This window comes from Pongo pygmaeus, chromosome 10 (genome assembly GCF_028885625.2).
Source record: "Pongo pygmaeus isolate AG05252 chromosome 10, NHGRI_mPonPyg2-v2.0_pri, whole genome shotgun sequence".
NCBI lineage: Eukaryota > Metazoa > Chordata > Mammalia > Primates > Hominidae > Pongo > Pongo pygmaeus.
Window position 1 is genome coordinate 114,549,370 of NC_072383.2, and position 576,716 is coordinate 115,126,085.

The window sequence follows — 576,716 nt, forward strand, 5'->3', positions numbered from 1 at the left end:
GAGCAATCAAAACTACTCTTGCTCAATGGTACGCACACAACCTGATTCAAAGGCAGTGTGTTAGATAAGTGGGCATTTCTACACTTTTTATTGTGGAAATGTCTAATATATATAAAATTAGGACAAATAGTGTCATAAACCTCTTCTACTCATCTCCTAATTTCAAAAATTATCAGCTCATGGCTATTCTTTCATCTACACTCTCTCTTCCTTTAACTCTTGCATTATTTTGAAGCAAATCTTAAACCTTGTATCAATTATCAATGTATTTATGAATATTTCAGAATGTATCTCTGAAAGATGAAGACTATTTGTTTTAACATAACCACAATAGCATTATCCCATTTCAAAATTTGGCAATCACCTCTTTTATTGGTGGCAGCAGTGGGATACAATCACCTTTTTTTTTGAGACACAGTCTTGCCCAGGCTGGAGTGCAATGGTGTGATCTCAGCTCACTGCAACTTCCACCTCCCAGAGTCAAGTAATCCTCCTGCCCCAGCCTCCCAATTAGCAGGGATTATAGGTGCCCACCACCATTTCCAGCTAATTTTTGTATTTTTAGTAGAGACGGGGTTTCACCACATTGGCCAGGCTGGTCTTGAACTCCTGACCTCAAGTGATCCACCCGCCTCGGCATCCCAAAGTGTTAGGATTATGAGTATGAGCCACCATGCCTGGCCTACAATCATCTCTTAATATCATCAAATGTCTGGTCCAGTGTTCAGATTTCTAGTTATCTTATCAATGTCATTAACGATTTTCAGGTATTTTGTCTGCTTGTTTGTTTGTTTAAATCAGTATCCAAATAAGGCCCAAAGATTGTGACAGACTGTTGTGTCTCTTAAGTCTCTATAAAACCATAGGTTCCCCTCTGTCTTAGTTTGGGCTCCACCAAAAGCATATCTGCAGACAAGAATTTGGGTGCAAACGGTTGATTTTGGAAGCAGTCCCAGGAAACATGGTAAGGAAGTAGAGAAATGACCCAGAGAGAAGGAATATGAGCAAATAAAGTGCACCTTCAGAAACAGTAGCCACTTGGGACAGATGGTATGAAATCCTCGGAGACTTAGGACCTTGCAGACAATGTCCAGCATGGGAATCGGAGCCTCTATTTACCAACTCCCATCTCGCCTTGGCAGAAGGTTGCTCCTGGGGCATGAACTCTCAGCACTTCCCACCTGCCCTGTGGACAGAGCCAGCACAGTTCAGCAGCCAGAGTGACCTTCAGGTAGAGACACAGGAAGCCGTAGTGTGTCCAAAAGCAGTGTGCAGCTGACCTCCAGTGCCGACTATGGGGAGGCACCAACAGCATCAACTACAATCTCCATTTTAGATATGCGTTTTCTTTGTTGAAATAAACAGGTCATATTTTAGTTTCCTATTTCTGCTGCAACAAGTGACCACAAGTTTAACGGCTTAAGCAACGCAAATGTATTATCTTACAGCTCTGGAGAGCAGAAATTTGACACAGATGTCAAGGGACTAAAATCAAGATGTTAGCAGAGCTGTGTTCTTTTCTGGAGGCTACAGAGGAGGATCCATTTTCTTGCTTTTCCAACTTCTAGAAGCCACTTAATTCACGGCCCCCTTCCTCCACCTTCAAAGCCAGCAATGCAGTTGAGTCTTTCTCACATGACGTCACTCTGATATTGACTCTACTACCTCCCTCTTTCATCTATAAGCATCCTTGTGACTATGCTGAACTCATCCAGATAATCCAAGAGAAATCTCACCCTTCTCAGGGTCAGCGGATTAGCAGTCTTAATTGCACCTACAACCTTAATTCTCCCTTGCCACATAACCTAAGATAGTCACAGATTACAGGGATTAGGGTGTGGACATCTTTGAGGAATCATCATTCTAATCACCAAAGACAGACTGGAATTTGCTAATGCATCCTCTTGGTGCTATTGTTACATGTTCCTCTGTCCTCTGTAGTTTCTGTACGTTGCAGTTGGAATTAGAGACTTAATTGATTCAGGGTCAATTTATTTTTGGCAAGACTATGTCATAGGTGGTATTGTGAGTGTCCACATTTTAAAAATTACTTTGCAGGATAAGGCACACTTATGCACACTAAGTAGACTGAGAATTTACAGCTGCTTATAATCAATCCTCCTGTTACAATTCACAAGGTGTCAAAAAAAATTGGACTAGGAGAAATTTTCAAAGAAAGATATATATTCCTTTTATTCTTTATGCAGAAAAAATAAAATCATTTTTGTTCCCATTTGTAGGAAAAAAAAAAATCATCATCATCAAGAAAAAACATTTGCGTGGTTTAGAGGAAAAAGAACTTTCAAAACAAAGCAAGAAACTTGTATTCCCAGCATTCTCTAATCAGGAGTTCTAAAAGCACATTCTATCTGAAACTCAATTTTTTTCAGCACCAAGGGCTCCCAGGTTTTCTATAAGATGCCCGAAACTCATGACCCACTGCAAGAAAGGTACCCAAGTACATACAAAACTGAAACAAAATACAGTTGCATCTCATTTCCTCACCATTTCAGCCACTGGAGAAGACCTAGTCTCCAAATTAGGTCAGAAGGATAACAGTTTGCCAAGGGACATGTGAAGAAGAAATCTTTCCGGCCCAGACATAGTGAGGAAGAATAACCACTCGACCCAAGGAATGAACTTAGTTTTGTTTTCTTTTGTTCTTGTCATTCATGTTTTCAATTTTCTAAAATTGCTTACTTCTCTGGGTTTTCAAATGTCAGAGGCAGAAAGTTTCTCACCTTACAGAATCTCCCAGAACTCTGTCATCAAATTACAGAGTGGCCAACAATGACGTTAACATTTATCTATGTCACACATGAACATCATATTTCATAGTAACTGGTCTTAACAAAAAACAGCCTGCGCAACTCTAGACCACAGGACGTACACTTGGCCAGGAGAGTGGAAAAAGTAGCAAGCAGGAAGGGAAAAAAATGATTTTCAAAGAGCTTTTAAAATGGGGAGGAAAAGTCATTGGTGATAAAATATGGCTCTGTGAAATGAAAGCAACATAATTTAAAAGACAGTGTGGATTTACCCATACTCATGGATGGAGGAGAAATTAGTTGAAGATGTACTTTGCAAACTCTAACAGAGTAGCTATACAAAGTAACAATAACAACACAATAACTATATAAGAACTTATAGAACTACATCTACTGAATACATAATTTTTTATTATTCATTTTTATTGGATTTTCTGACTAAAAATATTTAACCCATATAGATATGCATAACTTAGAAAATAGAAACTTTTCAGCCAGGTGTAGTGGCTCACACCTATAATCCCAACACTTTGGGAGGCTGAGGTGGGTGGATCACCTGAGGTCAGGAGTTCAAGACCAGCCTGGTCAACATGGCAAAATCCTGTCTCTACTAAAAATAGAAAAAAATTAGCTGGGTGTGGTGGCATGCAGCCTGTAGTCCCAGCTACTTGGGAGGCTGAGGCAGGAGAATCACTTGAACCCGGGAGGCAGTTTGCAATGAGCCAAGATCCCACCACTGTACTCTAGCCTGGGTGACAGAGCAAGACTCCATCTCAAAAAAAAAAAAAAAAAGAGAGAAAAGAAGCTTTTCATAATTCTATCACATAGAAAAACATTGTTAACAATACTGGGTAAGTTATTTCCAATATATAATTATATATGCTCATATACATATATAAATGGTTACATATACATACAACATATATAATAAATTACTTATCACATTTTATATGACAAAAAATTGTCTTCAAAGATAGGATCATATAAAACATATCTTCAACTTCTTTATCTTATCAATGAAGCATGGCTATCTCTGTATATTGACACATCTATCTAATCTGATCTTTTGAATGACTGCATCACAGGCCATAAAGAACAGTGCTCATTAACATAACTTCTCCCTATTAATGGGCTTTTAGGTTATGACCTTTTGGATGATCTTCTAGGGAAGAAAAAGGAAGAGTGTATTAAATCCCTTCTCAAGTAAAAGCAACACAAAATACACTTTTTAAAACTCTTCAGCCTACCACATGGAACTTGGAAAATTTAAATACTGTCCTCTTTTTATTTGAATTCCATTGATGTCGGTTTTGCTTATTTGCACAGATTGGGCTCGTTATAATATTTGGTATGACACATTCTTATCTCTGATCTATGCTTTTAGTAATTTTGTTAGTCATTTTTTAAGTATCATTAGCTTATAGAAACTCATCATCAACAACAAAACCTAGGACCCTGTCAACAACTCACATCCAACCCTGTGGTCTCCCAAGCCCATCTTCCTACCCCTCTTACCTCATGTTGCCACCTTCCTGAGTCTCAGTCATCAATGCCTTGCTTGCATTTTTATTTTCACTCATACCCTAAATATTGAAACTCACTAGGTTAATTTCTGTTGATGAAAAATATTGTCATCATTGTAGTTGCTTGCATTTTTACACTCTTTTTACATCTGATATGTATACCTAAAAGTATTTTTTATTTTAGTTTTTAACTTAAAAAATAAGTATCAACTTGCATGTAACTTCTTGGAATTTTTTTTTCCTCTTACCTAATATGACATTCCCAAGTGCCTTCATTTGGGTTCTCCCAAAAGCTGACTTAGGACAAGGATTCAAGTGCAAATTGTTTGGGATAGAGGTAGAGAAATGAGACAGGGAAGGAAAGACAGTCAACAAAAGCACAGCATATGAGAAGCAACAGCTTCATGAATATGGGTTTCCTTTTAGGATAATGAAAATGTTTTGGAACTAGAAAGAAGTGGTGGTTGCACAACATTGCCACTGAATTGTTCCTTTTTAAATGATTAATTTGTGTTATGTGTGTTTCATCTCTTTTTTTAATAAAAGTTCAAAGGCATAAGAATTATATAATGGACTTTGGGGACTCGTGGTGGGGAGGTTGGGAGGGGGTGGTACACTGCTCAGGTGACAGGTACACTAAAATCTCAGAAATTACCACTAAAGAACTTATCCACGTAACCAAAAAACCACCTTACCCCAAAAACTATTGAAATGAATTTTTTTAAGTGCGTTATCAAACCAACCACCACTGAGGGCAACTGGAGCTTAACCTCTCTGGGGAAGCTCAGGGTGTACATATACATACTTCAGAGTTATCTCACCCAGGGCAGTGAGGCAGCTGGGGTTTACCAACTCCTGTCATTCAAAGATTGAGAACTCTTCCCAAGGAATGTCAATTCCCTGGGGCTTCCAGCCTGCAGTGGAGATGGCAAAGTGCACTCCAGCTGGTGGACACTGAAGATGTGAGCATGAGGGCTAGAGGCAGGACAGGTGCAAGCACTGCCAGCTGTATCGAAGTTCGCCATATTGTTGCCTTTTCCACCCTTTGTTTGTGTTTTAATTTTTGTTGTTTTTTGTTTTTTGTTTTTCTGATTTACTTTTTTTTTCTTAACTTTCATTTTAGGTTCAGAGGTACATGTGCAGGTTTGTCATATAGGTAAATTGGGGGTTTTGTGTACAGATTATTTTGTCACCCAGGTAATAAGCATAATACCCGATAGCTAGTTTTTTGGTCCTCTCCCTCCACCCTCAAGTAGGCCTCAGGGTCTATTGTTTCCTTCTTTGTGTGCCTATATACTCAAAGGTTAGCTCCCAACTTATAAGTGAGAGCATACAGTGTTTGGTTTTCTGTTCCTGTATTAGTTTGCTTACGATAATGGTTTCCAGCTCCATCCATGTTGCTGCAAAGGACATGATCTCATTCTGTTCTATGGCTGCATAGTATTCCATAGTGTATATGCACAGTTTTTAAATCCAGTCTACCGCTGATGGGCATTTAGGTTGATCCTGTGTCTTTGCCATTGTGAATAGTGCTGCGATGAACATACATGTGCAGGTCTTTACGGTAGAAAGATTTACATTCCTTTGGGTATATACCCAATAGTGGGATTGCTGAGAAATACAAATCAAAACCACAGTAAGATACCATCTCACATCAGTCAGAATGGCCATTATTAAAATGTCAAAAAAAAAAAAAAAAAAAAACAGATACTGGCAAGGTTGTGGAGGAAAGGGAATACTTATACACTGCTGATGGGAATGTAAATTAGTTCCGCCACTGTGGAAAGCAGTTTGGTGACGTCTCAAGGAATTTAAAACACCCTCTGTGTTTTTTTGCTGCTGTGTTACATTCCATTATTGGAAAATACCACACTTTTTCATCCACAGTCTGTTATTTGTTTCCAATTGATATTAGAAAACGTGGCATTAGGGGGAAAATTGTATAAATTCAAGGGGTACAAGTGCAATTTTGTTACATGGATATATTGCCTAGGGTGAAGTCTGAGCTTTTAGTGTAACCATCACCAGAATAATGCACATTGTACCCATTAAGTAATTTCTCATCCCCCATCCCCTCCCGCCGCCCACCTTCCAAATCTCCAGTGTCTGTTATTCCATGCTCTATGTCCACACATATACACTATTCAGCTTCCATTTATAGTTGAGAACATACAGTATTTAACTTTCTGTTTCTGAGTTATTTCACTTAATGGCCTACAGCTCCATCCATGTTGCTGCACAAAACATAATTTCATCCTTTTTATGGCTGAATAGTATTCCATAGTGTGTATATATGTATATACCACATTTTCTTTATCCAATCATTCACTGATGGACACTTTGTTTGATTCCATATCTGTACTATTTTGAACAGTGCTGGATTAAACCTCACAGTGCATATGTCTTTTATATAATGATTTCATTTCCTTTGGGTAGATACCCAGTAGCGGGATTGCCAATCAAATGATCGTTTGATTTTCAGTGCTTTAAGAAATCTCCATACTATCCTCCGTAGAATTTGTACAAATTTACATTCCCCTGGTTGGATGTATAAAGCATCCCCTTTTCTATGCATCCTCCCCAGCATCTGTTATTTGGTGACTTTTTGTTAATAGACATTCGGGGCCAAGTGCAGTGGCTCAAGCCTGTAATCACAGCACTTTGGGAGGCCGAGGTGGGAGGATCACTTGAGCCCAGAAGTTTGAGACAAGCCTAGGCAACATAGCAAGACCTCATCCCTACTAAAAATCAAAAAAATTAGCAGGGTGTGGTGGCTCACACCTGTATTCCTAGCTACTCAGGAGGCTGAAGTGAGAGAATCGCTTGAGCCCAAGATATCAAGGCTGCAGTGAGCTATGATCACACCACTGCACTCCAGCCTGGGTGACAGAGGGAGACCCTGTCTCAACAATAATAATTAATAATAGCAATTTGGACTGCTGTACGATGATATCTCATTGTGACTTTAATTTGCTTTCTCTGATGATCAGTAATGTTGAGCATTTTTTCATATGCTTCTTGGCCTTTTAGGTTATATCCAGAAGAAAAATTACTAGGTCTTGGATTATAATTTTTCCAGTTGAGTTTATAAGACTAAACTGTTTTTCCAAAATGGATGCACCAATTTGCATTCCCTCTGCAACTCCACATCCCTTGTAACCCTTAGTTTGTCAGATTTTTTTTATTTTATTTATTTTTTTTATTTTTTTGAGACAGAGTCTCACTCTGTCACCCAGGCTAGAGTGCAGTGGTGCAGTGGTGCAATCTCAGCTCACTGCAACCTCCGCCTCCCAGGCTCAAGCCATTCCCCTGCCTCAGCCTCCTGAGTAGCTGGGATTACAGGTGCCTGCCACCACGCCTGGCTAATTTGTATTTTTAGTAGAGACGGGATTTCACCATATTAGCCAGGATGGTCTCGATCTCCTGACCTCGTGATCCGCCCACCTCGGCCTCCCAAAGTGCTGGGATTACAAGCATGAGCCACCGCGCCCGGCCTTTTTAAAATTTTTACCAAAAAAATTAGTGCAAAATAATATCTCATTCTGGTCTTGCTTTGCCTCATTATTAACGATGTTCCACATCTCCTTATACATTTAATAGTAGTCATATATGTTTCTACATTTGAAATGTCTGTTCTTGTCATTTGCCCACGTTTCTATTAGGTTGTTGAGCTTTGCTTATTTATTTCTAGAAATTCTTTACATATGGCTCATTAATACTCTCCCTTCTTTAATCCATCTTGAATTAATTTTTGTATAAGGTGTAAGGAAGGGATCCAGTTTCAGCTTTCTACATATGGCCAGCCAGTTTTCCCAGCACCATTTATTAAATAGGGAATCCTTTCCCCATTGCTTGTTTTTGTCAGGTTTGTCAAAGATCAGATGGTTGTAGATATGCGGCATTATTTCTGAGGGCTCTGTTCTGATCCATTCATCTATATCTCTGTTTTGGAACCAGTACCATGCTGTTTTGGTTACTGTAGCCTTGTAGTATAGTTTGAAGTCAGGTAGCGTGATGCCTCCGGCTTTGTTCTTTTGGCTTAGGATTGACTTGGCGATGCGGGCTCTTTTTGGGTTCCATATGAACTTTAAAGTAGTTTTTTCCAATTCTGTGAAGAAAGTCATTGGTAGCTTGATGGGGATGGCACTGAATCTATAAATTACCTTGGGCAGTATGGCCATTTTCACAATATTGATTCTTCCTACCCATGAGCATGGAATGTTCTTCCATTTGTTTGTATCCTCTTTTATTTCATTGAGCAGGGGTTTGTAGTTCTCCTTGAAGAGGTCCTTCACATTCCTTGTAAGTTGGATTCCTAGGTATTTTATTCTCTTTGAAGCAATTGTGAATGGGAGTTCACTCATGATTTGGCTCTCTGTTTGTCTGTTATTGGTGTATAAGAATGCTTGTGATTTTTGTACTTTGATTTTGTATCCTGAGACTTTGCTGAAGTTGCTTATCAGCTTAAGGAGATTTTGGGCTGAGACAATGGGGTTTTCTAGATATATAATCATGTCATCTGCAAACAGGGACAATTTGACTTCCTCTTTTCCTAATTGAGTACTCTTTATTTCTTTCTCCTGCCTAATTGCCCTGGCCAGAACTTCCAACACCTAAAACCATAAAAACCCTAGAAGAAAACCTAGGCAATACCATTCAGGACATAGGCATGGGCAAGGACTTCATGTCTCAAACACCAAAAGCAATGGCAACAAAAGCCAAAATTGACAAATGGGATCTAATTAAACTAAAGAGCTTCTGCACAGCAAAAGAAACTACCATCAGAGTGAACAGGCAACCTACAAAATGGGAGAAAATTTTCACAACCTACTCATCTGACAAAGGGCTAATATCCAGAATCTACAATGAACTCAAACAAATTTACAAGAAAAAAACAAACAACCCCATCAAAAAGTGGGCGAAGGACATGAACAGACACTTCTCAAAAGAAGACATTTATGCAGCCAAAAAACACATGAAAAAATGCTCATCATCACTGGCCATCAGAGAAATGCAAATCAAAACCACAATGAGATACCATCTCACACCAGTTAGAATGGCGATCATTAAAAAGTCAGGAAACAACAGGTGCTGGAGGGGATGTGGAGAAATAGGAACACTTTTACCCTGTTGGTGGGACTGTAAACTAGTTCAACCACTGTGGAAGTCAGTGTGGCGATTACTCAGGGATCTAGAACTAGAAATACCATTTGACCCAGCCAACCCATTACTGGGTATATACCCAAAGGACTATAAATCATGCTGCTATAAAGACACAGGCACACGTATGTTTATTGCAGCACTATTCACAATAGCAAAGACTTGGAACCAACCCAAATGTCCAACAACGATAGACTGGATTAAGAAAATGTGGCACATATACACCATGGAATACTATGCAGCCATAAAAAATGGAAGAGTTCATGTCCTTTGTAGGGACATGGATGAAACTGGAAACCATCATTCTCAGCAAACTGTCTCAAGGACAAAAAACCAAACACCGCGTGTTCTCACTCATAGGTGGGAATTGAACAATGAGAACACATGGACACAGGAAGGGGAACATCACACTCCGGGGACTGTTGTGGGGTGGGGGGAGGTGGGAGGGATAGCATTAGGAGATATACCTAATGCTAAATGACGAGTTCACGGGTGCAGCACACCAACATGGCACATGTATACATATGTAACAAACCTGCACATTGTGCACATGTACCCTAAAACTTAAAGTATAATAATAATAATAATAATAAAGATGAAAAAAAGAAAAAAAAATACTCTCCCTTGTTAGCTGCATGTGTTTTGAATATTTTCTTCTAGTTTGGAATGTCTTCCACCTTTTCACAAGTCTGTTGATAAGCAATATTCTTCGTTTTAACAGTCAAATTTATCAAACATATTAGTTTTAAAAATACTGTCTGACCACAGAAAGCTAATCAAATAAACTATGGAACATGTATACAACAAAATAGTTAATAACTATTAAAAATTTTGTTGAAAAATATTTATTGAAACTGAACTTTTTTTGCAACTTAATGTTAAGCTAAAAAAAGCATACCAAAAAACAGTATGTATATCAAGATCCCACAGCATGAATTTTTTTAAGTTTAATAATACACTATGTTAGCAAGTTTCTGGACAAATAAGCACTCTTATTCACTCCTGGTGAAGGGTGTAAATTTCTACAGTCTCTGTAACTTGCAATTTGGCAATGTCTATCAAAAATTTAAATTTATGTATAACTTGACCCAGCAATTCTCCTTTAGGATATTTACTCAACCAATATCCTGGTATGTGTGCCAGGAGGCATACATACAATTATATTCATTGCAGCACTGGTTAATAGCAAAAGACAAAATTATAAAACAGCCATACAATGGAATACTATGTAGCTGTTAAAAAAAGAACAATGTTGTCTATATGTATTATAATGCAATTATCTCCAAGGTACATTGTTAAGTGAAAAGAACAAGATAGTATTGCATATCATTTGCATTAAAAATATTTAATGCTATGTAAATAAATCCTTTGCATGTATTATTTGCATAGAATGTTTCTGAAAGCAAAAAAAGAAAAAAAAGCTAATTGATTAATTGCTTCCTAGGAAGGGACTTGGTCTACAGGATATCCTCACAACCTCTTTAGGAAGTAGATATTATTATTCTATTCATTAGACATGAGGAACCTAGAACAAGGGAACTCCAGAAGTCTCAGTGGAACAAAAAGAAAAGAATCCAGTGAGATCATCGCTATTAATTCACTCCAAGTTTCTTGACTGCTGTCTCTGTGCCAGGCTCTCTGGAATCGCAATAGCACCTACAGCACAGAGTGGTTTGGTGATTAAATGAGACCCAATAAGCAGGAATTTGCTCCCCACAGATGCTTGATAAATAGGAGCTGGGTTTTATGACAATTTAATTAATAATATATAGTCATTTATTTTGCAGCTTATCTCATTTGGTTTTGCCAACAGCACTGTGTATTAAGTAAGGCAAGAGTGGTTGCTATCATATCCATTTTACAGAAAACTGAGGCTCAGGAAGGTGAAGTTCATAGGGGCTCCTCATGCAATCAATTCTGGAGCACATAGAAGAGGCTTCCTGGAGCTGATGGTGCCCAACCACTAGAGGGCTCAGACAGAATCCTGGCTCTGCCCCTCACTCGCTGTATGGCATCCTGAGCAAGTTACTTAGGCTTTCTGTGCCTTGGGTTTGGCATCTATAAAATGGAAACAAACAAAAGCACTGCATCTTAAAATACTGAAGATGAGATGAATGAATATGTATCGATGACTACAACTAGTGATTCCTTTAAAACGTAAGTCAGATCCTGTCACTCTTCAGTTCAGACCTTTCCATTGGCTCCCATCTGCTTTGCAATAAAATCCAAAATCCTCACTGTGAATGACCCATGGAACTTCACATGGCCTGGCTGTCCAGCAACTTTCTCCCTGTTCTCAGCCTTTGGCTCACTCCTCCTCCACCAGCTGGCTTCCTAGCTGCCTGGGGACACACAGAGCTCAGCCCTGCCTCCAGGCCTTAGGACATTTTGTTCCCTCTCTTAGGAACACACTTCCTCGCTCCTCTGTCACCTCTTAAGCCACCCTTCCCTGACCACTTTCCCCATCACCCTTCCTTGTCCTGCTGGATTTCTATCTCATCAGCACTTATGGCTGCCCAACAGACCACATAGAGTGTTTGTCTGTGTATTCATTTCTTGTCCATCGGCCCTGCTCTGAAATGCAAGCTTGATGAGGGCAGGAATAGGCTGTTTTGTGCATCACTGCATCCCCAAGACTTGGAACAGTGCCCGGCACCTTGCTGGCCCTCTATAAATGTTAGGTCTCCCAAAAGGCAGGAGACAGGGCCACTACAGGCAATGAGCACAGCATAAGCAAAGTCCTGGTGGTGGGAACAGAGCATAATCCAAGCAGGGACCCACACGGACTTCCTTTGACCTGGTGCCACCACCCCGGTTAGGGGAAATGGGCTCTGCTTACCACCAAGACACCTTGGACACATGGATTTCTTAGAAGCCCAGTGAAAATGCTTTGGGCTGACTCCTTCTCCGATACTTCCTCATCCCCTGTTCTGTTTGATCCCTCATCCTTTCCCGGGGTCATTGCTGCCTTCATCTGCAGCCCAAGGATAGGGGTACAGGCAGCCAGGGCTGGGGGCCCCTCAGTCCCAACTAGCAGCTTTGGGGGTCTTTGGAAGGCTGCTATCTAACAGAATGAGGGGAAGACTTTGGGAGGGCAGAAACCTCCCCAGGGAAAAGCTACCTTGTACAGAACTCACAGCTCACAGCCATAAAAAGAATAAAAACTAGAAAAGGCTGCATCTCCTTGGCCCCTTTAAGAAAGACACCTTGGGATTCTGGCTGGAGGTCACAGTAGGAAACCGGACATGTACGGAAGGGGCTGCCCAATAAAATAAATAATCATTTATTAAGGTACTTGTCTGCACAGCAGGAAATCAGCACAGGGAGTGTGGGTAGGGGAACAGAGCCTCCCTGAAGAAGGCAGCCATCTTTAAAAGGGGGGAGCTTGATTTGAAACACTTGTCTCCAGATGGGACCAGTAATCCTCAGCCCTTAGCCTCATTCCAAACCTCCCAGGAAAAGGAATAGCAGTGCCCAGCTTTCTAGAACCTTCCAGGGCAGGAAGAAAAACGAAGAATGAAGAGAACTTCTTCAGGCCACCACACTGGCTTCCCCCCAACTTGTGCCCACGAGTTTTGGGCTAGAGCTGAGATGATAGCCTAGCAACATGTTTTATTTCTGCAAAAGGAAGTGATCTTTGAAATGGAGCCACAAGAAGATCTGAAAAGGGATTTCCTGATCACAGCCCTGGGTGCAGCATCTAGGATGGAGCTTCCTCCAAAGCCAGACTGGCTAGGGCACTGCTGCTCCCCTTTCTTGAAAGCTTCATACTTTCTCCTTCCACAGAGGCTGTGCAGAATTTTCTCTCTTTGCCTGGAATGTTCTCTGCCTACCACACGCTCCACCACCTCCACCATGCCTTGCAACCCTTGGCCTGGGCAACTTCTTCTCCATCTTTCAGATTTCAGCTCAACCAGGGAAGCCTTCTCTGATCACTTTTTTTTTTTTTTTTTTCCTGAGACAGAGTCTCACTCTGTCACCCAGGCTGGAGTGCAGTGGTGCAATCTCGGCTCACTGCAAGCTCCGCCTCCCGGGTTCACGCCATTCTCCTGCCTCAGCCTCCTGAGTAGCTGGGAATACAGGTGCCCACCACCACGCCCAGCTAATTTTTTTGTATTTTTTTAGGAGAGACAGGGTTTCACCGTGTTAGCCAGGATGGTCTCGATCTCCTGACCTCGTGATCCGCCCACCTTGGCCTCCCAAAGTGCTGGGATTACAGGCGTGAGCCACCCTGCCCGGCCTCTGATCACTCTTAAGCAACCAGCTGAGCTGCTACATATGGCCTCTCGCATACCAACCACCCCCCCACCGCCAAATTGTGTATTGCTCAGTGCTTATCATGGCTGGCACTGCACACTTTATATGGATTCAATGGTTTATTGCATCTCTTCTCCACTGCTTCAGTTGTACCTAACACTATAGCCACAATGCATGACACATGGTAGTCCCTCAATGAAGATGTGTTGAATTAATGAACAAATTGATCTTTGGGAAAAATATATCAGTATTCTTCAGTCTCCTAGTTAAGTGTCTAAACACTTGAATGTATGCATGAATGAGGGATGAATAAAGGAGCAAGTGAATGAATGAGCAAATAAATAAATGAGCGGGTGAGTGAATGAGTGAGTTATTGAATGAATGAGTGAATGAGTAACATAGTGACTGCATGAGTGAAGGGGGAAGTAAAAGAGCGAATGAATGATTGAATGACAATGGCTTCCTTGAGGGTGGTCCTATTAGTTAATGCCTTTTTTCTGTCTCTCCTTTTCTCTGTATGCAGAGAAACAGGTAGAAGAGGCTGGCATGAATGTGACTCTAACAAAAACACGTGGCAAAGGAAGGAGGGCATTTCCCAAAGGGGCACCTGGTGGTGGGGGGCAGGGGGATGCTTCCAGGCAGAAGCTGACCCCCAAGGGGCAGCTCTGTCCCTGACCCCTTTCACCTTCCCTTGTTCTGATCTTTATGGGGCCGTCTGCCTTTTAGCATCAAAGGAGACAGCAGGTCCGTGACTTGTCCCACAGCAGCTCTATAAAAATGTAATTACCCAATAACCTGCTGTCTGCAAAACAAACCATCTTCCTGTTTCTTCTCCCATAAAAAACATTTGACAGCCCTGTTCTATCAGCTTATAAAACCTGGAGAGAATTGGCTTAGCCCCCTCTGAAATGAAAACCCTTAGCGGGGAAGAGTCCCAAGTTGGGAGAAACACACCTCTGACCCTCCAGGCAGTTGCTTCAAAGTCACTGGAGGTTTTCAGAGAAGGCAAAGACAGCAACCTATCTTGGAAAAATGGAGGACTGGATAATGCAAATCACACCTAAAAAGGGCAAAAACCTTGGAAACTCTAAGAGCCCAGGCCTTCTGTGGGCACAGGCAGCATCATTGTATCTCACCAGAAAGTCATTCCTTTATTTATTCACTCAATAAACATTTATCAGGCACCTGCGACATGCTAGGCATTAGGCTAGGCCCTGAGGGTAAGACTCTAGTGTAATAAGTGCTGGTCCTTTAAGAAACTCACATCTAAAATATACATTTATTTTAAATAACGGAGCACTTTGATCTGAACTTATTGACATGTAAAAAGTGCATATAATCCATGATTACATGGGTGAGGCAGGTTATAAAACAGTAAGTGGTGATGGATACATAACATCTAAAATGTACTTAATGCCACTGAATTGTACACTTAAAATGGTAAGTTTTATGTTACATATATTTTACCAATATCTACATTGGTAGATTTTGATTGATATGGCTACATTGATAGATATGGCTTCATTTTGACTTTTTTTCATTGAAAGAGAAACAGAATGGAACTGGGAGGTGGTGATAAAATTATTCTGTATCTTGACTGTGAAGCTATCTAGTGGGTTCATGTGTCCCCCACAAAGATATGTCCAAGTCCTACCCTCTAGTGTCTGTGAATATGACCTGATTGGGAAATAGGGTCTTTGCAAGTGTAACTAAGGCAAGGATCAAGATGAGATTATACTGGATTGAGGATGGTCCCAAACCCAATGAGACTGTCCTTGCAGAGAAAGCAGAGGGGGATTCGACACACATAGGAAAAGAGGTCCCGTGAACACGAAGGTGGAGATTGGCCTGATGTGGCCACAAACCGGGGAACGCCTGAAGCCATCAGGAGCTGGAAGACACAAGGAACAGCAACGGCAGGAAACTAACCCAGACTGTCTACCAGACAGCATGCTTTCATCACAGAACTGTTCACTAACAAGGGTAGCTTTCCTGTATTCAAATTATACTTTGATATTTAAAATATCTTTTAAATAGAAACAGAGGGATTGAATAGACATTTCTGGTGTTTCTAATACTTGTTTTACTGTGAATATACATTGTATGAGGAGCTCATGGTCTGACAAGTGAGACAGGTAAGAAAATTGACAATTGTAGGATATGAGAGCTGGGGCGTCTAAATCAGACTGGGGAGGGGGTTCCATGAAAGCGTTCCCAGAGAGAGGACAATGATCAGAAGGAAGCCAAGCAAAGAAGTGAGGGTGGAGGAGACAGGGCATTCCCGGTACAATGGGCATTGAAAGTGCCTGCATCTTACTAACCAAGCGACCAGGTCAGCAAAGTCACACAGCTTCAAGTTCCTCAGCCCTAAAAATGGTGACCATAATCCTTAATATCTCAGAAGGTTATGGGATGATTAAGGGAGGCAATGTGTATATAAGAAGACTCCACAGAGTCTGACATGGATTAAGTACTGGAAAATGCCAGTTATTGTTACTATCAGTATTAGCATAATCAGCTGCAGCCAGATTGGTGGGTTAGAATCTTGGCCTGGCCACTTGCTGTGTGTCCTTGGATCAGCTAGTTAACCTTTCTGTGCCTCAGTTTCCTATTCTGTAAAATAAGGATAAGTAATAGTATTTGTGCCTTAGGGTATTGTGAGGATTATACGAGTTAATACCTATAAATCAATTACAACAGCGCCTGGCGTATGGCAAAGACTATATAAGAATCAGCTATTATATTTTGTCATGACTATAAAGGAAACGAAACGTCTGGAAACAGCACAAAAGAGAAGTGGAATGGCCAAACGTGCTTGGGGAAAGAGTAGTGTAAGAATCATCTTCATGGAAAAAAAAAAAAAAGCAAATAAAGCCTTTGAAAAAAAAACAAAGGGAAATCACAAATCTGAAAATAAAGTGTCTTATGGTGATGGGGTTACATTTTGGACCAAGATATTTTTAGCTAACAAAACGGAGTTAAAATGGGTTTTGACAGAGTGAAAAGATGTGGGAAATGCATAAAGGAGTCACGCTTGAAAGGCTGAAGGTAAATCAGCCTCTTTGTTAGAGAAAGTTTCACTGTGTTCAACATTTGGAATAGGTGACTTTGGTGGTTTCCTTTGGGGAAGAAAATATCCTGACATTTCCTGGGAAGTCTTCCTTCCTACCTTCTCGCCCTTAATGATATTCTCTATCAGCCTAATGTCCCTGCTTGAGCATTGATGGCTGTGTGGACACAGATAATATCCAGAATATCAGCAGTTTGGAAGGCTCAGAGCAGCATCCGCCACCTTCATAAAGACGCAGGCAGCATTACCGCATAAGCACCTCTTAACGTGCCGTCACAAATCACTGCTCAACAAATTCCAGAATTTCAAAGCTGTGGCATAAATTTCCAAGCCAGAAGAACAGCATGCGAGCCTTAAGTGCTGAGTTTCAACCCTCTAGACTCCCTGGAACCACTGTCTGAGGTTCTGGCAGCATCAATATGGCCCTGTGAGCCTTCTAAGGAATATGAATGGCGTGTTAAGCCAATGAGAGGCAGCATGTAGTCTTTGAACGGAAGCCACAGCGTGTACACCGAGGCTCTTGGCTCTGCTTTGAAATTTTGAATAACAAATCCCTGCTCCTCAATCCTCTGCATTATCGTCTTTTAAATGGGTGTAGCAATTTTTATCCTGGCACAGAACAGAAGGTCTTAAAGTCTTTGGGGTCAAAGGGGATGGGGTGAGTAAGAAAAAAAAAACAAAAAAACAAAAAAAAACCTATGAATATTGGGATTTTATTTTGCCTTTGAGGGAAATCTTTAGAAACATCATTTTACCCATTAGTAATACATTCAGCTCCAAGTAATAAGAATGCCTCACTATATGCCTTAATTTAATAGTCCTTTTTTACATAATAAGAATTCCAGAAGTGGTCAGCTTCATGTTCTGGTTCGGCAGCTCAGCCACATCTTGACCGATATTTTGACAAAACAGCTGCTGCAGTTCCAGCCATCACATCCAAATTCAAGACAGGAAAAAAATGGAAGGGGAAAGTGCTGCATCTGTCCCTTTTCCCAGGACAATAAATTTTTTTTTCCTAGAACATTTTGCAACAGACCTTTTGGACAGAGCTGGGTCATATACCATCTCAGATGCAAGGAAAGCTTGGAAATTAGAGAACAGAACTTTGACCAATTATAATCCATAGCCTGGGTCTGGGCTCAGCGCTGCTCTGAACAAAACCTGGATCCTCTTACAAAGGGGAAAGGGCAATGGATATAAGGCAGGCAATGAACAGTCTGCCCAACTCTTCAATCCCAACATGCGCACAACTTCAGTGATCAAAAAAGGTAATCAAAAAAAAAAAAAAAAAAGAAGAAAAGAACCTGAGGCAAAAATAATAACAACACGACACTATTCATTTCTTGAAGGGAAACTGATAAATCTTATATGTGTTGGCCTGATACCGGGATACATTTTTAAAACTTGTGAAAGTGAAAGCAGTATCTGTAGAGATGTTCTGAAATAATTCCAACGGGTGAACAGTCAGATTCCAAGCTTCTCGTCTAATTGGCATGAATAAGTCTCACTGAATTACTCTGATGGCAAAGGATATTTTTCCCAATTCATAGCACCCACAGTGAGACAGGAGAGAAACTTGGCATAATCTTTCCAGTCAGTGGATATGTATTGAGCAAAGCAGACATGGTTCCTACCCTCATAGAGCAAACAGTCTAGCAAGGCAGATGAAGAATCAAGTAGACAAACACAATGCTATAAACTAGCACTCTACTAAGTGCTATGAAACTTAACAGGGTGCTCGGAGGCAGAAGAGCCTAACTGAAGCTGGATAGGATCAGGACAATGATTAAAAGCACAAGCTTCGGAACCAGGTCTGTGTCAACTTCCCAATATGCCACCACGCCCAAGACCAGTGAACTTGGACCGTAATAAAAATAAGAATTGACTAAGCACGGATCATGTATTAAACACCATGCTCAGCTGTTTAATCACCATGACAAAAGTTTGAGGTTACCTAGTCCCATTTTAACGAGAGGATGATCGGGGATAGAAATTTACCTACCTGAGGTCACAGAACTGGTTAACTGGAGGAAGTTGGTATGACCCTGTGTTACTCCTTCTGCGAAAGCCAGAGCCATGCAAACTCCCATGTGCAGATATCAGGCTGGTAGATGAAATTAGGTGAAATGATCCATGGGCAGCAGTGAGCACCATGCCTGGCACACAGCAAGTGTGCAATAACTGATAACTATTGTTCAAACTCTGAGTTTCGAGATTCATTTGATCATTTCTTCAAGTCGTCTTGGCCTGGGAAGTCTGAATCCAGCCATGCCAACTGATCAATCTACATAGGGGCTTTGAGATCTCAGGGGTCAAAGAGACTGGAAAAGCCATTTTTTTTCTTTCTATGCAAATCAGGAAACACCTAGGTTAACAGCTAACAAAAATAAATCAGAATAATGAGAGCTTTAGTTCAAAATTTTTAAAAACACAAAACAATTACCAGATCTCTTAAAACGAATAGTAGTCAGGTAAGTTCTCAAAATTAGACCCAAAGACTTTAGCTTGTTTTGAACCATGAAGAAATTTTTCAAGAGATGAGATTAAGGACATATATCTTGAATCATTTGGGGATCGAGGGACTCATTAAGCCATGTCAATAAGAGGAGTTATTTAAGCAAATGGATAAAAGCCATTTATTATTTAGCACTTCATATTTGTAAAGTGCTGATCCATTTTCTCTAGCCCTACCTGCTCCTGACCCCACATTACTTATGAATTTTTTCAGAGCTTCTCACTGATGAACAGGCATCCTTCAGTGCCTGAAATGAACAAGTATTACCATTTTACAGATAAAAAGGGTGAGGCAAAGAACAAAGCCCTCAAATGAGAAGACTGGAACAAAGCATGGTTTACCCCTGTTTATCAGCTAAGGAAATGAAAGCAGAGACAGACTGGGAGATTGAGCTGAACCCAGGTAAACTTGCCCAAGATCAGCCAAGATGGCAACCCACACATTCTGCTCTCGGGGTCCACAGACTCAGATAGCCCTGCTCAGGAAATCAGAGTTTCATCAAGTTCAGAGGATAATGAATACCAACGACAATACCAGAAATAAGAATTTCTTTTATTATACTTTAAGTTTTAGAGTACATGTGCACAAAGTGCAGGTTTGTTACATATGTATACATGTGCCATGTTGGTGTGCCGCACCCATTAACTCATCATTTAACATTAGGTATATCTCCTAATGCTATCCCTCCCACCTCCCCCAACCCCACAACACGCCCCGGTGTGTGATGTTCCCCTTTCTGTGTCCATGTGTTCTCATTTTTCAATTCCCACCTATGACTGAGAATATGCGGTGTTTGGTTTTTTGTCCCTTCAATAGTTTGCTGAGGATGATGGTTTCCAGCTTCATCCATGTTCCTACAAAGGACATGAACTCATCATTTTTTATGGCTTCATAGTATTCCATGGTGTATATGTGCCACATTTTCTTAATCCAGTCTATCATTGTTGGACCAGCAATAAGAATTCTAAAAGCTACTGTTCCTTACTGAGCCCTTACTATGCCAGGCACTGGGCTAAGCCCTTTGTATTCACTGCCTCTTGGATACTCCAACAACCTTATGAGTTAAATACTACATATTATCATAAACCCCAACTTTACAGATGAATAAGCTGAGGCACGAGATAATATGTAACTTGCTCAGCATTCCTCGAAGAAGCAGCTGCAGAATGAGCATTTGAACCCAAGCTCTCTCAAACCTGTGACTACATTTCAGGGGGGTTGAAAGGGTTGCAGGAATTCCAGAAGCTTTTGCCATCCAGCCAAGCCCTTATTAACTTCAGGAAAAAAAAATAACTGTGAAATCTACAGATGTTTTAGGAAGGTGAGCAAAGGAGTCAGGGCTCCAAGTTGTCACTGTGTGTTGGGAGCTTCCTATTTACCACCAATACGCACAGCACACCAAACACTTGCTCTTATTCAATGCTCCTGGCAGCCCTACGAGGAGGGAGGAGGGATCCCCATTCCACTTGACAGATGAGGAATTTGAATGTCAGAGAGGTAGCCTTAACCAGCAGATGGCAGCGCCACATTCAACATCATGCCATCTCGCTTCTGCAAAGAAAACTTGGGTAGCTTTGCAATACCCTTTCGAACCACTCCTGCCATGCAGAGAAATCAGGAGAGAACTCATATCTCTATAAAAATAATGAGTAGGAACTTGGAAAGACCCAAATTTCCCATCAGAGTCCCAAGCCTGTTCCTCTGGCTCCCAGCCTAGCTGCTGCCAGTCTCCCAGGAGTCCTGAAAGCCCTGGTGGTTCTGGGATACTGTGTTAGTGTGTGTGTTAGTTCAGGTCCTCTGAGAAACAGATGCCAGGCAGGATCACACATACAAGGATTGTACAGAGGGAAATGCTTGTGTGAGAGAAAATGAAAAGGGAGCTGGAAGAAGCTGGCAGAGCCGTCAGACTGAGATAGATGCATGTCCAACCTTGAGTGAAGGGGAGGTTGGACAGAGGCCTCCAAGACTGATGTACAGTCCGAAGATAGATCTGCAAGGCCCTTGGGGAGTCCCAGAGCAAACTCACTGCTGGAGGAGTCCCGTGTCTCCCAGAAACAGGCCTGCCTTCACATCCCTCCTCACTCAGTCACTGGCTTGGAGCAAACAGTGGGAGGCCAGGCCTGGCAACAAAAAGCCATGGGTGTCAGAGTAGCAGCTGGTGCCCTTGCAAAATCACACTCCCTGTAGTAGGAGGTTGGCGAGGCACAAACATTTTCAAGGCTCACAGGAACTCAAGGCAGGTGAGTGTCCCCAGGGCTGCTCTAACCCAACCTCCATGCTGGAGTGACACTGTCATCCAGCCGCCTTGGGAACTGGCAAAGTCCCAGTGAGGTAGAAGGCAAGACTCAACTCCAGAGGCAGGGCTCAGACACGGAACCAAATTGAGAACTAGCTAAAACAGAGACAGGGTGGAAGCCCTTTTCCATAAGACACACCCACTAGTGTGCCATGTCAGTTTACCATTGCCATAGCAACATTCAGAAGTTACCACCCCTTTCCGTGAGGTAACTGTCCTGACAATCCAGAAGTTACCACTCTTTCTAGAAATTTCTACATAATCTGTCCCTTAATTTGCACATAATTAATATAATTGCATATAATTAAAAATGGGCATAAACATGACTGCAGAACTGCCCCTGAGCTGCTACTCTGGGCACACTGCCTGTGAAGTAGCCCTCTTCTGCAAGGAGCAGGACCTCTGCTGCTGCTGTACACTGCTGCTTCAATAAAAGTTGCTAACACCACCAGCTCATCCTTGAATTCTTTCCTGGGTGAAGCCAATAACTCTCCTGAGCTAAGCCCCAGTTTTGGGGCTTGCCTGCCCTGCATCACCACCTGTGACCTCCCAGCTGCCAGTGGAGGAGGATGAGTGCCTGCATCTGGAAGATGACGTGTAGACCACCCCTACAATAGGCAGTTCATGCTGGAAGCAACTGGACCCAGTCCCTGGTTCTGGAGGTGGGAGGAGGAAAGGGAAGTGAAAGAATAGAGAAAGTCTTGCAGGGTCCTATGTCCAAGGCAACCTGGATACATGAGTCTCCCTGTCAACAGGTTGCTTCTCTCATGCCGAGCATGTTGATGCACATGGTAGAGAGCCAGCCTGCATCTCCGTGGAGTTCATCCTGAAGTGAGGTCTGATACTCTAGTGGTTAAGAACTTAGGCACTGAGTCAGACCAACACGGATTTGAATTCCCACCTCCACTACTTACTCCATGGGTGGCCTTGGGGAAGATAAAGTCACCTTGCTGGGCCTTAGTTTATTCATCTGTAAAATGGGTTCAATACCACCTCCCACGGTTGTTGTGGAAAATAAGAGAAAGTTTGTAAAGTGGTTAGCCCTTTCCCTGCCCCACTGTCCTCATCCAATAAATGCTAGTCTAAGTCCCATTCTCACATTAAGAAATGAAAAAATAACCACCTTACAGAATTGTAAAAATGGAGGGAGATAATGTATATTAAACAATTAGCATAGAAACTGGCAGATGGATGCTACTATAATCATTTTGGTATCATAAATAATAACCAAGATAATTATCTCCTGACAGAGCTATCGGCTGGGGCCAAATGGACCCTCTAAGTGTGTCAAAGTTCGATCAGGTCAGCATCCCAACTGGAAGCAGATAACAGACTCAAACTGGATAATGTCAAGGAGGCACTGTTTACAAAGCTGTGGGTGGAGTGTGGGGAAAACACAGAGGATAGTGAAGCACCACAGAGCTGCTGCCAGTGTGAACTGTTACCATCCCAAAGGCCTGAGGGGCAAGGGCAGGGAGCAGGTCCCTCCGGAGGAGGCTGTCTGCAGAGAGGCTGCTTACCAGGGACTGTGACCTTAAGCTGAGGGACATAGCAACCCCCACACCAAGGGAGTTAGGGGGTACATGCCTAACCCTACTCTCCCACCAAGGCTCCCATTGGCCAAGGCCACCAGAAAGCCAGGGGCTCAGGGACTGGTCTGTGAAGTGACAGAGGTCAGCACCCCACGGCAGGGAGCTGGATGGAGAAGGGTGGACAGTGAATCTGGAGGGGAAAATGGGAGACACTCAGCTCATTATCGGAATCAGCTGGGTAATGCTGGCTGCTTGGGGACCCCAAAACCTGAAACTCCCATGCCCCCTCCCCATTCTCAACTTTGTGACCAATAGTAGTAATCTAGTGATAGTTTTGGCAATGGCAAATGCTCAGCATGTAAAAGTACAAGGGCTTGCGCAAGAACATACAAGCAACATGCACTGAGCACCTACAACATACCAGTCCCAGTGAACAAGCCACACAAAGTTCCTGCCCTTCCAGATCACAGAGTGGTGTGGAGCACACAGACAAGTAGACAGGCAATGGCAGAGTCATGGGACAGACAAAGCCCGGAGACAGCTGTGGGGACTCACAGCAAAGGGGACTAGGAACACCTCCTGGAGAAAGGGGAGCCTACACAGGATGGGAAGGAAGAGAGGAGAAGAGGTCAAATGAAGAGGGTCAAGGTCCTGGGGGCAAGAGGGAGTGGGGCTTAAAGTAGCCTCAAATAGCTCATCTGGCTGGAGTGCAGCATTTGAGGCAAAAGTGGTGAGAGATGAGCCTGGACAGGAAGGCTGGGGCCAGGTCACATAGGGCCTCGGAGACAGAGAGAGAGAGAGGGAAGGGACGCACATGTGTTGGAAGGGATCAAGTGAACAGGAATGGAGCTCTGCTTGGAACCCAGAGATGGGGTGGGAGTGTGTCTAGTATCTAATTTCTGCTGGCATGAGCAGCCAGGAGAAGCACATGTATGACCTGACCTGGGAGGTCAAAGTGACCCACAAACAGCTGAACACCCCGATCCTTCTATTTCCAATCAGGAGGTTGTTTTCAGAGCTCAGCAGCTTCCTCCCCTCTACCAAATCCACCCACAGTCATAATCTCCCAAGTATCTTCCCCCCTTACCTCCCCTTGCAGAACTGAGAGCTCACCCAGCTGCCAAAAGGCAGCAGATGGAGACAAGTTGGAGGCGGTGTTGTGGGGAGAGGGGGGCGGGAAGAACACTTCAGGACTCTGAAGATGACAAAACACAGTTTACTCAGGAGACAGAAATGTGATCTGTCCTCCCGGGGGCTGGCACTACTAGGGGGGGCAATGAGCTGCCAGGTATAATTAGACTAAGCCCCAGCAACAGGCTCTCTGCCCCATTCATGTCAGCACTCTCTTTCTGGCGTCTGCTTCTGGTCCCTATGCAGCACAGCTTTATCCAGTGACTGACCTGGAAGAGCCTCACAGCAGAGAAGCGTCCTGTGGTTTGTTCCCCTTACTGTCATTACACTAGAAAAATTAATAATTATTAATAATGATTAATGACAACAGAAATAATAATAATGCAATCATAGCAACTGCTTTTTGAGTATATACTTTGTGGCAGATACTTGGCTAGGTATTTAACATACATAACCTCATCTAATCCATCCAACAAGCCTAGGGGGAAGGTAATATATCCTCATTTTCCAGATGATGATAATGAGATTCAGAGAACATTAAGTGATAAAAGCAGAAATTAGGCCAGATACAGTGGCTCACACTCATAATCCCAGCACTTTGGGAGGCCAAAGTGGGCAGATCACCTGAGGTTGGGAGTTCAAGACCAGCGTGGCCAACATGGTGAAACCCCGTCTCTACTAAAAACACAAAAATTAGCCTGGCGTGGTGGCAAGTGCTGGTAATCCAAGCTACGTGGGAGGCTGACGCATGAGAATCGCTTGAATCTGGGAGGCAGAGATTGCAGCGAGTCAAGATTGTAACACTGCACTCCAGCCTGGGTGACAGAGCAAGACTGTATAAAAGAAAAAATAAAAACAGAAATGGAACTTAGGTTATCTGGACTTCCAAGCACAGGTTCTTAACTGCTCTGTCCTATGGATCTCCTCTCCCACCAGACACCAGCAACTTGATCTGCTTCTGAAATGTGTTGTCATTGTTCCAGGTTGGGAGTCAGTTCCAAGCTCTAGTCTAGGATTCTGAGAGCTGGATTCTTAGGATTCTAACCCATAACTAACGAGTCTTTATCATCCAGGTTGATGCAGCCTTGCATAAATGGTGGATATAGTAGGAGAAAGGTGAAAAGGAAAATTGGCCCCTGACCTTGGAAGGCATTAAAGGTGTTTGATGGAGACAGTGAAACAAACTGAGCTGGCCTCTGTTTTGATGTCTGTACGTCTGAACACCCTTCTCCAAGCCTAACATTTGTAACAGGCTCCACGCATATGTACTCAGATCCAGCAAGCATTTATTGGGCCCCTGCTGGACAAAGTAGGCTACTATAGACACTATGCAAAATGAGGAAGAGTCCAAGTGATCACTTTCCAGGAGGGTCTAATCCCTGAGGCAGGAAGCAGTTTCCCCAAGTAATGCAAAAATGCTAGTCACTGCCTGCACTTCTAATGGCTGCAAACTGCTGCTTTGTGGCTTCTAAAGCAGGCAGGTGAGTTCGAAAGAGCAGGTGTCCTGATATCCCAACATTCAGCATCCACTATTTTCCCACATCTTCACATACAAAAAAAAATAATAATCTCTGCATCTTTCTCCAGCTCTATCCTTGAGGTAGGAACTAATTACCCCCTGTAACTTCAGGATGATCAGCATGATTTGGGGCAGACACGCACACAGAGGCTGATAAAGTCTTTTCTGATGTAAATCAGACAATTCCTTCCTAGATCAGAATGCCTTGTTTACTCATTAGTGGAGCTTTGGACACTAGCAGCAGACTGGCTGGCTCCAGGGCATTTAAAAGGTCAAGAATCAGGAGCCCAGGAAGTCAGATCAACTGGGATTCAGACCAACAGAGCATCCAGGGGTAAGGGTGGTTTTCTAAATGCACCAACAATGCACTTTGTCCTGGAAAAGAATGTGACCCAGCAGTTAGAGACAAGCCTCTAGGAAATGGCCTTTCTCTCCAGCCCAAGGTGGCTAATAACCCTTGGGTTCCTGTCTTCAACTGGAAGCCTTGCCTGAAATCACTTTGACCTTGAGGAAACCAAGACTGCCTTGGGGAAACTGAGCCAATAAAAAAAGGAATCCTGTATAGTTTGGAACCCACTACAATCCACAAGAATGATCTCTTATTCCAACCAGATAGGATAGTAATGACTTAAACTAACAAGCAGAGACAATTTAGCTCACTTTCGTGCACCAGACATTCCTACTAAACACTCAACATGCATCCTTATTTAACACAACAGTCCTAAGAGGTACCTATGTTTGTCCTCATGTAATGGATGAGGCTCAGAGAGGTTAAATCATTCACTCAAAATTATCCAGCTAGTTCAATGGTGAAGCTGAATTTGAACCCAGGTCTTTCCAAATCCAGATTGGCCTAATCCACTTTGGTGGGAAGAAATAGTTGTTACCCAGCATTGGGGAGTTATAAAGGTGTTGGAGCAGTGAGCTTGGTGAAGCCCAGATTTGAGGGAAAGGATATATTTGTTTGTTGTTTGTTTTTCCCAGCACCATTCAGAAGAAAGAGTGCCCCGACAGGCTGAACCGGTTATATTGTGGTGGACTTAGAGGACTAAGAGGACTTAGATGGATGGATGATGACTCACCACCTGAAGGTTTTAAAGCTGGTAGAAAACACAAAGAGAAACTTGTTGGCTAGCATCTTAGAAAAAAAGATCTCCCTGTTCTATAGACATAGAAACCACGCCACAGATGGAAAGTGTCCTGCCCGAATATGGACTTAGATTGCTGGGGGTTTTCCTGGTTTCCAGAACAATGCTTTTTCAAATAACAACAACAGTAATAGTAGTAGTCCACATTTTACTCAGTGCTATGTGTCAGGCTCTGTCCTAGGTATTTTATGTATATTACATTGCTCAATTTTCACAAAAGCCTCATGGGTAAGTTCCAAAGCTCCAAGAAGTTGAGTCAATTGCCTAAATCACACAATTAGAAAAAGGCAGGGATAAGATTTTAAAACAGAGACAGCCTGACTCCAAAATCTGAACTTGTAACTTCTAACCTGTACTTCCTCTTTAGAGTAACATTCACTCAAGTGTTCAACCAGAACACTAAGCAGAATGTTCCAGGTGAATGAGAGACTGCCTTCCTTTCATGAGCTAAACAGCTCATCAAAGAGACAGACACATACATAGGTAATTTAATACAATGTAAACATTCGGTGAGTTGGACGAAGACCACCAAGAGATGTTCTATGAGCTGAGTTTCAAGGGATAAGTAGGTGGTGTTTGCTTAATGAAGAAGGGAAAAGCATTCCAACAGAGGGAACAGCAATGCGTGAGGAGAGAGCTAGGAAGCAAGATGTGTCTCTAGAGAAAAAGAAATTCTAATTGGCTAGGGTATTAAGTAGGAAACGGAAACAGATGAGGCTATGGAAAAAACCCAAATGTTTATCAATAAGTAAATGGATTTTTTAAAGTTTTGTGATATAACTATACAATCGAAGACTGCCCTACAGAAAAAATAATACAAGCCACAATACTGATGAAACTCAAAAACATTATATTGTGTCAAAGAAACCAGACACAAAATAATATATACTGTATGATTCCATTTAAACGAAATTCTAGACAAAACACAACTACGTGATGGAAAGATGGGCGTGGTGGCTCACACCTGTAATCCCAGCACCTTGGGAGGCTGAGGCAGGCAGATCACCTGAGGTCAGGAGTTCGAGACCAGCCTGGCCAACATGGTGAAACATCTCTACTGAAAATACAAAAATTAGCTGGGCATGGTGGTACACACCTGTAATCCCAGCTACTCAGGAGACTGAGGCAGGAGAATTGCTTGAACCTGAGAGGCGGAGGTTGCAGTGAGCCGACATCATGCCACTGCACTCTAGCATGGGCAACAGAGCGAGACTCCACCAGAAAGAAAGAGAGAAAGACAGAGAGAGAGAGAAAGAAAAGAAAGAGAGAGAGAGAGAGGAGTGATGGTGATAGTAATCAAAAACAGTGGTTTCCTCTGTGGGACAGTGGTTGACCAGAAGGGACAAGAAGGTAATGATACTTCGGGGTCATGGAAATCTTCCATATCTTGATTACAGTCATGGTTACATGGGGGTGTAAATTTGTCGAAACTCATAAAGTCAAACTTCTAGAATCTGTGCATTTTATTAAGTGTTAAATTATGCCACAATTTCAAAAGAGAGAGAAGGAGAGAGAAGAGGAGACAGAGAAAAGAGAGGATAAAAAGTCTGATTTGGATCTAAGTCTGAAGGACTATGTAGCCTGGCTAAGGAAATCAGACTCTAGCGGGCAGGAGAGAAGCTGTTGAGATGTTTAAGCAGAGGGGTGATCTGACACAGCTTGATCTGAGGAAGATCACTCTGGACTCTAAAGGAAGATGGAGAACTAGGTAAAGACAGGGAGGACAATTAGAAGCATAGTACCCAGGAGGTGGGTACCATTCCATTAGGGCAGTTGCCACAGCAAAATTTAAAAAAAAAAAAAGGGGTAGGAACTTTTCAGCTTGTAGAATTTGGAATGTCTGGATGTCAACTGTGATGTGGAAGGTAGGGGCAAGGGAAGGGTGTGGACAACTCTGAGGTTTCTGGCTGACCATATAAATGCCAGCATCCTTAATAAAGATGGTAACTTTTATTTTAAGGGGGGCATGTTTAGGGACACAGGAGGCAGTTAGAGCAATTAGTTTAAGTTTATACATGGTGAGCTTGAAGGACTTTTGAGACATCCAGGAGTGAGGGGCAGATGAATAAGGACAGAAAAGAAATTGGGGACAGAGAGAAATGCAAGAAACAAGAGTAGTTATACAAGTTATAATTTGTATACAATGACCAATTACACAAGTTGCCGTTGATAATGTGCTTCCTATCTACTTCCTATCTCTTGATCCTCACAATGCCCCCTGAGGGAGATGTCCTTATAGAGGGCCACATGAGTTGCTCAAATCATCCAACTGGTAAGGGAGGAACCAAGATTCAAACTCAGGCCACCTCACCACAATGCTGAGAAAAAGATTCCTGAGCACCATCCCACAAAGTGGATAGGAGCCCTCCAGGTGAGAGTGTGCATTGAGCCTAGCCAAAGCTTCCATTGGCCCATAGCCCCAGAGTCAGGGTCTCCTGCCTCCTAGTGCAATTTGAATTAATAAAACCTGATTGAGAACCATAGACTTCAGGAAGCATCCAGTTTTAAAGAACAGGGTCTACCCCTCCAGAGCTCACACACAAATTCCAGGCCATCTTTGGACTCACTGATTTGAAGAATCCTACATGCCATGAAGGGATTCCTCAAGGCTAAGCTTGGACTTGGTACCAAAATAGACTCACCTCTCACTATAAACCAATTCTGGGCCTATTGTGTATAACATAGTCTTGTATAGGTAGCAGCAACCTGAATCTGTCCTGAAGACACAATTCCTCAACAACTCACTCAACAAGCATGTGTTAATTGCTAGCTATGTGCTAGGCATTGTAATAGGCACTGGCAAATACAAATGTTTAAAAACATAGTGCTTAAAGTATCAACAAAGCAAGGGCACCATAAAACTGAGGGAAAAAAATCTCTTTTAAGAATTTCATATTTTATGGCTGCATAGTATTCCATGGTGTTGAAGCTGGAAACCATCATTCTCAGCAAACTAACACAGGAACAGAAAACCAAACATTGCATGTTCTCACTCATAAGTGGGAGGTGAACAATGGGAACACATGGACACAGGGAGAGGAACATCACACATCAGGGCCTGTTGCGGGGATGGGGGCAAGGGGAGGGATAGCATTAGGAGAAATACCTAATGTAGATGACAGGTTGATGGGTGCAGCAAACCACCATGGCACACGTATACCTATGTAACACACCTGCACGTTCTGCACATGTATCCAAGAATTTAAAGTATAATTTAAAAAGAATTTTATATTTTATATCTACTGTAGTTATTAACAATGTACTGTATACTTAAAAATTGGTAAAAGTAGATTTTAAGATTTTAAGCATTCTCAGCACAAAAAAATGGTAAGTATGTGAGGTAATGCATACATTAATTAGCCTGACTTAGCCATTTCACAATGTACACATATTTCAAAGCATATTATATACCATATTTTTTGTCAATTAAAAAATAGAATATATTTATAAATGAGTTGTAATAGCAAAAAAAGAAGAAAGAAACCTAAAAAACAAGTAATTATCATAGTAAAAATCAGAATTTAAATGGCATCATACTATTCTCAGTAATATGAGTCGCTGAGGAAAGACATTGGTCTCTGCCTTTCTGGAACTGGGTGAAACATATGTTAGGGGAGATTTGAATATGGTAGAATTTTTGAGTTATACGTGTCTTGGTTCAAATCCCAGTTCTGCCACCTTCCGACTATGTGATCCTTAAATTATGAGCCTTGGTTTATTCATTTGTAAAATGTAGATAGAATCAACTTAGAGTTGTTATAGGGACTTCATAAAGTAGTGTCAGGAAAGTGTATGGTGTAAGTCAATATAAATCAAATCTTACTATGAGACTTTCCTTCTCCTAGGCTGTATTAGTTATCTATCACTACATTAAAAAATCACCATGAACTTAGAACCTTAAAACAACACACATGTATTATCTCACAGTTTCAGCATTAGGAATCAGGCATCATTTGCCTGGGTTCCCTTTCTTAGATCTCTCATAAACCTGAAATCAAGACACGGGCCAGGGTTAAGGTCTCATCTGAAAGCTCAGTGGAGAAGATTGTACTTCCAAGCTCACTTATGTTGTTGGCAGGATTAATTTCCTTTGGGATATTAGACTGTGAGACTCAGTTCAAGCTGGCTGGTAGCCAGAAGCCACCCTCAGTTTCTTGTCACATGGGCACCCCCAACATGGCAACTAGCTTTATTAAAGCCAGCAAAGGAGAGAGTTTGCTAGCAAGACAGCAGTTCCAAGCTTATATGATGTAATCATGGAGGTAACATTCCATCTCCTTTTCCAGATTCCACTGGCTAGAAGCAAGTCCCAGGTCCTGCCTACACTCAAGAGCAGAGGATTTCACAAAAGTGTGAAGAGTGGGGTTGGGGGCCAATGGGGCCATCTTATATAGCCTGTCTACCACACTGGCTGACATTTCTCACTCCTTCAGCACAGTCCTCTACTATTTGCACATCAAAAAGGATGCACCTGCTTTCCAGCCCAAAAGATCTGTGGCATTAAGGCCCCCACCAACATGGCAGTATAGGTTGGCCACCTGCTGAAAGGCATCTGCAAATCCAATGTCCTTGTCTTTGAACAAGACTGAATATAGGCGTACATCTGCCTTCTGAGATACACATAAGCTTCATGATCTAACTTGATGTGTGTCATCTCATCTAAAGACAGATTAAACTTTGCTTACAGATACTTTCATAAAATGAAAGTGTCCTATTTGAGATTAGGCAGAATCACATAAAACTTAACATTTTTGAGACCAAGTTACATTTATTCATTCAGCAAATATTTAATGAATATTTACTTAGTGCCAGCACCATTCTGGAGATTGAGCATACTGTTGTAAACACAACAGAGAAAGCCTTCATCCTGGAGCTCACATTCTATTGGAGGAGGGGTTAGGGAAAGACAGTAAAATAAATACACAACATGTTTGGCAATGTTAATAATGTATCAAATGTGACTCCATTATAAAGTTTAAACATAAAATTTTAAATTCATGGTTTATTACCAAATATGAGAATTACTTTTAAAAGTTCATTGACAATCCCAGTAACTACTGCCTCAACAGAACGAAGTTTCTCCAAATTGAAATTGTTTTAAACTACGAATATCTTAGTTGAGGTAGCAAGTACATGAGTATACACATTTGTCACAACACACTAAAACGTTACATTTAGAATGTGTGCTTCTTATGGAATATATAATTTATACATCTAATAAGTTTATGAATTATACATCTAATAAAGCAAATAAAAATGGAAAAACAAATAAAAATTAATTTCAGAAAGAAACTGCCTAAGAAGTACCATCCCTGAAGACAGATTTTCCCAATTTGGCATCATCATTGATAGATCACAAATTATCTGAAAATACTGATTATAACCACATAGTTAGCCATTGTGCTGTCATGAGAACAAGAAAATAGGTATTGCATTATGAATATACAGCAGTTTGTGAAATACATATGCCTTAAGTTTACTGCTTATGCAAACATCATTGGCCTGTTAACTGAACACCAAGTCTTGTACAATAATTAAATTCAGCCATCTTTGATATTTTGCTAAACTTCAGTTATATAGAAACCATATTCTTACACAGAAGAATTGTATTTTGTTGTTTTCAGATGTTTATGTACACATTGGAGCTCAGGACATATTTTATTCAACAGTTTGTTAGTTTGCATTATAACATTTAAATTTTAGACATTTAGTGTGTAGACTGCCCTGTATTCTCTTGCCTGGAGTCTCACCAATGTCAAAGATGGACCTGCTCAGTAGCTCTTCTTTCACCTTGAAGGTAACACAGGGCACTGCTTGAAAGCAAAGCCACAAGAATCACTAAGTTAAGTCCAGTTCTGTCTTGCACAGCTGTGTGTCCTGGGGCAAGGCACTCTCTGCTCAGAGCCTCAGTTTCCCCACCTGTAAAATGGAGCTGATAGAAGATACTTTGTCAGGATACAGGGACATTGGTGGACAGTAAGTGAGAAAACGGCTTGTAACTAAGTTAGCCCTGATCCTGACAGACAATAAATCCTAAAAATAAATTATCTATCACTAGTGTTACGGTGGAAACAAAAAAACCTCTGGCCCTTCTTTGTGCAGAATTCCTTCTGGGTGTTTATGGGAGGGCACGTCTGGGAGGCAAGGAATTTAGAGAGCTGGGAATGGCTATGGAATAAAAGGTGAGGCTGGAATACAAGGCAGAAGCAGCAGAGAGATCAGAGCTGAGGCTCTGGGAACTGGAGAGATGACCGTTAGTGGGTTAACCAGGGCTCAGCCCCACCATCCGTCAGAACAGGCTGACTCCATTTGTGATTCATGGGGCCTGGGCCTGCCTGGGGGCTGAAGACAGCTGCATCACAGATGCTAGGGGCCACCAGTACTGCCCAGGGAGCTTGTCAAAATGCAGGTTCCCAGGACCTACCTCCAGAAATTCTGATTCAGCAGATCCCAGGATGGGACCTAGGACCCTGATATTTTACAAGCATCTGTTTTCAGGGCAATTCCAAGGGTTCCTGCTCTTCTAGTATTATAAGTAAGCCCTACTTATCTCACACTTTCTTTTTTTCTTTTTTCTTTCCTAAGAGATAGGATCTTCCTCTGTCACCTGGGCTGGCATGCAGTGACGTGATCATAGCTCACCGTAACCTCAAACTTCTGGGCTCAAGCAATCCTCTGGCCTCAGCCTCCTGAGTAGCTGGGACTACAGGTGTGCACCACCATGTTGGCTAATTTTTATGTATTCATTTTTTTATGGATGGGGTCTCGCTATGTTGTCCAGGCTGGTCTCAAATTCCTGATTTCAAGGGATCCTCCTGCTTCAGCCTCTTGAGTAGCTGTGACTACAAGCATGAGCCACCACATGAGGCTCATCTCACACTTTCAAATATGTACACCCTGTGATCAGTTAGAGCCCTCGGAATCGCTGCATCCACCCGGAAGGGGCAGGGATTCGTAGGAGAGCCCCTTTTCACTGCTGGGTAGGATAAGGCTGTGCCCCAATATTGGAGGAGCACATTGAAACCCATCAGACCTAGAAGTCAAGGTGCATCAGACAGCAGGAGATGGAAGTAGCTGAAACCACTAGGTCTGGGGCAGGGGTTGGCAATCTTTTCTGTAAAGAAGCAAATAGTAAATATCTTAGTCACTTCAGGCCGGCAATCTCTGTGGCAACCGTTCAACTGTGTCACTGTGGCAAAAAGCAGTCATGGGCATGGTTGCGTTCCAAAAAAACTTTATTTACAAAAAACAGACAATAGGCCAGGTTTGGCCCCTGGGCCATAGGTTTGCCAATCCCTGATCTGGATTCAGATGGAAGGGTGGTGAAATCCCAGCTGTGTGTCCTTTCATAAGTCACCTCACTTCTCTGAGCCTCAGTCTCCTTACATGCAAATTCAGAAAAATAATGGCACCAGCTTCACAGTGCTGCTGTAAGGACTGTTAAAGAGCTCACCACCATTTCTGGAACTCAGCAAACCATGATAATAGTTAGCAATTACCCATGTCTGATCCAGACCGCGGAGATTTCAACCATGATGCCATGGTCTGAATGTTTTTATCCCCCCAAAATTCATGTGTTGAAATCTTAACCCCCAAAGTGATGGTATTAGGAGGTGAGGCCTTTGGAAGGTGATTAGGTATGAAGGTGTAACTCTCACAAATGAGATTAGTGCCTTTGTAAAAGAGGCCCCAGAGAGCTGCCTTGGCCCTTCTACCATGAGAAGACAACAAGAGGTGGCAGCCATGAACAAGGGAGCAGGCACCAAATCTGTTCGTGCCTTGATCTTGGACTTCCCAGCCTCTAGAACTGTGAGAAATAAATGTCTGCTGTTTATAAGTCACTCAGTTTATAGTATTTTGTTATAACAGCCTTAATAGGATAAGACAAATGGCTCCACCCCTTGCAAGCTGGGTGACCTTGAGCATATGATGTAACCTTCCTGTCCCTCAATTTCTTTCTCATATCTAATGTAGGGATAATAATATTTGTGAGAACTAAATGAGACGAGAAATGCAAAGTACTTCGAAAAATGCATGTAAATTGCTGAAAAGTTAGCTTGAATTATGTTTGCTATACTGTGATTATACATTGTTATTTTATTATTATATTATACAATTTATCATAGGGAAGGGATTGAACCAACAGAGTAAAGGAGAGAATCCCTTCTTCACCAGCAAAAATAAAAAATAAAAATAAAAATAACAACAAAACACAGTACCATAAGGCCAGCCTTTCCCAAAGCCTCTTAAGACTTGAGCCTTTCGTCCAAGACATTAGCTGTAGAAATGTTTTTCCCTGCACCCACAAGGCAGCCCAGAGACATCAAACACAGAAACAAACTGAGCCAAAGCTGAATTGTGTTCATCTTCGTAGTGTAGTTTTGCCTCTAAATTCTTACTAAAGGTGAAATACTACGTCTAGAACCTCCTTGGGAACTTTGAGACAAAGCCCTGTGACGGGGGATAAAAAACCGTCCTACTTTAACAAGCAGATGCTTTTTAGATGGTTTTAATCTTAGTTCTGCATTGGTTCCATCCTTCATTTAGTCTCCAAAATTTGCATCAGGCTGCCAAACACCAGTGATGCCTCCACAAATACATTATCTTCTTTGACTAATATCTATACTAGGTCTACTCAGATGGGTGTTCTCCCAACACGCACAGAAGCCAACACAATTAACTTTCCTTAAAGGAAATTCAATCACCTTTGCAGAAAACAGTTCTTGAGCTCCTTCTCTGGGTTGATACAGCAACACACACACAAAAGTCCAAACAGCACTAAAGTAATTAAAGCAGCTGGGATTGATCGGGGTTCTGAATGACCTTTTGGTAACTTACCTACGCCTGCCATTTAGAGAAAGAATAATTTATGATGCAAGTCAAAGTGCAGAAAACCAAAGCAGACAGAGAGAATTCTGATTAGCCTTGGAAGGGTGAACTGTCAGGAAGCACCCCCCGGAGCCCCTCATGAAAACAGGGAACAAAAGCAGTAAACGTCCAGGTTCGCCCAGACACAGGCGCCTGCGGTTCCTAGTGTGTGTCTGCTCCTCTGGTTCATAGAATCCAAGAATTTCAGGTTGGGAAGGCCTTAAAGGTCTAAGTGAGCCCACTCCTTTGACAAGTGAGGAAACTAAGGCTTAGAGCAGGGATTTATTCTAGGTCTCCTGCGTGGCAAGTGGGAAGATTTTACCACTTCATCTGGACAACTGTACTCAAACCAAAGGCAACTTCAACCCCTAAAATGCCCTTTATGTGTAAATTCCAAATAAATTTGCAGTTAAAATTACAAATTAAATTTGTAGAATACAAGCCCCATGAGAGCATGAATTTTTTTTTCTGTTTTGTTTACTACTGTAACCTGAGCAGCTAGAATAATTGCTGGCACCTAGGAGACACTCAATATATTTTTGTGCAATAAGATTTTAGAATTAATTATCCCTGAACTCAAGAGGTGCATGGGTCAATACAGAGCTGAATAGGTTCTGTACCCAAAATGGTACCCATTTAAGAGGCCAACTCATGAAAACAAAAGATTTAGATGCTCAATGTACTTTACTGGCACTAAAGATTAGTCCACCACAGCCTCTCAGTGAAAAGTCCCTGAGACATGGGTGACTACTAGTAAAGTCTATGCACCTGGGAGAAATGACTGTATGGTTGGGACTTCCTATAATGCATTCCTACAAGTTCTCTACCTTTTCTTATGCTGTTACTTCCACCTTGGAAACCCTTCACTCATCTCTGAATCTTAACACTTCATCCACACTTTAAACCTCAGCTCCTCTGCAGCCGCCTCCAGGAAGCTCTTCGCTTTCTCCTAGACAGAAGCAATCCCTCCCCGCTCCTTAATCTAACTCCCACACAGCCTTTAAATGGCACTCTGTCAAGGGGGCCTTGCCTGACCCTCTGGATGAGGTTAGATTTTCCTACTCCCTATACTGTTACTTGCATAACACTAATTATACTTTATTTGTTGCCTGTCTTCCCCCATGGAACAGTAAGCTTCATGAAGTCAGAGACTACATCTGTTGTATTTTGCCATCGTATCCCAGCACCCAAGACAGTGTCTTGTCCACAAGAGACATGATTAAATGAATGGATGGACAAAATGGATATATGGATGGATAGATGGATCAGTTAATACATAATTGAATGAATTAATCAGTCAATCAGTTAATGAAACAAATAAATGAATAAATCCATTAATTAATCAACAAATCAGTGAATCAATGAACGAATCATGTATATGCTATTTACCCAATCTCTAATATGCTGTTGAATTTATTAATATTTCTTCAAGATAGAATAATACAGTGGTTGAAAGTGTGGTTTCTAGAGCCTGGCTGCCTGAGACCAAATCTGGTCTCTCTGTACAGCCTGTGTGACCTTAGGCAAGCTACTTAACATCTCTGAACCTCAGTGAGAATGATCATACTGCCCATACTTTGTAAGACCATAGGATTAAATGAGATAATATGTGTAAAGTGCTTTCTACAGTGGTTGGCACATAACAATTACTCAATGAATGTTAGCTTTCATCGCTCTGATGTTATCTTAGGGCAACAATTGCCAAATTTATCTTGGTAAGGCCCAGGATCTAGCACAGTACATGTATTGGGCTCCCCAAAAAATATCAAATAAATAAATGGATATTTTAAGCCTGTCTGCCAGGACACTTCAAAATTGTGGGAATGTCAAATTTGCTCATGTCATAAAGGAATCTAAAAAGACATGACAGCTAAATGCAATATCTGATGCCGGACTGGATCCTAGAGGAATGCTGAGAACAGTGTTGGGTCCATTCGCAAAGCTGGACTACAGATGGTAGATGAAAATATTGCATCAATGTTAAGTTATCTGAAGTAGATAACCATGATGTGCTTACATTAGAGGCTATCTGTGTTATTAGGAAATACATGGAAAAACATAGATATAAAAAGCCATATCGTATACAACAAAATTATATATAAAAAGACTTGCAAATTGTGACATGAATGTGAGAGCCACCTTGTATTATAGTTCTGGGTTTTCAAATACTAGTTGAAAATCAAAAATAATAGCTAAAGATAATAACAGAAAAGCAATCTTGGGAACTAAAGTAGGGAATTGGCTGATAAGCCTGCAGAGGAGACCAACACATGACTTCCATTTCTCCATAGTGGGAAACGTTACTAACAAACATGGCACATCCTTTCTCAGTAAATCCAAACACAGCCTCAGAACCCTTCTCAACGCAGCTACTACCTACTAAAGTTGTTCTTCTGGATGAAATAGCCATGGATGTGACCCCTACCAGAGATTTTTCTGTTCCAGTTGGAGACACATTAAGATTCAAAGCCTTTCTAATGAAGGCATTTCAGCTCTTGGAACAACTAAGTAGACAGTCTTCAAACTACAGCTCAAAGATCTCTTTGATACTTTATCCCTACCAAAACTTAACATTGATTTTATTTGAGAGAAAGAAGGTGCTGTGAGGTAGGAAGAGTGTGTGTGTGTGTGTGTGTGTGTGTGTGTGTGTGTGTGTGTTTGAATACCAGCTCTGCCACCTTCCAACCTGAACACATTGTCCTACATTCCTGTGCCTCAATTTCCTCATCTGTAAAAAAGGGCTAACAACCCCCAGGCTTTTGTGAGAACCAGCAAAGTTCATGAATGTGAGCATCTTGTACCCTTTACAGATAAATTCTATGATTATTGTGATAATGATTATCAACATCATCATAATCATCATCCTTCCCTTTTTTCTTCTTTGCAATTACCCGCAGCTAATGGAGCCCTATTTCTCTTTAGAGGGTGAAGAGCCATCTCTGCCCAGAACATTTCCAGCTTGGGTTTTTCAACAACCCACGGAGCTCTCCTGCCTTGAACTTGAATCATGCTGGAGTTTCGAGAGAGCAGTTACATGTCCATTTCCTTCAATTATCAGTGAAAGATAAAGTGCCCTGGCTCTCGGCCCCAGATGCCACCTGGCCTGGCCCATCTAGGGTTTCCATTATGAGCCAAGGTAGAGAAACTGGGCCTGCAGGTTTATTCTCTGTCCCTGGCCCTCTAACTAATAGGACTTCAGCCACTCTCTTGAGCATAAAGCTTTCTCTCCGGGCAAAGCCAACCAATTTAAATGGCACTCACGGCTCATGTCTGTATGTCATGAGCTCCTGAGTACTCCAAGGGGCCAGAGCAATAAATCTATTAGGTCTCCTTTGTCCCATCTTGTCGTGAACTTCTAAGAAAAAGGCACTAAGAGGATCAGTACCCAGAAAACCTTCATAATTGTGGCTTCTACACAGCGAATGAGGACAATTACCAAGGCAACCGGCCAATCATTCTGGTTAAGGGCAGAGAGAGTTTAGTCAAGAAGAGGCTCTTGCAAACTGTATTGCGCTGTAATCAGAGTAACCAACATTTTAAAAGGCCCTTGTGCAAAAACAGGAGGGATGGCAGGGAAGGGAAAAAGAAGAGGGGGGGAAATTAATTTCCTCTCATTTCCTGCCTGGTCCATTGATTGCGGTCCAAAGGCAAGATGATGTGCTGTACCCTTGCACCTGGGGCCACGGGAGCTGGCAGAGGAGCCGGCAATGTTGTCTATCTTATGCCTACATCTATTTATTTATCTTCCCCTCTAGGCTCAGCATCTGTAGCAGAGATCTCATGAAAAGAGTGAAAAAGTTTTCAGTAAACATCTTTAAGGACAGTATAGAACCTCTTAAATTATCTTACCGTCCCTTGAGAAATAACAACACATCTGTCTTTATCCAGTCTTCCTTACCTTAGTTGCTGGTTTTGCCAGATCATTTTGTTACCCAAGTCATTTTGCTCATCAGAATGTCTCCTATGAAGTTATGTTGTAAATCAGGGTAATAAAAGGATAATTGGGGCATTGGGAGTACCCAGAACTCCAGATGCTTTTCCATTTTCAGGACTGTCAGGATTCTGGTTGCAGACTGAGTTAAGGATCCGCATCTTCCTCCTGGGCTGTACAAGCCTCCTGGGAGTGTTGATTATTTTGGTGAGCATTTGTCTTTGATTCACAGGTCATAATCCTGTGTCTCTTGCCTTGGGTGCCAAGGACAGCAAAGCACTCAATAACATGCCCTATGTTTGCTGAGCTTCCTGGTAGAATTAACAAAGCCATCCCGTAACACAGGAAGCTACCTTGTCCGTTAAGGAGTGCCACGTAACAGGAGGCACGAAAGGAGAGACATCCCCAACTGAAGAAATTCATTTATTCACTCAACAAACACAGGCCAGGCGCTATTCTTCTAACATCAGACAGGTAATGATTTCCTTGGTTCTTTCCAACTACAAGAGCCTATAATTCTAGTTATGTTGGGATAACAGTAATAACAGGAATATTAGTAGTAATAATGAGGGCAATAGCTACAAGTGTATCGAACATTCACTAAGTGCCAGGCCATGTATATGACCTCTCTGAAGCCTCTAGGATATTGTTGTATAATTCGGGGTCCCAGCAGGAGACAGCTGGCACACTCACAGCGTTTAACAGAGGAGAGTTTAATAAACACAGGTGTGGACAGGGCTAAAGGAACCACCAAGAGATGTTGAAATTCCTGAGGGCCAGCAAAAGTGGGGAGCTGTTACCACTCTTGGCCAAAGAAAATATTGTTCTTGGACCATGGGAGGGGAACCACTCCAACAGGAGCTGAGGTCAGGGAGGAAGAGAGCATGACCTAAAACCACATCCAGCAGGAAGGAGCTATGGAAACAGGCTATTCCAGGCTTCTCTTCTGCCCTCTAATCTCACCAGTGAGTCCATCGGCCAATCCCAAAAGCAAGCCAGAGGCTGAGGGAACCTGGTGATCAGCTGTGCAGGTCAGCTCCCCAAAGCACAGAGTTAGGTGAGAAGGGTGGAGAGTTGTTATGGGGGGCGAGGAGGGGCACAGAGAGAACAGCCGGCACATCCATGTCCCCATTTCAAAGAGACAGTGAGTCCCGAGGCAGGAAAAACTAACCAAGGTCACCCCACTAGCAAGAGACGGCGTGAGAATTTCAGCATGTATCTGCTAGACACTGAAGCTGTATCTAGGATGGGACCCAAGGCTTATAGCCGGATGACACTGAGGAAACTAACAAGCATGTGGGGGTGGGACAGTGGTTCTCAACTGCAGAGAGGGCTGGGGTCATGAGGGAGCTTTTTTGTAAATTTTATTTTAGGTTCTGGGGTACATGTGCAGGATGTGCAGGTTTTTTACATAGGTAAACGTGTGCCGTAGTGGTTTGCTGCACCTATGAACATCAAGGGGAGCTTATTAAATGCAGACTCCCCAGGCCCTGTATGCAAAGATTCTGAGAGAAAGGGCTGGGTGTCCCCGTGGCTACTGAAAAGCTCAGGTCCCATCTAAAGGGGACTAGGTTCTGGCCGGGTATGGTGGCTCACGCCTGTAATCCCAGCATTTTTGGAGGCTGAGGTGGGTGGATCACCTGATGTCAGGAGTTTGAGACTAGCCTGGCCAACACGACAAAACCCTGTCTCTACTAAAAATCCAAAAGAATTAGCTGGGCATGGTGGTGTGTGCCTCTAATCCCAGCTACTCGGGAGGCTGAGGCAGGAGAAGTGCTTGGACCCAGGAGGCAGAGTTGCAGTGAGCCGAGATTGCCCCATTGCACTCCAGCCTGGGTGACACAGTGAGACTCAAAAAAAAAAAAAGAATAAAGGGGACTAGGTTCCATCTAAAGCCACTGCTCAGCAGCCAGGTGCAGTGGCTCACACCTGTAATCCCAGCACTTTGGGAGACCAAGGCAGGCAGATCACAAGGTCAGGAAATCAAGACCATCCTGGCTAACACGGGGAAACCCCGTCTCTACTAAAAATACAAAAAAATTAGCGGGGCTTGGTGGCGGGCACCTGTAGTCCCAGCTACTCGGGAGGCTGAGGCAGGAGGATGGTGTGAACCCGGGAGGTGGAGCTAGAAGTGAGCGGAGATCATGCCACTGCACTCCAGCCTGGGCGACAGAGCAAGACTCCATCTCAAAAAAGAAAAAAAAAAAAAAAGCCACTGCTCAGCTCCACCCACTTGTAACCCTGCAGGTTTGAGAACCTAGTTTGTTAGCTCCTCCAATTTTCCAAGAGAACCCCCCAAAAAAATCCAGATTCTTAGGTAGAATATTCCCCTTTTTAAATGAAGGCAACTAATTCAATGAGCAGCACCAAAATAAAACAAAGCAAAATCACTATGATGGGGGCCACACAAAGCATATCTGAAGGGCACCAGTGTGTGCAGCCTTCCTTGTGGCTGCACAAAGCATATCTGAAGGGCACTAGTGGGCAAGTGTGCAGCCTTCCTTGCGGAGAAAGCCATTCGGCATTGTCAGGGCCTGGGACAATGACCTGGCAAAGAAGTCGGAAGAAACCTAAGCTCCTGTCCTGGCTCTGCAGCTGGCTCCCTGTATGTCCTTGGGTAACTCCTGTCCCCTCTTGAGACCGTAGTCTCCTCAGCTGTCTACCTGAGGGAATGGGAAGCTGACAATCTCAAAGACCCTTTTCCAGAACTTTCATGATTTGACATGCTTTTTCCTTCAGAAGGAAAGCCATTCAGTTGTATAGTCATTTCTGAGAAATTTTCATCATGCCCTTCAAAAGCTGCTTGTCTCATTCCCTCCTACTGCAAATGCATGCATCTCCTTTCTTAAAGGAGGAAAGAAGGTTAACCAAAGCGTGTGGAATAGCTATTTCTATTTCTAAAATCCTCTAAGAACAATATAGTCTCTTAAAGAATCTTCTAGGGTTGGCCGGGCACGGTAGCTTATGCCTGTAATCCCAGCACTTTAGGAGGCCAAGGCAGGTGGATAACCTGAGGTCAGGAGTTAGAGACCAGCCTAGCCAACATGGTGAAACCCTGTCTCTACTAAAAATACAAAAATTAGCCAGGCATGGTGGCAGGCACCTATAATCCCAGCTACTCAGGAGGCTGAGGCAGGAGAATCACTTGGACCTGAGAGGCGGAGGTTGCAGTGAGCTGAGATCGCGCCATTGCACTTCAGCCTGGATGACAAGAGCGAGACTTCATCTCAAAAAAAAAAAAAAAATCTTCTAGGGTCAGTCACGATGGCTCACACCTGTAATCCCAGCACTTTGGAAGGCCAAGGTGGGAAGATCACTTGAGCCCAAGAGTTCGAGACCAGCTCTGGCAACATGGTGAAATCCCATCTCTACAAAAATATTTAAAATTAGCTGGGCATGGTGGGGCACACACTTGTGGTCCCAGCTACTCAGGAGGCCAAGTGGAAAGATCACTTGAGGCCAGGAGCCTGAGGCTGCAGGGAGCCGTGATCAAAAAAAAAAAAAAAAAGAACCTTCTAGCCCCAGGAGAATAGAAATAATGGTGCCACCTTCTGAATCCAGCTGACATCACCTTATTTGCTGGTTGAGCCAGAACATTTCATTATCTAAGTCATTGTACTCATCAGAATGTGTCCCAAAAATTTATAGGAAGCATGTTGAAAATAAGGGTTATGTATGTAATTACTAATGCAACACTAACAATTTAATAATGTGGTTATTAAGATATAATACTAGTAATAACACAATAACTAATAACATCTCTCAGTGTTGTTCAAAGTGTATAAAATTTCATTTGAGAGGAGTAAGTTCAAGATATCTGTTATTACACAACATGATGACTGTAATTAACAACGTATTGTATTACTGAAAATCACTAAGAGAGCAGATTAAGTGTTTGCAGCACAAAATGATATGTGAGATAGTACATTAATTTGCTCAAGTTAGCCATTCTACACTGTATACACATTTCAAAACATCGTGTTGTAAACCATAAATATATACAATTTTTGTCAATTAAAAAATAAATAATTTTTAAAATAAGACTAACAATGTAATATGACCAGATGATATTATGGCCAGAGGATTCAGGAATATTGGAATCCTGTCTGAGACCACATGAGGTCCCTGAGGGAATGATATGCATGGATGGACATGTGGAAGGTGGTCATAGACTCCTCTTATGCTCAACTTAAATTAACAGGGCTGGGCCACCTAGAAAGAACCTTTGGTTACAATAGCCTTAAGTCTATTGCAGACTTAAAGCCTTTTCTACTTGTTTCACTCCTTATACCCAAGTTTCAGAATCAAGGCCACTAAGGCAAGGATTCATACGCCCCTCCCCTCCAGGGCTGCCACCCTGGGCCAACCCCACATCATTTCCCTCCTTTCCCATCTGGATCATCCCAACAGCCTTCTAACTGGGCCCCTGGTTCTTTTTCCTGAACTTTCTCTAAGGTTGTTAACTAATGCTTTACTTTCTGTTTTTAGATTTAACAAGTATATCATCCTTGAAACAAAAATAAAAGGCCAGGTATGGTGGCTCACACTCGTAATCTCAGCACTTTGGGAGACTGAGGCAGGAGGACTGCTTGAGGCCATGAGTTTGAAACCAGCCTGGGCAACATGGGGAGATGGTGTCTCTAAAAACAAAAATAAAAATAAAAATAATCCAGGCATGGTGGTGCACATATGTGGTTCCAGCTACTTGGGAGGCTGAGGTGAGAGGTTCACTTGAGCCCAGGAGGTTGAGGCTGCAGTGAGCCAAGACTGAGCCACTGGACTCCAGCCTGAGTAACAGAGACTCTATCAAAAATAAGAAGAAGAAGATCGCATACAAGCCGTGGAAATTATAATATATATGCCAAGAATGATCTAATTATTCAAGTTTCCATAGTTTAAAAGGTAGAATGTTCTAGAGAAGAAGGGAGGTAGACATAAAACAGATGAGATTTGAGTGGAATTCACTATAAAGGGACTGTAGCTGGGCTACATTTCCTGGAGAATCTCTGCTTCTAAATGGCCTCCTTCTTTTAACGTTGGTCCCCTGCATTCATTTTCTACAAAGCTGCCAGGGAGGTCATCTTAAAACCTAACTTAGACCACGTCATCCCCTGCTTCAAGCCTTCCGTTGACTTCCCATTTAGAAAAAAAATTCAAACTCTTTCAAGACCCTAGTAATCTAGACCAGGGATTGGTAAACTGTTTTCTGTGAAGGGCCAGATAGTACCTGTCTTCAGATCTGTGGGTCATGCAGTGTCAATGGCAGCTACTCAACTCTGCTGTTGCATCACAAAAACAGCCAAATACAATTCATAAATGAATGAACAGAGTGTTGTTCCAATAAAACTTTATTTTCAAAAACAGGTGGCAGGCTGGATTGACCCCCAGGAGCACTGGTTTGCTGATCCTAATCTAGATTCTTGCTACTGAAAATGAGGTCCAGGGACCAGCTGCATCAATATCACCTGGATTTGTTGGAAATGCAGAGTCCCAGGCCTCCCCGTAGACCCTCTGAATTAGTCTGCATTTTAGCCAATCCTAGGCAGCTTATAGGCCCAGATCCAAACTTTTGCTCTGACACCTAATCTAACCCCCTTCACTCTCTCCCCCTCACTTTGTTCTTCTATCCAGGGCCACTTGCCTCAAGCTTCCCCCGTGGCTGGTTCCATTTCCAGCAGAGCTTTTATCACTAATTATCTTGCTAAATCTTTTGCTTACTTGTCAATGGTTTGACTCTCCCTGCTAAAAAACAGAAGCTCTGAAGCCAGGGACCCTAACCCACCTGCTCACTGTCGCATTCTCAGCATCTTAGAACAGTGACTGATGTAAGCTGGTTCTCAAGAAGTATTTGTTGAGCCAAAGATAAACAAAAGCAGAAAGCAGAGAATTCTTTCCCCCCGCCCCACCCCCCCGAGGAAAGGAGTGTAGGGCTGTGTAAAGAGGAAGGAAAAGAAAGAATTCTAAGAGCCAAGTCTAAGCACCACCCCTGGTCACAGGGTCTGGGTTCTTCTAAAAACACCATAGCCACTGATATCCTAATCCCTGTGGAAGACTCTGGAAATCACAGCTGCAGTCATTTGTAAGCTCCTTCTATCAAGACAGAGTATATAACCCCACTGCTTGAATCTGGGCTTGCCTTGTGACTTGCTTTGACTAACAGAAAATGGTGGAAATGGCATTGAGTAAATTCCAGAATCTGGGTATTAAGAAATTTTCAGCTCCCACTTCTATTGAAACCCAGGCACCATGCTGTCAGGAAGCTGGTCTAGACCATTGGAGGAAGTGGGGCCACATGAAGAACTGAGGCCCCAGCCAAGAGCCAGAACCAACTATTAGATGTGTGAGGAAAGCTGCCTTGGACATCCCAGCCTCAGTCACACCTCCAGCTGAATGCAGCCACAAGAGTGGCCCCAGCCAACACCACACAGAACAGAAACGAACGTTCTCTGCTGAGCCCTGTGCAAATCACAAAATTGTGGGAAAATAAACCGTTGTTGTTAAAGACGTAATCCTGTTATAATAAAAGATGATTGAAATAATTCCCTTTAAATATCCAATGTCCAAGAAATATTTCTCCCATCAATATACTGGAATCTGATTCATGCAAATTGGTGATTCTTATCCCTGGGGTGGGGGAAAGGAAAATGTGGGGGATGGAAGGAGACATCTTCCCCTAGAAGGGGAAAGGACCAAATCTTTTTTACCTTTGAGAGTCCTGATATGTGAGGATGACTGTTGTACATACAGCAAAAGCAGCTCACATGAATTGTGGGGGTTTTTAATTGTAAAATACATATAAAAACTAGCATTTTAACTATTTTAAAGTGCGCATTTCAGTGGCATTAAATGCATTCACAATGTTGTGCAATCATCACTACTGTCTAGTTCCAGAACTTTTCACCCCTCCACCCCCACTCCCCCAGCCCCTGGCAACCACCAATCTGCTTTCTGTCTCTATAGATTTACCTGTTCTGGACATTTCATATAAATAGAATCCTATGATATATAGCCTGCCTCATCTGGCTTCTTGCATTTAGCATAATATTTTCAAGGTTGATCCATGTTGTACCATGGGTCAGGACTTCATTTATTTTTATGGCTGAATAATATCACTGTATGGATACACAATGCTTTGTTGACCCAACCATCAGTTGACAGGTATTTGGGTGACGTCCACCTTTTAGCTATGATGAATAATGCTGCTATGAAGACTCTCACACAAGTTTTTATCTAATCCACTGGCTCTCAACCGGGGGTGATTGTACCCCTAAGGGACATTCTTGATTGTTCCAAATGAGGGCAGGTGCTATTAGCACCTAGCAAATGGAGGCCAGAGATGCTGCTAAACATCCTAGAATGTACAAGACAGCTCCCACGACAAGGATCATTCAGCCCCACCTGGCGCAGTGGCTCATTCCTGTGATGCCAGCTATTTGGGAGGCTGAGGCAGGAGAATTGCTTGAGCCCAGGACTTGGAGGCTGCAGTGTGTCATGATCACACTGCTGCTGCACTCCAGCCTGGGTAACAAAGTGAGAGCTTGTCTCCCCCCAATTTTTTTTTTTTAAAGGAAGTCTTCAGCCCAATGTCAGTAGAGCCCAGTTTGAGAGGCCCTAGTCTAATTCAACCTTCCCCAGCCTCAATGGCAGCTCAGGGGATTACACCAAACTTACCCTTTAACGTGAATTCTTTCAGGACCCAATAAATAGAAACTTTATCTCCTTCTCATCTCAGAATCTACAACCTGGTGGCCAGTTTAGCAACATGTGATTCTTTTTTAACACCCCCCCGTTTCTAAGAGGAAAATCAAAACAAAACCCTCCAAATAAATTGCGGGAAAAATAAAAGGATATTTCTGATGTTTTTCTAGGCTTTTCATCCTTTTTAAAACGGGGGCGGGGGGGAGGTCAAGTGGCGACTGAGGAATAAAAACAAGTGTTCAAAAGCATCAGCGACCCAAAGTCCGCAGAAAATCAAAACAAACCCAGCTCTCAGTGTGCGTAATTACGGGTACAATCAAGTAATGAAAGGTTTATTAGTTTAATGTGATTCCATCAAGTACCAAAAAGCGGGAAGGAGTGGGAGAAAGAAAGAAAATAGATATGAAAGAGGGGAGGGAGAGACATGAAAGAGGAATATGAGTGGGCAGAGATGGCGAAATTAAAATGCATCTTTATTTAAACTGCACGTCCTGGGTGTTGAACCAAAGTTGGTCAAGGCAGCTGCAGAGGAGCCAACCTGAGCGCCTTCTGCAAAACATATGCCTTTGCAGTCATCCAGTGGATGATTTTTTAAGACTATGCACTTGACCCTGTTTTGGGCTATGGGGACCCAGCAATGAATGAAACAGACAAAAATCCTCCTCTTCCCCACTCTACCCCTTGGAACTTACATTCAAGTGGGGAGAATAGACATTCAATGAAATAATAAGTCAAATGCACTGTATTATTACACGGAGAAATATAAAGCAGGCAAGCGGGATAGGAAGTGCCAGGGATGGGAGAAGCACTGGAATTTTAGAGCAGGTGGCCAAGCAAAGACTGGAATGGAAGGACATAAAGGAATGAGCCAAGGGCAGACCTGGGGGAAGAGCATTGCCAGTAGAGGGCAAAGGAAGTGAACGTGTCCTGGGGTAGGACATGCCTGTGGAGAAATAGTGAGAAGGCCAGTATGGTTGGACCAGAGCAAGGGGGAGGCAGCAGGAGATAAGGACAGACAGGTCATGGAAGCCAGATCCTGTAGAACCTTAGAGGGCACAGGAAGGTCTCTGGCTTTTATGTTGAGTGAGAAGGGAGCAAGGGGAGGGTTTTGAACAGAGGAGAGACACAGGATCACCCTAGCTGCTGAGCAAAGAGAGGGAAGCAGGGCTGAGACTAGGACAAGGCAAGTTAAGCATGTAAGGAGCAAAATTTTAGAAGGCACCCACTCTCAGGGCATGCAGTGACTCACTTGTCTCTCCCTATCCCAGCCCTGCAATGAAGGGTTATTTAGACCTTACGGTAAAGACTCTGTGATGGACACAGACCATCCTCGTCAAGTAACGCCCTGTCAGCAGACAGCCTACAGCTATCAGCCTCTCCAGGAATGGCTCAAGGTGCAGAAAGCCATACCCTTTCTCAGGGTGTGTTTTTATCTTTTATCTTTTTAAAATTTTAAGTTCTGGGATACATATACAGAACATGCAGGTTTGTTACATAGGTAAATGTGTGCCGTGGTGGTTTGCTGCACCCATCAACCCATCACCTAGGTATTAAGCCCTGCATGCATTAACTATCCTGATGCTCTCCATTAGGGTGTGTTTTTAAACGTAGGCTTTATAATTCTCATTATTATTATTCAGGAATGGCAAAGTCAACAGATAGGAGGCCATTGAGTATTAAAAAGATAGTTTGTTACTCACAGATCCCAAGTGTGGGAGCTTGTCATGCCATGCAGTGGCCACAGGGGAGCAGCACCAGGGATGTTCAGGAGGCAGAGGGAATGGTTGAAAAAGTAGGCAAGATACTTGATTGCAGTTTCTGAAGGAAGAAACAGGTGAGGCAGGGTAAGCAGGCTTGGGATTGGCTCGTTAGAATAACTTCAGTAGGTTCTGGGGCCTAGCACTGTCCCTAGTTGTCTGGTAGCTGGCCCTACAGTGATTAGGGTAGGTGGATAGTGGCCCATAGTGTGAGAGCCAATAAAGGAGGTGGTGGGGCCTGTGGGCTTTGGGCTGGTTGGTTTGCATATGAAAGCTGCACTTGAAGTCCACTCATTTACTCTATCAAGGAATTGGCTGGCTTTAGGAGAGGCAGTCTCTCCAGAGTCAGCAAGGGTCCCAGGTGTGAAAACATGAGAATGAAAAGGCATGCTTAATACACGGTGGCCCACATCCAATGACCAATGTATGTAGGAGTATAAAGGCCTGGCCCTCCCAGCCCACATGGGACAAACCCAAAGGAGCCACTTCGGCTCCAGAGCTCCCCATGGGGTCATTGGGCTGAGGCTGTCATTGAACCCTCATCACAACTCGACTTCCCCATCTGCCTATTCCTGCTTCTTCTTTCCCTGACCTTCCACAGGCATAGATCCCCATGACACTCCACAATAAATACCCTACAACCTAAACTCTGTCCCAGAGTCTGTCTGCTTCCTGGAGAACCCAGCCTAGGACAACATGAGAGAAAAAAATGTGAAATATGTCCCCAAAACATCAGTGGGCAAATGGTGAGATGGCCAGAGAAGACAGTCATGGGGTGAATTCCCAGCCCCATCCAGCCTGGCCCACTCCCTGGGGTCTCTCTCCTTGGCGACAATTCTGGGTCTTTCTCTCTCGCTCTCTCCTGCCATCTCTCTCTCCCTTTTTAAATTGTAAAGTATAACACATATACAGAAAAAATGTACAAGTCACACAGATATAGATCAGTACATTATTACAAAGCAAACACCCAGGTCAAGAAAGAGAACATCAACTGCAACCCCCAGACACTCCACCATTCCACCTCCAACCAAAGGTAAACTTTTGTCTCTCCTGAGTTTTAACACCCTTATTTAGTTTGGCTTCTTTTGGAATTTTATACATTTGACCATAATGTCTATAGAGCACATATTTTTTAGCTTGCTTCTCTCCCTCAAAATATATACAAAATGTGTATATGTGTGTTGTGTGTGTGAAATGTATCCATGTCACTGCAAGTAATTGTATTTGATTCATTTTTCATTGCTGTATAATATTCTATGATGGAACCATGGTATCCCATTTTTCATTCTACTTTAATGGACATTGGGGTCAACAGGCATGTGGCAAAAGGGTTTCTCTAAACAGCCCGTAAACACTGGACAAGAATGCTCAACATCATTGGTTACCAGGAAAATATCGCTTCAAACCAAATTCCTACCCACCAGAATGGCTAAAATTAAAAAGTCAGATAATACCAAATGTTAGTAAGGATGTAGTGCATTTGTGTTCATCTTTCACCAAGCCAAGCTGTGTGGTAACCAGGTTGCTAGGTGTGAAGTCAACCGTGTTCATTACAACCAAAGGAAGCCAAGAGCAGCAGCAATTGCTTAGAGACTTCAAATCATCAAATTGTATTTTCATATAAACAAAGACACCAGGCAAATCCACCAGCCCTTCATTCTACCTCCTCAGCATCTCACCCAGCTTTGTTTTCCCAGTTAAAACAATAAATTCAAGCACAGTTGAATAAAGACATACACTTTGGCCTGAGCACCAAATCAAAGGGGTATGGGATGAATGTGCTGTCTTGGCCCCAGATGCACACCTGAACCCTGAGTCTGGAGGCCAGGTGGGTGCACACCTGAACCCTGAGTCTGGAGGCCAGGTGGGTGCACACCTGAACCCTGAGTCTGGAGGCCAGGTGGGTGCACACCTGAACCCTGAGTCTGGAGGCCAGGTGGGTGCACACCTGAACCCTGAGTCTGGAGGCCAGGTGGGTGCACACCTGAACCCTGAGTCTGGAGGCCAGGTGGGTGCACACCTGAGCCCTGAGTCTGGAGGCCAGGTGGGTGCATGCCTGAACCCTGAGTCGGGAAACCAAGTGGGTGCATGCCTGAACCCTGAGTCTGGAGACCAGGTGGGTGCACGCCTGAACCGAGTCTACCAGGTGGGTGCACGCCTGAACCCTGAGTCTGGAGATCAGGTGGGTGCACGCCTGAACCCTGAGTCTACCAGGTGGGTGCACGCCTGAACCCTGAGTCTGGAGGCCAGGTGGGTATATGAATCGTCACATCTTGACATATCACCTGAATCAGAACCACATAAAGTCTTGTCCAGGTCTAATTGTTCTATTAGACATCCAAGTGGCTTTCCAAAAATAAAAATAGCCTAAGAATTTACAGTGACACATACTGAAATCCAAAAACCTAAAAGCCTACTGATGATGGCACTCCAGGTGGCTTGGAAATGGGTTTTTTTTTTTTTCCTTCTTTTAATCTAAATCATGTTCCCAGACAGTGCTGAGACTGGTATAAATTCTCTTCTGTACTAATCTTTTATATACTTTTATGCTTGTCTGAGATGATTAAACATGACTCATTCATAGTTCTGTTTTCAACCACTGCTGGTCTCTTCCAGTCAGCCACATCTGTTTTTTTGCAGTTAAAGTCTCCCTTTGTCTATCACTTAATTCCGCAGTGTTCTTAGGAGAAAGGGAGTCCACAGCAAGGGCTGGTCACATGCCAGCAACTGCCACACACGATAGTGGATCCCAGACCATCTGCTCTATTTATTGATGGTGATATGAAATGGGATGTCAGCTGAATGAGAACTGCCAGCTCCGTGGTGTAGACTGGTGGTTTTCAAATGTTTGTTTTTGTTGAAAACTCTTTCTTTCAAACAAAATTTGAATAAAACTTGTAAAAGGATTCCTGTTATGGAGTGGGGGAGGGATACACTCTCCCCTTTACTCTCCAGAGAACTCCCAGAGTATCTTCTCTGAAACTGCAGTGCTCCAGGAACATGCTTGACACCACCAGTGTAGACTAAGTTCATGGTATAGTAGCAGTTAACACAGGTTATCTCTAGGTGATTTTTATTTTCTTCTGCTTTTTCTGTATTTTAACTTATTTATGACGAACATGTATAACTCTGTAATCATAAAATAAATGGAATGTCTTACAGAATACTTGTATGATATTCTTTAAACACATTCTACAAAGCATCAAGCTAGTTTCTGGATATTCGCTGATAATCATTTGTGCTAATGTGTTCTGGGCACCAATCTCGGCATTGAAGATATAGTAGTGAGCAAGACAGATAGCAGCTGGCCTCAATGACCTGACATTTTAATGGTGAGAAGACAGGCATAGGAGTGTCCTGACCACATGGCTCTGCAGGGACTCGCTTGGGGATTTGTGCTTTCCATCCCTGCAATCTGGAGTTCTGTAGGTCTAGCAGCCCTAGTACTCAGAGGGAAGAGCCTTCTCCAGAGGACAAAGTAATAATCCCACTATACTCAAATGGTAGCTGGCCCCCCGTGTCAGTTGGCCAGAAGGCGCAAAAAAAAAAAAAAAAAGTAATCACTATGCTGGTGAAGGCAATTGATCCTAATCATCATGAAGAAGCCAGCCTGCAGCCACATGGTGGAGCCAGGGAGGTCCATGTATGGTGCTCAGCTGGTTCACTGGGCATCTCTTGATACTCTCATGCCTAGAAGTAACTGTAAATGTACAATGCAGCCTGATCAGGACATGCAACTATGGCTCAGACCCCTCTCAGATGAGGGTCTGGGCCACTAGGTCAGCCACTTAGACCAGCAAAAGGAGAGGGGAGTCTAGAATGTCTGCTGGAGAAAGGAGATGATGAGTACAAGTGATGACCCTGGGCTAACTGCAGCAGTAGGGCCTCTAGTTCACGCCTTTCTCATGTAAGCTTCTTCTACAATTGTGGCCAACCAGAATCCTGGAGAAACCATGCCTGGATAAAGTGAACTTAAGTGAGAAGCAAATGGGTGAACTGCAGCAGATGCAGGTGGTGCCCCACACAGACCCTCCTTACTGGAAGGTGCCCTTGTCCCCCATCTGCACTGTTGTTGGCTGATAACTCATAGCTGTCATGCTCAGGCAAATCAGAGACACCTCTCCTAGAAGGCTAACCTACCCTCCCCTTCTGCGAGACTAAATAAATGGCATGGAGTACAAAAGCCCAGACCCCACGCCTCAAAGGAGAACCAGCTCCTTTATGCAATTTATGTTTTGGAGCTCCCCGTGTGATCAGACTGAAGTTGTCTCCTGCTATTACATTTTTTTTGGATACTTTGTATTACTTAAATTGACAAAATTTGCATATAAAATACAGATACGAAATATGAAATTCCATGAGTTTTGACAAATATCTTCCAACACCATCCCCATCAAAAATATTTCTATCACCATCTCCTGCCCGCTTCCAGTTCATCCCAACCTTTTTCATAGCCATTTTTTTCTGATTTTAATCAACATAGATTTACTTTGTCTATTCTTGAACTTCATATATATGGAATCATGCAATATGAACACTCTGGCATGTATCTTCTTTTCTCCAATGTAATATCTTTGAGATTAAGATATGCTATGTGTATCAGTAATTCATCTTTTATCATACATATTTTACCGCCAGAAGCAAGTCATCTGCTATTGCTAAGTAGTATTCAATGGTATAGATACGCAACAATTTATTTTTCTGAGACAGGGTCCCACTCTGTCACCCAGGCTGGAGTGCAGTGGTATGATCATGGCTCACTACAGCCTTGATGTCCAGTGCTCAAGCAGTCCTCCTGCCTCAGCCTTCCAAGTAGCTGGAACCACAGGCACACACCACCACACCTGGCTACTTTTTTGTGTGTGTATAGAGACAGGGATTTCACCATGTTGCCCAGGCTGGTCTTGAACTTCTGTGCTCAAGCAATCTTCCTGCCTCAGCCTTCCAAACTGCTGGGATTACAGGCATGAGCTATTGTGCCCAGCTGTCCTATCTTCCATTGATGAAAATTCAGGTTTATTCCAATTTATAGCCATTATGCTATCAAAATTCTTGCACATGATTTTTGTGAATATATGCTTTTATTTCTCCTTGGTAGGTAAGTAGGAATGGAATGACTAGGTCATAAGGTAGATGTATAACTTATAAGAAACGTTCAGTTTTCCAAAGTGGATGTACCATTTTACACCAACAATGTGAGAGTTAGAGTTATTCGACATCCTCGTCAACACTTGGTATTATCAGATTTTGAATTTTACCCATTCTAGTGAATGTGAAATGATATCACTGTGGTTTCAACTTGCATTTCCCTAATGGTTAATAATGTCGAGTGCTTTTCCACGTGCTTACAGACCATTCATGTATCTTTTCTTCTAAATTCTCCAAGTCTTTTGCCCATTTCTTTATCTTTTTATTATCAATTTGTGTGGGTTTTTAAATATATTTTAGACACAATTCCATGACAGATACATGTGTTAAGAGTAACTTCTCCTAGACTGTGCCTCATCTTTTCATTTTCTTATTGGGGTCCTTTAATGAAAAAGAGTTTTTAATTTTGACGAAGGGCAATTCATCTATTCTTTCTCTTTTTTGATCACGAATTTTGCGTCTTTCCTAAGAAATCTTTTGCCTATCTCTAGGGTGGCTTAGATAGTCTCCAATGTTTTCTTCTAGAATTTTTGTAATTTAGCTTTCATATTTAGGCATACAGCCCTTCTTAAATTAGTTTTTGTGTGTAACGCAAGGTAGGTGTGGAGAATTATTTTCAAATATTTATTGAGTCATTCCAGTGCCACTGGTGGAAAAGGCTTTCCTTTTCCAATGGCGTTGGGGCATTTGTTGAAAGTTATGTGTGTATGAATCTATTTCTGGATTCTGGATTCTGTTCCATTGGTCTATTTGCTTATCCTTGAGATTGTATTCTTGTTCTTGTTTGGCTTTTTTCCCTGTCTTATCCTGTCTCCCTCACTGTTCCCCTGACCCCGAAAGAACCACCTTAATAAATCACTTGAATTACATTCCCATTTCAGGCTGTTTTCAGGGAACTGGATCTAAGACAACAGACAACAGACATGCCAGTTAATAGTTAAATGAGATACTTTTGGGTGCTAATTAGTGTTAGGAATAAGATGAAACATGGTGATACGGTGAAAAGTAACTAGCTTGCAGGGAGTAGAGTTCAAAAAAAGCTTCTCTGAGAAGGTGGCATTGAAGTCAAGTTCTGAGTTTTGGCAATATATTTGGGCCGTTAAGTTGCAGCAATACAGCCATCATTAGAGCCAAGAAGTTCTAGGAACTGAGACATTAGGGTGTTGGGTGGTTCGTCAATGTCATTGCTGAACCCACTGAGCATGATAGTAAAAGTGATGGTGGAAAGGGAGCCAGAGAACTAGATGCTAACCCAGGCAGGAGTCTATTCAAAAGCTCTTTAAATTAGCTAGGATTTTTTTTTTCTTTTAGAGATAGGGTCTCGCTCTGTCACCCAGTCTGGAGTGCAGTGGTACAAACATAGTTCACTGCAGGCTCAAACTCCCACACTCAAGCCATCCCCTTAGCTGGGTATTTTGGAAGAGGACAGAGTAAAGAGGATTTCCAAGTATCCATGGGAAACATGAAGGACACCCACCTTATCTCCAGGTGCTGAGTCCTGGGGAGTTGGGAAGAAACCACAGCCTTGATACAGAGGCTATAGGGGAAAGGTATCCTCAGGGAGCAGCCAGTTTTCATTTGGAGCAAGAATTTGAGGGGATGTTCCAGGGAAGATATTTAGGATGTAGAGAAGTGTGCAGATCATGGGTCATATGCTCCAAAGGGCACAGTAGAGGGGCCCATGTGCAGAAAGATGTAGGAGAAGGAGTCATATTTGGGATGTGGGGAGGTGGGTGGGAAGGAGAATCCTGTGATGGAAGCATTGGGGTCTTGGACTTCTAGGTGTGTCAGTAATGAATAGGATTGGTCCTGAAAATAAAGCATGCAGTATTTGAAGATTTCATGGGCATCTACTGAAGACATAATGGCAGCCAGCAGTGTCCAGTCATTAAAGACATCAGGAAGGCTGGACAGGACCAATATCCTTCATAGCAATGTTTCTTAAACATCAGTAGACCACATACAACCATCAGGATTTTTGACATACTTGCAAATCACTGTATATTTACATAGTAATTTACTTTCATTTAAAACTTAAAAATTACTAAGAAAAAAATAATATCCTTAAAATCTTAATTAGATGTGCTGACTATATTTTTGAATACTCATTATAATAATTTGATTGAAATAAAAATTAGATATGCTAATATGATCCTGAGTATCTGACCACATTTGGTGAAATATTATTACACTATTTCAGAGTCACAGTCTTATTCTATAGGTCACTCCTGCTAGATACTAAAGTCATTGATTAGACTGCAGATGCCATAGTGAGTCAACAAGGAACCTAAAGTTGAGTGAGGGGTAGAGGGAAGAAAACCATCATCATACATTGTGATAAGTGTTACGAGGGTGGTGGAGGGCATGAAAGGAACCCAAAATGGAAAGAGAAAGCCCTCGAGTTTAGAAAAGTGCAGGTGAAAAGTGTATCTATTAAGGTTGCTTTCTGGCAGGTCCGACTTGGCTTTGACCAATGGTTCTCAAGCTGAAGCATGTGGCAGAATCACCTGGAAGACCTGTTAGAACAGATTGCTGGGAGAACTTGTTAAAACACAGATTTCTAAAATTTCTTGATGACATGCCTAGATGTGGGTCTTTTGTCATTCATCATGCTAGGTACTAGATAGATCCTTTAAAGTCAACATTAATGTTTTTATTTTTTTATTTTCTTGTATTATTTCTTTATAACTTCCAACTCTTTTTCCTTTTTCTTGCTGGATTTTTTTTACTTTCCATAGGTTTTTGGGGAACAGGTGGTATTTCATTACATAAGTTCTTTAGTGATTCGTGTGATTTGGGTGATTCTGTACCCCCACTATACACTGAACACTATTTGTAGTGTCTTTTATCCCTCACCCCCTCCCACCCTTTCCCCCAAGTCCCCAAAGTTCATTGTGCTATTCTTATGCCTTTGCATCCTCATAGCTTAGCACCCACTTATGAAAACATATGTTTGGTTTTCTATTCCTGAGTTACTTCACTTAGAATAATAGTCTCCAATTCCATCCAAGTTGCTGCAAATGCCATTAATTCGTTCTGTTTTTACAGCTGAGTAGTATTCCATTTATATATATGCCAGTTTCTTTATCCATATGTTGATTGATGGGCGTTTGGGTTGACGCCACATTTTTGCAATTGCAAATTGTGGTGCTATAAACATGCATGTCAAGTATCTTTTTCATATGACTTCTTCTGAACTTAATCAGATGTTGAACTGCCTGGATTAATTAATATTGTTTCACTTTTACTTTTTATCCCCTCATATTTAACGTCTACTTCTAGGACTTTTTCTCAACTTTCTCTTCCAATTCCTCTATTGTGTCTTTTTCTTGATGTATTGATACATGTATGTATTTTTTAGAGCGCTTAGTTATTCTGAGTGCTCTTTTTATGGCATCCAGTTCTTGTTTCATGATTTTAAAGACATTAATTCTGATGTTTATAGAAACATTTTTCTACCTTCTGAATTGTCTATGTATCCTCTGAGTTCCACTTTTCTTCTGATTTGTTAGATTTGACCTCTGCATGTCATTTGTTATATGAAGCACTAAAAACTGATTGAAGGTTCAGTCTGTTTAGGTGGAGCTTTCAACTTGTGGGCTTTGTGGGAGGGCAATAAGGTGACAAGCTAGCTCTTTCCTCGAGGGACACCCAAAAAGCATTTTCTGTGGGTGTTTTAGCAGGGATGCTCAGTCTTCCCAGAGAGGACCTCTGGCTACTGGTTGAAGGCCAAGTGAGGGAAGTGAACAGGGGCCTTTCTGTTCACCATGCAGATTTTCACTGGATCTTCCTGTTATCAGTTCCATGTCTCTCTCCACCCTCAAGGTACAAACCTCCACATTTTAGCTAAAGTGAAGGGAAAGCAGTCCCCTGCATTTGCAGGGTTGGAGAGGGGATCCAAGAGCCCAGCTCCCCTCATGTATCTTTTCATCTATTTTCAGCCCATCTCTCATTCCCAAACTCAGCAGTACCTGGTGTCTCCAAATTTTGAGCTTCTCTGAAAAGCTAAGAGTACAAATCTGTTTGCTCATGGTTGGCTTTTTTACCCATCCCTCCTGCTTCAGTTATCTGCTGATACACAATAAATTTCCCCAAAACCTGATGGCTTGAACACCTTCTATTTCACAGTTGCTTGACTCTGGCTCATGGTTTCTATAGGTCAGGAGATTGGACACAGCTTATCCAAGTCCTCTGACTCCTGGTCTCTCACAGGCTGTAATCTAACACATCCCCTGGGATGCAGTCTCATTTCAAAGATCAACGGGGGAAGAAACCACTTCCAACCTCGCACACATGGCTGTTGGCAGGATTCAGTTCCTCATGAGCTACCTGATTCAGAACCTCAGTTGCTCAGTAGCTAGAGGCCACCCTCAGTTTCTCCCAACCAGGGTTTCTCTTTAGGGCATCTCACAACATTGCAGCAAGGAAATAGGAGAGCTAGAGAGTACAGCACTGCAGGATGACTATAGTTAGCAAAGCATCTGAAATCATTTCAAATAGCTAGAAGGAATATATTGAATGTTCCCAACACAAAGAAATAATACATGTTTGAGATGGATATGCTAATTACCTGATCTGTTCACTATATATTGTATGTATTGAAACATCACTATGTACCCCATGAATATAAACAGTTATTATATGTCACTTAAAAATAACTATAAACCAAAAGACAAAGACAGGGATACAGAAAGGCCACCCAAGATGAGAGTCACAGTCTGTGAAATCTAATGTCTTCTATTTTCTTTGAACTTATAGGTTTGTGCTATTGAAGATTTATTTACTGTAATTTTTAGTGAGCTTCCAGTAGGATCTGAGATATGTAAGTTTTCAATTCACCAAAGTAATGATGTTGACTTTTCATAGAATTACTTATGAAGCCATACAAACAAGTCTTTACAAACCTCTAAGATGGAAAGTGATTTGTAGAGAGAGGAAGATGGACACACTACATATCACCATCTATCACTGCTTTGGCCACTGTGGTCCACCAGCTGTTGTCATTTCACAATGAAGATTTTTGTGTGTCCAAAGCAAAATGGGAACAATGAGGGGAAGAAATTTGATTTTTGTTTTTTTGTTTTGAAACAGGGTCTTGATCTGCGGCCCAGGCTGGGGTGCACTGGGTAAAATGCAACATTCACTGCAGCCTCCACCTCCTGGGCTCAAGCGATCCTCCCACCTCAGCCTCCTGAATAGCTGGATTACAGGTACGTGCCACCACGCCCAGCTAATTTTTGTATTTTTTGTAGAGAAGTGGTTTCACCATGTTGCCTAGGCTGGTCTCGAACTCCTGGGCTCAAGCAATCCACCCACCTTGGCATCCCAAGGTGCTGGGATTACAGACGTGAACCACCATACCCAGCCAAAAAAAAAGTTTGTTTTTAAGTAAAGCTAAACATGTTCATGACCCCATATTCTGAAAATGTCTTTCCAAGTCTTCTGGTGTTCACAAATGTGTTTTTAAAAAAATGAACAGATGATTTTACATGGCAAGGATTTTTTATTTTTTAGTTTCTGTCAAAACAAAGTTGACAACCTTATGTTACACCCTCTAATTTTTTAAAAATTACTCTGGTGTATAGGATACCAAAGTCTGGAAACTATTGTACTAAAGTATTATAGCAGTGCTGTCAAACGGGTTTCACCTCCCTTGCCCACATCCCGGACCACTATGTCGAGTGGGATTCTGAGGCCCTGTGTGATCTTACAGAGAAGCCTGCTCACAAAAAAATGCCCTAAGGATACCAGAGACAGAATGTGGTGGCTGGGACAAACACCCACTCACTGCAGAAAACAACTCATTGTAAGGACCACAGAGATGGCATCCAAGACAGAAGCAATCATCTTATTATAAAGTAGATGCTGCTTATTGCAAAAATGTGGAACCAGCCCAAATGCCCAATCCACAAGTGGATAAAGAAACTGTGGTGTGTGTGTGTATATATATGTGTGTGTGTGTGTGTGTGTGTGTGTGTGTATATTTTAGTTTCTGTCAAAACAAAGTTGACAACCTTCTGTTAAACCCTCTAATTTTTAAAAAATTACTCTTGTGTATAGGATACCAAAGTCTGGAAACTATTGTACTAAAGTATTGGAGCAGTGCTGTCAAATGGGTTTCACCTCCCTTGCCCACATCCCGGACCACTGTGCCAAGTGGCATATATATATGATGGAATACTACTTAGCCATAAAAAGAAATGAATTAATGGCATTCACAGCAACCTGGATGGAATTGGAGACTTATTCTAAGTGAAGTAACTCAGGAATGAAAAACTAAACATTGTATGTTCTCACTTATAAGTGGAAGCTAAGCTATGAGGATGCAAAGGCATAACAATGATACAATGGGCCGAGCACAGTGGCTCACACCTGTAATCCCAGCACTTTGGGAGGCTGCGGCAGGTGGATCATCTGAAGTCAGGAGTTCGAGACTAGCCTGGCCAACATGGTGAAACCCTGTCTCTACTAAAAATACAAAAATTCACTGGGTGTGGTGGTGGGCGCCTGTAATCCCAGCTACTTTGGGAGGCTGAAGAAGGAGGCTTGCTTGAACCCAGGAGGCGGAGGTTGCAGTGAGCCGAGATGGCAGCCTGGGTGACAGTGCGAGATTCCATCTCAAAAAAAAAAAAAAAAAAAAAAAAAAAAAAAAAAGGATACAATGGGGCCAGGCGCAGTGGCTCACACCTGTAATCCCAGCACTTTGGGAGGTGGGAGCAGGTGGATCACTTGCGGTCAGGAGTTCGAGACCAGCCTGGCTAATATGGTGAAACCCCATCTCTACTAAAATTACAAAAATTAGCTGGGCATGGTGGCATGCACCTGTAATCCCAGATACTCGGCAGGCTGAGACACAAGAACCACTTGAACCCAGGAGACAGAGGTTGCATTGAGCAGAGATGGCACCACTGCACTCCAGCCTGGGTGACAGAGTGAGACTCCATCACAAAAAAAAAGAATGATACAATGGACTCTGGGGACTCAGGAGGAAAGTGTGGGAAGGGGGTGAGGGATAAAAGACTACAAATTGGGTTCAGTGTATACTGCTTTGGTGATGGGTGCACGAAAATCTCACAAATCACCACAAAGAACCTACTCATATAACCAAATACCACCTGTTCCCCAAAAACCTATGGAAACAAACAAAAAAAAAAACACCCAAGTTCTCCTAAAAAGTGACAGCATCCATCAAAAAATAAAAATAAAGGAGATCCTGCTTGTCCATAGGAACAATGGTATAACTGGTGGACCTGGCCAACGACGAGGTGAGACTGAAGCAAAGCCAAAACATAACAGGCAGCAGCACTATGCATATAACAATTATAAAATGTGAATAGCGGCCAGGCACAGTGGCTCACACCTGTATTTTCAGCACTTTGGGAAGCAAAGGCGGGTGGATCACCTGAGGTCAGGAGATCGAGACCAACATGGTGAAACCCCCATCTCTACTAAAATTACAAAAATTATCCAGGCATAGTGGCGGGTGCCTGTAACCCTAGCTACTCAGGAGGCTGAACAGGAGAATCACTTGAACCCAGGAAGTGGAGGCTGCAGTGAGCAGAGATCATGCCACTGCACTCAAGCCTGGACAACAGAACTAGACTCCATCTCAAAATAAATAAATAGGCCAGGCGTGGTGGCTCATGCCTGTAATCCCAGCACTTTGGGAGGCTAAGGCGGGCGGATCACCTGAGGTCAGGAGTTTGAGACCAGCCTGACCAACATGGAGAAACCCCATCTCTACCAAAAAATACAAAAATTAGCCAGGCATGGTGGTGCATGCCTGTAATCCCAGTTACTTGGAGGCTGAGGCAGGAGAATCACTTGAACCAGGGAGGCGGAGGTTGCAGTGAGCCGAGATCGTGCCATTGCACTCCAGCCTGGGCAACAAGAGCGAAACTCTGTCTCAAAATAAATAAATAAATAAAAATAAAAATAAATAAATAAATAAAAGTAAAATAAAATGTAAATAGCATCTAAGATATCCCCCTTGCACCAAGAACCAAGTTCTGCCCCGTTGGGGTGATACAGCCAGCCAGCCCCCTTCTCATGAGAGTGTACATGCTTGGGCTAGACAAGGTCAGGAATGATTTGCAAGGAAATGGCAACAGCGATTCTCCTCCTTCAGGGGGTGCTACTGATGACTGGGGAGCCAGAGAGGGAGGGAAACTCACTTTTAACTGTTACCCTCTTTGAATCCTTTAAGCCATCTGTGTGTCTTGCCTATTCAAAAATACATTTCAAAAACATAAAACCACCATTCACTATCATTTCATAAGAAAGAGAAGGTACTGGCCAATCCCCAGAGGGAAAGAAAGAAGGACACCACATCAGAATAAAAGATATTCTTCCCCATAGAGGAGAGGTGGCAGCTTTACACTGGATCAGAAAGAAAGTGTACAGTTAGTTTCCTTTTTTTCCCAAATGCAAGAAAAGTGACTTTTATTTTGCTGTATTACATCGCATGTAACTGTCAAGAGAGAAGTGTTGTTTGTGGAGGACTCTAAGGCAGTATAGCTTGAAGGAAATCCCATCCAATTTATTCTGGCCAAAGATTTTCATCATATTGTTGTCTGAAAATCCACTTTCCCTGACAAATGTGGGAACCACTGGAATTAACACTCTCATTGATCTTTCACTGAGTCTTAACTATTCTGGGAAAAGCTGTAAGAATTCAGGAATCAAGCTGGTAAATCTGTGGTTACCTCCCCTGCCCTCTCCCTGCGGGGCCAGGACAGAACAGTGGCTACAGGTTCCAGCCAGCAAGTGTTACAATGAAGACATATTTCTTGGATTAATCTATTGAAAACAAAACAAAGCCAGACCAGTCTCTAACCTACCACCTGCCACTTTAAAGGTCTATTACGGTCCCAAAACAGCCATGTGAAGTAGCTACCGCATCATCCACTTGACAAAGGAGAAAACGGAAGCTCAGAGTAGTTAAATGACTTAGCCAGGAACACACAGCACTTAAGGAGCAAAGACAAGGGTCAAGCCCAGTTCAGCTGGACGACCAGCCTTCCTCACTTGGAACCTGACATACACTTGGTGGGTGCTCATTTAGTCTTGGTTCTTGTCTCCCATGTTTACTCCCACTGGGTCCTGCCAGGAGTATGGCAGCCGACAGAAGGGGAGACAGCCAAGACTCAGGCCTAAAACTGTCCTTGTGTTTGGGGTTGGGAGGGGGATGTGCACTAGCCAGTCTTTGTACTTGGTGCTGCAGACAGCCTCACGCCTAGCTGGGTTTCTCCAGAAACACAGACCCTTTGTCAGGGCACCCTGGTCCAAGCACAAGTGAAACTCACCCTAAAGAAATGACTGAGGGATATCAGGCCCCACGGCTTCAGTGAGCAGGAACGGTGTTTTGTTATGTTTTGTTTGAGACAGTCTCGCTCAGTCACCCAAGCAGGAGTACAGTGGCACCATCTCCGCTCACTACAACCTCCATGTCTCAGGCTCAAGCAATTCTCCTGCCTCAGCTTCCCGAGTAGCTGGGATTACTGGGATTATGGACGTGGGCCACATCTAGTGCCTTTTTTTTTTTTTTTTTTTTTTTTAATATATTTTTAGTGGAGACAGGGTCTTGCCGTGTTGGCCAGGCTGGTCTTAAACTTCTGGCCTCAAGTGATCTGCCCACCTCGACCTCCCAAAGTGCTGGGATTACAGGTGTGAGCCACCATGCACAGCTGGAAAGGGTCTTTTAATAAATGTACGCATTCAAAATCCAATTCAGCCAGGCTCTGACAACCTCTCCTCCCATCCCACCCCAAGCCTGGAAACCCTTTCTTACATATTAACATGTAGCCTTTAAGCTGGGAGACTAAAGAAGAGGCAGCCTTCTTATCTCAGGTTGGAGATTTAGAGCGGCCTTCCTGGTAGAACTGTAACAAGATCCCTTCATGGGAAGAACTAATCACTGTGAAAGCTTTTGACAGTAGAGGGGATGTGAAGAGCAGAGAGACAGCTCCAACCAGCCAGCCTCTTTTTCCACAGTGTCCCACACAAGGGAACATCTTAACCTGCTGGATCCTGTGGCGCTCAGCCTGACCTTAGCTGCAAAGCAAGGGGCTACAGGCGAGGAAGGGCAAAGGATGGCCAGATCCATCTCACAGATAAGGTCCATCAAGTCTCAGAGGGGCAACATATGAGATGGCACTCCTAAAAGAAATGCCTAGGGCCAGGCACGGTGGCTCATGCCTGTAATCCCAGCACTTTGGGAGGCCAAGCTGGGCAGATCATCTCAGGTCAGGAGTTCGAGACCAGCCTGGTCAAGATGGAGAAACCCCATCTCTACTAAAAACACAAAAAAATTAGTCAGGCGTGGTGGTGTGTGCCTGTAGTCCCAGCTACTCTAGAGGCTGAAGCAGGAGAATCACTTAGACCCAGTAGACAAAAGTTGCAGTGAGCCAAGATTGCACCACTGTACTCTAGCCTGGGTGACAGCAAGACTCTGTCTCACAAAAGAAAAAAGAAATGCCCAGGCCAGGCGCGGTGGCTCACACCTGTAATCCCAGTACTTTGGGAGGCCAAGGTGGGCGGATCATGAGCTCAGGAGATTGAGACCATCCTGGCTAACATGATGAAACCCCATCTCTACTAAAAATACAAAAAATTAGCCGGGCGTGATGGCAGGCGCCTGTAGTCCCAGCTACTCGGGAGGCTGAGGCAGGAGAATGGCGTGAACCTGGAAGGCGGAGCTTGCAGTGAGCAGAGATCGTGCCACTGCACTCCAGCCTGAGTGACAGAGCAAGACTCCGTCTCAAAAATAATAATAATAATAATAAATAAATAGAAATGCCCAGATACCCCATAAGCCACCAGGGCTATAGACATCTTGCAGATGAGTAGGGTCCTCTTGCAATTGTAATAACCAGCTTGGCTGGACTGAAAGGTGATCTTGGAGTGTGCTGGGACTGATGGTTAAATAGGAGTTTTGGGAATTGGTTATTGAACTGTTGGTACCCTGAAGTCAGTCATGGTGAGGGTATTACAGCATGGAAATCAGCACACAGAGTTGTTTGTTTTGGGTTTGTCTCCCCAGACAACTAGTTTACCAACATACTACTACATGAGAAGGTAAAAGTACTTCAGACTGAAGCCAGAAGACTTGGGTTCATATCCTGGTTCTTCCACAGTAAGCCTGTGACCTTGGCAAGATATTTAACCCTGTGGGCCTCAGTTTCTTTATTTGTAAACGGGCTGATACTAGTGACTGTGTCAAAGGGCATGTGAGGACTAAATAGGATGTGCGACATGGTTAGCTTGGGCCTCGCTGGCACTGAATCCATGTTAGCTATCACTGCAATTAAAGTAATAATCATCTATTCATCAATTTCCTTCTCACAGACATTTCTTTTTACTGCCCAGAATGTAGGCAAATTTTCTCTTTGGAATCCCACTTCCCTGCCTATATGATATTAAGACAGAACAAGAGAACCTAAAAAAATGTGAACATTAGAGCCCAAAAGTCCCAGAATGAGGTCCCAGCATCTCTGTCACTTACTAGTGGCAGAATCTTGAGCAAGTCACATGAGTCCTCTGAACCATCTACCTGTTAAGGCTGCCAGAAGGATTCAATGAGATAGAGGTTTGTAAAGCACACAGCACCATTGCCCAGAGCAGGTGCTTGCTAAGTGGCATCACATATGATGATACTGACATGAGGAATCATTTTCATGGCCCCCCTGCTACCAGATTATGAGTTCTGCAAAGGCAAGCTCTGTGCCTAACACATAGTAAGTGCTCAATAAATTCTCATTGAGGGAAATCAGTACCCCAGAATTAACAGCTGTCCTGCCCACCTCCACTCTCCAAAGAGGCCATCAGCTTCATCTAAGCAGTTGTGCTGCTGTGGGATGGGTTTTGCCTTTAAAAGGAGCCAGAAGAATTGGCATCCATCTAGGCAGTGCCTTTAGAAGCCTATGACATCACAAGACAGAAGTCACCTAAGTCTACTCAGGCAGCCATTAACAAAGTACCATACACCAAGTGGCTTAAACTACAGACATTTATTTTCTCACAGTTCTGGAGGCTGGAAGTCCAAGATCAAGGTGTCTGCAGGGTCAGTCTCTGGTGAGGGCTCTCTTCCTGGCTTGCAGACAGCCGTCTTCTTGTGGCCTATTTTCAGTGCATATGCAGAGAGAGATCTCTTCCTGTTCTTAAAATCCCCTACTCTCATGAGTTCATCTAACCCTAATCACCTCCCAAAAGCTCCATCTCTAAAGCCAGCCACATTAAGGGTAAGGTCCAACATACTCAACCTATGAACTAGGGGTGGGCACAATTCAGTCTATGGTGCCAACTTTCTAACCAGTAACTCTTATAAGTAGGCAGTACATTGGGACCAGCTGTTCTGGTTTCTAGTTATAATCTCCAGTCCCCAAAAAGCTACACACTATCTCACCTCCATGCATTTGCCCAAGCCCTTCCTTCCTTCTTTTCTCTTGTGAAAACTTCTCTTCCCTTCCCCACGTATGGGAGTCCTGCTCACCCTTCAAGACTCAACTCAGGTATCTCCACCCCAGGGAAGTCTCCCTTAAAGAAGAAGGAGCTTCCCTTCTGGTTAGGGACATGCTGACTGCGTGCATGGCTACATCCTCTGCTCCAGGTTAAGACACAGGCTCCAGCTGCATATGCCTCAGTCCAAATCCACTCTGGGTAACTCTGAACAAATCATATGTCCTCACAGAGCCTTGATTTCTTGAAAGACTTCCCAGAGCTATTGCAGGCATTAAACAACAGCAAACAAAAGGATGTAAAGCCCAGTGCCTGGCTTCAGCAAGCCCTTGACAAACAGTAGCTGGTATTTTTACTAAGGATAAGGCCCATTTTCTCCACCTCCACCCCACCACACACACACACAGAACATTTAAAAGAGACCTTTGAGTTCAGCATATACTTATTGGTGAATGGCTGGTGACAGAAGACAGCAGAGGGTGAATCACCAGGGGTGACCTGTCAGTAGGTGTGACAGTTCTCAAAGACACCTATGGAGCACCTACCACATGCAAGAAAAGCACACCAGGGGATGAGGGTGATGAAGAGATGAGCCAGGGTGTTTGAGACGTGAGGGAGACCAATTCATAATGGAAATGAGGTTCTGTCTGCTGCAGGAAACAAAAAACAATCTCTCAACCACCAAATTACAAACATTCCCTGAGTATCAGCTTCCTCATCTGTAAAAATGAGGATACAAACAGCTTCCATGGGATGGTTATGGGAAGGAGTGAGCATCAAATAAAATAATCCACATAAAGTGCTGGCACAGAGGAAGTTTTGAAGATGTTAACCTTTATCAGTATCATTATTACTTGTGGACATAAGCCCCAGAGGGTGGCCAGGTGAGGTGGTGCACACCTGTAATCTCAGCACTTTGGGAGGCCAAGGTTGGAGGATCACTTGAGGTCAGGAGTTCGAGACTAGCCTGGCCAACATGGTGAAACACCATCTCTACTAAAAATACAAAAATTAGCTGGGCATGGCAGCAGGCACCTGTAATCCCAGCTACTTGGGAGGCTGAAGCAGGAGAATCGCTTGAACCCGGGAGGTGGAGGTTGCAGTGAGCGGAGATCGTGCCACTGCATTCCATGCAGCCTGGGTGACAGAGCGAGACTCCATCTCAAAAGAAAAAAAAAAAGAAAAAGAAACCCTAGAGGGTAACATCACTAGGTACCTCCAGTTCCTTGGAGTTTTTACTCCAAGATCAATGAGAAGAACATTAGGAAATTCACCCTAAGCGTCTGACCTTCCTTCTGTCTTTAAATAGGGAAAGAGCAGGTTGGGAATGGTCATAATGGTTAGGAAGTGTTCAGCTGCAAACAGACACCTCACCATGAGTGCCTTCAGCCATGGGGTTGGATTTTCCTGAATAATAAGTCTGAAGTGGGCCATCCAAGGCTTTCTGCACCTCAAGAATGACAGAGCTCGGGACTGATGTTACTGCCATTCTGGTAGCTTCAACTCAGACTCAGCTCCAGCCACAACTGTCAGCCTCTTAAATGCAGTGGGGACAGGAGAGAAAGGACATTTCCCAGAATTTCCCAGAGCAGCTGACATTGACTCCCATTGGCCAGAACTGGGTCATATGGGTTCCCACAGCCAATGAATGGGTAAAAATTCTTTGCCAAGGCCAATGTCAAAAAGGGTGTTTCCGAGGTTTTCTTCCAGGATTTTTATGGTTTGAGGTCCTACATTTAAATATCTCATCCACCTTGCGTTGGTTTATATGGTGAAATGTAGAGGTCCAGTTTTGTTCTTCTGCACATGGCAGCCAGCAATCCCAGTGCCATTTGTTGAATAGAGACTCCTTTCTCCAACAATGGGATTTTACAAGCAAGCAGAGTGGGGTGGCCGGGGGTGCCCACAACAATCTTCTTCCGTGGAATGCACTTATGAGGAAGGGAGAATATCAAAGACACCGAGGATCCCCATCCTCAACTTCCCCAGGAGCTGAAGGTCATCGAGGCCTCCGGGGGTACCTAGCAGATGCCGACTGTGTGCCTAGCCTCATGCCTGACACAGAAACGTATAGGAGACATGGGCTGGTTCCTAAAACAATGGAGTCAGGTGATAGAAACAGGACACACACGTGCACACACACACACACAACTGTATAAAGAGTGGGATCCTCAGTCGCTGCAGTCTGGCCTGATATAATAGGTCCCAATGCCCTGGGCCTTGAAGAGTGGGACGGTAGGGGGAGGAAGAAGAGGCAAGGGCATTCCAGGCAAGGGGCCCACCTGAGCAAAGGCAGACAGGAGCGTGTGATCTCAACCAAGAGCCTCTTTCCATATTGAAAAAACTTCTGTTAAATGGCAAGGTCTACACTGAATGCCAAGTATGCAGAGAGAAGAATCCCAGTCCTTGTCCTCAATGAGCTCACGGTCTTTCAGGCATCCATTCACTTCTACCCCCTGGCCACCCCATGCAAAACAATCAATGAATATCATTTGCTGTAACCCAAGCACGGTGCTAAGCACTTCACAGACATAATCTCAGTTGATTAGCAAAATAAACCTACCAGTAGGAACCATTAAGACCCTCAGTTTACAGAGGAGGAAACAAATGGGCACAAAGAGGTTAAATATCTAGAGAGGCAGGAAGAGGGTAAGAGGGCATCAGTGGGGTACAAGTATACTGTGTTTCCTGTAAATGTATATAATTATGATTTGTCCATCAAAAATAATATTAATACAAAGCAAACAAAAATACTATGTGCCAATCTTAGTTCAGCCACAAACATTCTGTGTGAACCCGGGCAAGTCCTCTCCCCACCCTGGGCCTCAGCTTACCCACCTGTAAAAGGGATGCATAGTCTCGGAGCTGCAAGGCTCTGAGGTGTGAGGGTCTCCAGATGCTGCCGTGCATTAGAAATACCTGGGGACCTGCTAAAAGTCTTGATGTCCTGGCCCAATCACAGGCCAATTAAATCAGAATGTCGATGGGTGGAAGCCAAGCACAGCTTTGCTTTGTTTTGTTTGAGACAATGTCTCACTCTGTGGCCCGGGCTGGAGTGCAGCAGCGTGATCACGGTTCACTGCAGCCTCGACCTCCTGGATTCAAGTGATCCTCCTACCTCAGAGTAGCTGGGACTAGAGGTGCTGCCACCACGCCCAGCCATTTTTTTTTAATGGTCTCCAGGTGATTCCAAAAGTGAAACAAAGTTTGGGAACCACTGGTCTGAGGATTCCAACTTCCTGGCCTCTTGTGATACCACGGGGATAGCTTGAGACAGGATGAGGGTATTGAGCCAAAAAATAAATTAAATTAAATATCCAGAATAGGCAAATCCATGGAGACAGGAAGCAGATGAGCAGTTGCCAGGGACTGGGAGGACAGGAGAATGGGGTACAGGGTTTCCTTTTGGGGGAAATGAAAATGTTGGGAAACTGGATAGTGGTGATGGTTGCACAACGCTGAATGTGCTGAACTGTGTGCTTTAAGAAGGTGAAAATGGGGCCAGGCACGGTGGCTCACACCTGTAATCCCAGCACTTTGGGAGGCCGAGGCAGGCGGATCACTTGAGGTCAGGAGTTCGAGACCAACCTGGCCAACATGGCAAAACCTCATCTCTACCAAAAAATACAAAAATTAGCCAGGCATGGTAGTGGGCACCTGTAGTCTCAGCTACTCTGGAAGCTGAGGCAGGAGAATCGGTTGAACCCGGGAGGCAGAGGCTGCAGTGAGCTGAGATCCACCACTGCTGTCCAGCCTGGGCAACAGAGCAAGACCCTGCCTCAAACAAACGAGATGGTGAAAATCGGAATCTCTATGCTATGTGTCTTTTACCACAACATTTTAAAAAACAAAGCAAGCAGGGAGGGAGGGAGGGATGGAAAAGAAAAATAGAAATTACAGTAAAAATAGGGCATGACTTACAGGAGGACAGAACTTTAAGGTCAAACAGGGTGACACCCAGGATAAGAGCTAAGCCTCTGGAGGCCGACCCGGGTTCAAATCCCCACTCTACAACTTGCTAACTGGGTGCTGTGTGATCCTGAGCAAGTGACCTCCCCTCTCTGATCCTCTATTGGTGCGTCTGTAAAACGGAGGTAAGCAAAGCACCGACTTCGGCAAGTGGCCGCGAGGCTGGAATAGCAAACGCCGGGCATACACGGCTTGATGAGTGAAGGCCGCTGTGACTCTGGGCCCGCGGGAAATCATCTCGGGAGTTTTGTGGGGACCAAGCGCAAGGGAGGAGAGGCGCCCCAGCGCGAGGCCGTCCCCACCCCAACCCCGCGGCCCTGGGGCCCTGACTCAGTGCGGTCCTGGCCTCACCTGGTGCTGCTGACCGTCCACGCCCGCTGCCCGCCTTTCATCTCCCCTGCCCGTGGCTCCGGGCACTTTCCCAATTGCCCGGACCACGCCAGCGCCGGGGCTCTCGGCTTCGCGCGGGGCTGGGCGGGCGGAGCGCGGCAGCCTCCAGGTAGGGCCGCCGCCAGGTAAAGCCGCGCCGCCGCCAGGTGAAGCCGCGCCGCGTCGCGTCGCCTCTTCCCGGTCTGTGGCGACACCTGCTGGCCGTCCTTGGAAGGACACACCCTCCGCTCCCACCACCTGCTTCCATTCAGCCCATTCATTACTCAGCCCCTCACTATGCGCCCTGCAGGTATAGCGCCAGGTGTCCGGGACTTTCAGGCAGAGAAATTAAGCAAAGAAAAAAAATGCAAGTTGCATCATTTCTTTTTCAGACACAGAATAATTTCAGTTGGGGAGATCCCAGCCAACTTAAGAGAAGCTAAGAAACTTTCCATGGCAACAGAATAATTTCAGTTGGGGAGATCCCAGCCAACTTAAGAGAAGCTAAGAAACTTTCCATGGGATGGGAGTGGAACTAATCCAAGCATCAGAAACAGCTTGTGCAAAGGCCTGGAGATAGGAAGGATCCCCGCTATTTGGAGGAAGTGAAATTGACCAGGAAACTTGAGCAGAGTGGGATATGGTATGAAGTTTGCGGAGACTAGGTGAGACCTTCCTTCCTTGCTGTCACCGTTACGTTGGAACAGGCCTGGAAGGAAAGGGATCTGCCCTGTTTTATAGACTGTGGTGGTGATCTAGAGGGATTCTCTCCAGACACATCTGCTGTGGGTTTCTGAGAATCATTTATTCATTCAACAAACTTTTCTTGAGCAGCTTTTATGTGCCAAGGGCTGTGCTAAGTATAAAATGCACAATGGCAATGAGACATATTCCTTGAGGTGCTCCTAATCTTGTGAGAATATCTAACCAGACCAGGAAGACTGGAGAGGTCTTCCTTTCTCGGGAGCTCTTACAATCCTCCACATCCCAGCGCCCCAAGACAAACACAAAGAAATGAATCCATAATGGTGGAAATTTTAGATAAGTGGAGGGCAGTAGACGAGATATTTGAGCTTTTGAAAGCATGCTAGAGGAATGAATCCCTATCCGCACTGAGCTCCAGTTTTGTACAGGGAAAAAATTAAGTCACAGAGGGATTGAGTCAGGAAACCAAGCTAGACTGCTACAGAGATGTCAAGATCTTCATGGCAAGTTAAGCTCAGAGGACTTGTCTTGGTAATAGGGGTTCACCCCAGTTCTAGGACAGAACTTTTGCAAGAGGATTCTCAAAACACACCCACCCAAGGCAGGCTGATGGAGCTCACATGACCCACCACCATCCTCTACGTCATCTTCGTCAGCTGGAACTTGCCCGGAACCAGCTCCCAAGTCACTGACTGATGAAACCAAAGAAGCTTTACTAAGCACAGACCCTGTTCCAGTATTGCAGTCTGAGGCTGGAATACGCTTACAAAGATAAAGGCCACCCATGAACAGCAAGGGGCAGGTTGATGTTTAAACACATTATTTCAACCTGCTGTGATAAAATGAGGAAATGGAGGTGATTTGCAATTTTTAGGAGGCACAGTAAGCTGTAGGATTCATCCTGAGCAGCCTTATGTATTAATCTGTTTTCGCACTGCTATAAAGAAATACCCAAGACTGGGTAATTTATAAAGGAAAGAGGTTTAATAGACTCACAGTTCCACCTGGCTGGGGAGGCCTCAGGAAACTTACAATCATGGTGGAAGGCGAAGGGGAAGCAGGCACCTTCTTCACAGTGCAGCAGGTGAAAGTGAGTGCGAGAAGGAGGAAGTGCCAGACTTTAAAACCATCAGCTCTGGTGAGAACTCACTCACTATCACGAGAACACCATGGGGGAACCACCCCCATGATCCAATCACTTCCCTCCCTCAACACGTGGGAATTACAGGTCCCTTCCTGCGTTTTAACTTCCCTCCAGGTGATTCTGATGCCCTCTGAAGATTGAGAACCTCTGATCAAGGAGGAAAAGTCCAGAGGAGCCTATAAATGTGTTTTTAACAAGCTACCCAGGCGATTTTGTGTGACCCATGTGTCTGGAAACAGTACTTTAGTTGAAGCCACCGATTTTTCTTTTCACCTTTTACATTGCCTATTTCTTCTTTATCTCAGAATGAATGTCTCATCTTCATTCTATAAGAATGTGTTTCTTCTCATGAACAGTCATGTTCCACACCAAAAAGCCAAGAGAACAGATGGTATCAACTAGAGAAATAGCAACCTGGGGCTCTCCTGATTTTAGCACTGAACGTCCCATGTCCCAGGAGATCCTTAAGTTCTGAGCAAACTGGGACAGCTGGTCACCCTACATAGATATTTATACATGGGCATTTACTATGACCCAAAGAACAATCAACATAAAATGCTGAGAGTCTTGGATTATACATTCCACAACATTTTCATGCCAGTCGTAATCCTAATCCACATCTTGAAATCTTCATCATCATTATCTTTATGACTTACTATTTCTGATCCACTTTAATTAACAAAGCTTATAGACGAAATGCTACACATTTCATTCTTCTGGCCATTTGACTTATGAATATCATTAAAACTTGACTGTGTAAATTGAAAATGAGCATTCTGTGATTTAGCAATTCCACTCTTAAGTTTCCAGGAGAAACTTGTAGAGAAGTTAGGTAGAAGAGACTTCTACCTTGCTACATTGATTGCAGTCCTCTTGGAATATAGAAGCAACATAAATGATCAACAGGAGAATGGATGACTATATTGTGTTGTTTTGAAACAGGAGAATGCTACATGGAACTGTAAAGTAAATGAACCGAAGCCACACATATCCACATGGATACCTCAGAAACATAGTCTTGTGTGCAGAAATCAAGTTGCAGGAAGCTATATCTACCTTATTCACATGAAGTATAAATGACTGCAACTGGTGTATAAATCTTACAGATGCAGAATATGTAATGAAAATACAAAAATAGGGCCAGGCGCGGTGGCTAATGCCTGTAATACCAGCACTTTGGGAGGCCGAGGCGGGCGGATCACGAGGTCAGGAGATTGAGACCATCCTGGCTAACACGGTGAAACCCAATCTCTACTAAAAATACAAAAAATTAGCTGGGCGTGGTGGCGGGCACCTGTAGTCCCAGCTACTCAGAAGGCTGAGGCAGGAGAACGGCGTGAACCCGGGAGGCGGGGCTTGCAGTGAGCCGAGATTGCACCACTGCACTCCAGCCTGGGCGATAGAGCGAGACCCCATCTCAAAAAATATATGTATAAAAATAGATATGAAAATGATACACACAGTACAATGGCTACCTCCAGAGACAGGGAGGAATGGATGAAGAGAATAAGACCAGAAAGTGAATTTTAAGTGGATCTTTTTAACTTATCTCTTAAGCTGAGACACATGAATAATCATTGTGTTATTCTCCGAACTTTTGGTATGTCTCAACTATTTCTTCGTAAGTATTTTGCATATTTGTTCTTTGTGCAGGGATCCATGCTGTTTTTAACATACAAAGGCCCCAAGACTTGCTAATATTTTAAAACTCCTAGTCTATCTAAGCTAAAATTGAGTTTCTTCTGCTACACTAAGTTTGTATGTTAAGGAAACAGTCTGTATGTTTCTTGTTCATCACTGAATTCCCCATGCCTAGCAAAGACGTATTTGCAAATGAATAAAATATTGACTAAAACATCTTCATTTTATAGATGAAGAAACTGAGACTCAGAAGTGATATGGTTTGCCCCAAAGCAGATACTGACATAGAGGGAGAGGCAGGGACTAGAACCCAAATATCCTGAATCTTCCAGGCCACTGCTTATTCCAATGTACCAGTGGTTCTTGAAGGTTCGTCCCCCAATCTGCTTGTTTCTGGCAAGCCCAACAGTATACCTTCACAGTTTTGCCTCAGGGCAATGCCAGTTCTCCGATTTTCTGCCAGAATATAGTTTACAGAGGTATTGAACTCTTGGCTCGCTGCACTGAAAATATTACACTGATTGGCTCTGCTGAGCACCAGCAGAGTAGCCAGGTACTTAGATGCCCTGGTAATATATGCAGATGAGAGGGTGGAAAATAAATCCTACAGAAATTCAGGAGCACACCTCCTCAGTGAAGTGCTGAGGGCTCAATGCTACGAAGAATGTCAAAATTTCTCCTCCAAGGTGAAAGACAAGTTGCTGCATTTCACACCACCAAAAACCAAAAAAGAGACATGATGATTGGTAAGCCTTTCTAGATCCTAGAGGCAACATGTAATGCATCTGAGTGTGCAGTTTTGACCTATTGAGAGAGTTACCCATAAGGCTGCTGGTTTTGAATAGAGACAGAAAAGGCTCTGCAGTAAGTTCAGGCTGCAGTACAAGCTGCCCTATAACTTGGGCCTATAATCCAGCCAACACAGTGACACAGTAGTGGTTCTAGTGGATTGAAATGAGCCTATAACCTGGACATTTCAGACTCCTTATGCCACTGAACCAACATGAAAAAAGTGGGAGGAGTTAATTTATTGGCTGGAGTGATTCATGCTGATTACCAAGGGGAAATTGCATTGTGATATGGCTTGGCTCTGTGTCCCCACCCAAATCTCATGTTGAATTGTAATCCTCAGTGTTGGAGGTGGGGCCTGGCGGGAGGTGATTGGATCATGGGGGTGGTTTCTAATAGTTTAGCACCATCATCTCCCTAGCACTTGTTGTTTAAAAATGTGTAGCACCGGACGGGTGCAGTGGCTCATGCCTGTACTCCCAGCACTTTGGGAGGCCAAGGCGGACAGATCACGAGGTCAGGAGATCAAGACCATCTTGGCCAACATGGTGAAACCCAGTCTCTACTAAAAATACAAAAAAAAAAAAAAATAGCCGGATGTGGTGACACGCACCTGTAGTCCCAGCTACTCAGGAGGCTGAGGCAGGAGAATCACTTGAACATGGGAGGCGGAGGTTGCAGTAAGGCAAGATCGCCCCACTGCACTCCAGCCTGGGCAACAGAGCAAGACTCCGTCTCAAAAAAACAAAAAAATGTGTATCACCTCCCCCTTCATTCTTTCTCCTTCTCTGGCCATGTAATGTGTGCCTCCTTCCTCTTCACCTTCCGCCATGATTGTAGGTTTCCTGAGGCCTCCCCAGCCATGCTTCCTGTACAGCCTGCAGAACTGTGAGTCAATTAAACCTCTTCTCATTATAAATTACCCAGTCTCAGATAGTTCTTTCTAGCTATGTGAGAACAAACTAATACAAGTTGCTTCAACACAGCAGAAGCAAGGAGGACTACGTCTAGAACTGGGGAATTCTCTGGAAGACTCTTAGTACTTCCATGCCCAATAGTAAAGGTTTAGGGGAAACTGCAGCAAGCAAAACATGTCAGGATGGTTAAGAACTCAGATCCTTCAGAAACAAAGGTTTTGGTCACTCCACCAAGTAAAGAACCCCAACCAGTTGACATTCTGACTGAGAGTGGAGTGAATACAGAGGAGTAGCAGGAGAAAGATGCCGTAGATACCAATTACGACCTCATGACCATGATTACAGGAATGAAAACGTAATGTTGCATATTTTCTACCTGCTTTTGGTATGCATGTGTTTGTCTGTATACATCAACCATTTCCTTCTTTTTCTTTCTTCTCATTTTTATTTTACAGATAAGTGTTTAGAAGTTAACTTTACAATTTAGCCTTTAGGCTAAACAGGATATCAGTGGGATTGGGACTAAATTTCAGGAATGGTTTATATATTCAATGACAGCTACAATGACTCCTAGGGCTGTGTATCTCCTCATTTTGGAGAAAAAGATGAGAACTTAACTTGCAGGAAGCATAGCTCTATCCTGTTATACAGAAACATAAAGTTGTTTTATTGTTGTCTATAAAATAAAAATGTGTGCAGTGGAGTGCATATGAAAGCTGAGTAGTCAAAGGAAGGAACATTATCAACGTATTGCCTCTTGATTCCAAATTCATCCTTTTTGCCCTCTCTGTAAAAAGGAATCTGGGCCCTTTAAGTATTTTTCCCTTTACCAGATGGTACAATATTAAGTTTGCCAATAGATGGCGCTGGAGAGACATTGCGGGATGAAAGGGTTTTGTTTTCTGCAGCTGATGCGCAGCTCACTAGGTTTCTTTAGGGCTCCCGTAATGCCCCATTCCTGTAGCTCGGGAGGCTTCCCCAGCCCTGGCTCCTGCAGTGCATGGCAGCACGTTGCATCCAGCAGCCTCCCCCAGCAATCCCCTTCACCCACCCACCTTCCAGCAGTTTTGTAGCAGAGTGCCTCCAGTAAGACACCTCCCAATAACAGCTTTCCCCAGCACCCTGGGGGGTGGATTTCCAGCAAGTTCCACCAGCACAGCATCACAGCACCTCTCTGGCATCTGCTGAACCATGGCCATGCCTGTCCAATAAGGTCTGGATGTCAGCCCTGTTGGTGGAGGCTCTATCACAGCCCTACGGGTAGTAGTTTCCCCTTATATTTGCTATTGCCATAGTCTTTAAATTCTTCTTTACTTATTACATCCTCACTAATATAATATAAGGCAATTAGGAATGGTCCTTGGGGAGGGGGCTTCTCAAAAGAACATCTCGGCCTCTCCTGCCCTCTCCTAACCCCTACCCTGCCATCTTCCTTCCCTCCTTCTCTACTCCTCCTTCTCAGAGCCCCCTCATCCTCTTCTTCTCCCCTCATTCTCCTTCTTGTTTCCTCTCTTTCTTCTCCTCTCCTCTGTCTCCTTTCTCCCCACTCCCTCCTCCTTCTCCTCTTCTGTCCCTCTCTTCCCCTCCTCCTCACCTTCTCACCTCATTCCTACCCCTTTTGAAAAATAAACAGCACCACCTGCCCTGCACTTGACATGACGCAAACAACAGATGCGCTAGTGATTGGCAGAGGGCTTCCTTCCTTCGCTTTGATGTCATGCAGGGAAAAGGCAGACAGAGACACCAGGCAGACACAGCAGGCCGCTGGTGGTCACCTCCCCAGCCCGGCCATCTGCACAGCGCTGGCCCCCCTTCAAACACCTCCCGACAATTCCATCTCCAAGACATGCTCCTGCACTCTGGCCCCAATCACTGCCTCTGAGTGTCCTCCACTGGCCCCGATCACTAGTTCTGAGAGTCCTCCACTGGGTAGCCAGGGATCCACGGGAGGCCACAAGGAGGAGGCAGGGACTCACGGCTTCTCCAGGCAGGGCTGCTCATGGAGGTTGTTCCCCAAGCTGAGGTGGCAACTCAGGGTTGATTTTGGAAGAGAAGGATTGTGTGTGTGTGTGTGTATGTGTGTAAGAGAGAGAAGAGGAAGAAGGCGAAGAAGGAGGAGGAGGAGGAAGAGGAAGAGGAGGAGGCAAGAGAGAGACAGAGGAGAAGAGAAAGAAGAGGAGGAGAAAAAAAAAAGAGAAGACAGCAAGACAGAGAAGAAGGAAGAAGAGGAGAGGGAGAAAAAGAGAGACTGAGAGAAAAGGAGACAGAGAGGGTGAGGAGACAGAGAGATCAGACAATGTGGATTGAAAAATCTACCTGGAAAGATCTAAAGAAAAGTCGAGGCATGCAGACGACTTGCCACAAGGCGTGAAGGGGCTGAAAATTTCGTCCTGGAACCAGGATCACTCCCCAGAAGAGTGAGGAAGCCAGCGCCCCCTGGGATGTTCAGTGTACCCCACAGCCCCCCGCCCCACCACAGCCAGGTGCAGCGTCAGGAGATGAGGAGCTGAGCAGAGTTGCTACATGCGAGGTCGCAGCTGGTTTTTGATAACTGACTGTGGGGTATGCTGTGCCCGCCCAGTGGGAGGGCTGCTGGGTGGATTACAATGGAGTCTCGCACACTGGAACGCAAGGTGTCCACCTGGAGAAGGAAAGGGATGGATGTGTATGAGAATGGAAAATTGCCTGTGATGTGCTGATCAAGAAAGAAAAGCAGTTTGCAAATGTATATGTGAACATGGACATTTTTCATTTTTTGAGACAGGGTCTAGCTCTGTCGCCCAGGCTGGAGTGCAGTGGTGCGATCTCAGCTCACTGCAGCCTCAAACTCCCAGGGTCAAGCGATCTCCCACCTCAGCCTCCCAAGTAGCTGGGACTACAGGCACGGGCCACCACACCTGCTAATTGTTTTTGATTTTTAGTAGAGACGAGTCCTCACTATATTGCCCAGGCTGGTTGCAAACTCGTAGGCTCAAGCGATCCTCCCACCTCGGCCTCCCAAAGTGCTGGGATTACAGGCGTGAGCTACTGTGCCCAGCCAAACATGGACACTTTTAATTAAAGCTGGAGGGATGAAGCATCACCTTGTGAACAACCATAATCTCAAGAGAAAAGGAGATGAGGAATGCAGAGATCAACACTTTCAGTTTCATAGGCTTCCGTAGCATTTGACTGTTTTACAATGTGCATATGTCATTTTGTGATAAAATTAAAATATTTCTCATTTGAAAAATGAATATATAAAATGCAAAAACTGATGCAAGTCAAATTCCCTCTCCAGGCCTCAGTTTCCTCATCTCTAAAGCAGGGGTGACCTTCACTCCGTTCCATGGTTTGAGCTGTTTAACAAAGTCCTTATGTAACACTTTTTCTGTGTTGGGTACCATTCCACGCACTTGACAAACATTCATTCATTCAATCTTTATGCCAAGTCTACAAGGGCGGGACTGTTAGTATGCCCATTTTACAGATGAGGAAAACTGAGGCGCATAGAGGTTGAGTAAACTTGCTCAAGCACACTCAGCCAAGAAGTGGCAGAACCAAGATTCAAACTCAAGCAGTCGGGCTCTGGAATCTGACTTTTTAGCTACTAGGCAACTTTGTAAAGTGTTAGTGAGAAAATGTATATAAGGTAGTTACCATATAAAATGTATCAGTAATTTTTGGTGGAAGGCGAGATGTTTCTCAGACTCTGCCTAAAAGCGTGTGCTCCCACAAACCCCTGGCATGGCCTCTGGCACACCGAAGCACCTGGGACCTGAATTAATGAATGCATGAATGAATGAAACCACAGCTATTTGAATACCAGCCGTAAGTTTCTTAGCTTTTATGTATCTCCATCATCTATCCCAGGACATAGCACATAGTAGGGCTAAGGGATGGAGACAGGGAGAGAGTTGAATGCCCATGTGGCACACAGTAGGCCCTCAGGAAATGACTGACTCTTACAGCAGGATGGTTTTTTCTTCCTCGTTAAGCCCCATCCTGACTCTCCCACTAGACTGTGAGCACCAAGCGGACAAGGACCCCAGCACCCAGGCCAGGGCCTGGCACACAGTAGGGGCTCAATGAAGGCTGAAGAGTACATGGCTGAGCACGTGAGTGAGTGGGGCCTGAAGGAGAGGGCAGGCCAGGGCTGGGTGGGCTTCTGTCCTGGGAACTCAGGTTGGATGACCCCAAAGGGCCAGCACCCTTGCCTCTCTGAATTCTTGAGGTGGCACCAGGCTGTGCCCTGGGCTGGGGGTGATGGGTAGGGGGGCAGCTGCATCTTCTTCTCTTAGGGGAGGTGAGTGGAGAGGCCATGGCAGGGAAGGAAGCCTGCAGGCTGTTGATGGGGGCCTGTGGCTAAGAAGAACCCACTCCTCCCTGTCTTTTTTGGAGAACTCCTCCCTGTTCCCTCCAGGAAAAAGCATCCTAACCCTGAGGAAAAGGCTCTTTAAGGAAAGTGTGTGCAGGCTTCTCCCAAAAGGCCTCCTCCTCTCTCCATTGCCCAGAGAAGCACCAGTGTCCACCCTATGAGAAGTCCCACCCAGGCAGCTGGGTGCAGTGGCTCACACCTGTAATCCCAGCACTTTTGGAGGCCGAGGCGGGCAGATCACGAGGTCAGGAGTTCAAGACCAGCCTGGCCAACATGGTGAAACCTCGTCTCTACTAAAAATACAAAAATTAGCTGGGGGTGGTGGCGCGTGCCTGTAATCCCAGCTACTCGGGAGGCCCGGGGCAGGAGAATTGTTTGAACCCGGTAGGCGGAGGTTGCAGTGAGCTGAGATCATGCCACAGCACTCCAGCCTGGACAACAGAGCAAGACACCCTCTCAAAAAAAAAACAAAAAACAAGAACAAGAAGTCCCACCCAGGAAGGCTCCCCTGCCTGAGTAAAGCCCCATGGGTAATATTAAAAATCCCTGCTATTTTCCAGGACCCCTCCACCCCCTCCTCCGAAACGTGATCTGTTTCAGCCCCTTTCACCTGCTTCCCTATTGCAGAAGAGACTCCCATTGGCCCTGGCCCAGGAAAAGGGCCCAATCAACACCTATGCTAGCCTCATTCAGGGAACATTTCCTGAGCACCTTCTCCAGGCAAGAGCCACACTAAGTGCTGAGCAGGCAGTGGGGAGCCTGGGAGTGATGGCTTAGGAGCTTCCAGTCAGGTGGACTGTGGAGCTTCCAGTGGGGTGGATCTATAATCAGATCAAGGCCATCCATGGTACTGTGGACTCTGTCTGGAGCCCAGAGGAGACCCAGAGCCAGCATGGAAGACTTCCTGGAGGAGGTGATGTCTGAGCAGAGACTGGGAGGAAAAGCTTGAGTTGAAAGAGTGGGATTAGAGATGGAGAAAGTGGCCTGAGTTAAGAGAAGGCCTGGTTTAGTGGAGGAGTTGAGAGTCACAGCATACAGCAGGTCAAGGAGTGGGTGTGTGCAGCCAGGATGGGGAGGGGAACCCGGCCAGGTTCATTCTGCCATCCGAGGGGGCAGAGAATGGGACACTTGTTCCAACCCCTCTGGTCCTGGTGCCTGCCTTTCCTGCAGGACTGGCCAATGCCCTGAGGTTTGAATTTCTAAGATGCTCCTTTCCCTTTTGTCCTCATGCCTGATATGGGTTGAATTATGTCCCCTGAAAAAGAGATGTTGAAGTCCTAACTCCCAGTACCTTTGAATGTGACTTTATTTGGAAATAGGGTCTTTGCAGATGGAATCAAGTTAAGATGAGGTTGCACTGGATTAGAGTGGGCCCTAAATTCAATGACCAGTGTCCTTACAGGGAGAAGGAGGCTTAGAGACACAGATGCGCACAGAAGGAAGGCGGCCACGTGATGATGGGGGCAGAGACTGGAGTGATGCAGCTACAGGTAAGGAGCGCCAAAGTGCAGCAGCCACCGGGCTCTGGAAGAGTCACGAAGGATGCTCCTCTAGAGCCTTCGGAGGGAACACGGCCTAGCCAATGCCTCGGTTTCAAATTTCTAGGCTGCAGAAAAAATTTCTGTTGCTTTCAGCCACCTGGTTTGTGGCGATTTGTTACACAGCCCTACGAGACTAACGCACACCCCGAGAACTACATGGGTAATTCCAGCTCAGACTGGCTGTGCTTTGGAAATCAGTACCTGGAGTTTGGCAGGACCAAAAAGGGTTAGGGACTGGCTGGGGATGATGGTTTCTCATGCCACAGTGTCAGTCACTTTTCTAGGGTTCTTGGCCCTCATAAAATAGCTAAGCTGGCTGGGGTGGCTCACGCCTGTAATCCCAGCACTTTGGGAGGCCGAGGCAGGCAGATCACCTGAGGTCAGGAGTTTGAGACCAGCCTGGCCAACATGGCAAAACCCCGTCTCTACTAAAAATACAAAAATTAGCTGAGCATAGTGGTGCACGCCTGTAATCCCAGCTACTCGGGAGGCTGAGGCAGGAGAATCGCTTGAACCCAGGAGGCAGAGGCTGCAGTGAGCTGAGATCACGACATTGCACTGCAGCCTGAGTGAAAGAGCGAGACTCCATCTCAAAAAAAAAAAAATCGCTAAGCTGAGTTAGCTGCTGAGCCTTCACTTTGCTGGGAACCTCATATCTGCCAAAGGGCCTGTCAAGTTGAGTTGAATGCAAAATACTTGAGCTCAACAGAAAGACACAGGGGTGGGGGCTCAACAGAAAGACACAGGGGTTGGGTGACCCCAAAATTTTTGTCTGCTTTCTTTTCTAAGCTTCTTTTGCAACCTATCAAGTCAAAATGCCCCTGTTTCAGCCCCTATCAAGTCAAAATCTCTTCCTGAATTCAGAGCTGCTGTGAATACTTTTTTCTAGAAAGGAAATATGTTTAAATGCCTTTGCTAAGTAAAAAGTAAAATATGTTTGTTTGTTTTAATCAGAAAATACAAAGAAGAGCCAGGTGTGGTGACTCACCCCTATAGTCTCAGCTACTGGGGAGACCGAGGCAGGAGGATAACATGAGCCCAGACCAGCTTGGACAACATAGCAAGACACCTGTCTCTAAAAAGGGGAAAAAGAAAATACAAAGAGGTAGTAAGGAAAATAATTCAGCTCTATTCCTACTCCACAGACAGAAAGAATAGGAATTTGCTGGTGTGTTTCCCTTTAGACTTTTTCTTTATAACATACAGACATATATTTTTTTCCTACTAAATATGCATAATCTATCATAGTGTGTGTGCATACATGCAACTCAAGAATATATTATTCTGGCTGGGCTTGATGGTTCACACCTGCAATTTGGGGAGGCCAAGGCAGAGGAATCACTTGAGCCCAGAAGTTCGAGACTGCAGTGAGCTATGATGGTACCACTGCACTCCAGTCTGGATGACAGAGTGAAACCCTGTCTCTAATACACACACATATATATAATATATACACATACACACACACACACACACACACATACATACATATATATATACACACACACATGCCCTAAGAGCTACATGGGTAATTATACACACATACATATATACACATATATGTATGTATATACACATATGTAATATGTACATATGCATAATGTTATATTTGTGCATGTATATACATATATGTACAGATACATATAATTGGAATTATATATGCAATTGCAACTGAGGCTGAACATTGCCAGATATTTTTCAAGCTCTAACTTGTCCTCTTTCCCAGAGACAACCACTCTCCTGACACTGGTGTCTATCATTCCCACGTAGGTTTTTATAGTTTTTGCCTCATATACAAGTATCCAGAAACTACATGTACCTTTGTTTTGTGTGTTCTGAAATTTTACCCAAAAACTTGCTATTGAAATGCACATTTTCTATTGCAATCTGTTCTCAGCACCATGCTTTTAAAAATGTTGACGTCCATAGATCTGGTCCATACTTCTTGCGATGGTGTCTCTCTGAAGAATCCTAATACACCATTCAATAGGGTTGTTTTTTCTGTTATAAATAATCCACAGTTTGTTTAACCACTCCCCTGCTGAAGGCAGTTGGGTTGTTCACTATGACTGACACATTGCAATAAGCATCCTTTTTACGCCTTTATAAAGGTTTCTTAGACAAGACCCCAAAAAGTGGAATTACCGCACATCTCCTACGTAGGACCCATCTTCAGTGCAATTGGATACTGCAAAGTTATCCTTCAAAGAGACTGAACCAATGTTACTCCCACTATTCTAAGAGATCCTGTTTGCCTACATTCTGGCCAACTCTTGAGGTTAATTAGATTTTTGGTTTAATTTTTGCCAATAGGGTGAGAGTGAAATGGTATCTCATTCTTTTTATATGACTTTCCTCAATGTGTGGCACGTCTTTTCATGTTGATTGGCAGATCAGACTTCTTCCCCTGAATTGGCTATTTATAGCTCTTGCCTATTTTTCTTCCGGGCTATTTTGTCTTTTTTCCTGCTGATTTTTAGATCTTTATATATTCCTGAGACTGATTTTTAGTCTTTTCTGTGTGTTGCAAATATTTTCTCTGTAGCTGATCTTTTCACATTGGATGGGAAGTTTTTCTCTCTGGAAGTTTTTAATTATGAGTTTGACTTCTTATATTCTTTTTTTAAAGAGTCTCATTCCAACATCATAAAAATATTCAGCCAGCTGTGGTAGCTCCTGCCTATAATCCCAGCACTTTGGGAGGCTGAGGCAGGAAGATTGCTTGAGACCGGGAGTTTGAGACCAGCCTAGTTAGCATAGTGAGACCCCCATCTCTACAAAAAATACAAAAATTAGCTAAGGTTGGTGGCACACACCTGTAGCCCCAGCTGCTTGGGAGGCTGAGGTGGGAGGCTCGCTTGAGCCTGGGAGGTTGAGGCTGCAGTGAGTAATCACACCACTGCACTCCGGTCAGGGTGACAGAAACCCTTTCTAAAAAAATAAAATCTGTTTTCTTCTAACAGTTTTAAGGTTATACTTTTCATATATAGCTCTTACTCCTCTCAAGCAGTGAGCTGTAATCACACCACTGCACTCCAGCCAGGGTGACAGAGACCCTTTCTAAAAAAATAAAATCTGTTTTCTTTTAACAGTTTTAAGGTTATGCTTTTCGTATATAGCTCTTACTCCTCTCAGGCTACTGCAAGAGTGACATTTTATCTTTTTTTTACATATGGACAACCAACTTCCCAGCACTAATTATGTATACCTATCTGGGTGTGGGACTGTCTGGACTCGGTTTTGCTTTCCCACTGATTTGCAACACTGTTGTCATAAAACAGGCACACTATGTGTCAGGCTCTGTGTTCTGTGCTGTTGATCTATTTGTCTGTCCCTGCACCAATGCCATATTGTCTTAGTAACTAGAGTGTTATCATAAAAGTTCTGCATCCTGGTAGGATGAGTCCTTTCCTTTTTAGACTTCCCTTTCAAATTTTGTCTTGACTAGTCTTAACACCAATCTTCCAAAGAAATTTTGGAGTCAGATTGATATGTTGCACACACACTGTCTCTCTGCTGCAATATTTATTGGAAGTGCACTTCATTTATAAAATAATTGGGAAGACTTGATCTTGTCATGGTATCAAGACTTCCTGTTGGTGGCTGGGCACAATGGCTCATGCCTATAATCCCAGCACTTTGGGAGGCCAAGATGGGTGGATCACTTGAAGTCAGGAGTTCGAGACCAGCCTGGCCAACATGACGAAACCCTGTCTCTACAAAAGATACAAAAATTAGCCAGGCATGGTGGTGCACGCCTGTAGTCCCAGCTACTTGGAAGGCTGAGGCAGAAGAATCACTTGAACCTGGGAGGTGGAGGTTACAGTGAGCTGAGATCGCACCACTGCACTCCAGCCTGGGTGACAGAGTGAGACTCCATCTCAAAAAAAAAAAAAAAAAAAAAGTCCTGTTGGTATTAGAGGGATCCTAACAGACAGACCCTGATATATCAATGGCTTAACACATTTGTTTCTTGCTCTCACAATGACCAATGTCCATCAGTTGGCTCTGCTCCATCTTGCAGTTTACAGCTTCAGAACACATGGCTTTCAAGGCTCTCTGGCTGGGGAAGAGGGGACAATGGAAGTGAAACACATCCCTCCCACTTGCAACCCATTGGCCAGAACCAGTCAGATGGTCCCAACCTGGCTGCAAGGGAGCCTGGGAAATGGCACAGAGCACATGGAATATTGGTGAAGACAGTTCCTGTCACATGCTCTATCTCTGCATATTTTTAGGTCTTCTTAAATTGCTATCAATTTTTCATTGCTATTTTAAGTATCTTTTTATTCATTGTGTTTTCTTATCATTTGTTGCTCATATACAGAGACTATTTTTTGTCGTATAAATTTTGTAAGCAGCAAAATTACTGAACTCTTTTATTCTAATGATTTTTGTGTGAATTCCTTTGGAATTTCTATGTAAATGAAAAATTGTGAAAAATAATTTTTTTCTCCTTTTCAAATCCTCATTCCTTTGAAGTGACTCTGACTAAAACCACCAGTACAATGTTGAATAGAGACACTTGATTTTACATGTGACTTCGAAGGGTTTGCTTTTAACATTTTGCTAAATTACATAACCCCGCTGTCACTCAGTTGTCCCGTCTATAAAAGGAGAATTATGATAGCACCTTTTAAAGGGTTGCTTTGAAAACTAGGCTGGGCACAGTGGCTCACGCCTGTAATCTCAGCACTTTGGGAGGCCGAGGCAGGCAGATCACCTGAGGTCAGGAGTTCAAGACTAGCCTGGCCTACATGGTGAAACCTTGTCTCTACTAAAAATACAAAAAAAAAAAAAGTTAGGCATGGTGGTGGGTGCCTGTAATCCCAGCTACTTGGGAGGCTGAGGCAGGAGAATCACTTGAACCCAGGAGGTAGAGGTTGCAGTGAGCTAAGATTGTGCCACTGCACTCCAGCCAGGGCCGCAGAGTGAGACAAGACTCTGTCTCAAAAAAAAAGAAAGAAAGAAAAGAAAACTAAATAATATATATGACATGTAGTTAGAACAATTATTATCATTGATACTGTTATTAGTGTTAATATTGTTTGCTATAAATAACAAGGTAGATGTTCTTTACCAGATTAAAGAGGTTCTCCTCTCATACTAGCTTGCTAAGTATGTTTTAATCACAAATACTGTTGAATTTTACAAATTATCATTGTGCATCTATTCTTTAATTTTGTAATAAAATTATTTGTAAAGACAGGGTCTCCCCATGTTGCTCAGGCTGGTCTTGAACTCCTGGGCTCAAGCGATCCTCCTGCCTCAGCCTCCCAAAGTGCTGGGATTACAGGCATGAGCCACCATGCCTGGCCAGTGCATCTATTCATATTGATAAAATAAATTACATTTGTAAATTGCTTCAATGTTGCATCATCCTTGTGATACTCAGTTGATGATGACACATTTATTTTTTAACACCATTCTGGATTATCTGGGTAAATATGTTATTTTGGATTTTTCCATCAGTGTTCTAAGTGAGGGTAAGCCTATAATTCTTCTCTCCCCTGGAACTTTCCTCTTCATCTCTTCAACTTCTACGTGTTCTCCAACAAGGAAGTCTAGGCCCCTCTCTTCTCTGTTTGCACTCCCTCTCTGCGTGACTGTCCTGCAGCTTGAATTCAAATTTTATATTCCTCAGTGATTTGCTACTTTTGCTAAATATCATTTTTAATAGTTGGTCATGTTGATGAATCTAGCTATAGTTTATTTATATTCCGAGCTAGATAATATTCCACTGCCTAACTACACCACAGTTTACTGTTGATGAATATTTCTAGTTGGAAGCTATTGTAAATAATGTTATGAACATGCTTAACAAGTCTCTTGGTACATGAGTTTCATTTCTTATATATCTAGGAGTTGAACTGCACTTGTTTAGTATTTCAGTTCATCTTTGCTGTGTTAACAAACCACCCTGAAACATAATAGGCTAAAACAACAATAATTTTTCACAGTTCCTTGGGTCAGCATTCTGGGAAGATCCATAGAACTGTGGGATCTTTGGCTGGGACATTTGATTCTCTTTCATGTGGTCTCTTGAGAAGGCTGGCCTGGAGTTTTCCACATGGTTGTCTCAGGGCAGCAAGAGATTGCGAAAGGAAGCTACAAGGCTTCTTGATGCCTGGCCTTGGAATGTTCACTATGTCACGTCACTGAATTTCACATGGGACCCATCGCTGGCTCGGAGGAAAGAGTGGAGAAATAAACTCCACTTCTTGATGGGAGGAGCTAGAGAAATCACATTGCAAATCATAGAACAGAGATTGGAGGAATTTGTGTACTCTTTTTGTAAGCCACGATATTCAACTTTAGTAGACATTTAAAAACTACTTTCCAAAACTGTTTTATTAACTTAGAAGTCTTTTTTTGGAACTATTTTCAAACCTCCTAAGGTGGCCTTAATATATATATATATATTACATGTATATATTATATGTATGTTATATGCATATATATATATATTTTTTTTTTTTTGAGATGGAGTCTTGCTCATTGCCCAGGCTGGAGTGCAGTGGCACCATCTCAGCTCACTGCAGACTCCACCTCCCAGGTTCAAGCTATCCTCCTGCCTCAGCCTCCCGAGTAGCTGGGATTACAAGCATGTGTCACCACGCCCAGATAATTTTTGTATTTTTAGTAGAGTTGGGGTTTCACCACATTGGCCAGGCTGGTCTCAAACTCCTGACCTCAGGTGATCCGCCCACCTCGGCCTCCCAAAGCGCTGGGATTACAGGCATGAGCCACAACGCCTGGCCTATACTTTTTATTCATATGTTCTTCTGTCTCCCAGATGCTCTATTTCGGGGGTCAGCAAAGAGCCAGATTAAGCTTGCAGGCTATCTGGTCTCTGTCACAATGACTCATTTCCACCATTGGAGTGAGAAAGCAGCCACAGAAAATTTATAAGTGATGACAAGTGGCTGTGTTCCAATAAAACTTTATTTGTAAAAACAAGTGATGGAAGAGGTCCCAGAAGTAGATTCACCTAATTAAAATCAAATGATCTTTGGCCAAGGAGCAAATTTTTCTCTCAATTTTTCTGTGAAAGGCAATAGAATGGAGGAAAGATTGTCTTTTCAACAAACAGTCCTAGACATCCACATGCAAAAAAGGGAATTTAGACATAGATGTTACAGCCTTTGCAAAGTTAATTCAAAGTGGATCATACGCCTACATACAAAATGTGACACTATAAAACTTTCAGGAGATAACATAGGACCACATCTAGGTGACCTTGGGTACAGTTTTGACTCTGTGGATATAACACCAAAGGCACAATCCATGAAAGGAGTAATTGATAAGCTGGACTTCATTCAAATTAAAAGCTTCTGCTCTGTGAAAAACACTGTCAAGAGAATGAGAAAAGCCGAGCGTGGTGGCTCACGCCTGTAATCCCAGCACTTTGGGAGGCTGAGGCAGGCAGATCACCTGAGGTCAAGAGTTCAAGACCAGCCTGGCCAACATGGAGAAACCCTTCTCTACTGAAAATACAAAAATTAGCCGGGCGTGGTGGCACATGCCTGAGGCTGAGGCAGGAGAATCCCTTGAACCTGGGAGGCAGAGGTTGCGATGAGCCAAGATCGTGCCATTGCACTCCAGCCTGGGCAACAAAAGCGAAACTCTGTCAAAAAAAAAAAAAAAAAAAAAAAGAGAGAGAGAGAATGAGAAGACAAGCAGAGACTAGGAGAATATATTTGCCAAAGACACATCTGATAAAGGACTGTCATCAAAATGTGTAAAGAACTCTTAAAACTCTATAATAAGAAAACAAACAACCTGATTTTTTTTTTTTTTTTTTTTTGAGACAGTCTTGCTCTGTCGCCCAGGCTGGAGCTCAGTGGCAAAATCTTGGCTCACTGCAACCTCCGCCTCTCGGGTTCAAGCAATTCTCCTGCCTCAGCCTCCCTAGTAGCTGGGATTACAGGAGCCCGCCACCACACCCGGCTAATTTTTGTGTTTTCAGTAGAGATGGGGTTTCACTATGTTGGCCAGGCTGGTCTCGAACTCCTGATCTCAAGTGATCTGCCCACCTCAGCCTCCCAAAGTGCTGGGATTACAGGCATAAGCCACCACACCTGGACTACAACCTGATTTAAAAACAGGCCAAAAACCTTAACAGACACCTCACCACAGAAGATATACAGAAGGCAAATAAAATAAGCACATGAAAAGTTGTCCCTCATCTATGTCACCAAGGAAATTCAAATTAAAACAATGAAACCACTACACACCTGTCAGAATGGCCCAAATCCAGAACACTGACAACACCAAATGCCGGCGAGAAGGTGGAGCAACAGGAACTTTCTCATTCACAGCTGATGGGAATGCAAAATGGCACAGCCACTTTGGAAGATAGTTTGGTGGTTTCTTACAAAACTAAACCTACTCTTATGATACCATCCAGTAATCGCATTACTTGGAACTTACAAAAAGGAGTTGAAAACATCTGGATGTTCATAGCAGCTGCACATGGATGTTTATAGCAGCTTTATTTATAATTGTCAAAACATAGAAGCAAACTTGATGACCTTCAGTAGATACATGACTAAATAAATGGTGATCTATCCACACAATTTAATATTATTCAGTGCTAAAAAGACATGCACTATATGTTAAATGCATATTACTAAGCAAAAAAGAAAAAAAAACCGGTTTGAAAAGGTTACGTGCTATGCGATTCCAACTATATAACATTATGGAAAAGCCAAACTATGGAAACAGTAAAAAGATCAGTGGTCACCCGGGATTAAGGGTAGGACAGAAGATTTTTAGAATAGTGAAACTACTCCATGATGCCACAATGATGGATACATTTCATTATGTATTGGTCCCTGTATGAGTCTGTTTTCACACTGCTACAAAGAACTGCCAGGGACTGGGTAATTTATAAAGGAAAGAGGTTGAATTGACTCACGGCTCAGCACGGCTGGGGAGGCCTCAGGAAACTTACAGTCAGAAGGTGAAGGGGAAGCAAGATACTTTCTTCACAAGGCGGAAGGAAGAAGTGCTGAGTGAAGGGGGAAGAGCCCCTTACAAAACCATCAGATCTCATGAAAACTCACTCTCACGAGAACAGCGTGGGGGAAATTGCCCTCATGATTCAATTACCTCCACCTGGTCTCCCCTTAACACGTGGTGATTATGAGGATTATAATTCAAGATGAGATTTGGGTGGGGACACAAAGCCTAACCATATCAGTCCCAAACCCATAGAATGTACAACACCAAGCATGAACCCTAATGTGAGCTATGGACTCTGGGTGATAATGATGTGGCACTGTAGGTTCATCAGCTGTAGCAAATGTTCCACTGTGGTGCAGGATGTTGATGATGGGGGAGGCTGTGCATGTGGGGTGGGGGGGCATATGAGAAACCTCTGTGTTTTCCTCTCAATTTTGCTGTGAACCTAAAACTGCTCTTAAAAAATAGAATCTTTAAAAAAAAATAAAAAACAGATGATAATCTGGATGTGGCCCACGGGCCATATTTGGCAACCCCTGTTCTATTACATTAATTGTGTGTTCTGAGAGCTCTTCCCATGCTGTTCGGCTTCCTTAGGTAAGGCATTTTATTTGTTAAAGCACAGGGACTCCAGGAGGGTTGTGGAGCTTTCCTGTCAGGCAGGAATCTCTCAGCCTCACTGAGGCTCCAAGGATACAAAGCTGTCTTGATCTTGCCCCCAGGTTGTGACTCTCTAGATGCTGCTTGATTGTAGGAGAGAGGGCCACAAACTGGTCTGTCTGATGGATCCCAGATGACCCCAGGACTTGTTCACACACTTGCTCACAAACTACTGGACTCTAGCTATGAGCAACTATTTCAGTCCAGGAGAGACAAATTACTTGGAGTTGTGAGTTGTGGGGAGGGCGCTATTTTGGGTGGACACCACCCAAAATATTTGCCTGGGTAAATGCACAGTATTTGTCTGGCTTATATTTTCTGTCCTTGTTCCAGGATCCCCCGCTCTTCCCTCTTCCTCCTTGCATCAATGCCTTTGTGACTGCTGAGCCTTGCTTTTTGGTCTTGTTCATTATGTGATTAATTTTTGTAAATGCTTGAAAAAGATATGCAGTCTCTAATTACGGGGTTCTATGCATGTCCATTAGATCTAGGTTGTTAATTGTGTCACTCTCATCATCCATGTTCTTATTTACCTTTTGTCTATTTCAGCTCTCAATTACTGGGAGAAGCATGTTAAAATCTTCCACTGTAATTATGGATTTGGGGTATGATGAGTGCATACAAGTTTAAAATTATTCTAGCTCCCTGTTAATTAAATATTTTAACATTATGGTGTAAGCTTCTTTATTTCTGACAGTGCTATTTGCCTTAAAGTTTCTTCTGCCTGACAGCAATTTGGTCATACAAGCTTGTTCTCAGTATTTGCTTGACTTACATTTTTCTGTCTTTGTACTTCTAATCTTTCTGAGTCTTTACTGTTTTAGCTGTTTCTTTTATAAACAATGTATAGCTGGTTGCTGTTTTTATTTTTGTTTGTAATCCCATAAGACAATGCTTTTTGTTGATATTACTGATATATTTAGATTTATTGTGACTGCTGATATATTTGAATCTATTTGTAGAGTCTTTTTTATATCATTTATCATTCTTTTTCTGTGCATCATTTTTTTCCCCTTTTCTACTTTCTACTAGATTGACTTAGTTTTCCTAATATCCCCTTTGGCCTTTCTGTGGGGTCAGAAACTACATTCTGGTCCTTTGATTTTAGTGTCTACAGTTAAATTTTTAATATATCCCCTTGACTTAAGGCTAATTATGGAAAATTGAGTTAATCAATGTTTATGCTTTCCTTTCTGGCAATAAGAAAACTTAGAATATTTTTATTCAGATTATCTTGTAGCAATATGTATTTCCACATGGTTTTATGTCCTCAAAAACACTCATTGCTCTTGCTTTGTACAATTAGAGCATTTGGATTTACCCACATATTTGCCAGTTTTTTTTCACCATTTCATCTCATATTTCACTGATTCCCTCTGGATTTGGTTTCCTTCTCCCCAAATAACATGATAGTTATTTCAGCATGTCAGTTGAAGATAAAAAGTTTACCTAGTGTTTATTTGAAAATGACTGTTTCAGCTGTCATTCTTTAGTGATAGTTTCACTGGGTATAGAATTCTGGGTGGTCAATTACTATTTTCTCAGCACTTTGAAGATAATTACTTTTATCTTCTGTCATTGCTGGTAAGAAGTTTGGTATCAGGACTTTGTTGGTAATCTTTCTTTACCTTTCACTTGATTAAGATTTTTTCAATTGATTACAATATCTTTCTTGGCTTTTATGTTCTACAGTTATATTATGACATGTATTTATTTTTACTTATCCTGCTACGATATTATTGGACATCTTGGATTTAAGGATTCATGTCTTTCATTAATTATAGGAAAACATTTTTTGGATAATGCCTCTGTTCAATTTTCTCTGCTCTCTCCTGCTAAAATTTCTATTACTTGCCTGTCAGACCTTCTCATTCTATCATTAAAGCTGCTTAACCTCTTTTTTTATATTTTCTGTTACTTGGTGTCTTTATGTGGCATTCAGAACATTTCCTCACATTTGTCTTTTAGTTCAAAATTATGGTGGTTATTGTCTGCTGCTAAATCGTGTTTTATATATTAATGTAAAAGTTCATATTCAATAGTACAGTAGAGAAATTATGGTTAATAATAATTTATTATATAATTCAAAATAACTAGAAGAGAAGAATTGTAGTGTTCCCAGCATGAAGAAAAGATAAACGTTTGAGGTTTTGGATACCTCAATTACCCTGATTTGATTATTACAAATTATGTACATGTATCAAAATATCACATGTGGCCCCAAAATATAAACAGCTATATCAATTTTTAAAAAGGCTTAATGTAAGAAAAAAGTTTATATATTACTCTATCAGAATTTTTTTAAATACTTAAAGTGCTTGTAGTCTCAGCTACTTGGGCGACTGAGGCAGGACAACCTCTTGAGCCCAGGAGTTGGAGTCCAGCTTGGGCAACATAAGGCAACCCCATCTCAAAAAATAAAAATAAAAATAAATTTACATTATGGTGAAATACAGTTATTTATTTATTTCATAATTGTATTTATTTAAAACATTTAAGAACATCATTCTGAGAAGGGATCCCTAGGCTTCCATAGACTGCCATAAAGGTCATGGCACACAGAAAGTGGAGATTCTCATCTTAAAGGATGGGCTTTACATGTGATCCAGAATTTTTAGGTAGTTTTTAAGCAGAAGTTTTTGGTTTGGTAGTTCACAGTGTTGCCTGAAAAAAAGCCACATCACTGTTGGAGATGCCCAAGTGCATCCCCAGCACTGCCCGGCCCTGAGCTCATGGATGGGTCTGGCAGAATGGGGAGTGGGGGCAGGAGTGTTCCAGGCTTAGTATTGAATGAGTCTGGCCTTCAATTAGCCCCCCTAGTTGAACAGGACGTGAAGGTGAAGATAGCTGGGCCAACAGTAAAGATACGTTGACAGGTACCCAAAGATACTTCCTTTGGAAGGAAATTCTTCATGCTTGAGAGCTCGGAAAGGAAAAAGTAGGGGCTGAACTGCAGCTATGTGCCAGAGACTGGTTCAGGCATGGAGAGACAGGAATGTATTCCTACAAGGTATGGATCTCAACTCTGAGGAGTTCACAGTCCAAAAAAGGAGAAGATCGTTTATTTAAGGGGGAAACTGAGGCTCACAATTGCTCACTAATTGTAATAGAAGGTAAAAGTGCAGACGTGCAAAATACAGATGTGTAAACATCTTCATAGTTTACAGACTGTTTTCATTCCACAGAAGTCTAATGAGCTTCCCTTTTAAAGACGGGGAAACTGAAGCTCAGAGGGCAAATCATGTCACTTCTCTGTGCCTCAGTTTCTTCATCTGTCAAATGGGGATAACAAGGGCACCAACCTCTTTGGGCTGATGTGAGAATTAAGTGAGTTGGTATACATGAAGTGCTTACAACCGAGACTATAGGAAAGGCAGCACAAGTGTTATTGATTAGTTATTACTCACCCATCACCCAGAATCTAGCCACCCTCACTGGCCCTAGACATGCCCTACTACAGAACCTTGTTCCGTTTTCTTTATAGCACTTATCCTTGTCTGAAATTATACTTTCCTTTAACTCTATGCCTGATCATTATGAATCCCCCTAAAGATCACATGTACGTTGAGGACAGGGACCTCATCTGCAGCCCCAGCACCCTGGACATGGTGGCACTGGATAAATACTGCTGGTCTGCAAGGGACTAAGAAGCTAGTAGAGGTTGGATTTCAGGAAATCCTCAATTAATCTCGAGCCACGGGCCAGCCTCCTGCTATGAACCATGGAAAATGGCCTGGGAACTGCTACACACCTCATCAGCCACAGTCATGACTGTCATCAGTGCCACCATGTCCAGCCCTGTCTCCTCCAGTGGTGTCCTCATTCTTGTGCTCCTGATGCACTCTGCTTAGATTTCTATTTATAACACCTTTTGGGAATGATTGGTCTTCTGGAAAGTCTGGGAAGATCCTTATAGGCAGGAACTAAACTACAGATGGACCGGACTTGCAATGGTTCAACTTTCAATTTTTCAACTCTACAATAGTGAAAAAGCAATACATATTCAGTAGAAACTACTTCGAGTGTCCATACTACCATTCCGTTTTTTATTTCCAGTACAGTATTCAATAAATCCCATGAGGCCAGATGCGGTGACTCACACTTGTAATCTTAGCTCTTTAGGAGGCCGAGGTGGGTGAATCACATGAGCCCAGGAGTTGCAGACCAACCTGGGCAACATGGCAACCCTGTCTCTGCAAATTACAAAAATTCGCTGGGAATGATGGTATGCGCCTGTGGTCCCAACTACTTGGGAGGTTGAGGTGGGAGGATCGCTTGAGCCCAGGAGGTCAAGGCTGCAGTGAGCTGTGATAGTGACACTACACTATAGCCTGGGTGACAGAGCAAGACCCTGTCTCAAAAATCAATCAACAAAGAAATAAAAGTAAATTTCATGAGATATTCAACACTATATTATAAAAGAGGGTTTGTGTTAGATGATTTTGCCCAACTGTAGGCTAATGTAAGTGCCTTGAGCACATTTAAGGCAAGCTGGGCTAAGCTGTGATGCTCAGTAAGTGGCTGAGTGTACTAAATAGATTTTTTACATAAGAGTGTTTTCAACTTACGATGGGTTCATTGTTACATAACCCCATAGTAAGTCGAGGAGCATTTGTCATCATCTCTGAATCACCAGCCAGTGCCGGGCATGTAGAAGGTGTTCGAATGAATGAATGAATGATAGGTAACACCAGGATAGGGTTGCCAAATGCAAGACACCTAGTTAAACTTGAATTTCAGATAAATGATGAATGCTTTTTTTACTATCAGTCTGTCCTAAATATAGGCATGGTAAATACTTACATAAAAAATTGTTTTCTGAAATTTAAATTTAACTGGACATCCTGCATTTTTATTTACTATTAATAAATCTGGCAACCTTATACCACCTGTAGCAAGGGACAAGAAGGGGTGGCTAGACAGAGAGGTCCAAGTTAAATGGGGGCCTGGGCCTGCTGGGGAGGTGGGTGTGGCAGGCACCATAGTGGTCAGAGCAGTGGTTTCTGAAATGTGGCCTTGGAGGATCCAATTCAGGGAAAGTGTCCAAGGGTCTAGGGTCAACCCCTCTGCCTCTGACCTCACAGGGACAGTCAGTGAGGACAAGATGAAAGACAATAAGACCAGGGCTCTGGCTAGTGGCTGCCAGAAGGGAGGGGAACGGGAGGAAGATCACTTTGGATAAGGGGAACACCTTTATTTCAGGTCTAGCACACAACAGACCCTCAAGAAAGATATCTTCACCTGCAAACACCACACACACACACACACACACACACACCCTGTGGCCGGCTCCATTCTGTCTTGCACAGGCTTCAGAGACCACCAGCAGCAAGAAGTATTGTGTTTATACTCAGGACTCGCTGCTACCTTCCAACATTGACAAACTGCTCCATACATTTCTACAGAATTTTATAGCTTTTTCCAATTTAACTCTTTTTTTTTTTTTTTTTTTTTTGAGACGGAGTCTCCCTCTGTTGCCCAGGCTGGAGTTCCGTGGTGCAATCTCAGCTCACTGCAACCTCCACCTCCCAGGTTCAAGTGATCCTCCTGCCTCAGCCACCCAAGTAGTTGGAACTACAGGTGTGCACCACCATGCCCGGCTAATTCTTGTGTTTTTAGTAGAGTCGGGTTTTCACCACATTGGCCAGGCTGGTCTCAAACTCCTGACCTCAAGTGATCTGCCCATCTCAGCCTAGCAAAGTGCCATAATGATTACAGGCATGAGCCACCATGCTCGGCCTCCAATTTAACTCTTTATTATGGAAAACTTCAAGCATACACATGAGTAGAAAAAGGATAACAAGCCCCCGGGCCCTTAGCCCAGATTTGAGGGCGGTTCTCCCACCCTTTGCACCTGCACTCTCCCTCTATCCCCTGCACCCACTCATGTCCTCTGTGCACCTTTTAAAGCAAAGCCCCAACATCACATCATTTTATTCAACTTTACAACTTTTAAGGGCTTTACAAACCCACTGAGCCCTCCCTGAGAGATGGGGATTGTCAGCCCATTTTACACATGTGGAAACTGAGACTCAGAGAGGTGAAGTTCTTGTCCAAAGTGACAGCACTGCTGAGGGGGGTGCTGGCACCCAGCCGCCCAGCCTTCCCAGGCCCTGAGACCCGCGCTCTGTCCACAAGGCCCCACACCAAGCCCATGGGGGCACAGAGCTGAGCCAGCCCTCCTCCTCTTCCCCAACCTGGGGCTCCAGACGGCTGGACTTTGATCCTTGCCAGGGCTGAATTCCAGATGGAGGGCTTCCCGGCTGCTTGGGCAATATGATTGATGGGGTGTTAATGATGTCAGGGCTATAGACAAACTCCAGCCTTGGCTGGGTGCAGAGGGCCAATTATCAGTGGTGATCGGAGCCAGGCACTCCGGCCCCATCAGCTCATGGGCAGGGAAGACGCAGGGAAGGGGACATGGGGACTTCTCGCAATGGAGCAGTTGACAGAATCAGAAATACCTGCCAGGTGAGAGCCAGAGGTGCCTGTTCCTTCAGGGTCTCAGGGTGGCTTCATGGTGTGGGAGACAGGAATGTAAAGGGGACATTGAAATCCTCCATATGGGGTTCGTGGGAAGAGCACTGGATTCAAAGTCCAGCCACTGACTTGGCCACTGAGAATGACCTTGGCTCCCTCCTTCCCTCTCTGGGCCTCAGTTCATGCATCAATAACAAAAAACAATTGTACAGTTGGATGAGATCAGATGTCAGCAAAGTTTTTCTGCAATGGGTCAGACAGTAAATCCTGCAGGCTTTGAAAACCACACTGTGGCAGGAAAGCAGCCATAGGCAATACCCAAACCAGTGGGCGTGGTAGTGTTCCAATAAAACTTTATTCACAAAAACAGGTGGTGGGACGGGTTTGGCCCTCAGGCTGTAGTTTGCTGACCCCAGGTCACAAAAGGTTATTTGAGCTCCTCATAAATGTGGGAAACAGATATGTAGCTCTCTGTTAGGGTTCACAAACTCACACCTACAGGGGCCAGTCAGGGAATGTGAATGAATAAAACAAACGTCAGTGCAGGGCGTTAGGGCATGGTAAGGATTGCAGCAAACTGGCCAGTCTGTGTCTGAATTAAAAATGGATGGGCTGGGGGGCTTCTACACGGCTCCAGACTCCAGTCAGTCACTACCAGGTGGAAATATAGATCTTGCTCCCACATATAAGTGATCGCTCAAGAGAAGGTAGAAATCTGCTTTTTTTTTTTTTTTTTAGAAAAAAAAAGTGAATTATCCTATTTTGAAATGCTGACTACCGATTCAAACTTTTTAAAAATACTGTGCAGTCCAAATCCATCCTGCAGGGGCGAAGGCCATATTAGGCCCAAGGATCACCCATTTGTAAACTCTGCCATACGTTTAGAGGACATTTTTGCCCTTCAGTAACCGTGTTAGTAGTTCGCAAAAGCACAGGGATGATCTAGGGTCTTGTGCTCAGTGGACAGTATTGCTGTTTTCCCCAACATCGTGGACGCCCACAGGCAGATGGAAAGGTCAGGAATACAGATGAGGAAAGAGCTGATCTGGCCTCAGCTCAGAAGCCTTCACAAGCTACAGAAGCCTTACCAGAGAAATCTCCCTGCTTGCTCAGTTTTGCCACCGGCTCTGGAACAAGTGACCTCTCAGGCTTCTATGCCTAGGACTTGAAGGGACATGGAGGCTTCTTTACTTGGAAGGTGATAGGGTTTGGCTGTGTCACCACCCAAATCTCATCTTGAATTGTGGCTCCCATAATCCCCATACGTCATACGTGGGACCCGGTGGGAGGTAATTGAATCACGGGGGCGGGTCTTTCCCATGCTGTTCTTGCAATAGTGAATGAGTCTCACGAGATCTGATGGTTTTATAAAGGGGGTTCCCCTGCACACTTGCACACTCTTGCCATGACTTTGCTCCTCCTTTGCCTTCCACCATGATTGTGAGGCCTCCCCAGCCACGTGGAACTGTGAGTCCACTAAGCTTCTTCCCTTTATAAATTACCCAGCCTCAGGTATGTCTTTATTAGCAGCGTGAGAAGAGACTAATACAGAAGGGAAGAAAGCAAGAATATCTCTCCAGGAACCCAATCAAAAATCTCAGGACAGCTCAGGCCCCTGGAGGCTTTTACTTGAGTCAAATCCTCAGGAAGGCCAGCACTGCTCCTGTAGGCTTTTACTTGAGTCAAATCCTCAGGAAGGCCAGCACTGCTCCTGTAAATCACTGTCTTCCTCCTGGGATGGAAAGGGACCGGGAAGCCAGAGTGCCCAGCTTGCCAGGGTTTCACTGCCAGATGTCTTGAAGGCCACATCCAACCGAGATGCCCAATTCCAAAAATGTCCACAAGTCGGGAGGTAGAGTGTGGCAGATGTGTGGGGCTGGCCCAGGACAGGGATGTTTGTTTTTGTTTGGGGGCCTGTAGGCCTGGGAGCCATTAACAAATGCCTATTAATCTTCCTATTGGTTTCAGGGGGCAAAATTAGAGCCAGAAATGAGTCTGGAGCTACATGGACCTAGGAAGAATATTTAGAAGCCCTGCCCTCATGAACTGGGAAGGAAGAAAAGACACCTTCCCCACAACGCCACAGGAGTTATCAAATGCGCTCTTTTTAAAGTCATTTCTATTCTTTAAAAAATGCACCATTTTGGTGCAGCCACTGTGAAAAACAGCATGGCGCTTCCTCAAACAATTAAAAACAGAATTACTCTACGATCTAACAATTCCAAAATGTGTACGGCCATGTCCATTTTAGCATTAGTCACGATAACCAAAAGGTGGAGGCAAGCCAGTGTCCACTGAAGCCTGAAGGGATCAACAAAATCTGGTATATACACGCAATGGAGTGTGGTTCCACCTAGAAAAGGAGGGAAATTCTGGCACCTGCTACAACAGGGGTGAACTCGAAGACATTATGCCAAGTGAAATAAGCTGGTCACAAAAGGACAAATACTGTGTGATTCCATTCATAGGAGGTGCCTAGAGGAGTCAAGATCAGAGACAGAAAGAATAGTGGTGCCAGCGACTGGGGAGTTAGCGTTTGATGGGCACAGGGTTTGTTTTGCAAGAGGAAGAGGTTCTGGAGATTGTTTGCACAGCACTGTGGAGCTGCTCAACCCTACCAAGTTATACACTTAAAAGTGGTTAAGATGGTAAATTTCACATTATGTGTATTTTTACCACAATTGAATTATTTTTTAAATGCACCCATTTTAAGTGGATAATTCCCTGTGCTTTAACAAACATAACACCGCCAACTAAAACAGAGACGTTCCCCTCACTCTGCGAAGTTCCCTCATGCCCTTTTGCAGTCTACATTATTTCTAAACATCCTATTGGATTAAAATTTAATTAAGTAGAAATGATATCTCCAATGCCCTGGGTCTGGTCCAAGCCTAAAATCTCTGAGGCTACCAGGAGCCATTTCACATGCAGGTCCCTTTCTGCCCACGGGTGTCTGTGGGGGTTTACAGGGGCAGGGAGGCACCACAGGAAGGATATTTGCTTTGGCTTCTTCAAGTCTAATGAATGCCCAAGTATTGAATGTAACAACATTAAAGCTTCTCCTCCTCACACACATACACACACACACACGTGCACACACACGCACACGTGTGCATACACACGTGCGTGCAAACACACACCCCCCCTTGGCAGCTACCAGCCTCTTAGCTCAGTCTTCTATGCACTATAAATTTGCCAAGCCAGATTGCTCTTCTCAGCCACCCCTACACCTGGCACCTATGCCCAACCGGGAATCTGTCCCCTGGGGCTCTTCACCCAAACAAGGGCTGCCCTGGGAGAGTGGACTCAGACCAGCCCCCCAGAGCTGCTCCCCAGGGCCTTGGCCCCCTGCTTTCAAATCCCTTGACTTTTGCCCATTAAGATTTGTCAGTGAACGTCGTCCCCTGGTGGAAAATCTAGGACATAACAAACATGTATCTGAGCTTCTGCGATATTTCCTAGAATTTATTCATTCCAAAATATTTGCGAGGGAAATAACTTTTCGGTGGAGAAACCCAGAAGACGCAGCCTTAACCAAGGGTTCAAGGTTAACATCATCTGTAACTGGATACGATGATATCTCGAACCCTCCCAAAACTAATGCATTGGGAAGGACGTGTCACTTCCATGGTGTTCTTGTCCCAAGATGCATAACCACAATTTCACCACTAGAAAATATCAGACTAACCCAAGTTGAGAGACCAAACAACTACAAAATAACTGACCAGTCGGTTTTGGGCTGTTCACCCAAATGAGAGCTCAAACAAGAACAGTTCTGTCAAAGTCACAAAGCAATAAGGAAAGACGGAGGATCGGTCACAGATCAGAGGAGATGAAGGAGACGTGATGAGTGAACGCCATGTGGGGACCCGGATTGGACCCTGGATCAGGAAAACGACCTCGTGAGAAAATGTGCCATCTGAACAAAGGCTGAGGTCGAGTTTACGGTGATGCACAAATGTCCATTTCTTAGTCCTCATTCTTGTCCTGTGACGATGCAAGATGTTAACACCAGGGGGAGACGAGTGAAGGGTATACAGGAATCTCTGTGCTGCCTTTGCAACTTTTCTGTAAGTGCAAAATTAGTTCAAAATAAAACGTTTTTAAAAATTGCAGGCCTACAAGTTAGTGGGTGCAGCGCACCAGCATGGCACATGTATACATATGTAAGTTACCTGCACATTGCGCACATGTACCATAAAACCTAAAGTATAATAATAATAATAATAATAATAATAATAATAATTGCAGGCCTTTTTCCAAATACGGAAGGCCCTGGTCTACATGCTGGGAATACAGTTCCTGCTGTATGGAACCTGCGTTCTAGTAGGAGAGATGGCACACAAACAGACCAAGTAGGTGTGTCTGCATTGAGTAACAACCCCTACAAAGCAAAGTGAGGGAGTGCCAGGGGCTGGGGGAGGCTGGGGGCTGGGGGCTGGGAGAGAGTGGGTCAGGGACCAACTCTATGGAGATGACTCTGGAGTAGGAACCTGAGTAAGGGAGGGTAGCCCCCACCCCCAACCCAATTAATTCATGAATTCAACAGCTACTATTTAAGAGTCTGCCGCATGCCAGGCACCTGGGGATACAGCAGTGAGCAACACGGACTCAAATCCCTAGTGATGTCCTAGGGATGCTCACATTCTAGGAGGGAAGAGAAAGAAAACGAGTCACTAAGGAACGCAGTGTGTTCCATTGGGGAGGGGCTGGCAGCACGAGGGGGTGCCTGTGCTTTTCAAACAGTGCGTGCCATTAACGACAGGCCTTACAGAGCAAGTGACAGGAATGCAGGCCTGGAGGAGGGGGCAGAGTGAGAAATTCTGGTGAAGGGAACAGGACGTGCAAAAGCCCAGAGGTGAGAGCATGTTTGGCAAAGTCAGGGATGCCAGTGTAGCTGCAATGTGGCACAAAAAGGGGCAAAGGGGGCCAGATATGCCAGGCCTTGTGGACTGCAGTTTGGATTTTATTTCCGCCCTCTGGAGGATTCTGGGTAGAGGAAGGACAGAGTGGCTCCATCCTTTGTTCGAGACCAGCGAGCAGATGCTGGCTGGAGGATGGACTGCACTGGGTGTGGGTGGCAAGATGTTGCCTGCGGCAGCCGGGTGACAGCACTGGCCCCAGGGCAGTGGTAACAGTGGACGTGGTATAAAGAAATTCAGATTCTAGGTTCGTTTTGAAGGTGGGGCTCACAAGGTTTACGCAAATGGATCAGATGCAGAGAGTGATAAAGAAATCAGTTCGGAGTCTCCCCAAGGTTTTTGGTTGGAACCCAACACCTGTAAGAAGAGAGGACTGCAGAGGGTGATGCAGATAAAGCGCAAAAATCGAGAACTGCATTTCATGTATGTTTCAAATGCCTATTTGCCAAATATGTAAAGGGGTAAAGTGAGCCTTCCATGACTCTTCTGGGAAAAAACAAGAACGGACGTTTATTGAGTGTCTACTGCCTGCAGTAGACACTCAATGCCTGTCCCATTCATGCGGAGATCACTGCATTTCTTCTCTGCAGTAGGTGAAGGCAGTGCTGTGAGCGTCACATGTTACAGGCGAGGAAAGAGACACAGAGAAGGTCCATGGAGAGCAAGCTGCGGCAGAGCCAGGACATCGATGGCACATCCGGGCTCTAAACCACGTATTTTTGAAATGTTAGGGAGGGAACTTGGAGAAAACAGATCTTCTCTTGGAAGGGTAGAAGGTTCCAGAAAAACGACCAGGTAGGATGGTAGGAAGGAACTTGTTTCTCCAAGGCTCAGGGCATGCAGCTATTCCACTTGACCATTCGGTCTGTTGAATGTCTCCTCCGTACCAGGCAGGAAGGGGCCGTGGGAGAAGAGTCCACTGATAACGCAGTGTTGTCGATGCCCTGAGGGGCCATCAGCTACTCTGGGAGTCCCAGGAGGGACAGAGGGGCCAGCCCAAAGCTGAAGATGGCTCCACAGAGGCAGCAAAGACCAGAGAGTTTGGGCTTTATCAGCACCAAGACTGGGGTGAGAAGTGCCTCAAGCGGAGACGGCTTTCTAGGTGTGAGCTGAATGCAAGGTGGAGCTTTAGTCAACGAAGTGGAAACAAGGACTGCAAGACTTGAGGGTTTCCAAGGCTCCTGTAGAGGAGCTCTCCCTCCTGTTGATTTCTGATGCTCCTCTCAGTAACTCAAACTCACGTGGAAGCCACAGGGTGCTGGACCTAGTGCTGTCCCTGTCCCGCACTGTGTTGCCTTGGGAGACCAGCCTAAGAAGCTTGCTCAAGACCAGATCATGGTGAACCTCGTTGGGTTCCCTGCCTAGGAAGTTGGACTTCACTAACACCACTAATAGCTTGGAGATTGGAATGAAAGAGGCAGGATGCAGCCCGGAGGGCGTGCAAGGAGGCCGCCATTGAGATCTGGGTGAGAGGTGAGGGGATGGAGCTGGGGAGGACATAGGAAGTGGCATTCGGCAGGTCTTGGTGATGGAGGAGTCGTGATCTAGATGCCTTCATTGTTTCTGCCTGGGGCAGCTGGAGACCTGCAAGAATCGTTCGGGTCCTGGATCTATAAGGCCCAAGACAGAACCCAAATCCATGCCTGCCTGAGATGATCTGGCAGGCAGTGAACGTGCTTGGCACCGTAAACCAGTTCCCCCACCCTCCATCGTGGTTTCTAAATGGTGTCTGAAGAACATTCTGGGCAAAAGGCACTCTGTAAGGACAGGGTTTAGCCGGAGTTGGAAGCAGGTAAATTGGTCTCTGCTCTTTCCCATGTGCCATCTCCCACCTTCCTTGGCTACAGGCTCTCCTTTGGCCTCATGCTCTGCAAGATCCTTTTGCCATCCTCCTCGAAGATGTGAGATCTTCCCTCTTGTAGCTAAGCCCGAGAGGCCACCTTGACACACTGTTCTGAGCTACAGAGAGAGGCCCAGAAGAGGTCTTTTTCCAGCTGTACAATCAGGACACTCACTCGCGGCGTCTGATTCTGTGTCCTCATAGTGGTGTGGAGGGAACAGCAGGACTGAGAACTGTGCTCTCCATCCCCATCCCGGGGCAGGGAAGGTGTATTAGTCTGTTCTCATGCTGCTATGAAGAAATACCTGAGACTGGGTAATTTATAAAGGAAAGAGGTTTAATTGACTCACAGTTCCACGTGGCTGGGGAGGCCTCAGGAAACTTACAATCATGGCAGAAGGCACCTCTTCACAGCGCGGCAGGCCAGAGAATGGGTGCTCAGCGAAGGGGGAAGCCCCTTATAAAACCATCAGATCTCGTGAGAAATAACTCACTATCACAAGAACAGGATGGGGGTAACCACCCCCATGCTCCAATTATCTCCACCTGGTCCCTCCCACAACACGTGGAGATTATGGGAACTACAATTATGATGAGATTTGGGTGGGGACACAGCCAAACTTTATCAGAAGGAAAAGCTCGTAACGGTGCAGAGAGGTGGGTACCACTGTAAATTCGTAGTCTCAGGCCCGCTAATTATTCTCCTCGGTTCTCATCCCTGATCTGCACCAAGGCTACTGCACATCCTGAGACCTACCCACCACTTCCATTTAACACTCCTTGGCATCCTCCTTCACAAGGAAAGGAACAAAGCCATCAACCAAGGCTCTCTCTCCAACAACCTTCCGGGTCCCTCCTCCTTGGACCCTTCCATCTGTCACTCACGTCCTTCCCTGTTCTGGCACTGATGTGTGCTCCAGGCCCCAGCAAATTAAACAGCAAACCAACCAGCCCCCCTGACACCTCCATGTCCTGCTCTGGCTACCTGCTTTCTCTCTGCTTTGTTCCTGCATGCACTGCAGTCTGGCCTCTGTCCTTGTCCTCCCCGCTGAAATCATTCTCAGCAAGGTCACCAGTGGCTGCCTTGTTTCCACAGCCATTTTGAGGACAGCTGTCCAACTGCTGAGGCCAGAAACCTCCTGCGTCCGCACTTTTGAAACCCCACACCTACTTGGTCAATAACCAGTTTCTGTTGTTTTTCAATAGCCTTCTCTCCCTCTTCACTATCCATACGGGGGTGTGGCCCACTATTATTCTAGCCTCCATTTTTACCCCCTTCCGATAGCCATAATAGGTTTTTTTTTTAAATTTTTTCTTTTTTTTGAGACAGGATCTCATTCTGTTCCCCAGGCTGGAGTGCAGTGGCACAATCTTGGCTCACTGCAACCTCCACCTCTTGGGTTCAAGTGATTCTCGTGCCTCAGCCGAGAAGCTGGGACTACAGGCACCCGCCACCACCCCCTGCTAATTTTTGTATTTTTGGGTAGACACGAGGTTTCACCATGTTGGCCAGGCTGGTTTTGAACTTCTGACCTCAGGTGATCCACCTGCCTTGGCCTCCCAAAGTGCTGGGATTACAGGTGTGAACCACCGCCCCCAGCCATGATAGTTCTTCTAAAGGGTCAATCTGATCATTAACTTGCTTAAAATGCCTTCGTGAGTCCTCATTTCTCTCAGATGTGTCTGGCTGACCTGCAGGGGGCTCCTGTGGCCTCACGTTTCTGCATATGCTGTATCCTCCACCTGGAACACACCCCACCTCTGACAGCTGCCTCCCATTGGCTCTGTGGAACTTCTGAAAATACCACTTTTCCAGAAAGCTTTTCCCAGAGTGTAAGCACTCTGCCTTCACCCTATCCCAGATCCCCCACCAGGCTGCACCTGCTCTCGCTAGACTATGCACTGCCCCAGGCCAGGGATGATGCCTGCCTTATTTCTTCTGATTCCCCCATGCCTGGTTCCAGAGAAGACCTGATGAATTTTAGAATGGAGAATCCGAGAATGACAAAACATGGGGATGAGGGGAGAAGAGAGAGAGACGTTCAAGATGACACAGACTTCAGGGTTGATGAGTAGGAGGAGAAAGAAGAGTTTGAAGGAAGAGGTTCAGGGCTATGTCTGGAGTGACCCTGAGCTTCCAGGTCGAGGCATCTTGTAGGAAGATGGAGATACTGAATCTACAGCTACAGATGTGGGAGTCATGGGGGAAGGGCTGAAATTGTCTCTGGAAACTATAGAAGGGCCATGCTGAATTTTAACACAATAATGGCAGCCGGATGTCCTGTCTGCTTTACCACCTGCCTGCCTATCCACACTGTCCTAGCAGAAGTTAAGCTGACTTGGACAGATGTTTCTCGAAGTGTGGGCCACCAGTTCCTGGATCCAAGTCGCCTGGGGAGGGAGGGAATTAAATGCAGATCTGTGGGCCCTGTCCCCCACCAACTGGATCAGGATCTGGGGTAGCCTGGGAATCTGAACACTAACCAGCTCCCGGAGATCAAGGATTGAGACTTTGCCAAGACAGATGCAAAATAAGCAATGGGTGAGGAATTAAAGGTGTCAGCAAGACAGTGGCCAAAATGGATGGCTTGGTTATGGTGACAGACTGGACATGGGAGGCACGTGTGTCCTGTGATAGCAACAGGCTGCTGGGGACATCCCAGAGGACCCGTAGGGCTCACACATCGCCCATTGCTCACACAGCTCTTTAGAGGACAGTCCTTTGTGTCATAGATGCTGACCTCCTAGACTGATTTCCACCTTAAAGATAGGACTAGAGTCGGGGGTTCACGTATCTCTTTATCCCCTAGCTTGGGGCCTGGCACCTTAGGGGCACATAACCTGTTAGCAGAATCATCAAATTCCTTCTGCAAACATATTACGTTTATGTGTAACAGCAGCTGGGGGTGCCTAATGGTAAGATAGTCCCTGAGTAACATTGACTTCCACATTTATTGGGGAAGAAGCCTGTGACTAAGGGAGTTGCCTAAAACTGAAGGGCAGTGTCCAAGGAAAAGGATGAAATAATTTGGCTCTGACTAGCAGGTGTTACCCTGTGGCCTAGGAAATGAACCCCACACAGTTTGAGTTCACAGCCATTAAATCCTGAGAGAATGAGAACGGGGATGGAACGGGCGGATCCAAGGTGCTGTTTTTATTAGAATGGAATCTATGGAATGAGAAGAGCATGGTGGATGTCTGTGGACTGTGTAAAGGTCATCACTAATGGTATTACGTAATGGAGGTTTCTTTCCAAAACATGTTAAAAAAAAAATAAAGGCAAATGGCAGAGTCCATACACAAAAAAAGGCCAAACCAAAGAGTTAAAGGAAGCAAATAAATCTGTATGTGTATTTATAAAAATTGGCTGACAAGTCAAAGTATAACATGGAACAGGAAATGCAAAGGCAAAAAGTACCCTATTCAAATAAAAATAGTATTGTTCTCTTAAATAAAATGCAAGAGCTTGTATGAAGTACACCTAACACAAAATGACAAAGGTTGAAAATAAATGGTGGGCCAAAGATACAACACTGGAATTCTAATCAAAGGAAAGAGGGGCGGTATTAAAAGGATAATTTAAAGCAAAGAGCATTATGCAGAATAAAGGGTGATTATACAGAGATAAATTATATAATACATAAACATCATTAAACCTTTATGCACCAGTAAGGAAGTACAAAGGAAGACCAAACTTCCAGTGAGAAATTTTAACTCCTACTGCCTGCCTGGGACAGAGCTTGAGGTCCAAATGGGGTGTAGAAAAGAAACAAACAAAATATACTCAAGACACAATTAGTTGCTACCAAATCTTACACCCCAGCTGTACTGGCCCATAGGATCACCAGTAGCCCCATGTGGCTGTTGATCACTTTGAAATATGGTGAGTGTGACTGAGAAACCAATCTTTTAATTTTATGTAAGTCTAATTAATTTAAATTTAATTTAAAAACTGAAGCAGTGTATTTTTTCTGCTAAATCTCTTTTTTTTTTTTTGGTAGAACTATATTTTTCTTCAACTATTGAAAATTTAGCATCCAAATGTAGATGTGCTGTAAATGTTAACTACATACAGATTTCAAAGACTTATTGCAAAAATAAGAATGCTACATAGTTCACTGATAATTTTCATATTGATTTTAGTTTGAAATGGAATAAGAATCTGGATATATTTGGTTAAATAAAATATATTAAAATTAATTTCACCTGTTTATTTTTACTTTTTAAATGTGGCTTCTAGAAAATATTAAATTACATTTATGGTTCACATTCTATTTATATTAGGCAACAATGCCCATGAAATAGGACACACCTTGTTTTGAAGATTTCAGAGAATGCAAGATTATGTTGTAGTATAAGAGACTATTACAGTGTGAGACTTTAAGAGAATTTTCCTTAATGAAAATGGATCAAAAAAGAAATAAAGAACCAAGAGTATAAAAATATAAATGAAAACATTAAGCATCAAGACTTGTAGGATGTAATCAACTTAAATCTAGTGCCAGATTTCATCCCTTTTAGCGTTTGACATCTCAAACGATAAAAGCAATTTTATCCCTTTTAAAAAAGCGTTTGACATCTCTGAGAATCTGATACAAAGACTGTCTCCCTAAAAAAAATGCACGTAAAGAATTCTGCATATAATTTGAGGAGGGCCAACACATCCGGAAGCCCCCAGGCTATAATGCCTATATCATCAAAAGTGAAAATAAATTAACTAAGCAGGCAATTAAAATTCAAGGAAAATGAAACATAACTCTCAAGGAAACTAGGAAAAAGAAAGAGAAGACAAAGCCAGGATACAAACAGCAGAATTGTTAAGTCCATGAGCTGTTTCTTTGGAAAAATCAAACAAAAACTAAAAAACAATCAAACTGCTAGAAAAATCAATCCAGGGGGAATAAAAGCATTTATTTGCTAGAAATGGAAAAAAGCATACATCACCAAAAAGTTTCAAAATTAAGGGAGTATTCTGCACCATTGCATTAATACATTTGAAAAACTCATTTTTTTCCTGTAAAAATCTAAATCAACAAAATCGACAAAAGAAATGGAAACCCCAAATCAACCAAAAAAAGAAAAAAAAAATCCTATGTTTTGTAAACCGCTTCCCCAAAAAGGCATCAGGATCTGATGAATTTACTGGTAATTATTTCAGATTTTTGAGATGCAACTAATTCTAGTCTTTCAACAGTATCAGTGTTTGACAAACATTTCGTGAGTGCCTACTTCAGACCTTTATTCAGTCTCAGCCCAATACAAAGTTGGTGTCACGAAAGATAAACTCTTTGGGTTCACGGAAAATGATGGGAAGTTCATTAGTTCATCTTGTGAAGCAAATGTGATCTTGACCCCTAGACCTAGAGAGAGAACCTCCTAAGTAAACAAGAAATAGCAACAACAAAAAACATTGGTGTATGTATAATTACAGAAACAGTGTCTCCTCTATGATTAAAAAAAAAAAATCACATACTTCAAAGGAAGCAGACAGGAAATTATATATGCAAATAATGTATCTAAATTAATAAGAACATCAAGACCGCTAAGTGAACAAACTAAGATTTAAGAGAAGCTAACATGAAAATGCTTACTGAAAAACATTATAGCCTAAATTAAGACAATTACTATTTTACATGTTAAATTATTTAAATTGACATTCCCCCCACAAAGAATACTTCCTTGTGTTAGGTATTTTTTTTCCCAGAGCTTCTGTTCTAAGCTCTGGGGTGGCCAATTTTATTGAATATTGTCTAGTCTTATAAAACAAGTAGATTGAAACATGCCTCACCCAACAGCAAGGCAAAAGAGGTATACACAGGCAGCAAGAGCCAGAGAAATGCTCAGAGATGCTGCCAATTTCAACGTGTCTGCATGCTGTGAGCACTGGGTGAATTTCAAGCACACTCCAGGACAGAAGTGGTTTGACCCATATGGGTAACAGCCCAGACAAGTGCCATGTTAGCAGATTATTAAAACTGAACATGTGCTTTCCTCACTTCCCTGTTTGAAAGAAAAAAAAAACTGGGACTAACGGGAATGTCTGTCTTGGGGTCTTCCCATCACCTGGGAACTTAAATTCATTGAGGAAATAACATTTACAGAGAAAAATCAATATTTTGGTTATGTCCAACCTTCTTCCTGGAGATTAAACTTTCTCATCAACTTCTATTTCTTACCTGCTTCATGATTTAGCGTTCTAGCTAGAAGCAGTTAAGTGTCAAAAAATCTTTTCTAAACTTGACCCTGGAATTGTAAGCAAAGTGGAGGAAGACTGGTAAATCTGGTTCCAGGCAGAGCAGGATGCCCAGGGCAAACATTACAACCCTCTAATTACCTGGCACAACAGAATTTTCTAGTGGTGTCTCATTAGGTATTAATGACATGAAATAATTACTGCTAAAGTGACCTTTTTTTCAAGGGGATATAAACAAGAGAATCGTTTAACACCAAAATAACACGGTAATAAGTGAAAATTGCATCTTGATAGGATTTGGGCGTGCGGTGAATTCCAAAGCACGATTTCCTTTTTATACTGGCTTGACTATAAATGACAAGCGGCAAAGACTGTTTTCAATATGTGGCTTCTGCTTCTGCAGTATGTCTTATGAGGTTTGCTTTTAAAAACTCATTGACGAACTGTACTTTTATAAAGATTTTTAGTGGTTCTTTGATGCCCAGTTGGTAACAAATACCTTTGCTCATGACTTCCTGAACAGTAAAACCAAAAACTACATAATGACATGGTTGGAAGGAATGAACTGGTGTGGAGAGCAGAATCTGGGTGATGCAAACTGCTGAAGGCTTATCTACATCTAACTTGGAAGATATTTAAATGCATTCATTTATCCTACCTCAAAGAGATTTAGCTGTGGTTGCTGAATTGGTACAGGTGGGGGCAGTTATGAAAATGACATTCCTACTATAAAGCCAACACTAATTGTTGAATATAGTACCACTCAATGTACGAGCTAAGCATTGAAGCTACTGAATGCTTGTAAAAGTATCTCCTAGTTTCTGATTATTTAGCTGCTGCAGGACTATATAAAAGTTATGTATGTAAGGCAGTAACTGCATGAGATCCCTATCATTTTTTAACCAAAAAGTTGGCCTCACTTTTCTCAGTCTTCAACAGTGCAGCTGTAACATGGATACAAGCCTTTAAGTTTGCAAAGCATTTCTCATGCAATCATCCTCATCCCTCATTTGCAGATGAGGGATCCAGAACTTTATCTCTGGATTCTGATGTTAGGTTCAGAACAACGTATATTTCTAAAATGATGAAGGCAGATTAAAAGCAAGGCCTTTCCAATTATTCAAATGTTTATTGTAAGCTCTGCCAAGTCCTGGGGTTTAACCGTTTTTAATGAGAGATTTTGCAAGGGCAGTATATGAAATATACCCTTGCAACTCCTGCTAGAACATGTGGCTTTTCCTAGCTGATGGACCCAAGAAGGGAACAGCATGGTAGATGGTGTGCAGCCAACAGGGACTTGCGTGTGGTGTATCAGATGCCAAACTCCCGTCACCAGCCTGTGAATCAGGAAAACAGCAGAGAGAGATGTATCTGTCATTTCTAAGAGACATCAAAAAGAAACTGGCTGAGACCGTGAAGAGAAAGGCGGTGGAATACAAAATACAGACTTGTCATTTGTGCTAGAATTGACCACAATCTTACAGCTGAGAGACACCATTAGAGCTCATCGACTCACAACAGTTGATTCTGTGTTGTGTGTGTTAGCATCTAAAAACTGATTGGGGAGTGTACTTGTGCCCTGGAGTATGAGAATACCATTTCAGAACAGCTGTTAGGGGTGATCAGGGTGGTAAAATTCTACATCCATTTCACTGACTGGAAGGTAGAGCCTGGCTACTAATCTAGGGCTATTCAATCCATATACATGCACCTCTCAAACAGGTGTAGATAATTTTATACAAAGGCAGCAGAGGAAGGGAAAAAAGCCACTCAAAGTTTCAGTAATTCAATAATTTATTCCTCTAAAAAAGTGTGTAAAAGTATATAGCTCTCATCCACAAGGTATATATGAATGACATTTAAAATGGAGGCCTTTTATTATTGTTTCTTTTTATCAAAGTCTTTTAGTGTACTGTACCAGCGCTATACTGTAGTTATTTTTTTAAATGAACTTCACATATTTTTGTATTCTTTCAAATTGTTTGCTATATATAAAAGAAGCTCACTGCAAAATGCTTGAAGGAAAAAAGGAAACAAAAGAAATTCAGAACTTCCCAGAAATGTACAGCTTTTACATTTAAAAAAGGTTCTGAAATATACATACAAGCATGCTGGACAATCCCACCCTTCTCCCCTCCCCATTTCCCCTTTTTTTTGTTCAAACCATGGTAAGAGTTCTGATTTCTGCAGAATTTCCAAAATTAAAAATAAAAAAAAATAAAATAACTTCTCACTCTGTAGCAAATCCAGGGCTTGTACATTTCAGATTAATTCAGTAAAAAACTCACAAGTAAAATAATGCATATTTAAGGGAAATATTATACAGACTTTTTCACACAGAAGTACATAATAAGATTTTTTAAAATCTATTGCCATTCATTTATTTTTGCACAAAAACGTATAAATATGTCACCAGCTTTTCTTAACTTAAAAAACTTAAATAAAAGACACCAGATGAAAACTACCCTTTGCTGCCATTTTTTTTTTTTAAGTTTTTTTGTAGGGGTTTTTTATTTTTTGTGTTTTTTTTCTTTTTCTGCTTAGAATTGGGTTTCTAGGGAAGAAAAGCCCCTGCATTAAAAACAGCCCATTTAAAAAAAAATTCAAAGTTCTGATGAATTCCGGGAAAAAAGCAACCCCAAAGTGGTAAAAGATTACAAATATCTACTTTACAATTTGTCTTCTCACCAAGATAATTTTATACAAGTTTACAATCTTCATCTTCTTATGCTCTTCAAAAGGCCTTGAGAATTTTCCTTACTGATTAAGAAAAAATAGCACTGCAATATTTTTAAAGTCAATTTTACACTGTACACATTAGATACAAATGGTTTGATATATCAGATTTTTTATCCTATACATTGCGAAAGTCAACCCCCCCTTCAATTGGTGGTACAGAGAACAAAATTATCCATTTACAAGTTATTTCTCTGCTTTCACATTCCCACCACACAACTTTTTTTTTAATATAATGTTTTAAACTTTAGATTATTTCAAGAAAAATACTTTTACAAAATCATATCAATTATTACATTTTTCCTTTTTTGTTAATAACCAGGACATGGAAGTCTCTTGGAAGAACTTTTAAAATTTGCATGATTCTCTCCACAGATGACAAGAGCTCAAAGGCCTGGTCACAGTGGCTCCCGGGAGGCCAGTACACACCCACTGCCCTCAGACAGAAACACACGACACAAAGGTTAGAAACAGGGTTTCAAAGACAACCCTCTGGGCCAGGAATGAGGAGTCATAAAATACTTCAATTAGCCATTAATGCTTTAAAAAGGCATTTTTTTAAAAAGTCCCACCACAAAGGCTCAACTTCAAGTACTAATTTAATGGTTAAGTTGTAATATTTCTTTGAAATAATATTCCTATGGTCCAGAAAAAATTCACCATATTTATAACTGATTTCATGAGCAAACACTTTCAATTGTTGTATGTACATAAGTCCCTTTTGATCTAATGAGAGGAGAGACCTGGCTTCCGATAAGAATTCACTAGAAAATATATTTCCGTTGTGACTATATAAAACTAATTAAGGTACTTGCCTCCATGGCTCTGAGTTGAGCTTGACTGCCTTCTGTATAAAAATGTTATCCTTCATGAAATGCTGGCCACTTAACATGGCAGAACTTTTAAAACCCAGTTTGTTGTTAACAAAACCTACTGCTGGGTGGTTTTGAATATATTATTTTTAGGCATGATCTCCCCAATGTGTTTTTACTCCTTTTCCGGCTTCTAGGACAGAGGTATGTAGTCAAAGAATCCTATGGTGGATCTGAATTGGGTTTCAGTTACTGTACCTGGTCCTTGTGAATTAAAAAAATAAAGTCACAAAAACCATATGACAAAACAAATTAAAATAAATAAACAAAATGAAGCTGTCTCCAGACCTTCTGCATTGACACACAGGTTTGAAGTCAACCAAAGCACTCATGCCAATCTGGATGGGAGCACTAGGGAGACAGAAACCCCAGTATGAAACCATGTACTTGAGCTGGTTCTTATTTTTAAAAAGTCCCAGATTATGGAGTTCAGGTAACCCACAGGCCATACACCAGTAACTAGAGGATTTCATCCAAAGGGCTAGACTGCCCTCAATTGTATACAGAGGCTGAAAACACAGACTCTTGTGCAAAAGGACACTGTCTCTTCTGTTTCCCGCTGAAAAGCCACCAACCACCACCACTTCCTGGGGACCAGTGGTTGGGGCTACACACACCACCGCACTGGCTGAAAGTCACCACTTATGGTAAGTTTCCAGGTCCATGAGAGAAGTGTCAAGGAGTCACTCTGGTAATGAACACTGCAGAACTGACATGTGCCTGCTGAGAAGGAATCACAGTGCAGGACTGTGGAGAGTGGTCTGAAGAAAAGGATGTGGGTTATTTGCAGAGTGTAGCAGGTTCCTTGGACTGAGGTTGCAGGGAGAAGGAACTGAGCCAGAGAGAACAAGTGCTTTTCCCATTAAAGTATATTCATGATGGCATTGTACAACTGAGTGAGCACCACAAAGTGGACGGGAAGGCAGGAAGTACGGTCCTGGGTGGCCGGATTGCACGTGAGCCAGGACAGAGCGTTGTACTGCTCCAAAACAAACCTGCCAAAGAGAACACACAGAGCAGGGGCATGAGCCTCAAGAGGGAAGGCTGGTTCTCAGATTCTAATACATTCCAGATCTTAGGAGGAAGGAGGTCTCAAAGGCATCCTTTAACTTGCCCCAGGCTCTTTCCCTCGTCCTTTGTCTCATGTTCCTCCTTCCTTCTAGACGTGGACTATGCAGTACAGTAGCCACCAGCCACACATGGCCATTGAGCTCTGCCAGTGAGGCCAGTAGAAACTTGCGTGGACTGCAGCTAAAGTAGGCACTGGAGCCCAAACACTTAGGGGCCAGGTGCAGTGGCTCACGCCTGGAATCCCAGCAACTCTGGGAGGCCGAGGTGGGTGGATCACCTGAGGTCAGGAGTTCAAGACCAAGTGGCCAACATGATGAAACGCCATCTCTATTAAAAATACAAAAATTAGTCAGGCGTGGTGGTGCATGCCTGTAATCCCAGCTACTTGGGAGGCTGAGGCAGGAGAACTGCTTGAACCTGTGGGCGGAGGTTGCAGTGAGATCATGCCACTGCACTCCAGCCTGGGTGACAGAGCAGGACTCTGTCTCCAAAAAAGAAAAAAAGAAAAGTATGTAAAATATGTCATGAATATTTTTATATTGTTACATGTTGAAATAACATTTTGAATATATTGAGTTAAATAAAATATATTACTAAAATTAACCAGTTTTTTTTTACTATTTTAATGTGGCTAACAGAAAAATTTTAAATAGATTTGAGGTTCACATTATATTTCTATTGGACAGTGTTCCTCTAGGGCAGCAGTCTCCAACCTTTTTTGGCACCAGGGACCGGTTTCGTGGAAGACAATTTTTCCACGTGGTGGGGGATGGTTTCAGGATGAAACTGTTCCACCTTAAATCATCAGGAGTCTCATAAAGAGTACACAACCTAGATCCCTTGCATGTGCGGTTCACAATAGGGTTTGTGCCCCTATGAGAATCTAATGTTGCCTGACAGGAGGCGGAGCACAGGCTGTAATGCTCGCTCGCCTGCTACTTACCGCATGCTCTGGGGACTGGTTCCTAACAAGACATGGACGGGGGTTGGGGACCCCTGCTCTAGGGGGCCTGGAAGCCAAATTTATGTTGATCAGGTTCTTTATTTTTATCCATAACTATAATTATACATTAATCTATAATGTATAGCTTCCTATCATTTCCTAACCATTTAAGAGTTAGAAAACATTAGAAAAGGCCTGTATATTTTCTCAAGGTAGATGAAGAATGCCTGTGGCTTGATTAATACACATTTCTGGAATGCATTTCCCAACTATGTCATTTATGTTCTAGTCCATTTTTTAAAAAACACATCATCGGTGGCTCACGCCTGTAATCCCAGCACTTTGGGAGGCTGTGGCGGGCAGATCATGAGGTCAGATCGAGATCATCCTGGCTAACACGGTGAAACCCCATCTCTACTAAAAATACAAAAAATTAGCCAGGCATGGTGGCGGGTGCCTATAGTCCCAGCTACTTGGGAGGCTGAGGCAGAAGAATGGCGTGAACCCGGGAGGCAGAGTTTGCAGTGAGCTGAGATCACGCCTCTGCACTCCAGCCTGGGTGACAGAGCGAGACTCCATCTCAAATAAACAAACAAACAAACAAAAACACATAATCTATCTCAGGAAGCATAAAAAGTGTTTTCAATGTGAGGTGCTTTAAAAGTTCCAGACACTGTCTTCTAACTATCCACCCCCGAGATCTGACCTCTCTTCATCACCATGAAGTGCCTGCTCTGAACGGGAAGCAAAGGCAACTATAAATGCTTATCACTGCCTAACTGAATCTAATGTATTACACCGTCTGTCCCATGTGGCTATGAGGGACTGCAGCTCTCACTGACTCATCAGATACTGTTTCACTACACAAACGGCAGCTTCTTTTCTATGAATACCACACTTAGATTAAAACACCTTGGAAAGACAACAGTAAAGGAATATTGTTTCAAATTGCACTGCTATGATGCCTAGGTTGGTATCTACCTTAAAACATCAGACGTGGTTTTGGAGTCAAGAGGGTGTGGAACCCGCTGAGAATTCCTGGCAGGCAGAAGTTCGTCTGTCTGTGCTACTGAAATGTGGTGATGCAGCGAAGCCTGGTGAAAAAACAAAGAGAGTTACCTCTCTGGTCTAGACAACACAGTGCAGAAGTGAGGGAGGCCATGTCTGCCAGAAACAGATGCTCCCAAAAGTCCTTAGAAGTCAGGGTTTCTATGAGTCTATAAATTTTAACCTGCTCAGTAACCCCCAAGGTAATCCCAAATAACTTCTTATCCTAGAGTTGGAAAAAAACAAAAAAAGCAAACTTTTTGGGCTTTTTTTTTTTTTTGGTCTACTACATTTTGTTTCTTCAATGGAAATAGTCTAGCACACATAAAAATACTATAATATATAATAAGGTCCCATGAATTGATATCGCCAAGATGCAACAATTATCAATATTCACCACTTTTCTGTTTTCATTTTCTTTTTCTGAATTAAACACAAATATTACCATCTCTATAAAACATTAAAAAAAAGTAGCTGGGCATGGTGGTGTGTGCCTGTAGTCCCAGCTACTCAGAAGGCTGAAGCTGGAAGATTGCTTGAGCCTGGGAGGATGAGGATGTAGTGAGCTGTGATCGCACCACTGTGCTCCAGCCTGGGCAACAGAGCAAGACTCTGTCTCCAAAAAAAAGAAACAAACAAACCAAGCCCCAAAAAACCCTCCCCACAAAAAACCAAATATTGTATTATCTTGCTTGTAAAAAGTCAGCAGATATCTCACATAAGGACCTTTAAACATAACAGCAATTATCACACAAAAATTAACAATGATTCCTTAATATTATCACCCCATCTGTAGGATAATGAGGAAGATAATGCTCCATTATCTCAAAAATGTCTTTTTATATTTGGTTTACTAAAATCATGAGCCAACATGATCTGTACGTGACAAATGATTAAAGGCATGAAATGTCTACTGTCCCACTTGAAGTCAGATGATTCCTCACTGGGTTCAGGTGATACCAGCACACTACATCCATCATAAAGTTCCTCATCAACTTTTCACCTAATGGTTTTGGTATTACTTTATATGTAAAGGAGAGGCAATATATAAATGCTTCTTTCTCTTTATTTTTGCATTTTTCAGACTGAGTTGATGCTCTAGCAGTTACAAATGATGACTGATTTTTTGTTTGTTTTCCAACACAATTATGAACCAAGGACTTCTTTCATTCTATCACTGTCATCATTTTTTTTAATGATCACACTGTCCCATCCTATCCCTGGACAACAGAGCTGCCCCCTAAGATGGCTCCTGAGGCCCTGATGGACCATAATAATCTTTGGTAACTTTCTTCCTTTTAGGCAATGAACAATGCCTCAGGTTCATTGTGAATATTTCCTGCTTCATATCTGGAATCAGTCATCTCTTCAAAGAACCATATTTCCTTTAAGTGACAACGGTGTGTAGGAACCACAATCGTGGCAACAGAGGTGTTTATTGCTGCTAAGCTTTTTCAGCAGACAGAGCTAAAAAAAATGTGTATACTTTTTTAGAGAGGAAAAATAAATCTATGCTCATGTTGATAATTCTAATTCAAAATAAACAACATATGCATTTTTATAAACCTTCTTTGATTTTATAATAGTATGTTAAAGTCATTAGGAAAAGAACATTGCTTCACCGTCTAAGTTTTTGGTTTAATTTCCATCGTTTCTTTTTGAAAATATACGCAGCTATGTGTGTATGTGTATATGTGTGTGTGTGAATATGCATATCTTATAGATTACTCCATGGTAATCTCTACTCCACAGAATTACATAGAAATAGTCTCCATTTTGTTGTAGATGATTAATATTTCACTGTCTGGATGCACCACAGTTGATTCAATCAGTCCCTCACTGATGACGCTTAGGTTCTTTCTAGTCTTGGACATATGTCATTTTCTGTTTTGGCAAAGAACCTCTGGGCTACTCCTCAGAGGTGGGACTGCTGCCCTAAAAGGGAAGTGTGCAGGGCTGTATCATTCAGCAACCCCACCAACACCAGGGCCTGCTCCCCACATCTGGCCAACACAGTATGTTGCCAAATCTTTGTATTTTTGCCAATCTGTGGGCAAGAGATGGATTTCGTTCTAGGTATTGTTGTTTTTAACATAAACTGCAAGTAGGATATCTTTTGTTTTGAACCCTTAAAATTGGGATTAAAAGGTTCCAAAAAATATAAAGGAAGGAGCAAGTGTAAATGTGCGATGTTTTTAGCTGACTCTTACTCTTCTCTCACGAAGAACGCGAAGAGTCCCTGGCAGGGGAGGAAGAGGATGGCTGGTTATTATACCTTCGACACAGGCTTAACCTTACTGATAGTGATGCAATATAGACTTGGAGAAAGACCATTACATTGAACCCCATGCATCCATCCTAGATTTACCCTCTGGGCCCCACTGTTTCCTCCTTGGGCTACTGTGATTCATTTCTTTGTGACATGGTTTTGGGTCCTCCTAAATTCTACCCTCCACCTACAACTGTAATTAAAATTTCCTCAGAGTGTAAGTAGAAACAAGAGAAAAAAGGAACAGAATAAGATTATGGTGCCTAAAACTGAAATTTCTAACCAAAATTAAATTTAAGCATAAATCACTCATTCCTTGCAAACTTCTAATATGACACCAAACCAACCTTTAAGAAGAGAGGGCACTGGTTTTGAGCCTGGGGACACGATGACCAAAACCACTGGGGAAGATTCTCAGCTTTGGCAGTTGATACAAAATACCCAAGGGCCAGGGGCTGCTGCTTTAGCTCCTCTGGTGCTTCTCTAGAAAGAAGACGCTCACCCTGGCTCTGAAAAACAAAAATCCCAAAAACATGATCAGCATTTATCTTAAAGCTTGAAAAATGAACTTTCGTCAGTTCACTCTGCACACTGCAGTGAGTGATCCCCTTTGTGGCAGCATCTCACAGAAAACAACAGGTGATTGAGAAAGGCAAGCAGGGCTGGCATCGTCTTTGCTGCACACATAGAGAAGATACCAGCAAAACTGACAGCCTCAGTCAAGTAGGTACAGATTTATTTGCTTGGGTTTCTTTTCCATGGGATGTAAGATCTATTTCATGGCATTATGATGTAACAAACTAAAATGGAAAGATTATCATCTCTGACAGCAGAAGGCTCTACCACACGCAGGTGCTCTTTCACCAGCAACCAGCCAAAGACACACAAGCGCATCAGCCTGACCAGGACAATGTGACACCAGTATGTGCACAGCACAAAAGTTCCTGAGCTGCCAGTAGTGCAAAATCTGCTCACAGAGAAGCCATGTTTTCATTTGCAGCATTCCCCTTAATAAGAGACTCCTGGAAGAGGCTATGTTTTGCTGCAACTGACACTTTTCTTATCTTTAATTCTTTTAGCTAGCTTCAACAATTGAAAATGTACCTTTCATGCAAGCAATAAGTAATGCATCTGTTTTTAAAAGTCTCTGTTTACACTGGGTGCGGTGGCTCACACCTGTAATCCCAGCCCTTTGTGAGGCTGAGGCGGACAGATCACTTGAGGTCAGAATTTCGAGACCTGCCTGGCAAACACGGTGAAACCCCAACTCTACTAAAAATACAAAAATTAGCCAGGCACGGTAGTGCACGCCTGTAATCCCAGCTACTCAGGAGGCTGAGGCAGGAGAATCCCTTGAACCCAGGAGGCAGAGGTTGCAGTGAGCCAAGATCACGCCACTGCACTCTAGCTTCAGCAACAGAGCGAGACTCTGTCTCAAATTAAAAAAAAAAAAAAAAAGCCTTCTGTTTAGAAGGAAAAAATAATCTGCAGCTGCTACATCAAACTGTATCAATTCTGAGTTGGTTAAAAAATAAAAAATTTACTGCCACTTTGAACGCATTCTTTTCCCCGCTATAATGTCTTAACTGGATATCAAAGAATGTTTAATGGTTCAGAAAAAGGAAATGCTGAAAGCCTCTTGGAGGTCACCTGGCTGCAGGTGCTCAGGATTGAAAAAGGCCACCTGGCTAGCTTCAGAACAGCACTGTCTAAATCATGGCATTGAATTAAAGTCTTTAGTGCTTAAGGCTCCAAAAAAGGGAGAAATACAGCATACCTCTGTTTCTTACACAACTAACGTTACACTTCAATGACCAATTCTTTGTTAATGCATAAACTGAATTACAAAAACAGGTACTGGGAGGTAGCTGCTATTATTCCATTTCACAGATAAGGTAACTCAGGCTAAGAGAGGTGAAGTTAGCTTGTCCAAGGTCACAAAGCCCACAGGCCCAGAGCTGCAATTCAGAGTTGTCTTTAACAGACTGTGGAGCATGCATTCTTAGCTGCTATGCTACTTGCCTCCAGAATTCCAATTAAACCTAACTTTAAAAAAACAGACAATGTAACATTTGTGTTTTTCATTCCTATCACAACCATTTCCCATGAACAAATTATCATTAACTGGTAAGTACTGCAAAGGAAACAAAGACCCTTAAAACCTCCTCCTTCCAGAAGAGGGTAATAGGGGCAGGTATAACATGGGAACAGTCTGAGATGCCCTCCTCTGGTCTCACCTGCTCTGTGACTAATCTAAGCTATAAACCTTTTTTCTCTCCATCATCTAATAAATTCAGTGCGGGGAATAAAAGTCCTCCCCAATGAAAACTGAAGACCTTTATGTCCATCTTTGTGTCTAAATAAATGAGTGTGAGTGGGCTGCTTATGCTTGTTCAGTCTAAGATGCCAGACATAGCTATTTTTCAAAGTCTTAACTCCCCAGTCTCATAACATTTTAAATAAACAGTACAATACAGTGATGCAGCAGGAATCATCTAACTGAAGCAAAGTTACCACAAGCTATGGCCGAACCCTCTAACTCTTAAATCTTCTGTTGTTCATCCACCTCCAATATCCCTGAGATATTTAAAGATGAAACCAGTTGTAAGCTCTGGTTTTTTCCTTAATACTCTGGCGTTAACCGGGACACATCTGTAAAATCAGTCTCCTGGCGGCTCTTGCCATTCCTGCAGGTCGGCTAGAAAGAAGAAGGCTGCAAAATGACTAAGCCAGGACATGCAAAGAGCACGGCAGGCTCCTTTCAGAACAAGCCATCACCAACGTGTTCTTCAATCAGCACAGTTACTCTGCATGTTGAGTAAGTACGGTTGTTGTACTAATCTCTTAAAAGCCACTATTTTGGCAAAAAATAAAAACATTAAAAAAAAAAACTGGGAAGCAGCAAGCAACTAGAACTATTTTTTGCTAAGAAAACAATGCATAAGAACCCTTGCGTCTGTAATAGGACTATTCTTCTGATAAAACTTATTCATCAGAAATAATAACACATTTATTTCAAATTCCTGCCTTCTGTTCAAAATGGAACCATAGTCAGTTTCCCACACTTATTTCTCTTGTACCAAGGACCCAGACCATCAGGAACTGTGCAAGTAGGAACAAGATGATCAGATGTCAAGTGGATTATCTTCCTGAAGGCTATGGTTGTCTTAAACAATGTACTCCAAATCATCCTTACCCGACTATGCTGGAAGTGAGAGCCCACACCAATTCCAGAAGGAGAGCCTGGGGAGGGTACTGGGGAGGAGTTGGGAGAGGAATGGAGGTTCCCAGTCATTAATATGCCAATATCATTGTCCATATCATCTGGGAATGGAAGGTCAACAAACATATCATCTAGAGGGAAGAGGTGGGAAAAAAGCACAAAAATTAAAAAGATAGTCCATATCAATATCATAATAATCCAACTTAACCTATGTCATGTTTTGTTGGCATATGGCTATTGTGGACACACACTGTTAACAACTTAGATTCAGTGAGGACCTACTGAGTGCAAGCTATTTCAAATTATTCTTCCATTCTGTACTCTCTCCAATGATCTCCTTATATAAAGTATTAACAGAATGCAATAAAGAATATAACATAAAAACCCACACTCTGCATAGCCTCCAAAAGCACAAAAAAGCATGGTAAAAGAGCTAAAGCAACAATTTAATCATTAAAGTTGACACCATTCAAAAACACAGTAGACTCCATCTATGTATCCAATTAGCATCTAAAACACCAGAGGCTGAATGAATGCATGTTAATGGGTGTGAACTTGCCCTGAAAATGGGGACCTATTCCAAAAGCAAATCAAAGCACAATGTTTTCTCTCTCTCTTTTTTTTTTTTTGAGATGGAGTCTCACTCTGTTTCCCAGGCTGGAGTGCAGTGGCATGATCTCGCCTCACTGCAACCTCTGTCTCCTGGGTTCAAGGGATTTCTGGCTAATTTCTGTATTTTTCATAGAGATGGGGTTTCACCATGTTGGCCAGGCTAGTCTCAAATTCCTGACCTCAAGTGATCCACCTGCCTCGGCCTCCCAAAGTGCTACGATTACACGCCTAAGCCACCGTGCCTGGCCCAGCATTTTCATTAAGAAATCCTCCCCGACATTATAAAAGTAAGGTACACTCACAGCAGAAAATTTGTAAAGAAAAGTATAAAAAGTGAAAACCATCACCTAGAACCCAATCACCATGACCATTTTTTTCTATGATTCTTTTCTCATATATTTGTTACTCTATTGTAATCATACTAGATATAAAATTTGGTATCCTTTTCCCCATCCCATTTACCATAAATAAACACTGGTAGGTGTTATAATTTCTTCAAAAACAATGCAAATGGATGCTGTGTTGAGTGTTTTATAGTTTATAAATAATCATTTTTTTAAACAAATACCTTAACAGATATTCAAAAATTTCCATTAAGAATAATCAAATAAGGGTTTCTCTATAGCAAATTAGATTGCCAACGACTAGCTAAAGGAAGGTGCTCTCTTCATATTGCTTAGTACTTCATACATTTCAAATCACATCATCAAATATTTATTGAAAGAGTGGCACCTAAGTACAGAACAGTGCCATGCAGATATTATTTTTTGCCTTTAATGAAAAATGGAAGAAAGTTAATTGCCCAAAAGAGGAAAATATTTATTTGGTCTTGTTAATCGTGCAGATAAATCCAAGCTTTAAGACCAAAAAGATTCTCAAACCTTCTATCCCCTCTTTATAGTTCCTGGGTTGTTTATTACAACACAGAAAAGCCATGCAGCAGCCCAGTGATTCCATACTCCGGCTCTGCCCTGCACGAAGGTGAGCACTATCCATACAAGTCTTCTACTCACCATTGTTGGGGCTAAACCCATCCTCATTGGGGTAGTTGGCTGGAGCCACCTGGATGGTTGATGATGTTGGGAACACCAAGATGTGTGTACAAGAAGCATCTTGAGGGGTGTTGAGCTGAGATGACTGCATGTTCAGTGCAGTACTTCGGCCAAAAACAGAGCCCATTGTGACAGCATCTTTAAAGAAAAAAATAGAATTAAATCAATCAATGAACAACCCCAGAAATGAGGTTTTCAGAGGGCCCGATCTGGAGTGGTATGAGTCTGATGAAAATGCCATGATAAATACACATTCAAAATTGAGTCCAATTGTTTAAATATCTTCAAAGAAACTGACTCAGAGCACACAGCTGTCTATAATAACCCAAGTTTCATTTCACACTGAAAAGGTTAAGATAAAATTGGATCAAGTCCGCTGAATGTTTTAATTACTTACGTAAGAAGTATTTCTAAAAATAAACACCCTACTTTCCTTCCTCCTCTGGTTGTTCACAATTTATAAAGTACTGTTCTAAATGGTTAACAATCCTATAGAGATAGTACCATAAAATCAGTATATGTTATTAACACTTAATGAATGCTTACTACATGCCAGCATTTGTGCTAAACTCTTCATTCAAGTCATCACATTTGATCATCACAGCATCTGAAGATAGGAACTATGATCCCCATTTATAGATGAGGACAAAAGCACAAAGAAGTTACGTAACTGCCCAAGTGGTAGAGGCAACAGAGGTAACCTATAATCTAATGAGGACATCTGTCTCTCACTGGATTGATGACAAGTAACCCCATTCTCACACCACAATACTGTTGACTTTTATAAGGAATAAGTGGGGAAGGTCCCCCATTTGATTCAAGAAATACCTGGATGATAAAGATAGGTTATAAAAGTATAAAATCGCTTAGTTGCTGGTTTTCAAAAACCAGCCAGATTCTTAAGAAATTCTGTGGCCACATGTTTTGGCCATCCACAAATGACACCTACATCTATTGAGAGCTTACTGTGTACCAGGTACTGTGCTAAATACTTTATCCTTGTTTGCCTTCCCATTCATCTTCAACCGTATCAGAGAGACTACAGAAATATCCCTTCGAGGCTGCTGTGAGATTCTGCTAAATGCATGTCTTCAAAAGGATATTCAAATATGCATCATGCCGGTGTCTACTTTAGTAGTTCTTTGGAGGGTGATCTTCATATACTAACAACAAACTGGGGTCAGGTAACAGTCATTAGCCATGACTCTGTGAGATCTCAATGATATTCAGAACTTAGTCTCTCCCCCGAGCTATGGTCAACAAACATGATAAAATCACAAACCACTCCGCATGGAAGGGATTGAATGTTTTCCATCTTTAAGCCCCAAATACAATCTTCCCTTATAGAAATATAATGAAGACAATTCTACACTTGTCTGTGGACTTAAGTTGGAGTGGACTGAATTGATGTGATATGTAATTAATGACAATGACAAGAAGAAATTTACCTGGCATCACTACAAAGGACCCCTGGGGCTCCATGGCAACCAGGCAGGCACTAAGGATAGAAGGAGAGTCTGCGGCAGAGATTCCACACATCCGGCACACATCCTTGAGCTTTTTGCTGATTGTCTGTAGTGAACATTCTCCAAGGAGGATACTCCAATCTGAAATCAAACATCGCAGTCATACACAGTCTTTAGAAATTCATACTGATGGGAGATTTGAGCTTTTTAGCAGTTCTGCCCGGTAATTGAATTTCCAAGGTTGGGCCCTACAGGGAATTATGGCTTTACATATGTTCCCCTCCTTGCTATAAAGAGAATGTTACTCGACTTCTATTACACTTCATTAACAAAGGAACAAAGGCCTACTATTCTGTGGCTGAAGTCATGTCTGAAATGACCTTTGAGAGTCCAGCACTAATCCAGTCTAATCTACCTAGACCAGATTTAGGCACTTAGAGTGCTTTTCCATGATGATAGCAGTGTTAGCTGACCTATCCTTTCTCCTCCTTCTCAAGGTCCGATTCTTTCAGTACTCTGCTCTGGAGGAGAGCACTGGTGGGTGGAGGTAAACCTGAGTTTTGTTTATTGTTGTAGGTTATTTCCATGAAAGTCAAACAGCAGCAGAAATGAAGAGAAATAGTTCTTAGAACACCCAAAAGAGCTCACAATGAGTGTGAGTGAAGTGCTCCAAATGATGCCATACTAATAGTGGAGATTGAAAAGTTGGCATAAATTTCCTTTCTAATGTTTATTGCCTCCAAACAAAAGCATTATACCTAACTGGAGCACTGTGGAGGATTATGTTACTCTGAGAAGTGGAAAACACTTGGTCCCCTCTTCTGACCTCCCTTACACACATGAAGTATGCGCCATTCCTATGCATCACCCCTGCTTTCGGATCCCATCTTGCTCATAAAATGCCACACCAGTGCAGGCTGCTCTACCTCCACACTTTTTTTTCCCCCAAATAAGCTGCCATTTCTCCCCTTAAAGAGCAAGTGAATGGAAAACTGTTTCCATATTCCCAATGAACCCCAAACTGAAGTGGCTGAAATAAAAGTGGCCAGGAACATGAAGAATGTGTGTTTTAAAACTATGGAAAAATCACAGATGTGAGCTTCATATTTTAAACCAAGTATGAAAGAAAATGCAGCGTGTATTTCATCATAAAGACTCTGGAGATAAGAAACAGAAATTCACAAAGCTGACTCTGAAACCTAAGGCTCCTGTCGCACACTGTCCCATGGAGATGCAATGTGGCACAGATCTTGGCTCCCCAAAGGAAGGAGCTGTAGATTAGTAAACAGATTTCCTGTACACTAGGTTCTTCTCGTGTTTTTATTCCTGAACATACATTTTCTTTCAATCTTTTGATGGGCTCCTCCAGTCACACATTCCTCTCCACTAAGAGATAAGGAAGAAGAATGTGCCCTTACAAAAATCATACAAAGGAAGGAGATGGCCTTAATAATTTTCCAAAATACCAAGTGACTAGACTATTACTCTATATTTTTATCCTCCCTCTTCTTTCCTATTATAGTCTAACTTTCCCCAAGGGTTAAGAATAGCTCAAAGCCTTTAAGAAATAAGATTGACTAAAAAAGCAGACTGGGGAGGAAGATAGAAAATTCTGACAGAAATAAAATGATGAATCCCCTAATGTATTAGACCTCCAGGCTCTTGATACAAGATTCATTATGATATTCCTTTAAAAAATGAAAAGGGTCTATTAGTCTACAGTACAACTTATTACTTAAAAAAAATTTGTAAATGCCAAAGAAAACATTTACTTAATACATATGATGTAATATTTATATAAACTGCTGTTAAACCCTGAAAATTTGATACCAGATTTAACCTGCATTGTAGGAAGTGAGGTGTACTTAGGCATTCCTACAGTACAAGTTATATCTGTACCAGTGATTTTTGTTTAGGGATTCTACAAATACCTGACGTGAATTTCCTATTAAAAAAAAAAAACGTACATGGTCTAATGCAGGGATCAGCAAACTATGATCCACAGGCCAAATCCTGCCTCCCATTTGTTTTTGTAAATAAAGTTTTATTAAAACACAGCCATCCACACTTGTCTAGAGCCGCTCTGACGTTACAATAGCAGAACTGAATAGTCACAACAGCAACCATCTGGCCTGCAAAGCTGAAAATATTTACTATCTGGCCATTTACAAAGAAACTTTGCTGACTCTGCTCTAATGTATTTGCACCCAGGAAGCCACCAAGCTAATTTGTGACATTAAGTCTTTCTTTTGTGCAGATCTTAGGAAAAAAACTTCTCCCCTCTGAATGCATACATTGAACTTCTTAAAAATGTGTCATTAATTAATAAGGCTTTAAAAATAATCTAGGCTTATTCATACTACTCACATAAAACTGTACAAGTAGCTACACTGGGATAGTAAATGAGCTGGGCTCAGCACCAGGCAAGGCAGCTGCTGGTGGTCAGTTGTGTTGTGTTACAGTTAAAGTGCTTCCTAACTGACTGTTACATTTATGACAAAGAATATAAGCAGTGGTAGTTGGGGACTGAACTTCAAAAATCTGCTCTTATAAGCTTCCAGGCTGAAGAACATCAGACAGTGGCAATGTGAATAAAGACTGCTTCTACTGGCAACTACCTGTCCTCATGAAACAGGATTTCTTTGCTGTTGTGCCACCAAAAAAACTAAAGAAACACAAAACTCATCATCAACCACCAAACAAACTGAACGCTGTTTTTATACGACTTCAACTGTCACCTATAATCACTGATATAAAATTTTTGTCTTAAAACTGACTGGTTCTTCTCCCTGATTCAATATATAAATACATGTTCGAAATGTGAATTTACTATCATTTTTATATTAATAAAACCCTCTTTTTGTTTTATATATTGGGGCTCAAAATTTAAGATTTTATTTGGATATTTATTTTGTTGCCAAAGAAGAGTTTAAAACTGGTTTATCCTGTACATATAAAAGAATCACAAAATAGAATCTGTTTAATTCTTACTACAAATTTAAACATTTTCTCCCTTAGCTCAGTTAATGACATCAGCTCAGCCCTTTTCGTCTGTTTTCTGCAAATACCTCTTCAAAAATTTCTCACCTTTAAGCTCCCCATGGCCAAGACGCCCAAGTCGCCCGATTACAACTCTCCAGGGTAGAGATGTCATTTGGACAATCCCTATGCACCACTCCCATAATTTCTGTAGTCCAATTTTACGTGCAGATACTTTACTCCTCCGTGACCTAACAAATAAAGAAATGGGGAAGGGGAAGGGGTCCCTAGATAAATCAGAGTTATTTATCACTTATAAGACAAACACTAGAAATTCCAAAGAACCTATCCATGCTGTACCCACTTCCATTTACATAGAAAACTGGAAATATACATATTTGAGGAATGGTACAGCATTAATTTACATGCACCATAAACATCAAGTCTTCTCACCTGTTTGGTAAAGCAATATTTACAACGCAGGTCTCTAATAATTCCCCATGGAGGTCAGTGCAGGAAGCCAAAAGCCAGCGCTGGTCGTGAGACAGACAATAGCCCACGAAGAGCACATTGTATTTCTGGCTCGCCTCACCAAACGTCTCTCCCAGCTCTGTCTGCTTGTCTTTGATTGGGGCCAATATAAAGGGAGGAGAGTAAAGCTGGATTGGGCTGGGCCGCTGAAATCAAAACCAAAATCAATATCAGTACAAAGCCATACAACTTAATGATTACAACAAAATCCAGAACGACACTGAGGGGACCCACAGGGAGTAATGGTAATAAATCGTTTCTCTCTCTCTCCAGTACTAGAGACACATAAATAGTACTGAGGACACATAACAAAATGATTGTTTAAATCATGTAAGCTGGGAAACTCAATCAAGCCAGTATTTCCTTATTAAAAGAAATTACTATTTTAGAAAGTACATTGGCCCAACTTCATTAGTTGTTAGGCAAGTGGGAAATTGAAACTACAATGAGATAATGCTACACAACCACCAGAATGTCAAAAATAAAAAAAGAGAAAATATTGGTGAGAATACGGAGCAACAAGAATTTTTATACATTGCTGCTTAAGATGAACAAACATATACTCCCTTTAAACCGACAAAATGCACATATATGTTTACCAAAAAACAGGTATAAGAATATTCACAGTAGTATTAATCACAATAGCTCCAAACAGGAAGTTATCTAAATACTCATCAACAGTGAAAGAGATAATAAACTGTGATATAGTTAACAGAATCAGAATATTAAACAGCAATGAGAATGAAAAAACTATAAGCAACAAAACAGATGAATCTCAACAATGAAGAAGCCGAATGTGAAAGAATATAAAGTAGATGATTCAATTTATATCAAGGTCAAAGACAGGCTAAACTACACTGTCAGAAGTCAGAATAGTGACTATCTTTAAGGGATTGGAAAGGCCACAAGAGGGGCTCTGGATACCGGTTATGTATTTGCTTCTTGCACTTGTTAAATGATATTTTTTTAATCACTGAAAATTCATTCAGCAGTACACTTATGATTACTTTTGAGTACATATATAGCTTACTATGTGCGTCTGTGTATATAATTTTAGAAATCAAATCAACAGCTGTTACCAAATATAAATATTTTAGATTAACTGTGAAAATGTTTTAATTGTCATATTTTTTACAGCTATCATAATACACATCTTACTATTTAATAAACTACAACAGGGGTCAGCTAACTTCTATAAAAAAGAAAACCAGAGAATAAAGTTTAGATTTTTATGGCTGTCACAAATTCTCCTTTTTGTAAAAATGTACTCACTGGCTAAGTGTGTTGGCTCACGCCTGTAATCCCAACACTTTGGGAAGATGAAGTGGGAGGATCACTGGAGCCCAGGAGTTCGAGACCAGCCTGGCCAACACAGTGAGAGTCCCTCTCTACAAAAAAATAAAATAAAATTAGCCAGGCATGATGGTGCATGCCTGTAGTCCCAGCTACTTGGGAGGCTGACTGCCTGAGCCTGGAAGGTCGAGGCTGCAGTGACCCAGGTTCATGCCACTGCACTTCAGCCTGGGCGACAGAGTAAGACCCTGTCTCAAAAACACAGAAGTAATAATCATTCTTACCTAGCTGGTCATTCAAGTACACGCTGCAGGCCAGATTCAGCCCAAAGCCATAGTTGCTGACCCCTGAACTACACAGCATTAGGCATGGCAGTAACAGAATGACACAATTTTAAAGCTAAAAGAGACTTTGAAAATAATATAACCCAACTCATTCATTCATCATAGGGATTCAAAACTCAAGCTGAGAAATATTCAATGACTTGCTCAAAGTTGCAAAGCTAATCTAACACTCATCAATTCACTCTCCACATGACCAGAAACTGCACTCTTATTTATCAAGAGAAAGAAATATTATGTCCACACAAAAACCTTGTACATAAATATGCATAGCAGCATTATTCACAAGTGCCAAAAAGTGGAAACAACCTAAATGTCCATCAACTAATGAATGGATAAACAAAATGTGGTACAGCCATACGATGAAATATTATTTAGCCAGGAAAAGAAATGAAGTACTGGTACATGTTATGACATGGATGAACCTCAAAATCATTATGCTAACTGGAAGAAGCCAGACATAAAAGATTGCATATGGCCAGGCAAGGTGGTTCACGCCTGTAATCCCAGCACTTTGGGAGGCTGAGTCAGGCAGAATGCTTGAGCCAAGGAGCTCAAGACCAGCCTGGGCAACATGGCAAAACCCCTATCAAAAAATTACAAAAATTTAGCGAGGCATGGTGGCACATGCCTGTAGTCCCAGCTAATCCAGTGGCTCAGGCAGGAGGATCACTTGAGCCCAGGGAGGTCGAAACTGCAAGTAACCGTGATCTTGCCACTGCACATCACCCTGGGTGACAGGGCAAGACCTTGTCTCAAAAATAAAAAATAAAAAAATTGGGGGGAGGACTGCTTGAGGCCAGGAGTTCAAGACCAGTGTGATCAATATAATGAGACCCTGTCTAAAAAAGAAAAAAAAATCATATATTGTACGATTCCATCTATACGAAATGTCCAGAACAGGCAGCTCCATAGAGACAGCAAGTAGACCAGTGGTTGCCAAGGACTGGAGTGGGGAATGAGTAGTGTGTGCTAATGAATATTGTGTCTCTTTGAGGGTTGATGAAAATGTTCTAAAATTAGATAGTAGTGAAGACTGTACAACTCTGTGGAAATACTAAAAACCACTGAACTGTACAACTTTTTTTCTTTTTTGGAAACAGAGTCTCACTCTGTCGCCAAGACTGGAGTGCAGTGGCGTGATCTTGGCTCACTGCAACCTCCACCTCCTGGATTCAACCAATTCTCCTGCCTCAGCCTCCCGAGTAGCTGGGATTATAGGCATCCGTCACCATGCCTGGCTAATTTTTTTATTTTTAGTGGAGACGGGATTTTGCCATGTTGGCCAAGCTGGTCTCGAACTCCTGACCTCAGGTGACCCGCCCACCTCGGCCTCCCAAAGTGTTGGGATTACAGGCACGAGCCACCGCACCCGGCCTGAACTGTAAAATTTTTAAAAAGAATTTCGTGATATGTGAATTGTACCTCAATAAAGGTGTTATTAAAAAAAGAAAAGTCCAGCTGAGTTTGCCTGGAGTTTTTTATAAAACAAAAGGCTAAATGTGAAATACCTTAGATATAATAGATAGCGTCTGAAAACACTAAATAAAATATGATTTCCAAACTGTGTTCTGAAATGCAAGATATTCCGTGAAAAACAAAAGATAACAGCAATTGGATTTATTTGAAAACTTGCATAATAAAAACTATAAATTCTTTCACATGTGATAACTTGCATAAAACTGTGCCACCCAGAGAATGAGAACTGCATGGAGGCAGGGGCGTTTTGTTCACCCCTGCATCCTTAGCACCTAATACAGCACCTGGCACACCGTAGATGCTCAACTATATTTACCAAATGAAAACACAATGTTCTAGCTGCAGACTGAGGCAGAGGCAGCATTGACCAACTAACCATTACTTTAATGCAGATTAAAATGCATAAACTTCAGCAAATATTTATAACATTTGGTTCTTTTGTTTTTAATAAAGTAAAATCATTTATTTCTCTCTTTCTGTTCTAAGCAAAATGGAGAAAAAGGATATTACTCGAAGTCTTTTTGCCATTTATTTTAATCTAAACCTCACTTTATCTTATGAGCTCCTGATGGTGTTCTGCCTGAGCATAATAACCTTTAGAAAGGCAATAATTCATAATTTCTGGAAACAAAATAAAAAACTAGTAGAGACATTTATTTTTGAAATTCTAGAAAAATTTAACACAGCAAACAGATGAATTGCTCATAGAAGTGAAAAATTCAAACTCAAAGAATAAACTAAACTAAAACTGCCTAAAATAGAAATTTTATATAACACTGGAGTGAATGTAGGTCATTGGCTGAGCAGCTTTTCTCCCTTGGGACTAAGCTGACCTGCACCAAGTTACAACAAACACAGTGTTAACTACTTGCATCGTTTTTCACTTCCAAGCATTTTACTTATAAAAGTGAAAGCATTTCATAGAGTTGTTCAGAACAACATTACCAACTAAAAATAGCAATTGGTGTTTTAAGGAGCTCTCTTATGGTAAAGAGGTGTTTGCTGGCTTTTACTAATGGGATACTTTTCATGCAATAAAATTGTAGGAACTGATTTTTGAAGGCTTTGAAAATTCTGAACATTGCTTTTTATACCTATCTTCAAGATAAGGTGATTAGAAAAACAAAGGAAGTGTAAAACTTTTGTTTAAAACATGTTTAGCTTTGTTGTAAAATTCCCTTTGAGATCCACACATATCTGTAGGAAGTAGGTTTTAAAAGATGGAGTGAAAATGCATTCATTTATATACGGAAGCACTGAGGCAGTGAAAGGAGAAATCAACTTCCTGTAAGTATGGGCATCACAAAACGAGGGACCCCTGCAGAGTAAACACAACTACAACTGCTGTCCCAGGATACAGACCAGAGCTGGAAAATGCAAAGGATTTCTGATCTAAGACACAGATTAGCTTAGAAAAATAAAGAAAATAAATTTAGGAAATTCAAACATTAAAAACTAAAAGGGATACATTTATTATTGCGTAAAGTCCTACATAAAAAAAACAGTAAGAATTTGCTTGCCTCTCTTCTCAAAAATTTTTTAAAGTTCAGAGAAGTATCTCCTCTATTTAAACCTAAGAATTAAAGAAACCTGCCAACTCGTTTTTATCCCCCCCGAGACAGAGTCTTGCTCTCCAGGTGGAAGTGGTTATGTGATCACAGCTCACTGCCATCTCAAACTCCTGGGCTCAAGTGATCCTTCCGCCTCAGCCTCCCAAACAGCCAGGACTACCGGCACACATCACACCTGGCTAATTTTTAAGAGAAAATTTGTAGAGATGGGGTCTTGCTATGTTGCCCAGGGTGGTCTCAAACTCCTAGGCTCAAGCAATCCTCCCACCTCAGCCTCCGAAACTGCTAAGACTACAGGTGTGAGCCACCACATCCAGCCTAGCAACTCTTATATCAAGGCAGAAGACCAACTAAGCAACCAGCCAGTCTCTGGGTTAGATAAAATACCTCTTCTAGCTTGCATTTTAGTATAAATTTTCTAAGTTTCTGTCCTGCCAACACCTACCTCAGGGTTCTTGAGGGTCATCTCAATGCTGGCTGCAGGCCCAAATCCCGTGAGGGATTTAATGTGGATCTGTGTAGGCAGTGGTCGCCTGCACTGGCAGTACACTGAAAATGCCATGGACTTCAAGTATTGAATGTAGAAAACTTGCTCATCCTTCATTGTCTGCAGCATGTACTGGCAAGGCACAATCTAAAGACACAAATACAAAAAAAAACAAAAACCAAAAACCTAGAAACTGAGATCTAACACACTAATAAGCAAGCTGAAAAAGGAAATGGCATGAATTCCTTACCACAATGGGGAGAGGTAGCCTCAGCCTTAAAATATATCAGTGACACACATAATATAATTAAATCCTAATTCCTTCCACTGACATAAAATTCTCTATCACCAGCAATTTCGAAAGTGTACGATTATGTTGGTCAAGTTATACTGTCACTTAGAAACTACCATGTTCCCACTTTAGAGGTAAGATCTCAATTTATTACAGGTATTACCATGGCCCCAAAATTTTATTATATTTCTCCTTTTTATAATTACACAGTGTGTATGGCATTTTTTGGAATTATTACCTAATCATTTAGGATACAGACTTCAAAACAATGGAAAACTATCAGCAATGTACTCTGATAACTTTCATTTCAATCTTTTAATTTTACAAGATAGCTCCAGTTAAAGTGACATTAAAACGAAACCCAAACATCCGAAGCATTGTTTTTCATCTAAATAGAATTTAAAAAAAATCGTTACACTATAAAGCTGTCAAAGGTGCAGTGAAAATAAGCATACTCATTCACTGATGAAAGGAAAGTAAGTGTAACCTCTTTTGGAATGGAATTTGGCAATATTTGTCAGCATCTAAGAATCCATGTTAAAAAATGACCTGAAATGTGAAAAATAAGAGTATACATAAACGTGTCCTATGGCTTTATTTATAACAGTAAAGAAGTGGAGATATAGGAATGACTATGGAAAACATGCAGTCATTAAAAATGTTGCTTGTAAGAATTTAAATAATATGAAAATGTGTTCATGAATAACATTAGGTAGAAAATAAGTTATATTAAAAGTATGATCTCAACTGTGTAAAGAAAAATAGAGAAACAAGCTAGAAATACACCAAAATGGTAATGGTGGTTGAATGTAAAACATGGAATTATGACTATTTTTTCTTTTATACTTTCATGTACAGGTTGAATATCCCTAATCAAAAAATCTGAAATCCAAAATGTGCCAAAACCCAAAACTTCTGGAATGCCAATAAAACGCCACAAGTGGAAAATTCCGTTATCAGACCTCATGTGATATACTGCAGTCAAAATTTAATCAAAACTTTGTATAAAGCACAAAATTATTAAAAATATCGTATAAAATTACCTTCAGGTTATGTGTGTAAGGTGTATATGAAACATAAATAAATTTTTGTGTTTAGACTTGGGCCCACTGCAAAGGTCTCCCATTATATATATGCAAATATTCCAAAACGGAAATCCAAAACACTCTGGTCCCTAGTATTTTGGTTAGGGGATAATTAACCTGTACTTCCATTTTTTAAGAAAAATCATAGGCCTGTATTTATTTTCATAACAACAAAAATAACAACATCAAAAGTAAATAATAAACTTGCAAACAGTAACCTGGAGAATGAAAGAATTTCTCATATGCTCAGGTAAATTATCCAGCATTTCTGTGTAGCAGCGCATCAAGCTCAACAGCCAAAAGTTCCCAGAAGGGGAGTCCTCCTCTGCAGCATACGTGAACGGGTCCACCATGTAAATGACAACAGCTGGAGGGTGGGCATGGCTGTCTGCAGAGTCAGGCTCCGTGGGAATTCCTATTCTCTCCCTTTCTGTAACACTGGAGAGAGAGTCACTTGTGAGATGCACAAAATAAATATAAATTACATGAATATGAAAAACAAAAGGGCTCAATTCTAGAGCACACAGGCTCCCTAAAGAATGTTTACAGATTAAATGTAAGAGTAACATGTATCACCTTACCAAAATACAGGCAAACCAAGCCAGAGAGCATCGAGGGCAGATGGAAAACGGCAATGTACTCCTCTAAAATGGGAGATATCTTTTTCAACTCCCCTTTCTTTTCTGTAGTTATGTTGTACAAAGTTGTTACTAATTAAGTTGATAATAAGTTTAATAATAAAGTTTATAATTCATAATAATTTAGAAGAAGTCTCAAATTTTTAACACTGCAGCTTTAGATCGACCATTGCCCCTTTCTTTTGAGAAGAGGAGAAATAGAGCACTTCATAGGATTCAGAGAATCATGAGGTCAAGGGAGAAAAGGTGCAGAAGAAGAAGGGAGAAAAGGTGCAGAAGAAGAAGAGAGAAAGGGTCTGAGCTGAAGCCACTCGTCTCAATTAGTGTGTAACATACCTCTCTTGTCCATCCTGTGAGGGCTGAGAAGAGCTCTGCCCAGGGTCAGTGTCTCCGCCACAGCCTATGTTCCCTTGCGTTCTATCCGCAGAAATGCCCCCAGTGCTGGGGTTCTGCCCTCCAACACTACCACTGAATCCTGAAGAAGAGGTAGTGCTTATCTGGCTAATACCAGGAGCAGAGGCAGACGATGAGACCGGTGGCACAGAGGAACCAGATGCAGAACTACTTGCTGCAGGATTTGTAGAACTACTATTCGAGGTGGGATTAAATGCACTGCCAGCTGGGGGAGCTGCTGATCCATTTGGAGCTAAGGGCCCAGCATTCCCTGGCGTAGCTTGTCCCTGTGCTGCTGCTGGTGGGGTCTGATATTTAGGTGGTATCAACAGGCTGCTATCAAGCTGCAGAGTGGCTAAATAAGGTGCTGAAAGAATACGTGCAAAGAGGTGACTTTAGTGATATTCTGCAGTGTCAGACTGAACCAGAATCTAGAACGGTCACTTGTAAAAACATTATGCTTTCAGGCTGCAATACTCTGATTACAATACCCAAAATACTATCTCCACAGTCATGCTTATGTATTCTGCAAACATGGAGATGCACATGGAGCAACTTATAAATTCTACAGTAGAGGCTTGTTTGAAAAGAGAAAATCAATCACTTGTGATAGTCTCCTTTCAGACTGATTCCATGTGCCTGCCCTAAAAAATGAGAAGCTACATATTCCACAGTCATCATGGGACATTGTGCTCCTAGGTTTACAAGCTTCTAAGATTCTCTTCAGAATATGGGTTAAAACTAAGCAGCTAATATCAAGTCATGCTGCTAAGTTTTCAAAATGTGGAGTAATTAGACATGATTAGGCAACTTTGAATAGTTTTTAAAAAATGTATGTCCATATAGAAATTAGCATTAAACTGTCCAGAACACCAAACTAGACCTTAACAAATACAGCATTACTTGAGACAAAAGAAATATAATGTTGCATCTATAAAAGAAGGGATGGGACGGATCTGCTATTTTACTTCTCCAATTCTACTTTGCCAAATAAATTCGCATTTACCTAGGTGATGGCGGCAAACTTGCGCATAAAGTTTGAGTCTGGAATGATTGTCATTCTCCTCACCACTCCAAGGCTGGTTAAACCACTCACTCACAAGCTCATCTGTCAGCTTCTGTGCCACGGTTTTTCCCACGCGCATGATCCCGTCACGTAGCACTTTGCAGATGGGCTTGTGCTGCCCAAGCCTGCACATCTGATATCATAGACAAGATCATTAGTTACAACAGGAGCCATTCCTTCATTCAGTACCAATGGTTAGCAAGGGAGATCCTTTAACATACATATGGAAGCATTTTCCTTTTTCTTTTAGGGTTATCACATGCAATCAAACCAACATTACAAGTTGGTCCTTTCAGGTAATTGTAATGTACCCTTAAATTGCTATCTGTCTCTTTAAAACTTGGACTAGGCTCTCTACAAAAAAATGGTTCTTCACTCAAGCCAATTCCTCCTGTACAAGAGGAGGCTGCTGAACACTACCTGATTGCTAACGGACAAAGAATTAGCAGATTCCTGCCTACTGTGGCTGACTGAGACATATGTCCACTAAAATCTCCTAAGTAATCCGTACTCATAATGTTTTCCCATAAGATAACATTAAAATTTTATGGGCCATCTGTTCCGTTACAGACATTTGGAGATCACCAATAGCAGGGGCCACTGAAGCAGTGAGTATGCTGATCGCTTTTTTTTTTTTTTAAATAGGACAAGGAGATTCTGCTATTAATCTCCATGACGCTAAATGGGTGCTTATGGCAGGGAATATAATAAACCTGCAAAAAGTAAACTACCTGTTCACCAGCAGGAGAGCCCATAGTATTATCCCTTACTAGAGTAGATGAAGTGAAGGCTTACTAAGCCCTGACAAAATCCTCTAGTGTATACTCTTCTTAAGGAGGTATGAATTACTGCCGAATAAGCAACCCTAGTGAAGTCATTAAGAAAAATTTAAGAGTGTCTGTCTGTACCATCTTAAAAAGATCTGGCAGTGCTTTTCAGATTTTGTAACTTATGTTGAAGGTTCCATTCAAGGGAATGGCTGGGCTTTAAAACTGCTTACACAAATTTTCTGTTAATTATGATTTAATAGTATTATATATCCCCTGACCAGACACTGTTCAGAAATGAATGTATCCAAGGCAGTGACTTAACTGATGTCATTACATCACGTTAGCATCTCCTCATTTCTTTGTAGCAACAACGTAAATTTACTATTCCATGCCTACTCATACATTTACGGATCATGAATGTCCTGTTTTGGAATATTTTGCAATTCAGCTTGGAATCTTATTTAAAAACTACTTTCATAATGTTTACATGCCTATCATAGTTCTAAATATTTTACAGATGTCAATTTCATTTTGCTGAATACAAAGACATTAGATGTATCAGACACAAAGAACTTAGTGCATATATACTTTGGCATAAGAAATGTGGCACTTATTCTTCAAAGACAGACATGATTCTATTTTTTTTAAAGCAACAGGAATTCATATACTAAAGATGTAAAATTATCTGCCTGGTTTTTACATTATTATAGGAATTATATTTTTAATCAGTATCAAAGTTTCAGTATTAAGATGTCATGTTAAAACACAACAGGGACATGATTCATTAAACTTATGTTTCAATTCAGAAATTTTCAAAAGAAACATTTTTATACTGTTGTCAGGAACTCTCACCTACTCACCCTATCCCTCATTCCATCCAATAAATAAATAAAAAGAGTAGATGTGCTCTTTTTGTAAAGCTCATCTTCTACATAGCCACACTTTCCCCTGGTGAGCAATATTCTTCAACTTTTAGCACATAAATGGAGAAGAGAGAACTGATGGGATTTTAAGACGTGTGGTAAGAATGGGAGGGGAACGTTTTCTAAATCTAACAAATATAAAGCAAAGATGGGAAAGCAATTTGCTTCCAGAAAAATTGGTCAATTCACTTCTCTTCTTCATCCTCCTGTTTGCAAATTTTCTTTGCAATTTACTTTCAAGACATTGGTTTTGAAATTTAGTCATCACTATAAACAATCAGAGGATCCAAGTCATAAAAAGCAATTTTCACAGTAACTTCCTCACCTCGTATACAGCACTCAAGTCCCTGAAGAAAGTTTTGGCTCCTTCGAGCAAGGCCTCATTTTCTGGACACACCACAATATAGGCAACATCACGGTGGCCCCCATATGGGTCCAACAAGAGCCTCTCCCAAAACGGCAAGGAGAATGGCGAGATGGTGAGGAAATCCTTGTCATAGCCTACCAGCAGAGTGGGGATGGGCAACGGCTCAGGAGATTCTTCTGAACCTAAAATGACATTGTAGTTTAGAAAGGTGCTAGAGAGTTTTTCCCACAACCTTACAATTTTGAAATCCCTGGTGCATTGGTCTTAATTCTGGCATCTGAAATGTCACTCCATGTTGACAAGACATTCTTAAAAGTATTTTTGAAATCATCTAATTAAATGGTCACTGATGAGGACTCTTAATTAAGTCAGAATTTGTTTACAAAGATTCAGTAAGATCAGAGGGCAGACTACAACAAGTTAAAATTAACTTTCCAAGCAGCACTACATCATTTCCTTCAAGATAAGAATTATGATCCTGACTATGATGAAGTAGACAGAAATGGCCCAGAAGTCCATCCAGATGAAAATGCAATGAGGATTGGGAAGATGAGGAGAATCTAAGAAATGCACTTTTCAGGGATTAGCTTCCTCATTGACCTGGATTATGCCAAGGGTGGTAGGAAACTTGACTCCAAAAGTAACTTTAGGAAAACAAAGAGATTATAAAACTTAATGGCCAAAGAAAAAGACTCCCCTATTTTGTTAGTGAAGCAAGGACTTGACAGTAACTAACGCTGCTCTTCACTGAACAGCACTGAAGTCAGAAGGAATTTTAAACAGGACAAAGACCCTACCGTAGGTTCCCCGTCCTGCCATTTTATGGAACTGCTGCCAAGTGAGTGGTCCCTGCACATGCTGGATGTTCTCCCAGGTCCTGCCCGTGCGCTTCTTTTGGATGGCATCTTGGAGAAAGGGCTGCAGGGACAACAGCATACGAACCACATCCTGGGAGGAGAGCATGCTGATGTCCAGCACTGAAAGAGAAGTGAGAAGAAACAGAGAAGATAAGGGGGCTAGCACCCTCCTCTTCCTCACCATCACCTCAAGCCTCAGTTATATTCAGAACAACAACGTTATTAGCTGTAGTAGATTCTAAAATATTTGACTTAGGAGTCAGGAGGAAAGATATTCTTCTGCTAAATTAGAGAAAATAATTGATAATTTAGTATCAAAAATAATAAAAGGGGAAATGGATTACTCTATATAAAAAAGTTGAATGGAAGAATTGTTTAAAAGTGGAAAAATGGATAGGTGCGACTTTTTAAAACCATGGAAATCTGTTTCCAAGGATTTTCATAAGACAGCTGCAAAAGTTTCTTAATTATTATATTACTTTTATTTGCAAATACTAATGTTTTGTTTATATGATGAGTAGGAAAAAATGCAACTTAAATAAAAGCTTTTAAAAACTCTTTAAATGCTCCTAATTGTAAAAATATTTTCATAAAATACAGAATGCATAAAGAGAAAGCCAATCTTCAGTGCAGCCAGAGGCACGGGGAAACACAGCTGAAGCCCTCAAGGACCCAAAGCCCTCTGCAGGCATGGATGGGATTCACTGCCTTCTAAATGCAGATGACTTCAGTCCCAGCAGTCGCCCTGGGGAGGAATTTTTAACCTAAAATTTGAAAGTTGTCTGAACTCTATGCAAAACTGTGTAAGCACGCTTGGACATATGTATTTTTTTCTCAGGATGGAGGGTTCATCATGCAAATCAGATTCTTAAAAAGGTCTGCAGAAAGAGCTAATTATGCTGGAGGTGATGTGGTGTGAATCTGCACAGCTGGATTCCTGAAGACTTTGCCTCCCTCTTACTCTTCTAGCTGATTAGGGAAGGGGCATGGAAAGAAATCTAAGATTTATCTGCCAACTAAATTTGAAACACAGGATGATTAAGGATTCTTAAGACATTTTCAAATGTGTCCCTAAATCAGTAAAACACAGGTTGCAAAGTGGTGGTCCATAGAATATTTTGTTAAACTTTGGAACAAATCACTCCAGGAAATTTCATACACAAATCTAGATTGCCAGCTTCCCTTGAACTGGGAGACCCATATTCCTGCATAAGCACCACTTGCTGGAGCTGAGGAGCAGCTGTCCCTTTCAGGCACCTCATGGCCCCTGCCCTGCTGTCTGCCTGAGTCTGATGCAGTGTTCATTGCCTTTTATCTTCAGCCAGTGCTTCTTTTTACATATAGTAAAGAACAACAGTGAATACTTCTTGTATTAATGGCTCTATCAAAAGCAGGAAATCACAGACCAAGAGAACCACAGATTTGAGGAAACCAAAAGCAAGCACGTTTCTTATGAACCCTATTCCTGTGCCTGCAAAATAGAAAGTGAGTTTTGAAAAGACAGCTTAAGGCATTGCCTTTTGCAAATCTGTCTCCCATCGCATTCATTTACATTATCTGGTACTTTTAGGCACCTTAAAATTTGAAACCCAGACCTCCCTTGCAATAAAATGTCTTATTTTTCATCCTGAAAGATGACACCACTGATTCATGCACACAGACTGCTTTTCTGTCTGAAGGCCTATCTAGTAAAAGGACTCACCCAAGCTGATCATCCACATTTCTTTAGGGGAAAGGCTGCATTTTCTTCACTTCATAAATTCATTCAGTAGAAACTGATTAAGGGTCTGCTTAAGTATAAGGCACTGTGCTTGAACCTAAGCAGTTATACAAATGAGAATAACCCTTTAATGCTTTCTTAGTCATCTCTACCTCCATGAAAGCTTCCTTGATTGGCCTAGTCAGAAAATACCCATCACTCCCCATGCTCTACTGACCTCTGGACATACTTTTAATTATTTCAGATTTCAAACTCTATTTAAGAAGCTTATATAACTTTCTTCCCTGCAAGACTGAGAGTTGTTCAGAAGCAGGGTTCGGACGTCATTCACACAACCCTTCCAGTCTGGCCTCTGCTCCCACCACTCTACAGAAACAGCTCTCACCACGGTCAGAAGACACGTTTAATCCTTATCTTAAAATCTTCACTTGCATTTTAATGCCTGTCAATCACTTCCTCTTTCTTGAAACACTGGCTACCCCTGGCTTCCAAAAGCCCCCTCTATGGTTCTTCCTTCTCTGCTTCCTTGATAGGCTCACGCTTCTCTGCCTCACCTATACCTGTCAGAATGTAGCTAAGCTCTACTAGGTCCTCTTCTCAGTCTGTACTTTTCTCCTCCTCCTCAATGAGCTCATCTGTGCCCCCTTAATTGAAGTTATCATCTATATGCCAACCACTCCCTCTCCCCTGAGCAAAAGGCCCAAGAGTCTACTTGATACCTCTACCTGGATATATCAAAAGGGATCTCTAAAACTGCCAAACTTCCACAACTCAATTTATAAACTTTCTCTCCAGATATAGTCTTACCTTTGAACACCACCGACTATCCAGGTATACAAGTAACAAATCTGGGACTCCTCAATATCTCTCTTTCCCTTATCCCCAAAACTCAACCCATTACTGAGTCCTGTAATAATATTTCTTCTCCACCTTCTTCACAAGGACACTAAGGCAAGCTATTGTTTCTTACTAGGTCTTCCTCAATAACCTCCTTGTCTCCCCAAATCCATTCCTGCCACTTTCTTATCCATACCCAGAATTATAGCCAGTGCACATTGTTATTTTTCCTTTTTAACTACACAAACCTGACGTCAGTGCTTCTTCTTAAAACCTTTCAATGACTTTGTATTGCTTTTTGCAGGAAGACCCAACCCCTAGCATGCCTCTAAAGAGTCACTGTAATCTAGCCCCTGCTGGCTTCTAACCTCGCTTCAGTTTCTAAAGGCCCCAAGCTCCATACAACCAAGGGCTTTCCCACTTGCAGCACCTTCTGTCTGGGACACATGCCTTGCTCCCCATTCTCCTTCCTCAGTTAATGTGTACTCATCATTGAGATCTCTGAGCAAATGTTACTACTTCTACAACGAAGTCTTCTCTGACCTTCAGCCTAGAGTGCCCCCTCTATCCCATGCTTTTATCACTTACAAAACGGGTTGTAATAATATGCGTACTTGTGCAATTATTTAATTGATGTCCACTTCCAGAACAGATTAGAAAGTCCATGAGGGCAAGTGCCTTGTTTCTTTCAGTAACCATTTTATCCCACATGATGCATTGCAGTTTAGGCAGTGAATGAATAAGACAAGGAAATAGCAAGTTGCTTGGCACTCTTACAGCCCAACTTCAAAAATGTTTGTCAACTGGAGCTTTTAATAATACAACCAGTTATATGCCCCAGTAACCACAATGCAAAGTAAAATGTGATTTTGTTATAAGTGATACAACAAAGGGTGGAAACAGAGAAGGGAGAAGAGACTCTGGAAATGGGTAGAGGTTCCTTGGAAACTTGATCTGGAAGAATGGTGGATTTAAGCATGCAAGAGTGTGCAAATTATCAGTCTGTAAGCTCCTGACGACTCTGATACTCAGCGGTCACAGGTTTCCAACATAGACTGCTTAATTATGAGTTACAAGAGGAAAATTTCAGAAAACAACTACTCTTCTCCAAAGGTGTTTCAATATAAAACATTCTCCCAGTCCTTAAGTTTAGGATGAAATCAATACAGCTCTCACTTTAGGTTCTTTTTTTCCCCCTAAAGACATGAAATTAAAATTTCTTTGTCAAATACAGTAAAGAAAGCTTTTAAGTTATGATCATACCAAGATACTCCTCAAAGTAAATTTGTGTTCTGGGACACCTACCATTGCTGTGAGGCCAAGAGTGCACAGTGGCACTTCTCACCAGAGCTTCGTCCACTTTTCCACCAGTGGGGTTATCCACATACTGCCGCCCCTGCTCCAGTGCATTAAAGCATTCCGTCCAGTAATCGTTATTATCTGCTTGCACCCGGTCATAACTCCAGCTTACACAGGGAAGAGTTTGGCGATTGTTAGAGGAAATGTAGTCCAGGAAACTCAGTGAAGCAAAAGGTTGTGTGTGTTGATTCTGGAGGAGGAGGAGAAGGCTTATGGGTGGCTCCTGGGGTTTTTTGGTTCCTTCCACCTGAGGAAGGAAGGTGGACTGACACATCATTAAGCGCCTCTCTGCAGCCTGACCAATATCAGAATTCTTCCCAAAAATATCCAACTCATCTTCAAGGAAGAGTCCCGAATTGTAGCCAAGTTTGCGGTTCATAATCGCACTAAACCCACAGGTACAGCGGTACTGGTCCTCATTGGAAGAATCGGGGATGTAAAGCCCGACATCCGCCCCTTTGATGTTCATGTTGCAGGCACAGATGCAACAGCTGTCAAAGTTTCTGTCTTTAAAGATATTCATCACGGAATCGGAGAGAATCAGGGTAACATAGAGGCTGTGGGCTTCGGGAATTGGCTGCATGGTGGCAGGCTCCACAGAGTTGAGGGGCCGCGTAGTAGAGGGGGTGGAGGCTGGTGACCCTTGATCGGTGCTATCATACTTAACAGACCCTTGACCACTGGCAGTGCCCCCACCTCTGGGAGTTCTTGGGGTCCTGGGGGTTCGTGGTGTGGGGACAGAGAAGCGAGGGGTTGCTGGAGATGGTAGGACTCCTGCCCCACTATTGCTGGCTGGAGCAGCGCTGTTCAGCGTCACGGGTGTGTTCATCTGTGGTGTGTTCAGATAGTCTGGATCCGCTAGGCTCCCAACACTAGGCACGTTACTGCGAAAAGAGAAGGCACCAAGTAAGGAAGGGGAGCGTGTCACAGATGCTGAACTAGACACACGATCACCCCAGCCATGTACTGTGTATTTCTTATCATTTGTTTCTGCTATCACTGGGATACACTGGTATATTTAATTTTCTCTTAAAAAAAAAAGATACAAAGGTCAGTGCAGTGTGTAGAGAAGAAGAAAGTAAGGTATGAAGAATAATTCAACACAGCACTTTCCTTCTACTTATTCCACATATAAGCATCCTCATCCTAACCTCTTGAAGGAACTTTTACTATTTTTATAAGAAAACATGGTACTGGGTTTTGGTCAATGTAATTTGAAAAGTTGTAACTACTAAATGGAACTTCAACCGTAAGTGCAGACACTAAATTAGCTAGAGGACCATAGGATGAAATTTCCATCTAATTTGCAATTACATTTTTGTCTTTTTTTTTTTTGAAACTGAAAGTCTGCCAATGTACTTGTTCTCTGAGGCTATAATCTATATATCATATCAAAGTAGTTATAATCAAATACACATGAAAATTTAACATTTTTCTAATTTTCAAAATGCAGCCGCAGCCCTATCTAGGCTTACATTTTTATAGTAATGAGTGACCATGAGGGAATTATATTTTAGGTAGCCCATTTACCAGTACTATACTACAACTGATAGAAATATTACATATGCGGCTAAGAGGCCTCAGTATTAATTAGGTGGTTGCACAGAAGTACACATACTGTATCAGAGTTTCCAGCTTCCAGCAGCTTTCTGTGGGGTGGTAAGCACTTCATTTTTCACTTTTCAATATGGTATGCATTGCATATAGTGTAATTATTTTAGTTGCCCAAGACCGACTGGGCTATGTTATCTACTTTCTCATAAGCAGTGACTTCTTTTTGGAACAGCTAAGCAGAAAACACTGTCTGCAAGGTTCTGCTGTTTCATTATCATAAAACATTTTCTTGATATATAGTTGGCCCTCTATAGCCACAGGTTCCACATCTGTGGATTCAGCCATATACAGATGGAAAATCAAAATAAAAATACAACAATTAAAAAAAAAAAACAAGTTAAAAAATACAAATCAAAACAGTAAAGTACAACATTTATATAGCATTTACATTGTATTAGGCATTACAAGTAATCCAGATATGACTTAAGGTATACAGAAGGATTTGTGTAAATTACAAGCAAATACTCTGCCATTTTATATAGGGTACTTGAGCATCTTCAGATTTTGGTATCCGAGGGGGTCCTGGAATCAATCTCCCAAGGATACCAAGGGACAACTGTACTTTCTTAGATGTACATGTATATTAGCATATGAGTCCATCCTTTCTACTTGGAAGGTATCAAAAGAATAGAGATTTTAAAAAATTTTTAATATTCTTTTACATATATTAATACTGTACTTAAACTAATGCTCCACCAATAAACTACATATTCAGTTACTTATAATGTGAAAGAAGAATGTCATAAAGAAATGTCTCTTCAAATAATTTTCTTGTGATTTTTAATTAGCTATGCCTAAACTACCAGCCTAAAAGTCCAAATCAGGCACTGTAAAGAAATATTAAATCTGAGGCACAGTGGTATCTTTGAGTACAGATTAAAAAAAAAAAAAAAAAAAATGACCCAGAAAACTTGATTGGCAATCACTGCTCTCTTAGAGACCAAAATAGTAAGTGTGTAATAACGATCTTTACTCTAATTGGACTCCTTTCAAATTTTCCTGTTCAACAAAACCCTAACATTATTATGCAGTTCAGATCAGAAAAGGAACTATGAGTACTAACTGAAAACCTAAAGAATTAAATTGCTCCCTGGGTAGTAAGAATGGTTTATCTTGTAATCTGATTTTTCCCATTTAATAAAAATGAACTGAGTAGCAACCCTACGCTAGAAGCTGGATAGTCGAAAGTGAAAAAGAGAAACAAAAGGTGGCTCATAAGCAAGTATGGCAGACATGAAGCAAGTGATTGCAGGGGTATTGCATGTGACAAAGGAGGAGTCCAGGGTAATGGCGAGCAGAGACCACAGCAGGACTACACATACTCTGGAAACATACCATCCAATAAGGTAGCCACCAGTCCTCATGTCCTAAATTTAAATTAATTAACATAAAACAATTCAGTCTTGGTCTCGCTAGCCACATTTCAAGTGGTCAACACCTGCAGCAGGAAGCTGGTGACTGCCATAGTGGACGCTGCAGACAGGAATCACCTTCATGCCAGGTGCAGTAGCTCATGCCTATAATCCCAACACTTTAGGAGGCCAAGGCAGGAGAAGCACTTGAACCCAGGAGTTCAGGACCAGTGTCGGCAACACAAGGAGACACAAACTCTACAACAAAATTTCATAAAAATTAGCTGGGTGTGGTGGCACATGCCTGTAGTCCCAGCTACTCAGGAGGCTGATGTGGGAGGATCGCTTGAGCCCAGGAGGTCACGGCTGCAGTGAGCTGTGATTGTGCCACTGTACTCCAGCCCAGGTGACAGAGCGAGACCCTGTCTCCAAAAAACCCCCCCAAAAAACAAAAACAAAAACAAAATCTTCATCACATAAAGTTGTATAATAGGGCCAGTTAAGAATACAAAGAATCTTTGGGATGGCAAATGAAAGATGTAATAGATCTAAATAATGACCTAAATGATTTAAACGATTATACAGCAAAAGCTTGCATGTGACCTTTTCGGGGAAACCTGCATGTATGAAAGAGATTAAACTGCTGAATGGGTTCTTAAAACTGCTATGTCGTTTATTAGCAACTGTATGTGCTAAGCTAACCCCTTATGCGCCAAGGTGCTCTAGGTGTGTTGTGCCAGGATCTAGCTGAGTAAGCTAGAGTACAATCGGAGCACAGCAGCAGCACACCAGCCAGGCGCTCAGGGTGCTTTTCAGCACACTCTTTATATTGCTGGTGCATTGTTATTTCCGCGGTACTTCTACAGTCATTAGTCGTTGAAGCATTGTGGAAGTCCTGTGTGGGAGGCAGAGCAGGATTACTCCATTTTAAAGGGAAGACCCAAGTAAAATGGTCATTTAAGGTCATGCATATAATTTTTGCAAGGCAGGAATTTCAGTCTTATAATACTGCAACTGTAGCTTCCTAAGTCTAGGATTCCTCTGTACTTTTCTGTCACAGTTTTTCTTTCTGACACTGACTTCATACACACAAGCAGGAAGCCTTGTTATGACATTAAAATTAACTTACTTCATCAGGATGATTTTACAGAAGGTCACAAACTTGCAGCCCAGAGACTAAGGCTGGACCACAAATTTGCTGTATTGGTTCCTTAAGCTCAGCACAATGGTGCTGAGCATCAGTAGTACCAACACTTTTGCATTTACCCTGTCCATTTCATCTATATATTACTTACCTGACCACAGCAGAAATCTGAATTTGTGGCCTTTTCTATCATTCAAATCACTTTATTTATTAAGAAATTATTCGTCACAGGGAAAATTGATTCCATCATTGTTTAGCCTGTCTTTGTTTTTGTGACAGGGTCTTGCTCTGTCGACCAGGCTGGAGGGCAGTAGTGCAATCTTGGCTCACTGCAACCTCCGCCTCGTGAGTTCAAGTGATTCTCCTGCCTCAGCCTCCCAAGTAGCTGGGTCACAGACACACGCCATCATGCCCAACTAAATTTTTGTATTTTCTGTAGAGACAGGGTTTCGCCATTTGCCCAGGCTGGTCTCAAACTCCTGAGCTCAAGCAATCCATCCACCTCGGCCTCCCCAAGTGTTGGGATTACGGTTTGAGCCACCGCACGTGGCCCTAGCCTATCTTCAACATATTCAGAACACTTACACTGGTCTACCATTGGGGAAAATCTAACTCAAAGCCTGTTTCACAATAAAGTGCTGAGTATCTCATGTAATTTATCAAATACTGTACTGAAAGTGAAAAACAGAACGGTTGTATGGGTTCTCCAAGTACAGCGTGTCCTGAACGTGTATTACTTTTACATCATCAAAAAGTCAAAAACTCCTGAGTAAATCCAATGTAAGTCAGGGACTGTCTGCATACAAAATTTCATTTAGAAAATAATGCACATTTTCCAGCACAAAATAATTTGCACAAAAACATGAATGACCAATAAAGGAAAGTTTCAAATGATATGCTACTTGTCATAATTTTTTCTTTTGTTTTTTTCTTTCTGAGACAGAGTCTCACTCTGTCGCCCAGGCTGGAGGGCAGTGGCGGGATCTTGGCTCACTGCAACCTCCACCTCCTGGGTTCAAGCGATTCTCCTGCCTCAGCCTCCCGAGTAGCTAGGATTACAGACTCCCGCCACCAAGCCCAGCTAATTTTTTGTATTTTTAGTAGAGATGGGGTTTCACCATGTTGGCCAGGCTGGTCTCAAACTCCTGACCTCAAGTGATCTGCCCGCCTCTGCCTCCCAAAGTGCTGGGATTACAGGCATGAGCCACCGCGCCCGGACCTTGTCACCATTTTTAACAAACATTTAGTTAAGATAAAAATTGCATCAAATATGGCAAGCAAATGACACAATCCCTGTACATACTTGTAGCCATCTCTAATGAAAGTGGCTGCAGGAGGCATGGGCAGTTGTTCAATTTTAGGAGGAATTGCCCATGAAGGCCGAAACAGACAGGCATCAGGTATCTTCAGAGGTAGCAAACAATGGCTCGGCAACATCTTCAGTGGAGCAAACATGGAGGATCCCACAAAAGGCTGAAAGGATGGAACTTTGTGCACATATGAAAAGTCCTATGACAACAAAGTGGGGTCAGTGTTAATACCGGTAAACTCTGTAGAACACACCACAGTGGCATAGTGCTATCATAAAAACAGCAACCAAAATGATCGTATCTCAGTATTTCTCTCCTTTGATCATTAGAAAATGCTAACGCAGAAATGTTAAATCAATCAAAAGACACTATTTAATATGCCCACTGGTGTCCCTCATGTTCTAATTAAAAGGATTCTTAGCAACTTATGTATATATGGCACACAGACAGTACCATTTTAAAGCAGATGTATGTGAATCCACTTGGAAACTGCTCTGCCCTGGAAATGTTAATATACTGACAATTACCTTAATTTCCTCAGGCTTGGGACTTCCTAATCCATCTTCCACTTCCATTTTGAATTCTGTGAGTTGTGTTGAAACCATACTGACCATAGGGCTCTCCATCATGCCTAATGCTGTCACTGTCTCTGAGCTGATCCCATCTTTATAATTCATCACAGGAGAAAATGCAGGATGCTGTTCCAAAGATGGTGGAGTGGGAAACATCCTTTGCAAGTCTGCAACTGCTAAAAATAAGAAATAAAAAAATTTTGTTTAATAGGAAGGGCTTCTAAAAAGTCCTAGCTTATAGCCAGGCGCACTCTTTGGCACCAAAAATAGTGCTAATTAAATGATCACATCAGTTCACAAAAGAATATTAATAATGGAAGTGACTAAGAAGAAGGCCACCAGCAGAGAATTATCTTTTTCTGGGTCTTGTTTTGTTTTGTTTTGTGAGACAAAGTATCACTGCATCGCCCAGGCTGGAGTGCAGTGGCCTGATCTTGGCTCACTGTAACCTCTGCCTCCCTCGTTCAAGCAATTCTTGTGCCTCAGCCTCCCAAGGAGCTGGGACTATAGGCACGTGCCACCATGCCCGGCTAGTTTTTGTATTTTTGGTAGAAACAGGGTTTCACCATGTTGCCCAGGCTGGTCTCGAACTCCTGGGCTCAAGCGACCCGCCTGCTTCGTACTCCCCAAGTGCTGGGATGGCAGGTGTGAGCCACTGTGCCTGGACTTTTCTTGGTCTTTATTACTAAACTTCTTGATGCTTTATGGTCTGGCTTCACATTAATTAAGTGAACAAAGTCTACATAACTTGTATGTTTCTTCCAACAACTGATTCCCTGAAAAGTCTAAGGAGAGGAATTAAACAGAAAGTGGAAGGAATTAGATAGTTACCACTACTAAAGTTCTATCCCTGCTTTCAAGTATGTAAAAAAATTACAAAAAATAAAAATTGTTTGGAGCCAGAATTGTGGTTTATATACAAGAGGATTACTCAGCTAGTTTGACAAATCCACTACACTTACAGCTGCTCTTTTGGGGAAACTCACAGCTGCTCTTTTGGGGAAACAGTTCCATATTTTTTCCAGACAGATATTAAAATGAAACGTCAAAGTTTCTTTTAAGAAATACTTAGAACAGCGATTCTGAACTCCTTCTTTAAAAAAAAAAATTTTCCTTTAATACACCTGTAGTAAAAAATTACCACTACAGTAGTTCATTAAGGCACTGATTCTTAAGTAGACCTATTGAAAAGCTGTAGTTGTAAAATTTGGCCACTAGGGGGTGGCCTACGCAGCAAATTTTTTAAGTTTGGAGCCACAGGTTTTTAAATCAGTAATTTAATGTCCCAGTTTCCTATCCTATTGCTCTTTCCAACAACTTCAAGATTTAAACAGACCAATAATAACCACTGAATCAACTAAGATCTGACTCCTAGCTCCGAATCAGAAATTAACACTGAGCACAACTGTACCATGCTGCGCTCAGGGCTACCCAGTCCAGGTGCTGGGGACATAGCTCTGCTATGGTCAGGTCACTTCCTCCCTTGGGGCCTTGGTTCCTTCATCTAACAGGGAAGGCAGGGCTAGATGGATGATTCTCAACGGGCCTACTTGCTTTGCTTTGTTTGTGAGGGGAGAGGAAAGCTTTCAAACACCTCAGCATATGGAGGCAGAAGAAAAGGTGAGAACTTCTGGATTACATAATCTTTACCATGTTTCTAAGTGAAACAAGTGTATAATCCTAAATCATTTAGCCTCTCTTGGCCTGTGGAGTTATTTGTAAAATAAGGAGAGGGAGAGGCCAATCAGCAGGGTTGTTAATTCCAACATTCATTTCCATTAGTGATGCTCCACTGCTACTTATTTTCTGTAATAGGAATCTATATCTGATTTCATTATACAAAAAAGTACCTGCTGCTTCTAAAAAAAAAGAAGGAGAAAAAACTAAAAATCCCAAGTTGATCTTCAAGGCACCTTAAAAATTTATAGAAGTAGAAACACGAGCCAAGCCAAACAAGAAACTGGCAGAAAACTATTTGAGACGCTACATAACCGATACATTCTGAGGTGGAAAAACAGGACCTAAAATGTAGCAGGAACCAGATCAGTAAGTTTTCTTTAAAACAAAGCCAAGATCTTTAATATAAAGTTAGTCTACACTGGAGGCCGGGTGGGATGGCTCACACCTATAATCCGAGCACTTTAGGAGGCCAAGGCAGGCAGATCATTCGAGGTCAGGAGTTTGAGACCAGTCTGGGCAATATAGCGAAACCCTGTCTCTATTAAATAAATACAAAAATTAGCCAGGCATGCTGGCAGGAGGCTGAGGCACAAGAATCTCTTGAACTGAGGAGGCGGAGATTGCAGTGAGCCAAGATCTCGCCACTGCAATCCAGTCTCGGTGAAAGAGCAAGACTCTGTCTCAAAAAAAAAAAAAAAAAAAAAAGTTCATCTACACTTGAAATAAATCCATCACCTTTAACCTTTAGTCCCTATTCCTCCTCCCAAGCCGAAGAACAGCTACTACTAAACTGTAATATAATTTGAGTTATATTTTAAAACATAATTCTGCTTCATAAAATCTTCAAAGTCACATTGCCATAAATCTTAATAGCCAGTGTAGCTCTTTGTGAAGTACAGAAATTGTATAAATTCTCTTTAAGTTAAAAGGATGAGCTTAAACATAGCCTTTCTTATAAGTATCCTGAATATGACACAAGATTTTGCAAAAAAAAAAGTTCTATTAAATTTGTTTTTACATTTCCTCTAAGAAACATAATAAAGGCATTTCCACCCACTTAGTGTTAGCTGACTTCTTTGATCTTCCTGAACACAAGCATATATCTCAGTTTTCAAAGCCTCAGCCACCCTGTTAATTTTTATCAAAGGTAAACAGAGAACACACAAAAAAGCAGGGATGAAATTCTACCTCCGAGAGAGTCACTTTATAAAGTGGTCTTTATCATTCTTACTATCAGATATTCTTAAGGAAGACTCAGTCTGTCTCGCTTCAATTTCCTAATCCGTAAAATGGGAAAAATATCTACTTCATATTTTTTGTGCATATTGAGATAATGTATGCTCAGAAGTGAACACTTTCCTGCAAACATCTAAACGTTCAGCAAATGATGAAGTCAGTACAAATTAATTCTCCCTCCCAAACCTGGATTGGAAAAAGATGGAACCACTGTCAAGTTATGGGAATTTCTGCTTTAGGTATATCTCCCAATGCTATCCCTCCCCCCTCCCCCCACCCCAAAACAGTCCCCAGAGTGTGACGTTCCCCTTCCTGTGTCCATGTGTTCTCATTGTTCAATTCCCACCTATGAGTGAGAATATGCGGTGTTTGGTTTTTTGTCCTTGAGATAGTTTGCTGAGAATGATGGTTTCCAGTTTCATCCATGTCCCTACAAAGGACATGAACTCTTCCATTTTTTATGGCTGCATAGTATTCCATGGTGTATATGTGCCACATTTTCTTAATCCAGTCTATCATTGTTGGACATTTGGGTTGGTTCCAAGTCTTTGCTATTGTGAATAGTGCCGCAATAAACATACGTGTGCATGTGTCTTTATAGCAGCATGATTTATAATCCTTTGGGTATATACCCAGTAATGGGATGGCTGGGTCAAATGGTATTTCTAGTTCTAGATCCCTGAGGAATCGCCACACTGACTTCCACAATGGTTGAACTAGTTTACAGTCCCATCAACAGTATAAAAGTGTTCCTATTTCTCCACATCCTCTCCAGCACCTGTTGTTTCCTGACTTTTTAATGATTGCCATTCTAACTGGTGTGAGACGGTATCTCATTGTGGTTTTGATTTGGATTTCTCTGATAGCCAGCGATGGTGGACATTTTTTCATGTGTTTTTTGGCTGCATAAATGTCTTCTTTTGAGAAGTGTCTGTTCATGTCCTTCACCCACTTTTTGATGGGGTTGTTTTTTTCTTGTAAATTTGTTTGAGTTCATTGTAGATTCTGGATATTAGCCCTTTGTCAGATGAGTAGGTTGCGAAAATTTTCTCCCATTTTGTAGGTTGCCTGTTCACTCTGATGGTAGTTTCTTTTGCTGTGCAGAAGCTCTTTAATCAGATCCCATTTTTCAATGTTGGCTTTTGTTGCCATTGCTTTTGGTGTTTGAGACATGAAGTCCTTGCCCATGCCTATGTCCTGAATGGTATTGCCTAGGTTTTCTTCTAGGGTTTTTATGGTTTTAGGTCTAACATTTCAGTCTTTAATCCATCTTGAATTAATTTTTGTATAAGGCGTAAGGAAGGGATCCAGTTTCCGCTTTCTACATACGGCTAGCCAGTTTTCCCAGCACCATTTATTAAATAGGGAATCCTTTCCCCATTGCTTGTTTTTCTCAGGTTTGTCAAAGATCTGGATACTTAAATAAAATACTGTATATTATTAAAATTAATTTCTTTAAATAGCCACTAGAAAATGTGAAATTGCACATGTGGCTCTCATTTGTGGCTTCCCTTGTATTTCTATTGGACAGTGTTATTTAGACATTAATTTTGTTTTGTTTCTGTTTTTTGAGATGGAGTCTTGCTCTGTCGCCGAGGCTGGAGTGCAGTGGTGCTATCTCGGCTCACCGCAACCTCCGCCTCCTGGGTTCAAGTGATTCTCCTGCCTCAGCCTCCCGAGTAGCTGGGATTAGAGGCGCACACCATCATGTGGTGCCAATTTTTGTATTTTAAGTAGAGATGGGGTTTCACCATGTTGGCCAGGTTGGTCTCCAACTCCTGACCTCAAGTAATCTGCTCACCTTGGGCTCCCAAAGTGCTGGGATTACAGGCTAGACGTTAACTTCTATAATACATTTGTCTTCTCACCTCAATGCCCAAAAAGCTCTTGCTGAGATTAAAATATCTTGCCAGGCTATTTTCATTGTCATTTCTTGGGAGGAAATACTGTGTGTTCCCCTCACTCCCCCACCCCATCCCACAAATACATATGCTCTCACAAATACATATTTATATATATGCTTTGTACACATTAAAACGATCCTCTGGATTCTTGCATATCTGGGTTTTCCTGGTGTTAATATTCGGTGCTACATTTCAAATTGATTCGTTTTTATAACGTGCACTTTATCATAAAATTTTGAATTTTGAGTAGCTTCTTTTTGAAATAATTCTTTTTCGGATAGAAATGAGAGAAAGGATAGAGCACACAATATACTTCACTGGGCAATGCCGCTAACTAGCAGGATGTCTGCACGTGAAAAGCCTTGGCTGAGTTATCAGACATTCTAACATTTCACATCACTACACATCACATCATGTCAAAAAGGGTAAAGGATCGATGGATTCAAAAAAGAGGAAAAACTCACTCATCTGACCTACACATATCTATTTTAATACTGTTTCTTTTAATCTGTGAAGTTCCATGTTTGTGAAATTCTGCAGCGCAGAGTAATAAAACAAGAAAAATGTTTAATTAAAAAAACTACAGCAACGGGCTGGCTATCATTATTCATTTTCACCCATGTCATGCTTGAGAAAGCTCTGCATATTTTAAAAAGCTATGGATCCACTAAAGCTGTCAAAATCCAATCTCTGTATACTTCCCACTTCTAGATTTGAGTAAATCAGCACTACATTTATAGGTTCATAAAGCTTTTTGACTCATCCCTATGACATGGTGGTTTTTCCCCTCAATTTGTTCTCATTACCAGCCGAAGTTAATGAGAAGGTGTTAAAGAATGATTTGCAATGGAATTATGTTTCTGCTTCAGAGTAGCCACATAAGCTACCCTGACTTTCTTTCCTCTTGTAGAATAATGTGGTTTCTTAGGGCAAAGAATATACTCGAAAAAAAGAGGTTCATCTCTTTGTCAGCATATATGGTAAAACTAGCTGATCTCAAAAGGAAACACAAAAACTTTGGTATGCATCTTGAAAAGGACCACTGAAATCAAATATCCAATATCCTTGAGTGAATTACATTTATAAAAACAGAAACATTTTACACAGTCTTATAATAGAATGTCAGTTTGAAAAGTCATTTGTGCAGCATTTATTCTACTAGGAAAGGACTATTAGAAAAACAAACCTAAAACATGTTTTTCTACATTTTAAGCTACAAAAAGCTAATTCTTAACTGGAAAACAAAGGAAAGGAATTCAAATTAAGATGGTTTCTGTATATGATTAGCTGCCTGCCATCTCAGAACACCAATTTATATAGGTTTTAATTCACAGTTAGAATTCTGTCAAAAGAAGGGGGAATTTCAGATAAAGATAAAGCACCACTGAGTATGAGAATATTATATCTAAGTTATAGGCAGTGAGCCACAATGGCTCAGTCAAGTTTCTCTACTTACTTGGTGGATAAGGAACAGCAGCTCTTCCATCCTTCCCAAGAGGTCGGTCTTCTGTCCCAACTGTAGGCATTTTTGTTGAGCGCAGAGCAGGTGATACAGCCTAAGAACAGATGATGTTATTAAAACAGAGTGACATGTATATAAGTAGGGCAGCATTCAAATATTTCCTAATGTATGCCTATTGGTAGATGCCTCTTGGTAGAAGCGTTTACCAGGTGAACCTCTAGAAATACCAACAGATAGTGAAACAAAGGAGATGGTTACAAGCTTATCAAGTGTAAGAAACAGTGAATTCTTTTCATGGATCTTGTGAGGGCAGATTGTGCCATCAAAGGAGAGCTTGCAGACCTTAAGCAATTGTTCCCTCCCAAGTCAATTTTCAGGGACACAATGTTACATTAGGGTGGTGCATCCAGTAGTAACTGACAATTAGTCTGGTTTCCCTTATACTTGGAAGCAAGCAGCTAAAAGGCATAATCTCAAGCCCTCCAAATCTTTTTTTTTTTTTTGCATTTATCACAACAAACTATGTATCTTCTGTACCTATTTTTATAGTAACTATTTATCTTCACCAAAAATAACCTTATTTTGTAAAATTACTGAAATATTCAGAAGGTTTTTCTCTGATCTGTTACTCAAAAACAAACCAAGTGCATTACTGGGCAAGATTATCTTTAACATTAAATGAACTGGTGATGAATTAAAATAAAATATAAAATAAAGCAAAAAATGATTTTTACAAATAGGCCTTTTATTTATTTATACTTATACAATGTCACAACACTGAAATGTAAAATTAAAATTAAATTCAAAGACACATGAGATGACAACTTAGCCAATAGCCTCCCAACTCCATTTACGAGTAGTAAGATGGATTAGCAATATATTCTAAGGTAAACTGCTCATGTGATTAAATGCCAGACTAAAAATCAGAGTAAAGCAAAAACACTCAAAGAAATGAAAATCTGATGGAAAATGTCCAATTCTCCTTTTCATGTTAACATTACTAAAAGTATACTCCTGACAGTTAAACATTTCTTCATTAAACCTAATAGTAATTCATAATTTATACAAAGAATAAGTTCAGTGGCCCAGAGCAGAAACAATTACCAGGATGGTGGCCATGAACAGATCAGGCAGGCCACTCCAAAATGCTTGCTCTGTTCCTTTCTTTCTCCTCCTTTGACTTGTACCTCCTTTTCTTTTCATATTTGATTCCCATCACCACTGCCAAAGCACCTATCCTAACCCTCTGTATCTTTAAAACCAAACCCAGGCAGCACTTGGCCTCCGGTGGATAGTCAAATTCAATGCCTGGATCAGCAATGAAGAAATGAGTCATTTCTTCTACCAGAGTTTTTCACATTGTCATGTCCTTTTCCTTCATGTGGCCACTGTATAAATTCAGATTCTAGCGTTCCAATCCAACAAAAGTTACCAGATTAGAGGATTCCTGCTTTCTGCACGTCAGACCGGAAAAAAAAAACAGCCCTTCTGCCAGTTCAGTTCTATACTCAGCAGCCCTCAGAGGAACACATATTGGTAAAGTTTAAAATCCAAAACTTTCCTAGACGTATCAGTCTCTAATTATCCAAAAAAACAGACCAATGGTCTGTTCCTTATCCCTGAAAGCTAATCTGGTTCATTTTTGTTGTTTAATCAAGGCTCATTCCACACTTAAACTAATGTCCCTCCCCCTTCCTCTCAATGACCCCGTCTTTCCACATTTCAAGTACAATCCATTCTTCCAGACCGTTATGATCTCCTCATCTTCTGAGTACTTATAATAGTAATGGTGTATAATATCTGTTAGATACATTTTATTTTAAAATTAGAATGGGCTTTAGAAATGTTTCCTACTTAACTTTCAAGCCTTAACTTAAACACTGCTCCCCATCACTTGGTCACTGGATTCATATCTGAACGTCCAGCAACTTTAGATTCAGGTCTATTACTGTACTCACAGCAATAAGTACATTATAACTTTATGTGCCATTTCTCCTTACGTCTGTGAGTGTCTCAAGTATAAGGGTGGTAATTTAATCATATTTCTAACCTCAATGATTAGCCTTAGTACCACCACAAAGGAATTAACCTTCAAACAATTAACAAATATATGTAAAATGGATGAACACGGAGGTAGATAAGTGAATAAATGAAAGAAAAATAAACTAATAAGCTGACTTTTTGAAAACAGAGCCTATCTTACTCATCTCTAGGTCTCCCAGAAAAAACAGGCACTTGTATTTGCCCAAAGGTACAGAGTTGGTTAGGAGGATGAGGATACACATTTCCTGACTCTTAGTTCTGCTGATCTCCAAAGAATTATAATAATTATTCTTCTCTGTCATTTTAAATCATATGCTGCCTTGTAGTATTTAACTTCTATGTATATAAATTCTATTCACCTACAATGATGCCATGATCTTAGAAAGTATAAATCATATTTGCATATCTAACCTCTGACTTATTAGATGAATAAAGTCATGTGGGCACTACTTTAAAAATCAAACCTAAGGGACAACATAATACATTTCTAGTAGTCCTGTGATATTTAGAAGAATTTATTCAAATAAATGTGAAAGATTTTAATATGTACAACTGGAATACACTAATGAAAAAGATCCTTCAATGAACAAAACTCGAGGTGGATACACTACACCAATAACCTTTACAATCTTTTCCAAGTATACAAACTTTTTTTATACAGCGTGACTAGATTCCAGTATACAGACATTTATAAAGAACATTCAGAACCTGAAATAAGAGCCCCCAAATTCAGGAGACCAAACCATAAAGAAATACTACAACACTGACATAAAGCCCTTTCATGTAGCGATATTTTTGTTTATGTAGCTATGGCAAACTCACCCCAAGTTCGTCGTCATCAGAATTATCAAAGATGTTGTCTAAGTCATGCAGGGAAGGTGCCAAATCTGTTACCTGCGTAAGGCTACTGGAGCCAGCTCTGCCAGCAGCATTATCCTGCCGGACATCTGTAGGAAAGGAGGCAAAAGACACAGAATAAACAACTCCACCAAGCGCAAAGGAGTAGGGAGAGGACACGGATCTCAATGAACACGACCTGCCTGTGAGTTTTTCCCTATGGTTTTAGTTAAATTTAGAGACAATTATTTCCAAATATGTTTATCAGTTTTGAAAGGAACTGAAAAACAAACTATGAAAAATATATTAAAGATGAGATGAAATTCTTACTACAATAAGAATAAAATTTTACATTGAGAGGCATCTCCTTTGCATTTTATTTTAGCAACAATCCAAGTGAGGCAAATAATCATTGTACACACCTGTTTTAGTAGCAGAACTGAAAATAGACATGGCATTTTTCCCATCAGGCACCGGCGTGGAATGACCTGGTGTAGTGACATCCTTGGTACCAAATCCATCCTCTGACTGTATAATAAATTCAGCCAAACAAAACACATGAACACCAACCCAAAGTGTGAAATATGAGGGAGAACACAAAGAATTAGAGGGTAGAATGGAACTTGTTATGAGCACAAGTATGATAAACCATGGTCTATGCAACCAAAGGAAATAAAAGATAGGTCCTTTCTCTGGAATTTCAACAGAACCATGAGTTCCCCACTTTCCCCTCAATCCTATGGGGTATTCTGAGTCAATCAGTGTTTTATGCCTAAGCAGTACTGGTGGCATTTGATTACAGACCTGCCATGGTGTTAAAAGCTGCCTTTAACAACATTTTAGATGCTAAATTATAGATTCGGCTTTCTGGGTCTAGGGAGATCTGTATAAAACAATCTAAAAAGCATTCCCCTAACTATACCGGCCTGTTATAATTGTCTTATTTCCTTGATTCTCAAGAATACCTATTTCAATGGCCCAGCATTTTAGAATGTCTGAAAATTTAAAATTAAAGACAGCAGACACAACCAGTACTCATTTTTATGATGACGAAACCAGTAAAATTGATACTGATAGTCTATGGGTAGAGTTGATATTAATCCAGAGAATATATAGGTATAGCGCTCAGCACAGTAAGGATAAGAAGCGCTCCATAAATTGTGTATACCTACTGTTACAAACATTTTTTCCTTTACATTTTGGGTACTTTGGAATAATATTTTAAAAGAAATAGGGAGCATAGGCCAACAAGAATTAGCACATGAGAGAAAACATGCACTGTACAAGCTATAGCCTGGAAAATATGAGGCTTCATTTATGTTCGGCTGACTTTTAAACAAAGGTGAGCCATGACATAAAAAGGAACAATACGCTGTTCAATACAATAGTACCAAGAGCATGAATATGGGGACAGAGCAATCAGGCAAGACTATCTCAAACGTTCTGCCTCCAAAGTCTTCCCACACATGTTGTACTGACATAGATAGAAACCCACACCATGCTGGACTCTCTCTCTGTTAAATGGTACCTTATTCTTTTTCAGGGAATCTTTCTCCGTCCCTTGTTTGCATTTCTTGTTGGCTGTAAAGATGTATTTTATGTCACCATCTTCAAAGGTATAGGGGTCATTCACTTCTCCCAAACTGTCTCCAGGTTGTTGTGATAGAGGCAATGGGTCAAGGAAGTGGAGTGGCTGCATCTGGGGCTGTTTGTCTTGCCAGATTTTAAACCGTTTGTTAGGTTGTGCTAAGAGTCTAAAAGACAAAATGACAATTTAAACAAGATAAACAAAGTTAAATGAGTTTATTTAAAAAAAAAAAAAAAAGAGCATTTATGACTTAAAGCATTTACAAAGCTTAAACTTTTTGTAAAAACAACTAAAAATTCACCAATATAGTGATTTGCTTTTACAGTTTATATTCATGATTAAATAAAAATTAGCATACTTTGTCAAGAATATATGTTTTTGTCTCTGGGCCCATCAATTCCACTTAAGTGCACAGGTTCTCAGGACAGACTGCCTAGTTTCAAATTCCATCTGTGTCATTTACTAACTGCATGGCCCTAGTTTCTCAGTTATAAAATTAACATAATAATATGGTACAGTGAAGATTAAATGAGATAATCTATGTAGTTTTAGAACGGGTGGCTCAAAAGAGCTATAAATATTATACTAGATACATGATACATACACCTGAATGTAGGCAAAGCCTTCCTCAAAAATGTCAACATACAAAGAAGGCACTGATAGCAGTATGGAAAGTCTTATAAAGCTATATTCTTTAATTTATTCTTTAATTAACAAACAGTAGGGCAAAAATGTATTAATATATTTGGAGTGTACTAAAATGGCATAGAGTTCTTTATATGCCCATGTGTCAAATGACATGTGTGCTAACCTGTAAGTAGGACAAAGCATTTGACCATTAAACATTTTCCATATCCAGAATCAAGAAGGACAAAGAAAAGCCTACTTCAATTTTGAACCTGAAAGTTTAGCAGGGAGAGATGGGGAGTGAGCCCATGCCCTTCCGGTGGATGGGTGGGTGGTGCAGAGAGCTGTCTTACCTTTGCAATGCAGTGCTCTCTGAGTTTACCTCCATTTTGGCATCACATCTCTCACCCTGGAGCTCTGGAGGTCTGAACTCAGCATCATCACTGGGTGGGAGACGATAACTATGCCACCACTTTTCTGATGACTCCGGGTTCGAGGGCCTAATCCCACAATATAAGGCTGTCTCGCTGACCTCTGCCATGAGAGGCAGTCTTTGGCCTACGAGGACAGTTCTGTCATCCAGAGTAGACAACTGCTGGAGTTCTAGTCCATTTCCATAGAGGGCTGGATTCACAGGGACAGATGGTGGGTCCAAACTCTCTGTTTCCTGACCTCGTGGCTGAGGGCTGAGTGTTGGTGGCAGAGGGGATATAGGGGAATGAGGTGAATCCATAGGATTCAGATTCATTTGCTTGCTTGTATTTCTGGAAGGCACGGCCATTTGCTTATCATACTTCCTACTGCTAGACACCTCTAAGGAGGAGTCTATCCCTGCCAACCCTAGTTTCTGTCCTGGTGTATCTTGTTCCATGCATAATTCTTCGGCCACAGAGGGCCTATGGTGAAATGGTATTAAGGGTCTCTTTTGCAGCTTGTCTCCTTTTTCCTGTCTTTCTGTTGTTTTGTGCTTAGAAGAAGCAGGAGGTGGTAAAGATGAAGATGATGATGGTCCTGCACTGAACCCTGGTTGAGATATTGTGGGAGGTCGATTGGGTCCGACTGCACAACGTTTTAAAAGCTTATGCCTAAAATGAGAGTAAATAATTACATCATTATAACATTAAGAAAAGAGATTCTGACAAAATTTTGCCTTTCAAAGCATACATTAGATGTACTAATACATATAAAAGGGCTCTAGTTTTTAATTATACTTATATAACTAAAAAACACAATACACCCCAATGAAAAATGAAGAATCAATCACATATAAGTTAAGCAGATAAGAAATGGGCATAACAAAAGATGTAAAGTACATTGCTAACCCCTACAAATCACTGATTCAAAAAAACCCAAATCTTTTAGATTGGGTGAGGGCCTCAGATAACCTATTCATACTGCATCTTAAAACCGTGAGAGTAGAGCCATGAGATTCTCTGCCAAGAAACAACAAAGCTTCCAATTTCTATTTTATAACACTCTACTAACTGTAATATAGAATGGCTTATAATGGCTTGTAGTGCTGTAAATTGGGAATAAAATTAACTATGCAACTACTCTGCCTCAAAGTGTGGAACTAAAACAGTAAGTTTCAATCCTAAGAACATTTAATAGGATAAATATACTAGCAACTTTATGTGCCACTATATCTAGGCAAGAAGGGATAAAAGACAACTTTGGATCTTACAGACACACGTTAAAATGACAGAAGTTAACACCACACATACACAAATGCACCTGAACCATCTAAGCAGAAAAACCAAGTCGGCTCACATCTTAACACACTTCTTGGCAAGCATGGGTGTGAAAAATGGCTCAGTAAGAGCCCACTAGATGATGCCAGGGTTTAATCTGTACAACAAAGTTATACTGCAGGTCAGCCAGTACCTCCCAATATATAAATCATTCCCGGGGAAAAACGTGAGCTCTCCTGCCAGTGTAGTAGTCACTCTCTGAGGCCACTAGGGTGGCATTAAATTACTGCTGCATTGCACTAAATGATGCCCTAGTGAGCAGTAAAACGGATTTGTGGGGCATGATGGGATGGTTTAGTGGGACAGCAGGATGGCTGCCCTGCTCCGTAAGGCCATTAAATAGTGGAAGGAGTGGTCTGTACCATAACGGGCTCGGTAATCCTGCAGCAGATAATCTGCAAATACTCTTGCCAAAGTCTTTGCTACTCCAAAAAAAATAAAAACAAACACTCCTGAACTTCTTGCCTTTAAGCTCAACGAGCATGGTACCACAGTAACACGTGAATGTCTCATCAGAAAGTATCTCAATATCTTATGAAGGTACTTACTTTAAAACCTAAAATTTAAAAGTCTTTTAGACTTTTTTTCTCAGAGAGCATTTACCCATACTAGTTCTTTGAGAGACACTTTATGATACCCTCTTCAAAGTAAAGATTTTTTGCAAAGTAGATAATCTAATCATAAAGTAAGTTTTTTCAACTGTATTTAATGATTCAGCTACATTGCAAAAAGGTTAGAACAAGAGGAATGCACAGTAGGTAGGAGAGAATCACAGTGCGTCTCAGCAGGAAAGGAACCTGGTGCAGGCAGTGGGAAAGTCAGATGAAGTTGGCACACTATATGGGTGACTGGTGGTAGGAAGAAACCTGAGGCAGGGCCCAAGCATGTAGAAATAGATCATGCTAAAAGAACAAGGAAAGGAGAAGGACTACAACAGGCATTTCAAAGGAAGTCAGTGTGAAATCCAGTGACAGATTATATCTAAAAAGTCTGTAGGCTGGGAAGAGAAAATTGTGATAAAAATGACCACAACAGGGTTCCAGGTTTGCGGGGAAGCATACATGGTAAAAATTAAGGATTTTTCTTTTTTTTTTTGAGATGGAGTCTCACCGTGTCACCTAGGCTGGAGTACAGTGGTGCGATCTCGGCTCACTGCAACCTCCGCCTCCCGGGTTCAAGCAATTCTCCTGCCTCAGCCTCCTGAGCAGCCGGGATTACAGGCACGCACCACCATGGCTGGCTAATTTTTGTTTTTTTGTTTTTGTTTTTTTTTTTTTTTTAAGTAGAAATGGGGTTTCACCATGTTCGTCAGGCTGGTCTCGAACTCTTGACCTCGTGATCTGCCTGCCTTGGCTTCCCAAAGTGCTAGGATTACAGGCATGAGCCACTGCACCCAGCCTAAGGATTTTTCTTAAAGGCATCCCCCAAAATACAAGACTATGTGAAAGTCAGGTTGGGACAGAAGTTGGAAAGTCAATGGAAAGGTGCCTTGGTATGCATATAGTTATTAAAAAAAGACCTGAAGATATACACATTTGGCAAAGAAATACAGCAATAATTCCAGAAAACAAAAAGGAAAGCATTATTTGTTTATTTACACTTAATGTGTTACAAAAATAATTCCAGGTAGCTAATAAAAATGTGTAAAAGTCAGTAAATAGGTTATTTTTTTAAGTGAAAAAATCTGGGCTAAGGAAAGAGCAGGGAAAATAAGATGAAAGAAAAGTTAAATACACTACAATTTATATCCTATGTATGTGTTAAAGGCGGGCCTTAACTTGGCTGTGAGCTGTCCATAAGTCAAAGTTACTGGGAAAATACTTTTTGTCACACAATTCACAACAGCCTAGAGACAAGAGTAAAGGAGGTATTCACCCACTAACACCAGAGAGAGGCTCTCACATACTCAGAGAGGGAACCCTTAATGAGCAAACAACTTCTTCAAAAACATCCTCCCTGAAAAATCAATAATGAGTTTCATTAGGCTTATCCTTACATCTCTCAACAAGAGGCTACCAAGGCAGAGCTTGATAAAAGAATCAATTCAAGGGGCAGGGGAGAAGAGGAAAAGGTGTCAAAGCTGTTCCCTAAGTGTACACACGCAGCAGTCTGCATATATGCAGGGGGCGTATGGACTACCTCCTCAGCCTGAAGCCAAGTCACTCATGCTACATTAAGAAGCCCTGATCTCACCAGAGACATGAATGGCCATCTTCTAAATATGCTTATCTTACCTGAACTTTTTATCAACATTGAACAGTATCAAATTTGAAAGTGTACATTTCAGAAGCAGGGCTACTCAAAATAGCCCAGTCTAGGTGAAAAATCATCACCACTTCTTCTAACTGTCAAATGAGCTGGGGGTTAAGGCTTACGCCCACTTAAAGAATTTAAGAACCCTAATGAAAACCCATGACAATAAGATTCTTTACTACAACAAAGAGTGGTAAGTCAATGGAATATCCACGAAGAATGCAAAAATTTTCTACAAAAAAGCAATCTGAGGACGTATCCAAAGAACTAAATGAATAAGTTTATTCATTTAGTCAAGATATCATGACCGCAACAGTTTTAGCTTTTAGCAGTTGTGACCAAATACCTGTCTCGATCAAAAAATACCACTGCTAGCAACAAAACAAATTATCTACATAAAGTCTCTTTAATCCAAATTCTATTGACTCAAACCAATCTGTTTTTAATGTATCTCTACTTTAAAATTAAGAGTAGTTAAATAAAGTCATTTAAAGGGCTAAGAATTGTCTTGTCAAACTGATGCTTTTTGTTTTGAAGCTGCTAACCAGAAAAAAGTTGTGGGAGCAATACGTTAACAGGGCCAATTGTCTAACAAACTCTGAGTCCTGACAATAAAACTGTATCATCTGCATATAAGAAAAAAACTAATCTTTTTCTTCTCTACTGGAGGAGAATGGAGAATCAGGAAGAACTGATCTGTGAGGCCAGGAGATGAATCAACAAGATGCACCATCATTCGATCCATTACTATTTTGCCTTTTTTATTACATACCTGGAACAAGAACAGCTGACTCTTTGGGTTGGATCCACAAAATCCCAAGTAGCAGGATTGCTAGCAGGCTCTTCTTCAAGAGTTGGAGTTGACATTTGGCTCCTCCTAAAAGGGTTAAAAATGTGACTTATGTGTGAACATAATACCCATACCCCTGGGGAGAAAACTGTTCAAGAGTTGAATACATTTCATTCACATAGTAATGGTAGCCTGCTGACATGCAGTTCAGAGCAACCAATGAATAAAACAACCTGTTTTATGTACTGGAAGCAGGATTCAAAATGTTTCCATTTGGCTGGGCGCATGTGGTTCATACCTGTAATCCCAGCATTTTGGGAGGATAAGGTGGGCGGATTGCTTGAGTCCAGGAGTTTGAGACCATCCTGGGCAACATGGCAAAACCCCATACATACAAATACAAAAATTAGCCGGGCATGATGGCGCTTCCCTGTAGTCCCAGATACTTGGAAGGCTGAGGTGATTGCTTATCGGTAGCATGTAAATTCTGAGTCAGGAATGATGGTGATGCCAAACAATCCCAGATTATCCACATGGGTGGCTGAGATAGACACCCTTGCTTACTCATGGTTCGATGTACACAAACTTTGTTTCATGCACAAAATTGTTTTAAGACATTGTATAAAATTACCTTCAGGCTATGTGCACATGAAACATAAACGAACTTTGTGCTTAGAGTTAAGTCCCATCCCCAAGATATCTCATTATGTATATGCAAATATTCCAAAATCTAAAAAAAAATCTGAAATCCCAAACACTTCTGGTCCCACAAACTTTGAATAAGATACTCATCCTGTAAAATATTTACTAGCATTTAAGAGCAGCACTCCTAATGTGAAATAGAAAATAGAAGTATCTCCTACATATCACTGATAATTGGTAGCGAAAAGCAGATCGCTTTATTACACAATGAAATAACAATAAGGGGCAATATTTTTGGATTGCTGATTTTGCTACAGCAGATACTGCAAAGTGTTTCATCAACAGTGGCTCTACAGGCTCTACAAGCAGTTCTCCCACTCTCTGCCCTCCACTGCCCTCCTGGTTGTCTCATCTCCCTGTTCTGTACTGCTGAGAAAGGGACTATGATCTGTTAAGAGTTGTGGAGGTCTAAGGTTGATGGTGATTAAAAATCAAAGATGATAAGTGAAAGGAAAAGAAAAAGAAAATGTTTACTTGGAAATAATCTAGGCACTGCAGATGGAAGTAAAAATATCTGTACCAATTATTCTAAAGGAAAGGACCATTTTAAAGTGACTAGAGATAACTTTTTAATTCTAGAACGTGACATGATTTTCCACTGCAATTATTTTAGAGCTCTCTACTACATCTTCAGTGGACTATTCTAGAATCAATTCATTGGCCAATATTTAGTATGAAATTGCTAAAAGCTGGGTCCAAAGGACAGGTTTTAAAGGTTTTAAATCTGTATAAAAACTTGGAATAGTAGTCACTTAAGAAACATTTCACTGGCTTCTAAATGAGGGAAGTTATTGGATGTTACTGACATGCATGTCCATATTCATTCTGTTTCAGAGAATCAAGACTCATTTGTCTACTTTCATTCGTCAAGAAAGTAGACATCTACTCATAATAAAACAGATATGAAACTGTGCTGATTATGTTTACATAAATCTTGATAAGTGGAATAGCACTTATTGACTCCTGTTTGTCATTACTGTTTAGGCAATTAAAATAATCAGCAGCAGTCTTTTCTAAAAATCCATTCTCTCCTTTTCCAAAAGTATGTTAAAGAAGAAAGGCAGGGAGACTGGAAAGGAAGGAAAGTTAGGTGGGGGAAGAAAAGAACATAATTTTCTCAAATCAACAAACAGGAGCACGGCAGATAATAAACACCCCTCCAACTGTCATCAGTCTAGTTCAAAAATGTATTGTTAATTACAACTAAGGCCTGTATACAATAGTAAATCAGCAAGGAAGGTTCTTTCCCTTCATAATAGGGATACATTCATACACTGATATGCAAGGAAAAACCAAACTCACTGGTTACTGTCCTGATACCCATGGTGAATCCCTGTGCCAGCTGTGCTACAAAATATTAGGTCAACACCATGCCAATCTGTACAGTATCAGGAACTTCAAAAAGTTCCTCAATAATGAAATCAAGTACAGTAAATGTCTTGATTTTAACATCTTTATTTCAAATTTAGATGAAATACCAATCTGATGACCTCTCAAGTTTGGTCACACAACAGTGCAATGTGATTGACATTTTCCAGGTAGCAATCAAGGAGATGGTTACCAAACTATGATCTAGACATAATCGAGAAAACTTACTTGGACTGGGTTCTGTTGAGGATGCATTCCTTCCAGACTCGATGGACCATATGATTGTGGAGTTTTGGAGGAATCTTCCCCGATCTCTTTGGACTGTGCATAGTTATCATCCCTCCATCTTGGGAAACCAGGTGACTGGCAGCACTTTGCATACCTCCACTCTCACCTGAAAAAAAAAAAGGCAATTTGGAATGTTAGGATTTTCTGGAAAGGTTTCCTACTTCATAGACTGCTATCTTATTTAACATAAATATGCATTTTAATTGTTGAAACTCGTATACATGTAGCTTTTCCCCTATCCCCTGGCAATAACACTATCTATAATCATGAGTAAAATTTGTATCAGAATGGTTTTTTTTCTCTGGAACTCTGTCCATATGATTTCTTTGTTTTCTCCCTAAATCAATTAATCAGATGAACACTCACACACCCATAAGGGCACACACATACACAGGCACTCCTATTCCACATGTATTGGAAACAACTTAGAAGCAAGGGTACATACATCACAATATTAAAGATGCAAACTTCCACTGATTGTTTTAGATTTTTAAATCTTAACACAGTCAATGAGTTTCAAGGCAAAAGGCAACAGTAGAGGGAGCTTTATACCCATGTAGCTAAATGGCTGTATATCAGCGGCACACAGTGCCCTGGGTAGGAAAAAGAAAGTAATGGCACAAAGCTTTTAACAAGGTCAGATTTCAAATTTGTGTGTGATACTGTTTGTCCTTATGCCTGACACTATGTATTTAAAACTTAGTACTAAAACACTGAAAGAGGTTGTCTTGACGTTTTATTTCAGAGGATTAAAAATTCACTGGTTTCTCTCTAGTAACTCCACTTAGTTTTTCCAAATACAGTGGTTATGAATATATTTCTTTCAACTATGTTCATTATGATTACTGATGATACTGGTTGTTGTTTACATTTTGAGTATTTTACTAATTCTATCTTATATAAGACAAATACTAAAGTCAATTTCCAGTATTAAATTCTGATTGAATCACTTTCATCTATTTGACTTAGTAAGCATATATTATGGATTTTCTTCTCAATAGAACTATGATGCAAAACATCTTAATGAAAGTCAAGGTGAAAAAGAAAGAAGCAACTTTATAACACAAACTAAATATTCTTATTATCAATGAAAGATGATGATAATACAAGCTGAATGGTCAGGCTTACGTCTATTTTAAAAAAAGACCCAAATGCTTATATTCTAAGGAAATGAAGCGCTATTCTTTCCGATAAAAGCATTACTATATTACAAATGAGATAAGAAATTTGAACTTTCTTTGCTACATTTTAAAAGTTCCCAACTTGGTTCATGATACAAAAGAATTAATTTCAATTTTACAATTGCTTTTCAAACACCAATTATAAAACTAGGCAAACTAAAGAAATAAACAGAAGTAGAAATAGATAACATAGACCTTCTCTCCAAAACATCCTATGATATAGCTAAAGAGATCATATGCCCATGGTATCATAAAGAAACAATTTATGACCAAGAAAAGAAAAGAGTAGGGAGAAACAAGCCATAGAGACTTTTCTGACTAAAGCTAGGTTGAAGCTTTTCAGTAGCACTTAAATGACTGAACTAAAATCTGAGTGGTATCTTAGATGGAATTAAACAAGACTTGTTACTCCAATCTGTTAAAATGCATGTTGAATGTTGTTACTTGCAATTACCTCTACATATCAAACAAAGAGGCAAGTGGATATGCCAATCCAAATAAGGTATGAGTAATGTCACTAATACTATTTGGCCCTCCTAAGCCCTCTGCTAATCCAGGAGAAACTTGGTGTTTTTTAGAGGGCAAAGTAGCCCATTCTGTCCTATATCTAGAAAAATACAGCATTCAACTACAGAATGTCAAGGCTGACCGGGATACTCTCTGATACAGCATTAAGACTCCTAACCTGTAATTCAACATCCTATGATATGAAAATTTAGGCAAATTCATTTTACTGCAAGGATATCGGCAACTTTTGTTCAGTTGTGTGTGTTTGTTTTAAGGAATAAGGCGACATCAGGGGATTTATTTATCCAAGGCCTAACACGATAGCATACAGAGTTAAAGGGGAAGGAATTTGAAGATCCATAGTTAATTAATCCACATTGAAATCCCCTATCAAAAAAACCTCTTGTTTCTGAATTATGACTATTAAGAGTTCTGAATTGATCAGAGGTCAAAGCATCAAGTACACAGCAGGCTTTCAATTTTAAGTTGAATACAAATTTCACTAAGTACAAGGCAAAACAAAAACAAACAGATAACAAGCGGATAACTTAATGCAGTGCAATTGTTAAAAATCCAAATTGTGATGTGAAATTAAAAACTTCAAAATACTGATCATTCTAATTTTTATATTAATATATCTTCTCTATGATGATTACTACAAAAGACTATGAAAGTTCTTTTTTAGTTTAATATAGTTGATTGATGACAAATCCTTTCACAAGGAATCATCCAAATTCTCTGCTCTACCAAATGAAAGCCAGAAGTACTTTTTTATTTTTTTGAGATATGGTCTAGCTCTGTCGACCATGCTGGAGTGCACTGATGCTGTCTTGGCTCACGGCAACCTCCACCTCCTGGGCTCAAGCCATCCTCCCACCTCAGCCTCCCAAGTAGCTGGAACTACAGGCATTTGTCACCATGCATGGCTCATTTTTGTATTTTTTGTAGAAACAGGATTCTACCATGTTGCCCAGGATGGTCTGAAACTCCTGAGCTCAAGCAATCCACCTGCCATGACCTTCCAAAATGATGGGATTGCAGGCATGAGCCACCATGCCTGGCCTTGGATGTACTTTTCTTTTCTTCTTTTTTTTTTTAACCATCTCAGCAAATACACAGCTCTTAAAAACAGACATGTCCATTTCTATGTCTCCCACAAAACATCTGAGTAGTTACCTCCAGACAGTGTTGTGCTAAACTTTGAGTTTTGCATATTGCTATAAATTATTGCTACCAATTGTATACGACTTTACTGTTTACCAAGCACTTGTATATATTACCTAGTATGTACAACAACCCAGTAAAGTATGTATTTATCAGAAAAAATAACCAAGATTCAGAAAAACTATGAGAATTAAATAAGGTCACCCCCTTGTAAACGATATAGCCAGGTTTTACAACTAGGTGCGTTCAATCACAAAGTATATGCTTTTCCCCAATATCTTCTTTAACTATAAACATTTATTTAATGCCCACTAATTGCCAAGAATTGTGCTAGAAACTTTGAAATTTTGTCTTACTCTGGTAATTTTCATGAGGATTACGTATGTATCATGCTTGATAGTTTGAAAATAAACTTTGAAAATAAAGTTTAGCAGCCAAGGCTTTATTTACTCTAATGTTCCTGCCAGCTTGGCCCACATTCAATGCTTATAAATAAATAATCTCATTTCAGCTCAAGTATGATGAGCATCCTTTCCATACTGACCACAGTTCTAATTAAAGTGAGGTCAACTACAACAATAACAAAGTTAATATAGGAACTATACTACTCAATAAAGAAGGCAAAAATGTTCCCAATTTAAACAATTTCTGAATTTTTCCATGAAGACAGGCAGTTCCAACTGTCAAAATTATCCCATATAATATTTATTATTAATGCAGACACTTTACTGACAGGGAAAAGTATTTATTCAGAGCTACTAAGCACTAGTCTAACTTTACATCTAACAGGGAAAAGAGTTGTTCAAGGCCTGTCCCTGGCTGACAATGGTCACTGGGGCAGAGGCTTCAGCTATTCTCTGATTTAGTATTCTTCAGTTGTTCAAAATTAAAAAAAAAAAACAAAAAACCCTACATTTTATCTATATGTGAACACATACACACGTAAAGGGGCAGATGTGTGTGCAAACCTTAATAGAATCTAAACTATTTAATAACAATGAAGACTAATATGGACAGTTAAAATTCTGCAGTGTATGAATTCTGTTTGTTTATAGTTTTCCTTCTCCATTTTGTAAAACCCTTACATTACTTTACTACCTCCATCTCTTCCAATAGGAATTTCTGTTTTCTCACCTGTTCCATGGCAGGTAGACTATACAATTGTCTGAGATCTCTTCTCCCCAGGACACTACTGGATCCTACTCACCTAGGATAGCCTGTTCTGGAGAGGTGGGAGGGGTCAGAGGCATCCCACAGTTACTTGGGTCCTTCACACTACCAAGCCCTTGCTGCCCAACTGCAATGTGGCCTCCAGCACTGGCAACACTCTGAGGAACCGGGATGTCATTCTGAGAGATCAAAACAAATGCTGAAGGGTAAACCATCCGAACACCACCTATAAGCAAAGAGAACAAGGAAAGAATCAGGACTGAGAAAGAATTCATACAAGACTCCCAATTTTATGATTCCAATGGTGAAAATGAGATGCTCATGAAGTACTGCCAAAAGTGATAGGCTCCATTCTTTCATAAGTTAATAGCTGTTTAAATATGTGTTTCAACATGATGATAAGAGCATTTGGAATACAGGGACCAAGGGTGCTTCAGGCAAGATAACTACTCAGTATATACCATTGTGTCAAGAGAATTTCTTTAAAAAGATGGGTATGGAGATTATTTCTGATGAATCTAAATGATTATCTTTTTAAATTAAGGAAGAGGAAGAAGAATAAAGTTCTTCAGGCAAAATATTTTCTCTTACCAACAATTACTTCAACTGCCACAGGGAAATCATCATCATATCCCAACTCGTCTTCCTCTTTCAATTCTTCTTTCTTTTTTAGCACCATCGGGTAGAAATACTGCCATTCCTCAATCAACTTACGAGTGGCTGGGTCTGACATCTTGTATGCTTGGCCTGTCAGCGTCCCATTTAAGCCATAAGGACTTACCAGTACTATGGAGGGGAGGAGAAACACATGCTAAACATTAGAGAAATAATTCCTACTTAAGTGCAACACTACATATGTGGTAATTTTAGGTTACAGTATCACTTAATGTGCATTGTTCTTTATTTCCTAACTCTATTTAAAGTATGATTTAAAAGAATTTTTTTAAATTATTTTTGTAGAGACTGGGTCTCACTATGTTGCTCAGGCTGGTCTTGAACTCCTAGGCTCAAGTGATGCTCCCGCCTTAGCCACAAAAGTATGATATTTTGAAGTTTCTTGTTTTAACATTTATTATTATTTATACACCTCTCACCTCCCACAATTTTTAAATGAAATAAAATATAGATAGTACAATGTTATCAGACAGCTATGCTTTGAAGCATACACATATCTGTTTAATGATAGCCTGTACAATGTAAACACTGAATCTCCCAAAACAGAAGAAAATCATTCAACATGTAGACCCCAAATGCTGCCTAAAACTTGAACACTCTTGTGGTTCCTGAGACTCCCTAAACATCTGTGGTAATCAAAGAATAACATATAAGTGAAATTTCTAACAGTGGGAAAGTCTTAATGTACAAAAGCTCGAAGCATAATAGTTATCATTCCTGTTTTGACTGTTTTAGAGGTCTGTTGATAAAACAACTCTAAGTAAAATTTGATTTAACTCAAAGTAAAAGACCCAAAGTACTCTATCTTCTTTCAGTATTTGACCTTGACGGCATTTTCACTGAGTCAGACACAAAAATATAGTTAATATAGTACTGTGAATTACCTAGCCAGTTCATAGCCTTGGAGTGAGTACTTCAATCTTCCAAATAATACGTTTCTGAAAATAAAGGCCACTTTTTCTTAATTCTAATTTTTAACAAAAACTCAGCATGGTCATTAAACGGAATGTCTTTTTTTTTTAATTTTTTTAAAGAGCTAGATCATATGTCACATCAATCAAGAGAGAGATAGCTATAGACATCACACGTATCGTGGAGTCTTTCTGCTGTTCCTCAATGATCCAAATGGGATAAAAATACTGACTCCAACTAACACAGTTAATCAAGGGTAATTCTTTTGCAATAATGCTTCCAGGAAATTCCCACATCAATTTGGATAATTATGATGAACATAATTATCCATAAGGACAGCAACTGCCTTAGTATGGTCTTCCTCCACACCAATCATGGAAAATAAGCAGAATAATGCTCCACAAAAGTATTCTATGACTTCCATCAGTGACAAAAATCTGAAAAATTAAAAGTGGTCTATAGGGACCTGGTATTCCTAATATTATTGTTCCCAACGTTGAAGATTAGAAATAAGTTCTCTTCCCTCATGACTAGTTATTCCTCTGTTATTACCATAACTAAATGCTTTTATTCTGAGTGATAAAATGTTGGATGAAGTCAGATGGTCCTCAGCACTTTCACACTCAAGAAAACAGTATTTTAAAAATTCTGACAAGCCATAATTTGCAAATACTGTACAATTTGTACTGTACAGTTTAAGAATTCGGTTTTGAATTTTCCAGTAGTTTTACTATATTTGGGGCAAGAAACAGATGCTTTCATTGAATTAAATCAGAATAGTTTATAGAAAACAAAAAATAAATACAATGGAGGTTAAATGCTCACGACAGGCTGTTACAGCAATTATAATATTTTAGTCAAGTCTGTTAAAATATCAGTGTTTTTTAAAATTATATTGTGTGATATGCTAAGAGTATTTCAACCAGTCATCTCTAATAATGACATATTAGACTGAACCAAAAAAAGATTGTTTCCATATGGTTCAATCTAATATTATAACATTTAAAAGCTGTTACTCACAGAAAATTCTGAATTCCAAAGACAAAACTAAGATTTGTAATGCTCGGATCAAAAGGACATGAAGTTATTTTGGTGATCTAGGTGGTAAAGCTGAGAATTAATGAAAATATGAATGTATCAATTACATGTAAATTACAACTAAATACCTATTACCAATGGAGTTTAAAATTAAAACAAAGGAACATCGCTGAAGAAACTATACACTGTATAATTCTAGAACTTTGATTCTGATAGAAATTTCAAATACTAAGTATTTGGTTTATCTTCTATAAACCATTACATTCCTAAAACCTTGTTAATAAACACAACAATGAAAACCTTTAATCTGTGACTTTGGTCATTACTCATTGAATTATATTTTTCAAGTATTTATTGATTTTCTTTTGTTCTGAAGGAAATTCTACATTTTATTCTTACAAAAGAATACACATAAGACCATCTTATATATGCGATAAGCTTCAGCGAAAAACTAACATACTATTACTACTTAATTATGAAATGGTAGTCTTTTCTTCCTTCCTCAAAATCTGACCCTTATGCTTAGCTTTAAAATGTCCACTTAAGATAAGGTCTCACCCTGCAAAACTTTACTGGGCAAGATGGTTATTCACTCGGTGGTGGATAGGGGTGGAGAGCAGGAACATCCAAACTTACCTTGAAATGGTGCAGGTGAAGACTGAGCCATGTGTATATGCTCCTCATTGATCAAATAAATTGGCTGGTGCTGGGCAATCTCCACACTTGTGCATACATTACTTTCTCCATGCAGAAAGAATGTGAAAGCACAGGACAAATGCTCACTACAAAAGAGAGAATGAGAAACTCAACTTTATATTTTGGTAGGAAATGGGTGCTAGAAACAGGAACTACAGGTAAGATACAGCTCTACTTTATCAACCGTCCAGTAAGGCTGACTTCTAATTGTGGGCAAAAGAGAAACTTCTAATTCAGTATTGACAAACTAAGCCATCAGATAAATCTGGAAATACGAATATACTGCATTGAGAACTTTTGTAAGTTACTGTACAAAATGTTTCCAGTTTCATTTGCATAAAATCTAACTCTTATGCCAACTATAAACACCTAAGAACAGAGAAAGAATTGGATAGTTTTCTACTGTCTCAGTGTCTAGCATATGACAAGCACTCAAAACGTGTTAAGTCAAATAAATGAATAAACACTTAAAAGACTTATTTTTTAAAGTGGCCCACTGACCCAGCATAACAGCTCACACCTGTAATTCCAACGTTTTGAGAGGCTGAGGCAGGAGGATAACTTGAGGCCAGAATTCAAAACCAGCCTGGGCAACATAAGACGTCATCTCCACCAAAAATAAATAAATGAATTAGCCAGGTACAGTGGTGCGCGCCTGTAGTCCTAGCTCCTGAGGAGGCTGAGGTGGGCAGATTGCTTGAGCCCAAGGGTTTGAGGTTGCAGTGAACTGTGATCAAGCCACTGCACTCCACCATGGACAACAGAGCAAGACCCCTATCTCAAAAAAAGTGGCTTACGAACAAGATCAGAAGGCAACCCCTCAGCACATTTTTTCAAAATTGTAACTTTGGCCCTAAGATAGCCATAACATCCATTTCTCAAAACATCTCGTAAGAACATTTGCCTGATGAAACAAAATCACTTTTACTAAATAAAGCCAAGCAACCACAATTTTTAAAAGTCGTCTCAAAAATGCTGCTTCTTTTCAAAACTTCTCTAAAATATTATAAAGTACATTTGGAGTACTACTCAAAAAAAAAAAATGTTGTTTCAAGTGCAAAATTATAATGCTTGAAAGGAAAAAATGAAATAAAATTAAAATGTTGCTCTATCACATAGTGACACATATATATTCTCCTTTGACCAGTATGTTTAGATAACACTTTTTGTTTTACCAAAATATGACATTTCACCAGCAGGAAACACCCAGTCTTGGTATCTGGGTATTTAACATGACAGAGTAAATTCAAGATAGTGACTACAATTTTAAAAGAATTTTGAAAAAAGTTTTAAAAACCCTTGATACCATACTTCTAAGTTTATAAAGTTTACAAAAGCAAAAATGCACATAATTTGAACATCTATAGGTATAAAATAATTTAAATAGTAAAAACACTCTGTCCTTTACGAAAAGGACACTAGAAACACACCATCTTCTACATACAACATTATGCCTGGCACATTAAATAGGACCAAAATATAGTTTTACTGATTGTGGACTGGCTTATCTTTCAGCTGTAAATTTCAGTTAAGGGAGTTTGAGCTGACTTATCCCTATTCATGCCCAGTATTCCATGTAGTTACTAGCTTATTTATAAGAAGCTGGTGGGAGAAATAAATGTAGACTATAGCCATAGAACACGTTCTCTATTCCACCGAGTCCCAACTGTGCATGAGAACAAATACAACCAACATTTATCTAAGAATGGTGCAAGGAGCCTGAAGTGACACTGAAGAAAACACAGTTCTTGCCCTCAAGGAGCATATTCACTAGCAAGAGACTGATACGAAAACACATGAATAAAATAAAGCCAGGCACAAACATACAAATAATAACAAAATGCCATAGAAAGGCTAACGAGTAGTGATTTCTTCAATTTAGAATATACAAATGCTTTAAGAAGAAAAGAACAAATGAAAATTTGAGAAATGTCCATTCAGGTATTTTGTCCAGCTTTTAAATCTGGTTGGTTTCTGCTACTGACTTGAGTTTCTTAGATATTCCAGATATTAATCCCCTGTCAGATATATAGTTTGCAAATATTTTCTCCTATTCAGTGGGTTACCCTTTCATTCTGTTGGTCAGTTCCTTTGCTGTGCAGAAGCTTTTTACTTTGATATAACCCCATTTTCTATTTTTGCTTTTATTACGTGGACCTTTGAAGTTTTATTTTTAAAATCCTTGCCCAGATCAATGAATGTGAAGAAGGACTTCTCCTATGGTTTCTTCTAGTAGTTTCATGCTTTTTTTGTGGGGTGGGGGTGGGGTGGGGAGGTGATCTTATATTTAAAGTTTTTAAATTGAATTGGTTTTGTATGTGGTGAGAAATAGGGGTCTAGTTTCATTCCTCTGCATGTAGAAATCCAATTTTCCCAGCATCATTTTTTGAAGACACTATTCTTTCCTCCAGTATGTGCTCTTGGCACCTTCTTTTAAATCAAGTGTCTGTTGATAAGTGAATTTATTTCTGGGTTCTCTATTCTGTTCCATTGATTTACGTGTATGTTTTTATGCCAGTGTCATGCTATTTTGGTCACTATAGCTTTACAGTATACTTTGAAGTCAGGTAGTGTCATGTATCCCCCCACCACTGCTTTGTTCTGAAAATAAAACATGCAAATGGACAACCAGTATATAGAAAAAATGTTCAACATGAGTAATCATCAGGGAAACGCAAATCAAAATCACAATAAGATATCCCTTCACTCCAATTAAAATGGACATCATCAAAAAGATAACAGATAACAAGTGTTGGCAAGGATGCAAAGAAAAGAGGACCCTTATACACTGTTGGTGGGAATGTAAATTAAGACAGCAATTAAGAAAAACAGTATAAAGATTCCTCAAAATGTTAGAAATACAACTACCATATGATCCTGTAATCCCATCACTGGTGATATACCCAAAGGAAATGAACTCAGTATGCCGAAGAGTTATCTGCACTCCCATGCTTATTCATTATTATTCACAATAGTTAAGACATGGAATTAATCTTAGTGTCCATCAAGGGATGAATGAATAAAGAAAATGTGGTATATAATACACAATGGAATACTATTAAGTTATAGAATGAAATCCTGTCATTTGAGACAACATGGATGAACGTGGAGGACATTATGTTAAGTGAAACAGGTCAGACACATAAAGACAAATACCACATGATCTCACTCACATGTGGAATCTAAAAAACCTGATATCATATAAGTAGAGAGCAGAATTGTGATTATCAGAGGCAGGGGAGGGGAAGGGAAGAGATGGAGGAGGTTAGCCAACAGTTACAGTTAGGAACAATAAGTTCTAGTATTCTATTGCACAGTAGGGTAACTAGTTAACAATAATGCATTGTATATCTCAAAATAGGTAAAACAGAGAATGTTCTTACCACAGAGAAATGATAAATGTCTGAGGTTATGGATTTGTTAATTACCCGGATTTGATCATTACACACTGTATACAGGTATCCAAGCATCACTTTGTAGCTCATAAATATGTACAATTATTATGTGTCAATTTAAAATAAAATAGAATTCAAAAAAGAAAGAAAGAAAATAGGGTTTAATAGTAGAAATAAAAAGTAAGAGAAAACATGAGGCAAGGAACAGATGTGGTTAAGAGAAGGATATAGTTTGGAATGGTGGGATGTGACTGGAAAGGAATCAAAAAAAGGATGTCGGGGGGCCATCCCTTGAGACATCGAAAGACTCGTATATGCAAAATAACAGGGAGTTAATTTAAGGATTGGTTTTAGAAAGTCTAAGGAATTGTTATAAAGATTTCAAAATAGTATTCATTTGAATTTGCTATGTCCCAAAACACAAACAGTTGAGAAGCATAAATAAAAAAGATCAAAATCGAATCAACGATCTTTTATATTGATAACTTAAAAAACAAAATGTCCTTTTAAAAGAGGCATTGAAAACAAGAAAAATAGAAGTTACAGTGGAAATATAACAGAAGCCACCAGTAACTATATAATTTTTGGCAAGTTATTTCATCACTCTGATCAGTTTCCATACATGTAAAAGCACCTGTTAGTGCAGACTGCTGGGCCCCTGAGGCTCTGAGTCAGGAGGTTTAGGGTGGGCCCCATAAATCTGCATTTTTAACAAGTTCCCATGTGATGTTGCTGCTGCTGCTCCTGGCTCAAAGACCACACTTTGAGAATCACTGGATTTGATAATGCCTAAATCCCAACTATTAAATTCTATTTTTTTCTAAGATCATGTAAAACAAGGACAGGAATGACAGCACTGACACTAGAAAGTTGAATCCCCCTGTGACCTAGCAACAGCACTTCTAAGAATTTATCCCATAGATAAAACTATGGTATTGAGTATAGATTATAGCACTGCTTGTAATAAAGTCTGAAAAACACTAAAATGTCCATCAGTAGAGGACCTGTTAACTAAACTATGGTATGTAAGCTACAAGGTAACGCCCTGCAGCCATGTAAAAGGAAATGATCACACTGATAGGGAAACACCTCCAACAAGGACTATTATGAGAAAAAAGGAACAAGGTACAAAACAATATGAGTAATATACACCCAGTTGTATAAAATGGGAAAGTGGGGAGAAAAATATTTCCACACACAATTTGCTTACAATTTGCAATGTGGCATAACATTTTTCTGAACAGATCATTTAAAAAACCTAATAATGGCTGGGCAAGGTGGCTCATGCCTGTAATCCTAGCACTTTGGGAGGCAGAGTTGGGCAGATTGCTGAGCTCAGGAGTTCAGGACTAGCCTGTACAACATGGCCAAAACCCCATCTCTACAAAAAATACAAAAATTAGCTGGGTGTGGTGGCACTGCCTGTAGTCCCAGCTACTCGGGAGGCTGAGGTAGGAGGATTGCTTGAGCCTTTGAGGTTGAGGTGGCAGACAGCCCAGATCACGCCACTGAACTCCAGCCGGGGTGACAGAGAGACTCTGTCTCAAAACAAACAAAGAAACAAACAAACAAACAATCCCTAATAATTTTGATTCCCTCGGGGAATGAAACGGCATGACTAAAGGGGAAAGAGAGAATTCACAATATTCTTTTATACTTGTTGAAATGTGGGGTCATGTGTCACACAGAAAGCAATGTGAAGGCAAGATCTGAGGAGGCCCTTGCCTCCTATCCTTATGCAGCGCTGCTTGTTGGCCCAACGAGAGGAGTGCTCTAGAGAAATCCGTGATGCTTCCATTTGTCATATTTGGCACTTAGTCAAAGCCTGCTGAGACCCTGATTTTGTAATCCAACATACTAGTTACTTGATTAGCAAGCCATCAATATCTTTATCCAAAGCAATGCTAAAAATGGTGAAATAAAAACTGCACTGAGAACAGAATCCTGTGTCATCTCATCAGATAACTCCAAGCTACAAATTCAACAACGAGTTGTCATAACTCATTCTACTCTAAAGAGAATAATCAAAAAGGTTATGTCAAATGTCTTGATAAAATATGGACACATAACAACTATCATATTTCTCTGATCTAGAAATGTGCCTGTAAGTAAAATTCCGGTGTTTTCATGCAAAGTCCAACCTCCTTCATTTCACAGATGAACCAATAGGGCTAAAAAGACTTTAGTGTGCCCAATAACACTTCTAAATGCACGACTGGAATTGGCCTTAAAATTCAATGTTCTTTCTACTAGCTGGCTCGTACATAAGTTGGAACGTTCATTTATATTAACTCTATCAACTTAAATTTGTTAAGATGAGATCAGATTTGAGAATGAACATTGAAGATAAGGGGTTCTATGAATACAATTATAGATATGTTAGGGTATACAGTGTTACATGAGAAGTGGGAGGTAAATCTTTATTACAAGCTCTATACCATGTTCTTGCTTCTTGCCACTTATTACTCTTTTTTACCTGAACCTTTACTCACCCCATTTATTTCATATACTTTCATTAAAAATTTTAAGAGACTTTGGAGATTATTAAGGTCAACCTCTTTCTGATTCGGGGGAAGGCAAGATTGCGCCCAAAGTTACAAGTTCAGAGGACAGCTGGAATAAAAACCTGGTCCTTCTTCTTAACATAGTGTTTAGTACATTCAAGATTTTCTACCTTAGATCAATGCTGCCTTCACCCCTATTCAACATCAACATAAATCAGACATAATGTAACTTCAACTAGTCCCTGCATCAGTTCTACTATCTCCCTAACTGCTATAGGCCAGAAGATACTATCAAATGAATACACAGAACCAAAAACATGGCAAGGTCAAAGGAAAATTGGAGCTTCACCCCTGTTCTCTTGGGGGCATGCCACTTGACAAGTATTCCACGCCTTCTCAACTCTGTTTATTCTCCACTCTTTACTCAGTAAATCAGGTCTGATTCAAGTAATTCTTTGTTTAACCTCTTTCTCACCTTAAAAATCTCTGCAGTTAAACTTAATTCACCCCTCCCTAGAGATTCCTTTCTCTCTGTGAAGGTACTCCTATACCTACTCTCTTTCATCACAAATAATCTTTATGTCTTCCTCAATTTGCTTCAGGTAACCCAACCCTGAAGCACCTCCTCTTGACCATGCTACCCTTTTCTTCACCCTCTACCAACTAATATCAAGTAACTAACATATAAATAAAATGATAAAATGGAGACATTAATACTAGTATCATCACTAAATAATCTATATAGAAATAAGATAAATAACTTTTCTAAGTATTATAAAAGAAATAAATAAGGAACTAAGAAAATAATGGGAGTTGGGGTCTATTCTAAAAAGGGATTGGTCAGAGAAAAGCTTCTCTGGAAAAAAAAAGGGGGAAGGAAGCATTTAAACTGAGGTTTAAATCATAAGAAAAAGGAAAGTGGTAAAAAACCATTACAAAAAATTGAAACTTGTAAGTGCAAAGGTATGGAGTTGAAGAGTCTGCCATTTTTAAAGACATTTTTAAAAGGCAATGTGGCTATATCACTGTGAAAATGAAAAAAACTAGTGTAATTAAACCTACTGAAAAGACAAAGATTACCAGAGTAGCTAAAATAATTAAAATAAACCCATCTACATATTGCACAAAAGGCGTGCAAAGTAAAATTACACCAAAAGTTAAAAAAATGTAGAAAATCATATGCCAGATGAATTCTAACAAGAAAAAACCTGGTACAGGAATAACAATAAATGAAACAACGAAATATTTTAAAACTGAAGTTCATCAATAAATATATAAAGAGAAACTCAAGAAGAAAAGTAATCAATCATGAACATGTACACAGCCACACTGGTATGCAATATAGCTCAGAAATATACACAGAAAAAATTAGAACAAGAAGAAACTGACAAATCTAAAATTAATAAGTATTTTAACATGTTTTCTAGTGTATACCATGGCTTTCCACAAAGAAAGAATGTATCCTCTTTCCATGAATACATGGAAGAGCTACAAAAATTGAATATGTAACAAGACACAAGACAAGTGTTACATTTCAAAGAAATGATGATACACAGTCTACATACTCTTTTTGGGGTGGTTTTTTTTTTTTTTTTTGAGATGGAATCTCACTCTGTCGCCCAGGCTGCAGTGCAGTGGCATGATCTCTGCTCACTGCAACCTCCACCTCCTGGTTCAGGCGATTCTCATGCCTCCACCTCCTAAATAGCTGGGATTACAGATGTGTGCTGCTACACCCAGCTAAGTTTTGTATTTTTCATGGAGACAGGGATTCACCATTTTGGCTAGGTGGTCTCAAATTCCCGACCTCAGGTGATCCACCCACCTTCGCCTCCCAAAGTCAGTCTACATATTCTTTAACAACAGTGCAATTTAGTTAGAAATCAACAGTTTTTTTTTAAAGGTTAAAATAAAATCCTTTTGTTTGAAAACTTAAACATGTACTTCCTAATAAATCATGGGTTACAGAAGAAATCACAATGGAAATCACAAAATATTTAAAACTGAATGACAACAAAAGTAATACATGTCAAAATCTACCAGAAACAGTACTTACAGAGTAATTTATATCCTTATAGGCCTAAAAGTCTTAAAAGAAATGAAGCAAGCAAGGAGTAAACACAATAAAACGGAAGGAAGAAAATAATAACAAAAATAGGAAAAAGCAACAGAAAGGATTAACAAGATAAAACTTCTTTGTTGAGCAGACTAATAGATGACAAAAATACTAGGTATGACTGATTTAAGGAGAGGGATGAAAGATGTATGTGCAGGAAGGTAAGTGCTCAAACAATCCTGGGAACAAAAATAGAGGAAATAACTACAAACAAAGAAGGAACACTTTGAACAATAAGAACACTATAAATACAGTAACTTTATGTTGATAAATCTGATACATATGAAATAAATGATTTTCTATAAAAATAAAAGAATTTGAAAACAATAACTAAAAAAACCCATCCACCCACTTCAATACCATCTTAAGTTTTACCAAATTTTCAAGGCTCAACCCATTTCTCTTATTCAAACTGCTTCAACAAATGATGTGATGAATTAACATCAGCAAATCTATGAAACTAATACAATGCATTAACAGATGAATGAGAAAAATCAAAGAATCTATCTCAATACCTAGGAAAGAAGCATATGTTAAATTTCAGAAAAAGGTTCAATCATAATTATTTTTAAAACTCTTAGGGAACCTCTGGGAATCAAAAGGAACTGACTGAAACAGATAAAGCAATTGTCTTGCTTCATGTCAAAACTTTAGAAGAATCTCTTTTAAAAAATGGAGCAAAACAAAGATAACTGCTTTTCTACACAACACTGCCCTAGATATCCAAGTCAATGCAATAAGACAAGAAAAGAAAAAAGGTGGTATAAAAATTAGAAAGGGGCCGGGTGCAGTGGCTCACGCCTGTAATCCAAGCACTTTGGGAGGCAGAGGCGGGCAGATCACGAGGTCAGGAGATTGAGACCATCCTGGCTAACACAGTGAAACCCAGTCTCTACTAAAAATACAAAAAAAAAAAAAAAAAATTAGCCTGGCACGGTGGCGGGTGCCTGTGGTCCCAGCTACTCAGGAGGCTGAGGCAGAAGAATGGCATGAACACGGGAGGCGGAGCTTGCAGTAAGCTGAGATTGGGCCACTGCACTCCAGCCTGGGCAACAGAGCGAGACTCTGTCTCAAAAAAAAAAAAAAAGAAAGAAAGAAAGAAAGGAAGTGGTGATGCTATCTTTATTTGCAGATGGATATAATTTTCTTGGATTTCCTATGTAGACAATACATAGACTAAGAGAACTAACAAAAGAGATCAGTAGATAAGGTTGGTAGATGCAAGTTTCAATAATAGTTGTACTCCTACAAAAAACTTAGAAAATATAATGGGGAAAAATATATCCCATTAGCAATAGCAATAAAAACTGTAAGGTACCCAGAAAATAAACCAATAAAAGACAGCTTAGGTTTCTATGGAGAAATTTATAGAATAGTCTGTTTGAAGAATATAAAAGAATATACGAAGTCTTTTAAAAGATGTATCATATTCCTGGATATAATAAATACCATAAAGATTATAATTTCCCAAAATGATCTAAAAATTCCATGTAATTCTAATTAATAGCCCAAGTTTTTGACCAGCTGATTCTAAAATTTATATAGAACACAGAGTCAAGAATAGCCAACCCAATTTTAAAGAAAAAAAGAAGTGACAGACAACCTGCTAGTATCACTATTTATAATTAAACCATGGTAATTATAACAGGATAATAATGACTCAGGGACAAAGAAGCCAATGGAACAGAACAGGAAACTCAGAAATCAACCCTCCAACGGCCCAGGAATCCCCAACACCCAGCCCCAGTTACCCGTCTAACCAAATTGCCTATTGCTCTCTCCCCTTTCTTCTTTGCATTCCAGCCTAATAAGCTATTATTCAAACAATCACAATTTGAAATTACTGTTCCCTGTGCCTACAATTCTCTTCCTTTCAGATATCAACATGGCTCCTCTCTTTACTTCTTACAAGTTTTCCTTAAATGCCACCACCTCATCAAGACTGTTCTTCCCCACAAAATTTAAAGTTACACCCGCCATGGGTCTCTTCCCTATTTTTTTTTTCCAATAGCACTCATCACATTGATACACTAACCACAGTGCTCACAGGTTCTGTGGACCTAAAAACAATTTGCAAACTATAAGGCTCTCTCTATACTATGTTCTTTCTATAGATACTGGAAACAAAGGGAGATGAGGCTGAGAGTGACAGGAAGGAGGAGAGGAGACAAGGAGAAAGTAAAAGAAGATGGACTGGAGAGGAAATGATGGTAAAGCAGAGAGGGAGAAGAATATAGGAAAGGGTGGCGGGGAGAAGGAAGTGAAGAAGAGGAAGAGAGGGAGAAGATGATGGGGTAGAAAAAAGGTTTCTGGGATCTACTTAGGACTGTGGTGTATGAGTTTTATTGGGTTTTTTTAAAAAAATCACATTCAAGAATATAATTATAGCACTGGAAAGCATTCATCTTAAGGACTTTATAGAGGTTTATTACATAGCTTTACACTTGCCATCTTTTTTATTTTTAAAAATCAACGTGTAAATTTTGAGGAATAAAAATAAGTAAAACAAATGCTAGAATATTTCTGACTAATCAATACCTGGGCTTATACCTGAAATTCGTTCCCAAGAACATCATTTTAAGTGCCCTACACAAACACTATAAGACAGGAAACCACTATAAAAATTATTAAACTATTTTCAAAATAAAAACTTCTTAATTCAAGTACATTACATGACTTAGGGAAGTTTATTCAAGTTAAAAACCTTTTTCACTGGGTGCCTTATTTTCATATTTCACATGTGTTACAAGTATGTCTCCAAATATTTCACCAGATGTTTCTAACTCTTTATTCCAAGCTTCAAAGATCTATTTCTTCCAGAATTAAAGTAAGAAAAAGACCATCAAAATATATTGTTTCAAAGTACCTCTGGGTAAATATGGTCATGTCAGTCTGTGAGCAGTACAAGATCCTCACTTCTACACTTCACCTTGGAGCTTCCCTAGATATCTGGATTTTAAATAACATATTTTTGGTTCTCTAAAGTATTAATCATGAGTGTGTGTGTGTATGTGTGTACATATATTCCTTTTATATACATATAACAGGAAACTGTGTTAGAGAAAGCCCATCTACTGCTTAAGTGCTGAATAGCTAAACACAACACAAACCTATTCCCTCCTGGCAATTAGTGTAAAAAGGAAACATTCGATATTAGCACTGGTATACAATCACTCCATGAGCTACTTCCCCAGCCTCACTCAAACAGTCAAACTACTTCAAGACTGAACGCTCTCTGTGAGTGCCACTCTGGTTCATATCTCTATGGTTTTGCTTGCGTTGATGTTTTGCTTAGAATAAACTTCTCCTATTGTTCATCTAACCCCTATTTATCTTTTCCATGAAATTACCTTTAAAGCCCCAGAATAGACTAAAATGCTCCTATACATCTCTGTGTGTACCTCAATCACAGCACTTCGATTTTTATAAGTTTCTGTTTAGCCCATCTTACTAAATTTTGTGAGGACAGGAATCATATTTTACCTATTATTTTGGACCCCAGTACTTAGTATGGTGCTTGCCATAGGTAGATGCTACATTAGAGTTTCTGATACATTATAACATTCCCCTAAAATTTTCTGGCATTTTACTAGAAGACTCAGAAAGAAATAAAGCCTAGAATTCTGAGTCATGAGGTGCAGAAGAACACAAATGTAAAGCTCTGACAGTCCAGCAAGGAATATACCAGGGGATACACATCATTAGTCTTGAGAATAATCTCTCTAAGCCTTCTTCTGAAGGGAGCCTGCATGAGGCATATTCCTGATAGCTATGGAGAATAATACAGTGTTGACTCTCTTTGTAGCCCAACATAGCCTATATTCTCTGGGCTAGAAAGGCGACTAGCATAGCAGTCCGACATCCCTTCCACTTTCTCCATACAGTCTTCTCATATTACCTCTTCCCACGGAGATCTCTTTCTTCTCTTCTACCAACAGTACTCACCTCTCACTGGGCACCCATACTATCAGAGAAACTCAGGCTGGGTCACGCCTGTAATCTCAGCAGTTTGGGAGGCCAAGGTGGGTAGATCACCTGAGGTTGGGAGTTCAAGACCAGCCTGGCCAACATGGTGTAACCCTGTCTCTACTAAAAACACAAAAAGCCAGGCGTGGTGGCGCAGCCTGTAATCCCATATACTCGGGAGGCTGAGGCAGAAGAATCGCTTGAACCTGGGAGGCGGAGGTTGCAGTGAGCCAAGATCGCGCCACTGCACTCCAGCCTGAACGAAAAAGCGAGACTGTCTCAAAAACAAAAACAAAAACAAAAACAAAACAAAACAAAAAGCAGAGAAACTCACTGAACAAACATTCACTAAGCACACCTATCTTTGTGCCAGACACTGTGCTAGATTTAGGGATGTATACGTAAATAAGAGCAGATAGCGCTTCGGTATTTTACAGTTTCCTGAGCAAACTACATAAAAACCTTCAAAAGGAACAAAAATAGACAAGCGTGGAACTATGGTACTCACTGGCATGCACAGCAAGAGCCCAAAGACTTTAAAGGAGGCAGAAATATAAAGGGGGAAAAATTCTGGCAGGACACCTCAGCCAAAATTTTGTACTTTAATATCAAATCACTAAAAACAACAATAATAAATCCTTCAATATATAATTATAATGCTGTATCTTATACTGTTTGTATACTATGCAATCTTTACAATTTCTATAAAGAATGGTTGCAACTCATGGAGCAAGGCAAGAGGTAGCAGGATACATTTTCCTATCATTTATAAAGTATCATATAACTCACTTAAGCTATATAATATATTTTGTAATGGCTAAAATTCTATATTCTCAAGGTCCAGTAAGTAACACTAAAACTATATTCTTATTAATTAATTAATTAATTTAGAGACAGGGTCTCGTTCTGTCACTCAGGCTGGAATGCAGTGGCACGATCATGACTCACTGCAGCCTCGACCTCCCAAGATCCAGCGATTCTCCCACCTATGCCTGGGACCCCAGGCACACGCCACCACACCCAGCTAATTTTTACATTTTTGGTAGAGACTGGGTTTTGCTACGTTGCCCAGGATCATCTTGAAGGACCCACCCACCTCAGCCTCCCAAAGTGCTGGGATTACAGACATGAGCTACCACACCCAGCCAAAAACTATGTTCTAATAGGGAAAGAAATTTATTTTCACTCTATCCTTCCAACTTCATCTCTCACTACTTTAATTTATATGTCCAACGCTTCCACTGCCCAATTTGCTTCCTTCACGGGGCTTGTCATAATTTACAACTATTAATATTTCATTTATTTTGATGGTCTCCCTCACCATAATGTGAGCTCCATGAGGGTAGAAACCATGTCTGTCCCCTGCCTTCTGTATCCCCAGCAACTAGCATACTGCATGGCGCACAAAACCTAATATTCACCAGATAGATGAATGCAGTTTCAGTCATAACCAAAGATTAAATTACTTTTCTTTAGAAAGTTTCATCATGAAAAGAACAATTGATATACACAGTGAATATTTTTAAAGCTGAAAGAAGTTTAATTATCAATAGGAGAAAATAATATGTGTCTAGCTATTTAAAAAAGTATCTTTTAAGACTTTTTACTTAAGAAACACAAGGGGTTGGTGTGGGTTACAACTGAGGTAGCTGGGAAAGGACTTGTATAAATGCAAAAGAAAAAACTAGTGTTCCAGATCATTTTATTCTCTTACAATATTCTAAATCCTCTAAAAAGACATTTTTACTTCTCACGTTGAGTTTTAGAATGCAACTATTACATGTGCTTTCAAAATGTATTATGAATATTAATAAACTCCTGTTCTTTTCATGGTGTAAAAGTGTTTTGATAACAGATTCTCAATGCAAAATGCATTCAGATAATTGTATCTAAATGCTTTCTGTGGTATGAACTTATCTATTAAAATTTTTCAAAGTTGCCATTAATCAAGCCTCTTGCCAGAAGCAATTTGCCTCAATATATAGATCCTTATTTGGGAATATTTTGTTAATATTACTTTACCACTTACTCTCCTTAAAAATGTAGTTTACTTTGGCACCACTCACAAAGACTACATTGAGGTCTTTTGCTTGCAGGTATACTGAGCTTTCTCTTATCGGACAGGCCTTAACTTTTACCTCCTTTTCAAAAGACAGTGGCATTATAGTATCCACATAATGAGACTTGATTAAATTATTTTGTGAAGCTCTGAGGTGCCCTTACTATTTCATATATCTTCTCTTTCAATTATAAGTTAAACCTGATTACAAGGCAATGAAAATGTCCAGGAAAGTTAATTGCACATAATTTTCTAAAATGAGGCATAGTACTCGTATATAACTACTAAATTACCATTACAGTTCTATAAATAATCACCCTTCTGAGAAAAAGTTACCAAGTACATTATTACAATACAAAAGCACCTCATGGAACATTTTACCTACACCTACACCTACACAAACACATATTGAGCATCACTAATCCAAAAATCAGAAATGTTCCAAAATTCAAAATTTTTTGAGTGCCTACATGATACCACAAGGAGAAAACTCCACACTGACCTCATGTGACAGGTTACAGTCAAAATGCAGTCAAAACTTTGTTTTATGCACAAAAATATTTTTTAAATATTGTATAAAATAACCTTCAGGCTGTATGTACAAGGTATATATGAAACAAATGAATTGCACATTTAGACTTGGGTTCCATCCCCAAGATAACTCATTTTGTATTTCAGAATATTCAGATATTCTGAAATCCAATGAAATCTGAAATCCAAAACGTTCTGATCCCAAGCATTTCAGATATGGGATACTCAATCTCTATAAGAGCAAAGTTAGCAAGCCCCATGGTTGCTGTTTTCTACCCTTCTATCCTCAATTCTAAGTTGTTCTCTGGCAGTAAGTTTGGCACTTGGGTAGTGCATTATAAATTCTTCCAGATTGCAGGGTACCATTCCTGGCACCGTAGTGGTATCAGAGAAGCAGCACACTTTGTGTTAATGAAAAAATGGTGCTCTACTGGCCTACGGGACTTAATCCTCCCTGGGTACATCACTTATTAAGAGCAAGTGACAGTGAAGAGGCCGTGATTCAATATGTCCTTAATTCAAAGACTGGAAGAGTCTGAGGGGTCCCACCCCGGTAGTAAAAACTAACATAATTTTCAAGATGCCAAAATAGATATAAGAGCTGCTCTAGTCAGTGATGCGTGCTTGAAAAACCAGAAGCCAACATACGTAAGATTTGAGGATTATGAAAGTCATCTTACTAAAATCTCTCCTGAGGTTACTAAACTAGCCAGATTATCTAGTCACAGTCTCTGGACAGCACTTTGAGAATTCAACGGGGAGTGTGTCTGACAGGACACACAGATTAAAGTGGTATTTATATTAGGTAAACTGTAACAACCAAAGTATTTTTATTGCTTACTTTAAGACATGCTTGGAATTCTTTTTTTTTTTTTTTTTTTTTTTTTTAAATATAAAACCTTTCATCCATTTTGGAGGTTACTTTAAAGATAGGGACAAGCAAGGTATAAGACATGGGGGATGATGAGGAACCACATAAATTTTTCTACTGTTTTTCTCATTAAATACTAAGGCATTATATATCACTATGAACAATCAAGGATCAACTGACACTGAAATACTGCCAAGACTGCACATATTCTATTGACTCCCTGCCTAACTCCATAGCTCCCTATTGCTAAACTAAAATGGTGTACCTTCCCAAATTACAAAATATGTCTCACTGTACACCTTAAAATCAGGAATGTTTATGTTTTACAAAAACATCCAACCATTATGACAGATTCTGACACCCATGGGGGAGCAAGTGGCAGTCATGGTGGAATTCTTGCCAGCTTGAAAGAAACATAGGGACAGACCTCTGACATCTGCCTAGATTCTCAAGCCTGGCTCACAGTGGGAGAAATGACCTGCCAAAAGAGTGTAAAACAGATGGAAGTTCCAACATGCTGCCCTTCATCAGGTGAACATCAGCAAGCAGGACTTTACCTAAGCGGTCAAACGGCAAAAAAAAAAAAAAAAAGGAAAACCTGCTAACAAGTACTGGTGCTAGGTATGCAGCCTTTCTTATAGAATGTTATTTCCCCATAATCTACTATTGCATTTTCCATCCATCCTTATTTTTTCCTCTATCCGTATTTCCTCATCTATTTTTTTCCCACCTCGTTAAATTTATTATATGAAAGCTACCTTAAATACTTCTCTAATGAGATGAGGCAGGAAAAAAGAGAAGGGAAGGACCCATGTTCGTATTCTTCCCCCCACACTCCAATTCTATCTAAAAAACTGATAAAGCTATAATATTTATTTAAAGGAAGCTAGTATATACCTACTGTATAACATAAAATTATTTTCTGTGTCTATTCACTGTAATGATTCTAGTTATATTTTTAAAGGCACTGCCTAGCACAAATACAGCACAAAAGAAATCTACCTTTTGAGATCACTATTTCAGAGCTAGCAGCTGGCACTCACTGTGGCTTGGCATCTTCTTTAAAGGCCTTCCAACATTTGGCATTAGCCTTCCAGAGACCAGGGCCTTTCATACTCAGCACTGTTGCAAAATGTCTTACTCACTAGTACTCAAAGAAGGCCCCAATTTCCCAGCAAAAGAGAAATAAAATTGGAGCTAACGCTTATTTGGTAGAATGCTGTTATCAGCAAATACTTGTCTTCCATATTCTTCCCATGCCACAGAGCTACACCAGAGGCAGGTTTTCTTTTTCTTTCATCAAAACACAGTATGGCCTTCAACCATCTGCATTGCTCATGATCCCAACTCCTCTATCTCTAACATAAATCTGATCATTCTAAATACACTGATAAGCCCCTAGAGGATTTAAGGCAAGGAAATTACCATGGTCTCATTTATATTTTGAGAAGATCACTTTAGCTGCAATTCATTATGAAGGAGTTAAAAGGAGAGGCAGAGATGACAGCTAGAAGGCAACGACGGCAGCCCAGGTGAGAGAAAAGCTTGGTTTATATGAGGGGGTAGCAGTGGAGATGAAAAAAGCATGAGTTCAAGATGTATTTTAGAAACAGGGCTGATATGACACTCAAGCAGAGACACCATGAAGGTGGTAAGACACATTAGTTAGTATGGAACTGAGGAAAGAGGTCGGGGCGAGATACCACCATTTTGGAGATATCCCTTACAGATGGTATTTAAAGGCAATCGGGTGAGTGAAAGCACACAGGTGTGAGTGTGAGAGACTGCAGATGCACAGAAAGTGACACGGCTCAACCAGTGCCCTACTGCCGTCAGCTTCTTTTAAGGGGGATGGGAGAAAACAAATGCCACAACGTTTTCTGTAAGCTAGTACATGACGCATAGCTCTCAGTGATATGTTTCCCAACAATAGGGAAAGAGAAAAAAGAAAATTGTAGTGTTTTTTCCCTTAATTTTTGTTCATTTTAGTAACAGAAGCTTCCCCTTCAAACTCATGCATACACACACTTCCAACGGCAGTTTAATGAATTTATTAGCTGAATCAAACTAATCCATTCATATTTTCTCCTTTTAAAAAGTTAGAATTCACTTAGTAAGAAAATTCACTGAAAACAAATAATGAAGTTATAAGATACTATTTGAATCAAATTATCATTTGAATACAGGATTTCCTAATTAGTAATCACAACTACAAAATCTGATTAATATCACAATCTGAATAGTAACTAACAATAAATGAAATAATCACACAATCTATTTTACATGAAATTCAGAGATTTCCACTTTAAGTTTCTCCTTTCATAATGCTAATAAAAGTGGAATTCGGTAGTCTGCCTTTCTTTGGATCAGCCAGGTCATTTACTCAAAAAATAAAAGACTCCATCAGATCTACCACTTTCCCACTGAATTACTCAGACGGACTTATTTCCTGATTTTAAATTCATATCAGAACTGGAAACTACTCAAACTCCCATCAATCCATTCTACAATGGATAAATAAATTAGGGTATAGTCACACACAGTGGAATAGTATACAGCATATAGAGTTGGCCTAAAATTCCACTATAGCTTGTATATGTTTAGGAGTCCTCAAAAAAAAAAAAAACAATGAAAGGGGAATTTTAACTGATAACAGGAGGCAACTACATGTGATTGGCAAATCAAGCAAAAAGTACTCGTATGATGCATCAATTGACCTAGATGTAGAGAATCTACAGAATTAGTACTGGAGGGATAGTAATGAGAACCCCATGGGAAAGTGCTTCTCAAGCCCATTTCCCCTAAAAACTATAGGTGCAGGGAGCCAGTGTTACTAATGAACACGTGCTCCATAAATCAGACAGGCTGGGGCAGAAAATGCTAAAATCACTAATTAAAAACAAGGGACCAGATATGGTTTAGCTCTGTGTCCCCACCCAAATCTCATCTCGAATTGTAATCCTCATGTGTTGAGGGAGGGGCCAGGTAGGAGGTGACTGGACCTTGGGGGTGGACACACCTCTTGCTGTTCTCATGACAGAGTTAGTTCTCAGGAGATCTGGCTGTTTGATGAGTATGTGTGTGTCTCTCCCCTGCTTTGCAGTGGAAAGATGTGCCTTGCTTCCCCTTCGCCTTCTACCACGATTGTAAGTATCCTGAGGACTCCTCCGTCATGCTGAACCATGAGTCAATTAAACCTATTTTCTTTATAAATTACCAAGTCTTAGGTAGTTCTTTATAGCAGTGTGAAAATGGACTAATACAGGCCCGAAGAGATCTGTTCTACTCCAGCTCTGTGTTAACTGGACCATGCTTGGAATGTTCAGTTTAATTCTGAATACCATAGTTGCAAAGGACTTTGTATAAAGTGCAATATATGCAAGGCTGGGCACGGTGGCTCATGCCTGCAATCCCAGCACTTTGGGAGGCCAAGGTGGGTGGATCATAAGGTCAGGAGATCAAGACCATCCTGGCTAACATGGTGAAACCCCCGTCTCTACTAAAAATACCAAAAATTAGCTGTGTGTGGCGGCAAGAACCTGTAGTCCCAGCTAGTCGGGAGCCTGAGGCAGGAGAATCGCCTGAACCCAAGAGGCAGAGGTTGCAGTGAGCCAAGATCATGCCACTGCACTCCGACCTGGGTGACAGAGCAAGACTCTGTCTCAAAACAAACAAACAAACCATATTCAAAGGAGAGTGACCAAAAAAACTTAAAGCCACCCAACATGACAATTGAAAGAAATGGAGAAATTTAGCCGAGAGGAGACAACTCAGGAGAGAGAGAAAAACGATTTTTCAGTGCACAGGTTATACTCAAGTACACCATGCCATGAAACCTATTTTACTCAGCACTGTATTTTAAAACTATTGTTAGAATAGTAATTGCCCTCCTCCAATAATGGTAAATATAAATTCTAAAAATTGATCAAAATGTGGCAACAGACTGGTCAATACTTCATAGTATACCAGAGGGCTCAGGCACACCAGCCAAGTACCACTGATGCAGACACTGCAGAAAATAGATTTCAACTCAATATAAAGACTAGCTTTCTAACTGGGTTATTTAAAGAATAAACAGGCTTACAAGAAAGGTACCATCTTGGCTATTCCTGAAAGTGTAATGAAGGAAACTTGAGTGTTGGAAAGGATGAGGGGCAGGATGCCTTTCACAGCACCTTCAGTCCTATGACTCTGATGATTCTGTATCTTGATTCTCAGATAAGCTGTGCCTGTTTTAAAATATCCCATACAGGCTGATTACTCAGAAGCAGATAGAATAATGGAAGGCAAGGCACATCAAATTATAAGGGAAAGATGAGATGTGGTGAGACAAGGTAGAGAGAAATATCTTGAAGATACCATTCTAAAACTTGAAATTTATATTACTAGTAAAGCCACATATACATGAATTCTTAAATCAGACCCCTGAATCAAACTTTTCTGCTTTTTTATTACCAGGAGTACTATTTGAAAGCAGAACTTACATGATTTACATTTGGCTTATAAAAGCAGCAATATAACAGAGGTGAATAAACACACATTTCTTCTCCCTGGAAAGGACAGATGAGGCTGATAGCGTAAAAAAAAAAAAAACAAAAAAAACCCAGCATCCTGTCTGACTGAAGTATTAGCCTATGAGGTGGAATGAGAAAAATCAGTATTGTTTGAATAGAAATAATTATAAAAAGAAGGAAATTTTATCTGGGTATGGTGCCATTACACTGTTTACCCTCAAGAGCTGAAGTCTCAGTTCAATTCTTTCAAGGATAAAGGGCTATATTTACCCACCGTTAGCCGATGTTCATGTTGAACAAAGCCCTCACAGAATGTAAACTTTTAATTTTTTTATTCAGTAACATTTAACTTCTTTCTGTGCCTGGGGTCATCACTGGTGAGAGTTCCAAGAAATACTCATTCTGTGGAGATATATTCAGCTATCCTGGAAGAAGAACTGTACCATCTTAAACCTCAGGAATGGTTCTATCCCTCTCTCCCATTTAATCATGATACTCTGAATCCCTTCTGCATCAATTAAGCATACAATAGAGTACAGTACATAAAACCACAATAAGCAATACAGAAAAAAAAGGATTAAAGCCATGAAAAATGTATTAATTTATTCTATGCAATGCACTTGTAATTCTTCCACTTTCAGTTGAGATCACAGTACAGTTTAATAGTCTGGTTCAGGGACCAATTAATCCTTTTATATTTAAATCAATCACTGACTCCTCTCCGAATAATTTAGCTTCTACATGCTGCCTCCCATTTGATGTCTTTGGGGGAAAGAGCACAGTTAACACTATGTGGTACATTAATCATGTTTAGTAACAGAAAAAGAAATGCATTATCAGAGAAATCTAATACAAAAAGTAAAACATGCTCTAAAACATGTTAGCATAATCAGTACATGTGTCACATTTTTCTTAATAAAAGCAGGCAAGTTAAACCGGGAACCAAGAGTATACTCTTCATTTGGCTTTTCATAGTATGTGTGCATGCATGTATCACTATTTTGACTATGTATAAATAGATATCCAGGAATAAAGCCACTCAGCTCAATCCATACCCCTATGCACTGGCAGATTCTTCTCCATCCCAACCTAAAGCAAATGACTTGATGATGCTCAAACAGTGGGGAAGAGGAAAAGTAATAGAAAGGCATGTATTTTATTCAAACTGGCATGTGTTTGGCACTTTGCCACAAAGCTGAGTCCTTTTCCTAGAACAACTCAGAAGCCTAATTAATAGGGTTAATTCAATGTAATATTCACGTGTAGTCTAAAGATTCTTACCACTGCATATAAAGCAGATGTCCATGTTTTAAGAATATTTTCTCTAAACAAATCTGTCAAGAAAGCATTAAGAGTTCATATGACTAAGAATAATGCCATTGTACTATACGCTAGCTCTTATTTTAACCAACAGCAAGAGAAGGAGGTCCTCTTTTTTGTTCCTGGATCTTAATCACAAGAATAAATCAACTTGGTATTCTAGTGCCCACCCCATGGATTACAAATGCAGGATTTAGTTTCAGAAATTTCAAAGCCAACATAAGCACTTTTCAAATGTTCCATAAGTAAGTGTTTTCAAAAAAATTAAACAATTAAGTTTCTATGTAGATTCAGCACTGAAAAAAGTGAAGTCTGTATCTTGGCATAACCCGAATGTATTGCTGACTCAGGAACTCTGCCAGTTCAAACAACTGCACACGAAAGAAAGCGCAAGTGAATGTTAGCTCTATGTTCACTTCACACCAACACAGAGAAATCAAATGGTCAAAGTTTAAGACCAGCTCTGTGATACTAGTGGGAAGAAGAGTGAAAAAAGAGGCCGTACTATAGGTGGAAATCCTAACTCCTAAAAACACACAACAGCATCTAAAGACAGATTCAAAAGCCTGGCTAGATTATCTCACTGAAGGAATATTTCTCTGAGCATGTGAGCTGAGACAACATTTGAGAATCTGGTAGACAACTATGACCCGCAAATAATCATCAGGTAGAAAAATATTAAGTGTCATCCTCACTAATCCCTGGAAAAGTCACATCAAAGAAACATCTGGAAAGAATCCAAGTCTTCTGTTTCTTTTTTAAGCCTCAGAATAGAACAGAACACCACTAACCAAGATGAAACAAGTGAACCAAAGCTCATCATCAAAAATCATCTCATCCCTAGAATATGAAGTTGTATCAGCTAACAAGCTACTGTCAACAGGATGAGTCTTGTGTCATTTTCGTGGTGGCTGGGTAAATTTGGGTGGATCCATTCATACTCCTCTGTCTAGTTAGTCTGTCAAATGGTATGCAAACTGTATATGTAAAAAAGGGCATAGTAAGAGACCCTACAGATAACTACAAAACACTCATAAATCCAAGGAGTTAAATGCAAGGAAAAGAGGGGGCCCCTCCTCTATTTATTTGTTTGGGTAAAATGCACCCTTATATTTTAGTGACTTTCTCAGGTAGTAAATCCAAAGATGGAAAATACTACATGTTCTTTCTGGATTCAGTATAGAATAATGTTCAAAACAAGATAATAAAATGCCTAAAATCCCTTTGAACACTGGTGTTCCTTTCCTTTCTCTTCTCTGCTTTCAATCTGGTCATCCCAGTCCTGGGCCTACATAGTACTGAGTCCCCCTAGCTGAGACAACAAATGAAAGCCTCAGCACATCCACAAACTGCCCTTCTCTCATGCTCAGCTCTCATCTGAGCTGCTCTGAACAATTCCCTCCCATCCTCTTGCTAGCAGAGGCTGTACTCGGCTTCTAGATGGGGGTCTTTGGTGCTTCTTAACTGCCTCTGATTTGGTAGGAGCTCTTCCTTTACTAGCCCCTGTGGACTTGTAACTAATTCTTTTATCTGTGGACAGTCTGTACTGAAAACTATGGTATGACATAAAATATGAGTCACAGCGTATCTGGTAATAGTATATATGTGGTGAAAAATGCTCTGCTATAAACCTCACATTTAACATAATTTGACCAACATTAACATACCAAATTTTCAAGTAAATAACATCATAAACATTAGGATTACCAAACAGGATCCAATTCAGAGTTGCTATTGTATCAGCAGCCATCTTTAGACAGGTTACAAGTAAAATGGGAAAAGAAAAATATTAATGCAATAAAAATTATTAACTCACAAAAAATGTTTAACCAGCCTTTCAAAATCACCAATAACAAGACATATTTTAGGTAGATATATATATTTATATAATAAAGTATTTCTTTTATTACCAACTACCTAATAAAGTAGTAGGTAATCAATAAAAATTACATGCATGAAGTGACATTTCTAAGTCAATATATAAAACCAACTCTGGAGAAAGACATGCTTAAAAAAGAAAAAGCAGGCTTAGCATTTTATTTATAAAGCCAACAATAAAATGCAGTCTTATCATTCTCTAACTACTCTTTAACATACCATGTCTAAGTCAAAATATGGTAGGCTGGTTTATAGTCACTCACACACACAAAAAAGAATGTTCTGATATTTGTGAAACTGGAGTTCTGTTTGATGAGTGCTAAGTTTTTTATTTTCAAAAGCTGAATCAGCTAATTTTGAACAGCGTAAAAAACAAAAACACAAAGATGTTTATCAACATAAATAATATGAAGACACCCATCCACTGAAACATTAAAAAAAAAAATCACAAAATAAAAAGTTAATGCTCTGATACAAAATCTAAAGCCAAATGGATGTAAATAATTTCACATCCCAAAATAATAGGAGAAATGGCCATTTAAAAGAAATGTTGGATATTTAATGGCTTTGTCTTTTGTTACCTTCGTTACTCCCCAGCACAACCCCAACTTCACATATATGAGAACATTTTAACAATACATGTGGTAAAACATAAAAATATAATTAAATAAAGATATTTGCTTCAATTTGTAAGGGAAATTTCTTGCAGTGCAATTTTAGTAGCAGGCGAAATCAGTGTAATATTTCATTCTCACTTCTATCTGTGTATGAGTAATTAAAAGTGTTTTTTAAAAGAAAGAAATGGCCAGGCGCGGTGGCTCACGCCTGTAATCTCTGCACTTTGGGAGGACGAGACAGACGGATCACGAGGTCAGGAGATCGAGACCATCCTGGCTAACACAGTGAAACCCCGTCTCTACTAAAAATACAAAAAATTAGCCGGGCATGGTGGCGGGTGCCTGTAGTCCCAGCTACTTGGGAGGCTGAGGCAGGAGAATGGCATGAACCTGGGAGGTGGAGCTTGCAGTGAGCTGAGATTGCGCCAATGCACTCCAGCCTGGGTGACAGAGTGAGACTCCCTCTCAAAAAAAGAAAAAAAAGAAAAGAAAGAAAGAAAGAAAATGTCTTCTTTTACTTGAGAGCCAAGTAGGCTCTTCACCCAAGTTAGGCATCTCACAGGAATATAAAAGATGGCCAGGCGCAGAGGTTCATGCCTGTAATCCCAGCACGTTGGGACACCAAAGTGGGGAGACCGCTTGAGGCCAGGCATTTGAGACCAGACTAAGCAAAAGAGCAAGACCCTATCTCTACAAAAAGAAAAATAAAAAATTGGCCAGGCCTGGTAGCGCATGCTTGTAGCCCTAGCTACTTGGGAGGCTGAGGTGAGAGCATCGCTTGAATCCAAAAGGTCAAGGCAACAGTGAGCCACGACTGGCACTGGACTCCAGCCTGGGTGACAGAGAAAGAGCCGGTCTTCAAAAACATAAACAAAAAATAAAGACAAAAACATCAAGCTAGCTGTTTTTACAGATTTACTGAAGAACTTTGTTGAAAGCAAGAAACACCATTTCTTTCATTTAATTTATAAGTGGGTTTTCTTTACCCAATATGCATACATCAGCTACATGATTACAAGTGACATGTTCTTGATAGTCAATAAAATTTCAGCTAAAATGTTAGTAATTAGAAACGGAAAATTAAAGAAAATAGATTAAGATAACGGGGAAATAAAAATAGAGGCTGATAACGGTGTCAGGAAACAAGCCCCAAGTAAATTCTCCAGGGTCTTCTGACAGATCTAAGGTGTTTAACCAACGGTTTCTGTCCCATCCCTCTTCACCCTCAAGCAAAATCCTCCTGACCAAATCCCAGTCCTCGCTCACTACAAGAAGTTTTGCCCATGTTCTACTGCCACATAACCTGTATATTTCATCTGAGGCATTTAGAAGCTGAGGCAGGTTTCCAGTACAGCCTTCCCTCTTGTTTTCTCTTTCAATAGTATGGAAAGGATAGATGGAGTTAAGAAAAAGAGTAAGGGAAGCTTGACCACAAAACATTTATGAATGTGTTTTTATTCAGGCTCGTTTTCATGTGGTGTTGGGAAAAATCAGTTAACAGTTATACCTGCAAAGATCAAAGATATATGTTACTTTTTTTTTTTTTTGAGACAAGTGGAAAAGCTTGTGTGTCGAACCACACCATGCCCAGCAACTTTACTTTTAATTGTTACTTCTAAAAACCCATTTACTACTCTCTGAACAACGTGGGAACTAAAATTTGAAAAAGAATAAATAAATCCCTGCCTATCACTAGTCACAAAGGGGAATGAAGTAGGTAATAGTCCCCACTCTAGGAACCGAAAAAGGAATCAGAGTCACTGGGGCAGTGCTTCAGAAGACAATGTATATTACAGTGGGCTGAACTGGGATAGGAAGAGGGGATAATCAGAACTTAAAACCGTGGAAAAAAGAGACTGCACCTACCAGAGCCTGTACACCATCACATCAAGGAAGAACCAGAGTAATGGCAGGAGTGGTAAGATAAAGGGCAACGAGGGGGGAGTCAAAACATTAGGCTAGTGCAATAGCTCAGAATGAAGTGACAGAAACTTACAATGTGACAGTGAAAGTTGAAAAGAAACCAAAGAATATATTTTATAACTAGACAAACCAAGAAGTATACCTTGTGATACCATATGGGCACCTTCTTCAGCTGATAATGCTTAAGAAATAAACTTATCTATAAATCAGAATGAAATTTTGTTTTTTGTTTTTAAAATATCCAGAAAAACTCTTTGGAGTTCGGGGTTTAGGGCAGAAAAACTGACTAATAAGTTATCAATATTTTACTTGCTACTTTTTCTTATACCTTTCAATTGGAAAATGAGGCAGTGCCTAAGTTACAGACAGCCATTACCGTTATTGATTTCCATTTTTAAAATCAGTGTTTTTAATATTACTTTAAGGAGAGACAATGATATTCTAATATTCTTGTACTGTCTCTACTTAAACCTTGTTCCCAAGGAAACAGCTAATGTCTCAATATCAGACCCTGCATAATTATGACTACAAAGTATGCTACAATGAGACATTTGCACTTTTAGCAGAGTGAAAATGACCAGCTTCTTTTGCCTTCCTAGCAAACAAAAGTCTCTGATTTTCATACAAAGACCAGCCCTTTCTACTAGACATATGCTGACAGGAACAGGTTACAGTATTAACATGATCTCATGTACAGAATGTTACTATTTTCAGTGGCATTCTGTTCCAGATAAAAACAAAGACACAACTGAAATCACCTTTATTTTTAGGCATTAGTGACTGTCTCTTTTGGAAGAGGCTCAGTTTTGAAGTCAGTCTTATTAAAGCAAAGGTGGAGATAACTGCTCATAAACCATTATGGATGAACATATTTCCCAAGGCCAAAAGGCTTGAAATGAAAATGACTTAAATAAAAACAATTTTACAGATTTTTATTAGCCAAAAACTCCCACAACAAATAAGCATGGATCTTCTTAAATGTATCACATAATTTTTTTAATACTGACTACACTTCTTCCACCTTTTATAACCAGCCCTTTTTCCAGATGAAGCACTTAAAATTTTGGCATGGCAAAAGAAAAAATGATATATGAATCATTTGCAGTTAGGAAAAAACAGACGAAGTATGGGAAGACTTTCTTTTCACAATCACTGGCAAAACCTCTAATTTACACTTCTGAAGAAATGCTTTTTGTTAAGGATTTACAAACATTCAAACCAGACAGTTCTAACATTATTGGTATTAAGCCTAAAAATATAACATGCATGGACATTTTATCTTGCCCAAAATATTCAAACAATTTAGGAAGGTGGACCAACTGAACACTTAGCCTCATATACCACATAGTGGAAGAAAATAAGTAAACACTAACTATAAAAACACTTGAGGACTACAATTCTAAGAGTTTTTCAAATGGCAGCAGTCATAAAATCAATTTAATAGATTTCAACCAATATTTCTTAAATAGAACTGAAAATGTAAATAAAATTTCAGACTTATTTTAAGAAATGAGAGATACAAAAACACGTATGTACTACATTGCAATGTAAGTTCTATTCCTTTGAATGTAGTCAAAATAAATGGAAAGTTCTTGGAAGGATCAAATATTGTGTTAAGCCTCAATTTAACAACCCAATAACATGAGGATTTTTCATTATACTGGCCTGTTAAAATGTTCTGTTAAAGCCCAAAACCGTAATTTATAACTAGATTGTTCTAGGGTGCAACCCCAGGGAAGTTAAAATTACGACTCTAAGAGTTGAATTAACTCCTTAGTGGAACAAAATATAGCACAGCTTTCCCAATAATGGTAACCTAGCAGATCAGGACAGTATATACATTTAGAAAATATGTGAGAGGGCACACAAAATCTTAAAATTGAAATGACAATTTCACCAAAATTTTACTGGATATGTCTGCATGCAATAACATTTTTCTGTGTACACATGGAACAGGTATCATCAATACTAAAACTCTGGAAATAAAATGTATCTACTGAATGTGAAACCAAAAATGAACACCACTGAGATATTCTAATAACCAGTGGCAGGAAGCCAAGTTTGGCTAATAGAAAAGTTGTAAAATTAACTAAAGACTTCTCCCCCTGAATTAAAAGTATACCCTACTTAGAAGATAGTAATTCTTTTTTTTAATTAAATGGTTACACAAGCTCTACTTATAGGTATCAAGAGTCTCTAATTCAAATGTATAAGGAAATTTACATCCATTGGCTGGGCACGGTGGCTCATGCTTGTAATCCCAGCACTTTGGGAGGCCAAGGAGGGTGGATCACATGAGATCAGGAGTTGGCGACCAGACTAGCCAACATGGTGAAACCCCATCTCTACTAAAAATACAAAAAAATCAGCCAGGCATGGTGGCACATGCCAGTAATCCCAGCTGTTCAGGAGGCTGAGGTAGGAGAATTGCTTGAACCTGGGAGGTAGAGGTTGCAGTGAGCCGAGATCATGCCACTGCACTCCCCAGCCTGGACAACAGAGTGAGACTCCATCTCAAGAAAAACAACAACAAAAAAAAAAACCCCAGAAATTTACATTCTTCAAATATAAATGCTCATTTTTCAAATATTTAACAACATATCTTTAAATGTATATTGTACAAAACTGTATGCATAATACAGAAAAATAACTAAATTAGGAAGCCCAAATTTTACAGTCAAATCCTAAGGAAATGGGTTGTTTATAGATTCTCATACATCATAAGCAATTTCCACAGCATTAAAATGTTAAAGAATATTATATAGCATTTTAATAAAATATTTTTCGAAGATAAAAATAATAGAAATGAACAGGCCAGGCATGGTAGCTCACGCTGAGATCCCACCACTGCACTCCAGCCTGGATGACAGAGCGAGACTCTGTCTCAAAAATACTGATAACAATAGAAATGAATTAATATTTAACTTCAATAATTTTTAAACTAGAAATACAGTTTTATTCTTTCTGTAAGTGGAGTAAATAGCCTGTGCAGTTTCCTTTTAAATCATAATTTAAAAGTTCTAATTAGCCTAGACATAAACTCTGAGGAGTAAATGTTGGCTACAGATCATATGCAAACAGCAGTGATAAATGGCATCAAATACAGGCTGAATATCCTTTATTCAAAATGCATGGGACCAGAAGAATATCGGATTTCAAATTTCTTTCGACTTTGGAATACCTGCATACACATAAGATATATTGGGAATGAGACCCAAGTCTGAATATGAAATTCATTTATGTACATTTATATTACATATAATACCTTAAGCACACAAATCCTGAAGGTAATTTTGCACAATATTTTAAATAATTTTGTCTGTGAAACAAAGTTTTGACTGTGACCCATCTCATGAAGTCAAGCATGGAATTTTCCACTTATAACATCATGTGGGCACTCAAAAAGTTACAACTTTGGAGTATTTCAGATTTTGGACTGAACAGAGATAGCCACTGAGGAGCCAAGCTGACTGATATGAAGGCAAGGAATAAGATGAAACACAGCCAAATTTCCAGCATTTAAAGAGACGTTAAGAAAACGCTTGCCAGAAAGCCACAATCAAATTCTAGCTTGCCCTTCATTTCTAACAGCAGCAGTGGTAGCCGACCAGTTTTGTTTTTGAAATTTAATGTTTATTATGTACTTACCTACACACACACACACACACACACACACACAACTATATAAGAACATTCTATACAGCTAAGAAACAGAAGAACAGTTTCTTAGTGTTAAATGACTTGGATAATGCAAAGGTGTCATTCAGAGGCAAGGATTCGAATTCAAAGCCAGGAGGGACCCATGTTTTGTTAGCTCAAAGACATGACCTTACACACAGGATAGAGAAACAGAAAGGTCAGACTAAAGGGATGATTAAAGTCATTAGAAAATACAAAGGATGTGAGGGAGTGTTGCTGAGTCCTGTATTACTAGAAGTGGGTCTCTCACTAGGTCAAAATCTCAATTTTGCCTTTAGGAATTTATTTGGTTCTGCAGGAGACAGAACCTAAAAGCAGTAACTAATGAGAAAATTGCTCTAATATTTCACTGAACTATACTGTAGAAATTAATTCTTCATAACCCATTGAGAAAAATGTCTTGGTGCCATCCTAAAAGGGTGTTGAATCCATTGTGATCTTTGTGGGGTAAAAGTTGGAAAGCATCATTCACTCTTAAATGTCAGCCAGTTAAGAACAAAAATCACTAATCATGTGTTAAGATTCTGGTTTGCATTACACCATTTTGACAAATTAGTCATTCCAATCTTGCTTTGCTTAGGCTAATAGCGCAAACTGCTTATATACTCAGTCTCTGAGATAGACCCAGAGACTGGGAAGAGGAAGCAGGGGAACAGGGTGCTGGGTGCCTAGAAGATGCTAACCAGGTATGAAAAATTAACAAGGAAGAATTTACAAGAATAATCCATACATTAATTATGGAGTGTTTAATGTATTTTGATTAAATGAGAAAGTCAAATGCATTTCAGTAAAACTGATGGGCAACGTATTAATAGTAAGCCATGTAAGGCAGGCATCATCATTAATGTCTTACAAAAGCACTGAATAAGCCTAAGACATTTTCTAGAAAATAAAATATATAATCCATTATTCCATTTATTATGCAAATATCTGTCTTTCTGAAAGATTTATGGAAAACATTTTCTCCATGTGTCATGCACTATGTAAGAAAGCAAGAAAACCACAGCACTAATTATAGTTTCTTATTAAAAAGTAAACAATTCCTTTTTATTCAATGACTTCTAAATTATTGCACAGATACAAGTGATCAGGGAGTTAAAAACATGAGTAAAACATAAAACATAATCTCTACCCTTAAGGAATTTATACTCTTCTAGAAGAAAAAGTAAAATATGACCACAAATAAGTATAATCGAAGGTATACATAAATACCAGAAGAAAAGCTTAGGTCTGTAAAATTTAGGAAGACATTATTCTGGCTGAGAAAATCAAGAGGCACTGTGGAGGAGGTAGGACTAAAGTTGGGCCTGAAGGACTTTTAAGGATTTGGATAATATGCGACTGGATGCTTAGAAAGGAAGGCTATCCAGGAAAGGAAATACTAAGAGTTATTAATAATTGAGTGTTTACTTTGCCAGGCAGTATTCTAAGTGTTTTAAATATATCCTTAAATTCTCACAACAACTCTGAGGTAGGCATTACATTATTACCCCTACTTTGAAGCAGAAGGGAGGAAAGGGAGGGAGCTAAAGTCACTTGCCTAAGGTCACATAACCTGGAAGGGGCAAAGTCATACCTCAGATCTGTCTAATCAAAGATCCCACATTCTCAAAGCTCTGAACTTTACAACCTTAACTGAAATGGCATGATAAAAATTGGTTATAGTTCAGTAACTATTAGCAAAAGGCTTTCACCTTAAATCAACTCATTTTAGCTCTTTTTACCTCTATAAAGCTCATTAGAGGTATGCTGGTATCCCCATTTTAGATGATACCACAAGCTCAAGGAGTTAAAGTAACTTCCCCAGGGTCACACAGGCAAAGGTCCAGCTGATAATTAAACCTCGTCTTTGGCCTACAAGTCCAGTGTTTCATCACATCTACTTCTTTACATTAGAAAGGCTGCTTACAAATTGTGTGCCAGCCGTGAAGTCCAAGACTTATGCAATGATGCCCCATTGTCCTTCAAGTCCCCCATGCTCACTGCTCTGCTCCACATCAACACAAAGGGAATTCTGCCAAAGATTTCATTTGCAAAACAGTTCTACTACTTAAAATAATTTAACAACCATTACACACACACACACACGCACACACACATATGGTCTTACCCTCATTTCCTCCTGCATTTTCTCACATTCTATACTCTGGTATCCAAACCCTACTCCAGAAAATATCATATCCCACACATCATGTCTTTCTCTTGGTTTAATATGTGTAATACCTTGATTAAAACCAAAATATATTCAGAATAAAAACTGAGTAACAATCATGTAACCATCAGTGAGAACTCCGCCAAAGTTTCCCACCACTCTACCTGTATACCCTCTTTGAGTACCTATTATTTGGAACTCCAAGAGTATGACTTAAGCATGTTAAGTACTTTTCTTTTGCACATGACTCTATAATAGCCTTACTTTCAAGCATAATCAGAAAAGAATAGCTTTCATGTAAACATTAATAACTAGATACTTAACGGTAATGACTCCCACTGTCCAGCTGAAATCCTATTTAAGTGATACAATCATCAGTAAAAAGCTCAAGGGCACCAGAATGATTAAAAGAAAAGACAATTCCAAGTGCGGACAGGACAAACAACAACTTTCATACATAGCTGGTGAGAATCTAAGTTGGTACAGCCACTTTGGAAAATTGCTTGGCAGTATCTATTAAAGCTGAACAGTATCTATTAAAGCTACTCTGTGTTTCAATATTCCACTCCTAGGTATATACCCAATAGAAAATATGTGCCAGAATGTTCTTAGCAGGATTATTCATAATAGCCCCAAAGTAACAATAAATCAATGTCAACCCATAGAATACATAAATTGTGGTATATGAACATGCAAGGGATTAAATAAAAATAAAAACAAACTGCAACTATACATAACACGAATGGATTTCAGAAATTTAACACGGAGAGAAATAAGATACAAAACTCAGCATAAAGTATATGATATTAACTAAATAAAGTTTAAAACTCTATAACATTGATCTATAGTGGTACTGAAATAGTGATCCCTTTGAGGCGGAAATGACTAAAAAGAGGCATAAGGGGTGCTTCTAAGAAGTTGGTAATATTCTGTTTCTTGATCTGAATGCCAGAAATAAGGATGTATACACCTTATAAAAGTTGATAAAGCTAAACACTTATGATGTACAAACATCTTAAATGTATATTTCAATAAAAAGATTTAAAAAATAATTCCAATAGAATGAGTGTTTTCAGAAAGTCCATTGCAAGTAAGATAATTAAAATAGGTGCAACTCAGAAGAAAAAGCATATTAACATGTAAACTTTTGATCCCTACTTTCAGAGATACAAAGGAGTCAAAGCACATTCACAAGAGAAGTTAGTCCTTTAAATGGTACACAATCCCTCCTATGAAGACCAAGATTTTAACAATGGTTTCAACCGGCCTTTCCAAGAAGAGTTACAGAACTAATGCATTTCACAGCTGGGAAGGCCTTTAGAAAATGCCATGACCGGCCAGGTGCAGTGGCTCACGCCTGTAATCCCAGCACTTTGGGAGGCTCAGGTGGGTGGATCACCTGAGGTCGGGAGTTCAAGACTAGCCTAGCCAACAGAGTGAAACCCTGTCTCTACAAAACTACAAAAATTAGCCGGGCTTGATAGCGGGTGCCTGTAATCCCAGCTACTGGGGAGGCTGAGGCACAAGAATCACTTGAACCCAGGAGGCGGAGGTTGCAGTGAGCCAAGATTGTGCCATTGGACTCCAGCCTGGGCGACAGTGAGACTCCGTCTCCAAAAAAAAAAAAAGAGAGAGAGAGAGAGAAAATGCCATGCATGATGACACCAAAATGAGCTTAGTTACTGACTTTAATAAGATTCACTAAACACCCAGGATGATATCCATAAGCTCCACGAACAGACAACCACAGTACACAAGCAGAAGAGGATTAAAAGCCAAGATTTCATGGGTGGTTTAGTAAGCTGCTGGCAGCCCAAAGGTAAGTTTGCTAGGGTAGGACCCTCACCACCACAACACTAGCCACATTCTGAGTGATACAGGAAGCAACAAACTACAGCGATTACAAGCAAGAGTGTACAATCTGGCTTTAGTACACCACAACGACTAAAATTTTTGTCCTAATAATGTATGCATTTTCTAATGATTTATAAAGAAAGTTTCCTTTCTTGTTTTTTGTTTGTTTTTGAGACAAAGTCTTACTCTTTCAGTCAGGCTAGAGTGCAGTGGCACAATCACGGCTCACTGCAGCCTCAACCTCCTGGGCTCAGGTGATTCTCAGCCTCCTAGGTAGCTGGGACTTCAAGCACAGGGTTTTGTCACGTTGCCTAGGCTGATCTTGAACTCCTGGGCTCAAGCAATCTGTCCAGCTCTGAATTCCCAAAGTGCTGGGATTACAAGCATGAGCCACTGTGCCTGGCCTGATTTATAAATAAATTTCTTGATTCATAATAGCTGTCTACATTTGTAGGACCTTAGTTAAGACATGATTAAGTACTAGAATTAGTTCCAACTACTGCTGGTGATAAACTCACAATCAACCTTCACTTGTTTTCTCTTAATTCTCCAAGAAGTAATCAGGTGAATAAAAAATCATCATCAGATAATACTCTCCAAGATTCTTTAAGAAATTAATTTTTATCTACTCTTAAATGATTGCACAATTATAGGATAGAAATTACTATACTGGGCTCTAATTCAAATTGCTCTTAATGATCCTAGAGAGAAATGAATTACTAGAGATAAAAGATAAATTTTGCTGTGGTTTGTGATCTTTATTTCTTTCCTTAAAACTTAACAGACCTCTTTGTCTACCTCAAAAGATTAACTAAAATACGGAATATACTTCAGTTACTTAACACATACTTGGTTATTGTATTTTCTCCAAACTGACATAAGATCTAAATCACTCTGGTAAAAGAATAAAAATGGTCTCTTTCTCTCATAAGATTTAAAAGTATCACTGCGTGCGACAAGGTTAAATTAGAAGCAGAATACCTGAAGAAAGCTAGTAGAGTCACTTAACAGAAAATGAAGTTGGCTAACACCTGAAGGAATAATTGTAGTAGAGTATTCCAAGTAGCTCGAACACAAGCCCATAAAATAAAGTCCTGTGAGGCAGACAGGAGTCCCAAAGAAATTGCGATTAATAATCCTCCTGGAACAGCAGAAGCACATTCCACATGAAAAGGTACAAAAAGGATAACAAAAAGATCGGCAGTAAGCCAGAGCGAAAATGCCAAATTTCCAGCAACCAAACTGCAAAACTCTATCTAGCATATTAGTTATTTTCTTCAGGGGTAGAACTAATTAGCTGCATTATGGGTGGTTCAGTATCCGTATGATATCCACAGTTGGGTACCCTCTGACTGACTGATGGCAGAATATTCTGTCATCAGCACTTAGGTTCCAGAGAGAACTTTCTAGGCAATGGTCTAATAAAAAAAGATGTAACGTTTAGTTTATGAGATGCTGTGACTCATCGCCTACTAGATAATCTTAATCTACCCCAAACTTAGACTAATGGTCATTATTATGGTCTCTGAAACAGTTTACACATGGAGATAGCCCTAAAGTCTATTTCCATACCATTACTTCCATCTGGCAAAATTTGATGGTTTCCTTCACTTACTAAAGTTGACTCTCAGAGGTCAAAAAATGTGCTCAGGTATTCAAAAACTTGGTATTCAAAATGCCTAAATTTGGTAAAGAGACTTAGGATTATTATTATTTTTTTTTTTACTTCTGGTGCTTACAAAATAAAGTCTTATTTTAAATCATTGAGCTATCTAGTAAATTTATAAATAGAATTCAGGCGGTTCAAAAGACATTATTTCATTTAAAATTTTAGGATCCAATGTGTTATGTACTGAGATAGCTTTATCATTTAGTCAAAGACTAAATCACGAAAAATTCATTTACTTATTTCTGGCAAGATGTATAACAGAAAACTTTAAATCTTTTAAATTACTAGAAGGATTCAACTACAGACAATCAAAAGACATAAAACATACTTTCTTCCTGATGAAGAAAAGGAATCTGCTAGCAAACTTACAGTGAAAAGTGACCATGATTTACTGTTTAAAAGTTCTAAATGAAATGCATCAGACTGAAAATCAGGATAAGGTTTGCCATTCCTTTTAAGGCACACATCCTTCTCAGCTCATGTGATTTTCTACTTTATGTAGTAAAGAAGGACACAAAAAATATGCTTCCATGTGTTTATTTCAACCTAAGCAATATTCAACTTGAAAAACTCAAAAATACTGTTTTCCCCATATATTCTGAAGGTGCCTTTGTAATTACTGTACTGATGAGTCTGTATACACACAAAAATTAAATGTTGAGATCTGAAGTAAAAAATAGCTTACACTATAGCATAAACTGGCAATAAAACCCATCATTTTGTAATCTTTATCTTTATCCATAATGGAAAATAAACAAATCTATGACCTTAACCATTTATATGACCTCCCACAATACGTTTCTGAAGATCATCAAAAGATGCACTGAGAAACCTTTCTTGCAGAGATAAGTTGCTAATCTTAGTAAGTGTTCCCAGAAAGAGAATACCAGTCAATGGGGAAAGCTGAATTAAAAATACTCTAGCCAACTGTAAAACAACAACAGCATAATAGAGTAGACGGCGGTTTATGGACTTCTATATTTAGCATTATATTATCATACTCTCCAACCTCACTCAAGTAGTATTCTAAAACATTAGTGTTTCATGCCTTTTCGCAGACTGACTCATGACTATATAAGTAAAATATGAATATGTTAATTAGAGGTCAAAATATGGTACAAGTATATGTACGCTTTACTAATAAAGCAATAAGATACTGTGCTTAAGAAAAACACATAAAATAATGGTTTCCATTTATAAATTGATATGTAATAGATTTAATGGAATGGAAGTTTACAATCTGTACATCAAGTCTGCTTAAACACATTTTTCTTTTTTTTGTTAAGACAGGGTCTCACTCTGTCACCCAGGATGGCGTGCAGTCATGCAATCATGGCTCACTGCAGCCTCAACTTCCCAGACTCAAGCAATCCTCCCACCTGAGCCTCCCAAGTGGTTGGGACTACAGGCATGTGCCAACACACCCAGCTAATTGTTTGTAGAGATGGGGTCTCACTGTGTTGCTCAGGCTGGTCTTGAACTCCTGGGCTCAAGCCATCCTCCTGCCTAGGCCTCCCAAAGTTTTGAGATTACAGGTATGAGCTACCATGCCTGGCCTGCTTAAACAAGCTTGATTTCACTGTCAATAACCCTCCTGTAAAAAATTATACTCTACTTCTTTTTATTTTTTTTTTTTTGTGAGAAAGAGTTTCCCTCTTACCACCTTGGCAGGAGTGCAGTGGGTGCGATCTTGGCTCACTGCAACCTCCACCTCCTGGGTTCAAGTGATTCTCCTGCGTCAGCCTCCCAAATAGCTGGGATTACAGATGCCTGCCACCATGCCCAGCTAATTTTTGTGTTTTTAATAGAGACGGGGTTTCACCAGGCTGGTCTTGAACTCCTGACCTCAGGTGATCCACCTGCCTCAGCCTCCTGAAGTGTTGGGATTACAGGTGTGAGCCACCACGCCCACCCTACATAATTCTTTTACACTGTAAAAGTATTTTATGCTTTTAAATATATTTTTAAATACATATGCTTTTAGATAAATTATTAAATTTAATTAATATTTGAAGAATAATGGAAAAGAAAAATGGATTAAGAGTAAAAAACATAAAGGAGGCATGGAGAAAAAGGCTTTAAATTATTATTTAAATCTGATTTATAAACTATTACTTTTTACATAATACCAACTGAAATATACAAGAAACAAAACATAAATCATTGTGATATAGAACCCCTTAAAGAAAATGTTTGGAAAATCTTTGTCTTTTCTACACTGCAGGGCAAAAAAACCCTCTAATACTAGAGGTGCAGTATGCAGTGTCACTGCTGGACTGTGTACACTGTGAGAGGAATGCAAACTAAGCGCAAGATTGCTCAGGGAGGGATCACAAAACACTGCCCGGGACACTCTCATCATTCTGTGGGCCTGGAGCATTCTCTGGATCATTAAAACTGTCTCAAGTAGTTGCCACTCTATTCGAATTAGACACATTTCTAATAAGCCTCAAAATTTTTTTTTAAAAAAAGTTAATTTTGAAAAATTCACAAAAACAGGCTGGGCATGGTAACTCACGCCTGTAATACTACCACTTTGGGAGGCTGAGGCAGGCAGATCACTTGAGGTCAGGAGCTTGAGACCAGCCTGGGCAACACGGTAAAATCCCGTCTCCATTAACATACAAAAAATTAGCCGGGCACTGAGGCGGGTGCCTGTAGTCCCAGCTACTCGGGAGGCTGAGGCAGGAGAATTGCTTGAACCCAGGAGGTGGAGGTTGTAGTGAGCCAAGATCATGCCACTGAACTCCAGCCTGGGCGACAGAGCAAGACTCCGGGGGAAAAAAAAAAACTAAAAATTTGCAAAAGACAACATAAAGACAATGATTCTGTACATTTTTTTCACATTACAATTAAGTGAAAGTACTACTTTGGGTTAAAAACACTTAGTATTAAAAATTGGAGAAATATTTTAAGGTCTCAGATGTTAAGAGCAACAGTATGTATGCCAATTATGAGACTGTATTGTGGAAGGAAATTTTAGGTTCAACTATTCTCTTAAGCATACACACACACACGAGATACTTACTTTACGGAGCTTTGACTTTTGCCAAATTAATTCACTAAAGATAAATGGAAGTGAAAGCAATGAGATGAGAAGGAAGTTATGACACATACATGGCATAATCTTTTAAATGAGAAATTGAAAGCTCAAGATGATGGCATGTGGGCATTTGTGTCTTCTTTTATTTTCTATCTCCTGCCTTCTCCTCCCATCTCTGAGACTCCACTCACACCAATAAACAAGCTGATCATTAAGTTAAAGGCTTCTATATGAGGTCTCAGGAAACTAACTTAGTAAGACTATAGATTACTTTTCTCATCTTTAACTGAGAACATTCTAAGTTATTTTAAAGCAACTGGGTGGGTAGAGGACAAGATTTAACTTTCTTTTTTAAGTCATGAGACTCGTTTATTTTCAAAGCTAAACATTCATTAACTGTTTGTTTTTTTAAAATTCCATATTATAAAATTGTTGTATTTAAATCCAGATGCATTTTTATTTTTAAATATAGAGTAGTTACAAATAATATGTATCTCTTATTTTTAAGGTATACAATAAATTCTCAATTTCTCAACATTAGGAAAGGCAATGTCAGAGGGTTATACAATTAGGCAGAACTGAGTTTACATCTTACCTATTATAAGCTGCCTTAAGTCAATTAACTTCTCGGTATTTCAGTTTTCAATGCTACAAAGTAAGATAATAATGCCTATCTCATAGATATATAAACATAAAATAAGATAAAATAAGTGATAACCTTCAGGACATGATAGTTACTAAAATTAATTACAGTCTCCACTACAAATCAGAATGAAATCATCCCCTCATCAATGCACATCCCAAATTACCTAATGTGAGTTTGGGAATAGATTTTAAATTTTACAGTTCAAATAAGCATGTTACAAAACATATCAGAAAGGAAAATTCAAGGCCAGGCGTAGTGGCTCACGCCTGTAATCTCAGCACTTTGGGAGGCCGAGGCAGGCGGATCACGAGGTCAGGAGATCGAGACCACCCTGGCTAAGACGGTGAAACCCCATCTCTATTTAAAAATACAAAAAATTAGCCAGGCATGGTGGCAGGCACCTGTAGTCCCAGCTACTCAGGAGGCTGAGGCAGGAGAATGGTGTGAACCCAGGAGACGGAGCTCGCAGTAAGCCAAGTTCGCACCGCTGCACTCCAGCCTGGGTGACAGAGCGAGACTCTGCATCAAAAAAAAAACACACACACACACAAAAAGAAGGAAAATTCAATCCGAAATCCAAATTACAAACTATTACAGTCACATGCTAACATTAATACCTTGAATCAATTCTCTTCTACTGATTTTCTTTTTTCTGGGTGTGGTGGTGCATGCCTGTAGTGCAGTTTTTTGTTTTTTTGAGATGGGGTTTTGCTCTGACACCCAGGCTGGAGTGCAGTGGAGCAATCTCAGCTCACTGCAACCTCCACCTCCCAGGCTCAAGTGATCCTTCCACCTCAACCTACAGAGTAGCTGGGACCACAGGCATGAATCACCAAGACCAGCTAATATTTTGTATTTTTGGTAGAGACAGTGTTTCACCATGTTGGCCAGGCCTGTCTCAAACATCTGAGCTCAAGCAATCTGCCCACCTCAACCTCCCTCTATTGGTTTTCTATTGAACAATATTACCTTCATAGGAAATGAATAGTGTCTCTCTCTCTTGCTCTCTCTCTCTGTGTGCTTTTGTTCTTGAGATGGAGACTCGCTCTATTGCCAAGCTGGAGTGCAGTGGCGTGATCTTGGCTCACTGCAACCTCCACCTCCCGGGTTCAAGTGATTCTCCTGCCTCATCCTCCTGAGTAGCTGGCACTACAGGCATGCACCACCCCACCAAGCTAATTTTTGTATTTTTAGTAGAGACGGGGTTTCCCCATGTTGGCCAGGATGGTCTTGATCTCTTGACCCTGGGATCTGACCAACTCACCCGGCCTCAATATATTTTTAAAACAGAGGGGGGAAAAAACCAAAGTGGCCCAGGTTGGAGTGAAAGCTTTTTTCACTGAGATGGCCTCACAGACCAGCACACAACATGGAGTCCCAGAGGTCTTCAGACCCTGGCTGAAAGCTGCTTTCTCTATGCCAATCAAATCTGTAGAGTGCAAGATGTCCTGTACCCAAGTGGAGATGCTTTTGTGTCTTTGCTGTTTTCTTCCAAAATACTGGCTCTTCCTCCTTTTTGTCTACTTTATTCCTCAAAATAAGTTGAAGATCATTCTTGCAGACTCAACACAGCCCAAAACAATCTTACTCTGCAATGCCCACCCACGCCCTTAGCACAGCAGCTGGCTATCTGATATCCAATTTAGGGCATTTCTGTCTTCTTTCCCCACCCAGTCTCATCCATAAGAGCAAGGTCTGTGTTAGCCCCTGGGCAGCCCAGAAGACCACTTTTTTGTACTGATAATAGATAATACATATATAACTGGCTTGAGGGAGGAAAAAAATTAAGCATTGTTTTGGGCCAGTGCAGAGGATCCCTTAAACTCAGGAGTTCAAGACCAGCCTGGGCAACACAGGGAGCCCTCATTTCCACTAAAAATAAAAATAAAAATAATTAGCTGGGCATAGTAGCCTGTGCCTCTAGTCCCAGCCACTTGGGTGGCTGAGGTAGGAGGATTCCTTGAACCCAGGAGATCCAGGCTACAGTGAGCTATGATCGTGCCACTGCACTTCAGCCTGGGCGACAGAACAAGACCCTGTCTCAAACAAACAAACCAAATCAAAAAGCACTGTTTGGATATCCAAGCCACTGTTTCCTTCGAGTATCAATAATCTAGTTTTATGTACCTCCAAAACTGACTCTCACTGACCTAGATAAATGGTCATTATAAGCCTTAAGACTCATCAGGCAAAAGCCTTTTTTAACCACCACCACCTCCAAGGAAAAAAACTGTTTATCAAAATACACACCTTTAAAATTTTTCTAACACTTAGTATCATTATGGTACTGTTGTGATATTACTAACACAAAAATATAAACAGTGGTAGAGTCATCCCATTGTATCTACGGGGGATTGGTTCCAGGGCCCCCCTACAGATACCAAAATCCACAGATGCTTAAGTGCCTTATATAAAATGGTCTGGGCTGGGCGCATGGTTTGTGCCTATAATCCCAACACTTTGAGATGGTGAGGTGGCCGGATTGCTTGACTCTAGGAGTTGAAGACCAGTCTGGGCAATGTGGCAAAACCCCACCTTTACAAAAAATAAAAAAAATTAGCCAGGTGTGGTGGCACATGCCTGTAATCCCAGCTACTCAGGAGGCTGAGGTAGGAGGGTCACTTGAACCTTGAGGTTGGGTCTGCGGTGAGCCACGAATGTGCCACTGCACTTGGGTGACAGAACAAGACCCCGTCTCAAAAAAAAAGTCTAGTATTTGCATATGACCTACACATATCCCCCTGCATACTTCAAATCATCTCTAAATTACTTACAATACTGAATACAATGTAGATGCTATGTAAATAGTAGACTGTATTATTGGGGGAATAATTACAAGAAAAAAGTCTGTACATACTCAGACTTAGCCAACCGAGTATGTACAGATGTACTTTTTAAAAATAATTTCCATCTGTGGTTGGTTGAATCCTTGGAGGCAGAACCCACCGATATGGAGGGTCAGCTGTACTTATTTCTTATGAAAAGAGGTCAGTTTGATTAAGCTTCTCTGTTCCTAAAAAATTTGGAATCTGGGGCCCCAGATGCCTGGGGAAGAAAGCATGACCGAAAACAAGAAGCTTTGACAACAGCTTACTTGATGTCTCAGCTGGAGAAGGGAGTTCCCAGGGTCTCATTAATACTCAGCAAGTCTAACAGTGAGCTACTTTAGTGAAGGCAGACAAGGAAGACTGCTTAAACACACAACAAAGCAACTAAGCCTTCTATGGTACTATACTGCCAAAAGAGCAGCTTCTTCTCCTTATAGCTCTTCCATCTGACACTGGTACAGCACTGAGACACGTCACACCATTATGTACCTAATCTCCACATTGTAGAGCACTACTCAACTATAAATGGTATGAGGACAAGGGCCCCATCCATTTTGTCCACTGTTACATCCCCAGCATCTAGCACAATGTGTGGCATATAGTCCGCTTTAAAATAAATATATGTGTCTATATGTATATACAGTCAAGCAACAATGGAAGTACCTTCTAAGAAAAGCATCATTAGGTGATTTCATTGCTGTACAAACAACACAGAGTGTACCTAGACAAACCTAGATGGTATATATTTTTTATTTATATAAAATTTTATAGGGAAAATCAAATGTCCCAGCAACATTATTAAATATTAATCATATCTCTTGATTGCAATGCCAATATCAAGTGCCATACATCAGGTTTCTACATATGCTCCACTATAATCTTTTGGGACTACGTCATATATGCAGTCCACAGTAGGCTGAGGTGTCATTATGCAGTGTGTACGTGTGTGTATATGTGTTTGAAAATAATATTTACATGTATGGTATGCTCTTAAATAAGGACCAAGAGGATAGCAAAAATAATACACACACACATATGCATATATATGCTGAGTGTAATAAATAGACGGCAAAAATAAAGTATTTTACCACTTCACTTTCACCATCATAGTATCATATTGATTTTTTACAATATGATCTGAAGATAATTTGAAGAAATTATGTAAAATATGAGATATCACATTAGTAAATTTCCCTCCAAGGCAAGATTACATGTAGACCATTTAATATTCCTTCTGACCAGGTCCGAACTTTACTTATAAACAGTTTATAAGATTCTGAAGAAAATATGATTGCAATACAGTAAGATCTCTAACTGCATTCTGGCAGCACATCAAAAGACATGTCCCAAGAGGCTTAATACTGCATGGTCAGCAAAGAGGAAAAGTCAAAGAAGTCTTCTACTTTGCTGTTTCTCTGAAGAGGGAATCACATTAGGCCATTAAGTAGTCAGATACATTATTTTATTGCTTGCAAAACCCTTGGGTAATAAAGAATGAGTACAAATTGCCACAGGCAGTTTTGGAAGAAAAACAGAACTGTGCAAAACAACGACAGCTGCTCTACTGCAGCACTGGACAAATGCAGTAAAGAAAACAGTACATCAGTTGTAGTTTTTCTGCTTAAGTAGAGTGCTCTGCCTTGTGTGAGAAGGGGCTATACAAGCACATGACTCTACACGCAGAATCTGTGTGTAAATGCACAAGTAGGACAAAGGTGATAGACCGTAAATGCGTTTGTAAAAGCTATCAAGTCAGATTCAGTCTTTCTGTCTTTGACTCTCTCTCTCACACACATACGTGTGCACACACACACAGTTCCATTTTCTTCTAAATAATAAGACTGAGGAGCAGCTACAGTGAAAAGCATGTGCACTCTGGACACACAAAAGTAAAAAAGGTAAAGAGTTTTCATTGAGAGGAACATTAATATTTTTTAATGAGGATGCCAAGACAAAAATAAAGAGTGATACTTCTTTAATGTGGCCTATGAGAGAAGAAAACAACTTACTTTCTATGCAAAGAGAACTCATTTGTATCACACGCTGTACAGGTAAACAGCAAGAATGAGTGATTTATTTTCATGGGATTAAGAGAATGAAATTGGACTCACATCTTTAGCCTTGCTTGAAAAATGCTGTTAAATATCATATGTTCTTCTAAAGACTACTCAAACTTCATTATTGTGCTACTTTAAGGTATTGTGTGAGCATTTATCTACTTTCAATGTCAAAAACCGCAATTACTTTTGCACCAATCTAATATATACTTCTATACTGTTAAATTTTTCAAAGTATGAGAATCCTGTAACACTATGATTATAAACAATGTAAGAACTTTACATTTAATTACAGAATCTCATAAGAGTTTTTATCTGTAACAAAATACGGAGGACCCCTAACTTGTGAATTTTCAACTTTCAAAATTGTATAATAAAAAAAAACCTCTAGAGCAAAAGCGCATCAACTCTACCGGCTACCAACAGAGGGTGAAAGCAGTCACGTGCAGCCACTCAAACACTACCTGCTACTTCATCTTCTACAGTTGGACAGGTTCATGCTTAGTTTCATGAAGTTTTAAATAACTGACTCTATTAAGCTTAACAAACAAAAGCATTACAAATAAGAAATGTACAACCAACCACAACAAAGTTAGAGATTTTAACAACTGAAAGTGATGAGAAAATGATGAATGTTTTTGCAAGTGGAAATAATTGTGGAGGACAAAGTGAACCCTGCAACACTGGAAATACACGGACACACAATCAAAAATAATCAACAAGAAATGAAAAAAAGCTGTAAGACAGAGAATTATAAACAGAGAAAATGAAATATGTAAAAACTATTTTTATTATACACGCCTATCAATTAAAAAATACATTTGTATTTGTATATTTATTTTTCTAATTTTCTACGTGTACCTCTGTATTTCATTCAATCTAAGAAATACATCAACTGTAGACATATTAGAACCAATGAAGTATGGTATTTGACTAATGTATTATATACGTTATAAAGCACATACGAAGTTGGAATTTTCAAAGGAAACAAACAAGAGACATAGAGATTCTAATATTCTTCTCCCTGCACTTTAACAGACCTTTTGCACAACAGTTTGGAGATCCCCAATCAGAATATAGGATGAAATAAATAAAATGGTAGATGTTAGATCTCAATAAATGCTACGAAAAGTAGATGCCTCATCTCCCCTATTACATTTATTATATATTGGATATCACCATCTGTGATAAACCTGACAAAACAAGCAAAAAAGCATGAAACAAATATTTCTTATAAAGTATTCCCCCAAAGTTATTCATTAGAGTAATGATGCTGTAGGAGTGAAAGGCATAGATTTTAGAGTCAGACCAACTTGGATTTGTAGCACGGCTATCTATGCCAGTCACTATTAAAAGCACCAGACACTTGCGTATTCTCATCTATAAAATGAACATAACAATCCTTACTTCACAGAACGAAAATAAGGATGAACTGTGAGTAAGCACATATACAAAGCTTGCAGCAAATGTTCGGAACACAACAAGACTCAATAAAGGACAACAAAGAGATTATTCATGGCAACTTATTTCATCTGTTTAATTATACTAGCTTATCCAAAGTGTTAGATAAAAAGATGATATGTGAAAGGGTTTGACTTTAACCAGTCTAATTCACTTAAGTCACTTTTAGATACCACAATTGCTGACACAAATACAGTATGAACCCTCAGACCAAAGCCCATTTCTGCTTACAGATTTGAGTAAATACAGGAAACGCAACAACAATGAGCAAGCATACTGGCCTCTTTATCTAACATAAGCTTCAGGGTACAGGGGCTCTCCATGAATCTAGCACTGGAAAGTTCTATGTGCCTGCCGTAATCAGCCTCAGATGTATCTGACAGCTGACAATACTAATGGGACAACAAAGCACACTGTGAACAACACAGGCCAGAAGAATCTCCACAATAGCAAGGCTCATTTCAACAGGACAGTTTTCTTAATAAGAGCTTTTAAAACAAATGCCAATTAAATACGAATTTATTGATAATATGATCTGTAGAGCTGTATTTTGCTAATTATCATTTATCAAACACTACCACTTCTTAAATACAAACACTCCTGATATATTGTTTAGGATTTCCAAAATGATCAACTAAAGGATTATTGGGCACAAACTGAGGCACGGATGGCAAAATCTTGACACGGATTGTGGGAAACAGGATGGTAGAATAACTGGCCTATACATGTGTTTTCTGACCTCTGCTGCCCTAGGACTGGCAACAGCTATTCTCAAAATAAGAAATCTGAATTCCATCTACTAACTTGAATTGACTTTCTACATGTGCTTTTCAGAATGTCAGTGTTTTAAATTTGAACTTTTAATTTATATTTTAAGGACTCCAATCTGTACTCTCCCTGAAACTGTTAAGATTCTAACCTGTAATAATACCTGTCTGTTCTTGTTGTGTACAACCATACACTACCACTGGCATCACCCTTAACATTTAATGTGGGCGGGGGGGGGGGGGTGCGCGTGCATGTCCCTCATTTAAGGTTCAAAACTTGAGAACTCTGGTTATAACCTGGGCAATGAACTGGATCCAAGAGTCAGGGTAGTTAAGAGAATGCAGCACTAACGTCATTACCGAGTGCCATGAGAATGATAAAGGCACTGCCTCCCTTAAAGTGTCTGAGAAAACTCATGCCCCAAGGAATGCAGAGCCTCTATCTCATTCTATGTGGACATTTTCTCCCCCACAACAGACCATAAAAGCAGTCTATACGCCAGAAACAGGAATAGAAATGGAAGATAATGCCAAAAGAATCCTGAGCAGCCCTATTAAAGATGATACGTGGAACCAAGACTTGTTGGCTGGCTGAACTCACTTCCCATTAAGAACAATTCTAACTTTTGTCCATTTCCCTAGTAGATGCTATCTAGCCAGCTCCCTTCACATATCACTGTTTAGGAAGATGAGATTTACTGACATGTATTAACAATGGGTAGGTAAGTATGTGGGTACCTTTAAGTATCACCAACCCTTAGTTTTCTCATTTTATTTATTTTTGCTTCATTAATAAAGCTAATTTGTACTTCCCATTTGCTTTCCTTTGCATTTCTTCTAAGTATTAGGCAGATGAATGCTTTTCTTATAAAGTTTCTTGTAAAGACTGGTTGAAACTGAGTATTCTTTGGTACTGACTTTTTACCTATCAATTACTTGCACAGATTAGGGTCTAACGAATGTGTTTATTTGTAGTATTTTGTGAATATAGTATTTGATATATTTACCATGACCGGTCAATTGCTTTTCTCTTTAATACAGGTAATGCATTCCAAATCCAAAATAGTCCAAAATCCAAAACTTTTTGAGCACCAACATGACATCACAAACGAAAAATTCCATACTTGACCTCACGTAATTGGGTCATTACCAAAACAGTCGAAACTGTTTCATGCACAAAAATCACTAAAAATATTGTATAAAACTACCTTCAGGCTACATTTATAAGATGTATAGGAAACACAAATGAATGTTTAGACCTGGGTCGCGTTCCCAAGATACCTCATTATATATTTGCAAGTATTTCAAAATCCAAAAAAATCCAAAATTTGAAACACTCCTGGTCCCAAGCATTTTGGATAAAGAGTACTCAACTTGTACTGCTGGTTTTTGAGTACTTTTTAAAAATTTTTAATGAAACCACCAAAATGCAGTTATAATTACATTCAAGTTTTACAAAGTGTAAATATCTCTCACTCTTGGCATGATTCATTAAGGGCTAAAATAGATAAAGTAACTGCCAGGAGTCACGTCCAAGGGCAGGAGCTATTATAAGACAGGCAACTAACTGTAATCCCAACACACATTTTGGAATCTGAAAGTCCAGAATTTAAATCCCAAATCCACGTTAATAGCTATCTGACCTTTTAGCAAGTCACATAATCTCTCTGAGCTTTACTTTCAACATCTGTAAAATGGGAATGCTATCATTTATCTCTCAAGGTTGTTAGGAGGATTAAATGAGGTATTTAATTAGCAGATACTTATGAACTAGGTCAAGGCACTCTCCTAAGCACTTTTTAGTATTAACTCATTTCATCTCTATAATCCTAAATTCTCTCTTTTACAGATGAACTAAAACAGAGAGGTTAAATAACTTTTACTTCTCTAAGGTACAAAGCAGCAAAGTCAAGATTTGAATGCAGGCAGTCTGGCCTCAAAGTTCAGGCTCTTTAGCACCACACTAAGGATCTAAAACACTCGCCTAGCACCTAACATAATGATGAGAATTATGATAAACCACACAGTGCCCAGAATAATATACAAGCATGCCGCACCCTAGCGGGCCCTTAAAGATGGTCTTGATTGAGACAGCATATAAAGTACACAAGTACATCTAGATTACATTTACATAGCACAGAAATCTTTAAAGATACAAATTAATGCTACCACTTTAGGAATTTAGAAGAAATCATCAACATACTATTTCAAAAATCGCTGTTTCCCAGCATGAGTGCCTAGATTTTCTCTTAACATTGTTAAGTGAATCTTACAAATAATTGACAGCTAATATTTTGGTCCTATCAATATTTAGCACTCAATTTCAATTATAAACTAATGATATTAATTTTTGAAAGAAAATAATCAAGTGTACTTCAATACAAAGATTCAGAAGAGAATAAAATTTACTATTTTCAAAATATCAGTATTTTTAATTAATAAAGTAATAAATGTTCATTGAAGAAAACTGAAAAATACCAGGATACAGAGAAGACAACATCACCACCAGCAGTTCAATATCGGCTTTACTTTTCAACGTAGTTTGAGACATTAAATTTTAAGATAAATGACTTCTTTATTTCAATTTTGGAAACTGATGAAATTTCATGAACCGAAATAATCACTGTCAAGGTGTTTCAAGAAAGAAATGTGCTTCAAACAGGTGAAACATTAATTCCACATCAAATTGTTTTAAAATAATAAATAATTTTCCCCACTTGCTTTTGTTGTTGTTGTTGTTGTTTTGTTTTGTTTGAGAAAAGGGTTTCACAGTTGTTGCCCAGGCTGGAGTGCAATGGTGCAATCTCAGCTCACCACAACCTCCACCTCCCGAATTCAAGTGATTCTCCTGCCTCACCCTCACGAGTAGCTGGGACTACAGGCATGTGCCACCATGCCCGGCTAATTTTGTATTTTTAGTAGAGACAGGGTTTCTCCATGTTGGTCAGGCTGGTCTCAAACTCCTGACCTCAGGTGATCCGCCCACCTCGGTCTCCCAAAGTGCACAGATTACAGGTGTGAGCCACTGCGCCCGGCCCACTTCTTATGCTTAATGTAAACTAAGTTCAGTCAGATGACGTTTGGCTAAATTCAACTAAAATGTTTTTAAAAACTTAAACTTTCTAAAATGAGTCATATGTTTACAAACTGATTACTAAATAATGACAAAACTTGGAATTAAAGTTCATTCTCTTCCATGGTACAGATGAGGCCAAATCACTCAATAGGCATTACCCAATCATAACATGTTTTAGCTTCTAAATATGGAGTCCTCTTATGAAAACAAACTTTCAGGGAGAACCATTACTATTTACATTAATACATATTTAGAAGACATCTACGCTTTCAACACATTTATTAGCATTAATTTTGCCCCTGTCCCCAAAGGCCAATCTCAAAATCTAAGCCTTACATCAGCCAATAAAAGGCAAGGAAAATACAAAGTAATCAAGTAAATTGCCCCTTTCTCCCTTCCCCTCAAGCCCTGTTCAATTGTCAAACACTGATAGTATTATAAAGTCTTTCTAGGTCCTACCATCAAAGCTAAAGACTGATTTAATATTATTTTATTTTACTCTAATTTATAGGGCAGATATGGCTATTTCTGCACCTTTCAATGTTCTAAACTAGTAACAAGTAACACTTAATGTTTCAAGTGATCCTTTAAACATCTTTTATTGTCATTTTGAATGATGAGTGAGCTCAAATCAATCAAACTAGTAAAAAAGCACTCCAATACTGTGGTAACTCAGTGTTCAGAATCAGTCTGGAGATAGCTCCTCATATTTCAGGCAATTTAACCTGAAAAAGTTTTCAGCTTCTACACCTTATTTGATTTAATGTTAATCAAGCTAGAACTAGTTTTTATTATATGCTTAAATGGTTTTCTAAGCAAGTTTTTTTATTTGCCATCTGAAGAATAAGCAGGCTTCTCATTCTGCAGATACTCTTGTTAAAGACCTTTATGCACTACGTTCAACTACAGTGCTAAACCTCAAAGAATATTTTCATCATATTATGTGATTAGTGATTAAACAAAACAAGCATTACTTAGAGGAATTTTATAAAACCCTGGAGTTCCCAGAAACACTACATATGTATATGCACCCTGACTGATTAGCATACTACATTACACCCAGTCTGGGCCAGTAAACATTATTTTATATGGGCCATGCTCTATCTCCTTCAAACTACTATTACAACATCAACACCACTACTTAAATTCCCTTTCTGCTCCATATCCCTATTTCCAGCCATACTACCCTAGTGTAAGTACTATGGGCTTATAAATTAGCTCACTGAAGGATACAGAAGTTGTCATCTGATTTGAAATGCATGGGATTAGATTTTTATTCACATTGGATGTTGCCTAAACAATCCTGGCTCTATTCTGCAACTTTCCGCATTTGTAAAACTTCCCTTTAACTGCAACAAGCAACTGGAGAAAAGGATTAATAGGAAACCTGGCACTGTAGTTCACCAAATAACACAGTACACAAGTAGACACAGGTCTGTAGGGAAATACAGTCAGGCCCAGCCACTGAACACAATTGCTTTTTGAGTCCAAAGATAAAACAGCTTGAATCTCGGATTGTCATAAGCATTTATTGTGGGAAAGGTCCTTTAAAATGATCTGGTCCAAACCCCTTGTTTTCTTGATGAACAATGGTAAAGAATTAAGACTAATTTCAATCCAAATATTCATGTGCCTGCTATGTGCTGTGTATTAGTTCACAAACTGAATTTTCTAAAGAGACTTCTTTAGTACACACATGAAACATGCCTGTTTACAATACACAGTTTTTTGTTTGTTTTTGTTTTTTTGTTTCTTTTTTTTTTGAGATGGAGTCTCGCTCTGCCACTCAGGCTGGAGTGCAGTGACGCAATCTCGGCTCACTGCAAGCTCCGCCTCCTGGGTTCAAGCAATTCTCCTGCCTCAACCTCCTGAGTAGCTGGGATCACAGGCGCATGCCACAATGCATGGCTAATTTTTGTATTTTTAGTAGAGACAGGGTTTCACCATGTTGGCCAGGCTGGTCTCCAACTCCTTGTTAAGCCACCGTGCCAGGCCCACAGTTCACTTTTAAGTCAATAAAATTAACTGACAGGCAGTACAGATTCATGGGAAGAACAGAAATCCAAGCACTGGAATCACTTAGTGAATTAAATACTGTGGTGCTTTATGCAAATCATTCAACCTCTTACTTATTATAGATGGGCAATGTTACCTCACAAGTCCTTCTAACTCCAGTAACAAAACAAATTAGGTTTGTTTGTTAAAAAATAGCATTGATTCATTTGAAAGTCCACACCTGGATACTAGGAATTTGAATTAAAATTATAAGTATTTAATTCTGCTTAATATTATGGTAGATTATAAGTAAAATTACTTGTATATGGATAAAATGTGAGAATATTCTGAAAGAATATATTAGAGACCATTCATTGTGAATATGTCTGGTGAAAAGGCGAAACAGAAGGTAAAGAATGGGACTTCTGTTCCTCAACGTGTAGTCTCTTACACTGCCTAATTCTTCCATGGGTATGTATTATTTTTATAATTTTTAAATTCTAAGTTTTTTAAAAAAGTACTTAAATCATGGGAGGCAATGCAATATAGCAGAAAGTTCTTTCTACTGGACTAGAAAAGGACAGAAAAGACTTCTTTCTAGTCTGGCTCCAGTTAGCTCTGTAAGCTTGGGAAGTCTATTTGAGTTCCAACATGCTAGCTCTCTTATGAAAACAAGAATGAAACTACACTGTTGCCACCATCCCAATGGACTCAATGTTATATTACTGGTATTAGGTTACTATTCTCTCATTCAATCGTTCAGTGCATTCATCGAACACTGAAAGAAGAACAAGAACTAAATGAATGTAAAAGAGTGTAGAAATTAATTTCTCTGTAATCAAAATAATTGATAGTAAAAAATACTGTCAGAGTTCTGGAAATGCTTAATTTGCTAAAGAAAAGGAGAGAACAGATAAAAGGTAAACTTGGTGAAAACCCAAAATCTATTATTGAGGGAAGGTAAATAAGTACATGTTCAGCCCTTGACCTGAGCTGATTTTATTAGAATGCTTCCCAAACATATGTCAGTAATTAAATTTTTGAAATCTTCTAAAACACATAAATTACACCTCTAGTAGGAGGGATGATATTATCTTCCGTTTCCTAAATGAGTGATGGATCATACCTTCTTTCTCTAAATACGAATTCAATTACTGATCTTCCTAATGATGGATCTGAATGCATGAAATTAACTCTTTTCAACTTAAGATTCATCCTGCATCAGAGAAGAATAAGATGTATCACTGCATTTTTCTTCACAGCTTTATGTGACTGCTAACAGGGTCATGTGGTTATCAAAGCCGTTTTCTCACGATTTATTATTAATATGTATTTCTCTACTGCAGTTTTCTCCCCAATCCCAGACCTTAAATAAAACATACTGTTAAACATTGAAACTTGAAGTCTGGCTGGGCATGGTGGCTCATGCCTGTAATCCCAGCACTTTGGGACGCCAAGGCGAGTGGATAAGTTGAGCTCAGGAGTTCAAGACCAACCTGGCCAACATGGCAAAACCCTGTCTCTACTAAAAACACAAAAATTAGCCGGGGGTGGTGGTGCAAGCCTGTAGTCCCAGCTACTTGGGAGGCTGAGGCAGGAGAATTCCTTGAACCCAGGAAGCAGAGGTTGCAGTAAGCCAAGATCTTGCCACTGCACTCTAGCCTGGGTGACAGAGTAAGACTCTGCCTCAAAATAACAACAACAAAAAACTCAGTTTTCTTTAACATTTAAAATATGCCCAATTTAAAATATGCCCAAGAAAAGAATACTTTTTCTTTTATGTCACCTAATAGACAAAATGAATAAAGGAGGGGAAAAAATGACATTTTTTCTTCCATAACTGTAACTTTGGCTAAATGTTACAAAGAAATGTATCTGTCCTCCAGAGCAAACTGTATCTACTAATTTACTATTAAGCACCAGCCACTGAACATTCAGGCAAACCTTCAAGAGGCAGACAGAAAGCCTCACCATTCCATACTCCTGTTCTCTATCCTTTTGACCCTAAGATTCAAATTGATTGGACACACCTGACTATACTAAAAATTTTCAGTTTGACAGCTCTAGAGGAAGGCACAGACCATGTGCCTACCACAAGGGAGCCCTTGACAGAACAGCATCCAGCTTAGCCCCTTAGGGCAAGTATGCAGACCACTGCATATAAATTCAGAGAATGTGTAAGGATGGAAACCATTTTCCTCTTCCTAAATATGTATTTAAATACCCTGCTTGGAGCTTTATTATGCAAGCAAGGTTCATTTAAAACAAAAACAGGATTAGGAATTTTCTTCAAAGCCTAGAAGGCTCTACAGCGTCTGGTCTCCACAAATAGTTTTTCCACTGTTTGCCATTAAACTTTCTAACCCAGAGGCTAAAAAAATGAATGACCACTGTTTTTCGTTTCTTCTTTAATATTTCACACTTAACATTAAACCACTATATCTTACCTTTTTCATTTTTGGGGGAAATACGGTATTTATTATTTCTTTACTAAGACTAAGTGCAAGAAACTTGGAATCAGACTGTTCTAGCAGCTGCCCCTTTGCAGTGTGACCTTGGTCAAGTTATTTATCCCCATGTATCTCAATTCCTTTAACTAAAATTAAGAGTATCACTACTACTACCACTTAATCTCACAAGGCTACTGTGGGGGATAACAAGACATAAAGACTGTACAAGTCTTTGCATAAACGTTTGCATAAACGTCCTGCCCTTCTTCTCCTTTAAAATGTGTTCTCAGCACTTTCTAGATCTGTGTAATATGATTCCCTAGGACGCCATTTCCTCAGCTGTAAAACCAAAGAAAATAACACACAGCACCAGGTATGTAGTGAACACTGGAAATAATTTATGTAAAGCATTAGCACAGTATCTCAAAAAATGCCGTTCCTGACTTACAAATAATAGTTCCTTTTCCTTCCAACTTGAAGCTGTGCTACTGAACATCTTCACATTGTAGCTTTTGATCCTGCCATTTCAATTTGTCTTTGAGTACACATCTAGACCTGCAAGCTCCAGGAAATAGACTTCCTTTCTGCTGGCCCCTTCCCTTAAAGTGTGAAGAAGATGCCAAGTGATTTAATCCATCCGGAGAAGCTACAGTGGCACCAGATAGTACCATAAAGAATATGCTATAATAGGTTTCAGGTGTTTCTCAATTGCAGTAGTGTGAGATACACTCTAGCCTCAAAAAATTAACAGGAGCCATAGGAGCCAGAAGATTTTTTAAGTGCTAAAATCCTTGGCAGGGGACAAAATAAAATAATACAAAAGGCACTTAATGGGGGCCAAGCATGGTGGCTCATCCCTGTAATCCCAGCACATTGGGAGGCCGAGGACAGAGGACTGCTTGAGATCAGGAATTCAACACTGGCCTGGACAACACGGTAGGACTCTATCTCTACAATAAATACACAAATTAGCTGGGCACAGTGGTATACACCTGCAGTCTCTGTTACTCAGGAGGCTGAGGCAGGAGGACTTCTTGAGCCCAGGAGTTGGAGGCTGCAGTGAGCTATCATCACACTACTGCACTCCAGCCTGGGTGACAGAGGAAGGCTTTGTCTTACAAACAAAACAAAACAAAAACCAAAAACTACAAAATGCACTCACTAAAAACAGTCCCAGGGCACGTTAATGAATTCTGCAGAAGCAAGGGGTCAAGAGCAACTGGGAGAAGTTATGTATGAATCACCATGATATTGCGACAAGTCTGAACCAAGCCCTCAAAAGAAGGCTTGTTTTTGAGGATTTTTTAAAGCTATTTTTTTAATCTTTAAGTATCAAGACCATATTTATCTGTAGCCCTGGAATCACACAATTCTAACAAGCAACTATCCCAATTTTTCAGTCATTACTGCCAATTCAGGAAAGCAATTCACCATCTTTTATACATCTTGGGCCCAAAGGGCAGAGCACAAATGGACATAAAATAATGTCTCTGCTACTCTCTGGGTCTCAGGAGTCCTATTTTTAGGGCAACCTCTTCATATCTTCCATGGCTGCTAAGCAAGCACTTTCCTCTCCAGTCAGTGCAGTCTTTCCTTGAGACACCACAGTGACATATGTCTGTCTTACTGCTGCTTCCCTCCTCTTGATTCCACCCCAAGGCATCCAAACCTTACAGGTTTGTCAAAGCCCACTTTAACTTCATAAATCTCTCTTCTTTACTAGAGCCCATATCAGTATCTACCTGTTTTCACCTTTACTTCTTATCATCTATTTAACAGATCAAGATACTAATTATAACAATGTCTTACCTCTAATGGCTTTAAATGCTTACGTCTTATCTTCATAATAATACTGAGTTCCTTGGCAGGACTTAGTAAAGTTATTTTACTCATGCCCACTAATGGCCAAAGCAAGATCATTTTTCTTTGTGAAAAACTACCGTAAGAAGAGCTACTCATAGAATATAGATAACAAAACAAACATATTGGAAATTAGTAAATAAGGTAGAACAAGTATTTAGAGTGAATATAAAGTATCTTCTTGCTTTCAGTTGACAGTCATATATATACTTGGACTGAATGTCATAACTGTTAAGTAAAAATAAAGGAATGGAACAATAGGCAGAGTTATGTATACCACTGGATATACTATCTGTATAAGAAAGGGAATATATACATACACTTTTGTGTACATATGCACAGACTAATCTCTGAAAGAATGGAAATGAACTGGTAATAGGGATTAACACTAGAAGAAAAACTGGGTGGCCAGGCAGTGGATATAGAAGACTTACTTTCTCACACTATACCATTTTGTGCTGCTAAATTTTGTACCATATACATGTATTTTCAATTCCAAATAATAACTTAAATAGGATAAAGTAGAGAGCTTATCTATTAAAAGGAAAACATTTTTTAGGTATACATATTTTAGTAAATTAATAAAATAATTGGCCGGGCACTGTGGCTCACACCTGTAATCCCAACACTTTGGGAGGCCGAGGCGTGTAGATCACTTACGGTCAGGAGCTCAAGACCAGCCTGGCCAAGATGGTCTCTACTAAAAACACAAAACATTAGCCAGGCATGGTGGCACCTAACTGTAATCCCAGCTACTCGGGAGGCTGAGGCACAAGAATTGCTTGAACCCGGGAGTCAGAGGTTGCAGTGAGCTGAGATCACACCACTGCACTCCAGCCAGGGCGTCAGAGTAAGACTGTCTCCAAAAAAAAAAAGGAAGAAAGAAAAACAATTAAAATGCTCTGCTTTGCATATGAATTATTAGGATAAAGACTCAAACATTCATCCAATCATTTCTTGGGCAATTCTAAACGCCAGACTCTGCAATTTTGTAAAGAGATAAATTATTTTAACACTTTATAATTCATCATCATTTCTACATATAATTTATAAATATTAACTTTATTAGTGAAAGCAGAATAAATAACTGAAAAAATAGTGGTTATGAACCTAGAAAGGCCTGAATTTAAACCCAAGATCCTAGACTTTGTAGATGCATGGTTCTCAGCTTATGACTTAACTTGTCTGAACACTAATATCCCTCTTAAGACCAGAGTTCAACAAATTATAACCCCAAGGCAAATTACATCCTGCCACCCATTTCTTGTAAATAAAGCTTTATTGGAACAACCTATGCCTCTTTGCTTACCTATCATCTATGGCTGCTTTCTCAGTACAATGTGAGACCTGACTAGATTTGACAGAGCCCATGTACCCTACAAAGCCAAAAATACTAATTATCTGGTCCTTTACAGTAAAAGTTCACCTGCCCCTCCTAAAAGTAAAATGCTTACAAACCACATCTACTTTGAAATTGTCTAAGAATATAAAATCTCACGATATGTATCCTAGAGCAAAAGAAAAAGAATAAAAAAAGACTAAAAATTTAAAAAAGAATATGAAACTCCACTCCAAGCAGGCAGCAGGTCAAAACTATTTCAGAATGACATCAAGATATTATTTATCTTTTTCACTCTTTCTCCAAGTGTACAGTGGAGTTTTCCAGAGGCTACATGGAATTGTGATGTCAAAAGACTACAACACAGCTGTATTCACTTAAGCCAGATATTAAAGAAATTTGCAAAAACAGTGCCGTTATTCTTACCACATTTTGTTTTAAAATATAGTTATTTTAGCTAAAATATAATCATTTATGTTAACATGTAGTGGGTTTATTATTATTATTTTATAAGTCATACATAACTTTTCTCAGTTTTATTTGGTGGTGGTGGTGGTGGTGGTGGGTTTTTTTGAGATGGTCTCACTCTGTCACCCAGACTGGCAGTGGTATAATTACACCTTACTGCAGCCTCAATCTCCCAGGCTCAAGCAGTCCTCCCACCTCAGCCTCCCAAGTAGCTGGGACTACAGGCACACACCACCATGCCCAGCTAACTTTTTTTAACCTTTTGTAGAGATGGGGGGGTCCTCACTATATTGCTCAGGCTGATCTCGAACTGCTAGGCTCAAGGGATTCTCCCGCCTTGGCCTCCCAAAGGGCTCAGATTACGAGCATGAGCTGCCGCACCCAGCCTTTTTATTCATTATTATTATTATTTACTTTTTTGCGACAGGGTCTCTGTCATCCAGGCTGGAGTACAGTGGCGTGATCACAGCTCATTGGAGCCTTGACCTCGTGGGCTCAAGCGATCCTCCTGCCTCAGCTCCCCAAGTAGCTGGGACTACAAGCGTGTACCACCACGGCTAATATTGGTATTTTTTTTTATAGAGACAGGGTTTTACCATGTTGCCTAGGCTGGTCTCGAATTCCTGGGCTCATGCGATTCACCAGCCTCAGCCTTCCAAATTTCCTCCATTTGAATATTTTATCATAAATATTGATAAGAATCCACATAAACAAAAGCATCCTGGGGTCCTCAATTTTGTTAACAGGTGTTCTGAGATCCAAAAGTTTTGAATAAGCTATACCAAGCTTGTCCAACCCGTAAACCATGGGCCACATGTGGCCCAGAACAGCTTTGAATGCAGCCCAACACAAATTCATAAACTTTCTTAAAACATTTGAGATGTCTATGTGTGTTTTTTTTTTTAGCTCATTAGCTACCATTAGTGCTAGTATATTTCATGTATGGCCCAAGACAATTCTTCTTCTTCCAATATGGCCCAGGGAAGCCAAAAGGTTGGACACCCTTGTGCTATATTATAACTTGAGTGCGACACAGTGGCATGATCAATTAGTGAACGAGAACAATTGGGCACAGGGGGCTGACCTTTATATACTTGGCAGGGTTTGGATAAACAGAGTAGAGAATATACTTGGACAATCAGTGAGACTAACACCATCCAGCATGCAATTTAAAATAAAAATCTGACAAAAATAACTATAACAATTAGAAGTTCCCCAAGATACTTAAGAAATTTTATTCAAAAGTTTGAAATAAGGTGAATGGAGGACAGCTTGTCCTTTCAATGCCATATAGAGAGAAAGGCACATGTGAGGATCATCTAGACCTCAGATTCCCAAACCATGTACCAAAGCACCCCAGACCACTGCAGCAAATTCACAAGGGTACTATAGGACATTCTAAATTTTTTAGGAAACAAAGTAACATTTGTCAGAGAACATGCAAACTACTAGCTCAAGTTCACAGTTTCAGTATTAGACTGTACTACCTTACCTTCAATGAAGTCAAATATTTGTGAAACTGGTTTTTTCAGTGGTAGCTGTGATACAAAGTAAAATCATTGCAGATAGAAAATAAGAGTAGTGATTTCCAGCCTGATTCTTTGGTTTGAGTTGTGCAGTGTTCAACAGGCATATACATCCTGTTAACAAGCAACTGCAGCTATTTAAGAATAAATTTCATTGTTTCACTGCAGTATGTGCATTATTTGTTGAAACAGTTACTAAGTTATCAGTACATAAATACTTATTATTTGTACTTAGTAACTAGAACTGTTAGGTATTTCTTTTGGCCTATAGGAATACCAAGGTATTCCTAGGGCACTATAAAAACAATAAAGTTCAGGAACTTCTGATTTAAGGGAACATACTTTGCACAATCCACATTTCACTGTTCTTTAAAGGTCACAGATTTAATGAGGTTTTACATTAATTTGTAGATTTGTGGACAGTAGAAACAGTTTCTGTCCTGACAAAGAGAGAGCCCCTATTATGGCTTGCACTCCTCAGGACATTAACCACTTCTGTAACTAACTCAGCAATCTTATCCTTATATTCTTTTATAAATTTTCTATAAAGTCCTAACTAGTCTAATGCTCCTTAAACTGCTTTTAACATCATACCTGTTCCCTCACTAATTAATGAGTTATGAAAATGTTTGGCAATTATTTGTTTTATATTTGCATTACGATGCTAATTTTGTCTTTTTGTAAACTGTACTTCAGGATGCTGAAGTCCTTTTCTAGTATATCTAGAAATAACTATTTTTAAAAGCCAAAATTTAAAGATTTCACTAATTACCAAGTACTTTGGAGGAATGTATGTATAAGAATATATATAGCATAAAAAAAGATTCTACACATACTCCTGTATTAAAATAGTGGATATAGCTATATGTTAGAATATAATTCAACTATCTTATAAGTCTATGTGGTTTTCAACATTTTCTAACATTTAATAAATATATTCAGGCTGGGCACAGTGGCACACATCTGTAATCCCAGCACTTTGGAAGGCCAAGGCACTTGAGTTTGAGAACAGCCCGGGAAACATAATGAGACCCTGTCTCTACAAAAAATACAAAAATTACCCACGCGTGGCGGCACATGCCTATAGTCCCAGCTACTAAGGTGATTGAGGTGGGAGGATTACCTGAGCCCAGGAAGTTGAGGCTGCAGTGAGCTGTGATCCTGCCACTGCACTCCAGCCTGGGCAGCAGAATGAGACCCTGTCTCAAAAAAATAATAAATACATTCAATCCTTTTATAATCAGAAAAATACACAATAGACTTGTTTAAATGTTTGGGATGATCTATGAATACATTCTTTTTTTAAAAGTGCTATTAATGAAAGTTTAAAAGAGTGAATGAGTGAGTGATATAGAATTAAATTCCCTCCAAAGAAACATTTTAGTACTTCATTAAATACAGGGCTAAGGACAAAAGAATAAACGGCAATATTCGTATAATTAGTTACTTCCAATGACAGACTATGCCAGTAAACTAAATATAGAGATAACAACTTATTTTACTCTCAATTTTCCACTTATTCTTTCTAATTTTCTTTACTTCATGTCAAACATTCTTATCTAGATCACTCTTTTCATTTCAAGCTACAGAAGTGACAAGTGCCTAAGAAGGGGAAAAACTTTCACTTTTGGGGGTATACTTATGAGGAACAGGTGAGGAGCAAGCAAAGTAAAAAGCAAATGAGTAAATATGTCTCTACATGTGTTGAATCATGTCCATCCAAATGAGAAAAAATATATAGAAGTGTTGGTGGTTTGTAAGGAACTTGCTTCTTTCCTCACCTGATAACTGACTCTGGATCCACTTCTGTCTGGGTCGCTTTTTACCTAGGCTGCCTCTTTATTACCCAGAGTTGCTCTCTCATCTTACTATTAAAGATACTTGGCTCAGCACTATGTAGAACTTCCTCTTGTTCGCTTCAGAAGTACATACACAAAAATTGGAACCCTACAGAAAAGATTAACATGGCCCCTGCACAACGATGACATGCAAATTCATGAAGCAATCCACATTTTTAAAATTATAAAAAGAAAAAAAAAAAGAACTCCATATTATGCGTGAAATATTGAAAATGGACTACCACACTTGTAGTGGGTCCTAATAGTCAAAAGGCCTCTTTACAACTACATATGAATATAAGACCAAAGTCAAACCTCTGAAAACATTTGGTCTAAGGGAGGGAATGTTATGGCAGTGCCAGCATCTGCTTTTAATGAATGATTTATAGAACAAAGGACCTGAATATATGTAAACAACATCAAATGATTTGAAACAGGAATAATAAAATGTTACACACTACTATCCCTAAATTAGGATCATTTAATTTTGACAAGTTGATAGGTTTAATAAAACTGCATAAGGTACTATGAGAACCAAGAAAAATTTATGAAGCAGGCTTTCAAAGATTTATCTAGTCACTCATTCAGTCATTTACATTTATTATCTCATTTAATCTTGTGCAGGCCAGGCGTGGTGGCTCATATCTGTAATCCCAGCACTTTGGGAGGCCAAGTTGGGTAGATCACTTGAGGCCAGGAGTTCGAGACCAGCCTGGCCATCTGGCAAAACTGTCTCTACTAAAACTACAAAAATTAGCCAGGCGTGGTGGTACATGCCTATAATCCCAGCTACTCAGGAGGCTGAGGCATGAGGATCACTTGAACCTGGCATGGAGGCTGCAGTGAGTCAAAATCGCGTCACTGCACTTCAGCCTGGAAGACAGAACGAGACTGTCTCAAGGAAGAGAGAAAAAAAAAAAAACACCCGCACAACAAAGTGGACATCATTCCTACTCAGGGTTTAGAAACGAAAAGCACAGAAGCAGAAACATAGCATATGGTGAGTAGACCAGTTTGATTATGCACACTAAGAGCATAATTAAGAATGGGAGTTATAATAAAGTCTGAAACTTCTGTCATTTATTTTCAGAGGAGCAGGCTATTGGTTGGCAAATTCAGATCCATCAGGAAAACTCGTAATAATGCATATGTTCATCACTTCCTGAAAACGCTGCACGTACAAAAAGTCATAATTCTTGAGCTAAAAATTTAGAATTCTGAGCATTTATCGTGTGGGTCAGGACAACTGGCCCCTGTTCCTCTGCCTCCCTTTACCTGGCATCACCCTAGCCTCAGTTACAACTTGGTCCCTCAGTACCTTCAACTGATTCTGAAAATGCCTGACGTGTTTAAAGGAGTTACAAGTGGTACTGCATTCCTCCTTAGTTAAAGGAGATCAAATATACAGGATGCCAATGTCTCAAATGAAGACTACACAATGATGTAGCTAGAAGAATTAAAAGAGCTCTGAAACATGTAATGCTTGAATTTTATAGCAAGTCAAAGCACAAATACACAACTCTTGGTTCTGCATCATCTATGGAGCATACCTTGTATTGTACTTCAAACACTGAGCCATGTTCAAACTTACCAGTGTAATATTCCTCAAAGGAAGAATCCTCTAGTTTGAAATGTACTTAATGATTTCATCAATTTTTTACTGGGTATTTTTAGTACCATGTGTTTCTAAGGGTTGGGGAAAAGGGTGAGCCTTTCCACTCTTAAAGTGTCCTTTGGTAACTTACCTTTATGAACCCACAAAATATGCTTGAAATGATCAAGGAATAATGCACAACAGTACATATTCATTCTACTACCTGAGCATACTTGTGTTCAAGTCAGTAGCATATGCTCTCAGAGAAGGGGTAAATGGAGAGCTGCAGGTAAAGCTGAAAACGTAAAAGTATATACAATCCCAATTTTTCTATTTTCACATATTGTGAAGAGATATCATAATGTCTTGTTTCTTTCACTAAAGAATTCCAGTTGAGTGTGATATTTCAATAGTGAAATTAAAGCCCAGAAATATTATTTATTCAAGAACACAACAAATTATTAGCAGAAAAAAGTTATTTGAAAGAGGTGAACTATTTTCTGATATAAAGCTTAAATTCTAAAATACAAAAATTAGCCGGGCATGGTGGCATGCACCTGTAATCCCAGCTACTCAGGAGGCTGAAGCAGGACAACTGCTTGAACCCAAGAGGCGGAGGTTGCAGTGAGCCGCCAGCCTCCAGCCTGGGTAACAGAGCAGGACTCTGTCGCCAAAAAAAAAAAAAAGAAGAAGAAATGAAGGTGTGGAGATGACATACTACACTGAAATTGATGTTTAAAATCACAGAGACAAATCCCAAAATTTACCAGCCAACAGCCCAATTCTCTTTTAGTAATAAGTACCTCCTATATATGTAGTCATTTTTTTAAAATCTCAGTTAACATGGACATACTTTTAGCCAACTGTTTTCAATTATATATACTGCAATGTCCATTTATTTTTCTACATTCTCAATAACAGTTAACACTAAAGAAACAATACTACTCAACTTCAAGAGTACATAATTATCCCTGAAATGTTGCCTAACAATGTTCCCTCTAGGGTCCTCTGTGTGCAAATTCCTACTTTATATATGAAGCACATTTAAGATCTCAAAATGTGTTGAGGCTATTTCTACTACAAGAATTGCAATTCACAACCCAGCATGACAGGGGACAAAGTCCAACAGTACCGTAGGCTTTCTATTAAAAAATACTCATACTAAAATAAGGGTCACAAACAGCATAACTGCTCAAACTTGAACAAACCACTCAATAATGAATAACACTGATAAATAACCATACAAAACCAATAACTATAAGAATCAAAGATCTTAACCCAATTATAAAATAGTTTAAAAGATCATCTTTTAACATCAAGATAAGAATGGTGAAGAGACTATTTCTATTTTAATGACATAACTCAATTTTTGTTTTATGTTAGATTACTTTTCAAACCTCATTTACCATTTTGATCCTAAAGCATATGAAATAGATTTACAAAGGAAAAGTATGTACTATTCAGTTTAACCCAACCTTTTGTGCTGGGAATTATAGATCGAGTAGAAAAAAAGGTAAAATTATGATGTACACTGGAAACTAAAATAAATGATTTTATATTAAAGATTCAATTCAGGAGTAATGTAGGAATGGGGAAAGGAGAAAGACTAAATTCTTATCTTCTATAGTATGAATTCAAGAGAAGATTAAAATCACACACACACACACACACACACACACGACATTAAGAACAGAAGAATAAACATGCTATTGATAAATTTAGAGGTAAAATGCCAGAAGAAACAGAAATGTTACTTCAGGGGAGCAACTCAAAGAAGAGAGATGGAATTTCATTTGAATTGCCAGGGAAGACAGAGTGGGTGGGAGAGAAAGAATACGAACAATGAGAAAATGAGTTTAGACTATGCTAGAACTGTGAAGGGCAACTCTGGCTGGATAAAATGGCTTCTGCTGGGGAGCAGAAATGCTAGACAACGCTTGGGCGATCTCTACACAACTGAACCACATTATGTTCTTCTATTGGAGAGTGCTTCACCAAAAGTAGTCTAACCAAAGTATATACAAGGGCAGAGTGATTTGAGACAAAAGAAACTACAAGTCAAGAGACACAAGCAGAAGACAACAAAAACAGACCTGACATTCTATCAAGGAGGCAGCTCCATAGTTTCCGTAAAATTTAGTATTTTAATTTAACAGTTTTCCATGATAATTCTTTTTTTTTTTTTGAGACAGAGTCTCGCTCTTATTGCCCAGGCTTGAGTGCAACAGTGCAATCTCAGCTCACTGCAACCTCTGCCTCCCGGGTTCAAGCGATTCTCCTGCCTCAGCCTCCTGACTAGCTGGGATTACAAGCTGCACCACCACACCCAGCTAATTTTGTATTTTTAGTAGAGACGGAGTTTCTCCATGTTGGTTAGGCTGGTCTCAAACTCCCGACCTCAAGTGATCTGCCTGTCTCGGCCTCCCAAAGTGCTAGGATTACAGGCGTGAGCTACTGTGCCCAGCCCATGATATTCTTTAACCATAAATATCAAGCTATTATACTTCAATCTTATACAACTCTCAATAAAATCCTAAATGAAGCATGCAAGCCACACTTAACAGGTTCTCAGAGACAGATCTAATAATTTCTACCAACCATACTTAAAAGCTTTATTTTTATAATATCCTTTAACACTCCACAACAGTCATATTGTTATAATATACATTATGCATTTTCAAAATTTTTTCCTTTGACTCCATAGAAGGATAGCAACAGAACCACAATGCTAGTAAACACCATATTTTCAAATTCATACCAAAATCATGGTGATTTCAAACATTTGGTAAGACTACTTCTTTAAAATTAGAAAATAGCTGATGTCATTATTTTAGGGGTAAAATCAGTATACAATATGACATTTCTTATATTGCCATTATGTAGAAAGATTTATAGTAGAAACACCTACCTTACTTAATGCAAATTGTGTATATAAAAACTGATTCATAAGTATTTGATTGGCAAGCTTTCTCTAGTACAAGAAATTACCAACATCATAAAAAATTATCCTTAATTTTTTCTAAATATTACTACTACCAGTTTCACTACTAATAGCAAACAGCTACCATTACACAATAACCAGATGTTAGGTTCTGTATTAGCTACTTTATTTATGCTATCTTATTCAATCCCATAAAATTCATCTATAAAAGGCAAGCTTGAGTAATTTTAAGTTTAATAGAATTTATTTATATAATCTTTTTCTTAACATTTTAAATTGTTTCCTTAAACTAATGAGGAAAAAAATGTTCGAAAAAAACGTGTGAAGTCAACCAAAAGCAAAAATATGAAACCGTATTCTTAACCATCTTTTCAGCAATGAATATTCTTGTCGAAAGAGAAATGTTCTGAAATCTAACTCTAATCTACAATGCTTTCCCCCTGCTGCCAAGTTGCTACACAGATGCCACAGTCAGAAAATTTTACCAAGTGTGATCACACTTTTCAAAGAAAGGACCCCATTTACTAACAGCACACTACGAATCAAACAGGCAGCCATCCCTCAATCGCCTCCATTCCCCTCACAATCCTATCATCTGCCTTTCAGCCTTGTTTGGTCACCTCCCAGACCTTCCTTCCTCTTACTGGTCTGTCTCATTTCTCATCATCCTACCTCATTCTGCAAAAAAAGTTCACAAGGGCTCTTAAGAAACATTTGCATAGAGCACTGAAAGTGCATCAAGAAAAGGTTTTATATAAATGTTAACTCCAAATACATAATAAAGATCTTTTATGTCTATACATTTTTTCAAAGATGGTACCCTCCTTGACAAAGGATGGTACGCAATGTCAAGTTTTACATCCTAAAATACGTATCAGGTTCCCCTCCCAGTGGTACAAAGTAGTTCCTTCCACTCCAACATGACACTCCCTTTAAATAACAACTATAGATTATGAAGAAGATATTAAAACCTGCAAAAACCGGAGTTACCAAATGCAGGAAGATCCTGGGGGAGGGGCAAGAGTTTACCACCAGAAGGAGGAAATGGCACTGAATCAATCATCCTCATTCTCATCAGAGTTGTCCACCTACCCCTCCATCCTCCTTTTTAAACAGTTTGTAGCATAGGGCAGACTGAACCACAATAGCTAAAACTGAACAGAAACCCGACCTTGATTCTTAGTGGCACAGAACCAGAGGACTGAGTTAAAGAGACCACAGCTGCTGAAAATGAGAATAGAAATTCTGTAAAGAAGAGAATGAGAGACACAAACTCTGCCCAAATCTCTGGCCAATTCCTAAATTATGTGCATGGTGCAGGCTCTCAACAGCCCTCAGAAGGCTAAAACAGTGGTTTTCAACCACGGTGACTTGCCCTCCCAAGGAAACTCTGGCACTATCTGGAGACATTTTGGGTTGTCACAACTGAGGAAGGAAGGTGTGACTAGCATCAGGTAGGGAGAGATAGGGATGCTGCTGAAAATCCTACAATGCACAGGACAGCTCTCACAATTATCCAGCCCATGAATCAACAGTGCCAAGGCTGAGAAACCCTAGGATAAAAGAAGTAAAGAAATTTCAGCTTCTGCCCACCACAAAAGAGACAACAGTTTGGAGTCTGAATTCAGCCAAAGTTAACCCCTTGCTTAAAAAAGAAAGAAAAGAAAAGAGGAGAGGGGAGAGGAGACCAAAATTCAGCCAAAATTAACTCCTTGCTTAAAAAAGAAAAAAAAAAAAAAGGAGAAAAGAAAAGGCCAAATAAACAATGCGTTCAAAGATAACAGAATCCAGAGTCTCCACACTGTATCATTGTTCAGAATATAATTCAAAATTATTCAACATATGAAAAAACAAGAAAAATCTAACCCATATTCAAGAGAAAACACAACCAATGGAGAAAATCCAGATTTTTTTTAGTAGCAAAAATCTGTAAGCAATTATTGTAAGCAGCTTAAGGACATAAAGGAAAATGTGCTCACAATGAATAAACAAATACAAAATGACAGCTGAGAAACAGAAATGATAAAAAAGGTCCAATGGAAATTATGGAACTGAAAATGACATTATTGAAAATAGAATACACACTTTCCAGTTATTTAAATCTTCTTTTAAAATCTGCCTTCTTTTATGTCCACACCATAGTAATGTTCACTCAATTATTTTCTATAAAGATGGGATCTCACTGTGTTGCCCAGGCCGGACTTGAACTCCTGAACTCCTGGGCTCAAGCAATCCTCCTGCTCAGTCTCTCAACTAGCTAGGACTATATGCTTATGCCACAGCACCCGGCGATTTTCACTAAATCTCGACTATAATAATATAAACCAGAAACTAAATGGAAATGAAAAGGATGATATCATCTAAACAAACATTTGATATTATTAAACCAGCGGGTTCAGTCCGAAAACATACCGTAAGTATTACAGTATCCTTTTAGGATTAGTAATAGAGGTGGCAAAAATATATGGTAGACTATAACAGGAATTCATAAGTAATAATCTCAAGATTCTTAAATTGTTAAGCCACACTGGAAAATTAATTTATACTTAGTACAGCTGAAATTTTCCAAATTAAAATTAAGACAACATTCCCCTCTCGCCTACACAGATGAACTGTTTTCTCATTTTGTAAATAAATACAAAATAAATGTGGAAATGAAAAAATATAGTAATAGCATAAAAATAGAAGCAGTCATTTCCCTCAGACAAGTCTGTTTTTAACTTGCCATAAAATTCCCCCCATGTTACTGAGATGCCATGAAAAAAGAATGGAAACAACCTTCCAGGCATATTCATTTTTACACTTTCTCTAAATTCTAAGATACTTCAGCAAAGTATGCCAAATTTAGCTACATTTACAAAGCAGAGGATAAAACATTCCTTTTTAAATGTAGTCAACTTCTAGAGTAATCCATTTCATTAATCTATGAGAATGATCTAGTTGATATACTGCAATATCATTCTATGGTACTTAGGCTCAGTCTATTATTTGGTCAGAAAAACATACCATGAACAACATCCTAAATGAGGCTGAGATATGAATAAACTCAACAGTACTTCCCTCATGCTACCAAAAGGTTAAACTTTGAACCTTTATTCATTCACGCTCTGAAGCTTCAACTGACTTGTTTCCAACAGGGAAAGTGGCTTTTGGCTAAGACACCTTAAGCAAAGGTGAATAGGTGGTCACCTCTGTAATAAAAACTGAAATTAACACCTCCACTCCCATTTGGGACCTACAATTTCTCCTCCCATTTCTTGATCTGATTATGAGTATCGTTACTCAAGTTAACATAATCCTTCCCTCTCTACAAACATGTTCTTTTAAAATTTTCCAACTCTTGGGAAGAATGATATCAAATCTCTTGCAGTGGTGAATATAAGAGTTACCTTCTGCTTACAGCAGAACTAAATACAATGAAGGTAACATGCTCTGAGTGGTAGAGAAAAAAGGAATAAAAGATATGGATATACACAGAGACATACATGGGTAGGACATGTCCAGACTTCACCAATTTCAGTTCACTTAGAGAATCAGAGAATCCGAAAGCTAAAAGACAATTTAGAAATAAATGCTAAAACTGAAGTCCCAAAGGATTCACTAAGTCCCACAAGGTCAAATAGTTAATGGAAGATCATCTACATTTCCGGATGAACGGTCTACTGAACAAGGAGAGATTTGTTTCGAGCTTAGTTTCAGTTATGTAGCAGGAATTTAAAAAGGAATTACAATAATGGTATTCTCTCAACCTCTCCAGTATATTAAAAAACAAGGTATAGGTCAGGCGCAGTGGCTGACGCCTGTACTCCCAGCACTTTGGGAGGCCAAGGCAGGTGGATCACCTGAGGTCAAGAGTTCGAGACCAGCCTGGCCAACATGGTGAAATCCCGTCTCTACTAAAAATACAAAATTAGCCAGGTGTGGTGGTGCATGCCTGTGATCCCAGCTACTTGGGAGGCTGAGGCAGGAGAATTGCTTGAACCTGGGGGACACTGCAGTGAGCTGACATCGCGCCTGTGCACTCCAGCCTGGGCGACAGAGCGGAACTCTGTCTCAAAAAAAAAAAGAATTAAAAAACAAGGTATGTCTTTTACTATAAAAAAGAATTTAAAAAACAAGGTATATCTTTTACTTTTACTATAAGGTATTTTCAATCCTTCTTGAAAATAGCACATATTTAAATATATTTTACTTTAAAGTGTAAAAATCATAATTATTGTTGACATATACTGTTTAGACCACTAATAGCACAAATGAAAAATAAAAACTAACAGTCATAACTTCTTTTAAGTTATTAAGAAAAAAAGAAAAAACTAGAAGAGTTAGATAGAAAGCAAATACTGTATTTAACTATCATCACCTCTGGTTGAAGTGGTCTTTCAATTTAACATTCCCCTATATACGTTTATGAAACTACAGAGCAAAGTACCTGGTACACGGAAGGTACTTTTTAAAATTATAGCTACCACTATAAAACTTTATCACAAGCCCTTATTAAGTGTTTGTCTGCTCCCTTCCTGGAATCAACAGTTTTGTGTTTTGCAGCTACTTGTAAAAAATATGGCAAGAGCTCTACATTCAGTATCTTCACTTCAACTGCCATTTATAATGCAAGCTACTGCAATCTGAATTTTACCACTTGAAACTGCCAATGTTATAGTCACCATGACTACATAATTGCCAAATCTAATAGTCTTTATATTACATGTTTTACATGCCTCTATGGCAGACACAGCTGATCAATCTTGAAACTTTAAAATTCCATGGTTCTGATAACACCAGTCTCTCTTGGTTCTCATTTCCAGTTGACTCTTCAGTCTCCTTTATGTATTCTTGTTTCTGTACCCATTCTACAAATGTTGATGATCCCCAAGACTCTAACTTCATCCCTCTTCTCACTTTTCACACAAGCCCCAAATATATTCAAATGGCAGAATACCTTAACTCCCTCAGATAGACTCTCAGAAAATGACTAAATATTTTATAGAGCTACAAAAAAAAAAGCTGTAAAACTATTATGCATGATTATGTAAGTCCAAACTGTCCCATTAATATTTATCTATGGATTTCCCATTCAGCAAGCCCTTATTAACAGATAGGCACCACATGTGCAAAGTAAATTTATGAGTAAAACAGAAAAAAATATAGATAGCTGCTGATCTCATTTTTCTGGACATTAAAAAGAGGCTTGCTTTACCATTCACATTTGAAGTGTCTGCTCACCTTCTAGACTAGGGATCCCTTCTCTGCCTTCTCATCTGGGCATCTCTACAAGCTAAATAACACAGATGACTGGGCTATAACAGAGTCTGGGGAAAAAGAGGAGGATGGAGAGAAGGCGTACCACTCAAGAACAGGGCAGGTTTGCCCATGAGTCAGTGATAGCAAATTAATTCAGAAAATGGAATAGCAGGTTGTTATCTTTGAGGAGATAAAGGGGAGGATGAAGAAAGGAAAGGAAGGGAAAGTTTCAAAATGCTAAATATGGTTCTCCTACATCAAAACACTTCTGGTATGAGCTAATAATGTATTGTTACACAAAATACACGCTTTGCTATTAAACCAAAAAAGTATTTATATTTCTTAAATATGTATGTTAGGTAATGTAAGAAAATAAAAAAGTTTTAAAAAGTCTGAAGTTAAGAGGGGAGAAGACAAAAACCATAGTTACAGTAATATACTTTCAGTGTGTATGCGTATATGTGTGGTGGGGGTGGGGGGGGTGTGCACATGTGCTATCAGCACATACAAAAGTAATTAGAATATCTGAAAACATGTGATGCTCTCTGGAGTATCACCCAAGCACAGAGTAGATCTGCCCAAGAGTCAGTGACAGCAAATTAACCCAGAAAATAAATTAGCAAGTTGCTATTTTTGTTAACTTAGCTTCTGTATACCTGATACCAGAAAAGATCAAAGGTCCACTGTTATTGAGGGCAATAAACTGTTTCCTAAAAATGACATTCAAAGACTAAAGTGTATAGATTTCAAATTCTCCAGTAATAAAATGTGGATTGAGATTAAATTAGAAAACAAACGCCTTCCCAAGAGAGAGAACCTGCATGACTGGAATCATTTCCAAATGATTTTCACTGGTTTGTTTTAAAACATATTCTGAATGCAAAAGCTTTTTTTCAAGTTCAACCTAAATCTTAGAAAACAGAAATTTGGTATGTTTGATTTTAGTTGTCACCACTCGAGGGCAAACCCAAAGTTGTCTTTTCTACTTATTCTTTTCCCAAGGATATGAATAACAAAAGATGTCAATATAGAGAAAAAATTACATTGAATGAATTTCTATGTTTCTAAAACTACCTAATCAAATACATATATTTAATATATAATACGTAAATAATCTATTTTAGAATTCTCCTGAACATCAACTCATATCAAACATTAAGAACTCTTTTAGGAGTCCATTAGTAAATGAAATCATAGCACAAGAACTTCAAAGGAGTACAGAAAGAAATTATAGCACAAAAAATCATACGCTATTATTCTAACAGGGAGAACCCATTCATCAGTATTTTTTCACCATGATTAGAATATCTAAAATATGCAGTATGAGAAATCAGGAATAGTAATAATCAGTAATGCTAGTAATCCTAGCATATACTATCTATATGCTAAGATTATAGATACTATATACAGATACTATATGCTAGTATTACACTATACTTAGAAATAAGAGCTTTTCTAAAACATAAATTTGTACATTTAATTTGTTTAGCACTGGGCAACAGGTTTTCCTCTCCATTAGTCACTAAATGGATCTGTACCAATGTACCAAAAAAGACACAATTAAACTTAAGAAAAATTAATTTAATTCATTTCTTTCTCTCAACTAAATTATAAACAGCCACATAAATTACCTAATTTAATCTTCACTATAACACTCTAAGTAAGACATTATGATTTTCAATTCAATAATAATAAAAATTCAGCTGAGATAAACAGTTTGTCCAAAATCTAACTTGCAAGTGGAAGAATAAGACGTGAACCCAATTCTCATCTAATGCTAAATGCTCTCCTTCACAGCACGACTGTCCATTTAAAACTGTCCATCTCAGGCATGACTACTGAGATCCTATTTCAACATCTACCAAGAGGCTCTATTTTCCACTCAGAGAATAAGAGGAGGAAAAGTCATCATACCTAATAAAGTTTTATTAAAGCAAATGCCAATTTTTAAATTCATCTTTGATTTAAATGTTTTCTAATTGTTAAGCTTTTCTGAAATACTATTTCAAAATAATTTACATTTCTGCACTGAAGGAAAACAAAGTCCCATATTCAATCATGAACATAAAGTCTAAAATCCATTCAATTACAGTGCTCAGATATCAGCAGCCTCCCATTTATATTGAATCAAATTCCCAAATACATTACATGCATTATTTACATCATGCTTGCTAAAGTTATGAAGATTTTTGGAGCCGAAATGAGTGTAAAGATATACAAACTCTATATAAAATAGGCTGATAACTATATTTGACTTTTTAACATTATTTTTTACTATTAACATACTAATTGCTACTCCTTCAATCCCTACTTTATATCTACATTTCCTCTTCATCCCCAAGTGGCTGTCAAATCATCCTGTATTTTATGATCTAAAGCTATTTTATGACTAGCTCATTTAACTCACCAGTGACCAGTGACACAATCCATGTTAGGCATGGACAGACTTACTCAGAATGATAAAGAAGGTCACTGGGATAAAGCACTCCATATTTAACTCTGCAGAGTCATAAACATAAAAGCCAAATTTAAACCACTCAGAAAATTTAAATTTAAGTCCTTTGTAAATTTAAGGAGAATGCTAAGATTAAAAGCAAAAACCAAAGGCCAGGCACAGGGGCTCACACCTGTAATCCCAGAACTTTGGGAGGCCAAGGTAGGTGGACTGCTTTGAGCATAGGAGTTCAAGACCAGCCATGGCAAAACCCTGTCTTTACAAAAAATTTAAAAATGAGCTGGGTGTAGTGGTGTGTGCCTACAGTCCCAGCTACTTGGGAGGCTGAAGTGGGAGGATCGCTTGAACCCGGGAGGCAGAGGTTGCAGTGAGCCGAGATCACGCCACTGGCACTCCTGCCTGGACAACAAAGCAAGACCCTGTCTCAAAAAATTAAAAAAGTAAAACTAAATAAAAGTAAAAACCCATGAAACACATTAGTTAAGCCAAATCTATACATACATACATATATATATACACATATATACATGAAAAAAAAATCCCATTTCATCAGTCAAAGTATCTGTAAACAGAATCAAACTTTTACACACCCATACACATTGCTACTTTTTAAAAGATTTTGAATGTACTGAAAAGGAAAATGCTTCAAAGAAGTTTATGGTGATTTGACAAAGAAAACTTCTGGTCCCTAATTTATCTGATTTGAAAATTTTCATAAATTATGTTTGGTTAATGAGAAGATTCCACAACCATTTCATTAAAGATTTAAGGCAGACAGGTTGAGTGAGAAGACTACTAATTAAGTCTCTGCTAGAAACTAAGAAAGTTAAGTAAGCAAAGGTTCCTAATAACGCAGGAGTTTCCAGCTGAAATTTTGCAACCAAAAGAAAAGGCCTAATCTTAAAACTACTATGTAAGGCTTCAAGGGCTCTAATCTGCACCCAGTACCTGGGACACTTAGGGCAAGTACACTGATAATAAAACACAATTTAAATTGAATACCATGCTCATCAGTAATGAATATTCACCATCGACTTATGATTCCAATTATGTGTATGCTACACTCAGAGGTAGCCAAAGTAAATTTTAAATTTTGAGGGTTTTGTTTTCCAATTCTGGTGTGACTGATCTAAAATTCCATGTCTGTATAGTATCAAGGACTGCATTTAAACACACACATATGATGGCTAAAAGTTTAGGATTGTTTAGGAAAGTAATTCACAGTTCTGGTTTTACAATCATCAAAGATGTGTTGATCTTCTTTAAGGGGTACCAATGAATTGCACAAAAATTGTCACCATTTCTTCACTGTTTTTAAACTTATTCCATACAACACTTTTAAAAAATTAATGATGAGGCCGGGCACAATGGCTCGCACCTATAATCCCAGCAGTTTGAGAGGCCAAGGTGGGCGGATGGCTTGAGTTCAGGAGTTCGAGACCAGCCTGAGCAACACAGCAAAATCCCATCTCTACCAAAAATACAAAAAATTAGCCAGGTGTGGTGGCATACACCTGTGGTCCCAGCTACTTGGGAGGCTGAGTTGGGAGGATCACCTGAGCCTGGGAAGTCAAGGCTGCAGTGAGCCAAGATGGCACTACTGTACTCCAGCCTGGGTGACAGAGTGAGACACAGCCTCAAAAAAAAAAGAAAAGAAAAAGAAAAAAAAAAGTCAAAGATGAGGAAGGAAAACGGAAAATAACAAAACAGATTATCTTAATTCCAAATAGTATAGTAATATGTGGCTTAAACATGAGTATACTGGCAATCACCTTTCTAATCAATATTTAATATTGAATATAAATTTAATAATATAGTATTTAAGAACACTGTGATGCAGCAATCTATTTGAGTATATCTAAACTACTAACATTATTAGGAAATAAATAAATCAATAAGCTGTTCACCCACCCACAAGGCCAAAGAAACCAAAAAGCCAAGAGCATTCTAAAGGCTCACCTTTTGTTGACTGGCTTTTCATCCTTTTCATAGGGTCGGACAAACCATTTCCCAATCCTAACGAAGTTCTTATCCATTAGGCACCTAAAATAATTACATCAAGAATTACTTTTATAGTATCAGTAACAAATTAGTAAGTCACTGAAGCAATACACCAGATGAGATATATCACCAAAAATAAAAACATCACCAATTAAACAATCAAAATGTTTTATCACTTAAAATTTTTACATTATACTTTCCAAAAGAACTCTGGGACACTGGGCACAGATTCTTATGCCCACGTAAAAAAGAAAATGTAAACAAAAGTAAGCAAAATAAATTGATTGATGTATTTCTAAAACATCTTACGCTTCAGAATTACTTCAAATAAAATCACATTTCTGCATAATTTCAATTCTTGCATCATCAAGAATGTTAGGAATACAGCATTTCTTAAGAGAACTTCAGAGATATTCGTCCAAGCCACTGACACCCATCTTTCAAGTTTTTTTTTTGAGACAGAGTCTCTGTTGCCTAGGCTGGAGGGCAGTAGTGCAATCTTGGCTCACTGCAGCTGCCACCTCCCAAGTTCAAGTGATTCTCCTGTCTCAATCTCCCAGGTAGCTGGATTATGGGCGTGCACCACCATGTCTGGCTAATTTTTGTACTTTTAATAGAGACGGGGTCTCGCCATGTTGGCCAGGCTGGTCTCGAACTCCTGGCCTCAAGTGATCCACCCGCCTGAGCCTCCCAAAGTGCTGGGATTACAGGTGTGAGCCATCATGCCCAGCCCATCTTGCAAGTTTTAATGCTGGCTTTTTAAATTTTTTATTTTTTGGCTTTGCATGTGATAGGCAATACTTTTTACGTGACAAGGATCTCAGTGACAAAAATACAGCCCAGCTTTATCTTAGGTATTTTCTTTTTGTAGGCACAATAAAGCACTTGATTATGGCTTTGCGAGAAACAAGGAATTGCAATTGTGTCTTCTATAATGAATATCTGCTTTATTCATATACAAGCAGTGGCCCACTTCTGTTTCCATGCCACTTGTGTATGTCATTTTAATGTCAAATCACAAGGTATTCTAACATGTCTTTTTGAAGACATGTTAAATGGCAAGTGAACCCAACTCTTGTAACAACAATAACATGCACAATTCAGCTGAACTGACAACAACACAGAGAGTTATGACCAAGTTCACTCATGTGCAGGCAAATGACAACTGTATCTTAATTGTCACCTGGCCAACTGTGGATGCCATGGATTGTAAGGAGTATAACTGATTTTAAAAACATAAAAATGAGGCTGGATGCGATGGCTCATGCCAGTAATCCCAGCACTTTGGGAAGCCGAGGCGGGCAGATCACCTGAGGTCAGGAGTTCGAGACTAGCCTGGCTAACATGGTGAAATCCCGTTTCTACTAAAAATACAAAAAATTAGCTGGGCGTGGTGGTGCACGCCTGTAATCCTAGCTACTTGGGAGGCTGAGGCAGGAGAATCACTTGAGCCCGGGAGGCAGAGGTTGCAGTGATCTGAGATCACGCCATTGCACTCCAGCCTGGGCAACAAGAGCGAAACTCCATCTCAAAAATAAAAAATAAAAATAAAAATAAAAACATAAAAATGTGGGGGGAAATGGGGGAAATGTGCACATTTGGAACTAGTGAAATACAGTTATCTCTAACAGTATTCAATGAAATTCTACACATTTTGTAAGAAAAGATGTCAGAACACTGAATGTAATTCTTCTATACAAGGTCCTACCTACCAGCAAAAGAGTTATATAGCAATTCTTTATTCCATATTGAGGCAATTCTGCACATGGCTTTTGCCTCTGTAATTTCCACACCATTGAAGAGGATGGAAACAATTCAAGCCCTCACCCAACTCATTACAGGTTAGATGGGTTAGTGAATGGTAATAGTTTCTGATGACCACAATGGAACTCCTTTTGGGCAGAGTCAATTCAGAGAACCAATGTACCAAAAAGTCACTGGGCTCCACTGGTTTTACTTTGAAAATGAATGTCTACTGCGATCTTCATTGTTCACAATGAAGAAAATCATTTTCAGAGTAACCAAATCTGTTTTCCTAAGCTTATAAGTTTAAAAAAAAATGCTTTTTAGGGGTAAGGACTGTGACTCCATTAAATTTAGAATAGGAAATATGGCACACCCAGCCAAGGAGGAAGTATTCAATAAGCAAAACTGAAAAAGTATCTCCACAGTTTATTCACTAGCTAACAGACTTAATTATATTTTTATTAGCGTACATATAGACACATTTCCACTAGAACTCTAGTGTTTGATACCAAGTTTCTGCAACAATATTATCAGTAACTGCTACCAGAATCACTATACCACCACTACCTGGTTGATTACCATTTAACTCTTGTAATAGTAATAAAACATGAGTGTTACAATGGCAATTTTTATAGATGAAGAAGCTGAGGCACAGTGAGAATGTCATCCAGATAATAAACAGCAGAGCTGCACACAAGCCCAGGTATATCTGATCACAGAGCCAGGACATTTAATAACTAGCATATACCAACTCTCATGCTGTCACATTTTCCCAATTCTTTCCTTATTTCTCAAGTCCAAATGTACCTTGTAAATTACAGGTCTATTTAACGTGGTAATGCTTCTTTATTCTCCAAAAGCCATTGTTAAATTGAAGGTATATCTTAAAATTGATAATGCTGAGAATAAAAGCAATAAGGCACGTAACAGGTATGGAGTCACGTCAAACACTGAACAGTCTTCCAGTAACACACATCCTCACTTAGTAAATACTGTTTTAAAAAATATTCATCTCCTCATGTCTTGAAGGTCAGAATTCAAAACAACCATTTATTCAGTAACAAATCATAAATTTACAGTGTACAGAAAGAAAAATCCAAGGCTATAGACAGTATAATATGAAATAAAAGCCGATAAAACATCTGTGACTAAAGAGGACAATGTGTGAAAGTTTATTTGTTCTTCTATCAAGTAAAAGTCACAAATTCTATATGCTGGACTTCATTCCAGAAAAAACAAACAAGGTCTGGAGGGTAGAAGAGCAGTGTACAGTCAAGACCACTCAAGGACAAAAGCAAAAGGCAAAAAGGCTGATGAAAACGCTGAGAGTCCAACACTGTGTGAATAGAGGTCCTTGAGTTCCCACTGCAGGTCATATTTCTTCGTCAGGTAATGTCAACAAAAGGTTGTTACATACAAAACAGCCATGGAAAATACTGATGCTTCAATCTGAAACCCTGTGTTTCCAAATGAGAGTCACAAATAACTTACATGATTTTTCATTTGCTAATGAGTTTCTCTGTGATCAATGATTTCCCACACAATGAAAGGAAAACATGACAGCAGGGAATTGCATGAAGTAGTGTTTTTACTCAGTTTTTTAAATACTGGGACAGAGATGGGAGATACACACACAGTCCCTCCAAGATTAGGCAGTATAGAAGTATTTCCACATGATTATAGGAGGAAATGAGAGAGAAGGTGTGCCTTTTCTAAGGAAGGCCTAATTGATACAAGGGAATATGCTGACTGAACAGTAGCCTGTATAGAGGCACAAAGTCCTTGGTTCTCAAACGTTTTTGGGTCATGGGTCTATAGCTTTAAAAAAAAACTGGCTGGGCACAGTGGCTCACCCCTGTAATCCCAGCACTTTGGGAGGCCGAGACGGGTGGATCACCTGAGGTCAGGAGTTTGAGACCAGCCTGGCCAACATGGTAAAACCCCGTCTCTACTAAAAATACAAAAATTACCTGGGTGTTGTGGTGGGCACCTGTAATCCCAGCTACTCGGGAGGCTGGAGCAAGAGAACTGCTTGAACCCAGGAGGTAGAGACAGCAGTGAGCCAAGATCACACCATTGCATTCTGGCCTGGGTGAAGACAGAGACTCCATCTCAAAAAAAAAAAAAAAAATTAATGAGACAGGCACAGTGGCTCAGGCCTGTAATCCCAGCACTCTGGGGGGCCAAAGTGGAAGAACACCTTGAGGCCAGGAGTTTGACACCAGACAACATAGTGGAACCCTGTATCTACAAAAATTACAAAAATTAGCTGGGTGTGGTCATGCACACCTGTAGTCCCAGCTACTCAGGACTCAGGGAGCTGAAGTGGACAGATCACTGGAGCCCAGGAAGTCGAGGCTGCATTGAGCTATGATGGCACCCCTGCACCCCAGCCTGGGTGACAGAGAGAGATCCTGTCTCAAAAACAAAACAACAACAACAAAAATTAATGAAAGCCACTATAAATTCTGTCCTCAGAAAAAATGTGTGGAAGAGCAAAACAACACACACAATTACATAGGGTTGGTAAACTACGAAGCATGTCCTTGGCTCTGAATTTCCATATTAAATACTACCACTAACGTCTATTAACCCTGCTTTGGCCCGAAATCTCTTTCTTCTCCCTTCTCCTCTAATTTGAATTCTATTCATTCTTTCTGTCCCGGATCAAGCCTGCACACTACTCTAACATCTACAAATCAGCACTTTCACCACTGAGTTGTAAAGATTAAGTTCTACAGCTTTATTCCCCAATAAAACTATCAGTTCTTTGGGAGTACAGACGATGTGTGTCTGTCTTATCCACTAACAATATTCAACAAATAGTTAAGTGCCCACTATGTAACATGCTTAAATGTATGCTCTATATTGGGAGGTGCTCAATAAACATATGAGAAATGAATGCCATATACCAAGGAGTATTTTCCTATTCATAATGTAATGCTGGCATTTTTCTTGTTTATAATCACTAATCATGGGTAGTCTTGTACTGTTATTTGAATTTTCTTATGTGTATGTATTCTCGCTAATGCAACAGTGGTGTTTGAGGGGAAAAAAATCTACATATTTCAATTCTTTATAGCCCATCATATCCCACTGAAGATTAAAATCATAGTAGATTCATAGACACTAAAAAATGTTTAGTATGACCAGCACTGCTGCCCAAATGCTTTAATGATATTTTAAAGAACATAATTTGCAAATCTTTTAATGAAAGATAATTCTAAGATATAAAAGTTACATCAGAAATATAATTTCCCCTTTTTTACACTCTATCAAGCTTTGAGGTTCAAAATTTATACTTAACTTCACAAATAAATAAATCAAGCAGACACACTCCATCAGGCAAAAACTGTTTCAAATCAATATCACCATAAATAGTGCTAAGACTATATATCAATTAACCCTGGTTCTCTACTCAGTAATCCCAGTCATTATTATTGAGATTTTCTAAATGACTTCACTATCCAAATATGATATAATGCTGTAAACTAGTACCATATTATCTGGCAAGATCACTGTGATGCCAGATTTATAAAATGGTCTTTAAGCAATAGTACTAGGAAATTATTTCTGTTCCCAACCCCCACCACCTCCCCAAAATCACTGTTTCAAAAAGAAAACAGCTGCTGAAAAATGAAAATGAAATCAGGCTGTGTGTATGTGTGTACCTAATGTTTCTGTGTCATGCCATATGGCTCTGAATAATTAAGCACAAATGCAGCCTGATTCCAAAGTTGGCACCCCAAACTCTAATCCCAAAGCCACAGGCAGACCTGATGTAAGATTACAAATGTCACCAGAGCAGCCACAGCCTAGCTTGGGAAGCCATTTCCCAGATGAGACAGTTGGGAGGTATAGAAGGGAGCCCATCACTAGCTCTGTTCTTTCCTGTGCCCTTCAAATTATTTAAGTATGACAGTTTTCACAGATTTCCCTACCATAACCTCAACAAAATTACATCTTCTGTTAATCACTGAGTTACAGAGCATCTCACATAGGCTAAATTTTACATTACTTCATACTAGAGTATCTCCACCAGCCTCAAAGCCTTTTGCTCACCATTGCAATCCAAATCAAATATATATGCAAAGAAGTCTCCTTCCTAGAAACTACAATGCTCCCAATCCCTAACCAAATAAAATAAACCCACATAATCAAGGGGCTGAAGAAACCTTTCCCAAGTGATCCCTATATTTTGTTATATTTTCTTTTTCTTTTTTTTTTTTGAGACGGAGTCTCACTCTGTCACCCAGGCTGGAGTGCAGTGGTGTGATCTTGGCTCACTGCAACCTCTGCCTCCCAGATTCAAGCGATTCTCCTGCCTCAGCCTCCTGAGTAGCTGGGATTACAGACGCACCCCACCACACCTAATTTTTGTATTTTTAGTAGAGACGGGGTTTCACCATGTTGGTCAGGCTGGTCTTGAACTCCTGACCTTGTGATCCACCTGCCTCAGCCTCCCAAAGTGCTGGGAGTAAAGGCGTGAGCCATCGCGCCAGGCGATTCCTGTATTTTCATTACTTTAGGCTACTACTGTGCCCTAGTGGATACAGTCTCCTCTTGCCAGGCAAGCCCTATTAATCCCATCCTCTCTAACATGCCTGTCCAGTTAGCCTCTTTTACAAGCCTAGCCTCACCTGAAATGTCCATTCTAATTTAATTCCAAAAACTTTATCTCTCCTCTAGTTTTAAACTTTTAATGTCTAATCTCACTCTCCAACTACCAAATAAAATTATGTACTTATTTATTTATGTTTAGAGATAGGGTCTCACTCTGTTGCCCAGGCTGGAGTGCTGTGGCAGATCAGAGCTCACTACAGCCTCAAACTCCTGGGCTGAAGCCATCCTCCTGCCTTGGTCCCGCAAATAGCTGGGACTACAAGTGCACATGTCACCACAATCAGCTAATCTTTATTTTTTATTTCTTTAGTTTTAATTTACTTTTATTTTTATTTAGAGATGGGGGTCTCGCTTTGTTGCCCAGCCTGGTCTCAAACTCCTGGCCTCAAGCAATCCTCCTGACTCAGCCTCCTGAGTAGCTGGGCTTAGAGGCACAAGCTGCTGCTCCCAGATCAATTTTGTTTTTTTAATTTAAAGTCTTAATTCCTTCCCTTGACCAAAAAATATTCACTAAATAGCTACACAGACTGATTAGTCTCAGGGTAAATGTTTCTTTCCAGACATTTACAAATAGACATGTGCTTTCAGTCACTTGTTCTACGATATCTGTACTGACTCTTTCATTAAAGTACATGCCCCTTAAGTCTAAAGACTCGTTCTCCTGCTTTCTTTAGAGAAATAAACACTGTTATTTCAATAAAATTGGTATTTATTGATTACTCATTTCTTGCTCCTGTTATCACATTGTACCCAACGACTCTCAATGTTACATCACGATTTCTTTAACTAGGGCGGTACATCCCACCATGCTCCAGTGAATATGTTATTCTGAAATCCCTTCACCACCACATATGAGGACACTGCTCATTTGCTTTTTTTTTGAGACGGAGTTTCACTCTTCTCGCCCAGACTGGAGTGCAATGGCACGGTCTCAGCTCACTGCAACCTACGCCTCCCAGGTTCAAGTGATTCTCCTGCCTCAGTCTCCCGAGTAGCTGGGATTACAGGCATGTGCAACCACACCTGTCTAATTTTGCATTTTTAGTAGAGTCAGAGTTTCATCATGTTGGTCAGGGTGGTCTCAAACTCCTGACCTCAGGTGATCCACCTGTCTCGGCCTCCCAAAGTGCTGGGACTACAGGTGTGAGCCACGTGTCCGGCCTCATTTGCCCTTTGATAATCACCTCTATTACAATAACACAACACATTGAAAGATAGGAATAGACAAATACAATGCTATTGTCATCATAATTATAATTCCAATTTTCCCCACATTATTTTCACTGTATATTCCAAGTAAAATATCTTAACTCTAAACACTGAATCTTGGCAAACAGAGCAGCTCTGGGCCAAAGGCAATTTTACAGCTGTGTTATAAACTACCATGGGGTAAACATGCTGACAACCCACTAGTACAGCAGCACCAGCTGACTGCTCTGAAGAGCCATTATGTTTTACAAATGTCAGATACCCACAGATTAAAGTCTCCCTAAGTAAGTATGGACATGATTAAGCATAACAGCTTCAAAAGACCCAAGTAATCTTCTCTTGTATGCAAAGCAATCATCTGCATTTTAGAGAAAAAAATGAGCTTTCTATTGAAATTAACTTATATATTTTATTCTAAAAAGTTAAGAAAATTTAAAGTATACTACTGCACATAATGCCAATTTGATAGCACTGTGTCAGACCTTTTAAGTATTTCTACATAGCTAGAAAAGCAAGATTTTCCTAAGTCCCATATGTGGTACAAATCACTCAAGCAATAAGAAAAACTCTTTTTAAGTTTTTGAACTGCACATATTTTCCGGCTTTTTAAAACCTTTTACATCCAATATTTTACTTTATTTTGATAGAGTTAGGTGAAAAGGATATGGTATATTATGAAAACTTATACTAACTATCCTAACAAAGTAACAGCCATTAGGTCTGCAATATTAAAAATGCCAAATGAAGAAACTCTTGAAAAATGATTGCAGATTTTTTTTCCCATCATCTATTGATAGCCAAAGCACCTTTCCCTAAGGAGTGTGAGGCAATCTTAACTTAAAACACAAAGTGTAACCTTTGAGAAGTTCATCATAAATACCTAACAAAATTTCCCTAAATTGAGGACTGATGAAGAACAATCTCAACTGGTGCATTATTAGAAAGGGAGGAAGGATGGAAAGAAGTAGAGGGGACTAGCAGAGACTCTACATAAGTAAAAACTACATTTTATCATTCTGCGCATTTTTCTACATTTTATCATTCTGCGCATTTTATCATTCTGCGCATTTTTCCAACAAAAAAAGATAACTGATCATTAAGAAAATAGGAAGCACGTTTACTTTTTCAAAAGCAAGGAAAAATCAGTGTAATTGCATGATCTAAAACTATAAAATTCAGAATGTATACTCTCAGATACTGAAATTCTGACAAATTACAAATAAAAAACGTACCAAAAGAAGCCAATAAGACTCAAAGTTTTAAAAACCAGGTATAAGTAGCCATAGGTATGTTTCAGAAACATATCTGTTTCAGTAACATAACTGGCCAGCTGTCTGGAAGACAGATTACAGTAACAGAAGGGGAAGATAACTCAATTAATAGGTATGGTAGATACATTCTTTTCCCAAAGGTATACTATCCCCATGTGTATACTATATAAATAAATGCTATCCCTTCCTGTCCCACTGATATCAAGCTTGGCCATGTACCTTGGGTATCTTCCTACTGAAAGATGATACCTTGTCATGCATTAGATTTTAAGGTTGGTGCTGAATGTCTTGGCCAATGAAATGTGAGCAGAAATGGGATATACCATTTCCGAGCAAAAGCATTAATGGGCGACCATGTGCTCCGCCACTGCTCTGTGCTCTCTACCATGGGCCCACCTAGTCATACCCAGGAGGGTGCCCTGCCAACATGAGTTGTGGAGGGAAAAGGATATAGTACTATAATCAATTGCTCACAATGAACATGCAACATGAGCATGAAATAAACTTCTACTGGATGAGCTAGTAAGATCTTTGAGGTCTTCTGTTACTACAGCATAACTGAGCCTAACCTGACTGAATACTTCATAAAACACTTATGGTATCTTGAAGCAGGCCAAAATGAAGAGAATGGGACCAACTGGATGGACTTCTGGAAGGCTGGTAAGGAAAGGTGGGGAATTCAATATTATATATTAAGAACCACAATTCAGGAGGGTCAAGATATCAAAAAGTCCATCACATGGAAGCAGAACTGGTTGCGTTATAAATGATCCCAAAGAACAGAGTTAATGAAGAAATGAAAGTTAGAGGAAGACAGATTTCTGCTCAGTGTAAGACTTTCTAATACTAAGCACTCTTTAAAGATAAAAAGAACTCTTTGGAAAACTGTGCTTACTTAACCAAAAGTATATATTCAGTAAAAAAGATATTATAAGGCTGGGTGCAGTGGCTCACACCTGTAGTCCCAGCACGGTGGGAGGCCACGGTGGGCAGATCACTTGAGGTCAGGAATTTGAGGCCAGCCTGGCCAACATGGTGATACCCCATCTCTACTAAAAATACAAAAATTAGCCAGGTGTGGTGGTGGGTACCTGTAATCCCAGCTACTGGGGAGGCTGAGGCAGGAGAATCGCTTGAAACCGGGAGGCAGAGATGGCAGTGAGCCAAGATCGTGCCACTGCACTCCAGCCCAAGCAACGGAGCGAGACTCTGTCTCAAAAAAAGAAAAAAAAAAAAAAGATATTATAGAAAGGGATTCCACAATTAGCTGGGTAAATTGACTATGTGACTTTTAATGTTTGTCTCCAACTCTGAAAAGGTAATATCAATACTCCTGTTAGCTAGTATCAACAACAGTTAACCATTTATTGAGCTCTTACAATGAGAAAGGTACTGTGCTGAGCCAAAGAACCCTTCACCATGTTACTGGTGAAGGAACAGGAGCTCAGCAGGCTTTAGTCACTGGCATGTGTCACACAGTTAACTGGTAGAACTGAGATCCAAAATATCTCTTATCTCTGAAGGAAGTGAAGAAAAGGACTTAAGCAAACACGTACCCCCAAAAAGAAACATAAAATTAAAGCTAACTATGTTATCTTCTGTCTGATATCGTTATGGAAAATGCTCTTCAGTAAGTAGCAGTGGTCTTTTCGGTGTTTTTAATGGACAGATGACCCTAGCTAGATATATACAATGTAGTTTCAACAAATACTGAAGAGTTACAGGAGAAGTAAGTGAAAGGTGAAAATATTTAAAGTCACATTACCACAGAATTTAAAATATTCTACACAGCATCAATATAAGATTACCTCAGCACCAATCAATAGCAATGACAAATGAAATTGTATTATTCTGTGACAAATTTCCTTAATTTCTATAGCAAAATTGTTTTTCAATAACTCACTTCAGCGACATTATTCTGCATACAATAGAAATTGCAGCCTTTTGGAAAGAAGGTCAATTTATATGGCTCCTGCTTAGCTGTGAGAGATTCTCAAGGTAGTAAATGAAATTCCCTTTTAATTAAACCTATCTTATGCTTAAAAAATAAAAAGCAGAAATAATAGATCACAATACAAACTTTGTTAACACGCAAACTAAGGAAAAAACGGCTAGGAAGACACAAACGCTCTCCAAGGGATAAAGTCCTTGATGATCTGTTTTAATATTCTCAGTTCGGCCGGGCGCCGTGGCTCATGCCTGTAATCCCAACTCTTTGGGAGGCCGAGGCGGGTGGATCATGAGGTCAGGAGTTCGAGACCAGCCTAGCCAATATGGTGAAACCCCATCTCTACTAAAAATACAAAAATTAGCTGGGCATGGTGGCACGCGCCTGTAGTCCCAGCTGCTTAGGAGGCTGAGGCAGGAGAATTGCTTGAACCTGGGAGGTGGAGGTTACAGTGACCTGAGATCGTGCCACTGCACTCCAGCCTGGGCAACAGAGTGAGACATCATCTCAAAACAAACAAACAAACAAAAAAAACCCTCAGTTCTAGCTTTCAAGCCAGAAACTCACAATATCCACATCTTATCGAAATAGAAATGAAAAGGCATAACAGAAAATTGCCAGGAATAAGAGAGTAAATAAATTCTCAATAAATTCATATTGTAAACAGGTTTTTCAAAGACTACAACAAACGGTTGTACAGGTATCCAACATTTTGGCTACCCTGGGTCTCACTGGAAGAACTGTCGTGGGCCACACATAAAATACACTCTAACATTAATAATAGCTGAGCTTTAAAAAAAAAAAAGGAGGGGGGAGGGCACGGGGGTGGGGGGGAGCTGTGCGTAATTTTCATGATATCCACCACCACAGATAAGCAATCATATATTAGCCCTTCCAACTTCTGTTGACAATGAATAAATGGAGCCAACAACAATCATTTAAATTTGCTTTCCTATCTCATGAGCAGGGTAATTTTCATTCATAGAACAAAGTTACATTAAGTTTGATAAGAGAAAATTATTATCTTAAAGAACAACAGGATTAGTACCATTTTTCAAAAGAATCTGAAGTCATCCATACAAACTACATGAAGATGGTTTGTTTGATCATTATTTTCTAAAAGAAAAGATGTTTTATTTGTTTCAAAATTGACTCCTGTAGGAGGGCTCAAATAGAGCATTCTGGAACTACTTTATGAAATTTGAAAGAATACAAATCAAAGTATGTAAAATAAAAAATTTACGGTGAAAATAATTACTGACATTAACAGTATGTGAGGCATTATGTGGCACACATGATATGTATCTATCATCTAGCAAAAGCTCAAGGTACATGGTGTCCTGTACTTAAATGTTAACTAAGGCTTAGTGAGATTAGGTAACTGTCCAAGTAACAGACCCTGAAATAAAGCCAAGGAATAACCCAAAATTCTTTAGAACTATCCCAAACTTTATATGTCATAATTAATTTCCTTTTTTTTTTTTGAAACAGGGTCTCACTCTGTCACCCAGGCTAGAGTGTGGTGGCATGAACACAGCTCACTGCAGCCTCAACCTCCTGGGCTCAAGCAATCTTCCCACCTCAACCTCCCAAGCAGCTGTGACCACAGGAGCACACCACCATGCTCGGCTTTTAAAATTTTTGTAGAGACATAGTCTCACCATGTTGCCCAGGCTGATGATTTTCTTATAAATAATACTTTAATTTGACCTGACTTCAATTTCCAACAAAAATTCTGAATTCATGAGCCAAAAATAAATGAATTACCTGCATTTCCCCTCCCTCCCAGTTTTTCTGCTCTTCTAATTGTCTCTCGACAAAGAAACATGCTACCATTGCCAGTACAAAAGTTAAAAGAATGTAATTCATCTTCGCATTTGTTTGTATTCTTCTGAAAGGAATAAATCATGATATTAAAAAAAAAAACACAGTGAGCTACAATTTTAAAATATACTTTGTTCACACACCTTGTAACTTTGTATAAAAAGAAGTGTGCTTAAACGTGCATTAATTATTGCAGAGATATCAAGAGCTTTATTCTGGTACAGGATTATGGCAACAGTAAGTTTTCCACATTTTCTTGGATAGAGTTTGTGTGTACACTTTGTTTTACAGTGGGAGACAGAATTACCAAATATTTACAATACTTAAGAGCACTCAACTCTTAAATCAATGGTTCCACATGCATAGTACACCTTAGTAACAGATGATTTCTAGGTCTACTCCAAAAGACAGATTTGGAGGAGCACTCAGAGGAGCTAAAGTTGAGAATGAGAAATAGAGAAATCTTCGGTGAGAAAAGTCTTCGTGAGTAACTTAAATAACATATCAACTGTAGCTCAAGTATCCTAAGCAGTTGTATTATAGTGGTAACCACCCTAGCCAATAGTTTGGATGAGAAACTGGAAAGTCCTTACAGTTTTGATTACCTGAAAGTACTACATATAGACTCAGGAAGAGAAGTAAAATGTTTTTCTCACACAAGCTCTTAATGAACCCATTCTTTCTCATCTACTTCTCCCCTCAAAACACTATTCAGAGCCTGGAACATATTGTTATGCCAGAAAGTAAGGGGATGCTCCAACTATGGGATCATGTCAAAAGGACATAGGAGCGAGCCATCACAAAGGGGCTTCCTCTGACCAAATCTGGAAGAATTTAAGCATCAAAATAAATGATAGTAAAAATCAACTATAATCCATTCAATAAAATAACAATCCATGGGTCCCAATTTACATAGCAAGATAAATAAATAAATAGGGAACTAAAATGGAAGAAAATGAAAAAGCTCTTCCTTGCAACAGGATGCCAACTAATAAAAAGTAGAAAGAATGGTGGCATTTGAAAATTAACAGTACAACCATAATGGTAATAAATGATTTAAGCAAGAACCTCCAATATAGGCTAAAATAAATAAATGAAAATTTGATGAGAAATAGGATAATTATACAATCTCATTGTATCTGGCCACAAATTACATATTAATTACAAATACAAAATTGACAAAGATAATAGTTAACAAAATACTTATTAGTTTATAGTGGAGAAACTTGACAGAACATTACCTCAGTCAACTGACAGGACATGTTAACATCACTAACAATGGGACACTGACGATATGAGCCTACTGAAAACACATCACTTCTATGGTATTCCTACTACTAATAAAAAGCATAACCTGAATTTTAGCATGAGAAAACTATCTCAAACTGAAAGTCAATATAAGGTTTGAACTCAACAAAAATATCAATGTCAAGAAAGAAAAAAAGACTAAAGAACTGTTCTGGATTTAAAGAGACATGAAAACTAAATATAATGTATGATCATGGATTGAATCTTAGGAGGTTAAGCTATAATGGATGTAACTGGGACAACCAATGACATGTGAATTGAACTACGGGTTAGATAATGGCATTTTATCAATATTAAATTTCCTAATTTTTATTATGATACTGTGCTAATATACCTTTGTCCTTAGGAAATATACACCAAATACTTAAGGGTAAAAAAGAACATCAATCTTGAGTTTACAAATATGCAAATGACTTAGGGAATAAATTTTAAAAATAAAAAGTACCGTTGAAGGGCAGGGAATATTGGAGTTCCTTGTACCATTCCCAAAACTTCCCTAAATTTCAAATTATATCAATAGAAAGAGAAACTAAAGATTTATGTAATTTTCATACTAGCAATAAATCATTGCAAGTGAAAAGTTTTTGAAAATTACAGGAAACTCTCAGTATCTAGCAATATACTTAGTTGTCTGCAAACCACTGTCTGCTGTTCCTTCTCTTACCTTTCTAACAGATTGTGGATCGCTTTGAAGAGCAGCGTCCTACATTCATAGGAAAGGCCATTTTCCCAGAGTCCTTCTTCCACAACTGAAAAAAAAAAAGAAAAAAGAAAAAAAAAGAACCAGTAAAAAGGACATCCAAATAAAAAGAAACTTTTAAAACATTTTTCTAAAGCAAAGTTCATGAGTTAATTTAAATGACTTAAATAATCTCACACTGAAACAGAGAGTGGAATTTAAGTATTTGCCCAAAGTTAGAAAATATTTACGTACAAAAAAAAGTAATGTGTCTTGGTTTTAAAGTCTGAAATATGAGGCATGGTGTAACACTCCTCCCATAAATGTCTTCACAATCGGCTTCTTCAAAGTTTAAAATCATTTAAAATTCTCAAATTAATCTATTTAAGAGTATCGCAAAGACTAATTTTGTTAAAGTTCTATTTAAAGGTAAAAAGAATGTCACAAATTAATAGCAAAGTTATAAAATGTTTTTGAGAGGGAAAATCAAGAGAAAAAAAATTCCAAAAGTGTCAGATTTACACAAATGTCTTTACATGTTTTGAAGGTCTAAAGGACATGATTTTAGAGACTGTCAGGAAATTACATCTTCCCAGAACATCAAATTTATTTCCTGAATTTATAATTTTGTTAATGTTTGACATTTTGGGAAGTATCTTGTTTGCCTCTGAAATATGTTATAACATTGAGCCACAAGTAACACCAACACCAAAAGAATCCAACGTATTAACAACGCCCCATGCATTCCTAAAACTCCTTTTATTTTCGTAAATATATAAACAGATACAAAATGTCCTAGAGAAGACAGTTAATTTCCTTTTAAATTACACTAGTTCAATGCAAGATAGCAAAAAATTGGAAGGATGAAAACAACATTCACAGAAGAAAATTTCCTCTCTTTTACTTGTTATCTTGACAAAAGCACTCAGAGGAGAAAATTCTGACAGAATTAAAACACACATGATATCCATAAGGCATGTTTAATGCTTTTACCACACCAGTAGACATACCAAAATGCATCTCCATATTCTCAAATCAGACAGCATTTGAAAAACTACACATTCAGGCCTTTTATCTATTAGACTTTCTGAAAATTACAAAGCTGAATTTTTTTTTTCTTGGTTATGTCAAATAACTTTTTGTCTTCCTGCCTTTGTGGCTAATACTGATTTACCAAATTTTCCCAAAGCAATCTCTGTCTAAAACAGTTATGATATTTACAGCAAGAGACATAAAGTACAGCAAACAGAAAAACATTCCTGCTAACAAATGATAGTCTTTACTTAAGACAGAACATTCCAAAATTTCCAACAATGTTCTGCAGGTATCATGAATCTATGTTCCCTCTGACACATTTATCCTTTGGGTGGAACTTTTTTGGGTTTGAAAGAGAGCTAATATCTCAATAGAAAGAACACCCCACATTAATTTGTTTTTATTTCCTAATGTGTTTCACTGACTCTAAGGCACCATCAAGTTTAAGATACACCATCATTTTGCAAACCACCAGGAGAAGAGGGGAAGGTAACAAACTATAACATCATTCCTATCACTTACAATTTTTACTTTCCAATTATTCAAAGAGCTCCTTTAAACGTGAGTCCTATTCATCATATTCCATTATTATGCATACGTAAAACAGATTAATATAAGCAAAATAAATTAGTTAAAAATTCCTAACTACATCAATATTCCAAGTCTACCTCTTCTGAATCAGTCTTCAACTCAGTCACTGGTGCGGTATCTTCCTACATAATCATCCTCTGCGCCATAAAGAGTGCTGGTGATGCAGCACTTGTGAAGAGTGTGCCACTTTTATTTCCATAATTTTCTTCCACTGGTGACACCTATTCGGCACATTGTTTAAAACTTCTAATATTAAAATCTCCAAATATATTTGAAAATAGGGGGCTGGATGTGGTGGCTCACAGCTGTAATCCCAACATTTTGCAAGGCCGAGGCAGAAAGATTGCTTGAGCCCAGCAGATCAAGACCAGCCTGGGCAACACAGCCAATCCCCATCTCTACAAAAAAAAAAAAAAATATATATATATATATATATAAAATTAGCCAGGTGTAGTTGTGCACACCTGTTGTCCCAACTACTCTGGAGGCTGAGGCGAGAGTATTGCTTGAGCCCAGCAGGGTCAAGGTTGCGGCAAGCCATAACCGTGCCACCACTGCACTCCAGCCTGCGTGACAGAGTGAAAGCCTGTCTCAAAAAAAATAAATAAAAAGGAGGGAGGGACCGAGAGAGAGAGTGGGGGAGGAAGAGGGGAAGAGAGAGAAGGGAGGGAGGGGGGAAGGGGGCGAAGGGGGGCAAGGGGGGGAAGAGAGAGAGGAGAAGGGGAGGAGGGAGACAGAAGAGGGAGAGAGAGAAAGAAGGGAGAAGAAAATAGAATAACAAGTCCCAATAAATTCCTAAGCCAAATAATCAACATTATGTCTCCTGCTGCAACCACCCTTTTTGTTTTTATTTTGATATACTTTATGGCAAATCCCACTCCTAAATACTTCAGTGTGCATCAAATCATATTCTAAGCAAGGTCTGCCAATTTTCTCTTAAGTCTTCTTTGATCAAGTACAGCCCATTTCCTTTTTTTTAAACATGCAGTTGACTTGAAGAAACCAGGTTACCTGTCTTAATATCTCATATTCACATCTAATTCCTTCCTCATGATACCATCATTTTACAACTTTTAATGTTGGTGTTACCTTGACCTTGTCAGGGGATGTCAAAGGAAAGTTTACAAACAACAAACTCCCTCTAATTATTCTCAAATACTTTGTCAACTGAAATACTGAGGTGTTACAGCTCTCCAGGCATGCACTGTGGAACACTGATCAATTAATGAGCATGCACAGGCAATGCCAACTTTACCACAATTGCTGTATAGCTGACACAATTTTAATATACCATTAAAATTTTATCCTGATTCCTACAATTTTAAAATAGAACCCAAAAGAGACTTTTTTCTTCAAACAACAAAAAAAACTTGAGAGTAATTAACCAAAACCTACAATTAACATCATACTTAGTGGCAAAAGACTGAACGAACAGTAAGGATGTCTGCTCTCACTACTCCTATTCCACATTATACTTGAATTTCATCCAATACAATAGGGCAAGAAAGAAGAAATAAGTGTCTCTATTTACATATGACACGACTGTCTATTAGAAAATCCTAAAGAATCAACAGAAAAAATCTGCTAGAGCTAAAACTGGGTTTAGCTAAATCACTGAATACAAGGTCAATAGACAAAAAACTATCATATTTCTATATTTAGGAATAAATAATTAGAAACTGAAATTCTTTAAAGTACCATTTACAGTAGCACCAAAACCCATAAAATCCTTGGGTATAAATCTTACAAAATATGCTAAAACTACAATGCTAACAAAAGAAATAAAAAAGATAAATAAATTGACCACAAATTAGAAAAATTCTTGATGCCAATTCTTCTCAAAACAAACTACAGAATCAACTCAATTCTAATAAAAATCCCTGCAGGATGTTTTATAGAAATAGATGAGCTGAGTCTATATATTTATATGAAAAGACAAAGGAACTAGAACCACCAGAACAATGTGGTAAAAGAAAAATACAGAAGTACTTACATTTTGGGTTTACTATGAATTAGGAGAGAGTAAGCAAGCCAGCACAGTACTGTAGAAAGGATACACATCAATAGAACTGAGTTCAAAAATTGAGCCACAAATTCATTTTTTTTAGTTCAACAAAGGTGCCAAGGCAATTGAGTCAATTCAGTAAAGGAAGAAAAGAAAAAGAACCTTAAACCATATAGAAAAAGTAACTCAAAATGAGATCACAGACCTGAACACAAAACCTAAATCTAGTATTTCTAAAAATATGTAGGAGATAAATTTTGGGAGCTTATGGTAGGCAAAGATTTCTTAGATATGACACCAAAAGCATGATCCATAAAAGAAAAACTGATAAACAGAGTTTCATCAAAATGAAGAATTTTGGCTCTTCAAAAAATATGGGAAAGTTATGTTAAGCTATGGAAAAGACCCGCAGATGGGGAATAAACAGTTACAAATCACATATCTGACAAGGACTTGTATTCAGAATACGTTACTTTTTTTTTTTTAATCTCAAAACTTAACTACCAAAAAAACAAAACGATTTTTTAAATGGGCAAAAGATTTGAACAGACGGTTCACCAAATAAGACTAGATGAATGGCAAATAAGTATATGAAAAAGTGCTCAACACCTCATTAGTCATTAGGGAAATGTAAATTAAAATCACAATGAGATTTCATTATCCATTAAAATGACTTAAAAGAAAAACTGACAATTCTATGTGCTGATTAACATATAGAATACAGTAGCCAGAACTGTCATATACTGCTGGTTGGAATGCAAAAACAGCACAGCCACTTTGGAAAAGTTGCCTTTGGCGATATTTTGTAAAGTTAAACATACACTTACCATACAACCCAATATCCCGTTGTAATATTACAATACCCCGTTGTAATATTGTGAAACACATATTTGGTCCTGTTTCCTGACATACAGCTCCTAAAATCCTTGAAATCTCTAGAGGGCTAAGAATGTTTTTTGTACACTAGTGGCTAAAGAAATGAGGTGGCCTAGATAGCCTCAGGATGAGGGCTGATTATCAGGAAAATAATCATGTGACCAGAGGGTTAGAACTTTCTATCTCAGCCCCCTATTCCCCAACCCCCACCCTGACTTCTAGGGAGAAGGGCTGAAAGTTGAGTTGATCATTAATGGACAATTAACGATGATTTAATGAATCAAACCTACATGACTATATAATGAAGCTTTCATAAAAACTCAAAAAGACTGAGTTCTGAGAGCTCCAAAATAACTGGACACATGGAGGTTCTTGGAAGGTGGCGCACTCAGAGTAGGCATGGAAGCTCCTGCCCCTCCCTACATAACCTGCCCTATGCGTCTCTTCCATTTGGCTGTTCTCTGTACCCTTTGTAATAAACCAGTAAACATAAGTAAAGTTTTCCCCTGAGTTCTGTGAGCCATTCTAGCAAATTAACAGAACCCAAGGAGGGGGCTGTGGGAACCCCAGATTTACAGCCAATTGGTCAGAAGCTTTGGAGGTCCAGATTTACTCCTGGCATCTGAAGTCCCACAGTCCTGTGGGACTAAGCCCTCAACCTGTAAGATGGGATGCTATCTCCAGGTAGACAGTGTCAGAACTGAATAGAATTAGAGGACACCCAGCTGGTGTCCCCTGCAGAACTGATTGATTACCTGATGTAGGGGAAACACATGCTCTCCATCTCTGCAACATTTGGTCACAGAAGTGTTTTGTGTTGTGAGAGTACAGGAGAAAAAGAGTTTGTTTTTCCCTAGAACCTTACATCCTTCTAGGTATATACTCAAGTTTGGAGGATACAAGGTTCTAGGAAAAAAAAAACTCTTTTTCTCCTACTGTACTCTCACAACACAAAACAAACTACAGCAAATGTACATAGTAGTTGTATTTGTAAATGCCAAAAACTGGAAACCATCCAAATGTCTCTCAACAGTGGGAAAAACAATGAAATATCTATACAATGGGCTATTACTCAGAAATAAAAAGGAACTTCCAATACAAGAAAAAATATGGATGAATCTCATTATGCTAAGTAAAAAGAAGCCATACTCAAAAGACTATATGCTGTATGATTCATTCATATGACATTCTCACAAAAGGCAAATTTAAGGTACTGTAAACTTCTCAATGGTTTCCAGGGATGGAGGTGGTGAGACAGGTTGATACCAAAGGGACACCGGAAATTTGAGGGGTGATGGAACCACTCTATATCTTGATTAAAGTGGTAGTTACATACCTGCATACATTTGCGCAAACGCGCAGAAATATTATTTACTAAATACGGTAAACTTTACTCACAATCTTTTACTGTTCTAAATTACAAAAACTCATTTTACCATTGGGCCAAGTTTCTAGACTTAAGCCATCATGAATATGCTAATATTGACCTCTTTATTTTCTTAGTGTTGTAATCAAAAGGACTCCTACTCTAAATTTATATATAAAAAGCATTTTCTAAATCCAAAAGATATGGTATTTATGTGATTAACCTCCATTCATAAAGTATTAAAAGCAAAAAAAAAAATTTTTTTTGAGTAATTAACAAGGAAATTCAGACTGAAGTAACTGTTCCTAGAGCCCAATGTACCACAGTTATATTCTTCACTTCATATCAAACACTGTATATAATGCAAATGTAACAAAATATAAACATCTTAAGACTTTTTTTAATTTTTTGAGACAGGGTCTCGCTCTTTCACCCAGGCTAGAGTGCAGTTACATGATCAGAGCTCACTGCAGCCTCGACCTCCCAGCCTCAAGCAATCCTCCTACCTCAGTCTCCCCACTTGCTGGGAGTTACAGGCATAGGCCACCATGCCCAGTTACTTCTTTATTTTTTTGTAGAGATGGGGTCTTACCATGTTGCCCAGGCTGCTCTTGAATCCCTGAGCTCAAGTGATCCTTCTGCCTCAAAGTGCTGGGATTACAGGTGTCAGCCACTGCACCCAGTCAAAATTTTTATTTTTTAAAATGCTAAAAATTATTTTGAAAAATAATTATATGGTCATTCTCATCTGTTCTTTTATATTCTATAAGTATATAACATAAATTAACATAAAGTTTGGGTACTAAGTTAACATAAAATAGGAAAGTAGTAACACAAAATAAAACAAATCATACTATATTAAGCCCTTGTCTAAGGAAAGTATACTAAAGCTTAGAAAACAACAGAAAATTATAAATTATAAGTTAAACAAAATTTAAATATAAATCAGTAGAGATAATTTAAAAAGCATACAGTGTTTGGATTTAAATTTCCTATGTCTTAGATATTGCATTGAAAATTAAATACTAAAGATTCAAGAGTAATCAATTTATCATAAAAAATTATAAGCCAATAACCACTCTAATAAATACTATCAATTTAGGCTATGAAATAAGGATAATGCATTAATTTGCTGACCCTTTCAATTTACTGTCACTAACAAATGCATTTGTCAAACAGAATGTAAATCAGACCATCCTTTTTTTCTCATGATCAGAGTTTCCAGAAATATAGGAGCAGCATGTTTCAATAAATCTCTAAAATTTCAAAATAAGTTAAATCTGCAAAGACACACTTGGAATCTAATAACAGATAATTTGATCAACATTAACTAGACAACAGTTCTTGACCGTGTTTTGTGTCAAGCACCAGGCTAAGAACTAGGAATGCTCTCAAAAAGCAAACACATGTATGTGCAAACCAATGGGAAGCAAAAACTATTTTGAAACTTTGCAGAATAGCTACTAGCATAAAATGTCTTATATTTTAAATTAACAATTAAATAACATATAATCAAGGTTGGTTTTCTACCCAGAAAACAATCGTTCTTGTTTTATTTTATGTGCCAAGCTTTGAATTAGGCACTAATTCAAATGCGGAGGTGGGGAGACTACTCACCACCACACTATAAGACAGAGTAACAGACATCTGGCCCACTTCTATCACTCAGTGTCGGGCTTCTTCATCATCACTATCATTAAGAGTCCTAATTGAGATCAAATATAATCACCCCTAACGGAAACTAAAAATATTGATTCTCTCTTTTCCATCCTCTCCTACAGTGTGGACAAGGACATACATTGCTCCTGGTCCACACCTTTGACTCTGAATCCAGGGACAAAAAGAAAGTCGATGGAGATATCTTTCTGACAGTTCTAGAAACAGAGGCTTCAAGATCAAGTTTTTGGTGCTAAAGTAGCAGAGGTACCACAGCATCTAGTGCTTGGTGGTAGCTAGCAGTAGCTTTTTCATTGAACCAGTTCTGTAGCGCTGATCGTAAAAGTGCCAAATAGTTGGATACCCAATATTCTTTTAATCAACTCCTTTTCTTAGTTTGAAGCTAAGAACTCTGATGAATACAGTTGATTCTAATCTCCATTTTATAAATGAGAAAACTAATACTTAATCTTAAGAAGGCACAGTGCCTTACACCTGTAATCCTACCACTTTGGAAGATCAAGTGGTAGGATTGCAAGACTCCAGCTCTAAAAACAACTTTAAAAACTTAGCTGAATGTGGTGGCATGGGCCTGCTGTCCTAGCTTCCTGGGAGGCTGAGGCAGAAGGCTCACTTGAGTCAAAGAGTTTGAGGCTGCAGCAAGCTATGATGGCATGCCACTGTACTCCAGCCTAGGCAAGAGAGAAAGACCTCATATCTTTAAAATATATATATATTTTTTTAAATATTTTTAAACATTATTTTAATATTTAATAAATATTTAATATTTAATAAAATATTTAAAATATTTTAAAATATATATATATTTTAAAGATACATATATATATATATGAGAAACTTGTCCAAAGTCACATTACTAACAAGTCTTAAGAATTTGTAGTCAAACTGAGCTACAGTCAGCAGCATACAGGGATCAAATGCTTCTACACCTACTGTTACAAATAAATAAATATATTAATCATTCCATTAACTGAATTCCTCAAGGGGAAGCAATTTATTTTCATAGCTGCTGTGACTAACTTCTCGGATATTCATAAACATGCATAGAGTTGCCTTGATTATGTATATTTCAAAATGTCATTGAAATTAGCACCAATCTAAAATTTCCTCACATCTACTTAAAGAGGATTAGTGGTACAGATGGGATTCAAATCCAAATGTTCTGACTCTGACATCCATGCTCTTTCCACTACACAACACTTAGCGTTAAGCAAATCCACTCACTCAACCCTTCTTTAACCATTCTTTTATTCTTAGCACTGGGTAGAAAGGCAATGTTAACACTGAAGTTAAATTTTCCTTTGGTTCCAAAATTTGGACCTAAAATTAATGTGTTCTAGTTACATGTTAACTTTTTCAAAGGCTAAGCCAGACAAAACCATTTAAAATAATCTCTCTCTAACACACACACACACACACACACACACACACAGAGTAAGATTTTCTTCAGGGGAAAATACATAAAGAGGGACAGAGTAGTTAGCCTACATTTCTACAAATGAAATGCATTCTCCCTTTCAAGGTAGACTGAGAAGAAAAACGACTACCAAAAAGTCTATAAGAAGGCCCTATCTTTATGAAACCTACAATCTCTCCACGGCATGCTGTCTCCATTCCAAAAGAAAAATAAAAAAATAAAAAACAGGAAAAAAAGCCTTTCTAATTCCTTTGATCTTTCCAGTTTCTATTTAAATGCTTATAATACCTTAAGAATATAAAGTAGCAATAAGACTATCTCTATAGACTATGTTTATTATCTCTATAGACTATGTTTATAAGTCTAATTATGCATAATGGGAGAATTTTCCTAAAATTTTGTTGGTCTCAAAAGAGAAAGAACCAACAGATGTAAAATGCATGTAAAATAAATGAGTGACAACAGTCAATCAAAACAAGGAATTTCTAAATTAAAACATTCTCTTGCTGTTATTTTGTCTATTACAGCCAGATTAAAAACTAAAACTAAGTACTATTACAGCTGCCTATTTACAAAGAAAAACTATTTTGGCACTAAAGTTATCTCATTTAAATTATAAAAGCTATAATCAGAATGTGTTTACGTTGCTGTTATTCAATCTTTTTTACTATAGTTATCCTCATAATCAAATATTTAAACTGCAAAAGTAGTATATAAATGTTTTTTAACAGAAAAGACAGTGTTTATAAAGGAAAAGTTTTAAATAGTAATTTAAGCAGTAATTACTGCTTAGTGCCCAAATAATTTTTCAATTTGCAATATAACTTCTTTCAACTTCACCAAACATGACTCCTTACAGAATTAATAAGCTTATTTGAAAGAAAAAAACATATAAAAGGTTCAGGGGGGAAAAAAGTCAATATGGCAAAATATCAAAGCAGCATATACTTCAATGATTTTGTGTTTCCCAGCAGAGATCTTGGAAAGATATCCCTTCCAATTCCATAAATGAAACTGACATACTTTACTTGAAGGGGAAAAAAAAAATGGTAGGAGGGAGAATGGAATAGGGTAGGGAGGAGCATAAAGATTGTGAAACCTTGAAGAAATTCAAGCTCATGCTTTTAGAATTCAGGTCACCCAGCCTTACACAGTTTAAAAGTAGAATTACTTTCAAAGAATACATATTTCCTCTGAGCTATGATACATATTTCCTTTTAATGTATCATATTGCAGCAACAGCTGAAATGAACGTCTAGACATCAAAAACACTTCTTACTCCCACCTACTGCTTTTTTACCTCAGGCATCAAAACTAATGAAACCTATTATCCAGAACATTGAGTTCAGCAACGGCATTGGCCACTGCAAATATTGGAGGTGGGGGAGGGGCACTTTCAGGGATGGCACTCCTTATTCAGCCGTTAAAATTGTTGAAAATCAAATTTCACTCAAAACTCCAGAAATACAAGTAAAGGAAGGCACAGGAAACAAGGACATTGTTTCCCAGTTAGATTTCAGTAACTAACGGCTAAAGATAGCATAGCTCTGAATCCAAGGTTTATCATTTGACCACTGCCTTTGTTTTCAATTTCTACCTTAACCATATAAAACGCACTGTAGTGTTTAAAAAAAAAAAAAATCTTCTGAATTATTAAATCTACTTCCAAAAACTACACTAATCAGATATTACAACAAGAAAACATGTATCCACTTAATCTAACTGCAGCAAATGAAGGATACCAAGATAAATAAACGATTTTGAAGTATCTGCTTTCTTAAAAACTGACTTACCAAAGAAACTGAGTAACAAAGGAGCACAATGCTACATTAACTATGAAATATAGCACTTCACACATAAAAAAATCCAATGACTTACAACACTACACCACCACTGGCTGATCAATGTATGCTGCCATCAGTTGCCTGGTAGAATCTATATTTGAAGTCATTAATAACTAAATGGACTTATTACTTATATCAACTTCAGCCTATTTAGAGCTCTGATTTCTTGAATTGCTCATGAGTGTAAAATATTCAGTATCACTTAACAAATCTATGTTGGAAATGGATTGTAACCTTCCCAATGTCAATTCATCAAACAAATAAGAATCATGGATAGAAGATATATACTAAAACGTTCCATTTATTTCAAACTATTTGCAACCTTAAGTGATTACAAATATTGGTAATATTTGGCAGACAGAAGCACAATTGTGATTCAAAATTTTAACAGTGTAATATCTTCCTAAGGAATCAGCATGGGTTCTCTGCCAGTTGCAGGATAACCAGAATTTTAATGACAGTTTCTACACAGCATTGTAGCAGTTGAGACACGACCCAAGTTAGCATTTCAATGGATCACAAGACTCCCTGCAAAGCCAGCAAACTTTAAATTGAAGTAAACCATAAAACTAAATTTCGAGATAAACTGTACAAGGCCTTCAAAAGACAACTGCTACAGAAAACAGGCTGCAATGTTACTTTAATAGCTGCACACTGAAAAAGAAATCTTGCACAATGGCTGTTATTGACTTCTCAAAACCAAATTTGTCCCCATTTGCTACTTCTTTCAAATATTTTTAAAAAAGATTACCATTTTTAATCTTTAAAACGATTAACATGCTCTTAATATGCTCTAGAATGCATAAACAAGGGTCTAGAAGGATTAAAATTAACAGTTATCTCTGCTAGAATAATGATTGTTTTCTCCTTTACCTCTTTGAGTATTTTCCAGATTTCATGACAGGCATTACTTTTATAAGCTTACATCGTATTTGAAATAAATTTTTAAAATAAGGATACTATATTAAACAAAGCTGTATGTTCAGAAATTACAAGGAAAACCAATATTTTTAAAACAGGAATCATCACAAGATAAATTTTCAGACGGAAAAGCAGACATGTGATTCAGTTAGAACATACACATTTAAATTCATCAATGCTACAAATAAACATTTTATAAACTTCCTCTAGGACAATGATTTTAATAAAGATGAGTCAACTATTGATTTCAACATTAGCACAATTGAGCAGTAAAAATTTAAAATATTTCCTTCCACTCTTCAGACACAAACTAATTTGAATAAAAAACACACGCACATGCACACACACGTGCACACAGAAGCTTGCTACTAAAATTCTGACAGGGCAAGTCCCCAAATTGCCTTTTACACTAAAGCTCAAACAGTTGTCTGTCACTGCTATTACTATGAGTAATCCTTGCAGCTGTAACTGTTTGAAATGCAGCTGTCTCGTTGGCATTCTCTCCCCACCCCCAGTCATCCAGCATTTCTGTTCTTGCTACAATAATCTTAAAGAGCATTTTACAGGAGGCTTAGCCCTGGCTGAGGGCACTCTACGGCGTGACCGAGAGAACATGGAAACACGATTCATTAGACACGCCTGGAGTGATAACAATGGTGCTGCTTCTTACTGCCTTTCATTTCGTACATCAGGCTGAGACTAATGCATTCTCGTTACACAACAAGCACGTTTATAGACAGGGGAAAACTGTAATCACCTTTGATTAAGAGACAGCATATTTTTCCCATATGAGCCGCCAGCCATACTGACACAGTAATTATTTTTTAACTGACAGGTTAAAATAGCAAATGTAGCAAAAATAACATCTGCAGAGACAGAGAGAGAGAGAGACTGACTGACTACTGTGAAGACTTGGTGCACAAAGGTTTCTTCAGACCAAACTCAGTGCCATCTCCTTGAGACCTGATAGGTACCTTGGCTTTTATTTCAGCTTGACGGTCTATGGCAAATATTACAGAACAGACTCTTACAGAAATTCATTCTATAAATCCAATTTTTTGGAAGCAGAAATTACAAAATTATTTTTGTCACTGAAACTGTAATGACTATTGATCTACCTTCTTTCACCATAGGACTAGAAAATTCAACAGTAGTATCCTTTTTTTCCATTATCTTACAACGAAATAATTTGTTCTCTTCACTTTGTTATCTACTTTTACTAGATAATAATTTGTTTTCCTTAATATAAAATGCTACTCCAAGACAGAAAAAAAACTGCTTTCTACTATACCACAGTTTTTAAAATGTAACTTTGATTAAAAACAAGAATGTAGAATAATTAGATCAGTCTATCATTTCACTTGAAGGTTTTAACTATAAATATAAAGGCCTTAATTTAAATTAGAAAAAAGTCTTAAGCCACATTATACTGAAAACATATAAAGTCAGTTTTCTTAAGGAATTTCAAAAAGTGAACCACCCTTCCATACACACAAATGCAATCTTCTGTTGGTTTACACGTGTGTTGCTGGGTTGTACTTTATAGAGAATTTGGTAGTTGACAGGAAGAAAATATTTGTCATGAATTGAAAGATCATAGTTAAACCAAAATATTGGAAAATACTTTTTCAAAGTTAGCAGAGTCTGTACAATTAAGCAATTAAAAAGTCTCTTTTTTAAGCTTTCTACAACACTATTGATTTTTACACTAAGAATGTGCTACAAAATAAAACAATTTGCACATGTGAAAATTTGTTAAGACAGAAAAGAAACAAAACTAACCAATAATAAAAAAAAGTTAAGTCTGGTTCACAAAACTTTGAAACCTGTAATAGCTTTTCAAAAAATAATTATGTAGCCAGGCAATGTGGCAGGAGCCCATAATCCCAGCTATTCAGGCTGCTGAGGTGGGAGGACACATGAGCCCGGAAATTCAAGGCCAGCCTGGGCACTATAGTGTGATCCCATCTCAATCAATCAATCAATGCAAACGGTTATGTACATACAACAAACAAGTTTTTGTAAAACAGCAAAATGCCTGAACAATTTTAAATAGTAGGATTTTAGAGTTTTCTGACCTGTGCTACCACAGCAGGTTAGAAACTAGAAAATGTGTAGCCTAACTCTAATATGTCTATAAATGGACCAGTGAACTCTAATGTGCACTTAAACACAGTGTATTTTGAAGAGAAGTTTTTAGGTACCCTACACAATTTTAGAATTACACAAGCTTAAAATTTTCCTCATCTGAAATCAAACAATGAGTCTTATTACAGAAGATAACATCTATACAATTTCTACTGTCGGTATCCAATCCATGTCTCTCTTATTTTGGTTTTCTGTACTGTGTAAAGTCATGACTCCCCCAAAACTAATCAAATTACTTCCGCATACTTTCCCTGCTTATCTTCTTTTTGGAAAAGACAAAGTTAATCATCAGTATAAAACATGTCACCACACATTAGAAATTTTTATTTTAAAAACATTTCAGTTTAAATATATTCTTAGTAATCAGAACATTTTACTTTCATAAACAACTATGGTTTACATATGAATTTCCATCACAATTATCTGGCTTTTAATAGAATCACAAATTATTATTCTCAACTTTTAAAAGACAGAATGTACAATTCTCCCCTCGTGTCTTCAAAATTAATTTGTTTATGAATGCAAAAACAACCTATTGGAAAGCAATAAAAGTTTCTCAAAACTTTAAGTTAAAATATATCCAGGAAAAGTTGTCATTATCCAAAACTTAAGCCAAGAAGTTTCCAACTCATAAGCAAAAAATTTATAAATGACCTAAACACACCAATACTGCCAATATTTTTACTTCATGTTGGTGTTTCAACTCTACAAGATTCCTTTGCATTAACGAGTCAATATGAAAACTGCAAGTCCTTTAGGAAATAAAGGTCAGTTATTTACAGTCACAGTGGTGTGAATGAGTTCAATCCTATGTTCTTTCGAAATTTGGCTAGAATGGCATTTTGACTGGAAAGTTAAGTGACACCGTTGTTTTGGATAGGGCACAGTCTGGAGTAGGGCAGGCCTGGGAGGCTCCCATAACACAAGGCGCAGTGGTTTCTTCCTGTGGTCCTTGGAGTACTAGAGTCCTGTGCAAGAGCCCCAGTGAGTCCCTCTGGCCCTTTCCATCTCCAGTCTCAACCGGGACAGCTGCAGTTTTATCCAGTTGTAGTTTTAGCCATTATAACTTAGGAAGTTCAACAGAGAGTTCACTTGAAAAGGTATTACAAACAAATACAAAGAGTTTGCAAAGAGGATAGAATTTGCAAATTACCAGAAAAGTTGAAAGAATAAATCAAACCAAAAACCCAAAAAGCCTGAGCCACTGGGCAATGCTAACACTTCACCGGCTCTGTTGCTTCTTTTATAGTTATCTTTACTTTCTTTGAGATTCTTTCCCACTCAAATTGCATAATTCTAACAAACTGCACTAGAATGTGGGAAAGCCTTCCAAGACAGATTCTGAGGATTTTAAATGTTTATAAAGTGAAGTCCTAACCAATCTACCCCTTCTAGTTACAAAACCCAGGACCCAAACCAACACTGGTCAAGCATTACAGACTAAATCAGTTTTGATAGGCAGGCCTTAGAATCTACCCACCATTCAGAATAGATTTTTCATAGGTTAAAAAATATATATATTTTCCAAATAATTAACTTACAAATTATCTTTTGAAACATAGGCTATCAATAGTTTGTCAACTGGTGCTTGATTATATTAATTCTTCTTTCCATAGTTTAAATACCAGCTATTAAAAAGCATAACAATAAAAGTTACTTTATCACTTTAAAAGACAGAGTTTTTGATAGTGATGGAGCTCTCAGAAAGATTTTTGGTTGCCTGCAGTATTTCTTGGGAGCTACATTAGATCTGTTATATAATAATTCATTTCTTTTGTATGAAATTTTGTTGTAACTCATAATTTAAAAACATTTTTTCAACTCCGATTCAAAAACGAAAAATACATGAGATAATGGGTTAAAAGTTCAACTGTATACACACCATGATCTCAACTTTTAAGATGTGTGCTTAAATATCTGAAATGGAATAAACAAAAATTATAATTACTATAAATCTTTACCCAAACCTTTTATACTAAATTTTAAATATAAGTACCCCTATGTAGTCCATTAAACAGTTACTACTCTAACTAAAATATACATATATTCAAAGGCAATATTACCCACTCAGAATGACTCAGCAGTTCAGATGATAAAGAAAATAACCTAAAGAAACACAGTAAACATAAAACAGTTGTTTGGACAGAAGATACATTAACACTTTGTAAAGTACAGAAATTGTCATTCCGTTTCTTTTACAATCCAACTTCATCAAGAAGCAAAGCTTTTTAAACTAGTCTCCCTGCTTTCACTCAAAGCACCCAAAGTCCATTATTCATGAGAGCCAAAGTAATCTTTTTCAAACCTTAAGTCACATCATAGCATCCTGCCTCTTAAAGCCTTATTTTAATGGCTTCTCATGGAATTAATAATCTATTTAATAAGCTCCTTACCACGGCCTACAAGGCGCCACCTGATCTCACCTCTGTCTACCTCTTCCAACACCCTCTGTGCACCTATTTCAACAGCACTGGCCTTCTTTTTTCCAACAAAGTGAGCTCAAGACATCTGACTTCCTTTTCCTGTATCTGGCTGTCTCCTCCAAGAGGCATTCCCTACCTGACCCTCTAATGTAAAGCAGTCCTGTCCCAGTCAGTCACTTTCTCATCTATTGCTTTGTAGCAGACAACTGTAAGAAATTATTCATTTACTACTTCTCTTCTCACCCACAAAGAAGAATGTCAGCACGATATGTACAAGGGCAATGTCAATCCTTGTGTGCTTACTATACTGCAAAGAACCTTCCACAGAGAAAAACATTGTGACCCTGAGGAAAACATTCAAAGTGGAGCAAAATGCAACCTAATATGATTCTAAGGATTTTTATACTATGCAAAATAGCCAAACAGACACGTTTATAAAAGGCTTAGCTTTTCTTCCTACTGACAACTGAAGGCTCTTACTTGAACCCTTGATAATCAACAAGATTAGAATGATTAATGAAGGGTATTCCTGAGGGGGAAAACAAAATCAAGAAAATAAATTAAAATACCACAATAAACTCACAATGTAAAGTAGTTACTGTCATGAAGTGGGTCTCCTAAGAGTTTAATGTTTTAAAATCAGGCAACTTTAAATAATAAAACTTCTATCCCAATAAGAAACATTTAGAAATGGAATTAACTCTTTATTCTCTTTCCTATGCATAATTCATTCTGCTTATCAACTCTATAGGCTAATATTACAGATGATGGCTCTTAATCACTATAAATCTACAATGTCCTATCAGTCGTGTTCATTATATCTGAAATAAAGTTACACAGTTATGGAGTGATATTAAATTCGTATTACATATTGATGTAAGTGCATGTAAACAAGAATAGGGCATATGTGTTCCATGTTCCATTCTATTAGGTACAATGAGCTAAGGTCCCTATAGTATTTATCATAAGCCACATCTACAAAGGTTGAGGAATCTTTTATTTTCCCTTGAAGAATGAGGGGGAACATAATGCAAAAAAAAAAATAAAAGTGGAAAAATGCTGTAGAAGCATTTTTGTGGAAGTTTTAGTAATTTTATATTTTATATTACTTTCTTCCTGGAAAATCAGCTTCCATATAATTATTCTCAAGTATCTCTGGCTTATTCATACACCACATTTTTGTGATTGTTTCTCACCAATTTTTAAAACAGAATTATTTTTAATAAAGTATAACTCAAGGCCGGGCATGGTGGCTCACACCTGTAATCCCAGCACTTTGGGAGGCCGAGGCAGGCAGATGAAAATATTTATTTCATCTATTTGAGGATAACCCAAATATTATACTCTGAGATAGATTAGTAAAAATCCCATTTTCAGGCGAGTTATTAAAATGAAGGTGAAGAGAGAAGAAACTGAAATTCAATGGCTCTTTTAAATCAGCTAGACAACTATTCACTATTCATATTCATTTTGTATCCTTCAGTCTGGAAAAAGCAAGGCCCTTTTTAACTTTCAATTAGTCATACACTGTCCTGTTTATTTTTTCTCTAACCATTTTGCCCCTTTGGAGGTGAACGTAAATTAAATCAAAGACATATAATACACAGACACTAATTTGGGAGTGGATTTTTGCCTACCCAAACCAGACATCACGCCTTGGCAAGGGAGCAACTCTGTATAAATAAGACTATTCACAAGATAGAAATGATCAGCACAGGCCACGCATGGTGGCTCACGCCTGTAATCCCAGCACTCTGGGAGGCCAAGGTGGGCGGATCACCCAAGGTCAGGAGTTCGAGACCAGCCTGGCCAACATAGTGAAACCCCATCTCTACTAAAAATACAAAACTTAGCTGGACATGGTGGCGTGCACCTGTAGTCTCAGCTACTCTGGAGGCTGAGGCAGGAGAATCACTTGAAACAGGGAGGTGGACGTTGTAGTGAGCCGAGATCGTGCCACAGCACTCCAGCCTGGGCAACAGAGTGAGACTCTGTCTCAAAAAAAAAAAAAAGAAAGAAAGAAAGAATGAAATGATCAGCACATACCCATTTACCTCGAGGGTAGTCACCAAAACTTCAAAGCGCCATTAAGAACAGCATCAGTGCTTTTGTCTAAAAGTCTCAGAGGCTCTATAACAGACCCTTGATATCATAAACATTCATGACCTTCCAGGAAACCAATAGGTTTCTTAAACTCACAAAAAACTGCCTAAACATTTTTGATTAACTATGAAAATCACACTCTCCTTTGAAAGTGATCATACTTGTATAAATTTAAGAAAAAAAATCTTGGCCATACTGGAATAACATAAAAATGTTTTATACTTGCTTTACTTTAGTTCAGGTTAAGAACGACTATTTTAAAAATAAAACTCTCCAGATTGTGCAGTTTCAATTTTCCACTGCTCATTTTCTATGACAATCTGACCAAGAATTCCCCACAGCCACCCGCTAGGAGGGGGAAAGAAAAGCTGATACCCTAAAACCTCGTTCTCAGAAAAATAAGTATCTCTGACAACATGTCTAGTTTTTCCAAAAATATTAATGAAAAGATAATGGCATCATAAACTGAAAGGCTGTTTTAGAAATGAGCAAGTCAAGCTTGTCAAAAGGCCAAAAAGGACTTTCTGGAAAGAATGATAAGCATCTTGGAATCTCACTTCTCTCACACACTGAGCTCCAATCTGCAGCCTTTTCCCTCCGAGCCAATGCACTTGATGGGTGTGATAACAGATGGATCATTGTATCTGCCAACTTCCTGTGATGTACTGTATGGGGACTGATAATTTAGTGACTACAGAAGTTCTACAACAGACAATGCAAGCAATACTGGCATTCAGTAAGTAGCTGCATGCAGTCCTCTATCAGCCTGTAGGTGTTGAATATATGTGAATTATTGTACAATATAAGCTCTGAACAAGTAAGCCATTAAAAAAAAAAAACCTTAAAACTGAGCAAGCTAAGAATTAACTAGAAAAATAAACAGGAAGGAACAAGTATATCTTATATTCAAAGTGACATTTTCACTTAAACACACATGAAAAACCTTTGAACAATGTATGTTTTATTAAAGTTTTATAAGCAGGTTAACATAGAAAAATGCCATGTATATTTTAAAAGTATACATTGTGGGCTTGGTTTTCAGGCTTCACAATCTGAAGTGACAACAATCAAAAAATGTCTCCAACCATTGCCAAATGTCCTCTGGGGGGGAAAAAATCTCTCCTGTTGAGAACCACTGAAGAAGACAGTCTAAAGTTCCACTAGTTCAATTCTAATGCTTATTTTGGAGGGAAAGAAGGGATTATAAGTAAAGGAGATTGTTTATTTATGGAAATTATACACAAAATAATCAAACATAATCCATATTGTATGTGCCAGCTAAGCACATATCATAATACTAAACAGAGGAAAGGCTATATAAAGATTCAGCACGCAAACTGTTCACCAGGTCGCACAGCAAATTGGAAAGGCAACCTCCATTAACCAGCGTAAGAAGTATGCTTACTTCTCTTTGCAAAACAGAAAAAAATTCACAGCTCTGCCACAACACTGTGTACAAATGATACTAAAGGTACTTCCTTCACAAACTCTGTATTACGCTGGGCACAATGTCCAGAACTGTCATCTTTAAAAGACGCTACGATGAAACTCTCTATGTTTTAAGTTCCGGTTAAAAAAGAACCTTCACATTTATGTATATACATATGTGTTTGTGTGCACGTATCATTCAAAATCCCATTGCAATCACATTTTAGAAATAGCAGTACCAAGGCTGGGCACACCTGTAATCCCAGCACTTTGGGAGGCCAAGGCAGGCAGATCGCTTCAGCTCAGGAGTTCAAGACCAGCCTGGGCAACATGACAAAACCTTGTCTCTACCAGAAATACAAAAAAATTAGCCGGGAGTGGTGGCACATGCCTGTAGTCTCAGCTATTCAGAAGGCTGAGGTGGGAGAATCACTTGAGCCTGGGTGGCCAGAGGTTGCAGTGAGCCGAGATCACGCCACTGCACTCCAACCTGGGTGGCAGAGCGCTACCCCATCTCAAAAAAAAGAAAAACGCCAGGTGCAGTGGCTCATGCCTGTAATCCCAACACTGTGGGAGGCCAAGGCGGGCAGATCACCTGAGGTCAGGAGTTCGAGATCAGCCCGGCCAACACTGTGAAACCCCGTCTCTACAAAAGTACAAAAAAAATTAGCGGGGCATGATGGCAGGTGCCTGTAATCCCAGCTACTCAGGAGGCTGAGGCGGAAGAATCACTTGAACCTGAGAGGCAGAGACTGCAGTGAGCCGAGATCATGGCATTGCACTCCAGCCTGGGCAAGAGAGCGAGACTTCATCTCAAAAAAAACAAAAAAAAATCAGTACCAAATTAAATACTACCACATTATTTTACTGGCACATCTCTGGAACCTGCCGCATGTATTCAAATTACTGGGCAGAGGATTAGTTTGTCATTTTTGCAGCAACTCTACTGTAATACCATTCTCTAAGTCTAAAGCACAAAATCTCTTTTAAAATATTATTATTGGATACTACAAAACATTAGCATTTAGAGTAAATGTCCTACACTCAAACTAAGTATGCTATTTCCACATGGAAATGTGATTTTCTTCTCTTTGCTACTTGCTTTTTTTTCCCCCTTGCAATTTCACTATATGCTAATTCTGAGCTACAAGGTGAAAAGAAAGGGAAGAAACAGGTCGGGTACAGTGGCTCACGTCTGTAATCCCAACACTTTGGGAGGCCGAGGTGGGTGGATCTTTGGGGTCAGGAGTTCGAGACCAGCCTGGCCAACATGGTGAAACCCCGCCTCTACTAAAAATACAAAAATTAGCCGGGTGTGGTGGTGTGTGCCTGTCATCCCAGTTACTCGGGAGACTGAGGCAGGAGAATCACTTGAAACAGGGAGGCAGAGGCTGCAGTGAGCCAACACTGCACTCCAGCCTGGGTGACAAAGCGAGACTCTGTCTCAAAAAAAAAACAAAAAGGAAGGGGAAGGGGAGGAAAGGAAGAAAGAGGAAAAACAGACTAACTGCAGGGAATGAAACAGTATCACTTGCTGCACAGTTGCAATTCTCTTGTTAGGAAAAATTAAAACTAATAATATTTGAAAACTCTAAGTTTGATTTACTACTGATAACACCAGGCATAAAGAGAAGACTCTTTGATCATTCGATAGAAGGAAAATGAGTGAATGGGCACAATTATCTCCAACTAGTAAAAGCCAATAGCACTGTTCAAAAAAATGAGAACCAATCTCACCAGTTTGTTTTCTTTTTACTATGTGAGCAGACTTGAGTTTAAAATTTCCAAACTGTACCCACAAAACACAGTACTTTCTCTTGCAACACTTTCCCCGCGAGTCAACATTGCCTAAAAGTCCAATATTGAGTTTTCTTCTACCTGTAGGACTCTTAATATAAGTAAGAGGAGCAACAGGAAGTGCTAACAATCTGGAAACGGCCTGTGCCTGAAGAAGAGCTCAATCCAGCATGACGGTAGACCAGGCTGGTACTGTAACTCTTGGTTCTGCTCAGAAGCTGGTCTTAACGGGCTCTAGGACCATGGTAACTCATGTGAGGCCTCTAGATATAGGCAGACAGGCCCCTGAGGCCACAGTTCGCCCCGTCTGACAAACAATATTTTCCAAAGATAGCTTACAATATATCCCACATTACATGCCTTTTCTTACAGTGCAACACTATCAGTCTTCCTATCAAGTGGTAGGATCAATATTCCCTCCCCTGGATCTGGGTAGCTCTTTGTAACTGCCTCAACAAACAAAATATGGCCAAAGTGACTGTACGTTAGTCTCCAAGTCCAGAGCGTAAGAAACTGATAGTCTCCACATCTGCACTCAGGAAGATCACTTTTGGAGTGCAACCACCCTGCTGTGAGGAAATCTAGTCCACACGGAGCAGCCACATGTGGTTCTTCTGGCCAACTGTCTCAGGTGACATCCCAGCCAAAAACCAGCATCAACCACCAGCTATGTGAATAAAAACACCTCCTGAGGCAATCAGGCCCCAGCCTGACAGAAAGACTGCAGTCTTGGAGCCTTTCCAGTGGAGCCCTCAGACATCCTGGAGCAAAAACTATTGGTCCCTATTGTGCCCTGTCTTAAGTTCTGACCCACAGAGTCCATAGGCATAATAAAATAAACTGTTTTTTGCTACTGAGTTTTGATATTAGATGATACACATCCAGTGCAACCACTGTCCCAGGCAGAGTAGATTCATAACTCATTCACAAAAACAAAATTATTGTACTTCAGACTAGTTTTGCAGTAACATAATCTGGATGATAAATCATTAAGGCAGAAGTAGTATACTGAGAGACGAACTAGATTTCAAAGGCACCCGATTTCATTTTAGTAAGCACATTATGAACAAAGATACAGATTCAGTGAAATGAAATGCTGAATTTACAGTTTATATTACATATTAATAAGAAAGTTTTTATGAGAACCCTGGTGATATAACAGGGTACTAGGATGGTCTCAGCAGTGAAGCAAACTGGCTATGTGGCTGAATTTTAATTCATGTATCTATTCATTCAGCAAGTGAATGGATATGATATCTTAGGCACTATTATAGGGGCTGAAAATTCAGCAGTGAACAGATTTTTCATAAAACTTTCATTTTAGTTGAGAGAGGCAGAGAGTAATAATTTTACTTACATAAAATTATTCAAACCCCTGTTAAATGCAAGTGAAATGCAATTAAGTCTTTTACCTTATTTACCTAAAAGACAACATGTCTTTTAACCCATGTTAGCCATGTTATGCTACATACGATGATACAAGACCCCAAGTGTCTGACACTCCTCCCATTGAGAGGTAGAGCCTGTATTTCTTTCCCTTAAAAAATAGTTTTTATGGTTGCTTCAAGGAAGGAGTAGGATGAAAGCGACACCATGTGGCCGGGCGCGGTGGCTCACACCTGTAACCCCAGCACTTTGGGAGGCTGAGGCAGGCAGATCACGAGGTCAGGAGATGGAGACCATCCTGGCTAACATGGTGAAACCCCGTCGCTACTAAAAATACAAAAAATTATCCGGGTGTGGTGGCATGTGCCTGTAGTCCCAGCTACTCGGGAGGCTGAGACAGGAGAATCACTTGAGCCTGGGAGGCAGTGAGCTGAGATCGTGCCACTGTACTCCAGCCTAGGCAACAGAGAGAGACCCCGTCTCAAACAAACAAACAAAAAAGCAAGTGACAACACGTAATCTCTATGGGTAGGTTAGAAAAGCCATGCAAGCTTCCATTTCATTCAGTGGAACACTCGCTCTGAAAGTCCTGAGGTAATAAATCTAACTCCTTTGAGGCCACTATGCTGAAAGGAAGCCTAAGTTACACGGAAAGGCTACTTGTAGGGACTCCAGTCAACAATTCTAGCTCATCCATGCCCTCACATGAGTCACAAATGTGAAATGTGAATAAAAAGGCCTCCAGATGATCTTGGCACCCAGCCATTCAATTATACTAGCTTTGCCAGCTGAAGGTCGAGACATCACAGTGCTGAAACAAACCATATCTATTATGCCCTTTCCAAATTCTTGACCTAAAGAACCTGTGAACATAATGAAATGGCTGCCATTTTATGCCACTAAATTTGGGGTGGTTTGTTACACAGCAATGGATAACTGGAGCAAGTGGTAAGATCACACTATAATATAAGGAAGTAGTATTTGTTCTGAGACCTAATGCTGTCAAGGAGCCAGGCTCGTGAGATGAAGGAATAGCTATTCAAATAGGGAGAGGAGCAAGTACATGTCCCTAAAGCAGGAAGAAACTTTGGTATAAGTCAATCAGATACACAAAGACTAGCTGATCAGTTTTGTGATCCTTGATGAGTTATCCAGAAATTATGTTCAGTATACACAGAAGCCACTGTGCTGCTTCAAGTGAGGCTATTTTTCAAAGATTCCCTTTTTTTTTTTTTTTTTTTTTTTTTTTTTTTTTGAGACAGAGTCTCACTCTGTTGTCCAGGCTGGAGTGCAGTGGCATGATCTCGGCTCACTGCAACCTCCGCCTCCTGGGTTCAAGCAATTCTCTGCTTCAGCCTCCCGAGTAGCGGGGATTACAGGCACCCGTCACCATGCCCAGCTAATTTTTGTATTTTTAGTAGAGATGGAGTTTCACCATCTTGGCCAGGCTGGTCTTGAATTTCTGACCTCAGGATCCACCTGCCTCGGCCTGCCAAAGTGCTGGGATTACAGGCGTGAGCCACTGCACCCGGCCTCAAAGATTGTTTTGGCTGTTGTGTGTCTCCTGATGTTTAATGAGGAAACTGAACTAAGTGCTATGGTCCCTTCATATCTACCATGCAAATAAGTGTTTCTCAAATTGCGGCTCTAGAAAATCCTTAAGATTAAAATTAATGCTTATTTGTGCTCATCAGAACGATCTTCTCATAACTGAGTATCACCACACAATCTCAATGCCTGTGTGTGTATGTATAGTTCCCACTCAAAGGCTAATGAGAAGAGAACACAGATCAAAAAATAAGTGTGTATGTGTGTGTGTATGAGAGAGAGGGAGAGAGAAAGAAAGAATGATGCATTCAGGCCAAATGAAGCCACAGAAGTTATGCTAAGTTTTACAGCATTTCAAACAAGAGGAAATGGTGGAAGACTTGAGTCATCACACCATCCACAGAACAGGCAAGCCAAAATTAAACAGGTTTGTTTCTAAGAGGTCAGTATCAAATTTTTGCTATGAACAGAAACCTGCATTCAAGTAAACATCAGGTGGCATATAATATTATGCTCTTAATCTGTATTTTTATCAGTTATAGTTTTGATTATATTTAACCTATAAAACCATTTCAGTTTTATAATCATATAGTAGCTAGAAGCATAATATAATCAAGTGTTTACATTAATAAGAGTGAACATAAATTGGTGACCTTCACAACATAGTAACACATATTACATGCACATTTTCATGAACATTTGATTTTCCTGAATAAACTTGAGATCCTAGGTGAACCATACCAATTATTTTAAGTTAACATAAACAGAAGACAATTGAGGTAAATCATCAGTAAAAATTTAAAAACCAAAAATAAGTTATTTTGAAATAATTCTGTGTTGGAATAGTCTTCTCCTTCCAACTTTGTCTTTACATGGCTAAATCCTTTTCATTCTTCATTCCCTGTATGAACATCTCAGGCCACTGCAGCCCAAATTCTGAGCATCTCTAAACTCCCAGATATTGTCTATGTCATTCTTACACCTGCTGCTTGACATTGTTCGCTATTTTGTGCATCCTTCTTGTCGCTAAGATGAATGATGATGTGGTGATAATGGAAGTAGTGGTGGTGGTATGATAAAGATGAGGACAACAATGGCAGCAGCTATCAATTACTCAGTGATAATTCATCTTCCAATAACATAATTCACCTCCATAATACTCTTATGAGGTAGACAAATATAATCTCCACTTTACAGATATAGAAATCAAGTAACAGGAATTATGTAATTTTCTCAAGGCCAAAAAGATAACAATGAATGAGCTAGAAATAGAAAACTCTGGTCTGCTTTGTAACACTAGTATTAAACAAAGTATGGGCCTTTGAAAACTCAGGGGGTTTCAGAATCACAGAGGATGTGAAAGCTGGGTAAAAATTATGAGGTACTCATAATTTTCAAGTACTCATAAATTATGAGGTACTCCAAATGACATTAAAATCCCAGGGAAACAGGCTTTGGAATCTACTAACAAGCTTTCCAAGTATATTCTTATATTGAACACTAAGCAGCAGACTGCACCCAGTGTTATTTTGCCTCCATCTAGACTATGGTATTTCTGAGAATACAGACAACTTGTATAAACTTGTCTAAAAAATACAGTGTTGTACCTTGGAAACAGTAAGAGCTCAATAAATGCTTGTTACCTTTATACCTTTATAATGATGTGATTTTTTTTTTTTTTTTTTTTTTGAGATGGAGTTTCGCTCTTGTTGCCCAGGCTGGAGTACAATGGTGCACTCTCAGCTCACTGCAACCTCTGCCTCCCAGGTTCAAGCAATTCTCCTGCCTCAGCCTCCCGAGTAGCTGGGATTACAGGCGCCTGCCACTACACCCGGCTAATTTAGTATTTTTAGTAGAGACGGGGTTTTACCATGTTGGCCAGGCTGGTCTCAAACTCCTGACCTCAGGCAATCCGCCCACCTCAGCCTCCCAAAGTGCTGGGATTGCAGGCATGAGCCACCACGCCTGGCCTGACATAAATTTTTAAAACCCATTATTTCAATTCTATATTTGTTAAAATCTAGAAGGATCTAAATATTCTACAAAATAAATTTTATAAAACGTAGCCCTATTCTTTAGGTATTTAAAGCCTAGACTTAGGAGAAAAAAATTGTAATTTCAATAATTTTCAAGGACTTTTTACATATCAGGGTTTGTTGTTGTTAGGTACAGAGACTGGAGTACAGGACAGGGAAGGGTGGTAACAACATTGAAGCTGTAAAGAAAGTGAAAGAACTGAAGACCTCTTGGGTGGTCCCTGGAATTCTCTCTCAATGTTCGTTTCTGCAAGCGAAGCAGAGGCCAAGCTGGAATGCTCACAAAGCTACGGCGTCTTTTTATGGGTTCCATCCAGCTCTAGAGTTTTATGATTCAGTAAGGTGGGTGGTAAATTAAGCTGCTGCTGTCTTCCCACAGACTTGTTTGTGGCCATCAGGACAAATCTGGGGAAGCTCAATTAACATATGTCTGACCTTGGTCAAGTCATAATTCCTCAAAAAACATCTGCAATATTGTGACCTAACAGAAAATTCTAAGCAAATGTTAGTCATTGACAGTGAAAGGTGTGTACACTTTATTCTGCAGTATTTTCTGTTTCATTTTGTTTAACCAATCATTCTAAGCCAGTAAAGTTTAAGGTGTTTTAAGATAACTAAAATCTCTTACTTGGGATGTTCTCTTTAGTATTTAAGACGAAAGGGAAGAAAAAAGTGATTTCAAATCAAACCACCCTTAAGTGCCTATTTGACTAGTAACTGCTGAAATTCAGGGTGATTCGCACATTTGGTTAATGAAGGGCACCACGAAACCTAACATAGTTGAGACATATTTCTGGAATTTCTGAATCCACAATGATTACTACTTTTGTTTTAATAAAAGTGGTCAAGAAGAGACTGGACTGTAGATGAGACACTGAACTTTCACCAGAAAAACATAAATGCACTTATATGCCAGGCCCTCACACTGCTAGGCAAAGACCCCCTGAGTCAAGAACATCACAGCGCGTGCTTCTCAAATCTTAACTATGCCAACATTTCACGGTTTGAAAAAAGTAAACTTTATACAGTGTCCTATATGTTACTGTTGCATAAACTAAAAGATAAAACACACAGCAATTCAATGATGATTGATGAAAACTTCATAGGTTCGCTAAATTACACTCACCTGGAAACAATGCATTATAATGCAGATTCTTCTTTTTTCAAAGAAGGGTATCACATTCTCTAGAGAAAATACTGCCTTTCAGGGGTCAGTATTATAAATCCACCAAGTGATACCAGTTCAAAATTGAAATGTTTTGTCACCTAACATCAAAGCTTTAAAAATGTTTTTACACTTACCTTCATTTAAGAAAAAGGATAAATGACCCTCTTACAGTTACCATAAAATATTATTATAAAAAATATTTTCCCAATCTGATTTTAAACTCCTTAAGGGTAGAGAATATGTCGTTTATCTCTTTTGTTGCATATAGTACCTAGCAAAAGGTATTAACAATATGCTTGCTGAGTGTGCTTTAAATATTTGCTGGATAGGCCGCGTGTGGTGGCTCACGTCTGTAATGCCAGTACTCCTGAGGTCAGGAGTTCGAAGCCAGCCTGGCCAACATGGTGAAACCCCATCTCTACTAAAAATACAAAACTTAGCCAGGCGTGGCGGCACACACCTATAATCCCAGCTACTCAGGAGGCTGAGGCAAGAGAATCACTTGAGCCAGGGAGGCGGAGGTTGCAGTGAGCTGAGATTGTGCCACTGCACTCCAGCCTGGGCAACAAAACCAAAACTCCATCTCAAAGAAAAAAAATTGCTGGATAAATAGATAAATGCCAACTAATACAGTTTCCAAAGGCAAACAGGTCCTTTAAAACTATTTTAAGAGTATACTTTCTTTTTATAACTCACCTAGGAACAAAATTATCACAAAGAAAAATCTGCATAAAGTGAGCAAAAACATACTCCCTCCCCTTTCCCAGCATGCTCTATTCTCATTATCCTGCTTTATTTTCTTCCAGAGCATTTACCACCATGTAACATACTTAATATTTATGCGTGATTATTGTCTACCTCCTCACCCCATTCCCAATTAGAGTGTGAGCTTAATGAAGGTAAAGATTTGCCTGTTTTGTTTCAAGGTTGTATCCTCAGTTCACAAAATGTGCGTCCTGGGATACATTAAACATTCAATGACTTGAACCTATCTTCAGGATTCATTACCAGTGTTACTGTTTGTTCTAGCAGTATTTTTAGAGCTCTAGTTACACAGTGACAAATGAGGACATTTCACAGATATGTACATATATGTGTACCCACACACATATATAGATACAAACAAAAATTATTTCATCTCTCATGAAATGTTGCTATCTCTAAGGTGTAAACAGAGCAGCTACCGGGAAAGGAACACGTTAGAGAAAGCAAATCATCACATCCAAGTCTAACCACAAAAAAGGACCCAGAAAAGTAGGTAATTACAAAAACTGGTTTAAAAACAAAACTTTCAACAACAATCAGTCATCCCTAAAGTTAAATCTCTCTGGAGCAGAAACTGATTCAGCATTGACTTACAAATTATCGCATTACTAACATCAGGTCTTGCAACAACTGAAGTTATCTTAGGGAGGCTTCTAACTAAAGTCCATCCTACTCTGTAGGAAAAGTGGCTGAAAAGATAGTCATCCCATTTAATCTAATTAATTTTTAAATACTTATCTGCTTTGTTAGACTATAAATTCCTTGTCCAAAGGGGCAGCTATGTCTGTTGTGCTGTTTGTTTCCTTCAACTGCTAATTATTTCATTATTTGTTTAAATGTGTGGATTTTTTAAAATCTGTCTCTAATCGTGAGAGCAAAGAGACACACAGGGCTAAGCACAACAAATAAATATGTGTTGAACTGAATTCAACACAGAGATCAAGATGCCAATAAAATTAACCTTCAAACCACAACCTTATGACAAGGCAATTGAGTTATCATATTAAATATCCATACAAGGTACCTAATATGAAGGCAATTAAATAAGCCACAATTAATCTGTTAACGTTCTATATTCAAACCAATATTAAAGCTATGCATAACTAGTTATTGTAATTATATAAATGAAGGGCTATAAACATTAGGTGGCAGCAGCAGTACACTGTATTATAATCCTGAAGTTGATTTTTTTCATATTTAGAAATCTGACCCAGAAATAGGGTTACACAAATAGCTTCATATATAAAATATACAAAACGAACTGAAAACACAGTAACAAAATATGCAAATACGATTATTCTTTTGTGTCCAGATTTTTTAAATTATTATTTCTATAAATAAAATAATTGAGCAGTGTAAAACTGTCAGCAGTTTTCTATAAACGTATTGAAATTTTTGCTTTATCCTAACTCTCTTGACAGTCTACATCCAAGTTGCCAGCTCTACCTTCAGAATGATATCTAGAACGCGAGCACTTCTCATCACCCTCACCACAGGGACTCTGGTGGAAGCCATCCCCATCATCAACCTGGATCATGACAATAGCCTCCTGTGGGACCTCTGCTTCTGTGCTGGCTCTCCCCAACCCAGTGTCTTCTCCATGTGGTAGCTAGAGGAATCCCTTAAAATGGTTCAGTTAGCTCACTCATGAGCTAACTGGGTCTGCTCAGAACCCTTCAACGGCTTCTCAACTCTGAGAGAGGTTCTACTCAGGTCTTTGGCATCCTTCATAAATTGTCCCCCACACCCTACCCCAGCTTCACGCCCACTACTCTTCCCCTTGCTCACACCACTTCAGCCATACTGGTCCTTCATCAGACCAATTACACTCGACCCGATGACCTTTGTATTTACTGTTCTCTCTCCCTGAAATGCTCTTCTGACAGATATCCATCTCCACACCTCTTTTAGGTCTCACCTCATATGCCACCCAATCAGACTTTCTCTGACTACCCTACTTAAAATAGCAACCATCCTCCTTCACTGCTTCATTTTTCTCCATGTCACTAATCAGCATCTGGTATATTTTATGTGTTTACTTCTTTACTATCTTCTCTACCAGAGCTAAAAATCCACAGGAACCAAGATTTTAGTCTGTTTTCTTCACTACTTTATTCTCAAAGCCTCAAACAGTGCCTGGTAAATAGTAGCACTCAAATACTTGTGAACAACTAATTTCTCTCATCAAATAAGCATATAGCAATAGTCCTATAGCTGTTCCCTATCCAAGACAAAAGACATTAAAAGCCAGACTCAGTGGCTCACGCCTGTAATCCTAGCATTTTGGGAAGCTGAAGCAGGTGGCTCACCTGAGGGCAGGAGTTCGAGACCAGCCTGGCCAACATAGTGAAACCCCATCTCTACTAAAAATACAAAAATTAGCCAGGCATAGTGGTACACACCTGTAATCCCACCTACTCAGGAGGCTGAAGCAGGAGAATCGCTTGAACCGGGGTGACAGAGGTTGCAGCAGGCCGATATTGCGCCACTGCACTCCAGCCTGGGCGACAAGAGTGAGAACCAGTCTCCAAAAAAAAAAATTCACTTTATTTACTACTAAGTTCAAGTATGCACAATTGATGTATGTGTGCATAAAAATAAAGTGACACTTTTATATCACACACAATTTAAAAGCAATGTTAAGTCAAATTTATTAAATTGACCATTATAATATGATGGAATTATACGTTTAAAATTTAAAACTATTCTTACAGTGTAGTTAATTATTAGAACTCCAAGCAACCAAGCTCTTCCTTATATTCAAATCAAACAGGTGAACTCAAAACTGACTTTTGTTTTATCTTATCTACTGACAAGCTCCGTGGACTCAGGCTCTGCTGGCTTCAGAAAGAAAGAATTACAAGTTTGCTCTCAGCCAAATGACTCTATAATCGGTGTTGATTGCTTAATTCTGAACTACATCAGTAGCTAACCACCGATTATGAAATGCCCAGATTTGGTTTATTTTCTTTACTGTTTACATACTATAGAATAAACATTTGGGCGAGAAATACAGATACTAAAGGACCTCAAGAAATTTTCAAAATATAGTACACCTGCCAGGCACAGTGGCTCAGGCCTGTAATCCCAGCACTCAGGGAGGCCAAGGCGGGGCAGGGGTGAATCACTTGAGCCCAGGGGACACAGCAACACCTTGTCTCAAAAAAAAAAAAAAAAGAGGGAAAGTGAGAAAAAGAAAGAATGAATGAATGATTACCAGAGCCACAGACATTTAGCATGCTCCTGCTTCTTGAAAGTCTACTTAGAAAGATCCCAATTCATAATGGGTGTGTCCCGAAGTTTCACTCGTAAGTCAACGATTTGGAATCCAGAAAGTTGTTGTCCTACAGGAACAACATTAAGTCTATTAGCTAGGTTCCCGGCTTGTCCACAGCAGCTGATATCACATTAATTTATACTTCCTCTCAGAGCTGACTCATTTCCATCATTCTCTGGGACTCCCTTCTAAAATGTTTCCATCAAATTTTTCATTAAATGACTTTTGTGGCCTAACCGATATAAACAATGATCCTACTTGCTACATGTCACTATGAAAACAAACTGCAGGGCAAAGCAAGAAAGGAAGAATAATTGAGATTACTTATATCTCTAGAGAAGGATGGACCTCACTAGGTTCTTCATATTCATAGACAGGATATTAAAGTTACAAATCCTAAACCATGTAAAATGAATATACAAAAACTATTTCCAAGTAAGAAGAAAATCAGAGCAACTTGTACCTTAAAGGTTATGGATTGGCTAAAAGAGACCACACACTGGTTCACCTCCTTTAAATCCCCAATTATTTCACCAATGCTACAGAACTTAATAGAAGCCAGGTGATTACCCAGAGCCACAGAACAGGCACACAGGCAGCTTCTCTTTGCTTGGCCTTTCCTTTGCCCCTGTGTTCCATACACAGCACACAAGAAAGGATTCTGACTGAGCTGAGAAATTCCTGCTATTTCACTGCCCCAACAGCTTAATTCACAGCCCTGAAATACTCACACCATTAACTCATGTGATTCCATTTAAAAGAATGTTTCACAAAAACCTTTCCTCATTACTAAATGAAACTCAGCCATCACCGATAAAGTCCACATCCTCATTGTGGATGAGAAGTAAAGGTGGTGCCCAACTACTCCTCAAATTTCCCCCATCTCTTGTCCTTCACTGTCCCAAAGGGCCCAGCTCCCAACAGTTCGACCCTGATAGTGAACTGAGATCCCATTTCTGAAATTCTGGGTGATTCCAAAACTGAGTTTGGTCTGAGAATCTTTGTCCCAAATCTATTTCCTCACAAAAAAATTCCCTAAAGAAAAAGCATACCCCAAAACATAAAATCTTTGCTCAAAGCATGCTCAATATAAGTTCTCCATGTTTGTGGTTAATCAATGTGGCTAATACAACTAATAGCTGACCTACTGTAGTTTTTACTATGAATTCAGAGTACATTTTCTGAAACTCCAACTACTTTATGCAAACATTTTTAAAGATTAACTGAGATAACATGTAAAGGTGCTTAAAATAGTGTCTCTGGCAGAGAATATGTTCCATAAAAGTGAGTGGGTTTTGTTTTCCCAAAAGGTAAGTCATCTGGGCACTGAATCTGACATGCAATTAGCAACATGAAATAACCTCTCTCTGGCTGCTGTACATTACTGTATCTAAGGAATTTAACTTATCTGCTATCTAATAATCAAAATTTCTGCTACAACACCGCTTCAAGTTGCACTTCACTGCATCACTGTACTGTTTCTGTCCCATGGTTGTTCCACTTAATTCATCCGATACCACTTACAAGGTAATTACATGTATCTGTGCATCTCACAAAATAGGCACATACTCTGTTGCCAGTACACTGACTTCACATTATGATCCTATTTTCTTCATATGGCCATTTAAATAAAACTGGCTTATCTAACATCATCTCCTTCAGAACAACAAATTAATATCTGCCTCATACCAAACAGGGTGGCGAAACTTCTACCTACTATCTATTGTTTGATAAGGCAATGCCAATGTCAACCAAACCAATAACAGTCCTAAATGGCAGATGGAAATCTTTAACAAGGAATCCTGATACTCAATCTCTATGCACATCACTATATATCCTTAAGAAAAGGACTACATGGTGTGCATACAAAGATTTCCTCATCACAGGCTGAAAAGCAACCTAGAACAGGTATTCTGGAACCGAGTCCAGGGGAGGCGGATGCTCGGCCTAGATCATCTAAAAAGTCCCTTCCAGTACTAAAATTCCAGGCTTTCCTGCTTCTATACAGTTGTTAAAATAAATGGCATACAGTTCCTCAGCAGTTGCTTCAAGTACTTTTTTTTCTTTTCTCTTTGAGACAAGGTCTCACTCTGTCACTCAGGCTGGAGTGCAGTGGTGCGATCATAGCTCACTACAGCCTCAAACTCCTGGGCACAAGTGATCCTCCCACCTCGGCCTCCGAGGAGCTAGGACTACAGGCACATGCCACCACACTCAACTCTTTTTATTTATTTATTTATTTAAATTTTTGTAGAGTCTTGCTAAGTAGCCTTGGCTGGTCTTGAACTCCTGGCCTCAAGCAATTCTCCTGCCTTGGTTTCCCCAAGTGCTGGAACTAAATCTAGGTGAGAGCCACTGTGCCTGGCCTCAAGTACATTTTTAGTCTAAGCCTGATGAAGTTCAAAAAAAAAAAAAAATCCCCACACAGAGGCATGCTTTAATGGTATGTTCCAGGTTCTCTGCAATAAATAAACCAAATGAGAAAAATGTAATTCTTTTCTATTTGTGACCCCCAAAAAGTTTTTAAAATTCACTAGCAAGTAGATTTTAAATCAAGCTTGTCGAACACACAGCCCGCAGGCCACATGAGGCCCAGAACGGCTTTGACTGCGGCCCAACACAAATTTGTAAACTTTCTTAAAACATTATGAGCTTTTTTGAGACTTTTTTGTTTTTGTTGGTTTTTTTGAGATGGAGTCTCGCTCTGTCACCAGGCTGGAGTGCAGTGGAGCCATCTTGGTTCACTGCAACCTCCGCCTCCTGGGTTCAAGCGATTCTCCTGCCTCAGCCTCCCAAGTAGCTGGGACTACAGGTGTGTGCCACCATGCCCAGCTAATTTTTGTGTTTTTAGTACAGATGGGCTTTCACCATGTTGGCCAAGATGGTCTCGATCTCCTGACCTTGTGATCTGCCAGCCTCGGCCTCCCAAAGTGCTGGGATTACAGCCATTGCACCCAGCTGAGTTTGTTTTTTGTTTTTTGTTTTTTCGTTTTTTTTTTTTTAAAGCTCATCAGTTATCCTTAGTGTTTGTGTATGTTATATGTGGCCCAAGACAATTCTTCTTTCAGTATGGCCTAGGGAAACCAAAAGATTGGACACCCTGCTTTAAATCTTGGTTAAATTCCCTAAATAGCCGACCATGGTGACTCACGCTTGTAATCCCAGCACTTTGGGAGACCAAGGCAGGGGGGATTGCTTGAGGCCAGGAATTCGAGACCAGCCTGGCCAACGTGAGGAAACCCCCATCTCTACTAAAAAATACAAAACTTAGTTGAGCATGGTGGTCCACACCTATAATCCCAGCTTCTTGGGAGGCTGAGGCACAAAAATTGCTTGAACCCAGGAGGCGAAAGTTGCAGTGAGCCAAGATCGCACCACTGCACTCCAGCCTGGGCAACAGAGCAAGGATCTGTCTCAAAAATAATAAAAAATAAATAAATAAAAAAACAAAAATCTCTAAATAGCCTCAACTCATCATGAAGAGTTTAAGTATACACAAAAAACTACCAAATATTTATCTAGTAAAAGAAAAACAACTGCTCAAATATTTATGGTGGCCCTACTATGCGTAAGAAGGTACTATTGAGATATAGGAATAATAAATATAGTCCAGAGCCCATTGCCTCAGAGAAGATAACACATATATCCATTTAACCAATATTAAACAAACATTTATTATGCAAACTGTGCTTATAAGAGTGGCTAATCCAGTGTAAACTGCAGTCAAACTATGAAAAGATAGTCAAGCTTCTTAGTTTTTCCTATTACAAATGACAGGGATACCATGTCCTAAAACTCTGATATCATTTATCATTTCAAATAGTAAAAAAATAAATATTAACATCTGACTTCACTATAGTTTTATAATTTGGCAACGTTATATTGCATCTAAGAACTTCATATTCTTCATGGTATGGCTATAAATTTCAGTTTAAAACTTACAGAAATAACCAGATAGTTCTATAGTATCAGACTCTTCCCATCATGAGTGATTTTTATCAGCTGCAACAAAAAGTAAAACAAAACTGTTTTACTGTTACTGTTATCCTTGCCAAATACAACCTCTGTAAAAAGTATGGTGAAATATGTCCATACCTATAAACATGACTGCAGGCGACAGAGCAGTCTTTAACTTACAAGCAACCTGAAGGTCATCTTGTATTAACAACTCTGCTAAAGACATCTTGACAGCACCATATGCTAAAGATTTCTTTCCAGGCTTTCAAATAACCTATCTTTAATATACCAAACTGTAATTTTTCTACCTTACAAGAAGAACAGTTGGGTATTTACACTTTTTACAACATTCATCTTTATATTGTTCAAATATTTTTATACAGTGAACATGCACTAATTTCATAATCCTAAAAAAAGCTAATTAAAAAAACTACCCATAATATTATTGAGTAACATGCAATTATCATATATACTGTTAAAAGATGAGGTTTAAAAAAAAAAAAATTAGCCGGGCCTGGGGGCGTGCACCTGTAATCCCAGCTACTTGGGAGGCTTAGGCAGGAGAATCACTTCTCCTGGCCAGGGAGGCACGAGGTTGCAGTGATCCAAAATCATGCCACTGCACTCCAGCTTGGGCTACAGAGCGAGACACCATCTCAAAAAAAAAAAAAAAAAAGAGGGGAGCGGTGGTTCAAGCAGCTAGGACTGATTTGGTATTAAAGTCATTCATTTCCATTCATTCACATGTATATAAACATACACATATACAAAGACATTTACTTAGTTCAGAAGATTAATAAAATTCAAGTATTTCCTGAATTTCTCACTTAGTGTGCAATAACTCTACCCTTTCCCCTACAATTATATTTTGCTTTTAAAAAAGAGCCAATATTAAACACATTTTTGTGGAACTATACAAAGCCATATATTATTTATAATTGTTGATGGTGAACCTTATAAATGGGATTATACTTCTCTCCTACAAAATGAGAAGTGCTACTGCAAGTGGCTCAAAAAGGAGAAAGAGAAAAATTAAGTTCGAAAAACTTTCATGTCAATGACAAAGAAGTGTTTTATATAGTAACCAGCTAAAGATAAAATCACTGAAAAAGTGGTGTCAAGTTGACAATCCACACTAAAAACTTCTTTGCTTGTTTTATATCTATATCTATCTCCATATATAGATATAGATATAGATATAGATATAGATATAGATATAGATATAGATATAGATAGATATAAGTAGTTTATCTTGATTTTGTTATTTTTGGGAAAGAGGAGCGTAAAAGAAAGGAGAAATAATTGGAATTTAGGTTACCTCCTAAGAAACGAGGCTTTGCTTTAAGAAGATGGGGAATATAATACCCTTTTTGTCTAACCAATCAACCACACTTTGAAATCTTTCACTTGTCTTCAATTAGCCATGTAGATCTGTTCCTCAGTATTGCCTTTGATCCATTCTTCTCACCTCTTTCTATCACCTTACTAAAGCATGGCTCTGATCATGTTTTTAAACTCACTAAAAATAGTCTAATGATCTTATAACTGTACTATTTTTGTCCCACCTATTTGTTCAGTTTTCTCTGTATACTTCCTTCTATTTCCTACCCACTATCAACTCATTGTTTGAGATACTTTGATCACATCCGGTATTCATACCTTTGCTCATGCACCGTACCATGTGCCCAGAATAGGCTACCTTGCTCCCCATCTCTGCTTATTACCATGTCATGTTTTCCGTAAAACTTTCCTCATGTCCCTCCAAGTAGACTAACTTCCCTCTTTCCTGACTTAAGGCATTCTTGATTATGTTTATATTCTAGAACTTCTCATATTTTGTCATATATTATAGTTAGTTATATACAGTTAAGTCTTATACCCCACTAGATTAATTAAAGGCTTATCAGAAGGAATTCTCTAGAGCTCAGCTGTCATGACCTATTGTTAAATATATTCTCCCAACAACCCTAGAAAGGAATTCTGCATGGTTTAGATACTATGTTTGATTGATTCACCTCACCTTCCATCTGTGAAACATGCTTCCCGCATTTTTCTTTTTTAATTCTCATTTGACAAAGAAGGCTGGCTTTAAAAAGAACAGCTCAGGCTATGGCCAAAAAGTCAAATGATTACTAACAAGCAAGTTACTTAAAAAACTGTATCCAGTATCTGTTAAAGAAGAGTTTTACATTTCACCTAAATGCCAAATCTCCCAATAATATTAAAACAGACCTTAAAGGGTGGGTAACATTTAGAATAAGTAAACAGGGAGATTAAGGAAAGACGCTGATACAGATGACCTACGCAGAAGAAACAACATGAATAAAAACACAGAAAATAAGAGTTAGGCATTGAGAATGGTTTGGCTAGAGATGAGTAAGTGGACATTAAGTTCCTTTCATATGCCCCCATAGTGCCTGCAGCTTAGCTGGCAATAAAAAATGTTTAATAAATGAATGATAAAATAACATATTTTTAAAGGGCTGAGGAAGAAATGGAATACAGAAAAAGAAAGGTGTGATATTTCTTTCACTTTGCCATCTGATAGTTACATTTTTTTAATGTATCCATTTTTAATAAATGAATAAATTCATTTCTCTTGAAGTGGATCAAATAGAAAATTAGACCCAAGTACACACATTTAATAAATGCACACATGGACAGATTTAGTTGTCAAAAGAATGGCTCTAAATGCAAGAATCTCTGTAAAGACCTAATTGGAATCAGAGCTGACGCTGAGATCGCTGCGATACCAGCATGGCCCTAAGCCAAATCTCTTTTCTGGCTGACCATGCAGGCTGTGTCACTGGACATTAACTTCACACAACATGTAACAAACCACCAAGTGTCTAGTTCTCTTGTGTCCGCCTAAGGCCAGAGCCTACCTTCCCTTACAGCAGTGCCAGCTTATCAACGTACTCAAATTTTATTTACAACAAAGTCTTGGAAAGCAAATCCAAGAAGGCAAAAAATAAGTCATTTCCACTCTTCTTGTTAACATCTAGATCTTGTCATAATTTAGTAAATTAAACTTCTATAACCAATGACGTGGGAAAGACTCAGTGCCCCAGGCTGGCATTCTAAACCTCCTACAACCAGGTCTGAGCTTCCATTCTGGTCTCATGTTCCACTACTCCTCCACTGTACCTCTGCCACTCGACTTCGCTAAGTGTTCCTATTCAAGCTCCCCTGACACTTAGGATAACCTATGTTTCTCTGACCTCCCACAGAACTGAGGCACACCACTCTCACATCTGGCATTTCCTCATTCTTATTATTATCTGTTTGTACAGCTCTAAGCCAGAAAATAGTGAAAACTTATTTTTATTTATGGGCAACCTAGAATTATGGAAAGATACAAGCTTTGAAATTAGTTTAGTCTAGATTTGAAACCCACATATGGTACTTCCTGGGTGTGTGGCCTTAGGCAGGTCGTTTAATTTTCTCAATCTAAGTTTCTTCTTTTGTAAATGCAACCTATAATATATCACTACCAGATGTTCTGAGAACTAGAGCTATGGTACGTAAAGCACCTAGCACTACACTAGGCCCACAATAGGGACTCGCGTGGATGCCACTACTACCGTTCAACTTTGTCTCCGACTCCAACCTACTCCCCAGAGGTCTATCACAACATCTTATGGTTAAAAAATGGGAAAACTTTAGAAGACCAGAAGATTAAGCGGGGGGAAATGAGAAAACTACAGAGAATAAACTAGTCCCATAAATTTCATCTTAACTAGGCTTTTAGCAAGCAAAATCTCTTGGGGGGCGGGGAGGGGAGATATTTAGTTATGAATTTCTGTTATTGAAAATAAATGTGTATAACAGGTCTTCATAAAGAAGTCAATTTTCATATATAATTGGTTGAGATCAAAGACATCTTAAGTTACTATAGAAATGTCAGAACTGTTAAATGCTTTAAGTGAAAATGTTTCTTCACATCCTACTTTCAAATTGCCTCCTCAATGAAAAAGAAAATTATTTTAAAAGGTATCACGAAGAAACTCCATTAGCAAGGTGTTAGGACAGAGATTTAACAATAAATGCATACAATAAAACTCCTTTGTTACAGTGATTTTAGAATAAAACACAGTACAAACTGTATTACATATGGCCTTTAGAAAAATGCAGATGTGAAGGATCCTACAGAGTGGTTGAAACTGAGCAATAAGAAGTCACATTACAATGGACCTAAAGGCAGGAATAAATCTACAGCAAGTTTTGGAAAATCAAAATTAGCCATAATGTGCAAAAACAAAGTGATGCCATCTGCCTATAGCGGCTATGGGAACCATACAGACTAATGAGTGCCTTATTTTTAACCTTCCTAAGGGTAAAAGTCACCAAGTGAAAGAACAGAGACAGAGGGGCAAAAGGTAAAGTAGGTCTTTTAGAAATACATTTCCTAAATCTAAGAACATTCAGATACATCGACACTCAACTTCTACTCCCTATCCTTTCTCACCTTTATACTTCTGTATGTTTTCTCTGGTTTGTCGAAGATTCTCAAATACAAATTTCTGAATGCCAAATCCTACTTATCTGGACCCCTCAAGTACAACCTCTTCCTTTTCCACTATACATTCAATGAAAAGTGGTCCCTCTCCCTTCATAATCTCCTAAGCATTTTCACTGATCCTGTCTTTTAGTATTTGCAGGCTCTATCCTATATGGAAATATATTTGTTTCATACAGGTTCTCTCTCCCCTGCTGGATTATAAACTCCTGGTGGATAGGACCTCCATATAAAGCCCCCAAAGGGCTGTGAAAACGTAAATACTCAGTAAATGCCTGCCAAATCAAAGAGGAATAAAAAGTAGTTTTTGCAAAGTCTGAAATTATTTTCAGCATAATTTTATTATACCATAATTATATTACTGTTTCCATTTCTAAATCAACTTTAACAGTAGCCAGTGGTTCATATCCTGCTAACAAGAGGTAATAAGACATTGTTTGCGGTTTTTTGCTTTGCTTGGACATAGGTGATTAAAGTGTCAAGTTCTGTCTGCAGCTAAAGTTTCTTCAACTTCAAGAATATGTCTACCATGCAAAGAATGAAAGCCACAGTCTGGTACACTTCATATCATCCTTGGGGGATTTCCTACTCACTTGCGGCTTGCCACCTTCCCTTCACTGTCAGAAGACCAGAGGGGCATAGAGGTAAAGATTTGGAATCACAGGACTCCGTCTTTACAAAAACCCAATGGTGTGGGGGGAAAAGCAACCAAGGAGAGAAGGACTGTTCAACATTGGAAAACAAATTTAGGAGAAATAATTAAATGAAATGTGAGTATTACAGTATGATTAATAAGAAAATGCCCTTATTTTTTAAAAATGCATGCTAAAGTATGATAGGTTATGGTTTATGAGACTTGCTTTAAAACTTTCAAGAAAAAGTAGACAAAGTAAATATTATAAAATATTAACTAGTATTAAATACAGGTGAAATGTAAACAGGAGTTCACTATAATATTCTATCTAGATTTTCATATATTTGACATTTTTCATAACAGAAGTTAAAAAGAGCAGAAAAAAAAAATTCTGAGTCTGTGAGATCTGGAGTCCAGTCCCAGGTAGAACACGCACCAGGTAGGACACGTAAGAGCAGAGATAAGTTAATAAACCTCTCCGAGCCTTGTTCTGCATCCAATGACAGTAATGTGAGGCTCAGAATTCTCCAATAATTAAATTAGTGTGTAACATAAGTAGGGCAATGACATCACATGTAACTATACAATAAATGTTAGCTATTATTACTATCCACATTAGTGCTGGAAGGTGGAATGACCTGGTTAAAGAGTCTCTGTCACTATACACAGAACTTACTGAGGGGAGGGGAGTGTTTAACTGGAAGAAAAGATTGCTCACCTTTCTCAGTCTATCTGCCAAGAGATTATGGCGGCAGCTAAAACCCAAAATGTGGAACAAAAGAAGGAAGCCAGAGTGCCACCTCCATTAGCAAGAGAAGGCAGAGAGCACATTCTGATAGCTACCACAAATCTCCATCCCACCACCACAAATAATTGCAGAGAAGAGAACAGGAAGCAATCAATTTCTGTAATAGCAATAACCAGATATATGTCATTAACAACAAAAATCAGTTTCAACCACATACAATAAAGAATTAAAGTTAAGTGTTGTGCCCCCTTAAAGGCCAAAAGCAAGTTAAATTCACTCTCCTGGAAGAATAGCCAGTATTCCTATGGCAACTGCTCACAGGAAGTAAATTATTCCTTTTGAAAGACACAGACTAGACACAAATATATACACACTTGCTTCTATTTTAACCCATTCCCCCTTACTGCAGGAAACTTTGAAACCAAACAGAAAATCTTTCTAACTTTAATATGCAAATAGTATATCTGGTTTAATGCTCCCTTTGTGCTGAGAATATATTTTCCCATAAGCACATGGAAGGCTTATTGACACCATGGCCTCACAAGTTCTTCTCATCCCCAAACTTACAACATTCAGATAAAAAGAACAAATAAGTCCTCCATTAAAAACAGAAATGGCCTTAATGCATATACACAAATCAATGTCGGTGAAAGGAAAACTACTCAATAGTAGGTACGACAACAACAAAAATCACAGCTGCCCGGAGCACTGCTCTTGTAGCAATAGCAGAAATAGTGGTAACATTAACAACAGTTTATACTTACTGAATTTTCTGAGTGAAATGCTCTGCTGATTTCCATGTGTTAACTCATGTAATCCTCACACTCAATGAAGTACTGTGACTTAATTCCCCACTTTGCAAATGAAGAAAATGAAATGTGGTGGTTTGCCAAAACAGAAGTCAAACAGCAAGTACCCAGGAGACAGAGAGAATTTTAACCCATGCCTGACTCCAAAAGCCCGTCCTATTAATTACTGAACTACATTGCTTCTCTTGAATGGATCCTCACTCACACCTGCAATAAGCCTGGAGTTGGAACTCTGCTGTTACCAAGAGCAATTAGTGGCACTAACAATGAAAACATAGATTCAACTTCCCACCATCCAATAAATAAGTTATTTCTAGTCAGCATACTTTTAAGAAAGGAAAACTCTACTTTTTTAAAGAAATAATTCCATGCAAACGATTTGTTTTTCCCATGTTGTGACATCAAGCACACCTTCTCCAGGAAACTCTCTGTTTAGAATGACATTCTCTGAGGGTTCCAGATAATTAAGTATTACTTAAGAATGAAAAATTTGTGGCAGTAGTGCTTACGAGACACATTAGTAACTCAATAAAATGTCAAGTACCAACATAGCATAAAAGACATATTAACTTTTACTTTTTAAAATCTATGAAAAGTTAGGTATTAAATCCAACCACAGAAAATAAGTATTGAACTTTTTAAGGCAATATTTTTGGATAAAGATATTCTTTTTATTTAATTGTGTGTTGATGGTGGTGGTGTTTTTGTTTTTGAAAAAGAGTCTCACTCTGTCACCCAGGCTGGAGTGCAGCTGGCACAATCTCGGCTCACTGCAACCTCTGCCTCCCAGGTTTAAGCAATTCTCCTGCCTCAGCCTCCCAAGCAGCTGGGACTTCAGGCACGCACCACTACACCTGGCTAATTTCTGTATTTTTAGTAGAGATGGGGTTTCACCATGTTGGCCAGGCTGGTCTCAAACTCTTGACCTCAAGTGATCTACCTGCCTTGACCTCCGTAAGTGTTGGGATTACAGGCGTGAGCCACCACCACCAGCCAAGATATTCTCTTATGGCCAGGCACAGGGGCTCATGCCTGTAATCACAGCACTCTGGGAGGCCAAGGTGGGAGGATTACTTGAGTTCAGGAGTTCAAGATCAGCCTAGGCAACACAGAGAAACCCTGTCTCTACAAAAAATTTAAAAATTAGCCAGGTATGGGTGGTGCACACCCAAAGTCCCAGCTACTTGGGAAACCGAGGTGGGAAGACTGCTTGAGCCCAGAGGTTCCAGATTGCAGTGAGCCATGATCATGTCACTGCACTCCAACCTGAGTGACAGAGCGAGACTCTGTCTCAAAAAAAAGACATTCTCTTTAATGTTCTGAATACTTCCAAATGCCAAATTTCTTTTAAATCAATTAAATTTAATGATGAAAGGTCAACAGTCTTGACAGAGCAAACATACCACAGCTCGGTCACACAATATGTATTTCACGTTTTCTCATGAAAACGTTTACAACACTAAAATAATACCTTTTGATCCAAGCCTATTAGCGCTGTGGGCAGTGCTAGAGTTCATTTCACTGCTGAAGTTACATTTTGCCAGTCTTCAACAAACAACGTATGGTTCACACTTCTCTATAAACAAGATTTAAGGGGGAAAAAAAAACCTTGAAACTGTTAATATATTAACTATTCTTTGCTGTTGTTATTCATAAAAATTGTGTCTGTTCTTCAAAACACAAAAAACTAAATATATTGATTCTAGGTCCCAAGTATTTATTCACTCTTCCATTTTAATAAAATAATCAGATACATAATTATAGGACCAGTATGTATTTTGATATTAGAAATAGTAAGGTGGAAGGTAGAAAATATCATTTCCATTATTGTGTATATAAATTTATACTCTATTTTTCTTACTCAACTCAATAAAGGAAAAATTTCTGCACAATTACTTTCATGTTTCTATAGACAATTCACTCTAGAATGGTTTTTCTTAAACCTCTTATTTTACTTCATGCTATTACCATAAATAACTATCATGTTTTTATTTCTACAAAAACACGAAATTCTTTAAGCTTATTATTAGCAATATGTTAAGGTTCAAGTTCATCAATTTTTTTTTATTTTTGCAGTAGTATATCTTTCCAACCATATGATGAATGTCTCCAGCAAGTTATAACTTACAACTTTCCACTGAAGCATATATTATACATAAGATATGAGTACATCCATTAGGATTCCATTTTTAACTCCAAATTAACAAATGAAGGAATACTGAATTGTAGGCAGCATAGTATAAATGTAAAGTCTCCGATTACTTTAAAAAAAAAATACTTTTATAGTCCAAAATGAAGTTCAATACATCTGATGGGGAGGCAGGGGTGTTCATTTCAAAGTCTAGCACCAGCAGCACGTTAAGGAAAAGATGTTGCACGCTGCAGGCCAAGTTTCCAAGTACCAACCTCCTCCTTACACACAAGTATCAATGCATCAAAGGTATAAACTACTAAGCAAAGTTTTAAAAGAAAATGTGTAAGTTCAGAAGAGGTTTTATGTACCTTATTTTGTAAGAATATTTAAGCTCAGAGTTCTGAAAATGCAATATATTTTACCTGAAGTGTTCCCTCAAATTAGAGGATATATAACTAACAAGTACTGACTTCTTACCAGCCCTCCCTCCTAAAGTAGGGGTGGCCATTATGCCTAAGTCATAAACTGCAGAGTATAGCAAAATATCTCCCTTTGCCTTTTTCTGTGATGTGGACACACAATGTGGCTCCAAGGCTGGAGTACAAGACAGAAGCTGCACATTGAGGATGAAAGAGCAACTAGACAGAAGGAGCCCAGATTCTTGACACCATGATAAAACTACCGTAATAGTCCTGGGCTTTTGCTCTCAGGATATTGAGAGAGAGAGAAGGAGAGAAACTGGTATCCACTGCTGTTATTTTAGGACTTGTACTATAGCAGTCAAGCTGTATCCTAAAAATCCAGATTGCACAGCCTCAACACTTGCCACCAAAACATAAATCAAAAATCTTTTTCATCTTTATTGTCGTATTTCCCATACTTAAATGTTCTTCCCTTCATTAACCACCCTGTGCTACGCCTTTCATAATATTCACTATACTAGTGTACTACACTAATATTTACTTAATATACTTATCCCCCAAGTATAGTTCACTATATTAGAATTTACTTGATTTACTTAATATACTTATCTCCCAAAAAATAAACTGTCTGAGAACAGGGACCATGTCTATCTTCACAGCTGTATCCCCAGCACCGGCGCAGTGCCTCCTATATATCTGAAAAACAGAACAAATTACACGAATCCTTCAGCACTCCAGCCTTTGTTAATCTCCCTCTTCCCTAAACTCCTCAAGGATCTATGCTTTATGCCATATACAAGTCTACCAGTAGTATACTACTCCTTTCTTTGGCAATGGTTTTGTCTAAGTCTCCTCTTCTCAACATAACTGAACTACCTGAGTGCACGAGCACTATGTACCCTACTACCTCCCCGTTTTACAGAAAGCACACAAATACCTGTTGAATGGTGAAGTTGTTTCTCACAAAGGTGAATACACCAACATTCTCCCACAATATTTAGTCTTATAATGCAAACATTACATTATTATGGTGCTTTTGTGGTTCCCACAAAGACAAACTTTTATTCTCTTCAAACTTCAAACTGTACTTCTGGAGAAAGTGGTGAAAATCCCAGTGTGTTTTAAAAGATATGCTATCAATACTGAGCCCTTAGTGCCCAAGCATAAAGTCAATGTGAGGCAAGTCCCTTGCACCAGCAACAGTAGGAGCAAAGAGGCAATGATTATATATAAGATGGAGGTGAGACCTGGCAGGATCAGAATACTGGTTGCCACAGCCCACTGGTATTTTCTGAATAGAAGACAGTCCGGAGTAAAAACAAAACAATTAAATTGGATACTGAAAGGTAAGCAGTAGATGAGGAGTGTAGGGATGCAAGCTGCAAGGATCCAGAACCCAAACAGGAAACAGATGAACGCAGGTCAGAGCAGAAATTCAAGGAAAAAAAAAAAAACTCGAGAAACAGATTGTGGTCATCTCTTATTCTATATACTGTAAAACAAGACAAGAGCTTATCTCAAAACCTAGGATGACTTCAACTGGAAATGAAGGGGAAGGTGAAGGGAACAGGGGATGGGACATTTGAGGCATTTGAAATCTACTTTGACATTATCAGTAATGAACTAATTATTAGAATTCTGGATGAAGATCGGTTCTTCAGAATTAGTATTCAAAGAAAATATCCTATTTCAGAAATCCAACTATTTAAATTCAGAGCCAATCTCAGCATGGTCCTATTTGCTGCTGGTGACAGTAGCGGAGTATATGTGTACGTCTGTAGAAGTAATGGGCAAAGATAAGTCTGATTTAGTGATATTTAAACAATACATGGTATTAACTCTAAGAATCTGAAAGAGAAAAACAGAGTATATGATGCACTCCAGTGAGATTACATTCATAAAAGATTTGGTATCTGCAAATACATCTACCAACAAAGTGACAGACAAAAATTAGGGATAAAATGAAATAAGGAAAAGAGGCAATGAGGAATCAAAATTAATGCTCATGTGACTAGCATTGTGGTAATGTTGATAATTTTCAAATAGTGGAATTTACTACATCAGTCACTTAATTTTATCTCACTTAATTTCTATATTGTCTCATTTAATTTCTATAACCTTACAAGATAGGTACAATTAATATCCCCCATTCTACAGATGTGTGTAAAGCACAGAAAGCTAAAGTAACCTCACGTGACTAGTGAGCAGTTCAACTGTATTTAGATATTTTTCTATTCTGTAACAAATCCAGAAATTTAAAAAGAAATGGCTCATGTCAACAATCATCCAACAGTTCTTAACATCTTATTCTCTAGGGAAACTGAAAAATATGTTCAATCCTACCTTCCTTCAACAACAACTTCAACAAACAAAAAATCACCACCACAACTTTCTAGGAAAGGATTTTTCTGAGTTTTTCTAAGTTTTAAAACAAGGGCAACACTAAGAGTTAAAGATCGACAGTATTCTATTTATTTAGAAGCCTCTTAAAATAAATAAATGAATTCTCTATTTTGTGCCACTGAATACTACAGGATCAAAGTAAAGCCTCTGAGATTATTATGTCCAACAAATGAAGGTCGCAATCTCAGAGTTTATGTAGACATCACAAAAACTGTTTCAATAGAAGTGGTTATTTTAGAACTGGCTGTCTGCCCAGAGAATGCCAGAATACATTTTAACCAAGTGGACAGAAAAAGAAGCAGATGGATTTGAACACTATTTTTTATCTACTAAAGTCTAAATAACACCAGAATACAATTTCCTCTCATTACTTTTATATATAATTACTTAGAAAGGTGAGCAGGTAATTAAAAGAAAAATCTTCTATAATTCACTTTTTATCACCCTAACTTACAGTTCACATTCCTATATACTTTCAACTTACATTTTAATTGAATTCTAGAGATTTTAAGAAAAAAGCTCTCAAGTATCACTACCGATACCTTGTTTTGTAAGCTAATAATTTGTCAAAATGATTTAATATTTAAAAGATATGAAAAGATATATTTATATGTATGGAATTAAAAAGGTGGTACTGTGTTTTTGAATAAAGTTATTTACAGATCATATCAGCCACATCTACATATTTAATTCCATAACAGCTTCTCTTGCTTTTTAAATTAAATCTTCAACTTTACAATAACTGATTCTCAAGAGAAAGGGATTATAAATGTGCCACATCCTGCTCTTTATTTCAAAGCAGCAGCACAAAATAATAAAGAGCTAACTAATGTGGTCCCAATGATTACTATACATTTCATTAAAATTTCATCTCTTTGTCCCATTTAAGGACTCACTACCTGCTTCTGGCCATATGGAATCTGTTACACAGGCCCTGTGATTTCTTCTCCATGAAGATTACTTCACTACTTGCACAGGAACAAAATAATATAAACTAAAAAATAATTTATACCATGTCTACAGCTGAGTTTTCCTATAATTCTGTTACAATTCAAACTATCAACATATCGTCAGGTTAAATTCCATTATAATGAAACAGACAGATATTTAAATTTTTTCACAAAGGAATTTAAAGTCAATAACGTTCATTCAATTAACTGATAGTTTAAAAATAGTAACTAATTCTTGAGCAATAAGGTCTTTTAACTGCTATGTTTTTTTGTTGTTGTTGTTTTTTGCAACATACATTTCAACACTACTGAATAAACAAACTTAGTCCAAACAAAACCATTTAGGTGAGTCACGATGCATCATGATAGTAGCCAACTCTCTGGAGAGCCCTGCAATAGTCACCCGAGAAGCAGCATGATGTAGCAGGAAACCTGGATCTGCCTCTACTATGGAAACCGGACAAGTCACACGAAACTGGACAAGACACTCAGCTCCTTTGGGCCTTGGCTCTGATCTGTAGGAAGAGGCTGGACTGGATCCAAACTTTAAAAAAAAAAAAAAAAAAAAGTGTCTCACTCTGTCACCAGGCTTGAGTGCAGTGGCATGATCAGAGCTCCCTGTAGCCTTGAACTCCTGAGCAGCCATTCTCCTACCTCAGCCTCCTGAGCAGCGGGACTGCAGGCACACACGACCACATCTAGGTTTTTCTTTCTTTTTTTTTTTTTTTTTTTTTTTTTGTAGAGACAGGGTCTCAAACCCCTGGGCTCAAGTGATCCTCCTGCCTCAGCCTCCCAATGTGCTGAGATTATAGGCGTGAGCCACCGTGCCTGGCCTGCAAACTTTATAAACAGAATTCTGACTAAAGCCTCCAGTATAAATGGGCAAAAGTAGATGTCTTAATTTATTTTATGCTGCTATAACAGAATATCTGAGACTGGATAATTTATGAAGAAAATAAACGTATTTCTTATAGTTCTGGCTGAGAAGTACAAGATCATGAGGCCTGCATCTGATAAGGGACTTCATTTTACATCATCCCAGGGCAGAGGGCAGAAGAGCAAGAGATGGTGTACACTCCTTTATAACTAACCCACTCCCAAATAAAGACAGTAATCCATTCACAGGGGCAGACCCCTCATGACCGAATCACCTAACAGGCCCCAACTCCCAACACTATTGCATCAGGGATTAAGTTTCTAACACACAAACTTTGGAGGACACATTCAAACCACATCAGAGGACCTGCACTGACCTCCTTCTCCCACAGCAGCTCCTAAAACAGTTGGAAGTGGCTAAGTCCTCAGGGGAACAAAGTTTGAAAATCTAAAGAGTTTGGAAATATATATATATATATATATACACTTCCCAACCACCTTCCAGTACTAACCCCCAAATTCTTTTTACTTTGATTAAATTAACATGACCTCCCACAACACTGCTGCTCCAAAAAATATCAATAAGAAATCAGATAAAGCAATCACATTTAATAAATATTTACTGAGTACTTACTACGTGCTAGATCCTGAGGATTAATGATGAATAGAACAAAGCCTCTCCCCCTCAAAGTGAGCCTACAAGCTATAAGAGACAGATATAACCAACTACAATGCAAACAAGCAGAAGTTACTATGGATTAAGCCAAGGGTGCTGGCTAAAACACATAGGAGGAGCTGCTTACTCAAACCAGAGGTCAGGAAAGCCTTCCCAGAAAAAATTACGTCAATGCTAACAAAACAAATATATATTGGCTTGAATATAAAATGACAGTGTTTTAACCTGAGTAAATTCCCTTGTGTTTCTAACCTAACCACTCTCCTCATCAAACTTCTTCACTATTTATCCATATGTTCTCTATCCCCTTTACTCACTGTATCTTTTTTTAAAAAAAGAAATGGAATATCTAACAAGTTCTTAGGTGATGGGGGGGAAGAAAAGAAACATGATCTTGTATAACTGACAATGGCTACATCCATGTGAATACTCCATATGAGAATAATAACCTTTCAAGTATTAACAAAATGGAGTCACTCGTGCCAAATGCCATATAATCAAACTGCAACTGTAAGAAAGCAGATACATCCCAAAACAGACGAGTTTTTCCTAAAAACAGGAGATTCTAGCCTACCTGAGTCAGAATAAGAAAGTCCCCATGGCTTTAACCCTTACCAAAAAAAAAGCAAACTGAAGTAATCTATTGTTAACTTAATCAGCTTCTTTTCCCCATTGTTCTGTCTCCTCATTCCCACCTCACAAAACCCAATAGTCTGCCATTGCCCAGTGGAAGCTCTGATTCTATTAGAATGGAGGCTGCACTGATTCATGAATCGAGAATAAAAGCCAATTAGATACATAACTAAATGAGTTTTAATTTTGTCTTTTGACACAAGAGTAAAAGTGGATATGGAAATATCCATGTGAGTATAGATTAATACAAGAGGGTTAAGGATTGGTAAGCCTACATGGTTATTTATATAAACTCCATCCATGGATTTCATGTTGAGCGTAAAGGCATAATCTTTCAGGCCCAAAGACATTTTAAATTTTTTAATGTTATCACATGTTCCCAACTTAACCTAGAAATTATTTAATCAATGTTTTGAGAAGAATTAAGTACTAGACAGTAACTATAAAATTACTTCAGAAACAATAAAATTCATATATCTCCAAATAAACCTCTTTGGAAAATAATATATGATCGATCTGTTATCTTGACCACTAATTTGTATATACAATTCCTCATAAGTTATACTTTTATGTCAAGTGACTTTTTCTATTTTTCTCTTTTACTACGTCTTAACATTTTAATTGGTAAAAATTCAAGTTGAAGTGATCATTAAAGTCTTATTAAATCAAGACTTTTAAAAATAAAGGTAAAAAATAAATAAAGAGACAAGGTCTTGTTATACTGTCTAGGCTAGACTAGATTCAAACTCCTGGGCTCAAGTGATCCTCCCACCTCAGTCTTGAGAGTAGCTGGGACTACAACTCAGGCCACCATGCCGAGTTTAAATCAAGACATTTTTAATGCAAAATACAATTATTTCAGAATTTTTTATGACTTGGGACAATGGCAAGACTGAAGTTTACTTTTGCTTGAACTATTTCTTCTCAAATAGTTACAAAATACAAACAAAACTGCCTAATATATTTGTGAATCAAAACAAAGGTTTAGGTATGATAGAAGACACCAGAGGCAGGTATTTACAAATCAATAAGCTAACTGCACTATCATCCTTATTAGTTAAAAAGCCCTATCAAGTATATGACATTAAATATATATCTTTATATAATAAAAATTCATGAATAATTGCACTGTTTTGTAAGGTGAAGAATTTTTTTTTTTTTTTTTTTTTTTTTAGACAGAGTCTCGCTCTGTCACCCACGCTGGAGGGCAATGGTGCCATCTCGGCTCACTGCAACCTCTGCCTCCCAGATTCAAGTGACTCTCCTGCCTCAGCCTCCTGAGTAGCTGGGATTACAGGTGTGCACCACCACACCCGGCTAATTTTTGTATTTTTAGTAGAGGCAGGGTTTCACCATGTTGGTCAGGCTGGTCTCGAACTCCTGACCTCATGATCCACCTGCCTCGGCCTCCCAAAGTGCTGGGATTACACTGCGCCCGCCCAAGGTGAAGAATTCTTAAGTGTATTGAAAAGGGTATTTACAAAAATTCATAGTAAAGCCCTTCTAAATAGAGAAGTACACATATCATACATAATAACTGCTTAGAGATGAATTAAGCTGAAATTGCATTTCTGAATTTTTTTTATAAAGGAGACTATTTCCTAACATAAACCAATCTCCCAGTAATATCTTCAAATTGCTAAGGCTATACTAAAGAAATCAAATTCACAATATGGTATACTTCAATGCCATAATATCAAATGAATAAAGCAGTAATTTTCTTCATTCACTGAAGGCAGCACAGGACAAAAGAAGTAAAACTGAAAATGTTCTTGGGAGAAAAAGGGAAATATTTTAAGTTCAATGGTAAGAGATGACCTATGTAAAATTCATCGGAATATTTATCAGAAATTTTCACATACTTGAAACAGGTCCATTCACAAGTTCACGAGCTATGACTGGGTTCAATGCTTGCTGCTCTTCGAGCAGTATTTGATCATATATTTCATTCTTTTCCCATCAGCACTACGCACCAAGACACATGAAAGTACACATCAAATAAAAAAACTGAATAGTTTCTTACCACAAAGCTTCACTTTTGTTATTTCAGAGACAGATATAAAAATGTATTTAAACAATCTCAAATAATTAACTCATGAGATGACCCCACCTATCAACAATTCAACTTTCTCAACCAAAATCCCGTAAGTATGAAAGAAAAAAACCAACAACAAAAAAGGAGACTTAGGAACATAATAACAAAATACAAAAAAGAAACACAGTTTGTTTATTTATTTAACGGAAACAGAGGCTGCTGCAGCTGCAGGAGCCTTTTCTGACTGATGTGACATGAGCTGCTACATTTAAAACCAGACGCTTTAAACAGATGGCTATTCAGTTAAAGCCTTCAGGCTTATCTCCCACACTTGGTCACAGTTGCCAAGGAAGAGGACACTAGTTTTCCACTATAGCTTTAGTATAATTTCACACACGACCACAGATTGACCACTGACAATTACACACACGACATCACAGACTGGTGATGTAACTGCTAACGGATGTCACACTGTCTTTTAAGAGTATTGCTAGTTAACAAAGAAAGCACCAAGAAACAGACGTTAAAGCCCAGGTATAGAATGAATTTTAGCCTGAAATGTAGGCTATAGCAAATATACAATTCAAGAACCACTCTATACTAATAAATATTTCAAGTTATGTTTACTTTCAGTCTTTTGTTCATGTCAGAATTTTCATTGCCACAGCAATAACGAGCAAAAAGTGTAGCTGGAGTATAAACCAATTAAAGATCACCTTGTACTCATGTAAGTTTTTTGAATCAGCTTCCAAAAGCATATCTGCAATACATGGTTAAGCATATTATAGTCTTCATGTATCTGCTTTTGGATTATGAGTCAGTATTAATCATCCAAACAAGTACAGCAGTCTTCAGCACTAGTGCTGCAGTAAAACTTCGGAAGAACTGACATTCAGACTCCTGACACAAAAACATGATAGAATCTGTCTCCAAGAAAAGATCTGGGCCCCTCTGAGGTTCTGTCCAAGACAGAAAGGGCTTAAGGCAATGAACAAGGCACCATCCCTTTTTTTTTTTTTTTTTTTTTTTTTGACTACTAGACAAACTTTCTGACTAGAATGCCTATGTCCACTTTGTTTGTTTGTTTGTTTTTGAGACGGAGTCTCACTGTCACCCAGGTTGGAGTTCAGTGGCACGACCTTAGCTCACTGCAACCTCTGCCTCCCGAGTTCATACCATTCTCCTACCTCAGCCTCCCAAGCAGCTAGGACTATAGGCGCCCGCCACCAAGCCCGGCTAACTTTTTGTATTTTTAGTAGAGATGGGGTTTCACTGTGTTAGACAGATGGTCTCTATGTCCTTACCTCGTGAACCCCCCTGCCTCAGCCTCCCAAAGTGCTAGGAGTACAGGCGTAAGCCACCGCACCCGGCCTGCCTATGTCCACTCTTGGCATGCACTTATGCCACCTTGCACATTGTAGACTAACAGAGTTTCACCATTCCTGTCTCGTTCCCCAACCACTCACCTTGCTCAAGACCCCACCTTCAATTCCTGCTTAAATTATGTAACATGGATTCTCCTTGTCTTTTTAAGATAAAGACCCAAATCCTTATCACTGACTGAAAGCCCTTTTGTGGCTACACTATGCCTAGTCTATCCCTATCTGCCCTCAGGTGGGCCTCATCTGATCGCATGCTCTCAGGTATTCTCTCCACCACAGCTACATTGGTCTTTCGTTCCTGGAATACAACATGCCTCCTGCCACCAAGGGCTGCTGTCCTTTCTGCTATAAAATATCGTCATTCCTCTCTTCATCTACTTCAAGTATATTCTACTTTCAGATCTCAGTTCAAATGCCACTTAATCAGGTAAACCACTTTTCTGGTCAGGCACAGTGGCTCATGTCTGTAATTCCAGCACCTTGGGAAGCTGAGGCAGGAGAATCACTTGAGGCCAGGAGGTGAAGAACAGCCTGGACAACATGGTAAAACCTCACTGTGATGGCTAATACTGAGTGTCAACTTGACTGGATTGAGGGACACAAAGTATTAATCCTGGGTGTGGCTGTGTGGGTGTTGCCAAAAGAGATTAACATTTGAGTCAGTGGGCTGGGGAAAGCCCTTAATCTGGTGGGCAGAATCTCATCAGCTTCCAGCAAGTATAAAGCAGACAGAAGTTCTGTCCCTCTAAGAGAATCCTAATACACCCATCTCTACTAAAAATACAAAAATTAGCCAGGTGCTGGCCCATGTAGTCCCAACTACTCGGGAGGCTAAGGCATGAGAATCACTTGAGCCTGGGAGGCAGAGGCTGCAGTGAGCCAAGATTGCAATGCTCCATTCCAGCCTGGGCAACAGAGCGAGACTCTGTCATTAATAAATAAATAAATAAATAAATAAACAAACAAACCATTTTTCTGGCCTCTTATTAAGTCAAATCATATTATCTATACAGCACCATACTGCTCATAGTCGTACTTGTCTTCATTGCAGTTTTATTTATGTTATTTTATTAATACCTGCCTCCTACCCTGCCAATAACCTAAATCCAAAGATTGCACAGACCAAGTTTGTTTTTACTCCCCAGTGCTTACTATAGTGGCTGGCACAAACTGAGCACTTAATAAATATTTGTTGAATGAATAAGTACAGAGAAGGATTTTAAAAATTAATATGCATCATTCAAAAGAAAAATTTAGTATCACATTTTTCAATCACAGTCCTACCATTCTTTATTTTATAGAAATTTAAAAATTGTGAAAAGAACTCTTTAGGGATCAAATTTTTCATCTTTTGACTTCAAGTAGGAAGATAAAATTCTTCATACACGACCCCATAAACTTATATCACAAAATTCGATGTTCAAAACTAAAATCTTTAAAAACCAGACTGTGTTTTAAAGAAACAAAAGATTAAAGATGAGTTTGTAAAGATAAAGAAAAAATGATTAAAAAGAAATCTCAGGCAGAAAAGAAACTCTTCAAAGAGCATAAATGTTTTATAGAGAAGAATATATTTTACTGTTATAATAAAAAGATACTAGGGTATGGAATTGTTGGCAAGATTAATATTATGTTTACAAATGAAAAGCATCCCTCGAATACAAGCAGTTTAAACAATTGTTTGATCAAAAAATATGGGGGTACAAAAGATTTGATGCCAGTTTATTAAGTATACAATGCTCTATTTTAAAAAATGTAACAATTGACAGGCCAGTAGATACTGTGTAACATTCATTTTTCCTCCTTAGAGCTATGTTGACTTACAGATTTGGAGGTTTAACGTTTCCCCACAATATTTATACTTTAAAATATCTTGTTCTTTCAGTAAGAGCCATCACTTATAAGTATTTATTTTATGTGGAGATCACTTTGAGGTGTCAAAAAAAAAATCAATTCATCATATTCTGTGTACTATACTCCATTAGGACATGAGTGCTGTGGAGAGACCTAACTATAATTCTCCAACGGTAGCCATTTAAGTGTAGCTACCCTAAGAAAGACTGCTACTGCCATGCAGATATTCCAGTGTAGTCTTTCTTCACCTAGATTTTTATTTTCTTGACTTTTTCATTATTGCTTAATTGCTAACGTTTTCTTTTGACATGTATTGATCATGCTAATAGCTATAACATGGCCTTTTGTGCCTAGAATTGATGGACTATATTTAATACAAATCTATATGAATCAACAAACAAGTTTATTTAATGATGTTTATTCAGAGGAATGACATTTTCTAGACAGCACTTTTCACATTTGAAATATTGAAGATAAAATGCTAGCTTTAAAAAAAATACAAATCATTTTAACACTTTATAGTGATTCGCCACATGCAATTTTCCTAAACACTTTATTTTAATAGATAGCTAAGCCACATGTGTCAATCCTATCACCATCGCCTACTGAACCAATCTAATCCTGTGTACTATAGACTACCAGAAGTATGAAAAAAAGAGTCACATGAATATACCTTTCAAAGTTCAAAAAAAAGAAATTTTTTTATAAACACTATATGTTACAAAGACTTAATTAAATTAATAATGAGAACAAACAGCTAGCATTAAATAGAAGTAACATGCCTCTTATTTAACTCCACGAATAGTGTCTTGTGCTTAATAAACATTTTTCTGGCAAAAAAAAAAAAAAAAGGTACAAGAGGTACAAGGTGACGAGAAGCTATTAACTGTCAAACACAACACTAGGTAATAGAGGTATCGCAGAAATTCACTACTGTGAATACACGAACAGGCCTTCTTATAACCTGAGTAAAAGCTTCCGGAGACAGAGCTGATTCCTCTGATCCTGTGTTCACCTAGCAACTTTTTGACTCCTAGCTTAGCTTCTCAGGTACCAAGACACCATGAAAAAGAGGTATTAGAAAGTATGAGCATTCTAATCAATGAAAAAATATAACCACCCCACTGTCCATTAATAAGCATTGTGGATACAAATCAGCTTCTTTCTGAATATGATAACTGGTTCAGGTCCCCAGAGTGGGATCAAACCAGGGCAAATGGATGAAACTACAAAGTTGAAGATGCTAGCCTAAAGAAGTGGTCTCAAACTCCTTGGTTTTGGGATCCCTTTATAACTCTTAAAAATTATACAGGACTCCAAAAAGTTTTTGTTCACATGGGTTTAGTTATCAGCATTTATTATACTGGAAATTAAAACTAATTAAAAATTTAATATCTACTTATTAATTCATTTAAACACAGTAATAAGCCCATTACACAGCAACATAACATTTTCAGGAAGGCAAAGCACCAGGCCTACTGCAGGAGTGTGAAGGAGGCCACAAATTCTGTTTCAAGATAGCTCTGAGCCCACAGAGTAGACATTATGAGCAAAGCTCATCCTCTCAAGTCCAAAAAATTACAGACAGGAAGTTACTGAGACTAAATGATGGCAGATATGTCCAAGGAATATTGTGAGGATTTGATCCATTTAGGAATTTTGTGATGTATGTGTGGAGACGGCAACTAGTGGACAACACAACAGTACTGGAACGGTGGTAATACAGGCAAATAGTAGCATCATATTAGAAGTCTAGGAATGAGGATAAATAATGGCTGCTCAGCAGAAAAATCCATGTTCCCTCTCCAAGTGATCTGTTTTACTATGAGGCAAAAATCAGGTCATGTACATTTTCATATTAAATTTTTTGCTTAATAAGCTTCTGTAATGATCAAATGATTTCTGGAAATATAACTAATATAACACACATAAATTTAGTGAGAAGAGGTACACTGATTTTCATTTTCGCAAATCTCTTTTACATCTGCCTTAACAGAAGACAATCATATTGTCATATCTACTTCTATATTCAATATATAACAATACGTTGTTTTGGTTGAAGTATACAAGGAAAATCTGGCATCACACAAGTATGTAGTTGGAGAAGGGAGGTGCACATTAATAACCTTTTCAGTTAATTGCAGATATCTTTCTCTAACACTATACCAAAACTAAACAAATGGTATTTGCTAAAAGGTTAGTTGAAGTACGGAACCTAAAACTATCAAGCCTGGTGTGTTGGCCCGTGCTTGTAATTTCAGTGCTTTGGGAATCCAAGGCAGGAGGATCACTTAAAGGCCAGAAGTTCAAGACCAGCCTGGGCAACATAAGGTGACTCCATCTCTACAAAAATCTCTTTTAACAAAAATCACCAGGGCGTGTGGCATGCACCTGTGCTCCCAGCTACTTGGGAGGCTAAGGTGGAAGGACTGCTTGAGCCCAGGAGTTCAAAGCTGCAGTAAGCTACGACCACGTCACTGCACACCTGTCTGTGCAGCAGAGTGAGACTCTGCCTCATAAATAAATAAACAAACAAAAAATCATATCAATGAACTTCCATATTCTGTCACATTAAAACCCAACAAGCTATCATACACTTTGATTATCAAGCATTGGTCATTTTGAAAATACTGATTAACTGAGTTCCACACAGATTCTATATGTTGACACATTTTACCAAACACTATCAAAAAATAACAATTATTAATGCCACCAATAATCTCAGCAGAAAGATCTTTAAGTATTGAGAAGTTATCACAGTGGCCAAGTTTCCCAAAACTCTCATTTTTGCATGAAATCACAAATTTTATCATAAGCAACAAATACTGTCAGTTTTCCTTGACAAACTTACCGTTCATTTTGGAGAAAATACCTACCAAATGCCTAAATCTGATTAATCACAGTTTATCAGTCATTCTCTCAAGTATGATGCTCCATCTTAAGAAGCAGCTAGTCAATGCAAAACTCAAATAATTGCACGAAAGCTTTCCCTTGACACAAGGGAAGTGCTTCATGTATACCTGCCATTTTCTCTCACAGAACATTAAAAAGACATGTATTAAAGGGTCAAAATTTCACACAATTAATCATTTTTACTTTTTTTTTTTTTTTTTTTTTTTTTTTTTTAAGAGAGTCACTCTGTTGCCCAGGCTAGGGTACAGTGGTGAGATCTTGGCTCACTGCAACCTCCGCCTCCCAGGTTCAAGTAATTCTTGGGCCTAAGCCTCCTGAGTAGTTGGGATTACAGGTGCCTGCCATCATGCCTGGCTGATTTTTGTATTTTTATTACAGATGGGGTTTCAGCATGTTAGCCAGGATGGTCTCGAACTCCTGACCTCAACTGATCCACACGCCCCAGCCTCCCAGAGTGCTGGGATTACAGGGCATGAGCTGCAGCACCCGGCAAATTTTTACTCTTTCATCACAGACATTCTTAAGGAAAATCTAAGGTTCTGTTTTCTGAAGAATACAACTACCTGAGTTGTTTGGTGTTACTGCCTTGATTCGTGCTAAGGCACCACCAGCAGTTTTATCCCTAATTGCTTTTGCATCATCAGTACAAATGTCAACAAAGTTGAAAAAGGCAAATAATGTCTTCATATTATATAAAAATAGTTTTTTTGACTTGTGAGATCTCCCGAAAGGGTATAAAAGACCCACCCCACAACCCCACTCCCTTGATGGTTGCAGACCATACTTTGAAAACTGCTGGCCTAACGTTTGTCAAGGGAGTATCAAACAAACAGAAATCTGCCCACTGGAAAGCGATGCCTGGAACAGCCACATGGCTTTTTCATCACAGAGATTTCTTTCAGCTGCAAAGATAGGGGCTCCCTACCTGGGAAGGCAATGGATTTATGGAGCCAGCTCAAAATCTTTATACGGAGTTAAATACTTCACCTACAACTTACATCTTCTTCTTATGGAATAACATGAAATAAATTTCTGCCTACAGTGGAAACTCTTTTATAGGTCTCCAAAAATCCAACACTTTTTCTCCTCCCTAGGCTAAACAAACCCAGTTGCTTTAACCATTCCTTATTTACAGAATCCTCTGATTTAGCCCCATCCCAACCACCTTCCTCTTGCAATGGCTCCAGTTTTTTAAGTCCTTCTTAAAACAAAGCTTTCTAAAATTAGCACAACATTCCAGATATCTCTGATGAAGATAAAGGCAAATGAAACCATTAATTTTCCTGATCTGGGTACAATCCTTCTGTAACATAGCCTTGATACCATGTTAGCTTTATTAGTCACATACCAAAACATCCAGCTCCTTTCCACTCACAGTACTGAGAAGCCCTATTTCCCCCTTCAATATCTACCAATCAATTTTTTTAAAAACCTCAATGCAGGAATTCACATGTATTCCTATTAAATTCTGCCCAGTTTCTGACATACACAGACTAATGACAATCTTTTGGAAATTTCCGTCTACCATAAATACTTGCTGTCCCTCTCAGCTTTATTTTTTTAATCAACTTCATGAAGATTTTATAAATGACTTCTTTCTCCTCATCTAAGACTTTTGTTATTGCTTCTAATCAGCAAGTATTGAATAAGATAAAACTACAGGGAGAGCCCAGTGACCTAAAACTGCAGCTCATCATTCTGGTTCAAACAACTCAGTGAAGATCCACTTAGGTATATAATCCCCTAACACACACCTATATAACACACTCCTATTTCATATAAGTTAAAATTCTACATAACTGCTTACTTCTAATCAGTGACTCTAAAAAAGAACCCAAGAGTTCTTTTATAAAATGAAAGAATCACATTTCCGGATGTAAAAAATTCAACCAGATGAGAACACTAGCATATGATTCACCCTAGCCAGCTATACTGAGAAAGGCCATGTCAAACTGCCACTGCATTATTCCAGGTAGCCTGCTATGTCACTGCCGCAGATATTTTTTTGGCCATATATCTCAGACTATCTGAAAGGACTGCCTCTTCCAGGTTTCACTCTAGAAATGAGAAACTTCCTGTTTTCTGTAAATGGTTACGGAAAATGCAAGTATATTTTATACAATTTAAGTCTCTTTCTATTCCACATTAGTTAATTCATTGGGAATGTGAAAAGCATGTACCTCCAGGCAACACAGCATAGTGGAAAGCTTTGAAGGCAAAAAGTCCTACAGTTCTACCTTCTTTGCCACTTAAAAATGAGTGACCTTACGCTTTCACTTTGCATCTGCATGACTTATCTGTCAATTTGTAGGAATCGCGACAGACTCAGAAAATTGCACATTTTATAGCATTACTGTGAAGAATAATCGAGATTAGATATATGAAAATAACCTCATAACCTGGTTGGTACAAGCAAAGTCCTCAATACAGATTAGTTTCCATCCTTCCTGCCACAGTGTCTTGCAAGGAATAAGCACTCCCACATTGTAGCATTATGCTCCCTTCCAACCCATTTAAGACAAAAAAACAAAACAAAACAAAAACAAGTACTATTCCGTGTTATACAACAGATAAAAAGTTGTCACTCCCAGTCCAGGAGCTAAGATGTGTCACAGAAGATATTACATACTGTGAAATAACAGATCAGAAAATACATCTTGCTTATTTTAGGATACAAGTGCATGGCACACTAGAAGAACTCAGGGGAAAAAAAAAAAAAAAAAAGTCTGCCAAACTGGTGATTCTATATCATCAATCTAAAAAAACTATCACTCATGGAAAAAAGACATAAAGTATAGGTTTAAGAATAAAATATTTTCAATAAAAACTCCTTTCTCATGTTTAAAAAATGACATTACGACTTTAAAATAAGAACTTCAATGGCTAAATATAACTTAACCAGGTATGGCACTGTAGGTTTTCTTCAAATGAAACTATCACATGTATCAATAAAACCACTACAGACAGAGACAAACTCAAGAAACTATGTTGCAGTGATCCAGAGACAAAGGTAAGGACATAGATAGGACTTACTGTATTTTAATAAGGCATAGGACTGTCTTATTTTAAGATGGTAGTGTATAAATCAATAAAACGGGCACTTTGTAGCATAAGAAAAATGTGTTATAATGAAAAATAATTATACATTTTTGTTTTATAGTTCTATTAAACTTGTCTCCTTCTTTCCTTGCAACAGTGGTAAAAGCATTTCAATCCAAGATGTTTAACATACTGCAATTCCTTTCCTCAACTGCCTTACAGAGCATGCATTTGCTGGGTAACAAAATGAGAAATATGAGTTGCATGATTATTTTCTAAAAATTCATGCAACAACTGACAAAATATCCATTCAACCAATTTTGTTTTCAACTGCACCTCACCAAATTAATAAAACTCACTATCACACTATACTATCACATAAGTTGCCTTAATTTATAGGGAATCAGGAGGACAAAGGACTATCCATATAAAAGGTCAACTGGGTAAATATTCTCATATTACACCATAAAGGAGAAACAGAAAAATGGAAATGCCAGGATAACCCAGTGCAAACATGTATATTAAATCTGAGCTTGGGGAGGCCAAGGCGAGAGGACACCTTGAGGCCAGGAGTTTGAGACCAGCCTGGGCAACATAACAAGATGCCCATCCCTACAAAAAAGTAAAAATTAGCCCAGTGTGGTAGCACTGTAGTCCCAACTACTTGGGAGGCTGAGGCAGGAGGACTGTTTGAATCCAAGAGTCCAAGGCGGCAATGAGCTATGATCATGCCACTGCACTCTAGTCTGGGTTACAGAGCAAGACCCTGTGTCTATCAATCAATAAAAATAAAAACTCAAAAACTTAACCCCAAATTTTCAGGCAAAAGTTAACAGAAGTACTACACATTTTAAAAGACAGTAACCGAAAGAGATGAAGGTTTCTTAGTGACTAAGCAGAGAAAGTACCAGTCACAACTGTAGAAATTAGAAGCCATCACATAACATAAGATGTAAGGGTTCTTTTGGATAGATAAGGTGAACAAGTTAAAAGAAATTCAATTTAACTGCCCAAGGGTAAATGATAATTGTAAGACACAAACACCTGAAAGAGTAATAGGTAGAGAAACACTGATTCATTTAAATGATTAAAACTATCCATTTTCTATGTAAAAGCTAGAGCTACATCTAAAAAGAATGATGCAATATTTACAAACTTGTTTTTTTTTTTTTTACTGGGAAAAACAAAAAAGGTTTGGCTAAAGGAACCTAAGGTCAAAGCATATCTGACTATTCGATTTTGCTAACAGATACGCCCCATCATGACTACGTTTCTCCAATCCAGATTTTGCTTAAAATATTGATGCCTATGGGATAACTCTATGGGACAGTTGTTACTAGCTGCCAACACCTATCTGAATAGATTACAAATTTAGCTTCTAGAGTTGTCTAAGTGAATGTCAGTCTATCACGGAAGATAAAATGCATGTGTAAACTTGCATGTATGAAAACACAGCCAGGCACAGTGGTTCACGCCTGTTATCCCAACATTCTGGGAGGCCACCACAGAGGGAAGATCACCTAAGCCCAGGAGTTGGAGACCAGCCTGGGCAACACAGCACAGTGGGACCTCATCTCTATAGAAAACTAAAAATTAGGCGGGAGCAGCAATGCGAGCCTGCAGTCTCAGAAGGCTGAGGCAGGAGGATCACTTGAGCGCAGGAGTTCGAGACTGCAGTAAACCATGATCACACCACTGCACTCCAGCCTGAGCAACAGAATGAGATCTTGTCTCCAAAAAAAAGAAAAGAAAATACATAAATATATTCACACACAAAGATGTTAGCTGCTGCCTCTGCCAGAAAATAATTTAAGAAAAAAAAAGAGTATTAAGACTCCATAGAGTTTATATAATTGACCCCAAGAACACTAGCACCTTCCCGCCAAAAGTGTTAAGATTTATCTCAAGCAAGATTTGGGTCATGATTAAATTCCATTTGAAATAATTTCAATACATATTAACAAATATTTCCTGAGTCGCCTACTATGTGAGGTTTTTTATAAAGGTATAATCACTCCACAGGGGAAACACACCCACACCCCCTTCCCTGACCCTAAAAACATTCTTAAAAAGCTTAATTCTGATGAAAAAAGAATATTTTAGGTAGAGGTAACAACAAAAACTAAGACACTGAAGTATCTGAATATGCAACAAAGAGAAAAATTTAAACGGCATGCTGAGAAGTTTCTACTTTTCTAAATAAAATGGGGTATAACAGTTTCTGAACCCAGGAATATTGAGACCTTAACTTTTAAGAAACGTTAACTCTTCAGGTTACCTGAAAGATGCAGATTAGAGACAGAAAAGGCTAAAAACAAGGAGACAAGTCAGGACGTCCTTGATGAGGACCCAGAAAAGCAGATATGAGAAGGAAACAGAGCAGCATACTAAACACTAGAGAAGGAGAACTGGCAGAACTTTAAGTGACTACAATTACAAGTGAAGAAAGAAGGAGGAATTCAAACATGGGTAAATAACTGAGAAACGATGCCATTAAACCTTGACAGGAAACACAGTAATGCATAATAATAATAGGAGGGTCGTTAATAAATGCGGATGATTAACAAAATCATGTCAAATATGAGATGGCGAAAAATTCATATGGAAGAGTCCAACATATTATCGAAAATATCAGTATGGAGCTCAAGAAAACAGTCTGGCTAGAGATGCTATCAAAAGTCTCGATCCCACACAGGCAACCAGGGAAGCTATGGGAGTGGAAGAGACTATTGAAAAATCAAGTGAGTGAGAGGAGAAAAAAGTGGATCAGGAATAAAACTGGATAAGGACTCACTACCTGTGTAACAGAAAGAAAACTAGACTACCTGGAAAGGAATCCCAGATCTACCACTTAACCTGTGTGAACTTGGACAAGTTCCTTAAGCTTTTCATGCTTTGGTTTTTTCACAAGTAGAACAGGGATAATAGCAGACCATCCTTTATACTGTTGTTGAATTAAGTCATTTTGTCTTCATGTAACCCACATGTAAAACATTACAGAAACTAAGGTTCACATGTAAAGTACATATAACAGTGTCTGACTTACACTAAGGCTCAATAAATATGAGCTCCCATCATCACCATCATCATCATCATCATCATCATCATCATCAAAAAAGAACAGTAAAAGGCAGAGAAACAGAAGAGTACCAAAGAAAAAGGGTGAACAACAAGACGATATGAAGAGTGTAAGCTGAACTTGACGAAGGCTAAGAACTGGCCTTGGACAGGGCCTTTGACTGTAGTCTCAGTAGGTTAGCAAGGAAAAAAGTGAGATTGCCAAGGGTTGAGAATAAGCAGAGGCAACAACAAAAGTTACCTCTGGAGAATTTTGAAAACCAAATGGAAACATGATAGAACCTTAAGGAGCAAAGGCAAAGAAAAAAATTCAGCTGAAGGACCAAAAGGGTATGGATCAAGAGAAAGAAGCCAGTGGGCAAGGAAAATAGAAAACAGATGAAACAAAGTCACGAAGGAATTGAGAAAAAGCAAGGGGGAGGAAGGGGAGGGAACTAGTTAACTCAATGGCTCTGACCTGTGGTACATATGCAGAATCGAGAACTCAGCCAAAAAACCAAAAAAAAAGGTAAATTTCTTGAATTTGTTTATGTGCCTGGAGTATAAGATAGCCATTCCATATACACTCTCTCATCCTCAAATTCTTAAATACTGCAATAACTTGGTCAAATTAGCTTCTACTGCATTTTTGTTAATTGGGTAAATTTTTATCTAAGTATAATAAAAGTACAAAAAAAGTACAGGTATGTTAAGGGTACAGTTCAATTAATTTTCACAAAGTGAACACATCTGTGTAACAAGTACCCCCTCCCCCTCTCACCAACACTGAAATCTTGAAACAAAATCAACTTCCTAGAACCCTAAGTCACCTCTCTCATGACCCTCCCAGGCACTACTCCACAGTAAGCGCACACATGATCCTGACTTCTGTTATCGTAAGTTAGTTTTGTCTAAACTTTATACAAAAGAAATCAGAATACCACTTGTAAAGAAGCAATCCTCAAGACCATCATGGCAATTCAAAATCTTTCCAAAGCTAAGCATTCAGTCTCTGTCTCAGAAATATTGTTAGGTAAAAACAAATTTCACATAATTTATGTCCATTTTGACCATTACTCATCTGTGTCTCCCCAATGAAATATTTTTCTCTGTCCCTAAGTAAACCAAGAAACATCACTTTGCCTTAAATCTCAGTCATTTCACATGAAAGTTTCTCAAATAATAATGCTATTTATATAACTTTAAAATTATACTTTACATTGATATTATTTACTTGGTACCTAATCATACTATTCTTAACTGTTTTTAAGATAGGCCTCTTTCATTAATGATTATCTACCTGAATAGTTAATTCTGTTATTAAAAACACACAGAAAGGTAAATCTGACCTATGAGGAAAAAGGTAACACATTAAAAGAGTTCACTGTCATACTCAGAAAAAAGTCAGTGTAAGGAAAAGTATTTAGTAACAACAATCTTAAATCTGTAGTATCAGTTCCTTCTTTGGAATTCCCAAGAAACAATTTTTTTTTTTTTAAAGACAGAATCTCACTCTGTTGCCCAGGTTGGAGTGTACAGTGACACAATCAAGGCTCACTGCAGCCTCAACCTCCCAGACTCAGGTGATGCTCCCCTGTCAGCCTCTCAGGTAGCTGGGACTATAGGTGCACATCACAATACCCCACTTTTTTGTTTGTTTGTTTTGGTAGAGACTGGGTTTCACCATGTTGCCCAGGCTGCTCTCGAACCCATGGGCTCAATTGGACTGTCTCAGCCTCCAAAAGAGTGCTGAGATTACACCACGCCTAGCCTCCCAGATACAATTGTTAATAGAAGTCACAGAATTTTCAGTATCAGTTCCATAGATATGTTTTATGTATATGATGGTTAGCTATGAGAGTACTCTTTGATACTCAACCAAAGAGTGGCAAAAGTATTTTTTATATTGAAAATTTGCAGAAATCTGTTTGTACTCTTTGGCAAATAATTCCAATTTTTTCAGAATTTGGAGGAGCCAGAGTCCTAAGGACTTGCGGAGCAAACTCGTCTTTGAATTGAACTGCAAAGCTGTGTACCAGACAATTCTGAAAATTAAAGTCAATTTTGGAGCGTAGTTCAACTGCATAACTATGAAAAGCTATGCATAATCATTTAAAATGAAAAACAGCAATTTCTCTACTCATGTTAAAAGTATCCAACATACAAACAGAAGAACATGAATATATCTTTGTCAGTAACAAAATGAACACTCTAATCCTGTGATACTTCTACACTGTTCTTACAACCCACTTGCCTTGTCTTCACCTCACAGTAAAGAATTAGGTCTGTCTTTATTTTCCTCCCACTAGCCTCTTGACAAAGGACAGTGTCTTAATCAACTTAAGCAGTATCCAGCAAATATTAGGAATTACAAAATATTTTTGCTGAATTGAACTGAATATTCATTCGCTTCTAAAATATTGTGACTGCTTAGAGTTTGCAAGACAGTTTGACATGAGAAATTAATCTAACATCTTTTTAAGCACACTCTGAATATAAAGAATGTATTAGAGATTATATAGTTACACTGTTAGCAAATCAAAGTGTATTAGAATGAATTTGTGCCACGAATTCATGTTTCCCCTACCCATTTTGAATAGTGTATTCTAATTTTCTCCACTGAAGCTGCATTTTGAAAATATATTCACAAATATAACTTCTGTATAAAACAAAAGGAAATAGGAAACAGTGAAAGCAGAAAAGTTATTCAAACTGGAAAGGTACTGAATAACTCTGGTTATACTTCTTAATGAATTAAATCTAAAGTTAAGAACTTCTTACCACAAAATAATTTAAAATTCGACGATTTACCTGTGTGTGTGTGTGTGTGTGTGTGTGTGTGTGTGTGTGTGTATGTACACAATTTTTTTAAAGGGGAATATTTTGGTGTCAATAAATACAAGAGATTATCTTTTTCTTCCTTAATTTATGTTACAATATAAAATCTGGGCCAGGCACAGTGGCTCACGTCTGTAACCCCAGAACCTTTGGAGGCCAAGGCAGGAGGATCACTTAAGCTCAATAGTTTGAGACCAGCCTGGGCAACATAGTGACACCTCATCTCTACTAAAATTCAAAAAAATTATCAGGTATGGTGGTGGGCACTTGTAGTCTGTAGTCCCAGCTACTTGGGAGGCTGAGGCCAGAGAAGCACTTGAACGGAGAAAATAGAGACTGCAGTGAGCTATGACCATGCCACTGCACTCCAGCCTGGGCGACATGCAAGACTGTCTCCAAAAACAAACACTCTATGAAGGTATTTCAAAGTCAAACAGTGGTGTCAGATAATGGGGACATTCAGGTACCTGAGCAGTGAATAACCTTTTTTTTTTTTTAAAGGTTACAAGAGAAAAGAATAGAAGAAAGAAAAAAAGAGAAGGGAGGAGAACTAAAGAGATGAGGGCAAAGTCTTACATACAACCCTACATGGATGGATATGGCCATTCTCCATGGGACAGTGCCTCATTAGATAATTAGTAGTTGTTTGCCCAAATACAATCAGCTATATTCTGAGTCTATGACCATGTCTATTAAAAGGAGTGTAAGTAACTACCTGAAAGAACTGTAAAAGCTTCCAGTGACATACAAATAACACCAGTAAGATGCTGGTCACGTCTCATAAATGTGAATTTCCTTTATTTGAGTATCTCTACAATCCAAGTGACTTACTTTGTGGTGGTTTGCATTTCAAAATTGTTGCAATTAATTAAGCTACAAGGAAAAGGTGAAAAGATTTCACCTTAATCACTGTGCCTCAGTGGCACTGTCTTGGTACTGCTGGCATCCAATGGAAGGGGCCAGAGATGATGCTGAACACCCTACAATACACAGGACAGACAGCTCCACAAACAACATCCAGCCCAAATGTCAATACAGGTTGAGCATTCCTAATACAAAAATCTGAAATCCAAAGTGCTCCAAAACCCAAAACTTTTTGAGTGCCAACATGATACCACAAGCGAAAAATTCCACACCTGACCTCCTATGACAGGCTGCAGTAGTCAAAACTCTTTCATGCATACAATTATTTAAGATGTTGCATAAAATTAACTTCAGGTTGTATGTATAAGGTGTATATGAAACAGAAATAAATTTCATGTTTTGACTTGAGTTCCATCCGCAAGACACCTCATTATGTATATGCAAATATTCCAAAATCTGAAAAAATCCAAAGTCCCAAACACTTCTGGTCCCAAGTGTTTCAAATAGGGGACACTTAACTTGTAGTGCCACAATTAAGAAACTCTGGCAGAAATGAAGTATCCATGCTCTTAAGTCCCTCCAGATCTACACAAGATCCTGCCCCCCTCAACTACTAAAAGACACAGTGCCTGCAATTCTAACGGCTCACTACTGCATCTACTTGTCTACAAAAAAGGCAGAATCTTAAGTGGTTTCAATAGATTTTTATTTAAAGTGATATATATTGTAAGATATCTAAAGTACCAATTAAATCTAAATGGCTAGTCAAACTTGTAACAGTTCTTCCTTACTATATAATTACATTGTTTATATGTGATAGAAATTTCCGAGGAACTTGAAAATGAGTTATTTCTCTTTTTTTTTTTTTTGAAATGCAGTCTTGCTCTGTCGCCCAGGCTGGAGTGCAGTGGCATGATCTCAGCTCACTGCAACCTCTGCCTTCCAGGTTCAAGCAATTCTCCTGCCTCGGCCTCCTGAGTAGCTGGGATTATAGGCGCACGCCACCATGCTAGGCTAATTTTTGTATTTGCAGTAGAGACGGAGTTTCACCATGTTGGTCAGGCTGGTCTCAAACTCCTGACCTGGTGATCCGCCCGCCTCGACCTCCCAAAGTACAGGCATGAGCCACCGCAACTGGCAAAATGAGTTATTTCTTAAACAGAAAACAGTCCCCTCGAAATCTAACCTGTACACATCATTTATAAATCATCTTTAAAAAAAAAAAAAAAAAGTCGGCAATCCAAGTTTTACAAAAGAAACAATCATTCAAGCATTTAATCTTCTGTTCAAGAACACACACGACATCGCCAAACCTAAATTTCCTTTGCATACCAGCCAACTGGAATCTGGTACTGGCAAGTTACACAACAGGAATACATAACACTCTTTACTATTATCTCAATAATTTCTTTAAAGTGAATCAAAGTTTGTTTTTTTGTTTTGTTTTGAGATGGCATTTCGCTCTTGTTGCCCAGGATGGAGTGCAATGGCGTGATTTCGGCTCACCACAACCTCCGCCTCCCGGGTTTAAGCAATTCTCCTGTCTCAGCCTCTGGAGCAGCTGGAATTACATGCCACCATGCCCGGCTAATTTTTTCTGTAGTTTTAGTAGAGACGGGGTTTCATCATATTGGTCAGGCTGGTTTCGAAATCCTGACCTTAGGTGATCTGCCCACCTCAGCCTCCCAAAGTCCTGGGATTACAGGCGTGAGCCACCACGCCCTGCCGTGAATCAAAGTTTTAACTAATGATTGTGAGTTGGAACAAAATGGGAGAAACCTTCAGATTACATTTCTTCAAACTATGATTTTGTTTAAAATTGGAGCACTACAAGAATCTCACAACAAAATTTTCTTTTGATTGCTTGCTTAAACATACTCCAGCTTCCAATGCTGAGACCTAAAACCATATTGCAAACTGCTGTTTCCATAGCGAAGTCTGTGGAACTGAAAAACTCCACAGGTCCAACCACCTTTCACTATTCTCCACTTGCCTCATGCCTTCTCCCTCTTTCAATTCTATTGCCAGTCATTGTAATCACTCCTGTGCACATGCCCCCACCTTCCTTGACCCTCTCTCATCTAAATCCAACTCACAACCTAATCTATGCCTGAACCTGTGCTGTTGAATATGGTTAGAAAAAAACCCAAACCCATTCAAACTGGTCTTACTTTAATTAATAACCAAAACTCAAGTGGGCTCTTGACATCGTGCAGAAATCAAATCACACTTCCCTAAGCCCTTCCCTTAGCCACTCTCCTCCAAGACTAACCATTTTCTTAGGCATTCCCCACAAACCTCTGACACTTCTTCTCCTATCTTTGGTCTCAACTGATGACCTTCCTTCCTTTTTCAATGACAGAAACCACTGAAAGAGAAATTCCACATTCCACATCTACCAACTAATCAGCCTCTGTACTCCACACTCTCTCTTTTCTCTTATACTAGAGAAGATATATCCTTGCTGTTACCTGTTTGCCAATACCCTACACTTCTGTACTGTTTCCCATTTTCTACAGCTTACTGAAGAACACTGCTCCAGCAATTCTACTCTCTCACTCTCTCTTTCTCTCTGACATGTCAATTTCTCACTCTCCACTATATCAACATCAACACATAACAAGTGAAAAAATAGAAGGGTGATAAACTTGGAGACCCAAAAAACACAATTTGGAAACTAATGGACTCTAACATATATTACATGTTTACCCTCCCCACCCCAAAATCCTAGCCACAATTCAAGGACGCCCCCCCGCACCCAAAGTCTTCCCTCCCACCTCCCACCTCCCACCTGAAGTTCCTGCAGGACACTTTCAGAGCACTTTGATCACCCTGCTAACACGCTGCTCTTCATGTACTACACAAAGGTATGCAGCTTATCTCCCCTCTTGAGGATTTTAAGCTACTTGAGGTTCAAGACTGTTTTAGTAACCACACAGCAGACAGTGAATGTTAATCAAAAGAAAGAATGAATGTATTTTTGCATGTATTTCTTAAGAGTTTACAAATCTGAAAAAAAAAAAAAGACCAAAAATTGCTTCGAGAAAAGCTGATTTAAGTGTACCAAAGCCACATTTTAAAAGGATCAGAGAGAAATCTGAAAACAACAGGAGTCCAGAACTGACAGCAGTTTATAACAACTCCTTACCTGAGTCTAAAATAATGGGAAATAAATTCACAGTGGTTAAAGCTACTCTGCAGATTGTATGTGTGCCAAAACTTGAGTTTTACACAAACCATGCTGTGGCCAAATAAACAGTACAGTTTTCAATTCGAACATCACCTATGAGCAACTTCTTCAGTTCAGTGATGCTCAAATATCAGACTCATCAGCTACACTTTAAAAGGCAAATTTATAATGTCAATCTGTAAAACTGAGTTAAGGTATGAAAGAATATTATAAAACACATCAAAGTAAAATGACTAGTATTACCAAGAATGACGTCTGGTTTTAAAATATCAAATTTCAAATTTCTGAATATCTCCTTATAAAATCCTAAACTGACAATTCTTAGCATCTACAAACAAACATGTATTTTGATACTAAGACCATTAAATCAACTTTGTATCACAAGCAAAACCCCCTTTAAGGTGAAATGTCATTTTTCAAAGACAAATATTTCAACATGCTCACAATATCTGTTTATTTTTAAAATTTCATAGAATTCAATGAAATTAGGTAGCACTGCATTTTTAGAGGCAAGCGGGGGAAAAAAATCAACATCAGATTATTTCCCTAAGTGAGTCATAAATTCTTATGTAGATAAAATGGTGTGTGTGTGTGTGTGTGTGTAAAATGAGATTTTTAAAAATGTGTGTATATATAGATAGTGGCTTCCTTGACAAATAGATGACTGTCTTTGAGATAATCAGGTTACGAAGAAATTCTGAGGTTTGTACATTACACTTAGTGGAAGCCAGCAAAGCTCCAAATACAGTTTACAAACCACCACGCCAACTTCCCTTAAGCCTCATTTAAGAAGGATTACCACCTACAATCTATCCTCACTGTGCCACTGTTTCAGTGGTGAATCCAATGAACTGATTTTAAACAAACATGAGGTTTCAACAAATGTACTATTCATTAGCTACAGAGAACACAATGAAGAAGGCTACTTCAGAAAGGCAGAAACCCTCTGGTAAATTTGCCACAATCTTTAGTTAAACCTTAAACTTTAGGATAATACAATCAATCTGCAATAAATTCAATGGATGATATTCTATTACAATATTAAATGAAAGCAGAAGTAAACTAGCAGTTACACAACATGTATAGTATCCAAAATAAAGTTTTTTTAAGTGCATAAATGGAGACTATACTTTCAGGAAATGTAGAGTTTGTACAACAATGAAGAGACGGATGTGTTTAGCTAAGTGGCAACTAGACAATGTCTCACTTTGAATCAAATCTGTCACTGAAATGAGGTTTTCCAGGAAACAATAAGAATAAAAAAACTTTAGGTTTGTTCAAAGAAACATAGCTTAAAAAAAAATTTTGTGGCAAATCCTCAAAATGCCAGTAAGGTAACAATAAATCATTTATCCAACCTGGAATGTGAACAGTTTACAGAGATGTCAATTATACCAGATCTCTAAGTTGCAGGTTTGAACTACTTTTCTAATGTCAAATATTCACCCCACTAAAATAAATTTTTAAAAAATCAATAAAAGCCATTATTTTGATTTAAATCACATATCTAAAAACCATTAACTATTTATCACTTGAATTGGCATTCTCAGTTTTACAAGAGAACTAAAAGTCATTTCTATTAAAGTTTCAATATAGTGTATGGCTTATTTGACAATCATTACCAAATATTTATGACCTATGCCTGTTGGAAATAGCATTGTGCATGGTGGTGGAATTTTTCACAAGGATCCAGTGTTTGGATTTCAGAAGAAAACATTTAGAAATATATTCACAGGAAGTGTCTGTGTTAATGAATCATAGACTTTCTAAGAAAATCCAACCATCTAAAATGTTTGTTTCATACAGCAACAGACAGCAAACCACATATATTATATGCAAGATGTACACCAAGAAATTTTAACAAACATCTTTATTCTCAAAGCGCCTCATTTGATAAAAATTCGTAATTAGTAAAAATCAGGATTTATTTAATCAAGGTTTGAAAGACCACAAAATCTTTACTCACCTACAAAGTCGTCAGTAGAAAGCAATATTATTGGATAACCAAAAGAAAACCAAAAAGAAACACCTTTCTTATTTTTAAAAATATATACTAATTAGAACATGAATAACAAGACTTACTTGATCACTATAACACAAGTTCATTCTTTTTTTTTTTTTAATCTACATTTCAGAGGAGAGAGGACATGAATTCATTCTTGAAATATAATTTCCAACACAAAATTTTACAAGACTCTAAAAGATCTTTGTAAGACTATAACTGCTATTAGGTAATACCTGATGAAAATCAACAGGACTGCCGATCATGACATTAACAACATGCAGAATCCAAAATTCCTTAGCGTACTACTCAAAGCCCTCGGTAATCTGGTCTCATTTCACCTTATTGATCTATTTCCTGATACAGCACATTTAATTTCTTAGAAAAATATCAGTTTTTTTCATCATATGCTTTTCTTTTCTTTTCTTTTCTTTTTGAGATAAAAGTCTCGCTCTGTCGCCCAGGCTGGAGTGCAGTGGCGCAATCTAGGTTCACTGCAACTTCCGCCTCCCTTCAAGCAATTCTCCTGCCTCAGCCTCCTGAGTAGCTGGGATTACAAGCATGCACCACCATGCCCAGCTAATTTTTTTGTATTTTTAGTAGACTCAGGGCTTTACCATGTTGCTCAGGCTGGTCTCGAACTCCTGACCTCGTGATCTGCCCACTTCAGCCTCCCAAAGTGCTGGGATTACAGGTGTGAGTCATGGGCCCAGCCCATCATATGCTTTTCTTTCTCTATGCTTTTATTCATTCTATTCCCTTCTCCTAAAACAAATACGCTACCTCTTTGTTTCTGCATTTCATCATGTACTTCTTTCAAACCTCATCATTTTGAAATACTACCTCCTCCTCAAAGCCTTCTCATTTCCCCAAAGCAGCAATAATTGCTGAATTAACATAGCACAGCTATAATTATTTCATAAAACATCATTTTATATATAGCATTTTATTTAGTTGTATATCTTTATGTTTTCTGTATCCTACTTGACTGAGAACCTGCGAACCGATCACATCTGCTGAATGAAAATAATCAACTGATTGAATATAAAGTCAGAAGAGATTAGACATCAGATTTACAGAAAGAAGCAAAGTCTTCCTACACACACCACTGGGGGAGGGAGGGTGACAAAACACCTGAAGTTCTATACCTGCTTTTTCATTCCTGTTTAGGTGCTTTATTACACAGCAAACTTTTTTTTCCAGGAATAATTTATTTAGATTCAGTAAGTTAGAAGCCTTAAAATATCATATTTAATTGTCACAGAAATCCTGAGGTAGGCATGTGACACTAAGTCCACTATACAGTCAAGGAAATTAAACCCCAACTGGTTAAGTAACCCATACAACATCTTTACAGTGAGGAAAGTGCAAAAGCTGGTACTAAAGTCCAAGCTTTGCAATACTTGGTTTACTGCTTTTGTTTCACTACACCACCCTGTCTCTGGACAATCTGGAGCAAAAGGTCAAAACCTAAAATACAAAACAGGGTAGACACAGAAACACTAAAGAGCACAGATCCAATAATAACTTTTATAATTTCCTCTAGTTCTAAAAGTCCATATTTAATGTACCACTGTTGTTCCTCTCAACAGCAACCTAGAAAATGTGTTCCCAAGTCCACCCTTTTCCATTCAAAATTCTTTCTATAACTAATCAAACCCATCTTTTCTACTGCTCTCCCAAACAAACCTTCAACTCCAAACAGCTGCTTCCTGCTATGCCGCACACAGCATGTTTATTAATACCCAATGCTTTGTACTCAGGCAGCTAGCACTTTCCTACCCACACTTGCCCCCATGTTTTTTGTTTTTGCCGAATTGCCTTAATGACTCCAGCTCACCGATTCCAGGCTATTACCTATAAAGTGAAATTTTGCATTTTATTACAGCTATAATGTGGTCTATTTTCTCTATGGAAGTCAATACAAAATAGTGGTTAAGACCAAGGATTATGGAGCCAGAGCCCCTCCTCTCTCACTTATGTGTTCTTTGGTTTGAGAGATTACTTGACCTCTCCATGCTTCAGTTTCCTGTCAATCAGCAGGAAATCATAGTATAGTCCCTACCTCATAGTAATGATAAAATGACTTCATACATAAAAAGTGCTTTGAACAAAGCCTGACACACAAATAATGCTCCTATGTCAGTGTCTATCATTGTCATTTCTTCCAGTATCATGGTTTAATAGATCACCTCAGAACTATAAACTATCCCACAATGCTGGACACGTATTGTTTTATGTGGAAGTTATATTTTAGTCATATGCTTTTAAGCCTTTCCCGCAGAAGTTCAATTTATCAGGTTTTCTCTAACATGCTTATTTTATAATGTACAAGAGTATATCCTAAAATTATATTCTATAATATAGAAGATATAACTATGCTAATCATAGGGGATGTATAGAAGTGAATATCTGCTCTATTAAATCTGGAATCTGTACTGATCCAACTGTTCCATTTAATCAAATACCATGCAAACTATTAAGAGCTCCCTCTGACTTTAACAGCCAATTTCCCAGAGAAAGAGCAACTCGCTACTAAAAGATCTTAATAATACACAGGGCCTGGAGAGTATTGCTTTTTTTCTTTTTCTTTTATAAGTTAAAAAAAAAAAAGGCTTTTCCTGTCAACAGAAATCAATGAAAAGCCTCTTGAACACAGCAAGAAGGTAGGGTTGATTTTAGCCACAATGTAAGTCCCTGCAGAATTTCAGAGTGCCAACAATAGTGTCACTTTTCTCACTCATTCATTGGATTTGTTTGTGGTTTTTCAGGACTACGATAATCTGTGCAACATTACTGGCTCCTCACCAGTATTACATTTTACATAAAATAATTAACAAATTATAAAAAAAAACACTGTCATGTCACAGCTGCTATTATTAATCCTGAAAATAAATTATAAACATAAAGGAATAAGTTAATTATATTATGGCTAACAAGACCAATTTTACATTTCTAAAACCATGTTTTTGAATAGTTTGAGCATTAAGTATTCATGTAAAAAAGTACAGGGAAAGAAATCTACACCAAAATTAAAGGATACATTGAAGATCCTCAATTTTCAACAACTTACAAAGAATGGAAACAGTCACAGAAACAGATAGTGATCTCAGTTCAAATTTTATATACCCAGCAATATATACAAATGCCAAGAAGCTAGGTAAAATAGCAAATGAGTCCCTAGCTAGTATGGGGAAAAGTAATTCACTTACATTAATTTTCAATTAAGTTTTAGTTTGTGTGAGATAGTCACAGATTCACATGCAACTGCCAGAAAACCGTAGTACAATATCACAACCAGCATACTGACACTGATACGGTCAAGATACAGACTTTTTCCATCACAAGGATGCCTCATGTTCCCCTTTTATAGTTTCACCAACTTTCCTCCCACTTCCACCCCTCCTAAACCCCGACAACTACTAATTTTGCTGTATCTTTGTCATTTCAAGAATGTTACATAAATGGAATCATACACTACATAACCTTTGAGATTTTACTTTCCACTCAGCATCATTTTCTGGAGATTTATCCAGGTTACTGTATATCAAGAATTTGTTCCTTTTGTTACCCAGTAGTATTAGATTGTATGGATATACAGTTTGTTTAACCTTTCATCTGCTGAAGGAGACCTGGGCTGTTTCCAGTTTAGGCTTTTACAAATAAAGCTGCTATAAACATTACATATAGGTTTCTGGGCAAACATACATTTTCACTTCTCTGGGATAAATATCCAGGAGTACAACTGCTAAATGATAGTTGGCATGTTTTGTTTTATAAGAAACTCCAAACAGTTTTTATAGACCCTCCAGCAACATCCTCTTCAGCATTTGGCGTTGTCACTAATTTTTCATTTTAGTCATTCTGTCAGGTGTGTAATGATAGTTCATTGTAGTTTTAAATGGCATTTTGGTAAAAACTAATGATGCTGAACATCTTTTTATGTGCTTACTTGCCATGTGTACATATCTCTTCATGTCTTTTGCCCATCTTCTAATTGTACTATTTGGATTTTTTTTTAATACTTTGCGTTGAGAAATCTCTATATATACAAGTACTAGCTCTCTGTCAGACATGCGGTCTGCAAATATTTTTTCCCACCCTGTAGCCTATCTTTTCATCCTCCCACAGGGGTTTCTTGCAGAATAAAAGCTTTAAATTTTGATAAAGTCCAATTTATCTTTTTATGGATTGTACTTTTGGTATCAGTTCTAAGAACTATAATCCTAGATCCCAAAGATTTCTTTTTCCCAAAAGTTTTAGTTTACTTATTCCATTCAGTCTGTGATTTGTTTTGAATAAACTTTTGCATAAAGTTTGAGACAGGTCAGGAGACATTGTTTGGACTATGGATGTGCAACCACTCCAATAGCAATGGTTGAAAAGCTGTATGTAGTTTTTAGAGTTATAAGACCTTTGTCAGATTTAAACTTAAAGGGTTTTTCTGAGCAATTATAAATGGTTCTGTACTTTTAATTTTTGTGTACATATGGTCATTGCTAGTATACAGAAGTTCAATTGATTTTTGTGTGTTTATTTTGTTGTACCCTGTGACCTTGCTGAACTCACTCATTAGTTCTAGGTGTTTTTTTGGGGGGAGGGGAGAAATTTCAATAGATTCCTTGGGATTTTCCATGTAAACAGTCATGTTATCTGGAAATTGGGACAGTTTTCTTTCTTTCTGATCTGTATGTCTTTTATTTCTTTTTTATGCCTTAACGCACTGGCTAGAACTTTGGTATTATACTTAATAAAAATGGCAAGAGTGGACATTCTTGTCCTGTTCCTAATCTTAGGGAGAAAATTATTCAGTTTTTCACCATTAAGAATAATCTTAGCTATAGGATTTTTGTAGATGCTCTTTATCAAGTTTTATAGATACAAGTTTATCAAGTTCTCCCACTATAATTTTTCTGAGAGTTTTTAAAATCATGAATGGATGATTATGTTTGATAATCATCAATGGATTATTGTGTTTGATGGATTGTTATGATTATGTTTGATGTTTGAACTTGACCTTGTCAAAATTTGCAAAAGAAATTAATGAAGTATTGCTTTGAAATAGTTTTCAATTAGGTTCATTTTTGTTAAGTATGGAGCTTGTGAATATAAAAAAATTGCTCACTACATCAAATCTGAATTAAAACACATTCCTCCTTATTATGCAACATATGCCTTACATCAACAGCTTCAAGCCCTATTTTTTTCAGGAAGCAATCCAAAACATTATCATTTAGGCAACTTGTCAAACAATCTCATACTTTCTGTTAAATCAATTAATCAAAACTAAGTACTCCTTTGCATTTCATGCTTTTAAAGGTTTACTTTTTTTAATTATAGTATAAATTGTGACGTACAAGTACTTTTTAAAAAACATGTGAAAACAATACAATTTGACCTTGTCAATGAAAGTATGAGACTTTCCTATCCGGGGATGCTTCTGTTGCTTACCTTGAAGACTGGGGCTGCGCACAGTGGCTCATACCTGTAATCCCAGCACCGTGGGAGGCTGAGGCGGGTGGATCACCTGAGATCAGAAGTTCAAGACCAGCCTGAGCAATATGGTGAAACCCCATCTCTACTAAAAATACAAAAATTAGTCAGGCGTGGTGGTGCACGCCTGTAGTCCCAGCTACTCAGGATGCTAAGACAGAAGAAGTGCTTGAACCCAGGAGGCAGAGGTTGCAGTGAGCTGAGATCGCATAACTGCACTCCAGCCTGGGCGAAAGAGCGAGACTGTCTCAAAAAAAAAAAAAAAAGAAAAGAAAAGAGAAGAAAAGAAAATCACTGCTTGGTTCAGTCAAGAAACACTAATTTCTAAATACCTCAGTATTTGGAATGTAACAGTAATGTCAAATACTTCAAACAAAATTCTACCTTCTAACTATTATTTATTTACAGTTTATTAAGTACAATGGTGCTCTCAAGGATCAGTACTGGGTAACAATAATCAAACTTTGAATTTAAACATGCATCTATTATTTGTGTTTTTTGTTTTTGTTTTTGAGGCAAAGTCTCACTCTGTCACCCAGGCTGGAGTGAAGCGGCGCAATCTTGGCTTACTGCAACCTCCACCCCTGGGGTTCAAGCAATTCTCCTGCCTCAGTCTACCTAGTGGCTGGGATTACAGGCGCCCGCCACCAAGCCCAGGTAATTTTTGTGTTTTAGTAGAGATGGGGTTTCACCATGTTGGCCAGGCTGGTCTCAAACTCCTGACCTCAAGCAATCCACCCGCCTCAGCCTCCCAAAGTGCTGGGATTACAGGCATGAGCCACAGCACCCAGCCACATGTATCTCTTTTTAACTATCAAATTAAAAAATAAGAATTTTTTTAAGAGCACAGAAATATGCGTTTTGCCAGGCATGGTGGCTCACACCTATAATCTCAGCACTTTGGGAGGCCGAGATGGGAGGATCACTTGAGCCCAGGAGTTGGAGACCAGCCTGGGCAACACAGTGGGACTCCATCCCTAATTCATTAATTAATTAATTTAAAAATCTACATTTAATTAAAAAGTACTATAGCATCAAAAGTAAAAAAGGCAAATTATTTTCAAATCACCGAGGAACTATCAAAGGGAAGGCAAAGAGAATACACACAAACTATTACTAATTTTTATTCTACCTAAAATGGTATTAATTATCCTAATGACAATAGATAGAATGTAGTTAAAATGAGTGTGCTAAAATATTAATATCCAAATGCTAGGAAAGCAGATAACAGTTAAATTTTTTTAAGATTTAATGCCCACTAAAACAATTAAAAGAGAGCAATAAAATAAACTTTCAGGGCAACGGAAGGGTGGTGGCTTTTGCCTTTGTACAACCAGTGCCCTGGATCCACATCTCCCTTTCTATGAACAGACACCATCCCTTATGTAGCCAAGCATTCTCTTGCCTCCCAAATGTCATGGCATGTATGTCAACATTTGAAAACTGCCAACATAGTTGGAGAAAATTTAACTGTCTAATATCTGTTAGTTATATTTGTTTTGAAGAAAAATGTAACACGATTTCTAACTGCTTAATCTAAGAGAGTAAACAAAGGAGAAAATAAATGTGAATATAAATGCAAAAACAAAACTAATAAGAAATGAAACTTAAAATCTCATTTAAACACATTTAATAAGAGAAATAAAATCTCAGTTAACAATATATACTTTATTAGTATAAAGGTTTTATGCTCTGTAACATCATAGGACTTATTCTAGGGATGCAGTGCATCCTTAAGTCACATTAGATATACCAGAAACATAAATACGTCAAAGTCTTTATACCAACCTACTCAGGAAGCTGGACAGTTCAAGACTCTCCCATTTCCAGGACAATAACAAGAACAATTTAAGGAATAATTAAAAAAAAAAAACAAAACCCTGACCCTTATTTCTAATATTCCAATAATCCCAGTACTTTGGGAGGCCAAAGCAGGAAGACTGCTTTAGTTCAGGAGTTCAAGACCAGCCTGGGCAATACAGGCAGACTCTGTCTCTACAAAAAATTTAAAAATCAGGCAGGCATGGGCCAGGCGTCATGGCTCATGCCTGTAATCCCAGCACTTTGGGAGGCTGAGGCGGGCAGATCACCAGGTCAGGAAATCAAGACCATCCTGGCTAACACGGTGAAACCGCGTCTCTATTAAAAATACAAAAACTTAGGCGTGGTGGCACGCGCCTGTAGTCCCAGCTACTCAGGAGGCTGACGGAGGAAAATCGCCTGAACTGGGGAGGCGGAGGTTAGCAGTGAGCCGAGATCGTGCCACTGCACTCCAGCCTGGGTGACAGAGCAAGACACCTTCTCAAAAAGAAACAAACAAACAAAAAAAAATAAACAAACAAAAATTAGGCAGGCATGGTAGCTCACTCCTGTAGTCACAGCTGCTCGGGAGGCTGAAGTGGAAGGATGGCTTGAGCCCAGGAGTTTGCAACTGCAGTGAGCTACGATGATCAGGCCACTGCACTACAGCTTGGACAACAAAGCAAAATCCTGTCTTTAATAATTTTAAGTTTTTAACCTGAAGCTTATTTATTTTAGAAATAATCAAAAATATTTTTCAATGTAATAAAAGTACTACATTGTCCATGCTTTGTCTTAGGAACAAAACATCTGAACTTTAAACTCAAGCACAAGTATCAACTGAGAATAGGTCTACATATTAACTTACTGTTTTAGAAGTACTTGAAATGTGAGTCATCTAATTATTTTTCAGTATTTCCAAAAAAAATTCTCAAGTAGTTTATCTAAATGCATTGTCAAATCTAGTCAAGATGAAGATTTAGTGTAAAGTAGAAATCTTTCAGAAAAAAAAAATCTCCTAATAATCACTAATACCTCGCTATTTTTGTTAAAAAAAAAAAGGTAAGAATTTCTAATTACTAATAATCAGAGTTCCCAAAATCAAAGGAAAAAGCACAAAGAAATGAAAACCACATATCTGCTTCCCTAGAGAAAGGAAATCATCATGGGAATAGTAGGAGTCACAATCAAGAATAACATCCAGTCCAAAGAATGTAACTCACAAGTAAACTGATCACTGGACGTCAGTCTCCTAAGAAATACCTTTATGAATGAACTCAATGAGAAGCCAGTCAAAGATTAAAGCTGATCAGAGTAGTTAGCAAAAAGACATTAACATAGTTCAATTTCACTATTAAAAAGCTCCAATTAACTTTCCAGCCTTTCAGCAATTTACAAAACTTTACCAGAACCTAAATAAGTTTACTCAATCAGAATCTTTCCTATCTCCATTTTTAAAAGATGTAGATGTAAACGACAAAAGAACGGAAGATGACGGAAGGGTATTTAAAAAAATAAAATAAATAAAATAAAACCCTGTCTATACCCACACCCCTACTTCTTTTTTTCTTTTGAGACAGAGTTTCGCTCCTTTTGCCCAACCTGGAGTACAAAACTTGCAATGGTGCAAACTTGGCTCGTCGCCAACCTCCACCTCCTGGGTTTAAGCGATTCTCGTGCCTCAGCCTCCTGAGTAGCTGGGATTACAGGCATGCACCATCACAGCCAGCTAATTTTGTATGTTTAGTAGAGACAGGGTTTCTCCATGTTGGTCAGGCTGGTCTCAAACTCCCGACCTCAGGTGATCCACCCACTTCCGCCTCCCAAAGTGCTGGGATTACAGGCGTGAGCCACTGCTCCCAGCCACCCCTACTTCTTTTTAAGTACAGGGTATTTCCTAATCATAGTAAAAATCATTCAGGACTACTTCATCTGCAAATCCTCAATCCATCTGATCAAATTCACCTTAACCACATTCAAAAGCATCACGAAAATATTAAGCCCACAATGCTAAATAAACTTTGGCTGAACTGCATAAAGGGAAATATTTATATGTTCTAGAGAATATGAAAAGATTCACAAGATTGTTTTAAAATCAAAAGCTTGTTAAAAATAAAATATGACTGAAATATAATAAGCTAGAAATAATTTTTTTAATTTACTTGAACTTCCAATCAAGATGGCATCATAAATTGCTCTGAAAACCCACCCTGTTTCAAATATAAAGCAACGACAGGCAAAATCCCGGAGAAGACATTTTAAAGACTTACCTAACTAAAAAAGGCCAGCGTCACCATGAAACAGAAATACGTAACAGAGAGGGGCAGAAGGTATAGGGCTGCTAGGCTCTGGTTTCAGAAGGAACCAGTGGAGGCCTAGGTTTCAGATCCTATAGAAACAGGAATAAAAGTGGCCCACCTAAGATAAGGGACTGATGCCGAAATTGGGCTGAAAACAAACTGCTACTAACAGCTGCCTGGGGGTAAGTAAGCTGTGTGGGCTTTCAGGAAGTATGTCTTCTCAGAAACTGAGTGCCTAGGAAAGTGAGAATACCAGGGCTTCAGCCACACTATCCCACTGCCTGGCCAACTGGAACAAAGATGCAGGTGTATCTACCATCAGTGGAAGACAAGTGCCCTCTGCTGCCAATCTAAGACCTTGGTGGGGGTGGGGGCAACAGGAAGAAGCAGTTAAGAATATCTGCAAAACCACTAGAAGGGACTGTGGGGAGTGGGGGGACTTCCCAGTCAAAGCTGTACCATGACATAAAGAAAACGAATAAAAACACAGCAACTGAAATACAAAATCCCTTCAAATAAAATAGAAACAGAAAAGCCTGAAAATAGTATGTTTAAAATTTCTTTTTTCTTTTTTTGAGATGGAGTCTGGCTCTGTCACCCAGGCTAGGGTAGCACAATCTCGGCTCACTGCAACCTCCACCTCCCAGGTTCAAAGCGATTCTCCTGCCTCAGCTTCCCAAGTAGCTGAGATTACAGGTGTGCGCTACCACACCAGCTAATTTTTGTATTTTTAGTAGAGACAGGATTTTGCAATGTTGGCCAGGCTGGTCTTGAACTCCTGACCTCAAGCGATCCACCCACCTCAGCCTCCCAAAGTGCTGGGATTACAGGCGTGAGCCACTCTTTTACTCTTTATAAAAGAGTAAAATTTCTTTTATAAAGGGGAAAAAAATCACAACAAGCAGAAGTGAAACAAGGCTAGGTGGAAATGAAAAAAGAATTTAAAAGCTAAAGAATGAATATTTTAACTTAAAGTAAGTTTTAAATAATTTTAAAATAAGCAATGGAAATGAAAAACTGAGTAAGAGATAAAATATAAACAGTAAAAATTGAAAAGGAGTTAATAAACTAGAGAATAATAATGAAGAATTTAACTAGAAAGTTGCAGAGGCAAAGAAGTTTTAAAGATATATTATGGAGGCCAGAAAACAAGGTTCGACGATATATTTAACAGCAGTTTCAGAACAAGCAAAGAGGCAATGGGAAGAGACAAGAAAAAATTACACTGAATCATATATTATCCAGATCAACAACATAACAAACAAAATTATAACCTAATGGATAATCTAACTTTCAAGTAGCAAGAAAAAAAATTACTAGTTGAACTCATCTAGCCTAATTTTTAAATTATATTTTTTACTGTTGACCTCACTTTAGAGGGCCAAATTGTGTACAGAATACATGCTACCCAAGAACACCACAGAGGTCCTCTGGGTGTTTCCACAGAGCAAAATTGAAAACTGGGCCAATAAATAAGGTGCAATTAACAAAAAAAAAAAAAAAAAGTCTGACTGGCCCAGTCTTCGGCTTCGGCTGCAACTTAATAGTCCTTTAAATTCAGTTTCTAACACCCAGAGAAATGACACATGAGATAAGAGTGCTTTCCTTCCAAAACTGTGGCAATAAAACTTGTGATTGGGGTGGAAGAGTACTAGAATAGTAGATTACAGAATTGAGTAATAGGATTTCTTGTTAACTAAAACCAAATATACAAACAAAAAGCAAACCTACTGCTATCAACACAATTTATTCAATCAGAAGTATCTCTTAACCTTTCTCTCCAAATTTAAAATAAATAGTCAGAAAAGTAATAATGCTGATAATTTAGGCTGCATTTATATTATAAAATTTTAACTCTCTTTTGGGTGGTCCAGCTGTGTCTACATAGCTTAAGAATCTGATGGTTTTATCTGAACTAGTTAAGACATACAGCTGGTTAAAGTTTTGTGTATTTTAGGGGCACTATCAGATTAATAAAAGTGCATTAATTTTAGCATTAGGCAGACATGTCTTCAAAATTTGAAGGCATTTATATCTAGTTATATACTTAGTAATTCTTTTTGATGGGAATATATATCAATGGGAATCTTTCAAAGATATATAGTAGTTTGAACAGTAACCATATTAAGTCTGAAAACACAGTAAGACAGAACTTCAGTTCAGTGTCTCTCTCTCAAGACAAAGCATACTCTTTGCTGATGATAAACAGCACACTCACTTTACTTTAGTCTAAGCCTCCACCCACATAATCCTTAAAATTATATTAAGCTCTGGTGGATGAAAATACAGCAGCAGTCCTGCAGCCTAACTGCAAAAATGAAACCGTGTATTCAGCTGAAGGGCTGGTCTCCCTAACTAGCACAGTTCAGTCAGCATCTATCTGACAGCACAAGATACACACCACACGCTTTCTTTAGTTATCTGTAAATGTCAGTAGGACTCTGGCCCACTACCATAAGGAACTCTATCTCTGTTCTCTGCTTTATCTCTTTGTCCATTCTTCAGTCATTTAGCACAACCACTACTCTATTTTCATCAGTAAGATGTTCTTCTGGGACACAAATGGGAGCTCCAACTGCTTCAAAAGCAGTTACTTGGCCAGGCGTGGTGGCTCACCCCTGTAATCCCAGCACTTTGGGAGGCTGAGGCAGACGGATCACCTGAGGTCAGGAGTTCAAGACCAGCCTGACCAACAGGGAGAAACTCCATCTCTACTAAAAATACAAAATTAGCCGGACGTGGTGGCGCATGCCTGTAATTCCAGCTACTCGGGAGGCTGAGGCAGGAGAATCATTGGACCCAGCATTCGGAGGTTGTGGTGAGCAGAGATTGTGCCATTGCACTCCAGCCTGGGCAATAAGCGCGAAACTCCGTCTCAAAAAAAGAAAAAAAGGAAAAAAAAAAAAAAAGCAGTTACTCACCAGCTGCTAACTAAAAATCATGAAAACTAGAAAGCAATCTTTATGATTTTTTAATCAAAGTAGTGTAACATTTTAAATTGGCATTTATCACCCAGCAATCCATTTCTTTTGTAGAAAGCCAAAAGAATTTTAACATGTTCATATAAAAGCAAGAATTTCCACTGAAAAGAAATTTTTACAGAGAACACTTATTTAGCAAACACCTATGAATGCACAGTCTTTAACAATAAGAAATACCATCAATAGTGCTAATGTATGGCAGATAACCAAAACATGATATGTTATTTGTTATTTTCCTTCCACACACCAAGAACCCAATAATTTTTACTGCATATATACATATTTTAAGTACCAGAGAACTACAATGTAAAAAAAATTCTTTTTAAAATATTTCATCTTTTCCTCCTGCTTAGGTCTCAACTGTACCATCCATCTTATATCACAAGCTGTCCTCAACCTACCTTTTTCTCCCCTGCTGACACAAAATTCTATTTCAAGCGACCCAAGGGTATTCAACATATCCCACACATGTATCACATACTTTAAAAAAAAATTTTTTTCATGCCTTTCTTATGTTTCCTGCTTAGAGTACCTTTTCCTTCCTTCTTTCCTGGTGAAATCTAACTCTTCTTTAAAGGCAGTAGTGCCACCTACATTTGCAATATTTTCATCAATCCCAAACTGAATAAATTGCTTTCTCTTCTCTGACCCCCTACAGAAGTTTAGATGTGCCTCTTCACTGAGACTTCTCTGACAACTCCATTCATGGGGTCAAAGGAGCACAGTGTTTCTCTTGGGAAGCACTGCATCCTGACTATCAGTTAATGTTGCCATAACTTAACAGTTTTATAACTACATCTTTCTTAGTGTCCATCATCCTGCCTCTAACACCTCCCCTAGACTAAGAGCGCCATAAAGAAAGGGATCCAAGAAATTCCTCTTAAGTTAAAGATCTTAGGACTTGCCCTCCACATAGTAAGCATGCAAAACGTATTTGATGAATGATAACAACACTGAATGGACACTCTTCAGGAGAAATAGTAAAATGAATTACAGCTGCAGCTTTGGAAAAAGATATAGATGCTAAGGAACTTAAGTCATTAAGTCTTAGTATATCAGAGTACAATTACACAAAGTTAATGTCTCCTACTGCCTCTCTTTAAGGCCTGATTCCCACCCTCTAGGAACCACTAAAGTTTCTATGTCTACAGGTGGGCACACTGATTAGGGACTATAAAGTAGAGGTTACTATCTGATCCATTTAGAGAAAAAGTTATCATGTTCTTATTTGCTTGTTCTTTCTCCTTGCTCTGGGAATCTAATACTAGCCACCTCTGTGATTCCCTTTCCATTCTGGTCCCATTTTTTCATCTTGTCTCTTCCATCTTCTGTCTGATATCAGCTTTTGCATGAGAGAGCTGGGCTATTTTATACAGTACTAGTCAGTCAGAGAAACACATTTTATTCTATGCAGTAAAGCAAGCTTTGATTTTAATAGACTATGTAAATCCAATCTCAGCCATTTCTGCTTAAGAAAATCAAGAAGAAAGTTTACACAAAAGTGATACAGCACACTTCATGCACACTTTATTTTTATGTCAAATAGCTTCCTATTGCAATATCCTCATCTGCAAGAAACACTAAGTCCTTATTTAGGAATACTAAATTGTGTCACCCTTGAGGCTTATGCAAGCTTATCATCTGACTTTTAAACATTTTCTATCTCTTAGAAAATACTCTGATCAAATGCCTAGGTTTCTACTTTCAGTAAGCATGTACAAGCATTAGCACTGGTTGCCCTAAAGCACTTTCAGGAAAACAGTTCCCATTTGGTTAAACAGTCATCAAATTTTAAGACCAGGAATCCATACTTCTTTTTGTTTTAATTCAAACCTATATCAGGAAAAATCATTTTTTTGGTCCAGTATCAAAATCTAATCTCCACCCCTCAAGAAATAAAGAAATCTATCTGCCTTAACATCATACTTCCAACATTTAAGAAGCCAATCATTTACAACTAATACCTTTATACACTAAAGAGCATCAATCAGAAGGACAAATTTTCTCAGGAAAATAATTTCGAGTTCAAGGTTATATGAGCATTTTGGACGTTATATTGTTTTCTAGGAAATATAATTTAAATCAGCAGAGAGCCAAAATACATTGTCATGGTTGAAATAAAAGGAGGAAAAGTCCGGGCGCCATGGCTCATGCCTGTAATCCTAGCACTTTGGGTGGCCAAGGCAGGAGGGTGCTTTTCAAAAAAAAGGAGAAGAAGAAGGAAAAAGCAAACATATTTTAAATAGCCTATTTTTTAAAAAATTACATGACTAAATTATCTTAGCAATATAAGATTTCTTTAATAAAGTGCCACCAATCCCCTGCCTTTTTTTTTAATTATCACATTTCCTTCTTACACCAGGAAAAAATAATGGCTACACTGCAGTCATTCAACATTTCCAAAGCACTTTTGTACTTTGAACAATGTTAACAATCTAGTGTACTATAGCCACCTTTCTCATCACACATTGCAAGACATTAATTATATTCACAATAAATTTTCACACTTACTAGTGAAATACCATTTGTAGTTCAAAATAATTTGAAACTTCAAGAAAAACAAGTGAAGAAAAATAATCTTTCCTTTCAGGTCTAATTTGTGAAACTTTCAGAATTCATTCAATTAGCAATTGTTCAACTATTGTTGAATTACTTGACAGGGACTATGTTAAAAGTGCTAACAGAAGAATATGTACGTAAACTGTCCTCAATGAGCCTATAGCCCACAAAGAGAGAAAGAACACAATAAGCAAAGCGTTCTGGTGCATGAAACCTGCAGTAGTACACTAAGTCTATACTAAGCACACTTCAAAGACTTCAAAGACTCACTGTGCCTCAATTTATATTTTAATCAATAAATTTGAATTTTTTAATGATTAAAAATAGTTTATAAAATAAAAACACTACGCAGCAAGTTAGATTTTTTTAATACAGGGATAGAGAGGTAGAGAATATCATAATAATTCCTATGACATAGTAGATCAGGTAGCTTTTGTCTTTTTAACTTAAAACAAGAGGGATGGTGTGAGCAAAAAGGCACATCTTCTGGGTTAAAACAGATACAGATCAGATCTGGAGAGAGGAGGTTACAAAAGAAGAACAGTCACCCTCAAGATTACTTAGTAAATACCCATGCTGGCCTTGAAACCATAGGCAAAATTCCAGATTGTAAAAGAAAACTGTACAAAGACTAGGATCAACTGAATATAAAAATACACATCCACTAGTATAATTTTAAAAAGCCCCCATGGGTTGTCATATGAGAGTATCTATCTTTACCCAAGTTTTAACTTTCTTTAAAGTCCTCTATCTCAAATTGAAAATATTATTTGAAAATGTTACACGAAGAAGTATACAGGAAAAGTCTTCTACAAGATTAAATCAGGTAAGCCTATGTACTATAATACCGTATAAATTTTGGTCATTAAGTTCATCCAAATAAGGGTTGTAATAATAAATGAAGAAACCCTGAGATGGATACATTTCCTTAACTAAAAAAGAAATTACAAGGAGAGAAAAAGAATAAAAATAGACATTAACCCCGAGAAATAAAAATGACACATGTAGATCAACATCATAAACATTTGATTTTAAAAATGGTGATCCAAATATTCAACAAATCTATAAGCTGTGTAAAAAGAAAGGTAACTTATGTGCACAGTCAGCAGCATTATTAATACATTTAATAGCACATGTGAAGCAAAGGACATCAAGGAGACAGGAGGCTGCAGGGGGATCTGTACAGGTGAGCTTTACCTCCCACAATTGTACAGAGTTTTAGGAGCACGTGTATGGGTGCTTTTTTTCTAGGAGACCATCCAAAGCTTTCTGCAGGTCTTCAAATGGATGAATGACCTGAAAAACCTAAGAGCCATCCATATAAGACTATAAAGTTTCCAACATTACAAATATGTCTTTTCCTTGAAAATGAGCAACACAGTAAGAAAATAAGTTCTAAAAAGAATTAGGTTAAAGGCAAAGTTAAAACAAGCTATCATCAAAACTCCATGAAAGTCTTTTTATGGCATTAAAGAAATATGCTTCATTATCTTTGTAAGCTGTAAATTTGAAAATTTAAAGTTTTAGGAAACTAAACTAGCTTTACAAAACAGATGTTGCTGCCTATGCCATTTAATCAATTCAAGTCACATTCCTAGAAGACAATATAGCCATCTGATGAGTTCAGCGTCAATGGAATGAGCCAAATCCACACAACAGCATTTTACAAAAATAATCAGTGGTTTAAAGCAGGGCATGTGCAAAATTCCTGAAATAACACATACATAATTCACTGCCAAACTCAGATCAATTCAGAATCTGCAGAGGCAAGAAGCATTATTATGGCTCTGAAATCCATATTCAGTAAGGCTGTGTTCAGAAAGTTTCATTTCAATTTCAAGAAAATAAATGACTAGAGAAGCTCAATAATGATTTTGGCAGATATAAGTACCCTTCGTTCAAAGCAGAATCATTTTACAGAGCTTAAGATTTTTTAAAAGATAAAGAAAAACACCAATTTATAGGACCTAAGTCTTGAATTTAAGGATGAAATGTCATCAACTTGAGAAATATAACACTATATCTACTCAAATATTATAGCTATCCAGACAACAGTTAGAGGCAAGAGAGTACAATGGAAATGGTTGAAAAAGCACAGCCTTATTAGAGATCAGTTAGAATTGCAATTCTAACTGCATCACCACCAAGCTGTATGACACTGAGCAAGTTACTTCATTGCCCCATGCCTCAGTTTACGCATTTTTAAATCTCCTGTGGCTGTGATGCACAAGGAACTCCCCTCTCTCTAAAATCCACCAACCTTTAACCTCCTTCCCCTGCCAGCCTCTAGAGTTCTTCACGGTCAGCATCTCCCCACAGATTCACTCAAGTCCTTCTATTCAATAAGGCTTCAGAAAAATTAAAAACTGCTTCTCACAAAAGGCTTAGGAGAAAATGCAAAGTTAGAAGAATCTCAAAAATGTAAGAAAATCTGGCAAATGAAGAATACAAGAGAAATCACAAAGTTTTACAGAAGCACTTCTGTTCTTACCAGGACTCAATACCTGGAAGGCAGATGAATGGGCTTTGCTAAAACTTTTCAGATTTATTTTATGCTTGCTTGCCACAAAAACCAACACGAGACCTTTTAGTCTGAGTTTCCTCATCTACAAAAACAGCGGGACCGAATTAAATCAGCTTTCTTCACTGATTCTGAACTCTCGAGTTTCATCAAAGTGCCTCAGAAATCTCAAGACAAATGTCTCCACACCATCTTCAGGCAGGAACGTTAACAGTTTTCTATATGAGGGTTCCATGTAAGATTCAGTTTTACAAGTTTTGCTTATAAAAGGCTTGCAAATGTTTACAAAAGAAATAGGCCTTAAACTTGTAACATTCTGTACATGTAATATCATCACTTTGTGGTGGTGTTTATTTTTCTCTACTTGATGCTAGATACACAGTAACTTTTCTGAAGCTTTTGTTTTAAAAGATGTTTTGTTGTTTTTTTTTAAATAAACATAAAAATAGAAATGCAAATCAAAACCACAATGAGATACCATCTCACACCAGTTAGAATGGCAATCATTAAAAAGTCAGGAAACAACAGGTGCTGGAGAGGATGTGGAGAAATAGGAACACTTTTACACTGTTGGTGGGACTGTAAACTAGTTCAACCATTGTGGAAGTCAGTGTGGCGATTCCTCAGGGATCTAGAACTAGAAATACCATTTGACCCAGCCATCCCATTAATGGGTATATACCCAAAGGACTATAAATCATGCTGCTATAAAGACACATGCACACGTATGTTTCCTGTGGCACTATTCACAATAGCAAAGACTTGGAACCAACCCAAATGTCCAACAATGATAGACTGGATTAAGAAAATGTGGCACATATATACCATGGAATACTATGCAGCCATAAAAAATGATGAGTTCATGTCCTTTGTAGGGACATGGATGAAATTGGATATCAGCATTCTCAGTAAACTATCGCAAGAACATTTAAAAACCAAACACCGCATATTCTCACTCATAGGTGGGAATTGAACAATGAGAACACATGGACACAGGAAGGGGAACATCACACTCTGGGGACTGTTGTGGGGTGGGGGGAGGGGGGAGGGATAGCTTTAGGAGATATACCTAATGCTAAATGACGAGTTAACGGGTGCAGCACATCAGCATGGCACATGTATACATATGTAACTAACCTGCACATTGTGCATATGTACCCTAAAACTTAAAGTATAATAATAAAAAAATAAATAAATAAAAATAAAAAAACAGTCCAGTGCTAGAGCTGGTGGTAAAAGTGAAGACATATAAGGAAAGACTAGTGTAAGTTACCCCAAAAGACAAGAATGAGGCTGGGCGCAGTGGCTCACACCTGTAATCCAAGCACTTTGGGAGACCGAGGTGGGCAAATCACCTGAGGTCAGGAGTTCAAGACCAGCCTGGCCAACATGGCGAAACCCCATCTCTACTAAAAACACAAAAATTATCCGGGCATGGTGGCAGGCACCTGTAGTCCCAGCTACTCAGGAGATTGAGGCAGGGAGAACTGCTTGAACCCAGGAGGCAGAGGTTGCAGTGAGCTGAGATCACGCCACTGCACTCCAGCCTGGGCAACAGAGTGAGACTCCATCTCAAAAAAAAAGACAAGAGTGAAAAGTCACTGAGGAATCACTCAGACTTACAAATTGAATCAGTTAACTATATGCTTAGTAAGAAACAATAAAAACCCATTGCACAAATATTTTTGGTGAATAGGCCAGCCACAGCAAACATTTTATTTTATGGAAGAAAATTACATGTCGTAATGGTATCTGCAAAAGTGGGACTTTCAGAAGGCTTCAATGTGCATTTCTTTGAAATGCCAGTGGTGGGCATACCACAATAGCTACTGATCTGCTTCCAAAAGTCAACCTAACTCTAAGTTTCTGCACACGAATATGGATTAAGGTTTTACGGACCACAATCTAGCAATCTTTCTACTTTGAGACAGAACAAAATTTATCAGAACCTAGCCTGCCATAAAACTCCAGTGATTTAGACCAGCTGCTCAGGAGTCAGGAGCTGCCAGACGTAAAATGAATTGCTGTATTCCATGACTGCTATCAGCTAGGAGTAGCTACTACCCAGGAAGAACTTGTAAGAACTTTCCTGGCTAGCAAAAGACTGCTGTCTCAGTACCCATGTTGTAGGCAGTTCATGACAATTCTTAAAACAATCCTATTTTTCAGTGTAGATGGATGTTCTAATTCCTAAATTATAAACCTTTCACCAACTGCCTTTCTTCTAGTATGTGTTCTGGTGTTTGCTGTCATGACTTTTAATATAATGCCTTGTCTCATTCCCCACTATAAGTTCCTCTAGTTGCTATCTGGTCATTCTTGATCTCACTCTCCATTATATGTGTCCTCCTTTGGTCTACCCCTCTTGTTCTGACCCACTGTATTCCCTAGACTTGGCTCCTGCCCTTTATCCTAAACCTTCCTTGTCTTGTCTGTAGATCCCTATCTGTACATATAGAGATACTTAGGTACTATTATTATCTTATTTTTTTAAGCTAACCTTGCCAGAGTTTTCAGAATCGGCAAAGAATAAGATGTGTTCCCTTTCAGAATTTATAAAATGGCTAATATAAAAGAAGAATAATATCGCTGCCAAGAAAAAGCAGCAGTGTAGTGTCAGTGGTGATCGCAGCTGGGACAAATACTGCTTCTTTGCTGTCTCCTCTTGGCTACCTAGAACACTATAAACCCTTTCTTCCAACTGTACATGGCCTCCTACTTACTCAACTACTCATGTGGTTTGCCTTCTGGGACACACAAATTCATCTTCATATTGTTGCCAAATCCTAACCAGAACTCAGAAAATGGTGAACAAAAACGGTGCCTATTAAAGAGAAAGAGAAGTCAGATTTTATCCTCATCCATTTGCTCTAGGAGCTCTGATGGCAAAAGCACTTCAAAACACCAGTTAACTATGTATTCCAACAATACTGGATAAATTAGATGGCGCTTCAAAAAGAGGTGCTGTAATACAAATTTTTTTCAAGTCATGTTTTTTTAAACGTTTTTCCTAGCTTTTTCACACTCAATGAGACTCAAACAGAACTAGTCCACTTCTCATCAGCTACTTGGGACCAAAGACACAAGTTCTTATTAGAAGATTCCTTCCCTCACTACCCCATAAAAGAAGCACAATGGTCCACTCCCTACAATAATCACCTTCTCAACTATTCTACCATTAAAAAAGAAACAAAGGAAGAGGAAAAAAAAAAGGGGGGGGAAAGTCTTTTAAAAAGAAGAGCTAAGTCCTCTTCCTCCCTACTGTTTTTGGCCAGAGGGAGGGAGAAACTGAGCTACCAGTCCATTCAGAAGAAAATGGGTTACAAACAGAATGATTAGAAAAGGTATATTTTGGTAAATGGCCACCAATCTAATCCATTTGAATCATTCCAATTATTTTCCTACCTTATCCTTTCATTCAGATCTATCTTCTGCCATTCCTGGCGCTTGAGAAAGCAATAACACTTCCTGCTCTGAGGAAATGAAAGCCTCCTCACCACTGCGATAATCATAACCATACATACTAACTTCTTCATTAAAATATATTTAATACAAATACAGCGGTTTCTGCCGTGAAAACTTTACAATACACTGCATAACTAAAACCCCCCCTTTTATTTTTTTGCTTCCTTTGTATAAAGAAAACAAAGTGGCAATGATAAATTGGACAAAACTAAGAAACATACCAAACTTTTGGGGATTAACTTCAGCCGACAGAGAGATACTTAGGTATTATTACCTTTTTTTTTGAGACGAAGCCCCACTCTGTCACCCAGGCTGGAGTACAGTGGCGTGATCTTGGCTCACTGCAACCTCCTCCTCCTGGGTTCAAGCAATTCTCCTGCCTCAGCCTCCTGAGTAGCTGGGACTACAGGCATACACCTCCACACCCAGCTAATTTTTGTATTTTTAGTAGAGATGGTGTTTCACCATGTTGGCCAGGCTAGTCTCGAACTCCTGACCCCAGGTGATCCACTTAGGTATTATTATATTTCAGAAGCTGTCAAACCACAGGAACATCTAAAACCTTACCTTAAGCACAAGCTAACAAAGCCAAACTGTTACTAATTCCTTCCAGTGAAGGAATGATACTTCTTCAAATGTGAGCCAGAAGTAAAGTTATCTACACCAATACATTTAAGAACCATCAGTTTCATGAATGAACATCTATCAGTGAAGAAGGATAAAGAAAAGTTACAGACAGGGAGAAAAAAAGGTAACAATATACAAAATTAGCAAGCCAAAGGGCTGTTGGGGAAAAACAGCAAGTAGCCTTTTTTTTTTTAAAACACCTGTCCTCCTCTTATTATTAAATCGAGGGATCCAGAGCATTAAAAAGTTACCAAAGCACTGATTTACAACTGAGTATCTGTTTCTATTTAAACATACTGAAAGAAGATAAAACACTAAAATAAATCTGCATTCTCTACAGAGTTCACTGTTTACAAGTTAAATAAGAAAACATTAAACTTCTTTATGCCTTGTTTTGTAGATTTGACTTTGGAACTACACTTCATAATTATAAAACGATTAAATTTGTTTTACATATCCCCCCAAAACTCCAAAATAAGATGAAACAAAAGCACCTCACTGTGTAACCAGTTGGTGACAAAAACCACAGAGAGGAATTATTCTGAGTGACTTTAAAGCACAGTAAAGGCACATTCATAATGAAATATACACTAAGAACAAAGAAAATCTCTAAGTATACGAATACAGTCATATGCCACATGATGACGTTTCAGTCAACAGATGGACCACACAGATGATGGTGGGCCCATAAGATAATAAAACTGAATTTTTACTGCACCTTTTTTTTTTTGGTAAGATTTTTTACAGAGATGGGGTCTCCCCATGTTGCCCAAACTGGTCTCAAATTCATGGGCTCGAATGATTCTCCTGCCTCACCCTCGCAAAATGCTGGGATTACACATGTGAGCCACCATTCCTTGCTTTTTCTATGTTTAGGTATGTTCAGAAACACAAATACTTACCATTGTGTTACACTTGCCTACAGAATTCAGTGCAATAACATGCTGTAGCCTACGAGCTACATAAAGCCCAGATGTATATAGTAGGCTATACTGTTTGTCTGTGTTTGTGTAAGCAAACTCTGTTGTTCACACAATGATGACATCACCTGAAGAGGCATTTCTCAGAGGCATTAAGCGACATATTGCTGTATTTCAATAACAGACAACAACAAAAAAAGAGTTAGCATTTCTAGTAATATTGATGGCAATGTTGTTATTCTAAGAGTGCTGTATTTATACCATGGGATAAAGCAAATAAAAAAATTATGTTGAGAATCAGTAGTTTGGGCATGGGAAAAAGAAGATACAGACAGATATAAGAATGATATTAAGCAAAAACTTTATAGTCCTGAACTTGAATTGCCAAGTGTCAGTATGAATTACTATGTAATTTATGTTTTAAAAAAAGAAAAAAAAAAGACATGCGTCTAGGTCTGTTCACTGAAAAGGCCTAAAAAGAATGACTAAGTTAGTAGCAATAGGAATCCTCAGTGCTCAGATTGTGGTCTCTAAATACTATGCCCCAACTAAAGCAACCATAATTCCTTAGCAAAATGGCTAATTCCAAATCTGGAGCATAAAATGTTCAAGATAAGAAGGGAACATGTTGTCATACCAAAAAGCAAGGAGGGTATAAGTGACTAGTTAGAGTCGTGTCAAAACTACTCAGAGGTCACCTTGAATAGGTTTCCACTGGACAAAGGTAGGAAAATTTAAACATCGAGAAGGATAACAGGCTGGACACGGTGGCTCACTCCTGTAATCCCAGCACTTTGGGAGGCCGAGACAGGCGGATCACCTGAGTTCAGGAGTTTGAGACCAGCCTGGCTAACACGGTGAAACCCGGTTTCTACTAAAAATACAAAAAAATTAGCCGGGCATGGTGGTGGGCGCCTGTAATCCCAGCTACTCTGGAGGCTGGGCAGGAGAATCACTTGAACTCAGGAGGTGGAGGCTGCAGTGAGCTGAGATCGCGCCACTGCACTCCAGCTTGGGCAACAAGAGCAAAACTCCGTCTCAAAAAAAAAGGACAACAACTGCAATAAATTGAAACACAGTTTGTTTTAATCCATGAGTTCATGATAATATTCAAAAATAGGAACTCACAGGTCATCTTTGGAGCAACAGTTAACTATCACCCCATAGGGGAAAGTTAACGTAGATACATCTCTCGGAAAACCTTTCTTCAAATGCTATTTAAATCACACCTATCATTTCAATAACTCAAGTAAGATTCAACTGTTCTACTCACAGCAGAAAGAGGATAAAACTAATTCAAATATTCTATATAAAGAAAAAAGTATCTGGCTGGGTACAGTGGTTCATGTCTATAATCCCAACACTTTGGGGGGCTGAGGCAGGAACACTGCTTGAGGCTGGGGAGTTCAAAACCAGCCTCAGCAACATAGCAAGATCCTGTCCCTACCAAAAATCATTTTTTTTAATTAGCCATGCATGGTGGTGTGCACCTGTGGTCCTAGCTACTTCGGAGGCTGAGATGTGAGGATCACCTGAGCCCCAGAGTTTGAGATGTCACAGTAAGCTATGACTGTGCCACTGTACTCCAGCCTGGGTGACAGAGTGAGACTCTGTCTCTAAGAAAAAATAAATAAAACATCAGGGGAAAAAAAGGAAATAGTATTATCTGATTCAAAGTATGAGGTAAAAAATGGAAATGTTAAAGCCCCTCATCAAGTCTTCATTTGCATTTTATGCATTCCAATTAATATATCTTTATAAATACATTTTGATTAAATAAAATGCACCTATGCAAAAAATCATCAATGATTATGAGGCATGCTCAGAGTCGAATGGTTTTTTAAATTGCCAACAGTTTAGGTACCACTACCTGTGGACTTTAAATGTTGCACGTACATTACAGAGAGAGCTAGCTATGACGTTTGATTCCTAAGGAAAAACTACAAACCAAGGAGGTGTACCTCAGTATTCAACATCCTTAAAGAATTTCCACTTTGGATTAAATGAGACCCCGAAGGCCACAGTGAGGAAATATTTTTAAATTATATCCAGAAAAATCACATGTGCTAGAACATATATCCCTTCATGCCTTTGTTTTTTAAAATAGATGACTATTACAACTGTGCCACATTCTCAATCTCTGGCCCTTTCTGATGCCTTGACCCAGTAACCATCACCATTCCACACTTCTCTGAAGCAATGCCGTGAAAATCATGGCTCTTCACTCAGTTTACATATTCTAACCCATCTATCCTCTTCTATGCTTTCCTTCCTAAGTATTTTCCTTATTACTCTTTATTGCTTCCTACCAAATGTGAGGGAGTGGTCAGATAACTATTAGAGCCCAACCCTCTACCACAGTGAGATCTGTTTCAGAACTACTTGGAAGTCCCAAGGCAAAAATAAACCAAGATGACACTTTCTCAAATGATACAGAGCCCTCAAACTTTGGTAAAGCCCAGAAGACTTCCAAGTGTTCCTACTCTACTCTGTCTTAACCTATTCTTCCAAGCGGTCCTAACCTGGAGTAAGTTAGGATTCAAGATTTAACCATGGCTTAACCAAAATTGGGCTTCCTCTTGAAATATTCTTCTAAAAGTTCTAAGAAAGTTAACCATTTCTCCCCTAAATTTTTCTAATGTTTTGGGCAGTCAATTCCCACAAACTAGACTAAGCCCATTTAAGGGAAAACAATTCAAGACCAATTCAGCTGCCCTCCCTTCCCACTGCAACTTACATATGACATGAGATACAACACTGTGGGAAGGGGGCAGGCAGGAAAGTCTTAATGGTTATACTCAGTTAGCAGAGGCACCTTGAAATGATTTCTAATCACTACAATAGTACACAGATATTCTCTAAACTATATTCAGAGGATCTGAATCTTCAGTGAAATCATTGCAGGACAGAGTATAAACTGGACTATACATCTGGATCTGCAGCTACATTCAAGGAAAGTCAACTGCTTTGAAATGTTGCCACAATTACATTCTTAAAGGAAATCAGAAAAACCACTAAGCAAATGGTATGCATAATATTGTTATTTCTCTCAAACCTCCGAGAGCATTTAATAAAAGTTTGTTGAATGAATCGCCTTATTTCGTGGAATACATATGGTATCTCATAAGCATTCTGTTTAACACCTCCCTAAAACTTGAAAGAAAAAAAACCAGCTCAAAAGCAACCTTAGAACCTAACCAATGTAATATATATATTTCTATAGTGGTATCAGAGAGCCCTAAAATCCAACCACATGCCTTCGGGAAAAATGCGTTATGATCTGTACAGCACCTAACATTAATCCTACAAATACACTACACAGAAGCAATAAAGAATCCCAAAATCCAACACTGGTACAATTAATGTATCACTCTTATTTTAGCACACAAGCAGAAATGTGCCAAAATAAGGCTGCCTGAGTTTAGGGAAAATGTAAGTAGTAAACTGGCATGATAATGAATAAAGAAACTTCTAAACAAAGCTAATGAAAGTGGAGCAGCATTTATAAATGAAAGCTCACCAGGAGACGCTGAAAAGCACTCTCGTGGTTCACCACCTGAAGCTATCAACTTGAAAAGCCTGCAAAAAGGAACAAAACTAGTTTCCAACCACAATGAATAAATTCACCACCATATCAAAAAGGAAGAAAGGAGACGAAGGAGGAGGAAAGGACTACAAAGAGATCTAGGGAAACTTTGTGACACTCTAATTATGCCACTAGCCAAAAGAAAACTTCCCACTGCACTTCTGCTCAATGATCTTCTGTTAGAAGACCTTTAGTCCCTTTCCTTACGATGGTGCCCAAAATGGCCTTTCAGACCTTTCCAACCATTGCTGAAACCTAGACCAGCACTGTCCAACAAGGCAGCCTCCAGTCATATGTAGCTACCGAGCACCTGAAATGTGTTCTGACACCAGGGATCTGAATTTTTCATTTTATTTAATTTTAATTAACTTAAATAGCCACATGTGATAAGTGGCTACCATACTGAATACTGCAACTTCAAAGTCCCTGATATTTTATTACTGAAGGCAGTTTTGCTGACCAAAAAAAAAAAAAAAAAATGTACCTTTAAGACAAAAAGGTGGCTGATTCTGCCTCAGAGGGGCCTGAACTCAAGAGAAAACAAAACAACGCAAACCTTTCTTCAAGGGCATTTCTAAACTAAGTATCGGCCTACAAGGCTCCTAAATACTAGAAGATATATCCTGAAACTGCCTGGTTTATACTTTAGGGCAGCTGAATTTGGGAGTCAGAAATAATTTTTATAATATGCAAGATAAATGTAAATGACAAAAAAAGGTGGAAAAATAAACCTAGAAAGTTCAAAGATTTTGCTTAAATTTCCTTACAAATAAAAGCAACTACTCATCACAAGTCCCAAACACCTCTCTCTACATTTGTAAAGCTGTCCACTTCTCAAATATACTCCTGCCTGTATCATTTAAATCCTCGATCCCATTCCATTTAACACTTTTGTTAGATATGTCTCTGCTGGGTAGCACTTTCTAATAGCATTGTGACATATTACTAAGGCTGTAAAGCAACATGAGAGTAGGCATATAGCACTGTAGTTCAATAAATAACTATTAAAATAAGTTGAAATAATGAAAAAAACATTTTGAAATAGTTATTAAACTACATATATCACATTTTTTTCTGAGAAAACCAAATCCACCAAATAATCATATTACAGTAAGTCCTCACTTAATACTGTTGATAGGTTTTTGAAAACTGCAACTTTAAGTGAAATAACATATAACAAAATCAGGTTTTCTTCCGCATCGATGTTACAACAGAACAACATTGAAGGAAAGGACATTATTCGAGAACCTGCTATATGTCATTTCACTTAAAAGTCACAGTTTCACTGTATACCTTTGTAATTAAAATTTTAAGTTAGTGTATAATATCCTCTTAGAAACAAACGCATGAGATTAAGTTGTTAACTATTAAAAATGATAATTAAGTTAATTTTAATAAATGGTAAGGCTTGATAGTATTATTATTTTCCTACTTGAATAAAAGTAACTCAAGAATAACAGCCTTTCTCACATGAAATCAATAAATCTTCTGAGCATCAGAGAATTCAATCCCACAATTTTATTTTCAGCTGAGTATACTATGACACTACCTTATAAACAACCCCTTCTACTAGAAAGATTTTTTTAAGCCCAAACAATTACAGATAGTTAAAATTATTCCATAAATACAGCACATATGGAGCAAGTTAAATAAAATATGCTTCTTCAACCTAATACGGTATTAAAAGTTAATCTCCTGCAGCTCACATAACAAAACAACAAAACTTTAACCTACATTCTGAGTAAAACACATGTATAGAAAACAAAATCAAATAAGTTCACCCTTAATAATCAAATTATATAAAACAACGGGCTTAAAATACATAGTCCTTACTGACAACAAAACTACAACAGAAATGACACAGAGAGAATTACAATATATATTAATCATCTTTTGAAACTAAAAAGAAAGTGGAGAGTTATGCTCAAGGTAACTCCTTGACATGCTGCCATTAGATCAGGCAGACTATCTTCTGTGATGCTGCTATGCAATCAGATGGCTAGCCTAAAAAGAAAAAAAACTACTACTGTCAATTACAGTCTCACTACTAGCATCTAAAAAGTCTTATGCTCAAAGAAAAGCCACTTATAAACGAAGCATAAAGTCTACTGCTCCCAATTTGCACGGCTTGATGAACTTTTACAATTTAAACTTCATCTCCCACACTCTTCCAATAAACCAAGGTTTCCTTCTCCACCAATTCTCTTTCACAGGGAAGGAGGGAATGGGAAGGAGTGGGGAAACAAGGTGGACAAGAAAGAGGGGAGGGAGGGAAAACAAGAAGGAAGGAGGGATCTCCCAGCTGCATAAACTGCTTGCAAATCAAAGACAAAGGCAAGCATGGAAGGGCAAATGTTTCGAAGTAAAAAATAATACTACTAAAATTATTTGCAAGTTTCTTCTGGAGTGCAAAAGTTTGTTTTCTGTTTGTTTGTTTGTTTTTTGAGACGGAGTTTTGCTCTTGTTGCCCATGCTGGAGTGCAATGGCACAATCTCAGCTCACTGCAACCTCTGCCCCCAGGTTCAGGCGATTCTCCTGCCTCAGCCTCCCAAGTAGCTGGGATTGCAACAGGCATGAGCCACCATGCCCGGCTAATTTTGTATTTTTAGTAGAGACAGGGTTTCATTATGTTGGTCAGGCTGGTCTCAAACTCCTGACCTCAGGTGATCCACCCACCTCGGACTCCCAAAGTGCTGGGATTACAGGCGTGAGCCACTGCATCCAGCAAAAGCTCTTTCTTATTTTTACCACTTTGTAATTCATTATCCCAAATTCCTATCTGAGGCTTCTAATTTACCTACACATACTGATCACTACCAAATATGGAATCCTTTTATTTCAAGGGGTATAATATCCTTATAGAGAATTATTCAGCTACCAGTTAGAAAAAGCTGAGAAATGCTTTCTGAAATCTTTGCTCATCAGCCCAGAATTTAAAGTTCATACCTAGCAAACACAGTGTTACATCCATCTTGTATAGATTTCCCTTAAAACACACACAAACACACACGCACCCCTTGAAAAACTGTGAAGTATCTTTAAAAGTACAACTTAAGTCACAGCTACTCTGCCTATGGGGTAGCCCTGCTCTGTCTATGGTGCAGCCATTTTCCTGTACTCTGCTGCTCTAATAAACTTGCTTTGCTTTCACTTAAAAAAAAAAAAAAAAAAAGTCACAGTAAATTAGGATTCATTAGTAATATAAATAAATCCACTGGATACAAAGTTCTAAAACTTTTCACTTTTTCATCGACAACTTGGGTTAAACAATAACTATAAAATATAATATTCTTCTACCAATATGTTGTAGTCATGGTAACAAAAACTGTAAACTGCTTCTTGGACCATCTGACTCATCTTGTTATGCAGTAACTCAGTCCTTGAAGTCAAGAGCCATTCAGTGAAACTGGAATTCTTTTCTAAGAAACCTTCTCTCTTCCCTTAGACAAAAAGGTTTAAAAAAAAGCTTCAGAACACCTATTTCAAAGGCTGAATCGAATATTTTCAAAATATAAACCAAGAACCTAATCAAACACAAAATCAAAATTTTAATACTATATTTATATATTCATCCTAAATTTGGATGAAATATATGTAATACCAAAATTTCCCACTATTCACCAGCAATATTGTCTAAGGAAAATATAATTTTTTAATAATAGCTTTTTTTTCTCTTGATCTCCTTTAAACAATTCAGACAGGGGTAAGAATGACTGGCTCAAAATCACTTCACTCAACATGCTCAGAAGCAAAAAAACAGTACAGTTCACATTGTAACTAAAAACCTTCTACCTAAACTCACTGCAATTTCTATCATATAGTCAATAAATGTATTTGGTTAGTTCTGCACTATTTTATCGCCAAAAAAAAATTCTCAAACATAATAATCTTTGTTGCCTCACAGACATGCACTTTTATTGGACTGATAAATTCAGGCCACCCTATTTAAGAATGTAAGCCTATCAATCTGGACTCACATCACTACTATCAACTAATATATCCTAATGTTCAGGGCACCCTTAAATTTACAAATTATCAAAATCTGCATTATAATTCCAAAAGATATCATTATATATGCATAAATTAAACTAGCAGGTTAATTCCTTTTAAATGTTCCAAAAAAGACGTTTGTTTTTTGGAAGTGGCAGTCTAAAATATCTTATTTTTGCTTTAGTTACTATCAATAACCCAGCGTAACATAATATGATCTTTGTGCTTTTTCACCCACAAATGAAGTAGTCTAAATGACAATCAGTACTTCTTCTATTCCTCTAAGTGAACATTCCTTGCTTCCTTCGCAAGTGACAAAATCATATTACATCCTATTTTTCTCAGAAGTCTTGGAGAATCTGTTACTACATATTCCATAGAACCTTCAAAGGCTTTGTCTATTGTCTAAGGAATTAAGCCAAAGAAGTGTTACACAGTGTGGTTCCTATCTATCTTTCCAGCATCAAACATCCTCTTAACCTGCCTCTCTTATAGCTGATATCTTATAAACTCTGAACACAAGGAGTTACTAAGATTCCAATTCAATATCTCCTATTGTGCTAAAATACAAAAACCTAAAGTGCTGGGATCGTATCTTCCTTACTTCAACATCCATAATGCCTAGCACAGTATCTAGGAAAGAGTAATTGTTCAATGCATGTTTAACAGATAAAATGAAGCCAAGCCCCTTTCCCTACACTGAAGTTGATTAATTTTAATACCAATAAATTAAAGCTCTCCTTTCACACAAAAGTGCAATATTTAAGGATCAAAACACCAGATGTGATTAAAAATACACAAAACACCAATTTAATGGTCCTCACTGCATCTTCCCAAGAATGATGGAACCACCTCTTAATACTCTCCTTACCATCAATGTCCCAGCTCCAATTTACTTAACATATTGTAGCCCAGATTAAACCTCCCAACTGTTCACCTAATTCTCTTCTCAAGACTCTCAAGAGATCCACTAATGGCCTACTGAATGGTGGTAATGTATTAACCCAGTATTCAAGGTCTCCCATGATCTGATTTAAATTACCTTTCAAACTTTTTTCTTCCTCTTCTCTTTATTACAACCTCTCGACAGACAAGCTGAAATTCTAGCTATGATCTATACTTGTCCACTGTGTCTCTGCTCTTGTGATGCTTTTACTAAGCTATCTTTCCTCTCTTCTGCCCCTGAAACCCACATGTCCTAATTTACTCTCTGAAGCTTTATTTATTTATTTAGAGACGGGGTCTCACTGTGTTGCCCAGGCTCTCAAACTCCTGGGTTCAACTGATCCTCCAGCCTTGGCCTCCCAGAGTGCTGGGATTACAGGCACGAGCCACCACACCTGGCCTGAAGCATTATTTTTACTGCTACTTCCTCCATAAGACTTGCTTAATCCTGGTATCTATAGGTCACCTCTACTCTTCCCAATTCCCAGAGGACTTTATCTGTAGCTCTATTACTGTGCCTACTACAAGTGTAGTACATCTTGTTTCTGACAGTCATCACTCCTACTAGCATCTAAACCTTCAAGAATCAATGCTTGCCTCAAGAAAGAAGGGGACAGAGATGCTTCTGGAAGAAATGTAAACAAAGGTCCAACAGTGGTTGGAAAAAGTGAAAACCAAAGTGACGGCTGCTCACAGAGAACACCAAGTTTAGTTTAAACATGTACTGACTGCTGGGGGAAAACTGTGAAAGGTCACTTTACTGATCAATGTAAGAAGCATAAAGCCATGCAGGAAATTAAATCCACTTTCTCGTGTACCACATTCACAAACATTGTATTCAATATAGGGAATTCAGCTCCTCAAGAGAAATTTGGTGGTTTGAAAACTAGTTACTGCAGCAAAGACTAATACATTATTGTATTTGATTTGACACTGAAAATCTCCAACAAAGATGTATCTAACTAGCAAGAAAATCCCATATCAATGTATAAAAATACCCCACAGTAATATATGGCAGCAAAGTTATTAAGGACAGAAAACTTTAAGCAAAAATCTACTGTTGTCCTCAAGAAAGAAAAAATTTTAATACTTTGACTTTTTTTTATGTTCTGCTGAATACTTTGACTTTTTTAATGCTTTGGTGATAATTTAGGAAGTCTTTCTCTTTACCTTGATAGAATATCAACTGAAGACCCTAACCCAATTGTGCTGGAACGTGTGCTCTCTCCTGTGACAGTTACCTCTACCCAGGAAAGACAGGCAGCATGACACATGAGCATGACCAAGAGGGTGCTTGAGCACCCACCCACGTTGATGAAGATAACAACCTATGAGGGAATGAAACAGGAGCCCAAAGTGAGCAAAGTCAAGTTTTTTATAAGCAGCTATCTGGTGATATTCAAGGGTGCAACATGGCAAAACTTAATCTTGGGAAGCTGGCAGAGATAAATGACTAACCACATTTTTTAAAAAAACTATATTTCAGACCTGCAAATTTGGCTGTCTTGAGCCATAACTACATCCCTTTGAGTTTCAAACAAGATTAGTAAAAGTCCTGTCCGTCTCCTCCCACACCCACAAAAACAGTTCATGTCGGTTCATCTTTGCATCATCCCAAAATGATGACCTCTTACAAAAGTCAAAAAAATTGCCTAAACATTTTAAACAAGAGAAACAAACTGCTGATGTTGCAGCAGGAACAAGAACTTTGAAGAGGCAAAAACATGAACAGAGGAGAAGTACTTCCCCTATCACAGCTTTTATCACACTGTATTGTACCTTCCTGCTTACTTACCTAATTGCCCCATTAAAGGATAAACTCTGTGAGATGAAGAACTGAGTGACACAGTTCAACAGTGAATGCCCAATACCTAACACATTACCTGGCCCTTATTTGAAGTGTAGTACTATCTGATGATTACACATTACCTGGCCCTTATTTGAAGTGTAGTACTATCTGATGATTAAATAAACAAAAACACACAGCAAGAGTAAAGAGAACCCACTAGAACCTCATAAGCATCCTGAGAATTATACCAAAATAAGGTGCCTTAAATTCAAAATGCATTAATTAAGTTTCTGGAAAAAATGAGCAACTAGTTATATACCTCAGTCTCCTGGAAGTAACTAACCATGTCTTTCCCAGCACACAACATAGTTGTCTAGCACTCAACACATGCTTGTTGAATTGAATTATACACTTCCCCTCCTCCTCCAAGTATAAGAGATTCAACAGCATAACTATCTAATCAGCCTTTCTCTAATTAAACTTTTGTCAAGTCATTTTCCAAAGTATGTAATTTTTTTAACCCAGAGGCATTCAATGATCAAGTTTACTTCGTATAATACTTTCTGCAAAAGCCAAAACATAGAATACAAAATAATAAAATAGGATTTTTTATACCTCTCAAGAATATCCAATAACCTTCAAATCTAATATTTAACACACTGGCAATTACTGCCCACTCCTTCTAAATATAACAAAGTCAAGGTCAGTTTTTAACTCTGTTCAAAACAACAGACACTCAAAGATTCCTGCAATGCCAACAATTATAATTATGTCAACCAGCCAACATTTACAACAAAAACATGCTCTTTATACCTAACATCCCTTCACCCTACCTCTGAGACTCACAGTTCAGTACTCTATGTACTTTCTGGCATTCTCCAGAACTTCAGTCTTCAGGGAAAAGTTTTAACCAGCATTTTTTTTTTTTTTTTTTTTGACACTAACATCAAACTTTTCAGAAAAAGATAAAGAAGTTGTAAATGGCTCTCTCCATTTTCAAATTTCTTCTTCAAATAACCCAACACAAAATCTGTAATTTAACAGGAGGTCTTATCAGCATTAAGCGAAGCATTTAAGGCAATTTAAGGCAAGCAGGAAATTTTTTTTTTTTTTTTTTTGGAGACAAGGTCTTGCTTCATCGCCCAGGCTGGAGTGCAGTGATGCAATCTCGGCTTCAGCCTCTGCCTCCCAGTCTCAAGTGATCCTCCAGCCTGAGCCACCCCAGCAGCTGGAATTACAGGCATGTGCCACCACACCTGGCTAATTTTTTTTGTATTTTTGTAGAGACAGGATTTCGCCATATTGCCCAGGCTGGTCTCAAACTCCTGACCTCAAGTAATCCACCCACCTTGGCCTCCCAAAGTGCTGGGATTACAGGTGTGAGCCACCACGCCCGGCCTATACCGAAATTCTTACAAGTTAGAATGAAAAGTGTCAAGGTAAAATAGCCAATTACATACATCATTCTAGTCACTTCAAAAAATTTTGGAAGCTGATAGAATGTCAATAATAAAGAGACAAGCTTTTTAAATTTTATTTTTCTGTACATAACTGGACTTATTCTTAACTTATATAGTGAATTTTATGAACATCTAATTAAGGAAAGTGAAATAAAGAGGAATACTTGTAAATATAAAGAATTTAAATTATATTCATGTTATTAGTATATATTTCCACATCTTAAAAAATCTAATTAGCATACTGTTAAAGGTAAAGATAGGCAGATGCCTATTTTCACCAGTGTTTCAGTATTTTAACTAAAGCTAGATCAGCATTACAAATATAAAAATAAATAAATTTATTTCTGAAGAAAATGTAGACATCTATACTCAATTCATTAATTTTATTAATCTTAAGTAATTTTTAAGATTTCTTTACAAAGAGATGTGAATATAAAGATTAATTCACTGTTTTATGTCCACAATGTGGACATTAAAATCCCTGGATCACCATCAAACCTAACTTTCGAAGCATTCATTTATTGTACACAGATTAATTGTTTGAAATTTAAAATATACAGCACTTCCCAACCAAATTATTTTGAGGGTAAAATGTCAAAATTGAACCAAAGTCCTATTTAGAAAGTATTCAAGCTTTTAATGCCAAAAGCCATTTTTAAAGAAGTTCTTACCAAATAAGTTCAACTGCCAGTTTTTTTGTTTTATTTTGTTTTGTTTTTTGAGATGGAGTCTCACTCTGTTGCCCAGGCTGGAGTGCAGTGGCATGATCTCGGCTCACTGTAACCTCTGCCTCCTGGGTTCAAGCAATTCTCTGCCTCAGCCTCCCGAGTAGCTGAGATTACAGGTGCGCACCACCATGCCCAGCTAATTTTTGTATTTTTGGTAGAGACAGGGTTTCACCATCTTGGCCAGGCTGGTCTTGAACTCCTGACCTCGTGATCCACGCGCCTCGGCCTCCCAAAGTGCTGGGATTACAGGTGTGAGCCACTGTGCCCGGCCTACCAGTTTTTAAAATGAAATATAGCAAAACTATGTGTAACACTGCCTAAATGAACTAAAGCTGTAACAGACTAGCTCAAGCTGTTAATGGCGTTATAAACTAATCTTTTCACAAAACATACCAAATAATCATGGGATCAATTAAAATCTCCATAAAACAATAATCTGAATTACTATTTAAATTAATATTTACTTCTTCTAAACTCTATTGCCTTACTCAGAGATTTCCAAGAGAAAACTATTATTTACATAGCCAACTTCCAGATTCCCACTTCTCTAAGACCATCAAAATACACATGCTGGATTTTAAAAGAGGACATAGGGCCAGACGTGGTGGCTCATGCCTATAATCCCAACACTTTGGGAGGCCGAGGCAGGCAGATCACTTGAGTTCAGAAGTTCAAGACCAGCCTCGCCATTAAGGCGAAACCCCATCTCTACTAAAAATACAAAAATTTGCCAGGCATGGTGGTGCGCATTTGTAATCCCAGCTACTTGGGAGGCTGAGGCAGGAGAACCACTTGATCCCAGGAGGCGGAGGCTGCACTGAGCCGAGACTGTGCCACTGCACTCCAGCCTAGGCAACAGAGCGAGACTCTGTCTGAAAATAAAGGGGCCATAAAGAAAAGTTTTTTGCTTTGATATACCTATATTGGCAGAGGTTACATTTTATATATGGTCTATTAACCTGAGAATTAATTAACCAAATAAGTTACCAGGTAAAATTTTAGGCATAATACTTAGTCTTATGAAAACCACAGAGTTGGGGGAAAAATTGTGTGGTTCTGCACTTTTAAACAAAGCATATACTACTAAATATACTACTGAACTCAAACTTCAGTGATTAGTTTGAAGTCCCTCTAGTGTTCAACTAGGTTAAATTAACAATCTCGATATGGTAAAAGCTGCCACTTATTTGATAACTACTAACTCTATCCTACATACTAAATAAAAGTGAGTTTAATAAACACAAAAGAAAGTATAAAAACAAATTAGCAGCCGGGAGTGGTGGCTCATGTGTGTAATCCCAACCCTTTGGGAGGCTGAGGCAGGTGGATGGCTTGAGCCCAGGAGTTCAAGACCAACCTGGACAACACAGTGAAACCCCATCTCTATAAAAAATACAAAAATTGGCAATGTGTGGTGGTACATGCCTATAGTCTCAGCTACCCACGAGGCTGAGGTGGGAGGATCACCTAAGCCAGGAAGTCTAGCCTGCAGTGAGCCATGATCACGCCACTGCACTACAGCTTGGGTGACAGGGTAAGACCCTGTCTTAAAAAAAAAAAAAAATCAGTAGTATCAAAATTTTCCCTGAAAATCATTCAAGTTAATATTCTGAAAGAAAGAATAAATCCAAAACTACTTTACATTGCAAGATTGATTACCAAGCACCTACCACAATGCCTAGTACCTATGAACTAACCATAAATATTTGATTATTTTCTGGTTCCCAATTTTCAATATATAATTCTTTCGAACCTTCATTCATTCCTAGTTTATTGGTACTATAAAATTAGGCACAACAAGCACAAATAAAAATTATTCTATAAACAAAAAATCAAATGTGGAAAAGGAAATAGGTTTATTATATATCATGCAGCATGAATCTGGAACAATAATCTTTGTTAATCAAATACTCTTGCTTATTCTATGTGATACTAATAAAAAGTTTAAAAACACTCTGATCAACCGATAATTAAGAGACATCAAACTAATTTTCAAGGGATTAGATCACAATCCCTATTTAAAATAATATGAAAATTTATTTTTTATTCAAATCCCCATAAGGAGCAAGGGCATAAATATTATAATCATTCTTGCACAGCCAAAGACAGAAAGTAGTTATAAAAGACCACATTTTAAAACATCCAATGCCCATATATAATTTAACTAAGACTATATTGACAATGCTAGGTGGAAAACAACTCAAATTTTATACAGGTAGAAAGTATGGCCAAAACTATGAAAAGCAAAATTATATCCTTATTTAGCATCTAAAATCATGAAGATTTTAATATTCTGACAGGAGAGTTCATTTAAAAATATACGGCTATAAAATGCATTTACACAACAGTTAAATCTAGCTGCTTTTCATATTCACTTCATATTGTACCATAAAATAAAGACATAATTTCCATAGTACAGACAAGAATGAAGACAAGCAAATTTAAATGTCTTGTCTGCAATGACATGTCACAGAAGTGGCATTGTATGAACACTCCATTCCTTATTTTTACTTTCTACACTCAATCTTATGACCTCTACCTCTCCATAGGTGAAGGATAACAAAAGAATGATAGATTTGTTTCTTCCCGGCCTCTGTTCCATTTTGGATATGTGAGGGTGAATAAAAGGGAGTAATCCAAAATCCATGACCTATGCTATAATGCCAGCTGAGCTATGTTCACAAACAGAAAAATAGAATGAGAGATGGCTCCTGGCCAAGAAAGTCTGACTCACTAATGATACGAATACTCTTTGAGCATCTTCCAGGAAACATGGTGGCATTTCAGGTGTTGCCAAACCAAAACTTCAACTAATATAGGGAATTCAAGCAACTCCAGGTATGTGTGTGAGTGTGTTTGCAAGCATCGTTGGAGGAGATGTACCTTGTTTAACATGTACCTTGTTAACAATCTTTGAAAAATGCCACTTTAAAATCATACAACTTGCAATCTACTAACTTGCTATCTTAAATATTTAGAAAGGAGATGCAACCCAAAGGCTATTTTGATAAACAACTGGACAAAATATGTACACTGACACTAAAAACTATTAGAGATTTCATTGAAAATGTTTGCCTAAATCGTACAATCTCATTTTATCATGTAGTCTGTTGCCACAACACTTACAGAAGCTAGTAATTAACTCAGGATCCAGAGTGAAAGATAGAAAGCTCAATGAAAGCTATTGTCAATTTGATTCTACAGTAAAACATTCAGGACTTTCTCAGAGACAGCCTCAGCTAAGCCATATTACTTGTCATTGCCATGCAGCAAATACCAACTCCAGTGTTGGACTGGCAATTTATAACTTACATAAGACAGTCAACGTCATTCAATCCATGATGTATTTATAAGTTAATGTATTTATAAGGATTCTGACACACAAATATTATTAAGCACTTTAACCTAATAAACAGTGCTCTTCCACAGCCATCTGTTCTATGGGACAATTACAAAATATGATTTTGGTCAAATGCTCAAACTACTTGCTATCTACAATACTAAAAAAAAATATGAAGATTATTCAATTTTAAAAAAACCTTTTAAATTTCCATTTAAAAAATTCAACTACAGACTATAAAATAAGATACTGCAGGCCCAGTGCAATGGCTCACGCTTGTAATCCCAGCACTTTGGGAGGCCGGGTTAGGCAGATCACCTTGAGGTTCAGGAGTTCAGAACCAGCCGAACATGGTGAAACCCCGTCTTTACTAAAAATATAAAATTAGCCGAGCATGGTGGTACGTGCCTGTAGTCCCAGTGGCTCAGGAGGCTGAGGCAGGAGAATCACCTGAACCCAGGAGGTGGAGGTTGCAGTGAGCAGAGATCACACCATTGCACTCCAGCCTGGGCGACAAAAGCAAAACTCCATCTCAAAAATAAAATAAAAAATAAGATAGTGCAAAAAGAGAAGAAAATTATATCACTGTTTTTTCAAAATGCAGTTAAGAATTCAATGCATCAAGAAAATCTTTCAAATGTGGCCACATCTCTCCTTAAAACAATATCCTATAACAACATCCTGTCATCATGTTTTCCTATGTGTTCCAGGACACCAGGAAGTCTTCCTAGCATGCGATGGTGCTAGACTGATAATCTTTACACAAACTTCTATTACATTCATTAAATCTGCTCACTGGCTTATTCAACAAATATGTACCAGAAATTATGTTCCAATTTTAGTATATGTGCTGCCAAAGCGAGCACATGTACCAGGCATTACGATGGTCCTGGAATTACAATGATGGGCAAAAGTCAGATGCAGGTCCTACCCCCATACAGTTTATAATCTGCTGGGAGCTTCTATCTAAGTCCTATTCAAAAACCCTCTAAGATCCCAACTACCTATGAAGCCCAAACTACTTAGCCTAGTGTTTAAGCTCCAACAGGCCCAAATGTTCATTTTCAATCAATTTCTCATCTTTAACTCTTCCCCAATACACATCGCAAACTTCCCTACTCTAGACCCTTGAATGTGCAGTTACACGCACATGCTTGGCTTGACATAGCCATATATCCAAATTCTATCTACCCTTTAAGGTTATTATGCCCAAAAATCAACTCGTCCTCAAGGCTCAGCCTCTTACATAAAACTCCAGTAATACCATGGGCCCCACATAGGAGACTTTACTTTCTACCCTTTAACAATGCTCTGTGTGTATATGTTATCTCTTCTACTAGGTTCTGAGCTCCTGAAATGCAAAAATGTTTCCAATTCATTTCTGTATTCTACATAGCACCTAAAATAATATAGGCTCAAATAAATGGTGGTAATTCTAAATATAAGAGATCATTTAACAATGGTAACACCTCACCGTTTGGGGTTTCTTGTTTGTTGTTGTTATTGTTTTGTTTTGTTTTTGAGACAGGGTCTCAATCTGTCACCCAGGCTGGAGTGCAGTGGCACAATCTTGGCTCACTGCAGCCTTGACCTCCAAAGCCTAGCTGATCCTCCCACGTCAGCCTCCCAAATAGCTGGGACTGCAGGCACACACCACTATGCCCAGCTAATTTTTTTATTTTTTGTAGAGATAAGGCTTCACCATGTTGCCCAGGCTGGTCTCCAATACCTGGGCTCAAGTGATACTCTGGCCTCAAGCGATCCTCCCACCTCGGCCTCCGGAAGTGCTGAGATTACAGGCGTGAGCCACCAAGCCCAGCACACCTTACATGTATAAAGCTTGAAGAGTGCTTTTAAAGCATCCTCTCGTACACCATTTGATTGTTATGACATAATACTATAATTCTAAATGTGTGGGCAACTGAGCTGAATCAGTACTGGCCCCAGGACATCCCATTAAAGTGTTTTTGCTATGTGCTAAGTTAGCACATTGTCTCAACCATACTGGGAATCAAATAGATATCTGTGTATATTGGGACTAATCACTGATATTGCTATATTTAAGTCATTTAACCTTTTTTTCACAAAATGATATATGCTTACTGGGGATGAGGGGGTACTTTTAAATCTGTTTCAGGGCTCTGAGTTCTAGTTAATAAAGCCTTTACCATAGCGGTGAGGATAACTGCTCCCAGCCACCTCTGCTACCCAAATCAAGAGCTCCTTTGTTATACTCTTCATGAAACCAATAAATGGCATGAGAAATGTTTCCAAAATAGGAGTTATTGTCAACAAATGCTATTACCTCCCTAAACAATCAGAGTTGTATGTAATTTGTCCAAGGATGCCAAGGCAGGCAACCTTTTCATTATAAATATCTACTAGGCTACTTTTAAGATAAGCTAAAAAATATAGTGCCTGAAATTTAACTGAGAGTATCTAAATTTTTCTCCTTTAGACTAAATATATTTCAAAGTGAGTAACATGCCTTATTAAAAGTAGCAAACACCAAAACAGCTTACATTTAAACAAGTTCAAGATTACCTGTGAAAAATAAAACAATCTTAATGAAGAGACCTCATGTTGAATAGGTTCACACTTCCCTTATTCAAGCAGTCTTTCCACAAATATTTACTTTTTTTCTCTTGTGTCAGAAAGTAAGCCTTCAAGATTAGCAAAAAGTCTTACTTCCCCCAAGTACTAGCAAAGTCAAAAATAAAAGTAATTTTTAAAAAGGAAAATATTTTGCATATGACATTATATAAATATGAGGAAAAGACTAACAACAGATTTATGAACACTCTAACCTTCTTTTTACCATCATATACATACAATCTTTTTCAACACAAAGCCACTTCATCTTTATCTTTTATCTTAATCTTTTTTTTTTAAAATCAAGCCAGTTCTGCTGCATGATTAACTGTTTACTGCAGGGTATTATCCTACCACAACACCCTGGCAACTAGCTCATATTCAGTTACACCATTACAGCACAAAAAAAGAGAGGGGGAGAGAACTAATTGTATGATCATGTGGATATTGTAGAAGCCCTTTAGTTCAATCCTAGATGGGCCTCAAGAGGATAATGCTTATTCTGTTGAACTCACTGCCAAATCCCAATATGAAAGTGCCAGGATCAAAACAAGACCCAATTATACAAAGAGTGCATTTTATCAACGTCGGGTTTATAAGAAATAGGTATGTGGCCCTGTACTTGTGGAAAATTGTTCAAAAACATTTACATAGATGGCGCTTAAAGAAAATTATGGAACACTTACTGGCCATAATGATATTCAATGAGAATCTCTTCAGGTAGCATCCAGACAGCAGCTCAGTCATGAAATGCTTAAAGCAACAGAATCCAATTTCATGATGTTCTAGTACTTAAAACAGATTTCGGCCAGGAGCGGTCGCTCACACCTATAATCCCAGCACTTCAGGAGGCCCAGGAGGGCAGATCACTTGAGGTCAGAAGTTCGAGACCAGCTCGGCCAACATGGTGAAACCCCATCTCTAGTAAAAATACAAAAATTAGCCAGGTGTGGTGGCACACACCTTTAATCCCAGCTACTTGGGAGGCTGAGGCAGGGGACCTGCTTGAACTCCGGAGGTGGAGGTTGCAGTGAGCAGAGATTGCACCACCATACTCCAGCCTGGGCAACAGAGTGAGACTCCATCTCAAAAAAAAACCACAGATGTCTACACTATCTGGGTTTTTTAAGAGGAAAAAAAATTTACGTGTTATTTCTACCATTAAGGTATTTTTTTTAACCTTAGGCCCAATGATACTTATGGCTCAGCCATCATAAAACAATACCAAGTGGAAACCACCTGTAATTACATTTTCAAACAATTATTCACAGAAAGTTAAGCAGAGAGATCTATACATCAGTTTAGTCTATTATACTTTAAGCAGATCCAGAGACCATAAAACAACTCAAAAGTAGCCTCCTGCTTCACCAATAGTTTTCCCATTCTTTCTCTATCTCTGATTTTTCAATATCTGGGCTATGACAACAGATCTCTACAAAGAAAAAATAAGGGAGAAAGAAGATCTCTAACGATAGCAGATATGTAATTCCAGCTTATCAACTACCTCAATAAGATATAGGAATATCTCATTTTATTGCATTTCACATTATTTCGCTTCACAGATGCTGCATTTTTTACAAATTTAAGGTGTGTAGCAACCCTGTGTCGAGCAAGCCTATCAGCGCCATTTTTCAAAAAGCATGTGCTCAATTCTTGTGTCTGTGTCACATTTTGGTAATTCTTGCAATATTTCAAACATTTTCATTATTATAATATCTGTTATGGTGGATCTGTAATCAGTGATCTTTGATGTTACTATTATATTGTTCAGAGGCACCACAAACCACACCCGTATAAAACAGCAAACTGAACCAATTGATCACTATTGTATGTGTTCTGACTGCTCCAGGACTGGCTCTTCCCCATCTCTCTTATTCTCCTCAAGCCTATTTGCTAGAAACAATATTAAAATTAGGCCAATTAATAACCCTACAATGGCCACTAAATGTTCAAGTGAAAAGGAAGAACTGCCCATCTCTTACTTTATATCAAAACTGAGAAATGATTAAGCTTAGTGAAGAAGTCATGTCGAAAGCCAAGACAGGCTGAAAGCTAGTGCTTTTGAGCCAAGAAGCCAAGCTGTGAATGCAAAAAAAAAAAAAAAAAAAAAAAATCTTGAAGGAAATTACAAGTGCTACTCCAGCAAACACATGAATGACAAGAAAGTGAAACAGGCTTATTGTTGATATGGAGAAAGTCTGGGTGGTCTGAAAGATCACACCAGCCACCATATTCCCTTAAGGCAAAGCCTAATCCAGAACAAGGCACAAACTCTCTTCAATTGTACCAAGACGGAGAGAGATGAGGAAGCAAACCTGGGAGCTAGCAGAGGTTGGTTCATGAAGATTAAGGAAAGATTACATCTCCATTACATAAAGGCACAAGGAGAAGCAGCAAGTGCTGATGAAGAAGCTGCAGCTTCTCTATGCAGAAGATCTTGCTAAGATCATTAATGAGGTGGCTACACTAAACAACAGGTTTTATTTTTTTCTTTTCTAGAGGCAGGGTCTTACTGTGTCACTCAGGCTGGACTGCAGTGGCACAATCATAGTTCACTGTAACCCTGAACTCTTGGGCTCAAGTAATCCTCCCACCTTAGCCTCCCAAGTAGCTGGAACTACAAGGCAAACACCAACCATGCCCAACTACTGTTTTTCTTTTCTGCAGAGACAGGGTCCCACTGCAGAAGAGGACACTCGTTCATGACCCACCAAGATCCATTCCCCACTTCCTCTTTCCTAAGAAAACCCTAGTTTTATTTTAGGGAATTTTCATTTCAACTTCTATATAAAATAATGTAAACAGTATGACCAACCTAATGCCATTTATACACGTCAGCAATGAATTTGCTTATAAGCAGGTGTTATTCTCTATAAATGTGTAGCTCTACTCCATTCAATTTTAATGTTCTAATATATAATTCTTTCTCGAATTATTTAGGCCCTAAATTCTACCAATATTTAAACCTTTTCTTCAATTTTCCACATTCAGATTCTTACCTCAGGCTCCCTAAGAAATAAAACTAAGAAAATATTTTGCTAAGCAAACAAAAAAAACCTTTACCTGTATCACTATGCCATCTTAATGTTCAACAACCTCTTTTTAAAATTTTTTTAACAGAGATGGTATCTCACTATGTTTCTGAAGCTGGTCTCAAAGTTCTGGGCTCAAGCGATCCTCCCTCCTCAGCCTCCCAAAGTGCTGGGATTACAAGCATGAGCCATCACACCAGGCCACAACAACCTCTTCTAAATCTTAAGGTTTTCTATGAAAGTACAAGCTTTTGAAATAAAATATACACAAATGGTGAGGGGAGCATCAAACACGGCTACACTTAAAAATGTTAGACTAAACACTTATCTACCAGTCACAATGTATTAATCATAAAAATTACTCACGTTTTAAAAAACAATACAATATACCAAATAACAGTTAATCTAGTGTTAAGACAATTTTCAACACTATTTGTTCCAATGGTGACTCTAACATCTCATTTAAGGGGATTTTACTCAGGTTTACTTTATATAAGTAGGTGATTTCATATCAATGCAAAACATTAGGCCATAATAACTATACTTACCAACAAACTGAAAATTATAATTTTTTTTACCAATTGCTTAATTTTCATATCATTAGAACATAAGCCCTTTACATGCTATTTTACCACAATCTCAGTATAAATGTCTCATTTTTCATAGAAAAAAACTAATTACATGGTTCAGTAAGTTGCCTGTGGTAACACATCGATTTTACTTACACTCAAAAGTTAGACTTTAGCTTGTTCTCTCAATTTCAAGCATATTTACCTTAATAACTTTATCTAATTCACTAGATCTTTTTCAATTCTTCATCTGAAAGAATTGAGATTAAGATCTTACCATAATTTTACAATATGAATGTATTATTTACCAAAGTCTTAATAAGTATGTTATTTTTTCTTTCAAGTATATAATTATATATTAAGTCTAATATTTAATAAGTATGCACTAGAACCATTCAGATAATCACCCAATGAAAAACTTACTACTTTATAGCTTTGGCAAACTCATTCTTTCAAATAAAACAGAAAAACAGAACAGTAATGTAATTATTTAAAGAATCAGGAAATTTACATCAAAACTTGAATAATTCAGATCCAAGAAAAATAAAAGTATACTTTATAAACTACTTAGACCTAGCTACCATTTATCACTGGATGTGTTTTTCCTGAAAGTACTTGTTTCTCATGAAATACAAATGTATTCTTCATTATTATCCACGAAATAATGACAAATATGAAAGGTAAAATAGCTGGGCGTGGTGGCTCACACCTGTAATCCCAGCACTTTGGGAGGCCAAGGCAGGAGGATCACTTGAGGTCAGGAGTTCAAGACCAGCCTGGCCAACATGCAGCCCTACTCAAAAAAAATACAAAAAATTAGCTGGGCATGGTGGCGAGCATCTATAGTCCCAGCTACTCAGGAGGCTGAGGCAGGAGAATCGCTTGAACCAGGGAAGCAGAGGCTGCCATCAGCCAAGATCACACCACTGCACTCCAGCCTGGGCGACAAAGTGAGACTCTGTCTCAACAACAACAAAAAAAAGTAAAATGAAACTTACTTTTCAGGTGCACTGTGATACCAATCTAAAATACTACAAATCTACAATGCTGCTGCAAAATGGTATCATTCATGTTTTCAAAATCACCAGAATTCCATACTTGAAAAATAAATAAATCCAAATACTGTAAATACAATTCCTTTCCAATTCAGTCAGGGATTAATTTCAATGACTCACAAATTTAATACCACTAAAAAAAAAAGATAGAAAAACAGAGTGAAAATGAGTCAAAGATCAGATTTTCTCCTTGAAAGAAATTTTCAAAATGAATGACAAAAGATAATTTTATTCCTGTCAATTTTATATATAAAATAGTCATTACTTTTCCAGAAAGCAATTTTCTAATTTCAACTGATAATAAATTCATGTATAATACTGATGAAATTATTTTTACCATTTAGTTAAGGATAACCAGAAACCATCAAAAATCAATTGAAAGTTCACAGACTCTAAGACACACAGTAATATATTCCTACATACATTATTGTCTATGATTTTGGAAAAGTCAATGTCAACACTTCTCTTTTTAGGTATGCTAAGCAATAGGGGCTATTCATTTTCATAGTGTGACATTATAATTTGTCTTTGGTAGATCTTCAATATTTTTATTCTCTTCTCCTCTTGAACTCTGCTGTGACTTAAGAATGCAGTCTTCATCTGATCTCAACTGATTTTCTAAAAGCACGTGATTCCGGAAATTTTCGGTTGGTTTAAACAGGCTCAAAATTAGGCTCTTTTGAGGAAAGAGATATTCACACAATCTCAAAGTTTCATCCCAAATTTACTTAACAATTACAAAAGGAAAGGATATCTTTACACTGGAGAAACCTGGCAGACACTACCTTAATCAAGGGATCAAGCTCAGTACCATCAATATTGAGACAAACTGACATGACGTGTTTCTGATGTGATGCCGTGGAAAGTACACAACATCACCTACTCAATATTCTTGCCAAAAATGCTTATCCTGACTCTAATTGTAAGAAAACAATTAGATAAATTCAAAATGTGGAATATTTTACAGGACAACTAAACTGCTCCCTTCAAATAACATCAATATCATTGATCCCCAAGACAACTTCAGGAATATTCTAAATGAGAGGACACAAGCCATCTAAAAATGCGTGATCCTGATTGCATTCTGGATCAGAGAGAGAGAAAACTATAAAAGGTATTGCTAGGACAATTGGGAAATTTGAATATGGACTAAATATTAGATAATTTAATTATATTGATATTAAATGTCTTGAGCATGACAAAAGTGCTCTGGTTACGTAAAAAAGTGCTTCACATTCTCATAGGACTTAAATGCTGAAGTATTTAGGGGCAAAGGTCCATGAAGTCTGAAAATTGCCTCAAATAGTTTAGGTGGAAAAAGAGGCATATGCATATAAGTGTGTAAATATATTTATTTAAAAATAAAAAGCTAGGAGGAGTGGAGAAGCTAGGTTCTTGCTTGGAGTTATCTAAACAAAGGTTTTATCAATCCCACCATTTGGAATTGTAGACTGAAATCTATAGATACAGATTATAAAACTAAAAAAATCCAGCCTTCCTACACTCCTACAAAATGCCAACTTGCAATCAGTTCAATAAACAATAGTACTAGTATCTTTAATTATCTTACACCGTGGTCACTGTCAGAAAACAGATCCACTTTTCCAGGCTCTCTTATGTCTAATGTTTTTACAATCGCCCACACCTCCTGGCACAGGTGGCAGCACTCTTAAAAATAGAAAAAGCAATATTTATGTCGCTAAATTCACAACAAAGATTAATAACTGCCAATCTACCCCTGCACTGACAATAAAACCAATTCAGAAGGCTTCTGATACTGTTATAGGGATGATCATTTTTAGAGTTGTACAGATGTATTCTTAATTTATATGTCTAATACTCAAAAAAAGAGACAACACAAATTTTAAAATTGTAGACAGTGCATATTTAGTGCTAAATATTTGTGGTAGAAAATATACCCAAAAAATTGGCTATTTTTATCCCCTTAGGAATTAAAACCAGAAATAATATGCTTTATTTTAACTATGCTTCAATATCCTCGCATTATCAAATCATTAAAAACTTTCACAAATTTATTATAAGTCAATCTTCTGGGAGTGCAATACTGCACTACATCGGAACCTCATAAAATAAGTTTCATTAACTGATCCAACAAACATTCTTAAGCACATACTAAGCTGAATCTGATACTTCTCCTTCTGGACCAGAGATGTGTAATGCTTTGGGGCAAGCAATTGGCAGTTCTGTGCTTGCTCTCTGTACTATTTTGGGTTTTCCAGATTGCATGTCTTTCCCACCACTGACTAAAAGGCAGTGAATTGGCCAGAATATTGTGTTTATTTAAAAAGCATTTGTTGCCAGGTGAGGTGGCTCACGCCTGTAATCCCAGCACTTTGGGAGGCCGAGGCAGGTGGATCGCTTGAGGTAGGGAGTTTGAGACCAACCTGGCCAACATGGTGAAAACCCATCTCTACTAAAAATACAAAAATTAGCCAGGTGTGGTGGCACACACCTGCAATCCCAGCTACTCAGGAGGCTGAGGCAGGAGAATCGCTTGAACCCGGGAGGCAGAGGCTGCAGTGAGCCAAGACTGCATCACTGCACTCCAGCCTGGGCAACAGAGCAAGACTCCATCTAAAGGGGAAAAAAAAAAAAAAAATAGTAAGAGGCATTTGTTTGGTAGATTAGGAGAAGTCCGCTCAGCACACTGTATTAATCTCTAAAACTTAAATTAAAATGCAGAATTTAGTCAAGCCAAAACAGCAAAGGTATAATAAAAGTGTTAAAGACTATTAATATGAATTATAGTATATAATCATTAGTATTTTTAATTTAAATACATCAGTATCCTGAACAGAATATTTAAGTTTATATTCCAATTTAGAATTTTAAAATCACAGTATTATGGTTTCCCTGTACACATTAATCCTATATGTTACTAAGTTAATCTTCCTAATTATATCTCTTTCCTGATCAAAATGTTTAATTCCTCAAAATCTATCAAATTAAGTCCAAATGTCTTATCCTTGGTTCTGTGATAAGTAGGTTCTATGATAAGTAGGTTCTGTGATAAGTAGGTTCTATGACCCACCTACTCAGCCTTTTAAAGGGGAGACTATTTCACTCCTACCCTAAGCGCCAGGTAACGTGTTCTTGCCACAATTCATTCACAGCCTGTAGGTCTTTGCACAGTAGCAGCAGCAATAGTTACAATTATAGATTAACTGCTATATATGCTGCTCTAAGTACTTTTAATTTTTCTTAACCTCATAACCTAATTCACAGTGAGAAAACTGAGGCACAGTTTAAGTTAAATAATTAGATCAAGAATACACAGCTAGTGACTACGCAAGCATTCAAACCCAAGCAACCCAGAGCCCGTGCTCTGAATCACTACACCACACGCATTAACAATTCCCCAGACAGGCACCCAAAAGTGTTTATCCAAGTGACAAGAACAGACTATAAATGTGTTATAGTCTTCTCTCAGACTATTTCAGAGATATGTCAAGCAATTAAACAAAAAGTATAATATCATAAAACTAACTTGTGTGTGTGCCCTGTAGGATTATTCTCATTTTATGGGATACTTTATACATTTAAATGCAAGATGGTTGCTTTGGTATTATATCTCACTGTGAGGTTTCTTGGTAGTACGCTATTTGGAGTACACTATGAAGACAAAGGGAAATGCCAAATAACATAACTAAAAAGCAATTTAAGAAACAGTAAAATGCCCCTATTTAAAAAATGTTAAATAATGGTAATGTCATGCTTAATTTAAGCCGACTAACAGGATTCTGCTACTATTGACTGATTGATTGATTGATTGATTGATTGAGATGGAGTCTTGCTGTGTTGCCCAGCGGAGTGCTGTGGCGTGACCTCAGCTCACTGTAACCTCTGCCTCCCGGTTTCCAGCGACTGTCCTGTCTCAGCCTCCTCAGTAGCTGGGATTACAGGCACCCACCACCATGCCCAGCTAATTTTTGTTTATTTTTACTGGAGAGGGGGGTTTCACTATGTTGGCCAGGCTGGTCTCCAACTCCTAAACTCAGGTGATCCTCCTGCCTAGGCCTCCCAAAGTGCAGGGATTACAGGTGTGAGCCACCGTGACCAGCCAGGAAATGCCAAATAACATAAATAAGAAGCAATGTAAGAAACAGTAAAATGTCCCTATTTAAAAAATGTTACAAATAATGGTAATCTCAGGCTTAACATTAAAGCCTGCTAACAGGATTCTGCTACTATTTATTTATTTTATTTTTTGAGACAGGTGTCACTTTGTTGCCCAGGATGGAGTGCAGTGGCATTATCTCTGCTCACTGCAACCTTGGCCTCCTGGGTTTAAGCGATCCTCCAGCCTCAGTCACCCGAGTAGCTGGAATTACAGGTGCACGTCACCACACCTGGCTAATTTTTTTTTTTTATTTTTTGTAAAGACAGGGTTTCACCATATTGGTCAGGTTGGTCTCAAATTCCTGGCCTCAAGCAATCGGGCCCCCTCAGCCTCCCAAAGTGTTGGGATAACTGGCGTGAGCCACCATGCTCGGCCTATAATTTATTTTACCCAAAATAAAATGACTCAAATATATTAAAGAATGAAATAGATTCTAAAATATCTCCACTTTGTATGGCTACCAATTAAAATATTCTCTTTGTATCTTTCAGTTTTTCATGACTGCTATCCTATTTCCCCTTACTTGAAACGAAGTTGTCTTTATGACTTATTTTTCTAATTAAGGCTAGATATTTTCTGTTATTAGGTTGAACCATATATTACCTTTTTCAACTACTTTTACCTACAAAAATGGACACTTCATATAAATGGATCTAAAAACTTGCTCAAAATTCATATTAAAAAGGAGACGCACTCAATGAAATTATAATTATTCCATTACTGTAATACTTTCCCAGTAGAATACAAAATATAAACAGTTTATACCACTTTCAAACTCCAAAGAAAAGTAACCATTCCCAAGAGAAAATATTCACAATACTACATTTAATTAGAAAATTAGAAAAACTGTATGGTACCAATTTCACTTACACATAAAACATCTAAAACTCTTTCAGACTTCAGTATTTTTATTTCTTTGTTCTCTCCATATGATGATTGTTTTCCTGTTTCTAACTTAAATGTAGTGTTTCTGTAATTTTAAAAATATCTAAAAACAATTCAATCTTTGCTTAACTCTTTACCAAAAAATACTTAAGATATTAATTTACACATGCAATCTAAAGCAACTATCCCAAAATTTAAACACCCTACCCCTTTTTGTTAACTCAGTAACAAAGCCCACGAAAAATAACAAAATAATTTAATAAGCTATTTCTAAGAACACTGACGATTTTCTTTGTTGGCATAGATAAATAAATTTATTCTATATTATCAACTAAACGAGCCTAATCAGCAGTTGGGTTTGGTTTCCACATCATTACAAAATGATATGTACCACACTAACAAAGAGCAGACCAAAAAGCTAAAATGTAAGAGATTAATACAGAGAAACAGAAGATGACAGTCAGAAACAATCATGAAAAATAAGAAAGACACTTTTTTAAAAAGCTTTATACCACTCTACTACATGGGAAAAAAAGTAAAAATATGTTTTCATATTTTAATGAACAAAAATGTTGTAATTATCTTCTAGGTGACATCTTATTTTTAAAATTCTGATAAACAGAATCCAGATGTTCTGAAACTCTAATTTTACCTAAGTTAACTGCTAACTACATAGAACAGGCTTTGAGATGAATGTTAAGTTCTGGGATTTTGCTGATTACCCAGCTAAGCAAGCAATGTCACCCACAATGGGTTCTCTTATTTATAGACCAAATACCCTAAAAAATATCAGGATAAAGGTTTGAGCTGAACAGACAAATGGACCATAAAGTAAACAGTTCAATTAGTCCATTGTGGTTTACCGCCCTCTGGCTGCTGTGGCAGGAGATATCACAGATAAAAAATGGCTGCCAAGAAAAACTAGCAAGATGTCAAGCAAAAGTTGGCAGGAAATCCTTCAGGCAAATGTAAAAGCTTTAGAACAGAGCCTCGAACATACATTAAAGTTAGTTTTACTCCTTCCTTTAAAAAAAACATTAAAAACATCAAGTAACAAAACATTTCAAACACGACCTGAAGTCTTTCAGCCACAGATTAACACAATATAGTTTGGAGATAATAAAAGATGGTTCTAAGAGACTAAGTCAAAAAGAGTTAATACCCTAACTAAAGATTAGAATTAGTCTTGCTTGAGAAAATCCCTTGGCATACTAAATAGAAACACTTAGAAAGGTAAAAATTTTTACCAGAAATTCAAAGACAACTGATAAAAGTTCCTGCTTATAAAACTGTGGTAAATATATAAAGCAGCTCAGAAAAATGAAACTCTTACATTAATTCAGTTTCCAGATATCAGATGCAATCTAAAGCTAAAAATCAGGCAACACTGGAGCCAATGTTTCCTGGAATCACCAAATTACATGAAAAGCAGAAATAAAAGCAAAAGAAAATATGCTACACCCAATTCAGACCAGATCCTATATATTCATCTTTCCTCAAAATATTATTCAATGTAATCTCACAATTTTGTCCAATTAGGCTCAAAACTAAATTTCTGTATCACTCTCCAATTTTCCACCAAAGAGTTCAGCTGGCAATGAACCATAACAACCACAGTTCAAGGAAAAAAACAGTAACTGTTCAGTTCACTGTCTTGTTAGTTACTCACAATTCACTATCATTTAAAAACAGTGGATCTTAGCCTGGTTTCCACCCCACCGCACCCAGGAGACACAATACTCTCATTTAACAGCAGTGGTTCACAAGGTTCTGATTCTCAGCATAACTGGAAAAGGACAAGAGTTAGGAAAAAAAAAAAACAGGGACGGGAGGAAGAGGGGTGAGAATGTTCCTTTTGAGAGACATCCATGAAACACTTAAGATCGTTCTTTTAGACAAGTCTTAATAATCTGTTTGAAATTTACCAATGTTCAAAAAAATATGATGCAAATAATTTTTAAGAAAAAAACAGAAACCTTACCCTGCAGTTCATGATGTATTACACCCACTAGGTTGGGTTCGTCTCCCCACCAGAATATCCATAACTCTTTGCAATCTGGTTTGACATCACGACGCCATACACAAAGCAGGTTAGCTTGCAGACAGCGGATGAAACTTAACAGAATTGGATCATCTTGGGCTGGGGCTGAAATTATGGGTCCACAGTCCCCATGTCCTCCAAAATTGTACCTACGCCATTTGATTCCCGTGAGTTCAGCCTGGAAAAAGACAAAAAATTGTAATCGTTTTCTCATTTTACTTACAGACCACTAAAAACAGTCTTCCATACAGAAAAGCAATTGTGCTAAAATAAATATTTACACGAAACTTCATATCATAAGATTCCTCCCAGTGAAGAATGTATGTCAAATCTTCTCAAATTTTAAGGTGGGAGAAAGTTTCTATCAAGATTTCTACATAGCTCTTTACATTAAATACTAAAATAAAACAAGCTGATAATCATTATTTCCTGTTGAATCATTTAATTTGTCTAAACACTTTAATTATAAAGTCCCTATACAGAAAACTATTTTCTGTGTTATCATTCAATATTCAACTCACAAATTATATTTAGAAATCAAGTAAGATTTTAAAAATAAGTTTATATATATGAAATAATTTCTTTCAAATAATTTCTTCCCATCCACAAGCTACAGTTTAAGTCCTTTTTTAATTAGGGAAGCAGTTAGCATGAAGTACGAGAGTGTTTCATCATGAATGCCAAAAGTCTATTTAGGTAGAAGCAATTAAGAAAACTGATACAAAGTTATCAGCAATTTATTCATGTTTTTTAACATGTAGCAAACAGAAAAGCTTTGCTTCTATAACAATTCGCTAATGTAGTTTGGTCTTTTATTTTTTATACACATTGTAAAACATGAGAACTTGCAACTAGCAGAGAACAGATACTGTATCTTTGTTCCATTACATACGTTTATATTTCAAGATTTCTTAAATCTCAAGTTTAAAGAGCTAAACTTCAAAGAGGTTTCAACACAAGCGAAAGCTAAATTTCTTAAACAGTTATAAACTACAGCTACATATTGAAAACTAATAGTAAAACAGATTCATAATTTAATTCTGTACCAAACAGCCCAGGTGGCCCTTGCATTGAATCCTTACTCATGCATCTCCTTCCTCACAAGGTCAATTATTTTTGTTAGCAAGTTGTTTACAAAAAAAACATGTATCACTAGGTAGAAAACAGCCATATCTTCTACTAACATAACTGAAACATATTAAAAGTGCTAAAGCAATCAATCACTATAATGACCACATTTAAGAAAAAGAAAAATCACCTTTCATTTAATCCAAATTAAAAAGGTTTTGCTTCAGGCTGAACACGGTGGTTCATACCTGTAATCCCAGCATTTTGGGAGGCCCAGGCAGGCAGATCATGAGGTCAGGAGTTCGAGACCAGCCTGACCAACATGCTGAAACCCCGTCTCCACTAAAAATACCAAAATTAGCCAGGCGTGGTGGCGTGTGCCTGTAATCTCAGCTACTCAGGAGGCTGAGGCACAAGAATCGCTTGAACTCGGAAGGCGGAGGTTGCAGTGACCCAAGATCATGCCACGGCACTCCAGCCTGGGTGACATGCCACAGCACTCCAGCCAGGGTGACAGAGCGAGACTCTGTTTCAAAAAACAAAAAGAAACCAAAAAAGAGGTTTTGCTTCAAAAAAGTTACAAATATACAAACTAAAAAATCTAAAATTCAGTAACTTACATTTTACACTGAGATATGCAAATCTAAATTTTTAATGAATATGTTTAGTAAAAAGCTGGCACTGGCATCATTTAGGGTTTCCCTATATGTTACTTGGTTTCCTCTCAATAAAAAGCACTACATGGCCAATATAAAAAGTTCAGAAGTAATACACCATAATCACATTATAATAATCATTAGCATCCTACTGTATATGTCCTTCCTCTTTTTCTGTACATATACTTTTTAAAGTTGGAACCATATTGCATGATTTATATCTTTTTTCACTTATTTTTATATATTACTAATTATTCTTCAAAATACACTTTTAATGTTTGCATAATATTCTATTCATTGGAAAAAATATAATTTAGCCATCCCATAACAACTGGATAATCTTCCATTTTATTTCCACTACTGTAATTACCATAATTGGTTAACATCCTTGAACACTGTTATCTTCCTGATTATTTCCTTTAAAGAGATTGCTTGATACTGAATTACCAAAGAATATGAATATATCAAGACTCATGATGAGTGCTACCACATTACTGTTCAATTAATAGTCTCCCCAATACAAATAGCCACCTCCCAAATTGCATATCTTTTAAAATATCTGCCAATTGAATAGAAGGGTATGTACTTGTATTAATACATAGTCCTTGTTCTGCTAGGAAGAAATCAGTATGCGGTATCACATCTTTCATCAGATGGGGCCACCATTCCTGGGTTTGAATCCCAGCTCTGCACTAACTCATTGGTTAAATGAGTCAGTATACATATGAAGCATTTATAAAAGACAGTGTCTGGGACATAGCAAAAGCTGTAAATGATATTTTCATTATACCACTAGTAGTAGTACTATTTCTTTCACTTTGAGTTCTCTGTTCATACCCTTTGTCCATTTTTCTATACAAGTTCCTTTTTTTTTCCTGAGAGGGAGCCTCGCTCTGTCGCCCAGGCTGGAGTGCAGTACCGCGATCTTGGCCTCCCGAGTTCAGGCAATTCTCGTGCCTCAGCCTCCTGAGTAGCTGGGACTACATGCGTGCACCACCACACCCGGCTAATTTTTGTATTTTTAGTAGAAACGGGGTTTCACCATGCTGGCCAGGCTGGTCTCAAACTCCTAACCTCAAGCGGTCCACCCACCTCGGCCTCCCAAAGTGCTGGGATTATACAGGCATGAGCCACTGAGCCTGGCCAAGTTCCTTCGTTTCTTCAAATAAAAGCAATGTGTATGTTTTAATCAGAAACCCTAACATCAATCTTTAAACATCAAAGAAGGAAACAAAAATAAAAAGAAGTTGAAATCAAAGGTAAGCAGAAGACTTTTTTTTTTTTTTTTTTTTTGAGACGGAGTCTCGCTCTGTCACCCAGGCTGGAGTGCAGTGGTGCGATCTCGGCTCACAGCAAGTTCTGCCTCCCGGGTTCACACCATTCTCCTGCCTCAGCCTCCCGAGTAGCTGGGACTGACTACAGGTGCCCACCACCGTGCCTGGCTAATTTTTTGTATTTTTAGTAGAGACGGGGTTTCACTGTGGTCTCGATCTCCTGACCTCATGATCCGCCCACCTCCGCCTCCCAAAGTGCTGGGATTACAGGCGTGAGCCACCACGCCCAGACAGCAATGTGTATGTTTTAATCAGAACCCCTAACATCAATCTTTAAACATCGAAGAAGGAAACAAAAATAAAAAGAAGTTGAAATCCAAAAAGGTAAGCAGAAGACTAACTTCTTTTATCACTTAAGCTAAAGAAAGTATTCTGTGCCTAAGAGCCTTGTGGATGAGGGAAGAGAAAGAAGGTAATAAAAACACACCAACAGGCCAGGCGCAGTGGCTCACGCCTGTAATCCCAGCATTTTGGGAGGCAGAGGCGGGCGGATCACAAGGTCAAAAGATGGAGACCATCCTGGCCAACACGGTGAAATCCCATCTCTACTAAAAATACAAAAATTAGCGGGACGTGGTGGTGCGCCTGTAGTCCCAGCTACTTGGGAGGCTGAAGCAGGAGAATCGCTTGAACCCGGGAGGCAGAGGTTGTAGTGAGCCAAAATCGAGCCACTGCACTCCAGCCTGGCAACACAGTGAGGCTCCATCTCTTAAAAAAAACACACACACACACAATAAATATGAATCACTAACAACATCTAATAACATTAACCTTATTTAAAGGGTTAGAAAATAATATCAGAGCTTTAAACATCAGATGAGTCAGTGCCCATGAAAATCTATGCACAGTAATTTACTCACTATAACACTTTCACCTGTAATATCCGGCAGTAGAGCAGACAAAATATTTGGCATTGTTTCAGGAGAATGGTTTCCTAATCCTAGTACTTCCACTAACTTCCTATCAGTACATCTATGCTCTCAGTGGCAAAGGGAAGCTGCTACCACCTGCTCTGTTTTTTACAAAGTTGTTCTAGCAAGTGTTATCTTTCTTACAAATGCAAGTGACACAACAGCAAGGCTACAAACTTAAACACCTGGTAACTAATTCAGGTAAAACAGCTCCTTTAAAGTTAAAAACTAAGTATCATTATACTGGTCTGCATCGAAAAACGTTACAGTGAAACACTAATCAAGCCTAAAAGAGATAACTAAGTATAAAATGGGTGTTCGAAGATTTAGCTTTAAATTTTGAATTAATGTTTGGTAAGAGAAAAGACAGCTTAATGATACTGAAATAGTTTGTCCAAGAAAAAAAAATCCCATCATGGATGTTTATTCAATTAAGAGTAAAATGTCTTCATAGACCATGATTATATTTACAGGTTAAAAATCAAGTGTACTCCAAGTTCTATTGTCTTTTTTTTTTTTTTTTTTTTTGAGATGGAGTCTTGCTCTGTCGCCCAGGCTGGAGTGAAGTGGTATGATCTTGGCTCACCGCAACCTCCCCCTTCCATGTGCAAGCCATCCTCCTGCCTCAGCCTCCCAAGTAGGTGGGATTACAGGTGCCCGCCACCACACCCGGCTAATTTTTCTATTTTTGGTAGAGATGGGGTTTCACCATGTTGGCCAGGCTGGGCTCGAACTCCTGACCTCAGGTGATACGCTTGCCTTGGCCTCCCAAAGTGCTGGGATTACAGGCATGAGCCATTGGGCCCAGCCATACTGTCTCAATTTCTGACTAATGTTTATCTCTACCACACAAAATTCTTTACCTAATGATTTCAAAATTTTAAAGCAAACCTTCAAAATAATTCTAGATTCAAAATTATCCCCAAACACAATTATTTCTCACTGTCAAAAGGACAATCTTTAATTAAATCTAAGTTTTAAACTGCATGGTTTCTACAATATAGAACCAAAATGATGAAATTAAAATATACAAAGAAGGAAACCCACATGCACATTATGTATAATAACCACCAACATCATTATTTACCAAGCATCTACTTAATACCAGGCACCATACTAGAGTTTTCATATATTATTTCTAATACCGAGCACCATACTAGTGACTTCACATATAATTTATAAACTTCACAACAGACAGCTAAAGAAATTAGGACTCAGAAAGGTTGAATAATTCTCCCAGAGCCACACAGGTAGCAAATGGCAGATCCCAAATATAAGTAGATTTAAGCTGTAACTGAATTTAAAGTATAAATTCTTTCCATTCTGCCATGCTGCTTCATAAGGCAAATGGTAAAAATTAGCCCTAGAGGATTATAAAACAGTACAAAGAAACTGTCATCAACTCAATTTAGCAATGACTAGAGCTCATGGCCGTATTTTCTAATTTAAGAAAGTTCATAAATCTTTCTTTAGTCTTCCTGAGGTATTAAGAAAACTGGTATAAGAGTGCCCACATATCATCCCATGAATAGAATAGACTTATTTCACTGAGATAATTATACGCCTTCTTTTACATGTTATCACTATAAGATGGTATCTACATAAACTAATTCTTAGATAATACGTATAACAAACCAACAAAATCACTATTCTGATAGCAAGACAGGCTGGAAGAAAATCTGCTTAGCAATGGCTGGCATGTGGTATAGGGGTAGTCAGGGTTCTCAGAAAATTGAACTTAACTCATTTATGCGGGAGGATGCAAATTTTTTTGTGAAAAATCAGACCTTGGCGATGACCTTGAGCAGTAGGATATAAATAACTCCCACAAGTTTAGTGTTCCAATAATGGAACATTAGGCATAAACGGGTTAAGTGGCAGATACTCCCCTGGCCTAACCAAAAGGCTACTACAGTCAGTTCCAAACAGTTCTAATTAAATAGATTACGACAAAACAGGGATAAATGCACTTCCTAACTGACATGAATGTGATTCAAAGAAAATTTATATTGATTCCTAGTGTCCTATTCTTCACACACAATATATAGAAAATGAGATTATTTATTTGCAGTGACCCACAGCAACTAGATCCCTTGTGACCAACAGCATATACTTGCAATATGGCTCCTCAGAGTTAAAACCACATTCAGTGGTCAAGGAACACCGTAAAATCAAGAGACGTTGATTAGAATGAACCCATGGTGTAGTATCATGGAAAGAACACTGGCTGGAAATTAGGAGGTCTAGGTTCTAAGGCCTGGTTTTTCAACCATTTACCTATGTGATGTTAGGAAATCTACTGTACCTCAAGGCACCTCAGATTCAGGACCTATAAAGTGATAGGGTTGACCTAGATACTATAAATGAGTTCAAGTCTCCTGGCCCAGGCTAATTACATCCCACTCATAAAAGCAACTTGTAAATGAGATGGAACCCTTATTACCCATCAAGAACAGAAAAGCTGCCAGAAGATAGTCAACATTTCAGGAAACTATTGAAAGAGTCCTCCAAGTACAAAGCAATTAGTTTAACGTATCCATCCTGGGCAGGATTCTAGGATGGTGTATAGAAAAGGCAGCTGTGATCATTTGAGGCTGACAAGCATGCATTAGGAAATTCCAAGTCGGCCTCACCTCACTTCCTCCAATGATAGGGTTACTACTCCAGTAGAGCAGGTTAATACAGTAAACATATTACATCACCTCTCAACTCAGAGGAAGGAAAAAGTCACATGTAATAGAAAACTTCTGTTAAAACATAACTAATCAACTCCCTGTAAAGACAGCAAAATAAACATACACATCTGCTTTTGCTCTCTCCTAAATCCCTGTAAGACATCAAGAAAAACATTTGTTTCATTGCTTTATTTCATTAAATTATATAATTACAACGGCAGGTGGAACAAGAGAGGATATAGCATCAAAATTTTGAAGGCTAAGAAGCAGAGGCTCTGATAAGGAGATTTACAATACCTAAGAAAACCGAATCCTAAACATGAAGAAAGAGATACAACCCAATTGACACAGAATCCCCTCAGCCTCAGGAATTAAATGTAGGTATTTTGGAAGTAGGGTTGAAAGGCAGAGAGGAGATTAAATAAGAACAACTGGTTAAAAGCCTGCTTAAAAGGCGTTCAGCTGGGTGCAGTGACTCACGCCTGTAATTCCAACACCTTGGCAGGCCCACAGCAGAAGGATCACTTGAACTCAGAAGTTCTAGACCAGCCTAAGCAACATAGTGAGACCTCAACTCTACAAAAAATTAAAAAATAAGCCAGGCATGGCACTGCTTGCCTGTAGTCCCAGCTACTAGGGAGGCTAAAGTGAGCGGGTCTCTTGAGCCTGGGAGGCTGAGGCTGCAGTGAGCTGTGATCACACCACTGTACTCCAGCCTGGGCAACAGAGACCCAATCTCAAAATAAAATTAAAAGAAAAGAAAAGAAAATAAGAAGGCACTCAGATGCCCAGGTACCTTCCCTACTGCACAGAGCTGAACTACTGTCCCTTCTTCACCCCAGCAAATAAATGCAAATGTATTCTCTGGAGACAGTAAACAGAGGGTACCTGGACTGGAGGACACAGGCAAACTGAAGGCAGGGAACCAGAGTGAAAACAGGGCATTAGGTGAAATATATAGAATGAAGGCCAAGGACCACCCCTTCCCTACCATTGCCCTCTAAGCACCCAGAAAACTAGCAGCCAGTCTTCATCCCTCAGAAAGGAATTTGGAAAAGTCTTCTCTGAGAAATCTTAGCTCCACAGAAAAGACCTCAAGATACTGAGATCAGAGAGAGGTTCCCCAACTAAAGAGCCCACCCAGATCAGTGAAGCGCACAGTTAAGCAAATGTCAGTCACATGCTCAGAAATTCCAAGCAGATTCTTAGTCCACCATTCCTAAACATGAACATACGACCGAGAATTGCTAAATAATTGAGGAAAACCACTGAGGAATTACGGAAACAAAAACAAATGGAAAAGCAACTAGAAGGAAAGACAACATTGGGAGAAGAAAACTTTAAAAACACCAAGAATATTCTCAACAAAATAAAATGGTGCAACCATTTAAAAACAACAGGATGCTATTTCAGGAGAGAATTTTTTAAAAGCTCTCGGAAATTTTTAAATAATGATTCCAGAAATGATAAAACTTGGTAAAATGTTTAGAAGATAAAGTTTAGGAAATCTCCCAGAAAGTGAAACAAATAAACAAAAATGAAAAATGGGGGAAAGCTGAAAATCCAAATACGAGGAAGCTGAAATCCAAATACAAGAGCTTTCAGAAAGAGAAAATACAGAAAATAAAGAGGAAATGACCAATAAAACAATTCATAACAATTTCCCAGAAAAACAGAATGTGAATTTCTAGATTGAAAGAGCTCTCTGAGTGCTCAGAACAATGGATTAAGAGAGACTCGCGGAAGGCATATCACTATAAACTTTCAGCACACTGCAGACTAAGAGAAGATCCTCCAAGTTTCCATATAGTAAAAAGAGGTCACATATCCAAAATCAGGATTTCTAACTGCTCAACAGCAATACCACAAGCAAGAAGGCAAAGGTGCAATAACTCCAAAATTCTAAAGAATTATTTCCAAACTAAATATTAAATGGCTATGCCAACCTAAACTTTCTATCAAATATATGAGAATAAATGCATTTTTCGACATGCAAAAAAAAAAAGCACCCTTTCTCAGGAAGCTACTGGGTGTGTACTTACCAAAAGGAGGGAATAAACCAAAAAGTCGCGAGATTCAGGAAACAGACCTAACATGAGAGGGAATAAAATAAATCCCTAAAATCACAATGAATGATGACTCCAGGTTGCCAACTATACACCAGTGCAGAGGGCAACCAATCCAGATTATGACAGGTCTGTAAAGACTTCTTCAGGAAGGTGAAACTAATAAAACACCTGATACATCTGAGAGTCTTAAAGGGGTTTCATACAATAGGCAAAAACTGTGGAGATGAGTTAAGTTTTAGAAAAGTAAGCAGGCGGGGCCCTGTGGCTCATGTCTGGTAAGGCCAGTACTTTAGGAGGCCAAGGCAGAAGGACGACTTGACCTATTTGAGACCGGCCTGGGCAACACAGCAAGACCTTGTCTCTATATACAGACTGACAGACATAGCTGAAGCATTGTGGCACACATATGTAGTCCCAGCTACTCAGGAGGCTCAAGCAGAAGGATCACCTGAGCTAAGGAGTTAGAGGTGGTGGCGGGGTGGGGAGGGAGGTGAGGAGGGGAGGGAGGTGAGGAGGGGAGGGAGAGGAGGGGAGAGGAGGGGAGAGGAGGGGAGGAGAGGGAGAGGAGAAGGGAGGGAGGTGGGGAGGGGAAGGGAGCAAGGTGTGGAGGGGAGGGAGAGGAGGGAGGTGGGGAGGTGGGGAGAGGAGGGGAGGGAGGTAGGGAGGTGGGGAGGTGGGGAGAAGAGGGGAGGGGGCAGGGGAGAGGAGGGGAGGGAAGGAAGGAAGGAAGGGAGGGAGGGAGGGAAGGAAGGAAGGAAGGAAGGAAGGGAGGGAGGGAGAGGAAATTTTTAAAAGGGCACCTGCTTTGTAGGAGGCAGAAAGAATGAGTTAAACCCTCCTCTTCGATAGTGGAAGATCTAGAATTGAAAAATCTAAAAGTAACTATGACCTCAGTATTTAGAAACATTTAAGTAAGAACTAAGATAATCAACAAAAGAGGGTGAGTGTTTTTGCCTCTAAAGAAGGTAAAATAGGGGCAGGAGCAGAATACTGTTCTTATAAACCTTGTAGACCTATCTGATTCTTTAATTGAATTCTGTAAGAGTATATAACTCTGCTTTAAAAAAAAAAAAAAGGAAATTTAAACAAAATTAATCAAAATGGGGTAATAAAATGTAAAGCTACTAATATTGAGAACTCACTTATACTACTTTATACACTTATTCTAGACAAATTCCTAAACTGAAGAACAATTTAATATCCCATAAATTGTGCTGCAAAAGCCAAAAGGTTATTTAACCATGTGTTAAAATAATGTGTTGTTGTTGACTGTTTATTTTCTCCATTTTAGACTACTAAAACCCGGCTGGACAGAGACATCTTTCCAGCTGCATGCTCCATCCCATCTGGCTCTGCTCAAATTCTTCTCAGCCATAGCTATGCTACTGGCCAAGGATTCCCTGTGTAGATGGGCTGCTGACGAGACACTGGGCCTCCCATCTGACTGGTTATTTCCATGTTATGAGAAATACAATGTGGTATTCCTCCGTACAATGAGGTCATATATAAAAGATGCTTTCTAACATATATATACACACACATATGCACATGTGCTGATTCATAACTGTTTTCCTCAAGTGTCATTTTCTTTTCACTGCTCAGTTTACCGATATTAACTAAAAAGTACAAAGATTTTTTAAAAGTTGGTTTACAGCGTAAGTATGAGTATAAAGGCTCAGAGGTTTTATTTGACAATAAGTTTACTACAATTGAACAATGTGAAGTAGATATTTAAAAAGTAGCTGCCATCTTAAGCTACATTAATAAAGGTAGAAAATCTTGATCCTATTCAACAGATCTAAATTATCAGTCATTATTCAGTACTGCTTTCAGCTCCTAGCTCCATACTTTAAGAAGAATCTAGGTAAAATGCAACAAATGAAGAGATGAAAGACTAGGCTGGTGAGGAAATCTAAACATGTCATATGGCTAGAGGCTATCTAGCCGCACATTCAATCCTTTCAAGCAAATTAACACGGCAACAAGAATAAAACAGAATAAAGCCATGTGATAAAAATAACACAGCTGAATGAACTTAATACATAGTTAAAATGATTCTAAAGTTATTTAGTCTTCTATTATATGGAAGGCTGATATGTAGAAGATTAATTACATTTGCTCAGCACAGTCCCAAGTGGTAACAACAGAACCAAATGGAAAAACTGATGATTAAAGCCACAACAACAGTGAGAGCTCCCTCAAGAAATAAATCCCTGACTGAGAGTTAATCATAGATATGGGGGGTTAAGGAGAAGCTGGTCATTACTAGACTAGGACACTGTAGAGTGGCTTCAAATATCAAAGGGCTAATTGAACAATATGACTTAAAGGGTTCCTTTCACACCTGAAATAAGAGTCTCAAGGATTCCATCCAACAATAAGATTTCATAATTCTACTATCATTTGTATTTCAGTCAACTAACTCAGGGGCTAGCAAACTGTGGTCTGGGGGCTAACCACCTGTTTTTGTAAATAAAGTTTTATCAGTACACAACTATCCCATTTATTTGCATATTGTCTGTGGCTGCTTTCAAACTACAACCACGGAGTTGCAAGTGGGGCCACATGGCCCAGAGCCTGAAACAATTACTCTGGTTCTATAAGAAAAAGTCTGCTGATACCTGAGCTAGGATAACATACACAGACAAATGTGACATTTAAAATATAAATAAGCACCAAATTGTTCTCCAACTATAAACAACCAGAAAACTGGACAGAATATATAAAATTACTGTTTTCAAACACTAGACAACAGGCAGTACAGAGCTAGACTCCCTGAGAGAAGGCATACAAATGAGGTGGGCCCTACAAAGGCCAAGACAGCTGGAATTTGTGGAGGCAGATCACCAGAAAGAAGAATATTCAGGAAAAAAGCTCCAAAGATCTGATAGAGGCTCTTTTGAAACTGTTCCTAAGTACTAAGCTGCACATTCAAACAGTAAAATTCAACAAAGTCAGGCAGAGAACTACTGGGAGCTATCATTCCAAGAGTTCACCTAAAGCTGGGAGGCAGTCAAGTTCTGAACAGCCAGAGAGAAAAAACATTGTTAAACACCTTGGGCACTGAATAGAGACCATAAAATGACCATACCTCATAAGGAGGAAACCAGTGCTAGCATAAAGTCTATTCTAACCCAAGCTAATAATCAAGCCTCAGAAAAAAAGTATACTAATAATAATAGGCTGATCTTATTAACTGCCAGTAACTCAACTACCAGCCAATACAAAATTCAACTCTTTAAAGGAAGGAAATAAAATCCAGACTTTCAACAACATTCACAATGTCCAGCAACCAATAAAAATACCAGACATTCAAAAAGTAGAAAAATGGGAGTCATGACTGTAAGAAAAGTCACTTAACAGAAACAGACCCAGAAATGAAGTAATGATGAAATTAACAGACAAGCCAATTAAAGCAGCTATTATAAATATGGTCAAGAATTTACAGAAAAACACAAACATAAGGACAGAAATGGGGGATTTTTTTTTAACTAAGTAAAATTTCCACAGTTCAAATATGCAAAACATAAAATGAAAAATTCGCTGTGGGTTTAACAGCAGATTAAGTACCTACCCAAAAAAAAAAAGGGGGTCAGGGCTTTAAAACATACAATATTAACTATCCAAGCTGAAAAACAAATAATTTGTAAAACAAAACATAATAAACAAGCCAAAGTGACTTCTGCAGTCAGCACAGTATCAGGCAATCTAACATACATGTCGTTAGCGTCTCAGAATGTGGGAGAGAAGGGGGACAAAAATAATTTCAAAATAAGGACCACACTGCCTCCAAGTTTCATGAAATCAATAAACCTATGATCTAAAGAGTTCAGTGAACCCTAATGCAGCATAAACTAAAAAAAAAAAAACCACACCAAAATACATCAAAATAAAATTTGTAAAAACCAGTGATAAAAAGGAAAATATTAAAAGTCGACAGAGGAAAAAAAGATACATTACATAAGAAAAAACAAAGATAATATTAACTACAGACTTCTCATCTGAAAATATGCAGGCCAAAAACAATGGAAAAATATGCTCAAAGAAAAAAACAGTTCCCAAATCTAGACTTTTAGATAAAAGACGAATAGCCCTCAAAAATTAAGGTAAAATACAGACTTAACAGACCTGCAGTAAAATAAATGTAACTAGAATTTTTTTTGTTTTAATTTCTTCAGGTACGAGGTACATGACACAAGATAGAAACCTGGATCTACACAAAAGAAGAACAATTACCAGGAATAGGTAACATATAAATAAATAAAAAATACTTTTTTTCTCAGCCGGGCGCGGTGGCTCACACCTGTAATCCCAGCACTTCAGGAGGCTGATGCAGGTGGATCATCTGAGGTCAGGAGTTCGAGACCAGCCTGACCAATATGGTGAAACCCCGTCTCTACTAAAAATACAAAAAAAAAAAATTAGCCAGGAGTGGTGGCACGCTCCTGTAGTCCCAGCTACTCAGGAGGCTGAGGCAGAAGAATCGCTTGAACCCAGGAGGCAGAGGTTGCAGTGGGCAGAGGTTGCAGTGAGCCGAGATCGCACCACTGCACTCCAGCCTGAGTGACAGAGTGAGACTCCTTCTCAAAAAAAAAAATTTGTTTTCTCATCTTTAAATTTCTTTAATTAACTGTTTACAGCAAAAATGATAATGCCTTGTAGACTACATGTCAGATATAGAAAGAAGAAAGAAAGTATGACAACAATAGCACAAAGGCCAGAAGGAGAAAATGGGAGGTTTTACATTATAAAGAAGTTTAATACTATTTGAAGGTAAGCTGTGGTAAGTAAAAGATGCACATTATAAACCCTTGATCAATCCCTAAAAAGTAAAGGAAAGAGGTATATCTAATAAGCCAATTATTGGATAAATAATAAATGGAGCCATAAAAAATACTCAAAATAATCCAAAGTAGGTTAAAAAAAAAAAAAAGGCGAAGGATGAAAGGAACTAAGAACAGATGGGACCAATAGGGAGGAAAACAAAAACAAAAACAAGACAGTGTACTTAAACCCAAGTAAATCAACATAATTATATTAAATATAAATTCTCTAAATCTTACAATTAGAAGGCAGAGATTCTCATCATGGAACCCTTTTTTTTTTTTTTTTTTTTTGTATTTTACTAGAGACGGGGTTTCACTGTGTTAGCCAGGATGGTCTCGATCTCCTGACCTCGTGATCCACCCACCTCGGCCTCCCAAAGTGCTAGGATTACAGGCGTTGAGGGATCCTTTTTTTTTTTTAAACTAAGGCCCAACTGGCTGGGCGAGGTGGCTCACGCCTGTAATCCCAACACTTTGGGAGGCCGAGACGGGCAGATCACAAGGTCAGGAGATCGAGACCATCCTGGCTAACACAGTAAAACTCCGTCTCTACTAAAAAAAATACAGAAAATTAGCCGGCGTGGTGGCAGGCGCCCATAGTCCCAGCTACTCAGGAGGCTGAGGCAGGAGAATGGTGTGAACCCAGGAGGCGGAGCTTGCAGCGAGCCAAGATCGCGCCACAGCACTCCAGCCTGAGAGACAGAGCAAGACTCTATCTCAAAAAAAAAAAGGAAGACCCAACTACATGTTACCTACAAGAAATGCACTTTACATATATAAAGACACATTTACCTTAAGAGTGAAATGACAGAAAAAAGATATACTGTGCAAATTATGAGAGAGCTAAAGGGGCAACATTAATATCAAAGTTGACACCAAGAGAAGTACTATTACTAGGAATAAGAAAAAAAAATTGTAATGATAAAAATGTCAATTCTTCAAGAAAACATAAAAAAATCTCAAATGTCTAGGCACCTAATAACAGAGCTTCAAAATATATAAAGGAAAAACATCTGAAAAAGAAAAACAGAAATCCAAAATTATAACTGGAGACTTCAATAGGCCTCCTCTCAGCAATAGAACAAGTAGACATAAAATTAATAAGGATATAAAAAACATGAACAACACTATCAACCAAAATAACCAAATCGACATTTATAAAACATTACACTAACAGCAGCAAAATACTTTTTTTCCAAATGCACATGGACCATTCACTGAGAAAAACCATATGCTAGTCCATAAAACAGTGTTCAAGGAGAAATCTGTGGCTCTAAATATTTGTATTAGAAAGGCACAAAATCCAGCATGGGCAACATGACAAAACTTTGTCTCTACTAAAAAAAAAAAAAAAAAAATTAGCCAGGTGTGGTGGCACATGCCTGTGGTCCCAGCTACTCAGGTGTCGGAGGTGAGAAGATCACTTGAGCCCGGGACACTGAGGCTGCAGTGAGCTGTGATTGCTCCACTGCACATCAGCCTGGGTGACAGAGTGACAATGTGTCTCAAAAAATAATAATAATAAAAGGGCATAAAATCAGTGGCCTAAGCATCTACCCTCAGAAGCTATAAAAGGAAGAAGAAATTAAACCAAAAGTAAATAGAAGAAAGGAAATAATGTGGAAAAGAGAAGAAATATTAATAGATAAAACATAAAACAAATTTGATAATACAGAAAAAAAAGAAAACAAGCTGGTTCTTTAAAAAGATTAGTAAAATTAACAAATGCTCATTAGACTAATCAAGAGGGAAAGAACAGACACACTACCAATATCAGGAATAAAAGGAGAGGCATTACCACACATTCTAAAAACATTAAAACGATAGGGGAATTATTACAGACAATTTTTGTGCCAATAAATAAAACTCAGGTTAAATGAACAAAATTCCTTTACCAAATTAACAAAGAAACAGAAAATCTGAACAACTCTGTATCTATTAAAGACACGGAGGGCCAGGCGTGATGGCTCACGCCTGTAATCCTAACACTTTGGGAGGCCGAGGCAGGTGGATCACCTGAGGTCAGGAGTTCAAAACCAGCATGGCCAACGTGGCGAAACCCCGTCTGTACTAAAAATACAAAAACTAGCCAGATGTGTTGGCACGCACCTGTAATCCCAGCTACTTGGGAGGCTGAGGCAGGAGAATATCTTGAACCTGGGTGGGGGAGGGGGGCGGAGGTTGCACTGAGCCAAGATGGCGCCACTGCACTCCAGCCAGGGCAATAACAGCGAAACTCCGTCTCAAAAAAAAAAAAAAAAAAAAAAAAGACATGGAATTCATGGTTCCAAACCTTCCCAAAAGAAAATCTCCAAGGCAATATAGCTTCACTGGTAAATTCTATCAAACATCTAAGGAAAAAATATCACTAGTCCTGCACAAACTCTTTCAGAAAACAAAGGAGGGACTATTTCCCAAACTATTTTATGACATCAACATTACCCACAATACCAAAACCAAACAGAGATTATAAGAAATGTGCCAATATCCTTCATAAACACAGATGAAAAAGCCATTAACAAAATATTAGCACATCAAATCTAACAACACATAATAATAATACCATGAGCTTAAGTAAGGTTTGTCGTGGAATTCAAGCTTAGTTCAACATTTAGAAACCCATCAGTATAATTCACCGTATTAAAAGAACAAAACCTATGATCATCTCAACAGATGCAGAAAAAAAATTTAACAAAAATCAACATCCACCTTCATGGTTTTTTTTTTTTTTTTTTTTTGGAGACAGTCTCACTCTGTCACCCAGGCTGGAGTGCAGTGGCACAATACCCGCTTGCTGCAACCTTTGCCTCCTGGGTTCAAGAGATTCTCGTGCCTCAGCCTCCTGAGTAACTGAGATTACAGGCGTGTGCCACCATGCCAGGCTAATTTTTTGTATTTTTAGTAGAGATGGGGTTTCGCCACATTGGCCAGGCTGGTCTCGAACCCCTGACCTCAAGTGATCCACCCACCTCGGCCTCCCAAATTGCTGGGATTACAGGTGTGAGCCCAGCCACTTTCACGGTATTTTAAAAACTAAGAATTAAAGAGAACTTTCTCAACCTCACAGGGGTATCAGAAAATTCAAAGCTAATGTCAACAATAAGAGTGAATATTTTCTGCCCAAGAATAGGAACAAGGTAAGGATGCACACTCTTACTACTTCTATTCAATACTGCCCTGTAGGTCCTAATCAATGCAATGAAGCAAGAAAAAGTAGTAAAATACAAATTACAAAGAAAGATATAAACCCCTCTACAATTGCAGGTAACATCATCACGTACATTTTTTTAAAATCCAAGGATTTACAAAAAAGCTACTACAACTAATAAAGCTTAGGAAAGTTGCAGTATACAGAATCAATATCTAAAAATTAATGGCGTTTCTATAAACTAACAGTAAACATGTCAAAAAATACTCTCAAATGGCCAGGTGCAGTGGCTCACACCTGTAATCCTAGCACTTTGGGAAGCCAAGTCAGGCAGATCACTTTAGGTCAGGAGTTCAAGACCAGCCTGGTCAACATGATGAAACTCTGTCTCTACTAAAAACACAAATAAACTAGCCAGGCATGGTGGCACACACCTGTAATCCCAGCTACCGGGGTTCTCCTGGCTGAGGCAGGAGAACTGCTTGAACTGGAGAGGCGGAGGTTACAGTCAGCTGAGATTGCACCACTGCACCCAGCCCGGGTGACAGAGTGAGACTCTGTGTACAAAGGGGGTGGGGGGGAATACTCTAAAATAATAGCCATTAAAACAGCATTGAAAAACACAACCTACTTAGGAATATATCTGATAAAAATATGTTCCAGATCCATATACTAAGAACTACAGAACAATGTTGAGAGAAATTAAATATCTAGAGAAATGAAGAGCCAGACCATGTTCATGAACTGAAAGATTTAAAATCGTTAAAATGTCAATTTTCCCAATCTGATCTACAGATTCAATACAATCACAAATAAATCCCCACAGAAAAAAAAATTTTTAATTGACAGGTTGATCCTAAAACTTATATTGAAATGAAAAACACCCAGAAGAATCAATACAATTTTTAAAAGACAAAGTCGGAGAATTTATCCTAATTTCAAGACATATTATAAAATTTCAGTAATCATCATAGTGTAGTACTGGCATAACAGACATGTAGATCAAAGGAACAGAATATAGAGCCCAGAAAAAAGCAATGCACAAATACATTCCATTAATTTTTAACAAAGATTCTAAGGTCATTCAATAAGAAAAGTCTTCAACAAATGATGTTTAAATAATTTGCTATACGTACACAAAACAAAACCAGAACTTCAATCCTTACCTCACACCATATAAATTAAATTAAAATAAATTACTGGATTGCAAGCCTAAACCTAATTAACTAATGCTGTAAAACTTCTGGAAGAAATCATAAGAAAAAAACTTTCCTACTTTGGGATGGCAAAGATGTCTTAGGCCATGAAAAGTATAGATTTATAAAAGTAATACTGGACTTAATCAAAATTTAAAACTTTTGTTCTTCAAAGAAGACAGTGAGAAAATGAAAAGGCACACCACAAATTAGGAGAATACATTTGCAATACATCTATCTGCCAATGAACTTGTATCCAGGATATTCCAAGAATTCTTCCAATTCAATAAGAAAACAACCTAATTTTTAAATTGGGCAAAAGATGTGAAGAGACATTTCCCAAAAGATATACGAATGACTTAATATGCACATGCAATGATGTTAAACTTCATTTGTTATCAAAAAATTGCAAACTGAAATAAGTTACTACATACTGCACATCCCTAATTCAAAAATCCAAAATGCTCCAAAATCAAAACTTTTTGCATGCCAACATGACACTCAAAGGAAATTCCAAATTTTAGATTTTCAGAGTAGGGATGCTCAGCCAGTATGATGCAAATATGCCCAAATCTGAAAAAATCCAAAATCCAAAACACTTGTGGTTCCAAGCATTTTAGATAAAAGATTCACAACATGTACTACACGCCACAAGGATGGCTGAAATTTTTAAAAGTTCATTGTACTACATGCTGCAAGAATGCAGAGCAATTAGAACTCCTATAAAACTCATGGGATAGTAAATGATACAAACATTTTATTTTTTGCAAGTCTGGCAGTTCTTTATAAAGTGAAACTCCTACTTATTTACAGAAATAAAAACATATGTCCCACACAAAAAGCAGTACATTAATTTTCACAGCCAACAACAAATTGTGGCATATCCGAAAGAGACTACTATTTAGCAAAAAAAAAAAAAAAACCTACTTAAGCAATAATATGAAACCAGAAATAAGGATTACATACTATATGATTTCATTTATTAAAAATTCTAGAAAGGGCAAAATGATTCTACAGTAAGAGCAGATGAGTAGTTGCCTGGAGGGGAGGAAGGCTGAGGGGCAAGGGGGAGACCCTGACTGCAAAAGGACATGTATGAACTTTTTTGCATCATTAAAATGTTCTCTACTTTGATTTCAGTGGTTTCACAGATATACACATTTGTCAAAATTATGAAACCGTACACTTAAAGTGAGTATATTTTATTGTATGTAAAGTATACCTCAATAAATATAATAAAAAATGTATGTATTAATGGAAGAATCCATGTAAACAATCTCTCAAAGGAAACAAACTCCTTTTTTTTTTTTTTTTTTTTTTTTGGAGATGGAATCTTGCTCTGTCGCCAGGCTGGAGTGCAGTGGATTGATCTCAGCTCACTTCACTGCAACCTCCGCCTCCCGGGTTCAAGCGATTCTCCCGCCTCAGCCTCCAGAGTAGCTGGGACTACAGACGTGCGCCACCTTGCCCAGCTAATTTTTGTATTTTTAGTAGAGACGAGGTTTCACCATGTTGGCCAAGATGGTCTCAATCTCTTGATCGCCCACCTCGGCCTCCCAAAGTGCTGGGATTACAGGCATGAGCCACCGTGCCTGGCCTGAAACAAACTACTTTTAATAAAACCAAAGTATCACCTTGCACATCTCCTGGTAAGTGTAAATCTTTTACAAAGTATGCACAATATTTTCAAATAAATTATTTTCAAGTCTGACTACTTCAAGACACTGGTTAAATGATTTGTATTTGTTAACCTTAACTATAAGAGAATTCTTGTGAAATTTCTGGGAATTGAACTATTTAATGAAGTTCATTAGTGGTATTAAGATGGTTTGCTTCTCAGCTGCAGTAACAGACTATAAACAGAAACGTATATTATTTACGAGGCAGGCACTGTCTACACAAACATGAATGGCTCCTTCCCCCATAGTAACATACACTTTACACTGCTGTGGATAACAACATGCCCACTTAAAGAACTACATCTCCCAGCCTCCCTGAAGTTAAATAAGGCCTTGAAGTATCGCCAGAAGTGTTGTAGGCAATTTCCTGGAGGTTTCCTTAAAGGACGGTGTGTCCTTCCCACATTTCCACCTCCTCCTAACCTAGAATGCAACCTTGATGACTGGAGTCTGAATAGCCATCTTGAACTATATGCTAACTAATGGCATAAACTAAGAACAGTGTAGTAACAAGATAGAAAGAGCCCAGATCCCTTGACAACCAAATCGGTTGTAAAATGCATGCCTCCAAGCTGCCTGTACAGAAAAAAGAGATCACTTTTTAAGCTATTTGTCTATTTTTAAATAAGCATATGATTGTGATACTAAATCATTTTGATATTATTTTAATAACTGGCTTTTACTTTTAAAAAAACTAAAAGACTTTTATCGAGGTGATCATTTTTATTTTTTAGATCACATGGTTATGTAGGTTTAACCTTGCCCCAGTCATCAATCAAAACAATAAGCTATCTTTATAATTTTTCATTTTCCAAATGATTCCTCAATTTGGAACAGTCTAAGAGGAAAAAAAATCTATTTCCCTATCTCTGGAAAGAAATTGTAGGCTGTATATTACTCCATTAATCTCTGATGAAACTTTAAAAAAACGTAAACTGTATTATCACTCCATTAATCTCAGGCAAATCTATATGCTCCAGTGATTTCTACCTTAGCACTTGTATTAAATTATATGGTCTACACTGTTAATTTTTAAAAGGCTCAAAAAAGAAAGAGACCAATAATGTTTGGAATAGCTAGGAGGAGCTTCACTGAAATCCTAAAAGAATTTAGATAGAAGAAAGAAAAACATAAAATACAAATGTACTACTGGTTAAAAGTTCAGGCTCTGAATCAAGAGATTCAGCTCCTGTGTGACCTTGGACAAGCTACTTAAATTTCTTGCTTCAGTTTTCTTATCTGAAAAATGAGAATAGTAGAATCTACCTCAAAAGGACCTTGTGAGCATGAGAAAATGCATGTAGCTGGTAGTTAAGCAGTGCCAGGCCTGCAGCAAGCACTCTTCACAAACAGCAAAAGCTCTGAGGTGAGAACGTGTAAAGGTCTGACTTGAAATACAGATTCCTTTTAGTGAGTGGTTGGAAATTTTATCATAAAAAGAAAAAGAACGGCCGGACACGGTAGCTCACACCTGTAATCCCAGCACTTTGGGAGGCCGAGATGGGTGGACCACCTCAGGTCAGGAGTTCGAGACCAGCCCGGCCAACATGGTGAAACCCTGTCTCTACTAAAAATACAAAAATTAGCCTGGCATGGGGGCACGCACTTGTAGTCCCAGCTACTTAGGAGGCTGAGGCGGGAGAATCACTTGAACCCGGGAGGCGGAGGTTGCACTGAGCGAGATTATACCACTGCACTCCAGCGTGGGAGACAGGGCAAGACTCCATCTCAGAAAAAAAAAAAAAAAAGGCTTTTTAGAGATTAAACACTTGAAAAATAAACTCACAGAAGAAATCTGGATACCCATATAGATGAAAAGATGCTCATAATCTCACGAGAAATCCAAAAATTGAAAATTTAAATACTGAGGGTTTTTTGTTTTTGTTTTTGTTTTTTTTGTAGAGGCAGAAGTTAAAATGAGTAAGTTCCATTACAGGCAGGGACAGAAAAAAATAGGCATTATATATTGTCCATAGAAATGTAAACTGACACATCTTTTTAAACTGTTTATGGCTATAGCTTTCCGATTTTAATGTGTAACTGTACCACACAGCAAAAAACTGAAAGAATCTTAACTTTTCTCATAGTTGATAGTTAAACAAACAATAGTACATCCATCTTATGAAACAGGATACAACTGTTCAAAAACATAATAAAAATGAGTAAACTATATCTAAATTTACTGACATAAAAATACTTGAAGACAATGTTAAGCGGAAAAAGCACATTGCAGGAAAAAGTGGAGAATTATTTCTTATCTGTAATTTTTTTAAGTACAAATCTGTCCATCACCAACAGAATGCATAAACTGCGATATACGAGAACTACAACTGTAGAATTGTGGGAACATAACATTAAAGGCAGTTTGCAAAAGAACACGATTCAATATTAAAAGTCCAAAAACATGTAAAAATATACATATAAATACATATGTGATTAAAACTTTAAAAATTAAAGAATGATACACATGAAATTGAAGTAAGAGTTACTTCTGAAGGGAGAGAAAAGAGAATGGGAGAGGAAGAGCACAGGCAGGACTCCATAAATGGTGAAAAGTTCTTTCTCTTAAACTGGGTATTAGGTACATGGGTGTTCATTGTACCATGAATCTTTCTACCTTATGTGTGATTTACACATGCTCTTTTTATCTATTCAATATCTAATAAAACAATTTTGACACATGCAAAAGCAAGAAAAAAAATCTGGAATAATACAAATTAAACCTCTGGGAGTTACTTTCCTGAAAGTAAGGGGAGGGATCCTTCATGTTTTATGTTAGACACTTCCATACTGTTTGAAGCTCACACTAATTACATAAAATTGTATTAAATTTTTAAAAGAAATTACTTTTCCACTAAAATTGTAATTATGAAAATTATAAGCACATGGGAAATATGTTAGTGAGTACAGCTGAATAAAGAATTCTATTTACACTGTGATTACATCTATGTACAAAAATGTGCACATTAATAAGAACAGAAGAAGAATTGGGGTAAATCTGATCTAATGGAGTGGCTGGAACGTGGGCAAATGTTTTACAGTTTTCATTTCTTGGAAGTTGTATTTCTTGGAAATATTTTGTATTTCATTAGTACTACCTCACTTGGACAGAAAGTAAAGAAAAATGACAACTGCAGGAAAGCCAACTCTTTACCTTCAGGGTAGCCAAGCGAAAAACCTCCCCACATACGAAGGCTGAATTAATTTACAGCCAATCTACAATGGATAGTACACGCTGTGCCAATAAGTGCACTCAGAACAACTGGAAAGGGTCCCCACCACACCAAGGAGATTACATCAAAAGGTTCTGAAGCGCATATGTCCATTTCAGCACTTAACTGAGCACTGGTGATGCACATAAAAGTCCAACAGTCGGGGTTGCACGCCTGAATACAAGGAGCCCAGGAATGTGCTGGAAAAAGGAAAAGGGGATATGGAGAGAGAGGCATGGAACGAGGAAGGAAAAATTTCTCCAACATGTGAGGCAAAAAATACAACATGGCATAATAATTACGCTCTCGATAACAAAAAAAAATATTGTGCACTCAGAAAGCTAAGTGCCAAGGAAACAAAGAATAGAATGATAGGAACAAAAATTTGAAAGAAACCAAAATCAAAATAAGGAATAAGTACCAACGATAAACACTGGTTTGTGGTCTCTACAAATGCCCCCGCTATTCTATCCACTGGTTCCCCAAATCTGGCCATTTCCACAAAGGCATGAAGGAAAACAGGGGGAATGTCTATTTCACCCTCTTACCAAAAATATCACTGATTTGAAATTAATATAAACAAAACCTTCATGTAAAAAATTAAACGAGAATATCCCAAAGCAGATCTGCAGGAGGGAAATGCATCTTCTTTCTGGGCTTACCACTATTAAAAGTAGATGCTCTAGGTAACAAAGGCTGATACAGAGCCAACTGCTGTTAGGTTACCCTTCCCCTGCCCACCTTTTCTTTCTTCCTATTAGGACTTTTCCATGCCCATTTCTTATAACTAAACTTGCATGAATCTTCCCCTGCCAAAATTCACACCTCCAATCACCACCGTCTCCACCCACGACTTGCCAAAGGCCCCACTCTACCGATCGCACCAGACTTGCCTTCTATCTTCCCCACCTTTTTTCTCTGCCCCTCCCTTCCATTATAAAACCTACTCTTATTGTCTCAAATATTTTCTGTAGGCCGGGCATGGTGGCTCATGCCTGTAATCTCAGCACTTTGGGAGGCCGAGGCAAGCGGATCACTTCAGGTCAAGAGTTCAAGACCAGCGTGGGCAACACAGTGAAACCCTGTGTCTCTACAAAAATACAAAAATTAGCCGGGCATGGTCGTGGGTGCCTGTAGTCCCAGCTACTCAGGAGGCTGAGGCAGAAGAATCACTTGAACCTGGGAGGCGGAGGTTGCAGTGAGCCGAGATTGTGCCACTGTACTCCAGCCTGGGCAACAGAGACTCGGTCTCAAAAAAAAAAAAAAAAAAAAAAAAAAAACTCTGGAAACAGGCAGATTATAAATGCTAACATTTGTTTTCACTTTCTTTTCACTACTCCCTGCTTTAAAACTTTGATTTCTGTAGGGTTTAATAGCAAGAACCCAGGCTCAGTGAATACTTTCTTATATACACACTTGTGATCAAAGCTTAAGTCTACTGCTTAACAACTTCAGCAGATAGATGTTGCCAACTGTTCCTCCCCATTTTGCATACACAAGAATGCAAATGCCATAAAACCAAGAACATCTGTTTATCATTTGATTCCTGTTCTATGGCATATTTATAATTGATCACCAAAGCCTGTCAACTCTACCTCCAAAATATTACACGATCCATTTCCTTCTCTCCATTCCTACTGGCCCTGCATTATTTCTCACACCTAGACTGTTCTAAGAGCTTCTTCCTGCCTTTGGTTTTTCCCCTATGACAATCCATACTCCACAGGGCCCACATGGGTTTTCTCTCTAAAACATAAATCTGATCATGCCATTATCCTCTTTAAAACAGTTCAGGCATTCCTCTGTGCATACAGAATTAACTCCCAACTCCTTCATGTCCTTCAATCTGGCCATCAAACATCACATTATCTTCTACCTATTAAAAAATAGGTATTAAAGAAAAAGTAAATTTAATAAAAGAATATTTGCAATGATGTCTAAAAATGTTATATGGTGTATTATTGTATTATTTACATATTTATATAACTAAAAAATTCATTCATCTCCATCATACAATATTACCACCAAACTCAAACTTTTACGAATGGCTAAAGAGTTATGTTCACGTAACATATTAAAACTAGACTGGGCTGTTTTACTTATTTCTATTTTCGATTCCAAAATTAAAATATAAGATAGATTACAAGGAATCTAAATCAATAGATATTTTCTAAAATGGGTGTTAACATATATAACTAAATTTCTCACAGCTTTCTGGAAATTGTTAAAGTCAGTTCTGTGGGTTCTTAACAGCATATCACACCTACCATATGAGAAAGTTTGGCAACAAAATCAAAGTTACTTTAGAAGATAAACGCCTACCTTAGTGAGTCCCACTTGTTTTTCCATCTGGAATATTCCTTGAGTTTACCATATAAACCACTAATACAAGCTATTCATCTTAACATTCATTAGAAAAGTTTTCTAGAATAGGTAATTCTTCTACTTCAAATCAAATTTATACAATTTACTAAAGCCAGCTTATTAGCTTATATATAACAAACTATGGATTCTCATGAGAATCATTCCACTGTTTAATTAAATGTTACAGGATCTTGCAGATTCAAGAATAGCACCATCTGTCTAGGTTGCAAAGCTCAGTTTCACAACCTTATTACCAAATAGCAACAAAATATCATTTTCATACATATCTCTCTCAAGTAATTTATAGACAACTAATGAATGCAGTCTATTTAGGATCATGAAACCTGATTCAATCTGTGCAGATTATTACACTTTGCAGGTTAAAGTGACATAGTTTGAAAACTGTGTTTTTAGTAACTTAAATGTTAGTTAAGAAGTTGTATCTCAGGAGGCAAATATTTGTGCTCTTTAGTTGCTAAGATGAAGATTCATGCTCTGATATAAATTCTAAATGCTAAACAGCTCAGGTGTCATAAATCTGAAAATTTTTAAAGCACCTTTTCTTATTTGTTTAGAATAACTATTATGTAGCTAAATTTTCCTAAAATATCTATAGCTCTAGGATTACATTACAACACTTTCTGATAGGATTCCCATTCTCTTTTACTATGTAAAAAAACTAAAAAAAGAATTATAAATTAAACTATCTATGTAATCTGAAGACCAAAAAAAGTAAAACTGACTGAGAAAAGGACTAAAAATCTCATTATATTTCTGAATTGAAAAACAGAAATAATACTTGCCACTGCAACTTGTAATCTAACCAACTAGTAGAGACATCCCTACTACAGGTAAAGGGTCCTCTGCACCTCCTCCCACACTAACTATTCAGGCAGACTACTATGAAGTATAATTCCATTGTGCTAATCTCCAACTGTGGAAGAAATTACTGAGACAACATGTGTGGGCTAGCTACTAGCTATCTTACTAGGCAGTCTCCAATGAATAAGGCAACACCAAGTGGTCAAAGGTAAGAAGTTGGGTATCACACAAACCTAACTTCAGTGTAAACCTTAAGAGATTACCTCAACAGGATACATTTATTTATTTATCCCAAGCCTCTAAAATGAGCCTCAATTTGATGTCTGACTCTTGCTAGTCAGACAGAAGACACAACATAGAATTCTACTCTACCCTTAGGATAATTTGCCTTGATCCTCAAAAAGCAAAAATACCACCACCACTTAATTGGTCCCAATATCCTGTCTTGCCAATCAATGGATTGCTAAACCCACCTCCACTGAAGCTGTATGAAAACAAAGTACACTGAACCGCTAGACTCAGAACCTGAGAAGGCAGAGGTTCAAGCAAGGCTGGAATTCCTGGCATACATCCAGAACGTATGTATGCCAATATACCCAAAATGGAGCTTTCCCTGGGCTTTCACTCATCAGCAGCAAGGCCCTCATCAGAAGGGTACTAAACTGTTAACTCTTAGGCAGCAGTTTAGAGCAAAAAACAGAACTAAAATAATAAACTGCAAAGAGAGAAGACACTGACTAAAGAGGCAAACCTTAAAATAAGATTTTCTGGGGCAGCCAACTAAACTGTTTCTAAAAGCAATTCCAAAGGAAAAGGACAAAAAAAAATTATAAACAATGGCAACATCATTTGATCCATTTCAAGGGGGCCTACTTCGAACAATACTTCTCATTTCAGCAGATATGTGTCAGTTCTGATATGTCTAGTTCAAAATCTGTTTTATACTTGTGAAATTGTAAAACTCTTTAAAACCTTTACAGGAAGGTAACAAAAATAAAATGATTGCTGCAATCAACTAACAAAATAGAAAATTTCTAGCTAAAATTTTTAAAAATTGATTTTGTTTATTCGGGCTGAAGCTCACTACTTTTAATCCTTGAACTCAAAAAACACTCAAGTTACAAGATTGAGATTGTTTCCCACTTCCTTCACACTTATTCCTTTCTTAGATCATCATATCTTGTATTTCTAAGAGGTGTCTTAATCTTTTCTAGCACTACCACTATCGGCTGGGTTTTTGATAACCATCCTCCAGCCAGGCTTGTTTTATCAACTTTCCTTGTAGCTTCCATCTTTCCTTCTGTCTTTCCACTATTGTTGCTCCAAAGTCGACAAACACAAATCTACCTTTCAGGCTCTTGCCCTCCCCTACTCCCCCATTCCTGCTTGCTTCACAATCAACCTTCTGAATCAAACTTAAAAGTAAGCTGCACACAATGGTGCACACCTGAAATTCCAGCTACTCCAGAGGCTGAGGCAAGAGGATTACTTGAGTCCCGGAGTTCAAGTCCAGCCTGGGTAACACAGCAAGACCCCACTGCCCATCAAACCCCCATCTCTAGATTGATTAGACAGACAGACAGATAGATAGAACTGAAAAGTGTCTGTACTGGCTTATCTTGCCATTCATTCATTCCTCAACCCACTTATCCGAGATTCTACCCTCAACAGTCAAATATAATTATTTGAACTACCAAGCTGCCCAAATAGCAAACCTTCCCTCTCTTTCACTCCTTACACCTCTCCCCTTCAAGGTTCATTCACCACGATTGTCTCTGAAAATCACCATTATTTCATTTCTTTACTTTTATGTCAGAAAAAGCAAATTAGATTGTCTATTTAAAGCACATACAACCTATACCTTCACAACTTAAAAGCCTAGGCTTCATAAGAAGTAATCCTAAACCAAAATCAAATTTGTTTTCAATGCACAGAGTTTAAACAATGAAGGGTTACACAGTTCAACAATTCTAATTTGTCTGTGTAAGACAGCAGTCCTAGAAAGGCTTTTAAACACATTATTAAATGTAATACCATTTAACACACTTGTTTTTCCTCAATTCACTTCTCATAATAGTTTCTATATCGTCTTGGATTATCTCCCGTTTTAGTTTCATATCCCATCTGCTCATTTAGATTCACGTCTGTCCAGTTTCTGAAATATTTGTCACTTCAGTCATTAGCATTTTGCGTAATATAGCACTTTTTTTAAAGTTCAGAACTGATTTTAGAAAACTGAAAATTATTTTAACATCATTTCTTAATCTAAATTGGCCTGCCCACACTTCAAATTTTCCACCTAATAAAAATTCAATTCCAATAAGTCTTTGTACTGTTTTTTAAAAGAAAGCCAAGAACCAGGACCATAAATTAGAAGTGTTCTCCTACATACCACCTCAATAAAGATCCTCAAGAATAAAGACTAAGAATTGTCAAGCTTCCAAAGAATGCCCTTCCCCTTCTTCTCTAGCAAGCCACATCCATCCATTCCTTCAACATCCAGTTTTATTACTCCCCTTTCGGGTTTCTCTGGCTACAAAGTATTATCAGATATTATGCGGTCCATGTCACTCTCCCTCTGCAGAAATTAAATAGTGCATGCAGATCTTTTTTCCGCATATCAGTCTAGCCCTTTTGTTAACCCAAGCTAGATTTTAACAATTTCTGATGTACATTATTCCAAAATACATGTCTCAAATTTCTCAAACATAGCATACAAAACATTAACATTTCTAAGTATTTGTTTACTGGCTACCCCATCCAATCTCAGCCCTAATTCCCTTTTCATCTCATTGGATCTCAGAAGTCCTCATTTAGCAAACATAATAGCCAGCAGAAAGCTCGTCTCCAGGGCTGAGTGAAGGAGGAGAGGAAAGAGAAGGGAAGCGCTAAAACGCAAAGAAATACAGAATCTTTTCCTGATGACATCACAGAACCTGCCACTAGTATCAGCAAAGAGAAAAGCAGCAGTGGGTGCCCACAAGCAGGGAAAGGAAAACCTGCCTTCAAAACTGCTGCTCTTCCCACAGGGAGCCATCCTCACCTCTCCACACTCTTCAACACAGCAATCCTCTCCTTGGCCTAGAAGAGGGGCTACAGCTCCCACTGCCTGCAGCAGAGAAGCGTCTGCTCTGACTGCCAGGACTATAAGTCAGAGAAAAGGTGTTCCTGATACTCTACATGACAACACTAAGTGTAAGTTTATTCCCATAAAAATGCTGCCATAAATAGCATTTGAGTTTTATAACACACCTAATTAAGTACAATATACAAGGTAAACAGGCTAACCATCATTTGTAGCAAGGGAGTTTTTTTGTGAAAACAAACTTACAAATTAACTTTTTCTAATATTTTAGAACACAGGAGACCACCTACACGTAAAATTCTAAACCTCTAGATACAACTTAAGACACTATTCATATTCAACATGACTAATACAAACGCTACAGATTTGTGGGAGGGCTTTCCTTCCTTCAACAAGGCTAAACAATATTTTTAGATACTGCCACATTATTAAACAGAAAATAGAAATTAGCCAGTAGCTGAGTTCTCTCTGTTCAAAACACAGTAAGGGTTGTGACATGCGTGTCAAACTAAAACATGATTTAGTCTTTAAGAAGAAAAATATATTTATTAAGTACTATTCCTGACATTCCCTGAGACAAATCTCAAAATGTTAATAGAACTGCTATTTAAAGTTCAAAGAGCACTCCAGAGCTGCCAAGGAATTAATAGCTTAAACTACCAAATAAGAGCCACAGTTCAATTCCCAATCTCAGCCAGCTATAGCTCAGAGTTGGTACAGCAAAATCACCCAGCGCATTAAAGGCACACCATGCAACTGTGAATCATATATGGTTGTAACGAAAAACTGTTAAAAACTAAAGATGAATTTCAAGTTTTTCTTCTCAATCTTGGCTTATTTACGAGTAAAGACACAAGAATAATTTAATCCTCTGCTCCCTAGAAAAAAATACAAACACAACATAAATGCTATACTTAAAACAAGTCATTTTACCATTCCAATGTCCTGGTTAACTGCCTTGGGCTACTCTATAACTTTAGTCGTAATTTACTAAAGGTCTCTTCCTATTAAAGAACATCATCTAGTCATCCAAAGTGCTTTCCTTAAAAGGCACTCAAAATGATTTTTCACGCCTCCTGCCCTCCAAATTAACACCAAGTTTACAGGAGAAACTGAGGCACAGAACTATTACGTGATCAAGCTGGCAAGTCACTAGCAAAAATGTTTAATACAACTCAAGTTTCCCTACTACCAGTTTATTTCCCATTTTACTGGGCTCATAGAAAATAATCTTTTGAACGTTGAACAAAAGCACTGCTATACAGCTTAAAGAATGAAAGTAAAGGAATTCTGGATCAAGCCCCCAAACAAAATCCCCAGAAGGCTCAAAAATCTATAGGTTGCCTACTATGCTACAGAAAATCTAAATACTAAATGAATTCCTATTCCTTTGAGGAGTAAGAACATGTCTCATGATCAGCTGGAATTGTCTTTAATAAGGAATTTCTAGAATTCATCTAAAATATTACCAAGCCACAGTACATACAGTCTAGATAAAATATATTCAGAACACAGCGTTAATCATCAAAATAAGCTGAAATAAAAACAGCATACTTGTAATCAAGACCCAAATGGTCAATAAGAGCTCCCTTGAGGAATGAAGAATAATCGTCCAGGAATTCCATCACTTAACAGATGGTTAATGAGCACCTAGCAAAGATGATTTCGACAGGGTCACTCTCCTGCAGAACCTCACCTGATTATCAGAGGTACACAGAGGGAGGTACATATCAGGAGCCAGGGTAACTAGTTCTGCCTGTGGTAGTCAGAGGAGGTAACATTTGAACTTCTTAAGCAGGATTGTGCCAGGCTTACATGCAGGCACAAATACTAGGAGCTAGTTCCAAATGTTCCAGAGTTAGATATATGTATGTTTTTCCTTATTTCTCTTTAGGACATGAAAATTCAATAGTCAGAATTGTCAACATAAAATGTTTTGTCAAACCAATTATACTCTTTTGAATACCTTATTAGCGCTCATATTAAGTTCAGATAGATTTAATCATCCTTCTTACTTAATAATATTGAAATATGAGGAAGCCTCCTGTATTATACTCAAAAATACTTTCTCATACTCATACCTGTAATCCCAGTACTTTGGGAGGCCAAGGCGGGAGGATCATTTGAGGCCAGGAGTTTGAAACCGCCTGAGCAACATAGTGAGACCCTATCTCCCCTCCTCCCAGCAAAAAAAAAAACAAACTTCTTCATAAATTTGTCAATGTTTTTTAAGGGAGAAAAAAAGATCACAATAATTCTTATTCAGTTTAATATCCTTTTAGATTACCAATTTTTGAAATTTCTACTCCACATCATAAAACTTGTTTACAATTACATATTTTATTTGAAACAAGTCTGTTACTCCAATTTAATTTTAATATCAAATGTCTTAAATACATTCAACTCAGTGACTTAATACAAATTAAGACTTATTAAGTAAAAAGATCTAATGAAGACTTAAATATTTTCCTGCTTTATCTTCTCCTATCAATTTTTTTTCCCCATCAACTTTTATTTTAAGTTCTGGGGTACATGTGCAGGTTTTGTTACATAGGTAAACGTGTGCCATGGTGATTCGCTGCACAGATTAACCCATCACCTAGGTTTTTTGTTGTTTTGTTTTGAGACAGAGTCTCGTTCTGTCACTAGGCTGGAGTGCAGTGGCGCAATCTCAGCTCACCGCAACCTCCAACTCCCTAGTTCAAGCGATTCTCCTGTCTCAGCCTCCCGAGTGGCTGGGATTACAGGCACACACCACCACGCCCAGCTACTTTTTGTATTTTTAGTAGAGACGGGGTTTCACCATGTTGGCCAGGATGGTCTCAATCTCCTGACCTCATGATCGGCCGGCCTCGGCCTCCCAAAGTGCTGGGATTACAGGCCTCAGCACCGCACCCACCCTCTCATCTAGGTATTAAGTCCAGCATCCATTAACTATTCTTCCTGATGCTCTCCCTCCTCCCTGCCCCCCTCAATCTACTTTTAAAGTTAAAGCCACAAATTTAAACTATGCAGAAAAAAAGAAGACACAAATGAAGTTTTGATGAAATCAACTCAAGAGGATCCTTTAACAGTAATGGAGGTGGGGAGCAGCGGCTCACGCCTATAATCCCAACATTTGGGGAGGCTGAGGTGGGAGGACTGCTTGAGCCCACTGCACTCCAGCCTGAGTGACACAGGGAGACTGTCTCAAAAACAAAACAAAACAAAACAGACAAAAAAGAAAAACAGCAATGGAATTTTACTATACTGAAAAATAGTACAAAATGTAGAAAGCTGTCAGCCAAGGCTCTGCGCTATTTCAAAGTAGCAGAAATACAGTTTTAATTAGATTCTACACCACAATTCATCTAGAATAAGAAATAAACACTCAGAAATATACATAGTAAACCAGAGTATGGAAATGCCAATGAAATCACATTTTGCCTTGGATACAACTGACTCTCCTGTCATCTAGAAAGAGGTCAATGAAAAAATACAAGGCATTTTTCTTTTTTTTCAAACTAGAATCAGAATATATTCTAAAAAGCACTTTATTAACTTAAAAAAAGGAGGACAACTCTACTCCAACAAAGATAACTAAAACATGCTAATATAAACGCAAGAAAAACAGGAGTTCCTAAAGGAGGATTATTACAGCCAACATGTGAGGATAAAATCTATTCTATAACACAGATAATTTTTTTTTTTTTTTTTTGAAACAGTCTCGCTCTGTCGCCAGGCTGGAGTGCAGTGGCACCATCTCGGCTCACTGAAACCTCTGCCTCCTGGAATCAAGCGATTCCCCTGCCTCAGCCTCCCAAATAGCTGGGACTAGACGCGCACCACCACACCCAGCTAATTATTTTCTATTTTTAGTAGAGACGGGGTTTCACCACCTTGGCCAGGATGGTCTCAATCTCCTGACCTCGTGATCCGCCCGCCTTGGCCTCCCGGCAAAGTGCTGGGATTACAGGCTTGAGCCACCACGCCCAGCTAGATAATCTTAAAGTTCAGTAATAAAACAATGGAGTAAAGGAACACGAATTTTAAACTATTTTTCTATCAACTAAAGCACAGACAGAAAACGCTGATGTACATAAGTGACTTCATACTAAACAAAAATTGGGCAAGCATACATATTTCATTCATGCAAATGAGTCTGAATTTAGAATTCGTTTATGTTAATATTTACTAAGATTAATGAAATATCATCTCCCCTATGTAATGAAGTGAATTCCCCCAACAGAACAAAGCTAACACGTTTAAATCTTTCAAATAAACAATGAAAGTATATACTATAAAAGAAAATTAGCAGCCGGGTGCGGTGGCTCGAGCCTGTAATCCCACCCAGCACTTTGGGAGGCCGAGGCGGGCGGATCACAAGGTCAAGAGAAAGAGACCATCCTGGCCAACATGGTGAAACCCCGTCTCTACTAAAAAATACAAAAATTAGCTGGGCATAGTGGCGCGCGCCTGTAGTCCCAGCTACTCGGGAGGCTGAGACAGGAAAATCACTTGAACCCAGGAGGCGGAGGTTGCAGCGAGGCAACTTCGCACCACTGCACTCCAGCCTGGAGACAGAGCGAGACTCCATCTCAAAAAAAAAAAGAAAGAAAATTATCTGAACAAGCTCAGAAAGAAGTTAAATGACTCAAGAGGGGGGAAAATGTCCTAAATTCCAAGAACACATACAAATACTGATTCGCTAATTCTGAAACTCTAAGAGAGATCTATGAAACAAATATGTGTGTGTGTGCGCGCGCTACAATACTGTACGGACTTTTAGGCTACCTAACTACCTCACTTTGAAATACATTAAATGTAATTTCTTAAAATAGAAATGTTATTATGACAGGCCGGGTGCGGTGGCTCACGCCTGTAATCCCAGCACTTGGGAGGCCGAGGCGGGCGGATCACGAGGTCAGGAGATTGAGACCATCCTGGCTAACATGGTGAAACCCCATCTCTACTAAAAATACAAAAAAAAAAAAAATTAGCCAGACATGGTGGCGGGCGCCTGTAGTCCCAGCTACTCGCGAGGCTGAGGAAGGAGAAAGGCGTGAACCCGGGAGGCGGAGCTTGCAGTGAGCCGCGATCGCGCCACTGCACTCCAGCCTGGGCCACAGAGCAAGACTCTGTCTCAAAAACAAACAAACAAAAAAGAAACATTACAACAAAACAGAAATTCTGGTGGCCAACATCACACAACAGTTTGTAAGGCAGATCTGCACAAAATACATCTGAAATAAATGACACTAATAACAATGTTGCATGTATTTTTTTCTTCATTTCTACGGTTGCAATGCACAGTTCAATAATAATAGTAATACCTAATATTCAACCATATTACTAATTCTCATAAAATTTGTCTAATCTGGCTAACTGGTTAGCTCCTGTGAAATAAATGTATCATTCACTTTCAAACAAAAAACACACACACAAATCAGTACTCCTATTACTAGCTTAAAGAAGGGGAACATTGTTATTACTGTTATTTTCTTCAATCAAAAATAAGTCGAATGTTTCAAAAAAAATCTACTCTATCTTTGATTCAAAGTTGAGAGACAGCTGAATTAACTGTTCATAAAAAATAAACAATTTTTCTGTTAACAGTTTCTCTATAAATATGTAAATAGTTATATTTACATATTTTCATTGAGATAAGAGTTTCATCTCAATTTTAAATTATTAGGCAAAAATAATTATAGAACAAAATTAACTTAGTTATCACAATTTATAGCACTAGTACAAACTGGTGAGAGAGATCTCTGAAAGTGTTAAGGAATACAATTAAAAACCAGGCTAGTCGGGCACGGTGGCTCACGCCTGTAATCCCAGCACTTTGGGAGGCCGAGGCAGGAGGATCACAAGGTCAGGAGTTCCAGAGCAGCCTGACCAACATGGCGAAACCCCATTTCTACTAAAAACACAAATAAATTAGACAGGCATGGTGGCAGGCGCCTGTAATCCCAGCTGCTGGGAGGCTGAGGCAAGAGAATCCCTTGAACCCAGGAGCTGAATGTTGCAGTGAGCCGAGACTTGGGTGACACAGTGGGACACAGTGAGCCAACCTGGGTGACACAGTGGGACTCCAGTCTCAAAAAAAAAACCAAAACAAAAAAAATAAAATGATAAGCTATATCAGCACCTGGCATAAACTCAATAAATACATACTATCCTAAACGCACCCCCTTGCCCATTCTTCTCACAAAGAATAGGCCCTACCTAACTTCTTCCCAATGAGTACTTCAAGCAACATCCACAGCAAAATATTTGTAGCATACAGGCCTAAGGTACATTATTGTCTCTTTAAAATTATGAACTCATCACACATACAAATGGCTCTTTAAAACGGTCCAGTAAACTGCTACACTATGCCTTAAATTGCTGTCTATTACGTACTTAAAAATATTTACTAGCAATTGGAGGTTAATACGGCAACTATTACCGGGTGGCAATTATTGCTATTAAAAATATATAAATACTGTAACACCATGTGCTACTAACAACAAAATGCTAAACCGAAAACATACATTAACAAATTGTAAATATTTTCATTACAGAAAATGATAGCCAGGCGCAGTGGCTCATGCCTGTAATCCCAGCACTTTGGGAGGCCGAGGCAGGTGGATCACCTGAAGTCGGGAGTTTGAGACCAGACTGACCAACATGGAGAAACCCCATTTCTCCTAAAAATACAAAATGAGCCAAGAGTGGTGGCGCATGCCTGTAATCCCAGGTATTCGGGAGGCTGAGGGAGGAGAATCACTAGAACCGGGGAGGCAGAGGTTGCGGTGAACTGAGATGGCGCCTTTGCACTCCAGCCTGAGCAACAAGGCGAAACTCCGTCTCAAAAACATAAAAAGAAAGAAAATGAACCATCATAGAAAAAAATGCTTTAAACATAAATTATAAAATCACGATGAACTGGTACAAAAAAATACCTTGTGTATTTTTGCACTTTGAAAATTAGAGAAATCATTCCCTTTTCCTAATTTCCATTTTATAGTCCACCCTATTTTCTTCTAGTGCAAAAAAAAAAAAAATTCAGAGTTTCTACATTTACAACTATCTTCCCATTCTGCAAAAAACCCCTTAAGACAAAAAGAAAGTAGGTCAACAATAGATTACCTTAAAAGCTTCAAATACGGAATTAATGGTCTTCAATAGGAATTATGTACTAATGGGTGTACGAGTGTCTCAATTCAGCAAGAATTTGAGATTATCACCCAATTATCCATAGTCAGGAAGATTCTAGGCAAATAAAACATGAAAGTGGAGCATACATATCTAAGAATTAGAGATCACTCCCTCATATCAAAGAGCACATATTTAAATCTAGTTAAAGGGCACAAAACCACTTTCTCCATATTAACTCAATAGAGAAAAATAAATATCTACTTAATATCCAGAAATTGTGTCTTCTCACAAGAATGAGTTCACATACCATAGGGTGCACTGTTACACTTTTCAAAAATGCAGATTTAACACACTTTTAACTGAATGATTAACTGAGTGAATATATAAAAAGTCACCCAGAAATGTGATGGACAGCATAAAAAAATAGTTTTGAGTCAGAAAGGCACAGCCAGGCATGCACTTAATGCAGCAGCTACAAATCTCACAGCAGTTAGAATAAGAAACTCATACAATGACCCATATCATATATACACAATGGTATTTTTCACACGTTAGGAAAAGGGAATGGATGCTGAAAAATTAATTTAAGAAATTTGATTCCACGCAGTAAAAAATCAGAAAATAAGTAAAAGTCTAGCAGAAATCTTCAAGTGTCTGATTGATTGCACAATCAACTTTTGGTAAGCCATAATGAACACCTCAAGGTAATGGAAACTGGGTGGGTATTACCATGGTACAGAACGTTAATCTCTTATTTCAATCTAACTAATGAGAGTATCTAGGTAAATTCTTTATAAATACTTTTCTCTGCAAAAAAAAAAAAAAAAAAAAACCCTGCAGGCCAAAAGAAAAAAATGCATGCTATTATTAAACCATAAAGCATTCTTATAAAAAACATGATTTTGAACAAGGGATTACATCTCCTTCAGAAATAACTATGATATACAATGTACTTTGGGCAACATATTTTTAATATTCCAGGTTGCTGCTGCTGTATACCATTTTCAAAAAAAAAAAAATCTCAATTTGGAATCAGAAAAATGTACAAGTCAGCAGTTTAATTAATTTAGATTTCTTCAATAGCACCTTATCCACACTCCATGTACAAGAGAATGAAGACATTCTACGTTCCTTTAAAAAAAAAATCAACTAAGCATTACTATGGTTCTCCAGTTCAAAGTTGCTACTTAAAAAATAATTCTTTTTAAAAAAGCATATTCAAAAATCAATCCCTTGGTTTAAAGAGGTTTAGGGGAGAAATATCTCAAACACAAACCTTGAGTCAGTCAAAATCAAAGTACAGAATCCTCTCCTACAAAATTGCTTCTCCAAAAGAATCTCAAGCATTTTATCTCCGTAACGTTATCATCCTTACTTAAGCTTTAAAAAAAAAAAAAAATAAAATAAAAGAAATGATATACCCTAAAAACTGGCTATACATATACTTTCATTTGTCTACAGAACCCGTATATACACAGCCATTACCAGTCAGCATAATATATGATAATTTGGGAGATCGCTCTACTTGGTTATTTTAATTACCTGTGTCAATGTGGTCACCAGTAACCACACAAAAACCATTTTAAATACCCCTTGATCAATATGTTTGCTAATCTATGAAAGTCCCTGAACCTGACTGATACTAAATGATAAGACTGAGGAGGGAAAAAGAAGAGGCAAAAGGGGGTTTTACTCCCACATACCAAAAAATCAAGGGAAAATTATCACAATACTAAGAGAAAGAATTCCAACTTATAAACGAATTTTAAGATTAAATATCTGGATTAAAATATTTCATTTAAAAAAATTTACCTGATTTTACTAGAGTGGGAGCAATGATACTATGTCTTTGTAGGTAAAAATCACATGTGTTGATTTTTTGGTCTGCATTGTAACACATTTAATAAAGTAACACTTTCATTTGAAAAGTTGGCGAGAATTTCCATTTCTCCATTAGTCTCATAGCAAAAAGGCATCTATGCCACCCATAATTAAATGTAACTAATTACAATTTGAACACTAAATTATTTATCCAGTGTAAACAAGGATTAAGAGGGAAATAATGCTTCTATCTACAGCGGGGGTTACAGAAAATAATTTCCAAAATGCATGCTCTCCAAAAGGGACTCACCTCACCCTAAAAAAAAACAGGGTACACAACTTAAAATAAGTTGGGTGTTTCTAAGGCTAAATTAAATAAACCGTTCAGCCAATTTTCCAATTATATTCTACGCTTGAAACGTAATTGCCTTACATCTGTTTACAAATCTTTGCTCAATATTTAAACAAATTCGTACTCTCCTGGGCACATAGCTATACATACAGTAACTCATGCACAAAGCACATATTTAAAGACCACGCACTGCAATTATTAGCCTAAACGCCAGGTTTAACAACGTGAATGTTTTCAGAGGTAGGTAATACGACCCAATAAAAAGCAAAGATGGCATTTACCACCAAATGTCACTACCACCGCCAGGAAAAGAGTTGCTGGAGCCCTATACATTTTTAATTTCGATGAATCTAGACGCCGTCGGCGGGTGCCAGGCTTCCACGAGAACAATTGACACCCTAACTGCTTCAAGATTAAGGCAGGCGATTCAAATCCGAAGGAAAAGTTGTCAATTATCAGACAGAGAGCGCGCAGGAGAGGCGAAGGCAGATAAAAGCGATGTTATCAAACCGACCAGCTTGTTGCTTTTGTATGTGTGTGTGTGTGTGTGTGTGTGTGTGTGTGTGGATTCGTTGTTAGGATAGAGAAAACAGTTTTTAAAAGACACAGGAGGAGAGAAAGAAGAAAAAGCTTTCTCCACCTTCCGTCGGCTCGGTGCAACGGCTTTACGGCTCTCCAGCGTAGTAAGCCCCGAGAGGCAGGCGGCTGTCGATGTTTACAATCGCGGGAGCTTCGGTTGCAAGAGTCCTTTCCTGACACAATCGCATTCAATCAACTATTTTAGGGCGAAATTGCAGGTGTCATTATGGAATTTTTAAAAATTCAAAAGGTAGGCGGGCGGGCAGGCAGCCGATCCGACAACGGGGGAAGAGGTTGCCGATCGGAGGCGCGGTAGCACAAGGCAAAGCCTTCCACATTTACGGGGGGAAAAAAGGGGGGAAAGGGGAGGAGAAGGGGAGTGCGATTGCAACAGAGGGTGGGCGTTCGAAGTGCGACCCAGAATCCGCAGCTCCGAGACTTCCACATGCAAATTCCACGCCGAGCGCCGCGCTCACAAATGATTTTTAAAGAGCCAAATAAACACTGGATGGGATCCAAGGCGAGAGAGAGACGATCCAAAAGGGGGAGAATCGGCGAGAGGCGAACGGCGGGGAGACGCGAGGGAGGGGCGAAGTCCCGGCGGCGGGAGGAGAAAGTTGGTCGGCGGCGGAGGTCGGGGACCCCCCCCCTTCCCCGGCACAGCCCCCTCCCCGCAGCCCGGCTACTCACCAGCGAAAAGAGGTTGGAGTGACAATCCTCCAGGCTCGCCCCGTTCGCCACCCAGTTCGCTGCCGCAGTCATGATCCTCCGCGAGCCCGGCCGCCAGAGCGGGGCATGTCGGAGCGAGGCGTCCGAGGCGAGGCCGGGCCGGGCGGCGGCGCCTCGCCGGGGAGCGCGGGGCGGCCGGGCCGCCGCCGCCGCCGGGGGAGGGCGCGAGGGCCGGCGGGCAGGCGGGAGGCGCCGCGGCGACGCCGCGCCGGGGGCGGCGGGCCCGGGCTGGCGGGGGGGTCCGCGGCGGCCGCGCGGCTCCTTCCTGCTCGGGCGGCGGCGGCGGCGGCTGCGGCGGCTTCGGCGGCGGCGGGGGGCGCTGTCCGTGCGGCCCGGCGCCCTCCCCGCCTCTCAGGGCCGCCGCTGCCTCCCGGGCCGGCGCTGCGGGCCGGCCGCCGCCTCCGCCTTCCCTGCTCTTCAGGCGCCGCCGCCGCCGCCGCTGCCGCTGCCGCCGCCTTGTTTATCTCCAGCCACCGACTCCCCCTCGGCCCCCGCTGGCGCGCGAGGGGAGGCGAGCCCCGGAGCCGCCGCCGCCGCCTCGGAGCCGCCGCCGCCGCGGAGCGCGAACTCGCGAAGGGGGGGGTGCGGACGAAGCCAGCGGGCGACCCCGGCAGCCGAGCGACGTCCCCTCCTTCCTCTTCCTCCCCCACCCCCCCCTCCTCCCCAGTTAGCCTCGCTTCTCCTCCCTCCCCGGGCTCGCTTGCTCTGACAGCAATGGCGGCCGCCGACCGCGGCTCGGCCCGCCATTGGCTGGCGCCTGGTCACGTGACGGGCGCCGGCCGCGCGGGGGGAGCGAGGGGCGGGCGGGGGAGGGGTCCGGAGTGGCGGCGGCGGCGGCGGCGGCTCGCGGGAGGCGCTGCTGAGCCGAGCGCGGCCGGGTCCTCGGGCCGGGAAGAGGGAGGGAGGGAGGGAGGGAGGGAGGCGGAGAGGGAGAGAAAGAAGTGCGGGCGGCCGGGCTCCCCGGCGGGCGGCGGACTGCCGGCTCGTGGCTGCCGTGGGCTGCCCCTCGTGGCCGCCCCGCCCCCTCGCGGTGCACTGATCGTGGCGGGGCGGGACCTTGGGTCCCGGGCGCGCCCGTGGTGGCCGCGGAGAAGGGCGCGGGACCCCCGACCTGTGCCCTCGCAGCCCAGGCTGGCTGGCGTGGCGCGGCGGCCGCGATGTGGGCCAGGCAGCGGGTCCGAGTGCCCTGGCGAATGTGTCCTCGGAGGCTCGCGCCGCCGTCCGCCTTTTACAGAGGAGAAAACTGAAGCACAAAGGGATTAAATCACTTGCCCGAGGTCGCACACTTGGAAAGAGGAGTCCAGATTCGAACCCGCCGCCGTCCGCCTTTTACAGAGGAGAAAACTGAAGCGCAAAGGGATTAAATCACTTGCCCGAGGTCGCACACTTGGGAAGAGGAGTCCAGATTCGAACCCGCGCACAGTGAAGCCAAGCTCTTGGACAAGGTTTCACAGGCTTCGCCCAGGGATATTCACGGCTGCCATAGAGGGAGCGCTTACTGTGTTGCAGGCACTGTGCGTTTAATACAGAAATGTTTATTGAGCCCTTACTCCTAGTTACTGTGTGCACTCATTCATTCATTCATTCATTACATAAATGTTTCCTGAGCTCCTGCTGTGTGCCAGAATCTGTTATAACTTCCAGGCACTGTGCTAAGGCCGTGTTAGGAGCAGACCCTTCCTCCTGGCGTCATTCATTCAATAACCAACATTTCCTGAGAGTATATGGCCTGGGAGTCCGGAGGAGTGCTGCTATGAAGAGAGGCTCTCCCAGTCCTCAAGAAACGGATCCCCGAAAAGGGGGAGGAGAAAACAATGTCTTCACTAATAAGCCTCCAAACATGGAACAGCCAGCTGTTTCAGGTAGATTAAACTAAAAGAGGAAGAGTCGATGACTGGCACAGTGGCTCACGCCGGTAGTCCTAGCCAAGGTTTAAGACCAGCCTGAGCAATGTAGCAAGACCCCCCAGTCACGACAAAAAAAAAAAAAAAATACAAAAATTAGCCAGACGTAGTGTGGCATGTGCCTGTAGCCGTTAGCTACTCGACAGGCTGAGGTGGGAGGATAACTTGAGCCCTGGAGGCAGAGGCTGCAGTGAGCCCAGTGAGCCGAGATCGCATCACCGTACTCCAACCTGAGTGAGATCGCATCACCGTACTCCAGCTTGAGTGACAGAGGCCCTGTCTCAAAAAAAAAAAAAAATAGAGGAAGAGTGGAAAGCAGGGAAGAGATGAGAGTGTATAATAAAAGGAGAGATGTCTTAGACACGTGAACTGAGTTTTGGAACTACCACAAATGCTGCTAAAGCAAAACTCATGAGCAACATGTTATAATGTGTATTATCATGTAACATATTGTTACAATGAATGTCCTTATCTACATTATTTCACATAATCCGCAGAACAATCACCTAAAGTAGATACTGTTATTATTCTTAGGCTGTAATTAGGTAAAACTCAGAGGTGTGCAGTGACATCTCCAATCTCTCAGTTAGTGCATGGCTCAAACCCAGGTGCATCTGGCTCCAGAGCCCCAGCATGAATTCAGGAGGCTCCTTAGAAAGATGCCTCTGGCTGGCTTTGCCATCCCTCTAATTGCATTACTTTGACCAACATAGTTTAACTCTTTGAGCCTCATTTCCTAATCTCAAAAATTGATCCTGATTGCTGACCCAATGAGCTCAGGCCAATATTGAGAATTTCTGTTAAGATACTGTTGATGGTTGGGTGCAGTGGCTCACGCCTGTAATCCATACACTTTGGAAGGCCAAGGCGGGCAGACCACCTGAGGTGAGGAGCTCGAGACCAGCCTGGCCAACATGATGAAACCCCGTCTCTACTAAAAATACTAAAAATACAAAAATTAGCCAGGTGTGGTGGCATGTGCCTGTAGTCCCAGCTGCTTGGGAGGCTGAGACAAGAGAATCGTTTGAACCCAGGAAGCAGAGGTTGCAGTGAGCAGAGATTGTGCCACTACACACCAGCCTGGGCGACAGAGGGAGATTCCATCAAAAAAATAAAGAAAGAAAGAAAGATACTGTCGATAAAAGTAAAAAAAAAAAAAAAAAAAACCACTCTGTCAACGTACACGGTGTTACTTAGGCCTGAGCAATTCGAGGGTATAATGCCCATCATATCCAGATTCCATATATTTACATCAGAGGTGAAGGTGGTTTTATCCTGCTCACCTGGTGACCAAATTGTCATTCTTCAGCAGGTTTAGTTTTAAGTAGAAATAGTAATAGGCCAGGTGCAGAGGCTCACACCTGTAGTCCCAGCGCTTTGGGAGGCCAAGGCCAGCAGATCGCTTGAGTCCAGGAATTCAAGACCAGCCAAGGCAACCTGACAAACTCCCGTCTCTACAAAAAAATTAGCTGGGTGCTCCCCTGTAGTCCCAGCTACCCGGGAGGCTGAGATAGGAGGATCGCTTGAGCCTAGGAATTTGAGGCTACAGTGAGCCATGATCTTGCCACTGCACTTCAGCCTGTGTGACAGAGACCCTCTCTCGAAAAATCAAATAATAATGATAAATCTTTCAGAGCAAAACCTAATAGAAACATGAACAAAGGACTTGGACAGTTTACAGAATAGAGAAGACCAGCTTTTAAATGCAGTCACGTACTACATTTCGGGCAACAATGGACCACATATATGACAATGGTCCCATAAGATTATAATACCATATTTGTACTGTACTTTTTCTAAGCTTAGATGTGTTTAGATACACAAACACCATTATATTACGACTGCCTACAGTATTCAGTATAGTAACATGCCATACAGGTTTGTAGCCTAGGAGCAATAGGCTATACCATTTAGCCTAGCTGTGTAGTAGGCTATCTCATCTAAGTTTGTGCAAGTGCACTTTATGATGTTTGCACAATGAGGAAATCACCAATGTTACATTTCTCAGAACACATCCCCATCATTGACACTTGATTGTATATAAAATGATACTCAACCTCACTCGTTGTTATTGGCTGAATGTTTGTGTCCTCCCCAAACTTCATATGTTGAAACTCTACTCACCACTGTAAAGATATTTGAAGGTGGAGCCCTTGGGAGGTAATTGGCATAAGCATGGAGTCCTCCTGATGGAATTAGTGCCCTTATAGGAAGAGACACAAGGGAGTTTGCTTCTCTCTCTCTGCTGTGTGAAGACATAACCAAGAAGAGGGTCCTTACCAGGAACTGAAATGGCCAGCACCTGATCGTGGACTTTCCAGCCTCCAGAACTGTGTGAAGTAAATGTCTGTTGTTTAAAGCCACCCAGTCTATGGTAATTTGTTATAGCAGCTGGAGCCAACTAACACACTCATCATAAGAAAAAGCAGAAATTAAAGCCACAAGAAGTATTGACAGTATTTTAAAAGCTTAGACAAATGTAGAGAGAAGTAGGACTCTCATACACTGCTGGTGGGAATATAAATTAACACCATAGCTTTGGATGTCCATTCAACTAGCATCAAAATCTATAATGCACACACCCTTTGACCCAGCTGTTCGACTTCTAGAAGTTTATCCAACAGAGATACTTGTGTGAGTGTATAAAGACATGCAGTGCAGGGATATGAACTATAGCACTGTTTGTAGGGTACAAACTGGAAACATGTCCATCATTTGGGGAATAGTTAACAATATAATTTAATCCCATGCAGCCATAAAAAATGAGTTAGTGCTATTTGCACTAATATGGAATAATCTCAAAAATAGATTGTTTATTGAGTTACCTCAGGAAGGGTAACAAGAAACTAGTAGTAACATTAGTTGCCTCTAAGGAGGGGAACTAGGGGGACTGGGAGTTGGAGTGGGATTACTTTTTACTGTACTGTTTGCATTTTCTTTTCTCCTTTGTTTAAAATAACCAAATGTTGGCCGGGTGCTGTGGCTCACGCCTGCAATCCTAGAATCCTAGAACTGGGAGGACAAGGTAAGTGGATAATTTGAGGTCAGGAGTTCGAGACTAGCCTGGCCAACATGGTGAAACCCCATCTCTACTAAAAATACAGAAATTAGGCGGGCATGGTGATGCATGCCTATAATCCCAGCTATTTGGGAGGCTGAGGCAGGAGATTGCTTGAACCCAGGAGGTGGAGGTTGCAGTGAGCCAAGCTCGTGCCACTGCACTCTAAACTCTAACCTGGGCGATGGAGTGAGCCTCTGTCTCAAAAATAAATAAATAAAATAAAATAACCAAATGTATTCATAACCATTCAGTGCAGTAAGTTATAAACAACAAAAATCAATAAATAAAATTGAAAACAGAGTCATCAATCAAATAGCATCATAAAAATAAACTTAAAGCAAATAGAGAAAACAAAACAAAAAAGAAGAAAGAAAAATGCCCTCATCCACGAAGATTTTCTTGGCTGTCAGAGGCCCCAAAGAGAAGGAGAAAACACTGGAAGTGCTGCTTGTAGTTGTGCTGACACCATGAATACAGAATGAGAACCCAAGGGCAGCCAGTTGCAGTCTCAAATGCACTACGGAGCAGCCTATGATTCTGGACAAGCCAGTCAAACTTTCAGGGCCTCGGTTTCCTCGTGTGTGAAAATAGCAACTCGGGTGATCTTTCAGATCATTTCTAGCAATGAAATTCTTTGACACTGCACAGTTGAAATTACTGATAAAGATCCACAGAATTCTTACTCAATAGAGAAAGCAATGGGAGTTGATGAGAAACCTCAGGAGATAAGATTAAAAGAAAACAAACAAAACCATCAACTGACTAACAGGAAGCAGCAAGGAACAGGGCTCACAGATGTCGCAGTCCAGTTCCCTCTGTGGAAGGCACCTGATAACCATCCTCATGACTTGGTTTCCCCATTTGTGAGATTGCCTGCTGCCCAGCGGGAAACTGAAGTCTCAGGTCTTAGAACGACAGGTTAGTTCCCTTTCATGGTTACTAAATGTAATGGCAGAAAGAAAATGGAAGCAAAAATATGACCAGAGGAGGAACCATCTATTAGAAAGACCGCAGGAAGCTGCCAGAGCTGCAGTGTGGGAGCATTTTGTAGGAGTTAAGAATGTCGCTTCAGAATAAGAGACACCTGGGTTCCAATCTCTGCTCTGTTGTGCTCTAGCTGTGCAGCCTCGAGCAGGTCATTTAACCCCTGTGACCCTCATTTCTTCCTGTGCATTGACCTCCCAGAGTGATAGCTCAGGGAAAGTTCTTAGCACAGTGCCTGACTCCAAAGGTGGTGATCAATACATTATAACCCTCACAGCCACTTGTACTTTCTTGTACAGGGAGGAGCATCGCCCAGTCACATCACATGAAGGGTTTTTCCCTGTATAACCTAAATTTTATTGGATTTATTTCATTGCAAATGACAAAAGTACAGAATGCCAGCTATAGAAATATACCAAGAAAAGGGGAATACTCTTCCCTCTACCCCACTGAGATAACCAAAGTTCACACGTGGTTGTAGATAATCACTGTCTTTCCTCCAGACTCATACCAACCAACACAACTTAAAGACACATTTCTAAGGGAATTTTTTTTTTTTTTTTACTTTTTATGAAAATGGGGTCGTGTCACATATATTACTTTGCAATCTGCTTTTTCCACTTAATAGTTTATCACAAATACACCTCTAGACCTATATATCTGCATCTAACTCATTCTTTTATTAGTTGTGTAATGTTTCATAGAACACATGTGCCATAATTTATCAATTATTCCCCTATTCCTGAACATTCAGGGATTTTCCAGTGTTTTCCTACTTTAAATAAGGGTGCAATAAATAGCCTTATCCATATATCCTTCTGTACTGACAGTTTTATTCCTGTAGAATAAAATCCCCAAAATAGGATTGCTTTTTTATTGTTAATAAATGTGTGTTTTTATTGTTAATAAATACAGCCAGAAGACTTTCCCCCAAAGGTTGCAGCAATTCACATTTCACAGTCCCTGGAGCTATACAGGAAGAGTGTACACTTCCTTACAATTTTGCCAGCATTTGGATGTTGCCAAATCTTTTAAAATTGTTGCCAACCTGATAGGTGAAAAAATGGTATCGTTTGTTTGCTTTATTTTTATTTTTATTTTTGAGACAGAATCTTGCTCTGTCACCCAGGCTGGAGTGCGCTGATGCTGGAGTGCGCTGATGTGATCTTGGGTCACTGCAACCTCTGCCTCCTGACTTCAAGAGATTCTCCTATCTCTTGAGTAGCTGGGATTACAGTGTCAAAGAATTTCATTGCTAGAAATGATCTGAAAGATCATCCCGAGTAGCTGGGATTACAGGCGTGCACCACTACGCTCGGCTAATTTTTGTAGTTCTAGTAGAGAGGGGGTTTCGCCATATTGGCCAGGCTGGTTTCAAACTCCTGACCTCAAGTGATCCGCCCGCCTCGGCCTCCCAAAGTGCTGGGATTACTGATGTGAGCCACCGTACCCAGACTGCATTTGCTTTCCCTGAAACTCTAGTGAGGTTGATCTTCTCTTAGGCATCGCAACCATTTGCATTTCCTCTTGAGTTGTTTGTGTTAGCAGCTTAAAACAAAAGAGAACCAAGTTCTGTTCCAATGAGACCAATAAGAAGCTTGGCACAATGACAGAACCTGGTCTTTGGTCACTCTCTCCTGGCATGGACAAGATAATTCATTCCATAATTGCATAAAGATTTTCTGAACATCTTTCATGCGGTAGGCCGATACTTTTCATTCCCTTTCATAATTCAATTTTTAAGTTGAGACGTTTCAAGTCTCCTCTTAAATGGTTTTATACCAATCGAGCTATGCTGTCTTGGGCAATAACAGTTTTGCTCATAACCACTAAGGATTTCCTAATTGTTCCAACCTCTCCCCTAAGACAGTACAGAGGATGAAGTAAAAACAACAGCAATTATTGCTGATTTGGAGAGGCAGTGTCTGCAGGTCACTGGTTGAGGCATGAGTAAGAGCAAGTGCTTTAGAGTTGGACAAGACCTGGTTCAAATCCCAGCTCTGCCATTACTCTTCTGACCACCTTGGGCTATGATTTAAACTCTGTGTACCTGGCTTTTCTCATCCCTAAAGCAAGGTCATGTTCATACCAGCCTCCTAGAACTATTGTGGCCATTCAGTGAGTTACTGTACACAAAGCACTTGGTACCTGCCTGATACATAGTAAGTGTTAATACATGTCAGCTTTATCATTAACCTCCAGAGCTCCTTTTTATAAAACAAATGAGGAGGCCGAACTCCAAGAAACACCACCAAAGAAGTAATTTAAGCAATGATTTGAGTTGTTAGAAGTTCCAGTGAGATTAATTTAACTGGATTTAGTGGCATTTTGCCTACACCTTTTGTACACTTAAGAAGGCCTCTTTGCCTGGGGTAATGCTGATTCTAGTAGCCCACAATGAATTGCTTTCAAATAGCCCATCATAAAGCCTAAGGAAGTTGTGAACAGTGTCCCCTGATATTTTTCTTTGATGACACTGCTGCTGCTTGACCAAAAAAGGGGTGAACTATATTTCTATATTTATAATTTTTTTGGCCTCCACTAAGTTTCTTACGCATTGCAGGCTATGGCCATCACAGGTGGTGAAATGTGTCACCTGGAACTAATTCTGCTTTCTCTGGACAGACATATATATACACACACACACATATACACACCAGAAACCTGAATGGTCCCAATGTACAACAGCCAACTCAGGTTTTAGGGGAACAAAATCATTTTTAAGAAAAGAGAGTGAGATCGTGCCACGGCACTACAGCCTGGGTTACAGAATGAGACTCTGTCTTTAAAAAAAAAAAAAAGAAAGAAAGAAAGAAAGAAAAGAGAGTGTTCATGAGGTATAGATTCTCTAACTTTTTTTCTCCAGGGGTGTGTAAGTGTGAGTTCAAGGCTCATGAAAGTAAGGGGCTGTCCAGGTGGCCCTGAGCCAGTTCTCACTCTGGTAGGGAAGATGCCAACTTCTCTGCCAACTCTGCCAGAACATCTCACCTTTTCTGTTTTCCATGCTCCAGGCCAGGTCCAAGCGCCCTGGCTCCCGGAGGGGCTTTATAAGGAAGACAAATGTCTCTTTAATGGTGGCCTTAATTAGGGACTTCAGCAAGGTCTGGATGGGTAAGAAGGCAATTGATCTAGCCACCCTACCCTGGCGATACTCCTCTTTGAGTACCCACATCCAGGTCCTGGCATGTTAGACAAAGGCTACCGTCCTCCAGGGATCACACTCAGTTCCTCCAAACTCTCTGGCACCTTGAGTCCTCAGGCCTGAGAAGAGATTTCTTTTTTTTTTTTTTGAGACAGAGTCTCGCTCTGTCGTCCAGGCTGGAGTGCAGTGGTGCAATCTCGGCTCACTGCAAGCTCCGCCTCCCGGGTTCACGGCATTCTCCCGCCTCAGCCTCCCAAGTAGCTGGGACCACAGGCACCCGCCACCACGCCCAGATAATTTTTTTTTTTTTGTATTTTTAGTAGAGATGGGGTTTCACCATTCACAGGATGTCGATCTCCTGACCCTGTGATCCGCCCGCCTCGGCCTCCCAAAGTGCTGGGATTACAGGCTGAGCCACTGTGCCCGGCTGAGAAGACATTTCTTGTTCTCAAGCACAGGTGTACTGGCTTCCTGCTGGCTGGGTCCCTGCCCCCAGGGCCAGATCTTGCTTTCTGCAACAGATCTTTTATTTAAAAGCACCCCTGCCCAGGCGCAGTGGCTCACACCTGTAATCCCAGCACTTTGAGAGGCTGAGGCGAGCGGATCACTTGAGGCCAGGAGTTTGAGACGAGCCTGGCCAACATGGTGAAACCCCATCTCTACTAAAAATACAAAAATTAGCCGGGCGTGGTGGCGCATCCTGTAATTCCAGCTCTTCAGGGGGCTGAGGCATTGAACCCAGGAGGCAGAGGTTGCTGAGCCGAGATTGTACCACTGCACTCCAGCCTGGGCAACAGAGCGAGATTCTATCTCAAAAAACAACAAAACAAAAACAAAACACCACACGTGAAACTCAAGTCATCCCTTTGTCTTCTCTTTGCCCCAGTGACAGGTTTCTTGGGCTTCTCTAGTCACTTGGGCACTAAATTCTCATCAAAGGTGATGCAAGCAGGGGAGCTCACGTCTCCTGCTTGGGTCTCAGTTTTCCCTTCTTAAAATGGATTGCCAAGCCGGTCGCAGTGGCTCACGCCGGTAATCCCAGCACTTCGGGAGGCCGAGGTGGGTGGATCACGAGGTCAGGGGTTCGAGACCAGCCTGACCCAAAATGGTAAAACCCCATCTCTACTAAAAATACAAAAATTAGCTGGGCGTGGTGGCGAGCGCCTGTAATCCCAGCTACTTAGGAGGCTGAGGCAGGAGAATTGCTTGAACCTGGGAGGCAGAAGTTGCAGTGAGCCGAGATCACGCCACTGCACTCCAGCCTGGGCTACAGAGCGAAACTCCGTCTCAAAAACAAACAAACAAAAAAGTGGACTGCCAAACTCTAAGGATGTTGGAGAGTCATCATCAATTGGTTTTTTAAATTGCGAGCACAATTTCTCTATTTTCAGATGCGCTGACTGCAAGAGTCTATCATGGATGGAAATGGAGTTTGTGTATAGAGTCACTCTCTTGCTGCTGTCGGTACAGATCGCTTCCCCAAGGAAATAAATTACATTTCATTCTCTATATATTGTTTACTTTATAGTCTCTTGATCTTACTTTGCTGACTTCTTGTTGTAGATTTTTCGGTAGCTTGCTTCCCACTTAATCACAACAGCTTCTGTAAATGTTACCGAGTTGTGTTATGGGGATTTGCTACCGGCATTTCACAATGGTTACTGAACATATAAACCCCTTCTTTATTCTATCAAAAAAAAAAAAAAAAAAGCCTCGTTAAATATTCCCCTCACTTACAAAAAAATATAGACCCCTAAAATGATTTCCCAACGAGCAGATTTTATTTCATGTTAATCATGCAACAACTCAAAACACATTTAGGGTTGTTCTGTATTTGTGGTTTTATGAGGAGTTCACTGTTTACTTAGCATGTGCATTTCTGATGAGCTTGTCCATTATAATCTAATCAGTCACTACTCAAAATTCTAACAGAAGAAAGACTTTCTTCTCCCACCTCCTGGCAGAGCTAGTTAGCCAAGACACACCCAGTTATACTACTCCTTATCATGCCATCTTTTCAGGAGGCTCTTTTCTGAGTGTGTTTATCAGGCTCATTTTATGCTAGGCATCTAATCTTCCCAACTATCTTGGAGATAAGTCCTATCCCAGAACCCATTTTACAGATGACATAACTGAGGCCCAGAGAGATGAAGTGATTTGCCCGAGGGCACACACCCTGGAAGTACAAGGCAGAACATGAACTTTCGCCACTACGACCTCCTGTACTAAGATGAAGCTGAGAGAACTCCCCTGCCCCCAGTGCTTCAGACACTCTCTGCCCCTTGTTCCCAGTTCTCCGCCTTTTTTACCAGCCAGGTATGACCCCACACCCAGTTGTCTCACAGGGACCTGCAGCAATACAGCTGGGCCACTTAGCAGCCACCCGCTCTTAAGTGGCCTCACCATTCGGAGACTCCGTTTTCTCATCCATAATGTGGGCGTAATTATATGGACCTCACGGGAAAGTCAGTAATAATGATAAGCACGGGCATGTTTACTAAGATCTTCAAATGTGCCAGGTACTGAGCCAGGTACTTTGCACCACGGTCTTATTGAATCCTCCCAACACCCCTTCGAAGTAGATACTATTATAATCCCTCTTTATAGATGGGCAAACTGAAGGACAAAATGAAATATCCAGGATGTGCCACCACCCAAACCCAAGCCACGGTCCCTTTGTTGCTCTCACTCCTTGTGCCCCCAGCCCTCCTAAGTTCTATTCTCCACATGGCAACCAGCGGGACCCTGTTCAAACCTAAGTCCTATCATGTCACTCCACTGCTCTAAACTCTTCCGTGGCTCCCATCGCACTCACACGTCGCCATGGCCTGCAGGGTCCTATGGAAACAGGCTTTGTGCTCTGGCCCTCAGACCTCATTTTTTCCAGCCTTCCCAGTGCACACCCTGCTACAGGCATGCTGATTGGCCCGCGGCTGTTTCACACACTCAGGTCCCTTGCAGAGCCCTTTTCCCCAGGGCATTCATACAGCTCCCTTCCTCGCTTCTGTTGGGTCAGATGTTCCCATGTCAGAAGCCATCTTAGACCACTGCACTGAAAACACCATGCCCCTCCCTCTCACACCCCTCACTATGTTTACTTTTCTCTTGGCATCTAGAGTCACCTGACTGGCTCACATCTATAATCCTAGTATTTTGGGAGGCCGAGGTGGGAGGATAGCTTGAGGCCAGGTGTTCCAGACCAGCCTGGGCAACATAGTGAGACCCTATCTCTACAAAAAAATACAAAAAATTTAATGGGTCTTTACATGTGACAGTAAAATTAAAAAAAAAAAAATAATGTCCAGGCTTGGTGGTGCATGCTGGTGGTGCCAGCTACTCAGGAGGCTGAAGTGGGAGGATCACTTGAGCCTGGGCAGTTGAGGCTGCAGTGAGCAGCGATCACACCAATGCACTCCAGCCTGGGTGACAGAGTGGGACTCTGTCTCAAAAAAAGAAAAAAATTTTAGGCTGGGCACGGTGGCTCACACCTGTAATCCCAGCACTTTGGGAGGCCAAGGCAGGCTGATCACCTGAGGTCAGGAGTTTGAGACCAGCCTGACCAACATGGAGAAACCCCGTCTCTACTAAAAATACAAAAATTAGCCAAGCATGGTGGTGTGTGCCTGTAATCCCAGCTACTCGGGAGGCTGAGAAGAAGAATCGCTTAAACCCAGGAGGTGGAGGTTGCAGTGAGCCAAGATCACGCCACTGCACTCCAGCCTGGGCAACAGAGTGAGACTCAGTCTCAAAAATAAAAAATAAGCCGGATGCAGTTGGCTCACTCCTGTAATCCCAGCACTTTGAGAGGCCGAGGCAAGCGGATCACGAGGTCAGGAGATCGAGACTATCCTGGCTAACACGGTGAAACCCCGTCTCTACTAAAAATACAAAAAAATTAGCCAGGCGTGGTGGTGGGCGCCTGTAGTCCCAGCTACTCAGGAAGCTGAGGCAGGAGAATCCCTTGAACCCAGGAGGCAGAGTTTGCAATGAGCCAAGATCACACCACTGCACTCCGCCTGGGTGGCAGAGCAAGACTCTGTCTCAGATAAAAAAAAAAAAAGATAAATAAATAAAAATTTTTAAAAAATGGAGAGACGATTAAAGTCACCTAACATATCATACATTTATCTTTATATATTTTTGCCTATCTTCCATTCCATCTATTAGAATGTAAACCCCATGAGGGCAGGGTCTTGAGGGGTTTTTCCCCTGTTTGTTTACTGCCATATCCACAATGCCTATAACGTTGCTGGCATTTAACAAATATCTGCTGAACGAAGGAATACACAATAATCCAGTACTATATAGTAAGCCCCCACCAGTGCTTGCCATAAAGTAAGTGTGTCAATAAATGCTAAGCTGTTATCATCAGAGGCGTTAAACCACCTTGGGCCACAGGCAGCTCTTCTCCTTGTCAGGAGGACGAGGGCCCTGTCAGCTCCAAGCCTCACTCTATCCCTGTCCAGAAAAACTCACTTCCGTGGGAGCAGGAGGGCCAGTACCTCCCACCAGCAGCTGAGAGAGGACAGTAGCACTTTGCCGCTTGGCCTGGGGTGAGGTCGGGGGTCACCAGACCACAGAGGAGGGAGTTTCGTAGGTTTCTTGAGGAGCTGCAGGGGTCAAACTGCATCTTCAGCACCTCAAGCAGACAACTGCTTCCTGAGCCAGAATTAGGGTCAAATCATGGTCTAAGTATCTCTAGTAAGTTCTGTGCCCCCACCACAGCAACCTGGCTAGCACTGGGAATTAAATTTTGTATAATAATCTGATTTTCTCTCTAATTTTGAAAGTAACACATGCTCCATAAAATATTCAAACATCAAAGAAATATGTAATTTAGAAAATGAAATACCCCTTTTCCCAACCCAGATAGCTACTATTAACAATTTGGCATGCAGGATATTCATCTAAATTTTTTTTCTAAACATATTCTAACATGTGTTATTACTATTATTACTTACAAAAATGGAATCATCTTTTATATTCATTTTGCACCTTGTTGTTTTTCCTTAAGTTTATTGAGATGTAATTTACATGTAGTAAAACCCGCCATTTTTAGTGTAGTTCTCTGAGTTTTGACAAAATATCTATAGTCATATAAGCATTACCATAACCAAGCTTTAGAACAGTTCCATTGACACCTTCCCCACCCCAAATTCCCTCCTGCTTCTTTGTAATCAATCACTTTCCTCATCCTTAGCTCCTGGCAATGATTACTCTATTTTCTGTCCAATTTTTCTTTCCCATAATGTCATATAAACAAAATCATAAGGCACAGAGCCATTTGTATCTGGTTTCTTTCACATAATACATGTGAGGCCCATCCACATTGTTTCATGGATCAATGGTTCATTCCTTTTTACTGCTGTATAATATTTCATTGCATTTTTTGTTTGTTTATCCATTGACCAGTTGAAGGACATTAGGGTTGTTTCTAGTTTTGGTACGATTTCAGATAAAGCTACTATGAGCATCCACATACAAGTTTTAATGTTAGTTTAGTTTTACTGTTTAAATGCTAAGTGTCATTATTATTACTTTACTTTTTTTTTTTTTTTTTTTTGAGATGGAGTCTCGCTCTGTCACCCAGGCTGGAGTCAGTGGGGCGATTTCGGCTCACTACAACCTCCACCTCCTGGGTTCAAGTGATTCTCCTGCCTCAGCCTCCTGAGTAGCTGGGACTAAAGGTGCACGCCACCATGCCTGGCTAATTTTCATATTTTTAGTAGAGATGGGGTTTCACCATATTGGCCAGGCTGGTCTCGAATTCCTGACCTCGTGATCTGCCCACTTCGGCCTCCCAAAGTGCTAGAATTATAGGCGTAAGCCACCGTGCCCGGCCCTTACTTTACATTTTAAATACCTTTTTGTCATTTCTCTTGGCTAAATACCCAGAAGTGAGATTGCTGGGTCATAGAGTAAGTATATATATTTATAAGAAACTACTAAACTGTTTTCCAAAGTGCTTTTTCCCTGCCTCTTGCTTTTTATTTCCTAACCTAAGAAATATATATTGCCTGATAATATGTATTTATTTGCTTGTGAAATCTTTCCCACTAGAATGTAAGGACGTGGTATCCTTTGTTCACCATTGCATCTTTTTTACCTAGAACAATGCCATGCACATAGTATGTGCTCAAGAAATGTGTGTTGGGGGCCTGGCGTGGTGGCTCATTCCTGGAATCTCAGCACTTTGGGAGACCAAGACAGGCGGATAGCCTGAGGTCAGCCTGGCTAACAGGGCGAAACCTGGTCTCTACCAAAAAAAAAAAAAACAAAAAACAAAAATCAGCCAGGCGTGGTGGCACGTACCTGTAATCCCAGCTACTTGGGAGGCTGAGCGACAAGAATTGCTTGAACCCGGGAGGGTGGAGGTTACAGTGCACCAAGATTGCGCCACTGCACTCCAGGCTGGGTGACAGAGCAAGACTCTGTCTCAAAAAAAAAAGCAAAACAAATAAAAGAAAATAAATGTGTGTTGGATGAATGAGCCCCATAGACCTTCGTCCACGTGAGGGCAAGTAGATACATATCATTAACCCGCAAGTGACAGCATCATGGATTCCACTACTGGGTGTGTCTCACTTGACTCCACCATTCCCTTATTAGTGGGTCCTTGGTGCTCCTCTGTTTTTCACTACTACAAACAAGGCTACATCCATGAGCTTGCATAGTTATTTGCAAACTTGCATGAGTTTTTCATTAAAACAAACTTCCAGAAGTAGAATTGTGGGTCAAAAGACATGAAAGATTGCAATTTTGGTAGGTTTTTGCAAAAGGTGATACTGATTTATACTTCCACCAAGAGTAGGGGAGGTTACCTGCTTCAGAAGAGTCCTTGCTTCACCGCAGCCCTGCCTGCACTGAGTATTACTGATGGAGACGAATATCAAATCCATGTTGCTGAGGGGCTCAGAATCAGCAAGACCAGCACCTCCCTAATTATTGGATTTGTTACAGACGTCCAGTCTCCTGAGAGAATTGTGGAAACTGACATAGGATTGACAACTTCTTGTTTTGCTAAGAAAGAATCAAAAATCAAAATAAAACCAAATCTCCTATCTACAAAACACAGTACCTTCTCTCATCTTATAAATAAAAGGACATTTTACTGCATTGAAAAATTGGAAAGGCAAACTCTGAGAATAAAAGAAATCAAATTGTAATATATTTGAACTTTGGTTTATTATTATTATGTTATTACTATTTCACTGTGAACTGGGGGAAAGAATGCAGCAAGGGGCTTGTGGATGGGTTTGGATGGAAGCCTAGTTACTACCAGTAGGCTTGCGTAGGTGACCCTGTGAGGGCTCTAAATGAGAACAAAAGGTAGTTGGAAAAAAAATGAAACTGAACAGGGGAAAGAAACGAAAGTGTTACAATTAGCTAATTGGGCCCAGTTCTTCTGGATATAGCTTTATCTCCCCCACTGTGCGTGGAGCTCTTCTCCACATCAAAGACCACTCGCACGCCTGGAGAATTGGAACCGATGTTTATGGAGTGCTTTGAAGATGTAAAGCACTGTTTAAATGCTAAGTATCATTATTATTACTTTAAATTTTAAATATCTTTTTTTTTTGGTGGGGATTTTTAATACGTTTGCAATTTGATTTAATGTGCGAGCAAGCCTGTCTGCTATATCATACTTCAATTCGGGCTTAGGTGAGGCAAGGAACCCAATGTACCTTTGGAATACAGAACCAAGCTCACCACCTTGTCCTTGTAAATTGTGTTTTCCAGGAAGATGAACACTGTCAATCAGATGCTGTCAGTTTATGTAAGAACATGTCTCAAGATCTAATTGAAATACAGTATCTTTCCAGGCAGAGTTGATAGAGTTATCACATTACAGATTTTATTTGACTCTGCATCTCAATTCATTCCTTTGTATAGTTTCCAGATTTCTTCATAAAACAGAAATTAGACACAGTCTTGACATTAGAATTTCACGAAGAAGCAATCAAATCCAAATTACTTCCAAGAAAGAAAGGACTATAAAAGTAACTAAACAAAATGAAAGAAAAAGACATTCTGGAGGGCCCTAGTTCATGAATTAATTTTGTTATTTGGTTCTTGGGACAAATCCAACTTAATTTAAGAGGTTGCCAGACATAAAACACAAGGAAAAACTTTTGCCTCTGTGGCCAGTAGGAGCTTGGAGAGAAACACGGTAAAGTTTGAAAGTTTTGTTTACTTTTCATCTTTGGTTTTGCATAGAACTCAGACAATAAACTGGTCACTATCCCTTCTTCAGCTTATACAGACTTGACTGGTCAGTATCCCTTTCATGTGTTCACTGTGTGTTAATAGATTTTTTTCCAGCATTGGTGGGGGATTTTTTAAATTAAAAAATCATCAAAGCTTAAATGAATTCCTGGACATAAAACTTGGATCCGAAATGGAACATAGTCATTGGACCTTTTCAATTTCCTATGGTAACCGAAGACCAAACTGTGTTTTAAAAACTGTTGTAGTAATGAGATTCACAAGAGGTATCGAGTTACTAAGTGGCTTTTAGCCTCTTTTGAAACTAAAGTAAAGGAAAATCTCATTAATTTGAACTGTGCTAATAATGGCATTTGTTATAATTCGACCTGGCCTGAGCTGCAGTTTACCTTTAGTCTACCTGTGAAGAAAAGTTTACCAGAGTAACCGTGTCAAGAAGATTGTACAGGGCGCATTTCATGTCTTCAAAAGAGTAAATTGCCGTAAGGCTTTTAGCACCTCACTCTTACCCAAATAAATTCCTGCCAAATCCAGATGAGTTTTAAATGTTGATTAGAGCAGAAGAAAAGTACTACTACTTGGAAATCCTTTCTTTGTCAGGGTCTCCTCTGTACTCAAAAGGAATAAAGGTTCATTTTGTTTAAGGATTCTAAACAGTCTCTTTAATACAGAAAGACCTCTTAACCTGCCCTTCACATCCGTTGTTATGAACGCATGAGGCTTCATTGAAGCAGTAGCAAAGATCTGTGATTACAAGCACTAACAAGGGAATGAACTCAAAAGAATGATTTTTCCCACTTGTATGTGTCAGGCCACGAGCTTAGCACTTTCTGATTTCTTTACATTGTGCCTGGTGCCTGGTTACCAACAGATTCTTAGCAGAGAATCATATTTACTATTAATCTGTATCTTTTTCCAGCTATACCAGACTATTAACATCCATTGGCTTCATTGGCATCAATGGCCAGGTAAAAGATTGTCAAAGGAAAAGGAGGGACCTATGTATAAAGAAATAGATAATAGACGATAGACAGATGGATGGAAGAGTAGATAGATAGTAGGTGAAGAGAGATGGATGGATGATGGAGGTCGGATGAATGCATGAATAAATGATGGAAAATGGATGGATGGGTAGATGGATGGAGACTGGAAGATGGATGACGGAGGGATGGAGGACAAAGGATGAGTGGATGGAGGACAAAGGAGGAGTGGATGGAGGATGAAGGATGAGTGGGTGAATGGATGATGGATGGATGGATAGATAGATGATGGATGGATGGATGGATGAAAGGATGGATGAATGGATGAATGGGTAGATGAATGATGGATGGATGAATGGATGGATGGATGGGCAGACAGAACTATTCAAAGCAAAGAAACTTTAAACACACTATCCAGGTGTCAGTGAGTAATTTTTCTTTCCATTTCTTCAGTTTTCCATTGAATCAAGGACAGTGGCAGGGCACATTGGATATCTATGAAACAAGAATGGCACAGCCCTTCTGGCTATCGCAGTGGACTCTGTATCTAGTGCTCATCAGATGAAGTCCAAAGGCTGTAAGAAACCAACAGGAGGAGCTGAAGCAGACTAGATCCCAGTCTGTTAGGGAAGCTGGAGAAAGGGTCAGTGTGGCGGCTGCATGCACCAAGTAAACACAGAGGTTCTGCTGACTTGAAGGATTGGTTTGATACTGTGATGCTTGAGTTTTGTTTTCCTGCCCACAGTATTACTTAATGGATGTAATTTAATGGGTGCCAAAAGTCTCCAAATCTCTCTTCCCTACTAGAAGGAAATGCCTTAAATTCTCACCATTCCATTCACATTTTTTTAATTCAAAAAGCTTTTTGCTTTATCAGATTATAAAAATAACATTAACAAGTAAATAAATAAGATCAAATGAGAGAGCAAAAGGAAAAGAAACGCAAGCTCTCCATTAAATATTCAAACAATATGGAAGAATATTAATGAGCAAGTGAAAATGATCTACAATTCCATCATCCCGTGATATGCACTGCTAATACGTTGAAAAATACCTAATGAAGCAATAAAAACAGTATATTTAAAGATCTACCATGCTCCAGGCACTGGATTACAGGGGACAATGTTTGTCCTTCGGGACTTCATAAGCTTCTGAAGGAAACAAATGAGGTATTATAAGTGTGATGAGTGTTTTGCAACTTGTTTTCTGCACTCAACAACGTGTCATAGGCATCTTCGTGTGTGTGTGTGTGTGTGTGTGTATGCATATATCAGGGATGAAAATATTACTAAGTATTTATCAGCTTTTCACCTATTCTTTCTTCTAAAGAAGATTCTGCCTTTGCCTCCCTAATCCCTAGACCTTTTGTTGGACCCATCAAGGACTGGAGAAGCTAAGAGTGAGTACATTGACACAATTTGCACGAGGAAGGACCTGAAGCCACCTGGGGTAGAACAGAGTAGATCAAAAAGGGAGTAAGGCCAGGCATGATGGCTCATGCCTGTAATCCCAACTCTTTGGGAGGCTGAGGCAGAAGGATCACTTGAGCCCAGGAGTTTGAGCTTGCAGTGAGCTATGATGGTGTCACTGCACTCCAGCCTGGACAACAGAGCAAGACCATCATCGTTACAAAAATTTAAAAAAAAAAAAATTAGGCATGGTGGCACCTGATTGTGGTCCTAGCCTCTCAGGAGGCTGAGGTGTGAGCCCAGGAGTTCCAGGTTGCAGCGAGGTATGATGGCACCACTGTACTCCAGGCTGGGCCATACAACAAGACCCTGTCTCTTACAATTAAAAAAAAGAAAAAGTGGGGAGGAGTGGATGAATTAAGAAGGAAAGAGTGCCTGAAGAAAAGAATATAATAGCCCACATTGAAACTGGGAGGAAATGAGGAGAAGCATTTAAGGAAGTAGCTGTTACAATGAGGGAGACTTGAGGATCGTACAGATTGCTCAAAGAGGCTTCAATTCAGATGTCAATTATTTTCCAATGCTTTGTGGATTCAGGACTGGTGATTCTTTGGTATGTGATTCTTTGGTTGAGACTGGCCACAATTTGGCTCATTGTAGTCTGATATCACATAAAACTACCTCATTCTTTTTGATGGCTGTATAGTGTTCCATTGTGTGAGTGTAAACAAACTTTATTTACTCCTTTCCCTTTAGGCTGAGATGTAGGTCATTAGATCTATTTTTGCTATTAAATATAGACACTGTGATGGACATCTTTCCAAATAGGCTTACTTCTAAAAAGTGAAAGATAGGTGAATGAAGACAGGGAAATAGGAAAGAAAGGAGAAGAAAGAAAGAAAAAAGAAACAGAGAGAAAAAGAAAAAAAGAAAGAAAGAGAGAGAGAGAAAAGAAAAGAAAGAAAGGAAAGAAAGAAAGAGGAAGGAAGGAAGGAAGAAAAAACTGTGGTATATCTATACAACACAATACTACTCATTCACAAAAAAGAATGAAATATTGATACACAAAACATGGATGAAGCTAAAATTAATTACACGAATGAAATAAACTTCTGTATGTTTCCATTTCTATAAAATTCTAGAAAGAAAGCAGACCAGTAGTTGCCTGGGTACTGGGATGTGGGAGAGGAGAGAGGGATGACAAAGGGGCATGAGGCCATTTTTGGGAGTGATCCTATATTAATGATCTTGATTGTGGTGATAATTTCACAGGGGTACACATAAGTTAAAATTATTAAACTGTACACTTTAAACATGTGCAGACTATTGCATGTCTATTATACCTTAAAAAAGCTAATAAAGTAGATGATGATAGGCAGACAGATGGGAGTGGCCTTTTAAGGTGAACGAGAGAAGAAAGGGGACCCAGCCGAGTGATTTAGGAACAGTTGGGTTGGGGCCTGGGGAGAAAGGCAGAGAGTATACTGTGGATTTCTGTGGGACACCACAGTGCAGAGGGGTGTTTTTAGAGGGCAGCCCTGATAAGACAGCTTCTAGGATTGAGGAGATGGGCAAGGCTAAAACCCAAGTCCCACCTCATACTAATTTCCCAGCTGCAGCATAGATCTGTTTTTGACCCCTCTGCAATACAGAACTTGAAGTGGTTAAAAGGCTGGGGCAGCCCTAGGTTCGTGTACTAGCTTTGATCCTTTTTGTTTGTTTTTTGAGACAGGATGTCACTCTGTCACCCAAGAGGGAGTGTAGTGGCATGATCATGGTTTACTGCAGCCTCGACCTCCTGGACTCAAGTGATCCTCCCACCCCAGCCTCCTGAGTAGCTGGGACCACAGGCATGTGCCATCGTGCCCAGCTAATTTTTTATTTTTATTTTTTATAGAGATGAGGTCTCACTATGTTACCCAGGCTGGTCTCAAACTCCTGGGTTCAAGTGATCCTCCCACTTCAGCCTCCCAAAGTGTTGGGATTATAGGTGTTAGCCACCGTGCCTGGCCTGACTCTGCTCCTTTTTAACTTTGTGGACTTGGCAGGTGAAGCTCCCTTTCTGAGCCTCAGTTTTCTCATCTGTAAAATGGGGATAGTAAGTAGTACCTACAATACAGTATTTGCGAGACATCGTGAAATAAAGGTACAGAGTGCTTAGCAAACTGTGTAACACATAGTGGGCACTGAATAATAGTTTATTTTATTTTTTATACAGTATTTAAGAGATTAAGAGCTGGGACTCTGGAGTCAGGCCAACCCAAATTCAAATCCCAGATAATCGACTTTGAGCAGGTGACTTAAATTCTCTGAGTTTCATCTCCTCATCTATAACCTGGAGACGATACACATGCATTGGTTAAAAGCCTGGAAGGAAACAGAGGGCACACTCAAACTGAGTAATTTGAGGAGGGTTTAACATAGAAATTATTTGCACAGGTGTGGGCAGAATTTAGGACTATCAACAGGGTAGAGTGCGATACCTGGGTTGGCAAAGGGAGGTGCTGTTACTACCGCTGGGCTTGCCAGGACTAGAAGGGTCAGTTGCCAAACCTGGAAAGGCGGAGCTGTATGGAGAAGGTCACCCAACAGGAAATGTGGCATTTGGAAGAGGCACAGCCAGCCCATGGCAACATAGAAAGGAGAAGTGTGGGGGACAAGTGTCCCAAACTCATTGTCTTCCTTCCTCCGATCTCCTGCCAGTGCCTCTTCTCTCCTTAGACAAACCCAACTAGGGGCCAGAGGGCATGGGAGCCAACTGGAACAGCTCAGCCCCAAAGGCTCAGAGCAGGAGGACAAAAGGATGAGTGAACCTAGAGGGGCGAAAAGATTAAATTCAATAGGTAAAGGTCCAATCTCATGGGATTAATAGCAACTCCTGAGTAATCAATGAGATCATGTTAATAAAGCATCTAGAACATAGTAAGGCTCACCTAAGTGGCAGCAGCCTATGGTTACCCTGGAACCAACCCTAGCTAGATTCTCAGGGTTGCTGCCTGGCCAGCCTTGACCCAACCCACAGTGCTGGGAATGGAACAGAGCTGATCTTCTCCTACATTCTGTGTTTACTTAGAGAAAACTTGGCTGCTTAGTGCCAGAAGAGGTTGACTGCGGTTTTCTGCAACAGCTGGGGGTGAGGGGAGGCAGAGAGAGGGGAGCTGGAACATATTAGGACTCCTGAAAGCCAAGAGACCCCAGAGCCCGGGAATCTGAGAAGAGTCCACACGCAGAACAGCATTTGCTTGCTGTCTGTCTGCCAAGAGATTGTGGATTTCGGGGCTGAGTGGCAAGTCCTGGGACCTCATCCTCAGGAGGCAGGGCCACGGGGCTGCGCCCAGGGCCGGCTATGTGGAATGTGCCACTCTTGGAAGCGACTGAGGCTCTTGCTTTTTAAAATTGGCCTGTAAATCTCCGTATAGTTTTCAGGGTTTAGGAATTTTATTTTATCTGGATTAAAGTCATGTTCTGCTTTGGCATCGGAAGGCGTTTATGACTGTTAAAACAAGAAATGAAAAATATAGGCTTGGAATCAGAGAGGCTGCCTCCTGCCAGACTTTTAGGGGTTTGTCTTGGGGGCCAGGCTGAAGGTTTTCTGCCCCTTCTCTGACTGCTCTGGTGTTTCTTGATAAAGTTGGGGCTGCCTGAATCTGAGCAGCAAACGCAATAGCCTGGGAGGGTCTGTTAGGAAAGAAACCTTTTTCTTTGCTTAGGTGAGTTCTACCAGTCTCTGTTTTCCCCCTCTAGGGAAATGTACACTCTCTGGAGCATTGTTTAAAGGGTTTTCTCACATTGCCGGCACCTGGCTGCACTTGGTCTAGGAGGCAGATGGCTTAGGACTTTTGATTCATCAGGGCTTGGGATGACTTTACATTCCCCCAAATTGCCATTTTGGGCAGGATTTACATAACTGAGATTCTAGCTTTCTTTGGCCTAGTTTTGCCATTTTCTCTCTTCCCTTTTGCTTTTAAAGCACACATGCATTGTGTGTGCACACACATGCATACACACACACGCACGCATTTCTTTCCTAATGGTACAAGTTACACATGCTTCATGGAGAACACTTGGAAAGCAAAGGAAAGCACCAAGTGGGGGTGGGTGTGGGGAAGGAGCTGGAAAGCAAAAAAATCACAAGAGAAAATCACTAGACATTTTGACAAAGATTGTTCTAACATGTTTCCTCCTATCCAGCTATCATCTACCTATCCCCTATTTTTATTTTTTTATTATTATTATTATTTTGAGACAGAGTCTCGCTCTGTTGGCCAGGCTGGAGTGCAATGGCTAGATCCTGGCTCACTGCAACCTCTGCCTCCCAGTTTCAAGCAATTCTCCTGCCTCAGCCTCCCGAGGAGCTGGGACTACAGGCATGTCCCAACACACCTAGCTAATTTTTGTATTTTTGGCAGAGATGACGTTTCACCATGTCGGCCAGGCTGGTCTCAAACTCATGACCTCAAGTGATCTGCCCGCCTTAACCTCCCAAAGTGCTGGGATTACAGGCATGAGCCACCGTGCCTAGCCTGCTTATCCTTTTTTAAAAAGTATCACAGATGACATGCAATTTTGTTGCCTGAATTTATACCTTTCCATTTTTACAGATAATATGTTGTATTTTGTGATAATAATAACAACTACTACTTATTACATACCGAAATTCAGTGCTTAATTCAGAGCTTTTGTAGTCAGAGGGATCTGGGTTCCAATCTCAGTAGGATTCATTTCTCATTGCGTCTTTGGGCAAATTACCTAACTTTGAGGAGCCTGGGTTTCTTATTCTATAAAATGGTGATAAAAATGTTATCTGCCTCAGAGGGAGGATTGCTGTGAGGATCAAATAAAATTCTGCCAAATAAAGAAAAGCCCGGGAAATGCTTAGGTCCATAGTAAGTGTTCAATAAATTATAGTTCATATTCTTACCACGTGTGCACTGGTGATGTATGTAGGACACTTGTCTGTGTTTTTCTTTTTCGTGATGGTGCTATGTGCAGCATTCTCTCTAAACCAGAACTTTGGGCCCCACAGTATTTGATTCACGGTAAGCAGCTAGATGATTTTAAACTTCTATCTTCCCCCAAGAACACTCGACAAAATTGGCAGTCTATAATATGCAAAAATCCACCCAGAAATGGAAGACAGGGACATTTGCACAAGCTGGGTTGTGTCTACAGAATTAGAAGACACAGTTGGACTAATTTTAGTGCCTAAAAATTGGAAACATTGGAATCATGCTCTATGGGAAATGCAAGTTCTTAAAAGTGGCAAAAGGAAACACCAGGAATGGTTGAATTTGGGACCATTCCTTCAAGGTTTGGGCACAGTCTTCATCTGTGGGTAGACTCTATTTGGCTGGAAGCTAAAAGGTTAGGCGGGGGAAAGGGTTATAAGCATCTTTCAAGTCCTCAGGTTAGGAATGAGGAAGAGATCTCGTTCACATTGCCTCTTCATTGTCTTGATTTTCTCGGCTATCTGCTTTCCTTTGTCTTGCCGTAGATAATTTTGATCCTGTGACCAAGCTCTTTGGTGTTTTGTCCTTTGGGATTTCTGAGAGGAGCGGGCCCCTGTGATTGACCTCACGTGGGCAGACTGCACACAACTCACTTTGTATCTGAGGAGCAGAGTGGGGGCCTAGCTCCTTTTCGTGCAGCCAGTCAAGCTGGGGCTGAGAATTTATGAGATGAAGGCGAACCACTTTGAAGAAAGGCGCCCTTGTCTGCCGCTCCGCCATCGCACTGTGGTGTGCGTGGGGAGGTAGAGAGGGGTGGGCACGGGGAGAGGGGCTGGCGCCCTGGGGATGGATAGGGGAAGAAAAGAATCCGCGAAACCAGGGTCAAAAGTCTTTCTGTGAACAGGAAAGAAAACTGAGCAGCCTGCCTTCCTCCTTGCAGGTGTGTGCTCACAATGGGGGAGCCACAGACCCTTCCCAAAGGTCAGGCAGGAAGGAGCGCATCACAGCGGCTGCCTGTGTTCACCCCCAATCCTCCCACTCCTTGGAGACTGAAGAACTAGAGAGAGCCAGGAAGGCAAGATCACTTCTAGAAGCAATCCTGGCCGCTAGTAATCTAGATGCAATAGTAACTCCGCCAAGTCAGAGAGGCATAGCTTCAAATTCTGGGCTTCTCCCTGGGGAGGGCAATTGCTTCATTTCTCTGAGCGTCAGTTTCCTCATCTGTGGAAAGGGGTGGTTAACAACAGAACCTCCTTCCTCCTTTATCAGGCCGTTGGGAGAAATTTGTAGAAAGCAGTCAGCACAGTGCCTGGTGTATACAGTAAGTGCTGAACAAGTAGAAGCTACCATTAATAGCAATCAAATTTGGTTTCAAAAGAGACATTCTGCTTTCATTAAAGCCAAAAATAAAGGCCATTCATTCAGTCGTTTTTTTTCATTCATTTGTTCAGGCAATCAATAAACATTTAACAGGGCCTACTATGTAGGTTGGTGACTTTAATGAATTTGATATTAATAGTAGCTAACGCTTGCTAGGTGTTAGGCTCTGTTTTATTTTTATGTTTTGAGACAGAGTCTCACTCTGTCATCCAGGCTGGAGTGTACTGATGCAGTCATAGCTCACTGCAGTCTCAACCTGTCTGGCTCAAGCAATCCTCCCACCTCAGCCTCATAAGTAGCTGGACTACAGGAACACACCACTATGCTTGGCTAATCTTCTCTGACTTTTTGTAGAAGTGAGGTCTTACTATATTGCCCAGGCTGGTCTCAAACTCCTGAGCTCAAACAATCCTCCGAAAGTGCTGGGATTACAGGCATGAGCCGCCACACCCGGCCCCTGTTAGGCTCTGTTTTAAACCCTCCATATGTCTTAATTTATATAAGCATCACGACCACATGGTGAGGTAGGTACAAAGAAGTTGATCATGGCCATGTCACACAGCTAGTAAGATTAGGAGCTGGCATTTAAACCCAGGTATGCCTACTGCCCAGATCTATGTGGTAAGCACCTTGCTAGTCCAAAACTAATAAATAAAACATGATTCCTGCTGCCTGGGGCACCACTGTCCACTAGAACTTTCTGCTATCATAGAAATATTCCATATCTGCACTGTCCAATATGGCACCCACTGTTGGTAGCTACTGAGGACTTGAAATGAAGCTCATGTGATAGAGAAACTGAATTTTAAATTTCATTTCATTTGTACTAATTTCAACAAAGATTTAAATAGCCACACATGGCTACTGCCAGCATATTGAACAGCCTAGCTCTAGGAACTCAGAGTCTACTGGAGGAAATTCACCTTCACTAAGGTGGTGAGGTTATGCTATGTGGCCCTGTTCAAGCCCCAAGAACATAGGAGGACACAACAGTGGTGTGGAGTATGGCCTGGGATCACAGGAGGCTTCCCAGAGACAGTCATCTCTGATCTGAGTCTGCAGGAAGGAGGGGTTAGTAGGAGACGAAGGGAGGTGTTTTTAAATATGTCCAAATATGTTGGATTTCACAACAGGGTCCGTGCTCAGCCAGGACTTTGGTGGAGATTGAAACTTGTAATCAAGAGCCAGAGTCCTCTTTGAGCTACAAGATAACCAGCACGTACCCCTGAAGGATGAAACCGTATTGGATTCAGGAATTTGTCTACTGTTCTTTTTGGCTGCAGGTTTTGCTTGTTTTTGGCTTTTAACCATCACCCCTTTGAGGACATAAAAACACCTGAAAAGCAAATTTGAAAAATTCACTAGTTAGTTTGAATGCTTTGTCAATACCATGTGAAGCAAAATGTCTAAGATCCCCAAACCAGCTCTAGGCAGACAAAAGAGTAGTAATAATCATAAGGATAATGAGGATAATAATGAAAAACAGTTACCATTTATTACGACACTTTGTGCCAGACCCAAAGTTAAGTTAAGTGCTTTTGCGTATTGATCGTCTTGCATACTCCTACAATCTATTCTCTGCACAGCAGCTAGAGTGGCCTTTTTAAGACATAAACCCTAAATCAGATCATGCTAGTCTGCTGCTGAAACCCCTTAAGTGGCTTCACATTGTACTTAGAATAAAATCCAAGTTCCTTGCCCAGGCCTGCAAGGCCTGACCCCAAGCCTACAAATGTTCCCATTCTCCACCTACTTACCAAGCTCCAGGCATGTAAGACCCCTCTCTGGTGTAAAGCCCCATGCTTTTGTCTGCCCCAGGGCCTTTGCACTTGCTGTTCCTCTGATTGGCAACTCAGCTCCCCACCCTAACCCTCTACTAGAATGAAATATGTCGAAGATCAGGGATCTTGTCTCTTAGGTCAATGTTGCATCTCCAGCCCCCTAGGTCAATTTGTCATATGATTGAAAGAATTTGAATCCTATGTTATGAGGCATTGAAATCAATGCAAATTAAATAAAATTTAAAATTCAGTATGAGGTATTATGAGGCATTATTATCCTCATGTAACAGATGAAGATACTGAAGGTCAGAGTGGTTAATTTGCTCAAAGCCACATAGCTTGTGAGCTTCCCACTATATACCTGGAGGACTTCAACTATTTGCTACTTGTCAGCTATGCTGAGGCTGCACAGCCACCTTGAGAGGTGGAAGATCCTTCAGGATGTGGTTTTCCTTCCCTCACTCTGCAAACAGCCCTGCTATGCCTCACTTAGTCCTTCATTGCCAGAATCTGTCTATATAATAAGAAACCTTAGCCTGCAAAACTACTCAATTCCCTTCTGGCTTTTACTGTATGTTTTTCTTTGATTATAAAATGAGTATTATAGAAAGAATGGAAAGTAAAGAAAAAAGATAAAGAAGCTGGTGGAAAAACCACTCATGACCTTACTACCCAGAAGCAATTCTGTTAGCATTTTGCTTTCTTTTTTTTTTTTTTTTTTTTAAGATGGAGTCTCGCTCAGTCACCCAGGCTGGAGTGCAGTGGTGCCCTCTTGGCTTACTGCAACCTCCACCTCCTGGGTTCAAGCGATTCTCTTGCCTCAGCCTCCTGAGTAGCTGGGATTACAGGCGCATGCCACCATGCCCAGCTAATTTTTGTATTTTTAATAGAGACAAGGTTTTGCCATGATGGCCAGGCTGGCCTCAAACTCTTGACCTCAGGTGATCTGCCAACCTCGGCCTCCCAGAGTGCTGGGATTACAGGTGTGAGCCACTGCACCCAGCTTCCTTTTTTTTTTTAGAGGTGGCGTCTCACTATGTTGCCCAGGCTAGCCTCAAACTCCTGGCCACAGGGGCTCCTCCTGCCATGGCCTGCCAAAGTGCTGGGATTACAGGTGTGAGCCACTGCACCCGGCCAAACACAGTTTTGTTTTGTTTTGTTTTGTTTTTTGAGATGGAGCCTTGCTCTGTTGCCCAGGCTGGATTGCGGTGGTGGGATCTCGGCTCACTGCAAACTTTGCCTCCTGGGTTCAAGTGATTCTTGTGCCTCAGCCTCCCAGGTAGCTGAGATTACAGATGTGCACCACCATGCCTGGCCAATTTTTGTATTTTTAGTAGAGACGGGGTTTCACCATGTTTTCCAGGCTGGTCTAGAACTCCTGACTTCAAGTGATCTGCTCACCTCACCTGCCAAAGTGCTGGGATTACAAGCATGAGCCACGGCGCCCGGCCCAAGCACAGTTTTTAAGGCTGTGTAGACTCTCAGTGAAATCCCCTTGGTTGCCTTGTCACCTAGCTTCACAGCCACTAACTCTTCCCAGGATGCAACTGCTGCCACTGTCCCTTCCACTGCAACCAGGAAGTAGGGTGGAAAAGGGCCCAGAATCTGGAGGTCAGAAATCAAGGTTCAAGGACTTAACTATGTGCCCTTAGACAAATCACATCTCATCTTCTCTGCAGAATGAAGACAATAGTCCCTGCCTCCGAGAACAGTGAAAGTCAAATAAAAGATCAGATGGGAAGAGTGTGTAGTAAACTCAAAAGTGCTATAAAATTGTTTGGAATTCCTACAATCCAATGAGTTATGACCACAGAGGTTATTTAAGACGACTTAAAGGTCAGCAGAGCCAATGTTCCCCAGTCCAAATCCTCAAAAAGCTTGCTCTTGTTATGAGATGATATATATAAACTGAATTAGCGGGTCCTTTGTTTGCAATAAATCCTTGGGGGTTTGAGAGAGTGGGTGTACCCGGCTTGCTAGCTGCCCATCCAGCATCCATGCCTTACCACTCTCTGTCCTAACAGAAACCCTGTTTGAAGCCAGACACTTCGGCTCATGCCTGTAATCCCAGAACTTTGGGAGGCCAAAGTGGGAGGATCAATGGAGCCCAGGAAGTTGAGGCTGCAGTAAGCCATGATCACACCATTGCAGTCCAGCCTGGGTGACAGAGCAAGATCCTAAAAATTAAAACCCAACCAAACAAATGAAAACTCTGTTTGGGTCAGGCATTTATTCACCCAGTCCCCATTCAGAATGGGACTCAGGGCAAACTGACTCTGCCCTCAGCTGCAGGAGTGGGCCTGATTAGTCAAAAATAATCCTTCCCCTTGCTAGTGATTGCTTCTGGTAGAGGTCATGTGACCCATTCTGGTCACTGAGATGGGGGACATATGTCAGATAGGGAGCGATCTGGCTCCTAATAAAGTATCCCTGGAAGATATATATATAGAGAGATCTATCTATCTATCTATCTATCTATCTAATTTTTGGGGCAGAGTTTCACTCTGTCACCCAGGTTGGAAGGCAGTGGTGTGATCTCTGCTCACTGCAACCTCCGTCTCCCAGGTTCAAGTGATTCTCCTGCCTCAGCCTCCAGAGTAGCTGGGATTACAAGCGTGTGCCACTACACCCAGCTACTTTTTGTATTTTTAGTAAAGACGGGGTTTCACTATATTGGCCAGGTTGGTCTCGAACTCCTGACCTCAAGTGATCCACCCGCCTTTGCCTCTCAAAGTGCTGGGATAACAGGTGTGAGCCACCGTGCCCGGCCGAGGTTTTTTTCTCCTTTCTCTGCATGCCACTTTCTCTGGATGCCACTCCAGTGCTCCTTTCTCTGGATGTCACTCCTTAAAGTGCTGCAGCTGCAGTCTGGTAGTCTTGCTACCAGACTGGCAATGAAGCCAATACGGAGAGGAAAGCACAGAGTGGATGATGGTGATGGTAGTAATAACAAAAGCCACAAACATTTATTGAGCATTTAGAACTTGGCCAGAGAGTATTCTAAATGTCTGATTTCCTTTAGTTCGGGAGATGGCCCTGCCTGTTTTCACGGCCCATTAACTAGTTTTTGCATTTTTTAAATGGTTAGATAAAAATCAGGCTGGCCATGGTGGTGGCTCATACCTGTAATACCAGCAACTTTGGGAGCCCAAGGCGAGAGGACCGCTTGAGCCCAAGAGTATGAGACCAGCCTGGGCAACATAGTGAGACCCTGTCTCTGCATTAAAATAAAAAATCATCTGGGTATGGTCATCGCAGCTACTTTGGAGGCAGAGGCGGGAGGATCATGTAAGCCCAGGAGTTCAAGGCTGCAGCGAGCCTTGAACATACTCACAAAAACCATATAAGTTGTTGTGTTATTATTATCCTGTTTTTCACAAATAAGAAAGCTGAGGCTCAGAGACATTATGCAATTTGTTCAAAGTCACATAGCTATCAAGAGGTTAGCTATTCAATATTATACTGGCTTTGGAACCAATGTTCTTAATCACTTTGGGAAAAAAACCCAATCCCCAGTGTCACTGTTGAGACATCGAGTCAACCAACCCTAAACTCACCTCACCTTTAGACTTCTAGGTTAAAGGGGCACATGATATTACTGTATTATTGAAGCCAGTTTGAAACTGGATTTCTGCTCTTTGCAGATGAAAGCATCCCCCTGGATGCCATGAGAAAGCGCGTAAGAAAGGTAAGAGCAGAAAGGTAAGGCAAGCTATCAGCTTCTTGGACCAGCAGGCTTTTGTCCTTGCTTGGAGAATAAAAGCTTTCTTTTTCTAAGCACTTCAAGGCTCCACAAGGTCCCTTTAAAAGGGATTATGAAGGAAATCCTATTTTAGAATTGCTGCTGATTTTGGCAATTTGCAATATTAGCCTGATGAGGAATTACACTCACTAATAAAATATCTCAAGTTGGGTCGAGCCTAATTGTTGCAAGTGTTAGTAGTCATAGCCTGTCACGGGGACTTCTGTGCCGGCGCATCCCTCGCTTGGCTACAGCCCATGTGGAAAATCAATTTCCTCTGAATGTTTGAAGAATGGCACAGAAGGACCTTATTTCTTTTCCCTCTGCTGGAGTCAATCTGGAGACAACGAACTTATAAAATGAATGAAAATAGCTATGGTTGCAGGATGCAGGGTGAATGCCGAGTTAAGCAAAGCCCCATGTCAAGCTCAAAGTTCTAGCTTTTTTGTCCTGAGGCCAGAGACAATATACGTTTGTGTCCCGAACTGACGTGCTGTTAAAAAGTCAAAGAAAAGAAAAAATTTTACTTCAGCCCAGCAATTTCACTTCTAGGAATCACTCCCACAGAAAACCTCCCACCAGTATGCAAGAATATATGAACAGGGTGTTCCTCACAGCCTGGCTTGCGATGGTGAAAAATTGGAGGCAAGATAATTATCTGACAAGAGTGGACTGGTTAAATAAATGGTCATATATCCATGCTTTGTAGCCATTAAGAAGAAAGAGATAATCTGTACGTATTCCTGTGGAAAGCTTTTTCTGATATGGTATTGAGTTTTAAAAAAAGCAAGTTGAAGCCGTATATATATATATAGTATGTAGAGTATATGTAGTTGTAGCACTATATATAGTATGAGTTCATTTTTGTAAAAAATCCCAAAACTTCAACAATGATATGCACATTTATATGTAGATCTTTGTACATGAGTAGAGAAAGGTCTGAAAGGATACACACCAGGTTGTAGATGGTGGTGATTAAACCCAAGGATAGAAATGGTAAGAGGGGAGATGTCCCTTCTACATTGTTTAGATGTTTTACAACAGGGTATACGGCTTTGGTAATAAAAAAAAGAAAGGAAGAAATTGGCTGTTCAGCTTATCAGAATAACATTGTACTAGATGTACCACCGTTCCTGAGGAAAGGGAGGATCAGGCCTTGACTCCACAGGGCTGGCAATATAATCTAGCCACACATGCAAGTCTGTTACACAGCCTAGTCTGATACTTTATAGCTCTTCCTAGTCAATAATCGCCATGAAGGGACTTAATCCTTAGCTACCTGCCTACCAAATCAGAACCAAGTTCAAACATCCTGGGGCCAAGGCCCGAATTTAAAGATTTACTTTTTTAAAAAATTGGGAAAATACACATAACATAAAATGTACCACTTTAAATTATGTGATTTATTGGCATTCAGTACATTGGCAATGTTGAGCAACCATAAGCACTATCTCATTCCAGAACATTCTCATCACCCCAAACAGAAACCTTGTGACCATTAAGCAGTCACTTCCCAATCCTTCCGTACTACAGCCACTGAAAATCACTAAACTGCTGTCTGTCTCTATGGTTTGGGCTGTCTCTACGGTTTCACATAAATGTCCATTTATATGAAATGTCCATTTCATATAAATGAAATTATGTAACATGTGGCCTTTTGTGTCTGGCTTCTTTCACTCAGCACCATGTTTTCAAGCCTCATCCATGCTGTAGCATGTATCTGCGCTTCATTCCTTTTTATGGCTGAATAATATTCCATTGCATGGATAGACCACAATTTGTTGATCCATTCATCATGTGATGGACATTTTTGATATTTTTATCTTTTAGTTACCATGAGTAATTCTGCTATGAACATTCCTGTATGAGTTTTTGTTTGAACACCTGTTTTCAGTTCTTTGGGGTATATATGGAGGAGTGGAACTGTGAGGTTCTATGGTAACTTTATGTGTAATTTATTAAGATTTGCCTTTAAAGTTCCAGAAGCCTAGTCTCCTAACCATAGAGGACATGCAGTAAGTGGGAAAAACTTCCCCAGAGTTTCTCGATTATGTCCCCTGAGTCTAGGCAGTTAAGTACATAGATGAAGATAATTACTATGTAATTACCTTATCTATACTTAAAAAATCATCTGCTAAAATTCCATTCCTTTTAGAGTATTCCAAATATTTCCTTTTTTTTCTGTCTATCACCTATTTGTCCCACAGCATCAAATATTTCTATTACATGTGAATTTGGGGAAGCTGTTAGTCAAAATATATTAATTAGGGCTGGGTGCAGTGTCTTACGCCTGTAATCCCAGCACTTTGGGAGGCTAAGGTGGGCAGATCACTTGAGTCCAGGAGTTTGAGACCAGCTTGGGAAATGTGACAAGACCCCATCTCTACAAAAAGTACAAAAATTAGCTGGGCATGATGGTGCATGCCTGTACTCCCAGCTCCTCAGAAGGCTGAGGTAGGAGGATCACCTGAGCCTGGGAGGTTGAAGCTGCAGTGAGCCATGATTGTACCACTGCACTACAGCCTGAATGACAAAGTGAGACCCTGTCTCAAACAAAATAAATCAATAAACAAAATACATTAATTAAATGATTAATTCAGAATTTCTCATGTAAAAATCCTGTTTTGCACTTGTGGAAAACCAACACTTCTGATGATTCCTAGCCCAATGGGCATTAACACTGAATTGGTCAAATGTCAGACCAGGTCTTGCAAGGTAAGCAGGGTCTCGAAATGGGCTTTTACTGAACAGTAACCTATGATAAAGAGTGGGCCTAACTTACAATTGCTGCAAACATAGCAGGTAAGTTGCTTCGGATGTAGGACCTGGGCTGAAGCCCAACTCTGCCAGTAACTAACTTACCTTGGGAAAGGTAAAGGGTTAGGTAAACCCTTGTGAGCCCTCAGTTTCTTCCTCTGTAATGTGGAACTGATTATAGGACATACTTCATGGGTCATTCATTTATTCATTAATTCAGTAAATACTTACTGTACACCTATGGTGTGCCCCATGCTAGTCTTAGTGGTTACTAAAACAAGCAACAGTAAACATAATAAGTAATTATAAGATAGGTGGTGATAAGTTTTACAAGAAAAGGTAGAACAGGAGGGCCAAGGCAAAGGCTGGATTTTCTTATTTATTTATTTTTTAGAGACAGGGTCTTGCTCTGTTGCCCAGGCTGGAGTGCAGTAGCACAGTCACGGCTCACTGCATGAACTCCTGGGCTCAAGGGATCCCCTGACTGTAGCCTCCTGAGTAGCTGGGACTACAGGTGTGTGCCACCATGCCCAGCTATTTATTTACTATGGTAGAGATGGGGTCTTGTCATGTGCCACCATGCCTGGCTATTTATTTTATTTATGGATTTATTGATTGATTGATGGTAGAGATGGGGTCTTGGTGTGTACCACTATGCCCAGTTATTTATTTGTTTATGGTAGAGATGGGGTCTTGGGATGTGCCATCATGCTCAGCTATTTATTTATTTATTTATTATTTATTTATTGTAAAGATGGGGTCTTGGTGTGTGCCACCATGCCCAGCTATTTATTTATTTATGGTAGAGATGGGGTTTTGCCATGCTGCCCAAGGTGGTCTTGAACTCCTGGGCTCAAGTGATCCTCCTGCTTTGGCCTCCCAGAGTGCTGGGATGACAGGTGTGAACCACCGCGCCTGGCCTAAAGACTGAAGTTTGAATAGCATGGTCACGATAGGCTCCACTAAGAAGGTGACATTTGAACAAAGCCTGGAGGAAGAAAGGGCATAAGTCACGTGGGTATCTTGTGGGGAAGGAACAGGGAGTCCATAGGCCCTGAGGCAGGACTGTTTGGCCCTGTTCATGAAAACGCAAAGAGACCAGAGTGCCTGAACCAGTGCGTGCAAGGGCGAGAGGAGGAGTTTTGGATTCAACTTTGAGCCAGATGGGGAGCCCTTGGAGGTTTGTGACCTGAGCTGACTTGTATTTCGTATGCCTCATTCAGTCTGCTGTGTTGAAAAATAGACCACAGACAGACAAGGGCAGCAGCAGGGAGGCCAGTGAGGAGCCTCCTGCAATCATCCAGGTGAGAGAAGATGGGAGAGCTTGGACCAGGAAGGTGGCATGGAGGTGCTGAGAAGTGGTCGGGTTCTGAATACATTCTACAGGTGGAGCCAACACAGTTTCCTGTTGGGAGGATTAAATAAGATAACATGGGCAGAGCTCTGCACACAGAGCATGCATGTAGACAGTACAGAATAATGGCAGCCACAATTACGATCAAGGTGGGTATAGTGTGTTCCCCTGCAGGAGCGGATCAGGAGCTAAAAAGAAACTGAGCAAGGGAGAAGCTATTAAGGTTCCCATGTGGTTTGCAGTGAGTTACAAAGGCCATCAAAGGTAACGAGGCGTTCACACAACGCCGAAAAGGGCTTCCGCAGTATCCAGAGAACTAGGGAGCCGAAAGCAGCAAAGCCACATCATTTAGGCCAAACTAGAGACTTTAGAACCAAGTTTTTCGGATAATTGCAAATACTTCTTCTTTTGCACAAAAAGTAATGGCAAAACTGCAGTCGCTTTTGCATCAGCCTAATAGTATGTGGAAAGCAACATCAGTCAGGAAAACTGTTTCTAGATTCCCTGGCTTTAGAAATATTTACTGGCAATAATATCATGGCAGCTCAGGTATTTAGTTTTGGGTTTTTAGGTGAACTGCCCAACTTCAGGATTCCTTTCAGGAAGAAGACCCAATTGCCAAGAGACAATTGGATTCCTTTCAACTCAACTTCTCTTTGTTCCAAATTCCAGCGACAAGCGGTCTGTCTGAGGATGATAGAGATGGATTTCTCCAGGGCAATGCCAACCTTGCTCCTCCTGCCTCTATTAATCAGACCTCCAGTTTATCGTCTGCCAGACTCTTCCCATTGGACATCTGGCCCCAGCAGGGAGAAACACAGACCAAGGCACTTATTTTGGCTTTGACGTCAGCAAAGGAAGGCTGATGAAATTCATCATCAGCGCAGATGAAAATCCACCGAGCCCTATCTCTCTTCCTTACACCGCCTCCATTTCGAAAGCTGACAGAGGTCTCGCTTTCCTTTTGTTTTCATTTTGCTCTGGATTAAGGTTTGAATTTTTTTCTATAGTTAATTAGAAGATAATAACGCCAGCGAGCTTATTGTTAATTATTTGTATCTGTACTTAATACTTATAAGTGTACTCAGTTCTCGCGAGCTAATATTTGGCTTGTCAGATGCGTTAGTCATTGTAATTAATTGAGCCCATATACATTTACTGGGGCTGCGGGTAGAGTTATAAGAACAGTGGCAGATATGAAATGTCTCCACTATCTTATGCTCCTCGCTAAACAGAGAATTTGAGGGAAGCGAATCCTTCTTGCAACCTTCACTCGTCACCTGGCTGACTTCTTTCCTCGTTCCTCCCTAGAGGGTCTTCTCTTTAAGACCCTCTATATCCTCTCATTCTCTCGGCTCCTGTTAATTTCCTTTGGAGCATCAGGCCCAGCTGCTTTGTTCATGGGGCCCAGTGCAAAATAAAAACACAGAGCCCCTCGTTCAAAAACTATTAAGAATTTAAACATGGCGATAGCAGAACATTAAACCAAGCCTGGGGGCCCAGTGATTGCACAGGGTGCGTGCCCATCAAGCTGGTTCTGCACACCATTGACTGCCTTTGTCCTTTCCCCAAAAGGGACCTCCTCCACCAGAATGTGCCCCATCCCTCTTCTCTACAGCTAGAACAGTGTGCAGCCTGCAAGAAGGGCTCAAGAAGTGGGCAAAACAATTTTCCAAATGCAAACTTGAAAAACGCAAAGTGTAGCCATGCCACTCCCCTGCTTAAAATCTCCCATGGAAGGGGCAGAGGGAAGTTTCTGGAGGAACAGAAATGTTCTATACCTACACCTGTGGAGGGGTGGTGGCCACACAGGGGTATACACCTGTCAAGACTCATCAAACTGTTGACTTAAGAAGAGTCTGTTATACTATGTATAATTATACATCAATAAAAAATAGCATGCTTACAAAAACCCCAATGTCTCCACGTTATCCTCAAGGTAGTCTATTCTCCCTCATATGTCACACAAGGTCGTTCCCCAGGGGATCATTCTGAGTCTTGCAGCCTCACCTCCAGCACTTCTGTGGCTTCCTGTTTTCCAGCCATGGTGACTGCCAGCATGTCCCAGGCCTACGTGCCATCTTACTCAACCGCTCCCCAGCCCAGGAGTTAAAAAAATCAAAATACGTGTCACCCTGTAGGGCACCAGCACCAACTGAAAGGGACTAAAGAGCAGGAATGGGGCAGAGTCCCAGAGCTTCTTGCTGTGCCAAATGTTAACCCTTTAGTGTCTGCATCGTGGGGAAGTGGGCAGAGATCCAAGACAGAGGAGGTAGGGAGGGGGCCGCTCAGTGGGCTCTGAGCCCTCACTGTTTACCAATCAATATGGAGGTAATCAAATATTTAACCTGGCATAGTCACATTGGCGTGAGCCTGCTGAACATCAACCCACCACCTAAAATGTGGGCCAGGCCAGGCGCAGTGGCTCATGCCTATAATCCCAGCACTTTGGGAGGCTGAGACAGGCAGATCACCTGGGGTCAGGAGATCGAGACAAGCCTGGTTAACATGGTGAAACCCCGTCTCTACTAAAAATACAAAAGTTAGCTAGGTGTGGTGGTGCACGCCTGCAGTCCCAGCTACCTGAGAGGCTGAGGTGGGAGGATTTCTTAAGCCCGGGAGGTAGAGGTTGCAGTGAGCTGAAGTCATGCCACTGCACTCCAGCCTGGACAACAGAGTGAGACTTTGTCTCAATGAATAAATAAAATGTGGGCCAGCCTTTCCTTCTCTGGCTGACATCTACCTCTTCCTTCAAATCTCAACTCAAGTGTCTTCTCCAGGAATCCTTGGTGGCCCCGTCTCTTTCTTGGTCTCTCTTGCATTTGCCATGCTGTCCTGGATTAATTGATATACATTCCAGTCTTAATCTCTGGAACGTAGGGACTATGAGTCGGACAAGGTGCCTGGCACACACACACTCAGGGGCACACACATGGATGAAGGGATTTTCCTGTTGGCCTTCCTGGCACGTAGCGCAAACACTATAGAAATGGATGAATGAGTGAATTTCTTCTTTGCTTTATCTATATTTACTTTCATTGAAACAGTGGCAATTCTTGAGACATGGGCTTGGAGAGAGAGTATTGCAGCAGCTAAGATCTCAGACTCCGAACTCAGGCAACCTGGAGGGATTCCAGCACTTGCCGTTCGTCAGTTCTGGGTGTGTGACTTGGCCTCCCTGAGTACCAGATCAGGTCATTATTGATCTGATTTCACAGGGTTGCTGAGAAGCTCTAAGCACTTAGCCCTCAGCAGCTCTGACTGTAAGAGAAATTGTATCTTGTTCACCACGGAGCCTGAATCGGTGGATGTGGTCGCCAGATGCCAGGAGAAGTCACCTGCCGTTTGCAGCCATCCTCAAGTAAGCATCTTTGGTTTTACCTTCCATCTACCCAGTCTCTTGAGTCAGATGATTGCACAGCAAAAATGAAATATGCCTGCGATAAGAATATATGATTGGCAGATGTTACTGAACTGAAATCTGTGAGACAGTGAAAATGGATATTTTCTCATTTGCCTCAAACTTCCTGGTGTCTCTGCCGGAAGGTACCAGTTTCAGCCATGAGAGAGAGAGAGAAAGAGAGAGAAGGAGACAGAGAGAGAGACAGAGAGAGAGAGAGAGAGAGAGAGACAGCAAGCGCTGAGGGGAGTGATCCTCAGCTTCATCAGGTGATCAGGTGAACCAACTTGTGGATTACCTTCCCAATCAAAAGCCTACTTTCAGCCTTTCTGGAAATTCTGTGTGGGAATAATTCTTGGCTAAATATAGCATAAATTGTCCCATCACCCCAGACCTCCACTTCCTTCCAAACCTCAGCTTCTTAACCAAGTCCTACATTTCCAAGAAAAGGCATTTTAGCATCCTGCATAAAAACTCAAGACTCCAGAGCCTGAAAGATTGAAAGTTCAATCCCACATTTACCCATTCCTGGCTGTGAGATCTTAGGCAAGGCTCTTAACCTCTCTTAGTTTTATTTTCTTCCCCTGTCCAGTGAGGAAGAACAGTATCTCTGTTGCAGGGTACCTGTGAGGACTATGTGACACTTACTAAGTGGCAGGATTTGGTGAGAGTTTCTTAAATATTGGTTATGATACTCACTGGTTTCAAAAAAGGATATGGAATGGTGGAAATATTTTTTTTTAATTCTATAATGATCCCTGCAGATCTGCAAAATTGGAAAGACTCTTATTGAATGAATCACCTCATGTGCCACTGGCATCTTTCTGCATGGTAGGCTGAAAAATGGCCTCCCAAAAGATTCAGGTTCAAATTCCTAGAACCTGGGGATGTGACCTTATTTAGAAAAAAGAGGCCAAGCATGGTGGCTCACACCTGTAATCCCAGCACTTTGGGAGACTGAGGCAGGAGGACTGCTTGAGGCCAGGAGTTTGAGACCAACCTGGGGAACATAAGAAGAACCCATCCCTACAAAAAATAAAAAGGTTAGCTGGGCATGGTGGTGCATGCCTGTGGTCCTGGCTACTCAGGAGGCTGAAGCAGGAGGATAGCTTGATCCTGGGAGGTCGAGGCTGCAATGAGCCTTGATGGCACCACTGCACTCTAGCCCCAGTGACAGAGCAAGATCCCATCTCTAAAACAAAAGAAAAGGAAAGGAAAACGATACTTACATGTATGATTAATTAAGGAGCTTGTGATGAGACCATCTTGGATTAAGATCTGCCTTAAATCCAATAGAGATGCCTTTATAAGAGACTGTAAGGGGGGAAGACACGCACATAGGCGAAGGCCATGGAGGCAGAGATGAGAGAGATGCAGCCACAAATCAAAGAAGCCAGCAACCACCAAAGCTGGAAGAGGCAAGGAAGGCTTCTTCTAGACCCTTTGGAGGGAGAACGGCCATGCTGATGCCTTGATTTTAGACTTCTGGCCTCCAGAGCTGTGAGAGAATAAATGTCTGTTGTTTTAAGCCACCTAGTTTGTGATAATTTGTGATAGAAGCCCCAGGAAACTGATGCATCCTATTGCATCTTTAATGGGGAATGCAACCACTTGCTTATACTGGGCGGTTCTAAGGATGAAGAAGATGATCCTGCAACATGTGTGCCTTGAGCATTTTGGTAGAAGCCAGCATGGGCCCCTTACAGTCTAATCATTAAGAGTAGACAGACTTTTTTTTTTTTTTTTTTCTGAGACACAATCTCACTCTCTTGCTCAGGCTGAAGTGCAGTGGCTTGATCTTGGCTCACTGCATCCCCTCCCTCCCGGATTCAAGCAATTCTCCTTCTCAGCCTCCCAAGTAGCTGGGATTACAGACGGACTCCATCACACCCAGCTAATTTTTGTATTTTTAGTAGAGATGAGGTTTTACCATGTTGGCCAGGCTGGTCTCGAACTCCTGACCTCAAGTGATCCGTCTGCCTTGGCCTCCGAAAGTGCTGGGATTATAGGCGTGAGCCACCGCGCCCAGCCAACTAGACACACTTGTGTTCAAATTCCAGCTTCCCCTTGAATAGCTGTGAAATCTTGGACAAGTTACTCAACCTCTCTGAGCCTCAGGTTCTTCGTATGGGAAACAGGGGTAGTGCTTTGCCTACCTCGGGAGATGGGGAATGATTCATTAGCTATGCCTGGTATGTACCTGGCATGAAAAATTGTTTCATGAACGTCTGCTGTGATGGCAAAGCTTTTGGGCAGATCCATCTAGCTTCTCACGCGTCCGGCAAGTGGCTGCCGTGTTTACCGACCGTCCTGTGACTGTGGGGACCCGCAAAGCTAAATGGTCTGAGTGGGTTGAACTGTGACCGTACCTGGTTAGCACCGTTCTTTTTCTTCTTCTGAAGGAAAGGCGTGGCCGTCCCGAGGTGCCTTGTGAAAGAGCCAGCCGTCCTGGGCTGCCCTTTCACTGTTCCTTTGCTGAAGCCAAAGGTGCCAGAAAAGCCTTGACATGGAGCTCCGTGCTCCCCAGTCGTGACTCTGTGTCTGTGACGAACTTTCTAAGGCAGTGGCTTATAAACGAGCGGTACTGACTCCATGGCGGTTCCATCTACTTCCCGAGTGTGTCTGTGTTCAGAACGCTCCGCCATCCACAACCTTCCTACTTACTGGTTAGAAGGAGTACCTCCTTTCCACTCACTTAAAAGGACATTTTTCCAATGAGAGCAGGTCATATTTCAGACTGCATTGCCAAGGTACCAGAAGCCAGTAAAAGGGGGCATTTAACATGGTATTTATCTTGACTGGCAAAACAGGTCATGGCTGTAAAAGAAACAGCTCTGGAGAAGGAGGCAGCCTCGCCGACTCTGGGCTCCCTCTCCCTACCCCCCCTCCCCACACTGTTTAAAGCATTCTGGAGCCGCTGCCAACTTTCCTGGCAAAGCTCTTATTTCTTTACATGTATGTTGCATTCCATCTGTTTAATGTGCGTTCTGTGCCATTCACGGATTTTGGCAAGGTCTGGCGAGGTGGCATGGCACGCTCAGGCTTGTGCTAAGCCAAACAGGGCATGGGGGAGAGGGGACTGGAGGCCGACGAAGGAGTCCTGCTTCTCCCTCTGGCTCGGGGAGGCCTGGAGTTGCAAAGACGGAATTGGAATTGCATAGCAGTTTTCCTCCAGATGGGATTGAATCGTGTGTGTGCCACTGTTGCATTTCACTCTCCACAGAGGGGTTTCGGGGTGCGGTTTTGCAGTTTCTGAAACACAGCCAGAAAAATCGAAATGATGAAGAAAGGTAACAGTAGGGAAACCCACTCATACTCATGGATCTGGGGTTTCCCTAGAAACACTGCAAGGCCCTGAAGGCCAGAAAATGCTAACACCTGGATCCGATAGTCCCAACGCCTAAAGAAAAACTGATCTCAATCTTTGCATTATTCTGAAGAACTATTAAGTACTTGGTTGGTGAAGCTGAGGCAACGTGCTATGATTTGGATCCAATTTCATCCACTTGGAAGACAGGAAAGCCAGGTTTTATGCACTGCCAAAACATCTGGTGAATTCAGTTAAAAAAAAAAAAAAAAAAGCACCAGTTTGGTGGGGGAGAAAACAAAACCCTCTAGAAACAGTTGTTGGGTATTGGGTGACCAAAAACATTCTGTTGATTGACACCCAATGTTCACTTTTCCGTTGGTTGCTGGTTGAATAGAGCTTTTCAGAATGGGGAAAGCAAGACTTAGGCGAGAGAAAGGCAGATGACGGGGTTAAAAACATGAAGGTTCATACTTTAAGAAAAAGTTAAGTGCACATTTCTTGAGTCCAGCCGAGAAAATGAACAGAATCTCCCTGTTAAGAAGTGGAGTTACTCACCTGATTGAAGAGAGATGACATGGCACAGGGAAAAAAAAAAAAAAAACAACAAAAAAAAAGGTACAGGCTCCTAATAAGAAACAGCCGCATGTGGGATAAAATTAGTGCAAGTTGTGTAATCCCAGTTGGCCGGTTGTAAGAACAGGGAGGAGAAAGGAGCAGGGGGAACATGTTTCAGATGTGATTCAAGAGGTCCTGGAGCCCGTCCTGACCCTCTGGGTTGGAATTTCTGACTCTCTTCTCTGCCTTGACTCAGAATAGGAAACCGAATCCTGACCGCGCGTTTCTTTTTATAGAATTAAACTTTCTTGCCAACTTCCTCCAGAGCACAAGATTACCCCTCACCGTCTCTAAACAATACGCCAATCATCAGATGGAAGTGAGGGGGTGCACTGTCCTATTTGCACCAAATATAACCCAGGCCCCCGAGCAGAAGACAAACAACAGGAACAGAGTTTGGCTTTTGTACCGGGCCTGGTAAATACAACATGTTCTTACAGGTTGGAAAACCGTCTGGTTCCTCTTTGTACTTTCCCACTTTATCCCACTTCTTCTAACTTGAATCTCATCGTTCTGCTTCGACATTGGCCAAGTTCACATTTGCCAGTTGCCGAGTGGATAATGGATGGTTTGTAAGATGAGTCGTATGCTAGGGAGACGGGCAGCTGAATGTATACTGTGTGTGTGAGCAAATGACTTCTTTTGAACCTGAATCCCCACCCGGCCCCATAGGCCATCCATGTGCTGATAGACATTGAAGAAGATGACAAAAGAATGACTTAATGTCCATTCATTCAGTCGTCATATTTGTGCTGGCGAGGGAAACCTGCAGAAGGTCCCTTGCCCTGGTAATCAGTTAGCAGGGGTCAGTCCTTGTGTGTAAGGTATGCTGGTGCTTGGAAGCCCAAAGGGGACATTAATAGAATGCAAAGTGTTTGGTAGTCCCTCATTAAAAATGGATTTTGTTTTCAGTGCTTTGAGGATGGGAATAGTGCAGTTGGAAACTGTGCTTGTAATTGGGAGCAGGTCTCCTGCCAGATTCTAACAGCTTTAAGGGATATCCAGTTTTGGGTTTACAGTACTACATTCTGGCTCATTGAAATTGCATCTAAACGTTGCCAGAATGTGTCATAAACTACAAAATCTGTACAAAAATATATTGACATAATGACTCTGTAGCCTTAAGTCAGAGGGGTGGGGGAGCCATGTGGCCCCATCAGCATTGTTCTTGCTCTGTCTCACGGCAGACTTGGGTCACCTGGGACAATTACCATTCATGGGATTCCGACCCTGGTCTGACCAGTTCTCTCAGCTGCTTAGAACAGCCTCACCCTGTCCCATGGTCACAAATAGCATCCCTGCCTGTGCCACACCAGATAAGGGGCTGGAGATTAAGCCCAGCAGAACCGTTCACACTTGCTCCTAGAATAAAGTCCCTCATGTCCTGCTGGCCTCACCATTCTCAGTACTGATCACTCTTCACTCGCTGAACTCCAGACACAAAGCATCTTCTTTTTTTTTTTTTTTTTTAGACAGAGTCTCTATCAGTTGCCCAGGCTGGAGTGTGGTGGCGCAATCTTGGCTCAGCAACCTCTGCCTCCCAGGCTAAAGTGATTCTCTTGCCTCAGCCTCCCGAGTAGCTGGGACTATAGGTGCCCACCACGACACCTGGCTAATTTTTGTATTTTTAGTAGAGATGGGGTTTCATCATGTTGGCCAGGCTGTTCTCAAACTCCTGACCTCAAGTGATCCACCCACCTCGACCTCCCAAAGTGCTGGGATTATAGGCATGAGCCACCGTGCCTGGCCAACTCTGCATTTCTAACAAGTTCCCAGGGGATGCTGATGCTGCCGGTACATGGACCACGCTGTGAGTAGCCATGGTACCAACCTTTGTCAATCAGAGTTCCATGACAAAATAAAGCCTGACTGAAGATGAATTGAGCTACTACTCTCTCTGTTCACCTAAGGATGGTGCTTAACTAGAACCATTAGCTAGAAGTTAATTCATTACATACCTTACATGCCTTAGGGTAGGTGGTTTTGTTTGTTTGTTTGTTTGTTTTAATTTTTATTATTTTAGAGACAAAGTCTCACTCTGTCCCCCAGGCTGGAGCTGGAGTGCAGTGGTGTGATCATAGCTCCCTACGACTTCCAATTCCTGGGCTCAAGGAATCCTCCCATCTCAACCTCCCAAGTAGCTGGGACTACTGATGAACCTAACCATGCATGGCTAATTTTTTATTTTTTAATTTTTGGTGGAGATGGGGTCTTGCTATGTTGCCCAGGCTGGTCTTGAACTCCTGGACTCAAGCGATCCTCCTGCCTCAGCCGCCCAAAGTGATGGGATTGTAGGTGTGAGTCTCTGCGCCTGGCCTGGGCAGGGTCCTTACTACTGACATTTGGGCTGGAGAATTCTTTATTGCGGGGGCTGTCCTGTGCATTGTAGGATGCTTGGCAGCACCCCTGGCCTCTACCAACTAAATGCCAGCAGCACCATCCCCAAGTTGTGACAACCAAAAAATGTTTCCTGACATTGTCCAAGTCCCCTGGGGGGCAATGTTGCCCCCGCATTGAGAACTACCATCTTAACACGTTAGGGTGTCATTCTCTGGCAGTACCAGGTTGAGAGGGGTTGGGAAGTTGAAGACAGTGTTTTGTTCATGGCTATAATTCTATTGCCTAGCACAGCACTCTGCATGTGGCAGACCCTCAGTATGTGTTTGTTGATTGATTGAATGAATGAATGAATAAATGAAAATAAATGAATGAAAATGAACTCCAAAATCATGCTTGGCTCATGGGTAAATAGAATTCTCTTCACACAGCCTCCAACCTCCTCCACCCCACTCTCCTCCCTCCAACCTCAAATCAGTGGGCTTGTTGTCATCTAAGGCACAATTTTTCTAAATGTAGCATTTTCCAGGGTAAATATCCCTTTGAAAAAAATGTGAAGAAAAATTCTCGCTTGAGATCTTTTTTTAAATGTCTCCAATGACTAAAATCCTCTTACAGTAAGTACCCAGAGAATTGCATTTGCTTAAAGAAAAAAAAAAAACTGCCGTTTTTAGTCAAGAATGTAGAAAGTACTTGAAAATCATATACTTTTTTTCCCCCATCTTACTGAGCAAATTATAAAATGGTAAAATTGATTTTAGTTCTAGATTATTTTTAAAGCTCCACCTCAGACTGAGGCCTCATGAATAAAGTGGTACTAGGGACTTATTTGGAAAAAATAAAACCCTATAGTAATAACACTGGAAATTCAAGGAGGAAAAACAGTAGTCGCAGGGTTTTTGATTTGTTTTATTTAGGGGTGTATCTTATATGATTTCAAGAGGAAAATTACATATAAATAAAATCTACATTTTGCTTAAAACTATGGATTCAGACTGTATTAAAAAATACGATTAAACCAAGCATGGTGGCTCACACCTGTAATTCTAGTACTTTGGGAGGCCAAGGTAGGTGAGTCACTTGAGCTCAGAAATTTGAGACCAGCCTGAACAACATAGCAAAACCCCGTCTCTACAAAAAATACAAAAATTATCTGGGCGTGGTGGTGCGTGCCTGTAGTCCCAGCTACTTGGGGGGTTGAAGTGGGAAGATCACTTGAACCTGGCAGGTGGAGGTTACAGCGAGCTGAGATTGTGCCACTGCACTCCAGCCTGGGCAACAGAGCGAAAGCCATCTCCCATCTCAAAAAAAAAAAAAAAAAAAAAAAAAAAAAAAAGGTGAATTCACTCAATGTATATGTTTCCACACACTCAGTAACTCTGAGGCAAGTTTTCAAACCAAATTGCCATGTAGAAAGCAAAGCCAACTTCTCCTTCTTCTCTTCCAAACCTTTGGGCAAATGAGCAGGCTGAGCTCTCAATTACTCAGGGCAGTTGAGTGAGATTTGGAGCACTGAAAAGTTTTCTGGAAAAGAATATGGTGGTGACAACCTTTCCCTGCTCTTCTAAGTATATCCTTCTTTACCTAATAGAGGTTAAAAATCATTTCTACTTTGCATGCTTACCCTGACATCACTTGTCAGTGACTGCCTGAATGGTTCTGGGCAAATACTGTGACTCCAAGTCTGGGTTCTCTATGTGGGGAGGGGAATGGTGCTGTGATTGACTGGTAATGTCCGCCGTGAGGAGGGCCATGGAGAGTGGTGGATGGTTTGTGTATTTGCCATTCCTGGATCCTGGTATAGTCTTCTCTTTTATCATAGCTGTTCTAGTAGAAGGAGAACTTCAAGGAGAAGGTGCTGTGCTTCTGAGAATGTGTCTCACTCCATTTCATACAGATACACTAAGTCAGCATTTCAATTCACGAAAACTCCCAAGACAGATGTGAAACAGAAAGACGCCATTGTGGGAAAATCCCTTTCCTTCTCTGGACATATCTAAATAGGCTGTTATATGTGTGACTCCCTCTCAGGGTAAGTATGGCTAAGACATGCTATGTCCCTTCATTGGGTTACTCTACATTTGACTCTGTCATTGTGACACTATATGCAGCCAAAACATCACATCCCTTCCCTTGGAATAAAAAGGTCTTTCATAAGACTTATTAAGTCTGAATATTAATCATATTCATCATTATTCAGTCTGCCTGCTGCCCACAATACTTAAATGAAGGGAAATTTTAAAAATAGAAAAAGACAAGTTTAGGAACTTCAAGACAATGATGAGAAAGTAATGATGGGGAAGAAAGCAATGGTGACCAAACCTATATTAAAAAATCTTAAATAAAAAAAAATTAACAAATAGACTCTTAACTTTCAATATTAGCCTTTATTTCAAAAATAAGAGGAAGAGTGATTAAAGAGATGAATTCACATTTGAATAGGGTCCAAATGACTTAAGGACTATTTGGACTCAAATATTTCAGTTGGACCAGGAATGATGCTAGAGTTATGTGAGGCATTAGAGGTTGATGTGAAATGGAAATCTTTCTTTCATTTAAAAGCAATTTTTCTTGCTTTTGTGGGCCTTGAGAGTTTTCTAGGCTGTGCAGGCCAACCGCCCTCCAACTCCCTTGCCTTGGACTCATGAACTCCCATTTCAGATCCAGCCTGTTAGGGGGAAGTAGAGTTTGTGTTTGTGACAGTTCCTTTTGCAGAAGTCATGTGGTGCAAGAGAAGATTGTCCATATAGAGCTGAACAGTTGTTAGTTTTGAATCCAAATTAGAAAGTTTCTGCACTAGGGCTGGGCATGGTGGCTCACACCTGTAATTCTAGCACTTTGGGAAGCCAAGGTTGGAGGATCAGTTGAAGCCAGGAGTTAGAGAGCAGCCTGGGCAACATAGTGAGACTTATCTCTACAAAAATTTTTAAAAAATTAGTGGGGTGTAGTGGCACGTACCTGTAGTCCTAGCTACTTGGGAGGCTAAGAGAGGAGGATCTCTTGAGCCCAGGAGTTTAAGACTGCAGTGAGTCATAATATCACACCAGTGCACTCCAGCCTGGGCGACAGATGTGAGACCCTTCTCTTAAAAAACAAAACAAAACAAAAAACAAACAAACAAGAAAGTTTTGGTACTAGTGATACAGTAGAATCACACCTGATTTTGGTTCTGGCTTCAGAGCCTCTCATGTAAGATGCCACCATGAGAACGATCACTGGTGAACAGGGTGAAACAGAAAGTGCTTTGCTTGGAAAGACAGGAAGCAGGTGGTGAGTTCTTCTCCACCACATTTCTAAAACAGAGTGTATGTAGTAGGCCCCATCAAGCAAGCTTTAACCTCAAACTCAGCAGATGTTTATTAAGCACCTACTATGTGCCAGGCCCTGTGCTAAGGGCTCTTATATATGGCATCTAATTAAACCCCAGGACAAACAGAAACATCCTAGCAGACTCTACCCATCTCTCATTCCTAAGTGTGGCTTGATAGTAGGGCAGAGCTTTTCAACCTTAGCACTACTGGCATTCAGGTTAGATATTCTTTGTTCTTGGGGGCTGTCCTGTACACTGCAGGATGTTGAGCAGCATCGCTGGCCTCTACCTAGTAGATGCCAACAGCATACCTCGCTCTAGGAATGACAATCAAAATGTCTCAAGACATTGTCAAATGTCCTCCAGGGGACAAAAATTGCCCCTACTTGAGACTCACTTCCTTAGAGACAGACTGGTTGCAATGCCCAGGCAGCTGTAGGTAAACATATCTTTCACTCCCTTCAATGGTCTGACTCAATGGTTCTCTAACCTGAATGTGCTATAAACAATATCATATATACCCTACTTTATGGGAAGAGAATTTTCAAGGGTAATTTGACCCCATTCATTTTTGCCTTACATGCTGACATGAGAATCTAACCTCTCTTTTATTGGTGTGTGTGTGTGTGTGTGTGTGTGTTTAAGATGGAGTCTCACTCTGTTGCCCAGGCTGGGGTGCAATGGCACCATCTCGGCTCACTGCAACCTCCACTTCCCAGTTTCAAGCAATTCTCGTGCCTCAGCCTCCCAAGTAGCTGGGATTACAGGCACATGCCGCCACGCCTGGCTAATTTTTGTATTTTTAGTAGAGACAGGCTTTCGCCATGTTGGTCAGGCTGGTCTTGAACTCCTAACTTCAAGTGATCCACCGGCCTCAGCTTCCCAAAGTGCTGGGATTACAGGCATAAACCACTGCACCTGGCCATAACCCCTCTTTTAAATTGGACACCTCTGGTCTCCCTGAAGACCTCAGAGCAGTAAAAAGGTCTTTTCAGCACAGAAAAATCTCTCTCCTACCCAGGCTTCTTCTGCAAGGACAATGGTGATTATTGCCCTTATTGAATACTTCCTGTGGTACCGAGCCACCCTACTGAATCCTCACATTGACACTATCAGGTAGGTGCTATTCCTGCCTGTTTTTCAGAGGAGACCCTGAGGCTAATAAATGCTAGAACCCATCTGATGCTAAGCTGGACCGCTTTTCAATAGAAAATATGCACAGCATGCACTCAGAAACGATGAACCACTATTTACTAGTGGAAAACAAATCTGTTTGATTTAATCATGAACAGTCATTCAAAATTATTTTCCTGAACCAAAAAAAAAAAAAAAAAAAACTGATTGAACAAAGTTTTAAGATACAAAATCAATGTACAAAAATCAGTAGCATTTCTGTACACCAACAACATCCAAGCTGAGAGCCAAATCAAGAACACAATCCCATTTACAATAGCCACAAAAAGAATAAAATATCTAGGCATCCAGCTAACTAGGAAGGTGAAAGATCTCTACCATAAAAGTTATAAAACACTGCTTGAAGAAATCAGAGATGACACAAACAAATGGAAAAATATTCCATGCTCAGGAATAATCAATATTGTTAAAATGGTCATACTGCAGCCGGACACGGTGGCTCAAGCCTGTAATCCCAGCACTTTGCAAGGCCGAGGCGGGTGGATCACGAGGTCAGGAGATCAAGACCATCCTGGCTAACACGGTGAAACCCCGTCTCTACCAAAAGCACAAAAAAAAAATTAGCCAGGGGTAGTGGCAGGCACCTGTAGTCCCAGCTAGTCGGGAAGCTGAGGCAGGAGAATGGCGTGAACCCGGGAGGCGGAGCTTGCAGTGAGCCGCAATTGCCCACTGCACTCCAGCCTGGACAACAGAGCAAGACTCCATCTCAAAAAAAAAAAAAAAAAAAAAAAAGGTCATACGGCCCAGAGGAATCTACAGATTCATGGCCATCCCTATCAATCTAATGGCATTTTTCACTGAATTAGGAAAAACTATTCTAAAGTTCATATGAAACAAAAAGAAAAAAAAAAAGCCCAAATAGCAAGGCAATCCTAAGCAACAAGAACAAAGTTGGAGGCATCACATTACCTGACTTCAAACTGTTCTATAAGGCTTCAATAACCAAAACAGCATAGTACTGGTACGAAAACAGATACAAACACCAATGAGACAGAATAGAGAGCCCAGTAATAAAATCACATACTTACAACTGTCTGATCTTTGAAAAAGTTGACCAAAAAAAGCAGTGAGGGAAGGATTCCCTGTTCAATAAATGGTGCTGGGATACCTGGCTAGCTATATGCAGAAGAGATTGAAGCTGGACCCCTTCCTTATCCCACATACAAAAATCAACTCAAGATGGATTAAAGACTTAAATATAAAGCCTAAAACTTGTAAAAACCCTGGAAGATAACCTAGGAAATACCATTCTGGACATGGACCCTGGCTAAGATTTCATAATGAAGATGTCAAAAGCAAATTGCAACAAAAATAAAAATTGAGAAATGGGATCTAATTAAACTAAAGAGCTTCTGTACAGCAAAAGAAACTATCAACCAGAGTAAAAAGACGACCTACAGAATGGGAGAAAATATTCACAAACTATGCATCTGACAAATGTCTAATATCCAGAATCTATAAGGAGCTTAAATTAACAAACAAAACAATAAACAGTTCCATTAAAAAAGTGGGCAAAGGACATGAACAGACACTTTTCAAAAGAAGACATGCACGTGCCAACAAAGCATATAGAAAAATGCTCAACATCACTAATCATTAGAGAAATGCAACTCCAAACCACAATGAGATAGCATCTACACCATCAGAATGGCTATTATTAATAAGTCAAAAAATAACAGATGCTGGCAAGGTTGTAGAGAAAAGGGAACACTTATACACTGCTGGTAGGAATGCAAATTAGTTCAGCCATCATGGATAGCAGTATGGCCATTTCTAAAAGAAATTAAAACAGAATTACCATTCAACCCAGCAATCTCATTACTGGGTATATACCCAAAGGAATATAAACTGTTCTATCATAAAGACATATGCATGTATATATTCATTGCATGCATATATATATTTATCACAGCACTATTCATAATTGCAAAGTCATGGAATCAACCTAAATGCCCACCAACGGTAGACTGAATAAAGAAAATGTGGTACATATACACTATAGAATACTACTCAGCCATAAAAAAGAGTGAGATCATGTCCTTTGCAGCAACATGGATGGAGCTGGAGGCCATGATCCAAAATGAGCTAACGGAGAAACAGAAAACCAAATACCACATGCTCTCACTTATAAGTGGGAGCTAAACACTGAGCATCCATGGACACAAAGAAGGGAACAACAAACACCAGGGCCTACTTGTGGGTAGAGGATGGGAGGAGGGAAAGGACAGAAAAACTACCTGTTGGGTACTATGTTTATTACCTGGATGATGAAATAATCTGTACAGTAAATCCCCATGACATGCAATGTGCCTATACAACAACTCTGCACATGTACTCCTAAACCTAAAGTAAATGTTAAAAATAAATAAGTATTTTTTTAAAAAGACTAATTGTACTGGTCAATCCTCCTAATATCATGGGTAGGAAGGATATGGATATTCAGAGTGTATATATAACCCAAATTGTGTTTCTCTTCCAAAATATATAACAGAAGCTGTCCAAACATGTATTAACTAACTGTCAAAACAAAACAGATCATTTTATTTGAAGCTACAAAAAGACTGGAGTATTGGCAGTTACTCTGAAATAATGGTGATCACGCTTGCCATATCATAGTGGCATTATACATTTGCTATGACACCTTCTCCATATAGCTGGGTGCTTCTTGAGGTCAGGGACTGACTTAAACCCTTAGACTTAGTCTCTTAGACTCACTTAGACCTTGGTACCATGCTAAATTTGTCGAGATACTAAATAATACATGAATGCACTTTCTAGTTTTTTTTTTTTTTTTTGAGATGTGGTTTTAGCCTGTTGCCCAGGCTGGAGTGCAATGGCACAATCTCGGCTCACTGAAACCTCTGCCTCCTGGGTTCAAGCAATTCTCCTCTCTCAGCCTCCCTAGTAGCTGGGACTACAGGCGCACGCCACCACGCCTGGCTAATTTTGTATTTTTTGTAGAGATGGGGTTTCTCCATATTGGTCAGACTGGTCTCGAACTCCCAAACTCAGGTGATCTGCCCATCTAGGCCTCCCAAAGTGCTGGGATAGCAGGCGTGAGCCACCATGCCCGGCCGATTCTAGTTTGTTTGTTTGTTTGGTTGGTTGGTTTGAGACAGAGTCTCGCTCTGTTGCCCAGGCTGGAGTGCAGTGGCATGATCTCGGCTCACTGCAAGCTCCGCCTCCCAGGTTCACGCCATTCTCCTGCCTCAGCCTCCCAAGTAGCTGGGACTACAGGCGCCCACCACCACGCCCGGCTAATTTTTTTTGTATTTTTTAGTAGAGACGGGGTTTCACCATGTTAGCCAGGATGGTCTCCATCTCCCTACCTCGTGATCCGCCCACCTCGGCCTCCCAAAGTGTTGGGATTACAGGTGTGAGCCACCACACCCGGCCTCTAGGTTTTTTTTATTTATTTATTTTTTGTAGAGATGGGTTCTCACTATGTTGCCCAGGCTGGTCTCAAACTCCTGACCTCAAGGATCCTCCCACCTCAGACACCCAAAGTGCTGGGATTACAGGTGTGAGACACCACACCTGGCTATGAATGCACTTGAAATCTAACAATTATGTGCACTTAATCTTCATCTCTCAGCAACTGTCGGTGGTGAATATTTTCAAGATCTTCTTTTTCATAGGAAGAGACTAACGCCGAAGGAGATGAAGTGACCAGCCCTGGGTCACCCCCTGGTAAACCATGGTTCCAGGCTTTGGACTCAAGTCTCATGCTTGGAACTCCAGCTCTCATACTTTTTAACATTTTTACCAGGTAAAAGTGGGTTGGGAACCTCAGATGCCAAATGTGGCCTGATGTCTACCATTTCCAAACTATCTTAATATGAAGCAGAATTAAATATAGGGAATTGGGCCAGGTTCGGTGGCTCACGCCTATAATCCTAGCACTTTGGAAGGCCAAGGTGGGTGGATTGCCTAAGCTCAGGAGTTTGAGACCAGCCTGGGCAACCTGGTGGAACCCTGTCTCTACTAAAATACAAAAAATTAGCCGGGCATGGTGCGTGCCTGTAATCCCAGGCTGAGGCACAAGAATTGCTTGAACCCGGGAGGCAGAGGTTGCAGTAAGCCAAGATGGCACCACTGCATTCCAGCCTGGGGGACAGAGTAAAACTCTGTCTCCAAAAAAAAAAAGAAAAAAAATTAAACACAGAAAATTGCCATAAGCCTTTAATGTACACGGACTCAGTCATGAATGCTTGTGAAGAGAAAGCAAGAATAATATAATAAGTACAGGCAGTTTGCTTCTGCAGGCTATGGAATGGGAGCATGTCCAGGGTGAGGTTAGGGTGGCAGCTGCAGATGGCTGATCCTTCACCAGTCTCAGGAATCACCAGCTTCTTTTCCCATGTGGCCCTTTGCTGTCCTGAGTAGGAGTCCAGTGTTTATACATGTTTTTACAATATTGAAAGATAACATTTCTCCTACAATTCCACCTCTAAATACAAGGAAACAGCTTCATCTGGTTCCCAACCAAATAATAACGTGGGATCAACTGGCTGGGCAGGACTTACTGTATTTAGAGATGATCTATGGATGGCCAGTGTGGCTACTTCCTGTGAGATTTGTGAGGGAATTTTGGGATATATGTAACTGTATTAGGGTTCTCTAGCAGGACAAGACTAATAGGATAGATGTATATATAAAGCGGAGCTTATTAAGGAGTATTGACTCACACGATCACAAGGTGAGGTCCCACAAGAGGCCGTCTGCAAGCTGAGGAGCCAGGAAGTCAGTCCGAGTCCCAAAACCTCAAAAGTAGGGAAGCCAGTAGTGCAGCCTTCAGTCTATGGTCAAAGGTTCGAGAGCCCCTGGCAAACCACTGGTGTAAGTCCAAGAATCCAAAAGCTGAAGAACTTGGAGTCCGATGTTCCAGGGCAGGAAGCATCCAGCACAGGAGAAAGATGAGGCTGGAAGATTCAGCCAGTCTAGTCTTTCCATGTTCTTCTGGCTGCTTTTATCCTAGCCGTGCTGGCAGCTGATTAGATGGTGCCCACCCAGTTTGAGGGTGGGTCTGCCTCTCCCAGTCAGATATTAACAGACACACTGAGGAATAATGCTTTGCATCCTTCAATCCAATCAAGTTGAGAATTAATATTAACCATCACAGTGACCATCGCCAAAAATCACCATGCTGATTTTTGATCCCAAGGTATACCTGAGAAGTATTGGGGAAACATCAAAACCAGACATAGATTAAAATAAGAAAGAAAGACAACTTCGACATTTTTTTGAGTGCTAGACATTCTTCTGTGAAGTTCCTGTATACTAACTCATTTAGTCATCAGAACATGACTATTAGGTAGGTACTATCCTTATCCTTCCCATTTCACAGATGAAGCAACGGAGGCACAGAGAGATTCAGGAACTTGCCCAAGGACCTGGCTAGAGTGACAGAACCATGATTTGAATGCAGATAGACTAGGCCTACCACACTAAACCACATCCCTATCTCCCCAACCAGACAGTGATCTCCAGGAAACTTGAATTAGAGTTCCTCATCTTTTCATCTTCCCCAGGTCTGGCCCTGACCTGTGGTCACTGGGAATTCAATAAAGGCTCGTTTCAACTTGAATTGACTTCTTCGATTGTTGACTATCCTTTAAAACATTTTGACAAAGGAAGAAGAACAACTGCCCAGGAACTCAGCATTTAGAGGCAATCTATAACTTCTTAAACACAGCAAAAGGAGTGGAAACAGGATAATAAAATGAAATATAAATAGCTTCACCATTATCCGTAGAACCCATTATGAAGCATAACAGTGGCTGGTCTCCCTCGCTCTCTCTAAAATACAACCTCTTTGCAATGTTTTGCTTCTGTTTCTGTTTCTGTTCGGGTAAAAGGATTACAAACAAAGGGTTAAACATTTTAGTGAGAATTGTATTAATTGGGCCAGAGGTTGAATGTAGGCCTATATTTGTCCTAACACTGAAAAATGTTTTGCAAAGCCATATCATGTATTCGAGGTAGCAAGGGAAAGGCTTAGCCTACTCAAGATGACTGTGTTTTGTTTTTTGTTTTTTGTTTTTGAGACAGAGTCTCCCTCTATCACCCAGGCTGGAGTGCAGTGGCGAGATCCCAGATCACTGCAACCTCCACCCCCCAGGGTTCAAGCAATTCTCCTGCCTCAGCCTCCTGAGTAGCTGGGACTACAGGCATGCACCACCACACCCAGCTAATTTGTTTTTGTATGTATGGTAGAGATGGGGTTTCACCATGTTGGCCAGACTGGTCTTGAACTCCTGGCCTCAGGTGATCCACCCGCCTCTGCCTCCCAAAGTGCTGGGATTAAATGCGTGAGCCACTGCGCCCAGCCAAGATGACTGTTTTCAAGCAAGTTGACAACCACTTTGCCAGAGCTCCTTTAATGAGCTAATTACAAAGGGCTCTTAGGTGTCCTCTGAAGCCGGTTATGGAGGAGCTCCACTTAAGAGACATTGAATGAGTCATTAGCACCTGAAATACTACACACACTGTTGGCTCTTGGAACATATAATGGAATTAATGTTTTTGCCACTTCAGACTGATCTTCTGTAGTAGTCAGAACGTTTTCAGTTGTAAGCAACAGAAAACCAATTCAAATTGGCTTACACAGGAATGTTTGCGAGCATTAGGCATGGCTGAAACTCTGTGCTTAAAGGCTATCAGCAGGAATCTGACTGTGTCAATTTCTTGGCTTTTTTTCTTTTGTGTTTGTTCCATTCTTAAGCAGGCTTTCTCTAAATGGTGTTAAAACTGTTTCTAGCAGTTTCAGCCTCATACACCATCACCTAGCACCCTAGTGGAAAGAGAGCATCTACTTGTCAATAATTCTAGCAAAAATCCCAGGGCTAAGATTCCTTGACTCTGATTGCCTTAGCTTGGGTTACATGCCCACCCTTGAGCCAATCCTTGTGGCCAGAACAATGTAATAGTCTTACTGGTCAGAACTGAGTCAAACCAAGACATGGGTGGGCCCCATTGAATCACGGTTCTAGATGGAAGGAGGTAGTTTCCCAGATAAATATCCAGGTTCAGATGCCAGATGATGGGATTGGGAGGTGAGAGGGATTGGAGACTTGGCAGGCAAAACCAATGAATGTCCCTGGAACCTTTCCTCTAAATAATTTCCAACAAGCAAGGTGATACCAAACTGAGGGACTTCATATGGTTTACAAGCAAAACTTAGATATTTGCTTAGATATCTGAGGTTTAAAACATGGCCTATATTGGCTACAACATTTTGGAAATATTTTCTGCAAATTGCACTCACCCACATGGCTTGAAGTTTGGGGGTTTTCCTTTTTTCTTTTATTAAATAAAAAAATTTTTTTTAATTCTTGGAACAAGTCCTTAAGAAAAAGAGGAACAGAAATGCCACAACATGATTTGAAACAGACGACTCCGAGAGCAAAATTTGCGTGGCAAATTAGCACACAGTTGACATTCCTTCTGTCCTGATGACATTTCTGATGTTGAATAATATTCTTGGGGTTCCTCTCTAAACTATTATGCCTTTTATTTTTATGTTAATGACTTTGTTCCTAATTACAATAGCAATACCTGCCTAATTCAGAAAGAATTGAGTGTATCAAGAAAGCACCCACAGTGAGCTAACATACACACACACGTACATACACACATACACACGTACACACACACATACGTACTGTTCATTGCCCACCATTCTAGTTAGGAACATCTGTTTAATAAGTGTCATGCCCTAGGTGTTAGATAGTCACTGTCCTAGTCCCATTTCACAGATGGGGAAGCTGAGGCTCACAGTATTCAAGCTGTTAAGTACCAGGGCTAAGAATTCAACTTTTATCTGTCTGAGCACAAAGCCTTGGCCTTAATCACTATATTATTCCTCCACTCTACCCTGTTGCCCAAAGATTTTCAAAACTAACCTTACAGAAATGGTGTATTGTTCATAACGTTTTATAGCTTGCTCTTTTTTTTTTTTTTTTTTTGAGTTGTAGTCTCGCTGTGTCACCCAGGCTGGAGTGCAGTGGCGTGATCTTGGCTCACTGCAACCTCCGCCTCCCGGGTTCAAGCAATTCTCTGCCTCAGCCTCCCAAGTAGCTGGGATCACAGGCACCTGCCACCACGCCCGGCTAATTTTTTGTAGTTTTAGTAGAGACGGGGTTTCACCATCTTGGCCAGGCTGGTCTTGAACTCCTGACCTTGTGATCCACCCACCTCGGTCTCCCAAAGTGTTGGGATTACAGGTGTGAGCCACTGCGCCTGGCCAGCTTGCTTTTTAAAATACCACATTTTCTCATGTCATTTAACACTCTTTCACATAATTTCTTTTGGACGGCACTGAGTCTATCACATGGATGCATCATAATTTACTTAGCTAATCCTCAATTATTGGACATTTAGGTTGCTCCTAATTTTTTTTAAAAATTTTATTTATTTATTTATTTTTGAGACGGAGTCTCACTCTGTTGCCCCAGGATGGAGGGCAGTGGTGCTATCTCAGCTCACTGCAACCTCTGCCTCCTGGGTTCAAGTGATTCTCATGCCTCAGCCTCCCGAGTAGCTGGAACTACAGGCGTGCACCACCACACCCAGCTAAATTTGTATTTTTAGTAGAGACAGGTTTTCACCATGTTGGCCAGGCTGGTTTCCAACTCCCGACCTCAAGTGATCCACCTGTTGCAGCCTCCCAAAGTGATGGGCTCGGGCGTGAGCCACTGAGCCTGGCCAAATTTTTTTAGTAATATATATACATACATATATACACATATATACTATATATATACACACATATACTATATATATACATACATATACACATATGTATGTATTTTTTTTTTTTTTAGATGGAGTCTCCCTCTGTTGCTCAGGCTGGAGTACAGTGATTTGATCTTGGCTCACTGTAACCTCTGCCTCCTGGGTTCAAGTGATTCTCCTGCCTCAGTCTCCTGAGTAGCTGGGATTACAGGCACGTGCCACCATGCCCAGCTAATTTTTGTATTTTTACTAGAGACGGGGTTTCACCATTTTGGTCAGGCTGGTCTCGAACTCCTGATCTCGTGATCCACCCATCTTGGCCTCCCAAAGTGCTGGGATTACAGGCGTCAGCCACCACGCCTGGCTTAGTATTATATTAATGTTGCAGTGAACCACCTTGGAGAAATATTTTCCAATACAACTCTGATTATGTTCTTACCACAAATTCCTAGAATTACTGGATCAAAAAGATTTTGTATATTTAGTATTTAATGGCTATTGCCAAATTGTTCTTTAGAAAGGCAGACTCAATGTGCAATCCTAAGATAACTTCCCTCCTTCCCTCCCTTCCTTCCTTCCTTTCTTCCTTCCATTCTCTTTCTTGGGACAGGGTCTCGCTATATTGCCCAAGTTGGCTTTGAACTCCCATCTCAGGAGATCCTCTCATCTCAGCCTCCCGAGCAGCTGGGACTCCAGGCGTGCACCACCGTGCCTGATGAACCTATGAATTTCTACTTTCCCACTTGGACCCATTATGCCTCTTCTTCAGAGATGACTAATCATGAGCTAATTGTGCCTCTCATCTCCTGCAATGGGGAATAGAGTCCCTTTCAACATATAAATCATTCAGTAGTATTCAAATGGTTTAATGCAAATGCAGTGGTAAAAAAAAAATTGCTCAGTGATAGCATCCCAACCATCATCACTGTCTGCATTAGGAGAGTTTATAATCATTTTTCCCCAACCTTTGTGACTGAACCAATGTCCTGAGTATAGGATTATAGCCAGCACCATCAGGATAACTCTGGGTATGGGCCAGGCGCGGTGGCTCACGCCTGTAATCCCAGCACTTTGGGAGGCCAAGGTGGGCAGATCACGAGGTCAGGAGATTGAGACCATCCTGGCTAACATACTGAAACCCCATCTCTACTAAAAATACAAAAAAATTAGCCAGGTGTGGAGGCAGGCACCTGTAGTCCCAGCTACTCAGGAGGCTGAGGCAGGAGAATGGCGTGGACCCGGGAGGTGGTGCTTGCAGTGAGCCGAGATCACGCCACTATACTCCAGCCTGGGCAACAGAGCAAGACTCCGTCTCAAAAAAAAAAAAAAAAAAAGATAACTCTGGGTATGAATCTGTTGCTAGTGGGAGTGATGTGATGGCTTCAGTAAAGGATGATGATGTGGCTGATCTGCTGCAATGACCCTCTGACTGTAGGTGATTATGTTGACATGGAGTCCGTCACACCCAGCTTCCCTTTGTGTGGGAACTCCCCTGCCTGCGGTGCTCTGCTTAGAGCAGCCATGGTCAGCTGTTTTCTGTCTAATTGGACTGGGCTCATGACCTACCGTGTAGTCAGACTCAAAACACAAGAGAATCAGACCTCTCTGAGAAATTTATTTATTAATTCATTTACTTTTGAGACAGAGTCTTGCTCTCTCACCCAGGCTGGAGTGCAGTGGCATGGTCATGGCTCACGGAAGCCCCAACCTCCTGGGCCCAACTGACCTTCCCACCTTAGCCTCCCGAGTAGCTGGGACCACAGGCATGTGCCACCACGCCTGGCTAATTTTTGTATTTTTTTTTTGTAGAGACGGAGTTTCAACATGTTACCCAGGCTGGTCTTGAACTCCTGGCCTCAAGTGATCTGCCTGACTTAGCCTCAGCCTCTCAAAGTGCTGGGATTACAGGCATGAGCCACCACATCCAGCCTCTTTCAGAAATTTAAACTTGAAGAACTGAAACAATTGAAAGCAAGCAGGGGGTAGCTTAATCCAGTAGTGGAAAGGGGGAAATTGGAAGGCAGATTCCGTAGTCCAAGAGTTCGTGACTCTATGTCAAGCACAGGCTTGGCCCACTGTCGATGTTCAATACGTATTTGTTGTTGAATGAATGAGCAGAAGGATTTGATGATAGCCGACCTCTCTTTTCTTTCTCCGTCCAGGGTGCCTCCCCCTTCTGGTAGCAGCATCCCCATTCCTTTGGGAGCCTGCCTAGAATGTTAATTCTAGCTGGGGGAATTCTAATTGTAATTCTAAAATGTAATTCTAGCAGGGGGAAGGCAGGTTCCCGAATAAATGGGAAACAGAGGTTCACTCCATATGGATTAACAGTCTATCTGAACCACCTGAATTAAGAAGTGTAGTATCCTCAGCTCTTGAGGCTCCCCATGATGTGACACTAGTGTCCTTTTCTGCTTCTATGCTCACACTCCTCCTTGGTTTCTTTCCCTCCCCTGGATGTCCGCTTTTCTGTTTTTTGTTTTGTTTTGTTTTGACAGAGTCTCACTGTGTTGCCCAGGCTGCAGTGCAGTGGGAGATCTTGGCTCACTGCAACCTCTGCCTCCTGGGTTCAAGAAATTCTTGTGCCTCAGCCTCCCGAGTAGCTGGGATTACAGGTGCCCACAACCACGCCCAGCTTATTTTTGCATTTTTAGTAGAGATGAGGTGTCACCACGTTGGCCAGGCTGGTCTCCAACTCCTAGCCTCAAGTGATCCACCTGCCTCTGCCTCCCAGAGTGCTGGGATTACAGCCGTGAGCCACCATGCCCAGCCCTAATTCTCTACCTTTTGTCTGTGTGAGCTTGGGAAAGTTAATTAACCTCTCTGAGCCTCAGTTTCCTTAGCTGTGAAATGGGGATAAAAGTGAGATAACACCCATAAAGCAGCTGGAACAGAGCTGCCACTCAGTGTCTTTTGTTAAATATGAGCCCTGCCCCATCCCAGAGATTTGGGGAATAACTGCAGGAAAGTCCGTGGTCACGGTGGGCAGTATAGTGTGACAATTAAGAGCATCAGCTCCAGCTCTGTCATTTAGGAGCCCTGTGACCTTGGGTAAGTTTATGTAACCTCAGTCTCCTCACTTTAAAGTGGGATAATAATAGCGACAACATCTGAGAGCCATTGTGAGGAATAATTGAGAGGATTGAGAAACGTGCCCAGGAGGTGGGCTTGGCTCTGAAGAAGCACTCAATGAATGGCAGCTATTTTTTGGCGGAAACCATGGGGAGAGAGGCTTTCTTTTCTCGGTAGGGTTACCAAACTGGTAGAATGTGAGCCTAGAGCTGCTAGCAGCCATCTGTGGGAGGCCCTGCCTGCAAACAAAGCCAGCCCAAAGAAGGCCGAGCAGCAGAGAGGTGGACAGGGAGGGACTCCTGGTGACTTTTTTTTTTTTGTAATGCAACTTTTTTTCCTTTCTTTTTTTTTTTTTTTTTTCCAAGTCTCGCTCTGTCATCTGGGTTGGAGTGCAGTGGCGTGATCTCAGCTCACTGCAACCTCTGCCACCCAGGTTCAAGCAATTCTCCTGCCTCAGCCTCCCGAGTAGCTGGTATTACAGGCGTGCGCCACCAGGCCCAGCTAATTTTTGTATTTTTAGTAGAGATGAGGTTTCACCATGTTGGCCAGGCTGGTCTTGAATTCTTGACTTCAAGTGATCTGCCTGCCTCGGCTTCCCAGAATGCTGGGGTTACAGGCATGAGCCACCGCGCCCAGCCTGTAATGCAACTTTAAAATATAACACTAAATACTTATTAACATGGGGTTGTACCAGACATGTATTTAACTCATGCAAATCCAACTCTGCATGTTTGCCTTGGTAATGAGGAAGTGGGTATAATCCTCCAGAACCAAAGGGCCAGGGAGGAGGCCTGAGTGCCAATCCAAATGGGTTGTGGAGGACTGAACTCCTCCTTCCCTGACTTCTGTAGCTGAGGGAGGCACAAAACCAGTGGTTCTCAACTTTATCCCAGTGCTTAGTACCAGGATGCCCTTTTTATTATTTACTTATGTATTTATTTATTTAGAGACAGGGTCTTTCTCTGTTTCCCAGACTGGAGTGCAGTGGCGTGATCATGGCTCACTGTAGCCTCCAACTGCTGGGCTCAAGTGATCCTCCCACCTGGGCTTCTGAGTAGCTGAGACTACAGGCACGCCACACCAGCACATCCAGCTAATTTTTAAATTTTTTGTAAAAACAAGGTCTCGCTATGTTGTCCAGGCTGGTCTCGAACTCTTGAGCTCAAGTGATCCTCCTGCCTCAGCCTCCCAAAGTGCTGGGATTACAAGTGTGAGCCACTGTGCCCGGCGAGGATACCCTTTTCAAAACCTTCAAAAATATCACCAACCTGCACTTGAGCGTTTTCTCATGAGAAAAGGCATAACAACAAAAAGCCACTGTGAATTAGTGTGTACTTTTAAAGAATTTTTAAAAATTGCACTAGCGCTGAAAAACTATTCATGTGTCTATATGTGGGAGGTATTGTTTATTCATGCTATGGACCATTCCATCTGCACTTTGGGTATGCAGACTCTTGCTGTATGACTCTGGAGCCCAACCCCCAACACCTCTACAGCCCTTGGGTTCCAGTGGTGCAGTTCTTGGTATGTGGCCTGCAGCCCACTGAGTGGGTCTAAGCTCCTTTCTACAGGCCATCAACTGATCCCGAAAGGTCACATTCTTCCTCTGGTTCTTATGAACAAGTTACACATATATCCGTTGATTTCCAGCTTGATGCATGACTAAGTGCCACTTTCTAGGAACCTACTAAGTGAGTTACTACAATTGACTAGTCATAACTAAAATTAGAGTGTTACTGGGAATTACCGAGAACTCAGCCGCAGGGTTCTTCTGGAAGCCTGGCTCCTGCATGATGCTTTTCAATACTGCAAAACTCCTACTGCACGAGTCACAGAGCAGGAACTGGTGGCTGCAGATGGGAGGAAGGGTCTTTGGCATTGCCTACGTGAGCCAAAGATCAAAAGCATTTGAGAGCCACTGTTCTAGGATCTGGAAATTCAGTAATCTACTCTCTGGGGTGCTTTAGTCCCCCATCTCGAGATCCCTGACATTTCCAGCTGCTCTTAACGTCATTCCCAACTTACACCTTTAGACCACCATAAGTTACCTATAATGCATGCTTTAAACAACTGATATCGTAAATAACAATCAAAGTCCAGTTCTGACCTCTAAATGCCTAAGCCGACCTTCATTCAGTTAATAAATACTCAATAATACTTAAATATATTCAGGCATATATTAGATCCAGGGCATGTAGTAGTCATCAAGACTGTTGCATTCCCTGTTTGCATGGAACTTACGGTCTGGTATCAGAAAAAGACACTATATAAATAAATGAAGCAATGATAACATTTCATGTGCTTAAAAAAATAAAGTATCGAGGTAGAGGCTGGGTGCAGTGGCTCATGCCTATAATCCCAGCACTTTGGGAGGCTGATGGGGGGGATCATTTGAGGTCAGAAGTTTGAGACCAGCCTGAACAACATGGGGAAACTCCGTCTTTACTAAAAGTACGAAAAATTAGCCAAGCATAGTGGCACATGTCGGTAATCCCAGCTACTGAGAAGGCTGAAGCACAAGAATCATTTTGAACCTGGGAGGCAGAGGTTGCAGTGAGCCAAGATTGTATCACTACACTCCAGCCTGGGCAACAGAGCAAAACTCTGTCTCCAGAAAAAAAGTATTGAGGTAGAGAATGGCATGGGAGTCCCTATTTAAACACAGTAGGAAAGACATCTTAGTCCGTTTTATGTTGCTATACAGGAATACCTAAGGCTAGGTAATTTGCAAATACGTTTTTTTGGTGCACACTGCCACAGGCTATACAAAAAGCATGGTGCCAACATCAGCTTCTAGTGAGGGCCTCATGCTGCTTCCACCCAACGGGAGATAAATAGGAACTGGTGTGTGCAGAGATTGTATGGCAGAAGAGGGCGAAAGAGAGAGGAGAGACGTACCAGACTCTCAAGGGAACCAATAGAATGAGGACTCTCCACAACGGAGGGCATTAATCTGTATATTAATCTGTGCCATTAGGCCCCACCTCCAACATTGGGATCAAATTTCTTTTTTTTTTTGAGATGGAGTTTCACTCTTGTTGCCCAGGCTGGAGTGCAATGGCGCGATCTCAGCTCACCGCAACCTCAGCCTCCCAGGTCCAAGCGATTCTCCTGCCTCAGCCTCCCTAGTAGCTGGGATTACAGGCATGTGCCACCATGCCCAACTAATTTTGTATTTTTAGTAGAGACGGGGTTTCTCCATGTTGGTCAGACTGGTCTCGAACTCCCGACCTGAGGTAATCTGCCCACCTAGGCCTACCAAAGTGCTGGGATTACAGGCATGAGCCACCACGCCCGGCCTTTTTTTTTTTTTTTGAGATGGAATCTCGCTGTGTCGCCCAGGCTGGAGTGCAGTGGTGCAATCTCGGCTCACTGCAAGCTCTGCCTCCCGGGTTGACATCACTCTCCTGCCTCAGCCTCCCAAGTAGCTGGGACTACATGTTCCCGCAACCATGCCCGGCTAATTTACTTGTATTTTTAGTAGAGACGGGTTTTCACCGTGTTAGCCAGGATGGTCTCGATCTCCTGATCTCGTGATCCTCCCGCCTTGGCCTCCCAAAGTGCTGGGATTACAGGCTTGAGCCACTGCATCTGGCAGGATCAAATTTCAACATGAAGTTTAGGGGGACAAACATCCAAACCATAGCAAAAGATGTATCAACCAGGGTTCTGTGATTGTAAGCAACAGAAAATGATGCTGGAAATTTATTGGAAAGATACGGGAGACTCACAGAAGCAATGGAAAAACTGGACCTGGTGAGGGAATGACCAGAACCAGACAAATTCTAGGAATGTAGGGAGCAAGAGTGAATGGAGTGTCTCTTAAGTGTCTCACGTGCATGATGTATCAATGTCAGCCATTGTCTGTCTTTGGTTCCTTTGGGTCAGGGGCTCACTCATTTGGCATGGAGGGAAGGGCAGGGCAGAAAACCTTGACTGACAGTTGCTCCAAGGCCACGTAGAATGCAGGAAGAAAATAGGGATTCCATGGTGGACCCCACTGGTGGCCAAACCAACACACATTTCTACCTCATTCCCTCTACGAATTTCCATTGTCAAGACTAGAAAAAGTGAAATATTTGCCTTCCTACCCTCCCTTGCAGCAAGGGATGGGTGTATTACACAGGTCTGGCCAATGAGACAAGCCGCTGTGGATGGAAGAAGATGTTCCGGAAAAACTTTTGTTTTTGAATAAAAGGGATAGGTGTCGCCAGTACCACCACTTCCCACTTCTTGTTGTTTTGAACATTGCCATAAACCTTGGAATGACAGTCATCAGCTTTCTTGCAACCATGACAGAAAATGCAAGCGACTCACAGAGATACAGACTTTGGTATTGCTGGGTTGAACCAACTCTGGAATTACCTGAGCTAGATCTCTTGTTTTGTGAGAAAAATAAATCCCTATTTTTTTAAGTCATTGTTTATCAGGTGGTCTTCTGTTACTTGCAGCCAAACGTATTTTTAGGTAATTGTGGTAGATTGTATTATTGTTCCCAACTGTTTGCTCCCCTTCCTGTAATGGGATTATACATCCCTGCCCATTGTCATGTAAATTTCAGTGACTCCCAGAGGTGGTATATCCTTTCCCACCCCTGACAGACTTGGACACAACTTGTTTTTTGTTTGTTTGTTTGTTTGTTTGCTTTTTTGAGACAAGGTCTCAGTCTGTCGCCCAGGCTGGAGTGTAGTGTTGTGATCTCGGCTCACTGCAACCTCCGCCCCCTGGGTTCAAGTGATTCTCCCACTTCAGCCTCCTGAGTAGCTGGGACTACAGGCACACGCCACCACGCCTGGTGAATTTTAATATTTTTTGGTAGAGATGGGGTTTCACCGTATTAGCCAAGCTGGTCTCAAACTCCTGACCTGCCCATGTCTGCCTCCCAAAGTGCTGAGATCACAGACATGAGCCACTGTGCCTGGCCACAACTTGTTTTGATCAATGAACTGTGAGCAGATATGACAAATGCCAAGTCTGACCAGAAGCTTTAAGAGAGATTGTGTGATTCAGTTCTGTCACCTGCTGTTTTCCATCTGCCATACGGACAGCTTGTCCCAAATAGGGGCTGTTCCTTTAGACTGTGTCCCAGAATGAGAGATGCATGGAGCTGTAGCAGCTAAAATGTAACAAACATGAAATAAATGTTTGTTCTTGGAAGCCACTAACCTTGGGGTTGTTTGTTACTGCATCAAAGCTGACCAATACACTGAAAATTATCCTGTTACCTCCAAAACTAGTACGAATGTTAAGCATGCAAAATTAATGGTATTGAAGGCCTTACTGAGAACAAGACAATAAAGCTGGGGTCTCAAGCATGTAAAGTGATCAGCCATGCAGATAAACAGGTGAAGAGTATTCTAGGTCAGAGAATCACATACTCAAAGATCTGAACCAGGAAAGTGCTTGGCGTTTTATTTTTTTAAGACAGGTTATTACTTTGTCACCCAGGCTGGAATGCAATGACGTGATCATGGCTCACTGCAGCTTTGACCTCCTGGGCCCGAGTGATCCTCCCTTCTCAGTCTCCTGAGTAGCTGGGACTACAGTTACATGCCACCACATCTGGCTCATTTTTTATTTTTAGTAAAGACAAGGTCTTGCTATGTTGCCAAGGCTAGTCTCAAACCCCTGGGCTCAAGCGCTCCTCCCACCTCGGCCTTCCAAAGTGCTGGGTTTACAGGAATCAGCCATTGTACCCGCCATGCTTGGCTTTTTTTTTTTTTTTTTTTGAGACGGAGTCTCGCTCTGTCACCCAGGCTGGAGTGCAGTGGTGCGATCTCGGCTCACTGCAACATCCGCCTCCTGGGTTCCAGCAATTCTCCCACCTCAGCCTCCCGAGTAGCTCGGGTTGCAGACGTGCACCGCCATGCCTGACTAATATTTGTGTTTTTTGGTAGAGGCACGGTTTCCTCAAGTTGGCCAGGTTGGTCTTGAACTCTTGACCTCAGGTGATCCACCCATCTTGGCCTCCCAAAGTGCTGGGATTACAGGCATGAGCCACCACACCCGGCCCATGCTTGGCATTTTTAAGAAACCGATGTCAGCATGACTTTCCTCTGTTCCCATTCTTCCTGTTTTCAGCTCTTTTAGCTTGGACTTCTGTTTCTAGTGCTATTCTCTTCTCCTTGGACTTGCTGTTCCAACTCAGCTTCACTGTCCCTGATCATTCATCTATCTAAGGACTCAGCTTGCTCTCATCTCTGGCTCATTCCACTCTTCACTATTTGATGTTGCCCATCCCAGCCCTGACCCCAGGAACTGGGTCCAGCCAGAACCCAGCCTGGAAACACAAGGCCAGGCATCAGACAAAGGGGTGGTTTCATTTCTCTCCCCAGGCTCATTTTGTGGTATTCCAATTCAGCACTAGGAAAGCAGAAATCCTTCCACATTTCTTAATTGGTGGCCACACAGCTTGTTAAACTTAATTAATCAGGCATCATCAACTCGTCTGTGATGCCTTGGTGGAAAGTTGAATTCCACATGCAGGTTGGGAGAACAGGTGGGTGAATGTGTCTCTGTGAGTTTCAGGGGTAGGTTGTATTCCTGGTGGGCACTCCTGGGATACTTGGTCTAAAACAGTCAAAATCTCATGTATATTAAATGAATGATGTACTTGCTCCCAAATCCTGTGAAACAGGCTCATTTTTGTATACCTCCCTTCCCTCAAGTTCTACCCCTGAGAACTCTGTCACAGCCCTGCAATGCCTCCCACTTCTCACGCCCCAGTCACTCAGTTTCTCGGGAGACCTCTCAGTTATTTATTTCTCACCCTTGTTTCTGAGAAAGTTGTGTCTTTTAAATAAATCCTGTCTTGCTCAGGTGAGCCTGATTGGATCTCTGTTCCTTGCAACTCGAGATGTTCAGACGAGCCCACCTGTCCCCAATTTTGCCCGTGGCTGTCATCTGGTGGAGATCATAATACGATTATTTGGAGAAGTGATGCCTGCCAACTCCAACCCTCATTGTAAAAAGAGCAGAATATTTGGCTCTTTTTACAATGGAGTGAAGATGAACCTAGCAAAGAGATGCTGAGAAAGGGTGGGGAAGTAGAGAGATAGAAACAAGGAGTTAGAGGCTGTGAAAAAGATGGAAGAGGCTGATGGCTCTTCGAGAATTCACAAGCTGGGGTCCTTGGGGACCCAATTCAGCCTTGCAAACATGTTTTGCTGGGCTGAAACCATGTCTTTAAAAAATGTTGAGTGTAAATGCTTTGAAGACAAGAATGCACTTTTCTGTTCGCCATAGTCCCCACCACTCCCTATTGTCCTCCCAATGGCTTCCCCCACTTAGTTGGATTCTAATGGTCTAGTTCTTTAGCCAGTTGATTTTGTCATCTGTGCTTTATGTAAAAAGCCTGGTTAGAGGCTTTTTAGGAAAGGGTTAGAAAGGCCCTATCATTAAGTTTAACCCTTATCTTACATTTGAAATCTTACACTTCTACCAGAGTCCCACACTGTGAGCCTTATTAGACGCTATCATCTCGATGCATCGAATGTGCTAAATAAAGAGTGATGTGCAAACCCGCGTTGGAAGTAAAGGCAGCATCTCGTGTTGTGTTGGACTCGTCTAAGGAGAGGAACTGACACTTCTTACCTGTTGCCGAAGACAAGCAGGAGGAGACCCTTGACAGTTGCCTTTAGAAGCAAAGAGGTTTCTCAGTGGGATCATTTCCACCTCTGGTCCATCTGACTTCACATGGGAGGAAAAGCCAGAAATGTCCCCCTAAAATAGAAGAGGGGAAAAAGAAAATGCACTTAGGAACTGCCGACGATAGGGAAGAGAGCAGGGGGCAACGTGTCCAGATCTTGCAAGAGACACTCAGGCAGCATTCCAGGCTCAGCCTGAACTTTCGACCCCATTGTCTACTCTAATTACTGGAACCAGCAGGATTAATTCCTCGACCTACTTTCCAGTGTTTTTTTTGTTTGTTTTTTTTTCTGCCACAGAGCGATAAGGCTGCACTGGGCTTCTCTCTGTCATTTGAATGAAGCAGCGGGGTTACATGCAGACTCGTGTTAGAGCCAAAGGAGGGTCTGATCTTTGAACTGGGGGTTCAAGATCACTTCTTTTTAGTTGATTCTCAATAAAGAGCAATCGAACACATGAAAACATCCCCTACTTTGAGAACAATCAGAGATAGCAATGAAAACAAGATACTATTTTATACCTGCTAAATTAGCATAAAATTTAAACTGATACATTTAAAAAAATTTTCTTTAACTACCAAATGCTGGTGAAGTTGAAAGAAACCTGATGTTCACAAGTTGCTGGGTGGCACAATTTTATAATACAGCAATATATATTAGGGATCATTTAAAACCATGCTGTCCATTGATTCTGTAATCTCATTCCTGGGAAGTCGTCCAAAGGAAATGATTCCAAAGAAGGAAGAGCTGTATACAGAGACCTTCACTGCAGCATAGAGAGAAGAGTGTCAAAATGACTCATACGTAGGCTAGCAAACTCATGGGCCAAATTCTGCCAGAGGCCTGTTTTTGTATGGCCAGCCAGCTAAGAATGTTTTTTCTTTAAAGCCTTTTTAAAAGAATATTAACATGAACAAAAAAAAATGTGAAGTATGGCCAGCGAGTTAAGAATGTTTTTTCTTCAAAGGCTTTTTTTAAAAGAATATTAACATGAACAAAAAAAAGAGTAACATTAGCTGACCTCTAGAATAAGAAAAAATTGGATAAAGATTATAGAACAGCATAGAAAAACGTTTACCACACATTAAGCATTGCAAAATATAAAATGGAATTTCACTATGAATCAACCATTTAAAAAGATGTCCTGTGTATGCAGGAAGAGAAGGTGAAGATGAAATCTGTCGTTTGGGAGTGATTTGAAGGAAGTTATTACTCTTAGAATCCCTTCTTATCAGAAACAGCTCAGATGCTCATGGGTAGGGAGTTTATTTTCTAAATGTGGCATCCTTATGATGGAGTACTATGCAGCCATTAAAAATGATGCTTTGGGTCTGCATTTACTGAAATAGAAAGATGCTGATGACATACTGTCAAATGAAAAGGAACTTTACAGAACAGCACGCTCAGTGTGTTCTCATTTATATAAATTGAATACTGATCAATTTCTGTGTGTATGCATAGAGAACAATCTAGAAGGGTAAATACCAAATATGTTTGCAGCAATTATCTCTGAGTGATGGAATTTGGGGTGAATTTTGTTTTTACTATTTGATGGTTTATATTTTTCTCAAATGACCACTTATTATCTTTATAATTAAAAAAACTCAACTGAAAACTTAAAAATTTGTCATTGGCAAGGAAGCCAAGGCTCTAGGAATCTGCTGTGCCCTCCTCTGTCTGTCTTTTCACTGCCTTCACCTTAAATGCCACTGCCTCCAGTCTCTGGCTCTCAGACACAGGCCCAGGACTCGCTTTGGCTGCAAAATTTAAGGTGATGCCAAAGAACTCAGCAATCAAGATAAACATTTTAATGCCATATTTAAAAAAATCAAAATAATGGGAAAATTCATGATGAACAAAATATTAAAAATTTTAATAAAGACAAGATCAGTATCATGGATTTTTCCCTTTTCCTCTGTCTCCAGTATGCCTTGGCACAGCACTTTTACTGAGTCTGTATCTGTTTAAGACATTGATGCTTTGTTCACCATGAATTTCTGGCATTAATTTTTATTTTAAAAAATATTGTAATAAAATACTACTTATCTTGATACTGAGCCTTTTGGCACTCCCTTAAATATACTAAAAAAATCACTGAATTGGACCTTTTCAAGAGAAATTTATGGTATATAAATTATACCTCTATAAAGCTGTTTAAAACTTTACCTGTGGATATGAAAATTTGAACTTTGTGTCATTTTTATGTATTACAAAAAGATAGCAAGTCTGTTACCTGTTTTTAAAAATTTTTTGAGACAGGTCATGCCCTGTTGCCCAGGCTGGAGTGCAGTGGTGCGATCACAGCTCACCATAGCCTCGACTTCCTGGACTCAAGTACTCCTCCCACCTCAGCATCTCAAGTAGCTGGGACTATAGGCATGTACCACTACCTCTGGCTAATTTTTAGAAATTTTTGTACAATTGGGGGTCTCACTATGTTGCTAGGCTGGTCTTGAACTCCTGAGCCCAAGTCATCCTCTCACTTCAGCCTGACAAAGTGCTGGAATTGCAGGTGTGAGCCACCATACCTGGCCTAAGTTTTAAAATTGTTTGTAGGGACACAGTCTTGCTATGTTGGCCAGGCTTTTCTTGAACTTGTGGAAGCAATCCTTTCACCTCTGCCTCCCAGAGAATTGGCATTACAGGTGTGAGCCACCACACTCTGCCTGCTTGCATGTTTCGTATAGCCTACGAGTTAAGAATGATCTTTAAACTTATAAATAGTAGGGAAAAAATCAAAATAAGGATAATATTTTGTGATACATGAAAATGACACAAAATTTAAATTACAGGTAACCCTTGAGTTAAAACATGGGAAATAACTTAACACAGAACCTGACTTGCATCAATTTAGGCTTACAAAGGAGTCAACTGGCCTCTTGAGGCTGTTTCTCCGAGGCAGGATAGGCGAATACCTGCCACTTGGGGTTGTTTTGAGGAAATGTGGGCTGAGCACCTGCACAGAAGCCTCTATCTTTGCAAGGTTGACGTTTCCAGGAGCAGAGGAGCCAAGCTACCACCCAGGCAGCTTGCTCTGGAAGCACAGGGGTCACTTAACCAGCTCCAATCACCAGTTCTGTTCCTATATCTCTTTGGTCTCTTTCTGCCATAGATATTCCCCACTTCTTGCTCATATTTTTCAGCAGAGTTTTTAATTACTGTCCAAGCAGCCACCACCTACGAGTTTATCTGCTTCATTACTGTGTGACAGGGCTATAAAACTGCAGATAACCCTAGCTCTCTGGGCAGGAGGGCCGCTGCCTTATCAGCCACCGTCTACAATAATTAACCATGCAGGGAAATAAAAACAAATATTGGACAACAGATGCCTCATCTGTGACCGAAAGCCCCTGACTCAACGAAAGCCAACTGGGCTGTGCTTCGGTGGCTGTCACTGAAGTGTTCCTGAAAATCTCCACCCTCAGAGTTTCTGTTTCACCCACCTGTTCCCTCCAAGTAGCAACCTCCTCACATCGCCAGCCTTCCAGCTTTCATAATTCACCCTCACTCACTTTAATTTTGTTTTTTTTTTTTAGAGACAGGGCCTGATTTTGTCACTCCAGGCTGGAGTGCAGTGCCCAATCATAGCTCACTGCAGCCTCGACCTCCTGGGCTCAAGCATTTCTCCCACCTCAGCCTCCTGAGTAGCTGGAACTACAGGCATGTGCCAGCACACCCAGCAAATTAAAAAAAAAATATTGTAGGCCAGACGTGGTGGCTCATGCCTATAATCCCAGCACTTTGGGTGGATGAGGTGGGCAGATTACCTGAGTTCAGGAGTTTGAGACCAGCCTGGCCAACACGGTGAAACCCCGTCTCGACTAAAAATCCAAAAGTTAGCCGGGTGTGGTGGTGGGTGCCTATAGTTCCAGCTACTCGGGAGGCTGAGGCACGAGAATCACTTGAACCCGGGAGGCGGAGGTTGCAATGAGCCAAGATCACACCACTGTACTCCAGCCTGGGAGACAGAGCGAGACTCTGTTTCAAAAAAAAAAAAAAAAAAAAAATTGTAGAGATGACGTCTCAGTATGTTGTCCAGGCTGATCTTGAATTCCTGGTCTCAAGTGATCCTTCTGCCTGGGCCTCCCAAAGCTCTGGGATTATAGGCATGAGCCACCATGCCCAGCCCCCACCTTCATCTTTGAACACTCTTTTCTTATCCCTCCCTCTCTTCTCTAGTCTAAGTCTTTCATGGCCCCCAGTCCTTCCACTTCACTCTGCTGCGTCAGACCACCAGAAAGCAAAATGCCTTCCTTGATCATAGGCTTGTTGGAAGATTAAACAAGGTAAAGTACATGAAGGATCCAGCTTGGTGCCTGACCCAAGGTGGGTGCTTGGTCAATAACTCTTAGTACCCTGTCAATAGATGTCTTAAATAACAATGCCAAGTATTTGCAGGCATGTCATAATTTCTGGGAGTGCAGACTATCTACAGGTCAAATGTTGTTACCCAAAATGCAATGATCATCTTGCCTTACCAAAACGGTTCCTAATCAACTCATTCATCCATTCATGCAACAGTGAGGGGGCTGAGTGTGGTGGCTCTTGACTGTAATTCCAGCAACTCAGGAGGCTGAGGTGAGGCCAGAGGATGGTTTGAGACCAGAAGTTGGAGGTTGCAGTGAGCTGTATGGTGCCATTGCACTCCAGCCTGGGTGACGAAGGAAAAGCCTGACTCTAAAAATAAATATATAAAATAAAATAGAGTTAAAAAAATAAATAACAGCAAGGAGCTTGTGTATCACATTAAGTAATTTGGACACTTCTGTAGGCATTGGAGGCATTGATGTTTTAAAGTAATTTACAAAAATAGACTTATTGAACCATGTAACTGAACATCTACTAAGCTCCAAGCACCGTTCTAGACAGTGGGGATTAAGCAGAGAACAAGAGTAACACGGTTCCTGTCCTCAGGGAGCTTAATAAAATTTAGAGGGGGAGGCTGGGCATGGTGGCCTGTAATCCCAGCACTTTGGGAGGCCAAGGCAGGCAGATCACCTGAGGTCAGGAGTTCAAGACCAGCCTGGCCAACATGGCGAAACCCTGTCTCTACTAAAATTACAAAAATTAGCCAGGCGTGCTGGTGGGTACCTGTAATCCCAGCTACTCTGGAGGTTGAGGCAGGAGAATCGCTTGAACCTGAGAGGCGGAGGTCGCAGTGAGCAGGGATCGCACCACTGCACTCCAGCCTGGGCAACAGAGTAAGACTGCATCTCAAAAAAAAAAAGAAAAAAAGGCCATTGCGCGGTGGCTCACGCCTGTAATCCCAGCACTTGGGAGGCCGAGGCGGGCGGATCACGAGGTCAGGAGATCCAGACCATCCTGGATAATACGGTGAAACCCCATCTCTACTAAAAATACAAAAAATTAGCCGGGCGTGGTGGCGGGTGCCTGTAGTCCCAGCTACTCGGGAAGCTGAGGCAGGAGAATGGCGTGAACCCGGGAGGCGGAGCTTGCAGTGAGCCGAGATCGCGCCACTGCACTCCAGCCTGGGCGACAGAGCGAGACTCCTTCTCAAAAAACAAACAAACAAACAAACAAAAAACAGGTTTAGAAGGGGAGCCAGGCCCAAGGAGCTTGCAGGAAAGATGAATCAGTCCAGGCAAAAGGTACAGCTCCTGAAGTTTCCTGGAGGAACAGCTTGAGCTCCCTGGCAGGATAAAAGGGAGTGGCCCAGATGCTGAGAGGGGCTCGGGCCTCCATATCCCAGTACAAGGGAATAGCACAGATGTTCCTGGAAGTGTTTCGAACATGCTGTTATACCAGAAGCTTGTTCTTAAACATAATTTGAAAGGCTTGCTGGGCTCCCAGCTTTTTTCATAAACTCACCATGTCTACATCACGGAGGTTTTGAGCCTTGGCTGTGTGGAATGTGGATTCAATGAAGCAACCTGTGCTTCAGTTTCTACATCTGAAAAATGGAGATAATAAAGACAACTCCACAGGGGTGTTAACAGAATAAAATGAAACAACATACTGAAAGCATTTGGAGGTAGTAAAAGCTAGATATTGTCATGTATGTTTATCCTTGCCAACTTGCCACCTCCTGCCTACTCCCCACCCACAGGCAAAAGAAGGCAAGATAGATGCTACATAGTCCCTTAAAAAAAAGTTCTTTGTTTCATGTATAGCACCACTGATTTATTAATTAATATCTTTGGAGAAGAAGCTGATGCCTGCCTTTTAGCTGCTTTGACCATTGTATAGACCCTGTTAGTTAGTTACCCAATATTCATTCCCCCATTCGACTTTGCTTACAGAATGCAATTTTGCTTGGAGTAGCAATGTGCCAGCCTCAGAGGTTGGATCAAGATGGATTTAAGCAATCTGGCCATGTGATCCAGTTTTGGCCAACGAGATCTATGCAGAAAGCTTCTGCTTTTTTGACAAATGAGTTCACAGCTGGCATTGTCTCTGCCACCCTCTTACTGCCTTGAGTTGGGAAGGTGACTGGAGCTGTGGCAGCCACTGTGTGATCATGAGTAAATGGTGAAATCTGAGACAGTGGTCCTGACATGACCGGGCCATTCAACCAATACCACAATGTCTGTTTAGAGAGAAGATAGATCCTTAAGTGTTCAGCCACTGTAATGGTTTTGGTTATAGGCAGTCAAATGTAATCCTGACTGGTTGAGCAGGGTTGAGCCATGAGCACCTAACAATGCATCAAGTCATGGGTATCTGGGGTCTAGAGTCAGGTTACCAGGCAGGCTCAGGAACTTAGAGCCCAGGTCCTTGCAGTGAGGCAAGGACTGGAATACAGGGGTGCTGAGTCCCATTGCTCAGCTAGAAACATGGAAGATGAGTTTGGAGGAGGAGGAAGTGCCTCCATCCAACCTAATAGGCTGGGGCATGTTGGGGACAGAGGAATGGGTCTCCAGCAGGGACAAGAAGGGCTCAAACTCCCTGACATCTGGCTGGATCTGGGGTTTTCACTCCACTGCATGTCCTGCCCACTTGTTTCCTCAACAGATTGTAGTGTCTTGTTCCTCTGATTCTTTCTCATGAGGCCTTATTTTTGCAACCTCCCTTTGTCCACTTGTGGCTCAGAATAAGGTAGAAAGCTGATAGGGCAGCAAGCTTAAAACTCCAAGGGGCTGTGGCCCCTTCTCCCTGGCCACCCTGTCCGTGCATAAACATTTGCTGAGCGGGTGACTGAATGCATGAACGAGCATATCCTGCAGATTCCACCCTCTCACTATCTGTGCTAATCCATAATAATTTCTATTTGACTTTGGAATGCATTATGTAATTTGAATTCTGCAAATTTACCTTCCTAATTATGTTCTTCTTTGACTAACACAGAACTTAATTTGCACAGATTGAGTGATGGTCGGGGGAGGTTTGCTAGGTGGGATCATTAGGTGGCTAATCCATACATTGGCAGTCAAGAGTTGTCTATATTGGGAAGGTCAACTAGACTGATATTTGAAGCAGGGGTGGTGCGTGTGTGTATGTGTGGGCCTGGCGTCTTGCTTCTGCATTAGCCAATCCGTGGAAACTGAGTTCCATAAAAACCCTGCCTACCAGCTTGGTCTTGGCTTAGGCTTTCTGGCCTATCCTGCCACTGTTCTGAGAGTGACATGGTAGTCCATGGCTTTAAAGGCCCAGCATTGAATTAGATTTACACCTGGCCTTGCTCAGACTTCAGGACCTCAATGCTAGCGACTAGGTTCCCAGGTGAGTATCCCGGGTACAGGGATACTGCATTCTCCCTCCACTTGCTCAGTGCATAAAAGAATGAATGAATGGTTGGATGGATGGATGGCTGGATGGGTGGATGGATGGGGGGATGAACTCTTTATACAACAGGTTCCCAGTCTCGAAGCTCAGTTCTTTAGAAATGAATGCTGTTTATTGACTCTTGTACCATCCACCCACCTGGATCTTCACTGACTGAACCTTCTGTTAGGGCTGGGTCTGAAGTTCACCTGGACCCTGATTAACGGGTTCTACTTTGCCCTGGAAAGGATCCCAAGCTCCCAGTCTGGTTGGAGATTTTAGGCCTTATGTGCCAGGGCTTGGGATGGCTGGTTCCTGGTCTTGTTCTAATGTTTAGATGTCGATGGGGCCTGGCCTGGCCATGTGCCTTTAAGCTGGCAGGTCTCACCCCAGCTGCACAGCCAGCATCCAGTACAAATGAACCACTGATACTCAACTCATTCATAGTCTTTGTCCTGAACCATTCGCTTCAACATAGCTAGCTTGGCTTTTGCGCCTACTGCCTTCTAGGTATCTTGGCTCCCGCCCCTATATTAACCCCCGGACTGATTATGATTCCACACCATTGGCTGTGATCTCATGGTTCCCTCCTGGACAATGGGTCACACCTCACTTCCTAATCCACGATCGTGTCACTGGGCTCTGCCTTTGCTCCTCGATGATGGTTCACAGCAATTTCTTTGAGTACATCACCCGTAGCTGCTTTTGATTAACATTGGCCAAATCCAGGACCCTATATCCATGGCATCTTGTAGCCTTCTCTCTCCTGGGTCTATCTGACCTCAGGAAATAGAGCAGGATGTTCATACCAATGAATCGGCTTGGAACCTTAACACCAGGTTCCCCTAATCTCTCTTGGCAACTGTCATTCATCAAACATTGATTAAATACTGACTGCATGTCCAGCGCTGTGCTGGGCACTAGGGATTTAATGGTGACCTGAACATAAGCAGTCATTACACTGAACCCCATTGGAGAGACACACATGTAAACAGCAAGTGCAATGTAGCAAGTTAAAGCCAGAACAGAAGTACCTGAGCTCTATGAACCAGCACAGCACCTCCCAGCAAGGCAAAGTCAGAAACGGAATAAGGAAGATGAAATTGATGTCAGTTACCAAATGGTTTCCGACTAGAAGGCCTAGGGAATTGTTGTCCCTGAGTTTCCTCTCGGGAAACCAGACCCACTTCCTCCTCTGGGTTGGGGGTCGGGGGTTGGTGGGGATTTGTGGGGGAAAAGGCACTGATAGCCCAGGTCTTCCCCTGTCTTTACCAATCATAAGTGCCACATGAGCTGAGCTGATAATCAACTATGGACGGCCAGCCAGGCACTCTCCGCAGCTACCTCGGCACAGAGGAAGACCTTATCAAGCCTCACCACTTGAAAGGAGAAGGATTGCTCCAAAGTGAATGCCCTGTTCCTACCCCACAGGAGAGTTGGAGGAATTACTGAACACACCATGACTGCAAAGTCTCGCCCAAGATAATGTGGAAAGGACTTTCACAGAACTCCCTGATTCTAAGAAAAAATTAGAAGGAAGCCGTCATCTCCATAAGATAAGGTGAAAAATCAAGACACAGACAGCAAAGAGGTCCTGGAGCAAGGCAGCATCAGAGTCAAGAGGAAAGCAGATGACACGAATTAACATGAAGGTTCGTTCCCTTCTCCTCCCCCATCACTGCTCACAGCCCACACTCAGGGTATGATACCCAGAAAAATGACCTCACCCGTTTGAACTGTGGGAGAAGAGAAAATCTAAAAGACTTTGTCATTCTGTCCAAATGATAGAATTTATTTGTTCAAAGATATTACATATACTTTAAAAAAATTTTTTTAAAGAATTTATTTGGGCCAGGTGTGATGGCTCATGCCTGCAATTCCAGCACTTTGGGAGGCCGAGGCAGGCGGATCATCTGAGGTCAGGAGTTCAAGACCAGCCTGGTCAACATGGTGAAACCCTGTCTCTAATAAAAATACAAAATTTGCCGGGTGTGGTGGTGGGCACCTGTAATCTCAGCTACTTGGGAGACTGAGGCAGGAGAATCTCTTGAACCCAGGAGGCAGAGATTGCAGTGAGCCAAGATGGTACCATTGCACTCCAGCCTGGGTAAGAGAGCGAGACTCTATCTCAAAAAAAAAAAAAAAAAAAAAAAGAATGTATTTGGAAAGAATTATTTAATTACTAAATGAATTAATTATCCAAGTAATTAATTATTTAATTACTTGGACAAAAGTATAATAGCAAAGGAAGTAGTGTAGGAGTGTTGGAGTGGTCTATTTTAATGAATAGATGAGGCTTACTGGAGAAGAGAACATAATCGTTTTATGAAAATGATGCCTAACGTCCTCAAGAAAGTGCTTTTCCTTCCTCTTCCTGTCTGATTGGGCTCCCCTGTACCATATACTTGCTTTCTGGAGGTGGCATTCCCTCAGAACACAAGCTGGACAAGGCACAAGGCAAGAGACGGGCTTATCAATCAAGGAAGGTCCAAGGCTGGTCGCAGTGGCTCATGCCTGTAATCCTAGCACCCTGGGAGGCCAAGGAGGGCTAATCACTTGAGCTAAGGATTTTGAGACCAGCCTGGCAACATGGCGAGACCCCATCTCTACAAAAAATACAAAAATTAGCTGGATGTGGTGTCACGTGCCTGTAGTTCCAACTATTTGGGAGGCTGAGGTGGGAGGATTGATTGAGCCCAGGGGGTGGAGGCTGCAGTGAGTTGTGATTGTGCCACTGCACTTCAGCCTGGGCAACAGAGTGAGACTCTGTCTCCAAATAGATAAATAAAAGAAAGTCCAAAAATATGATCTTTATAATACTTGGTATGTTGTTTATTTCTTTGTCAAAACCTTTTATGTTAGCCATGGTTCTTCTAGAAGCAGAGACTAAAAAGAAATTTAAAGCAGAAAGGATTTATTAGAAGAAAGGTCTGTGGGAGAAGCAGGGAGGGAGACAGAGAAAGTGAAGAGGGCCACATCATCCCAAATGAAGGGGAGAGGAAAGGAAGTTGGGTGGCGGCCTGGAACAGTGGCTCACACCTGTAATCCCGGCACTTTGGGAGGCCGAGGTGAGTGGATCACTTGAGGCCAGGAGTTCGAGACCAGCCTGGCCAACATGGAGAAACCCCCGTCTCTACTCAAAATACAAAAATTGGCCAGGTGTGGTGGCGCAGGTCTGTCATCCCAGCTACTCAGGAGGCTGAGGCAGGAGAATTGCTTGAACCTTGGAGGCAGAGGTTGCAGTGAGCTGAGATCATGCCACTGCACTCCAGCCTGGGTGTCAGAGTGAGACTGTCTTATAAAACAGAAAGAGGGAAGGGAAGGGGAGGAGAGGGGAGGGGAGGGGACGGAAGGGAAGGGAAAGTTGGGTAGGATCTAGTTTATGATGAGTAAAAAAAAATTTTTTTTAAAAAAGAAGAAATTTGGGTGGGAGTGTCCTGGACTCCCATGCAGTCTAAGGAAGGTTTGGGAAGGCCCTTGGAGAATTCTCAAGCTCAAGTCACCATTGGAGGAGCCCTGCACCTCCCATGAACAGGCTGCCTTAGTGTCTCTGACGTGCTCAGTTGCTGGCCGAGAGCTGCAGAATTGGGATGGCAGCGCCAGCGTCTGGGGCCCTTGGTCTATTATAGGCTATATTACTCAGGGTTCTCCAGAGAAACAGAACCAATAGGAAATGTGTAGATATAGAGAAAGAGATTTATTATGGGGGATTGGCTCACACAATTATGAAGACTGAGAAGTTCCACAATCTGCCATCTGCAAGCTGAAGACCCAGGAAAACCGGTGGTATAGTTCCAGTTCAACGAAGCCCAGAGGCCTGAGAACCAGGGAAACCAGTGGCATAGGTCCCAGTCTGAATCCTAAGTCCCCAAAACCAGGAGTGCTGATGCCTGAGGGCAAGAGAAGATGATGTTCCAGCTCAAGCAGAGACAGCAAATTCACGCTTCCTAAACCCATTTCTTCTATTTGAGCTCTCAGTGGATGACATGATGCTCACCTGGATTGGTGAAGGCAAATATTATTCAATCTACCGATTCAAATGCTAATCTCTTCTGGAAATACCCTCACGGACATACCCAGAAATGATGTTTTACCAGCCGTCTGGGCATCCCTTAACCTAGTCCAGTAGACACATAAAATTAATCATCACACATGGAAGTCTGGTCACTTCACATCTCTTCACAGTGATGGCAGCTCCAGTTTCCAGTCCAAATCATTGTACGTGCTAGGGGGCTTTCTGCACAGCTTTTGGGTGTGGTAGGCAATTGAAGAGATCAAGTTTGCATCCTGGAATATTTCAGCTGCTGAGATATTTCAATGGTTTGTGAAGACCATGGGGAAATAAACATTTAAAATTAAAAGTGGCTTAGAAAATCAAGGCAGAGTTTCTCAGCGGTAGTCCCCTGTTGACAGAAATATTTGGGACACTTGTTATAATTTCTTTATTTCTACCCAGACTTATTTAATCAAACCTTGGAGGTGAGAACCAGAGTTCTAATACACACCAATATCATATTTATAGTTAGCATCAAAGTAAAGGGAAGTTTGAGGTAATTTACACCAAATCCAAACTCAGTGATATCCGAGTAAGTGAAATTTGACTATATTTTAATATTGCAATCTCCCTGCATTTTTCTTGCCACTGATAATTATATCTGCCCTTTCGCTTTAAATTCCTTCTATTTTCCAATCCCTTCTGTCAGACAGCTAAAAAAAAAAAAATGGTTACAATATTCTTAGAAAACTGTGCTTCAGAGAAAGCAGTGAAGTTACTCAATTGTTTCTCTTCTGTTAATTTGAGAATCTTAAATTATGCATGTTGTTTTGCACACATTTGCATGTTCAATTCACATGCCTGAGTTATTCGTCTACAAGATAAAACCAAGCATAGTAATTCAAGTAACCTGTGTCTGATTTCTCTTCACCCAAATTTCAGGGCTAACCGAGTTGCCGTTAAAGAATGGATAATTAAATCACTTGGGAAGCGCAGGGGAGTGCTGGTGGATAGGAAAGATGGGGTTACTGAGCCAACTCCTGCCTCCATCCCGTCTGGATTGCCAATCATTTCTCCTTCCATGACCTGCTGGATTTCATAACCTCCACGAGGCCCCTTTCCCAGAAGGGACTCACTGTCCTGGTTACAATCCTTAAATCTAGCTGGGCAGGAAGGCAAGGAGTGGAGTTTGTCCTCTGCCTGGTGTGGATAACCTGGAACATAAAGAAACCACCACAATACAAATGGCCCTGAAATCTGAACCAATGCCACCGCAATATGCAGATGAAAAAGTCAGAACCATTCATCCATTGGCTGACTGCCGGCCTGACGTCACAATGGCCCGGCCCAGCCCAGCGTGGCCAGAAGTGCTGTGGGCAACTTTCTGGACAAGTTGAAAGCTTGTGTGTTGGGGGGTGTGTGGTGGGGTGTTGGGGGAGTCTTTTTTTTTTTTTTTTTATCAGCTGGTGCTGGTTTCCTGAATTTCCTGTGTTACGGGGGGAAAAAGGTGTTTATGTACAGCAAGAATTGATGAACTCAGGGCTGAAGAGCATTTTGTTCTCTGTGGCAGCTCTATCCCTTTCCTTAGGGGAGATCTATGTTAGAAACAAAAATGTCATAGGGGAAGGTTTTGAATTCGAAATGAACTGTGGGGACCTCACGAACTTCTTCAGCTTAGTGGTTTCCAGGAAGCCCCAGGCTGAGCCAAACTTTGTGACTTAGCCGGTGTGAGTCTTTGGCGGTGATCTTGACCACAAACTTCAAGATATGCAGGCATGGGAGGCTGCGGGCCTTTTTTATTTTTCTCTACCTCACTTGGCCAGGTTGAAGGCAAAGACAGAATCCAGTCCTCTGATCTGTGAACTTCTGACGATCCCCCGCCCTCAATGTGCTGGTGGGAGGAAAATTTCCTCTTTTCTTTTCTTTCTTTCTCTTTCTCTCTTTCTTTCTCTTTCTTTCTCCTTCCCTGCCTTGCTGCCTTCCTGCCTTCCCTCCCTCCCTTTCTCTCTTTCTCTCTTTCTCTCTTTCTCTCTTTCTTTCTGACGGAGTCTCGCTCTGTCGCCCAGGCTGTAGTGCAATGGCATGATCTCGGCTCACTGCAAGTTCCGCCTCCCGGGTTCACGCCATTCTCCTGCCTCAGCCTCCCGAGTAGCTGGGACTACAGGTGCCCGCCACCACGCCGGGCTAATTTTTAAAATTTTTAATTTATTATTTATTTTTTTGAAGAGACGGGGTTTCACCGTGTTACCCAGGATGGTCTCAATCTCCTGACCTCGTGATCCGCCCGCCTTGGCCTCCCAAAGTGCTGGGATTACAGGCTTGAGCCACCGCGCCGGTCTTCCTTCCTTCCTTCTTCCTTCCTTCCTTCCTTCCTTCCTTCCTTTTTCTTTCTTTCTTTCCCTCCCCTCCCTCCCTCCCTTCCTTCCTTCTTTTCTTTCTTTTTTTTCTGACAGAGTCTTGCTTTATTACCCAGGCTGGAGTGCAGTGGCACAATCTCAGCTCACTGCAACCTCCACCTCCCAGGTTCAAGCCATTCTCCTGCCTCAGTCTTCCAAGTAGCTGGAATTACAGGTACCCGCCATCATGCCTGGCTAATTTTTGTATTTTTAGCAGAGATGGGATTTCACTATGTTGGTCAGGCTGGTCTCAAACTCCTGACCTCAGGTGATCCTCCCACCTCGGCCTCCCAAAGTGCTGGGATTACAAGTGTGAGCCACCGCACTCTACCTAGAGAGAGAGAGATTTCTTACGATGTTGTTTGAGCACCTGGATCCAGCTGGACCTGAAACCACAACTCCTGCACATTTTTGTTAATGGCGCCAATACATTTACATTTTGATGTAAGTTGGATTGAGCTGAATTTCTGTGAAGTCAGTAAAGGAGTTCTCACTGGTACCTCCAACTTCCCCTGGGCCCCTCCCTGTGTGGTTTCTTACTAGTCTCTTCTGCTTCTGTCAGTGTTGGTGGGGGAGGGAAAGAGTCCATGTAACGGCATATGAGTGATAGATAGGGGAGTCGAGTCATGGTAGAGTACAGCCCAGGGATCAACCTAAGGAGACCGGGGTCAGATAGGACTGGGCAACGAATATCCCCTTTCTGAGCCTCAGCTCTCCCATCTGTAACATGGGAAGAGGGACAGTCCCTCCCTCTTGGGGTTGTCTGCAGGTGGGATGTAGTGTCTGGGGCATAATAAGTGCTCAAGAAAAAGTGGCTATTAGATAGTCCTAGATGGGGTCTTCTCCAGGCCTCTGGTGCAATGCAGGGACAATGGAGGGGAAGGGAAGGTTTTTAGAACCTTCCCTGGGGTTTGTAACCAACAACTCTGGGCCTCTGTTGTCACTGCCAACCACAAGCACCTGCCGAGCAAACGGCATGCACCTGTCACCCGTCACTCCGAGAAGGGGCTCCAATCCAGCCAGAGCAGGCGGCCTCTATTCTAGGCCAGATCCTGGCTGTGTGCAGTGTCTGTGAGCTCCCCCACCTGTTCTGAAACCCAGCTGGGCTCCAGTCTCTGCCTGTCCCACCTCCCACCCGCAGCTTCCTTCCTGGAGCAAACATTGATCCGACGCTTTTCATGTCCCAGGGACTGTGCTAGGAACCATGGGGATGCAAGGGCAGTAACCCGAGTTAGCGAGTTTCATACTTTGTGCCATGCTGTGTGCCCAGAGTGGGCATTGCATATAGTTGTCTCAGCCACACAAAGCCTGAGAGGAGTGCTGAACACACCCATTTTGTAGCGGCTTAGATTGAAAGCACTGCCTGGTGAAGGTGGTGGAGTTGATACAAACACTGTGTTTCTTTTCTTTTTTCTTTTTCGAGACAAGGTCTTGCTCTGTTGCCCAGGGTGGAGTGCAGTGGTGTGATCTTGGCTCACTGCAGCCTCAAACTCCTGGGTTCAAGTGATTGTCCTGCTTCAGCCTCCTGAGTACCTGCAACTACAGGTGTGTGCCACCACACTCGGTTGAGTTTTAAATTTTTGGAAATGAGGTCTCACTATGTTGCCCAGGCTGGTCTCAAACTCCAGGCCTCAAGCAATCATCCCTCCTCGGCCTCCCAAAAAGCTAGGATTACAGGTGTGAGCCACTGTGCCTGCCCCTGTGTGTTTCTTCAAAGCCCATATTCTTTAATATGCTGCCTGTTACAGTAAGGATTACATTGTGAAATGCTATTACATTTAAAAACGTAGTGCAGGCCGGGCGCAGTGGCTCATGCTTGTAATCCCAGCACTTGGGGATGCCAAGGAGGGTGGATCACAAGGTCAGGAGTTCGAGACCAGCCTGACCAAAATGGTGAAACCCCGTCTCTACTAAAAATACAAAAATTAGCCGGGTGTGGTGGCATGTGCCTGCAATCCCAGCTACTCGGGAGGCTGAGGCAGGAGAAGCACTTGAACCTAGGAGGCAGAGGTTGCAGTGAGCCAAGATCTCACTGCTGCACTCCAGCCTGGGCAAGAGAGGGAGAGTCTGTCTCAAAAAAAAAAAAAAAAAAAAAAAAAAAAAAGTAGTGTATAGCTGGCTGGTGTGGCTCATGCCTGTAATCTCAGCTACTTGGGAGGCTGAGGTGGGAAGATTGCTTGAGCCCAGGAGTTTGAGGCTGCAATGAGCTATAATTGAGCCACTGCACTCCAACCTGGGTGACAGAGTTAGGCCTTGATTAAAAAAACAAAAAAACAACATAGTGCCTAGTATATAGTAAGTGCCAATAAATAGTAGATATAAATCCTACTTGGATTCTAGCTCTCACATAGCCATGGTATGTAGAGTAGGGAGTATGTAGATGTTAATACATCTACAAGGTATATAGATATATTAATAACTGATTCAAAAACGGAAGGCAAGGCTGGGCGCAGTGGCTCACGCCTGTAATCCCAGCACTTTGGGAGGCCGAGGCAGGTGGATCACGAGGTCAGGAGATCGAGACAATCCTGGCTAACACGGTGAAACCCCATCTCTACTAAAGATACAAAAAATTAGTGCGGCGTGGTGGCAGGCGCCTGTAGTCCCAGCTACTTGGGAGGCTGAGACAGGAGAATGGCATGAACCTAGGAGGCAGAGCTTGCAGTGAGCCGAGATCATGCCACTGCACTCCAGCCTGGGTGATAGAGCAAGACTCCATCTCAAAAAAAGAAAAACAACAAAAAACAGAAGGCAGAAAGCAGAGCTGTGCAATAGACATAGACTGTGAACCACATATATAATGAAACATTTTCTAGTAGCCACATTAAAAAGAAACAGGTGAAATTAATTTTTATAAGATATTTTATTTAGCCCAGTATGCCTCAAATATTATAATGCTAACATGTAATCAATATAAAACTGTTATTATTATTATTATTGAGACAGGGTCTCATTTTGTCACCCAGGCTGGAGTGCAGTGGTGTAATCACAGCTCACTGCAGCCTTGACATCCTGGGCACAAGCGATCCTCCCACATCAGCCTCCTGAGTAGCTGGGACTACAAGAATGTGTTACCATGCTCAGCTAATTTCTATGTCTTTTGTAGAGACAGGATTTTGCCATGTTGCCCAGGCTGGTCTCGAACTTCAGGGCTTAAGTGATTTGCCTGCTTCAGCCTCCCAAAGTGCTGAGAATACAGGTGTGAGTCACCACACTTTGTTTTTTTTGTTTGTTTGTTTTTTGTTTTTTTTTTTGTTTGTTTTGTTTTGTTTTGTTTTGTTTGAGACAGAGTCTTGCTCTGTCGCCCAGGCTGGAGTGCAGTGGCGTGAACTCGGCTCACTGCAAGCTCTGCCTCCCGGGTTCACACCATTCTGTCTCAGCCTCCTGAGTAGCTGGGACTATAGGTGCCTACCACCATGCCTGGCTAATTTTTGTATTTTTATTAGAGACGGGGTTTCACTGTGTTAGCCAGGATGGTTTCGATCTCCTGACCTCATGATCTGCCCGCCTCGGCCTCCCAAAGTGCTGGGATTACAGGCATGAGCCACTGTGCCCGACCCCACACTTTGCATTTTCTGCTTTTTTTTTTTTGAGTCAGAGAGTCTCACTCTGTCCTCTAGGCTGGAGTGCAGTGGCATGACCTTGATCTTGGCTCACTGCAGCCTCCACCTCCCGAGTTCAAGCGATTCTCCTGCCTCAGCCTCCTGAGTAGCTGGGATTACAGGCGTGTGCCACCACATCTGACTAATTTTTGTATTTTTAGTAGAGATGGGTTTTTACCATGTTGTCCCAGCTGGTCTCGAACTCCTGACCTCAAGTGATCTGCCTGCCTCAGCCTTCCAAAGTGCTGTGATTACAGGCGTGAGCCGCTGCGCCCGGCCAAAAAAATTATTATTATTGTTGTTGTTTTATTTATTTTTGAGATGGAATTTCGCTCTTGTTGCCCAAGCTGGAGTGCAATGGCGTGATCTCTGCTCACTGCAATCTCCACCTCCCAGGTTCAAGTGATTCTCCTGTCTCAGCCTTCAGACTAGCTGGGATTACAGGTGCACACCACCACGCCTGGCTAATTTTTGTATTTTTAGTAGAGACGGAGTTTCATCATATTGGTCAGGCTGGTCTCGAACTCCTCAGGTGATCTGCCCGCCTCGGCCTCCCAAAGTCCTGGGATTACAGGCATGAGCCACTGCGCCCGGCCAAAAAAAATTCTTAATGAGACATTTTACATTCTTTTTTTTTTTTTTGGACGAAGTCTTTGAAATCTCTGCATAAGTATAGAGCATCCCAATTCAGGTGCTAAATTTTTATCAGAAATACTTGATCTGTATTTAGACCTCATAAAATTTATGGTTGAATAAGTTCGAGTGTAATTTGCATACCCAAGGTGCTCCAAGCAAAGTTTTCCAATAACTGAATGCAGTATTAGTTTTTTAGCTTAAATATAAAGGTAAATAAAATTAAAAATTCAGTTACACGGTCACACTTGCCACATTTCAGTGCCCAATAGCCATATCTTGCCATTGTGTTAAGCAGAGTGGTAGAAAGGATGCCTGCGAGGTAGAGGATTCCAGGTGAGACTTTAGGAGTTAATATTTAGTGAGGAGAAAATACATGTCAAAACACATGGACAAAAAGAGGCAAATTCTGCGGTTGCCTACCCAATATCTGTAACCCCTTTTCCTTAGCAACTCAATTTAGATCTTTGTTAGGAGTAGCAATAGATCAAATTAAAAAAAAGAAAGAAAGAAAGAAAAACTACATTTGTGAGCTCCCTTTACAGATAGTGTCCCTAAGTCATCCCTTATTAATAGTCACTGGGAAGGCTGGACACAGTGGCTCACGCCTGTAATCCCAGCACTTTGGGAGGCCAAAGGGGGACAGATTACATGAGTTCAGGAGTTCTAAACCAGCCTGGCCAACATGGTGAAACCCTATCTCTAGTAAAAATACAAAAATTAGCCAGGCGTGGTGGTGGGCTCCTGTAATCCCAGCTACTTGGGAGGCTGAGGCAGGAGAATTGCTTGAACCTGGGAGGCAGAGGTTGCAGTGAGCCAAGAGGGTGTCATTGCACTCAGCCTGGGCAACAGAGTGAGACTCAAAAAAAAACAAAAAAAAAAAAACAAGAAAAAAAACTAAGTGGGAAGTAGGGTGGAGCTTCCAGGAAATCACTTTAAAGAATGGGGCTGACTCACCTGAGATATGCTTTTGCCCTCCCTTCTTCCTCCTTCTTTGTGCCTGGAATGAAGACATGATGGCTGGAGTTGCAGTAGTAATTGTGTGACCTTGATCACTGAAACCACGCTCTAAGGATAACAGAGAGGAAAGACAGAATGAACATGGGATATTCATGATCTGGGGGACATGTCAACCTGGACTTTTTTTTTTTTTTTAAACGTTGTTTTTTAAGAAAAGAAAGCTTTACCTTGTTTAAACCACTGTTATTTCAGTTCCCTGTTACTAGAAGTCAAGCACAATTCCTAACTGATACAAAAATGTGCAAGTGTCAAAAAAGAAGTGAGTAGTTTGGTGTGACTGGTATTATATCTGATAAACCATCCTAGGAAAAGCATTTGTTTATTATTTACTTAATGAATACTGCTTGCAGGGCTTGTAAAGTATAATGTATGTAATCACCACCGCTTTCACGTTTTATAGATAAGGAAACTGAGACAGAAGTGAAGCAATTTGGTCAAGGTCCCAAAGCTATTAAGTAGTGAATGTGGCCGGGCGTGGTGGCTCATGCTTATAGTCCCAGCACTTTGGGAGGCTCAGACAGGTGGATCACATGAGGTCAGGAGTTCGAGATCAGCCTGGCAAACATGGTAAAACCCCCGTCTTTACTAAAAATACAAAAATAGCCGGGCGTGGTGGCACACAACCATAGTCCCAGCTAGTCGGGAGGCTAAAGCAGGAGAATCGCTTGAACCTGCAAGGCAGAGGTTGCGGTGAGCCGAGATCATGTTACTACACTCCAGCTTGGGCAACAGAGCAGTGAGCCGAGATCGTGCTACTACACTCCAGCTTGGGCAACAGAGCAAGACTCTGTCTCAAAAACAAAACAAAACAAAAAACCCAAGTAGCGAATGTGGGCTTCCAGTCCAGGCAGTTTGACCAAGGGCCGCTGTCTTATGTGGAAGTCAAGGAATTACGGCTGAATAATGTGAAGGAATTTGAACTGGGTTCAGACACGTGAACCGTGGCCTGGATGTCCCAATCTCGCTTGCCTGGTATCCTCGGGCCCCTGTGGGTCTCGGAACACCAACTTCAACTCATCTACTTGGGTGTGCCACACCAGTGGTACACCAGTGTGACTGCACCAATGAGACTGCAATTGTGTGTGTGCCATTGTGCGTCACACCAGTGTGACTGCACTCTAGACTCTGGGCCTCTCCTGGGATTTGCCTCCACGCCCCTCCCCCTTCATGATATGCTAACTGGCTTTGTAGAGGTGGCCTGTTGGCTGCACACTGTATTCTGCACATGCTGGAATCGGTGCCAGCTCTCCTGTTTCTCTGCAAGCTGTTTGGTCCAGCAGGGAGCTTCCTTGTTTTTGCTCTAAGTGCAGTGGCTTTCCCGGGGGGGGCCCGCAGCAGAAAGGACTGGAGTCGGTCTGTCTGGGCTATTGTTCCACTGGTAGGCATCCGTATGCCATGCTGGGCATTCATAGCTGGCGTCTATTCTGATTGGCCAGTGGCCATGCTGTGTTGGTTATTAAAGAGTTTTAATATAACCCCAGCCTGAGTTATAAAGTCTGTGTCTTAGCATTTATATGTTCATGGGCAAACCACTTCACTTCTTAGTTTTAATGTACTCATCTATAAAATGGGAATATAATACATCCAGGGGTTATGAAGAAGGCAAAATCAGACCACGTCTGCAAAGGACTTAGCAGTGCACCTAGCTCACTGACCGTGCTTGGTAGCTGGTAGGAACTATTATTTTGCTAGTGACGTCTTGGATCTCAAGTGTGGGCAGGTCAGAGCTCTTGCTTCCTGGGTTGACTGTGAAGGGTGAGGAACAGCCTTGACATTGAAAAACCGCAGGTTATTAGCTCTAAACTTCTGTCTGGTATAATGGAAGGAACATCGGTCTTGGATTTAGGTATTCTGGGGTCTGGTTCTAGCTTAGGTTGCTGATGTGGCACAGGCTAGAGTGCAGTGGCACCATCACAGCTCACTGTAGCCTCAAGCTCCTAAGCTCAAGCGAAAGCCCAGCCAATTTTTTGTTTTTTATTTTTTGTAGAGATGGGGTTTCACTATGTTGTTCAGGCTGGTCTTGAACTCCTGGGGTCAAGTGATCCTCCCACCTCAGCCTCCCAAAATACTGGGATTACAGGAGTGAGCCACTGAGCCCAGCCAAAGGGTCCTCTCTCTTTTTTTTTTTTTTTTTTTTTTGAGATGGAGTCTTACTCTGTCGCCCAGGCTGGAGTGCAGTGGCGCAATCTTGGCTCACTGCAACCTCGGCTTCCCAGGCTCAAGTAATTTTCCTGCCTCAGCCTCCCCAGTAGCTGGGACCACAGATGCCTGTCACCTCTCCCGGCTAATTTTGTATTATTAGTAGAGATGGGGTTTCACCATGTTGGCCAGGCTGGTCTCAAACTCCTGACCCCGTGATCCACACACCTGAGCCTCCCAAAGTGCTGGGATTACAGGCATGAGTCACCACACCTGGCCCCAAAGGGTCCTCTCTTAAAGTAGGACAGTTCTGGCAGTCTGGGGTGGCTCCTGACAACTTTGTGAAGGGGAGGGAGATAGAAATAAACATCTATTAAGTTCCTACTATAAGCCAAACTCTATGTGTTATCTTAATTTTTATAAAGGAGTTCAAGGAAGTTTTTGTTTTTTTTTTTTTTTTGAGACAGAGTCTTGCTCTGTCGCCAGGCTAGAGTATAGTGGCGTGATCTCGGCTCACTGCAACCTCCACGTCCTGGGTTCAAGCAGTTCTCCTGTCTCAGCCTCCCAAGTAGCTGGGACTACAGGCGCGTACCACCAAGCCCAGCTAATTTTTGTATTTTTAGTAGAGATGAAGTTTCACCATGTTGGCCAGGATGGTCTCGATCTCTTGACCTCGTGATCCACCCGCCTCGGCCTCCCTAAGTGCTGATTGTATCCTCGTTTTATAGAGGAGGAGATTGAGGCCTGGAGACAGAAGTGATTTGTGCAAGGGCCACATTGCTGGGAGGCAGCAGAGGAGCCAGAATTCAAACACAGGCCTGACTATCCATGGGAGTATCTTTTTAGTTTCTTGAAAAATACCAATGTTTGCCCCTCAGGGTTTCCTCCTGCCTCTGTTGTGCCTTTGCCTGACATTTCCTCTGCATCCTCCAAGTGCTTCCCAGGCTGGCATCTTCTTGCCCTGCTGGTCTCTGTTTAAACATTGCCCTTTGAGGAGGCCTTCCCTGACCCCTCCTCCCGCCGCTGCACCTACCAGCGTAATTCTGGCTCTTTGAATGGTTCACTGCGTCACAAGTCACAATCACTTATTAACTTTTTGTTTGCTTCTTTTATCTAGACGAAGTCTTTAATGTCAAGGAGCTCACATTCAAATGGAGCAGAAAGGCACTGAACCCAGAAACAAATAATTCTCTAGGATGGTGGTAAGTGGTAAGAAGAAAATAAAACAAGGCAACAGGAGAGAAAGTGATGGAGGGGAAGCAGAATGTAGACGGGATGATCAAGGAAGGCTTCTCTAGGAGGTGATGTTTTTGATGAGATCTGAGAGTTGAGGAGAAAGTTGTTTGAAAATCCAGGGAAATGGCGAGGCATGGTAGCTCACTCTGTAATCCCATCACTTTGGGAGGCTGAGGCGGGCTAATCACTTGAAGTCAGAAGTTCAAGACCAGCCTGGCCGACATGGTGAAACCCCATCTCTACTAAAAATACAAAAAATTAGCCAGGCATGGTGGCGGGCGCCTGTAGTCCCAGCTACTAGGGAGGCTGAGGCAAGAGAATGGCGCGAACCCAGGAGGCGGAGCTTGCAGTGAGCTGACATCGCGCCACTGCACTCCAGCCTGGGCGACAGAGCGAGACTCCGTCTCAAAAAAAAAAAAAAAATTAGCCAGGCATGGTGGTGGGCACCTGTAATCCCAACTACTTGGGAGGCAGAGGCAGGAGAATCGCTTGAACCTGGAAGGTGGAAGTTGCAGCAAGCCAAGATTGCACCACTGCACTCCAGCCTGGATGACAGAGTGAAACTGGCAAAAAAAAAAAAAAAGGCCGGGGGCAGTGGCTCACTCCTGTAACTCCAACACTTTGGGAGGTTGAGGCGAGTGGATCACCTGAGGTCAGGAGTTCGAGACCAGCCTGACCCATATGATAAAACCCCTTCTGTGCTAAAAGTACAAAAATTAGCTGGTCATGATGGCGGGCACCTGTAATCCCAGCTACTCTGTAGGCTGAGACAGGAGAATCGCTTGAACCCAGGAGGCAGAGGCTGCAGTCAGCTGAGATCGCACCATTGCACTCCAGCCTGGGCAACAAGAGCGAAACTGCATCTCAAAAAAAAAGAAAGAAAGAAAATCCAGAGAAAAGGTATTCCAGGCAGATGGAACAGCCTGTGGAAAGGTCCTGGGGTGCAAATGAGTTTTGTGTGTTCAAGAGACAGAAAGAAACGCAAGTGGCTGGAGCTTGGTGGCCTGGGGGAGGGTGGCCCGAGATGAGACAAGGCCGGAGGCCACGTCACATAAAGCCTTAGAGGCTGAGATAAGGAGATGGTTCATTGCTTATGGTTTGTCTCCTGATTAAACTGTGAGCTCCATGAGGGCAGGGACCTAGTCTGTCTTATTCACCACTGGGTTCCTAGACTCTAGCCCAGTGCTGGGCACATAGCAGGTACTCAACTGAGCCAATAAATGCACGTGTCACTACACTGCCTCCTACAGTCTCACTGCATTCCCCGTGTGGTTTTTGAGCATTTCTCATGCCTGGACTTCCTGTCCTCCCTTGGCGTCTCATTCATTCCAAGCCCTAGTTCTGAGAATGCATCCTAACCCTGTGAGGTCATCAACTCACAAAAGCTCAAGGGTCTACTTCCAGGAAAAGCTGCATTTTTTTAATTTTAAATTTTTTTTTTTTTTTTTTGAAACCGAGTCTCACTCTGTCGCCCAGGCTGGAGTGCAGTGGCGTGATCTCAGCTCACTGCAGCCTCCACCCTCCTGGGTTCAAGTGATTCTCCTGCCTCAGCCTCCCAAGTAGCTGGGACTACAGGCGTGTGCTGCTACACCTGGCTAATTTTTTGTATTTTTAGTACAGACGGGGTTTCACCATGTTGGTCAAGCCGGTCTTGTATTCCTGACCTCGAGTGATTCGCCTGCCTCTGCCTCCCAAAATGCTGAGATTATAGGAGTAAGCCACTGAGCCCGGCCAAGAGCTGCATTTGAAGAGCACATTTCACAGGGGTCCTAAAAACTTTATGGCATCAAATGGTGGAGTTCCAGGCCCACGTGTCTGTGCTCACATGCACGTATATGCTTCAAGGTCCTAGTGCCCCTCAGATCCATGCAAGAAAGCTGCCCTGACCCACCAGCTGTCAGGAAACTCGGTCACATAGATAATTCCTATGACTTGTCCTGCCGGTGCCCGAGGGAGTGGGAAGTTAATTAGCTTTGCTGGAAAGGGCCTGTGAAATGCCGGGAACTCTGTGGTCTGAGAACCGTCTAAACTCATGGTACAATTCTGCATTCCAGCCCCAGCCCCGGCTCACTCCACCAGATCTCACGCCTGCTCACGGCGTTACGTGGTATTTACAAACAGTGGACACTTGTGGGTCAGTGGGGGACAGGAACGGGGCTGCGCCCGTGCTGCATCTGAGTTGTCCTAGAGTTAATTTAACGATGAAACAATCACCAGACATTCTCCTTTCTCTGGGGAGTGCAAATGGCTTTATAAACACCAGGCCTACGGCTAGTGAGGGAGGCGGAGGTAAACGGTTTACCTTGGATGGGGAGTGAGTGTTCAGTCCATTAAGGGGAGTCCAAGAGCAGAAGTTAATGGTCCCTCCAGGCCTGGAAGGTAATTCGGCCTTGAAAATAGTTCTCAAAATCTATTTGCCGACCACTTCAGCCCACACTGATCGCGTCCCGCCAACTGCACTTGAACACGTGTCTACTGGCCATTTGCTTGGTCCGACTGACTCAGAGACACTGGCCCAGGAAGTCTATGACCTAGGACTTCTCCACTTCTCAAAGTGTGCAGCCAGTGTGTCTGCAGCACAGGACAGGCAATAGGGTGAGGCAAGGGAGACGTTGTCTCAGTCCCCAAAAACAACTCTGTAATTGAGAGAAAATATTTAGTGCAATATTTTTTAAAAATTAAGATCAGTGAAAAAAAAATCCATGATGGACAAAATAGCAAAATGTAAAATATAGACAAAATCTTATCCTCAGTTGTCCAACTTTGACCTTTACACACGATGACCTTGATCCTCACTCTCATGACATTGACTTTTACTCTTGAAACCCTGCCCATCACTGGTCTCACTATAGTCCCAGCCTTGATACAAAGTTATTGTAGGTGGTGGTCCACTTGCGAACATTTTTTTGTTTGTTTGTTTGTTTGAGACAGAGTCTCCCTCTGTTGCCCAGGCTGGAGTACAGTGGCATGATCTCGGCTCACAGTACGCTCCGCCTCCTGGGTTCATGCCATTCTCCTGCCTCAGCCTCCCGAGTAGCTGGGGCTACAGGGGCCCACCACCATGCCCCGCTAATTTTTTGTGTTTTTTTTAGTAGGGACAGGGTTGCACTGTGTTAGCCAGGATGGTTTCTATCTCCTGACCTTGTGATCCCCCCCCTCAGCCTCCCAAAGTGCTGGGATTACAGGCCTAAGCCACTGCGCCTGGCCTTTTTTTTTTTTGAGATAGAGTCTCGCTCCGTCGCCCAGGCTGGAGTGCAGTGGCACGATCTCTGCTCACTGCAAGCTCTGCCTTCCGGGTTGAACATTTTTTTATTTTAATAGTTAAGTTTTTAAAAAAATTATGGACAAGTGATTCCAGTAGGGTATTCATTGTTGGGATATAACATTTTTCTTTTAAAAAATTAATTTCAGGGTGGGGGTGGTGGCTCATGCCTGTAATTCCATGCTTTGGGAGGTAGACACAGGAGAATTGCTTGAGGCCAGGAGTTTGAAACCAGTCCGGGCAACACAGCAAGACGCCATCTCTACAAAAACTAAAAAATCAGCCAGGCCTGTTGGTGCACACCTGTAGTCCCAGCTACAGAGGCCGATGTGGGAAGATTGCTTCAGACTAGGAATTCAAGGCTGAAGTGAGTTGTGATTGTGCCACTGCACTCCAGGCTGGGCGACAGAGAGAGACACTGTCTTTAAAAATATAAAAAAGAGAAGAAAAAAAAAAAAAAGGCCAGGCATAGTGGCTCATGCCTGTAATCCCAGCACTTTGGGAGGCCAAGGCGGGCAGATGGTCTGAGCTCAGGAGTTCAATACCAGCCTGGCCAACATAGTGAAACCCTGTCTACTAAAAATACAAAAAAATTAGCCGGGCATGGTGGCATGCACCTGTAGTCCCAGCTACTCGGGAGGCTGAGGTATGAGAATTGCTTGAACCCGGGAGGTGGAGGTTGCAGTGAGCCGAGATTGTGCCACTGCACTCTAGCCTGGGTGACAGAGAGAGACCCCATCTCAAAAAAAAAAAAAAAAAAAAAAAAAAAAAAGACATTAATTTCAATAACAAAGAACTGCATTTACTTAAAGAAAAATACTGAGTAATCAATAGCACAGGTGGTCTGTGGATGTGGAGCGGATGCCTGTGAGCCTGCCAAAGGCAGGGCTGGATGACCTTCTCTTGTGCTCCTCACTGTACAACAGCAATTTCTGACTTAAAGCAGGTACCCAGCATGTGTCATGAAAAGAGCACAAGCCTTGTCGGAAGGATGACCTGAACAGTCACTGAACTGCTCTTCCTCTCTAAAATGGGTATCCCAGCCCGGTGTAGTGGCTTACGCCTGTAATCCCAGCACTTTGGGAAGCCAAGTGGATCACTTGAAGTCAGGAGGTCAAGACCAGCCTGGCCAACACGGTGAAACCTTGCCTCAATTAAAAAATTAGTCCAGCATGGTGGCATGTGCCTGTAATCCCAGCTACTCGGGAGGCTGAGGCAGGAGAATCACTTGAATATAGGAGGTGGAGGTTGCAGTGAGCTGAGATCGTACCACTGTGCTCCAGCCTAGGCAACAGAGCAAGACCCTGTCTCAAAAAAAAAAAACAATTCCAACACCTGTCACAGAAGCAAAGATTAGCCAGGCCACATCACTACTTTCGAGGTCCCAAGATACTTTTGCCTTTGTGGATCCCTAAGTAAATACTAAAAATTATATTTTGGCCGGGCGTGGTGGCTCACGCCTGTAATCCCCAGCACTTTGGGAGGCCGAGGCGGGTGGATCACCTGAGGTAAGGAGTTCAAGACCAGCCTGGCCAACATGGTGAAACTCTGTCTCTACTAAAAATACAAATGTAAGCCAGGCATGGTCGCAGGCGCCTGTAATCCCAGCTACTTGAAAGGCTGAGTAACAAGAATCACTTGAACCCGGAAGGTGGACTTTGCAATGAGCCGAGATCGGTGCCAATGCACTCCTGCCTGGGCGACAAGAGTGACACTCCATCTCAAAAAAATAAAATAAAAATTATATTTTATGACTGCATGGTTATAAAGATGCATATGAGCCAGACTCAATTATATCCACCTTTACATCAATGCCATCAAGGTATGCACCTTGCTTATTTTGAGCAGCAAAATATTTTCAGGGCCTCCAGCAAAGCTCATGTCCACAGGCAGTGTGGCTGCTATGCCGAATGGAGAGGCTAGCCCTGCTGCACCAGGGACAGGCATTTATGTATGTATGTATGCATGTATTTTGTGACGGAGTCTTGCTCTGTCGCCCAGGTTGGAGTGCAGTGGCACAATCTCTGCTCACTGCAACCTCTGCCTCCTGGGTTCAAGTGATTCTCCTGCCTCAGCCTCCTAAGCAGCTAGGACTACAGGTGCTCGCCACCACAACCGGCCAATTTTTGTATTTTTAGTAGAGACGGGGTTTCACCATTGGCCAGGCTGGTTTCGCACTTCTGACCTTGTGATCCTCCTGCCTCGGCCTCCCAAAGTGCTGGGATTACAGGCGTGAGCCATCGCATGCAGCCAGGGGCAGGCACTTATATACATAATCCTTTAATTTTCACAATGCCTCAGGCAGGCACCATTAGCTCATATTATAAATGACAAAAAGGAGGCCCAGAGACGTTTAGCAAGTTGCCGAAGGTCACATGGCCAGTGAATAGCAAGGCAGATATTTGAACCCAGGTCTGATTCTGGAGTCTGCCCTTTCTGGGCCCCCACTCTCCCGCAGCAGCCCAGGAAGTGAGATAATCTGAAGAGCTGCCAACCCCTGAGTGATCCATCATGTCCCTTGGTAATGGAAATTGTGATTATGCTCAGGGCTGGTTCCCACGAGGCCCATAAGATGTCAGCGGTCTGCAGGAAGACCCCAGTATTCTGACCTTGTGGTCACCTGGGCTTGTGGGGGCTTCACCACACACTGAGGCCGGTTTCTAAAGAGTCTCTAGGCATTTCAGCTGCCGCCCCCAGACGGCGAGATGTCCTCAGAGCCTCTGAGACACCGGGCACCGTCCTCCAAGTCTCAGACTCCAACAGAGCAGGTTGATGTTTGTTTCATGATTCTGTGTTCTTGAAAAGGACAAAGCAAAAAAGAGAGATAAAGAACTTTGGACGCAGACCAAAGCCGCTCAGGTTTTTAGCTCTGTGTCCCCTTGCAGGCTCCTCCGTGAGACAGGCCTGACAAGTGTCACCTGAACAAGGGGTCAAAGCCATTCCATTCCATGCATGCGGCACTGCAATTTTAAACAATTGTGGCTTGAGACAAAGATCCTCCCAAGAAAGCGAAATCCAACAGAGTTTGCAGTTTCCAGCTTCGGTGCTTCTTGAATTATACATGGGCAAAACCCCTTGAAGGCTGCTTTTTAAGCCGTGAGGGGAAGGCGTGTAATTTTGGTCTCTAGCATTCTGCTGAAACACTTGCTGAGGACAAGGCCCCTTCCTCGCCAAGTGGCGTTTGCCTCCAAACCAAACGGGGGACTTTGACACCTCAAATAGCTTCAAGCTGCCAGCAGAAAGGAGGCAAAGGGGACTGGCACTTCCTCTCTCTGCCAGTCTTGAATCCTGAGGGTTCGGAGAGACAGGGAAACTGGGCTCCTGTCCCTGCAGTGGCAGCTCTGACACAGGACAGAGTAACATTCTTCCCCTTCCTGGCTGGAAAGAGGGAAAGTGCTGTAAACCTCTGGAAAGGGACAGGAGGCCAGGAGAAGCAGACTGAGCCAGGGCAGGTGAGGCGCAGTAGGATCCAGCTAGGGTGTAGGCAGCCCGGCCACCCTCTCCGAAAGACAGCTGCCCCAGGGTCAGACTGCCCAGCAGTGGGACACCAGGTGCAACAGGGACACTGACACTTCCCACTTTTATAATGGAGCAACTGGTTTTCAGGGCTCTGTAGCTGCAAAATGCTACCCACTGGGAGAGAGTTCTTGAGACTGTCTTCTCTCCCTGAGTTTTGCCTAAGGATAGTGGGTGACAGCATTCAGAGGACCTGACTTGGCTGGGGTCATTTGGCTCGGTGGTGGCTAAGGATGCGGACCCTGGTGACAGTCATGGGTGCTTTGTAACTTATTAGCCATGTGACTCTGAGACAGTTATTGTACCTCTTAGATTCTCAGTTTCCCCCTCTGTAGAGTGGGCTGATTGCCCCCATTGAAATATCACAGAGTTTGTTGTGCAGATAAAATCAATGCAGGCCGAGTGCCTGTAGCTCAGTAACTGAGCAGATTTTAAGCACTCAAAAAATGAGAGTCAATGGGAGCAGTGGCTCACACCTATAATCCCAGCACTTTGGGAGGCTGAGGAGAGAGGATTGCTTGAGCCCAGGAGTTCAAGACCAACTTGGGTAACATAGTGAGACCCCCATCTCTACAAAACACACACACACACACACACACACACACACAGCTAGTTATGGTGGCATGTGCCCGTAGTCCCAGCTACTTGAGAGGCTGAGGTGGGAGGATTGCTTGAACCTGGGAGTTCCAGGCTGCAGTGAGCCGTGATTGTGCCACTGCACTCCAGCCTGGGTGACAGAGCCAGACCCTATCTCTAAAAAACAAAACAACAAAAAAGGAAGCTATCTTGATTATTTGGATCCTGTAGAGAAACAAATGCAATAGAGCATGTGTGTGTGCATGTGTGTATGTGTTTGTGTGTATGTGTGTGTAAGAATGTGTGTGTGCATGTGTGAGTATGCATGTGTGTGCACATGTATGTGCATGTGAGTATGCATGTGTGTGCATGTATGCGCATTTGAGTATGCATATGTGTGCATGTGTGTGAGTATTCATGTATGTGCAAGTATGCATGTGTGTGAGTATTCATGTATGTGTGAATATGCATGTGTGTGAGTATGCATGTGTGTGTGAGTATGCATGCATGGGCATGTGTGTGAGTATGCATGCGTGTGTGAGAGTATGCATGTATGTGTGAGTATGCGTATGTGAGTATGCATGTGTGTGTGTGTGAGTATGCATGTATATGTGTGAGTATGCGTGTGAGCATGTATGTGTATGTGAGTACGCATGTGTGTGCATGTGAGTATGCATGTATGTGTGAGTATCCATATGTGTGTGTGCATGTGTGTGAATATGCATGCATGTGTGTGAGAATATGCATGTATGCGTGAGTATGTATGTGTGTGCACGTGTTTGGGTATGTGTGTGTGTGAGTATGCGTGTGTGTGTGACTATGCATGTATGTGTATGAGTGTGCATGTGTGAGTATGCATGTGTATGTGAGTATCCATATGTGTGTGTGCATGTGTGTGAATATGCATGCAAGTGTGTGAGAATATGCATGTATGTGTAAGTATGCATGTGTGTGCATGTGTTTGGGTATGCGTGTGTGTTTGTGTGTGTGCATGTGTGTGAGTATGCATGTGTGTGCATATGTGTGAGTATGCATGGGTGTGTGCATGTGCATGAGTATGCGTGTGTGCATGTGTGTGAGTATGCATGTATGTGTATGCATGTGTGTGAGTATGCATGTGTGTATGTGTGTGAGTATGCATGTATGTGTATGCATGTGTGTGAGTATGCATGTGTGTATGTGTGTGAGTATGCATGTATGTGTATGCATGTGTGTGCATATGTGTGAGTATGCATGTGTGTATGTGTGTGAGTATGCATGTATGTGTATGCATGTGTGTGAGTATGCATTGTGTGTGTATGTGTGTATGAGTGTGTGTGTATGTGTGTGAGTATGCATGTATGTGTGTGAGTATGCATGTGTGTATGTGCGTGAGTATGCATGTGTGTATGTGAGTATGCAAATGTGTGGGTGCATGTGTGCACACTCAGACCAAAAGGTCAGGGGAAAAGCATTCTCCCCACTAGAAGCTGGAACCTGAGGAGGGCAAATGCTTCATTATTTAGATTCGAAAGGTACTCATTAGGCAAGACTAGAGCACTTAGGAAGAAAAGCTGACCTACCAGTGTAAAATGTTATTATAAGTAATGACAATGATTATAGGATGAGGGTGTGAGCTGAAAGAGGGAAAGCTGGAGAGGTTAATGTCCATTAACTACGGAGAATTAGGATATTGGCTTCTGCAGACACCTCTGGCTAAGCCCGACGGTCTGTTTATTTACCTCGTAGGAAGCTCTTAGCACATCAAAAAGGTATTTCAAACACAACCCTCACCCCCAACAATTAGCTTTGGGAAGAAGAGTAAATATGGATGCAATTTATCACTCTGAGGGCCCTACTGTCGGAGACAGGTGCCTGTCAGTGAAATAAAACAGACCCCAAGCCCCGCCAGGAAGATCAACCCAGAAGCAATTTGTTAATTTGCTGATCATGGGTGGACAGTCGTTGCTCAAGGGCTTTGGTGACACACAAACAATTCATATCTTTCTGCTAATTCTCATCATCTGAGTCAAATGTTTCCTTTTGGAACCAGTGGGGGAAATAATGACTCAGGAGTGGGTTGAGTCAATTTCACTAGCTTTGCTTTGTCCCCCTTTAACTTAGAAATGTAATTAGAAAGAAACGGAATACTGTTGGCAAACAGCCATGGGAGAGGGACTTGATTGGAGGGGACCATCCATCCCAGTTGGCCCTGGACTGAGGGGTTTTCTGCAATGTAGGACTCTCTGTGCTAGGACTGGGACAGTCCCGGGTGAGTGGGGATGGTTGGTCAGTCACCCCACCTAGTCCCCCTTTCCCATGGCCCCATGCAGGTGTCGGGCAATCCCAGCCAGGAGTAATAGTGGGTAAAAGTTGGCTTGCAGTTGCCTTTAAGAAATTCTAAGCTGGGCACAGCGGCTCATGCCTGTAACCCCAGCACTTTGGGAGGCCAAGGTGGGAAGATCGCTTGAGGTCAGGAGTTTGAGACCAGCCTGGCCAACGTGGTGAAACCCCATCTTTACTAAAAACAAAAAAACTAGCTGGGTGTGGTGGTGTGTGCCTGTAGTCCCCTACTCGAGAGTTGAGGTAGGAGGATTGCTTCTGCCCAGGAGGTCACAGCAGTGAGCTGTGATCATGCCACAGCACTCCAGCCTGGGCAACGGAGCAAGACCCTGTCTCAAAAGAAAAAAGAAACTCTACCTCCTCCCATATGGCAAAACAGACTGTGAACCCATTAGCAACAGGAATGTGATGTCGCGTGGGGCCTGAGTGGGAGCAACAGAAACCAAGGGAACAAGTCCAGAGAGACTTCTGATAGGCGAGTGCACAAGGGTCCGAGAGCTGATCCTATACAGATGACTTTACCTTCCCAGGAAACTCTTGATGGGAAACGGCAGGGCCCTGTGACATTCTGCAGATTCTGAAATTTCTGTCCCCTCCTCCATCTATATCTGAGCGTGTTACAGAAACCAGGGCAATAATGTGCACTTTATTCGCGAAATGCACATAATTCTACCGTTTCAGCTGGTTCCACTGCTTCTGAGATTTCGTATATAAATATCTATGCGTGTGCGTTTGTGTGTACATTTCTTGACATATTTACGAAGCCCCAGTTTGCCAACCTTCAGGGCATAATGCAAGAACTATTTTTCATCCTAATCTGCTGTAATGACATGTTTTATTATACTATTTCAGCTGTTTCCATTGCTTTCGCTGTTTCATGTTTTATGTATTTTAACTAATGCTTTAATTTTAGTACGTTGTGCCCTAAGGTGACTTCACAAGCCTTACTTTGGAAGATCGACGGGGATTCACAGCAATGGCAATTGAAGGCTCTACCCACACCCAGCACGACGCAGATGTGGAGATGGGAACGAAGGGCAGGGTGGGAAGGCCAGCGGCTTAGGGCCTGGTGTTTGTAACACCGAGATGTACAGTCACCCTAGGTTTGCTCAGGGCTTTAGCCCAGTTTTAGCCCTGAAAGCCCAGCGTCTCAGAACCTGCTCAGTTGTGGACAAACCAGGGTGGCTGGTCACCCTACCAAGATGACGGGCTTGATTTTGATATTTGGTTAGGCTGCTTCTTAAGAGGTAGGAGGTGTCTGTCTCAGTGTACCAAAGAAAGGGCCTGAAGTTTGGAGTCCCCTCCTCTTAGTTTCTTTTTTTTTTTTTTTGAGACGGAGTCTTACTCTGTCACCCAGGCTGGAGTGCAGTGGCATGATATCGGCTTACCACAACCTCCACCTCCCAGGTTCAAACGATTCTCCTGCCTCAGCCTCCTGAGTAGCTGGGATTACAGGAGCCCGCCACTACACCCAGCTAATTTTTGTATATTTAGCAGAGACGGGGTTTCACCATTTGGGCCAGGCTGGTCTTGAACTCCTGACCTTGTGATCCACCTGCCTCGGCCTCCCAAAGTGCTCGGATTACAGGCGTGAGCCACCGCGCCCGGCCCCCTCCTCTTAGTTTCAAGCCCAAGCTCTGCCAACACTGTAATAGTTATTTGAATCTGATGAAGTCACTTTAAGCCTCCATTTCCTCATCTGGAAAATGGGGCTGGGAAAGCATCTCTTGGAGAACTGCTGTCAGGGATAGAGGGAGCAGTCCATGTTCTCTGCCTGGCACTCAGGGAGTAGTTGAGGTGGCGGTGCTTCACTAACCAGCTGTGGGGTCTTGGCCTGATCATTCCTCTTCTCAGGGGTTCCCATTCCCTGTTCTCCTACCTAATAATGAAGGAGTCAGACAGGATCCTTTTATTTTTTTAGAGACAGGGTCTTGCTCTGTCGCCCAGGCTAGAGTGCAGTGATGCAATCATAGCTCACTGCAGCCTCGAACTCCTGGGTTGAAGGATCAGCTAATTAAAAAAAATATTTTTTGAGACAGACAAGGTCTCACTCTGTTGCCTAGGCTGGTTGTGAACTCCTGGTCTCAAGAGATCCTCCTTCCTCAGCCTCTCAAAATGCTGGGATTACAGGCAGGAGTCACTATGCCCGACCCCCAGACCGGATACTTTTGAAGTGCTCAAAGTCCACATCCTGAGGCAAAGTGAAGGGCAGAGGCCACTACCTAGACCTTCCAGACTTAAGCATCAAGGAGTCCCCTTAGCCTGTTTACACCTTTCGGCAATGGGGGCAGAGGACCGCAAGAGGAATAATAGTAATAATAATAGTGGTCGTAATAACAATAGCTTCTGTTTCCAGAGAGCTTACTGTGTGCCAGGCAAGCCCTGTGTTAAGCATTACTCTTTACCTTCCCATTAGATCCCTTCCACAGGACACATGGGAATAAGTGAGAGGATAACACCCATTTTGCAGAGGAGGAGATGGATATTCAGAGAGGTGAAGATTTTTTTTTTTTTTTCTGACATGGTGTCTTGCTCTGTTGCCCAGGGTGTAGTGCAGTGGCACAATCTTAGCTCACTGCAACCTCCGCCTCCCGGGTTCAAGTGATTCTCCTGCCTCAGTCTCCCAAGTAGCTGGGATTACAGGCACCTGCCACCATCCCCGGGTAATTTTTGTATTTTAGTAGAGACAGGGTTTCGCCATGTTGGCCAGGCTGGTCTCGAACTCCTGACCTCAAGAGATCTGCCCACCTCAGCCTCCCAAAATGTTGGGATTGCAGGCGTGAGCCACCACGCCTGGACTGAAGACATTTCTTGAAGACCACATAACAAGCAAGTGGTCAAGCAGGCATGTGACATTCGTGACTCCAATGTTCGCCCCGATATCCTGCAGCCATCTTGTCTGGAACATCCCTTTCTGTTCCCAGCCCATGGTAGTAAATGGGGCGGCACCCAGTCTTTCATACCTGCTTGTCTCCTTCCTCATTTTCCCTCCAACACACCAGACTCTGGGTCCTCCTGACTCTTTTGTATCTTAAGCAGAAATGCCATTTCTTTCTTCCTTTTTTTTTTTTTTTTTCCTTTTTGAGACGGAGTTTCACTCTTGTTGCCCAGGCTGGAGTGCAATAGCATGATCTCGGCTCATCACAACCTCCGCCTACCGGGTTCAAGCTGTTCTCCTGCCTCAGCCTCCTGAGTAGCTGGGATTACAGGCATGTGCCACCACGCTCGCCTAATTGTGTATTTTTAGTAGAGACGGGGTTTTTCCATGTTGGTCAGGCTGATCTTGAACTCCCAACCTCAGGTGATCCACCCACCTTGGCCTCCCAAAGTGCTGGGATTACAGGCGTAAGCCACCGCGCCTGGCCCATTTCTTTCTTTTTAATCCCCATGCCTTCTCTTTGAAAACCTCCTCTTCACACTGCAAAGTCCAGCTCCTCTGTGTCCAAGACGGTATTCTCTTAGACTCCTACTAGTGGCTTATTTGCTGATTCAGTCCTTGGGTCTTCCCTGTCCCTGACATAAAGTGACGGGAAGTCGGTGGAAAGTTTTTTGGTCAGAAAAGCCCCAGCAGTCTCACTCACGTGCCCTGGATGGCAATTGGCCATCCTGTTTCAGATCCTGGAGATGTGCTACCACACACCACTGTGTTTCATTCTCACTGGGCACCAGGAGGTGGGCACTGGGAAGCAGGCACCATCATTCTTATTTCTAGATCTGGCTAAGAAAATTACACTTTTTTTCTGGCCAGGCGCGGCGACTCACACCTTTAATCCCAGCACTTTGGGAGGCCGAAGTGGGTGGATCTCTTGAGATCAGGAGTTCAAGACCAGCCTGGCCAACATGGTGAAACCCCGTCTCTACTAATAATATAAAAAGTAGCTGGGCCTGGTGGCAGGTGCCTGTAGTCCCAGCTACTCGGGAGGCTGAGGCATGAGAATCATTTGAACCCAAGAGGCAGAGGTTGCAGTGAACCAAGATCATGCCACTGCATTCCAGCCTAGGCGACAGAGTGAAACTGTCAAAAAAAAAGAAAGAAAGACAGAAAGAAAGAAAATAAAAAGAAAATTACAGCCCGTGGGCTGGCTGTTTTTGTCAATAAAGTTTTATTGGACACAGCCATGTGCATTCATTTATGGTAATCCATGGCTATTTCCACACTACAGCAACAAAGCTGAATAGTTGCCACGGAGACTATAATGCCTCGCAAAGATATTTACTATTTGGCCCTTTGCAGAAAAAGTGTACCAACCCCTGTAAATCAAGACGAAGAGCGGAGGTTCAGAGAAGCTTTAGCAACCTGCCCTAGTTTTCTCAGTGAGCCAAGGACGGCCTGGGGCTCAAATCTGAAACCCCAGATTTTAGGGCAGGTTTCTACGCCCTAAACTCCATCCTTGCTTTCTCCCAGGGGTCCCTTCCACGGAGGTTCCCGGTGCTCTGCATTCCACCCCACAGGTGGCTCTTGCCTGGCTTTGGGGGCTCAGGGCGCAGCCAGCTGGAGACTTCAAGTACAGGCACTTAAGGCACGGTGGGACCAGAGAAAAGAAAGTTGGCTGGGGAAGTTTTGTTTATTTGTTTGTTTTCATTTTTTGAAGGCTGGAAGTGCATTTGCTAAAGAACCTCACTTCTACCGATCTCATTTTCCACGCACTTACAAACGGACCAGAGGCTGCAAAAGTGAGTCTCTCCTCGCTTCTACCGATCTCATTTTCCACGCACTTACAAACGGACCAGTGGTTGCAAAAGTGAGTCTCTCCTCGCTGAACTGCTCTGCTGTTTCCAGTTTCTGAGGGGCCATCTCGGGCAAGGCTTGGATGGGGCAGGGCCTTCTCTAGGTCTTGGGACCGCCCCTCATTGCAGGAGACAAAACTCCTTCCCACATCCCACATCCAGGCTCCTCTGATGTCCCCTCCCCCGCACCCAACCCGCACCCATCTTCCCTGTTTCAACCCCCCAACTCCCCTCTCCCCAGCATCTCCAGGGGTTTGCGTTCTCCTTCCCAGCCCTGGGAGCTTTATTTCAAGCTGAGATACAATGACAGATCATGTTCCTTTTCTCTTTCCTTCTTCTTTTTAATAAAGCTGTTTTGTGTCTCCACACCACCCCCCTTCTGCATTCCTTGCATCTTAGTCTTCCCGTCCCCCTCCTGTAGGAAATGTCTAGGATTCTCTCACTGGGGTGTAATGGTTAAATTGCTACCAGCTGATTAAACAGCAGCAGTCGAAGCTGTAATCCTCAGCGTTCAGGAACCTGGGAAGGCAGGGACGAGTGCCCTGACCGCTTAGCCCCTGCTGACCCCCCTGCCAGGCGCCCGCCCAGTTTCACTCCTTTCATTTGTCCCGGGTTGCTTAATAGAATCTGCTGGGAAGGGGCGAGGGGCGGAGAAGGAGGAGGAGGGAGGAGGGAAGAGGGAAGAGGGGAGGAGGAGAGGGTCCCTCCACCAGCTCTGGCTCAGCCTCCAAGGAATGTTGCTCCCACCCCTGTCCCTTTCCTGCCCCCCTGTAAAACCACACACACACACACACTCTCACACATGCACATACTCACATTAGCATACACACTCACATGTTCACACACTTACAGATACTTGCATACTCACCCACAGCCACACACACACATCCACATGCTCCCTTGTTCATACACACAGCCACGCACACACTTTCTCAAACTCATACATACAGACACACATACACACTCATGCTCACACACAGTCACATATGCATAAACACACGATCACACACAAACAGCCACACACGTTCACACACTTTGATACCCCCCAGAGCCAGTCTCTTTCTCATTCTCTGCAGAATGAAGAGCACATGAAGGAGAAATCCCACCTGCCCCGTCCCTCCTCCTGGGAAAGCTTCCTCCCCGCACCTGCCCCCCATATAGGGAAGGGTCAGAAAGATGGGAACTGTGAGATCAGAGACCAGTCTGGGAAGCGGGAAAGTGCAGGCTTTGGGTGCGGGCAGCCAGCTGCAGGATCCTGGAGTCAGGACTTCCTTTCTTCCTGCCTTTCTGAGGAACGAGTGGGAAAAGCACCCAGCCTAGTCAGGCAGGCACAAAACATGTGTTACCTTGATGATCTGTGCTGGGTACTGGGGTGCAGTGCAGCTGGCATAGCCTTCTGCACCCTTGAAAGCCACGTGTCCCTTGGGCTCCTTGATGGACACTTCCCACCCTTGGCTCTTCACCTGCAAACTGACCTGTGACCATCAGATGAGACCCTGCGTGTGCAAAGGTGCGGCCACAACTTAGCACATGCCAGGGTCCCACGACGATGGTTTTCCTGTACGATTAACGTTGCTGTGGATTCAGGCTCTGGACTAAGAATAGCAGGGGGCAGCCAGCCTCCTTGGGAAAGTTTATTTCCGTGGAAAGTATAGTTCAGATGAGTGAGGATCTGGCCTCGATTCATCCTCCCTCCCTCACACTTAGTCAGAAACCAGGGAAGGGCCTACTGGATGGAGGGGGAATTGGCTCACAAGCACTGGAAGTTTGCCACTGCTCCAAGTACGCTGCTCTCTGAAGCAACCTTTCTCTTTCCCCTGGGAGAAAAAGGCCTCCAAGCAGGGTGTAGGAGAGGGCAGAGGGAATGGCTGCCGAGGGCCCTAGGCCAGCCTCGTTTCTGTGCAGCAGGTTGAATGGTGTCTCCCATTCATGTCCACCTGGAAACGCAGAATGTGACCTTTTTTGGAATCAGGGTCTTTGCAGATATCATTCAGGTAAGAATGAAGATGACATCATACTGGGTTACGGTGAGCCTTTTTCTTTTCTTTCTTCTTTCTTTCTTTTTTTTTTTTTTTGAGACAGATTCTCACTCTGTCACCCAGGCTGGAGTGTAGTGGTGTGATCTCGGCTCACTGCAACCTCCGTTTACCGGGTTCAAGTGATTCTCCTGCCTCAGCCTCCAGGGTACCTGGGATTACAGGTGCCCACCACCACGCCCAGCTAATTTTTGTATTTTTAGTAGAGATGGGGTTTCACCATGTTGGCCAGGCTGGTCTCGAACTCCTGGCCTCAAGCAATCCTCTGGCCTCAGCCTCCCAAAGTGCGATTACAGGCTTGAGCCACCATGCCCAGACCAAGGCGAGCCTTAAATCCAATGTGAGTGTCCTAAAGAAAGCTAGAGAAGGACCTAGAGACTGTGAGGACAGAGGTCGACATTGGAGTGATGCAGCCACAAGCTAAGGAACTCCAGGAGCCACCAGAAGCTGGAAGGATACTGGAAGTGACATTTTGATTTTGGATTTCTGGCCTCCAGAACTGGGAGAGTAACACATTTCTGTTGTTTTCAGCCATGCAGTGTGCGGTAATTTGTTAGAGTAGCCACAAGAAACTAATATATTTTGCAAAGCATGTGTCAATGATCTCATTTTACAGATAGGAAAACCAAGGCACAGCGAGGGAAAATCCTTTGTCTAAAAATCACACAGTTGGTTGGAAATGAAGCCAGGATTCCAGCCCAGGTCTGTGTGATTCAGCACCTGGACCCTGGACCACTGAGTTCACAGAGAAGGGACATTTCTGCAGGGGAGAGCTGTGGTCAAAGAGAGGAATAAAGGCAAGTGTTGGCTTCCTCTGAAGGCAGCAAACAGACCGGCAAGGAAGCTGTGGCAAGGGGTCCGGGAGATGGGACCCACTGTCTCAGATATCTTCCCCTAGGCTTAGAGTCCACATCGGGGAAGGGTTGCTGAGAATTCCACTGGAGTTTCTCCCAACGCCTTCCACCCCTCAATCTGGAGAGCCAGGGGGTGGTTGTGAGACAAAGAAGCAAAGGACCTCTGGTCACAGCTGACCAGAACATTCTTCCTGTCTGGGAGCTGCCCTGATCTTGCAGTGGGCAGTGAGCTACTACACCTGCCCTCTGGGAGGCTGAGTATTTACCTAGAGGCAGTGCTGGGGCTGCCGGCCTGGGAGCAAAATTTAAGGAGGCACTTGTTCTCAGGGCCATGCATGATGTTCAGGGTCGTGACTTGCGTGAACCTGAGAATGAGCACCTCCTTAAAAATTGCACCTGGTTTGCCTGGCCCTATTCCTGGTCCCACCCCAGGGGTAATTTATCAGAGGAACAGAGGGTATTTGGGGTCCATTGGCAGCTGGTAGGTGCAGAGTCACACAGACCTGGGCTCGAATCCTGACTTCAGTCACTTAATAGCTGGGTGACCATGTATAGGTCTGTTCTTTTACTTGAGCTCAGTTTTCTCATCTATAAAATGGGGATTGTAGAATAAAACTGACCTCATAGGTGGTTGTGGGATTAAATGAGAGTGTGCACATAAAGTACCCGGCACTCAGTAATGTTAGCTTATTATTATCTTTTTTTTTTTTTTTTTTTTGCAGCTTAGAAAGAGGAAGTTCGTGGGTTGCAAAGTGAGTAATGGCTGCATCTGGGAGCTGATCAAAGGTGGCCAGCCAAGTTGAGTAGCCGGTTCGGTGTATGAGACTTAACAACACTGGTAATTTCTTTCTTTTCTTTTTCTTTTTTCTTTTTTTTTTTTTTTTCGAGGCACTCTGTTGCCCAGGCTGGAGTGCGGTGGCGTGATCTTGGCTCACTGCAACGTCTGCCTCCCAGGTTCAAGCGATTCTCCTGCTTCGGCCTCCTAAGTAGCTGGGACTACAGGCACACGCCACCAGGCCCAGCTAATGTTTGTATTTTTTAGTAGAGACAGAATTTCACCATGTTGGCCAGGCTGGTCTCGAACTCCTGACCTCAGGTGACCCACCCACCTCAGCCTCCAAAGGTGCTGGGACTGCACCTTCCCAACACTGGAAATTTCTTGTTTAAGAAAATTCCAAGCTCATATTGGGAGTGCAAGACCAGGACACAAGGCTGCAGGGGACATCCATAGCTGCAGGGAGCCTCACTCGATAGGCTCTTCCACATGTGTGAAGCCATCACATTCCTCTAGGCACTGCCTAGGACATCTCCTGGTGGAGGAGCACTAGAGAGTGTCCCGGCTCCCCCTAGATCCACCTCTGACCATCTGATCTGGTTACTTCCTAACGTCCTGTTTGTTTTCCTCTAAACCAGAGAGGACGTTGAGCTGGGTCATTGGCGATAAGGGCAGGTTGGGTTGAGCAACTGAATCTGTTCCTTATCCAAGCAACGGATCTTTTCTAAAGTTCAGCTCTGGTCGGATCCACTGCCCACGAAGCAGTTCATACTGCCACCACCATCAGTTCACGATTCTCCAAGCCAACAACAGCATGTGGTTCACTAGCCTCCACAAATGCTGACAGGTGAAGGCAGACAGTTCCTTGGAGCAGTTGACCTGACTTTATTTTATTTTATTTTATTTTATTTTATTGAGACAGAGCCTCATTCTGTTGCTCAGGCTGGAGTGCAGTGGCCGCATCTCAGCTCACTGCAAACTCCGCCTCTGGGGTTCAAGTGATTTTTGTGCCTCAGTTTCCTGAGCAGCTGAGATTACAGGTACATGCCACCATGTCCATCTAATTTTTGTATTTTTAGTAGAGACGGGATTTCACCGTGTTGGCCACGCTGGTCTTGAACTCCTGGCCTCAGGTGATCTGCCCGTCTCAGCCTCCCAAAGTGTTGGGTACAGGCATGAGCCATGGCACCGAGCCTTATTTTATTTTTTGAGATGGAGTCTCACTCTGTTGCCCAGGTTGGAGCGCAGTAGCACAATCTTGGCTCACTGCAGCCTCCGCCTCCCGGGTTCAGGTGATTCTCTTTCCTCAGCCTCCCAAGTAGGTGCGGTTACAGGCATGTGCCACCACGCCTGGCTAATTTTTGTATTTTTAGTAGAGATGGGGTTTCACAATGTTTGCCAGGCTGGTCTTGAACTCCTGACCTCAGGTGATCTGCTCACCTTGGCCTCCCAAGGAGCTGGGATTACAGGCATGAGCCACCACACCCAACCCACTTGACCTGCTTTGACTTTTTAAGCCCATTGATTTGCTCTTCTGTCCCTTGTTCCCACCCTAGAGAGAGAGGCATGTATCCAATGTTCCTATTTCCGGACTTTTTTTTTTTTTTTTAAGGGCTGGGCTGCCATCTGCCCAAGTCAACACCCACCTGATTTTCCAGTGTAAACTGCAGCCCTCGTTTGCTTCCTCGAGCTTGGCCTGAACCCAGCACCTTAATCTGTACCTTGGCCAGGCTCCCAATGCAGATGCAATGTGTACGCTTCCCCATTAGCACAATTATCACATCACTAATCAGGGCTGCCACCATTTATTGAGCTGTTACTATATGCCAGGTTCTGTGCTAAAAGTTTTCCCCAGATCATCTCATTTAGAACTGGCATTAATCCGACGAGCAGATGATTATTTTATGAATGAGCACACTGAAGCAGAGAAATGGGAGTGCTTGACCAAGGTCACCCGTTTGGGGAAGCAGGATGCATACAGATCAGTTCCACTTCACACTGCAGGCCCTGAACCTCCCTATCAACTACACTGTTCTTTAGTTACCTGCAACTTCATCCCCTCTACCGCTAAACCTGGCTCCCTATGTCCCCTAGGGTATTGGATTTTTGAGAACAGGGAGGCACAACTATTATTTTAAAGAAATTATATGAACTGGTGGGGCGTGGTGGCTCACTCTGTAATCCCAGCACTTTGGGAGGCCAAGCTGGGAGGATCACGTGAGCCTAGGAGTTCAAGACCAGCATGGATAACATAGCGAGACCTTGTCTCTACAAAAGAATTAAAAAGATAGCCAGGCGTGGTAGCACGCCCCTGTAATTCCAGCTCCTCATGAGGTGGGAGGATCACTTCAGCCTGGGAAGTTGAGGTTGCAGTGAGCCATGATCACACCACTGCACTCCAGCCTGGGTGACAGAGCAAGACCCTGTCTCAAAAAAGAAGAAAAAAGAGAAAAAGAAAAGAAATTGTATGGGCTGGGCGTGGTGACTCACGCCTGTAATCCCAGCACTTTGGAAGGCTGAGGTGGATGGATCACTGGAGGCCAGGAGTTGGAGATCAGCCTGGCCAACATGGTGAAACTCCGTCAATACAAAAAATACAAAAATTAGCTGGGTATGGTGGTGTGTGTCTGTAATCTCAGCTACTCGGGAGGTTGAGGCAGGAGAATCGCTTGAACCTGGGAGGCAGAGGTTGCAGTGAGCAAAATGGTGCCACTGCACTCCAGCCTGGACAACAGAGTGAGACCGTCTCAAAAAAAATAAAAAATTATATAAACTTACAATTAAATAGATTACATTGAATTGAAAGATAAAAGTAATAACATTAAAAATTCTTCACTTCTTAATTTACTATGTTCTCCCATTACCTGTGCTCTTAAGATTATTGTATCTGTTTGGTGAAAATTGTCTACAGTGTCTGCTCCTGTGCCTGTCTTCCCAACTCTGTGTTCAGTGACCTCCCCTTGGGAGTCTGAGATTGACTTTGGTGGGAGTATTTACACCATGGAAATGGGCAAATGCTATATACCAGGGTTTTCCTTCAGAGAACTAGTTATTAAACATTGACCAGCACCACTGATCACAACATTTGTGGTAGGTATTATAAGCCCTTTTAACACATGAAGCAACTGAGGCTTAGGAATGCTAAGTGATTTGACCAAGGTCAACGGCTAGGCAGTGTTGGAGCCAGAATTTGATTCCAGGTCATGTCATTTCTACCGCGTGGATATACTTTCGTGATTGCTGAAGAAGGAAAAATAAAACAGAAGCTCACTCCTTTCCAACCTACTCCCACCCCAGATGCTAACTTGTGTCTGATTAGTAGAAGCAGAAGGTTGTTGGAGTTGGTTTCAATAGAAGAGTAGTAAGTCCTTGGCCTGGAAAGGAGGGAGAGTGAGACAAAAAGATGACAAGTTAAAGTTTTAAACAGACTGAAATCTCATTCCACTCACTTGAGCATTCAAGAGTTAGTGCTAAGTTGGCCAATTAAGAGTAATTTCATCTCTAGCGCCTCTTTGACAGTTATTTAAATAAGACTTTAAAATTAATCTTTCATTTATCCCAAGAGTGAAACAACATTCCTACCCTCCACCCTCCCGCCACACACACATACAAATGGAGACACTCTTTTCAAAAGGATGAAGTGTGGTGTTAAATTAACCTTATTCATCCCACACCTGAGCTGCAGTTCTTCCTGAACTGTGTGGACCAAGCGTTAAGTTGTTGCTTCTTTCAGTTCCACAAGTATTTTTAAGTAGATTCAAAGTCCCTCTTGTGAATGAATCATGAACTCAGCAAACATCAGAAGAGCCTAAAACTCATCAGTTGGTAAATATCATTTGTGCAGTGTTTAAGAGGGCAGATAACTTGCCTCCTCATAAAACCCTCATGCAGATGAGAAGTAGGTAATTAAGTCCATCTTAGCCATCTCCTCCCAACTCCTTTATTCTTCCTGGTGAGGATCTGTGGTCTCAGTCTTTGATCTTTCTTTGCTCTGTCCTGAAGTTTCCCCAGCCATGGAAGGAGACTTGAGCAGAGTGTGAGAATGGTCAGGTGGCGGAAGTGTCTGAGAAGATCCTGCATCGATCCAGAAGCAGTGGGATAAGGAAGGAGCACTGGATGGAAGTCAGGTGTCCTGGGGCCCAGCGCTGGCCCTGCCACACACGGTGTGAGCCCTGGACCCCTGTCCACCTAGCAAAGGTCACATGATGTCCTGGACCCCTGTCCTGTCCTGGACCCCCTGTCCTGGACTCCTGTCCACCAAGCAAAGGTTACATGATGCTGTCTCTAAGTTTCTTTTTATGGTTCTGATATCCAAAGCCACTTAATAGCATGGAACTTCCACTTCTCCACTTTAAAATGTTAAATATGTATATCAGGCTGGCCGGGCCCAGTGGCTCACGTCTATAGTCCCAGCTACTGGGGAGGCTGAGGTGGGAGGATCACTTAAGCCCGGGAGGCGGAGGTTGCAGTAAGCCAAGATCATGCCGCTGCACTCCAGCCTGGGTGACAGCGAGCCCCTGTCTCAAAAACTGTATATGTATATAAGGGCCTACATTTTTGGTTAGGGAGAGAAAGAGAATGAATAAGAAGCTGGTTCTTGTATCTTGAGTCATTACAAACTCTTCTCTCTCCCCCTGCCTGAGGCGTCCTCCTTCTTCATTCTCTATTCAGTTTGCAAGGCTGTTATTCCTGCCAAATGAGTCATTGATGTGGGAAAGTTAATTTATTTTGGCAGACATCACCATTGCTCCGAGAAATAGAGACTATGCACCTACTGTCGCAGAAGACACAAATTATCGTGGTGATTCATTCATTCCTCCCTGCATTCATTCATTCCCAGAATACGTAATTGTTTCTGTAACATACACAAATTGACAACCCTACCTGTTGTTTTCTGTCTCAGAGAGTAGATGTGAGAATTAAATGAGGTAATATGTAAAAATGCTTATATAATAATAATAATAGCTAATCCTGATTGAGCACGTATTATGTGTCAAGCTGCGTGGTAAGCCTTTTACCTGCTTTATTTATTGTCTTTGATCCTAACACTGCTCTGCAGGGCAGGGATAATGAGTACTTTATTTCAGAGATTCAGAGACTGAAGCTAGGGCAGGTCAAGGTGACCTGGCCACAAGTCATTACACAGTACGCAAGTGGCAGAGGGAAGCCAGCCCTGAGTCTGGACTTGAAAACATTGCATCATGACCCATATTTATAAGGTATTGATCACAAGGCAGGCATTGGACTTAGAACTTGCTTTTTCTCTCCCATCTTACTCACTTGTCACACAAAACACCTGTGACGTAAGTGCTGTGATTAGCATCTCTATTTTCCAGCTGAGCAAACTGAGATTTGGAGAAGGGAGGCAAGTTGCCCAAGGAGTCTCAATTACTGCAGAGCAGAGCTGGGTGCAGGGACAGGAGTCTGGACTCAGAGGACACTCTGTCTTCATTGTGAGCAGAGAGAGCAGAGAGCTGGCACTTGGGACGTGGGTGCGCCATTTTTGTTAGCCACACTTATCATCAGCACCATGGTCACTCCATCCAGGGTGCACACATGGTCCCAGGCAATAGATCCTGTGACAGAGACAATGCTGTGGGTTCACCAAATCTTATGTCTTCAGGCTCTGAGACACAAAAAGGGGCCCTGGCAATTGCTGAGCGCTGACTAATGGAATGTGGGAGTAAGTGATGAAGGTCACCTCCAGGTTGAGCCTTAAAAAACCAAAATCCTGTGATCCTATATCTGCTGGCCAGACACAGCAGAGACTCCCTTGGAAGATCCTGAGATCTTGAAAGACAATGAAACTATCAAATGGAGGATGCCTGGATCCCTGAGTGACTGCATGGAGCAAAGCCCTTCCCAACCTCCCAATTGAGCTGTGTTGGACTGTGGTTTGGACTTCAACCTTTACTGGGGTACCCACTGAGATGGGGTTGTTTTTACAGCAGTTAGCTACCTTTACTCATACAGATGTTTTAAGAAGTGTATTGGTGCAATCCTAGCTCACTGCAGCCTTGAACTCCCGGGCTCAAGTAATCCTCCCACCTTAGCCTCCTGAGTAGCTGGGACTACAGGTGCCAGCTATAAGTGTTTTTTTTTTTTTTTTACATAATCATATTTTGGTTTCGAGTTGCCTTGGGAAAGGGCTTGCCTCCACCAGAACTCAAGCTTCATGAAGGTCTATTCCCTTGCTTTGGGTGCAGGGCCTGGCACACCATAGGTCCTCAGTAAATATTTGTGGAAGTGACTGAATGAACCTCCCATCTCAGAGGTCCTTTGCCCACAAGGACACTTCCTGGATGATGATGGGAAGAAGGTCTTATTCACGTGACTCAGTCCTTCATCCTCTCCCAACTCACTCCAGCTCACTTTGCATGTCTCCAGTATGGTTCTGGGAGGACAACCCTAGCAGTAACATCAGGAACCTGCCTGTCAAACAGATGCCACTCTACAAATATCACGCTGACTTCATATCATCCCAACTGGCTGTAAAATCTGGGAAAAGCCAGGCAGAGTGGGCTCCGAGCTGCTCACACCACATTTAGATGTTTACAGAAAACCAATGCACAAGGATTTGCTCGAAAGCTAAATTTCCTCTTAGCCAAAGCCCAGAAATACCTTTTAAACCCTGAGCAAATAAGCCAGAGAAGAAGGCATTTTCCCTTTGACTGAGCCTTCAGAGCCTGGAGATCTTCGACTTTTCAAAGAATCAAGCTTGCTGCAAAAGGCAGACTTCATGGGGATGGAACTCCCTCGCTGGCCGCAACAGAGAGACTTTGCAGATTTGCCCTTTGGCCCCAGACCAGATGGCAAAAACAGCCACAAGCCCCAGGCCTGACTTCAGACTGCAAATAGAAACAGCCCCGGAACGCACGTCTAGGTCCACTCAGAGAGAGAACGCTGGCTCAAAATAAAATAAAAATGAGCAATTGTTTTAAAAAACTAACCAAACAAACAAAACCATCTTCTGGTGGAGTGCTGAGCTGAGCATGATGTACTCTCAATACAAATTTGCTATAACCAGCACTGACATTGACCATACTAGCTGTCATTTATTGAGCACTTACTATGTGCCAGGCGATGGCTTTACACAGGAACCCCGTGGAATCCTTAAACAACAACCTTCTGAGACTGGCATTTTATTATTTCTCTTTTATAGATTCAGAAAAGGAGGTGAAGAGAGGTTAAGAAACAAGTTCAGGGCCGGGCATGGTGGCTCAAGCCTGTAATCCCAGCACTTTGGGAGGCTGAAGTGGGTGGATCACTTCAGGTCAGGAGTTTGAGACCAGCCTGGTCAACATGGTGAAACCCTGTCTCTACTAAAAATACAAAAATTAGCTGGACATGGTGGTGCATGCCTGTAGTCCCAGCTACTAGAGAGGCTGAGGCAGGAGAATTGCTTGAACCCAGGAGGTGGAGACTGCAGTGAGCTGAGATCAAGCCACTGCACTCCAGCCTGTGCAACAGAGCAAGACTCTGTTTCAAAAAAAAAAAAAAAGAAAGAAAGAAACAAGTTCAGTAGTCCCAGATAACTTGGGAGGTTGAGGCAGGAGGATCCCTTGAGCTCAGGAGTTTGAGGCTGCTGTGAGCTATGATTGCATCACTGCACCCTGGCCGGTGTGACAAAGCTAGACCCTGTCTCTAAAATATAAATAAATAAATAAAATTAAAATTTAAAAAAGTAACAAGTTCAGTTTCACACAGTTAGCAAGTGGCTGAGTCTGGATTCTAACCCAGCATGTCTGGGATTAAGCAGGTCTCAGTTCAAAACCCAGCTCATCTGGCTCTATGACCTTGGGCAAGTTATTTAGCTTCTCTGAGCATCAGTTTCCTCATCTGAAGACAAGAATAGTAACAGCACCTATTTTGTGAAGATGATATATGCAAAAGTACTGAGAATGTTCTTTTTCTCTCATTGCATTTGTGCATTGTTTTATGTATAATGCATTATTCATGCTGCTGGCAGGTGGAAGCAGAACCCTGCTGCCCGCGTCTGGGTGGGCGAGACACTGGGGAAACATGGCCAGGAAGCAGCCCGGCAGATGGGGGCTGAGTGCACTGGCAGGGGCAGGAGGAGGTAAGTAAGCAACCAGAGAAGAGCTAAGGGGTCCTCTTGGGATTAGCCATGAGATTCCTAAATCCAAAAGCAAAAATTGTGAAAATGGGGCCAGGGGCGGTGGCTCATGCCTGTAATCCCAGCACTTTGGGAGGCTGAGGCAGGCAGATCACTTGAGCTCAGGAGTTTGAGACCAGACTGGCTAACATGGTGACACCCCATCTCTACTAAAAATACAAAAATTAGCTGGGTGTGGTGGTGCATGCCTGCAATCCCAGCTACTCAGGAGGCTGAGGCACAAGAATCGCTTGATCTCTGGAGATGGGGGTTGCAGTGAGCCGAGATCACGCCACTGCACACCAGCCTGAGCGACACAGCAAGACTGTCTCAAAAAAAAAAAAAAAGAAGTGAAAATGGCCCCCTGATGTGGCCTCCACTAGATACAGCCAGCAAGGCACCCCTGCTTTCTCCTTGCAGCAGGGAAAATGATTCTGTTGAGCAAGAAGAAAGTTGGGGGGCTGTGGACTTCTGGGATGGTCAGGCAGTACCTGGCAGAAGGAAGGAGTCAGGTGAATAGGAAAAAACAGAAAGGCAGTGTGCTTGTTTCCTGTGGCTGCTGTAACAAATTGTCACAAGCTTGGAGATTAAAACAACAGAAATTTTTTCTCTCACGATTCTGGAGGCCAGAAATCTGAGATCAAGGTGTTGGCAGGGCCACGCTGCCTCTGGAGGCTCTGGGAGAGAATCTTTCCTTCTCTTTCAGCTCCTGGTGGCTGCGAGCATTCTTTGGCTTGTGACCGCCTCCCTCCCATCTCTGCTTCTGTCTTCACGTAGCCTTTTGTAATTGTCTTCTCTCTTCGTCTTCTCTTGGAAGGATATTTGTTGAGCCAGGCACAGTGGCCCATGCCCTGTAATCCCAGCTACTGCAGAGGCTGAGTTGGGAGGAGCACTTGAGGCTAGGAGTTTGAGACCAGCCTGGGCAATATAGTAAGACCCCATCTGAAAGGTCAAAAAGAAAAGAAGACAATGAAAAATAAGAAAGAGCGAGCAAGAAAGAAAGAAAGATCTCATTTGGCACCCTCAAAAGCAAAAAAAAAAAAAAAAAAAAAGGAAAGAGGCATTTGTCATTGAATTTAGGACCCTCCCTAATCCAAGATAATCTCACCTTGAGATCATTAATTTAATTATGATTTCAAGGTCATATTGGAAAAAAGTGTTTCCAAAGGCTTTTTTTTTTTTTTTTTTTTGAGATGGAGTCTCTCTCTGTCCCTGAGGCACTGCCACTGCAGTGGCGTGACCTTGGCTCACGGCAACCTCCACCTCCCAGGTTCAAGCAATTCTCCTACCTCAGCCTTCCGAGTAGCTGGGACTACAGGAGTGCGCCACCACGCTCTGCTAATGTTTGTATTTTTAGTAGAGATCGGGTTTCACTATGTTGGCCAGGCTGGTCTCAAACTCCTGACCTCAGGTGATCCGCCCGTCTCGGCCTCCCAAAGTGCTGGGATTACAGGCGTGAGCCACAGCGCCCAGCCCCTGTGGACATAGCTTTTGGAGCCCACCCTTCAACCCACCTAAGCTAAGGAATATTTAGGTTGATCCTCCTCAAAACTTATAACCATTAATGATTTCAAGCATAGGAAAGTATAGACATCCATTTACTCAGAACCCACATTTAACAGATGCTAACATTTTCCCATTATTTCTTTAATCTCTGTCTTGGAAAAAAAAAGATATAAAGCATTACAGACACATTTCTTTTCTTCCTTCTCTCCTTAGAGATAACCACAAGCCTGAACTTGGTCATTCATTCTCATGCTTGTAATTATACTTTCACTACATATGTATGTATCTTTAAATAATTTATAGTTTGTGTGTCCTTTAAAAAATTTTTTATAAATAGAATCATTATATTTAGTCTTTTTAAAATGAATAGCTTTATAGTGACAGAATTCATGTATCATAAAATCCATCCTTTAAAAGTATACAATTCAGCAGTTTTTACCATTTTCACAGAGTTGTGCAACCACCAAAACATTTTCATCACTCCTCCAAAAAAGCCCATACCTATTAGCCATTGCTCCTCCCCCTAGCCTCTAGCAACCACGAATCTACTTTCTGCCTCTGGATTTGCAAATTCTGGAGATTTCATATAAATGAAATCATATAACATATGATCTTTGGGGGCCTGGTTTTTAAAATGTGGCCTAATGCTTTCAAGATTCATCCATGTGGTAGCATGTATCAGTACTTTATTCCTTTTTGTGGCCGAATAACATTCCATTGTATAGATGGGCCACATTTTGATTATTCATTCAATTGATGGACATTTAGGTTGTTTTCACTTTTCTGCCTGTGATGAAAAATGCTTATAAGACCATTCATGGGCCAGGCGCAGTGGCTCACACCCATAATCCTAGTACTTTGGGAGGTCAAGGAGGGCAGATCATGAGGTCAGGAGTTTGAGACCAGCTTGGCCAATATGCTGAAACCCCGTCTCTACTAAAAATACAAAAATTAGCCGGACGTGGTGGCACGCACCTGTAATCCCAACTACTCGGGAGGCTGAGGCAGAAGAATCACTTGAACCTGGGAGGCAGAGGTTGCAATGAGCCAAGATCATGCCACTGCATTCCAGCCTGGGCAACAGAGAGAGACTCCATCTCAAAAAACAAACAAACAAAACAAAACAAAAAACAAAAACAAAAACATTCATGTACAAGTTTTTGTATGAACAAATGTTTCAATTCTTTTGGGTATATAATTAGAAGTTATATTGCTGGATCATATGTTAACTGTGTGTCTATTTTTTGTTTGTTTGTTTTGTTTTGTTTGAGACAGTGTCTTGCTCTGTTGCCCAGGCTGGAGTGCAGTGGCACAATTATGGCTCACTGCAGCCTCGACCTCCCAGGGCCCAGGTGATCCTCCCATATCAGCCTCCCAAGTAGCTGAGACTACAGGCACGCAGCACCACACCTAGCTAGTATTTTGTATTTTTTGTAGAGACAAGGTTTTGCCATGTTGCCAAGATTGTCTTGAACTCCTGGGCTCAAGCAGTCTGCCTGCCTCAGCCTCCTAAACTGCTGAAATTAGAGGCATGAGCCACTGCACTCAGTTCCTCTAATTTTTGGAGGAACTGCTAAACTTTTTCCAAAGTAGCTGCAGCATTCTACTTTCCCAGCAGCTATGTATAAGGGTTCCAATGTTTTCCCATCCTTACCTACACTTATTATCGTCCATCTTTCTGATTTTAGCCCTTTTAGAGGTTGTGAAGTGGTATCTAACTGAGGTTTTGAGCTTCATTTTTCTGATGGTGAATGATGCTGAGCATCTTTTTATGTGCTTATCGGTCATTTCGTATTTTCTTTGGAAAAATATGTATTCACAGTTTTGCCCATTTAAAAAATTGGGTAATTTTTCTTTTTATTATTGAGTTGTAAGTGTGTATATGTATACACCTACGTATTTCTGCATTTTATTGGAGTGTTTAGTCCACTTATATTTAATGTAGTCACTGATTTGGGGGGGTAATGTAATTACTGATAAAGTATCTAATTTTTCTTTCTTCTTCTTTTTTTTTTTTTGAGAGACAGGATCTCATTCTGTCACTCAGGCTGGAGTGCAGTGGCATAATCATGGCTCACTATAGCTTCCACCTCCCAGGCTCAAGTGATCTTTCCTCCTCAGCCTCCTGAGTAGCTGGGACTACAGTAGGTGTACACCACCACGCCTGGCTAATATTTGTAGAGATGGGGTTTCACCATGTTGCTCAGGCTGGCTCAAGCGATTCACTCATCTCAGCTTCCCAAAGTGCTGGGATTACAGGCATGAGTCACCACACCCGGCCAAGTATCTAATTTTTCTACTTGTTTTCTACATGTCTGTCTCTTTTTTTTTTTTTTTTTTTAGACAGGGTCTCACTCTGTCACCCAGGCTGGAGTGCAATGGCACGATCTTGGCTCACTGCAGCCCCTGCCTCTTGGGTTCAAGCAATTCTCCCATCTCAGCCTCCTGAGTACCTGGGATTACAGGGGCGTGCCACCATGTCTGGCTAATTTCTGTATTTTTAGTAAAGATGGGGTTTCACCATGTTGGTCAGGCTGGTCTTGAACTCCTGACCTCTGGTGATCCACCCGCCTCAGCCTCCCAAAGTGCTGGAATTACAGATGTGAGCCAACGTGCCCAAACTGTATCTTTTTTTTAAAAACCTCTTTTTCTTCCTCATGGCCTCCCTTTGTATTCAATAGATATTTCCTAGTGTACCATTATAATCCCCTTGTTGTTTCTTTTGCTATATATACATTTGGATTTATTTTCTTAGTGGTTGCCTTGGAGATTACAAGTAACATCTTAGTCTACAACAATCTAGTTTAGATTAATACCAACTTAATTTCAACAGTATGCAAAAACTTTACTTCAATATAGCTCTATTCCCTACCCTTTTCTTTGTGCTATGGTTGTCATAAAGATTACATCTTTCACATTATAAGCCCATCAACACAAGTTTGTGGTTTTTCCTTTAAGCAGTTGTCTTTTAAATCAGAAAGAATGAACAAAAATTAATACTTTATACTTATCGATGTTGTTACCTTTACTTGTGCTCATAATTTCTTTGTATAGATTCAAGTTACTGACTGGTGTCCTTTCATTTCACCTGAAGCACTCCCTTTAGTATTTCTTATAGGGCAGGTCTCCTGGCAATAAATTCTCTTATTTTGTGTTTATCTGTGCCTGTCTTGATTTCTTGATTTCTGAAGTACGGATTTGCTAAACATAAAATTCTTGGTTGGCAATCATCTTCTTTCAGCTCCTTGACTATATCATCCCATTGCTTTTGGAACACTGTGGTTTCTAATGAGCAATCTGGTGCTAATCCTATTAAACTAATGAGGGGCTTTTCTTTGCTTTCAAGATTCTTCCTTGGTCTTTTGCTATTAGCACTTCGACTATAACACCTAGATGTGGATCTCAGGGAGTTTATCCTATGTGGCATTCATTGAGCTTCTTGGATGTAGAGATTAATCTTTTCCATCAAATCTGGGATATTTTCAACCATGATTCTTCAAATATTTCTTCTGTCCCTGTCTTCCTCTCATTTCCTTTTGGGATTCCTTTTATGTGTATGTTTGTATTCTTGATGGTATCCTACAGATCCCTGAGGTTCCAATCATTTTTCTCCATTCTTTTTTCTTTCTATTGTTCCAACTGGATGTTCTCCATTAACCTGTTTAAAGGTTTGCTAATTCTTTCTGCCAGCTTAAATCTGCTGTTGAACCCTTCTAGCATATTTTTTTAATTCCAGTTATTGTACTTTTTGACTCCAAAATTTGTATTTGGTTCTCTTCTATAATTTCCATTTCTTTATTGATATCTTTAGTGACACATCATTCTCATAGTTTCCTTAGTTCTTTAGACATAGATCCCTTTAATTTTTGAACATATTTAAAAGAGCTGATTTAAAGTCTTTGTCTAGTAAGTTCAACATTGTGGCCTCCTAAAGGACAGGTTCCTGTGTATGGATCATATATTCATATTTTTTTCATGTTTCATTTTTAAAATTGAAGACTGGACATTTTTAGTAATATAATGTGGCAACACTGAAAATCAAATTTCCCTTCTCCCCGGGGCTTTTGTTTTAGTTGTTTGTTGTTGCTATTTGTTTATTTAGTGACTTTCCTGGACTAATTCTGTAAAATCCATATTCCTTGTTGTGTATGGTCACTAAATACTCTGCTAGGTTTGCTTAGTGGTCAGTTACTTATTGCACAAAGATGTCCTTATAGCTAGGCTGTTAATTAACTTCTTGTAAGGAGTAGAATGAGAGTAGGAGTTATATTCTTGGTTAAAAATAAATAAATAAATTTATTTATATATATATAGCTTTTATCTGTTCCCTCTAAGGCCAGACTGTAATGGGCATCTCTGCCACTCTCCTTCTGCAGCTGCAGATCTTTTCTCAGTTGAGCTTCAGATGAGACCACAGCCCCAGCCGACTTCTTAATTGCAGCCTCATAAGAAACCTTAAGCAGAGAACCAAGATAAACCATGCCTGAACTTCTGATCCACAGAAACTGTGAAATAGTAAGTGTGTATTGTTTTAAGCCTTGAAGCTTGTGGGAATATATATAGTAACATATAACTAATATGGCAGGGAAGGACAGGTTGCCAACCTTTGGAGTTCTATGGGTCTACTTTAGAATGAGAATTTGTGAGTCTCTCACCCCACGAGATAGCAGAGGACCTGGGTTCCAAAGGTTTTCCTTTTCTGTCTCCCTGATGTTGAGGTCTTGCAGGCAGGAACTATGTGTATGCTCCCAGTGCCCTGTCCAGTGTGCAGCACAGCCTGGGTGACCCATCATTATTTATTGAATGCTAAATTGATGAGTGGGACCCAATGCTCCTCATAGGATCAGGGGAAACCCACCTGGAATACACCACAAGCAGGACTTGAAGCTCCTCAGGAACAAGGTCAGAGGCTAGGGCTATAATAGCTGTTTTGTCGCTTTTTATGAAAAGCTTTTACTGAGAAGTAAAAGCGTGGTTCCAGGCCATGACAGTGACACCACGAGTGTGTGCTGGGTCTCAAGAGAGGCTTAAGTATTAGGGGCAGTGCAGGGTGGTGGCTAGTTGTGGCACAAGGGTGTCAGAGCCCATCAGGTTTGACCCAAGATCCTGACTGAGTCCTTCCTGGTTCCTTTCATTGTCAAGCCTGTTTTCTATCTGTAAAATGGGGTTAACAATGGTCCTATTGGCTGGGCATGGTGGCTCACGCTTGTAATCCCAACACTTTGGGAAGCCAAGGTGGGTGGATCACTTGAGGTCAGGAGTTTGAGACCAGCCTGACTAACATAGGGAAACCCCATCTCTACTAAAAATACAAAACTCAGCTGGGTGTGGTGGTGGGCACCTGTAGTCCCAGCTACTAGGAAGGCTGAGACAGGAGAATGGCTTGAACCCGGGAGGCAAAGGTCACAGTGAGCAGAGATGGCACCACTGCACTACAGCCTGGGTGACAGAGCGAGATTGTCTCAAGAAACATAAACAGAAACAAGCAATGGTCCTTATCTTGTGGGTTTGTCATGAGGATGAATGAACACATAAAATTCTTAGCACATAGTAAATGCTCAGTTAATACTTTTCACAGGAAACATGTTTGGAAAGATCAGCTAAATGTAAGTTGGTGACACCCACGCAGCTAAAATTGTGTACATTGGAGCCTGATTTTCTTTTCCTGGGGCCTCAGGAAGCTGGTTCTACCCAGCACAAGCCAGATAGATGAGGAAGCTTGGGGAGAGGGGCCTGGGAAGGCAGGTGGGTGATGCTGTCTAAGAAGTCAATACTTCCTCTTTCTCTTTCTTAGAGAAGTACTGCTGCCCAGACCCAAACAGTTGCTGGAAACAGAACTAGTCTGGTATTAAACAGAGTAGTAACCATGCACTTGAGATAATTTGAGGGCCACACAGAATGTCCACTTACCCCCAGACTCATCTTGTATCAGTCTATTCTCACACTGCTATAAAGGGCTACCTGAGATTGGGTAATTTATGAAAAAAAGAGGTTTAATTGACTCTCAGTTCTGGAGGCTATACAGGAAGCATGGAGGCCTCAGGAAACTTACAATCATGGGGGAAGGGTGAAGGGGAAGCAGGCATGTCTTCACATGGCGGCAGAAGAGAGAGCAAAGGGGGAAGTGCTATACACTTTTAAACAATCAGACCTCGGGAGAACTCATTCACTATCACGAGAACAGCAAGGGGGATGTCTGCCTCATGATCGAATCACTTCCCACCAGGCCCTTCTTCCAACACATGGGAATTACAATTCTACATGTGATTTGGGTGGGGACACAGAGTCACATATCACACCCTTAGGTCTATCATTGTGCCTGGGATTTCCACCATTCAACCTGCTTCTAAAGGTCCCTGGGAAATGTAATTTGTCAGCTTAAACTCAACCACATCTATTCAGAGCCTATTGCATGTAATCTACTGTAGGCGAAAGATCTATAAACATTTTCCTTATACTTTACGCAGTGCTTTTATACAGCTAATTTCATCACTGCAACAGTGTTATGGAGCAGGTATTTATGATGATTCCCATTTTGCAGAGGAAGAAACTCAGGCCCAGAGAGGTTAAGGGGCTTATCGGGAGGCCAAGCAGATATCAACTGGCAGGGCTAGAAAGCACATCTGGAAAGCACATCTGAAAACTCCAAGTTCTTGGTGATTTCTTGTTCATCTCAGCTGCTCTCAGGAAGTTTACAGGAAACAGACAAATCAGCCAATCAAGAAATGGTCAAGGGCTTTCAAACTGGGTTCCCTAGTATTCCCCTGAGGTCTTCTGAGTGTTGAGAGGTGAGAGAGGGTTAGATAGTGTGCGTGGCAATAGGTCTTGGGCTCCCCAACACACTTTGGCAGGATCTCCTCTTTCTTCTGCCTTTAGAGGTAAAAGTGTTCGATATTTCAGGGGAGATAATACAACAGTAAAACTGAACAAGAATTTCTTGACTATCTATTGTGCATTCACCCTGGAGTAGGGTGGGGAGGAAGGTAGCTTCAGGCAGTATAAGAAGAGCTTACAAAACAACCCACATGTGAAAACTTGAAGACTGATAAGAAATTAAATAATGGCTCAATATAGCAACAGAAGCACTGTCCCATAGCCATGTCTGGTTCCCTAATTAATGACTTCGGCAGTGACTTGGGTGGTCAAGAAAGAGCCGGGAAGTGTTGAGCTGAGTAACCCAGCCCCACCCATGATCAGCAACAGGGCACAGGAGCCCGGAGCGATGAAACCTGGGCTGGACAAGTTTTGACAGAGAGAAGATACTCAGGAAGGGCCTCAGTGGGAGGTGGTGAGGGTGGGTTAGGTGCAGTATCACAGCAACCAGCCCCTGAAGAGACGGCAACACCAAAGCCTGGTGTTTGTCCCCAACCACTGCAGGGTTGCACTCTGCAGATGACGACTCACCCTTGGTAAAGGGCTCCCCATCCCTGCCTGATATGGTTTGGATTTGTGTCCCTGCCCAAATCTGTTGTCGAATTTAATCCCCAGTGTTAGAGGAGGGGCCTGGTGGGACATGACTGAATCATGGGGGCGGATTTCCTCCTTGCTGCTCTCACAATAGCGAGTGAGTTCTCATGAGATCTGGTTGTTTAAAAGTGTGTAGTACCTCCCCCTTCACTCTCTTCCTCCTTCTCTGGCCATGTAAGATGTGCCTGCTTGCCCTTCCCCTTCTGCCATGATTGTAAGTTTCCCAAGGCTTCCCCAGCCATGCCTTCTGTACAGCCTGGGGAACTCTGAGTCAATTAAACCTCTTTTCTTTATAAATTACCGAGTCTCAGGTAGTTCTTTATAACAATGTGAGAATGGAGAAACACACTGCCTCCCTTACCCCATCGGGTCCCCCTTCTGCTCACTGGCACATGGGATTCTCCTGGGCAGAGGCCATCCGATGAATGCTCCAACAGACTGGGTTGATATCCCAGCCTTGCCCCTCTGTAACTGAAATACGTGGATAATAATAACACCCATCTTACAGGGCTGCTTGGATAGTGAACTAGATCATGCACATAAAGAGCCTGGCACCGTTAGTTCCTGGCACATGCAAGTTCTCAATAAATGTTGTTGGCTATTATCTGCAGCTACATTCAACATGGGCAGGCTGGGAGCAAAGCTCTTCTTGGCTTTAATTCACTCATTTAATAAGCATTTAATGAGCACCTACTCTGTGCCAGGCACTGCACTGGGAGCTGAGGCCAGAGGTTGAAAAGTTCATTTTCTTTAAGTAGCTCCTAGTCTATTGGGAAAGCAGAAGTGTGAACCATTCCTATTCTGTGTGAGTATTGAAACGTCTGCTTGGTAGTAATGATTAATAGTTAACATGTGTTGAGTACTTGCCATGTGCCAGTTACAAAGCGCTTTATAGGTATTATCATCTCATTTGATCCTTACGAGGTAAGACTTGGTCCTCCATTTTACAGAGGGGAAAGTGAGGCTCTGGAAGGCTCTGAACGGTCATGTCTGGGCTTCCAATCAAGGATGGAGGAGAGTTCGCCAGGAGGCAGATGTACTGCAAACTCCAAACCTTGAGGGTTTGAGAGCTCATATAGAAGTCAGAATGGATGAAACATAAAATTCTTGAACTATGAACCCCTGGCAGGTAACCCATGCCAGAGAGCAAAGTCACCAGGAGTGAGCAAGGAGCTGATTCAGAAGTTCTAGCCTCACATCTGATCAGTTTTAAGCATTTGATATTTATAGATGACTTAATATTGGTCGATCCTGACCGCACACAGTGGCTTACGCCTGTAATCCCCGCCCTTTGGGAAGCCAAGGTGGGCGGATCACTTGAGTCCAGGAGTTTGAACCAGCCTGGCCAACATGGCAAAACACCGTCTCTACTAAAAACATAAAAATTAACTGGGCATGTTGGCACACGCCTGTGATCCCAGTTATTTGAGAGGCTGAGGCAGGAGAATCACTCGAACTTGGGAGGCGGAGGTTGCAGTGAGCCAAGATCACACCACTGCACTCCAACAAAACAACAACAACAACAACAACTGTGGATCCTAAAGTTAGGTTTAGGATTAGGATTTGATTTGGATCTGGGTTTATGCTTGGCACAAAGTCAGGGGTCTGAAATGTTAGGTATTATTTACAGTTACAGCATTCCTTGGTTTTGCCTGGTATGGATATGCATGAGTTTCAGTTACGACGTTTAAGAAACAACAGGAGTCCCCCAAAACGTGGCTCAGATTTCATTTTCCACAGTGTATCCAGTGTGAATAATTGCATCAAGTGCAAACTTTGCTGTTAGCTGGTCAGTCCACAAATCACTATGTAAATAACAGACGCGTAGACACGTATCATGATCAGCAACAATCACGTCACTTCTTTCAAAGCCTGTTGGTGTCTGGTCGCAGCACCCCTGTTATTCAGTTCACACACAGCTAAGTGTGCAGCTGTGTTGCCTCCTTCTCTCTGGGTGATAACTCACTTGACATTTTACATAAATGGATAGTAAAAAGAAGGAATTAGCCAACAAAGATGAAAGTGCAGGCTGGGCGCGGTGGCTCACGCCTATAATCCCAGCACTTTGGGAGGCCGAGGTGGGCAGATCACTTGAGGTCAGGAGTTCTAGACCAGCCTGGCCAACATGGTGAAACCTCGTCTCTACTAAAAATACAAAAAGTAGCCAGGCGTGGTAGCGGGCACCTGTAATCCTAGCTACTTGGGAACCTCAGGCAGGAGAATTGTGTGAACCCAGGAGGCAGAGGTTGCAGTGAGCTGAGATCATGCCACTGCACTCCAGCCTGGAGGATAGAGTGAGACTCCATTTCAAAACCAAACCAAACCAAACCAAACCAAAACAAAATAAAACCCATAGATAGATACACTGATTGACTCATACATTGCAGAGGTTGGCAAGTCCAAAATCTGCAAGGTAGGCTGGCAGATTGGAGACCCGGGCAAGGGAGAATTGCTATTGTGGTTATCTGGAGGCAGAATTCCTTCTTCTTCGGGGCGGGTCAGTCTTTTTCTATTAAGACCTTCAACTGATTGGATAAGACCCACCACATTATAGAGGGCCATCTGCTTTACTCAAACTCTACTGATTTAAGTGTTCATCTTATCTAAAAAATTCTTTCACAGGAAACATCTGGAATAATGTTTCACCAATGATCTGCGTACCATGGCCCTGCCCAAGATCACACATACAATTCACCATCCCAGGGTTATAGAAGAAACAGATGAGGGAAGTCACTGTGAGGAAAAGGACGAAGTCCATCCAGAGGAAGTGAGGCTGGCAGGAACTCTTGCGGACATTTCACAACACTGAAAGTTCAAAGGATACAACTGTGGAAACTGATCCAATCTTAGAAAGAAATATGACAATTCTCCAAGGCATAGAACAAGATGCTCCCTCTGTATCATTAGTTAAACAAGAAGCTGGCAAGCATGGTTCAGGCTATTCTTGATAGTTTTTACACAAAAAAAATACAACACACACACACACACATATTTTTTCTTAGGGTCTCACTCCTGTCCCCTAGGCTGGAGTGTAGTGGCACAATCACAGCTTACTGCAGCCTCAACCTCCTGGGCTCAAGTGATCCTCCCACTTCAGCCTCCTTGGTAGCTGGGACTACAGGCATGCACCACCATGCCTGGCTAGTTTTTATAGAGACAGGGTTTCACTGTGCTGCCCAGGCTAGTCTCAAACTCCTGAGCTCAAGTGATCCTCTCTCCTTGGCCTCCCAAAGTGTTGGGATTACAGGCGTGAGCCACTGCTCCCAGCCTACAGTTATATTTTCAATGTTTCTAATGTTCTAAATTAAAGTATAAGAAAGAGATGTTAGTTTTACCTATTTTTTCATTTCCTTAAACATTTATAGCCAACAGTAAGAGAGTTTTAATGTTTAGACAGAAGACTGTTAAAGGTCACAGAATAATCTTATTTTATCCTGTTGGTGATTGAGATCTTTTTGTACACTTTCAGTTTGCACGGTCATTCTTACAGTCCACATGAATGTGCAAAGTGAGATTGGCTGTGTTATTTGTATCATCATCATCATCATCATGATGTTCTCCACCAGGCAAGTGGAGTAAACACCCAGGATGCAAGGCCAGGGGTTAAACTCTTTTTGACTCCCTTTTCTTTTTTCTTTCTTTTTTATTTTTTTTATTTTTGTATTTTGAGACAGGGTCTTGCTCTGTTGGCCAGGCTGGAATGCAGTGGTGCGATCTCAGCTCACTGCAACCTCTGCCTTCCAGGTTCAAGCGTTTCTCCTGCCTCAACCTCCTGAGTAGCTGGGGTTACAGGTGCCCGCCACCACCCCTGGCTAATTTTTGTATTTTCAGTAGAGACGAGGTTTCACCATGTTGGCCAGGTTGGTCTTGAACTCCTGACCTCAGGTGATCCACTCAGCCTCCCAAAGTGTTGGGATTACAGGCGTGAGGCACTGCGACAGGCCCTCCTTTTCTGACTCTGGGCAAAAAGTCCCCTGCAAAGTTCCAGGCCAAGGCCCTCTCAGCCCTGGCCAACATTGTCCTCTCTCTGCAGAGGCTGGGATTCTCTACAGTCCCAGGAAGCTTCCAAAAAGGAGAGCTCAACTTACCACCAATAAAAATAACTCAGGGGTGATAAACAGCTCCAGGGCCCCAGGGGACGCTCTTATGCAATCTGCCTTGATTTCACAAGCCCTACATGGAGCTGTCAGCAGAGGCAGACTGAGATGCACGCCCTGGCTGACACCACAGGGCAAGGCCCCTCTGGCTGCAATGACTGGGAACAGTGACTTTGGCTGTGACTGGAGGTGGCTCATTTACAACAGAAGACATGTAAAAATAGCGCAGCTGATGGATTGGTTGGTTGTTGGTTGACTGACTGATTTAAATACATAGTATTTCTTTTTCTTTTTAGGCAAAGTATACTAATAATGGATGATCTCAGTAGAAAATTCAGAGTATGCATAGGCCAAAAGGAAACAAATAGAAACTACCAGCTGGGCGTGATGGTTCACACCTGTGATCCCAGGATTTTGGGAGGCCGAAGCGGGAGGATTGCTTGCGCCCAGATGTTTGAGACCAAACTGGGCAATATAGGGAGACCTCAACTCTACAAAAAACAAAAAATTAGCTGGGCATGGTGGTGCACACCTATGGTCCCAGCGACTTGAGAGGCTGAGCCTGGAGGATCACTTGAACCTGGTAGGTCGAGGCTGCAGTGAGCTATGATTATGCCACCATACTCCAGCCTGGGCAATAGAGCAAGACCCTGTCTCTAAACACAATAAAACACAAACTACCCGTAGTCCAACTACCGAGAGAGCACCGCTGTTACTTTCGGCCTTTCAGGCTTTTCTAGAAGCCAAAAGCGTATGGTGCTGAGCTTCAGCCCGCAGACTCTGATGCCAGACCACCTGAGTTCCACTCCTAGGCTGCTATTAACATCTCTTGCACCATCTTCCCATCAGTGAAATGGGAATATCAATCACAGCCCCTTTGTTACTTTGTTGCATGGTTAGGGATTTTCTGTTTTTTACTGTGAAAGAGGTCAAGAGGAAGACCCTTGTGGTTAAGTGTGTACATTCTTTTCTTTTTGTTTCTTTCTTCTTTTTTTTTGAAATGGTGTCTCACTCTGTCGCCCAGGCTGGCATGTGATGGTGCCATCAGGGCTCACTGCAGCCTCAAGCTCCTGGGCTCAAGCAGTCCCCCTACCTCAGCCTGTCATGTAGCTGAGACTACAGGTGTGTAGTCTCACACTTGGCTAATTTTTAAAATTTTTGGAGAGATGGGGTTTCACAAGGTTGCCTAGGCTGGTCTTGAACTTCTGGCCTCAAGTGATCCTTCTGCCTTGGCCTTCCAAAGTGTTGGGGTTACAGGTGTGAGCCACTGCACCTCGCCTGTGTACGTTTGGAATGATATCTTAGGATAAATTATTGGGAGGGCAACTATAGTGTCTAAGAGAGTACCCGTTTTGTTCATCTCCTGCCAAATCAGGAAACTGATTAAAATGAGCTACTTGGTGACTGGTAAATTAAATGAGCTATGCTGTGGCCCACACCTGTAACCCCAGCACTTTGGGAGGCTGAGGCCAGCGCATCACTTGAGGTCAGGAGTTTGAGACCAGCCTAGCCAAGGCCAACATGGTGAAACCCCATCTCCACTAAAAATACAAAAATTAGCCGGGCATGGTGGTAGGCCCCTGTAATCCCAGCTACTCAGGAGGCTGAGGCAGAAGAATCACTTGAACCTGGGAGGCAGAGGTTGCAGTGAGCCAAGATTGCACCACTGCACTCCAGCCTGGGCGACTGAGAAAAAAAATAAATAAATAAGAGAAGGATCTGGCTTGGAATCCTGGCTTGCCATCCCACTGGCTGTGTGACCTTGAGCAAGTGCCTTCCCATTGCTGGGCCCCAGTGTTCTGGGCTAATATGAAGCCATCTCTTAGGGAGGGTTGTCATCGGGTTAGAAATAATGGGTGCACAGGACAGAGCACACAATCTGGTGCTCATCGTAAAGACCATAGTAGCAGACATTATTATTTATACTAGCCCAGAGGGAGATGGATTCTCACATGCGTAACAGAGAGAGGCAGGGGAGCAAGCTGTGGTCACAAGGGCATTCTGCAGGAATGTTACAGAGAGAAGAGAGAAGACCTCTGCCAGTGGGGTGGAGGCTGCTGGACTGAATGTTCATGTCACCCCCAAATCCTTATGTTAAAATCTTAACCCTGAATGTGATGGTGTGAGGAGAAGGCCTTTGGGGTGTAATCAGGTCATTCATGAATGGGGTTAGCGCCCTTATAAAAGGGACCCCAGAGAGTTCGCTCACCCTCTCTCCGCCACATGAGGATACAATGAGTAGTTGGGTGTCTGCATCCTGGAAGAGGGCCCCCACCAGAACCTGGCCATACTGACACTCTGATCTCGAAATTCCAGCTTCCAGAACTGTGAGCAATAAATTTCTGTTGTTGCTAAGCCACCCGGTCTATGGTACTTTGTTTTAGCAACGAGGCCTTTCTGTAGTCCTGTTGGAGCTGGACAAACACTGAGGCCTCAGATGCCCAGAATTCATATGCTCCAAGAGGCTTCCTTTTGTTTTTGAGACAGAGTCTCCCTCTGTCACTGAGGCTGGAGTGAAGTGGTGCAATCTCGGCTCACTGCAACCTCCGCCTCCAGTGTTCAAGCAATTCTCCTGCCTCAACCTCCAGAGTAGCTGGGGTTACAGGTGTGTGCCACTAGGCCCAGTTAATTTTTGTATTTTTAGTAGAGACAGGATTTTGCCACATTGTCCGGGCTGGTCTCGAACTCCTGACCTCAGGTGATCTGCCTTGGCCTCCCAAAGTGCTGGGATTACAGGTGTCAGCCACCGCACCCGGTCTCCAGGAGGCTTTCTGTGTGTACACACGCATGCGTGTGCACACATACACACACACACATTCACTCAGCTCAATGCGACCAGCCACTTTCTGCTGTTTAAGATAAGACAAGCACTGTGCTAGGTGCTGGGGATACAGACATGAACAAGGCACAATTTTTGTCCTTAAGAAAAGCACAATTTTGTAGGAAACCACAAAAGGGAGCACGATCACATCACGTGTCCTGTGCAGTAGCTAAGATGGACTCAGGTGAGAGGCATTTAACCCACCCATATGCCTCTAAATCGAAATCCCATTCTGTTGTATATGCTTCCTAGATTGATTGAGAGCCAAGTTTCATACACAGGAGGGGATTCTTTATTGGGGGATGTGGTTTTTTTCAGTGACATGTTCTCAGGAGAAAGGAGAGAGGAGGCAGGACAGGGCAGGGGAGTTGCTAAGGATGGCAACTGCTGGAGTCTCAGCCCGGTCCCGCAGGGAGCTCTGGACACACAGTTTGCAGTTAGTTATTAATATTTCCTTCACTGAGGTAAGGGGCGGGCCCTTCACACCCTTGTCAATAAGTCATTGGCTGTGGGCTGCTCTGGGGGTGGGAGCAGACGAGGTGAGACTGCTCCCACTTGACTGAGGACAGCCCTCTAGGAAAAAGTGCAACTCTGAGCTGTTAGCAGCCAAGACTCATAGTGGCGGGGAGTGAAGGTGCCAGCAGCATCTTTGGACCACTTCTCCTTCTCCATCCCCAACCCTTCACCCGGGTAGGCTCCCAGGCCCAGAGACCCTGCAGATAGAAAAATCAAGTTTGGCCAGGCATGGTAACTCATGCCAGTAATCCCAGCACTTCAGGAGGCTGAGGTGGGAGGATCACTTGAGCCCAGGAGTTTGAGAGCAGCCTGGGCACCAAATCAAGACTGTACAAAAAATTCAAAAAGTTTGCCAGATACGCTGGCTTTTGCCTGTAGTCCCACCTACTCAGGAGGCTGAAGCAGGAGGATCTCTGGAATCCAGGAATTTGAGGTTGCAGTAAGCTATGATCATGCCACTGCATTCCAGCCTGGGTAACAGAGCAAGAACCTGGCTCTAAATAAATAAATAAGTAAAGCCAAGTTTGCAGCTATCACAGACTGTCAGCTGAAAAGACCCTTAAAGATCACCTAATCCATCCCCTTGATTTTGATGATGAGGCCTGAAGAGGCTCAGTAATTTGTCTACGGCTGTTGTGACAAACTCCAAAGCCATAGGGGCCAGGCAGGAAAAACAGATGCTGACTAAGGTTCTAAGGAGTGGTAAGGACTGTGGCAAACTGGAGACAGGGGTTTCTCTAATGGGTCCGCAGCAGCCTGGTTCCTACAGCCACGAGGGGAATGAGGGCCCAGAGTGACTGGCGCCTCTGAATTTCCCCAGAGAAGCTAGAAGTCGTGTGTGTGTGTGTGAGTGTGTGTTCCATGTGAAATCTTTCTGTTTTGAAATGTTGGCAACTCTTGGAAATTCTTGAGAACACTGTATGGGCCAAGGAAAATATGTCAGTGGGTGAGACTTGGCCCCAGGGTCACCAGTGTGCAGTATCTGGTCTATGGCCTGAGGCACGTGGGAAGCGCAGCAAGGATTCCTGGATTAAGGGGCTTTCTATCATGCCAGTAACAGGACAAGAGAAGAAACAGACCAGATGCAGGAGAAGAGAAGGAAGAGGGCTCCAGAGGAAGGAAATGGGAACAGAAACAGAAACCCAGGGCTTGCGGGTACAGGGGGTCACTCATCTCCGTGGTCTCCAGGGTAAGCTGGAAGGGGAAGCCCAGGGCTTACTGGTATTGTTTTGTTTCATTTTGTTTAAATTAGGATGAAATTCACATAACATTAACCGTTTGTTGTTGTTTTGAGATGGAGTCTCTCTCTGTTGCCCAGGCTGGAGTGCAGTGGTGTGATCTTGGCTCACTGCAACTTCTGCCTCCCGGGTTCAAGCGATTCTCCTGCCTCAGCTTCCTGAGTAGCTGGGATTACAGGCGCCCACCACCATGCCCGGCTAATTTTTGTGTTTTTGGTAGAGACAGGGTTTCACCATGTTGGTCAGGGTGGTCTCGAACTCCTGACCTCAGACGATCTGCCCGCCTTGGCCTCCCAAAGTGCTGGGATTACAGGCATAAGCCACTGTGCCAGGCCTAACAATAACTATTTTAAAGGATACAATTCAATGGCATTAAGTATATCCACAATATTGTACAACCATCACCTCTATCTAGGCTCCAAAACTCTTTTTTTGTTTTTTTGTTTTTGAGATAGGGTCTCACTCTGTCTCCCAGGCTGGAGTGCAGTGGCACAATCTCGGCTCACTGAAGCCTCAATCTCCCCAGGCTCAAGTGATTCTCCCACCTCACACCCCTAAAGTAGCTGGGAACATAGGTGCACGTCACTATGCCTGGCTAATTTTATTTTATTTTTGTATTTTTTGTAGAGACAGTGTTTTGCTATGTTGGCCAGGCTGGTCTTGGACTCCTGAGCTCAAGCGATCCACCCACCTCAGCCTCCCAAAGTGCTGGAAATATAGGCATGAGCCACTGTGCCTGGCCCCAAAACATTTTATCGACTCAAATGGAAACCCCATACCTGTTAGCAAGCACTTCCCATTCCCTCCTTCCCAGCCCATGGCAGCCATGAATCTGCTTTCTGTCTCCCTGGATGTACTCATTCTGGACAGTTCATCTAAATGGAATTATAGACTATCTGGTCTTTTCCGCCTGGCTTCTTCCACTTAGCTAATTTTTATTTTATTTTATTTTATTTTTTGGCAGAGTATCACTCCATCACCCAGACTGGAGTACAGTGGCTCAATCCTCGATCTTGGCTCACTGCAACCTCTGGCTCCCAAGCTCAAGTGATTCTCGTGCCTCGGCCTCCCGAGTAGTTGGGATTACAGGCATCCGCCACCCTGCCCAGCTAGCTTTTGTATTTTTAGTAGACATGGGGTTTTGCCATGTTGGCCAGGCTGGTCTTGAACTTCTGACCTGAAGCGATCCTCCTGCCTCAGCCTCCCAAAGTGCTGGGATTACAGGCCGTGAGCCACCGCACCCGGCCAGCCTGTTTTGGGATTCATCCACACTGTAGTATGCATCAATACTTCATCCACTGATGGTTATTTGGGTTGTTCAGCAGTTGTGGATAGACCCAGGGCTCACTTTTCAAGGGGAGGTAATCCACCCTAGTGTTTAGGAACATAGGGGCCACGGACCCATGAGGTACAGCAGACACAATGCCTAGGGCCCATGAAAATGTCTTCGTTTCTCTCTCTCTTTTTTTTTTTTGAGATGGAGTTTTGCTCTGTTACCCAGACTGGAGTGCAGTAGTGTAATCTTGGCTCACTGCAACTTCTGCCTCCCGGGTTCAAGTGATTCTCCTGCCTCAGACCCTTAAGTAGCTGGGATTATAGGCATGCGCCACCAGGCCTGGCTAATTTTTGGATTTTTAGTAGAGACGAGGTTTCGCCATGTTGGCCAGGCTGGTCTTGAACTCCTGACCCCAAGTGATCCACTGGCCTTGGCCTCCCAAAGTGCTGGGATTACAGGCGTGAGCCACTGCGCCCAGCCAAGTGCGGTTTCCATTTCTTTTAAAATCAGAAGGGAAAAGTCCCTAACTTTCAGGATTGAATAAAATGTTTTAATTTTTAATTCTGCCTGGATTATATTTCTCTTTATATTAATGCAGCATAAAATACAATTATGCTTGAAAGGGCCCACAAAGGTGGGAGTGCCTAGGACCCACAAAGACTGGTCCTGTGGGGACACAGAAAATTGAGGACTCGGGAGTTGGGAAAACTTCTTAGTAGCTTTGTGACTGTTCACCCCAGGGTTGGTCCTTGTCTTGTTGAATGTCGCATCCCTCACTGCCAGAACAGTGCTTGGCCCACCGTAGGGGCTCAATAATTTTTTTTCTTTTTTTTTGAGACTGAGTTTCCTTCTTGTTGCCCAGGCTGGAGTGCAATGGCGCGATCTCAGCTCACCGCAACCTCTGCCTCTCAGATTCAAGCAACTCTCCCGCCTCAGCCTCCCGAGTAGCTGGGATTACAGGCATGTGCCACCACGCCCGGCTAATTTTGTATTTTTAGTAGAGACAGGGTTTCTCCATATTGGTCAGGCTGGTCTCGAACTCACAACCTCAGGTAATCCGCCCACCTCGGCCTCCCAAAGTGCTGGGATTACAGGCATGAGCCACCGCGCCTGGCCAATAAATATTTTTTAAGTTAACTAATCTGAGATGAGTCACTGCAGTTTTGTTTTTGTTTTTGTTTTTGTTTTTGAGACGGAGTCTTGCTCTATCACCCAGGCTGGAGTGCAGTGGCGCAATTTCGGCTCACTGGAACCTCTGCCTCCTGGGTTCAAGCGATTCTCCTGTCTCAGCCTCCTGAGTAGCTGAGACTACAGGCGCATGCCACCACGCCCGGCTAATTTTTGTGTTTTTAGTAGAGACGGGGTTTCACCATATTGGCCAGGCTGGTTTCAAGCTACTGACCTCATGATCCACCTGTCTCGGCCTCCCAAAGTGCTGGGATTACAGGCGTGAGCCACTGCACCCAGCCAGTGTCACTGCACTTTTCTATGCCTCGGTTTCCTCATCTGAGATGAGGAAGGCTATTTTTATCTCTCAGGGGAGTTGGGAGGATGAGGAAGCTTGCAGCACGTGGAAGCTTTCTTCCCTGGTTTTTTAATGGCAGGGTGGGAAGCAAATTTACTAGAAGCAAATTTCCATCAAAACTGAGGAGCAAGGCAAAAAACAAGAAACAAAACTAAGGAGCAGCCGGGCACGGTGGCTCACGCCTGTAATCCCAGCACTTTGGGAGGCTGAGGTGGGTAGATCACTTGAGGTCAGGCGTTCAAGACTAGCCTGGCCAACATGGCGAAACCCCATCTCTACTAAAAATACAAAACTTAGCCGGGCATGGTGGTGTGCACCTGTAATCCCAGCTACTCAGAAGGCTGAGGCAGGAGGACCGCTTGAACCCAGAGGCGGAGATTGTAGTGAGCTGAGAGCAGCACACCACTGTTCTCCAGCCTGGGTGACAGGAGAGAAACCCTGTCTTGAAACAAATAAACAAACAAAAAACTGAAGAGCATTTGCTGGGTCTCTGTGAGACTGGAAGCACATCGAGGACTTCTGCATCTTGGCTCAGTGGCCCCAGGTCTGGAGAAAAGGGCTGATGAGCCGAAAAAGACACGAAGGAGATGTCAATGGAAACGGTGCCTGAGAGAAATTGACAGAGAGAAATTCGGATGAACAGGGAAGGTTCAGTGAATGTGCGCGCACGTGCATGCGTCCACGTGTGAATGAGTGTGTGTGAGCACGTGCATGTGGCCACGTGTGAATGAGTGTGTGTGCATGTGTGTCCATGTGTGAGTGTCTGTAAATGTGTGTTGTGTGTGCATTTGAGAATTGTGTGTGTATGAATGTCTGTACGTGAGTATTGTGCATGCACACGTGTCTGTGTGAGACTAAATAATGTGTGAATGAGTGTCTGTGTGTGAATGTGTGAGAGTGTGCGTGTCTGTGTGCGTGAGTGTTGTGTGTGCCTGTGAGACTTGTGTGTGAATGTGTCAATGTGTGTGAACACGTGTGAATGTGTCTCTGTGACAATGTGTGTGAACCTCTGTGAACATGTGTCTGAATGGGGCATGTGAGTGTGTGTGTGTGCATATGTGATGTGTGCCTGTATGAGCGTGTCTGGGAGAGTGTGTGTTGTGTGTGCATGTCTGTGTGTATGTGTGAATGAGGGGTGTGTGTGTGTGATTGTGTCTGAGTGTGTCTGGGAGAGTAAGTGTGTGTGCACGTCTATGAGTATGTGTGCATGTGTGAACGAGTGTCGTGTATGTGTGAGTGCATGTATGTGATTGTGTGTGTCTGTATGAGCGTGTCTGGGAGAGTGTGTGAGTGTTGTGTGCGCATGTCTGTGTGTGTGCATGTGTGAATGAGTGTCGTGTGTGTGATTGTGTGTGTCTGTATGAGTATGTCTGGGAGAGTGTGTGAGTGTTGTGTGTGCCTGTCTATGTGTATGTGTGAATGAGGGGCACGTGTGAGTGCGTGTGTGTGTGTGCACTCGTGTGTATCATGGGTGAGGGGATGGAGGGGTGGGGAGGAGCAGGGAGCTGAAAGCCTTCCGGGCCCACAGATCTGGGAATTCCACTGTGACTTCAGTTGCGGCTGCACATTCGGCTGGATGCTGGGGGCAGCAGCGCAGTGGGGTCTGAAAGCGGAATGACCCTATCTGGGTTTTGTCTTGATGAGAGAAAATTCTTTGCCCAAGGCAACAGTCCTCCCGTGGGGTGGGCCTTCTGCTGTGGGTGACCGAGAGCTCCAGAGAGCCCAGGGATCCTCTTCAAACCCAATTTGCATTAGAAATCAATGTGGGTTTCTTTTTTTTTTCCCCCTTGAAGCCCCAAGATGCCAAGACCCTCGAGCAAGTAATAATGATGCTTTTCAGACCAGGACTTCAAGCTGCTTCACTGTGATTAGTCTCCTTTTAGACACAGGAAAACTGGGGTGACTTGAAGGAATTCTGCTGACAGGTCAAAGGGAGGCTGTGGCCTTCCCGCCAAGGTGACCTCAGGGGTCACAGAAACTTCGGCTCCATGCTGGGTCCCACTTACCTGGGGGCCATGGCACAAGGAGATCCTGCTGGTTTCTGTCCAGAAGTAAATTGAGTCTCTTGTGGATGTCTCTAGGGCGTAACCCTGCAGGCTAAAGCTGCTTGTCTTCCGTGGGGGCAAAAGGCAGGCTGAGCACAGATTCCAAAGGCCTTTCTGTGGTCAGCTCTGATACGAGGCAGTGGAGTGTCATGGAATAAGAGGCAGCTTACCCATCAGAATGGGGTTTGAGTGCTGTGAGAATGACCTCGGTTTCCCCATCTGTAAAATGAGGATAGTATCCTCCTACATAGGGCTTATTGTCTGAGAGCTAAATTGATGTAGAAACTTTAGCACAGTGTAGGTGCACACTCAGCAGTGGTAAACCGTTAGAGTTATAGCAACTTTACCATCATCATCATCATCATCAATACCATCATCGACTCATGAGAAAGCCACTGCCCTAGCAAAGGAGGTCCTGAGAATTCCAGAGTTCCAGGATCTGAGGAGGCTAAGAAAACTCACTCCAGGCCAGGCACGATGGCTCACATGCATAATCCCTGCACCTTGGGAGGCCAAGGCGGGAGGATCACTTGAGACCAAGAGTTCAAGACCAGCCTGGCCAACATGGCAAAACCTTGTCTCTACTAAAAATACAAAATTTAGCTGGGTGTGGCTGCCTGTGCCTGCGCCTGCAGTCTCAGCTACTTGGGCGCCTGCAGTCTCAGCTACTTGGGTTCAAGAAGCGCTTGAAGCCGGGAGGCAGAGGTTGCAGTGAGCCAAGATCGCGTCACTGCACTCCAGTCTGGGCGACAGGGTAAGACTCTGTCTCAAAAAAAAAAGAAAAAAAGAAAACTCACCCTACACTCCTAGCCCCTCCAGGGCAGTGGCGCTGATGGATGATGTTAATTCTGCAAAAGCAGTGACGAGATTTCTGGTAGCAGGTCACCATTCCCCTGGTTTCCTGAGAACCTCGGTGAAGCAGGCTGGAGAGGTTCTGAGAAACCCACCATCAAGAATGCTTGATGTCGGGCCAGGGGGGCATTGTGCACGTCTGTAGTCCCAGCTGCTCCGGAGGCCAAGGTGGTAGGATCCTTTCAGTCCAAGAGTTCAAGACCAGCCTGCGCAACATAGTGAGACCCTGTCTTGAAGTTAAAAAAAAAAAAAAAAGGAATCAAGATGGAACATTTTTTCATTTAGTCTCTGAAAGATCTGGACTAAGGATATGTGTTCATAGCCCCCAAATGGAAGGTTGATTTGAAGGGAGTAGGTGTTCTGGAAAAAGGATGGGTTTGGAGGAAACCTCCAAATCCTACAGACCTGGGTTTGAATCCCACTTCCGCTCTGTCTTAGCTCTGTGGTTGTGAGTGAACAATGCCACCTTTCTGAGCCTCAGTCACCTTGTTTGCAAAATGGCCACATTAATAGACTTGTCAGAGGCATTTGAACCAGAGCAACTCCATCTTGAGTAGGAGCTGGGTAAAATGAGGCTGAGACCTACTGGGCTGCGTTCCCTGATGGTTAGGCATTCTAGGTGACGGGATGAGATAGAAGATCAGCACAGAACACAGGTCATAAAGACCTTGCTGATAAAACAGGCTGCAATAAAGAAGCCAGCCAAAACCCACCAAAACCAAGATGATGATGACAGTGACCTCTGGTCGTCCTCACTGCTACACTCTCACCAGCTCCAAGACAGTTTATAAATGCCTTGGTAACGTCTGGAAGTTACCCTATATGGTCTAAAAAGGGGAGACATGAATAATCCACCCCTTGTTTAGCAATAATGAAGAAATAAGGCCAGGCGCGGTGGCTCACGCCTGTAATCCTAGCACTTTGGGAGGCTGAGGCAGGAGTTCGAGACCAGCCTGGCCAACATGGTGAAACCCCTCTCCACTAAAAATGCAAAAATTAGCCGGGCATGGTGGTGCGCACTTGTAATTCCAGCTACTCGGGAGGCTGAGGAAAGAGAATTGTTTGAATCCAGGAGGCGGAGATTGCAGTGAGCTGAGATGGCGCCACTGCACTCCAGCCTGGGTGACAGAGTGAGACTCCGTCTAAAAAAAAAGAGAAATAACCACAAGAATGCGCAATCAGCAGCCCTCAGGGCTGTTCTGTCTATGGAGTAGCCATTCTTTGATTCCTTTACTTTCTTAATAAACTTGCTTTCCCTTTATGGACTCACCTTGAATTCTTTCTTGCGCAAGATCTAAGAACCCTCTCTTGGGGTCTGGATCGGGACTCCTTTCCTGTAACAGACCCGCTTGGATGATATACATCAGATGCAGGCACACAGTAGGAGGCTTAAAATAGTGGCTCTGTTGGTTTAATCCATTCAATCGGTGAGCAAACTGGTTTGAGACAATTGAAATGATTCTTGACAGTGAAACAGGGTGTTTACTCAGGCCGCAAATATTTACAAAGAACCTAGTATGTGCCAGGTCCCAGGAACTCCAAGGGGAATGAAACAGGACCCCTGTCTAGTGGGGAGAGAAAGATGCAAGTGAAGGAGGCAAATGTCTTCTGATCGCAGGCCCCCAGGAGACGCCTCTCAGGCAACAAGCAGAGGGTGGCATCCTCCTCTAGGGAGCTTCCCTGGCAGCCGGGCCTCCCGGGAGAGTAGACCCACCCACAGAGTCTCGAGGGACCTGCCATGGTGGTCCTCAGAGACACAGGGCAACAGTGACGGGCTTTTTAAGCCCAGAAACAAAACAATAGAAGAAGAAAAACGTTGCTGAGTTGTCCATTGGGAGGGTGTCCTGGAAAGAGAACTGCATTTAGAAACATGGACATGTGGGAGGGGGCCGGGTGCGGTGGCTCATGCCGGTAATCCCAGCACTTTGGGAGGCTGAGGAGGGTGGATCACCTGAGGTCAGAAGTTCAAGACCAGCCTGGTCAACATGGTGAAACCCCATCTCTACTAAATATACAAAAATTAGCCGGGTGTGGTGGCGGGCGCCTGTAATTCCAGCTACTTGGGAGGCTGAGGCAGGAGAATCCCTTGAATCTGGGAGGTGGAGTTTGCAGTGAGCCAAGATTGTGCCATTGCGCTCCAGCCTGGGCAACAAGAGCGAAACTTTGTCTCAAAAAGAAAGAAAGAAGGAAGGAAGGAAGGAAAGGAAAGGAAGGAAGGAAGAAGGAAGGAAGAAAAGAAAAAGAAAGAAAGAGAAAGAAAGAAGGAA

At 40.6% G+C, this 576,716-nt stretch overlaps 1 protein-coding gene and 2 non-coding genes across 6 annotated transcripts; 1 reads left to right on the forward strand and 2 right to left on the reverse strand.

Annotated features, from left to right (window-relative positions):
• Positions 1 to 4,340: 4,340 nt before the first annotated feature.
• LOC129011059 (small nucleolar RNA SNORD56) lies at positions 4,341 to 4,411 on the reverse strand. The gene has a single exon (XR_008493189.1). It is a non-coding gene; the product is annotated as a small nucleolar RNA SNORD56 (small nucleolar RNA).
• A 108,636-nt stretch (positions 4,412 to 113,047) lies between these two features.
• MED13L (mediator complex subunit 13L) lies at positions 113,048 to 433,061 on the reverse strand. 4 transcript variants are annotated; one of them, XM_054445342.2, is made up of 31 exons: positions 432,852 to 433,061; positions 393,183 to 393,420; positions 266,662 to 266,746; positions 252,027 to 252,110; positions 177,355 to 177,500; positions 174,685 to 174,879; positions 174,131 to 174,319; positions 170,012 to 170,177; positions 167,696 to 167,800; positions 163,273 to 164,004; positions 162,233 to 162,458; positions 161,127 to 161,232; positions 160,690 to 160,814; positions 157,819 to 157,918; positions 151,498 to 151,715; positions 150,964 to 151,169; positions 145,497 to 146,434; positions 141,575 to 141,754; positions 140,736 to 140,959; positions 138,658 to 138,850; positions 137,595 to 138,018; positions 136,839 to 137,058; positions 135,202 to 135,390; positions 129,995 to 130,218; positions 129,650 to 129,792; positions 126,545 to 126,703; positions 125,058 to 125,234; positions 123,406 to 123,563; positions 120,557 to 120,718; positions 117,875 to 117,987; positions 113,048 to 115,874 (listed from the first exon to the last, which is right to left on the reverse strand). In XM_054445342.2, exons 1-31 carry the CDS (start codon positions 432,921 to 432,923, stop codon positions 115,742 to 115,744), a joined length of 6,630 nt encoding a protein of 2,209 aa, XP_054301317.1. In that variant the 5' UTR covers positions 432,924 to 433,061; the 3' UTR covers positions 113,048 to 115,741. The 4 variants fall into 4 exon arrangements, with proteins under 4 accessions (XP_054301317.1, XP_054301316.1, XP_063502827.1 ...); XM_054445341.2 differs by having other exon boundaries at positions 151,498 to 151,718; XM_063646757.1 differs by lacking the exons at positions 393,183 to 393,420; positions 432,852 to 433,061 and adding an exon at positions 310,626 to 310,735 and having other exon boundaries at positions 151,498 to 151,718.
• On the forward strand, positions 237,910 to 238,014 carry LOC129010983 (U6 spliceosomal RNA). Its single transcript, XR_008493132.1, has one exon. It is a non-coding gene; the product is annotated as a U6 spliceosomal RNA (small nuclear RNA).
• Positions 433,062 to 576,716: the final 143,655 nt, after the last annotated feature.

Excerpts from the sequence above, each read along its gene's own strand:
- MED13L (XM_054445341.2), bottom strand. The coding sequence starts at position 432,923 with ATGACTGCGGCAGCGAACTGGGTGGCGAACGGGGCGAGCCTGGAGGAT. Across the intron at positions 157,919-160,689 it reads CTGATGACGACGAACTTGGG|GCTGTATCACCTGCTCTGCG; the intron begins GTGAGTTTGCCA and ends ATCTGTTCTTAG. Across the intron at positions 129,793-129,994 it reads AATATTGCTTTACCAAACAG|GTCACGGAGGAGTAAAGTAT; the intron begins GTGAGAAGACTT and ends TTTATTTGTTAG.